We start from the raw sequence: 576,716 nt of genomic DNA on the forward strand, positions 1-576,716 counted from the left end.
ACCCCAATCCCAGTTGTGTTCTCAGAAACCACCCTGGCCTAATAAACACACCAAAATTTTCCTCTGAGTAGTGGTGTTCAGAGACTGTCACAGCAATAAGCGCTGATTATCTGGATGGCAGTGGCATCTGCATGCAGCCACCCGTGCCAGGGCAGGACACAATACCACAGTGTGTCCCAAGGGGGAAGTCAGAGCACAAGGTGCTGGGGGGAGGAGGAGTAACTGTGCTTTTCTCAGCCCTCTGCTAAGGGCTGGTGTCACCCACCACCACAAACAAGGGCAAATGGCAAAAATCAGCTGGATCAGCCAGTGAGGTAATGAAAAAAAAAAGAAAAAAACCCTGTGTGTCTCCTCATTCCCCTTTCTAGTGGGAGATGGATCTGTGTGTTGGGAAGAAGACTAACTTTTCCCACAAATATATGTTACATACCCCATGTATCTTGGTGCTTGTACTTGCTTACCCTTGGGTGCCTTTCTGGTAACACTGCCAGGGGAACAGGCTGCCTCACAGACTTAATGGACAGGAAAGAACAGGGGAAATGCAATAACTGTAATTTCATGGTACCTCTACCAGGTGACCCAAGACTCACTGAGTGAGGTGGTGTCTGAGCTGGAAGGAAGTTCTGGGAAACTGTATGAAGGTCTGGGTTTCACCTGAGGTGCATCTGGTGGTTGTGGTTAAGGCAGAAATCTGGTAGTTTGGCAGCTAAACCAAATCAGAGTTTAGGGTTGTGTGTGAAATGAGCTGCTGGTGTGGGCTAGACCTCTCATCTTCATATGGTTCCTCCTGTCTGCTGTGCTGGTCCCAGGGGGTTTGTGGCCCTACAGAAGCAGGGCAGCTCCAGGACTGGCTGCTGGTGAGGCTCTTGGCAGCTTTGCCATGGTGTGGGCACAAGCCTGAGGCTCCCATCTCAGGAATGGGAGCTGTGGGACTCAATGGTTTTGGCAGTATAGTGCATTTAAGTGCTCTAGGGCTTAGGTTCTGTCTGGTGATTTGGTGTTCTTGGTCTGTTAGACCCTGCATGGCTGCTGCCCTAAGGAAAGGGAATCAGTCTGGTGAGCAGAGCATGCACAGGAGCCAGGTCTAGATCTACCACCAGCTTGCTGTCATCTCTGGGATCCTCTTTTGTTGGTAAAGAGCAAAACTCAGTAACTATAAAGCTTATTTCTCAGAAATGTCAGGCCATGGTACAAATAAGTATCACTCTAGAAACTAAACAGGCTGCTGCAAATCGGAGCAGAGTAACACATGGGGCTGTGCTCCATCCCCTGCTTGAAGAACACAATCCCTTTCATTTTCCTTCCTTCACTTAGCTTTATTCTCTAAAACATGAGGTGCCAGGTCCATGGGACGCCTGTGAAGAGGCACAGTCACAGCTGGTGTGGTAGGGGAAGGGAGGGCAGGGCTGGAGCAAGTACCCGTGGTTCATTTGCTCAGAAGCCATCATGCACAGTCTTCTCTGTTTGTTGGGGTTTTTTTCCTAACTTAAAAAATCCAAACCACCGTCTTGGGTCCTTGGTGCCTGTGTTCCCAGAGCAGCTGGGTACCAAATCATGGTGCAAATAACACCACCAGTAAATGGCTGCTTTCCCAGGTGCCCCCATACTTTGTTCCCAGGAGAGCAGCATGAAGGCTGCAGGAGCGTTGGTGCTCTCTGCAAACCCCATCTGAGGCTGAGGAGCTGGGTCCAACAGGCAGCTCTGGCTGCCAGGTCCTGCCTTGACTTGCTGGTTGCATTTCCTTATCTGGGGATGGCTCCTGATGCCAAGTCCTGACTGCCCTCACGTACGCTCGCAGCTTCTGCCACAAACATGACCCGTGCACGTGCTCCTGCTTGGACCCGACCCTCGTCGTGGTGAGAAAGGACAGCAAGAGCCAGCCTTTCATCTTCAGAGGTGCTTGGTATTCACACCCTGGGTGCTATGTCATGCATGATAATTACCATGCCCTCCTCAATCTCACTCCTGTTGCCTTCCTCCTGTTACACTTGTCCCTATTGGATTTTCAAGCTGAAGACATAATTTCTGGTTTTTAAGTTACATGGGTTAACACAGAACAAAAACTATATCTCTTTTTACCTCTTTTCTGTTAGTCACCCAACAGGATCTCATCTCCAAATAACCCTCTAGCCCTCAAGGATCTAACCACTTGTCTCTTCTGCTTCCTATCCTGCCAGGCACAGGCTGCCCACAGTCCCTTTCTGACTCAGCTCTGCTGAGGGTGAACCAATAGCTGCCTTCCTTGGCCACTTCTGCCAAAGGTGGAACTTTCCGGATGGATTAGAGCTACAGCTTAAGAGTTACAGCACAAAGTGTCTGTTGTGCTTTGGTAGTCTCTGGAAAAAGAAGCCGGAGCAAATTAGTTTCATTTGTGGAAGGGCCGTTTCTCTACTGTATTTCTAAAAATCAATACAGAATAAATCCCATGTGTTAGTGGAGAGGTATATTAGACTGCAGCTATCACTATCCCAGCTTGAGGTCAAGAACTCCCAAAGGGTTTGGTGAGTTTCCTTAGTTACATTGGGCAGGATAAAAATACTTGGGGAATTCGTGCTCCAAGAGAGAAATCAGCTGCCCCCTTACCAGTGCCACCTAAGGCTACTCTGTGCACCAGGTGCTTCATGAACAGACAGTTTGCACCATCTTAAGAGGCAGCAGGTATTGACCATGCAGGTCCTGGGTGGCAATTTTCAGGAGAGAAAGGAATAAGCTGTCCACAGCAGCCAAATAATTCATGACACCCAGGACAGTGTGCTGGGTCAGTGAAAATTGTAGCATCTGGTCTGTGCCCCATCTCTTAAAATAATAGGCTCTGCCCTGGAAAACAGATTATAAGATGTAATTCTGCACCACCAGGAAGAGGACAAGGCAGGATTACTGGGTCTTTTTCACTTATCGTAACCTGTGACCTATTTCTCCAGAAAGAAGGTGACTAGGTCAGGCCAGAAGGGTGACAGCTCTTTCCATAAACCTTACCCAACTTGGAAGAAATTGTCTACACAGCAACAGGAAGGAGTTAAACCCTAAAATGCAAAAGAGATGCAAAAAAAAATCTTCACTGGACAAAAAAAAAGTGTCATGCTCTTTAATTTTTAGCTTTTCTTTATGGAATTTGCAGGACTTTGTTTACACTCAATGTAAAGCCCAACCAAGATCAGCATGTCCTTGATTTTGCTTTGCATGTTAAGTGCTGCATATTTACCCCTTGCCACCTAATTTGTGAATTTGCCAGGAATCAAAACATCCATTTAAACTAGCCTGGAAGATAGCAAAATATGAATGCAGCTAGATCATTATCTAAGGCATGGTTATGATGTACTGAGGCTGGCATTTCAAAGTCTTATGAACTATAAAAATTCATCTAGACATAGGAGAGGAAAACACAAAATAAAAAAAAAAATTAAAAATAACACCACCACTATTCCCTTTCCCTGTGTAAAAAAAAAAAAAAAAAAAAAAAAAAAACCAACCAAAAAAAACCCACAAAAAAACCCCACAGAAAAGTGTTATTTGGTCCAAAAACTGATTATTGGTAGAAATTAAACTGGTACATTTCAGGTTAAAAAAAATTCCTAGTGGAAAAGCAGTAGAGGCTTGGGAACTATCCAAGGTTGGATGTTGCATCCTGCTTGAAGCAGGCCCATGGGTGAATCCCAGCCTTTGCTGAAACTCTCTGGCGTATTCCCCAGGGGAGAAGGAGGCTGTAATTCACCCTTGGGCTAAAAACCTGGTAGGAAATAAAGTCCTTCTGGAGACCAGGGGAAGAGAGACCCCCTAATCTCCAAATTTTGTGTGAGTCTGGGGTTTTTAAGGGGCAGAGGAGTGAGTGGCCAGCATGGGGTGGATGTGCATAGAGACTTCAGGATTATCTCTTTTTGTGGGTGCAGTTGGTCTGATTTGCCCTGAGTTGTCTGTCTTGATGAAGGTACCATGACCACGTAGAGAAGAGTCTGTCTTGTTTAAATTGTTCTTTATATTTGGTTGGTTTCCCCCTAGGAACAATCTGATAGGGAACAGCAGGTTTTGAAGCTAAACCAAGTCTTTATGAGAAAATACTGCTAAAAATGGGGTTTTTATACGACTTTTGGTTTTAATGATCTTGGAGGATTTCTGGGTTTTCAGTTCTTGCACCTTAATATTGCTCAAAGCATAATGTTCAACAGGGGATAAAAAAGGTAGTCTTTGTTAAATCTGAGACTATCAACATTTTATTCTGTTTTTCCCAGCTATCAGATAATGCAGGTGTTGGTCCATTAAAATACTGAACTGGGAATAGCTGCTTGATCTGTGCAAGTGTTGGGATGTCTTATGATATCTGGTGCCTTAGTTTCCCCACTTGTAGAACAGAATTTTTTATGGTTTTCTTCTGTTTTTCAAACACATTTGAAAGCTGGACAGCGATGCCCATATGATATTTTAGTAAGAAATTCACAAAAAAAAGTGCAAATAAAATAAGGTAAACGCAAAGTAAAGGAGATTTTTACTTTCTTGCTGTTTTTGTGACCTGTCTTACAAAGGAAGGGGAAATCCTTCTGCAGCTCAGGTTGCAAATTGAGCTCAGCTGCATTATTAGACATCAGAAAATCCAGCCTGGCAGGAGCAGGAGGAAGCCAGCCTTCCTACGCATCACTGTCAGGCAGCAATTGCCTTCACTCCAGCGTGGTGGGAATGAATTATCTCTGGAACTCCGGGCTTTTATTTCTGCATGTAGGCTCTCAGGAAAGGAAAGTGCACAGGGTTGCTAAGAAAGCAGCAAGTGACATCAATCTGAATCTTATATTGTTGATGCACCATGGAAGTTAATAAGGTTAGCTGGAAGTGTTAATTGTTCTACACTGCTTGCTGTCTACACTTGCTCTGGAAAATTCATGCATAGCAGCAGCTGAAAACTCAGCAAAAAGTGCTTTAACAGAGGAAATGGGCAACATTTGGCCCAGTAAAATCATAATGCAGGTGGCTGAGAAATCACTCACTCAATTATATGCATGAGGGGGACTCCATTTAAGAGCAACATTTGGAGCTTTATGGGCAACATAAAAGGAGAGAGAATGAGGTTTTTATATCACTGCGCTCAGTTGTAGAAGAAGCAGGAGGTTGTTTCCCACCCTTTTGCATATGCTTGGACTGTGCAGGGAAAATGAAAATGTCTGCTCAGAGATTTGGATGACACCTGGGGAGGATGGGCTGGAGCTGTTCCAGAGACTCCCTGTACACACCCTGCTACACCCCCTGTTACACAGAGATTTTGTGTGATCATGACTGGGTAATGTCAAAACAAAAACCATACTCAAAAAGTAAAACCTTTGGCTCCTTTACTAACAGTCAACCCTCAAAGCAAAAAGAAGTGTAAAAAAAAATGGTCACAATTAATTGCTGCTTTTCTTGTCCCATGGCAGTTGTTACAGCAAGTGAAGTTAGATTATCTCCCAGCACACACAGCTCCTCCCATTTTTATCATCCTTCTGTCTTCTGTAGGGACCCTGCCCCTGGAATTCACAGCTAAATCTCTTTATTAAAGTTTCTTTTCTAATGCTTAAGTTGGCTGAGGGAAAAAGCACAAGTAAGAGCACACACCTTCTAAAGCAAAGTATTTGTATTTTCCTTTGCTTTAAATTCTTCTAGTGCCTGAATGCCTGATTTTTGTGAGGCTGGGCTGACAGTGTTGCAACTTTGACACAGCAGCATCTGTGTCCATCCTTTCCTCCAGGCATGCCAGTACCTGCACTCTCCCCATTGCTCCTTCCTACTGGGGATTAGAAGAACCAAAACATTTTATTTTCTGCTGCCATAGATAGTCCTTTTAATCTGTTTAGAGAAGGCTCATCCACTAGCTCAGTGCTGTCTTTGCATTTCTAACAGAGAAGTGCCTAATTTATTTTTCTATTAAACAAAATACAAAACTACCCCAAATACCTTTTTTTTTTTTTTTTTCTGTAAAGCTTGACATCTGGGCCTGTAACAGCTCATCAGTGGATTTGTGAGATGAAGCAAATGACATTTCTATATAGAGCACTGGCTGCTGTGGGAGTCAGATGGTGAAATGGAACTGCAAAGAATTTGGTATTGAGTGATGCTCTTCATGCAGGGATCCGGGAGTGCAGGAGTCCCCAATTTGCTGACACAGGTGATGGGTGGCTCACTCCAGCCTGCACGGCAAAATTGGCCTCACAGCTGAGTATCTCTGGAGACTGCACACAGAGCACTCTGGAGCAGGTCTCACATCTCTGTGTTTCATAAAGCTCTTTGTTGTAGCAAGCCTTTGACCCTGGTGTGGACAGAAGTGCATCTGCAAGCGGCTGTACATGAAACACCCATTCCATCCTTGGCATGCATGCAGCCCACTCGGGTGTCTGCTTGTTCCAGTGCCTTGGCACAAGAGAACTTGCACTTTGCTTCCCTACGCATGTGCTGTTTGAGCTCTATTCTGTATAAACATTGTTTCTGTGTGTAAAAACACAGCATGAGATCACGGCAGCGCTGCCCTGCCCTCGGCAGCCCCACTCCAGAAGAAAGGCTGGAAAGCAGTTCCCAGCAGAGCTGCTGGGAGCACAGAGCCAGACCAAAACCCGGTGACCTGAAGCAGCTTGAAGATGAACCTGGTAAAGTCCTGGGATGTGTTTACTTCCAGTCTCCACCAGGAGACTGGACTCAGGAGCCTGAGCCTCCCCTCCGTGCCCTGTCTGTCCTCCTGGGGGCTGGTGGCCAGGTCTGTGCCCTGTCTGTCCCCGGGGTCTGGTGACCAGGTCTGTGCCCTGTCTGTCCTCCTGGGGGCTGGTGACCAGGTCTGTGCCCCTGTCTGTCCCCCTGGGGGCTGGTGACCAGGTCTGTGCCCCTGTCTGTCCCCCTGGGGGCTGGTGGCCAGGTCTGTGCCCCTGTTTGTCCCCCGGGGTCTGGGGACCAGGTCTGTGCCCTGGCCACACCCGGTGGATCCTGGGGCTGAGTCCGGGCGTAGCTTTCCCCTTCCCGCTGGTGCTGAACGCCGGCCCCAGCCCCGCTTCCCGGGATAGCTCCGTGGCTGGAGCTCAGGGAACCGGCCCGGCGGTGCAAAGGGAGGGAGTGCTGCCCCTGACTGCGATGCCCTTCGCTGCAGGAGCCTCCCGGCAGGGGAGCACGGTTCATCTCCCTGTAAGCAAGCTCAGCGAGGAGGCACGCTGCTGCTGTAAGGATTTTGTGTTCCCCGGGATTGCTTTGTTCCTCCCCAAGTGCCCAGCAGGCTGTGGCTGTGATGATCCTGCTGTTGCCTCTCCCGTGGGATTCACTCTGGCAATGCCAGGCTCTTCACAGCATCAGTGGAGCTCAGGGATGCTCCTTACACAGGCATTTACCACTGCGTGGATGGCAGGAAAGGTTGGAAGGAATGGGGCACACAGTTAAGCTCCCCTCTTCCCAGTACCAGCAATCTTCATGTGATGAGACCCATGAAGATATTTTGATTATCACCAATTACAGCACCTCTGTGGTTGTGGTGCTCCTGAACAAATCCTCCATCTCTCCTTTTAACCTCTGGAGTGGCTGGGCACTGCCTGGCAAATTCTGCCTGTGATGATGTGCATAAACCTTGTGCAGAGGTAATTAATGTGCTTCAGTGAAGGCTGGAAATCTGGTTCTGTGCTCCAGCTTGTACATTCAATAGCAAAGATATTCAGATCCAGCTGCACCATCTCAAGCCACATCTGATCAAATATGAATCAGCAGTGAGAACTTGCTGACTCCCAGAAACTCCAAGCCTTGTAAAGAGATAGTAGTGATGGCTGTCTGTCAGCCAGTCAGTCAGCACTGTGCTCCAGACCCTGGCAGGACATGGGGGTGTTAAATTGGTGTCTTAAGAGGAGTCCAGGATATTCATGGTCATCAGGAGCTCTACAACACTCTGCTGGAGAAGGAACCTTTGCATGCTTCCTGCTGCCCTGCATTCTGGAGAGTTATACTGGCTTTTTGCACTTTTAGCTGAGCCTTCTGTTGCAAAGAATTGAAAAGCTGTAAGAGTCCTGTTGTTACTGAGATTTTGATTTTGCTATGATACAAGAAAAGGTTCTGATAACATTCATCTTCTATTTTTTTAATGAAACCTTTCAACATTGATTGCATATAAATATATGTGAAAACACAGGCATGTGTATATGTGATCTATTGGTAATTAAACATAATCTTAAAATACAGCTGGTTGGAATTTATTTTTTGGAAGATATTTCAGTGTGGTCCCTTTCTGCCTGGAGCCCATGCTGTGCTGTAACACTTCAAATTCTCCTGTGGAGCTGAATACATTTCTTTACCTAGCATGCAGCTCACCTGCCTGTTAAAGGCCTGGATGGGGCTGAAGCAGATTTATGGCTTCAAAAATTACTTCAGAAGCTGTTAGGAGCTAGGTGGGTATTAATAGAAGCCACCTCAATAGCTGTGAAGATGTTTGCTTGCTGTTGGACCCTGCTGTGTTCTGTTGAACTGAAAGGGCTTTCCTGTCTATACTTGGTGCAAACACAAAGTTCAGCTCAAGCACAGGCACTTGGAAGCAGGAAAACTCAGCTCTGTTCCTGCTCTTGTTGTGAGCTTTCAAGTGGCCATTGCTGTTTCATTAGAGAATCTGTAGGCGAAGGCATGCTCAGAGTTTGGTGCTAGAGGTTCTTTACAGTTGTAAAAGCAAATCAGCGAGGAGCCCAGGACAAACTGGGTTTGCTTTCTGGAAACATCCACAAGGACACTGCACCGAAGGGGCTCTGAAATAAGTAAGACCTCGAGCAGCATAGGAAGAGGCATGACAGCTTGAGCCTGTCTAGAGAGGTGCCAAGTGATCTGTCAGTGGAAATCCATAGAGCTGCTGTGAGGTGTCCCCTGCAACCCAGCACTCAGGCACTCTGTGCCTCACAAGGCCTCATCACTCCCCTAAGAACAAGGGAGATAAGGAAAAAAAAAGAATGCCAGAAAATGGCTTTATCAACTGGCAACTCTGTGTCAGGTTTTCATTAAAACAGTGGAGAGTAGGGCCAGCAGTCTGGAGCTTTGCTTGATGAAGAGATTTCTAAACATATCAAAAGAAAAAAACTGTAGCAAACGCATTACCTTTTGTCTCTGTTGTACAATAGCACCAAGTGGAGAGTATTAGTCACTTCTGGAAGTGGGAAAGGAATTTTACAACATAGAATCACGTCTTGCTTCTCTCTTCCTTTTTCCAAGATTTTGTCCATCTGTTCCCTTTTTCAAAAACAAACAAACTATTAATACATTGCTTTGATGAAGCCTTCTGTTCAAGGCTCTTAAAGGGCTGTACAGATATTCATTATTTTATTTGTCAGGAAAGGCTCCAAGAGATAAATATTAAATTCCTTGCTTCCCACAGGACAGATGCCAGAGAGGTTGTGTGTGTGTAGTACTGACATCATGACTGGCGCCCTGACTTTAGGCTCCGGAGAACTTGCTCAGTCCCTGGCTTTATCTCAGCATTCCTTTTTCTCAGCATGTACTCAGGATTGTACACTAGCTGCCTATTCCATCTGTGTCTCAGTTCCCCTATTTGTAAAACACAGGCATTTCTTTTCTTTTGCTCTTCCTTGCCATCTGCACACCGTGACCTGACTTCAGCTGCTGCACAGGCACACGGTGATCCTCTCCCTGTGGAACTGCCCTTGGTGGGGAGTTATTTCTGCAGGGTGGCATAACCAGAGATTTTTATTAACAAAATACCTGGTGCTGACCTGGCTGGGTTGGCTACCAGTATCAGTGTAGTCCTGGCAACAGCACTCACTGCTACCCTAATGCTTGCTTGGATTCCTAGACAGGTTTTCTGCCAAGGCCTTTGCTGCTGTGCTGGTCCTAAAGGTAGCTCAGAGGGGCCTGCCAGAGCCGCTGCTGCTCCTTCATCTGCATCCACACCTCTCTAAATCCCACGTGGTGCAAGGATATGGGACAGTGCAGCTTGTGGAACCAGGACCCCTGATCCCAAACCTTGCTACATTTTCTTTAATGAAGGCACTAGTGGCACCTGTAAAGCACCAGAGAAAATGTACATGTGTTGGGGACTGCAGATTGAGGATCTCCCCTGGAAATTACTTCCTGAAAAATCTCCTTGTTGCCTGAAACATCAGAGGTAGGGACTGCCAGCCTGGGACTGCAGCCCAGTCATGATGTTGTCTTAGTCATTTTTTGGTCCTTTTTGTTGGTGGAAGAGACAAAAGGATAAATTGCATAAGGTGCCCCAGATAGAAAGCTTTTGTTATCAGGGAAAAAGCAAAGGCATCCAAGAAAGGAAGGAACCAAATGTATCCAGCACTGAAATGCATTCAGGAACATCCCAATTGCTGCTTATCAGAAAACAATGGCATCTTAAATCCTTTAATGAGAGAGCAGCCAATGTGAAGTTTTGGGGTTTATAATGGAAGATACTCTCTCTTCTCATTCTGTTTTGAAATAGAGCTCATGATGGTTTCCAAAATGCACTCTGCAAGTCCAAAGAAGTTGGCTTGTGAGCCATTTATCCCAAACATAGACTCATAAATCTGACCTGACCCAAATGAAAATGGTTTTCAGCAGCACTGGCCAGTTTCTGCATTCCCCTTTATTGCAAAATTCTTACAGTTGGGCATAAGTGGCAGCTTCTTCTCAGGAGCCTGGGTTTAGGGGTGTGGTGGGGACTGTAGGATGTGGTCAGTGTAGCAGACAGCCCTTGGGACAAGGAGAGTAAATGGGCAGAACATGTACTAACATAGAGGGGAGGCTGCTTGGATGGTCAGAGTGGCCATGGAGGACAGCTGGATCATTTACAGGAGGGCAGGTACCAAAATGTCTCCAACCAGGATGAGTGCAAACAGTGGTGGAAGCACTCAGTGTCTGTCTAAAGCAGATGTTCACAGACAAAACCTACTGGATAAGAAGACACTTGTCTGGAAGGATCAAATGTTCTCTCTTTGCCTCAGTAAGAGTCAGTCTTGGGGGGAAGTGCCTTTTTATCACAAGGTAACTGGGGGAGGCAAGGCTTCTTTGCTCCAGCAGAAATCCCAGCCTGCAGGACTCAGGTGCCTGCATCCACATTTAAAGTGCAGGGATCTACCCTGGTTTTTGGTTTTTTGGCTTATGAATATGCCACATGTAGGCAGAGAGGACTGAAAGAGGGAATATGGGTCTGGTGCCGTTCCAGAGTAAACAGAGAGGCACTGCTGGAGAGCAGGGTGGAGAGACTCCTGGGCAGCGTGTCCATCCCTGCAGGGGTGGGAGGAAATGAGGCTTCAGAGGTCAGCTCTGCTCCTCCTCTGATCCCTCACCACCTGCCACCATAGAGCCATGAAAGCCACTGAACCTGTAAGCAAAGTCTCTCTTTTATGAGATCTCGTGACTGCTTGGTGGCAAATGACAAGATATTCTCTTGTTCCATGGCAAAACAAGGTATTTCAGGACAGGTGGAGAACAGTGAGGGTTCAGCACAGTGTGTACTGGAGAAATTAAACTAGACACTGTTGTGCAATTTCTTGTCATGACTTGGCATGACCTCCATTATACCCATGAGATCACCTCCAGTGAGTATCAATAGTCTCTTCCACTATGTCTTAATGTATTTTTAATACCTTGTAACTGCCAGAAAAATCATATTGTTTCTGGAAGCTTTCACTGCAACATTTAGTTATGCATTTATCCTATTGTCTGTGAATTCAGGATCCTTAGTTACCTGCAAATGGAAAAAGAAGGTTAGGAATATAGCTCCACTCTAGTTTTAAAATGACATTGAAAGTCTTCATTATCTGTCCTTGTTGAGTACAAAGTCTGATACAAATGATGAAAGGCAATTCCCAGCACCTTGACTGGGATATTTTGAATTATTGTAACTTAGTGATGAACTGGTCAGTTAAACCTTTCACATAGCTTTAGCTCCACCTTTTTAAGTTGCTTACTAAATACCACACCTTATCCTAGCACACAGATATTCTGTAGCATGTAAATTTTATGCTCTCCATGAGATGTAAGCTCTTATAGGTTTTTTTGCTAGGTCTTTGCTTAGCTAACACCTTAGGATGCAGTGTTGCCCATCTGAATCAAAATTAAGTGGGATTTATGAGGCTGTATAAGGGCCCGAAATGTTCCAAGCAGTAAATATGGATTGGTGAGAAGAGCACACATAAAATGAGTGATGATAAGGACTGTGCCATAAATATAACTAATCATACAGCTATTATCTCTAGTTCAGTTGACTATGACAATAACACTTAACACTCTGGATCAGGGGACCTCAGGTTGCTCTGTAAGGAATTCTTGCTCACATTACATTGGCAGTGAAAATTCGTATCTGGGATATATAGTGAACATCTGAGACTTGAACAAACCACTGCATTTTGAAGAATCATGGAATAATTTGGGTTGGAAGAGACCTTTTGAAGTCACCTAGTCCAACCCTCCTGCCAGGGGCAGGGACACCTTCCATTATACCAGGTTGCTCAAAACTCCATCCAATCTTGTCTTGAACACTTCCAGGGATGGGGCGTTCACAAATTCTCTGGGCAATTTGTTCCAATCTTATATTACTCTTATTATAAAAACCCTTCTGTCTAATCTAAACCTGCCCTCAGTCAGTTTGAAGTCACCCCCCTTGCCCCATTGCTACGTGCCCTTGGAGAAAGTCCCCCTGCAGCTGTTTCATAGGCCCCTTACGATATGGAGGAGTACAAATCTCATTTCCCTGTACTTCCAGAGTGATGTCCTACTCACTGGACCATGGTACATGACTGGGTGGTATTACAGACACACCTGTAAGCAGAGACAGCTTCAAAGCAGAGCAGAAACATCCCAGGCATCCCAGCCAGGGCCAGAACTGCCTAGCTGGATGGCATGGGAAAAATTGGGGAGATAAAAGAGGACCCTTTTGATGGTTTTCCTGAAAAGGTAATGATCTGGAAGGCAATTTTTTCATTTTCTCTGAGCTAAAATCTCACAAACTTTGGTGTTCTGGTCTTGCTGGAACAGGACACAGGAGGACAATGTCAGCAGTGGAGCCTTGACCTGAGATCTGTTTGGGCCTCCCATGTCTTTCCCTGGTCTTTCTCTGTCCTGTCTTTTTGGGAAAGTACTGCTTTCTGATGTCTCCATGCCACTGTGGTGTAACCTGCATCTTGTGACCAGCTCAGCAGATGCTGAAGGGATGAAAAATTCCCTGCACTGAGGCCTGGAGTGGCTGGCAGGAACAGGTTGATAGCCTGATTCAGCAGCGACAGCACTCCACCCTCCTTCTGTAAATGCCTCCCATCTCCTGCTGCCAGTCAGTACAGAAATAGAGACTTAGCTTTTCTCAGGAGGATCTAAATGTCCTGGTTGCTGCTTGGTAAGGGGCATATTTCTCCAATTAATTATTAAGTGGAGCTCTGGCTGGAGGAAGGGGTTGCAGAGATGTCAGAGTGAAAAGGGGAGAGTGTTTTAACCTTTCTGGAGCTCTCTGCAATCAGCAGCAGGTTTGCCTTGTGGGTGCTGGCCAGTTCTTGTTCTACCACACATCAGCAGGGCTGGCCAGCAGAGAATGGCCTCACGGGGACTCTGCCAACTTCCATGGCCCCTGGGCCATCTTTTTTCCCTCCTGGCCCAGAAAGATGCTGCAAGGAACCTGCTGCCTACAACTCATGTCTTCATCCTGCCCTTGTTCTCCTGAGCTGCATGGAAAGTCCTGGCGGTGTAAGCAGCAGGGGAAGCAGACTTGGAAGAGCAGTTGTAGGCACAGGGGGAAGATTCATCACCTGAGAAGGAGCAATGGGAAGGGTCCACTGGACATGGTGTTAGACTGGAAATCCAGAGACTTGAGCTTTTATCAACCTGGCTTACAAGGATAAAGAAGAGTGCAGTGATCAACTCACACCATGCACTGGCCCTCATTCCTTGGGAGTACCACGAGAATCATGTGTATGAACATTTCGGTATTTTTGTACATTCAAATATTCAGTCTTCCCTACCTGTGCCCAGGAGAGGTGCAGAAGAAGCCTTGACTTGTCCCTCAGCATGTTTTTCATAGTTACATCCTGGCATGATTGAGCTTCTTGCTCCTGCAGTTTCTCTTAAAACATTTCTGAAAAGGGAGCACAGAGGCACTGAGCGGGGTGAACAAGGTGTGCAGGATGGGTATGAGCAGGGCCAGGAGGATTAAAACCTTTAACCATTTTCTGGGCATTTTGGACAGAATGTCAACTTCTTTCAGAGGGTGGAATCAGCTGCAAGTGCCAACTCCCAGCCAAACCTCTACAGCTCTTAGGGCCAGTGCTTTGTTTTGTCATGTATGAGAATGAGCAGTCACAGGCTGGCTTCACCTGGGGTCAGCATCGTGTTCTCCTCAGAAATCCCTGTGGGGCCATCCTCCACTCACCCAGCTCAAGGGCTTCCCCTAGGCTCAGCTCCTGGCTGGCTGTCAGAGCACCCCTGTGCTGCTTCCTGGCTCCAGCTGCTGTACCACATCTGCACAGATAGGGCTCACCACTGCCTCATCTGTATTTTTGTAATGCCAGTTTTTCTAATCATGGGCCTGTGGCTATCAGCCAATCGACTCCATCTTTGAGACTCGTTATTGGACTTTGGATGTCAGGCTGAATTTTTCCTAACTGTCCATAATAACAGTAATAGCTTGACTTCCACCATGAGACAATTAACCTTCTTAAAGTTTAGTGCCTCAGGCTGTACCTCAGAAAGATTCTCTCTACAAAGCAGACAATTACCTTTACTTAATAACCTTTCTCTTTCTAATCTGATATTAGTGCCAAAGTAAATGTAAAGGGCAGTGCTCTATGTCCCCTCTTAAGTACTTTAAATGCCTGCCCATGAAAGCTAATGAGCTGCCATTTTGCTTAATCTAGATTTGCTGTGGATCTAACCGTACTCTGCAGCATCTTCCCTTTTTAAAAAACTTCATAAAAGGATATAGAACTGTTTTAGTTTGTATTGAATCTAAAAAAAAGGAAAAAGGAAAAAGGAAAACTGATGAAGCAGGAAGAAAAAAAATGATGTCCAAATAACAAAACAAGACAAAGTGTGTTTAACACTGGTCAACTGCTGGCTTAAGGCTGGTTTCAGTGGGAAGTGCTGTCAGTATCTGTAAAGCAGGAACTTGTGGCTGGAGCTTTACAGGGTTAGTGGCAGCCCCTCCTGTCGGCTCAGATGTGCAGATGTGGAGTGGAGAGACAAGACTGGGGAGTTTTTCTGTGCATCTCTCTGTCCCACCAGCCAGGAGCACTGACCTCTGCTTATGGCTGCTGCAGACCTACAGCAGAAGCACAACTGCTCTGTAGATGTAATTTCTTCATGGATTGCTGCTCACAGTAATTAATATGTATAATATTAGTAACTGTTGAGACACAAAATGCTCTCTCAGCAAAGAAGTTATTGCTCTGCTGACCCTGTGTTTTGCACTTTCAGTGTGGGTTCTCTACTAATATTGAAAATTGCTCAAAGATTTCTGAGATAAAGACAAAGCTGTAGGCATTTCTCTATCATGTGAGCAAACACCATTTTTCCAAGAATGCCAGCTAAAAACAGCAACCAAAACCAGGTTTAAAATCCAGGAAAAACAGGGCAATGGCTGCTCTTAGCAAAGATGCCTAATTCCTCAGTGTATTTTAAAGCTGTGTCTTGGGATGCTGAGTATTTCCCCACACAGCAGAACGTCACCTTCATTTGCTTCATCATTGTGCCCCTGCTAAGTCCATTCCCTGCTGCTGAGCCAACATTTACTCTCTTCTCGTAAGAGTGCTCTGGTTTCATCATCTCAATATAATGAGGTTTGTATTATTTTTTTATTATAATAAAAGCAGCCTCAGGTCTTAATCAAGATATTGGGCTAATTGCTATGGAAACCTAATTAGGCAGACCATGCCTCAAACTCTGTAAATATTTATACATGCACTTAACTGTCTGCGTGCAAACCAGCCCTGCCTGGCCATGGGAATGGGGCTCAGCACTTGCTGAAGTGTTGATAGGGGTGGGAGGCTGCTGTGAGACAAGGCTGAGCTGTGCTGCAACACGTAGCGAGGAGCGGGTAGCGGAAATCAGATTGGGATCGTGGCCCTGGGATCAGATAGGGCTGGGTTATGGGGCTGGGTTCAGAGCTCTACAGAACTGCTGCAGCTTTTAAATTATCCTATAGAATAATGACTAAAAATATGTCAGTCTCTGTACCAGACACAAACATGCATAGAGAAATACAGGGGTGTATGAAGTCTCCCTAGCCAGAATAAACTAACAGATGCCCTGTGCTGTTCCCCAGCACAGCATTTTAAATATTATTTGGAAATTGTTCCTGAACTCAGTCTTGGAAATAGTTTGCATGCATGAATCAGTTCACATTTACATGTTTATTGCAGCAGAGAGAAAATTCAGTGTTAGCTTTCGAACAAACACTTTAGACCACTAAGGTATTAACTTTAGAAGCTGAATATATGGAACTAATCAAATCCCTTTCATAAACAGATTAATGAGGAGACAAAAATGCACAAATACAAGCTGCTAGGCTTTGAACAGTCACATCTTCTGCGCGTCTTTATTTATTTAAGTTAACAAGTATTTTAATTGGTTTTGTTACATGTCAGGTTTGGGAACAATGAGGTGGGGTGAATTTGCTGAACAGATAGAAATATAATAATGTAGCCAGAGATTGCTGCATGAAACCCCATGTTGATCTTTTATTTATGGTTTTTCTCTCTGTCCTGCATATTTGCTGCACGCTCTTTCTGAGCCCTGCTCTCTCATGTGGATCTCTCCAATTTTGTGTGCAATATTTGGTCTCCAAGGTATGAACAGATGTAGAGAACAAGGGCATTTAATTCAGCATAACCACTATGACAACATCCACCCAAGAATAGTTGATGGTCTACCACAAAAGCTGAGGATCCCCTTCCCAAGATTTTCTGCCCAAGCACGTTGTCCATTTAATACCATTTATTTCTAGTAAATAACCTTGTACACAGAAAGCAATAAAACACTCCAAGAAAAAGAATGAAAAGAACCCCAAAAGCAAAATCAAAAGAAACTACCATGACTTGTTTATAAACCTTGTGCTTGGAGCAGAGGGGGAGAGGAGATGGGGCTGCTCAGAACAAACGTTTCCTGTGCTGGCTGAGTCACTGCAAGGTTCAGCAGCTCAGTCCTGCTGGGGACGTCTCGCAGATCTCACTCCCCATTCAAGACTGTAAATTTCCTTCCTGAGTTTGTTAGCAGCAAACAATGTGTGCAAAAAAAAAATAAAAACAAACCCTCAAACACCCAAGCCCACTATAATGCTGTTATTATGCAAAAGAACTAATGTATAAGCAATCTGCTGCCCTTGGAGGAGCGAGCAACATGACACCAGCCACCACAGAGAGCAGGGCAGAAGCTCTTCCAAACCTGGAGATGAAGAAGGGATCTCCGTGGGGCAGGCTGAAAATTTTCCATTCAACACTTTTCTTTTAAACTGGCTCTTGAGTAACTTTATTTTTTTTCCCTCCAAAGTTATGTCATTTCTGTACAAAACATCACCTTCTTACTAAACCAATCAAACAAGAATCTCCTCTCCCTCTGCTAATATGAATAATTTTGACCCTGGGAAAATGTCATGGGATATGCCTCAGCAAATTTTTAGTGCACACACACCAAGTCCTCATCAGGCTCCAAGGACAGGTTTCCAACCTGTTGTCCTGACTTCAGGAAAGGCACCCAGGAAAAGGGGATTACTGGGCAGGAGTGAGAGGTGCTGCATGGGAAACCAAGCCTGAGCAGAACAGCAGGCTCTGGGGGAGAATGGGGCCCTAGAGCTCCAGCTTCACCGACAGCAAGCCTTAATTTCCATTTTCTATCTTTCAGTTTTTCACTGAGATGCCAATTTTTTTTTCTTATAGGAAAATTACATTCCAATCACTGCTGATGTTAAGCCTTAACCTAAGAAAGTTCCAACTTTTCTTTCTAGCTGAGATGTCTCTTTTAAATTTTTCCTAAAGCTTCAAGAAGAAAGAATAAAAGCCATGGGATTCAGAGAAACTTGATATTTCTCATGTTTAAAGGGGAGTTAGTCATATTAAAGTGAGCTTCTCTTTATACGTCAGAAAAGAGAGTAGCAGAAGTGACAACAAAACACACAGCTATTTTTTGATTTCCAGTTCACTGTGAAGAGTTGTTTTCACCCTCTCCCCCTTCTTCCTTTAGGAAGAAGTGTTAAATTAGCAATAAAAACAGCACATTAGCTGACAGGTACTGCAAATAATCTGATCATGAGACAGCATTAAAAAAACCTATTCAGCATGTTGTGGATATTGGGGTTATTCTCTTCGGCAATTACATCTCAGGGAAGCTCTCCCTAGATATTTAATGGGCTGGAGCTAAAGAATGTTTAAAGCACATTTCAGATCTGCTGGTATTGAAAAGGATCAAGTATTTCATAGTCACAGCTAAGTTTTACAATTGTTTATGGCACATCCTAAGCTAATCTCCTTCAGAAGGAAGCTGACAGTACCTAACACGAATTTCTGCCAAAGAGAGTCTGTGCAGGCATAAAAGGAGAAGAGGCAGAACGCAATGCTGGGCATCATGAATAAAAAGCCTTATTCAGCCAGGGCCCAAAAGTGACTTTTTTAATGCTTATTTTTAACTAACTGTGAACTTCTGCAATAAGCAGAGTGCTACTTGGCTCCTTAAATAGCTGCAATGATGAGCTGGCGCTCACTTCTGTTACTATGTGAATTTATGGAGCTGTTGTCACACGCTTTGTTGGAGGAAATATATGGTGGTTCTGTCATAGGGACTGGACACCTATAATTCTCACTTTCTTTGCCTGCTCATAAATCCGTGCAGCTCAGGCACACCATTATTATCCTTGGGTTGTTGCTATAATCCCCTGGCTGGAGCAGAGCCCTCGCAGTGCCCTGCAGGGGATGTGCTGAGTCACCAGTATCGCTCCAGTGGAGATTGAAATGCTGCACGGGGTCCGTGACTGCCTGCCTGGCAAAGGAGAGTCAGGCACACAGATCTGCCCCAGGGGCATGCTGACAGATAGATCCCAGGCTGAAAGGCATTGGGGTGCCTTGGAAATGCCACTTTAGGTGGTTTTTACCATCTTGAATAAGGTTTCATGGGTTTTGGTGCCTGATGGGCATCAAAGCAAAGGTACAAGTTTTGCTCCTTGATTTTTTCTGTAACACTCTGCCCAAGAAAGGGCATTTTCTACTTCTTGTTGCTTGGAGAAGCACTTGTCTTAATGGAGTACAAGTCTAAGGAGGAGCAGCTGATGGAGCTGGGGTTGTTTAGTCTCAAGGAAAGGAAGATTGGGGAGATCTTACTGCTCCCTACATCTACTGGATGTTGTAGACAGGTGGGGATCAATCTTTTCTCCCAGGTGACAGATGATAGATCAAGAGGAAATGGCTTCAAGGTGTACCAGGAGAGGTTTAGATTGTATAGCAAGAAAGGTTTCTTCACTGAAAGAGTTGTCAAACATTGAAACAGGCTGCCCAGGGAAGTAGCGTAATCTCTGTTCTGCAAAATGATCAAACAATGCATAGATGTGGTGCTCAGGGACATGGTTTAGTGGCATTGTCAGGTTAATGGTTGAACTCAATGATCTTAGAGGTCCTTTCCAACCTCAGCTATTCTATTCTATTCTATTCTATTCTATTCTATTCTATTCTATTCTATTCTATTCTATTCTATTCTATTCTATTCTATTCTATTCTATTCTATTCTATTCTATTCTATTCTATTCCATTCCATTCCATTCCATTCCATTCCGTTCCATTCTCCCTCTCTGTGCTTTTAACCCAGGCCAGTGGAGCAGCTTCAGAGGACTTGGTTGTACTTCATTTGTATGCATGAAGCCCTGCCTCGCCCCGCAGGCCTCGAGCTGCCGGCACGGAGCGGTGTGAGATCCTTTATTGCTCAGACACTCTCAGTGTGGCTGGGCTGGGGCTGGGTTTGATCTCTGCGCTGCTCTCGGACCCTGTCTGTGCTTTGCTGCCGCTGCTTTGTGTCCAGCGCCGGGGCCGCTCCGTGCTCGGTGCCTCTGGCTCTGCCTTTTGAGTCACGGCCGCCTCTGCTCCCCCGGCCTCTGAACCCTTTCATCTTGGCCCGCTTCGCCCTCTTTCATCTCCTGCTCTGTGCCTGTGGGGATGCCCTTTCGGGAGCTGCCCTCTGCCTCGTGCCCGTGGCTGCTGGAGCCCCTGTGCGGTGGGACAGTCGCTGTCGCAGCCCGGGTGGCAGTGCCACCTTGCCGAGCCCCCCCGACCCACGCCACTCTCTTGCCTGGCCCTGGGAAATTCCTGCTCTCCCCTGTGCCTCTGTTTCTCTCTCTGGCTTTCCTCTGTCTCTTTTGCTCAGGCCAGAGGCTGCTGTGTGTGACAAGCCCGGCGGTGCCACGGCAGCCTGGTCCCAGCTGGGAACGCTGCTGTGGCACAGATAAGAACCACAGCGCTGTCCCCGCTGGGAGCCCCGCTCAGCCCCTCGTCTGCACAAAGCCCATCTGCCTGTCTCTGTGTCGGCTGCTTGGAGACAGGTGAGCCTTCCCAGGGAGATGGTTTGGGTTGTGTAACCCTTCCTGCGCCTTTGTGGGGACAGTAGAGTCAAAAATGTGTCTGTGTTTTACTGCCAGCACCAGGATGGCTCAGTCCTGTGATGGAGGCAAGGGTTAGGCTGTGTCTACACCCACCTGTGACATGGATGGCAGTCCAGGAGCCACCAGGAGCAGCGCCTGGAGGTTGGGACAGCCCTGGGGTGCTGCTAGGTGGGCTCCTATTGCTCCAGGTTCTTTCCAGGCTCCCAGGGTGCTACAGAGCATCTGTGACTTATCCCAACAGCTTGCAGGGAGCCAGACTCAAGGAGAGCCATACCCCATAGGAAGGGATAGTCCTGAGGGCAGAGGACCACCAACACAATTGTTGTCTCATGAAGCTTGTAGCCCACGGGAATGATGCTGCATTCTCATGAGTGGCTCCTGCAGGGACTTTATCCATGGCCCATTCATCATCACAAGGACCAGATTTTGGCAGCAGCCACGCACTGAGTGACCCCTCACCCTCTGGGAGGCTCAGGGGTGTCCCCCATCTATGCTGTAAGCAAGCATGGGGAGAGTGGATGGAGACAGGGAGTCTCTGTCCTCTTCCTCCAGCCCCGTGTGTCAGCCCATTGTGCAGGAAAGCCCTCTATTGATCAGGATCCATTGCCAGTTATTTCCCGGAGAAGCAAGCAGTGATTGAAGAAAGGTTGGTGCCTCTGAGACATACTTTTCCCCCTGGAACAGTGCGCTTATCTCCTGTTCCACCACCAGAACCAGAGGGAAGGGCATAAACCAGCCCAAGGCCATAATTCCTTACAAAAGGCCATGTTGGAGGTGGTCAATGATGGGCACCAACTGGAGGAGCTTAATCCCTGCTCATCCCATTTTGACAATAAAATCACATGTTTTGATAATAAAAGCTTCCACCTGGAGAGCTTGATGAAAAGCACAGGGAAGTGTTGGTTCTAGGCAGGAATTTGCTTTACTATTCTGCTCCTCAGGAGCTTTCATAAGCAGGTTTCTTTGCTACCACAACAGAAAGAACACCCCTTTCATAATGAATTGCCTTCAACTACTATGAGCCAAGCTTAGGGGGTTTTTTGTTTTTGTTTTTTTAAATGTGGGAGCATAGAAAATTAAATCTCTGTTGGATTTTTTTTAAAGCAATTATTTTAAGCACTGTGAATAAACAGGGAGTGTCTTACAAACACCTGTTATTTTTCCCATCGTGAGTTTGGCTGCTGCTGAACAGTCAGAAATGCTGCTCTTTATAGGATAAAGCATGTTTATCTGGCAGAGAAGAATGGGGTTTGTTTTCACCACAGAATAATGCACTGGCTGCCATATAAAATGCAGCACCAACTATTATTGAATAGGAGGCATTTGTTCCCCAGCTTCCTCCTGGTTGCTGACAGATTGGTGAGACTCAGTTGCTCCCATCCTGAAAGAGGCACCTCAGACCTGGGCAGAAGGAACTGGGGCCATGTCACTGCCAGCTTCTCAAAGCTTCTGGGTTTGCTGTGAATATGGAGCTGAGCTCCAGCATAAGAATTGATTCAAATCTAGCTCTCAGCCTTCTGAAGAAATCAGAAGGTGCAAAGTCTGGACTTCCGAATTTCAGTAGGAGTAAAGTCAGTCTCAAAGTCCATGCTTTCAAAACACACTGCAAAAGAAGGATCTGGAAACAGTTCTGGGAGATTCTCATGATCAGCTGCTTCCTCTTTACCCCTTTTCCCCATCTCCCTGTCTGGATGCTGCAGGCTGACAGTACCATGGGGACAAGGTTGCTGCTTGTACAGCAGCATTCAGAGCACGAACAGAACAGCACAGGGACCTGAGGCAGAGGGATTACAGCAGCAGTTGCTTGGCTGAGCTGACCTGATTGAGCTGACACTTCCTTCTTTTGCAGCCTTAACCTTTGCTGAAGGTTGTCACCTCCTCTCGCCTGTCCTCCCTCCGGGTGGGGGAAGCTGCAGAGCAGCTGAGCAGGAGCCTCGTGAGCAGGACATGGCCTGAAGGGAGGGAAAGCAGAGGTCAGAGGTGGCTGGGGCTCCGTAGATGAGACAAAGCACAAGGGCTGACAGCCATGGATTTGCAGCATGCACTTGGTATTGCAGGTCAGGCTGGAGGTGACCTGAGCAGTGACCATTCCACAGAGACAGCCGAGATCCTTTGTCCTTCTTCCCTCAGGTAGCACCAACCACCAGCATTGTTTTTCAAGTACGTGTCTAAAGACAGCAAGGCTCTCTAACAAGCTAAGACAAGCATCACATTAGCCCCCAGCAGGAATGATTTTAGTAGGGACACTTGCAAAGCTCTATTGTAGCCAGCCAGCAAGTGCTCTGCCTCCTGGGTTTTGCTGGCTGATAGTATGGGAGTAGGTTTTGTACTCTATTTTCTTGCTTCTCAAGAGTTTCCAATAAATCAGGGCTATTTCTGAGGCTCAGTTAAAGACCAGGAAAAGAGTGCAGAAGAGAGGTGAGGGGGCAGTGGGATTAACTTACTCCTGTTGGTGCTTGTGCTTTTGAGCAGTTCAGATATCCATCTGGCCAGTTTTCTCCCTTCTCTTACTGGTTCTGCACTGGATCTGTGCTCTGCCAGGCTGGCGTGTCCCGAGCAGGACATGGTGAAGGGACAGAGGGGAAAGATGATGCCATATGTGAGGCAGAACAGAGGTTCACACACCAGACGTGCTGTTTTAGCAAAGCACTGCGAGTCAAGCAAAGCTGCCTGGGCTCTGAAGAGCTGAGAAGGAAGCAAAGAAATCTCACCAGTTTTACTCCTGCTGCTGCTCTTTAAAAGTCTCTAGCTGAGAGCACGTAGGCAGCCAGCCTGCATTGCTAACTCTGAACCTCTGCATGGCGAATAGGGACACTCAGGAGCCTCCACCAACTCTTGGCTAGTGGCAGAAAGGATGTTTTCAGTGGTTAAGGTGTAAGACAGGTAGCAGAGACCAGGCTTCCATCCTGGGTGTTGTTACCAGTAAACTGTGTGTGAACAAACCCCTTAGGCCAAAATTTTCATTGCCCTGCCCTTCTGAAAATCAGGCCACGAGTTGCGTAAATATGGGTGTAGGTACCTAGCAGTAGGCAGCCAGCTTGGAACATTCTGGCTTTAATCCCTGTGCCTGAGTTACCTCATTTATAAAATGGGGATAATTCTTTGCTACCTCGAGGGATGCTCTGAAGCACAGCCCTATTGATGCTGGTGGAGCATGTCCCAGCTCGCTGGATAGCTATTATTCTACACTTGACAGAAATTGGATATGGCAGAGCTGAACCAGTGCTCTTGGTGTAGTTTTCTGTGTTTCCAGTGGACAGTCTTTGAGTCACAGTTCCTACCCCCCAGCAATCACCCAGAGCATACCAGGGACACTTTTGGCATTGCCACAGCTCCATGTTGCAGCTTTAAAAAAGCCAAGTACCCCAATAGTTCTGCCCCTGCCTGTCACTGCCCCAGGGTACTCAGAGTGAGGGAAGATGAGTTGCCAGGACACTGGGGTGTGTGGCTTGGTAACTCCTTCTGTTATGAACAAATTTTGTTTATATCTCCTCAAGTTTATGTGGTTGGTTTTCATGAAGAATGAGCTCAGCATTTCTGCTGCAGAGACAGACGTCTGCACAAGACAATTAAAAGAGCAAATTGATTCAAAATAGCTCTGGGTTTTGACACTCTTCTTCTGTGATAAAAGGATCTCTTCCTCTGTTTCACATGAGCTGTTGATACCAGGAAGCTTTCCCATCAATTTTCCACCACGGAAAAATATTTAATTCAGCCCATGACTTCTATGTCATTTTCATAATCACTATCAAGACATTCTTTCCAATAGAACTGTGCTCCTTCTTCCTTCTTCCCAGCAACTTATCCCAGATACTCCTAGGAGAAACATGGATGATACGTCACTTTATGCTAAGAAACATGTATTTATATTTCAAAAACTCTAATGCCACATGATTAATATTTGCACAATGCTGGCAAAATCTTGCACTTAGAGTCACTTCCAGATTTAAATCATAAAATGCAGGGAATAAGATTTTTTTAAATTGAAAAATGCCTTATTGGTTTTCATCTTCTGTACTGTTGGAAAGTAAAGCATAAAGGAAATCTTGGGAGAAGTGTGCTATCCTAGGATTGTCTCTCTGGACTCACCCTCGGGGTGAGGTGATTTAAGTTTGGGTGCCTATCTGTAATGACAGCTGCTGTATCTTCTGAGTTTCAACCCTCGACACAATGACAAATGAACGTCCATGCCCACCTTTGCACCCAACTGGTTTCATATCAGGCAGTTTCACTGCCCACACATGGGTTAGATGAAAGAGGAGTCTTCGACTCTTTTGCAATCCTCTTACCTCCTCAGAAACCTTCCGCAATCTGCATTGTCTTGAACAAAGGGTGAGCTAAAGGATGAGTGGGATACTTCATTATAACCTCTGGCTGTGCAATGAGTCACACCTGAGATTTTGAAATACAAAATAATAAATTAAGAGGGCAGTAGTGAGATTGAGCTGACAACCTGATAATAAAAATACTGGGCAACTTGTCAACTTCAGCTGAGTAACCAAAGAATGACACTTTCTGCCAAGCACAGGCAAATGAAAGGCTCTCTTTGCTGCACTGTTTTCATGATGTGGCCAACAGCAATGTCTAGTGGTTCAATAAAATGTAAACACTGACTACATTTTCTGGAGCCAGTTTCTCTTTTTGTCCTCACGGAGAAGGAAGGTTGGCATCCAGGAGTCTGAAGTAAAGATTGAAAGCTGGGACTCTGCCTTGTGTTTATGCCAAGAGAAAAATCTCTATGATTCTGTTTACCTAAATGTAGATGACTTTACAGATAGGATTTAGAAAAGTATAATTACTATTAGCCTGATTCTCAGAGGGAAGGCATTCATAAATATTCTCTATTTATTAATCATCATACACAGTCATTTTCCAACAGCTGTCAAACTAACTGTCAGACTCTTCACTGATTTCTCTTGCTCAGTGATGGTACAAGGGTGTGTGGTATGGGGCAGCTACCTGGGCCAGCTCACTGTCCACAACACTGCAAAGCCACACTGCAGACCATTTGGGAGACGGTTTCATGAGCCAGCTTTGCAGGAAAGGGAACAGCACAATGCCAAAAAACCAACCAACCAACCAACCAACCAACCAACCCCCAAAACACCAAACAAACAAAAATGCCCAAACAGAACTTGGGTAGAAAATATTTTTCCCTAGGAAAGAACAGGGGAAAAAAAAAAAGGGAAAAGACTTGTCACCAATATGTCTTCTCCTTTGGGTGACTACAGGAATAGGTATTTGCTCCCAGGAAAGCCTCTGTTATTCTGGGCAAAGAGCTCACCCTCTTTGTCTGAGAGGGGGAGGAATGCTCTTGGTGTTTCTGTGGGAAAGGTGGGGCTGCAGCTGTGTAACTGAGATGCTCACGTGTTGGTTTGGCATGACTCAAAATTGTCACCAGGACAAAAACATCCCCAAACAAAACAGAAAACTTCTCAATGGAGTAAAATCCCCTACTGAAGGCCTGTGCAGAAAGACAATCTCAGTAGCAAGGTGGCACAGCTCCTACCAGAACCAAAAGATTTCTGGACTTAAGAGTAAAATGTAAACTTAAAAAAAAAAATACGCAACAACAAAGAAAAGCAATTGTTTTTCCTTTCCTATTATTCCAATGAATCTGGTGTTAGGGAATAGACATTCTGGTATGAGGGAGAGCCACTGTGTCACTTGTAAATGGACAAATTACAGGGTACTTTTTAATGTTCTAAACAGGATAACATGACTTTTGAGCATTGCTCAAATAAAATAAAGCACTGCAGTTTTTGCCCATCATTACAACTGCACATTTAGTTTCATGATTGGCATCTGGCTGAGCCTGTGTATACTCTAATATCAGAAAAAACAACATTTCCAGCCAAAAAGATGGTAGAGGTTGAACTGCCAGGGACGTACACATTTGTACCAGCTGTGAGCTGGAGGATGTCTTGTGGAGTGGAGAGCTGATTTCTTTGCACCTCTGACCCAATCAGCTCTGTTCCATTGGTGATTTTGTGTCTTCAGTTTCAGAGACTGTGGAATGATTTGGCTTGCCAGGGACTGGACGATGAAATGACAGAGACAGATCTAGATTGAGTGAAGCACACCATTTTTAGCAGGAAATGTATATTTTTAAATATTGCAGTGAGATAATCAATGTGTTACAGTAGGTCAGCACTGTCTTGAGGGATGTGGGGCCATGGGCAGTCTGTACCCCAGTGTCAATCACAGCCCCATGCTCATAGTACCTCCTACAATAGGACATGCCTATATTGTGTCTATATTTTATAAAAAAAACAGCTCCAAGTCAGGATGCCAAATTGCTCTTGAAGCAAGTGAATCTGGCAGCAAAGAAAGAGCTCAGGCCATCTTCTTGGCCATAAAGCAGTGATGGAAAGGTGAGGAAGACAGATGGTGATTGCTATATCAGACACTTGGCACTACTGATCCTCAACTCTTCTGTCAAGTGAAAACCTTAAGAGAAACCCCCACTTTCCCAAGTATGTCCATGAATTCAATCCAATGGGGCCTGGAAAAGCCAATCAGCCATATGATTCCCACAGTGAACAACCCTTCAGGAGGTGCCATGGCTACACTTGCAACCTGTCACCTGTAACTCCTCCAACTCAATGGCCACATATTTATTTACATTCTGAGACTTGAATTCATACTCTTACCTGGGCAGTGAGACATGTCTCTTTCTCCACCACTGCTGCTTGCCAGGGAATGCATAGATAAAGCAAGGTGCTCCCTGCTGCCACCAAGGACAATGTGCTCTTATTAGCCCTGGAGGCTGGACATGCTTCTTGTTTCAGCATCCTGGAGTGAACATGGAAAGCACCTGGCTACAAGGGCTGTAAACAAATAGAAACTTGACTGGGAGTTGCCACATAGCACAGGAATTTAAATGAGATACAAAGCCAGGCACCTCCTATTACTAAGGAAAATTCAAGCTGCCATTTGTCCCTGCATGGTTCTGTTTTCCAGTGCCAACACACCCCAACCAGAGACAGTTTGGCATGGAGGATTCTCTGGGCCTGATGCAATGTTCCCAACCTGGAATCAGATTAGTCCTAACCCAGGATCTTATGCAAATCCAAGGCTGAAGGAAGCTTGGGAATGAAATAGGAGAAAATCCCCATGATGAAGGGTGCTGATAAAAGCAGCCGCCTCCAGCCGGTGAGCAGCACCGCCTGCAGCCCAGCTCCTGTGTGCCACCCTGGGCAGGGGCTCGGGGCTGGGGACGGTGCAGCACCGAGGAGGGGGCCAGGATGCTGTCCCATCTCACACAAACAGCTCTATCTGAGCCAAAACACAGAGTAGACCTGTATTCCACCGTCTGTGAGGAGTCCTTGTGAAGCTGCGCTGTGAGGGCTCTGGGGAGGGGCTGAGAGCAGGCACCATGCACTCTCCATTTTCCTGGGCTTGCTAGAGATCCTCTGTTCAGTGGACATATATATCTACTTTCTACCGTGGACAAGATTTGGGAATTAGGAGGGTCACCAGAGTGCCTGTGTTTCCTACCTGCTTACAGACTGGACTGAAAGTACTCACAGAGTGTTTGTTGTGGTGCCCCTTTAGTAAGAAGTGATCTACTCTAGTTATCCCAAATATTAGGAGTGGAGCTAGGTCCCAAAATTTGTTTCACACCGATAAATGACATCCAAACGGCAGCAACTTCTCTCTCCTGCTCTCTAAGCACAGGGTACACAGTAGAAAGCACCACAGTTGCAGAAACAACTTCCAGTAGCCACTGTGATCCCTGATAATTACTCTTCTTAGCCTCCCCTGATGCTTGATGGCTGCTCAGCAAAGCCAGCCTCGCGTCCTACCTGCACAAGACTCCTGGTATCTGCTACCAACGTGACTAAGACCGACCTGCAGGTTCTGTCACCTACCATTCCCAGGAAACTTTCTCCCGGAGGCAGTCAAGGCACAGGGCTGCCACAGCAGGTATTTTGCCCGGTTAAGCAAGTGAGCAGCGCTATGCGGCTGCTTGACATTTAGAGCAGAGCAGAGGAAGACAGACTGGAGGGAGATGTTGCAACCTTGTTTGTGTTGGCAGTGGATGGGGTTGCGAAAAAGCCCTAAGAGAAAGTAACAAACAAAGGGTGTGTCTTGAAAGGAGGTTGAGTTCAGAAACCTTTGCACAACACGTGCAAGAGCCAGGTGATTCAGAGCCGCCTTTCCTTCACTCTTGTGACCTAAATCCCCCAACAAAAGGGACTAGTATGTGCAAATACAACAAGAGCCTCCTGGCCTCTGGACCTGGTTTTCCAGGAAGAAAACCTGCCCCTGTTGTACAGAATGACACACTGAGGTGCAGCAAGGGATGTTTTTAGGGTTGTGTTTAGAAACTCAGGGACTGTTTAGGATCAGACTTGGGAGTTGTGGCCCAATATTTTAGTTTTCATGTGGCTGAGTTTCTTCTAACATAAAGCTCCTCTTTACATTGCCTCTTGTAAGTCAACCATTATTATGAGTATTTCAGATTCTTTCCATTTAATTGTTTTGTTCTGGGTTGTTTGTTGTTTTTTTTTCCAAAATAGGAAACAGCTTTTGTTTGTTTGGGGGAGAGGAGGGTTAGCACTCCATCTCTGTGATGCCTTCACAGAATCATAGAATACTTTGGGTTGGAAGGGACCTTAAAGCTCATCCAGTTCCAAACCCCTCTTTGTGTGCAAGGGCATCACCCACTAGGCCAGGCTGCACAGGGCCCCATCCAACCTGGTCTTGGACACTCCCAGGGATGCTTTAAGGAATATTCTTTCAGTCCAGGCCTCTAGAAGAGTACAGCAAGCATAATCAGTCTGTACCTGTTAGTTACAGAGGAAAACATACTTTGCAGCTTTTTTGGGGCTCCAGGAGTGAAGTGTGAGTGTTCCTTGCTCCTTTGTTTGAACACGCAGTATGAATTATTGTTCCATCTGCTGTGGGAGCTCTCCCATAGAACACTGCTGTGTTACTGTACAGTACATTTTTCTGAGCCCATGTTATTTCCTGGGAGGGGCGCTCATAAGATGACCATGAGTTTTTTAATCCCTTTGGCGACCTGTTTAGAGGTCCCTCCATGCTTTCACCATCATGGGCAGCCTTTCACCACATCTTGCACTGCCAAGAGGAGATCACACAGTGGTGCTGACTCAGTGCTATGGAGAGGGGTTGTGTCATGAGGCACTGATGAGGCAGATGAGCAGTGATGTCAGAAGGGTGGAATCTGCATATCCTGTTGGGATAAACAGATAAATGCCAAGTCAAGCTCCTCCATCATCTCTTGTGTTCTTAGATTTTTTCACTGTCTTGTTTGTGATTCAGCCTTTGAGGCACCTGGTGTTTGTCTGTATTTTTCCCACCACTGAATCATGTTCTCATTTGCACATTATCCCTTGCCTGAATTTCCCCAATAAGTGTCTAGACACAGATATCACTGCTTTGTGAGGAACACAGGTAGAAAAGCATACTTTTATTCCTGAGGATCTCAGAAGCTTTTCTGAGAGGCAGAAAGTTTGCTCTCTTCTTTGAACAATACACAGACTATCAAAAATCAGACCACGGCATGGGCAGAGATAGGAACACAATGTGTAGGAAACACAATATTCAGGTAGGGCGGCCAACACTGGGCTCGTCTGTGCCTTAGTCTCTATAAATCAACCAGATGGCTTGCAGGCAGAACAGCACAAATAAGGTCTCCAGAAAGCACTCAAATCCAGTGAAAGAAGAAACTTTATGAATCAGCATGGTGTGTATTGAGGTCAATGAGGAGGAAGGCAGAAGGACACTAACATGAGAATAGTCATTTATTAAAACTCTGCGGCCCTGAGAAAGAAGAGAAGGAATTGTTGCTTTCAGAGATTGTGTGCAACAACTGTCAGACAGGGTGCTTCCCTTCTTCTCTACTGGAGTATGACCTCCATTCATACTTAGCTGCTCTGGTTTATATCTATATGTTGTAGCTCTAAAACCCTCAGAGCCAAGTTCGTCTGCAATATTTTTTACGTAAAGCATTTATTTTAACAGCTTCTCTACATGGACTGTGTGCAGTTCTTTGGGGACAAGGCCATTTTTCAAAGTTAGTGCTGCAGAGACAATAAAAAAGAGCTAAAAGAGATTAGAGTTTTGACTCTTACTATATATCAGGGAAATCTTACTGGAAACCTCAGACAGAAGCACAGTAAAAAGGCTAAGCATGCTGCTTCTGTGATATATTTGCCTGAAATTGCTATAAGACTCATATAACTTTTCCCTGTTTGCACTTGAGAAACAGATTGCTTCACTTCCTGATCCAAAGTTTGAGCAGTTCATGGTTGAAAAACTGCAAACCAAGGGGCATTGGCTGATAATCATGTAATTGTGCTGCTTTTCTGTCCTTTTTTTTTTAGCATATGTTGACAGCACATAAATCATTGTAGCTTTCCAGATAGTTATATTGGTAGAGCTCTGCTCCCAGGATTTAAAGGCAAAGTCTTGCAATATGAGGACTGAACATCAGCTGAGCCATGGCCACTATCACTGTCAGCTTAGGTGACAATGAAAGGAGGTTAATCCAAACTGCATCGACTGTAGGCTGTGTACAGCAAAGTCACACCGGTTTTGTTTATTACAGGCTAAGAGGGAACACATGGAGGGTTACCACAGCTCAGCTAATGTAAGGTAAGTTGCTAAGCTTGCAAGCCTTGAGTCCCTATTTTCTGATTCACATCTGACACAGGAAATGGAAGACAATAATTAATGAGTGGAAGAGGAGATATGACTTTACAATAGAGAGAGATGGTGAGATAACCTTATTACATATTTCACTGGATCTTTTACCAAACAGATGATAGACTCATTATAAAGGGTGCACAGAACAAAGGGAACATTGACATTTAAAGAGATTCTGCTCCGGAAAGCAGGCACAGAATTGGCATGATGGGTTTCCGTGACTTTTATGTTTGGCTTTCGGGTGAAGGAACAGCTTTGTGTCTATTAGACCTGCAAAGTGTTGCAATGTGGGAGTTACACTCATTTTTAGTCTGACAAGAATTTGGTCTTGAAGTATGTGTCTGTTCCTTCCTCCACCTCTTTTTTCTTTCTTTTTTCTTTCTTTTTTTTTAAACTTCATTTTCCATGAAGACCAGCTAGCAGCAGCTTTTGTTTTTTCTCACTTGTTCACAGGGCAGGGCTGCTTTTCCCACTATGCTGTTGCAGCTTCAAAGCTGCCTTCACACAAGCTGATACCACCCTAGTTTAACCAGTGTGAACTTTTGCATTTGGTGATGTACATCGGCTGTAGGATGTCTTATCCTTGTTCATTTACAAAACTCTTCTAACCAACCAGAGATGAAAAACAAGCTCTATTGATACTAAAATAAGAGGGTCTGCATGGTCTTGTGCCCTGATTTAGTTAAAACGTCTTAAATAATTAAATTTTAAAATAGCGCCATTGAATATGCACTCGATATGTTGGAAGTATTATGCAGTACAAACTATTGAGTTATATCCTCAGAGATATATTATAAAAGCCTTTGTTTTCAAGGAGCCTGGAAAATAAGAATTAAACTACTTGTAAGCTTGAAGTCTGTGACTGCAGCGGTGGAATGGAAGCAGTGGCAATACTAGAATAATGCATGGGGTGAGAGAAAACCATTTCTGGCTGAGTGTCACCTCTCTCTTGCAAAGCACCCTTGTCAGACACCACAGCTCCCTGAGTGACTTTGGGAACAGTGGGCGCTGCCTGGTGGCATTTGGCATCCCTTGGAACATGATGTGTTTAAAGCCAGCTTAAGTCTCATCAAAACCTGTAGATAACAGCCAAACAAAAGGCTGTGCTGGGGCCATTTTGCTCTTTCTGAAATGTTTCTCAGAATTTGGGTTCACAGGAAATTGCAACTTTCCGATCTGATTCAGGAAAGCATGAAATGTCAGATTTTTCTGTGGAACAGAGATTGCAGCACTCATTCAGCTCAGCCAGCAGGTGAGGAGAAGCTTAACAGTAGCGCATGGAGTTAGTGTCCACCACAGTAATCCCTTGAGCAAAGAGCACATGAGGCTGGAAAACTCTGAAGGGGAAGTCAGAATGACCCTAACAGAAAACCTTTCCTAAAGGAAACCACATCTGTTCAAGCTGGCATGGAGGACTGTTCTCAGGAGGAGCGAGATGCAAAGTTCAAGGGAACTGCCTGTGAAGACACACAGTGATGGCGCTGGGTTATATAATGTGCCTTGGTGTGAGGAAGCTCTTTGTTCTATTTACAAATCCCTGTATTACTGACAAGGAAACTTTGATGGCTGCCTTCCAAAGACAACAATGAAGAAAGAAAGAAAGGTGGGTTTTTCTTTGTCTTGCAGCTCCCATAAATCCCCTCCTATTCTGAAATGTGATTTTTAAAATTATTTTTCTTTCCCCCATGTGTAATCCCATTGCAGGTTTTACAAGTATAATTATAAAGCAATTAAATGTGGGAGCAGTGAGGAAGACTGCACCAAGGAACACTGAGCCTATTTGTTGAAAACTCCACAGGTGCTGGTTACAGCTTTGAAACACCAAGGTTATTGTGTCTGAAGAGTATTGTTTCATCCACAAAGAGGTCAAATACCAGAGAACATTCTTGGATATTATGTGAGATTTAAGCAAGACTTGTTCCTCAAAGACTACCTTATAAACCAGTTTATCTGATGCAAAAGCTCCCAAACCTGGAGAAAACTCAGGGTGAAAATGGAATACCAAGGGAGAGGATAGAGCAGAGGCCACAAAATCATGAATAATGCAGAGTAGAGGGATGGAGAATGAATAATCACTATTTGCCATAGCACAAGAACGCTGATTTTCATTAAAAAACAATCGCAATCATTTTTCTCTGCAGAAACAGGCTTTTATTAAACTGATTTCTCTAAGCCAATCTCTGGGACTCCGCCTCTACCATTCACTTTTCTGCACTCCTCAGTAAATATTTAGACTGAATGGTGGAGAGCTGTAATGTCCTCTGGGAATAACCCTTGGTACCTGTCACTAAATCCATTCTATATATTTGCTGGTGAACAGTTTGGCTGTAGACTAGATGCTGTTCTTGCTATTCAATGAAAAATTTCCCTGGGTTCTTTAGGGAAAAAAGACATTTATTTGGTAAAACCATGTTATAAAGAATTATAGGGTAGGGATAGTCCTTCCAAGTTTTGTTCAAACTCCATTTCAGACATCAGGAGTTCTTTATCTCAGCTGTCTATCTAGGAAAATATTTACCCATTATAATGACCTAATCACAGGAAGGGGCCAGGGCCCAATTTTCTCGTTTGCCTGCCTGTCTCATTGTGGGGTGAGGCTTGATGCAGGGTGTGTACCAGTCCCAGATCCCTGTGCAGAGCCTGCAGTTGGTGCTCAACACCAACAGCATTAACCAATGCAATGCTCTGGGTGCTGGGGACAGAGTCTGGGTGCTCTCAAACGCTGCCTTGTGATATTCACCTCTCCATCAGGGCCTCCCTACCATTTGGGCAGCATGGCCATGTCATCTAGGAATCTGTGGAGCAGCACCAATGTGGCTAAAGCAAGGCTGAGTAGGTTGTTGCTCCCACCTGAATGTAAAGAATGAGTGAAAGCTCTTAACTAAAAGAGATGTGAACCATTCTGCTTAGGACAAAAGCAGAGCAGGAAAAAGCCCAGATGAAGTCATGGACATTCAAAGAGTTGAGCTCCTGTGTTTCCACAGGTGAAGATGCAAGCTGATCCCTCTGTAATAAGATAGGGTGGGAAAGGTTATATAATTATGTTGTTTGCCTTAAGCCCTCCTTCTCTGTAATGCTAAATAAAACAAATGCTTCAAGGATATAGGTCATTATCCCTGATCAGCTGCCCAAAGGGAGGAAACAGAGGGTGGTAAACAGCTGACACATGGGTGTAGACAGCTTTTGATTTAATAGTGGAGAAAGGTGGCATTTTTCAGTCTATGCTTGGGAGGGGTGAGATGTTGAACAGGTGAGATGGGCCTCCAGAAATTCTGCAAATGCTGGAACCTTGTGGCTGAAATGTAGACAGGATAATGCAAATACCAATTGAATTTTTTTCCTCATTTCCCTGCAGTAGGCGTGGGACTAAGAAACAAAGGTGGCACCAAAATATCAGCTTTCCTGAAGCTTTGGAGCCATTTTACTATCTCTAAAAGCTCTGTGCAGATCAGGTATTTGTAAGCATATTGGTTCAGGCTCACAACCTCAGCCAGCCCTTGCTGGGAACCTTACCACATTCCTGGAGCTGTGGTGGCTGTGGTGTGTCTGTAGCATCAAACAGATATTTAAAGTGTTCTGAGAGAGGGGACAGAATACTCATAGGCAGCTCTGACATCTAAAGGATTTGCCAAGGCACCAGTGAGATCCTAAGGTCTCTCCAGTGCAGCCACAAACTCAGTGTTCTCAGGTTATTACTTTGAAGGAAAGATGGTGCTTCCAGCACACATTTACTCTCAAATTGTCCACTAAATTAGAGACAATTTGCAAGAGATCTATGAGCAATCTGGTTTAGCTCTCTGCAGACATTCCTCTCCAGCCACAAGCAGCTCATGAGCAGTTTGAGCCCAGCTCTGGTGCCAGGGATCTGTCACCTCACTGGCAGCGGGGCTGGGCTGTCTCCTCGTTGATCCAAATTTTTGATGGTGTGAGGAAATGCGCATTCAGGGATGGCTGAGCTCAGGGATACTGAGGTGCCTTGCATTGCCTCTGTGTCCCAAAGTGGAATGGAGCAAATGGAGCAGCCTGTGGGCAGAGACGCTCTTGGTCAAGGTCAAACGCGGGCTGAAATGGGTCTGTAAAAATTCTTGAGTTAGTCCATACTAATGTGCTGTAAGATGTACAGAGTTCTGAGGGTAACTAATAGAGGTAAGGAGTCCATCACTTTCATAGCCCAGAGTGATCTCCCAGAGCCTAGGGAAGGGCTGTTGTCTTCTTTTATTGATGGTGCACTGAGGCACAAAGCTCCAGAGTACTGGAAAGAAACATGTTGGACAAATGTTTCTCATTAAGAAATGTTTATTTGTCAGACATGATTCCTTTCATGTAGTGTGTGTGGGAGTGTATCCATTTTAGCAAGATACTCTAGGAAATGTTTTCTTGGAGTCAGCATGGAATTTCTGGCTGAGATGGTCTGTTGTGGCATGGTTATTCCTGGGCTGGCTGGGAGTCACATCTCAGAGCTGAGGCTACCAAGGTGGGAAATTAAAACTGGCAAAACTGATTCTCAGTCACTTCTGGCACTGTAATTTGCTTTTGATTGCATGCTTTTTGTCCTTTGTTACAAGGGAGAAAGTCCTCCAAAATGTTGAGAAGTTCTGTTTTTGTCACAGTAGAGATGAGAAAGATTCCAGACTCTCCAAGATATTGGCAAATGGTGGAAGCTTTTCCAGTTCAAGCTGCAATTTTCCCCAAGTCCCACATCTGTTCTACTGCAGAGCTGCATACTTAACCCTGCTTTTCTGGATAGAAAATTATGTAAATAAACCAATTTCCTTTCTAAAACTATTATTCTAAAACTGCCTAATCACCTCATGGACAAAGGGCAAAGCTGGCAGACAGAAACTGGAGACCCAGCAGCCATGTCCTCTCCTTTTGACTTCATTGTCCTCTGTTTACAAGCTGGTATGTCAGATTGGTCACAGCTCTCAGTTCTCAAGGCAGTGGTTTTCCAAACGAAATACTTTTCTCTACATAATTTTCTTTGTATATATATTTAGTATAAACCACATTAACCTCTTGCTTCTTCAAGGCTTTCAATCATTTAGGACCTCTGTAGGTGTTTTGAAGCACTTCACACAAACACCTCCTGAGCCAGCAAATCCAGAGCTTTGCTGTTGCATAGGGCACTGTCTGATGGCATCATGGAATTTGGGCTACCTAACAGCCCAACAGCAACCTCAAGTTACTGGGAACATCCACCTCAAGTTACCTGTCTTTGCCATTACCAACTGCACAGCTTTTGATTTCTTTAACTCTTCTCATCAATCCTGTTCTTCGCTCAAGTCTGCCCAAAGGCACAGAAAGGGAAATGGAAATGTCCAGGGGTCAAGCACAGAAATCAAGTTTTGTTCAGATGAAAACAATCAAGAGAGAATGTACTGCCTCTGAGCAGGGTGGCCAGAGGGTCACTGGCTTATTTTTCAGTCTTGCCCAAAAACTCCTCTTGGATCTGTTCAATGCAGCTCAGACTGATTTTCATCCAGAAGAGCTCTTCATATTTTAATTTTGGTTTCTTTTTTCTTTTCCTTATTTCACTGTGAATTATTTATCCTGTGTTTCACCAAGGGAGTCTAATTTTCTAATCTTCTCCCTTCCTAATATTTAAGATCTCTCTAGGTGTCTCTGCAATACACCCATGTTCCCTAATCGAAGGAGTTACAGACAAAATCCACAGTTGGCATTTTTAGCTTGCAGAGATAATATTTTTGTGGCTGTATACATTTCCATGAGCTGTAACTCTATTTACTTTAGCAGAAGAGTCCTTAAGATTGACGAATGAAGAAACATATTTAAAATATGTATCTTGCAAATGTGTTAATGCCTATATAGGCTATAGGTCCCTGTGGAAATAAGAAGAGGCATTCTTTTAATAAACAATGGAGTGCATCCAGTTTTTCTTCCTACTTATTTCCAGCACATTCACTAAAATGCTACCAGATTCAATAATATTTGTCTTTTTCTTGGCTTCTTACACATAGAGCTTTCTTCCATGACAACAAGTCCAAGATTTTTTGGAGCTGAAGCAGGAATGATGATTTGTTTTTGTTGTTGTTGTTCTTCTAACCAGCTGTCTTTGCTCATCTTGCTGTCACTAGGAGAAGACATCTGCTTAGTACATTCAATATTTTCACTTTGATTCTCAACGGGGAGGTCAGAACCCGTGCAAAAATGTCCCCCAAAATATTTTGTTACCACAAATATTTCTTTTAAGACTGGGGTACTTTGTTTATTCAGTGTAGGCTCCATAAAGTATTTAACTGATTCTCTTCCTGTTTGGCAAAGTATTCATTATTTCTGTGTTCAAATCTGGACATGAGACATTTACCATTAGTGAGATTCTGTGCAAGATACCGGATGGCATAAAATACAAAGTCTGGCTTCTGCTTTAATTATTACACATCGTTCTGATGAGATACTAGAAGTTTGGTTTTTTCCCCTACTAAACTGAGACCCAGAGTGAGGATTGTTAATGAAATTATCAACTTACCAATTCTTTGTGTTAATTTCATCAAAATTCATTAGAAAAAAGGAGTTGTGCTAGTGATGGTTTGGATGTGGCAAAATGCTTCAGGCAGTTCTTTCTTCTAGGCACTAGCAAGTCCCTTCCTCATTAACCAAAGATACAGTCTAGCAAAACACTTCAGTCCTTAAATTCACCCTGTTCAATGGAACCCTTAAATCTAAGCTGAAATCTCTCTGGGCTCAAATTGGATTTAAGCATGTCCTTAAAATGAAGTATGCTACACTAGCACATTGCTCGACTGTACTTATCAGCACTGGAATATAGCAGTTTTACAAAACTTGACCATTCCTGAGGCACAGGCTACTGTGGCTTAGGCTGTAATGAAGTAGAGCAGGGAGGAGACCCTAAGATGTTTGCAGGAAGGTTTATACTTTCCTGAGCTACACCAGATTCACCATGGCCAACAGTGAAATGATATGGAATTAGACAGGACTGATGGCCTGGTAAAACTGAGCATCTTGAGAACCACTTGCAACTCCAAGATGTGCCCAGAGAGGGAGGGTTTAATGAGGGGTACTATCTCTGATACACTCACAGAAAATTGGGGAGTTTGTTGGCGACTGTATTTCTCACCAGTGAAGATTCCCTTGGGGTTTTGGCCCAGTGTCAATTGTGTCAGAGATCTGTGACTCACTAAAGCCTGTTCAGTACCGTGTCTTGCATTCCTGTCTGGGTGCAAACATACCTGCAAAAGTGGGGAATGACAAAGCTTGGCCCCACTGCTGTTTCTAGATTCATTCTACCAGGCAGCACACGTGTATCTCTCAATCAGAAACAAGCACCCTGCTGGGAAATTAATTCAGTCTTGCAGGATGAGTCTTTTCTCTCCGGTCTGCCTAATATCCATGCTGGTGCTTCCTCATTCCTTCCCAGTGCCACAGGAATGCTGTTGCTGTGAGCTCAGGTTTTGCATGTGCTTCCAAGAATGCCCTTTAGAGATGGAAGGCTCAAGTGTGACACTGCATGTCTTGGTGAAAACTGGCGTCCTCCTGGCGAGGCGGGTGAGGAGTGCTGTGGTTTGGGGCAGAGGAGTCTCCAGTTGATCTAACACTAATTGCATCTGATCTTTGTCTCTAAATTAGGTGGCAGCTCTCCCAAAAACACATGCTTAGTGTGTTTTCCAGCCTCTTTGGCTTTTACCCACAGAAGAATTAGTTCACCAGGTGGGTGATTTTCCTGTTGTTCTGGAATTGTTGCTAGTGAGGGAATATCTCAGTTCCCCACAACTTCATCTGATTAAGAGCTGACTTGCAGCAAAAGTGACTCGGGTTAGAGATAAAGCAAACATATCCAGCTGTGAAGTTCTGGAATGGATCCTCTACATATTCTTATGAGCAGGGTAGCTGAACCCCTGTCAGTTTAGGCAGTGCTGCTTCTGCTTTACTGCTTGAGAGGTGGAATTCCTGCAGCTTCCTAAGGGTTCTTCCCATCCTGAGTTTTTTGTTTCGTGATTTTTTGCATATGAAATCTCACTGAAAAGGAGAGACGCAAACTCTGAAAAGAAGGTTTCACTTGCTGACTTCTGGAAAATTTGCACAGAATGGGGTTTGATAGGAGATCATGGTGTGTCATTCCCTGTTCTAAACCTTGTGCTGTGGGTTTCCTCCAGACATGGAAAGGTGAACTGACTGGTTAAAATCACACAATACAGGGAAAGTAGGAGCAGAAGCCAAGTTTCCAATCTCCTAGTCAAGCACCTTAAACACTAAAAAACTTAATTTCCTTGAATTAATACTGGCCCAGGCTGACTCCTGTATTCCTGCCTCCTGACTGGCCTATGCAATGTCAGGCATTTCAGTCTTTTGCTGTTTAATTCATTTTGCTGCTATGGTGCAGGGTGCGGTAGATATTACCAAAGGAATGATTGTATGTTTGCCAGTATTTTTGATTCTTTCCAGGCAAAGAGCAGATTTTCACAGCCAGGCTCAACACCTTGAATTTTCTACTTTCATTTCCAAAGTGTATGATATCGGTCATGATAGGAAACTGAAAAAAACCCAGAAAATTCATGCTGTGTTTGACAAGGCAGTGACCATTCTGGGCAGCACGTTACAAGGGTAATGGGCTGCAAATCAAACTTCTGCTGCTGTGCTGCAGAGGATTAGTCACAGTTCATCTACCAGCAAAATGGAGGTAGTAGTAGTTACTATCTCAAACTCTGGAGGCTCAAAGCTTAAAACTTTTGGGATCATTTAAAGGACACCTATGGATGGGCACGGTATTCTATCTTCTGTTAACAGCACTGGAAAATTTCATAAGCTTGATGGATAAAGAAGCAATAATTGTTGGATATGGGACCAGGAAAATATTTGACCACTGGTTTTGTCTGAAATACTAAATGAAGAACCTTGTCTCTCATCTCGGGCCAAAGGGTTTTTTTCTAGTGTTCATATACTTCCCCTAGACACCAGTTGACACAACGCAAGGGCTGTGGCAGCTCTGCAAGAACACTTGAAAAAAGAAAACCAAAACAGGCAACAGTTCCTGTGTCTGTCTGCCATGGAGAGCTCCACCACACTGAGATTGACAGACATGGGTGCCAGGAAACCCCCGGTGATGACCACTTGCTCCTGGAGGAGGAAAATCCCATTGTGACTCATCCTCAGGGCACAATGCAGGAGCACAATCTCGCAGCCCAACACTCAGCTGGCAGGAGACAGGTGAAAGGTAGGTTCTGCAGGAGGGAACTGCACCTGGGTTTACAGGGCCCCAGGCAAAGGCTTTGGCTGCTCAGCTTGAGCTGGTGCTGCAGTCTCTTCCACCTGGGAATCAGCCATGCCCATCTTTCACAAGAGGCCAGGTTCACAGAGCACTGCTGGCTCTCCAGGTAACACCTACGGCACGGGGCCCGGGTGACTCACAGTCATTCGGCTTTGCTTTAGGATCTCAGCAGGGTTTAAACACCAGGTAGGCAGCTAGAACAAGGCTGGGGTGTTTCTAGTCACAGTCCCAATGCTTAGAAAACACCTGCAGCCATGACTGCTCATGCAGATTTAGCTGCAGTGCTTCTAAGGAGCCAATCTGGCCCTGGCAAGCCTCTGTTCCTGGGGGGAATTTAGCACCTCTGGTACACAGGGCCAGCACGAGACACCAAATCAACCCTAGAGAGGGGTTTGCACTGAGGATTAAATTTGGGAAATGCCATGCTTTCCTTTCTGAGGGGGTCTGCCAGGGTGGGGTGAAATCTCTTGGGGTCTCTGATTGGGAAGTACACTGGTTTTGGCAGCCACGGAAGGTGGAGAGAGGCTGAATCACAATTTTCTGCTACAGCTTAAGTATTTTAGGCACTTGCTGTCCTTTATTTTGTGTCCAAATGAGCAATCTTGCCCTCCTGGGGCTGTCAAGCACTGACTGCGGACATTAAAGCTGGTAATGGGATAAGATGTAAACATCTTCTTGAAAGCACACACCAGAGCCCTTTCTTTTAAAAATGAAATACATTTGAAGTGCCTGCAAACTCACCCAGAAATCTCTTTCCAAATGAGTAAGGTTTGGCAAGGCTCCCCTGCACAGCCTGAACACAATGTAACCCTCTGCCTTCCCGCTCTCTTCAGGGCAGATGCAGATACCGAACAGCTACTTAAAGGGTAACATTCCATTATAAAAACAATCACACTCAACATCCCAATTTATTTTAATTGCAGTCCTTAGAAATAGCCAAAAAACAATCAAACAGAAAGCAATCAGAAAACAGTTTCCCTTCTCCCTGCCCTTAGTATTTGCAACAAGTCTTGTTTTGAATCTGTGAACAGGCAGCTCCTTTGGAACTCCCTGCACCTTTTTCACCTCCCCTCGCCTTGTTCTTTGCCCCAGCTGGGGAACAACAGATTAAAAGCTGGTTGGAGAAGCACCCAAAGACTCAAAAGGAGCCCTGGACAAAACTTCCCTGCGAGAAGTTGGATCCCTAAGGCACAGGCTGCATTTCTGGGCCTGCGGCTCTCCTGGCTCCGGGATGCAGAGCACAAGGTGATGCTCACAGGCTCGGGGTCCCCGTTCCTCCCCGCCCCGGTACTGGTAGCCGCTACCGCCCGTCCCCCACCCAGCGCAGCCCCCTCCCGCCGTGCGGCCGCCCCGGCCCCGGCCCCGGCCCCGGCCCCAGCCCTTACATGGACAAATCTGCCTGCAGGGAAAGGCAGGAATTTGGGCCCTTGACGTCAGCCGCGGGCAGAGCGCGGCAGCCCGGCAGAGCGGGAGGCAACGGCCGCCGCTTTCGCTTTTTGTTCCGGGGCCGTCCCGCCGAGCTCGGGGCCGCGGCCGCCCCTCCCTGCGCCCCAGGGGAGGTAAGGGCCGGGGGGGGCGCGGACGGAGGGATGCGGGAGGCGGGAGCGGCGCGGCCGGGGGGATGCGGGAGGCTGACGGGCCGGAGGGAGGCAGGCAGGGAGGAAGGCAGGGAGGGATGTGCGGGGCGGAGCGCGGGAGGGGCCGCCCGGGGGACGCGGCGGGAGCGGCGCGGGGATTCCGGAGCCGGGAGCGCGGGAGGGGCCGGCGGGGCACGCCGCGGGGCAGGGGCGCGGAAGGGGCCGCCGGGCGGAAGGAAGGGGCCGGGGCCGGGCCGTGCGGGGCGGCCGCGGGGGGCGGTCCCGGTGCCGCCCCCGGCCCGCCCCTCGCCGCCTCCTCCCGCCGCCGCCGCCGCGCTCGCCTCCGCTGCCTCCTCCCCCGAGGTATTGTTGCAGATAATAACTTGCCCCCTTCCTCCCCCCACCCCCGTCCGCCCGCCGAGGCAGCTGTGCCACAGCTGGAGCCCCCGGCCGGGGCGGGGAGCGCTGCCGGCCGCCCGGGGGGGCTGCCCTGGCTCCTCCCTCCGCCCGGGGCGCCGCGGCCGCCGGAGGGGCCGGCCCGGTGCGGTGCGGGCTCGGCCGCGGGGCGGGGGCAGCGCCGGGCCCGGAGCAGGGGCAGCTTCCCCGGTGCTCGGGCGGCCCCGGTGCCCGGCTCCCGGCCGGGGTCGGCGGGCGGGTGAGCCGGGCCGGGCCCCCCGAGCGGGCGGACGGTGCCGCAGGTGCACCTGGCCCGGGCGGCGGCTGCCGCGGCCCCGCCCCGCCGCCCGCCGACCCCCGGCCGCGGCTCGTAGTAAATAATAAGTTGAGTAAAGCTCCGGCAGCTTTTTATATGCCGGGGGAGGCCCTGCCTTCCCCACCAGGTAAGGACGGAAAAGTTTCCCACACCCTGACGTCACCCACGGCTTTTTTTTTTCTTTTTTTTTTTTTAGCATAAGTTTTTTTTTCCGTCCCCCTTTCTTGCTCTCCTCTTTTGAACAGGCAAACCTTACTCCTGCCATTGCTCGGGAGCACTCCCCGCGCCCCGGGGCTGTGCTGGGGACCCGGCAGTGCTCCCGAGGAGGCGGTGATGAAGCAACTCCTGCCTAATTGCTCTGCCTCCTGTACCTCGAGGTGCAGCTTGGCCCTGCCGCTGAAACGAACGAGAGTTGGCTTCTCCTGCTTTGTTTTGGTTATTTTTTGTTCCTTTCTTTTTTCCTACACCTGTAGGAATTGACTTTTTAGCCCAGTTGTGTTGTTCTTGATTTAGTTTCCTGTCTATTTCTGTTTTGCTAGGCAATTGATACACAAAAATTTAAGGAGCTTGCGGGAGCCATAAGACCTGCTGATTGTCTCCCTACACATTTGCAACACCTTGGTCCCTCTGCACAAAGGGGTTTTGACCCATGCAAAAAAGGAAGGTCTCACATAGAGCCACAGGTGTTTTTGGAGACATTCTAGGATTTCTTTGTTTTCATGAACTTACTTACCTGTAGAGTTTATGCTTATACATTCCAGGAGTGATTTCTGGGGCAAGAGCTGAGGGAGTGGGGAGTGCCTGGGAGCTGGGTGATACAGCAGATGCTAGCTCACCAAGTAATGAGAGAAATGGGATATTAGAAAAGTATGGGAACATGCAAAGCTGGAGAGGAGGACACAGCATTTCATCTCTATGTTAATAATGTGGCTGTGTTCTTGCTGAAAAATGTTGGCAGCTGTCCTGTGTGTAATTCAGCCTGTTGTGCACCAGGACAGTTTACGGGATGTGGGGGACTTTCTAATTATTCCCCACTATTGCTGAAGCAGGACTGGCCCACACAAGGCTAGATAATACTCTGTGATTTCCCTTGGGAAATATGTGTCTATGGATAAAGATTTATTGTTGAAAATTACTCTCTGTCTCCTGGCTTGGTCTGTCTTACCCTGCCCACCCTATGACCTTACAGCCTATTGCTCCTAAATTTATTAGCTCTGTTATTCCCCTATTTCAATTGTTTGGCCTTTGTTGGAGGTTTTTCCCTGCGGGATGGGCTATCAGCAGCTCATGGTGTGGGTGGTGGCCACAGAGCCACCTGTCAGCCAGCTCCTACCCTCCCTGTCAAATCCTGCCTTTAACTTTGTTATGATGCAGGTGCTGCTAATGGGCCCTTCAGGCTTGTTGCCGTTGTTCCATAGATGGTTTTCCTTTAATTGTTTTATTCGGGTTTTCTTTTTCCACCTGGCTCAGCTTGTGTGGGCTGGGAAAAGCTGCCAGATCAGGGACACCTGAGTCCAGCAGAGCAGCAGCAGTAAGTTGCCATCAGTGATGGTCCTGTAGAGAGATGCTGTGTAGTGGTGGGAGACCACTACAAAAGTCACTCCCACCCTGTGTGTTGTGTGGCTGTGGGCACATTGGCTGTGTGTGTCCCATGTTGCCAGCAGTCCTGGTTGGTGGCATGCAGCCCTTGTATGCTGTCTGGGTGAGCTCCAGGTTGGAAATGAAAGACATGTCCAGGAAAATGAAGCTAGAACTGTCTCATTCAAGTTTCTTTAGGTGCAGCTCCAAGCTGCTCTGAATTGCTGATGTTCAGTCTCCATGGTGCCTGGGTCAGTGAGAATTGCTGCTTTTCTTGCTGTACAGCTGTCTCTGTCTTGCCAGCCCTGATTGCCTGGTGTGGTTGGTACTGGTGGGGCAGAGATGCTGGTATCGAGCTGGGAGAGAAACTCCAATTCCTGTTTCACAGAGGTAAGATTTTTACCTTTGGAACATATTTGTTCCAAAGAGATCAGCCTGGTTATCATGGCAGGGTGCTGGTGAGCTTGCCCATCTCAGTGTGGGTTCCAGCTCTGTGAATCCTTTCTCTTATTCGTGTCTGGTGGAGAGTCACCCAGCTTTAGGGGATAAAAGTATTGAATGGTGTTGTCTGTGGTGTGCTGTTTTGAAACAGGAAAAACAGGCAAAAGCCTGGCTCTGCACTGGCAGGTCAGAAGTGATATTTGGGTATTGGGAATTGTGTTTAGTTTACCTGTCTTGTCTCCTGGAAATTTGCAGAGCACATTGTATTTCCAAGTTGGATTCCCCTGAGAAACACCTTCAGCTGTGCTGCATTAGTGAGGTAATGGGCACAATGAGGGACTGGTGCAGTGTAAATCAAGCTTTCAAGCAGTCTAATGGCAAATTCAGGTGTGTATCCCTTGTAAAGCACTTGTTTCTCTAGGATGTTCAGGGATGAAGCTCCAGAGCTGGACTAGTGAGTTTTGCGAGGTACCTCATAGTGTTGGTTGCAGTCTCACGGGAGCTTGAGTGCTTTTACATATAACATCATCGGTATGTATTTTTAATTGTAACTTCTAGTAAGAATTATGGTGTGGGGGTTCATGTTTAGAGACACCATTCTGTTTTGAAGCCTGGCTGTTGCCTTGTTTGTTAAAATCACCTGCCTTACTATAAAACTTAAGCAATACTCTTGTGATCAGTCAAACTTCGTGTATGTAGTTTTGGAGAGGGATAGTAAGAATGGCTGGGAGCTGGAAAACTTGAGAGAGTTTTATGAGCAGTGTCGGATCACTCCTGTTAGAAGGACACAAGTTAGAAGGGTGTCAGAGAAACAGTGAGTGCTGTGGAAAAGGGATGTCTACTCCTCTGTAAAAATGAAAACCAAGGTGAAAGTGGTCGATTCAAAATGAAGAAAGTGCTTTTCAGTGTAACTGATGGTGGCATTTATCATGCAGAATGTTGTTGAGGACAAGTTTAGCCAGTCTGAAAAGAAGATGGGATGATTGTATGAGTGTCAGATACACTGAGAGTTGTACCCAGTTTGTGCTGGTGCCCGTTGTATCATAAACATCTAATTGGAAAGAAGAGACAGTTTCATGTAGGTTTCCATGAAGCATCTCTGTCTGACACTAGATAGACACAGATAGAGAAAAGCAGTAGCTTGGTGGATGACAAATTGTTCCAAGAACAGTTTCCGTGTGTCTGTGGAAACAAATACCCTCAGGGTGCCCGCAGTGGTTTCTCTATTGCTCTGCCCATCGTGGTTGTGTGAACAATACATTCTCAGTGGCTTTTTGTTGCTCCTCAAGCTTCTGAAGGCCTGACCCTATAGCTCAGCCTTTCTCCTACTGAGCTCTTCTCTCCCTGACATGGCTTTGAGAAACACTTGCCCACTCTGCTCTGGCTGGCCCCAGATGCTGGGTTCCACCTTTAACTGATTGTCCAGGCTCTGGTGTGCTCTGGGGGAGCCCTGCTAAGCTGGAGCTAAGTCCCTCTGAATGCATGGAGAGGTTTTAAAGATGGCATCAGGATGGTGGGGAAATATACACTGGCCAAGAGTAGGTCCCTTCCAAATCAGGATATTCTATGATTCTTTAGATATGTGTGTGCTTTTTAGGTACTTTGTTTTTGATGGGGAGAAACCTTCAGGAAAGTAAGATGAACACAGAGTCCATGTGACCCAGCAGAAGTCTGTGATTCAGTGACTGTGTTTGCTGTGTGCACATGTGAGTGTGACAGGGATGCTCCTGTCTGCAAGACAAGGTCCTCCACAGCCAGTCTTTCACCCCAGTAGCTTCCTCATCTCCCTTTGCTCTCGTTCTTGTACCAGTGTAGTTCTGTAAAAAGCCCGAGAGATTACTGCAATTGCAGCCAGAGCAGGGGAGGAATGAGCAAAGGAGATGGAAACCATAAATTATGAAAGGATGTGGGTTATCTGATGCACAGATTCACAAGGAACAATGCCTTTAAAGAGTGTGGGTTATACATAGGAAAATACTTGAAATAACTTTACAAACGAGGGTTCCAGAGGAGGGATTGGAGGGAAGGGCCTGTGTTGGGTGTCTGTGTGTGCATTGGAGGAGAGAATCAGTAAAGTTTGAAGAACTTAGTGTTTTCCTCTTTCTGATTTAGGAAGCTCTTTGTTTTGCAAAATAGAAACAAACAGAGAAAAGAAAACAACAAATCAAACCGAAAACCACAGACCAGAAAAAAACCCCACAAAACATTAAAGCTTTTGAGAGCTTATGCCTGCCTGAGAAGCAGAGTTTAACAGGGTTGGTTCTTTTCATTCATCCTGCTCCTGGGCATGGCAGGCCATGTAGGGCTGGCAGTGTTTTCCAGTCCAAACATGAAAATAACTAAAACCCATTACCCACACTTAATCATTGCAATTAAGGTTATCGGCAGAGACGACTCAGTGGAGGTTCTGTTTTGATCTCCAAGAGCTGGTTTCGATCGGGTTCTGAGCAACTGCAAGCGCTGGCATGAAAATGATCTTTTTTTAAGTCACTGTCAGCAAGTCTCTGTCATTTTAGACTGTCAGTATCTGTTGTTGGGATCTGTGGGTGACAGTGACACACACGTGTGAGTCAGAAGAACTCCCAAACTATCACAATATGCTCAGGGAAGGAAAACAAACATCGGTGGAGTTGTGGGCTGCTGATAACCTTTTTTTAGACAATGTTATAAACTTTGGAGTGTTGCAGGCTGTTAGGATGTTTTCTGTTGTCCTCGATGACATAAGGGAGCCTTGGAGTACTGTGATTCCTCAGCAAACCCATCAACCACTTAGGTTGGATTTGGGGCAGAGAGGGATGCATGAGGGTCTCTGGCTTATGGCAGTTTTGTTGCTGGGTCCATCAGCCCTCTTTGGGGTTTGCAGATCTGGCTGGGAGGGATCCTGTCTTGTGCCTTAGAGAGTTTATGCACATGAGCACCCTCTAAGTAGGTGCCATTCAGCTCCTGGCTGCCTTCCTCCCCTTGCTCCTGCTGCTCAGTGATGCTTCAAAGCAGGAAAACTTCCGCCAAATCTTGGATGATTGTGCTGCCAGTGGAATAGTTAGTTGAGATTTAATATGGCCATTATCTTTAGGTAATAAAGTATCAGCTAACTTGCCATAACTATCTTGTTTAATGTCTATTAAAAGCCCCACATACTTCACTCACTGGGTGAAATTTAGTAGAAGTTCATTTAAGCATTTACTGCTTATTTAATTTAAAAATAAGTTGATGTCCATGACTGGAGTAACAGGCACTAAGGATTTAATTAACATTTAGTAAACTGCTCTGTTAGCTCTGAATTGCAGGTCTTGTTTATGCATCAATTTGTAACTACCTTCTCCTTTTTTTATTTTTTTTTTTGGCCATTTGATCTCATTGCGGGGAGCTGGAGTCATCTTCTATTCTCCCTCTGCTCCTGATCTCTTCTCACATGGAGAGGCTGTGTCAGGGCTGTGGGCTGGAATACTGCTGAGGAGCCAGGACCCAGCTGCTCAGTTGTGAGACCAGCCCAGACAGCTGGGCAAGGGCAGGTGGGATGGAGGAGACTGAATTGGCAGGTTGTCCCACAGGCCTTGAAAAAGGGATCTATGGAGCCCCATGGGCTGGGTAGAGTTGCACTGTGTGGTGGGTTAGAAATGGTCCACCTTCAAACCTTCCCTTAAACTGGGCTCTGTTATGTTTAAGTATCTCCTGTAGGGCTTTTTCAGTGGTGTGGCTGCTGCATGGAATTCAGTGGAGGGATAGAATGTAAGAAAATAGTGCAGAAGGTAATCTCACACCTGAGGAGTTGCAGCTGTACTAATCACCAAAGATTAGGAACAGGCCTGCTCTTAACAGGCCACAGCTGTGTCCAATAAGGAGATGAGTGCCACAAAAGAGTGGGTTAGCTGGGTGAAGAGGGGAGCTGGAGTTTGTTGGTTGTGCTGTGAAGAAGTCAGTGCTGCAAGGAGCTGTCCATGAGAAATCACTGAGAAGGTATGGAACTTTTGCAATTGGATAGCAAGAGGTGAGGTTTGCTTTTTGGACAGAGAATGTTGGGGTGTTGCTACAGGTCACTTGTGGGTGGTCCTGCTGCAGAGGCTGTGGTGGTTGTAGCCCAGCTGGGGTGGTTTCTGTGTCAGTAATGTGCATGTGCATTTTCAACGTGCTGTGTGCACGTGCCCTAAGGAGATGTCTGTTTCAGCAGTTTATTACCTTACCTTAACAGATTTGTATTACTCCACTTAGTGAGGCATGAATGAAAGCAAGGAGTCTCCCAGATAGTGCAGGCAGCAGCGGCTGGGCTGGGAGAGTGATTGAATTAGCAGCTGATAAGTGGTTGCAGCTCCAGCTGCTGCATCATCACTGCCTCACGAGCCTGGGTGTCAGTGCAGTTCCTGTTCAAGCTCTTTGCTGAGGCACATCAGCTGGCTTGGATTTGACACGCCTTGTTGTTTGAGATAGGGACTTGATTTGCTTATCGTGGGTTTGGGCAAACCTTGAGGGATACTTCAAGGTATTAGTGTGGGCAAGACAAGCCTATAATCTGGATAGCCCCAGAAAAAAATGGATAGTGATTATGGCAGCCACGTGGGAAACCTGTAGTTGTTAAAAGAATGGTGTTAAAGTTGAAAAGTCCGAGTGCTCCAAAGCTATGAAATGCCAGAATGAAGGTCGTTGAAACCTTAATTTCAGCCTCCCCTGCAATCAGGTTTTATGATATACCACTTAATTGCCAGAGCACCTACTCTTTGTGCCCAGAGTGGAAGGTGATACTTAATGAGCATCTATTCAGTTGCTTTTCTCTTTGTGCAGTGTGTGGCCCCAAGCCTTGTTTACCATGCACTGTTCAAATTTGAGACAGAATGCAGAGTTATTAATTTTCTTTGGTGCTTTTCTGGAGCACTCTTTGCTCTTTCATTGGAGCACTTTGGAAGTTGGAGAAACTATTTTTGTAGTGCCTTCCCAATGTGAAGGAAAGTTATTCTTGCCATTTTACTGGTGGAACACTGAGGCTTGAAGAGGCATGTAACTAGCTGTCTCACATCACCCTTGACTCTGAAATCTTGGAGTAAAAAGGAATTAGACCAGGATTGTTCTCTTAAGTGTGCAGTCATAACTGATAATAATGCAAAGGAATGGTTGGGAAGAATTGTTTGTAATTACAGACTGAAGTTAACATCTTTTCTGCTCAACTCTGGAGATTACTCTGAACTGTTCCTTGCACTTATGCTTATCTTCTCCTATATTTCCTGCTGTACCTGCCTCTTATGCATGATCATCATTATCTTTGAGTGGGGGCAAAGCCTGTACTTACCTTACTAATAATGAGTATTAAAATACCTCGCTTAGTGTGGAAGCTGGTCTTTGCCTCTGGCATTTGGAGGCTAGAGCAGCTTAATGCTGTTGGAACTGAAATGTGGTGAGGAGGTCCAGAAATGAGCCACAGAGATGGTTAAGGTCCAGGGGGTATATATGTATAAAAACATCTTTCAAGGAGTAGAAGTAATGAGGGCTTCACATCATCTGCTCCATGCTTCCTCAGTGACTTGTTTTACCATATAAAGTGTGACTGACATTTGTCAGGGTTGGAGCTTCTTTTAAAGCTTATTTATCACTTCTGATCCTGCAGGCTATTTTTTTGGAGAACGAGAATTATGCCTTCCTTAGCACAGTTTCACTTTGGTGCTTTTTCAGAGATTCCGTTTCTTTTTCGAGTTCCTTGGGATGCAGAGCTGAGCTTGGAAAACACGACATTGCATCTTTGCCATTTAAGGAGGTCTTGGTGAACCTTCTGCATAGTAAGTTTGAAATTCAAGTGTATGAGTAATCCAGCTGAACTCTGCAGTTACTTGTGTGCCTGAAGATAAGCGAGTGTTTTATCACTGTCCTGTACCCAAATTCTAACCTGTTCCCAAGGCAGATGGATGGGAAACAACAAAGTGCGGTAGAGTTAAAGTTACTGGGGAGATGTTGGGCTACTGTAGCATGCAGAGTGACCAGAGCCTCACTGCAGTGAAGAGTCAGCCTTTTACAGAGCAGGAGATCCTACTGTGAGTGGTGCAGACATCTGCAGACTTTTAGCAGTGGCATTAAATGAAGGACTGTGGGGCAGAAGCATATTTTGGAAATTAGGAATGATGCCTTGGACCACTGCATTGCTGCAGGAATGAGTGTGAAGTTCTTGGCATGCATCTCCTCTTTGAGTGTCTCCCTCTGCATCTGAGGTTTGGGAATGTGGCCAGAGCAGCAGGTGGACTTAAAACAATATAAATGAGTATGTCTTTCTAAAGCACTGCACCCACCCAGGTCCTTGAAGTGTCTGGGTGAAAGGATGGCAGCTCACAGAGTGCCTGTGTGTCTCCTTCCGTGGCTTGGCACGGCGTGTTTTGCTCTGTTGTGTGGGAGAACTGTGAACTTGGGGTGTGTGGAGGCTGGGGAAGTCAGTTGAGAAATTTTTAAGGACTACATCATAGCCTGAGAGAAGGAGCTGTAAGAGCAGAGCTCGTTGCCTTACTACGCACGAGGATCCCTGCAGGGTGTGTTCATTTATAAGTCATTCTGGATGGAGTTAGTTACTCCATGCCCTCATTGCACACACAGCCTACAGGCAGTGTGTTATGGGCACTGTTCCTACAGCTGGGTATCAGATTTCTCTGAGGATGCAGGGCAGGTGGCTTGATATCACCTCACCTTTGCACTGTGGGGTGTATTGCTGTTCTGTGCTGTGCCCTGGGATAGGATAGGGGGGATTGCTCCAGTGTGTTACAGTGATCACCTGTGCTGCTTGTCCCCGCCCTGTCTGCGATCAGGCCACTCTCTGGGCTCTTGTACTGAGATCCACGTCACCCTGCTTCCCTGGATGCCATGGCCTCAGCCTCCAATCTGCATTCATTTGCACACCTGAGGTGCTGTGTCAGGTCTTGGGTTATGCCATGAAGTGCCAGAAGTCCAAGTGAAAGTGATCTGCTCCAGCTTTGTTGGCTTCAGGACTGCATGTGTTGGTGTTCCCCGTCCCTTGAAGTGCAGTGAGGCACAAGCAACCTGATGGGTTTTTGCAAGAACTCTTGATAAATTTCTCGTGTCTCAGGTGATTTGATTCATGCCTGATTAAGGGTGTGCCCACTTTCATGGGTGGAGCTGGATGTGCAAAGGTAGCTGTGTTATCAGAAAGTCACTGGCTCATCTCATTTAGTTTCAACTCCCTTGGCAGAGGCACCTGCTAAAGTGGGAATATATTTTGTGTGTTTTAGTTGTGCAAATTCTACCTGATGTAGAATGAAAGCGATTCCAGGTGCTTTTGATCCCCAGAAGGACAAGACCTATCCATCTTAGGAAAGACATGAGTAATTCTTGGTATGGTATTGCTATACTCCTGGGTTCCTTTTGTCCTTTGTTTCCATATCCCATAGCCAAGATTTTCTTGTGTTGTCCATATCTCCAAATTTGACCAATAGCATCTTGGGCTGGGCCTGGCACTTGTTTTGCTACCTGGAGGAGAGTTGTGAGTCTGGCAAACAGTGTGCATCAGATTCCTGTGAAGGCAAGCACAGAGCACAAGCTGCACCCATGAGTGATGTCTGGGTCTGAGGAGGTCCTGCCCTGGGAGGTGAAGAATGCTGAGAGAAGAGCAGAATGATTGACTTGTGAACATGGTGACTGATTATGAGCAAAGATCAAAAAGATGTAAAAAGTGCTTGTTAGCAGATTGTGACTAAGATAAATACCTGGTAAGTATTGAAATGTGTGGAGGAAAGGGAAGCAGTAGCTTCTGACAGAGAGCAGAGCTGTACATGTAGGATTTGCAACTTGGTGCAAAGCAATTCTGGGTCATGGGAATGTATGGCTGCTGTGGGTCTGCCACTTATGTCCCTGTAACAAATGTGCACAGTTCAATCTGGTACTCACTTGGGCTCTTCCTGTCCTTCCTGGGGAGTTCATCTCCCCCATGGCTGTTTATTGCTGCAGTTTCTGAGCTGTGCGTACTCGCTGTCTCATTCCTCAGCCCTTACTCACAGGAGGCCGCTGTGTGAGGGAGGGACACCCAAGAGAAACATGAAACTTGTAAAGTCCCTTGCCACGAGGAATTTGGGTGGCTGATCAGCTGCAGCTGGGTGTTGGGGAGCCTGCTGGAGGTCTGTGGGCTGAGGGTGTGATCTGCAGCACTCCAGAGCGTGGGATGAGCTTGGGGGAAGGTGGTTTTCCCCTGCAAAGGGCAACCCCCCTCTGGGGGCTCCTGGTAGAGCTGTGCTGGCCTAGCCTGTTAGCAAAAGTCAGCTACATTAGCAAAATGTTGTGCATTTGGATGGGGTAAAGTGGAGGAGGGGAGCAGTATGACTCACTGAAGTTACCAGCGACCAGAAGTAGGCTGTAAGCTATAGGGGACACCTCGTGCCTCCATGCTAAAGCAGTGAAATGTGTCACGGGAGATGCAGCCCTATGTGCAAATACAGTGTGTGGGTTTGGGTTTTGGTCCAGCATTCCCAGCCATAAATAGGCCAGCTCCTTCCTTACACTAGCGTTTGTGTGCGCTTCTCAAACATGAACCAGCTAATCCCAACAGATGTTTGGCAGGCTCCAGAGCCCATAAGGAAGTTAAATATCATTGCACTTTGCTAGAGAGATGCCCAGGATTCCAGTAACACCTGCTAGAGGATCCCATTGGAGCTGAGTGTGTTGGTGGCTGTGTGGGCTCAGCTCAGCAGGGCACCTGCTGCCGTTGCCTCAGGCTGCTCTGCCACTGTGTGAGGGCTGCCTGGGCTTCCATTGACATCAAAGATACAGCTTCCTTTGGTTGGTGAGGGAGAATGGGATTTAGCAATATGTTTATACACTCCCACTTTATTACAGTCTAGTTGAAAGGACAGAGCTGTGGGTTTTGTTTGCTGCCTGCCTTTGTCCATGTGTTGACGTGTCCACCTCCATAGGGGTTGTGTGTAAAGTCCTGGTTGGACTGTATCCTTTGCTTGAGTTCCTCTCTTTCCCCAGTTGTCAACATTTAGTTGCAAGCTTTAACACCTCTGAGAACAATAAAGTGGTGATTTATTCTGGAGTTGTCTCTGGACTCTCCATTTTGTGATTCAAGAAGTCTTCAAGAAGGACTGGGGCTCGTATTAATTTCTGCTGGCTTCTATTTCTGCTCTGGCTGGGTGGCTGTCCTGATTTTTAGACAGTGTTGTAATTGTAAAGCTCTAAGTGAAGTGCTTGGGACAGCAGTAGGATAGTTGTGGATTACTAATGGGTAAAGTACTTTCCTTAGGTGTTTCCCCACTCCATTCTTCATCAGTCTCCATGAAATAGAAATGATGGCTCTGAATACCTGCATGTAGTTAAAACTTCCTGGAGTCTCCTCAGGGCACAGACCTCACCAGATTTTGCCTTTCAGCACCTCAAGGACAAGTCTTGGGTGTCTTCTGTGATGACAGGGGCTGTGGACTGCTTGTCCTGTCCCTCCTTGCTCTGAACCTGCTGCAGTCCCTTCGCTGCACCAAGTGTGTACATCTGACTCCAGCCCGTGCTGCCAGTGGCTGCTGCCCAGCCATTTTCTCTGCATTAGTTTAATTGAGTGAGGAGCTTGCAGGAGCAGCTATTCATTCCCCTGGTAACTGTGCTTGACAATCAGGAGTTATTCTGGGGGTGAAGGACTGGTACAGATTTGTTTACCTTGGTTGGGGATCCGTAACCCCTAATAGTTTCTTGCTCATAGGAGCTGAGTGGACTTGGTTTGTTGCTAATTAAAAGCCAAAAGGGTATGTAGTCTTTTCCAAAATAATTACCATTTTTGGTGAACAGAGCAAAACTATGCTGACTTCCTATTTGTTTCCAAACCCCTTGCTTGTGTGCATGTTACTTTGCACTGGCCCTGATGCATGGGAGGGCCCCATCAGGGCCAGCAGCTCCATCCTGGTGCACAGGGAATTTGTGCTTGAATCCTTTGTCTGCTGTTGGACCAAAGGATAAATATAGAAGCAGCACAGGGTTGTTAAAAATGCTATGAAGTTAATAATTGCATTTGGGATCGAGGATGTGTTTTCTTGGTCAGAAGCCATTAAAGGCTATAGAAGTGAATGTGTGTACCCTGTGTGCCAGAGCGTGTTTTTATCTTGGCTTTTGAGGGCTAAAAACCAACAAGAAGGAAAAAAAAGGTTTTGAATGTGTGTGTGTGCTGACTACCATGAACCTCAGTTCTTAGATAGTTTAGTTTCTACCAGTAATTGGTTTCAGCTATACATCAACTTTGATTCATGTGTTGAATTGGGCCTGCTGTTACAGTGGAAGATGCCTCCTTTCCTTTCTGTTTGCCCAGTCTCTGCTTCTGTCAAGTTTTTGCCTTGACAGGACTGTATGTACAGCAGGAGGGGGTCAGAGGGTCTTTTGCTTTTTCGGCTAGTTCTGAGTGTCCATGCAGGTGTTTGTGCTCTTTCTGTGCAAATTGGAGGGTTGGCTGATGGCACTGCTGGGTTGAGGGCTGAAAGATGTCCAGTCCAAAGTGGCTGGGCTCACTGGGTGCCGGGTCCCGAGCTCTGCACCTGCTCTTTGCTCTGTGTGAGAAGAGCAGAAACACATCTCCAGCCTTCTGTTTATCCTCACCATTACCTCACGGTGGGGCTTGGGCCTCTGAGCTCCAGCTGGGGTGGGAGGAATGTCTGGGCAGCAGTCAGTGCTGAAAATCCATCCTCTCAAAGGAATGGTGCCAGGGTGGGCATGAATGTTTCAGGACTAGGTTCAGAGGCTGGGACACGATCAGCTCCATTCATAATGCTCTGGAAATGGATGTGTTTGACCTGTTGTAGAGGCTGGTGGTGGCAGCTGTGCCCACTCATCTGCAATGCCCCCGTTTGCTTTCGCACCCTGGGTACAAAAGTGAGTTGTGTTCACTTTGCACAGGGAGCATTCCCAAAATTGCTGTGCTCTACTGTGGCATGTGCAGGGAGCAGCAAAGGGACTGTTATTTTCTTAATCTGCCTGTTTGATGAGGCAGTATCTGACTGTGCCCTTAGCAACAGGTTTTTTAATGCAGATCAAGTCTCCTGTTTTAATTGACTAAGAAAAAAGAACTTGAAGAGGGTATGAACCCATGACCTTGAGATAAATAGTTTCTTATTGAGTTCCTGAGCCCCTAAGCTGCCTCCTCTTGTGAGAGTAGCATGGTTTAATCAAAGGTCAGAGGCTTTGTTGCCTCTGAACGCCTCAGAAAAAGAGGGTGACAGGAGAGAGTTCTCCCTGGTCCTCTGTGACTGCAGTAATTTTTGGCCTGTCAAGTTCCCTTTGAGCTTGCTGTGCTTGTCCTCTGTTCCTGGGTGATGGCTCTCTTGACCTTCTGTGGTCTCTGTGAATGCTGATAAAGACCTGGTGGTCAGGTCAGCTGTGTTTCTGGGGGTTGGAACTATATATATGGTTATATATATATATATAGGCAAATGACTTTTGCAAGGCTGCTGTGAGCTGCTGTGTGCAACATGCAGATTCACAGCCCTGATAGGACATGGCCTTTGCTTGCCAGCTCTTCCCACACTGCTCCCACGCGTGTCTCCTGTTTCTGGGCTGAAGGCCAAGTGTGGTATCTCACACACTGCTGTGTGGTCAGTCTTGGCATGTGCTGACTTGTGCTTGGCTCCTGATGCCTAAGATGTTGCAGCTGATCACAAAGGTCCCCCCTCATTTTATTCTGTTTCCTTCTTGGGTGGTGACTATATGTCTGTACCTCTTGTGAGAGGAGCAGTATTAGTCTGTCTTTCTGTCTCCTCTTCTGCCTTCTGTTTTCCCAACTGCAGTCACTAATGCTCCTTGAGTCTGGCTGATGGCTGTCATGGAGCTGGTCTTGCTTGCACATTGGATGCTGACTTCCTTTATTCTCTGCCAATTCTGTTTTTGAAAGTACAGTCTGGCAAGTCCTGGAGAGATCTTTGCCTCCAAAAGCTTCCGCGGTTCCCTTCTGTTTTTCCCCATCACCGAGTAAAAAAATAAAAACACTTGGCTGGGTAACAAATACTGGCTTCAAATGCTGGCGACAAAATTCCTGCTGACAAGCTTAGTATGGTGGGGTAGGAGTAGGTGAAGACAGGTGTGATGGTTGTGTTATGCTGTGAGGTGCTCCTGTGAGTCTCACAGTGAGACAGAAGGAGGTTGAAGAACCCTTTGCTGGTCTCGAGAGGTTTGTACCTTCGGTGTGATGTTGCGATCGCGTGCTGTAGCGAATGGTTCGAGTGAGTAGATCTCAACTCTTCCACAATACAGCACCCAGGTGTAGCAGGTTGGAGGATATCACATGGAAAACTCTTGGAAGAACAGAGAAAATTAGTAGCCAAGAAAACTTTGTGCTGAGAAGCCATCAGGTACATGGGAAGAAGTGTGATCTCTCCCTGCGAGCACCGGTGAGTTCCAGTAGGGCTGCTGGGAGATGTGTAATTGCTAAGTTTGCCACTTTGCAAACCATAAACTTCTTTCTTTTCACTGAGAAACAGGAATGCAGACAAAGGGAACCGAATCATAGAGGTTCAGGGATGCAATTTTGTAGTAATTGTTGGTGCTCTAGGCAAATAATAAAGGAAATACAGTGAAAGTTCAGTGTGTTTACTTCTCCAGGTCAAGGTACAATGCCATGGAAGGTCTCAATCCTTTTTATCATCTATTTTTAAGGAGAGTAAAGAAGTGACAATACTTGCCCTTACTGTGCTGAAAGTTTTGTGATAAATCACAGTCTCCTTTTACACGCAATTAATTAAGCCCCTTTGGTGGGAGAGTATTCCACAGAATTCTCATGGAAGTCTGTGAGTGCTGGTTTTCTTGCACAAGGTGGTGAAGGGGTATCCAAGCTCTGCCTCCTTCCCTTTTCTTGTGCCCAAGTCCCAGCTGGTAGGATGGGAACGTGTATAGGGCTGGGTGCTGGACAGCCATGTGCTGTCCCCACTCTGTCACTTTTTGGGGGAGCAAGTCCTTTCCTGTCAGGCAGGGGAAGTGCATGGAGCTGTGTGTCATCCTGCAGGCAGATCACCAGGTCACTGTGCTGGATAGATGGGTGTTGGGCAGCTGTGCTGTGGAAAAGCAGAGCTGGGGTGTTGGGATTGCCTTTCCTTCCCCTTGCTGTGCTGCTGTGAGTGCAGGAGACCCTCTCATGCTCCTTTTTTCTGGTTATTAGTGTCAGGCTGGAGTTTGCACACCCCAGGGCTGGTGGTGGTGTCGTTCAGATGTCCTTTGGGGAAGGAGAGGGGCAGCAGTTTTGTCTGCAGTGAAGGCCCAGGGCTCTGTGTGCTGGTCACAGCAGGCTGTCACCCACAGCAAAGCAAACGACAGCTCCTTTGCCATTGTCCCTCCCCATCCCTACCCTGGAGTGGGACTCTCTGGGAGCAGCCCAGTTTCTCCATCACATGGAGGAAAAGCAGAGCTTCAAGTACTGCCCCTACTATTTGTTTCTTTTTTTATTCCTTTGGTATAAGGGCCAAATTCAGTCAGGAGTCTGGCTTCCAGCAGAAGTGAGGGCAATTTAGGAACTAAACCAGCCTTTTAATGTATCTTCTGCGTGTCTCAGTCCCCATCTATGATGGAGGTACTCTCTTGATCAGAAGGCAGATGCATACACAGACATCTCTGGCCCTCATGCTTTTCAGATGCAATAAGAGCAGGTATTACAACTTCTCAGAATTGCTCCAGAAATTATCTATATTTGGAATAAATGAGTCCTTTCTCAAAATTGAGCTTTCTGAGGGAAATGTCAGCTTGCAACTCATTTCTTGTAAAGAAAAAAAAACACTTGGGTTTTTTCCTATTATTCTGTTTGTGATAGTAAAAATATTTGTTGAAAACAGAAATATTTTTATGAGGTGCAGTCAGTGGTGAGGCTGCTCCACATGCTGCTGGGTGATTGCCACATGACCACGTTTACCTGGGCCTCTCTGCCCCATCCAAGCTTTTCCCTTTTTTTCTTGAAGGAATAAGCTTCTTTGGCCTCTCCCAGCAGCTCTTTGGAAAGGGGAGCAACAACACTGAGAAAGTTTTGGTTTTTTGTAGTTTATTTTTAGTACATGCTTATCCTACCTGGAGGTATTTGTTTTAAGTCTGAGATGGGGGCCGGCCAGTCCTGGACTTAAATACTTCTGATATTAAGGTATGAAGGTGAAAAGAGATGGTTAGTGCTTGAAGGGACAAACATTTCTTAACCAGAGGGATTTACTGATCCTGGTTGATTCTGCTTTTTTAAGCATCTCTATGGATTATAATGTTTTCAAAAAAACCAAGTCTGACCACGTGGGCACAGGAGTGTGGAATCCAGTTGTCTGCCAGCTATTTGTTACTATTTTCAAATGATCTGGCCAAAAATGTAAGGCTTGAACAGGAAGACTGTCTGGTCATAAAGGCTCCAAGTTTTAAAAGTTTCTTTTACAAATGGCTTGAAGGACCACAATAAGAGAGCATGCCATGCTGCCAAGGGTTTCATTGTGGTGGCAGCATGGCAGGCCCTTTTCTCTGCCTTCAAATTTTGGCCATTTAAAACCAAAATGGTGAAGGGAACATTAAGCTTTACTATAAAACATTACAATAAACCCCTTAGACTGGGCACAGCAAACATGTGCCGCCTCTACCCTAGGGGATTTCAGCTTAAAAGCAGGCTGCAGAGACCCTGGGCTGGGCTCCTGCCTTGGGGCACAGCACTGCTCTGCTCCCTGTGCTCCTGAGCACTCTGTGTGTTTTTCTTGACCAAGCACCTTAAACACAAGAGGTGTATTAGGGCACTGTTCTGCTGGAGCTGCCTGGGGAGGATGGCCATTCCTGGGGAGTGAGGGAATGGCATCTTTCATGTTTTGGGCTGAAAAATGTTATCTGTTGTTTGAAACCCAGGATCTGTGGTACTCTGATAGTGCATGATCTATTTTCCTTCTTTGATCAAGAAGCCGGGGTGAGAGTGAGAAAGTGAAGTGCCCCTCTCTTGCTCAGGGTGTCTCTGACCAGGCTTAGTGAAATGCAGACAGCAGTGGGGGGAAAAAAGAAAAATGAAAATAAAACTCACTGAGGCTGTTTTGAAAATCTTCCAGTAAGCTGGGGGAGTGTGAGGTCAGTAGTCTGTGCTTGAAAGTACAGGATCCAATCCTGGTGTTGGTTACAGACATGTAAATCACAGGCAGTGCTGCTGGCAGTGGCAGGAGCTGCTGAAAGGCTGCTCCAGCATGGGATCTGCAGGCTTTCTGGAGCAGACATGCTGATTCCTCTCGTTCCTTAGCCACTCTCTTTTTCTAGTTGTCCTTGGGCATTTAAAATAACAGCAGTGCAGCATGGCTGGTCCTGCTTTTGGGTTGGTTCCTGGCCGTTGTGGCCCAATGACTCCAGCTCAGGGTGGCTCCTGGCTGCTGGGATGCCATAGGTAGGGCTGTCTCACAGCTGTTTAGATCTGTTCTGCTCCAAATGATCTTTTCATTTCCTATACTACACCAATCTCTGGGGCCGCTGGATGCCATCCCTTCAGTGGAAGTTGGATCCCATCCCTTCTGTGCTGAAGTCTTCTCTTTTCCCTCCTGTTCTCCTAACTCATTTTCCCCCTCGTTTTAGTCATGTTTAATGAATGCCAGGACAAACCTGAAAATCAAGTGGGACTGCAAAGACAAAAATATATATCCTGATCCCAAAGTCTGCTGCGCACTGCTGGAGGACCTTGGGGCTCCCTTGGGGCAATGCTTTTAGCACCAGGCTCTGCACCCTGCAGCACATAGGGGCTTCCAGGGAGTTTGCTCCCTTATGGGAGCTCATTGTCCCCACCCAAGCTGATGGTCTGTGCTGTGGTCAGGATCAGCTTTCCTCCAGGACGAGAGCTGGACCTGGAGCTCGGAAGTGATAAGCCCCATTACAGCTAATTTTGACACATGGGGTTATGGTGGGATTGGAAGCAGCTCTGTCCTGAGTGTTCTCTAGGAGGGGTGTGTGCTTCCTTGAAGACTGAAACCATTCACAGAGTCACTGCTTTTCACCAGCACAGGATCTGACACCCCAAAAGGCAGCAGCTGGGCTGTTTGTGTTGGTGACTCCCTGAGCAGGTGCTGTGCTGGCAGCAGAGCAGGGGAAACACTTCCCCAGCTTTTGTTGTCTTGTGTGATCCTTTCATTAGATAACTTCAGCAGTGTACTGTTGAATCGAGCAGTTTAATTTCAATCCATGAAACCTGAGAAGCACAGATGCTAACACAGAAAACTGTTAGGGCCAGATCCTGCACGTGTCACTGTCCCAGCGTAGAAAGACGGGTACCTGTGTATGGCTGTGTTCAGGTGTAAAACTATCAATGCTTATAAGCTGAATTTTAAGTCAAAGCTGGACTCCAAATTGAGGTTTGCGTGAAAGGGGTCTGATTTTTCCAATGTGTGAGAATGTGGAGATCTCAGACAGCTCCCTCAGTGCTTGCAGTGGCCAGAGTGCCTGAGGGTCAGGGCTCTGGCAGTGGAGGAGATAACGTGAGAATTCTGAGTTGGGGAACTTTGGCCAGCAAATAACACATATATTGGCACAGAGTGGGAAAGATGTAAAAAGACATATGTCAGAGCAGGGCAGGCTTTTAAGTGGTTTTCATTTAAAGTGAAAAGGTTAGATTGAATGAAGTTGGCATCTGGGGAACTGTTCATACACCTGCCAGTCAAAGGGGGGGGACCCATGTCAGTTCGTGCTGATGGGTGACTGGCTGAGAGCTTGTCTGTGTTTAAAAATTGGTGACTGGAACAGTTAAAATGACAATTTTCCTTGTGGCTGTCAGGTTGAGCCATCTGCTTCTTGAAGGAATGGAACAAAGGATCCCAGCACGAGGCCGCTTTATCCCACTTCAACTGGTGTTTGCACTTGGGCTTCAACAAGTACAGCTATGCTGATATAAATATAATAATAGTAAGAAATAGACTCTAAATATTGGTGACACTTTCAAGTGTAACGGAGATTAAAAGTGAATGCAGCTTTTGAGTAGTCAGAAAAACAGATGCCATTCAAACCAGGCTGTTCTGGGAGAAGTGTAATTAGCTGAAGTCATTTTTACTGGTAGATTTTCATTTATAGGGACTGTGGTGTCTGGTTACTTCTATTTCTACGTGGCCACTGTGGAGTCATGTAAGGGATGCCTGTTTTTCTGAAAGTGCTGACTTCTGCTCTTTAAAACTTGGAATTATTGCAGAGGTTTTTCCACTGTCCATACCTGAAAAATCTGAAAAATCTAAGAAAACTTAAGCAATAACACAGGACTGATTCTTAAATTCAGGCCTTGTAAACTACTGGTTTTAGATTTAAATCTGCAAACAGAAAAAGTTGCTTTCTGTACTTGTGTGTTAAGTTCATATTTTTTTTCTTGAGAAACATTGATTCTTGCTGTCAGTAATACAGCACTATTGTCAGCCAGTGAGTGAATGAACTTCTGATCATTTTGTCTTTAATGGAGTAGTCTGATAGACTGGCTTGGATGAGTATTGCTGTGGATGTGCTGCCAGGATGGAGTGCCTTATTTGCTGCTGAGAGGGTGGTTTCACAGCAAGTTTTCAGCTGGGTGCCTCAAGGAGGGTATGTGGTGTCCTGCTCACCTTGCTGCAGGAACCCAGTCACAGGTGACAGGGACAGCTGATGTGGGAAGCAAAGCCAGGAAGATGCAGTTCGACTGGCCAAATCCTATCACTGATCTTGTAAACGTTTTGTGAGTTAAACCTCATGAGAGACAATCCTGAACCAAGATTTTTTTAAACAAAGTTGGGTTCCAAGAAGTATTGTCTTACCTGGAGCTCCTGGAGGGGTTGTTGTGAGTTGAACTGAAATAATGTTGGAATCAGAGGGGAGTGTTGTTGTCTCCTGCCTTTGCAGATAAGACTGAAGGGCATTTTGCCAGGAGCCTGTGGGAAGGACCTAAATTGTAACTCTACATCATTTTAAAATGAAAAGTAAACATGCACAACCATAATATTTGCTTGTTCTTGTCTCCTCGTTGATGGATGGAGAGAAATTGCTCTTTGGCTGAGTTCATCAGCAGTAAACCTCTGCAGTTACTCATCTTCATGCCTGCAGTGAGAGGGAGAGGACCATTGGAATTTCCAGTTGGTTTTCTCCTTATAACATCTTAGGGGAGCTCTGATGGTCCTGGGGACTTTCAAACCTGCTCATCCCTGTGGTGAATCCAGGCTGGGTGCCAGCACAGGGACCATGGGACTGAGCAGGGCCAGATTGAAGCTCATTGTGCTTTTGTGGTGTTGGCACAATGGACTTGTGCCCTCTGCTTGGGAGAGGCAAAAGCCCTGCCCCTCTCCTGAATGTTGTAGCCTCAGACATTGCATGGGGAACAGGGGGTGTTGGAAGGGCAGGAAGCCATCTCACTGTGTCACAGGGAAGAGGGGCTTGGACCATGAGACACCCACACATTTTGCTCCTTGTGTGTTGTAGATTTGTGGGCTCACGTGCACCATCATGAACAGCACAGGTACAACCAACAAGTCTGAACTGAGTTTTTCCATGGTGACAGCAGCAAATAGCAGAAACTTTCTCTGCTGAGCTGCAATGACAAGCTTGTGCTTGTCATGGGCAGAGATAGGGCATTAGAGTGGCCAGGATGTGGCTGGGACGGGATGCTGGCCAGGGGCTGATGGGGACAGGAAGGAGTGTGTGCTTCAGATGCTGCTGGTCTCTGTAGGATGCACCCTGACATGTGTCCTGACGTGTCCTGTGCCACGTGGCCTGGTTGTCCCCTCTGCTCTAACTTCATCATCTGCAGAAGGGGAATGCACAACCTTGAGTAGGTTATGCTCTCTCACCAAGGGAAGGTGGTGTCTGCTTCTCAGCTTCAGGAAAGGGTGAGATAGTCCCCACTGGGAATTTTACAGAGCTCCAGAGAGAAAAGGCTGTGCTGAGGGAGAGGGCTGCTGGTGTAGCTCTGCTTGCAGTAATGGTAAACCCCATGAGCTTCAAAATGCCTTAAATGGTGCCTTCTAGCTCCCTCACTCTGCCCAAGGCCAGAGAAGAATTATGTGGTTCACCCTGTACTCTTATTTTATGCCTCATTTGGTATCTCTTTATCCCTTTCCCTTCTCAATGGCATTAAGAGCAGTAAAGGAGCAGTGACTTGAGGAGGTGTGAGTTGTTGGCCACACTCTGGCAGCTGACATTTCTGGTCATTGCTGGTCACTGGCCCAGTTCAGGGTAGTGGGTCTTGCTTTTGGGGATGCTGAAAGGAGTCAGGAGTATGGACATTTCTTCTTGAGAAAGCTAGGAAAGAAAATGCTGTATTTCCCAGGAATTGTGTGGGTTAAACTGCTGGCTTTGGAGACAGGCTGTTGGGAAGCCCATCCAGTGTGCATTACTCAAGTCTCTCTCTTTTCAGGGCTGGGAAAGAAACCCAAAGTCGTGAGTCTGGTGGAGTCCTGCGTGTTTCCAAACGCCCTGCTCTGAGTTCATCCCACCAGTAAGGCTGCGCAGCGTGAGAACTGGTATGTAAGCAAAATTCACAGGCACAGGGGACAAGAAGGCTTTTCTGACAGTGGCACCTTGTTCATGGCTTTCAAAGTTTGGAGGGAGAGTGGGATCACTGGAAAATACAAGACAAGCTGATGGTTCCCTGGCGGTGCTTGCACCCAGAGGCTTTGGTGGGGAAGGGCTCAGCAGTGAGAGGCTGTGAGTGTCCAGGAGTCATCCCAGGCTGTGGTGCTCAGGCTTTAGACACGCTCTGTGGGGAGATGTGTGGTGTCACAGCACGCACAGAGAGGCAACGTGGGGGTAATGACAAATGCACCCAGCAGAAATGCATACACACACACAGACACAGGCTGTGCAAGTGTAGGCACATGGAAACAAAGATGGCAATGCATATATAGTATATACTATACAGTGGCATATGAGAGCTCGGGGGTGTATATACCAAATGTCTGTATATACTATATATGGCGATTAAAGAATGCATATACATTCATGTTCTCTTTTTTTCTTTCTGTCTCTTCTGTCTTTCTGTGGAGCTGTTGCAAAACTACCAGATTCAACCTCCTGGGGAGCCTTTCTGGCCAAGGTTTTACAAGCCAGCACCTGCTTTGCCTGCCTGACTTCTTTCTATATTTATTCCTCTGCACCCGGTTTTTGCCTTTGCCTGTGGAACTGTCACAAACATTTGTGCTGGCTTTTGACTGCACAGGACTTCAGCTTGCAAGTCCTAAAACTGCCTTTGTGCATGGTAGAGGAGCAGGCATTTGTGTGCATGGTTGTGCATCTGTATGTCTGAGCATCCCTGGTCCTTGCTGTCTGCATTACATGGCCGGTGTCCCTGTGGTTCTGCAGCAGTCCCTCTGTTCTCTGCCCCTTCAAGATGTTTTTATGAATCAAATATTCTCAGTCATCCTGCTTATGTAATTTGTAATCTTTCATTTAAATTAGCCACCCGTGACCCAGTGGCTGCTTTATAATGATCTGTACTGCTGTGCAGGAGGCTTAAGTCAGGTTTTATCCCCAGACCCCCAAGGTTTCACTTCCCAAGCTTACTCCTGTGGCAAGGAGGAGGATTTGTGTTGCCATGTAGCAGGGAACTCCTGGTTAGGCTGTGGTTGGACATGGATGTGTCCATCCCTCTGCTTTCCCTGCTCTGTGTTGTTTGGGGTGGGAGGTGTTCTGAAGCAGAGTTGCTGAACATAGGTGCATAGGTGCCTCTGTTTAAAGTGAGCACAGTAGCAAGGGAGAAGGTGTAAAGCCATGTCAGCTGGGAAAAGGAGGGGAGATCCTTGTGCTGTCCTGGGGAAAGTCAAGCTGGGGGAGTAGCCATAGTGTGGGTCTCCCATCAGCAAGTGCAGCCTGAGGAGCCATGTGCTCGTTCCTGGTTTGATGGGTATAACTTGCCCACACTGGAGAGCAGTGCTGGGCTGCCTGCCAGGAGCTGGGGAATGGCTTGGCCTCATCTGCTCAGGTCCCTGTGCTCCCACCCGTTCTTAACAGCTCTCCTCACTGCTGGAATGGGAGTCTCTCTAAGGTCACAAAAGTGTTAGTCCCAGGTTTCAACCCCAAGAGCCATCAAACGTATCCTGCCTGACCCCTCTTCCAAGGCAGAGGCAGTGTGAGCAGCCCTCTCTCCCCTGGGTTTGGTGTCCCTGTCCCCACCGTGTGTGCCACTGCAGCCTGCATTCCTCTCCCATTCCGTAAGCCCTCTGCCTCTCACACTGACACAGCTAATATTTCTCTGCTGGCAGGGTAGGCAAGGTGGTGACATTTAACTCTTAGGGAGAACTTTGATCTGTTCAACTGTGGTGGGACGCCAGAGCTGTAAGGGCTGGTGTGTGCCTGTGATGGGGTTGTTGCTCTTCCAGGTGTTCCCTGTCCCTTTTCTGCTGCAAAACTTGAATCAGAGTTGGTAAAACCTGCACAAACCTGACACTTTTTACATTGGTTTTGTGAGTATCCTCCTGTTTCTGACCATGTAGAAATCTCCAGGTGACCCTGCTGCTGGCTGGGGCACACAGCTCCTGTGGGAGGTTTTAGTGGCCTTTTGGAAAAATAATTAATCAGCTACCCATGGAGAGCCAGTCCCAGCCTGCAATGCATTGGGGTTGTCCTGGTATATGACTTAGTGCCACTTGGACTATTGCCTCTTTAGAACTGCCTTTATGACCACCAGTGTAATGAACGTGTGCTGGTGCTGCCTGGCAAGGTTGGTTTTTTTGCAGTGGTAGTGATGGATCACTGAGTTAAATGTGGGTGTATTCTAAAAGGCAGATAACTTTGTTACCTTTTAAAGCAATGGTTTAAATGTTTTCTGTCACCTGTTGGTGCTAAACTCTTGTTGCCACAGGCCCAGACCACTGCTCAGTTCCTGGAGGTAATTGCAGAGCCTCTGTTGCTGCAGGATTTCAGCTCCTCCCAAAGCCTGTGCCTCAGTACCAGTGAAAGCCAGATGTACTGTAATGTTGCTTTTTTACAGTTTGTTTTGGCCATACATGGGCAGAGTCAGCTCTGGAATTCCTTCCCTATAAATTCAATAGCATCTTGTGGGTGGTGCTGGGGAATCACTCTGGTCTGGTTGGATCGCCTGGCCTCGGCAGCCTGTTTGCCTTGAAAATGTCCTGCTGTGCACATTCCTGAGAGGCTGCCTGCCCCAGGAGCCGTGGCTGCAGCTACCAAGAGGCTGCTGGCCCGTGCTGGCAGGCAGAGTCAGCTCCTGCTGCCTGCAGGTCAGCCTTTGCTGCTGAGGACTGATGCTTGGGGCAGTGCTGGCATGGAGATGTTGCTCTGGTGTGCATGCAGGCTCTGCAGGAGTAGTTATACCCTCTAAGAAAAATGCCTCTTAATCTTGGTTTGTGTGTTTGAGCATTGACACTCAAGTCCCTTTTCCAGGGGTGGGAAGGCTGGGTGTTCCCCAGTTCCCACCTGACATGGGATACAGAGCTGTGTGTCCCAGCAGGGGTTGATGGGTGCTGCCATCCTGGGGCTTCTGGTATCTGCAGGGATCTTGTCCTGTCCTTCAGTTTGTGCCTTTCTGCAGTGCTGTCTTTTATGTTTTTATTCCATAATGCAAGTTCAAATACATGCTCTTCATAAAGCACTAGCTTGATGAGCCAGCTCAGGGGAGATTTGCCTGTGCCAGGTGAGCAGCCAGTGTGGGATGTGGTGTGACTGATGGCTGAGCCTGGCTTTTCTGGGCCAAGCTGATGTTGCTATAACCACAGCCTGAATCTGCCTATTTGCCTTCAGAGAACACTAAAAAGTAGTTCTAGGAGGTTTTCTGCTGGTGAGTTGAGGTAGGAAAGGAGTTTGTTGCAGGGGTTGAGTAGCAACAACTCCTGGGGTTGCTCCCATTGAATCTTCCTGTGCATCCCTGGGAGGGGACAGAGATGCAGTGTCACCCATCGTGCCAGGAGCCTCTGAAGCACAACTGAAGGTGATTGTGTGGCCCCATGTCCAGGCTCTGTGTAGGTCAGCAAAGGCAATGTGCTCAGCTCATGCTTCAGAGGGGCAAGTCATCCCTGTGCCAAAGCCAGGGAGAGAAGGGTGATTTTTTTTTTGACATCCTTTGGAGTTTTGATCTCCATATTTGGAAATGTTTACCCATTGCTCTGATCTATTGCAAGGGAGGGGAGGTGACTCAGGGTCTGGTGGAAGCAGGATTTGAATTCCTGTAGTAAGGTTTTTTTTTCATCCCCCCCTTTCTTGTTTTGGAAGCTTGTTGTGGTCAGTTTTCAGTTCTCTCTTGCTCCTGGACCTTGTTCCAAATTTGATGTGCTCGAGAAGGAAGCATGTTAGCAAAGGAACTTGCCTGAATGCTGGTAAGTGCATCATTGCTGTTATAGCAAGCAACTTGGGATTTTTTTTTGTTGTTTTGTTTAGTCAGATGTATTGCATCAACGTGTGTGCATTGCTGGTGGAGGCAAGCATGTGGATCAACAGCAAGGGACCCAATGAAACCTTCTGTAGCAGGGAGAGTTGGCTTAGTGGATTGGTCTCAAAGGCAAAATGTTTCTTCAGGAATAGGTATAAAGATAATTTAAGCCAGCTCCCAGTCAGTCACGCTTTTCCTTTTAGTTTCACTTGGTAGTGCAGCAAGGCAGCAGAGCACTGTGGAGTAAAGAAGGATATATTCATGTGGTCAGCAAGGAAAACACAGCTTATGTATGATTTCTGTTTCTTAAGCAAGAGTGTGTGATAAAAGGCTATATAACACATGGATATATTTCTCTCAGTTGTTAATATTTAACTCTGTTCTCTTAGTTGAAGTTTAGCTACTGTAACTGGGTAAACTTGGAGTGTCTGTTTTTTTTCTGTTGTTCTGTATTTTTCCTTAGTGTTAAGTTTTTAATCTGTCTGATATTGTTGTATTGTAGCTGGCTGCTTCTTCTTTTTTTTTTTTTTTTCCCCTTTCCCCCCCCCCTCGTGCTCTTTCCTTTCTGTTTCCTGAAAGGAAGCTGCAGTTCATCCAGACAGTCAGGGGTGTGGGGGGAACCTGGAAGATGCTCTGCTTCCTGTTTTATTCATCGCAGCTAAAACTATGCTGGGGAATCTGGAGCAGAGATCCACCATCCTGCATTCCTCTTGTCATTTGGAGCATGTAACATGTACAGAGTGCTTTTAACACTGCTCTGGGGGTCATGGAGCAGCCAGCCCTGCGCCTCAAATGGGAGGCACTGCATTTCATCCTTTTACTTTGGAAGGGGCATTGGTGAAAACCCTTTTATAGTTCCCAATGCTGGTTAGTAATCCTTGTATCTTCTCAGCTAACTGGCATTTTTAGGCTTCTTCAGACCTGTTGCTTCATACTCTCCCTCTTAAATTTAAGACCTTTGTTGGATAGGTAAACCTCTTGTTGATTTTAATATGCCCTTTTAAACAGGGCTTTAATACCCTTGGTTTTTCTAGAGCTGTGGATTTGCAGCAAGTCCTTGAGGTACAAAGCTGTCTGGATTGTCATGAACAGGGAAAGATAGTTAGCACGAGGATGGATGTGTGATAGAAAACACTCAGGCACAGAAAGTGATGAAGGACTGCTGGAGCCTTTTCTGTGGCTGAGCCATGCTGGGGGTTTGTAGAGTTCAGCTGTATTTTAATCTTTGTGGTTTCAAAAGGCTGATTGGATTACTGCAGCTTTTGGGGTCAGGGCCTGGCTGGGTGAGTTTGGTGCAAAGGGAAGAACTGCTGTCCTAAAGAGTGCCCAGCCTGCACGAGCAGGGAGGTGATGGCTCAGGAAACGGGGCCCTGGGGACGTGTATGGAGCTGTCACAGCACCTGAAGCCTTGGCCCAAGGACTCCCCCAGCAGACACTCATCCTCTGTCGTGCATGGTGGTGCCATGTGGGATTGTGGCAGTGGGGCCGTGGTCTGTGTTGCTCCTTGCGTGCTGTGCTTTGCTCTGCTGTGCCCACGTGCCCCTGTGTGATGGCCTGTGCTTCTGGAGGCACATCCAGGCTTCACCAGCTGCCTGTGGCCGAGCTTCGAATTTTGGGAACAGCACGGTGGGACTGGAAATGATGCTCTTCTGTTCCCCTCGCAGTTTCTTCCCTTTCCTGCCCACCAGGACGTGCTGTTTGTTGGAAGACAAGGATTGGCAGTGCCTGGGTGCCAGGGCTAGTCTGGCACGTCTGGGAAATGTTCACGTGCTGATCCTTCTCTGTGCAACACCTCAGCCCTGCGAGGACGTGACTTGAGAGCTGGACAGACTGTGCAGGATGAAGTCCCCACGTGCTGCCTGTGCCCCCTTTCCTGGAGGGTGCTGGGGCAGCTCTGGAGGACGAGGCCATGCCCACAGCTGGGACTGCAGGCTGCCAGGGCTCTCCATCTGGTGTTTCTCCAGGACCTGAGCAGATTCAGTGACCACTGACGCTATCCAGGATCCACAAAGGATTTTCTCCTGCTCCAGGAACAGAGCCATTAAGGGCTGACCTGTAAATTCATACAGCTGTCTAAAGATTTTTTTTTCCCCTCCTCTAGCCTGGCACCTAGTAAACACTCCAGCCTGAGAAGCCTTCCATGGCACTGGCCCTCAAGAGCGTTCAGAGAGCTCCATGCCTGCCTTTCTTAAGCTTCTCTCAATCTCTTTTAATGATGTGTTAAACGCAAAGGACTTGCTTTAGCTCCCTTGTAGGGAGGTTTGGGTTTACAGCCCATCCTTCATCCTGGCTGTTGCCCTGGTTAATCCAGAGCTGGCACTGCATAGCTGGCAAAGGGGTTACACCAGCACTGTGACTGGAGTGCTCAGAGGGAGCTCAGTATGCACTGAGGGCTGGGTGTGTGTGCCCATGGCAGGTAAGAGAAGGTGCCCCAGATAGCATGGGACTGGCACATGGGGGCATGGAAGGGGTGAAGGTTACCAACCTCTGTCCATCTTATACTTTGTGTTTCTTTAGGCAAAGGTTTCAGATCCCTTAAGTACTAAATTGTGCATGAATGCTGAGGAAAGTAGTGTTATTGTTGTGTGCAGGCACAGAAATTAGGGCACTGTGTAGCAGATTAGGGAAAAGTGCAAATCTCTGTATTTCATGTGATGGTTTGTGCTCAGCTCCTGCAGACAGGTGGGTGCTTTGTGGCCTCAGGCAGAGTGATGCTGTGAAGCCCATCTCTCTTACTCTAATAAAGTCATACTTTTCTGAGCATGAAATATTTCTGCATCAGTTGCTTAAAGGTAAACCAAGAGGCATTGAGCATTTCATAAAGCTGCTCTGTGTTGCTGGTGTGTGGCATGATCTCAACACGTATCATTAACATTAGAAATTTCCAGATGGCACCTCACCTAATTGTATGGCTGCTCTTTCCTGGGATCTGAGTGGAGTGCAGGCTTTTCAGAAATGTCTGTTGCTATTAGATTTATCATACACATGCTCCTGTACCAGCTGGTCACACAGCAGGAAGTCTCAGTCACAGCTTAATTCTTCAGTCAGCTTTGGGGGGGACTTTGCTCCTGTGAGTTAGGTATTTGCATTTGGGATGAGATCTCCAAGTGAGAACAACTTGTTTGCCTCCAGTGGGTGTATGGGTTCAAGGACTAACGTGCCCAGAAGGAGGTAAAGGAGTTGCTCTTGTTGCTTTACTGATGTCCTGGAGTAGTTAACTGTGCTTACTGCTTGTCCTGGTGAGGGAGGACAATGTTTTAAAGAAATATCAGGTTTCAGAAGCCTGGCTGCCTGTGGTGGAGAGGAAAAGAATCCTTGTGCTCTGTTGTCTCACACCCCTACTGCAAAAATATCAGAGGGATGAGTTCTGGTGAAGCTGCCTGGTTTTGGCAGCCACTTCCCTCCTACATCCTTGTTCTTCAGGTAAATCCCTCTTCAACTCCATTTACCGTTTCCCTTTCTTCCCTGAAAAGTCATTATCATCCCTTGAAATTAAGAAAAGGACAGGAGGAGGGAATAAATGGATGTTAAGAAGTAGAAAACAATCAATTAAATAGTACATAGCATGTAATTTTGCTTGGAAACTTACCATGAAATTGAGGAGCACTTTAACAACTAGTAATTTAAATTGCATTTGAACACTGCTAATGAGTTGTTTGCATAGGAATTTTGGTCATTTCACAGCAGGTTGTTGTCTTCACTACACTTTCCTTCAGTTAAAAAAAAAAATTAAAAATTTCTTGATGAGGAAGATGCTGTAGTCAACTGGCCCAACTATTGCTAGTAAAAAGTGGTGCCATGGAAATTCTGCAGGGCCCTGTTAGATTTGGAGTCGTTTACACCCTTAGCATCAGCACTTCCAGTGTTAAATACATGGGAATTTGATGCTTCTTATTTCTAAAAGGTAGGAAAATATTATTATCCCGTTGCAGCATGATAGAGTTGAGGAGGCTGAAGAAGTTCCTCCAGACTCCTGGGGTTGGGGTTTGCAGCTGTGAGACTGACCCAGGAGTGAACCAAGAGTTCACTCCTTATCACCTCAGACAAATCAAAACAACTTTGGGATCTGATCCTGACTTGCTCCATCCTAAGAGGAACAGCAGAGAGGTGCTGATTGGCTTTGCCTGTGGGGTATTTGTATTTAAGTTATTTGTCTTGTTTTTCCAGTGTTTAATGCTCTCCTCCACCACTATTTTACTTGTAAAATGCCAGCAATTTTCAGAAAAAGGCAATATCAGCCTAATCATTTTGCTACTTCTCTGCTGGTTGTGCTGGGAGCAGGCTCTATAGGAAGGCAAACGCCAGTTACTGTGTGCCTGTTGCTGAATGAACATCCCATTTTCAGAGCAGGGTTTTTGCAAATCCGTGGGTATGCTTAGCATATGGAAGGGGGTTCCAGTACCAAAACAAATCTGGCCTCCTGTTTCTGAATGTGTAGGTTGTTTCTTAGAAGATGGAACCTTTAAAATCTGTCCCTGCAAACATGGCTGTTAAATCCTGCTATTTCTAGAGGTGTGAGGCAGCTGTCTGCACTGAGATAAGCTATAAAAAGGCAATATTTTCCAAACCCAGCTTTTTAAGCTATACCTGCCAGACAGCTTGGCCAGCAGGAGTTCACCAGGAGTGTCACCACTGCTGCCCTTTCAAGCACAGGGTGCTCAGTGGTGTAAAAACTTCTGGGCAAGTTTCCAGGGTCAGCATTAAGCACCAGCTCTTTCATCCCTATTGGGTGAAATGCTGCTATGAGCATTCTGTGTGAAGGAAGGGGTACTTGTTGGCTTGGTGGTTTTACATGGTCTCCTGTTATTTTCTAGGTGATTGTTTGATTTCTGTTCTTAATTTTCATTGTGTCTTGCTTGTTGCTGATTTGGTGACCATGTCTAATCACAGGGGATTTGAATGGCCTCGCTGTTATTTACTTGGCATTCCTGTGCTGTGTAGTCTTGAGGGTAGCCAGTGAGTTCAGATGGAACCAGTAACAAAAATTGTAATTTTTCGTGCAGATCTGGATGAGGTTTCTCATGGCACACTGGTGCTATCACATGGGCTTCCTGACACACGTGGTTCCTGCAGTGCTTTGTTAGTTACCAGCTAATCCTCCCCCAAGATGTGTGAGGGTCAGAAAGCTGCATCAGATAGCCTTGTAGAGGCTGCTAGAGCTGCAGGGACAGAGAAGGATGTGGCTTTTGAGCATGGTGCCAGTGAAGTGTTTCTGAAGCTGGGAGGGCACTGGGGGTGGGTGTGCTGCAGGGACTGGGGCAGTGTCCTCGTGTAGGTGAGGGGCTGGTGTGTGCAGGGAGATGGGGTGAGATCCGCGGGGTGGAGGAGTGCAGGGAGCCCGAAACCGCAGACAGCCTAGGTTCTCATGGTGCTAACAGCTGGTTCTTTATCTCAGCTCAGTGAGCTGTCTAGGAAGTACTTTTCCCTCCTATTTTAATGAAATGAGCACCTTGATTCCTGAGAAGTGACCCCTGAGGAATCACCTTGATTCCTGGGAAGTGCTCCACCTGTTATGCAAATCCCTCATCCTGCATGGCTGTGGCTGCCAGACAGCCAGCCCAGCTCCATGCATGGGCTCTGACATGGGTGGAGGTTTTGTTTTCCCTGTTTTGATGTTTTTATTCACTGAAGCCCAGGCTACCTCTGGATACCCTCTGTGTTGTGGGTAATCTTTTCTTTGTAGATTCTATTTCCTTACCCTGGTTTTCCATTTCAATGGTCTACTCGTCTCTTTTCCAGCTCCCTTCCAAAGGCAGACACACACTCAGCTGGTGGAATTGGATGTAGATTTGATAATTGCTCCCTGAGCAAATAGCCATGTGTGTCTGCTTGTCCAAAAATTACTGAAGACTGAATAGAAGTAAGACGTGAGGTTTGAAATAATTGAAATAATCCCAGTGAGTTACTTCTGGCTGTGGTCTCTCCCCGTGGTGCTCCCACAAGCTCCCCTACATCTCAGGGTTTGAGCTGAGGTTGAACTGGGCTGGTAAAGGCCCTTTGTTTCCCCACCTCCTTGTCTCAACTTTTTTTGAAAAATGCAGATAAATTTAAGTGATAACCTTGTAACAGAGATAAGGAAGAAAAAGTCTTACAGGTAGGTTAGTTTCAGTGGAGGGAAGGCAAACACCAAGGGAACCCACACTGAGCTACCCTGAAATGCTGAGGTGGCTTATTTATCACTTACTAGCCCGGTAAATGTATCCTGTGCTTTACAGGTGGGGAAGATGACAGTCCTTGTCCTAAAGATTCTGCAAAGCAAGGCAGACAAATGTGCACTTGAGGTCTGTGGAAAGGTTAGCACAGGTAATTGCTGGAGATCAAACACCAGATAAAGCAGATTCCTGGAAGAGAAGGGCTTTTGCTGTGGGAGTTGTGGGTGAAGGATTTTTCAAGTGCTGGAGGAGTGGATTGAGAGAGCAAGGTAAATGGGTATGGAGGGAGGTGAGAAGACCTGAAAGGAAAGAATGTTGAAGGGGAGGGAAGAAAGTGAGAAAAGGAGTAGGAGGAAAAAAAGAGCAGCAAGTCTGCTGTGGGAGGGGATGGTGTAGATGAGAGTCAAGATGACCTTAATGTCTCTTCGTTGTGTGTTAAAAGCTGTGCCATAACTCAGCTACTGCAATTAGTCATCTGCCAGGGTTTGAAGTACCAGTTTCTTCTCTGAATGGAGTGTGCTGGTCCTGGCTGGAGCCCAGTGCTGGAAGATTTCTTGGTCAGGCTTGAATGCCCCATGTGGTGGGGTGCTGGGTGGTCACATCCTGTCTGTGTCCCACTGCCAAATATTAATAGGCAAGTGCATAAGCAGCTTGTCATCTTCTGCTTTATACCTCAAAGTTAGTTAGTCCCCTGGAGACTCAGCAAATCAGAGATTGGGGTATGCGTATGTGCATATGTAGAAATCTACCTCCAGCTTGCTTATCTTTTTCTGGGGCTTGTGTCTGATCCCCATCTATTGTTTTTGTCTCCTTTTACCGTTGATCCTGTTCAGATCTTCATTCTGACTCGTCATTTCTTCCACAAAGTAGTCTCCCATCCTTCTAGTTCTTTCCTAATTGCCCATTAGTTAGACACAATTCTTTTGTAGCCAGTATAAGGTGTGGGAACATGTAGGACCTCTCTGGAGCTCAGTCCATCCGCTGTCATGGCATGCTGTTCCAGCAGGAGAGAAACCTGAGTTCAGAACATCTGAAATTGCCCATTATCTCTGCTCATTTCTTGCAGTCCATAATTTGGGAGTGGGGAAGTGAGGGGAAGAGGAGGCGAGTCACTCTAACCATGACTCATCCCACAATGGATCGATACAAAATGTTCCATTACATTTTCATTGTCAAAAATTACTTCCCTCTCCTACCCCCCGTCTGTGAGGTGCTGCAGAGGCTGCTTTGCTTGGCCTGTTGGTGATGGCATGGCCAGCCCAGCCAAAGGTGTATGAGTTTGGGTTCAGACTTTATTCTCTGGGTGGGCTGAGGTTGAGCGTGGTGGAGGTGACCTGATTTCAGAGGGGAGAGAGATTCCCTGGCTGCTCTCAGGAGATTTTGTGCTGTTCGAGGCATGAAGCAGACCTGTTTGACAAGAGGAGGCACTCCCAGCCTTCCCCTTGGGGAGGGAGGCCAACAGATGTGCGAGATGTAAGGCAATATTAAAGGACATAATAGAAAGTATCGTGGGCTATCTGTCAGGAGCTCCTCTGGGCTGGTGCCACGGATTGCTCCCTTGGGCTCCAGAGGCGTTTCACTGGTGTGTCCTTGCTGAAGTTTCCTGCTGTGTGCAGTGATGGGGAGGAGATGGAGCTGCTGGGTGTTCTCCTGCCTCCAGGTGTGGTTTTACAGTCTCTCTACTGACCAGGAAGGGTCAAAGCTTGCCCAAAGCTGCACAGATGTTGCCAGGTGTATATAAACATTTATGTGTAGGTACGCATATGGTAAGACAAAGAATTGATCCAAGTTTTGTGATTCCATTTGTCCTGTCCTTCTTCCTGGCTCTTCATGAACAGCTTTATGGGCAGCTCTGCTGTAGCAGTTGGCCATGATCCTATTTGTGCCCAGGAGGCTCTCTGCCACTCTTGCCAGGCATGGGATGGGAATTATCACTGGGCTGACCTCAGCGGCCTCTTCAAAAGGCTTCAGAGTGTTTGCAGTTATTTCACATCTTCCACCTGCCACAATCAAGGCCTTGATCTGTGGGTAAACTTGCAACAGCACTTTAATAAACAAACCCCGTGCTCACAAGGTAGGGTTTCGTTGGGAGAGTTTCAGCCTGTGAGGGAGCAGGCTGAGATGGTGAGCATTGCTCCTGATAGTGTTATCTGTTGGTACAAATGGCACCAACGACATCTTCATCCTGGGCTGGGAGAAGGTCCTGCCAGGAGCAGGGCTCTGTGGTGCATCATGGTGTGCTGTGATGGCAGGGGCAGCACCCAGGACATTCTGCACTGCCTGGTGAGATGTATGGGTTGCTGCTGCTCTGTTTTGGAGGTGCTGTCACTGCAGCGGAACGTTACAGGATCCAGGGTGCACACAAATGTGTTTACAGAGCAAATAAAGGTGGGAGAGAAAAAAAAGGAAGAGCCTCAAAGTGGCTTTGGGTGGTTTTTAAGTGGTAAAGCTGAGAAATTCCTGAGCATATGCAATTAATGTCTGTTTAAACAGAAACTTCTTTAGTAGCTGAAATATCAGCTCCTACGGAAGAGCTTTCCTGGTGGGTCTTTTTCATCTCCAGCCACCTGCCCTGCCAGGGTGTGCAGGGGATGTCTCCAAAGGTGCTGGGCTTTGTGTTTTCAGTTGGGCTCGTTGGGTGTTTGCAAAGGGCGATGCCTCCTTCTTTCCTGGCTTGCTTCCACTTCTCTGTGTGGAGGTAAAAGTGGTAAAATTCTTATGAAAACTCACCCATTTGGGTCACGAGGGTCCCATGCCTGATGCAATTTGTTTTTGTGAGATGTTATTTATTCGGATCCTGGAGGAATACAATGCAGAATAAGCTAAAGGGCTTCTTCTCTCCTGTTGGAGCTGTGTGTGCTTTGTCTGTGAGCAGGCTGCTCTCTGAGCAGCAATTCTGGGGAAAGCTTGTGAAGTTCTCAGAGTAAAACCACTGGGGAATGGGGTACGTTGTGGAGGCAGGAGAGGGTGGTAGCAAAGTCTTTGTAGGCTTGACCTGCTTATTAAAACTTCACAGGGTCTTGCTGGCTGTATGGATGTCAAAGCAGCAGCCTGCTGCAGACATGATGCTGTTTGTGTGTGTTTTGCTTGATTTAAAAAAAAAAGTCATGAGGATGTTTTGAACAGTCTTGCTGAGCACCACTGTCGCCCTTCTCATTAGCTACAGCAGTGACCTGGGGCTTTCTTCTTGTGCTGGAACTTGCAAAGGTATGCTTTTTCCCTTTTTCTTTTCATCTTTTCCTTTTAAAAACACCATTGAAGTGCCTCTCTTGTGCTTCAGCAGCAGTGGTTCAGCCTGTGCTGTCGTCCACGTGCTTGTTAGAGGCTCCCTCGTTACTTTGAGGAGTGGTCTGCAGGACCTGCTTCAGTGGGGCTGCACCACACCTGAGCTCAGTGATGCACAGGGCCAGATCCACAGCAGGTGTGAATGGCAAAGTGTGGCACCTCAGCCTGTTTTGTCAAGGCTGTTATTCTCTGAGTATAAAGAAACCATGTTGAACTCCTTGCATTTTATAAAGCTTTGAAAGCATTACATGGACATGATGTTCCTCTCTGAGCTATAGCTGCTGGATCTCTTGATGCAGTTCATTTGTTGCTTCTGAGTGCTGGAAAAAATGTTGTGCAGACTCTGAAATGTTTGAACAAGTTGTGCTCCCCTTGTTATATCTTTTTCCCTAGAAAAACAGGTGGAGATGTTTATCTCTCTCTCCCACTTTACCTCCTCCTCCCAACCTTGTCGCTGTTGTCCCACTGTTGTGGATCACTTGTGTCATGCACCAGTGTAGCATTTGTCCCTGGAGAACACACCAGTCACTGCTGATTTGCCTCAAATCATTGTCCTTGCAGTCCTGAATAATACCCACATTAAGCAGGTGGAGCTGATACAATCACTTCCAACGCAGCTGAGGCAGCTGGGTCAGAGTCTTTCTCACTGTTTCCTGCCAGAGGAGAAAATAAAGCACACGTGAAGGCAAAATACATGAGTTTTCCCCTTTGCCTCCCTCCGCAGCACCCAAGTCATGCTTTCCACAACAGTGAAGGAAGTCTCAGCTAATCTGTTTCACAGAAGAGGCTGAATTTCTTAGAGTCAACGTTTCCATGTCTGACAAAGTTAAAAAACTTAAAAAAAAAAAAAAAGCAGAAAGGGCAGAGAGTCTGCATGTGGTCTGGCAGGCAGCCAGGCAAGGAGTGCTCTTTGGGTTATTATTAGGCAGATAACTGTATCAAGAGCTTAAACATCACCCTGGGTCTGACGGCTGCTGCGGTGCTCTTTTTGAAGTGCTGATGTGCATTTCATACTCGTGAGAGAATGTATTGTAGGACCTGAAGCCACTTTTAAAAACAATTTTTTTTTTTTTTTCTCCTACAGTAGCTAGGGTGCCAGAAGAGTTCCTGGGAAGCAATTACAGGTGCTCCATGGGGAGCTATTGCTAGTTTGGAGCTTGCAAATTCTTTTCCCTCTAGCACCTCTGTGTTCCTGCCTCTGATAGGAGCCATGCCTAGAGTTTGTACGTGTCAGAGGTGTCCCTGAGTGAACTGGACTGCCTTGGAGATTTTTCTAAGCCCTTCTCAGCACCTGTCACAGCACAGAGGAAGTTTTGGGGCCCGTGTGTTCTGGTTTGGAGCGTGTGTGTACACAGGGGTGCTCTGGGGGGACCCTGTCACCTGCCCTGCCCTGTAGAGGAGGGGACACGTGGGAAGAGCAGGGACAGGCTTTTGATGATGGGCACTTTAACACACTTGAGGAACAGAAGCTGGTGGGGAGCTGCACAGGGTGGGATGACACGGGCGGAGCTGCCGGCTGGGAAGTTTCTTCTCAAGTCCCTGAGACCAGCAGAAGAGTGTCTGTTTGTAATGCTGCTAGATACCATGTATCTGTCTGTGTTCCCATCTATAGATGGTATGTGCAAGGCTATATATAAACGCTGTGATGGCTGGTATTTTGGCTGATACACTCACAGTTTTGTGCCACATTGAGGGATTTAAAAATATCTCCCTGTTCCAGGAACATCTATACCATGGCAGATGTCATCTGGCATGGGGAGTGGCTTCTGTAAAGGGAGCTCAGCATTATTACTATGAGCCTTAGTAGTCTATTAGAATATTTATTGCTTCACTGCCACCACAAGACATGTGAGGTGTGTTATTTCTGCCTGTCAGAGTTTTTTCACACATGCAGGCAGGCAGCATCTGTCACTGCTCACTGCGAGTCACTAGCTTTCATTCTCAATGAACTTTCTTTCCAGCTGGAAGGAAGGCAAAATAAAGGCATCAGAACTACACAGAGCTGATGAGAAAAGGAGTTCATCAACATTTATTTACTTTGGAGTTGTACCTTTGAGGACTGTCTCGAGTCTGGGTCCTTCTTGGCCAAGGCACAGTCACCCTGTGCTTGCTATTGTTTGATTTCAAGGAGAGTCTGTCGGCCTGTTGTGTCAGGCCTGCGGAAGCCTGCTATGAGTCAGAAGTGTCTCTGTTGCAGGAGACAAAGAGTAGGATGGGAAACAAGTAGAAATTACGTGCTCAGGACTTTCTTTTGGGAGCAGCTCCCAGGTTCCCCAGGCCTCAATTCATCAGCCAAGGGCCTTGCAGCACTGCCTCATCCTCGGTGCGTGTCAGAGTGTGAGCAAGTCCTGCTCTTGTGTGTCCTCACAGAATTGTGGTGTTTTTGTGGTTGTGAAGCACTGGCTGTGCCAGCCATGTTGTGATGGAAGTGCTCAGAGTGTGAATGCTGCATCACTCACCAGCAAGCTCTGCTTGTACACACAGGGATAATTCTCCCTTGCTCATACTTAGACAGGGTTTGGATGGAGTCTTTCAGACTAGAAAGGCTGGAGACCATGTTGAGGTTTGGCCCTCCATTGTAGAGAGTTTCTGGACCTGCAGAGAAAAATGAGGCAGTAAAAATGAAAAAGGAAACAGAGGTCACACGTGAGCCTTGACCTGGGTCTCTTGTTTTGGGTTGCCCTGTGAGGTGTCAGTGCTCTGTTCAAATCCTCCTCTGTGAGTTGGCATGAGATGCTTGTCTGTAACTGGAAGCAGGGGAGCCAAAACTTTCCCTTCTGTGCTGGGTGAGGATGGATGTGGGTTCATTCCCTGTGTTCTCTAGTGAGGGGGGAAAAATGATCAGTGGAGCAGGAAAGGTGTGGAAAGTGGGATTAGATGCCTCACGTGAAGATTGGCCAGGTAGGAAACTTCCCTGTTGGGCTCCTTATTTGTCTGAGCCCATAAGGTGTTCCATGTTGCCTCCCCAGTTCCCAGTTTGCCCCTTGTTTGTTAGGGTGTTGTCGACAATGGCCAGATGTCTGTGGAGTCGAGGTGTTGTTTGGAGGTTTGCTGCAGAGGCTGGAGGCAGCCTGGAGCTCCATGGAACTGGCCCAGTGAGTTACCACAGTCACAGCATTGGTGCCTTGGTGGGTGTTGGACAGCCAGAGGGCTTCTGCCTCCTGGTCAAGGGCAGTCCAGGAGAGGAGTATTGTGGGTTTACACCTGCTAGAGGCACAAGGGGCTCTTGGGTCTGGACCAAGGTAGATCTTCACATTTTTCTGTTACTTTAAGGATGGATAAAACAATGTCAGAAGCAGAGGGCTGTTTGAGGGTTTTTCTATAGATCTCCTGTTATTGCGTCTGTCCCTGACCCACTCCCTCATGCTGGGCCAACGAACACAAGTGATAATTAAAATAAGTCTGGTACATCCTTCTAACCTGGTGATGAACTTTCTGACTGAGGAGGAATGGGAGGAACATGTCTTGGGACTGTCCTACTCCCTGCTGCAGCTGGGGATGGGGCTTACGGCAGTGACCTTGGGTTGGTTCAGACCCTGTCCATCCAGCCCAGGGTCCACCTCTGGGAGGGCTGTTGGCTTCCCCAGCTGGCCAGCAGAGAGGCTCGGCCGACGCTGCTCACCACCCTTCGCACTGTGGCATTGCAAGAGCCCCGAGCGTGCCCAGCTGGCAGATGAAGCACAGAGCTCACAGAAAGGCTCGGTGGCGTGGGCGCGCGTTGGGAGAGCAGAGAGGAGGAGGCTGTGCAGGAACATCTCCGGTGTCGCCTCTCGGGGTGCCAGGAAGTGGCCGGGGCCGGGTGAAAGACGAGCAGGCTGGGGCAGGGGGTCGGCAGCCGCGGCGGGGCGGCACATTCTGTACATTCTGCAGCCTCCCTCGGCCCCGTGCTGCCAGCCCAGCTGGGGTTTCAGTGTCCTCACAGCCCCTGAGCCTCGCTCTCTGCCCTGCTGCTCCCCTTCCCCCTGCCCCACGGTGCCTCTCACTGAGGTGCACTTGTTTATCCATCGGGCTCTACAGCCTATAAACAGGATGTCTCTGTGTTTCCTTTCAGCCCGGTAACACTAAACCACTCCGGGTGCAGATAAGGCTTTAGGAACCCTCCTCCTGCCTGAATGAGCCTTGTGTTGGTCATGGCCTGCTTAGATGAGACAGCACATGCCTGTGTGTATATATATATATATATATATATGCATATGCATTTAGTAGGGATGTGGTATGAGCTGACCACGGTGAACAAATTGACATTGCTGTAAAGGAAGTGCATGTTTTAGGCAGGGTGGCTGAAACAAGACACTGATTTCAACCGGATCCTGAATATACAGTTTGTGAAAACAAGCTGTTGTATAAAACCCTAAGCCTGTGAAACCTTTCAGGGCAGAAAATTCTGCAGTTTATTTTGTTTAAATGATGCTTCCCAAAGATTTTCTCACTATGCTGGAGTCCTGAATACAGAGAGCCTGATAGTGAAACAGAGCATGTGGAAAGGCATTGCATTAACTAGTACTTGCAGTGCTGAGTGAAATTTTGAATGGGGAAAAAAAAATCAGAAAAGAAAAATACTAACACACTATTTCAGAAAAAGTTCTCATTCAGAAAAGCAGTGTTCAGGCTGTGTAAAAGCAGTGAGGATAAAGGTCATTCTTCTGAACCACTTTTTGATCTGAGACCTTGCAATCACAAATGATAATAAGCAAAATGGAGTTTTGAGTTATTCAGTGTCTTAGCTTTAATGTTCAATATGTTCAGTGATTTCTATTGATTGTGGTCTTGTTGTAAGCTGTGCTATAAATCAAGTCCTTGCCAGACCCTGCTTCCTTAAATCTGTAATTCCTTTAATATCTTGTCTTCCATTTGAAATAAACTTAAGGTTCTGGGCCTTGTGGTCATGTAAGGAAAAAGGAATTTCTTTTCCCAAACAGGGAAGGTAAACTTTCAGCACAGTAATTTTGAATGTATTGGTTTTTAAGCTAGTCTTACCAACACTGGGGCTGGACTGATAACTTTTGAACACTTGAAGATGCAAAGCAGGTCTCTAGAAAAGAAGTGAATGATGCCTGTTCTTTTTTTTTTCCCTTGGATTGATGCGCCCTTACTTCAAGGGAGTTGTCAGTGAGAGCTCATGCTTTTGTAAAAGTTTTAAGTTTCTCCCCACCACTTCAACCAGGTTGTCAGATCAACATGTCTCGTTTACAGAGATATACTCTGGATCTGTTACTGAGACATGGTTCAGAATAGCTATTGAGGAACAAGTTGTTCTGCCACAGCTCTTCTGTGAGCACTTTGTGTGCATGCAGCTTCATTCCAAAATGAACATGCCTTTCTTGACTAAGTTCAGGCTATTTTGGAAGGTGGAGTAAGCTAAAACATGGAGGGGGAAAAAGTTCTGTTCTTCCAGAAATAAATTGATTTGCATTGGGCGTATTTTCTGTGAGCCTTTTGCGTTCTGAAGCCGCTGCCTACCTGGGCGGGTGGATCCCAAGCCGTGTGGCTGGCCCCGAAAGTTCTGCAATTCATGTTATGGTGGCAGAGAGGCCTTAGGAGATCAGCTGTTTTCTATAAAAAGCTGGGTGATGGCGATTTTAATAGAGGGTCAGCATGCTTGGCACAGGATCCTTTTGTGTGAGCAGGCTGGGTGAGTGACAGGGCTCATTTGCACCGGTTGTGTAAGGGCTTGACACAAATGGATGGGGTGACGAGGCTGATGGCACCTGCCATACAGATGCCATTTAAATAAAGATGTCCCCCTGATCGCAGAAGCATTTACCCATCACAGGGACTGGCAGTGCTGGGTAATATTTGAGCTGTTTTGCTTAGCTCATGGAAACAGGAATGGATTTCAGTGTTGCCTTTCTGGGTGGGCAGTGTGACATTGGCAGTGGTCATGGGTCCCTTGGGCAGTGAACAGCCCTTGTGGAGCTTGTGGTCAGGGAGCAGGCAGTGCTGGAGGGGGGTGGCTGATGCTCTGATGCTCTTCTGCAGAGCCTGGGCTTGTGCTAAGGGCCTGGCCCTGCTGGGACAGTGGGGAGTGCTGAGATTGGGGTTTGCTTTGCCATGGTTCTGTGTCACCCCTCCTCCTTCAGTGTGGCCAACTGCCATTGCTCCTTTGGTAAGGTGTTTGCATCCACCCCATCTCATGTTTCCCAGGAGAAAGTGGAGCCAAATGGTGTGAGACCTGTACCTGTGCTTATTGCCCACTCATGTTGGCAGGCAGATCAGAGAAAATGCTGGATCAGTGGCAAAGCTTTGTCTTCTCTCTTCCACACCTGGGTGCTGCAGCAGGGCTTGTTGCTGCTCTCACACAAACAGTGTGTCACCTCTGGTGTGTACCCATTTTTTTTTTCTCCTTTTAGGAAAGGGGCAGAGCAGGTCTGAAGGGGAAGGGTAAAGCTGGACTTGGTGGTGAGTGCTTAAAATACTGACATGTGCTGTAGGAGAGAAAGCAGCATCTCTTAGAAACTTCTGTGGCTGTGAGGAGAGCTCCTAAAGAGGGGAAAAACCAAAGTGTTGCATCCTTGTGTAGGAGATGGATGTTAGAAGAACTCCCTCACTTCCCCCACCTAGAAGTCACTCTGGATATAAGGTGGATTCCTTTCCTGTTTTCCCTGTGTCCAAGCAGTTCCTTGTTGTCCTGGCCACCCTAAGTGGTCTCCATGGTTAAAGTTGCTCTGTGCTCCCTTCATTGAGGCCAGGAGCTGTGCATTTCCCTCTCATCTATAATGTAGGGAAGTTCACTTTCCCCACTGCTCACTTTGGCAAACCTGAGGTGCTCTTCTCTGACAATACCAACCACTGCGTGGTTTGTGCTTGAGCCGGAAGATAAACTGTGCTAAAAATGATAACTATTGTCATTGATGTGCCTGGGAGGGGACAAAAATGGCCTTTGTCATGTTCAAACATTTTCTGATGCTACAGAGCTTGAGGAGGTGATGTGGCACCATAATCTCTAAGTGCTCCTACCTTCATTGGGTTGGTGGCTGACTTTTGTTGACAACACAAGGAACTTCAAAAATTTTATTCCCAAACCTTGCACTCCTGATTTCTGTGTATCATCCTGGAGTGGCTTTAGAGGATTTGTCTGGTGTGTGTTCCAGGTGTCTGAGCTGCTCTGTCCCTTGGGGCATTTAATAGCAGCAGGGACATGGTATCTCATGTGAATAAGCTTGTCAAAATACAAAAGAGAGCAGCTATTTCTGATGCCTTCAGCAGTGGTAATTGACAGGTGATGGAAAATAGAGAATGTATAGGCTAGGGACCTTAGTAGGTAATTTCTCTGCAGCATTTAAACATTTTGGTGGAAATTATATTTGAGAAGTGCTGCTGCTGTGTAAGAGTAAGGGCAGTGTTGGATCGAACTAGAGGAGAAAGATGAACTGATTAGTTTCCTCACCACATCCCCCCCTTGCTTTGCTAACATTTAGAGTGGAAAAAGTCATCTGGTTTGAAAAATGTCACTTGGTTAAAAAGAAAAAACAACCAACCAAAAACTGAAAGCAAGCATTTACTACAGTACATGTGGGTGGGATCAAAAACAATGATTAGAAGCTGACCTGGCCCAGAAAGGAGTGGAGGGGAGCAGTGTGCTGGGGCTGGATGTGGCAGAGTCAGTGGTTCTGTTGTGCAAACAAGGTAGTGCAAATGGTTCTTCCTCCCAAAAACAAGATGACCTGATTCAGTCCACTGCTTAGTAATATGTAAGAGGAGTAATGATTAATTTGATGGAAAAAAAATGAAAGCTAATGTGAGCAAAAGATTAATTTGGAGTCTGGAAGAAGGGCATTGCTGATCCTTGACTCCTTCAATGGTTTGGGCGGAAAGGAATGTTAGGCATAACCCAGTTCCACCCTCCCTTCCATAGGCAGGGATGCCTTCCAGTAGGGCAGCCTGCTCAGAGCCCCATCCAGCCTGGCCTTGGACACTTCAAGGGGCGATGGAATTCTGTCAAAGCACTTCTGACAATCACTATCAGAGCAGAGCTTGTTGCTGTGCAGAGTTCAGAACTATTGTCTGGGTGGAAAATGGGAAATTCTTTTTTACATGGGGGAAAAATTTAGAAAGAACCCCTGCCTCCCATAAAATCCACAGGCCTTTCAGGATCTGAACTTTCAAGCTTTTGAGTAACTTTTTGGTGTAGGAAAAATAATACAACACAAAGCTTCCTCCCCTCCAAAACACTAAAATATTGACTGAAAATTATTGTGCACCAGTGCTGTTACGTGGTGGTGGGAGATAACTGGAATACTCCCTGAGAATAAATGGATGGAGACCTGCAGGTGCTGCCTGGAGTTCAGATGCTCTCTGCTGCTCCACAGCACTGTGTGGGTTTGCTGGGGAGAGGTACCTTAAGTTTCTTGAGGATATTTTTTTTAATCCTGGTGGATGCTGTGTAATCTGTATTTTAATGCAATTCTCATGGTCAGTTGTGCCAGTTATCTGCACCTTCTGTATTTTGGGAACCTTACAGTATTCATCCTTCCTTGGTGTTTTTATCCTCCTCCTCCTCTCAGTTGCATAACTGGGTCATTCTGTCTGGTTGGTAACCCCTGGCTTCAAGCTCTTTACACTTTCCTGCTGACTTAAGGTATCTCCTCCTCTTCCTTCCCCAGTTTCCTTTTTGCCTGCACCCTGCAGACGTGCTCCTAAGGTGCTGGGTGTGGGGAACAAGTTCCTGAGAAAATCTGTGGGTAAATGATTAATGTGTTGTAACACTAAGTCCCCCTCTCCCCTCCCTGGGGCAAACTGGGGACAGTGAATATTCACCTTCTGAGCTTGTCACGCCTGTCCTAAACAGCAGATATCCTTGATTGGGTTCTCGCTCTTTTTGTTTTTTAAAAAAAAAATTTTATTTCATTTTGGGTCCTCTTTGTGAGAGAAAATAATGCTCAAACTGCAGAGATGTGGAATTGCAGAGGAGGAGCTAACTTCTAAGTCTCTGAGCTGGTTACATCCCTGCTCAGCAAGAAAACAGCTTCTTGGAAGAAGGTAAAGTGAGTTATGACTGAAACTGGTGCAAGGATAGAGCCACTCTGTGCAAGCAGGTGCATTTGATTGGGGTCTGGTTTGAGCTTCAGAGCAAACTTGCTTTGGGAAGCAGCAACTCTCAGACCTCCATGGTGGGATGTGCCTTGTGTGCTCACCTTTCCTACCTGCTTCCTCCTGACCCGAGCAGGGTGAGCGCTAAGAAGAGAAACAGCACTCCACAAAGTCTTCCATAGCCAGCCTGGGCTGGAACAGAACATCACTCTGGGTGAACAGCTCTTCCTCTGGCAGGAGGCACACCTGAAACTCATTCTGGCTGCTGGAAAGCATGAGTCTCATGAGTTGGACCTGAGGAGAATGGGCAGGAAGGGACAACAAGCAGGGTTTAAAAGCTTGGTGGGAGTAACGGCCTGTGAAGAAGTGGCTCAGGAAGTTTTGAGGTGGGTGTCACAGTGCAAGCTCTTAGCATGAGGTGGTGACAAAACTTCCTCCTGGGTGTTGTACAGCGGTTGCTCAGCCAGTGAGTTGGGCGCTTACTCTGGCATTGATGGCTGCAGAAACATGTGCTGCTGGTGAGACTGAGAGGAAGAAAATGGGAAATACACAATGTGTCTGCAAAGAAAAAGAACCCAAAGAGTCCTTTGATCTCAAGCTTTTGTGGGTTTCTCTTTATTTGACTTCTTCATTCTCGTTGGAGGATTTCTGGAGGAGCTCCAGAATTCAGCCTTGATGAAAGCCACCTTCAGACTTGCAGGCAGCATCCCCAGTGGGGCTGAGTGTATGTGGGGAGAGGTCTGGCCGTGGGGCAGGCACTGCTGTTTCTCTCACTGCTTGGACCAGTTCCTAAAGTGAAGTACCAAAAACAAGGCCAGCCAGATTAAGTGTTTCCCCTACCCAGTGGTATTTGTTGTGATGTAAAGCTGGAATGGTTCCTAGAAAGCATTAAAACACAAATAATATTAACCAGGACTGAGAGAGAACAGGCAGTCACTCGGAAATGAGAAATACGTTACGGTGTGAGCAGGTCAGTAGCAATGAGGCCGTCTGGCTTTTACTACTAAATCTGCTACTCAATCCCTCGAGAGCCTCAGTGGAGCCTGGTCCAGCAGGAAAGGGCATGAGCAGGGTGCTTGTCTGTACCAGTTGGGACTGGGAGGGTTCAGTTGCAGATATTGCTGCTGAACTGGAGCGTACTGGGCAAGGCTGGCCCTGCCTGAAGATTGTGATATCCTGGCTGGGTAGTTGATCCCTCTGACTCAGCTTATTTGCCTCTCAGCTGGGACTGATCCAGCCCACCCACCCCAGTAAGGCTTAAAAAGAGCATTTCCTTGTTTGACATTCAGGGATCCTGGGAGGTTTCATGCTAATTACATGCAAAGTGCTGTCCATCAAATACTCAACTGTTTATTGGGATATTTACCTGGATGATAACATCTCTTCCCCTTCCCTCCAATAAAACGTGCTTGGTAACTCACATGAGCGCTTGTAAGGCCAAAGGGACAGTCAGCCCTTTTAATCTGTGCTGTCATGGAATAAATAACCCACTGAGCTAATTCCCTCCAGCTTGCCCTAATCTCACCTCACCCTCATCTTTGTTCACATGCGCAAATGCACTGTCAGCAGTGTGTAATGTGCTTCCCTTGCAGCTTTAACAATAAATCCTATAAGACCAAAGCTTTGGAGATGGAAATTGCATCGTGTTGGTGGTCTTGGGCATGTGATTCAGGTGACTGAAGGTCAGCTTGAAGGGACAGCACTGACTTCAAAGAAATGTTATCCCTTCTATTGAAATTTCACACTATAATTCGGGGAAAAACATTTTTTGAGTTTTGCTTCATGCTAAATAGATGTGTGCAATCACGTTTGTGTTTTAAAGTATTTAATTTCTACCATGGTTTCTGCAAGACTTTGTCGCAGCAACCACTGGAGAAAGAAACTACTGAAAACTACTGGGTTTTTAAAATATTTTTTGACATACTGAAAAGGTTGGCAAGGGACTCAGCATAAGTGTAGATGCTGAATGTACCTGAGTTTTTCTCAAGTCTTACCCTTTGTTGATACTCAAATAAACTTGATGGTAGAAGGAGTTTGTTGCTTTGAAGTGAGAAGTTGCAATGTCCTGCAATTCTTCTCCTCATATCTTTTTGTCACTTCTGTTTTTATTTTGTCTCTTGTCACCTCTTGAGGAAGATGATGTCTTTGCCTGCAGGGGCTGAGGGAGGAGGGCAGGCAGGCTCCTGGTGTGTTTCTGTAACAGAAATCCCTATTTAAATGACAGGCAGTAAACTTTTCTGTTTTCTTTTTGCTTTTGGATGGTGTTCTGTTTTATATGTTGGGATCCTGCACTTCCCTGGGGCAGGCTTGCAGCAGTGGCTCTCCTCCCTGCAGTCACTATGTGTTCTCTGTTTCTGTAATTTGGCTGATCAGCAGATATTTTGACATCCGTGTGTTTTGAGAGGGGAAGACAGGCATTTAGCCTTCAGTTGGAACAAGGCTTGGCACTACAGTACATTTCATATTCAGTGCAAGACTCCCACAGAGACCCTCCGGCTCAAACCTGTTCCCCTCTGTGTGGGAGTGCATATTGAGACTTCTCCTCAGCTCCATGAGCCGCCAGGCTGCTGGAGATGCAGAATCCCCTGTCACAGGGTGCTGGAGGTCCCAGAGTGGGGGGAAAAGCCCTGAAGTTGTGTTGCAGTAGGGAACAGTGTTGCTTGCCCTCCTCAGGGTAAGCAACACCTTTGATCTTGGATTTTTGCGCAAAGCAGGAGGATCAGGCATCCCCGCTGCTTCTGGAGCCTGTTCCACCACTTTGAGGAGAAGGAGTTTAAAGGCTGGTGTGGGTTTGAATCAGACCCCAATCTCAGGCATAGAGAAGCTGTAGATGTGCTGGGAGTTTGTGGTTTGCTGTCCTGATCCTCTCCTGATTCCTGGCAAAGGGTTTGGTCTTCAACTTTGATGTCTTGAATCTGCAGAATCTGTCATCCTAATATTTTCACTGGGTGGCATCAATAAGAAAATAGAGGATTTCAAGAGGTAAAATACATTAATCTTGCACTGCTGAACTGAGTTGTGTTTTGTTCAGTTGGGGCTTCCCCAAATGCAGGGTTGGGTTGAGCTATTGGGCTGGTGGAATTTGATGTTCTATTGTGAAGTGCTCCTTCTCCTGTGCCATCTTCAGCACGAAGAGCTTGATTCCTTGTTTGGGCTGGATAGTCATTGAAAGAGAAGAGAAGGTTCAGGGCTTGGAAAAGATAGTGTGCATTCCTCTTCTGGGTGAGAAACCCCAGAGGGTGGGTGAATGTGGGAGCAGCTGGACTGCAATGTGGGTCATTGAGGAACAGGGAGTGCTGAGGCCATCTAACCTAGAGGGGTTTGGGCTCTGCTCCAGGCTGCCACAGTAATTATCAGTATCAACATCTGGCACATCAGTTTTTCCATTAGAAACTCAGTTCTTTGTGGGATTTTAATATCTTGGCTATTTCAGATCACACTGAGAAACAGCATGCCCCTGTGCAGGCACACAGGATGCTTTAGTTGTTTGCAAAGCCTCCATATTTAATAATAATTTATTGCACTGCCTTGAGAATAGGCAAGATGGGAAAACCAAGCCCCTACATAGCAGGAGTTCTTTTCTATCAGCCAAGCTGTAGGAATGATGTGCTTGCAATTAACTCTAATAGCAAGAGAGTAGCTGGTGAGGGGAGGGTTTGGGCCGAGGGGCTTTTTTTTTGGCTGAGGTTCTGTTTTGAAACATGAGAGCTCTTTGGTAGTAGGTCAGGTTCAGGATAGTTTAGCAGTTGCCCATGCCCAGTGAGGTAGAAGGCTAGGGGGAAATTGTATTCCTCACAGGTAACATTGAGAGGGATTAAAACTGTGTGCCATTTGATACTGAGAGACTTCCTGCTTGTAACTCTGAATGTCTTCTGTGATGTGGACAAAACTTGGTGGTGTTTTGAGGCACAACCCCACCAAAAGAAGTGGTTCGGAAGGGACCAGTGAAAGATCCTTCTGGTCTCTGCTGTTCATTCACAGCCTGTGGCTGGTCCACAGTGAGATGTATAGCAGCTGGAACTGCATCTAGGGAGATTTTCTCCTCTTGGAAACTTCTGCGGCTCCGGTATATTGTAGGCTCTCTCCTGAGTCTTAGCATCACTTACCATGTCTAAAACTGAGAGCTGAACCTTCACAAAGTCTCTGAGATAAAGCACTTCCAGACTTGAGCTTTACTTAAAACTCTGGGTGAAACTCTTTGGTTCATAGTGAGACACAAAATTCAGGCAGTCTGGTTTACAGCCAGAGCTTTCTTGGGGGCATGAGCTGCACGTGTGTGTGTGTGTGTAGTGACCCTACAAAACAGGATCTGATTTAAGAGACTATTTCTGTACAGGAAAGAATCTAAGTATATGCTTAAGTCCTACGGAAGTCAAAGCAACTTAAGCACGTATTATAGTTAATCAGGAGCTTAAGCGATTTTCTGAGTTGGCCTAGATCTGGAATGACACATAAGGCTCTCCTGAGTTAGGATTCACAGCCCTATTCTCTAGTTCCTTACCAAGGAAAACTTATTTATTTATTTTTAATTTTTGCCTTAAAGAATGGTCTCTTTTGGCCTTACTCCTTTGCAAATTATTGGAAAGGAAGATATGAAAAGGTAAAGCACTCTGAGCAACACAGTCCTTTTGAAATGACAAACAGAATTTCTACCATTAATTTCAAAAGGACTCTGTGCATCAAGAATAATGCTGTGACAAGGATGTTTCACTGAAGGATACTGTTGGAGTGGAAATGCCATCTGGTGTGATCAGAATGACAGCCTGCCTGGAATTGGTGCTGTGTAATGTGCTGCTATACATTGCTTCCCTTTAATGTGATTTTTTTTTTCCTTTCTGAAGTCTCTTTGTTATGAGTGGGATACTTGCAGCATGGATTTGAATTGAATGCAGTGTTGTGTAATAAGAACAATAAGCAGGTGCATTGTATAAAATTTAAGTGGAAAGCTACTGCCTAGAAGGGAAAAGTAATGTGGTTACTGCTGCATCTTTTTCCGCATATGAGCATTGTTCCCAAGCACTTATGGGTTTCCCAGTGTGATAGGTTTATTTAAGGTAAACTCCTATTCAGGTGAATGGGACGCTGTGCTTCTCAATTGGTTTTTTTTGTACAACTTTTTATGGTTAGAACAATAGACAGTGCTAATGTATAGGTTCTTTGTAAGAAGACTAACGTTTTGCCTGGAAGTAACAGGATCATTTGATGAATGCTTGAATGTTGCTAATGAAAAGGGGTGGGAGAGGAAATTACCTTTAATAAGGAGTTTAAGTGACAGTTTTTTTTTAATAGAATGCCACTGCTCTTGATTTTCACAGAAGCAAGGAACCCAAGTTGTTTGTGAGGCAGGTGTGGAGCAGCTGGGTGCCTGAGGCCTTGCCTTGGCTGCCCTGTTTGTGCCTTGGTGCTTACCCCATCCTTGCTCATCTTCAGGTTGGTGCTTCCTGGGGCACACCAGTCCTGGCCAGCAGGGTCCCTGTCTGTCCGAGGACAGCCCAGCAGATGCAGTTCTCGTGGAGCTCCAGCCCATGTGTGCAGAGCACTGTCTGTTCTTGTGTTTCGTGTCCCCACTCAGCCTGGCCGGGAGTGAACCCTCGTCCTGACCTGCAGCATCCTCTGGCAGGAAGGCTGCCAAGCGGCTTCCAGCTGAAAACACAGTTTGTTAGGAAAGAGAATGAGTTACTTTTTGGCTTGCCTTTTGGACCCCTGGCCTTCAGACTAGGCAGATCTTCTTTCTAGCCCTTACTGTAGTTAATCCAGCCTTGCCAAGACCAGCGGTGACCTCAAGTGCTTTTCTGATCAAGTTCTCTCCTTCAGTGTTGGCTGGAGCAAAACCTTCCAACTTTAGGTCGCCCTAAAGAGGAAGTCTGCTCCTGTGAATGTGCCTGAATGACCCCTTTTACTGGGGAAAGTTTTCAGGTAATGTTTAAAATCCACACTAAGTCCAATTAATACAAATAGTACTTCAGAAATAGGAGGACAGGATCTCAGGGCTTTCAGCTCCATGTATGATGTGTTGCTGAAGGCTTGTTTGTGCTGTGCTGGCATCTCCTAGCTGGACTGCTCATGTTTCTTCGCAGCAAGGGTCCTTTATGTTTTTATTACAAAAATGAGCTTTCAATCTAGAAGGGTCATAGACTTCCTTTTGGAAATCAAGGAAATTCGCAGAAACTGGAAAGTGCCAGCTTTGAACTACTGAGAGCTGTTGTTCAGGTGTGTCTGGTGTCTCTGAGAAGCAGTAGCTCATAGGTCCCCTTGGTGCTTTATGGCTTGCGCATGCAAAAATGAGAACAGAAACCAAAGCTTGTGGTGTCACTCCAGAGGGGTGATTCATTCCTCATTTAAAGGGGAAAGGCTTGGGTTCTTGGCATCATGTATCTGTGATAGGCTGGAAAAAGGGACAAACCAGAGTTCTTTCCTTGACTTTAGTACTTTGTCTCTCTGATGATCCACTGTAGGCGCCCAGATTTCCGTCTCTGGAAAAGCTGTTATGGTTTATTGTTAATGACATTTGTAACGAACTTGCATTGTACAGGTTCCTGCATTGTACAGGTACAAAGTTTAAGCCCTTTGTGATTTTGAGATATTGGCATGCTTAATCTAATAAATTCCAGTAGCTCTACAACGTAAGCCTTAGAGAAGTTGTAGTTCATGAGAACTACTGGTTCTGATGCTGTTTCTGCCCTGAGCTGCAGTGGGTTATTTCACTGATAATTTGAAGCTCTGGAATCTGCTCAGGGTGTCACCAGCAGCTCAGCTATTAATGGAGAAATATGGGCATATGCCAGAGGAGGTGAGGGAGAACTGAGTTTGAACCAGATACATTTTAGGAGAAGACTGTGCAGATGGCCCATTGTAATTCTTTCAGATGTTAGTAAAGCTTTTAGGTAAAGGCGCTGCTCAGCACTTGTCTGATTTTGGCCATGTGAGCACATGGGGATGCTTCTACTGGAGCTGGAAGCAGTTTTGTAAGAGGAGGAGCAGTGCAGTTCGACATCAGCCATAGTGCTGGTTCCCATCTGCCTATGAAGGGACATTACTTGTGTTCAAAAAACTGTGACAGGGATGGTCACAAATTCTGAGGTGAGAAGAGGAATCTTTCTCAGTGCAGTCCTATGTAAGAGAAAAACGCTAGCATCTGTTTCTAAGGACAGGATCTGAATAATCTGATCTTTTTTTTTTTTCCTGCCATGCCTTGTGGCCACATCACCTTCCTTGCTGGCTGGCACATCCTCAGTCCTTCCTGCTTCTGTGCACTTCCCTTAAGCCACAGCTTAAGACTGTACCTGGTGCAGGTGTCATCCCACATCCTTCAAACATCCCCTTCTTTTCCATCCAGGAGTGAGTGTGTTGGGCAGTGCAGCTCCAAACTTCATGTCTTGTGTTGGATTTTTTTTCCCCCCATACCCTTTTCAGGGGGTTCCGTTGTTTTGTGTGTGGTTGGTTTTGGGTTTCTTTGGTGGCTGTTTGTTTTTTATCTTCCATTTCTCCAGTCTGCAAAGCAGGGGATAGGATATGATGCTTTCCATGGTGGGGCTGTGAGGCTGCCTGGGGTTGGTTCATTCTCTCAGCTGAACAGTGGCTGTGTTGTGTTGGCCACATGTGCTCCCAGCCTGCTGAAAAGGCAAGGCAAAGCCCAATAGCTGAAACCACCAAAAAGTCATATCACCCACATCTGTTAAGCCATGGTGACTTTAGGCTGCAGTCACCTTGGCATTTAGAAAGTGCTGTGGTGTCTGGGAAAGTGTGTTGTGGGGCTTGTTTTAATTTAAATGGTTTTGGAATACTGGAGACTTCAGGGTAAGAGTAAAGGAGATTTTGGTTTTCAAAGATACCAAACCTGCCCTGGAAGTGCTGCAGAAGCTGTGTGGCTGCTGGAGACTTGGACCTTAGCTTTGATATTTTGCAGACATGGCTTCAAGTGCAGTTCTGTTGAAGTCATTTGTACCCTTCAGTGAAGGGAATTGCAAAGGGTTGGCACAGGCTAGCTTGAATTTCTGAGCTTGTGAAAGCCAACAGTATAAAATGCTTTTGGCTGGCTTTTGAGGGCAGATGTCTGAGCACTGCCGTTGTCATACAATGATGGATCTTCTTTATTTGGGTTGGATGTCTCTGTCCTTCATTGCAGCAGCAAGAATTTTTCTGAGTCCATGGTTCGGTCTCCAAAAATGGCAAAGATTTTTTTCTGTTAACTAACAGCTTCCTTGACAGGGATGTGACTTTAATCCCTTATGGAAAATGATTCTGCATTCATCCCATAGCATGGGGATGAATGGAACGGGGCTCAGATCTGTTGGGTGTTCCCAGCATTGCTTTTACTGCTGGGTTGCAGCATCCGTGAGGACCAGATTTGTCCAGTGTGTCCTCATGGGAAGCACTGGAGGAATCTGGATCTGTTGTCTTGGTGAAGATGACCATCATTGTGTCAGGAGGTTGGCTCTGGAGCATTGTAGCTCTGTGGTAGATCCAGGAATTTGCCCGGAGCATATCTCTGGGAATGTCCCGTGGTCCTTGGGTTAATATCCACATAGTGCAAAGGGCTGCCTTGGCTTTGGTGGATGGGCCAAGTTTGGATTGAGTTTTGAAGGTTTAACCTTCTGCAGTGGAGAAAGAGCTATAGGTCTGGCTGTGCTTGTGACAAAACTGATGTGTTTGTGACAAAACTGCCTTCCTGCTGTGCTTGGCCCTGAAGGGAATTGTGGTCCTCAGTAGTTTAGCAGTAAATGTAGGTGATTGCCCTAAAGGTGATGTCTCCAGGGAATGCTTGTATCAGGAAGGCGGTGAAAGAGAAGGGAGATAGTTTTCCTCTTTCTTGTGAAGACATTACTTTTAATTCTTATAAAGCAGAATGAGTAGGTTCAACCTCAGCATTACTGGCCAGGCTCTCAAAGGCAGTGACTGTTGTGTTGAGACACAACAAACTGAGGTTTTCCAGTGGCAGCTTATCTCAGCTGGTGCCAGGGCAGGTGCCAGGGAATGTGGGGTCAATGCCTTCAGGAACCCTTAGGCAACCAGCTCACCTCCAAGAGACATGGGCATGCTGCTTCTCAGCTCTTCTGAGCTGCTCAGTGAGACTGGTGCCTCCTGAGAAGTTCAGGCATATTAGTCATTTGTTGCAAGACTATTTTCTTCCCATTTTTGTTCTTAATGCCGTGTTATTTAGACAGCAGGTGTGAGGAAGTGTCTAAGCTGTCTGCTTGGAGCAGGGTGACTGTAGACCACCTATTCCTGGGCAGGAGGTGCCATCCCTGGGGAGGTTAATGGTGGCTGGTGCTGAGCCACAGGGCTCTGGGTGGTTTCCCACAGGTGGGGGACAGATATACTTGTCAGGGACATGTGTGGGCCTGTGTGAGGAAGGAAGCATTCACTCATGCTCCTCACAGCACACAAGTGTTTTTTGCTAATCATTCCAGCCCGTAGGAATTTTTTTTATACTGATTTTTGGTGGTGGTGGTTCTTTCATTCAGTCATTATTTTTTTTTTCTTTTCCCTCCTTTAATTGTTGAAGCTGTTTTTAATCCCGGACCATAATAAAGCCACACTGTTAACACAAGCAGCGGGGTTGCTGAAATTGCAGCTGTACTACAAGCTCTGCTTTTAATTTCAGGCTGTTATTAATGAGGCTAGAAACTTTCCCTTCCCCCAGCTGAGTTTCAACTGTGTGTCTTCATCTAAGCCACTTCATTCTGTGCTTCAGAGCATCCCTGACTCCATCTGGATATAACAGGTGAAGGCTGAAGACTGTTTTCAGATGTCATGAAGGGGTTTCTGGCCACTGTCCTTCCCTTTTCCTCGTGCAGGCAGCTGCAGGGGCTGGGACAGACCCTCCAAAGAGAGGATGGCAATGGGGAGCTGCAGCCCAGGGTTGCTAGTGCTGGGAAGGAGATGGAACTTCACATGCTTGACAGAGATGGGAGAGCAAGACAGGATGGTTGGATGGGTTGGGGTTGCTTGTGAGTTGCTGCCCCTGCACTTTGGTCCTAGGGCCAAACGTGAGGGGCTCTGATGGTTGGTACTGCCATCCCATGGGGCAGCACCCATCACTCTTCATAAAGGGGAGGTTATGGGGTGAGTGTCTTTTCATCTCCTTTTTGCTCCTGCAGTGCCCTGGGTGCCCACAGAAATAGTCTGTTGTTTACAGAAGAAGCAGTAATGGCAAAAAGGTTTTATGTTTTTGGAAGGTAATATTGTAATTGCATTTGGGGTATGGAAATCCCAGTCTGCTGGTGAAATTGCTGCAATAGACTCAAACTTAGGGATTGTCAGGACTCTAGGAAGAATTCCCAGCAATTTGCATCTCTAAAGTGCAATCCCACACTCCAGTTTATAACCTGTGTGTGCTAGAGAGGACGTATTTCTGTGTGGCCAAAGGCAAGTAATCCTCCCAGCCCCAGGTGTGTTCACTCCAGGCCAGGCTGGCTTTTATTTCCTGTGCAGGTATTGCTTGAGTGCTGCAAACCTGTGAAACAACCCTTTAGGACTGTAGCTTCAATAGTCTCTAGTTTTTAAGTTAACACCCCCCATCCCTTCCCTGCAGTGTAATAAAGGTAATTACTGCCTGTGCAGTGCATGTGTTTGCAGCTCTGCAGGAGCACTTGCTGGGCTGGTCTCGTTCAGCTGGCTCCTGTTTGGATCCTGCATCTCCAGACCACGGGGTCTGAGCCTGACGCTCCACTAGCGTTTTTCCTAGATGGATTTATTGGATTTCCAGTAAAGACAAACAAAGTCTGAGGTCTGACGGTGCTGAGCAGGCAGCGCTGCACTCGCTGTCCAGCCTGCTGTGCTCAGCTCCTTATACGGCCAAAAAAAGGAAGGGGAAAAGAGGGCGCAGCGTGAATACCAGACATTCGATGCATTCTTCCCAGCTGCAAACTTGGAATTCGCTTTTCCCTGGAAAGTGGGCCCTCTGTATATCCATTAATTCAGGCTCTGTACTGTTGAGCAGGAAGAGGGAAGCCAGCATTGAGCTGGCTCCGAGCAACACGCAATTGTCTTGTGTAAAGGAATTTCTGTTCTGTGAGGTTTTTTTCTTGCTTTGATGGGAGACAGGGGTGGGATGAGGAATGGGAGAGGGGGCCAGGTTCTCCTGAAGCTCTCTCTGACTTGGCAAGCTGTAAGCAGGTAGGCTGCAATTACATCTATTTTCTTCATCTAAAAATCAATCTGATTCATCATTAGCCTCTGCCTTTAAATTATATTTTCCCTGAATAGCATCTTCCGGTTAGTGGGAGGCGGAGGGGAGGTAAGGCAATCGATTCTGTTACTTCATTCATCATCTGGCTTCAGCATGTGTTGTTTGAATCACTGTGGGTGTGAATGGCTGTGCTCGGGCTGGAAGTACAACACACAGGTTCTCTATCTGCTGGATATGGGCTCTGGTATCTCCAAGTGGGCTGGGGTTTCCAAGCACTGGTTTGTTCTCTTGGGTGCTGCACCCTTTTGAGAGCTTGAATGAGGAAGGTCAGGCCAATCCCTCCCCTCTCCTGGTTTGTCACTGGTTCACAGGGTGCCAGGGCACTGGGAACTGAACTGCCATGGCAAGTGTTGTGGTTTTTAGATTGTTTGGAAGCCCCATTTGGAGCTGGAAGCCACAGCAGGGTGAATCCTGGTGCTACCTGTGCACTGGCAGCTTGCCTGCCTGCAGCACCTGGGGCCATGTTAGCAGGGACACCTCCAGCCAGCCCTGATTGTGCCTGTCACCCAGGGGAGAGCTTTTCCAAGACCACAGATGTGGCTTGTGCTTCTGTGGACGCTTTCTGTGTTTCACGGGGGCCAAACAGGTGGGGGGATTGGGCAATTGTCACTCAGCCGAAAGGCATTTGAAAAAAGCAGCTTGACAACCTTGAGTCATGTTTTACTGCCTCAGGATCAGAGTGCCTGGAAAGCAGTTCTCTATTGTCTCTTCACAGGCCTTGTGGAGGTGATGATGCTACTTAATTTCACAAGCTCCTTTCATCTAGCTCCCGCACCGTGCTTTCCCATCTCGAGTTGGGCTGTGACAGCACTTGACTAAGGCAATCTGTGTAGCTTTGTGAGGATCCCATCTGTTCCTCTCCTTGACAGCTGGGTTGTTCCATGTTACTTGCCTTCTTTCTTTCCTGTAAAACCCAGCACGTTATTAGGACCCAAAATAGTAGCTCCTCTGGGCCATGTTGTAATAGAAGGTGTTTCATGATGACAAGTTCCAGCATTGCATGAAGGCAAAGCCCTTTTATACACACAGGGAAATAGTAACAATCTGCTTGCAGGTCATGCATGGCTCAGCACTTTGAACTTCTACATTGTCAAGTGTTTGCTGTCTCTGTTCTTAGAGACTGTACTTTGCAACAAGCACTGTAAATTACCCAGCAAGGATAATAAAGGAGTTTGATGGTAGAAAAAAGAGAGATGAATGGCAAATCTATGCTAATGGAAACATCTGTCGGGTATTCTTGTTATTCTTTCCCTATCCATCCCAACATGCATCCAGAGGTTGTTTAAAGCCAAGTGGAATAAAGACTTAATTTTTTTCCTCTGAGTGGACCTTACGCTCTTGTGTCTAGGTTTAGGTTAGAACTGTCAATTGTTTTTTTGGCACTATTTCGTAAAAGTGCACTCCTGAGCATTTGGCTATAAATGCAACTTAATGATGCTCCTTGTTCATTTGCTCCACAAAAAATTGGGTAGTGGGCTTGGTGAGTGTTGGATTTGGGTCCCTTAATGTTTTGGCTGTCTGAACTCTTTCTGGTGGTATTGATGTGGATGATAGCTGGCAGTTGAGAGCAGGAGACTGGCAGGCTGGCAGGACTCCATTCGTGTGCCCTCACATGGGTGTGTTGCTTGCAGAGGGCTCTCTGATGCTGCAGTTACCTGAAATGTGTACATGGTTTAGGAACATCGTGAGTTTTGTGGATGCTGAAAACTTGCAGCCTCTCTATCTTGCTTCCATTTCTGCTAGGTTTAAATGGGTGTAAATTTCCACTGGTTGCTTTTCTAATGCAGTGAAACACTGAACTGGTGGAGAAGGAGAGAAAGACAGGTGACTGGTAAATATTTCTTTAAGTGTTGGGGTGGTTTTGTTTCCTGGATGTTGTCTTCTTGTTGGGAAAAAAATGTAAGACAATAAGCACAATGCACATTCCAAGTGTAGGGGAATGCTGTGCTTCTGTTCTTTTTATGTTTTTTATTTTTGTGGTACTGCCTTGAGGTGTCTTACCAGAAGTATGGGCTGTCATTATTAGAGTATCCTGTAAAACAGTTGTAATAATTGCACAGTGTTCTTTATTCCTGTCAAGTTTATTCATAGACTTTTTTTTTTAAGACACACGAGGGACTGTCTCTGCACACATCATTGATTTTGCTAATAAAATCTTATATTTTGATGGTACATTTCATTGGAAAATCATTAACTGCTCTATAAGACTTACAGTATCGTGGGATGGGAATGTTTCCTGTTGCCTTCATGGAGAGATTGATCTAGATGGATTTCTTTGATTTCTGAACAGCTACTGGGAAACGCACAGAATCAGATGCCTCATCTCTGCTCCAGTCTCTCTCACCAAGGCTTTTCTTCCTGCAGGGAGTGGAGAAGGTGCTTAAAACCTGTTTGAAGTTATTCTGGTGCAAAGGGTAGGGAGAGAACGCCTGTTGGACCATGGCCATCATGTTGTCCCCAGTGGTCCCTCCATGTGAGGTTCTTGATGGCAGCTGTGACCACAGGTCAGCTGCTCAGGTGGAGGGCATTGTTCCTATTCAGGGACCAGGAGCAGCCTGTGCCTCTGTCCAGTATCAGCCAGGACATGCTTGAAAGCCTCAGGCTGTTCTTGCTGCCCCTTCTGGCTGAGTTCTTCAGGAGCCTGGATCAGCAGCCCATGGTTTTAGATCTGCAAGCCCAGAGCCCGTGGAAGTGCCCAGAGTGAGGTGAATCTGGGCACTGCTCTGGTTTATTTGGCTGTTAAAGAGCTTTTCCCCTGGAAGGGAGTGTTGGACTGGCAGTCAGAGAGCCACCACTGAGCCAAACTCCAGTCCTGTATTTAGTGGCAATTAGTAGATTTGAGTGCGTCCTTCGTGCAGCCAAAAAACCTGGGAGATGGCACAAGTCTGTATTTCATTGTATTCATTAATTTAGTGAGAGTGTGTGTGTTGTGTTTGAGGGAATGTTTCGTGTTCAGGTTTGTAGAGCTGAATCCGATTCCGTTTTACAGGAGACAGCCCAGTTGTCCGTAGCAACCTGAAATTGATTTTTCCCCCCCTGTCTGCTGAAAGCTGTTCCCTCTTGAATCATCCCTTTAATTTAATACAGTGAACAGGATGTCCCTGCATGCAGAGCCTTTTTTTTTTATAACAAGTAACCTAGGCAAAAAAAAAAAAAAAAAAAATCTTATTTGAACAACAGCCCTGCCTCTGTCTTTATTGCCACTTGGCATTAGTCCTTGCTGTGCTGTTTCCTTGTGCTTTGTTTCAGGCACTGGAGGCCATTATCAGTATTGGTTAATCACCACTGCTGCCACAGGGGCATGTCCCCCTGCACACCCTGACCAGCATGGCAGTGGGTCCCTCTTTGGCATGAAACCCTTCAGGCTGCCCTGCTTTGTGCTGAAAAATCTATTTTTTTGTAGTGTGTATCATCAGCTCTGTGCTTTCCTGTGATGTGTGGTGTTGCCCACATGTGGCACTGGCCATGTCCTGGCTCTGGCTCTGACCTGCCTTTCTTTGTGGGTCTTTCCAGTGCAAGCAGTGGATTTGCTTCACAGGAGACTGGTTGCAAGGTGTTGCCTTGCTGTTTCGTTCCTATTTGCAAAAGAAATCTTTGTCGTCTGTGTGGTGCTTGAGGACTCCAAGTGAGTGATTACCTTGTTAGAGGAGTGCCAGGGGTGAGGAATTTAGGACATTTGTGCTTTTACTACCTGGAAGACCACTTGACCACCTTTTGGAAGAATGACGGCTTGTGTGTGGTCAGTGCAGAATGCAAACTCTTTCCACATTTCCTTCCCCCTGGATTTTGCACAGCGTGGCAAGACAGCAGAGATTTTTTTCCTGTGTTCTTTGTTCTTGCCCTGCTTGTTGGAAAGCCACTGGAGGAGGAGGTGTTGCTGGGCTGGGGCAAGGTGTGCCGTGTAGCAGTTGTCCCACCAGACTTGTCCCTGTTGGTTGTTCCGCACAAAGAGAAGCAAGCTGCTGCTTGCATCCATGCTTGGGCCATTAATACAAATTGCACCAATCTGTGCTGTGAAATGTCTGCCTTTCCCTGGCTTGTTTTATGAAAAGTTAAAGGGGTAAAAAAAAAAGCACACTAAATCAATATGGCAGAGGCTTCAGTTGTGTGTTCACCTGCTGTCACTGTGGGATGAAGCCATGTCACTTGACATGCCTCGTGTATGGCACTTGTTGAGAAGATAGTTATTTCATCTCTCTGGCTTTTTTCATGTCAGTCAAAAAATGGTTTGTTTCATGTGCATCATCTGAACATTGCAGTGAATAAGCTACCCAAAAAAGGTTAATCTCCAATTCTGTACTGCTTTTACTGTCGCATCCAACTGCTTCAAAGACAGCGATGAGTGTATCTCTAATGATGACTCCCAGATACAGAGGTAGCATAGGCTTCTACTTCTTTCAGGTGCCAAAACTCAGGCTTACAAGGCCTGTTTTTTCAGAACACTTCATGTTTTGTAGTGCTGTACATGGTTATAGTACAAGTCGTGATTAAAGGTTGAACACAGAATCTCAATCCTTGCCTGCTAGTTCTTGTCTCTTCTGGACATAGTCCTTCTGTATCTTTATTCTGCCCCAAAAGGCACAGCAGTAGAAAATATGTGGGAAATGTTGATATATGTGACTTTGCTCTTATAGTTCAGAAGGTTTATGGCAGGGGCATAAACAGGATCTAATCTTTCCAAGTGACGCTCAGCTGCCAGACCACAGAGCTTCCTTTCTCATCTCCTTACCATTGCCTGCCCTGCATGCTCTCCCTCTTATGAAAACTCAATGAGGGGGAGGAAGCCACTGTCCCACATGGCTGCAGCCTCCTTTTTGACATGACTTGGCTTTCACACAGAACTGGCGTGTAGAGTGGACATTGCTCCAGGTGTCAGTGAACTTCCTTGTGTCTTGTTGTCATTCCTCCCTTCAGCGGGAATACTGTCTGCCTGAGAGCTGGGTATGATCCGGCTGAGTTAGGCAGAAGTTCCTCAACTGTTGTCTGTAACTTCTGTCAGTGGGATATTTGTAAATTTAAATGCTTCCTCCCAGAAGTATCAAAGGAACTGAGGCCACTTTTCAGCATGGACATGAAAGGCTTTCGCTCACTGGTGCAGCCAGGATTGCCATGGAGAACAAAGGCTTTTGCTAATCGCTTCTAATGCCTTTCAAGTTTATGCCTCATTTTTTCCCCTTTTTCAGATGGCCTCCCAGAGTACTGAGACTTCACTGACTGACTCACCAAATAATTAACAGGAGTAGGACTCAATCTCTGAAACTTTTGAACACCTCTTTTAATTTTCTTGAATAAGCCAGTACTCTGGCCAGGATCCAATGTGTGTAATTACATTTGACCTAACTTAATCCCTTGGCAGTTTCAATTGCATGTGGTAGTTGTCTTGGCTCCCTGTCCTGGGCTGCCATTCAATGCTACTCCATGGTTTTCAACAGCTGTCGTAATTCAGCTGTACAAATGGGTGTATTTTCCTGGTGGAAGCATTCCTCATATCTCTATCCCTTGCTAAACATCCTTATCTCACTAGTATTTTGGGAGGTAACGTGTCTGATGCTGCAGATGATCTTGCTGAAGTCCTTGGAGCTACTTTCAGCCTTAAAGATGGGCATGCATTTAGAGTCTTTTATCAGTTGTCCAACATACGTTTTGAGATTACTTTGAGTTTTTCACCTTCAGGCATTTATTGCTCAGTCTCCTCAGCTACTATGTGGTGCTTTAGGGACATTATTGGTGCAGGTATTCCTCTTTAGCCTTGGGAACAGCACTTCTGCTCTCCAGTCAGTGCTAATCAGGAGTGTGTCGCCTTCCTGTGCTGACAGCAGTTGGGCTGGCTGGCTGTAAGTGTTGGCATTGCTAAGAGTGCAAGTGATGAAGGAAAGCAAAAGCCCAGGACAGCTGGGTAGGATTACAAAGGGTGAAAAAAACCATCCCAAGCAGAAACTTGGAGATGGACAAAGTGCAGTAGCCAAAAGTACAGTCAGATGGATAATCCTTGCAAAAGACAAGACACTGACTTCTTGCATTGGCACATCCTTAGATGTGCAACAGGCATCTTGTTTTCACAGCAGGTGACAAATTGAGGGTTTCTTGGCTTCAGCCATCGGAAAAGGAGTATTTGTTACAAAGCCACTTGATCCTTTGGGGGCAGGAGCAGCTCCTTCTGAGGGGAGACAGGAATTTAGATGACATGGGGTGCAAAAGGCAATCTACTGGTGAAAGGTGCTGTTGTTGCAAATTGTCTGCTACCATCTAACTCTGTTTTTCTGAAAGCCTTCAGAAGTAGGCTAGCAAATGTATCATTGCTGCTCTCCCTTGTTGCCCGTTATCTTTCATGAAATTTGGGATGTTTTTGTCATTCAGAACTCTCCCCTGTGTTTCTGAGCACTGTTCATGTAGATCCTTTCTTTACCTTTCTAAAATGTCACCAAACACTTGGGTTCATGAGAGAATTCATTTTGCTAGGTAGAACATCCTGAAGATCAGGTAAGGAGTATGTTGTGAATACAAAAGCCATTCATCAGACCTGACTTTTACCCTCTGGATCTATCCCATAATTACACACATTTAAATGTCATAGTAGATTGGAAATGTTGCCTCTCTTGGTTTCAGCGACACTGTAAATAAAGTCACCAGTGGTTACATCAAAATTTGTCCTCCATCACAGAGCTTAAAAGTTTGGAGTCAGAGCCATCTGATTTGGACATGTGCTGGGTATTGCTTATGTCTTGGCAGAGCTCTCTGCAAAGTCCATGAACACTTTGTTTCCTAGAACACAAATTTATCAAACCCTTATGGTGGTTGTCAGAGAAAATGTGGCCAACTCCGAGCGGTGGTGCATGATGTATCTACAGTCAGTGATGATGCTTTTGAAGATCTGTTTGTGTGCTAAATAATGGGGTGCAGAAAATTGCACTTCAGAGTTGCTGGTTTTTCCTTTACTCCTGGACTGGACTCTGCCTGCCATCCTGAAGACAAATCTTTTATTTTTCTTGTTTCAGAGTACTTTGTAACTATGTGTGCCTGAATGCATCAGCCTTTGGAGGTGAGCGCCTTCCCTTGAAACAGCCTCGTGATAACCAAGTGCCTTCTCTCTTGGGGTAAGGAATGACACACACATGCAGGGATTGAGGTCAGGCAGTTTCAGTCATGGAAAGGTTTAAGGACAAGTTGGAAGAGCAATAGCAGACATGCTTTTAGGAGAACCGATCCTTCCATGTAGTAGAAAAATAGACTAGGTGACGTCTGGAGAGTTCTACTAACCCACTGATAATTAAAATGAGAATATGTGAAATTCTTATCTTAACAACCTTATTCAAAGCTGATAAGGTGAAAGGCAAAGCTGGGTGTATCTGTGCAGAATGAGCTGCATGGTCTGGTGAAGAATTGAGGCAGCAGCAATTAATGCTGGTGCTCAGTGTCTTTGTTACCTGAATGGTGATGTTATTATGGAGGGAAGTATAAGCTCGGGGAAAGAAGAAGTTTAATCCTCTGTTGCTGGCATGTAGTGTAAACTTGTGGTAAAAACAGGAAGTGGTATCAATTCTGGCTCCTTTGTAGTAAGTTTCTGGGAGTTTGGGTCACTTCCATGGTCCATGTAAGGGATTTACTCTTACTCTCAGGGGCGTAATCTGATCTGTTTTATTGTGACATCAGAACACAATGCTACCAATATAGGTATACTGGGCAAACCACAAATATCATGTGGAACACAGAGAGAGGAACCAAGTGATTATTTTTCCTCTCTTTTTCCAGGGCTGATGAAGTTGAGGAGAGTTTCATTTTTCTTCTCTTGCTCTTCTGTTCATGTTCTCCATTGTATTTCTTTGTCTTGCCTTGACAGCAAACACAGCAGGCTTTTCCTGAGTTAAAAATGCTGGCTCACTAGCTAGGTCTTGAAATTATGTCCTGAAGATGTCTGCTCCTTTAGTTCCCTTGCTTCTTCCTCCTTCATCCCTTCCCTGGGAGTTGCTGATGGCAAATGGAGCCTGGGCTCAGGCAGCCTCCAAACCATCCTATGACAAGAGGAGTGTTCAGGTGCTTTGTCTTCCTTGGTCCAGTGAAGAAGATCAGTGAGATATCTGTCTTATCTTGTAGGACATCTGAAATTCAATGGGAAGTTCTTCAACCTCTTGTTGGACTTTGCTTTCTCTAAAATTTACATTTCATCCATAATGTCAGCAAACACTGGTGTCTGCCCTGGAGTTAAACCAGTGTCTTATTGTTCCTTATCTTCTGCTTAGCAGAGATAAGCTGTTGTGTCTCAGGGGTACAGGGACATGGAAGGAACTTGCAAATAGCTCTAAGAAATGCAGATGGTGTCAAGAAGAAAATAAGGGATGCCTTTCTGAAGTCACCTTTGTACATGTTTTTTTATTTTTTCCTCCTCTTGAGCTTTTCAATTCCTGCAACTATCTGCTCAAATGTTGAAAGCAGAATGCGTTCGTGGAAAGATGCAATTTACTGTGTTCCCCCATGATCTTTTGATCTCAATCAATCAAATAAATCCAAGACCTTGCCATTCACCTTGTTGCAAGGACAGTTAATAAGTTGAGGGGTTGTGCCAATGGTAGTGATGGTTTTCCATCCAGCCTTGTGCTTTTTTTTTAATTGTTATTCTTTTTTATGGTTCTGACCTTTTGGACTGGTCAGGGTAAGATTATTTGCAAAGAATAGTCCATAAATATGCCTGTCAGGACTGGAGTTAACATTCAAGCATTGCTGCTTAGCAAAAGAAAGCAATATGCCAAAGTTCAATTTAGATTTCCCTGCAGGGTTGAAAATAATGACAAGACTCACTTAACATGGCAGGGATGAGTCCTGCCACCTCTGTGGGAGTGGCTGCTGTGTGGTCCTGCAGCACTTTGTAGCCGTGTGCCTGGTTCAGTTGTCTGCTTCTGAAATTCGGTGTCTGGCATCTCGTGCTGGGGCTTGCTTGGGGTGGAGGAGCCCTGGATGCATCTCCTGGCTCTTCTATTGCCAGCTCAGTCAGTTGGTAGCTTCCCTTGATTCAGCAACTGAATTTTTTTCCAAGTGCTGTGCTCCTTGCAATGAGCACTTGCAATGCAGATGAGGGTGTGTGGAGCTGCTCTAAGCAAGTCCTGCAAAGCCACCCTGTTCCCATCTTTGCACTCCATCCTGCCCTCAGTGCAAGCCAGCGTGGGTTCAGGCGTGGCTGAACACAGCCCATGAGTGTCCTGTGGTGTTTTGAGTTGTGTCCTGTTACCTGCTGTGAGCCCTTAGGGAGTCCCAGATATCAATGGAAAGCAATTTGGGTTTTCTCTGCTGTTACTATCCATGAAAATAGTTCCTAGATATCTCCCACCTAATGTTTGCCACCATGGAAGTGTGCATCATCCAGTGGTAAGAATCTTGCTTTACTGTCGGCAAATATCTGAGTAGTTATTGATGTTTCTGCTGTCCTGTCAGCAGAATTGACTCCTGAGGATGCGAGCAGCATGAGGAGTGAAGCTGGAAACCAGCAGCTGCTATTTAGGCGTTAACCTGCAGCACTTGAAAGCTGCACAGTCCATTGTGTATAAATGGTCTCTTTAGACCCTGACCATGAATGTAAGCATAGTTTGTCTCAAGCATGTGGCTCTTCTGAGTTCATTTTTTCTTCCCTCTGTAGATGAGAAAGTGAAGGTGCTGAAGACCACTCGAATTTTACTCACAAGAAGTTCATGGCAGTGGAGCCCTGAGGCTGGGTCTGAAACCCATGGGTTAGGCTAAAAAATTCCCCTAGAGAAAGCCTATATGTGATGAAAGAAACGATGCCATCAGTTGAGAAAGCAATTCCCAGTAGGCTGGGACTAGGTGGTGAAATCAAGGTGCAAAAAACAGTGCAGCTTGTGGAAAGCCACAGAGCACCTCCATGGCAGACCCCTGTGAGAGCTCAGCAGCTCTTGGTCCCAATCAGCAGTGCTGTAACTTGTGGTGAAGCAGATGGGTCTGGTTCCCTGTCAGCAATCACTGAAAAGTTTTAGAGCGAAAGAAATAAATTTGTCTTTAGGACCATCTTAAAATCCAGAAGTCATTTCTCCAGCACCTGTAAATAACTGAATATAAAAGGAGAGGATATGGCGAAAATAGGTTAGAGGGTGGCAGAGCAGAGCTTTTATTGTCGTGCCACACCCTCACAAGCCTGGTGGCCAGGCTGAGAGTTGGGGACAGCTGTCCCCATCCCCACAGCTGCCATCCTCCAGGTGGCAAAGGAAAAGCCCTCCAATGTGCAGGAGTATTGCATGTCCCAGAAGGCAACACTCTCATTTCTTATTCCAAAAGGGACTCGCAATTAGCAGCAGGGGTAATAACCACCTGGAATTAAATTCTGTGGAGGCATGAGAAATAGTAGGGTATATTTGGAAATATCTATTGCATATATATATTCCTCTTAAGAGAAACATGTTGGAGGTGCCATATCCATAAATACTAATAAGGCTGTTTGATTCCAATTTTCAGGTAAGATTAACATTTTATTGAGTATTATATCTGTCACATTCAATGCTTTAGTGTACCATCCTCTCAGGCTTATTAGCATAATTGCAGTGCTTAAGCAACAATAAAAAATTCAACAGTAAAATAGCGGTTAGCACAGGCAATTTGTTATCAAAAGCTTTTACTTAAGGACAGCTTTTGAGCGTATTTATTATCCAGTTAGGGCTATACATTATTTTTATTTATAAAAACAAGAGGGAAGCAATGTAGGAATGCTTTTTCTCTTTTGGTGTGTCAATCAGGAGCCCTGAGAATTGGTCACCGCCTCTTTCTCTTTCTTAAAATCACCCAGCAAATTCACTCGGAGTGGGGAGACAAGATAACAAAACAGACTCTGGTCTGGAGCAGGGCTGTGACGTTAATAACTCAGCAGAACAATTCCAGTAAATTCTGATGCCAACTGGAGTGCCCTTTTAAAATTCCCTCATTGCATCCTGGCTCTGCAGATACTGTCCTTTGTCTGTGGCAGATGGCACTGTCACTGGGGCAGTGCAGGGACAGGAGTGGCCCAGGCTCACACCCCAGAGGTGGCTGCAGCCCAAGATGCAGTGCAGCTGTTGGTGTGATGCTCCCACAGATGAGGGGAGGGACTGGACAGGACCTGCAGGAAAACAGACTTTGATATCAGTGCTGGTTGTCTCTGAGGCTGGAGCAGAGGAGCATGGCCTGTCTGTGACAGTGCTGTACATCCCACCTCCTTTCTTTTCTCACTTTGAGGACTCTTAGGGTGCTGAAAAGCTGCAGTATAGATGTGAATGCACCTGTTTGTGTGCCAGCACTTGCTCGTGCCTGTACAAAGTCTGTGTTGCCAGCATGGCAAGATTTTGTCTGAGTGTTTATATTTTCAGCACTTTTTCTGTGTGTACTTAAAATACAAAGTTGTACCTCATAAATGAAGAAATAAATAAGTTTTAAGCAAGTCAAGAAGTCCTTAGACTAGGAGGTTCATCAAGAAAAGCACATGGAATTGGCAAGAGGAAGACTGCTGCTGTGATTGGTTGTGATTCCTTTGCTGGTAGAGGCTTTTTACAGACCCTCCCTTTGCCTGTGTTGGCTCTTCCAACATCCCTCTGCCTTTGCTTGAGTTGTTGTCGTTGTTCCTGAGATCTGTGCTCACTTTCAGCATCCTCCCTGTCACTGCAACCTTGATGCCTCTGCTCTCATGTGTTTTCCTCATTTCCTCCCTTGCTCTGGGAGACCTCCTTTGCCCTTTGCTGCTTTTTCAGAGGTCACTCTTCCATCTTCTTGATGACTGACTCAACTGTGGGCCTGTTGCAGTGTCATTTTGGTGGTACCCAAAGCCCAGGGTGACGATCTGCCACAGCCCTGGTGGTGCCTTGATTGGGCTCACAGTCTGGATAAGCAAGATGGGTAAATCTGTTTTTGCTGATGTTTTTGCTCCTATTTTGACTGGTGTCTGGGCTCACTGTGAGGAGAAGTGAAGGCAGTGCTGTTGCCCCAGGGAAGAAGCTTGTGCTCATAGTGAAACAGGATGTGCAAGCAGGTTGTAGGAATTGGGAAGGGAGCACATGGAGACAGGTGAAACTAAATTTGGCACATATTAGAGAAGTGACGTGCTTGTGGGGTCCTCTTCACAAACACCCTCTTCTGTGAATGTGTGAAATTTGAAAGGAGCTGATTGTTTCAGATCCCTTTTTTATTTCTTTGAAAGGGGTAAAAACCCTGATGTTATTCAGAGATAAGTTTTATGTTTCAGATTCTGGGGTAGTTGTGAGTTTTTTGTTGGTACATAGCTCACTCTCATGAAACTGCCCAGCACTGCATGGTGTTCAGACTTTCTGTCAACAGAGAACTTTGTAATGCTCCTGAGACTGTGAATACACAGAAACTGACTGTGGAGAGTTAAACTTTGTGGGAACTTTGCTCTTGGTGGAAATTTGACTGTGATTTGAATTGCAGTTGAAATATGTGCTCTCTGCCTCCATGATTACCTCTAGGAATGGGGCCTTATTGCTGCTGTCTTAGGAACAAGCAGGTTCCTTCCCAGCCCTGCAGCTCCCCATTGTTGCTCCTTCTGGCTCAGCTCATGTGGCTTTAGCAGCCCCCAAGGCACCTGAGCATCTCCTGCTTGCACTTGGCCTTGTAGCAGGGCAGTGCTGAGTGTCTTCTGCTACAGCCAGGGAAGGGCCCTTCTAGCTCCTGTGCACAGCCAGGGGGTTCCACATCCATCCTGTGCACAGCCAGGGGGTTCCACATCCATCCTGTGCACAGCCAGGGGGTTCCACATCCATCCTGTGCACAGCCGGGGGTTCCACATCCATGGGAGGACTGAGGGACCAGGGAAGGTGTTTTCTTGGGGTGCTGCCATGGCTGAGGGCATTTCTGTGTGGCTTCTGCCTGAGATCTGTAATCATCCAACATTTTAGGCAGAAAGGGTCGTGCAGGTCTTTCTTTCATGCAGCTCCTGGCTCAAAGCAGGGTTGGCTTTAAGGTGGGATGAGGCTGCTCAGAGCTTGTCAGGGCAGTCATGGCCTGCTGTGGCCTTGAGGGATGATGATAGTGAATGCCTTGGTAACAAAAGGCACCTTATGGAGAGCTCTGTAAGCTGTACTCTGGTGTCAGGATAGTGGAGAGAGTGTGTGTGAAGGGTTGAGAGACAGTGTGAGCATTAAGACTGATTCCTACATTAAATTCCCTTTGTGAAGTGGGGAACCCACTGCCCAGCTCTGCTGGGATCTGGCCACCACCACAGCTGCTGGTGGCACTACACAGCTCTCCTACTGCAGATGAGGAGGGATGCTGGGAGGGGACAGGGTCTGTGCCTGGAGACCAGTCCACATGTGAACACACCCTCCCCGAGGAGGAAAGTGCCTGCATGCTTCTTGTGGGGAAAAATATGGCTGAAAGAATTTAGCAGTGATAAATGTCATAAAAAATACTTATGCTGGAATTTGTAAAGCCTGGAACATCTGTTCTCAACAGTGCTTTGATCACGTTGTGAGGCTTTTAAAATGATACTTCCATGAATTAAGTGAGATCCTTATGGCTGCAGGATTCCTTTCAGTGCCCTTTTTTTCATGGAGCAAAAAGGCAAATTTCACAGGGAACATTACATGACTTGAAACACATATTTTAATGGTTAGTATCAACCAAACAATGTTTTATTAGGTGCTAGAAAAATTTTCCAGTTCCATACCCCAGGAAGCAAAGCACTCCCATTTACTTTTTTAGCTTATGGGAGCTGTACTTTAAAAAAAAATAAATCAAGAATTCATTGCTTGTATGTTACTGTATTCAAAACCAAACCAAACATGGTGAAATGAGCTTAAACATTTCGAAGCTGTTGTCAGAAAAGGTCCTTTTTGGGTTTTGTTTCCAGGCAGAGCTGCAGATGAGGCAGAGGATCTGTGTTTTCTGAGGCACCCACAGCAAGGAATGGTGAGACACTGATGATTTACTTTCCTCAGTGCGCTGCTTTGGATTGAGCAGCTTTTGGTCATTCACTTTTCTCTGAGGACTTGTGCTTTCCCCATTCCTGGTTGTTTAGCAGGCTTCTGCCTCCTGCCCTCCCAGCAGCTGCGTGTTTGGGGCTGAAATGTTGTGGTGCCAAATGACTTTGGTGATCTGAGGAGTGCGGAGAGCCCTCATTGCAGTTCTTTGCAGTGTCACACCTGGCAGGAGGATTTCTGCTCCTCTGCCTTCCTGTTCTCTGTAGGGAAAAGAGTACTCCTGGAGGTTTGCAGAAAACAAGCCTGTGGGATGTGAGGGGCAGCAGGAAGGAGGGAGAACCTGTAGAGGAGATGTGGAACAAGGGTTGGTCTCCTCCTGTGCTACGTTTGTGTGCTCATAATTGAGAAAATTGAGAAATCCTTTCCTGCTGCTGCAGCCAGCAAGTCTGGCAGCTCCCAGTGGCATGCTGGGCAAGGCTTCTTGCTCCCATCTCCCTTTCCCTGCCTGGGATGAATGAATGGGCCTGTGTGTGACCCCACAGCTCTACCCAGCAATCAAGAGCCCGGGAAACTTAATTGTTTCTTCATTTAAAGACTGTCCAGACTGTGAAAGGAAGAAAAGTTATGGTCAGAAATAGCAGAGAAGGAATATGGATGGGCCTCTAGTAAGGTGCTGGGTATCAGGGGTTAATTTATGAAAACGAAATTGTTTAATTCCTCCAGCACCCAACAGGTGAACAGGCGGCTTATTGCTGTGACATATCCATTTATAGCAGTTTTCCTTTGCTAACACCTGTGACTCAGTTCTGTTACATACTTATGCTGTCTGTTAATTATTTACCAGTGATTTACAAGTACAGAGTGCAAATAAAATGCTTTTATGCAGGAGACTGCATTGTACACCCAGGATTCCTGGGAATTAGGGCACTGTACTACTGTGTACAATCCCATCAACATCCCTGGAGTTCTGATGGAGGAGTCCTTGTATGTACCTGATGAAGGGGCAGCCCCTTGCCCTCCAGAGCTGGCACTCAGAGGGGCTGTGGTGTTAGTGAAGGGCTTACTACACACAGGGCTGTGGTGTATGAGGAGATCTCTGTCCTTTGCTTCCTTTTGGATCGATTTTTGCCGTTTTAAATTACTTTCTTCCCCCTCAACAAAGGCTCATTCTTCTTCATAAATGATGGTAGCAGCAAACTGTTTTTAAAAAAAAAAAACCCCACAGCATGATGGGCTTTTTTTTTTTTTTAAGAGAACAAAATAGTATAAAAGTCAAGTAGCAGATAGAGTTCTGACTCAGCTCATAACTTATGATCCTATGCTATTTCTGTAACATTTTTAGCTTATGACCAAATTTTTTTTAGTATTAGGACATTGCCATAGAAAGTGTGTCAGTCCCTGGCTGCCAGAACCTGTCACTGTACAGAATATATGCACTTCTGAGCAAGTGTGCATGAGCAGGCCAGTGAGTTTATCTGTTGTGGTTTCAAATTGCTGAAAGTTTTTTTTTTTGTTGTTTTTTTTTTCTCCTTGTTTGTTTGTTTTTGGTTGTTTTTGTTGATTCGCTTAGCAAACAGAGCTGTGCAGAACAACATAGCTGCTTTTTATTTCTCACACAGTCAGGCACTGAGCTCCCATCCCCAGCTGTGCCTCGTGCAACTGCAGTTCCTTTGCTGGGAGATTTTTCAGCCAGTGCAAACTGCTCTAAGTCAATTCAAGCTGTATCAACTGTGTGGATCTGATGGAAGTTGAGGATCTGGTCATACAGCCCATGGTTTTAGTGAGGAAGAAGTTTGGGAGATGGTTGTCCCATTCTAGGCAGGCAAGAGAGTGTGTGCCAAATTTCTCTAACCTCAGGGAAGGCGTGTGTGAACAAATAAGCATCTGTGTTGCAGAGAATGCGATTGCTGAGGAAATCCCAAAGTTTATGAGTAGGAGTTTTTATAGGTTCAGATCTGCTGTGGTTTCAGACACTTAAGGACACTTAAAATAATGAAACTCCAGACAGGCCGGCCACACATGCATGACACACAGCAGCAAAGCCATCCTTGTGTTTAGCACTGCTGATCAGCTTGCTAATGCAACATCTGCTCTGGGATTTTGCATTTAAATTTTGTCTAGATAATGAAGAGGAATGCAGGGCTAATGATGTGTGTCCTGTTTCCCTTCAAAGTGCTTTATTTACTCTTTGTGGCTGCTCTTCATGGTTCTTTGCAGCAGCCCTAAAATGTCAACTGACCTGAAGAAATCGACAATGGATGCCTAAAAAAATCCAAAAGAAAGGCGAGGAAGGATGTTGCTTTCTAGCTTTTCATGTGAGCACCTTGTAATCAGACTCCCTTTGATTAAGTAACCAGTGAAGCCTATTCATGTGTACTCCAATTAAAATTTAATGAAGCAAGAGGATGTATTTGTATATGCTGACTAATGCAGGAGGAATAGATTCCTGTAACTCTGCTCTGCAAGCCCTTTCCTTTGCCATCAGGGCTGGATTTACTAGAAAGCTCCTCAGCAGCTGTGGACCTCCCCTGGCATGAGCAATCCTCACAAGTCTGGGCTGTTGTGCTCACAGCAAGAGGTGATGATGTCCTGAATGTGGAAGAACACAGCTCCATGGTAGGGCACAGCCTTCTCAATGAAGCCCAGCTTGGCTAATTGCAAGAGGTGAGGCAGGGCTTCTGCTCTAATGTACTCCTTTGGAAAAGATCAGGGAATTGCTGGATGTGTGTACTGTATCTGTCTTGCTATCAGCTGGATGAGTGGAGCAACACATATCAAGAAGGGAAGCCTTGTGCGCTGTGATTTTTAAGTAGGAAACTGCTGTTCAAGAAGAGGAGTCTGTATGACAGCTAAGCTGGTGTCAGAAAACAGCCAGGCTTTTAGTGCCCCTGCCTTTGCCATGGGTTCATTGGGCAGTTGCTTTGGTGCCTGTGTTCCCGAAGGGATGTGGGCCTGCTTTGCAGAGCATTTTGTTTCTGACCTCACAGGGAATGTACAAACTTCTGAGTGGACAATGAAACCTGCTAGGAGGGGTGCAGAGGCTTGCTTCATTTGGCACTGTCTCCATCTCTCCCCATGTGTTTCTACCTCTGGAGCAGCTGCAGAGCTCCTGCATCACCTTGCACCCAGGATGGGGATTGGAAGAAAGATATTAAAGGATCTCACCTCCTCATGACACAGTGCCCTGTGACTTCAGCTTTGTGCAGGGACTAACAGCCCTCCGCTGGAGTGGAATGTGGCAGTGGGGTGATGCTGCACAGCTATGTTAAATGCCATTTTTGGACAAGCAATGAAAGATCCTGCTGTATCTACTCCCAGCAATGGGCTGGGCGACAGAACGGAAATGCCATGGTGGAATTTGCCTTTGCTGCTGACCCTTGCATGACACGCGAGAGCTCCTCATCACCAGACCTTTGTTTTGCCTTACCCAGAATACAAAGCAGTGTTTCATTGCCATGGCTGGCTGTTTTCCTTCTGTCTTGACTCAGTGGCAGAACTGCAGCAGGCTTTCCAGAGACAGGCTGAGCTTTCCAGTTATCATCTGCTTCAGCCCCACATCCGTCCTGCCAAGGTTCTCGCTCGTGCTGTTGCAGTGAAGTGCTCAAGAAGCTTTCAAAGGGAGATGCAGCTTTGGAGCTAAGATCTTGGCCTTCATTTTTGGCCTGGAAAGCTGCTCTTGGAACAGTAAGCATGAGATTTCTCTTGAAACCTTCTTTGTGTGCCTTTCTGAAGAAATAGCTGGAAGGAGAAGACCTGTCAGTTGAGCTCTAAGAGAAAAACCTATTGGCTCTGAATACACTGGGGACATTATTTAAGGTCAGTTGATCTGTGAGAAGGCGCAACTTATCTAATGCAGCCTAAGGTTAGTTATGCAACAGACAGGCTGCTCTTTGTTGTGAAGAACAACTTCAGTGTGTGCCTGTGAAAATCAGAAGTCTTGCTGAAGGCGTGTTGTGTTCTGGCTGGAAGCTATTGGGTGTCCTCCTCTAGTGATTTTCCTTCTGTAGCAGATTAGCATCACGGAAAGGTTTCCAGTGGGAGAGGCACTCAGCCCTTGCAGGGTGGAGCTGCCAGCAGCTGTGTGCTCTGGTGGGTGCTGGTGCAGGACCACATGCATGTGGTGTTGTTTCAGACCAGCTTTAACTTCTGTCTGTTCCCCCTGTGCATCTGTGTGTCATAGACCAGGTCACTGCATTGTCTAGATGACTGCACAGGACAGTATTTTAAAGAAAATGCTGCATGAGGAGTGTTTTCTGACTTCTAAAGAGAGAGATGTAATAATTTGTTATTTATATTGCTTTTAAATACAACATTTGCAGTGTGCTGGCTACACGGCACTGACATCTCCTTTCTTGGAGAACCATTCTCTCCCCATCATCTCTTATTAAACATGCTGCCCTGCCAAAGTGCCATTATGTCTCCAGAGAGACTCAGCAAATAGAAGAAAGGGTATTTTTTTCTTTTAAAGTAGAATTGGTGTCCTGTGCCTTGTGGAGTAGCTAAGAGTGAGCAGTTCTGGGTGGGTATTTTTGGGTTTGAGTCTCTGTGTACAGTGAAAAATGCATTATTACTTATGCAAAGGTAAGCATAATTTCCAGCAAGATTGCCTGATATGCTTGTGGATTGTCTTCTTTCTTTGCTTTTGATTTGTGTGGTATGTACAGTGAGGTTTAGCATTTGCAAAATGAGGATATTTTAACCAGCTCTGCACAAATACTGGTCCTACGTGGTTTGTTAGCTGTGCATTCCTGGGTAGAGCTGTGGGGTGGGGGAAATAATCAAATACCTTGAGGTTTATTTTTTGGTGGTTTTTTTTTTTTTTTTTTGAGGACTTTATGTAATACACGGACACGGAAAGATTAAACCTTAAAAGGAAACAACCAAGGTGGAAAGGTGGATAGTCATAAAATGCTGTTTTTTCTCAAAGTTCAGCTTTATATATAGACACCTTGATGAAACCCATAATGTCTGTGATGGAAAGATGATTACTGTGGTGTGGTGTGGCAGTGGGGGAGCAAACTGGGGTGGCTGCAGCAATCCCTGCTTTGGGTGCCTCAGAGATGCAGATGCTCTGAACTCAGTGGGAGTGTTCCCATCTCCCTTGGAGCAGCTTGGGACCAAAAGGGTTTTCCTGAGTTGCCTCTTGCTCTGAAAGTTTTTCTGTTCTTGTAAGCTCCCTTTGAAGTACACTCAGGAGCTGCAGTTAATAAGAATTTTCCTCTGCCTTACAGAGATCAGGCTCTGCCTTCCCCCTTCTCAGCATCCAAAATGATTAGCAGTTCCTGTGAATCCAAGCCTATGGATTTTATGAAGACCCTGACAGCCAGGGGTGATTGTGTTCTCCCTGAGTGTTTCCTAAGCAGGAGGAAATCAATGCATGAAGGGCCACTGTGCCTGACATCTATTAATTACCCTGTCCCTTTACATCTAACACACTAGAAGAGGGTCTGAAAATCAGCCCCCTATGCTCTGGCTAATTGATAGAGAAACAAATTGATACAAATGAATTGAACTGGTTCCTAAAAAAAAAAAAAAAAAGAAAAAAGAAAAAGAAGAGAACATTTATTTGGAGGAGCAGTTGCAAGCTCAAGTACAATATACAGCAGTGGGAGATATTTGGTTGCAGCAGCCCCCCTGAATGGTCCTAGCAACCCCACAGAGCCCCACACTAAATGCTTGGGGATAAAACACTTGTGCTGTTGATGCTGCATCAAATGGAGGCATGTGGTGCATGCCTGGGGCAGTGGGCAGGGGGATAATCACTGTGTCCTTCCCTTAGAGGAGCTGATTTTGAAGCTTTACCATCCTGACTTTTGCAGCACACATTCAGCTGAATATGACATAAGAGTTAAAAGCTGTGGCACTTGTGGTTACGGCCTTGGGATTCCTGATATTTACTTTCTAGGGAACTAAAATTCAAAGCAGCTTTTATGGCTGTCATGACAATACTGTCAGTTTCAAAAGAGGTGGCTAAATGTGCATTGACCTTTAACTAATAGGCCATATCCTATTTTCTGTGTGTTTCCAATTAGGAGAAGTATGCTACAAATTTTTGAAAGAAATCGTTAAAAAAGAAAAGTTACTTAACTGTGAGACTTCTGCTTTTTTTCCCAAAATAAAAATAGTGAATTCTTGTCTTAGTGCAGAAGGTTTCATACTACTATTATAAGCTGGAAATCAAGATTTAATAATAGCACATACCATCTGCCACCAGTGGTGGAAGAACAAGAATGAACCCTTGACTGCTGCAAGAACTTTTAATTTGCAGCTTGGAGTGAGGTCGCAGGGCTTCACATCCATCCGTGGAGGAGAGGATGGGATTCTTGCTTACCACTGCTGATTCTCTTCCTGAGCTGTTGGGATTTTAACACTGCAAACTGCAAGTGCAACATGTTGTTCTTGCTTGGTGTGGCTTTGTGCCTTCAGAGTAAAATACAGGATGGTGGTGACTATGTCAGGCTTGACCCAGCTCTTTCTGAAGCCAGCCAGTTGTTACCAGTAAAAGCTGGAGCAGCTCTGTGGGAAGCCCAAAATGAGTTTTTTCACGTGTTTTGATGGTGGTGGGAGGTGATGGGCACACCTGGCTGAGATGTAGTTGGGTCTCTCCCTATGCTGCTTCTTAGAGGCCACATCCCTCCTCCTTGTTTTCCTGGATGCACATTGCAAAATAATTTAATATCTTTGTTCCTAAAACTTAGGCTCATTCTCATGAGCCATGGTGGATCTTTTGCTACCTTAGAAAAAGCAGAGCATATTTTTCCACTTTTTAAAATGTACTTTGCCAAATAGGTATTTTTGTCAAATTGCAGTTTCCTCCAAAACATAATTCTTTATATAGAAAATGGGATTCCACCTCTCCTAGACCTTTGCTAACAGCTGTTCTGCTAGCTAAATGTCACTGAATTAAAAAGAAACAAAAATAAGAATATGATGGCTTTGGATAGATTTTAGTTGACTGTTTCGGTCCTAGGTAGAAGTAATCCTGCTCTCTTCTGAATGTGGGGATATTCTGGGGATTACTGCCCTGCTATTTTACCCTGCAGAGCTCTGATAGTACAGCATTTTTGGAAGGCTGGGGTATGTGTATAATGTGGACATGTCTTTTGCCAGCCCAGAGGAGTGCTGGGACAGCCCCGTGGACACTCAAGAACTGAGTGTGCTGCTGGTTTTGGCAACTGAGCCCTTAGAGCTGACCTATAACAAAGTTGATGCAATGGGATAGTTTCAGGTTGGGGTGTGTAGGAAAAGGGGACCCGTGCCAGCCTTTTGAAGGTTGCTTTGATTTGTTGCTGGGCACAGTGAGGACTCCTGGGGTATTATCTGAGGATTAAGTGCAACATTAAACATTGGAGCTCACTTGTCAAAGAAAGGGCAGGTTATCAAAATATGATTTATAACCAACAGTTTACTACTAGCTACAGTAATTAATATGGAACATGATGGGGCCCATCATTAATGTGCTTTGTTGTCTCAGCTTGCATGACTGCTGCTGGCAAGGCCGGCTTCTGAGGCTAATGAGGGACAGGGAAGAAAGAAATCTGTGCTGCTGTTAGCTGATGGTAATATCTCTCCAGGTCACACGCTGTGCTGTGTGTTGCATCTGATCACAAATCTCAGCCACACATACCTGTCCAGTAAAGGCTGCTTTCCCAAATTCTCGCTTAGAGAGACACGAATTGCTGTTTGTGCCAAGGTCACTCAGAGCCAGTGACAAACTCTGTTAGTGTTCCAGAGGGAGTGCACGAACTGGTCTGGAGGATAAGGAGAAATCTTTGTCAGTGGTCCAAATGCTGCTCAGGTTGTTGATGAGGGAAGGCAGTTAATCTCCAGTGGTGGTGATTTGTGAACTTGTCCGAGGGAGGAGAAAAACAGAAGAGGCTTTTCCAACATTTTCTCATGGCCAGGTGCCCAGATGAGGGCAATGCCTGGTGCTGTTCTGCTGATGGGAATCTGTTGGCGAGGAGCTTGTGGTTGGTTTGAGATGGGTCCCACTTCCTGGTAGCCCATCTCGAGCTGCCTGAGAGCCATGTGACTTCAGCACAAGTTTTATTATCACACTAGTTTCCAGAGAGATGTTTGGAGCATTTCCCAGCATTGGGTTTAGCTGCAGCAGCAGCTTGAGCTCCTTTCTGGTGTTTTGGGGAAGGGTGGGGCAGTGATGGCTTTCCTAAGGTGTGTCAAGAGTTCATGTTAAAATAAACAAAACTGTTCCCATGGTCTGTTTGCTGTGTCAAGTCTGGGTTTACGTGCATTCCAAAATCAGATCCCACAGTGTCATCCAAATTTGAGAAGTACCTGAGGCTGGAAAGGTGCAGGATGCAGTCAGGTCTCCTGCATGAAAATTGAGCAGTGGGGAAACCAAGTGCCTTTGAAATTTGATGTGCTTGAGCTCCATGGTCACCATGATCAATTGTGACTGTGATTTAGAATGTTTTTCGCTTACTCACCCTTACTTTAAACGTTTTGGTTGAACAGCAGACCTGCAGCTGCCCACAGTGGCAACACCTAGCTTGGGGCACTTTTACAGTAGGGTGTATTGTACCATAGTTTAATTGAGCATTGCCCAAATAGTTAAGAATGACTCCTAAAGAGTCTTGTGATAGTCCAGTTTTAGCTGCTGGTATTTCCCAAGAGCATCAGGGCTGTCTGCAGGGAGACTTAAAGGTTTCAGCAGTTCTGCTTCAGCTAGAACCAGGTAAGCAGTAGTCTCATGGTCCTCTCTGTTCATCTCTTCCAAACATGTCCTTTTTGTCATGTTTGGTGATCTAATCAGATAAATTTATTTCATGTTAAGATAACATGATAAATAGTACATTTGCCAATTTTGTTTCCATGGCCTTGGTTAAAATGGTTTTTGCTGTGTGCATTTAGTCATCCCTGTTGCTGACTGTAAAGGATTGGAGGGATGTGTCTTGTAGGGTATTATATACACCCATCACGTCATTTTTTATAGATCTCAGCACTTGACCGCCTTACTTATCCCATAAAGGAGTCTCTTGAAAATTGACTGATCCCACTGGGATTTATACAGTCTGGCTGAAAGCCAAGTCCTCCCTGGGTGGGTGCAAGATGCATCAAGGAGTTTGAATATTTGTATCCCTTAATTCTTGCTTGAATTAATCTAAATCAAGGCAGCTGGGTGACTGGGTAGTGCAGTTGTAATGCCATCATTATTAAATTAATGCCAGATAGGGCATGATGATTTTATGACCATTAACAATATTTGTATGCAAACTACGAGGCTGGCCCAGAGAGATGTTGAATGGGGCATCACCGAGAAGTGGAGACTCCTCTTTAGTGTGTGATTTAGTAGGTTCACACTAGAGACCTGACCAGATGACTCAACAAAGGGTTTAAAACATTGCTGCTGCTGGTTTACTTTGCTTCTTCAGAAATATTTAGTATTCTAGTTGGTTTTAGATTTTTGTTGTTGAATTGATGTTTGTGGTGTAGCAGCAGGAGAATTTTCTCTTTAGGACCTTCAGTATATTTGACAAAGATGCATTTCTTTCAGAGCCACAGGGACAGCACAGTCAAAGATTGTGGAGTAGAGCACATGGCCAGAAACAACTATCTGGAAATTAACATTTCTGGCTAAAATATCAGTGCTCTTGTCTGTTGTGGAGAGGGCCAAAATGCTATAAATGGCTTAGTTTGGTTTGATGCTAGAGACAGTACATTACCCATCCCCAGTAATTGCAGTGTCCTTCCCATTTTTGGAGGGTTCTTCAGAAGTTTTTGCTAGAATTAGATTCGTGCTTTGCAGAGGTAGGGACAAATTTTAAATATTTTGAAATCTTTTGAAAATAGTAGCAATCTAATCACAACAAACAGCACAATAGTGATGTATAGACAGTGGTTCAAGTGTTGCTTAATAATTTTTACCCACTGCATTTGGTGGCTTGGGCCTGTCAGCATGAATTTCAATGGAATTCCAGTTGCTTTTCCAAACATAAAAATAGTCCTTTTCCCCCAAGTAAGGTTTGTGTTTGCTGCCTCATGTGTCTGTATAGACAGACACATGCACAGGTAGACTTGGTAGCAACAGTGATGTCTTGGGTGGTTTCATGCTGTATTAACGAGGAGTGTGTTGTCAGTAAGTTTTCCAGTATTTGTTAAAGGTTTGCATGGGTAATAAAATCTTGTTGGGAAAATTGATCTAATTTTGAGATTGAGAGGTGTGAGAATAAAAGGTCCTTTACTGTAAATTGTAGGTAGGTAACAACAGAAACTTGAATATTAGAAGAAACTGAGTATCGCACAAACCACACACTTTCACATCACTAAAACAAGAGCTGTGCTCACACAGAAACATGAACCTCTTTGCAAACCGCAGAAAGTAAAAGGGAGCTCTCCTGTTTCATTATTGATCTAATTGCTCTTTTCTTGATATGAGAAACGATATGAAATGCTCTTGAATATTCCAGTATGCACAGAAACAGACCATTACTTTTGGAAACTTTTAAAGGCATAGCACATAGTGGTAAATAGCAAGGTCATTTATTTCTGAGAGCCACAACTGCCTACCTAATGTCACCTAATTGTTCTACTGGAACTGTGTATGTTATAGCTTTAATGAGAACTTTCTACTCGGGAGTGATATTAAATGCAGGGGGCCCAGCCCATCTTTTCATGTGATTAAATCAGTTTTGGAAGATCTGTTGATACAATCCTTTTAAGTAACTCCTGTTTTAAGAAAAGGTCCTCTTTTTGGAGTACCTCAGTGTTGGAGTGCTTTAAAGCTCCCTTCTCACCCAAACTGCTCTGCAGTTCTTCGTGGTTGTTGCCTTTATCTATAATCTCTTTCCTTTGGTTTACAATCCCATTTAAGACCAAGTTTCCTGATTAACCTGAAAGTTTGGGCCTGCGGGACTTGTGCAAAATGTGTGTGGTTAAAACCTCGCCGTGTTTGCGTGTGAGAACAAACATGCATAGGAATGAGGTTGCTGGACTGATCCAGCGAGATCTGGACGTGTTTCAAAGCCGTGAGAGCCCGAGAGAGCTGTGCTTTTCTGGGGGGAGCTGTGAAGGTGAGCGTCAGCCTGTGCTCACCTCCGTGTTTTACAACACTCCTCCATTTATGATCTCCACCAGCTCCGCCTGCTCCTGCCAGCAGTCTCACCTCCCACTCTGCTGCCAGGCTGAGCAGACTCTGGAGCTTGCTGGCTGCAGGCAGTGCCAGCTCCCTGGCAGAGCCCTGCTCCAGCCTGTGGCAGAGCTGACACAAGGACATCCTTGGTTCTCCCGTGGTTTTGGAAGTGGCTTTCTCCAGTGGCACTGGACACCTCGTCTTTCCCTTGTTGAGTAACTTCTCTCTTGCTCAGTTTCTACGACTTAAAAGCACCTGTATCACCAAATTTGGGACTCTGATAGAATGGTTTGGGTTTGAAGGAACCCTAAAGGTCATCTTCCAGCCCTTCCCTGGGCAGGGCCACTTTCCTGTAGACCAGATTGTTCAAAGCCCCACCCAGCCTGGACCCTCAACTAGAGCTGCACAGTGGCCTTTTTCTTTTGTAGTGGGTAGTTCATCTGAAATACCCAGTGGTGAGAAAGAAGTACAATACAACCTTTGATAAAAGATTTTTGAAGCAGTTTAATTCCTTTTGAGAACTACTTTTCACTTCCTAAAATCTCCAGCACTTCAAAATGGTCTTGAGATTTGCAGAAAAGATCACTTCCAGCAGTAGCTAATAATAAAAGGTGGAGAGGAAGAGTGACTTCTCTTAATAGCTTGTTCTGAAGACATCTCAGTGACTCGTTTGATGAATCAGTGATGAATTTTTTTTAACTGAATCTCCTGGCAATTCCCTTTACCTGTATGGCATGTTAAGCTCATTGTAGTTTTCCTTTCTTGTTTATTGAGTTGTAGATTTTTTTTTTTTCCCTTCCCCAATAAAACTGAAATTAATTAGGTCTGCTTAAATCAAGATGAGGACAAGTCTCCCACCTGGCAAGAATATGATTGTATGGTTGGAGAGATGTCGTTGCTACAGAGAAAAGTGGCTTGGTAGTTTTTCAAATTGCTGTTCAAATCCATGTTCATTTTAAAGACATTTTCCCTTGAATTGTCGCACAGTCCCAAGGTATTGAAGACAAACTCAAATAAGCCTATCCAAAAGTCAGCCTCTCAGAAATCTTAGGAGCTATCTGGCTTTGGGTCTCTGCTCCTGAGCCAGTAGAAGAGGAAGCTGGCTTTTGGTTTAGGCAGATCTGGCCAAAACCAGATTTGTTTGCATTTGTGCACCAAGTTTTGTTTTGTTTTCTTTCTGGAATAGTGACTGTATATATAATGTAATGTGGGAAAAGATTAAGTAAATGCCTTTTAGAAAAGCTTTAACAGACATTTGGCAGAAAAGTAAGGAAAAGATGATTTTTTTCATTGTTTCCTCAGAGCTCAGCAAACCATTCTTTTGAGTCAAGGTGAATTGTTGATGTATTTGCAGGACTAAATAGCTGTTTCTAAGATGCAGATAAATAGTCTGCAAGCTTCCAGATGCTGCCAGGAGGAGAAGTAAACATTTAGCTTTGGAAATGTGCAGATCACTTGCTCAGATCCCCTGCCCTTGAAGGACTTGCGTTGTTGTTTGCTGCTGTTTCAGCAGCAGGAGGAAGGGCTCAGTTTGGGGCATTCTCTGCTGGGCAGCTCTGTGGCAGCAGCCCATGCCTGCCTGTGAGTGAGCCACAGTCCCCGCAGGTGGATGGCAAGAGCCAAGGGGCAAAGGAGAGAGGGTGGAAATGGAGTTTGTGTCATTGTTTCTGTACAGCTGAAGTGCAAGACTGATGTTCATTAGCAGTGGTGAATGGTAATGCTGTGCTTCCAGCCTGTTGCTAAGAGTGTTGAATATTCCTGTGCCTGCTGGAGGGCGGCTGGGGAGAGGAGAAGTATTTTGCCCTTAACTTCATCTGGGCTGAACCAGGGGGAGGAAATCCTGACCCTTCAGCTCTGTGGGATGATAAGAAATTAATTAGTAATCCCCAGGCAGGTTCAGAAATTTTAATCATCTACCTAGCTGCTGTTCTCTTGCTTTTGAGTTAGAAGTTGGAAAATACCAGCATACATGAGTTGGATTTCCATCTTTATACATCCAGTCACTTCAATTTTAAGTACAACATCTTGTGCATGTTCATGTGCTTGCCCCACATGGCACATTGAATTGTAAAAATTGAAATTAAACCCAACTTCCACTTTCCAGAAGAATGGTGCAGTTCCCACTGAAGATCATGCTGTCCTGAACTCTCTCGGTTCCTACTTGATGACATTTTCCCCTCCATCATGAATTAAAACATGGTTCTGAGTACCCATCCAGAGACAGCCGTGTTTCAGTGGCAGATGAAATTATTCCTGGATCTATGAGTTTGTAAAACACTTTGGGATCTTCTAGAATGGAAAGTGTTGTTGTTTGTTTCTCTGAGGCAGTATTTTCACTATGTTTTATTTCAATTGCTCCTGTTATATGTGTTGATTTTCATTATATCTTCAGATAAGGCTCATATGAAATGGGCTTCTGTTTTCTTTTCTCACCAGAGGAGTGATTCATATTCAAATTGAAATGTGGTATTGCTCTAAGCCAACCTTCTCCCCATGCGCTAATGGGAGGAGAGGGAGAAACAGGCATGGACCAAGCAGGATTATGTTTCTCCTACTGCATTTAGAAACTTTCCAAATGGCTTTTCAGGAGGACACGTGGACTTGCCTTGCATGGGAGAATCCTGGTCTTGTATGTTTTAAGAATATCAGATGAGCTTGTATCTGCTCAGTTCTCTTTAGGCTGCAGACGCACATGCTACTAGCATTGTTGTCCAAAAGAAATAAAAAAGGTAATTTATGATCCCTTTTAAGTTGAGGTGGTTTTGTTTTTGCTGGTCCTATATTTTCTCTTTATTCCTAACACTAGTTTTGAGAAAGTCACTGGCACTAGTCTTAGGGCAGTGACTCCACAGGCACCTTCTGCAGCATGGCCAAAGCCATCAGCCCTTGGTCTCTGCTCCTGCATGATGCTTTCTCCAAGGGAGCTGGTTGCCATCTACAGGAGAGGAAAACTGCACAGTGTATCTCATGTTTCTGTTCTGGTTAGAACTGGATAGCCCAGTGTAGTCTTCCTCAAGAAGTTTTACCACAGGTACTCAAAAACTGGAGAGAAGAGGTGCTGAGATTCCAGCTGGGGTCTTGTGTGTATTTAGGGCTGTGTTGCTCTGTCACCTGCAGCTCAAAGTGAATGTCATTGTAGGTCTTGTGGAGCCTGGTGCCTGTCCAATAAGCACCCAGACTGAGATAATATTGTATTTAATGGAAATCAATAAAATATAGGTGAATATTCTCATCTTAGTTAAAGTGACCTAGCTGAGCCTACTCAAGAGGATATTTACTGGGTTTTAAACTTAAAACACAGCTCAGTCTATCTTTTTTCTTGGTACTCCCAAGGTGGGCTTGGGCAGGTGAAATGATCCTTCCTCATTCAGCCTTTTCATTTTCACAGTTTGTGAAACAATTTGAACATTCCTAAGGTGCACTAAGGTTTTGAGATAAATGAGGAGACATTGACACTTCTAAAGTAGCACCTGAGGAGCTGCTGAGCCTTGGAGGATCTGCTGCCTTGAATACTGGTGACCATGTCCTCTGTGCTGTGTGACAGTTGAGTTACACAACAGGCTGAGGGCATTGCAAGGGTCGAAAATGTTCTGCACTTTTGTTGGCATAAAATAAGAATTTATGAGAAAGTTTTCCCAAGGAGGAAAATAAAGAAGTTGTGACAGATCTTCATAGCTGCTGGTAGGTTCATTCACCACAGGAGAGCTGGTGAGACAAATGTGAGACCTTGGTTACACGTCACCTAAATACTTTCTGACTTAAGAGCATTTGAGCTGGAATCACTTGCAATTAGCATGGGCTTGGCAGAAACTGGCACTGCTGCTGTTTGTGCAGAAACTGCTTGCACAGTCCAGTTGTGCCAGGGGGAAAACTGCTGTTAGCAATTAGCACAGGGGCAGTCTTGAGGTGGTGTCTGCTGTGGCTGCTCTTAGAGCAGCTGATGTCCTTGATGGCACAGCAGCAGCTCTACAACCAGCAGCACAGCTGTCTGTCACCTCTACCCAGTCTGTCATGTAAACTTTATGTTCTTTAACCTATTTGTCATCATAGCCACACATTTTTTAGGCAGCTGTTGGTGTCTGGAAGCTTTTAGCTGCATTGCTTGTGAGAACCTAGGGTTGCACTTGGTCCAGGGAGATGTGACCATGGCTCTGCTCTTCACAATCTGCTATGAGGCAGTTTCCTCAGCTGGCTGTGGTCAGGCTGAGGCAGACTGCAACCTGTTGCAGGCTCAAATGACCCAGCTGGGAACAACTGCCCAATTGACACAATAAATTATATCTAAATCTGTTAAATTGAGTAAATAATGAGGACCACAGGGCACCTGCTGATCCCCATAACCTGTTTTGCTGGAGGTTGGGCAAAGTGTCTCCTGCCTGCCTGCCTGCCTGCCTGATGGAGCCTTGGAGCTTGTGAGTGGGTGGCGTGGGAACTGGGGACAACTGAGGGTTCGTTCAGGGATGCAGAGTTGCTCCTTGGGGCAGAACAAGAAATGTATGATTCTTGGCCCTAGAATGAAGAAAGCAAGATGCTGTGGACTTGTTGCAACCTGTGCAGTCTGTGAATGTTTTCTTCTTGTCAGATGCTGCTGTCACATAAGTTATTTTCTTGCCAAAGGGCAGGGAATGAGCTAGTGAAGTGGGAGAGAGGGCTGCGTGTTGTAGAAATCAGTGCATCAAATGTGCAGTTCTTTACTTTCTGCTTTTGCATTGTTTATTTACCTATAGGAGTTGGGGGGGCAGAAGGGATGGTGGTGTAGGACGTTCATCTGTCTCATCCTGGAGAAGGCGTGCGTTCAGATGAGAAAGCATTATGCATACAATGCCTGAAATCAGCCCTTAAAATAGCACGCTCCACATCTTAGTAATGTATTGAATATATCTGGATAAGAAACAGTCTGATTGAAGTATTGAGCTTATTGTAGTGTGTCTGCTGTGACTCATCAGGAAATTGAAAGTCTTGGGACAAAACTCACCCCCCTTTTTGGGAGAGACGGGAATTAGTCTTAGATGGGAGGTAATTAATTATTCTGTGATTGCCGTAAATAGGTACTGAACAACAAGCTTGTACCGAAATATTTATATCCTGAGCCCTGTCTTGTGAGCCCAGCTATCCAGAGTCTCCATCACACAGAGACAGTGAAAAAGAAAGTTCTTTGGAATGAGCAGCACTTCCACCTACATGCGTTTAAGCGAGACTGGTTGGAGGTGAGCTGGTAGGCTGCATGCTGTAATAAGCCATTTACCAGGATAAAGGCTGTAGGCTACAAATGCTGTTTCTACTTAGTCTGTCTATTCAATGCAAACAGTAAAAAAGAAAAAGCTCTCTCCCTCAGTAAAGTCTATAATACTCTTAATCCCCAGTGTACTCCATGAATATTAACCCAGCCAATGTCATAACACTCCGTGGAGGCAGATGATGCATGTGCAGCGTTTTTCATCCACTGGAGAAACTGAGGCAGTGGGAAGGACTTTAGGCTTCTGGTTTTGGACCGGGGCAAAATCCTGGGCAGCAGCTTGGCCTGATGGTGAGTAGGTACCTGCTGGCTGGCCATTGGTGGGAGCATGGGGATTATGATTTTCAGGATCTAATCCCATAAATTTAGGGTTTCATTTGGAGAGATTTGCTGCTTGCTGTTGCAGGCAGTGCTGCCCTGCTTGTGGAGTCACAGAGAGTGCATTGGCACAGCTGGCAGAAGTGGATTGTGAGGGTAAGTGTGTGTGCAGGAATACCTCTGTAATTTACTGAGTAGCTATAGCCTTTATGTATCTGTCTGACTGCAGGGTATTGCTGAGAATCCAGATGTTGAGAAAAGAAGCAAGAGAATCAAGATGATCAAATACCTGTTTAAAAAAAACAGTGCCCAAGGAAAAGAAGCTTGATGGCTTTGTGTTTGTCTGCAGTGAAGTCATGGCAACAGAGAACTCATTTAGCAAAATTAACTGTTTCTCTATCTTACAAAAAAAAAAAAAAATCAAATTAAAATGATGCAAGGGAACATCCTTTTATCTAAACCCAATGAGTCCATTTGTGCCAAAGCAAAGGAGTCATCCTGGGGAGTTTGCTCCAGAGAGCACATATTTTATTGGTACAGAATGTAACAGTTGTCCCAAAGCCATAACTGTAAAAGCATGGTGCCTTAGGCGAGCACTTTCAGTAACAGGAAAACCAAACTTAGGTTCCCGCACCTGCATGCTGTTGAAATAGAAGCATAATTTCAAGCTTTTGGTTGTTTGGGATTTCAGCTCAGTTAAGATCTGGATGCAGCTTTCAGGACTATAATCTCTTTAAAACTCCTTATGGGTAATGCTTAGTTTTGAAATTATCTGGGGACAAAATGCTGATGTTGCATTGACTTGGGTGCACCCAAATACTTGTAAAGAGCCAGTTGCCTCTAGGTCCCTTTGACTTAGATTAGACCATAGGCTTCTTTGTGCCCAAGACTCGTTTTAATCTCCTAATTTAAGTAATATTTGAAATAATTCTCACACAAGCCCCAGAGATGACTCTTCTGTGCTGCTTCTGTTTTGACATTAACTGCCCATCTCCAGGCACAGACCACTCTGTGAAGCAGCACAAGAGGTGAACCACGCAGTGACTGTATTGGTAGGCACGAAAGTTCATTTTACATCACTGAGAATCTCATATTTGGAATTCAGAAATTGTTCATCTTGCTAATGAGCAGGGGCAAGCTCCAGGGAAAATATCACGAACTCAGATGTGTTGCTTGAGGCGCCTGGAAAGTGGCGCCTCTCTTAAGCAGTGTTTTCCAACCAGATTTTACTTTGTGGCTCTCTGGGAGATGGTTTTAGGCAACACCTTATGGTTTCCCTGAAAGTGTCTGACAGCAGAGAAGCAGAGTTTTTATCTGTATGAAGGAGTGCAACAGTTTGGGGGAGATTTTAAGGATGAGTCAACTTTGAGATGGCTTCTGTGAAAAATGTTGGGTAAGCTTCAGACTAATTAGAAACTTCCCCTTTCGTTGAAATCTCAGAATCACAGAATATTTTGATTTGGAAGGGACCCGTATGGCTCATTGAGTCCAAATCTTAAGTCAGTGCTCACCAGGTGAATGTAAATTGTTTTCCATTGGTTCTCATACCTGAATGACACTGATGCCTTTCTCCTTCTTTAACTTTGGTTTAAGGAAAGAAAAGTGAATACTGAATATATAGAAGGAGTTCTGATCAGTGAAGGAAAGCCACAGTTGTTGTATATCTAGGCAGATAACTCAGATGTTATTTAAAGGTGATCTATGTCAAAAGTCAATGTTTAAGGGTTCTCTTTGGAAAGCATTCCTTTCATTAGGGACCTCATGTGAATGGTGGAGCTCTTCACCCTGCTGGATCACACTTACCAGATGGGTTGCACAGCCTGGCTGGGAGTCATTGACTCTTCCCAACTCAGCCTCAGGCTGGTGTATTTGCAGTAGTGACCTGTTTCTTTCCACTTGTTCTCTCATCCCCAAGCCTGGACACGGCTAAAGCCTTGCTTGAGCAGAAGATGCCGGCTGAAGCAGCCTCCTGGCACAGCCATTGCTGTGGGCTTGGGTGTTGCCATCAGGAGAGAAGCCTGCAAGGGGGTGAGGGTGGGAGCGCAAAGCCCAGGTGATTGCTCACCAGATGTTGTCAGAGGCTTTTAAGGAGTAGCAACTCACATATCAGGCTTTCTTTGGTGAGGGATGAAATTCCCCAAGCCAGAACGTTCACAAGTGAGGCAGCCCCAGCCCTATGGGCTGCCCCAACACGCCTGGGGAGGATAAGCACAGTGGAAAAGCCCGAGGAGCTGCTGCCAAACGCCTGGGAAGATGCAGCCCACGGTGTCTGTTGTGTCTGAGATCTCTGTAAAGTCTCTCGCATCTTTCCTCAAGTTTAGTTTTCCAGTGGAGGCTGTTGCAGTAATGAGAATGTCTCCCATCTGCTCCTCACATGGCTTGGCACATTTAGCCAGAATATATATATATTTTTATTATGGGGTTAGCCAGTGGTAACCATGACAATTAGACTTATCACGCAGCAGTTTTTTTTCCCTCCTTGAGTCAGTTTGAAATGCTGACAATTAAATGGATACAGTACACTTTAGAGATCCATCAGTCTCTTTGTTGTCTTGACAACCAGAGTATATTTAGAAATGTAACAAGTACATGGAGTTCAATTGCACTTTTGCTAAAACATAGTTTTGTAGCTTGAGAATTTAATCTGTTGTTTGTGGATCCAGGTGCTTATTTGAGCTATGCCTGACGTTCTCTTTGGTCTCTCTGGGAAGCTCCAACGTTGGCTGGTGGAAAGAAGGTCCTTGTCAAGCAGGGAGCAAACCTGCCCAGGGTGTGTGGCAGGGGCTTGTGTGAGGGGCTGGCAGCCACTTCCTCCGTGGGTACTGGCTGTGCTGGGTGCCCCTGTGTACTTGTGGCTGTTGGTTTGTAGTGCAAGAGGAGCGTGTGTGCTTGTTGTCCCAGGTGTTTGTCCCTGCAGATCCAGCTCAGCAAACAGGGCTGGGCAGCCATGAGCAGCATGTCCAAACACCCTCTCCAAGACGAGCTGCTGTCAGGGTTCAGTGGCACTTTGGTACAGGAGCACAGTGCCATGCTGCATGACAGTGGCATACTGGGATGGCTCTCCTTCTGCCCCTGAGCTACCCAAGCAACTCTTGGCCATGGAAGCAATAGCAAGGACTGTTTCTCCATATAATTTCTTCTGTTTTGTCTTTGATTTGATGGGGGCGTGTTTCTTTGGTTTTAACAAAATACTACTACTATTTTTTTTTTATTCCTTCCAGTTTGACTGGCAAAATTGAGTTCATGCTCTCCCTGCTGAGCTGGAATAGCAGTGTGTGGGCTAGCTGTCTGGAGCTATGGATTTTTAAGGCTGTATCCAGGACTGGAAGAGAAGGAGGGAATTATGATGGAGTGCAATTGTGGAGCTCTAAATAAGCCTGTCTCCCAGCACCCCTGTGCACACGCTGATGGTGGGTGTGTGTGGAGTGTCTGTGTTACTCCCTGCCCTTTCCCTTTTGAGACGGGGAGAGCTGTGGTTGGTGCAGGCCCCTGTGTGGGTGTGACAGCCATACCTGCAGGTGTGGTGACGTGCCAGCCCAGAAAAGCACCTGGGATGTGTGGCCCCCATCTGCTGCCACCCTACAGCCCAAAGGCTGTGAGATAGGGGCTGGCACTACAGTGCCCTTGTTACACTCAGCACATTTCAGATCTAAGTCTGGACAGGTGTGGATCAGAGTACTTCCCTGGCTTGAGTGATAAATGAATAAAATTAAAGTCAGATGAGGAAATAGCTCAAATGTTCCCTGCTGCCCCTCTGCCTGGCTGACCCAGGGCTGTCCTGGTCAGGGCTGTCCCTTCAGAAGGCTCACAGGCTGAGGAGCTGCTAAAATGGACTTCTTTGTGGTGAGTGAGGTGTTGATGGCCTTTCATAATTGGCACATCCCATGGCAGGCACTGGGGTGTATGTGTATTTTCTGTAAAACATGAAGCAAAACTCTTCCATTTCTCCCTGTCTTAGGCTTCGCTGCTAATTGATTCTTGGCAACATTATTTGGTCAGGAGAAGGGAAAAAACCCAAGCAAAACAGAATTCTCCTTTATCAGCAAAGCTGTGGCAAAGCAGCAATCTGAACAGGAGGTTGGTTGCAGCAGATGGAGTGGCCTTTTCCTGGAGGGAACCGGTTCATTTGGTGAGAAGGTTTAAAGCAGACAGTGGTGTGTGTCCATGGCATGGGTGTAGTGGTGTTCGTGCCTGGGCAGAGATCTGTAAGCCTGGTCAGGAGTGCTGCTCTGCTCCTGGCGAGCACAGCCAGCACAGGTTTGCCACTGGGATGGTGTATTACCAGGAGGTGAGGAAGGCTCCAGGAGTGGAGTCCACCCTGAGGTCAGCTATTAGTTACAGTGACAGCCAGCAAAATATATCTGTATTTCCTTGGCTGCACAACATCTTTATGCACTATACCCAAAACATTAATAAGGCTCAAAAGGAGGACAGAATTGCATGATTTTGCTTCCTTCTTTCCTGTGTTTCTTTTTCATTCATTACCTGTCAAATAATATGGTTGATTTCTCAGTGTACATGCACAGCTCAGTTTAGGTTTTATATTTTCTTTCTTCTCTCCATTTCACCAATTTCCCAATGAAAATCCTAAACCAGTTATATTTTCATTCCAGCTCTGTTTGTGGACTGTTAACATGCTTTGTTTCAGTGTTTAATAGCTGCTGGGGTTTATTCTTAAAATATAACCACCAAAACCTAACAACCTAATGACTATTCAAGAGTGCTTTAAACAAGTTATCCCAATCCATCTGACAAGGATAATGGTCTTCTATTAGAAGATACTTAGCTGGAGGTTGGATGAGCTGTAATGTTTATGGGCCTGCAGATCTGTAACCAGACAAACTCAGAATGACTCCTTGGATTTCAGTGGAGCTGTATTTGTTTATTACAGCTGAGGCTTAGGCAGTACTTTAGATGCAAATTGCAACCTCTGTGAAGTTAAGTGGGGTTTTGATTTAATTTCTGGAAGCAGTAATGTCCACAGAGAAGCGAAGAGCTGAGACCCACACAGCCTGAAGTCTGTAACTTTGGGTTGCTCCCTTTCACTTACTGTCAAGATCAGATTCCCTTGGTTGGGGCTGCTAATTAAAATGCAGCTTCTCTTAAGCATCTAAAGGCAGGCAGGAGAGAGTGGAGGTGCAGCCTGTGCACGTTATGTATCTCCCTCCACATTTTGCAGGAAATGCCAGTGCTTGGGTGGTTCTCACTGACTTGTGGTTGGGCTGTTAACCTGGAGCTTGTACTCTCAGCTCCAAAAATGCAAAGGCTCTGTGCTGAGTTATCTGGCTCTGATGTACAGAGAGCTGGGATCTCCTTTGCCCCAGCTTACCCGTGTCCATGCAGCAGTCAGGAGACATGGACCACTGCTCATCACCCTCACTGTGTGTGGCATAAGTGATTCACCATGCATTCATTTCTGGTCACATAAGGGGCATCAGTTTAAAGCAGGCTTGAGACATAGGTTAGTGTTAGCTATTTGAAGTCTGAAGTCTGAAAGCAACATCAAACAGGGAGCAGAAAATGTATCATGCACAGAAAAATCTCTGGGATTTGCTTCTCCCTTTAAAAAATAATAGTAATAAATTCCTAACTGTTTGCATATGCTGTCTCCTCTGTGGTCAGGACACCTGTCTGCTTCTTTGCTGATACTTGATACAGGCTTACAATGCTTGCAAAAATGTTAACGTGAATTTTTTGTCATGGCAAATATGAAAAAAATATCCAGTGTCTGTGTGGGCAGGTTCTCAGCAGATTTTTCTTTGCTTTTTGTACTTCGATGTGGATCTGAAGCAACTGCAGAAATTCTGCTGCCCTTCCTTCACCACAGACCAGAAGGGCAAAGCTGCTGCCCTGGTTCTCCTGAGCAAGACAGCTGATGGTGGGGCTAATGTGTTTTAGCCTGGCTTCATTAAAGAAGCAATACATGCACCTGGCTAGAAATGTCTCTCCTTCTCTTTAAAGACTTTTGATCCTTGGCTGATCTCAGGAAGATAGGGGTGAGGATGCAGTTAGGAGGGGCTGGGGGTCACCTGGTGTCGCCAGGAGCATGGTGGGCTGGGAGACCAGGGGTATGTCGAGGTGGACCTTTTGCTAGTCATCACTAGTACCTTTTAAACTTGCTCATTTCTTCTTCAGGACTGAGATTAAAAGAAATAGAAAACATCAGAGTAAGCTCAGATATCAATAAACTGGAAGTATTAAAGACTGCTGGTTGAAAAAAGCTTGTGGTAACTGGACAAAACTGTGCTTTCTCTTTAATTGGGTGTCTTTGGAGGCACCCAGAAAGGAAACCAGGGCCAAAGGTGGAGGTAGGGTTTGGGCTGTCCCACCCTGACTATTTTTGCACAATGGCTGTGTGTTTAATGCGTCCCATCCCTGCTTTGGTGCTCCTTGATGCTCGCATGGCAGAGCCAGTGCTGTGGGAGTGACTCATGCCTGGCCTTGAGCAGAGGCAGAGGCTGGGGAAGAAGAGGCCCTTTAAGCATGAGAGGCAGAAGGGCGTCTGGTGAGGCTTAAAAAGGGACTTTGTTACCTGCAGCCCTTACGTCAGTGCCTTTCACCAGCTCTGCAGTGATTTAAAACAAGTAGCTTCTTTTCCAAATAAACCTCAGCTACCCCAACACTTGCTCAGATGTAATCTGTGCTGCCAACGAGTGAAAAACCCCTATATGGGTCAAAACAGGGACAGACTGACACATGACTTGTGTCAGAGGAGAGGAAAAAAGGCTGTGGTCTGCTCTGTACAGGAGGGCAGCTGGCCTTACGTGCCCTTTTGGGGCTGTTTTCTTGGCGAGGCATTACAGCCAGCTTGATTTACTTTCTGCTTTTACAGTGAGCAAAACATTGATTCTGACCTTTCTGTTTGCACCCACAGAAGTCCCTTGGAAGTGCCTGTCTGTACGTCTGACTGGGTGCCTGACAGGGCTGCCTTGCTTCCAGGTGAGGAATGGATCAACTCCCAGGGCTTTTGCCAGATGCTGAGTTTAGGGACAGTGGGAAGACCTCAGTACCATGTGGAGTCCTCAACAGCTGATGGGCATTTCTCCAAAGCCTGGGGGGGTGGGATACCAGCCTGCCCAGGAGGCTTGAGGTGGTTTTACTGTTTCTGGGTGCAAGCTTGGAATTAGCAAACATGCAGGCCCTTCTGCAGATTGGGAGTGTTGCCTGGGACCAATTGCTTGGTCCTGTTGGTGGTGTTGCTTTGACTTCTCTTTTGAACAAAGCTTTCCTGCTTGTGGACCTGAACTCATTCCCCATCCATGGCATGGCTCTCTGCAGGCTGTGAATTTTCCCAGTTGTGATGGAGGGATGGCAGTACTGTTAGCTGAGTCTAACTGTGCTTCAGTGGACAAGTAGAAATTATTGTGAGGAGCAAATTAGTTCATTCTTCAGAATTGCCAATTCTGTCAAATTCGCTGGAGATATTTAGCTGTGACTTAAGGATCACTATGATGAACCAGCCCAAAGTATTGTAGGAGTCCCTTGCTGGATTATGTGTAGGATGCACACTGTCCTTTTTGCCCATCCCATGATAGAATGGTGTGATTGCAGGGCAGTGTCAGGGCAGTGGGTCTGTCCTCAAGCCTCTCTCAGTTGTGCCACCCCAGCAGACAGAAAGCTGCTGGAGGTGCTGCAAAGTCACGGCAACGTGGGAAGAGAGCAGCTTGTGCAGCCCTGGTGGGAAGCAGAGAATGAGAGACCAGCTGCCCTGGTGATTGTGACCAGTGGAGCTTCTTTGTTTGCCGTGATGCTGCCTGACTTTAGGAGCATGAGATGGGCCAAAATCAGGAACAGTGAATCTTCACTCTGTTGTGTCACTGAATTTAATTGCACTCTCATTCTTTGCTTTTGATACACAATGTACGTCCCTGCTTTCTGCCTTTACTCTCTTCTTGAGTCTAATTTTTGTGGGGTTTGGGGTTTTTTTGTGGGTAAATTATGTCTAGGTGGAGATGAGATTTCAGTATCCTGTTTACTGCGAACAGTTGGGGCCATTAATAAATGCTGACAGACAAAGACAGACCAGGGATTAATAAGTAGAGGACAGGAGATTAATAGCAAGAGCACAAAATCTGGTTCAAGGCCTGATCTTCCCAATTGCTGGGCTATGGAAGATTAATGGTAGCTCTTGTGCTAGTCTCACTCTTTCTGTGGTGGCTTTCCTGGCTAGGTTTAATAAACCATCCCAGTGGGTTGCTATAAATATGAAATCTAGGAAGAAGCCCATTGTTAAATTAACTTAAGATGTCCTTACGTTAACTAAATGAGACAGTATTAGTTTTGTTTTCTAGTCAGCACTTGAGCAACAACATCAATGAATTTGTGAGTGGTGAAGTCAGATTTTCAAGTGCTTACAACTCCTCTCAAGACAAAAACATATCATAAAATGTATTTTGTGAAGCAAGCTGTGTCTGACAAATTGGTTTTTTACTCTGTGTCCTGTGCAAGAGATTGATTTCTCTTCTCTTGACTGGGTTTTCAGCTTTATTTCTGTGAAAAATTGGGCTCTTTACCTGTTGCATCTGGCCTCGCATTAGGTTTAGTGTGAGATTAGATCATTGCAAGAAAACACCAGCTTTGCAAAGAGCATTCCTGGTTAAATTTGTGGGAGAACTGAACATGGGACTGTATCACAGCAAGTTTTATTGTGATAGAAGGCTGTTCAGGGTATCCTATATAGACAGTCAGCTTCCAAGTCTTTCTTTTTAGGCTGGAACTGTTGATTTAAGCACTCCTGTAGGCTTTTGACCTCTGCCCTCAGGTATTTTGCACAGACTCTGCAAAGATGATCCCCAGCCCTTGGTGCATAGGGTCACAGTGATATATAGCAATGTGTATGGCTGTGTTGGGAAGGAAGCAGCTGTGTCCCTGTGACAATGAGTGTGATGCAGCTGGGACTGACATCAGGACTGCATGCAGCAATAGCTGGATTTCTTTTCTGGGGAAGAAAGCCTGTGCACTGCCTTGGTGGCCCTGTAACAAAGCTCTTCCCCTCTTGTCTGCTCTTGCATGCAGTGCCCTTGGCTTTTCAGAAGTTAATTGATTTGTCTATATTATGAGTCTCTCTTTAATTTTATTTGTGTAAAGAAGAACACACGCTAATCTTTCTCCAGAGAAATGTTTTGCGTTGCTCCTCTTTGAACGTTGGCCCTGGGTCTGCTGTTTCTTAATGAGCCTTTAACTGCACAGCTATGGTTCCCACACACTCCAGCCTTGACACACACACACACTTGTACACCCACGTGCCTGCTCCCAGCTGAACCCAGCCCGCTTTGGGGTTTGTGTGCAAGGCAGCACCTCCCTGGGAAGCCCTGTGTGTGAGAGAGGGCTTTATACTACACAGAGAGATAAACCAAGCCTCACACGAGCTGTCCTGTGAGCTGGAAGGGCTGTAACCTCTTTACCACCCTGTCCTCCCACCCTCTGGCTGGTTTGAAGTGCATCTCCAGGAGCGTGGATTCCTGTGGGCTGCGCTGCCTGCGGCGAGGACCCGGTGCTGAATTGCTGTCTGGAATGCCACTGGCTGCCAGATCCTTGATAGCTTGTTTTTAATGAAGATTCCTCCTGTAATTCCTAGAATATCTTGCAGTGCAAAAAAAATGAGCGGTGTGTGTATTTTGCTGTGGGCTGAATTTTTTCCTGCTCTTCACAGTTCCCTCCATGAACAGAGAGGAGGAGGAGGAGGGGGAAGCAGCTGACTGCTTTTTTTTTTGTTGTTGTTTTTGTTTTTCTCCTTGACTTCTGTGAAATATGTGGCGATCAATCGCTCGCGACTAACAAAATGTTTTTGTTTCTCTTTGCAAAAGCATATGGGAACTGCAGGAAAAGCATATGGGCGTTTTTAGGAAAACATATTGGTGAATGGACAAATTATAGCAGTGCCAATATGTTTTGGATGTCTGGCTAGACCACTGCCACACTTGCTGGCATGCAGATACATCCACAAGATTTCCAGCGTGTGAGGGGTGTGTAGCTGCTCCTGGGGAAAGGCAGGCTGGGCTGGATCAAGCTCCTGCTGAAATAGTGCTGTGATCCATCTCTGGGGGGTGTGACAGCCTCATCATGTCCTGGAGAAGGCTCTGGGCTCATGTTTATGGCAGCGTATCCATTCTGTCAGGAGACAGAGCCCAGAGATCCACTTGCAGCTGGCTGCAAGCAGTGATAATGGTAACTATTTTTCTTTCCAAAGCACTGGACCGCAGTCCTCACAACACCTGAGCTTCTTGCAAACAGCTAGGCAGCCTCTGGTTTTCCTCTGGTGCTCTAGCAAGATCTTTGTGGTGGCTTGGGCTGTTACTTTTGATTTCTCCATTAAGAGATTTGCTTTTCAGGAAATGCAGAACATTGGCAATATTGTTTCTGGTCCCAGTCCTGTTTGCCTTGGTACTGGTGATCCAGAGAAAGAGATCCATAAGCAGGGACCTGTAAGGGGATTAAGTTGTCTAGGCTGGTGGGCTCTGGTGGCTCACAGCATCCCTGCAGTGGGAGCTGTGGACCTCTGTCCGTGATGTCCTTGGTAGCTCCAAGGATGGGGCAGCCCTTCCTGGCCGCCCCAGCAGTGAGGGAGGGCTGCCTCTGTCTGGGATGGGCATGGCTGGGCTGCAGAAGGGGGCCAAACACATGGCTGAACACTGGGGGCATGAGCAAGATGCACATCTGGGCAGTCATTTGGATGTTGTGTGGTTCATCTGGGTTATGAACTGGCACTCAGATATTCTGAGTGGTAATTCAGCACCTTTTAGTGCTCTCCCTCTTGCCAGCTTCAGGATGATTTACTAGAGAGTAATTTTTCATTATTTAATGTAGCCACTTTCCTTATAGCTCTTTTGTTCTGTGAAACAATTCCTTATTTTATTATGCAAACAGTACATTAAGATCCTTGTGGGCCTAAGTTCCCAACAGTGCTTGAGATGATGGCTGAGAAGTAGGTTATCTCAGAAATCATGATTCTCTCCTCTAGAAGCTTTCTTGGAGTTCTGCTTTAACTGCTTTTGATATTCTACGTGCTTAAAAAAAAAAAGGCTAAAAAAAAATTCAGTACTTCCTAAATGTTATAGAGCTCAAAAAATACACTGTATGCCTTGTCACAATATTTAATACAGAGTGCTATTTACAGTAATGAATCAAAATGTCAGTTTTTAAAATATGAACTGTCAAAGTGTTCCTACTTCACAGCAAACTTTGATATGACAGTTTGTTAATCATATGACTATTACATCAAATGTGTCTAAGAGTACTTTTGCTCGACAAAATCTTTTTTTATTCTTTTCCCCTCCCTTTTCCCTGTTAATTCTGGCAGGGTTGTTTGACTGAATGCACTCTAATTAGAGGTCAGAAGAATCCAGAGCTGAATGCTTTTGTTTATGGACAGAAGGGATGTGTCAGTGCCTGTGTTCTTACTAGTCATGGTCACCTAATCTCAGGTACAGCCTGGTTTGGATCATGTCTCCCTTGAGAGCATGTTGGAGTGGTGCTGATGCTTCTGGGGTAACTGCATTTGGGCAGCTGGGCTAAAACTTCTCTTGAGTAATAAAAAGCTGGCTTGTACTGTAGCATTTCTAATCCCTGCAGCTTTAGCATGAGAGCACAAGTAAAATAAAGATCTCGAGGCTGCCTGTGCATCCTCAATGAGCTGGAGGGCTGGTGGTGCAGGGCAGGGCTGGTGCTGCTTCTTGAGCACGAGGCAGGGACCTGGGGAGGCCAAGGTCCTCTCCCCAGTGCCTTTGATTATTCTGGACCCAGGTCAAGGAGTGGGTTTGGGCTCTGATTTCCCTTCCATTAATTTGGACCAGAATGCTTTGCTTTTTTTTATTCTTTTGTTTGCTTATCTGCAAAATGGGAGTAATTAATTGATATTAGTTAACTCACAAGTCTCCTTAAAGCCGATTAGTCAAACAACTGCACTTCTGGTGAAGACAAGGGAGAGCTTATGTAGATAATCGTGCTTTAGAATGCAGCCTGTGGCAGGAGCAGAGGGCTCAGCATGCTAATGTGAGGAGTGGAGGCCAGAGAGGAGTCCCAGGTGTAGCAGAGTCATGTACCTCTGCCCAGAATGTCTTTGTGCCACATTGCCTGAGGCTTCAGATGGATTCTTACTGCTTGTTAAAACTCTCAGTTACCATTTGCGTAGGTCTTACAAGTGCAATATTCCTGAGTTGGAGTTGGCCCAGCACAGCTATGGGAATAGGAGGAGTCTAAAAAGGCAAAAGCTGTGTGTCAGCAGTCCAGAAAAGAGGCGTGTGGGCAGTGCAAGACAGTAAATCTTAGAATCAAAAAATCATGGAAAGGTTTGGGTTGGAAGGGAGCTTTGAAGAAGATTCTTTAGTTTGAATTCCCCTGGGATGGGCAGGGATACCTTCCACTAGATCAGGTTGTTTCAAGCCCTGTCCAACCTGGTTTGAACATTTCCAGGAGTGGTGCATCCATAGTTTCTCTGGGCAATTCCTTCTGTTGCCTTGCTGTAAAAAAATTATTTCTCGGGCCAAATCAGATGGTCTTGATTGTGGGTGTTTCTGGGGGCCTGATTAACTTGGAATTTCAGCTGGGCATGTCTCTTAAATAACAACCTCAGCACTTGCACTAATGTTACTGAAGGGATGATAAGGAGCTGTTTTCAAGGGTGTGATCACCTATTTAAGTGCACTTTTGAGCAGCACATCAGTGAGCTCTGGTGTGTGGAAGGCCCAGGTAAAGGTACTGCACACATCTGAAGTCTGATGTGCTGAGGCCTGCTGGGTCTCACCCCTGGAAGGAGATTGGGAAGGTAAGGGCAGAGCTGTAGCATTTGTCACATTCATATCCTGCTGATAGAGGAGGTGAGGAAAAAACAGAGGGGAAGAAAGTGGGGGAAGGAGGTGCTGGTGAGTGAGGTGACGACAGCAGGAGAGGCTTTGCTGGTGTGGTACCTGCCTGGTGTGGGCCTTGGGTGAACCAGTCCCAGAAGGGCTCTTACACAAACACAGGGGCACAGAGGGGCTGCCAGCAGCAAGGGCCACTGGTGTGTGAAGGCATCCCTTTTCAAACCATGTCTTTGTCACCTCCGTCGGGCCAGTGCTGCTGCGTTTCCTCATCCCACAGAGGAATGTTGATTATTACTCAATTTTCATTTCAGACAAACCGCATTTTTAGTGCGACGATTTTTCTTTTATTATCGTTAGTGGAATGGGTGGAAAAGGAGCTCTAACAGATGTATGATTAGCAGGGCATGAAATTAAAAATGTTTGTGTACAAGGAAAAGGTTGTTTACTACCAAATTCCTCATTTGAAAATGAAGTGATACTAAGACTGTAAGACTGGCAGTGTGATTGTGCAGCAGCCCCCCTGCCCTTTTCTGTCCCTCCCTCAGCAGCATTGGCTGAAAAGTACCAATATTTTTAATGTTACTTTTATTAAAAAAATAATAGCACAATTGAAAAGTCAGTACCTGCCTTTGGAGGCAGATTGTTTAAAGAGGTTTTTCTTGTGCTCTGGCACTGATGGAGTCAATTCAAGAAAATATTTTGACTGATGTTTAAGCCCCACTGATTAGGCCGAATTGAATATTTTATATCAAAATTCATTTGGGTGGAAAATAAGGTTCTGATTGAATAATTTTGAGTGTGAGCATGTACCTGGGTGAATAGTACATATTGCCAAAATGTTGAAAAATTCATATTTTGAGTTGCTGCTGCTGCAGCATGTGCAGAGGAGTGCAGATTAGTATGTAGTACTCAGTTCTTCCCCTATTTTATGGGTCAGACTTGTAGTGGTTTTGCACAGGAATGATGGAAAGCTATCAGTCCTTAGATTTTTGTCTTTAGAAGTGTGGGGATTTATACCTGTAGAAAATCTGTCCTTCCCCCCCACCCCCCATGATAATGAAGTTTTAAAATTTTCAGTTTGAGAAAATGATCTTTTTTGTTAGGAGCTTTGCCTGTGATGTGCAATTCTCAAGTACAGCTGATCTTCCTTGATTTTTAAAATTATCATAGAATATGCTGAGTTGGAAGGGTGGATCAGGATCATCAGGTCCAAGTCCTGGTCCTGCACAGGACACCCCAGGAATCACACCATGTGCCTGAGAGTGAATATAAAAGAACGGGGTTAGGAAGTGTGCATCAGAAACATTTCATTTGAGTTATTCTGCTGAGATAAGCCCAGTCCTACCTCGGAGTGAACATTTCCCAGGTACTTTGAATTCTCATCTGACTCATTCTTTGTCCCCTAAAACCTTTGTGGCCAAGGTCAAGGCTGACACTGTTTGCAGCCTGTTGGGCTGCTCATGTGTGAGGTTTCACCTGGGTGAGTGTTTGCAGGACCCAGACCTACGGCATCATCCTGATGGATTCTGCCTGCTGAGCATGGATGGCACGGAGCAGAAAATAGGAAGAGGGCTAGGAGATTGTTCCTGCACTCTGGGAACAATTGAGACAGAAAATTGCTTCCAGGATTTCTTCACTTTTCCACAGAGAATAATCAGCCTGTGTAATTCTCTGCCACAGGAAATACTGCCCGAATCTGTTACTTGAAGACAGCAAGCAAAGTTCAGATAGCAGCCTGAATACCAAAGGTGCTGCAGAGCAGGGACTGTCCCTTACTCAGGGCTGTTTTTGGTGTAGTGGTATTTTTTTGCTGTTTATGTCATGGGACACCACAATGGTGCAACCAGTAGGACTGATAATTGAATAATGGCTTAGATAGCCAGGATGTTCTGGGTGCACATTTAGACTTTGGTGCCCTAAACAAGAGGACAAATTTGTATACTGAGCTGGTAAATGGAGTTTTGCTTAGCCTGGTGCTTGGATTCTACACCTGAGATTGTGAGGGAGCTTAGAGCAATTCCAGTGAGCTGATGGGTGTCTGGTAATTTCAGTCCTTCTCTTGGCTCGTTTTAATCTTTGCTTCATAGGTGTTAGCAAATCACTACTTCTGCACCTTTATTTGTTAATCTGGAGGATGGGGAGGACTTGGGCTACTTGCTGGGGTTTGTGTTATGTTTCTGATAAGGTGTTTCAACCATGTGCTTTAGTCCAACTTTTAGGGGAAATTATTTACATTTTTTGAGTGAGAGTAGTTATGGCCAAATCACTACATGAGCATTATACCTGCTGGGCTCCAAAATTTGATTCCTAAATTTCCATTATTGGGTCATACTGGGCCAAAGGATATTGAACTGCTAGAATAGAAAGGAATAAAACAGAATGGAGTTGGTGTTTGGATATGGGCTCTGGATGTCATTGTTCCTGACTGTTCATCTGGCTGATGTTTGCTTTTGTGCAGTATTTGTCTGTGTCTGTGCTTCTGTGCACATGGGGAAAAGGAGGACAAATATCACTGGGGTGGATTAGCATTAAAAAATAGTTAACTGATCAAAGCCATAAAGCTTGTCCAAGTGAATTCTTCAGGGAAATAGTTTTGAATTTCCCAAGCAGCCACAGGCCATGGAAGCAAAGCACTATCATTCAGAGATGCAAAAAATCCCCTTCTGTTGGAGTGTTGGACCTATTTGTTCCCTTTTAGGAGGGAATTCAGAATGTTTTCTTAATTTTCTTCTGAACAGCTCACTGCTATCCATCACGAGCCTTTGCCAGCTCTGCTCCCCCTCAGTTTTAACCCTCCACTGAGATCTCTATATCCATACTTAAAAGTTTGGATGCCTTTTGGCTCTGTGAACTTTGCTCTTATAGACCGCACCTTGTCTCTGAGCTCAAAATGGTGTAAAGGAGGGGCTAAGTGTTGTCCTCAGTGCCTTGGTGGAGGTGACAGGGAAGGTGGGATGCAGATGGAGAGTGATGCCGGAAAGATCTTCCCCACTTCTGAAGGATTGTCTGGGGGCCCTGTCCCTGGTGCCGTGTTCTGTCTTGTTACTGGTGCTGCCCCAGCAGGAGCACCAGCCCCACCAGGTCTGCAGAGCAGGTGGGACAAAGGAGGAGGGAATTTCCTTTGTCTCACATGGAGGAAAGTTGTTTGAATGCTCAAAGTTATTGAAGTCTCATACTGAAGGTTAAGCAACCAGCCTCTGGGAGTTGGGCACATAAATTTGCTTTATGCTTATGAAAGTCTCTTTCACAGTGTTTTGCTTTTTTGCTTCTGCTTAAGATGTAGAAAAGAATGAAGTGCTGGTGTATGGTCCATACACAGGGTATTTGGATGGTACGGTCATTAATAGGAATGAAAATTATACTGTGGTGTTTCAGAGCTTGCCAAGAAAAAAAAGAAAGGAAAAACTCTCAGAAGACACAAAATGCTTTGTAGCTGGAAGTGCCTGCTGCCCTGCAAGGTCTCAGCTGTCCTTTTCAGTCCCAGTCTTCTATTATTGAAAATATTTTTCTGCCTAATACCTACTAGCTTTTTAATACTGCTTAATTGTATGCATGCCCCCCCAAAAGAAAGCCACACATTTTTCTGCCTTTGGAAATGTTCAGCTCTAGGGCCCCCAGGGAGGGTGCTAATGGCTGTGTCCCGGCTGCCTTTCAGGCAGAGAATTCCACTTTTACTTTCCTTCTGAAATTGGGAGTTTCATTCTCCAGAAAACCAAATTCTCATAATTTTCATATAACCACATTTAAAGTGTGTGTGTGTGTGTGTATATATATATATATATATATATATATATATATATACATACACACATACACACACACATATATATATATATATATATATATACACACATACACACATATACATATATGTATATATATAATTATCTTTAATCCTGTATCCTAAGTATATTCTGGTAGAAACTGAGGTCATCTTTGTAACAGGTGGGCAGTGCATGGAAAGCGAAGATGTGTCTGAGGGACAGGACTGTTGCTTTGGAGAGGGATTAGATGTTTGCACAAGTGTGGGCATGGTGTTCATGTGTGCCATGTACACACAGCCTCGGTTTCTGTGGTACAGCAGAGATGATTTACCCACATAGCAGGGCCATTTGCTAGGGTGAAGTCATCAGTGTTGTGTTCCTGCAGCCATAGAGAGGTGCATCCATATACAGGATAGTGCAAAGTAAAAGGGAAACTCATCCTTCTCCAAGGTTGTGATTTGGCCTCTGGTATCCTCTCCCATCCTATGCTCAGATGGGAGCAGTGCTATTGATAACATGAGCAGGAACTGAATCTGAAGCCCAGGGCCCTTCTGCACAGGGAAACCATTGCAAAACAAAGCCGGGGTGTGAATTTAAAGTGCAATAGCTGTTCCAGGCGTGCTTCTCATGTGGGCAGTCCTATTCTGCTCTGAGAGGGCCTTTGTGCAGTTCTGCTTCATCCAGTGCCAAAGGCTCTCTGAGTGCAGAAAGAAGAATGCCCACACAGGGAGTGGATAGCTTTTCCAGGCTATTTCACCAAGCTGAAGAGTCCCAGGAGATGCCATGTTTTCATGTCCCCATGAATGTTGCAGGAGCCTGCCCTTCATTCAGCTCCCTCTCCACTCAAGCTTTCACAGGAGAGCTCTGTGGTGGGTGTCTTCTGGACCCTGCCAGCTCAGCATGCATCACTCATTTGCTTGAATTCTTGGGGCTGATCCCTGAGGACCTTGGTCTTGTCTGGGTGTTCCTGGTGTTGCAGTTTGGCGTTCTCCATCAGGGCCATCACCTCTTGTGGTGTGTCCAGGCTGCTGAAAACAACTCCTGTGAGAACGTGCCTGTGTTCATGTGTTGTTCCTTTTCCTTTGAAATTGCCTAGCGGACCTGTGCACTGGATATGATCGTTGTCTGAACACTGTTGAACAGGGAAAAAAAAAAAGCCCATCTGTTCTACAAAGAGGCAGTGTAAAGAGCAGGCTCTGTGACTAAATAAATTCACATCTGTTTAGCAGAACCATCAAATGGTGAGCAGAGGGGGCCTAATGTGGATCACATGTTGAAACCACAAGTATGAGTGAGATGAGCTGCAAAAGAGAGAGCCTGGAAGTGTTGATCCATGTGAGCAACTGTTGGTTTCTCTCCTTATTCTTTGCCTCTACCAGTTTCCTGAGCTAATGATGCAGAATAAAAAAGTCAGGGGTGTGCACATGTCTATGCATACTTATATGTGTAAGTTTGTATTCATTGAATGATTAATTAACCTTCCTACATTATTTTGAGCCATTTGATCATAACTTCAATTATGGGGTGATGGGGGAGATGCAGAGAAGGGACAGTGGGGCTGACATGAAGAGAGCAGGTGAAGCTGTTCCCTACTGGAGGTGCTTCACAAAAAAATTGTCCTGGGGTATCTTGTTTTAAAAAGAAGATTGACTTGGAAGTGATTCCTTGTGATGATGTCTCCATCAGTGTCATCTCAAGGAACCTGATGGAGCAATCTGGAAGCTTCAAAGGGTAGGTTATGCCTTCACATGCTCAGGGTAATTTCAAAATAGGTATCTGTGTACCAGTCCTAACAGACTGCATCTTTCCGTGGATCAATGGACTTTGTTGCTTAGATTTTCCCCTTAGTGTTTTAAGCCCTGCAGAAACAAAGGGCAGCTCAAGTTTCTGTATTGGTTGCATTTGCAGTTTATTTTTCTTTTGTGCCAAGAACATATCAATACAATTTCAAAACACTATATTTTGTGACTTGAGGCAGCAGTTTCTAACTTAAAAACAAGAAGGCTTTGGGGAGGTACACATAGCTCAGGTGCTTTAGTGAAGGTTATTTGACTGGTCTCCATAGCCCCTTAGTGTCCATGCAGAGGAGCAAGCATCTTCTCTCCCACAGGATCTCATGAAAAGAAACAGTGATTTTAGGCTCAAATGTGGTTTCTTGAGGCTGCCTTGCCTTTTGTCCTAGATATTTTGCAGCAAACGAGGCCAAACTTGTGGAAACAAAGAGTGGTGGAAGATAGGCTGTTAGATGTGATTTGCACAGACCCTGCTCTCCTGCAGCTCAGGCTGCTCTCTGTAGCTGACAGGGAGCTGTGTACAGCTCACCTGGGATGTGAGCTCTGCAGGAGCTGCTGGAGGTAATGAAGCACTTAAGGGCTGATGTGTTGAAGGTCCCCAAGGAATGATTAAGGTGTTGGCAGCTGTGTTACTTGGAAAGAGAAATACGTGCATTACACAGCAGAGGCATGCTGAAATGCCTTTCAGATGCTTCGTTGTGTGTGGGAACATGCTTTGCCTCAGACCTGAGAGATAGTGGTAGCAACTATTGAAGGGCATTTGATAAATGGAGCTGTGTGTGCACTTACCAGCTGCAGGACCCAGCTGCCTGCCCCAGCACAGCTCAAAAATGAGTGGTTGCCAGCAGTGGCTAAAATGCAGCAGCATATAAAAATCTTTGGAGATATTAGAAGTTTTGTTCTTCCCTCTAAAAGTACCCTCTGCTCATGGTTAATTTCTTCTCTTCCATCACCCCATCAATTTTTTGGGAGAAAGTACACTGAAGGTAAAAGAGAATCAGAATATTTTCCTGGAGACTGTCAGATTTGAGCTGTTCCGCATCTAGGGAACTGGTGTGGCCAGTTAGTATGAAAACTCTTTAGTCACAACAGAACTTCCTACTGATTTTTTTGGAAAGGGGAACAAATGATTAATTTGGATGGTCAAAACCAGAAGGCAGCAAAGTGATAGTGGTGGAGCAACTGGGGTGGGTTTTATAGCAGGATGAGCTTGTTTAGCAAACTCACAAGGCTGGTGTGGATGCCTGGCTGGGTTGAACTTCATTGCTGGTAGTATGGTTTGAAACAGCTGGGGAATTATCTCCCAGAGCTTTGCATATCAGTGTTCTTGAATGAATGGACACTGAGTTAAAAGGGAAGAGCCACAGTTTCTTGGGCTGGTGCTTGGTGCTTTTATGAGTTTCAAAGTAGAATTGAAAATCAAATTTCAAGCACTTGTCTTCTGTCATGAGTTTCTATTCAGAGCAGAACTAATGGTCCATGGATACTAAACCAGAGCTTTATCTTCAGGCACTCCACAGTGTCACAATCAGCTTTGCCTTTGCTTTTACTATTCCCCTTCACCCATTTTCCTGTGCTTTAAGAACATCCCCTCACCCCTCCCTTTGAACAGGTGTCCTCTTAAAGAGCTATATGTCATTATGTTATATGTCATGTTTATTGCAAATAGCGTAGGGATAGCTAACACCACCTTGTGACCTACCCTTCTATCCATGCAGCCCATGGCATGGTGGAGCTCCTCCAGCTTAGGCACCATCTCAAAATATGCCCTTTATTCTTTTTTATTTCTTGACAAAAGGATGTGGAGCAGGCAGTGAACGCCCAGTCGAATATGAGTCCAATGTGTGCTGTGATTGTCAATAAAGTAAACTTCATATAGGGCTGCTTCAGGAGCAGCCTGGATGTAGACTGAGACGAGTTCTTGCTCACCTTTCCTCACTACTGCTGAGGCTGTTACCCAGTCCTGAGTGCCCCAGTTGAAATGAGATGGTGAAGAGGTGGAAAGAGGCCAGAGGAAGGTCAGTCAGGGGTTGAGAGCACTACAAGATTAGGCTGGGCGAGCATTGGCTTCTGTTTCTGGTGGAAAGGAGGCAAAGGGATGATCCAATGGCAGCCTGTGACTACTGCCAGGGGCCTTCTGAACATGTCACAGCCAAATGCTTCTGTCCAGATGGCCAAATAAAGTGCTGTGAACATGCATAATGGATTGGGAGACTCAGCTGGAGAGCTGGAAAATAATTTTCTTTGGGAAAATAGTGTAACACTAGTACAAGTCACCAGGTAGAAAGGGATTCTTCATTTAGGAGGTTTTCCAGGACAAAGCCACAGCAAGCCTTACCTAGACTTGGTGATAATTTAGTCTCCTGCTAAAAGCAGAACTTGGTAGCCTGCAGAGATCCTCTGTCTTTCCTGACAGTACTGCAGGCTTTCAGCTTCTTTAAGGAGGAAGCAATTTGAACCTTTATTTTTGCTTTGTGTTGCAGAAGGGAGACAAGAAAGTGCTCGTGTGTTGCTGATGTCAAGTCACCTGTTGTCATGAAACTCAAGAGAAATGTAGTCTTTTTTCTGCCTGTTTATACAAAGAATTTTGTCCACTTTCTTTCTTAGAGTTTTCATACACTCAAATATCTTGCTTCCTTTAGCAATCTCTCTGCAACATCAATTTCCAGTCATCTGGCATCTATCACTCTTCTGTGTTTTAAGATACAAGATTTGCCATAGGAAAAAGGATTATTTGCAAAGTGCTATAACCTGAGCTACCAAAACCAAGACACAGCTTGGTGCAAGGCTCAGGAAAATGTCATCCAGGGATTTGTGGTGCCTGAAGCTGTGACTTCCAGGATGGCTTGGGAACTGAGGGAGGAAAAGTTAAGTAGATCAGCTGGGAGGAAGAGAATCTGGGATTAAAGATTTTGATCTTGGACACTGTTCCTGCCCATGAATTGATTTAATTGCTTGATTTTTAGGCAGTACAGTGTCAAAGTCTGGATTGTACTGCCAGCTCCATGAGCTGTCAGAAGGTTATGGTGGTGACAGACCCACACATGCTTCCTTCCTCAGTGGAGCCTGTTCTGTGCCTGTGTTCTGAGCTGCAACTCCTTTTCCATTCACGGAAATCCTCTTGATGGCTTGGGTTTCAGACTGCCAGTAGCAGATGTGTGTTCTTCCAGGTGAGGCAGCATCTGACTCTTCCTGCAATCACAGTGTTTTACAAGAGGAGTGAAGTGCAGGGAGCCCCATCATAAATACAAACCCCAGCTACACCCAGCCTTGCTGGGTACGACCTCAAACTCAGCACTTTTTCCCTGTTCACTCTATCAGTTTCCCACTGAGCTCATATCCCTGCTGTTTCTCCCCAGGCTGAGCCACACACACTGCTCTGCAGAGCTAATACAATTATCTGTGTGTCCCATTTGGTCCCACTGGGGTCGTGTTGATATCTCACAGCTGAGCTGTGTGTTAGTTCTGCACAATTCCTTCTTGTTTACAGCCTACAGTATCAGCATCCAAAGTACCTGAGTTTGTTCCAACAGCCTTAACCTTGCCAGTTCTTGTTGTCCTGTTTTCTTTTCACTTAAGTGGGACTCTTGATATTCCTGATTTCAGTACATCTCCATCACCTGGGAAGTCCAGTCCCTTAATAATTTTATTTGATGGATAAGCTCTGTGTTGCTTGGCAGTCCCTTGCTGAAGTAGGAAGCCAAGCACTGAGCTGTGCTATAGGCAAGACATTGAATACACAGAAGGAATAAAGGCAGCTTTTTTTGGCAGAGAAGAAGTCTTGAAAATAAATTGTATGCAGGAAAATAGTATTTGTGTAAGGGAGCTCATGATCTGAAACTCCCAGAATAACCTTTCTGCATCATTCCTGGTTTTGCTGTCTCTTTTAATATATTCCTCTCTTATTTTATATACAGATTTCTGAAACATGCATCTCAAACTTCTTTGTGGTACAGCAACATCCTCAGAAATGTGTAGGTCAAGTTATCAGGGGAAGAGACTATAACAGTTGGAAGAAATCTGGCTAGCTCAGAGCTAACTCCTGGCTTAGGTTCTTAGGTTCACGAATAAAATGTATTTGAGTAAGCCAGCAGGTCTGCCTTCTCTGTTACAATTGCCTTGGGGCTTGTTGTGACCACAAGTAGCTGTGGCCTTGGATTGGTGTTTTATCCAATATGGTTATGTTTGGAGTAGCTGAGGATTGTCTCATGCCACAGAAGCCAAGAATCAGCTTGCTCTCTGGTGAAATTGCAATGCAGTCATTAGAGTTGTATTAGATTAGATAGATCTATCTATCTCCAGGGAGCCAGTATGATCTCTTTGTTTCAGTTCACACAGACAAGTCAAGTTCAATTTATTGGGATTTTAAAGCCTAGTTTGTCATCTGACACTAGGATGTGACATGGCTGTAAAAGGAAGATCTCATTCATCAGCTTTTATGCATGTGTTTTGCAGCAGCAGCCAAATTCAAATAGCCAGCATCTAATCCCAAAACTCCTAATGCAATTATATTGGGAAAGAAAAGAAGTTTTATGTTTAGTTTGCCCTTCTACCTTTTCCACTACCGAAGCTGATACAAGAAAAATGAACAAAGAGGGAAATCTAAGGATGGATTCTTGTTTGATATCATAATTCTCCCAGAGGCAAGGTTTTGAAGTAGGAATGATTGCAGCATTGGGTTGATATCTGATGAACTATTTTCATGATGACATTAACGTTTGTCAAGCATCTTTGTACCAGAGGGACTGTTCTTTACCATCACACCTTTGCAGTTTCCGCTGCACACTTGCTGTCTTTCTTTTATGTCTCAGTAATACTGTAGAACTTGTAGTGATTAAGAGTGTAAAACGAAAGTCACATCTCAAACTGGCATGGATCTGATGAAAAATAGATGAACTGTGGATGCAGCTAGGGGAAAAATGTTACTTTTAAGGTATTGGTTATTAAAAGAATGGGCACAAGCTCTGTTCATTTGCAAATTATTGCAACTAGAAAATAAGGAATATAATGTTGCATTGCCAGTAGGTGATATTGCTGGCATCTCTGAAGTGGAATACAATAAATTGCTGCAAACTGGAAGGAGCTGGTGAGTCTCTCAAAGGCAGGGAGGCAGAGCAGAGAGGCCTCGATAAATTAGAGGATAGAGCAGTCACCAGCTATAGGAAGTTCAGCAAAAAGAAGTGCCAGATTCTGCATCTGGAATGGGGCAACGATGGATGGATGGATGGATGGATGGATGGATGGATGGATGGATGGATGGATGGATGGATGGACGGGGAATGAGAGGTTAGAGAGCAGTGCCATGGAAAGGGACCTGGGGGTCCTGGTTGGTGGCAAGTTGAACATGAGCCAGCATTCCCTGGCAGCCAGGAGGGCCAAGTGTGTCCTGGGGGTTCACCAGCCAGGCAGGGGAGGGGATTGTCCTGCTGTGCTCTGCACTGGGCTGGCCCCATACTGAATATTGTGGACAGTTTTGGGCACCACAATGTAAGAAAGACATGAGACTATTGGAGAGTGTCCAAAGGAGGGTGATGAAGATGGGGAAGGGCCTTGAGGGAAGGCTGTGTGAGGAGCAGCTGAGGGCACTGGGTCTGTTCAGCCTGGAGGAGACTGAGGGGAGACCTCACTGCAGCCACAGCTTCCTCCTGAGGGGAAGAGGAGGGGCAGGCTCTGATCTGTGCTCTGTGGTGACTGTGACAGGAGCCAAGGGAATGGCCTGAGAGTTAGTAGAGGTTTAATTGGATATTAGGAAAAGGTTCTGTCCCCAGAGGGTGCTTGGGCTGGAACAGGCTGCCCAAGGAAGGGGTCACAGCACCAGCCTGGCAGAACTCAGAAGAGTTTGGACGAAGCTCTCAGGCACATGGTGTGACTCTTGGGGATGGTGCTGAGCAGGGCCAGGAGCTGGACTTGATGGTCCTTGTGGTCCCTTCCAACTCAGCAGGTTTGTGATTCTTGAAACCCTTCTGACTGCAGAGAAAGTCACAGCTGTCAGTCTGGGGTTTTTGAGTCACAAAATAATTGATTTTGACCCCTCAAGGGATCTCTGGATGTCATCTGGGCCATCCACTTCCTCATACCTGGGTGCACTTGGAATTTAAGTGGTCTTCAGGAGGATCCCATGGAAGTTTGATTGAAGCTGTTAAAACCAGAATGAAATATTACCAGATTATATTCTTTGAGGAATAATTCATCAGAGCTCTAACTAGGTTTCTTTTTCCTTTAATTCCTCTGATTACATTAATGATGTCCCATAGCAGGAAATAGGTAAATGCTCTCAGTCCTGTTTAACTGAGGTGTCTTTGATTTCATTTACTCATTTATTTATTTTACTTTGAGGGAATTGGGATGAAGATACAAAACCTTGCCTTATCCAGGCAATTGAAATAAACTGTGAATCTGAGAGGCAGATTTGAACTTGCTCTAGCTGATACCTGCTGTGAAAGACTACAGTAAAGCATTAGGAACTGTGCATAAACCATGTAAAATGGATGCAAGCAAAGAAGCCTGATCTTGAGGAGGTATTTGCCACAAGAACTTGGAGTCCACCTGTGTTGAGTTTGCCTAGGGTCAGGAGGGCAGTCACTGGAGGGTGATGCTGTTTTCCATTCCTCTTCATCACCTCTCAGAGTCTCATGGTGGCTCTGTTGACTCTTAGAGCTTCACTGCTCACTGGTGGTAGAGGTCACACCAGCACCATGCACAGGAGGATTCCCAGTGATCAAGGTTGTTCCTGAAACTTCATGATGAAGGTCAGGACTCAATTTGCTGCTGGGGGGGTTTGAGGGATGAGCATTATTGGGCTGGTTAATATTGCAGGAGTTAAATTTGGTTAGAGATGTTGTGCAGATCAGCAATGATTAAGGGAGGGCTTAATTCCCAAGGACTCCCAATTCCCCAAATCACATAAATTGCCATATGATGTAAAATTGATGAAAATAAGTAGTACCATATGGGAAAAGCATCCCAGGAGAGCTTGTGCTGAATTTAAGTACCTATGGCACTTCCTATGTTTGGTTAAAGACCTCTAATAAGACCTGAATTTTGACATTATACCCTCTTTTGAAGGCCACAAGAAGTACAAGAGCATGGCTAGAGATCATGTGCCATAAATGAAGAAATAAATTTATTTAACCTTCAGAGGGGACCAGTGCCAAGAAAAACAAGCAGCTTTGGGAGTTTGTAAAGAGCAAATCTCTCTGGTCAGCCTCAGCCACTGCATTTGACTAATTAGAAGATTGGAGGTGAAAAGGACAAAGCAAAGGACTCTATTTTAGCAGGGCATTTGAGGTTTGTGATTTGGGGAATTTCAGGCAGAAAAATGAAGACAAATCAGCTTAGAGGAGAGACAGCCAGATATGCAGGTTGCAGCTCCAGCAGAAAGGGACAACGGGTGGCATGATTTTTTGCATTGTGAAGGATGTCCCCTTTGTTTAGTTCCAGAGCCGTTCTTTAAAATTCATTTAGAAGGTGATGTAAAGTCAAAACTTTTCTCTTGACGTCCTTTTACTTGGATGGAAGAGAAGAAAGAGTGGGGAGGATGCAGTTTGCCTTTCTGCACTTAGAGACAAACTTGAGTTATCACGGGAAGGTGATGCTTGTATTGTGTATCAGAGAAAAGCCCCAACACAACTTTCAGTTGCATGTACTGGCAACACACAAGGTCCTAATTCCCTGTATCTGATCAATCTCTTGGCCTTAGGAGTAATGGTTCACTGTGCATGGGTGATACTAAGACAGAACATCATAGACCTACATGAAGGCAGTGAATTTAGGAAGGCGTGGGATGGAAGGCAGAGCAGACAGTCTGTAAGCACAGACGGTTGTTGCTCATTTTTTGTTAAATACTGTTGCTACCCGCTACGAAGCATTAGCTTAATTAACTCAGGGACAAAATCTTCTGTCTTGGCGAAGTCCATCAACATCCAAGGAGTGTTTGGTCCATGTTACAAATACGAAAATGAAATGGAGATTTATTTGGGTACAGTCTAATCACAGAAAAGCCAGCCTGTCTCAGAGATGAAAGTTTGTCAAAAGTAGACAAATTGGTACTCTACCCTTCCATTGCTTATCACATGTAAGGAGAAATTGACTTGAAACCCTCAGTTTTTTACCTTCGCTTCTCAAAGGTGAATGACATCCTGTAATTAAAAGCAAAAACAAGCTCTTATGCCCACACATTTGAAAAAAGAAAAAGGCAGTGAAAAAACCTTGTCAGGCTGTTATTACTGCATGGTATTATCTGCTATTGATATTCCTGGTCTGACATTTTTAGATAATGCGGTCTCAGCTTGGGATTCATGGATTCCAGTTCCTCTGCTGTGGTGTATTCTTTCATGGTTAGAATTTTCTGAACTTAGAGCATTAAGATCCTCCTAATGATAGAACCAGAGCCCACTGTTTGCCTTATTTATGCAGTGTGATTTCACTCTTTGCTCTTAATGCTATTTATCATGGTTAGTCTGGTCTTATCCTCTGCCTCCAAAAGTACGTGATGACTAATGCTTCCAAGGAAGGAAGGATAACAGAACCTCAGGCGTCCACAGCTGATTTCAGTCAGGTTTTTGTTTTTGATATTATTCATCATTTTACCTCTTCTATTTTAAGTTACTATTCTTAAAAATGGTCTTATGCCATCAGCCACCATTTTAGAAAAGGTAGTTGGAAAATTGAAGAGTGTTCTGAGTAAATATACATGAAAGAATCAAGAGAAATCTGCCCTTTACAGGGAGTTTAATTGATACTTAATTTAAATGCTTTGGTTTGATTTCAGCAATGATCTGGCTGCATTCTGAAAGGATCTACATAAGGAAGAGAGGCAAGTCTGTAATGCAAATGACTGGCGCATTACAAAATGCAATGGTTGAAAGTGGATCTAGCTAAATTTTAAGCCTGACATAAAGAAGAAGCTGTGATTATGGTGCTTCATTTTTTGTCCAAACAATGTACCTAATGCTGTGTTGGGTTCTCCAGCACTTGCATTGTTTCAATTGAGGCTACATATGCTTTATAACAAATAATCTTTAGCTCAGCTGAAGCTTTGCAGAGTGGTGATCTGGGATGGTTCAGGGTTAGTCAAGATGATCAATGAGAGGCTTTCAAACAGTGACACAGAGAAGATTTAAGGGATTTTCTGGCAGGGATGAGGCAGTGAATTTGGGAAGGGGGTGTTGCCAGAGTGGTCACTGAGGAAGGAGTCACAGAAAAAGCCTGTAGCAGTCAGATTGGGAACGGAGCTGTGAGCTGTGCATGACCAAGGATGGCTGAGGGAGGGTGGCAGGCAGATGTGCAGAAGGCTTCGGCCAAGGCAGAGGTGTGGCACTGACAGAGGAGCAAGAGGTGTCTGTCCCTCTGGGAGCATTCCCAGGGACATGGGCTCTGCTGACAAAGGCTTTTCCAGCCTTGCTGCGTTAACTGTTTCGTGCCTGGATCTACCGAGGTTTGCCAGGAAGGGGCTCAATGAATACAAACAGTGCCTGACAAATTTCTTGCTTGCAGCAGAAATGTGGGGGCAGCTGTAGATTTAATCAGTAGGTTAGCATTGCAGTGAAAAATAACTTTTAATGGAAGAAGATAGCTCAAAAGTGAAAGGTGTGTTTGCTGGCTGTGTTGCTGGCTAGCCAGAAAAGCTCTGCTGTTACCTATTGGGTGTTCCTGTCCAAGTGCAGGCACCACAGTGACACTCAGGCAGTGACGTGGGTAAGAGTAAGTTTAGAGTAAGGGAATTAGGCCCTAGTTTTCCTATACTATTTTGGTTCATTTTGCACGTCACAAATGTTCTGCTCCAAAGAGGCTCCTGATGGAAAACCAGGCAGTATTTCAAGGAGTGGAGAGAGAGCACTGGTGACTCTGGATTAGCCATGGTGCTCCAGCGTGGAGAAGTCTGCTGAAAGGTGGGCTGTGCTTGTCTGCAAGCCACTGTCCCTTACAGTTTTCCTTGCTTTTGGCCTTTTACCAGCCAAAATGGAGGGAAAATAATAGCAAGCTCAGAAGTTTAGCTTCAGCTTTTCAAAAGAAATTAATTCATTTTCTTTTTCTATGATCTTGCAGAGTAGTTAGGCTAAATTTAATTGAGTCTGGGTAGCTGAGGCTCAAACAGATGAGGAAAAGGGAACTTGCTGAAAACACTGTCAGGGCACAGATAGCAAAAGCGAGTGGCAGTAAATGCATAACAGAAAATGAGATGGGGAGAAAGAGGAAGAGAAAAGGCTAATAGGGAAACAATTAGAAAATACCACCATGGCCAAAACAAAGGCGTTAGAGGTTAGCTGAGAGGGAGCTGTGTGCCAGCTTGCAGTCAGCAGCTGAGTTACAGCACTGTGGTCTCTCTGCTCCCAAGCTGTCCATAGGAGCAGTCTGCTTTATAAGCTCATTTGTTGAAATTCTCCCATTGTCTTCAGCCGTGCTCAGTGCTGTGCAACCTTGCTTCTGGAGCAGATATTCTTGGTTTGTGCATCACACAACCCATCCCTGTCATCAGCCCAGCAGACCATGAGGGTTCAGTGGGACCAAGGCATGCTGCCTGGGGGTTGTTAAGGAACATTCCAGAACAGGAATGGTGATAATCTAGTCAGTAATGGGATTTTTTTTCTTTAGCTTTGAATCAGCATGGAGTTAATGTCCAGGGTCTGAGGGTGCTTCATTGTAGCAGGAGGCTCTTTGATATTGGATGTCAAGCCAGAGGCTGAAAACCTGTCAGAATTAAACTCCAGGATGCTTTTAGCAATGGGTAAGGTACAGTCATCTTTGAATGTAATAACTCTGCAGAGTGCAGGCTCGTCCTGTTTAGCTCTTAAGGCTGACTGCCTCATTGCTTTCTGCTCTTAGGACCTAGATAGTTGTCTGAGTTTTATTGCTGCTTTTACGGTTTTGAAGGATGTAGGAGGAGGAGGCAGCAGTGCAGGTGAATCTTACTGCAGGAGTGGCAGTCATTTTCCAGGTCCATAGGGGCTGCTGCTGGTGCTGGGAAGGGCCTGGCAGTGGGACCGTGGTCTGTGTGCCCAACCAGATCCTTTGGGACTGGTCTCCTCTCCTGCCCTGTGGGGACGACCTGCCTTTCACTTCTTGCTTTCAGAATGATGCTCTGCACTCTTACTGTGGGTTGGACAGCAGGCCTGTGAGGGAGAAAAGTCGTGTCCTTGCAGCTCAGCCTTGGATCCATCTCCGGACTGCTCCTGCCATGCTCCTGTCTGCCTCATTTCTAGGCAGCTCCAGTGCCTTCCTTTCACTGGTATTGGATGCCTAGTGCAGCAGGTTCACTTACTGGTGGTAGGAATTGTGAAACCACTGTCTGCACATCGAGCAGTGAGGCTGCATGGCCAGGAAGAGACAGAAGTGTTGGGACTGGTGCTTGGCACCTGCCAGTTCCTCTCTCACGCAAGGAGTGATGCAGGTGGAAGATGATCAGAAATTGTCACCTCCTAGTGTTGGGTCAGACATTGGGGCTTAAAGTAGAAATTACTCCTCAAGCAGGAAGCTGTTTTTTGAAGTAAATTTCCTGGTAGGAATAAGCACACTTGTGTATCCATCAGTTTTAACAGTCATTGCTCTTAGCTGGAGGTGCTCACCTTGCACTACCATGTGGAGATCTTGCTCCTATCTCTGGCACTGATCCTTTTCCATGATGAAATCAAATCTTTGCTGATGGGGTCACAGGTTTTGGTAGCCTTAAGGGGTTCTGACACCAAAGCAGTGCATGGGCAGGAGCAACAGGGTGCTCAAGAGCTGCAAAATTAGCATTGACTTTTGTCTGTGTGGGATCTTCATTTCTCCATCAAATCTCAAATCCAGCTCCATTGGACCATCTGATGGTACAGCAGAACTATCATGGCTACCCAGCGAGTGTGGTTTGTGTGTGGTGAAAAACACTTGTTCATTGGAATTAACAGGATTTTTATGGGCAGCATTTTCAGCAGCATCCGAACCCAGTTCTCAAAAGTGATGTAGGCTTTTAAGAGGCCAAAGCCAAGATTTTCATAAATAAGTAATGATTTGGGCTGCCTCTGTTTTTTGTTACACAAGTCTAAAAGGAGCCTGGTTGTCAGGGGTTGTGAGATTCTGGCATTTATTCAAAATTGACATGCTTTTAAAATGTCTTAAGCTGGGCATTCAGAAATGGAGGCATCAAGAATGATTAGCTACTTCTGAAATCTGTTTTCTTAAAAGTCTGAATGAAAATCACTGGGGCATGGGGTCCTAAATGACATGTGAAAAAGTGCTAAAAGTGTATTTTGGAAGTGTGTGTGCCTGTCTGTGACTAGACTTGTCCCCGGAGCACCTGCACTGTTGTACATTAATGTACTCAAAAAGGCCTAACAGGGAAAGGCAAATACATCACTACTGTACTGAATGCAGGGTGGGATTGATGGGCTGCTTCAGGGTATCAGCCTGTTTGTGCTCTGGTTTGAAGAGGAAAATAGCAATGATTATTGCAGGTACCAACAATAGCCTGATCAGTAATTCTGACCTGCTGGGGAGAGAAAGACAAATTTGCATCTCAAGTCCTATGTATTAGGAACAACATATTTAAAGTTAAGCATGAACCAGTTAAACATATTTTGAAGGGTTTTGTAGGATTGATTTAATAAACGAGAAAAATAGTAGGATTGCAGCTGTTACTTCCCCAGCCTAAACTCCTAATGTATGTGTGACTCTCTTTGTGTCTCCTCAGACCTGAAGCATGTCCCACCCATCCTGGCTGCCCCCCAAGAGTACCAACGAGCCTGTTGGCCACGTTGCTGCAAGGATGGAGACCACACACACCTTTGGCACTCCCAGCATCTCCGTGTCCACCCAGCAGACCCCAAAGAAGTTTGCACCTGTGGTCGCCCCCAAACCAAAGTACAACCCATACAAGCAACCAGGAGGTGATGGTGAGTATTTATTTTCTAGGAAGGAACCACAATGGCCTCATTCAGAGGAACTGACTGCAAGGCTGTTCTAGATTTGCTCTTTGTTGGTGAGTTTGTGAGAGCCTCCCTTTCTCAGGTCATTCAAATCAAGAAGGAGGTGAAGGTATCTCCTCCCCTTGCTCTGGCTAGCTGCCTTCCTGGAAGTGCAGGGCTGTGGGGGGACATGGGGACAGATCTTTCTCAGTTCTAGCTGAAAGCAGATGTCCCATGGCCAGGACTGGTACTTTTCAAGGCATTTTGCTTGCTTGGTCCCTGCTGACACATAATGATTCAAGGAGCTTGGGCTCAAGCAACCCTTTTCATTATTGGCTCTTTCACCCTTGCACAGGCGAGTGCTTTACAAACAAGGGGTTGATCTGTGGAATATGAGTATAATTGGGAGTGGTAGGGCATAAATTTGGCCAGTAAGTCTGGAAGTGTTTTCTCTCCAGTCTGCTGGATGGGTTGTCTTAGTTCAGTTTAGTTTTAGTTCTTTCCCTCTACTATGGAACACTCTTGAATATGAAATAATTGGGAAAGTATTTTATGGCCATTGCAATGGTCTCTGGAAGTGTTATGTCAGCAAAACAAATGCCTGCCAGTCACTGTGTGTCAGCCTCCCTCTACTTCTTGCTGTGAAAGTCCTCTCCAGATGAAGTTGAGCAGCAAGGGTGGGATTTGAGTTCCTGGCTTGTGGACACACAGAGGGGAGTGAGTTTCCAGGAGCAGGAGTGCATGGCTGGGAGCATCCCTGGAACTTGCAACTGGAAACCTGCAAATTGGAGCACCTGGGATGCCCCTGGCTGACAATGGAGAGTTTGTGATGGAACTGCAGCAGAAACAAGTGAAGGCCAAGGATTTTAGGAGAGAGTGGTAGCTATTCTGGCCAAGCAGGACATTTCTATTTCTTGTGATTTACTGTAGATAGAAATGGGGGGAAGTTCTTCCCCTCCTCCTCTCCAGCCTTTCTCCAAAGAAAAGCTCAGCTGTATTCAAGAAAATGGCCAAACCAGCTTTTGTATTTGGTTTGGGATGCTCGACATTGTTCCTTCACCGCTTTTTCCTCTTTTATGTTGAGTACAATAAGATAAATATCACCTGTATATTTTTTCCTCTTTCTGCTCTATCTTTTGGAAGCGTATACGTTTTCAGGAACACTACAGAGTAATGGAAAAGAGAAAGAAAAACAAAGCAGCATATTAAATCTTACACTTGAGTGATTTTCTAAAGTTAAGGACATTTTATAGGAAAGTTGGAAAAGCCTGATGAGTGTTTTGGGTATTTTTTGTCTGTCACTCTAACTTCGGAGAATTCAGAACAAAAAAAGAAAATGTGTTGGAGGGGGAGAAGCGAAGTCATATGCACCTGTTCTGCTGCCTTCCATAACAAAACTTAGTGAGAAATAGGAAGGGAAAGACATTTGGAATTTAAAAAGTAAAAGATAATCCATTTCTAAAATGCAAAGAAAATGTCACCATCAAGTCAAGTGGAAATTCTTATTTTTCTAATTCTCTTGCAATTAAAAATAATAATGGAATATGGCCCTTTTTTTTCCTAGGAAATCTGTTCTTGATCAGTCAGGATTTTTTGTGTGAAAAAGGTCAGTATGTCTTAATTGTCAGTGTTTTAGTGATTGTAGGTCTAATTGTATGTGGCTCAGGAACATTATCACCTTCTAAAAAAGTCCCGTGTTTCTTGCCATTTGTGGAAGGAAGTTTTCCCAAGGAGCAGAGCAGGCACTGCAGGCTGAGAAGGGGAGACAAGGCACTCAAACATTTCTCATTGTTCCTGGTCCTGCAAGCAGTCAGGCATTGCTGGGTCTGCTGGGAACCAGGAGACATTCGGGAGCTCCCAGGGGACTCTGTCAGTGCCAGTCCCTTGCCTTGTCTGACACTGGGCTTTTAGAGATCCCATCATTATCTGACAGGCCTGGAAGAGCTGAGGCTTGGCCAAGACCTGGTCAGAGGTAGGCTTAGTGATGTGACAACATGCCTGCAGCTTCAGCTAATCCTCTTGCAGAAGGTGACACGCTGCTGGTTGCTGTCAGCAGCCCGTGCAAAGCCATAACCATCCATATATAACCCTGAGAACATGAGGCTTCTGGGATCTGCCAGGCAAGGGCTGGGGTGAGAAATAGTTAGCCCAATGTACTTCCTTCACTTGCTACAGCTCCCTTCTCTCTTCCAGGCTCCCTAATTGTTTTTTCAATGACGTCCCTGATTTCTGCAGCAATAATTCAGCCTGGGAGATGGCCCCAGGCCCCACTGGTTCTCTGCTTACAGGGGCACTGCCATTTTGCCTCAGTTTGTCCTCTGCTGGACACAGGTTTTCCCGCCTGATTAGCTGTGAGTCTGTAGGTAGGGGAGTGGCAGCTTCCCCTCAAACCCCAGTGTGTTTTCATCCCTCCTACCCTGCCAAAGCTGCTTAACTGGAGGCACATGGGCTTCCCATGCATCCTTCTGCTGGAGATGATAGGAGCAGCAGCACTGCTCTGGGGAAGGGTTGTCCTGCTGCTATTATTGGTCAAGAAGTGGCTGTGCTCCTCACAGCCTTGGCTGCCCCAGCAGGGTCACTGGAATTGGCTCCCTGCAGCCTTTGTAGTTCTGGAATCTCTCTGGGAGACTGGCAAATTCTGTTCCTGGTAATTTCTTCAGCTCATTGCTGTTAATGTTTAGGATGTGCATCCTCTGGCCTTGTGGTTCTTATTATTATTTTGTAGGTGTGTTGCTTGTATGTAGAGGGTCTGTTCAGCTGATCACATTAGTGGTTTTATTTCTTGATCATATTGAAGGCAGAGGGGAAAGACACTGGAGTGAAAGACTGTGGAGCAGGTGCTGTGTGTACCCCCTTCTCCCTCCCATCTCCTACCAAAGCATTTCCTTAGTGTCACCTTGACTTCAGTTTTACTTTTTATTTCCTGATACCTGCACAAAACTCAGCCAGAAGGTGCTGATTAAAAGCTGCTTAATGGAACTTTAACAGAAGGTTAGAAATGGTTACATGACTGAAACAAAATGAAATGGCAGCAGCCAACAGTTTATAAACAGGAACATTTTACTGTGATTTGAAGCACTCAAGGCATGTGTTCAGACCACTGAAGTAGCAATTTTCGTGGTGCTGCCAGCCCCCCTCCATGCTGTTTGCCATGCTGAGTTGCTGCAGCTTGTTTCACACCAGATTTATCCACTCATCAAAGCAGAGACCATGTCTTGCTCTTGCAGGGATCTGCCTGGGGGCCCCTGGGTGTGACTGCAGCAGTGGTAGAAGTAATGATCATAATGGTAATCATCATCAATAAGGCCTGAGCCCTGCTTAGCATTCTGCACAGGTCCCAGCCATGCAGGCAGGCACAGCCTGTTTGTACAGGTCCTTCCAACACCTGCTGTGGTCTGGGCTGTGTTTCTGGAGGATTCAGTGCTGCCACTCCCCAGTGTGATGCTTTGCAGGGGATTAACCTTGTCTGATCCTGGGAGTTGTGAGCAGCACAGTTCCTGGAAAGTGCTGGTGCTCATCATCTTACAGAGCTCCGTATTTACCCCCCAAAGAGAGGAGAGGAGAGGAGAGCTGTTCAAGCTTGGGGAAGATGTTTATCTACAAGGTGGACAATTGTGAATTGGCAGGAAGTGTAGCTGCTGAGGAATTAGGCTGGAAATCAAAATTAAGTGTCCAGATGTCTGAGCAGTAGCTCTAAGAGTTTAACTGGGGTCTGGGGTGGTCTTTGGAGGGAGCTAGATGTGTCTGAAGTTTGACAGCATCTTCTCTTCATGCTGGAGGAAGATGAGTCCTGAGATGGATGAGGCATCAACCAGCCATGGGTCCTGACAGTCTGCTTCTTATATATTTGGCTTCTTTCTCCATGCTCATGTCTTTGGTATTGCCTGCCCTCTCCCTCTTTTCCTCAGCAGACCCTGTCCAGCAGTGTGCACAATGGGTTTTGTCCTACACCAAAAATCTCTTAAAGAAACTAAGGTTTTTCTTTGGAGGAGTTGGTATTAATTTTGTTTCATTTAAGAGCAGTGGATGCCCCATCATTTAAAGTGCTCAGGATCAGGTTGGACAGGGCTTTGAGCAGCCTGATTTAGTGAAAGATATTCCAGCTGATGGCAGGGGCTTTGGATTGTATTATTTTTCAAGGTCTTTCCAATCCAAACCTTTCTGTGGTTGCCTTTCCTCCTTTTGCTGCCACTTACTTCTCTCTTGCTCTCTGGCTTTTAGACTTATATTGGTATTTCAGCATCTTCAACAGAGCTGGAGCCTTAGGGAAACACTGCCACACAGCTGTTCCCATCTATGCTGGGCTCAGGAAGATAGAAAGGATTTATAGCTTGCAGATGAAGCAAATTCCATCTTTGCCTTAGTTCCAGAAAATGGGACCTCACCCTGCAGGGCAGAGTAAGGTGTCTGGTGTGGGGTGGGGTTGGTGATAGCTGATCTGCTGCCTTAGTGCCTGCTACTGTGGGGCTGGTGTTGCTGGGGTGGCACTGGGGTTGTGTGCCAGAACTGGGGGCTTCAGAAACGTGTAAAGTCTGTTGTCAGTCATAGGTGCTCAGAAGAGCCTGAGTCAGGGCCACTGGATGGCTTGGGAGCAGTGAGTGACAAACTCTGCAGTGTGAGTCGCCTTTTGGTTTGGATCCTTTTGGTTTGGATCTTGTTTTGGTAACCACAAAAGTTCTTTCCCGCCTTGGTTCCAAATGAAGCTCTGCAAGTTCAGCAGAAACACGGCTGTGCTGGAACAGGTGGAGCACAGTGCTGAGCTGGGGAGGCTCAGCTGGACTGCAGGGCTGGGTTTCCAGTCCAGCATTCATGAGCACTGGTGCAGCTCCCTGGGGATTGAATGTACCTCCTCTGCCACTGTGTGCTGTCACTTGAAGGATGATTTCTTGGTGGTAGGGAAGAAATTGAGTCCATCCTTGCCTACCAGGAAGTGACAGAACATTGAAGGGCTCCCAGGAGGTCTCCTGCTCCTGCAAAGATGATTCTTTCCACTCCCTAAAAACCAAATCTGTCCTATTCTTGCAATGCCTGTTGTTTGTATGAACAGGACCATGTGTTTTTCTCAAGCTGCCAGAGACAGGCTGAGATGCTGCAGTGCCAGCCCTGGTTAGAAAGGGATGTGCAGCAGCATCCCTCACAGGGCACTCACTCAGTTTGTGGGGCTGCCCAGGGCTTGGAGGTGCTTCTCTGTCACACTCTGGGGCTCTCAGGACATGCTGTACAAAATTAGCCACGTTAGTTTATGCTGTTGGGTACTTCTAAATTCAGTATTTATTAGTGCTGATGTCTCTCCTTCTAACTGCCATCCTTGGTGAATATACTATCTTCAGAAACATTTAACATGGATTTAATAATGGGAACTAAATGAAGGGATCAGCCTCAAAGCCATCTCGTCCTTTCTCCTTCCTTTCCTTGGGCACCTTTCAGATATGGTGAACAACAGGTCTCATGTGAAGGCCTTTGAGGTTTTAATTGCCTTTTTTAAAAACAAGTCTCCTTCAATTTACCTTGGTTGGAGGAGGGGACAAATGACTGATGAGCAGGACCAGCTCCAGGGCAAGGCTATGCCAGGGACACCAGTGTGTGTTCTTGAACCCAGCTGCTCCAGGTTTCCCAGAGCTTGACTCTCTGTGCCCTCCTCTTTTTCATGGGTGTGGAGGCTTTTGAGCACTGGTGAGTTATGTTCTGCTATGTCTGTAGGGGACTGGGGGCATGAACTATCAGGCTGTTTGTTGTTTTGCTGTTGTGTTTAGGGTTTTTTTTCCCAGGCAGATATACCTAGTGGGTTTTGTTTACAGCAGCTGCTATCAGTAGCTCTGTCTTAATTTTTGAGGCTTGGGTATGGATTTATTGGACTAGACACTGTGTGTTATAGCTGTGCTGTTCCCTGCTCTGCAGTCTTTGACAGTTCATAGAAGCCAACAAGGTCCAGAGTCTATTCATGATTTGTATTGAGAGCCCTGAAAGAATAAATTCAGGCTGACCTGAAAGATTATGTGGTTTTTTCATTTTTTTCCCCTGGTTGCCTGTGCTGGTTCTGTTCCATAGCAGGAGGAGTTCTCACCTGTGGAAGGGCTGTGTTGGCTGAGAGGCAGAGGGGTGTTGTACCTGCTCCTTGAAGTATCTCAGGAGCTTCTGCAGTGCTGTGCTGGTTGTTGGAGGAAGGCTGGGGTGCAGGCACAGGGAGCTGTCTCATCCATGCTCCTGTGGTGGTTTTGTGTGTGCACTGTTCAACACTAACATCAGATAATGCAATTATCCAGAATTGGACAGCTAGCAGGAGCTGGCTGTCTTGCATATGTTAGGAGTTATGCCTGTGGACCATTGCTACTGCCCAAATGAGGCATAGGAACACGTTGTTACTCTGAATTGAGTCCTGGGAGTACCAGAGTATTTGCAGTGGGATCTGCTGGTCCCTCTCTTGCTCCTCATCTCTGCCACTAGCTGAAAAAAAATCATTGATGCTTCATGGGGGAGGCAGTGTCTCAGTGGTAGGACAAGAAGATAGGCTGAGAAGTGCTCTAACACTTTTGTGGTCCCATCAGTTGCAATGGATGATGTCCCATCCCTCACAGCACCGAGCTCATGGAGTTGAAAAATGTGGTGTGAATAGAGAGGTGACCTTGCTTTTGCAAGTCATCCTGACCACAGCCCCCATGTCAGTGCTTGTTTCTTAGAAAAAGCTGTTTTAAAGTGCATATTATAAACTTTTAAAGTCTTTCCTAATCCTTCCCTCATTTTTCTATGTGTTTCTTGTGCTGAATGAGATGCAGCAGATGAAGCAATACTTTATTCATTAGTGTTAGAACTGCATCATCCACAGGCTCTTACAAAACACAGCTGGTGGAAATGATCTTGAAACTCCAGGCCTCTTTGTGGTGGGCTTGCTACCTTCACACAAGAGCATTTAAAGCACAAGCAGAGCCCCTGAACGCTGCAGAATGAGTGGGAAGGTGGGGGTCCCTAGCTGTGAACCAGTTTGGGGCACCCTTTTGGAAGTGTTAATTGATTTCTCTCGAAGGAGATTCCTCTCTCCTCTTGGTTAAGAACCGAGTGAAACCAGTTGGAAATGAGTGGTGGTTCTCATTTGTGTAAAACTGGGTTTAGACTGCCCCAAGCAGGCTGGGCCATGTTGAAGAGGGATGAGACCAAGCTGGTGCCTTTGTGCCTGGGCAGCGTTGCTCCACTCAGTAATTCTGAGTTACAGGCACAGGGAGTTTTGCCCAGCTGTCCCCAGCAGAGTGACCAGTGTCAGGACCTGGGAGTCTCACCAGTGGGAATAAACTGGCTCTGTGTGGGGCCTTCTGTCTTGTTAGCATTCATCCAAAAAGTTGTTTTGTTTGATAAGAGTGTCTGCATCTGCTTTTTTTTTTTTTTTTTTGACAGAGACAAATCCATAGAACTGTGTCTTGGCTTGGCTCTCAGGATGAGCATTTTCTTTTTGAAATTCCACCTCAGGGAAAGGCCTGGGAAGAATGCAGCATAAAACAAGTGCATAAAAACTGTTATTGAAGTAGTATACTTATCTGTAGTTCACAAAATGTCAAGTCAAGCCACCAGGTTTTATTAAGTATTCTGACCATGTTTTGTTAGAATTACAAATATTAAATTTTCACAGGCTCTGGAACACATTGCCTCTTATTTGGGAACTACTTGAAGTAGTGCCTAGCCTTGGGTTTCATTCTGGTGAGTGAGCTTATATTTTCTCAGTTATTTGGTATCATAAAGCAAACATTGCACTTCTCAGCAGGTAGATTCTTAATTTTTTTTCTGCCCGGACTATTTTTTCTCATTTTCTTTTCTCCTGTCTGTCTGTTCTTCCAAGAGACTATATTTAATTTTTCCACTTCATTATTTCAAACATCAAATAGTGATTCATCTTAGCAGTGGCCTGTTCTGTGAACCACAATAGTTTGGGTAGAAGAAAGAAAATGGGCAAAAAAGGGAAGGGAAAAAGAGAAAGAGAAGACATTTCTGACACACTGAAATGGAAGGGAAGTATCCTTTAATAACTTGAATTGCAAACGTCTGTCATCAACCATATCAAACCTTTTTTTAACAGGTAATATTTGTCCTGTATGTAGTTTTACAGGGCTGTGATGCCCAGTCCAAGCAAGAGAGCAATGTTAATGCAGAAATAGCTTGAATTCAAGCAGGCAGCACTTGTCCCTTTTATTTTGATCTGAAATGTTAACATCCTCCAGATGCTAGTCTGTTAAATAATAACAATTGTTATATGATAGTTAACAGTCTAGTAATTTTTTTTTTTTTGCCATTCTTCACACAATGCTGCTCTTCTACTCACTGGAAACTAACTATTGCAGTAAAGGATTATATGTATGCTTTTCCTTTTCTCTGCCTAAAGCTTTTTTATTTTGCCAGGCTGAGTCCTGCTAAATCAGAGCAGCCAGTAAATGTCTCTTGGATTATATTACAGGTTGGTGTAATAAAAAGGTTGGAAGAATGAATGAGCAACTCTTGAAGCCACAGAAGCCGTACCTGTGGCCAAAGAGCAGGCATTTCTAGCAGTGAATCCTACACAATTACAATTTGGACTAAATATACCAGGCCTGAAGTGTTTGTTGCTAAGCAAGCATGTTTAGATGGACTTGGCACAGGAGTTGAGGGTCTATGAGCAGGAGTGAGAATCCTGTGGCTTTGCTTTGCCTGGGGAGGGAGATTTTGCAGGAGATGAGCAGGGATCTGCTCTAGATCCTAATAAGCAGAAAGTTTCCTACTATCTGAAAATTCCCCTTCTGACTTCTTCTTTAACCAGCACACACACTGCAAAGTCACAGCTGTGGAGGAAAGTGCAGGAATGCTCCAGGGGGCTCAACTGGGGATTTACCCAAACTATTTGAGGAGATGAAGTGCAAAAGACTCACATGTCTCTTCCAAGTCTTAATTCCTGTGATGACAGTGACTAAGGAAAGGTTTTGGTTTCATCTAGATATGACCCCAATCACAAAGCCAAGCCTGCTGTTGAGGGCTGGCGGGTAGAAATTGCACTGTCACAACAGCTGGCATTTGTTGTGCCAAGCATTGAATTTATGGGAAATGACATGGAGATGAGGAAGGAACCTGTGCTCTGGGTCATCTCTGTTACAAAGCCCACTTGAGAAGTTTTATCAACTGGTGTTTCTTAATACCCTGCACTGTCTGTGGTGTGAGGGTGTGCCCAGGAGTCCTGCCGCAGGAATTGTCCTGAGTGAGCTGGTGGGAGGAGAGGAGGCCCTCAAGAGTATGAAAATGGTACCAGAACAGTGTGGGTAAGCACAGTCTTTTGAAAGTAGGTTTAATAGAAGAAAGTATAGAAGTTTGAAATTTATGTTATAAAAAGTGAGCATGATGAGGGTTGAATTCTTACCAAGTGGGGACTAATAGTCTCTGAGGTTGGTGGCCCCATTCTTAGAAAACCAGTTCTTTGGTTCTGAGCAAAATCAACTTTCCTCAGCTTTTTGCCCCATGTACCCCTCAGTACAAGCTCTCAATTTGTGCTCCAAATTTCCTATCTCCTCCACTGGCTCCATCCCCTATTCTTTTTTGCAGAGGACACAGTGCCAGGCTGTTGCTGCTTCTGCATGAGCTGGGAGCCTCTTGGGCATCCCAGTAGCTTCCCTGGGACTGCTGGACACATACAGCTGGATCTGTTTCCAGCTGCTTTCCTTATACACAGGAATCCATCTCAGCTCTTTGCGGAGAGACACCAAGAAAGGTGTCAGCTCACCTCTTAGCCCCTCAAGTGTTACAATGGCTTTACAACGTGCTGTCAGACCCTTCAAGGGAACGTTCTGACCCAAACTATGCTGTGTATTTGCAAAGTTTATTTTTCAAGAAGGTAAAAAGGAGTAATCATCGTTCCTAGGCCACTTCTTAGGAAGGATAAGAAAAGGAAAGTTTCTCAGTGAGGATGCAGTAACACCATTCTGGCTGTCAGAGAGTGAAGCACAGGAGGTAAAAGTCAATTCTTCTCCCTTCCCAGTCCTGTGATTTAAAATGTTTGAACGTGCACTTCAGAAGCTGGGGAAGTAAAAGCCCCCAGTTGTGCCTGGAGACTCTCCAAAGGGCACGGCGAGCGAAGGGGCTGCGCAGTGTTAATACAGTCCATCATTCTGTAACAAGGCCAATGTTCTTGTATGAGCCGTGTCAGGCTGTTGTCTGCACGCTGTCTTTGCTGATCACAGTAATCGGGTCATAAGAGAGGGAGAAGTAATAGCACGTCTCTTAGCAACCAGCCCCAGGAGAAAGAGAAAATTACTCAAACAGACTATCCAGCCAGGGAAGTAGAAAGATGAAATTTTCTGAAAGTCTGTCGGAAAGTGCTCAGGGACATAATTCTTTTATGTGTGAGATCCTTACAGGCTGGATCCAATGGTATCAGATGCTTTTTTTTACCTTGTTGTCTTTCTGGTAAACTTTTAGTTTTAATTGGCCTCCGAAAAAAAAAAAGGGGGAGAACTCTGTGAAACAGACACATTTTGAAAACATAAGGGACAGATTTTTTGTATTTTTGACAATGCCAAGGAGGAGGGAGGGAGGGGAGGTCAGTGTGTCTCAGGCAGGAGATGGGGGGAGCCTTTTATCTCTGCGCGAGTGCTTTGAATGCTTCCCGTGTCACTGCGAGCCAAAGCACGTTGCTGTATCTGCCAACGCTGCAGTGGCATGTGCAAAACAAACTTGTTGGGTCTCCATTGCATTGCACAGGGTGTCATGTCTCATGATTGTCACAGACCGTGAGCTGTGGTGATGGACAGCTTGGCAGAGAGCTGGACCTGACCTGCCCTCCCCGTGGCTGAGAGGCCAGGCAGGGCAGGTACTGCTTGAGTTCCTGCCAGCAGCTTTTCTCTCATTATCCTGTTTTTTTGTCCTCATCTAAGCTACTGGTTTGTGTAAGACACGTAGGGGAACATCTCTGAGGCCTCCTCAAGGACCATTTGGCCAATGTTGACCCCCGGTCTCAGAGGGAGGGCAGTGGTAGGAGCAGTCCGGAAGTCAGAGTAATAAATTGAAGCATTTGCAGCTTGTGTGTGGGACAGGGACAAGTATGTGTGCTTGTATCTTATATTTTCAAAAATTTATTTTTCATTCCAGAACTTGTACTTCTGTGGCCAGCTGGTCTGCAGTCCTCCTCACTGGGGCATGCTGGCTGCTTAGGGAAGGGGACCTAGCCAGGCATGGTCTGCCCACCCTTGCTAAGAAAGGCCATAAATCTGTGTATGTTTAATGGAAAGAAAGTGAAATAGTCTAAAATGGTTGTGAGTGTCCAGATTTGTGGTTGCACCCTTAAAACTATTGCAGGGACAAAATCTTTCTGAAAGCTTGGCTCAGTCCCTGGCTTTGAGGAGACATAAGGGCACTGTTGCATGTGTGGAGGGGAACAGGCACTGATCCAGCTACTAGTCTGTGCCCTTCCTCTGCTTTTGTGTGCTCTGTGATACCAGGGCATGTCTAGTATATACAGGGGGACCAGCTCACTCCTGCAGGTGTTAGTTTGACTATCAGTAACAGATCTACTTGCAGATTCATGTGGTTTACTGAAGGGTACAGCCATTTCCCCAAATGGGGATCCTGGACACTTGGGTAAAAGGTTTGGGCTGATCTGGACTGTTGTGGTTGAGTTGTTGTTGGTACCTGGTTTCATTCAAGTCTTGCTAAGGAGCCTTGGAGACAGGGCTGACTTCAGTGTCTTATCCTGGAAATAATCTGTAGAAGAGAGGAGACGAACCCCAACCTTGCAGCTGCACGGAATATCTTAGGAGCAACATCTACTACTGTCAAAGAAAAGTGAGATAAGGAACACTATTAATTGTGACTTCTTCCAAGAAAATCATAGAGACTGCTGCTTTGCTGTCTTGTCAAAAAGAAGAAAGACTTTTTTTCCTTAAAAGTTTAGTAATTTAATAATTCCCTGGCTATTTTTGTGAGTACCAGTAAGTGACGTTCCCTGGAAATTTTCCCCCAACTCTATAAATACCACCCCAGGGCTTACAGTAGTGACTCACTTTGGGAAGTCAACACCAAGCACTTCCTCACACAGCCTGGCAGCCCCCCAGCCAGAGCACACAACTTCTTCAAAACTGCTAATTGGTTGTTAATCTGCAGTACAGTTGGGCATCTTCTTGAAAACTGAATTCCTGTTGCTCATTCTGACCTTCCTGTCATGTTAGAGATGATGGCACAGGGGGCAGAAGAGGCTGAGGCACAGTTTGAGTCTGGAAAGTTGTAATTGGTATTTTGAGGTGCCACCTTTTCTCTGGATAACAAGCTCATTGAATGACCCCAACTGACAGATAGATGAAATGCTTCTAATTGCCATATCTCACTGTCCTGGGACCAAGATTATCTCACAGACCTTGCTTTTGTAATTGGGTCTTTTCTTCCTTCCCGTTACACTTTTGACATCACTTTTGTACCAGCTGGGCACAAATAGAGCCATTTGTAATTCTTTGTGTGGTGCCCAAGGAGAAATAGAACCTGGCTTACTGAATAAATTCTGCAGGCATGGGGGGAAAATTACACTGGGAGCTCAGGTCTAACCCAGCTGTCTTACCTAAAAAGCACTTTATAAAGACAAGAGGCAGTGCACGAGGGAAGTGTGAGTTGGGTAAAATCACAGCTGGTCTGTATCTCCTCTGGTATCAGCATGGACAGGATACCATGCAGTTGTACCAGATAACGCATGAAGCATTGCAGTATCTTCCTCATCTTCTGCTTAGTCCATTCTGTGCCTTAGATTTGAATTAAATTCACAATGGATCTCTTCTTGTTAACCTGTCCCTGCCCACAGTGATCCTGCAGAGTCTGACACTGTAACCCTTTCCTACAACCAAAAAATCAGTTGTGTTTGTAACAGGAGAATGCTTGACTGACTTCTCTGGGTGCATCAGGCTCCCAGCCTGAGTGTGTGTGTGTGTGTGTGTGTGTGTAAAAATGGGACACAGGCCCTCAAGAGGGAGAGATGACCTTGTGGCAGCAAGGGCTGGGGGATCTCTGGCTGCCAGATCTCTGAGTTTTGTTCAATTGTTTACAGCCCTTATTAGGGTCAAGAGTCTTTCAGACTCAGCTGCAGGAACAATTGGTTTGGCTGAACCTGAAAACTTATGATAATTAAAACATTTCTTCATGCCAGTAACTCATACTTACTGGATAGACAGAAAATACCTTAAATTTAGCGGCTAATCTGACACGAGGGATGTGATGCGTGACCACAGCTGAGATATTTCCTGCAAACAGAGTTGGACTTTTTAAACAAGAAACCTCCAATCACCACAATTCCATTCTGAGTATATGGTGTTTTCCTGACATATCATGGAGACAAGCTAATGGAGGGTCCTTTTGCCTTTTTATGCTTTCTCATGTGGGGAGACCATATAATATTCCTGTTTCTGGTGCACATTTAGCACTGTCTCTTTGCATCCAAAAGTGCTCTGGCTAATGATCCCTTTTGCCTCAGTGAGAATGTGTTTTGTAACTGCAGCAGGCAAACAAATAAAAGAGAAATAAAGTAGCAGGGTGACTATTTTGGGAGATGAGCTTTCGCTTGGTATGTTGATTTTCCAAAGAGATATGGCACATCCAGTACCTCGTGAAAGTTGACCATCCAGCATGGCATGGGTCTGTGCAGTGGGAATATTCCATTTTAAGACTGTTGGGCAAGACATGGGCTCATGTTTGATGAATGTTGCCAACTATTTGAAGTGCTGTGAATTCGACCTGTGAAACTGGAGGCGGAGGTGACACAAGTAGGAGAATCTGGACCTAAATGTCAGGGCCTAAAGGTCACTTTTCATCAGAGCAAAGTGCAGTTGTCACCACGAATGTGGGGCTGCAGGAAGGGCATTGTGAGGCTCCTTGTCTATTTGATCTACTGCTACTTGACCAAATATGCTTAGTTTACACTAAGGCCAGAGGGTTTTTTTTTTTCTGAAAAACCTGTCTAACTAATGTGGTTCTGATCTTAGGACTGAAACTCCCCTTTTTTTTGGCTCCTTTTGGGCTTTTTTTTCTCCTGTGTTCCAAGAGCCGTGAAGAAGTTTCTGGGCATTTGGACAGTGACTGAGATAAAACTGAAATCAGAGCTTTCTCATGCAGCAATTCTGGCTCCATCATGCCCAGAGTAATGAAAGCTCTTTATGAGAGGATCTGGAAAACTCATGAGGCATGAGAAGGAGCAGGAAGATGCATCTTGCTTCTCTAAGCATTTAATTGTGAAATCTTTTCACTGCTTATTAAAATGATTAGTCAAGACTATTGGAAGGCAGTGAATGTCTATTTGTGGGAACTAGGGAAGGATTGATTGTGTTAGATTTCTTACCTCCTTGTTTTCCTTCTCTATTGCAAATGGTAAATGATTAAAATGAGGGTGTATTTTGAAAAGAAGGTTTCTAAAGAGAGCTTGGAGGATTCTGTACTTGTTTGTTAATTATTTCATACGGAATGATCAACATTTTCAAGTGGCCAAGAAACAACAAAGCATTTGTTTGCTGCTCCCAAAGCTTTAGCATGCTGTTTGGGAATGGAATCTTGGTTTTGTCTGGTTGTCCCTCACTCAGTGGTACTGCAGGGCACATTTCCCTCTGACACTTGCACAGCCTGGTTGCTGCTTGGTTAGACTTCTCTGAGAGGATTTGTATAGAAGAAGACCTGAAGCCAGATAATTCTTGTCAGGGGTGGCCCACTGGAGCTGAGAAAAGGCACAGCCTGCAAGGAAATAAAACACTTTTAGCTGTAGCCAGTAGCTCCAGTTTTCGTCGGGAATAATCTGCACCGAGACGCAAATGTGTTTACTGTGAAAATGTCAGTTTTATATCGCCATATCGATGTACTTTTTAAATATTTGTTGGAAAACAGGAGAATGGAGTTTTCATTTTTTGATTAAATATTTTCCTGTTAAGGTTTGGAAGCTGTGTCCCAGGGGGCTCATTCACATCCTGTACTTGAGCTGTGGGCTGATCTTCTTGGGCACGGGATTTGTTTCACGCTTGGCTGGCGTGTGGAGATCAGGGACTGCTGGAGTCTCCGTGGGAGCTGTGGCTCTCACGTGAGTGAGCAAGTGGAGTAATGCTGGCAGCACTGTATTATCTTCAGGTCACCCTATTGACTCCAGTGAATGTCACTGATCACAATTTTGTCACTTCCTAGTCACTCTGTGTGTGCTGGTAATGTTAAGAAGGCATCTTAAGCCCAAAGGGGGTTCTTACTGAGCTGCTCAGATCTTAGGAACAGGGGCATAGTGCTTTCAGTGCAGGTGGGCTGGTGGATTTGTATGGGGCAGCTGCACAAAGCCCTTCCTGGGGGCTTGGGATGTTGCTTTTAACATAGTGGAGAAACCTGATCCATTTCTCATCATCCTGACATGTTCTTCATCGACATTGGTACCTGATGAACGAAGCATTGCCTCTCAGACTCCATTGACACGTCGTCTGTTGCCTGTCATCTCATAAATCTCCCCATGAAGCTCTAAGTAAACACCCCTGGGTGGAATCAGCAGGTCATTTTTGTGGCATTTCTTGTCAACTAAACAATAATTCATTAAAAATTTAATGACTCTTACTCTGGAGAGGAAAAAAAGAGAGCTGGTGCCTGCCTTGCAAGTTTTTGTCTTGTTTGGTGATTTCTGTTATATTTTGGAGATTTTTTTGTATTTTATTTTGAAGGAAATCAGGTTGATAAACTAAAAGAAAGCAATCTTATTACAAAAAGCTTGAGTGCTTCTGAGAACATTTAAAACAAGGATGACTAGAAATGACCTTTCCATCCTGAAGCGAACTTTGAGCGTATTCTCCCTTTGGCATTTCTAATGATAGACTTTCCATCTGGTCTTTGCTTAAAAGCTAAGATGCAGCTTGGGTTTTTTCACATAAAAACTGTACATACTCTAAAATTAATCCTCTTGATCATTTTACTTCAGGGAGAGGAGTGCAGAAACACTGGGAATATTTGCTTATTTTTGGCAGCTCCAGTCTTCTTGAGAGCAGATTCCTTTTGTCCCAAATAAAGTGGATTCTGATTTTAGGGAACCCTGGATTTCCCTCTGCTTAAATTTGGGGAGATTATACCCTCTAGAGGATATTTTTAATGAAAATTGAAGAGCTGTCAGTGACTCTGGTGGGATCTGAATCAGTGGGGAGGGATTTGTGGTTACTTCAGCTACCCTGGGCAATACTGTAATTTCTAATGCTGGGAATTCCCTGCTCCCAGTTTCCCATAGTGATTCCCCAAAGCTGAATGTACAAGAGGGAAATCCTAGCAAAATGAATGCTTCAGGGAAGAATTGGGGATCTCCTGAGAGCTACCAGTGCAAACATTTAGCCTCATTTCAGCAGAATCTTTGGGGAAAGTTCATAAACCAATCCTTTTGCTTAGCAAGGCATTCCAGCAAATGCAAATGCCTAATTTGATACATGCTTTGTGAAGGCCCATGGGACATAACATTTAAGAATGCACTTGAACTTAAGAGTGTAACTGAGCCCCTGCTGCATGCAAGCACGTGCGTGCAGGAGGGGAATGTTTCTCTAGATCACATGTAGGAACATCAGACAGCAGACTTTTAATTTTTTTTTCTTCCCCGTAGTGCTGATTGCCACTGAATGTGTTTCCTCTCTCTCTGTTTTTTTGTTTTTTTTTTTTTTTTTTTTTTTTTTGTTTTTTTTTTTTTTTTTTTTTTTTTTTTTTTTTTGTTGATTGGGTTTTTTTCCCTTTTCATCCTTCTATTCAATGAAATGCTACAAAAATACATGTAGGTGGGAGATTACTGGTGAGCCATCCATTCCTCAAAATGTTTTTCTGGTGGGAACAGCCAAAAGTAAATTTGTTAGCAAAGTCACATTTCTATCAGCGCTGCATATGTGGCATGCATAGAAAACAGATTTTCTGAGCATCAAGAAGGCTGCAGAACGGCAGATGTGCTTCGGGGCTTTTGGCAGGTAGATACTTTCTGAGGGTATTGGCATTTCTGCTGCAGGTTCTTCTGGTGACCAACTTTATTAAAACAATGGGAGGGAGAAAGGATGTTACGGATAATGGAAGAGAACAATTCTGGCACACGTAGCTTTCTCTTCATAAAGCTGTTTTTCCCTTGAGGCAATATATCTTGCATCTTATGGGAAGGAAATCTTACAATATAAAAGGAAGTCTGAACTGCTTACCAGTGAATTTAGAAGCATAGCAGTTGGATTTCTTTCATGAAGAGATAATATGGGGCCTGTTCCAGTATATTAGGGAAGCTTTTTTAAGATGCTTCTCCAAAAATAGGAGGACTCTGGGAATCACTTCTTTAAAATAATATTTGTGGGTGGCTTATGTTAATATTCCCAGAACCTTGGGGGATGTGTGCTCAGCATAAGGAAGGTGTTCAGAGAGCAAGAGCAGCAGCAGTGTGGTATCTTTAGGCTGCAGGGCAGGGGAGGATGGCTTTGTGTTCCTGGGGATGCCTCTGACGTGGGCTGGCGTGGTCCGAGGGCTGTCCTCGCTTCGCGCTCCTGCAGCAGCTCCTGAGGGGCTGTTCTGCCTCCAAGAATAGCTGGCACATGGCAGTGCTCTAATTAGGCTCGTTCTCCTGCACTGGCAGTGACGTGCCTGCTGCCCGCTCTGCTGCCCAGAGGATGCCCCTCTCCACGGGCAGCTCCCCACGGCGCAGCGCGGCACGGAGCTGCCTCCATCCCAAGGTCTGCAGCTCTTCAGCCTCACCCCAGTGAGAGGCTCACCCTTCACTATCCCAGATTGCTCCTCTGTCTTCCCATTCTCCACAGTTAAGGGAAAGCCATGGAGATAGAGAGCATGGAGAGATTTTCTGTGAGCAGCACAAAAGCTGAAGCGCAGATAACTTCAGTAGGCATAGCCAAGTGAGGGTGTTTTATACAGACCGTAGCAAACTGAAAACAGTAAACAAAAAAGGGAAAAAGTGTCTAGAATCCTTCCAAAGAATTTCTGCAGAGTACATAATTGAAGGGGATCTTTTTGATAAAGGCTGAATTGTGTATGGGCATGAAAAATTCATCAGGGAATTTAAACCATTTCCAAACCATATAAAACATTAAACATTTCAAGCTCAGGAGTAGCTTGAATATGGCGTGCATTATCCCAAGCTTTAAGCAGTCATCTGATTTTTCTCTTGCAAATGTTAAATATATAGTAAATGAGAGCCAAAGTAGTTTTTATTTGCTTTCTCATGATGACTGTGGAGCCTTGAAAGGTTTTGCTGGCTGACCTGACACACACCTTTGTGTATCTCTCTTGGCTAGATGATTTTAACTGCAGTATTTTGAAGAATGAGTGGAGCAGGTATCCGTGCTGCAGTCACAGTGTCCCATTCTGTGCTTGTGATGAGCTCCAGCCTTGGTCTTTTGTATGAGTGTGTCTCAAACTAGCCTTCTAAATCCAATGGAATTAAAGATTTTAATCAATCAAGATGCTGATTATCATGACATGATGTGATATGTATTGCCTGATAAGGATATGGAGTAAATCTCATAGTCTTGTGAAAGTAGAGAGTCCTATTCTTTAAAAGGTCATCAACATCCACATTTAGATTTTGGCCAGACGGGTTACTGGATTTTAAAGCTAGGTCATGCCTGTATTTTTAAATACCTAATTTGTCCTATGTGTAGAAATATAAATAGTAGCCAATTTCAGAATATTCTCAAATGCATTCTCAATTGCTTCTTATTTTCTTGACAGCCCAGGTGCCTGAAAATACTGTGTTTTCTCTTTAAATGAAATTGTTACTCACTTGAGTGTCTTTCATCAGGGAAATCTGACTGTCATTGTTTAAATCCTCTAGGAACAAGCTTTGCTTTTGCATAAAGCAGTCACCTTGGATGACTGCGTGCAGCAAGTCATGCATTACAAAATTGCAGTGTGAGTTTTCAAAACCTGCTTCTCTAGGGTTTCATGTAAACACCAAAGGAGGGTGTTTCTGCTCTTCTCTAGGAGAACACTCAGGCCGTGACTCAGGTTTGTCTCTCTATGCCAAAGATGGCCATGGAATCATATCACAGAATCATCAAACGGTTTGGATTGCAAGGGACCTTAAAGAACATCTGATTCCACCTCCTCTGCCACAGGCAGGGACACCTTCCACTATCCCAGGTTGCTCAAAGCCCCATCCAACCTGGTCTGGAACACTTCCAGGCATGGGGAGTCTACAACCTCTCTGGGATATTTGTGCCAGTGCCTCACCACCCTCACAGGAAAGGATTTCTTCCATATATCCTCTATTTCAGTTTAAAGCCATTCCCCCTTGTGCTGCCACTACATGGCCTTGTGAGAATCCCTCCCCAGCCTTCCTGTAGGCTCCCTTTGGGGACTGTAAGGTGTTCTTGGCCTCCTTGGAGCCTCCTCTTCTCCAGGATGAACAGCTAAGCCTGTCTTCGTAGGCAGATATGCCAGCCCTCTGACCATCCTCTAAGAAAACTCTGCACCCTTAAATATCTCTGTGTGCATCCTTGCCGGGGCTGAGAATGTGCTTTCCCCTTGTTACACTGTGAAAACACCACATTGGCAAGATGCACCACAACCTTCCCGTTGCTTCACTTGGGGCTGGAAAAAGGAGTAATTGTAGCCCACAGAGTCAGGGCTCTGTCTTTGCTGTGATTCATGAAGAAGATAGAGACGTTGGCTAGAAAATTCTCAGAGCTGATAAGCAACTCTGAATGACGTAGGTTTTATGATTCATCATAAAGCCTCAGCACACCGGGCATTTCTGTGCATTAAAATAATTTCCAAGCAGTGAACCTTCCTGGTGTCTCTCTGGCTGTTTGCACTTGCTGATAATGTCAACTTGGAAATCATTCTTCCTGCATCATCTTCTGTCTGATGGAGGGAAAGGCCTACTCTTTCCAGCTCACTGATAAAGCAGTTCCTGTCAGGTGGTGAGATGGACCATCCCCTCTTCTCCTGTGCTGCTCAGCACTCTCTCCTTCCCTTCACTGCTTCCTGTGGAAGCACGAGGAGATGCGTATGTGACAGTGGATAATCACCGTCCATCACCACTGCCATCAGCAGCCCTCCAAGGGTGACAGAGGCTTTTGTCATCAGAGAAGATCTATCCTCTTCTCGCCCTCCTTGAGCACACACTCAAACAATATATCCATCTTAATTGTTTTCTGAGAGGTTATTAATATTGGAGTGAGGATTTAGAATGAAGATCAGTCATTAATCTGAGAAGGATAGATTTGCACTCTCCTGTAGCAAAGCTGAAAAAGAAATTAGAACAAAAGAAAATCTAGAGAGCTTCTCCACCTAGCCTAATTTAATTTTTTGTTTAGCAAAAATTGTCCCAGTAGCAGTTCTGAGGGAAAACCAAACCTGAGACTGAAGATTTCCAAAGACCAGCCTAGAAACTGTAGCAATATGTTACTACAATTTGTTATCCTTTTTTCCCACAACATTTTATTTAAAGAATAAAGTCTCTGGCTTTTCAAACAAAACCACAATCTTAGCAGAGGATTTTAATTTTCTTCCGCATTATTCCTTTTAACAATATCCACAAATATTTCAGTAATTTGTTTTCTGTCGGTTAAATAGAAAACTTTTAATTCAGTCTGGGAGCAATCTCACCCAGGTTTCTCTACAGCAAGTAGTGCTTTTGGTGTGGTGTGTTTCATGGCAAGGGCACCCTCTCAGTTGTTCTGGGCTGATGCCAGACCCTAATACTTTTTCTCTGGAAGGGAGGCACCATATGCTGAGCAGAGTTACTGTAAGACTGCTGGTTTTATTGACTGCTCACTCAGAATGGTCAGAAGGTTAAAATGTGTGCTTGGGTAGCTACAGTGTGGTGGCCATTCCTGCTGGGAATGCAGGATGGGAGCCACGTTCCCCCAAAACCAGCACAAGCTCCATGCTGCCTCTGTTTATCCCTGTTTGTATTCTGAGCATAGGCAGTCTGCCTGGGTCACTCTAGGGAGTGAATTCTATTATCATCAGTGTCCTGAATGGGAATAGGATTCTCATCCTTGGGAAGACCTTTGTGTACCTCTGTTATTCACCTCCTCCTTGCTCATTTTACGAGCTCCTGATGGGAGATGCTCTGCCACCTCTTGTTTTCCCCACCACAGTGCTCTGGGCTTTGACTGGACAGAAGAATGGGGTGGTTCTTGGTGGGAGATTTTGTGGAATATGGAAAAATGCATGTAGTTGCTTGTCTAAAAGGTCAGTTTAGTGTGTTTTTTTCCCCTAACCAGTTACTTTATTGAATTATGCAAAAGTGTAAATTTTAAAGCATTTCTTGTCACATTGCGGCAATAACTGCAAGTATAAATGGGAATAGTAACTAGGGTACTGGAAAATGGTCTTTGGTGCAGAAAGCTTTGGAATCAGTGTTTCAGTGCACAATTCATGTCAAAGAAGAGAAAGTCTGCATCATTTGTCTTCTTCTCTACTTTCTTTGTTACCAAGAAATACAGTAGAAAGGATATAGAGCATGCAAGCATATAAGATACAGCCCTCCTTCTTTTTTATTTTCTTTTGATTTTAATCCTGATTTTGTTCCATGTTCTAGCCCAGTTCACATGGGACATTTCTAGTAGGTACCAGCAAAAGGAACCCAACCACCACTATTCCATATAAATATATATTTCTATACATTTATTTGTGGAGTTAGAATCATAGACCTGTTTAGGTTGGAAAATATCTTCAAAATCATCAAGTCCAGCCATTAACCTAACACTGCCAAGTCCATCACTAAAATTTGGATATGCAACATTGCTATTTATTTTGAAAAAAATATGATAGAGGTGAATTCTAGGTATCTAACATTTAATTTTATCTTAAATTATCTTCAGGGATTAAGGATGTAATTTACTATTCAGTGTTACAGCAGTGAATTAGAAGGCAATTAATTTTATAGCAGAAAGAAAATCTAGATGTTTTTCTGCTCCTGAGTAGCACTGACTAACTGCAGTGGAAGGAAGAAAGCCAGTGCTGTTTGTATTGGTGTAAACAGTGAACTGAGATACATTTGATGAAGACACATTTTGCTTTCATCTTCCAAGTCTGGATGTTTGTAAGTGTGACATTGGGAGGGGGGGCAAAGAGAATGGGAAGACCCAGCGGATGAGTGACCCAGTTTGAAAACTAGTCCATGGGGATTTGTTTGATCAGCTCATCTGAGTGCTGCACTTGCCTTTCCCGCTTGGTGGTTGTGCTCCTGTCTTTCAAACCAGGAGCAGAAGACTCAGTGAAGAGAACATCCTGAAGGGAGGTTGACCCCCTCCTCCAGGAATGGTCTGCTTATGGCAGTGGGTTTTGTTGTCCCTCTCCTTTGCATGCTGGGCTAAGAGAATGGATCCAGTCCTTCCAGATGTTCTGCAGCACAGGCCACTGCTGACTCTGAGGCTCAAGCCAAGGCTGCAGCACATGGGTTTCCTCTGTCTGCTCAGATTGCAACTCGCCCACAGAATGGGAAAACAATACAAAAACAGGCATAAGCAAAGATAAATCCAGCATTGCTTAAAACTGTTGGCTGCAGCTTCCAAAACTTGAGGAAGTCCCTTGGTGGTGAAGAGCTCTGTGAGATGTTTTTTTGTGATCTGTGCAGTGTTTTGTATTTCATCACTAGGGACAGAGAGGGTTTGGTTGAAGATAAGATAGGTTGTGTCTTAGGGACATGGTCCCCATCTTCCCTGTCTGCTACCTCAGGGGAGAAGGCTGACCAAATAAACAGACTCATTTTCACTGTGCTTTGCAGCAGTAGCCAGGGGAAATGAGATCCTAATCCAGTAGCGTAGTTAATTTTTTTCAACTCCTTCAAAACAGCCCTCTAATAAATTAATGCATATGTCAACTCTTGTCAGAAGCTCTTAGCAATGAAAAAATGAGTTCAACACCATAATCTAATAAACAAATAGATAGCCTGTTCCAGTTTGTTCTGAGTGAGGTGGTGTTTCCCTTGTTGAGATGTTTCATGGACCCTTCACTCTCAGAGGAGAAGGATGGTATGTAGGGATGCAGCCCATTTCCTCTCCAAGACGGGGTTTTCTCTTCTGACTTAAATGCTCTGATTTTCACTTGTTTACATGGAAATCTCTCTATTTTCTGTCATTTTTTAAAAAAAATTCATTCAGAATGACTTTGTCCCCATTATTGGATCTGAGCAGCTGCAGCTGCAAGTGAGATCTCATTGTACTAGTTGCTGCACAAGTAAGATGAAATCATGCTCACTTCTACAAATAAACATAGCAGACAAGGCAAGGGAAAGCTTTTCATGCTGGTGGGCAGAGACACAGTGGGGTTGTGGCATCCCCAATACCCTAAAAGTAGTGTATGACAGGGAAGAGTGCTTAGAGCTGTTTTGTTAAATCTTACGGTTCTTCTTCTGCCTTCTATTTTAGCACAGATTTTTACTGAAGTTTTAAGGTTCCATGGACTGTTTCTTGCAACAGTTCAGCTTCAGTCCTTCGCTAAGCTTTAGTGAAGGACCATTGCGTTTTCTGTGGGTCACATCTATGGCAGAGAGGTTGGTGTAGGACATTAGATGGAGTGCTGTGCCTCACAGTTGTATGGAAAAATAATACTAAGATTAAAATGCAGCCTTCTGTTGACGGCTTTGTAAGCCTGATGTGTAGGAAGCTCTGCTGATGTGCATGTGGGAGGACAATCCAGCATGGGGCTGTACCTGCCTGCTCCCTCTGTGCCACCACTGGGGCTGCAGGAGCATTGGCTGGGATTTGCTAGGAAGGATAGACCTTGGTGCCTACAGCCACCATCTGAATGGAAACGATCTCATAAAAAAAACCCCATTGTTTTCACAATGAGGGCTGTCCACTGTGGTGAAGCAGCTGAGATTTTGCATAATTTGGGGAACTGAATCCTTATCTCCTTACCCTCGTGCTAATTACTGCCTTTGGGTGTTTTGAGAGGGAGGTCAGTGAGTTGTGAGTGAAGGGGTGGAGGGGATTTCCCACATTGGTGACCAGAGCTGGAGTGAAAGCTCTGTGTACAGGGCACTAAAGACAGCATCTGTTTGTACCAAATTAAGCTGCTCATTAAAAGCTGCACCACTTGCAGTGAGCATGACAGAGCGTGCCTGTGCTGCTCCTTTTAACAGTCATAAACTTGTGGGCACAGACTTGCAAGGGGTCCAGTCCCACTGGCTATGCCTGAGTGGTGGTAAAACCCAGTTACCTCTTGAGAGGGAGTAAAAAATGGCTTTTGAGCTGCTGCCTGAGCTCAGCCCCGATGTCAGAGCAGCCAGCGCTGGATCTCCTCGCTGGCACTCTCCCATGTGGCTCCTCTGTCCCCACCAGAGTCTCATCTGCTTCTCCTGAAAGCTTTAGTACCTTATTCTGGCTCTAGTAGCACTGGAAGAGGTCCAGAGCGATTCCAGCAGAGCTATTTTGGATTTGCATTTGCAGGAGGAATTGTACCTAGAGGTTTTAAGCTAATCACACGGTCATTTTTCCTCTGTATATTTAACCACTGAGGTTAATTAACATTTCAAAGTTTCACAGGCTGCTTCTTCCATTATCTGAGCCAGCTGTGGTGAAAGGCAGTGTGGCAAGAGGGTGGTAGTCTGACTGGGGTTGTACAGATTGGAAAATTGCTGGGAATTGTTTCCAGTGAATCCCAGGGGTTTAAATAGTTGGATGGCAGGGTGAAGGTGGAGGTGAAGATGAGTAAGCCTGACATGGTACACATTTCCTATTGACTTTCCATGTAGTAAACAAAATTACCAGATGATTGTTGGCATGTGGTGGGTTTGGATTTTTTTTTTTTTTTTTTTTAATTTAAGGAGAATATTTTAAGCAGGACTGCGATGCATAGTCCTGAACTGTAGGGGACTAATGTTCCTGTTCTCCAGCTGGGAGAAACTAATTCAACATCTTGTGTTGTAAACACTCACTCATTTTAACTGATTACACCTCCAATGTTCCTCAAATCACTAAAATTACTAATTGCTATTCCTTACACATCAGAGAGTGAATCCTGAATAATTAACCCCAAATAAAATTAGATGAATTGGCCCTTTTAATTAGAATCCCTGCTGCTGTTTGTTCTGAGCTTCCTTTTCTTACTGTTAAGAGACTTTTAGAATGATTAAAACTGTTTAAGACTTAAACAGCCAGTGACCTTTTAATACAATGTAAATCCATAAAAGCAATATTTCAGCTAGCAGGTGGTGAAGTAAATTTTCAGGGCAACTACCTGACAGACTCAGTATTCCTTTTTTAAATGCTGAGGATGAAATTAGCCAGTGTGGGTTTTTTTTCTTCCTCATGCTTATTAATACAGTAGCTGATTAGCACAAGTAGTTCAAATGGTAGGATTAGTGATTGGTAAGAGTGGTAATTTAAACAGTGCGTTGGGTTGTTGGAGCTGCTTTATTTTAGGAATCACAGGCCAATGTGGTATATTTAGGTGGATTGTGGAGCTGGTATGCCATCATGCAACAGTTTCCCCTGCACTGACGTGGTGTCAGTGACTCCCCACAACATGTTTGGGGCCAAAACATTATTTTAATTATGTGTTTTTCTTACCTAGTGATGTGTTAAGTACAGATGCTACAGGAAAACGTTTACTTTGGGAAACTTAGTAAAGTGTATGTTCACACCTAGGAGATACCAGGTCACATCTAGCTGAAGTTTTCTATAAAAATCCTGTGGTGTCACTTTGCAGTAGGAAGTTTCCCAGACCGTGTAGTAGTACTGGGATATTCTGCAGGCTCCTGCAGTGGTCACTGTGGATTGCAGGTTCATGGTATCCTCCATCAATAGGATTTTAGCCTAGTGCTCAATGAATTAGGGTTTAGGTGCAAATCTCAATTGTTTCAATGTCAAAAGCTTTGGCTTTCTGCAGTAGAAGGTAAATACTTCACCAAGCAGTGCCTCTGTCTGCTCAGTACTTTGCCAAATGGAGTCTGGATCAGAATGGAAACACATCAGTGGGGTTCACTCCATCACTATCCTTAGTCTGGTCTCTGAGTCAGGGCTGAGCTGTGTTTCTCAGGTGATTCAAACTGATTCTGAACCAGCTTCAGAATCAGAAATTATCAAGATTATAGTCAGAAAGGATTATTTTTGCTCGAAAGGAGAAAATTGAAATCAGCATCTGACATATATCGTCATCAGATGTCAGAAGTCTGGGAAGACCAGTGTAAACCCATTTTTTTTGTTTAATAGGTTTCATTAACTTACTGTTTCCCTGAAAATTACGGTGCTTTGCTTTTTCATGTTTCTCTGTTTTTTCCCCCCAAAGTATCTCTCTTACTGAACATGTGAGCCCTTCTTCTAGTCTAGAAGTTTCAAAGCCGCAAATCTTCATGTATAAACTACTGTGTCTGTCAAGGGGGGGAGGCAGTTACTGTGCTACAGTTCATTTGTTGGCTGGCAGATATATCTCCTGAAAACAAAGACTTGAGACATGAGCTTGATCCAGCAAAAAATGAAGTGCACTTAAAATTTTAAAGGTTAGCCTGTAAGTGAGAATGGTGTTTGCTGTATGAGGCAGGATGTTTTTCTTAGCTCGTACTTGTACCCAGAAGGCGTCAGGCAGCCAGTGGCAAAGATTTTGTGAGTTTATATTCACCCTGACAGGTTTGTGCTGATGTACGTGTCTGTTAGGGCTTTGAACAATTTTATATTTGTGTACTTAAAAGTGTAACGGTGAAGCTCCTTAGAATGTGTAAGAGGGGAAATTTTGGGGTGGAGAGGGGTAAAACCTTGCAAGTGCAACTACAGTGGCACAGATTTGATTGAAGCCAGAAGCCAGACTGGGGCTGGGAGGCATCACTTCTGCCAGTGGCTCTGCTATTGCTTCCCACCATAACCACGATGGACTCAACTAATTTCTGCCTAATTACTTGTATTTACACCATACAATTTTCTCTTGCTCAGGGTGGGCCCGAGGGTGGGGTTTTTATTACCAGGCTGGCAGTCCCATCTCTGCTGGCTGCATTGGGTGATGCTGCAGTGCAGGAGCTGCACGGGTGCTGAGGGAAGAGCTCAGGGCTGTGGTTTCACAGCACGTTGCGCCGCTGCATCTGAAATAACCGAGCTGGGCATGTGTCTCACTGCACAGCTCCTTCGTAGGTTGACTCATGGTCTGCACAGCTGTATGAAGGGGGAATGAGTAGCTGGTGCAACAAGGACTGTTTATTTTCTCTTTTTAAACATATGGTAACAGGTGGAGATTTCTCATTGTAAGAGCTGGAGGCAGTTTGTGTCTTGGTGTGATTTCCTACCTCCATGGAGAGATTTGCCATTGGAAGGCAAGTCTCTTTGCCTGCCTTGAAGTACAGATTGCTTTCTGGAGGTGCCTTGATACCTCTCTGTTGACAGAACTCAGTGCAGTCACTCTCACAACCTGGAATACATCCAAGTGTTCAGGATGATGTCAGGTGAAAGTCAATCAAAATGCTGGTCTTGGTGCTGAACAATAATCAATATTAATGAGCCTTTTGCCCATCTTATTCCTTATTCACAGAGGGCCAATATGGTTAAATCAGTCAGGAGGGGGTGAGTGCTCAGGGTGGGATGTGTCCTCCACCTGCCCATGGGTAACTGGTAACCCCAGTGCCCCATTCTGATGTGGCTGCTGGTGTGCAGACCAGGGACAGTCCCTTGCCCAGGTGGCTCCCACCTCGCTCTGTGACACTGAAGGTGGTCAGCAGTGGCTGGCAGTGATGTGCTCTGCCAGGACATGGACTTCCCTGCCTCCTCCCACGGCTTGTCTGGCTCTGAGTAAGCGAAATCTGACTTGCAAAGCTCTGGGGGTGAGAGAAGACAAAGGTGCACTGTAGGGACAGTGTGCCTGAAGGGAGTGTCAGCTGGCTTTCAGGCACTTTTCCTCTTTGGCTTCCTCAAACCTAGACATGTTTCTTCCCCACATCATCTAAAATCATTATGCTGCTGAGGACACAGATTTTGGTCATTGCATACTTCCCTCTCTGTCGGAGGGAGACTTCCAGCAGTGCCAATAATAATAATAATAGTGCAGGGACAACTTTCCCTTCTGCATCCAAGGGAATATTCTCCTGTGAGTGCAGTGGGAACAGCACTGGGTCCTGTGGCTGTGTGGGAAAGAGGAAGGCGCAGTGGCAGAATAAATAACTAAAGCTGTGAAGGAGAAAGGTCCATCTGTTCACAGAGGACCAGGAAAAGGCCAAACATCTGCAAGGTCCCCCCAGTTCATCAGGCATCTGCTCTCTGCTTCCCAGTCTAAAAACCTTCCCACTAGTGGGGAGAGTGGAGCCAGCAGCTTATCTAACACAGGATGGAGACAGCAGAGCTGGGCTGGGATGTGGTGGAGCCAGCTGTCTCCTACTGCAAAGAAGTGTTTTCTTCCAAACTCTAGGAGAGAGCTCTTGTCCTTTGCTCCTTTTCTGAAAAATCCTGCCAATGTGTTTTTTTTTTCTTTCAACAGGAGTGGGTCTTCCAAAGGGGCAAAAATGGTATTTTGTTTATGTTTATTCTAATGGTTATTGTTAGATACAGGCTCCTGATTATGCAGAAAACCTGGCCCTTTCCCTGTCTCATCTCCTCCAGCACATTCTCTACCTTGATTTTCCTTAGGTGTTTTGAAGGATTGTAATAAAGCAAGAGCGTCTGACTAATGTGCTGTGCAGGGAGATCAGTCTTAGGCATCGGAGCCAGGACTGACTGAAAAACATCATCTAAAGCATAATCTTGAGAAGTCTTTGTTCACTGGAGTTGGATTTGTTTGCAAAATCATGTTGGCTGGTTGGAGGGTCATTTACAGAGCAAAGGAGAAAAGTTTAAGAAGCACTCAAATATCCCAGTGTTTTTTAGAACTAACCCCTAAGATATTAATTTCAAAATCTCTTTTCTTTTTATTTGGTATTGTATTTCACATTATTTGAAATAAAAGATTGGATTAATTATCAGGCAATGAGGAAGATACTGCAGATATTATTGGACATAATTTTTTTAAAAATCAATTCTGAACTCTATAATAGCATGAACCAGTGGGTTTCATGGGATTTTATGTATTGGAGCAACATGATTGTCTTAAATTAGTTTTCAGTCTGTTGTTTCTGAGCTGTCTTTGAGCATCTGTATTTAGGACAATACTTTCTTAGGGATTCAGAAGGGGTTTTTGAGTCCCATCCATGCTCATTTTGGGTAAAATGGGAAGAAATTACTTTCCTGTTAAATAACATCTCTGAAAGTCCTAGGGGAAGTTTGTGTCTTTCAAGAGTAATTCAAAACAGAAGAGTAAAACTTTCGAGGGCTTCAGACCCATCTGCTTCCCATGGCAGAGAGCTTGAAAGTGTTTTGCTGGCCGTGCTGCCCAGCTGGTGCCCGTGCCTGCTCTGGGCTGAGCCTAGGGCTTCAAACCTGGCACAGGTGGCCCAGAAGGCTGCAGGTCACAGGGGGTTGGCTCAGCCCTTCCTGAGTGGTTTGGAGCTGCTCCTTGGCATTTAGGGGTGCTGCTGAGGCCTCTGGCCTGGACACAGTGGGATGCTGCATGGAGATCTGGAGGGTCAAGCAGGGAGCTCGTATTTCCTTCCAAAAGCAACAGTTCCTATATATGTGAGATATCACACTTTTATTAATCTGAAACCTTCCATCCCAGATGCTGCACACACAAGAGCCAACAGCAAACAGCTCTACTTGCAGCATCAATCTTCATAGGAAGAAATAAAAACATACAAAAGTGGTCCGAATTGCAGGCAGCTGCCTTCCCTGGAGACAAATCCAGTGCTAATGGCAAATGCTCCTTTTCCACCATTAGGAGGTGCTTTCAGAGCTTGCTGTCCTGCTCCTGCAGCCTGTGCTGCTCTGTCCTTGATTTTTTTTCCTTTCTGGTTCCACATCCCATGAAATTCTCAAGGAGACCTTCTCTCTGCTCCCACCTCCCATCTCTATGCCAAGCTGGATGGCTTCACAGCCAGTATTTGCTGCTTTGTCTTCCCATCGGCACTTCTGGAAGATAAACATGAGCAAGTTGTATTCTAGAAATTTTGTACATCAGCCCCCTTGTAAAAATCCAGAGTTAGGGAGGTGGATTCATGTGTGCTTGCACCTGGCCCATCACGTGGCTGAGAAGAGCCTGTGATCTTCTCAGCAGTTCTTTACATGAAGCTATGAAGTCCCTATAAGAAGAGGAAAATGCAAAGAGTGTATCTGCCTGCCAGCAGCAGGGCTGCAGGAGATGGGCTGGCCTGGATTCTGGGCTCCAGCTCTCTGTGTGCTTTCTGCAGCAGGGAATCCCTGCTTTTGGACAGCTCTTGATGCTGTCTTTGTAGGGATCAAGAGGATCTGGCATAGTTTAGCACATGAGGGAGGTGAATTGGATGGGGTCCATTGCAAGGTTAGACACAGGCTGTTCATTAGTGCAAGTTCTGTGGTTGCCTGGGCTAGGTTTGAGATGTGACTCGGATCTGTGGAGCTGCTTGTTGGTGCCTTGAGGCTTTGTGGCACATCACCTTTTGCTGTGGAATCTGAGCACCCCTAAGCCATCTGCCAGTGTTACTGAGCTGTGTAGCCATTTCCTGAAGCAGTGAGGGGTGAAGCTGAGCATTTAATGGTCAAATAATGTGTTCTGTCCTGTGCCACAAAACCGATGGGCAGAGCTAAGAGTATTGTGGAGTTCCTCCTGATCATCCACGTCATGATGTGGAGACATGCTGCTGAGTTTAAATTCTCCCATTCTCTCTCCTAGGGGACTTCCTTCCTCCCCCTCCCCCTCCTGTGGATGACCTTGGGAGCATCACATCATCACAAGGTGCCTTTCCCCCCCCACCCCCTCTGGATGATGTTTCTTACAATGTACAGGTAAGAAGACAAGAATTTTGTCATTTGTGCAGAACTGATCCAGAAATTGTGGAAATGAATGAATGATATTACAATGAGGTGGCGAAGCTCTGGTTAAAAATCATGGGTCAGGAATAAAGAAGTCAGCTTTAGCAAGCTGTGTTTCCCAAGCAGGGAGTATTTCCATTCAAAACTTGCTGGGCTATTAAAGGATTTTTCCCATCCGGCTTGAATTAGGAGACTGATTGCCTTATGTTGTTGTGATGGCGGATGGGAGTGGAACCTTCCCAGAATGAATTGTTTTCTGGAATGGCCCTCTCCTTCCATGGACTGTGGAGAGACTTTAGGGCAGTAATCTGATCCTGAAAGTGCTTTGTTTAGATGCCTAAAATTAAGTGAAGCAAATAAGCCCTGGCCCAGGCTACAGTGATGTAATCGAGACCCTTTTCACCCTCTTTTTGCTGGCTTGGATCTTCTAGATTGGCCACCTGGATGAAAATGCAACTTCTAAGATGCATCAGGTGATGATGGCATGTCCAAAGTGAATATGGACGGGCCTTGAACACCTTTACAAGATATGAACACTTTTGTGCAGGTATTGTAGGTTTGCCTGGAGTGCCAGGTTTGTGTTTGCTCAGGCACATTCTGGAGAAATGCATTCAGACTTCTGGAACAAGGCAGTCAAAGTGGTCAAGGATTGAGGAGCTGATCTTCCCAGTGTCTTGTTAGCTGAGCAAAAGGAAGGCTGAGGATGGGTCTGCTTGCAAATTTGAAATACACTTGGGGAATAAACCTGTATTTCAGCTCTGTGTGGGTGTTTGTGCAGGAACAGGAGAGCCTGAGCTTGCCAGAAGTACCTCTGTGTTGGTGTTTAGAAATTTTCTAAGCTCTGGGGCTCCAAAGATCTGGAAGAGCCTTCTATAAGAAGAAGTGAGAACAAAGAGAGCATGGTCTAGGTTTGAGGCTGTTGGGACTTGTGTAACCACATATCCACACACATGGGGCTGCCCTTGATGGCCCTGGAAGAATTGTGGCAGCCCTGTATCCCTTGGTGGGTTTGAACATGAGAGTAGGCCAGCAGGCAAGCATTAAACAGAATTCAAAGGACCTGGCTTAGTTTCTGACCCTCTCACCAACTCTAGACTCACTTTGCCTGCTTTGTGCCTTGGGAAAAACAAAACATTCCCCTCCCTCATGGGCTTACTGGGATGGCAAAGCCTCAGCCTTTCCTTCAATGGGCACAGTGTTGGAAGCAGCCTTTGAGCAGGAAGGGGTTAATGGGGATTGTGTTCTCCCTTGCCAGGAAAGGCTGCAGCAGTCAGGGACATTGCCAAGTGCAGAGCATGGCTTTTCCCAGCCTTGGGGGAATGAAGTAATTCCCCAGCAAGTGTTGTTCTGTCTTTTATCTCTCTGAGAAGAGTGGCCCCTGTGGGAGCAGGGAGCTTCCAGAGCCCTGGGAAGCTGTGGAGCAGCAGCTCCTGGCAGAGGCAGGCACTGCCTGCATGGAGCAGCCTGGGCAGCAGGAAGGGGCCGTGGTGCCCCACAGGATTCCCCAGGGTCAGGCTTCCCCCTTTGCCCAAGGAGAGGGCCTGGTGTGTTTATTGAAAGGACCTCGCTCCTGCCATGGCTCCAGAAGTGTCCCTGAGCCACTCGAGGCTGTCACGGGGCTGTGCCCCTTGGTAGAGCCACTCAGCAGGACAGCTCTTCCCTCTGAACTCATGGGATTGCTGTTTGTCACACCCTTTCTCTCTGGCTTTATAGAACTGGGACTGGAGCTGAGTTCAGTGTTGGTTTTTAGCAAGAGCTTGCTTAGAGCAGGATTCCTTTGCATGGAATCCTGCTCAGTGGAAGGGGAGCCTAGCAGCTGTACCTGAGCAGTCCTGCCTGTCGCCATCCCAAATGCACTCTCATGCAGCACACAGAGCTCCCTGCCTTTCCCTGTCTTTCATCTGAGATCAGAGAGGTCACCTATTCCTCTCCCTTTTCCCTTCCATTTTCTGTAGGAGATCAGGAGCAGGCTAAAGTCAGGAGCCAGCAGGGTTTTGTGTTGCAAGATCAGCTCCTTATCTTTCAGGAGCAGCCAAAGTCATGCTGAAGCAAGATGTAAAGCCCAAGAGAGGAGGGAAAGGGCAGGTGGTGCTGGAGAAAGCTGCCCAATGCCTTTGTGCATCAAACACAGTAATTTTCTCAACTCTGGACAGGCGTTCTTGTGCTAAAGAAACGGAACAAATGGTGACTGTGTTCCTTCTGCTGTGAGGACATGGTTGTCATGAATCAGGGAGCTTGTGAACATGTGTTGTATTGGGCTGCAAGAGGCTGATTTTGCTCTCCAATGCCAGAACATTTAATTTCCATGCCTCAGTTTCCCCATTGCTAAATGTAAGCACCGGAGCAGCAGACTCAGTTCCTGAGCATTGCCCAGACCTGAGGCTGCTCTCTGGGTGGTTTGGCCCCTGTGGACCTGGTGAGAGCCCTCCAGATCTACTCCAGAGTTTGAAATTCCTCTGTTCCATCAAATCAGCCATTTTACACCAGAAATTTCTCTCTGGATAGTGCAGAGCTGATGACATCTTATGAAGTATGTGTGCTGTGGGGCTCCAGGTAAAGCTTTTTATACTAGGTGTTAAGTTGATGAGGACAGCAGGATAAATGTTTAGTTTATTATCAGTTTGTGTGTTACTGTTACCAGAGGGCTGAAAGCTGCACTGCTTATTGCAGTTTAAGCTGTAGCTTAAGAGCAGCAGTTAAAATAATACCCAGTTTTCATAGACCTGTTTATCTCTGGATCTCTATTTGGACAGTGGAACTGGCCACTTAGGATCAGATCCAAAAAGGTACTTTAGTATCTGACTTATGCTCTGATGGAAATTAGAGGAGGGCTGGATCATAAAATACCTTAGTGATAGATCTGGCATTTTCTTGTAATTTCTGTTTTCCCATCTAGATCTGTCATATTTGGATTCACAGCAGGGCTGTGGGGAGGAAAGGGGAAGGAAATTGAAACTTTTCTTATTAACTGGAATGCCTTTTTTTTTTAGAAAATTAAAAAAATAGGAAAGAAAAGGCAATATTTATTTTTAAAAGAGTGTGTTTGGGCTGGGGGAGAGTTGTGTTGGGAAGTTCCCCTTTGGCTGCAGCGGGGGAAGGCAAGGACTTGTTCCCAGAATGGTGCTGAGGGCGTGGTGGTGGCGTGTTTGACAAATAAGGACATGAGCAAAGAGCCTTTTGCCACGTTGGCCTGGGCTCAGTTTGAAAGAGAAAGAAAAAAAAAAATTTTTGGACGGGAAGAAAAATGAAATCACTGTTTGTCAAAGGGAAATAGATAGATCTGGGAGGGAGGGAGGCAGACTTTTATTATGTTTTTGCATCAAAACAGGCATCTGCCCAGGCCAGGGAAAGCCAAAGTGAGAAATTCTCATCAGCTGCCTCTCAAGCACCCTATTTGCTCACAAAGAGGGACCCTCACTCATGGCTCTGGTAATTCCTTCCTTCCTAGCCAGGCAGGGCTGCACAGCTGTGTGAAAAGCCAGTCCCTGTCCCATGTCCCATCCTTGTGAAGGCTGTCTCAGGAGTCATGGGTGCTATGGCTTTGAAATGACTGGTTCTATCTAAAGGGGAGGGTCAGAGCCCAGCATTTCATTTTGGGGCAGGATCTGGGTGGCTCAAGGCAGATGTGACCCTCAGCTGCCAACTTGCCAAAGGCCACCTTGAGCAAACATCCATTTAGAGATCTCTGCTAATTACCTGCATGTGCTGCATCTGCAGATGGGTCTGATTTTTTTTTGGCATCTGAGATGCTGCCACAGCATGGGAAGGAGAGGATTGTGTTGAGCCGGGATGGCACCTCTCTCCCAGCAACCCCCAGCTGTTATCAGCGTGGCTTTTATTGACAGGCCACAAAACTCTTGACAAAAGAAATACCACTCTCTTCCTGATAAGGAAGCTGTAGCAGGGAAAGTGCTTTGCCTAGGTCATCAGGCTGACCAGCAGCAGGCTAAAAATAAGACTGAGATCTCCTGTGTCCCAGAGCAATTCTGCCTGCTACATCCCAGAGCCTCATTACTGTAGTAACTGCAAATTAATGACTAAACACCATCAGTGCCTGAGCATAGGAACAATTTGGGATATATCATAGCAGATGTGAAGAAGTGGCTTTAGGTTGGGGGTTAAAGTGAAGGAAAAAATTGGACTTTGAATAGTTGCATGAAGTGCAACATAAGAATTTTAATATACCAGTTCTTGTTAAAACCATCTATGTTTGGAGGGGCTGCAGGGCTGCAGCTACATGGGCAGGGAACTATGCCCACATTCAGAGCTACTGAACTCTCCAGTGGTGTTGTCCTGTTGTGATGTGCAGAAAATCAGCCAAAGGGCTTGAGTTCCTCTTGCCAAGGAGTTTTGGAAGGGGAGAAGCTGCAGCGTGTTCTGGAGGCGTGCGTGCCTTCCTCTGTGAGGCTGTTCCTGACCTGTCTCACTGCTCCTGGGAGCTGGGAGAAGGTGGGAATGTGTTGATAGGAGTGATAGGAGTGAAAGCCTCATCCTTGCTGGGGAGAGGCTGCCAGGTGTTTTGTGTCTGACTCCGCTCCCCGCGAGTGGCGGCGGTGCCTCTGTGGGCTCTGACTCACTGGCTGAAGGAACAGCCAGGACACAGGAATTGGTTTTGGTTTTTGGGTGGTTTTTTTTTTTTTTTTTGTTTTTTTTTTTGTTTTGTTTTGTTTTGTTTTTTTAAAAGCTCACTTCTGAATTTTGGGTGCACATCTTGGCAAATAGCTGGGGAGGAGAGAGCATGAATTTTGCCATTGGGGATTGCTGCCTTAAATAACTCATCTCCTGTTCAGTGGCTGGGCTCTGCCTGCTGGTGCTGGGCTTGCTTTAAATCACCTGCCTTTTAATGTGTGGAGAAGCTGAAAAGGCCAAAGAGAGCAGAACATGTGTTCAGCCTCCCTCTAGTGCTAGATTTTGTTAATCATCAGGATTAGTGGCCTGGTTGTAGGTGCTTGCTGGCAAGGAATGTTGGTACCACAGGGCAGCTCTCGCTGCTGGCAGGGCTGCCTGACTCCAGGAGGGATCAGTAACTCCCAGAAACTCTGTAAATAATGCCACAGTCTGTGTGCATTGCTTGCCATATGAGATCCAGCTTTTACAGATTTCTGACTGTGACTTCTAACCTGATTTATTAAAATCCATGTGATAAGCATCTGCCTTTTATCTAAATTGAAGCTGTGTCCAACAGTATAAATAAATTACCTGGTAATGTTAACCCTTTTACTCAAATCTTGGCTTTGAAGGAATGCTTTTTATCTGTTTCCTTTCTGCCTTCCTCATATGTTTGAGAAACAGGAATGTGCTGTGCTCTAAGTAAAAACTTAAACAGATAACATGTATGTTCTCTGAATGTTTAAATGCTCACTGGGTCTCTACAAGTCAGTAAGTGTTTGCTCTATAATAAGGGGATTTTGGTTCTAGGGTGAAAAAACTCAGTAATATAACATCTGTATATGTTGATGAATATTGGGATGCATGAGAGATAAAATGCATGCATTACTTATATGTGTATATATATATTTACACCCTATAGATATATGTATGAGAAATGAATCATGAGTGGGGATATAGAGCAGACTTTCACATTATTGGAAGCAAGCATGCACGTTTTATCCCTGCTGCTTTTCCCTCCCTTTTTGTGGGTAGCATGATCAGTAGATCCAGGATCACAAGAGAAAAGGAACACCGAGCACTTCTTTCAGGCAGCTCTTGATGCATCCCATCTTAAACACATGTTTATTTTACAATGCCAAACCACCTTCTATTTTAAATCTTTAATGAACCTCTGTTCCCATCCATGTAACTTTCCAATTCTTACTCTCTTCAGAAGAGACAAAGATGCTTATTATAAACCACAAATTTTACTAAAAGGGTAAACTGGAAAAGTTTTAATTGTGCAGTGTGAGCCTGCCATTCATCTCCCTGCCTGGCTATTAATATCTTGGCAATGTTATAATGCAGCACAGCCTTTAACAGCTGAACCTCTCAGCAAGGACTACAAAGTAAGCAAGGACCCAAACAGTTAACTGTGCTTATTATTGTCATCATGCTTATTACTGTGTTATTTAATGTATTTGTTATGTTACTGTTTAGTACAGTCACCCAGCACACAGGATGTGCCAGGACCTGCACACTTGTGCCTTCTTTGGCTGGGGAGCTCTGTGCTGAGGCTGGGAGATGCTTTCAGAGATGAAACAGGGCAGCTTTTGGTAATCTGCAATGCAGCAGGTGATGAGGTGAAGGAACAGAAGAAAGCAAAAGCCTGGTACAGGTCATGTGTAAATATGGGTATGGGACCTACTAAAAAGTCATGAGAGGAAACAGAAAGGTCAGAAATGTTGGTGCTTATGATGGTCAGAGCTGATCAAGGTAAATCCATCCCAGGTTAAGACACATGTGCCAGTTTGGATCCAGACAGAAGCCTGGGCTCCCCCAGTGCTGTGCCCAAGACTACAAACCCTGGTGGGCATCTCTTTGGTCCTGTGAACACATCTCTGAGGGACACACTGCAAATGATGGAGTCAGCCACAGCTGGCACCTGCAGAGAGCTTAATCTGTAACCTGGATTATACCCATGAGTAATAGAGACATGAATGTGGAAAGTAATAGTGGAGGCATGGAGAGCATGCAGAAAAAGCAGGCAGTTTTATTCTGTCACAACATGGCTGGTGACAGACCAAAAGCAAGCAAATACATCATTGTATCTAAGGTAGAATTATTTAAGCAGAGGGAAAATAAAAAGATAATGAAGATGTGGGAATTCTATCAAAGCATGAGCTGTGTGATGTGACAGAGTGAGATAACATGACCTATGCAGGAGAAGTTTCCATTCTTCCCATATCTGAGTGCTATTCAAGTCTGCTGTTGGGTTAACAGGTCCTAGGAAAATCTCTTGCAAGACAGGTTGCTCTTGTCTCAGATCCTGGTTAGCCTGTGTTGCATTAGGAAACTATAATGCAGCAGCAAGACTAAAACAGACTGTCAGTAACAAGAAAGAATGCTAAAAACTGCAGCAGACAAATTATTATGCCTCTTTTTGAAGCTGGCTGGGATTGGAAAAGGTGGTTTAGAAAGTCAGTCTTTCCGTGCATCTTGGGCATAGTGGTAGTCTGGAATGTGACAGAGCAGAGTCAGGTTCCCACCGTGGGTCTGGTGCTTTAAGTACTCTGGTGCTGTGCAGTGTAAAAGGAGCTTTGGTCAAACAAGATAAAAGGAAATAGAACTCTAGTGCTTGGGGAATCCAGTTGTGGCCTAAATTTGGTTTTAGAGCCCTGGAGTTTTTCAAAGAGTAGGGCAAACTTCATCCTATTTTTGATGAAAATTTTATCTGGCAGCAATGAGATGTGGATGTGGAGAAGTTGTGAGAGCATCTAATTTCCAAGAATGGAAGTGGCTGAAATGCAGGTTCCTGTCTCTGTTTTTCAGTTTCCATCACTGGTGAAAAACAGATTCAGCTGCCATGAAGGGTGGTTTTGTTGTTAGAAAATGTTGCCTCTGTGGGGAGTGTGTGGCACAGTGAGCAAGCTGGAAGATGGTAGAAATACCAGTGAGAAATGTTGCAGCCAGAGGTGAAGGAATTTGTTCCAGACATGATTTTAAGTGTCTGCTGCCATAAAACTCCCATCTTTGAAGGACTGTTCTCCACAATTGTATTTTCCAGTTTGATTTGCTGATTAAAATGCAGGATGTTGATTAGCTTGAACACACAACAGGTAAGGAAAAGCATCTGGAAAACATCATGTGACTGCTTTAGTATTGGTTTTAATGGTGAGAGAAGTAAAATGTAAACATTTGGGAAAGCTGTAGCAACTCCCAAGTGTTGCTGAAGCCAATAAGCAACAAAGGTGCTTTACAAACTCCTGTCATGCAGCAGTCCTGAGGCACAGCTCCTTCCCTCTCCATCTCCACATTTCTCTTTTGCCATGGAAACTGCCTCATGTCATGTTAAAGGTCTGGCCTTCCTCCCCAGCTCCTGGGTTGCCTGCCCCTTCCTCCCCTGTCTCTGTCCCTGCAAACTCCTCCAGTTCAGCCCTGCAGTCCCCTCTGTGTGTTCCTGAAGATGCCCCTGCTGAGGGCTGCAGATACCCATGGATTGTGGTGGGGCTGCCTTCAGGGAGCAGCTGTGGTCAGTTCTGAGCTCAGGGGAGACACCTAGGTAAGGAACACACTTTCAGTGCAGGAGTTTGGCTTCTGTGGTGTGTTGACCCCAGCAGAATTACAGTTAAATGCTGTTTTCCTGAGGTCTGATGTGTGCTTTTCTGAAGCGTGAATTCTAATTGAAAGACATCACTTCACGTTCATTTATCTGTATGCGGACAATATCAAACTTCAGAGCTCACCTAGGAGGGATCTGCACAGTGGATTCCATTTTAGGCCAGCACAAATTATTGTTCAGCTTTCTGTGTGATTTGGGTGTCCCTTTTCTTCACTCCTAAGTGTTCCCACTTAGGAGATGTGTAGAATGTAGGGTGTCCGAACAAGACAATTGTTGGTAAAAAAGAAATGACCCATGGTCAGCCAGCCAAATCCAATACCTGACACACAGCCTTGAAGGGAATGTAGAAGTGAGTCTAATGGTTTGGAAAATGAGATTGCAAATTTTGTGAAGGCAAGAACCTTCTTCAGTGAGTCAGACTGTGGGGTTTGCCCAGCTGAGCCCTGCCTGCCCCATGAACTGCAGCCACTGACCACCCCAAAAACGTGCAGACTGAGGCAGAGTCCAGATTTTCCCCTTCTCAGCTTTGAGACATACAGTAGAATTTTACAATGATTCATTTCCTCAGAAGCCAAACCCAAGCCATTGACTTTCATGTAGTTTTACACATCCATTTTGCTGACATTTTGCCAGGTTCTCTGGGAATCCTTGCAAACATTTTGGCACTCACCCCTTCTATTACAGCAAAACAAGCAAACAAACTGAGAAATATGTTATATGTTTAATTTCTGGACTTAGTGCTTACTCAGGCTCTGAAAATTGACCAGCCAGTTTTAATTTTACTTTTTTCTCATTAGTGATTTCCTAATAGCTTCACAGCCCATGCTCAGAAATGCTTTCTCAAATTCAGAGAAGCTTGGCTGTATGCTTAAACTTCATTAAAGTTGATAGAACTTAAGCACACGTGTAAAATTAAGCATATGCTTATGTTTTATACAGTCTTTTTGCAGGTGACACAAACAGCTGCATATGGGTTTCCAATATGTGATTAAATTCCAAAAGGAGTTTTTAAAAACAGTTTTAGTCAACCTTAATTTTCTGAAATTGGTAGCTTTAACAAAACCTATCTTTTTTGATTTAAATTGCCTGAGACGTGTGCCTTTTAAAAAGCTCTTTATTTAACTGTCACAATATGCAGTCTTGTGTGGGATAGAGTTTGTTCATGTAAATTTAATTTCCAGTTAAACTGGTGCAAACACAGAGTGATGTCAGTAGATCTTTATGGACTGGCAGAGCTGTTTCTTTCTCACCTCTGCCGAGGTGGGGGCCAGGCAGAGCCATTAAATTGTCAGCTGTGCCCTTCTGCCTCATGCAGATCATAAAGCTTTGCCTGGTCACCCAGGGAGACCAAAGGCATCCAGCCTTGAGCCACAGACATCAAGGGGGGGAGAAATCTTGGAAGTTTGTTTTAACATTTAATTGCCAGCAGTATTACACAGAAATTAATATCTCTGTTATTTCTAAATGGAATTTCCCTAGCTTTGGCTTCCCGACTGCTGTGTGTTTTTTTTCTGTTTTGCTAGATTGGACAGTCTTGTGGTATCTGGCGTTTTCATTCTGTGAAACTGTTTAGTTATTGCTATCGAGCTACTCAATCTCCTTCATAGATGAAACCAAGTGAGTTCTCTTCGTGTCTCCTTTTCATCTGTTTTCTGCTTTTTTGGGGCATCTCAGATTCCTAAGCTACTGCCTCCCATGCTGGACACGGTATGTCACTGCCAGACTCACCACAAGTGTTGAAAGAAGTAAAATCACCTTCAGCTCTGCGCTTTCTTGTGCCTGGTGGGAGATGGTGTTTGGTGTGGTTTTCCCCTCTGGATATGAATGCAGCGTCGTGGGGCTGGGTGTGACAGATTGCCTTGTGTGCAGGTGTGTGCAATTTGTGGCTTGTCAGACACATGCCATGCTGTCCGAGGCATCCTCCTCTTACCTCTTTTCTCATGCCAGAAAAGGAAAGATGAAGATCAGGACTTGGCCAGGATGTGAAGATGAAGGGAGTCTTTGCTCTTTCATATCACCAATGGATCTTTTGAAAATGTAACATTCGTGTCATATGAATCAGTGGGAACATCTTCCGTTATTGCAAGGGACAGCTAATGAGATATTTGGTTTCTACATTGATTAAACTTTGCAGCTGTATTGGGGTAATTGGCTGCTCTTTGGTTATGGTTCCCCTTGGAGGCAGATGATGAAATATCCGCTACATTCTCCTATTTCTCAGTTTTTCTGTAAGCAGCAATGCTCTGTGGGGAAGATCAGCTCTGCTTGATGGCTAATTAGACATTAATTTGTGACTATATTGGAGCAGATTTTAAGTTGGTGGGGGAGTGGACAAAGAAAGGGGAAACTTTTAACAGTCACCATAATTGTCAATAATGAGTCCTAATGTAATTGCATTAACTAAAAGAAAAGGGATATATTCCCTGCTGCTGTAAAGTTAGTTAAAGTCAGTGAAAGTCATTCTGGGCCAAAAAAACTTGATGACCAGCTGTTCTTGCCCTGTGGACAGACAGGTAGTACTGTCTTGTCCAAAGTGTAAAGAAAAAATTATATATCCTAGTTCTCTTATTGTATATTCGGCTGATGAACAGGAATGTTTCACAAATTCAATTTAATTCCCAAGGACGAGCAATTGTAACTCCACCCGGAGAGTATTAAATTGCCTTAATGGAAAAATAAGCTGATTTTATTCTCCCCCTTCTCTCCCCACCTTCCCCATTCAGTTTTCAAATAACTTTATGTGCCTCCTTAGTTTATTAATACACTTCTCATCTTGCTGCTGATTTTGCATCTGGTAGCACTTAACACAGACAAGACTCCCAAAGCTTTTGATCAGACATGTTAAGTAAACTCTCAGGACTGTCGGGTCTGCTGCTCTGGCAGATGTTGGCTCGTGGGACTCCTCCTCTCTCTTCATCCCCTGGCTGTTCCTTATCAAATCCATCCTGTTGCTTTCATGTGCTGAGGATTGTGGTGCCTTTCCCCACGTATTCCCTGGCCCACAGCATGGACATCCTCTGGTCAGCTGAAGGGCATTTGTTGTTTTGCTGTTTTTTGGTGTGGAGCCTAGGGAAGCATTGCACTTTTAAAAGCCCCATTTAGCCAGCCTTAACATTTCCAGGACTTCCTTCAGTGAGCAAAACAAAACAGTGAGGAGCCCACAGAAGCTGGTTGCAGGTTTATGTGCCCAAGGTGGAGGTGCCAGCCTGTGCTGCAGCAGGGAGCTGGGTAACACCATCCTGAGGCTGAGGGGACTGGACAGCACAGGACCTCTGTGTTGGCATCTCCAGTTCCAAGGCTCCTACAAACACACTCCTGGGCTGCAAGGAGAATTGTTGAGTGCTTTTTGCTGCATCTTTTTTATTCCTGTTGCATAATTGCCTTCTGTTGTCCTCAGGGGTGGCAGAGGGACAGGGAATATTGCAGATCTTCTCGTGGTCCATTGTTCATGTCCCATCAAATCAATCAGTCATCCACTGCTGGCGTTTGATCCAGGGTTTCAGCAGAGTGTGCCCCAAGGCCGTGGATCCTGTTGGCTAAACTTCTGTGATGCCCTTCCATCCTTTTTTATCTCTGCTCATTCATCTAATATCTGTGGCCAATTCTTGAGAACTCTGGCCTTACCACAGGTGTTTGAGGCAAAATCTTCCCCCTGGTGTTAGGGGCAGGAGCTGCTGGAAGGGAACATAGTCCTGGATTGCTCTACTGCTCATCCACACTGGTGGCATCCTGCCCCCACCGATGAGCTGGTGTTGGGGCTGGGGCCCTGCTCAGGATGAACAGGGAGCAAGAGCTTATTAAACAGTGGTGGAAGATGACCACAGGCCCCACTGACCCACGATCCAGTTGCTAGCCACGGCAGTGGCTCAGACCCAGCCATGTCATTGGAAATCAGGGCCATCCTGCAACACAATTGCAGCTGGAGCTTGAAGGGCTTGGACAGGGGTTTGCTGTCTCCTGGCATGTTTTGTCAGGTCTTGGATGGCAAATGCAGAGAATGAAAAGTCCTTTAAGGAGCTAGCTTGGCCCAAGGGATTAGTGTCTTCATCTGGTGGCCTGGAAACTTGGTTGTAGATCTGAGTTTCAGCACCTTGCTCCCACCCCTCTGCCTGCATTCTGGTATCTAATTGATAATAAACTCCTTGGGACGGGGATGTTTCCTAGGTATTGTGTGAACAGTGTCTGTCACACTGATCTCTAGGGAAATATAAATCTCTATTATCATACAGATTCATAACTACTACAACAAAGTCTTTGGCTTTTTTTTTTTTTTTTTATCTGTGCATCCCAGGAGGCTGAGTGCAGATGGCTGTAATTTCTGTTTTCTCTGCTAGAAGAAAGGAAGGAATGGGTTTCCAGGTGTTGGGCCAAACCCTGGCACCTAGGGCTGTGGTCAGTTATTTACCTGCAGAGACTGGAATGTACCCTCCAGCAGATGTGACTCCCAGCAGGTGTCAGAAGGTAGATAGAAAACACAGAGAGAGACTTCATATGAATGTCTCTAGAGCCAAATCAATCACTAGTGACCAGAGAAAAATGTAAAAGGGAAGCACAGAACATTTTATATTTATTGTGTGTCTTGGAGTTTTCTTCCATGAGTTTCTCCTGCTGCTTTTGAAGTCTGTGTAAGCTCATAGCAACCACAGTGTCTTGCAGCAGAAATAGCTCTGCAGCCTAGCAGTGTGTTGTGTGACAAAACACCTACCCCTTTTCCTTTGTTTTGAGACTGATGCCTCCTAGTTTCATGCTTTCTTGTTATCTGCCTTATCTGTATTTTTTCTTTTTAAAAATGTTTTATTATTTGTCCTTTTCATAAGCTTTTTACACCATGGTGAGTTTTTAAATCAGCTGTTAAGGTTTTGCTAGGTGTCTCCTAGCAATGCTTAACAAATAACTTCCCTTCATCTGCTTGTTTGTTTGCCCCAGCTGAAAGCCCATGCAGTTCTTTACCACACCTTGTTGCTTCAGAAATGAGTTCAGTCTGGATACCCAGTACTATCTGTGTTTTCCATGACTGGAGAAATTAATTGTGGGACTGTGGCTACCCCAGACTAATTGCTGTAGGTGTGGCTGAGCACAGCTTCCTTTACCCCACTGTGCCTTCTGCAGTTTGCTGTGGCGCAGCTGCTGGTGTGAACTTTGCCAAGGGAAGGTATTTGGCACATTCCCTGGCCCTTTTTGGGACCATATAGGCTGGTGTGTAGTAGATGATCACCCCCACCCTGTTCAAGTCCTATTCCAGGTAGGCCTGACCTGCCTCTTTACAGTGAAATCTTCAAAAGTGGCTGGAGTCAAAGAAACACTGCTCAGTTAAATGACAGTGGCATCTGAGAGGCACCAAATGGTGCCTTCTTTAAACTTTTGAAGTGTTTTCCTTTGGTCCTGCTAATATCCAGCAACACAAACCAGGTAAAACTATTCTGTGCCTGAAAGAATGAAAGAGCAAGGGGAAAAAATAAATCAAAACCTAACTTCCTTTTGGCTTTTATCCTTGATGCCATCAAAAGACTCAAAAGGATATTTCAGGCCTGGCTTCAGCCTGATGGAACAGCAGGGAAGTTCTTTTCTATTAGATCCTTGATACAATCACATCTGGTGAAATCACTGTGGTCACATCTGCTGAAATCTTCCATCATTTCAGATTTGTTTCAAAAGACTTAATCTTTCTGTTTTTAAAGGGCACAACTTCTTTTCCAGCCCTCCTTGGTGCCTGGGACAGAGATTAGGCATCCATCAGGGATCTCAGCCCCCCGGATGCTGCAGTCAGCCCTTTTCTCCATGTGCCTGTGTGGGGGGACAGTCTCTTGGGGCTGTTTAAATTTACATTAGAAAGAAAGAAAAAAAATGTTTACACTTGTCTGTAGGCTTAGGGAAGAATAGACACAGCAGCTCTTAAGGGTGCTTCATATTCCTGATAGATGCCCTTCAGTGTGCATCTTTTTTGCCACTGCAATGTCTTTTGGGGCTTTAGATGGCTTTTGTGACCTTGGAAAGAAGAATGAATAAGAGACGAGGTAGCAAGGGTGTGTGTCTGAAAAGAACCTTGCCTCTGGCAGTGATATTGTTAGAGAAAGTGCAAAGAAAGGAAAAAAAAAGGAAAAATTAAGCACAAGTCCCAGCCTGAAGTGTATCAAGACTGAATCACTTCCTTTCTTCTTCCTGGTTAACATTTCTCACAGTCTCTTCTTGTCAGTACAGTGGATACTATTGACATCAAACACTTCTCTGTCCCTCACCTGTCCCCAGCTAAAATAGAAAGTAAGAACTGCATCCTTCTTGCTCTGCCTGCATCTCTGTCTCAGCCCGGTGCCCAAGGCCATGGAGCATAAGGAGAGGCTCACTCCTGTTTTGTGTGCCCTTCCCACCACCTCAGTGCCTATCCCAGCGTGCAGAGTTTGGTGGGTGGCTGCAATTGGTACAGCCTGGTAAAAGCAGGCAGTGGGCACTGAATTCATCATCTCTACCACCTCATCTGTGGCTCACTGGCTTTTACTGGGGAAAAGACAGTAAAGTCTTTAAGGGCTGAAGTCCTTATGTACCATCTACTCACTCGCAACTACTGATTTGCCTAAATTCCGCTTGCTCCTCTTGCGACCTTTGTCCTTCCCTTGCCCCAGAAGGCTTTTCTGCTTTTCCCTGTTCTTGGATGTGTAAATGCAAGAAGTGTTGATGTGTTACAGCTCAAAGAGAGCTCCCAAGCACCTCAGGCTAAAACCAATGTACCAGGAGCAGAAGGCACTGTGGGCCCCCAGCTTTGTTTTGAGTCATTAGCTGTGACCTTTCCTAACATCCATGGTGCTCATCTCCAGTTTTCACTTGTGAGTTGGGAGGTTATCAGTGACCTGTGATAGCACAGCGTGTGGAATGAGCTGATGTACAAGAAAGGTTGTGTGTTTAGCTGCAGCTCTGCTGTCTTGGAGGTGTCTGCACAGATAAACCAGCACTACATTTCCCACAAATGACAGCTCACCTTCCAGGAACACAGTTCAGAGGATGAGCTGGCCGCAGCACTCAGGAAACATGTGCTGAGCTTGACCTCTGTTAGACAAGACTTTTGAGGTGTATGAGAGATGGTGGATATTGATGCTGGAAATTTGCATACAATGAGCAAAGTCAAATAACCAAAGTATTCAGGAGTTTGGCCATTGCCTTGTGCTGGTAGAAGATACACACTGGGGCTCTGGAGTTGCTTGTAGCCCACCACCCATATCAGCAAGACACTGCTGCAAAGCCACACTCTGTGTTTCCCTGACACAGCAGCACCACCTGGCACCAGCAATTGGCTGAGAGGCCAACCTGGCAGCCCACATGGCATCTCTCATCTCAGGGCTAATGCCTGGCCTGAGCTACAGCCCTGCAGGGCAGAAAACACGGCATGGAGAGAGGGGAAAACAGAGTAAAAGAAATGGCTGGGCCTGGGTAGGGAAAGGAATTTGGAGCAGGAGGTGGGAAGGACATCTGGGAGCCAGATTCTTCTCTGTGAGCCCACTGCAAGGAGCTGGCTTGGTTAAACGAGAGACATTCTTGTTCCTCTGCTGAAAGCGGCAAAATATGTTAAGAGAAGGTGATCTAGGGTTGTGGGAAGAGGTGACATCTAGGGAAATCATTGTGCTTTTCATGTCTTTTAGCTCAGGGAGTAGTCTTACAACTCTTTTAGCGCAGTGAGGCAAAATTTGAGACCCTGTGTTGACCTCTGCATTGCATGTTCTATGATGAATGTTTGTTGGAGTGGTGTGGGGGACCTGTGGCACTGACTGCTGTTGGCTTGTAGGATTAGCAAAAGTAAAGCAAATTTTCATCTGAGCAGAATGGGTTGATGGGGCTCAGGAGTGGATTACCATCAGAGCTGCTCTGAGCTGCACACCAGGAATTCAGGGCAGACAAACAAGCCAAGCAGTGAAGCTCTCTGCTGTTTTTCTCTCTTTTGACTCAGAGCAGGGGCTGAGCCAGGGGATAGGAGTGTAGGCGTTGCAGAAGTTCACGTGAGTGGATAGTCTCTGGCATGAGTAATCTGTTGGACTGGGTTGGCTTACGTTTGCTTTTTGTCGAACTCACGTTGGCTGAGCCAAAGATAGCATTCTTTTTCTTTTTAAACCCATTTTTCCATATTCTACTGGCTGGAAGAGGGGGCGCAGAAGCGACATGTTTGCAACAATGCCATAAATCCAGACAGAAATAGAATTAGCAGTTCCCTCTGGTTCCGGTGTTTGTATCTGTGGGGCTCTGAGCTAAACCAGCCCGGGCTCCTCGCAGCAGAGCTGTGTCTGTGTGAACCTGTTGTGCCTTGGGACCTGGAGCTCGGGTTTTGTTCCAGAACAATACCATAAAACTTTTACAGGAACGTCATGACAAAGAGCATGGGAAGAGGAATTGCTTAACCCTCTCTTGCTGAAGTTGGTGTTGCAAATGCTCCGGTTTGCCCACGCAGCAAATCCTTGGGTTGGATATTGAGCACTCTAGGGAGAGAGAAAATTCAAGATTTGTGGGGATGGGGAAGAAAAAGCAACCACAAACCTGTCTTTGTGAGGATTACCATTTCCTAAATGTCTTTAAAGTCCATTTCTGCCCCAGTAGGCCCTGGCATACATCTGTAGTGTCAGTTGTTGGCACTGTTGCACTGCATTATGTTCCTGCATTTTAGAGTTGGGCTCTTAATCTATGTTGATTATGTTTTAATTGAATAAATAAGTCAGAGCCCAGAATCAATAGAGATGCTTCTGTGCTGTTTTATTTTATTTTTCTAGGTTTCCTAAGGACATTTAACTTTTACAACCTTATAACTTGTTCTGCAGCATTTGCTAGTCAGCTATTGCATAATTGTTCTGGGGAATGAGAACCTGGGAATAATATGGCCCAGAAATGCTAGGAAGCAGAAATGAAATTGGCTGATCTCATCTGCCACCATCCCATCTCTCCAGGGTCAGGGTACCAAGCAGGTCCTGTGTGGACTCTAGTGTTATCCCTGGGTCTACCAATGGCTTGATTTATCACCTCACGTGTTGGGGCCTTGGATGCCCTTTGCATCTCCCCTCTCCTTTCCAGGCTGAGTTTTGGCTGCTTAGCTTCAAAATTCTCTGGAGTGCAGCAATCACAGATTTTCTGTTTGAGAAGCCTGTGGCAGTTACAGGCCAACAACTGGAAGATGAAGAAAAACCAAACAAGAGCCATGAAGTGGAAAAGAAGTTGCACTTCTGAAGATTTAAAAATCTAGGTGCCTGTAGTTAGCCAGGAGTAATGATCTGGGCTAATTCCTGTGAAAAATATTTCTTTTTTTGAACAATGGTTTGGATGGAAAGACTTTGGCTCTATGATAAAAATAGGCAAGAAGAGTCGAGTTTGTAAGTATTTTCTAACCTGACTCTCAGCCTTTAAATGGTGTGTTTGTGCATAAGCCACACTGGAACTTCCATTTTCTTATTAGTCAAGCCAAATATATTGTAATCCAATAAGATTTAATAATCATTAGGTACTAATGGATGCCCCGGCATGTATAGGTTTGGCAGATCAGAGGCTGCCTACTTTGCATAGCTTGTCTCTCTTTGACCAACTTGCCATGTATGTGTCAGATTGACTGGGGAGTTCTTTAAAACAGGTAATGATCGACTGCTACTAAAATGAAATTTAAATGAAAACTGTCTGGAACAGCTACTGAGCCAAAGGAAAAGGCAAGCTTTTGGCTTGGAAAATTGAAGTGACTTGGTGAGAGTGAAGGCAAACAGAGCTAGATTGTCTGTGGGAAGGTGCTAGTACATTCTGAACAGTTTTTGCAGTTGAAATTAGGTGAGCTGTTAGGTAATTCTTTAGTATTTTTATTATTGACATTGTCCAGCTCTGAATGAGCTCTTCTGCACTGAACTCTGTATTTGCATGTCTGCAGACTCTGTCCTGTCCAGGGGATTTGCAGATAAGTAAGACATGGAAGACAACAGAAGACAACTCAGGTTGAGGAAAGACTTTCAGTGTAATAGTTCACTTGACTCAAGAACTTTGGTTTCTGTGGTGGCCTGGCTCAGTGGGGCTAGCCCCTAGCACTGAATTTGTCCATGGCACAGATCCTCAGCTGGTTTTCTTAAATTTCCCATTCCTAGTGAGGCTGCCTATTTCCCAAAGCACTGCAAACATTGAGGAGGATGTTTCCTAGCCTTTACCTACTTTGTGTCCTGCTGAGAGGTCCCACTGTTGGGTTGGGCTGTACTGCACAGAGATCCTTCCTAGAGGTTTTGGACTAGGTTGTTTTATCAAAAACAAAGCATGTGAATGAGTCCTCTTTAAAATTGCTTATTCTAACAGGGATTGCAGTGCTGCCCTTAAACAGTGGGTTGAGGGTCACATGCTCTGCTCTGGTACTGAGTTCTGGGTTTTACTTTTTGAGGTGGGTGATGGTGGTGAAAATTCACATCTCTTCCCTTCCAAGTGAGTGTCCCTACCAGCCTGGGTACAAATGGGCATGGGCTGTTTTGAAAGCAGAAAGAAAGAAAAAATTGTTAAATTAGAGTCCTTGGCTGCATGTTGACATTTGCTCTGGGCATGGGCTTTCCTGCAAAAAAGCCTTTTCACAAGGACCTTACTTATGTTATTTTGTGGCTGCTTGTTGCAAATCACCACCCTTCACCTTCAATCTGCTAGAAATGGATTGAACTTTTTCACTCCTCCTTGAAGGAGCTCATTTTTCAGATGAAATTTGTGAAGAGGCGTTGAATCAGACAGGTACACATACCAAGAATTTATTTAAAATAAGAATAGGTGCACGTGGCCAGTCACTGGTTGCTGTGGTTTGTAGCTCTGTTCTGTTTGTGTTTTGCTCTTGGGATCCAGGTGCTCCAAGCCTGTTCCCAGCTTGGTCCTTCCAGACAGGTATCCTTCTATAACGCATCTTCTCCATCTTTTGGTGTGGGCATTGTCCTGCCTCTTCAGCTCAGCAGCAGATTGCTGAATTTCTAATCCTCCAAGTCAGTCTTACACAATGGGACCCTTGTGGCAAATACGTGAAGAAAAGCCCCAAAGCAGCATAAATTCCTGTGAGATGGAAGCTTGCTGTTAGTTCTGGAGGGAGCTATAGGATTTCAGCATGTTTGTCCCTGCAACCCAAGAGTTATTGCTGGGCATGGGTGCAGCTCCATGAGGACAGTAAGAAACCATGTGCCAGGCCAAGTGTTTTGAATAACTGTAACTTTTCTTTCTTCTTTAAGGTGAATCCTGGTGGCAAGACCCTTGAGGAGAGGCGGTGCAGTTTGGATGCAGAAATTGACTCTCTGACCAGCATCCTGGCCGACCTGGAGAGCAGCTCTCCGTACAAACCTCGGACTCAACAGGTTAGCTGCACATTGCGTAAACACAGAGTGGGAAAGGGGCCAGCATCGACTTCTGGAGTCAATTTGCTAAGTGCTTGGTATTTGTTGTGAGAAGGCCAGCCAGTTCCTCCTGATAGCATCCAGATGTGGCTGTCAATGGGGAGAAGGGCGCAGCTGCTCTGAGGGGGCACCGGCTCAAAAGCTGCCGCACCTCTGAGCAAAGGGCCTCTGATCCGATTGTCAGATTGCCTCAGAGATTGTTAGAAAAATACTTGCAAAAAAAGGCATTTCATTTGCCTCAACTCTCAACCAACAATGACTTGTGAATTAAAACCTTCTCGGTTCACAAGGACTTTTGTGCTTTTATTTTCTTGTTTTTCTGTTCTGTTAATTTTTGTCTGTCGCACTGCCAGAAGGATCCAGATATCCCCATCTCATGAAGTGGCTTGGATCAGAGCTCAGCTGTCAGGGTGGCTGTAGCCCAGCAAGGCAGACTGGAATTCGCACTTCTCTGCTGTGTCTAGACGAGGACTGCAGGGGTGACAGTGACTTGGCTAATTTTTGTCACTCATCTAGGTAGTGCTTGAGTGGAGCTATTTAAGTTCTGGTGAGATGTCGTCTGTTTATCAGAGGAAGTGGTGACACCCCAGTGGCAGTTTTAAAAGGACAATTCTTGTGATCTCATAAAATCATCATCCTAGATATGTTTGTGCCTTGTCTTTCCTTCCTAGTCTCATGACTGGTCTCATTTCTTACATGTGTGTGGGTCTGTAGGCTGTATACAGCTAGATGTATGCTGTATTTCTTTTAGTGAAGCCCCAAAAGTCCAAAGTATTGAAGGGATAAGTCAGTGATGGGTGCACACTCACTACCCATACAAGCCTTCTCTTTGGTTTGTCTTTTTTTGGTGGTTTTCATTGCTCCCTTTCTTTTAAGTAACTGAGAAGTGATACCTTTGGAGCAGAACTAAAGTAGCGATTGGATTCTCTTTAGATTTGCTCTTCTTCAACTCTGCAAATGGAGCAAAAGCAGAGCAAAATCAGATTTGTGCTCTTTTGAAAGTGTCCCCCTGCACCCAGAGGCTTTGAGTTTCCATCCTTTCTGCAGGGACCTCCCTATAAATTTGGCTTTAATTCTAGTGGCTTGTGCACAGTTAATTGCATAAACTTACAGACTTGTCCTTGAAAAAAAGTCTAATTTGGGTTAGTCAGTCAAAAAGATCAACAATGTAAACCAGATACAATTCAGCCCTTTTTCCAGTGGGTTTCTGTTGTTGTGATAAATGAGATGAGTTCTGCTGAGACACTGTGGTGAACAACCAATGTTCCGTTTGTTTGCACGGGCCAAACACACACCAGTGCACACTGTTACTGGGGAATGCTTTACTCAAAATGCTGCTAGAGTTGGGTGAAAGAGATCTGTGCTCCCCATTTTCCTCAGCAATGCCCACAGTCAGCTCTGACATATTTGTGGGCACATGTAGCTTCTGTACCCATTTCATGGAGCATCTACAGTTTGCTGACAATGTTGCTGACTGTTTCCTGATGCTTCTTCCTTTGGGATCTGGGGTTCTGTGAATAGGTTGTTTTTTTCACTTTTATTTTATGCCTTTACCATTAAAAGAAAAAAATTTAAAAATCAGTGTCCAGTAACAATGTCCAAATGCAAACTTCTGCAGCTGTATTTGACTTTGGAGGATTTGAAGTAATAGCCTAAGTTTGGGATTTGATCTGACTTCCTAAGTTCATCGCCTTCCAAGATGATGCGCTCATTCCCCTTCATGCAGATGCTTGTTCCCATGGCTTTCTGCCACAACTTGGGTGAGGGCTCTGCAGACTTGTCACCTGCTCCCAGGTGTGCTACACACTGTGTGGCCTGGTGGGTAGAAGAAGCTGAGCTCCATCCCTGGGATCAAATCCCAACTTGATTTGTTCAGTCTATCTGACTTCCCACCATCTCCTGGTTAACGTAATGATGTCCTGTGAAAAGTACTGCTACAGCAGCTTCTAACTAGAGCTGTTAGAGAAAGAAAATGCCAGAGTTGGATGTATCATCTACTGTAATTAAAGAGTACTCAGACAAGTCCTTGAAAGGTGGAACTAGAACGTAAAGCTTTGATATTTTCCTTTGTTTGATCTGTACTAAGTATTAAAACTGGTGAGTCATTTGATGGTCTTATAGTATGATAATAGATTAGGCTGCAAATTGTAAGGTACTTACTCAGAACATCAGCACATTTATTGGATTACACCTTAGCTGACCTTCCCAAATTTATCAGGATAATGGCTGCAGATAGGAAAAAAGAGCTACGACTTGTTTTCAGAGAAAACGTTTTCAGTTGTGCTTACGTGGTTAAAGCATTATAATAATTTTATAGGAATACCTTGCCCTTGGGGATACTCCTGTTCTTGAATAAGAGAAATTTTATTGTTACATTTCTTTTTCATATTATCTTCAGGACAGCTTTAAAGCAACATAAGATAAATCATAACAGAGTCCTCTCTCACTGGAGCAGGAGTGATAGCAGGGTAATGACAAGCAGTTTATTTAACATACACTTCCCATTGGCATGAATTCACACAAAGGGAAGCTCTTTTGATCCTTGGTAAGGGTTCAAGATTGCAAAGGCACACACTGCACCAGAGGTGCCCCTGACACTGAGGGATGTAATGTTTTTCAGAAAGGATGGGTCAACATCAACCCCAGACACTGTCCCTCAGCCCTTGCTGTTGAGGACATGGGTGAGTGTGAATCTCTGCACCATCCCTGCATTGCTTACCTGGGTGTTGCTCTGGTGGCATTTTTTGTGTGCTGGGCGGGTGACAAGGACACTGCCATGAGCTGAAAGTGACCACCATTAACAGAAGGAGGGAGAGAGTTTGGCCACCTGTGGTCAGCAGTGCCCTCATGGTCCTGCCTAACTCTAGGCAGCGGGGTAGGAAAAAAAGGTGATCTGGGCTGAGTCCATGTCTTGCAAAGCAAAAGTCTCTCTGAATCATAGAAGCAGTCAGAAATGATTAAATGCAAGTTTTTTCCTTTCAAAATTGCAGATACCTAAAAGCACAGGAAATTACAAGACTAAATCATCATCTTTAGCCTTAACAGAGCAGCATCTAAGGATGTTTTCTGTCATGTGAGGTGTTGTAGGAGAGATTGTATTTAAAGAATTCACCTAGAACTGAAATTTTAGAAAGGATCTGTATGACCTTCACCAGAATGACCAGTTCTAGCCCTCTGGTACAGTAAATTGAAATGGACAAGATGACCAAGATTATCTCAAAATTGCCATGACTGAAGTGGAATATGAGATTTAACTTGCCTCGGGTGTTGCTGGAAGAACTGCAGATGCACTATGAAAAAAATCTAATTTTTTCCTCTAGTCTGGTGCAGTTTGGAAGTACTAGTGTGATGAGTAAAGTACAGAGCTCCTCTTATGTAGGTGCAGTGTGCTTCTGTGTACATATCACACCTTCTAAATTGCAGTAACTCATTGGAAAGTTCAGAGGCAGAGAACCCACTGTACCTTTCATTAGTAAAAGGAGGCATTAGTAAAAGACAAGATATTAGGTGCATAATTTTCATGGATGGGAGTAGGGGCAAGTCATAAATTGTGTGAACCCCCTAAGTAGAGGCCTAGTGAATGCTATGTTTATCTGACTCCTCTATTAAAGGGTATTTCCCCCAGTTTTTACCTGTTCTGCTTAAATCCTTGCATAAGAGATCAGTGCAGAAAGACCTTAACAAAAAAAACCAAAAACACCCCAAACCAAACATGCCAAATTTCAGCCCATAAAACAAATGTTTGCATTTTCTAAAAAACAAGAAAACTTTGTGACTCTGGAAAAAGGGCTTCCAGCAGAGACTGTGGAAATGAAATACTGGAAATAGCACACGTAAGCTCAGGATTCTTTGTCCCTGCTGTGAATTATGTATTGAATGATGATTGCTTTGTCTGGAATTGGACACCTACCTTACAAAACTCTTGAGTTTTGTCCTGAATTTCCAACAGAATGTCTGTTTGGCAAAATAACACTTTGTGGGAGGTGTACTAGGTAATAAGATGTACCTGGTCTGATGCTATTTCTAAAAGCAGATGCTCTGTGGCCAATATTTATGAAGTACTTAAATAGCAAAAAATTTGTTTGACTGTGCACCATGGCCAAGATGAAATCTGCTGGTGTACAAACTCTTGGAGGCAGCTTGATCCAGAGGGAACTGGGCTGGCACTCAGGAGACCTATTTCATTCCCAGCAACCACTGCTGTGCTAAATGACATTGAGTGTAGTGTTTCCCCTCTCCTTCCTCTCAAAATCTCTTCTGTCCTTGTAGCTTGGCAGCCTCTTCAGTGTGATTTGCCTCTTACTCCCCATGTGCATGGCATGTAGCAATGTGGAACCTTGGTCTGGGTTGAAGGCCTTTGGGTGATGTGGCTGTGCAAACAGGTGGGGAACATGAAGGTAGAGTTAGGCAAGATTTCTAAGGATTCATGGCTGTGTCCCTGCCTCTGTGTCATTGCCCCCAGTACTAGACACCTGACACTATCCAACACTTTAGGCCAAAGTGAGCACTGTTTTGGAGGAAAAGAGGCTCATTCTCAATGTGAGCTACAGAACAATAAGACTGTAAAGAAAATTAAGTTTAAAAAATCAGCGATACATTTTCATTAAGTTTCAAGCATACTGGGAAATAATGTCTTGTAATGACTGGAATTTAGAAGGGATTTAAATGTTTGACAGTGCTGGTGGTTATCCTGTCACTTCTTTTGATAACCATTTGGTACTAGTAAAAGTAGAGAAAAGGCAATGGATATATTTTCTTGCAGAGTGGCAGGACAGGATTGAACAGTTTCAGCTCTACAAGGCAAACCAAAGCAAAATGTTGAAGTGCTGCTGAAGACTCCTATGACATCTCTTCCCTGTGAATTTCTAATTGTAGTGCCCCACTTATAGCTGTGTCAGGAATGCATGGCTGAGAGTTCAGGTGTTTTATCTTGGTCTATGCAGAGCTGTGTCTCCAGCCATGATTAAAATCTCCAATCCAGCAAGGGGAAGCACATTCCCCAAGCTTTGAGAAAGATCTTTATGATTGCTCTTGGTTTGGGCTGTGAGGCTCTGTGAAAAACAAATCACTGAATCTGAGCTCAAAACAGTCTGTGCAAATGTGCTAGTCCAGGCTCCGAGTTGGTTTTGTTGTTCCTGGTACTTGCCTGAGCCTGGCTGCTTGGGTTGGTTTGCACCAAAAGGATTTTAGAAGGGCAGTCCACAGGGTATGTTACAGAACTCCAGTTACTGTCGGGAATGTATTTATTTCTTTTAAGAAAGAAAATTTAGGTGTACAAGCAGATTGAGATTGATTTGGTGGGTTCAGAATGAATTCCTCCCTCCTGTAGCATTTATGTGACAAAGAGTTTTATGGTTCCTCAGTTATGGGACTCAGGGGGATATGGCTTTTTCAGATGTTCAGTTTGGGCTGAAATGGATGGCTTAACTTCTGCCATCTTCACATATGAAATTTGAGGTAAATAAGAGTTTCCTGGCCTCATTCTGCTGGTCTGAGCACATCTAACTGCTGGGCATTTGCACAGCTTTGCCAAAGAGTCCTCAGTGTCCAGCAGCACAGCATGGTAGCCAGGCAGTGCTTTCCCAATGGCAAAGGGTTCTTTGTATTGGTTTTTGTGAAGTCTGTGCATTTTGGGCTTTGTAGGTGTTTGAATCTCTTTGTTGTAGGGCAAAGGGGCTCATTGGAGGTAGGCTCATCTGCTGAAACTGAGAAGCATCTGCTGTCCATCCTGAAGGGTTGATGACCTTTTAAGTAGGACCATCCTAGCTACTCCAGGGCTTTTGTGCCACACACTGCTTTTTCCTGAAGGCTGTGAGTGCTGCTGTTTTGCTGACTTGGATGACAGTGGGTCACAGCAGTGTCCCCAAGCTGGTGTTGGGCTGGTGAGCTCCAGCCCTTGTAGCAGCATCACATGGGCTGTGCAGACTCACTGCAGGGTGCTGACTGTGGCTGTTCTCAGTGGGCTGTGACACTTTTGCCATAGTCATGGACATCAGGAATTGCATGGGCTGTTCTGTAGATGGGGTCACCTCTGAGAGCTGTGCTCCTGCTTCTGGCTGCAGCACGCCGGCTTTGTGCTGTCTGCAAAATCCGGGTGGATTAGTGAAAGTAGGAAAGGAAGTGTCCCATCTGGAGCAATTTCTGTAGGTTCCTCCCTGCACTCAAAGTGCAAAGCCCCTACATCCAGAAATGCTTCCTGCTGTGGTTCCCCTCTGCAAGGGCAGGGTGGCATTCCCACCCCACACGGGTGGTGTTTGAGGTGGTCCCTGGGTTGGAGCTTTCTGGGAGGACCACTGTGGGTGCACTGGCTGTGAGCAGCACATCTGTCCTGCCATCCCTGACATGTCTGCAGGCAGGAGCGTGCACAGGACGGGGATGCTCAGCCATGAACGTGTGAGTTGGGAGGCATAGCCAAGAGATGATTTAATGTGTGTTTGGATTTGGTCTTTCTCTGTAAGAAGGGAAACTTTCCTGCAGTCATCAGCTCCAGCCAGAGCGTGCAGTAACTGATGCTGCTCTGATTAGCAGATGCCTGAATCGGTTGCATCTGCTGGTATGTATTAAACCTTAATCCTTTTGATAAGAGCATGTCCGTGAAGATTTTTAAAGAAAGTTTTCTGAGATCCTGGATTATCAGCCTGTCACAGATGAACAGGATAAGAGTGACCTTTGCAGGGTATTATTTCTTCCTCTTGTACTATCATCAGAGTGAAAATAAATCAGCACTACTCCTGCTGTTTCTTTTTCTGATAAATTACCAAGTTCACAGAAATATCAGCGAGATTTTCTTTTTCATTTTTCCCCTTCTCTTTTTCTGCATCCATTTTGGTTTTCTGCCTACGTGTTTGGCTAAAGATTTAGATGACGACTAGTGTTGGATGTATTGGACTTTAAAATCTGTGCAGGCATCTCAAATTTGTATATGGATAAAGATAAACATTTACTTTGGGAACAGTGATAAAAGGCAAATAGTACTGCATAATTTGGTCTTTTTCTCATTCTGCATTTGTGATTGTTGTGGTATGAGTGGTTGAGATCAGTTTTTATTCTCTACAGCTTTTCAAGGCCTTGTACCTATTGTTGTGTTTTGTTTTCTATCTTTTTCCCCACAATGGGACCGAGCTGCTGTAAGCCATCGTCTCAGGAAGCCTGTCATCATTTCCCCATCCTTGCATTTTGGCACTCGCTGTAGTTTGGCACTCTCCTCAAAGGGCTGCGGCGCGCTTCATGAGCTGTCCGTGTGTCCAGCCAGCAAAGAGCAGCTGCCTCTGGGGCAGGAACCTGTGTTTTGTTGGGATGCAGCCTCTGCTCGTGTTCTTGCATGGGTCGATGCATCCGAGTGCTTCAGCCGCATCGGATTCACCACCATGGCAGCAGCCCTGTGAGATGGGGAAGGACACTGGCTGTCTCATGGGCAGGGAGGAACCCAGGCCCTGGGAGATCCGATGATTTGGTTTGTGCCTGAGCCACCAGAGGAGGTTGGGCCGCACCATGGGCACCCTGTCATGCATTTATCTTCATCTCATACCCCATTGGAATGGATGGGCAGAGTGTGTGGGAGAACACCCCTTGTCAGAAAGATTTAAAGAGATCTTGGCTGTGGGGTTGATCTCCCCACGTGTGGCAGCCACTCTTCTGCCCAGTGCCTGCCAAGGAAATAACTGGAGCATTTTGAAATGAAAGCACAGTTGATTAATTCTTCCTACTCAGCACCTATTGGTGTCCAGCAATTGGCTGCTCCCCACATATGATTTGATTTCTATGGCCACTTTTAAGTGGGTCTGTGGGAGGGGTATCTGTGTGCAGAACTCTGTGGCTGGGGGTCCCTGAGCTCCCTGTCCTGGGGAGCTGCAGGGTGTGCAGTGGGGCCACCCTGGCTGTCCTTGCTTGGCCCATGGGGTGGCCCCACTGCACACGTGCGCAGTGAGCGCCAAGCCTGCTGCGTGTCCTGCAGGCAACTTGAACTTTTGCTCTTCCAGACTGTGCTGTAACCAGGATCTCTGACCTGCAACATGGATTGTTTGGCTGACACACACAGACAAATGCCAAGGCTAATACTAGGGGGAGAAGGGAAGTGGAGGGGAAGTCAGGAGAGGTAACAGATGAGAACAGGAAGGGTCAGAGTCCGCTCAAGATGCAAGACACAAGTCCATAGGAAATCAGGCTTCCTTTGCTCTGCTCTCTATGGTTTCTGGTTCTTTTGTGTTGTGTTTTTCTCTTCTGTGCACAGGAGGAACCAGCTGCGTTTCCCTCCCTGCTAGGGAAAGGAAATAGTTCAGCGCCAAGGGAACAGCACAGCAACTTGCAGAAACACCTGCATGGCAATACATCACTTGGGACTCTGCTCCCACTGTGGGCTCTGCTGGGCGTATTCCCCAGGCCGTTTCCACCAAAAGGGGAGTGACAATGTGGTTCATGCATCACACTCACAGCAAGGAGGGCATTGCCTTGGTGTTCCTTCAGATTGCTTGGAATCTATCCAGACACCATTGCAGGGCAGGTATAGATCCTGTTTATGGGAGTTGCTGTGGAATTGTTCTCTTTAGAAGAGGAGGAGAGCTGCCTTCTGCAGTGGTAGTTTCTAAATACAGTTTGAAAGGTGAAGGCCTAAACACACTGGGAAGCCCTGGCATTTAGAGCATGGCCTTTGTGAGTTTGTCCTTGTTACTTATTGCTGCATGTTTGTGCGAGTGCTTGCAACTTTCCATGTGTTCATTCTTCTTGTGCCCTGGGGTGGGAGAAGTTTGGTTCTTTTGTTCTGCAGATGGAGAGCTGAGGCACAGAGAGACCTTGCAGCTCATTGTAAAACAGGGCTTTGGACAGATATCAGTGACATTCTGGGATAGTGCTGTCACTCACTGTTGTCCATCCTGTTTCCCATGGTCTGTTTTTCGAGACTCTGCCGTGTCAGAAGGGAGGACCTCTCCCTGGAGCCCTTGCTGGCCATTCCAAAAGCAGATTGGGTGTATTCACAGCCTCATTTCAGGTAGGGTCACCTGTAAGGACCTAGAGCTCCACAGAAAAATAAGACTTGGCCCTGCAGTTTCTACATCAGAGTCTCCTACCAGTGTGTAAATAAACCTGACGTATTTGTAGCCTGAATATATCTCAGGATTATTCCAAGATGTTCTAGTTCAAAACCTAGTTCATTAAAATAAAAGGCAGAGGCATCTGTGAATGGTTTGAGAAGCAGTGTCTATATTTTCTCTTATTGATTGCCTTTGGCCTTCCTGTCTGGAACCTTTTGAGAGATGACTGTGATGCTGAAATGCATTGTCTCTTTCTGTATATTAAAGCTGCTAAAAAAAAACCCCAGCCCACATCTAGCCTGTATCTGAAAGCCATGAATTGATAGATCCTTGCTCTAGCTCTTCAAGTAACTGTGAATTACTCCAGGCTGTTACAGTTTCATTGTAGGGAAGTTCTTTCCTTGACTCAGACTTCTTTGCATCACAGTGAAATGCAATTAGGTGACGTACTTATTGTGGCTTGGAAGCACTTAGAATTCTCTCAGCCTTATGTTGTCAACTTTTGCTCAATAGCAGACTTGTGGACTGTGTCACTGTGCCTGTGTTAGCATATATTATCACCATATGGTGTTTCAGTAGTGAATAGGAAACTTCTATGAGTATGTAAAAGAGGATGAAATGAAAAAAAATATTACAGTAAGATAAAACTAACATACTGCTTCACTGCTGAAAGTGAGCACTCTATCTAGCTGCTGTTTCTATGGGAAATCAATCATGTGTTGGTCCAATGGGTATTACTGTCTTCCCCCACAGATTTAAAAAAGAAAGCTAAACAAAAAAAAGGACCTGGCCAGAAAAAGGAGATTTTGAAGCAGTTATAAATACTTCTGCCAATGTTTGCAGTCTGATACTGATTCCTCCCTGCCCAAACAAAATATTTTGAGACTTACAATGAATTCTTCACTTGGAAGGAAGTAGTTTTGTGTGCATGAGTACAGTAAGAGCAAGGGCAGGTTGTGCAGTTCTCATGGCATTGTGTGCCTCACAGGCAGGACTGTTGCAATCATCTCACCTGATTGCCAGCATAAGGCAGGTCAGAGACTTTGCTGTCTTGCCATAAGTAGCACGGTATTTCTCTCTGGTTTGACAAGAGGCTGAGTGCCTTACCCGCTCTGGAGTGATTTGTTAGGTGTCAATGAGAACCCATTCCTGTCCCAGGCAGCTCAGAACCATGAAGAATTGCCATCTTGTGTATCAGCAATCACTCCAGTCATCCTGGAGTCTCAGGCAATTAGATGCTGTATTCCCAAACCATTAACTTGTGATCCAAGAAGAATTCAAGAAAGATTAGAGGCACAGTTCTCTTTCCATCCAGCAGAAAGCCAGGATGCACTTGCAGCTTCATGCTGTGATTGTCAAGAGGGGAGGAGAAGATGTTGGGGTTGATTACTGTGCTGGTTTGCAGAATGATCAGCTGTGCATTACATGGAATATCTGTGTGGCTAAGGTCCTTTTACAGTCCTAAAAAGTGGTAGAAAAACAGTTGTTCAGCTGGATTTTTTTGAGCACTGTATAGTTCAGCAGAGAGATAATGCAGATATGGTTTTGAATTATATTTAATCTTTTTCTAGAAAGATTTTGACTGGAATCCACATCAGCAGCTCATGTCCAAAGTGCAAGACAAGGGATCTGGCTGTGGAAAAGGGTTACCACAAAGATCACAATGTTTTATGAGGCCCCAGTGACAGCTGCTACCGTGCTCCAGACAGAACTCTGTGCTTCCTGAGAAAAGCTGTGGAGATACCACACAGAGGATGAATTGTTCAGTGGTTCTTTTGGGTAAATGTAGATCACCGTTAGGTTTTGGAGATATCTGGAAGAGTCAGAGCCAACACCCCAAAGCAGGACTGTTTAATACTGGAAATCATCAGACTTTTTGGCAAGACTTGCCTTTGACAAGACTTGGCTTTGACTTTGTTGAGTAATGTGGTCATTTCTAACTAATGGTAATAAAACTTTAGGGAACACCTGCTGTTTGGATATTGAGCATATGTGTGCGTGCTCATGTAAAATCACAAATGCAGGCAGGTCTAGAAAATACAATTTGTATTTGGCATCTTTCCTACAAATCGTTTTTCAGAACACCTTAAAGCCTTCCTGTAAATAAAATCGTTTCAGAATTGAGCTCATTAATGGAGAGAAGGAGATGTGGTAAGGCACAAAGACAAAGAAGGAAAAAGGTGGCTTTTGTTTTGTTTTGTGGGCTTTTTAAAGGCAAAGCATCCATTTGATGAACTCAATCATTTGTTGAATGTACTCAGTGGTTTCTCAGCAGGACATACGGACAATCTCAGGAGACTGTCTGCATGATTGGAGCTGCATGGAGCCAAAAACAAAATGATGGGCTGATTGCTTAAAAAGTATAAGTGGAGGGAACATCTGAGGATCTCTGGCAGTTTTCCTTATGAGGCAGTGCTGGATTATCCCCTATAATCAGTGCTTTCGCCAGCCCAGTTTCCAATAAATTAAATGTAAATATCTCATTGCTTTCTTTGGGTGATTATTCCAGACTGAAATGTATACAGCTGCTAAGAGCTATTTGACTTCAACATTTCCTTTTTTAATTTAATCTCCTTGTTCTGAGTGACACTTCATATATGTGTCCATGCATATGTCCTCGTACCATATGGACGCATTCCACGTCTACACATACGGAGTGTGAGGAGGTTGAAATTCCCCAGTACAGACAGAGCTGTAATAAAAGGACTGACAGACTGGGTCTGTAATATGCCTGACCTGACAATTAAGCAAACTTATTACCATGTCGGCTTGCCAGATGGATAATCTACTCGTGATGTAACGTGTGTTGCTTCTTGAATATATTGGAGTGCAGTTTCCTATTTTATGTTTGTTGAGCTGAGAAAGGGAGAGGGAAGAGACAGTTTTATTTGAACTAAACCCACTCATTTCAAGTGTGTTTAATGATAGCAATATGTGACAGATAAAATAAAATCCTAGGCCCTGGTCCATGTTTATTTTAATTTCAAGCAATGGGGAGAGATGGAAGAGATAAAATTACAGGCTAAAAATGTCTCTTGATGTAAAATAGCAGCTTGAGTCCTGAAGGGGCTTTCCTTGCTGCACCCTGCAGGGTTCTCAGATACATTTGTCAGAGTTTTGCTAGGTAGGAGTTTGGGGCTTTGGCATCAGCTTTATAATTATTTCCTTTTAACTCACTTAAGACAGTAAGGCTACACGGAAAGAGTGGAGAGGAAAGCAATGCTTAGTCTGAAGCATCTATCACTAACCTGGACTTTCTTTTAACCAAGTCCCACCCTGAACTGAGGAGGAGGAGGTAAGTTGTTCTCAGTCCTGTCTTGTGTCCCTGAGACTGCCAGACCTCTGCCTGCTGTTGTGTAACCTTGGCTGAGCCATCTTCTGCCTCTGACCTGCTCTTCTGTTAAATGGGGAAAACCCCCATTTCTCTGCCCACCTGCCCAGTCTGCAGTGTTTGGGTGCAGTGAGGATGTGTAGGTGATGTTCTATTTGTGACCTTTAGTATTTGTATCTGAACCACTGGGGTTTTATTCTCTCCACTCTCCTGTCACAGCAGCATGGGTGAATTGGGATAAAGTGTCCCTTTCCGAGTCTTAGGTGGAGCACAGCCTTGCACCTTTGTGCAGCTCTTTCACCTTTCTGTGTGGCTGAGTTGGCAGAGTCAACAACACCAAGGTGCTGTTCTCCATTTTTAAGCCTGAAGAGCTTAAGAACTCCCTATGCATCCAAACCAGGTCCCTCATTCTGCTCGTACACCTCTGAGGAGCTGCAAGCCAACGACTCAAGGAAACATGAGGGTGATCCTCTTGGTCTGCAAAGATGATTGAACTGGCTTTGCAAGTGGAATGTTGTGCCCAACAGCTGGGAATTTTTCCTGCACACAAGTGCAGAATAGTAGAAGGGAGACAGTAGACATTAGTGCTCAGAGCTGTCACCTCTTTGGAGATGTATTGTGTGGGGATGTAGCAGTGCATCCAGCACTGGTTCCATCATGCTTTTGGCTCCATTAATTGTATGCAGAAGACACTGCAATTTCACTGTTGGAAGCCTGTCCTCCAGGGAATTTTTAGTATCTTATTTACCTGTCAAGTTTTCTTGAGGGTCTCAAATGCTGTCTGTTGAGAAGACTCAGCTTCGTCTCTGGCTTGGCTCGTTTGATGAAAGCATTTTGGTGTCCTGGACTCAGATAAATGCTCTTTCTGTAGGATTTGTTGTCTGAGCTTGGAGGGAAGTTGAATCTGGAGTGTATTCACTCAAATATATTTAGTCCCGACTCATATCATTATAGTGTTGGTCAGCTGCTGGTGTTTTTTTAAAAGTCTGGTTTGTAGAAAAATAACCTATCTGCATGAGAAACTGGAATTTAAACCTTTGCTTATCTTTTTCTCATATGTCAAGGTATATAGGCCTGAAATTAAGAACCTGACCTTGCCCACCCTGTGTCAGATGAGTGGTCACTCCAGCTCAGTGTTCTTCCCCATAAACACCAGAGAAAGTGGTGCAAATTCATATCTACACTGCCCCAGAATATTTCCATTTATCTAAGAATTTGCTGGTCACAGAGAACTGGCTTGATTTAAATTATGTCTTCCTTAGTATTCAGCCAGGGATTTTTCCTCCATCAGCTCATCCAATTGCTTTATGAGCTCATGTAAATCTCTGGAATTTAAAACATCCCATAGCAAAGAAGTTCAGTGGAGGTAGGGCAGACCCACCTTATTTTTGATATTTTCACTTTGCCTCCTACAAGGGTGGTTTCCTGTTGCTTCTTTCTAGCACTGGAAGTGACAGAACAATCATTCCTCCTGTTTGTACCAGTCTGAGTCTTAGTTCTCTCTTTTCAAGGCTCAAGAAATACTTTGTTATTTCAGAGGAATGTGAAAAATGTAGGTGCAGTGTTCATTTGTTTCTGATCAGGTATTGTTATCTAACTGCAAACTGTAAGCTTATATGCAAAAAAAAAAAAAAAAAAGTGGAAGTGGCTATTGGACCTGTGTTATGTTATTTTTACTTATTAGAGGTAAAGTCTGTGATTTGGCTGTGGGGCTTTCAAAATAACTTCCATAGTGCCCTGCTATTTTCTGGTTTGTTTTGGTGGTTTTATTTTTGTTTTGCTTTGTTTTGTTTTTTTTCTCCGTCATTGCAGGCTAAAACAATTTGACTGAATTTTGACCTCTTTGCCAAACTTTTTGTGTGGTAGTTTCCAAAGACAGTATCCATGGGGACTTTGCTTGCAAATACAAAGTGAGAAGAGAGATACAGGATGACTGATCTGGGAGAGGTCTGATGCAACCACAGTACTTTGGAACAAGATGGGGTCTGTTGTTCTCCCTTTCCTCACAGATCTCTGACACATCCCTTTATTTTCAGTAAGATTTTTAATTTTTCTAGCATTAAGTTTTCCATCTGTAAAACAGAGGTGGTAATAATAACATATCCCACCTGGCTGTCTGGCTTCAGAAAGGATTTTCGAATCTCCAGCTGAAAATTCTTCTGCAAGCACAAAAATATTACAGTTTTTGCCAGCTGGTGTAAAAAATTGTTTCTTGCTGTGAAAAATCAGTATGTCAAACACTTTTATTTTCTGTAAGGGAATTCAGCATCAAACTCTTCCAAATGTGTTAGGTAATGTTTTGCATTATAGATTATATGCTGTTAATTTAATTTCAGGTTCTATACAGAGAAGAAATTGTTGAGTGTACTTTAGTGATTTATACTATGATTTGATCAGTGTGTTAGTAGTCTGGCAGATCTTAACTTCCAGAAACATCTAAGAGTTCAATACATTAGAGATGAATAAGCTATGTACATGAACATGTGTGCTTTTATTGCTAAAGCTAAATTAAAGCTTGAGCCCTTTTGGGTTGAATTAGCCAGCACTTCTCCAGCTCTTTTTCTGTGTTTCAAAACTCTTCTGTGCAACCAGTATGATTCTAATGTGCTCTGCATTATTTTTGTGCTTTCACATGAAGACCTGGAGAGACAGTGAAAGCTCTGTATAGAGTGTATTGTACAGTGAGGGAGGGAGCCCAACAAAGCTAATTATACAGACACTCCCACTCTATTACCCTTTAGAGAAATTGAGCCTAACATTCTGCTCTGAAGCTTGTTAAACTATTCTTTTTGGGTGCAAGGAGCTTATTGAGGGAATGAAATAGCTACACTGTGTAATCAGAATGGGAATTGGAGCAGATCATTATATTTACTCATTTGATTAGCCATAAAATAGCTACTGAAGTCCCCATTTTAAATCTGCTTAGCAATTGTGCAGCAGGGCAAACTGGGTCTTTTAATTAGAAAAGAGATTGCAGTATTTTTTTATAAGTAATAAATATATAAACACACGCACATTGTGATCCTGTTTATGTAAATAACCTCTTCCCTGTGGGTGTTCTTGCCTCCTAATTGTTCAGGGTCTGCCTGCTTCCAGCTGCAGAGAAAAAGGGAATGACACATCTACACCAGAAAGCACAATATCTGGGACTTAAAACCCAGCTAGAGATTTAGATCACCCATTAGGGTAAAACTGGTATAGGAGAGATGGGTAACCCCAGAAGAAGGTGGCATGGAAAAACAGAAGGTCATTGATTAGTGCAGGGACTTTAGGTCAGGTTCTGCAAAAGTCTGTCTGGAGCAGTTTAGGTAGGGTCAGTCCTGCTGTAAGGGAGAGGACTGGGCTGAACAGACTCCTGAGACCCCATTCAAGCTGTAAGATTTATTTAAGAGAGGTCATTCTGGATCATCAGGGGGTTGCTTGAGCAGATCCCATTCCCAGGGAAGCTGGGGGGGCTCAGGCAGGGGCAGTGCAGAGCCCCCCCAGACATCTGAGGCCAGCAGGTCTGAGCTGCCTCGCAGGCACTGCCTGCCTTTGTGCACAGCCACAGCCAGGGATGCCCTGCTGCCTCTCTAAGAAAATTCAGTGCCAGCCATGGCCATAAAGGCTTGGAACGGAGCCATTACTGAAGGTTTCATTTGCTGGCTTCCTTTGCTATCTGAGGAACTTGCAAATCAGAGAAAATGTTCCAAAGGCAGTGATCTCTGTAACCACTGGTTTCTCTGTTCAGGATGGTCACTGGCTTAATATTTCTTAAGTATCAAATATTCTTGTAGGTTATTTTTGAGCTGAAAGTATTTCAGCTTTTTAAAAATTTATTTAATTTGGTTTTAAGATAACCAAAGCTTGGTTACAGAGAGCAGATTTGTTTTTGAAATGCATTAGACTGTGTGGTGAGCTGACCACTGGTAAGCATGTGTTATGGTGCTGTACTTCTGTGGGTCACTGAAAAGTCATGTTCTTAATGACAGTAACAAAATCATTCTTTTGATGTTGCCTGTGGGTGACAAGATCTTTGGGCAGCAGGAAGGGGTACAGTAGAGCATTACTATTACGATTTTAAGGGATGAAATAAGTATTTGGCCTAGTGACTAATTTTTTTGTGGACATATTCTCCAGTATTTCCTTTTTTATAATTTATTTAAATAAATAGTCCGTGGGTTCAAACCCACTTGCAAATGCCCAGAAATCCTACTGTGTTGAGAAATCATGTCCAGAGTGGCTCGGTGCAATCCCTCCCAGATGTGCTGTGGGCACCTGAAAGGCCACACCTCAGGGGAAGAAATGCCAGCACTGGCTGTTTTGCATGTGCCAAGAGAGTTGCTCTGGCATTGTTCCACAGCACTAAATTGTATAAGCAGAACATTGGGCAGGCCAAAAAAAAAAAAAAAAAAAAAACACCATTATTAGGCCGAAAATACCATTAGCTGGAAATTGCTGGCCAAAAGAACAAGCACCTAACCATAAAGAGGTTAGAAGTGTACTGTAAATTTTAGTGAAATGCCTGATTCTCGTTTTAATGTGGCTGGAACACCTGCAGTGAGCTGGGTCTGTTCTGCATTGCCCTGCATCACTGCAACCACCTCAGAGCCCACCTGACTGTCAGGAGGATCATAGGTAAAGGGAAATTGCATGGCTGAATTTTCACTTGATTGTGGTAGAAGGGCTTTCTCTGAAGTTCTTCACACCTGCGGCTGCCATTGAAATTAATGGAATATTTGACGTTGGTGCTAGTTCTTCTCCTTTTCTTTCCATCCAGCAGTCTGCTCATATCCTTTCTGTGCCACAGGGGTGGAGAAAGCCGTAGTCTAAGTCTCACCAGCACAGTGTATGCAGAAAAACTGTCCAAGGGAGGATCCTGGAGGAACATTTTTAATGTTACCTCTCCTTTTGGATACACGCCTTTCCCAAGCGGGCGGCTGCTCTGTGCCCGGGGAAGTGGGGTTTGTGTTTAGAGCACGTCTGTGAATTGCCGTTGTTGACTGGATCAAGCTGTCACTGTGTCACTTAAATGTTACAATCTCTCAAGCTGTCATGATGACTTTTAAATCGAAGCAAAGGTGATGGCTTCCTTCTCACATCAACAGCCGCGCCATTTCCAGAGCTGTGCGTTCTGGCGTTCCGCCGCCTGCCTTCTGCTTGGAGGGTTTTTATCCCCCCAGCCTCTTTCCTGGGGTTGTTTGTGTCTCACCTGCCTGCCTGGTGAGTAGGGGCACAGTTAGATCAGGACACCCAGCTCCATGCTTTCAGTAAGCCGGGTGTTTCCAGCCAAGAACGTAACTTTCCATAGTAATTTGGTGCTATTTGCATAGGATCCTCTCTCTTCCAGGGAAAAGTGTACTCCTGTAATCTGATCTAAAAGGGCTCCTAAAGGAATTATTAGCTGTTTCTCTGGAAGTATGTAATAAACTTCCCGGGAGGACTGGTGTTCTTCTGCATAGTGGAGGAGTGAGAAAGTATTTAGTGAGATTTCCCAAGAGATGAGCCTGAATGTATCTTTTTGTAGACATATCTGCTGTTATTGCTCATTGAAGGGACATGCTGCAGTTTACAGAAGCAGCTTTGACTTTGCTGGGGTTCTGCCAATTCAGAAAGGGCTTTCTCTTCTGAAAAGCTGATCTCACTTATGCTTGAGTCCAAACACTTGGGTACATCCACTCAATGAAGAAGTGTGTGGTTGGGCTGCTGAGCTGGTCTCATATAGGTGGAAAGAGCTGCCCTCAGGAATGAACACACACAGAATGCTTTTAATCTGTGAAATGAAGGCAAGGGCACAACTATTTCTATACATGTCCAGTAGTATATATTGGGAAGTCTCTCTGGATTTTTTCCAAAGATTGTGTGAACTGCATTTTGGCATTTACAAAGCAACAAGTCTGATGCATGTGTTCATGTGATAGGCAATGGGAATTCATTACGCTTCTGATAAATCCAACAAAAGTTGTTGGTTTCATGCTAATCCCTTAAGATGCTGCCTTGACTGAAGCAATACATCAGCAGGAGCCTGATGGACCTGAGGTTATGGTGTGCACTCCTGATCCAGTTGGAGCAATTGGTGCTTTCAGGTGAAGCATTTTAGCTGAGGACATGGTGACTTGCAGTAAGGGCAGGTGAAATGCCTGAGCTGCTGTGGAAGCTGAGCACTTAGATACTGGTGGTTTTGCTCATAGTTGCTGAGACTTTGGGTAGGAAGAAAAGAAAATCATATCTTGAATGCTATGGGAAATTTGGTCTTTGGCATCTGAGTAGGAAAATGTTTGGCATTCAGCATCCACAGGGAACTTGGTGCTCAATCGGGCAAAGAGCTAGAGGAGCTGAAGAACATGACCTTCTGTCCATTTTAAGGCATGGTCACTGCCTTTTAGCCCACTGAGGCTAGCATTTTCCAAGGAATGTTCTTTCCCAGGCTAAGCTGGGAGGTGAGTAGGCTGCTGGTTTTGCAGAGCTGGGTGAATGCAGGAAGCCCCAGAGCCCCATTTTAACCGTCCTGCAAAGGACTGGGTCACCTCTGCTTCTGGACTGACAGCATTGCAGTTGAATTTCTCCCTAGCCTTTGGAATGCCCACTCTCAGGTCACCTCCAGTTTTGGCAGAGCAGGAGATGGTGTGGAAACGCTCCCCCCTGGCAGGGACAGGCAGTGACTGGATTCACCATTGCAGTCAGCTCTTGGTCCAAGCACTCCATTGATATAATTAATGCTGCATAGGGGGAAGCAGCCACTTCTCTGAAGCCCTCTGCAGGAGCTTTGGAATTTGCCCATGTACTGTTTCTGTCTGTGTGTCCCTCTGCCATTCAGGGCTGGAGGAATGACTAAGTAGTGCTGACGACATCAGTTGTTGGCCTGTATTAATTATTTCCGCGGGTTCTATTTACTTGCGTGTTCCCTATGGGAATGTTGTGCATATAGATCACAGCAGCACTTAATTTTATTGCAGTGAGCGGCTGAGGCTGGGGAAGGGGAGGGGTGAGAGGAGAGAAGGGGTCGTGTATGCGTCAGCCCTGTCAGGCTTTTCCTTCTGTTTCATTCGTGCTGAGGTTTTTATTATCATTAAGCCGATTGTATCTGTGGCACAAAGGGCTGAGTTACCTCGGTAACCACACTAGCTGGGATGGTAATCCATTTATAGCATCACTGCTCAGGTCTGATTAAATTAGCATGCTGATGACGTAAATGCTTGGCTGGGTGATGCTGATGAGGCTGCTCCTAATAGGAACTCTCGCCCTTACATTTATTCTCATTTATTTCATGAGACCCCTGCAGGAAATGTACAGAAATAAGGCTACAGATGATTGACTCTTGTTTTCAGAACAACTTGTGCTGCTAGCAACAGACAGCGCTTGATCTGAATGCAGACGGCAGCCTGCACATTTCGCCTTGTTTCTTCCCGCTGCAGAATTCCCCACACAGCCCTGCCGAGGCAGAGCCCTGCTCTCCAGCCCTGCTTGCCATCTGCCACAGCAGCAGCGGGAGCAGCTCCTCTGGCTCATGGGTTATTTCCAGACACTGCTACAAAAGAAATAAAAAAGGTAATAATAAAAGAAAAGCAGCACCCTGGTTCTTTACTCCCTCTTGTGAGATTCCTGCCAGCACAGGCATCCTTTTACTCACTCCAAACAAGCCAGTTATTTATGTCTGAATTCTCAGTGTCGAACAATACCGTTCAGTGCTCACATGTGGATCAAATGCTTTCAGCATCTTCTGTCCAGCCCCTTGAGGGAAAACACTGACAACTGCATGATCGCATCGCTGTCCCTGTTGTTTGATGAAGTGGCGAGAACAAGAGGACTGAGAGTTGCTGAAACTCCTGGCTTCCCTTCCCAGCCCTGCCTCTGATTCAGTGGATAAGGAGTCTTTGGACAAGCAGCTTCCTAGCAGGCTGTTTGGGGCTCACAGGACTTGAGTTTTTCATCTGTAAAAAGAGAATTTAAAAGGATGCTTTTTTTTTTTTTCTTTTCTGCAAGAAGCATGGGAATGATTACATATGTTAAAGTTCTGAAAGTACTTGGAGATCCTCAGGTGGAAACTCTGAGGTTCTGAACAATTTGCCATTTTAATTGTCAGATTTGATTTATCCAGTTGGCATAGAAGGATTTAAAAGGAATTTTTTGAACAAAAGCAGTTTTGGGATGGAGGACTAAAAATGCAATAAATTTTAAGTAGCAATAAATAGTTTGGCATTTGCCCTGGAGTATGAGCAGATGTGGTTGCACAGAAACCACTGGACTACACCTGCTTTCAGTGGGATTTGGACATGGAAGTCTGTTTTTGGTGAAATAACAAGCATGGTTTTGAGACACAAATGTGAATGTGCCCATGCTGTCATTTCTGGGCCTGCAAATTCCTACCTAGCGCTCACAGGGCTTTTCCTTGGTAACATCGAGATAAAGGTGGTTGGGTACATAGGAGCCCTCTGCCATGCCTTTCCCAGCTGTGCTTGCTCCCTTTGAGAAGTATTTGATGCTTGAAGGACCTTGCCCAGAATCTGAAGCTCTACAAAGATAAGGGGCACTGAATTTGTCAGTGGCAGTGCTTCACCCTCCTGGCAGCCAGCTGAGCTGGAGCATCCTGACACTGCTGCATTTGCTCCGTGCTGCCATGCAGTGATAGGGAGCAGCTGAGCTGGGGATGCTCCTGCTCATTCCTTGGACTCTGTGGGACGTGTGCTCTGCCAGCACCACGCTGAGAGCTCGGCTCTGCTCCCCAGCCTCCTGCCAGAGCAGTGCACTCTATTAGTGAAGGTATTTCAAAGAGTTTGATTCTACCTCTGGCTCAGTTCAAAGCATCCTGCTGTCAAAAAGTCTTGCACCCATGGCCTGGGATGCCTTACCCTGGGGCTTCCCTTTACATTTAAACTGCTGTGGTTAATTCCATTAGCTTACTATTTTCAGTGTAAAAGATGTGAAAGTCAGCAGTAGCAGCATGTTCAGGAGGGGCTGTGGGTGCTCCATAGCTGGACTCTGCTTCCTCCAGAAGTTACAGGCATGGACAGCATTTTCCTGATTTATTTCTGGATAACCTCCACTCCTGGTAGAATGAGCAGCTCTGAGGGGTTCAGACTAATGGACACCCACCCAGCACATGAGGTGGTGGAAGCTCTCAGAGGAAATGTCCAGCACTCAGTAAGAGGAACTCCAGACTGTACTGAGGCTTGTGAAGTCACCCAGCAGCATCTCTGCTCAATAAGTAAATAATCAGCCCTCTTTTGATTGCCACCCTTTGGTTAATTAACCTGTGTGCTGGGGCTGACAAGAGTGCATGGAGAGGAGATTGCTGTCTCTGTTCCAGCAGCATTCACAAGCTCACTGGCAATATTTTGGCATCAAAACCATTCTTCTTCATTTCAGGGACATCACAAGAACCTAGTTCTAGAGGGCTGAGCCCCTCTTTTTCAGCTTTTTCTTTTCCCAAAGATTTATCCAAAATAAGAATATTTTAGGCTGAAGGGTCTGCCCCTGATTTGGTTGGCTGAAGGAGAAGTTACTTGGGCTCTAACAAGCTCAAGTCAGACAAGGACCGCAGGGCAGGAGGGGAAGTCCCACTGAAATTCCCCTCCCTTCCCCACGGGTTTCTTTGATTTTTGGCATGAGTGCATTGCCTTAAGAGTGCCTGGAAATTTTCATTATAGGTGAGCAAAATTTCATCTCATTTGTCTACCAAATTAGAGCAAAGCAGGAGATGAACAGTAATAAAATTCCTGTTTGTTGAAACAAACCCATTCTTGCTCATTTGGAGAAAAAGAAAAGCCTCTCATGTTTGCATGTGTTTGGATTTTGATGTAGCTTGAGCCTGGTCCCTCTATTTTCTGAAGTCCTTGGGATATTTGTATCTTATTCCAGTGGGAGAGGAATCTGTTGGCAGAATTTGCTTTAACACCATAAGGATTTATTTTTTTAAGGGAGGTAGCAAGAATTTCAAGTTTTTTTAACTATTTTTATTTTTCCAAAAGAAGGTTTGCTGCTTATTATCTTACAAGCTTTTATCTGGTGCTGAGTCATGGAAGTGAGAGAACGTGTAGGCGTCTTAGCATAAGAGAGAGTAATACTGTCATTTACATTTACAGACAGTTATGCTTTCCAGAAAACTTTTTTTTTGTGGGTTACAAAAGTGATTAATCTGCTGTTGAAGCTGTCAAAGGAGGTTTTCTGTTTAAGAATTTTTGAAAGAGAGAAAAATCTGTTTCTACTTATAGGAAATAATAAGGTAGAAATTGAAGTAAAAAAAAAAAAACATACTGAAAGAACAGACAAGAAAATGTTCCCTTTCCTAATTATATTTTTCCCTTTTCTTTTTATGTATCTATCCATCTGTCTATCAGCCTATATATCTATTCTTCTGTTTCAGGAAAAGTCATGTGGACTTTGATACAAAGCTAAATACAGTAGAATTATGGCCAAGTTCAGTATTATCAATTCCAGCTGTTAAAAATATTATAGGATCAGTCTAAAATAGTTTTTGTTTTCTCTTTAAAGAAAACCTATTTCAGTTTCTTTTTAGTTTTCCATCAGGCTCTTTAGTTTTTATGTTTTAAGCTTTTTCTGCACTCTTGAAAGCTGCATTTTTTTAAAATGAAGTCCAGTGCCCTCAGTTAAATATTTCTCTGCAGTAGTAGTAGTAGTAGTAGGATAAACTATTTTCTTTTCCTCTATCCATTTTTTTAGATTTTCTTTTGCCATATTTTTTTTTCTAATTTCTATTTGGTTTCTCTATTATTATGTAAAAAATGAATTTTTACTGCTGAGACAAATCCTTTCCTCCTTAGGACATGTTCTCAGTGGTGAGATCTGTAGTGCTGTTGGAAGACTAAAGAGAGTTCACCAGTTGCAACCAAATTTGTGTAGACCATCAACATCATGATGGTATGAGTAGGTGTGATTCCTGTTTGTTGTACCCATTCTTTAAGACACACTGGTCATGAACTGTTTTAGCCTGGAAGTTGACTGGTTTGTCCCTAACAAAGTAGGCAATGATGTTTTCAAGTGATCTTCTGGCACAGTAGGGGTGGGAGTATAAAAACTTGCTCTATTTTCAGTATAGTTTATCCCATTATGAAGACTGTGATATCCCCAGCAAAGTCTCTCTTTTGGGGGTTCCAGAGGAGCTGATGCTGTGGTGGAAGCAAGGCAGTAAAGCAGGGTGCTGTGCTGGAAGCTGGAGCTGTCACAAGTAGCCTTGGGCAGAGGGAGGAGCGCTCATCATCGTGCCCAAGGACAGCCTGTGGGGCAGAAGGATGTCCCTTCTTGTCCCACCTAGCTGAAACCTTCAGCCCAACCCCAAATGGACTTTTGACAAGGGCATGTAGGGACAGGACAGGGGGAAATGGCTTTAAACCAAAAGAGAGCAGGTTTAGATGAAATATAAGGAAGAAATTCTTCCCCGAGTGTAGTGAGGCACTAGCACAGGTTGCCCAGAGAAGCTGTGGCTGCCTCCTCCCTCAAATGTACAGGCCCAGGCTGAATGGGGTTTGAGCAAGCTGGTATAGTAGAAAGTACCCTGCCCATGGCAGGAGTTTGGAACTGGGTGGATGCTCAGGTCCTGTCCAACCCACTTCTATGCCTTTATGATCAATGCCACATCTGCTCACTTGCCTTGGTTAGAAGTGTTGTTTTCAGCATTTCCCTTATCCCCGCTCCAGTTAAAGTCCCTGCTCTCCTCATCCCCCATTCCTCACAGCTGCCCTCCCTCCCTCCCCAACCATAGTAGCTTCAACCATGATCCTTTAACCTTCAGCAGAAAATTATTTGTGCCATGTAAGAGGAATATTGATTTTTACATCACGTGGCCCATGAGGCATCAGAAATTACATTTTTTCCCGTAAGTGTGGCTTATCTCTAGCTTTTAGGAAAAAAATTAGCTTTGGGCCCTGTGAGATTTCCTGTTCAGGGTGAATGGGTTCTGCATTTAGACCTTTTCACTGGAAAGCCACGCGCTGCAGCTGGACTTCTAAATTAAAGGGGGAAGGGAATTAACCTGGCTTAACCTAAGTTTTGACAATTCCATTGAGAGGCCAGTGACTCATTTAGAGAATTCATCGAGTCCACAAGGGTTAGAATGATACTTCTGAAAGCTTATAGAATGTCACTGCTTTGTGTTTCAACAATTGGGTCCTGCAGTGAATTTTTGTGGGTTGTTATGGAAAAAAGATTTATTGATGACTTGTGATGCCAGGATGTTTTTCTGTGCATAATTTTTTTCTTAAAATACAAATACATCATAAACCGCAAAAGAGAGAAAAAAAGAGAAAAGGGTTTCATTACAAACTAGAAATTAAATATGATTTAATCCCATGGTAAATTCAGATCTAGACCTGAATTCTCCTCGCTCCCCTCAAGTTCAAGTCTGAAACCTAATTTGACCTGTGACAAAAGAGAATTAAAGCCACAAAACTCCATTTTGGATCCAAAATTTGTTGCAATTTTTGGGCATCCACTGCTGACTTTTGGAGAGCTTTGAGCCCTTGTTAAAAACATTGTTGAAGCCAAGATCTCAGATTTAAAACTAATACTTCCCAGTCCCAAAGGTTTTTAGCATTTAGTACTCCTGCTCCAGAGCTAGAAAGTCACTGTTTCAAATTCTGGAGTTAAAAATGTCAAAATCAGTTAGACTGCAAGTCACAGTAGCCATCAGCATGCATTTATACATCCACCACAAGGAAAGAAGTGAGGAGAGAGGGAGGATATGTCTGTTTGTTTGGAATTAGCACGCTTGGGTTCAGTTCCTCATGCAGAAGGGTTCGTGGCTGGGTGCACGGGTCAGGGTGCACAGCTGGAAGGGCTGCTGCTGCTGCTGGGACAGGCTGAGCTGAGTCCTTGGAGGTGCTGAGGCTGAGTCAGTGCAGGTTGTGTTTAATCTTGGTTAGCAGTTTCATTTGCTTTCATTCAGACTGCAGCAGGATGAATTGCCAAGATCTCCAGCATGTTGAGTTTTGGCAAAGCTTGGCCATTAGTACCTGGAGAAGGTCAGATTGGTGGGATTCATTACAGTTTGCATAGAAACCTCCACTGTGTTACCCGTGGGGAGGCAAACATGGTGAATACAAAGGCAGTTGAAGGCCAAATTCAGATCTGCAGCAGCCAGCATGTTTGGAATAAATCTGGTGGAATCAATAGACGCACTTGAGCTGGCACCACTGTCCCCAGGATCAGAATCTGGCTTGATATAAAGCACTTTTAAAAAATGTAATTCAGTCACTCAGGGGTATGGAAGAGTATTTTACTTGTAAGCTGTGACTGTGACAACCTAGTCAGCAAGCCATGGAGCAAATGTTTTGGGATGCTGTTTGGGTCCAAGAGCAGTGTAAGTGGGAAAAATTACAAATCATAACTTAATTGGGCTCATTAGGTCATTAGTGATGAAGTTTAGGAACTTTTTTTTTTTCCTTCCTAAAGCTCGCTGAGCAAAATGGAGCATGGCAAAGGAGAAAACCTGGTATTAAACTAGAATATAGTACTTAGCTCTATATTACCTAGTCAGCAGTATCAGTCATGGAAAACACAGTTCTTGCATTCTGGTTAAGAATGAAGAGAAGGGTTTTGTTTGTTCTTTCATATTTTTTGTGGGTTTTTTATATTAAAGCTTACAATGGCTATTTGTGGTTTTGTTTCCTCAAGGCATATTTAGGAAAACTGGATTAATTTATAATGCCATTTGCAACAGAACGAAGCCTGGTGAGGCAATGGATTTGACATTCCTTTACACAGGCTTTTTACAGTGAAACTGTTCTGATTCTAAATTTTTATCAGTGTGTTATTTGAGTAAACATTTTATTTACCATACATTTAATGTAATTATATGTTCTATGAGAAGAGGAAAATAGTGCAGAAATAGTGATTACTCTGAGTTAACACTTGAATTTAAAAATAATCTTAACTTTCTGTATTGTTTCATACCCAAATATTTCTGTGGTACAGATGGCTTTTTTGCTTGTGCTATAAATTAATGCTCTCTCTTTCACTCTTTCTGACTGGTTATAGTACTGCCCTGGTGTTTTGACTAGAAGTGCTGCAGGGGGTTTCTGTGTATCTTGGTGTATGTATTTATATACCTGGAGACTAATTTTAAAAGCTACAGCAGGTGGAAGAAAACCTTTCCAATCAGATTTCTCAACATCGTGCTTGGAGTCTGTGATAGTGTGGAAAGATTAAGGTATTTCGGGCAGTGGTGATAACCCAGGCAGACGGATAAATGAGGGAATGTTCCACTCCACTTCCCAGAAGGAGCCATCTGGGAAAACTGTTAAATTTGACCTGTTGTTGGAGCTCATCAGCCTTTTGGAAAGGTGTACACTGAATCTAATAGGAAAATAACCTCTCTGTCACATATGACTATCTTTTATGGGTTTTTTTTTGGTTTTGTTTTTTTGGTTTGTTTTTTTGTGGGTTTTTTTTTTTGTTAGACTTATTTTTTTGGTGTGGCTATACAGTTTTTTTTTCCTCATGCTATAACCTCTCAACTTATTAACTTGAACCATTTTGTAGCTCACTAAAAATACTGGCAGATGACAGTGGGTTCTGGACCTCAAGTGAACCATAAGAAAGCAGATGTTGTATGAACACAGAATTGTTCACTGATGCTTCTGCTCTTCTGCACTGCTATTTGCACAGGCTTTAAAATGTGGGGAAAAGAAGAATGAAAACACATGGTTTTCACAGGAAATAGAGACAATACTAACATTCGAAAATGTTTATGCCCTCTGGTAGGAAAATGTTTTAAATCTGGTTTAATAGAGTTTTGGAATTTGAAAATATAAATGAGTTATAAATGCAATGCACCAAATAAATGGAATCGTAAACAAGTAAGTAACACAAAGTAAACCAAGTAGTATCTGGGTGCATATGTATTTCCTATTATTTTATGTGTGCATATGCACACTTTTTTAGTGTTCTCTAGAATTAATAAAGGAAGAAAGCTTGTACACTCTATAAACACTCTAAAACTCCTTTGCAATTTAGTAGGAAATTAAAGTTTTTATAGCGGTTTTGCACTCTTCTTTGTGTCTGTTATTCAACATACAATAGAAAATTATAACTTTTCCATATAAATTTTAGAAGACTTCTCCAGATGACTTCATGTATGTGGAATTTTGTCCTGTCACTCACAGGTGGACACCTCTTCCCTCACTCCTGCATCTTCCATTATACGTTCTTAATCCACTGTTTGAAATCATGATGCACATCCATGGATAGTGGCATAACCCTCAAACCTGGCCATATTTGTCATGCACAGGAACTTCTTTTCCATTACGAATAGCAAGTTATAAAAGGAAGGAAAAAAAGTCTTTGGGTGCTGTAATTATGATACTTTAAGTTTTACTAGCTTAGTAATAGCAAAAGTCATAAAAATACTTTGCTTACCCAAAGTTCTTATTTATAGGGGGGTGGGGGCTTCCCCATTGTCAGGCTTAGCAATATTTGCCTGAATTAAGCAAGGGAATTTGTTCAGCCCATTAGAAGGGCCCAATTTGGTGAATGGAAATGTTTTGGACATTCCTGCATTGCTAAGACTTAGAGGAGGTGTTCCTCAAGGAGCTGTTTCAACGCTTGATGCACATGGTGACTTATCTTCACATGGTGCAGTGCTGGTTTTTTTGTGGTCTTTCCTTCTGGGATTGTCCTCAGTAGTTCTGCCTTTTAGTGTGACCAGAGATGTGGTGCCTTTTTACAGCTCTTTATGTAATTTACTGCTGAGTCCATGTGCCACTGATTAAATCTGTGCAGGGGGCTGCCATTGCATGGTCCTCAGGTCCAGATGGGTGCAAACAATGTCATTTTAGTGATAAGAGTGGGAAATTACAGAAATATTCCAAGATGAATTCAGAAAATGTTTAACTTCCCTTGACTGGCATTTTCTGTAACTTTTTGACAGTTATGTCTCATGCTGATATCTGATATTCTTATAGATAAAGTTACTTAAGTAGAAGAGTTTAAATAATAACTAACCCTTTCAATGAATTAAGCTAGAATTATGGACCTTGACTGTCCACCAGCATTAAAAGTATTTAGGTCAATTGTTTGCACATCTTTTAAAACTAGTGTCTCAGAGAGTCCTTCTCATAAATACCAGATGATCAGTCATCAGAAAAGGAAAAGCGAATAAAAAGCTCAGGGTAGTCATCGTAGCGATAGTATTAGGTAAACAAAGAAGTAAATATGAAACTGAGAAGGTAATTCTTCCCTGGCATAACACTGTTGTGTTTTGGAGACCAAATTTTTCAGATGTGTTCAGGCTCTTTGGAATTAATGGAGTGTTGCAAAGTGGAAACCCAGATTGCCTAAAACACTTGACACCCGCACTGAAAGCCGAACCAAGGTGTGTGTCTGTAACTGCACGTGTCAGTTAGGAAGGCTGTTTTCCATGATAAAATATCGGAGGTCAGCTCTTAGCACCTTTTCTTCTGTGCACCATCTCCCATGGTTTCAGGCTGGGCCATCACAAGGAGTACAAAAGAGGTTATGGACAGAAACATTAACAAGTACGTTGACTCCTTTTCCACCTGTGGTAGCAGCTGAAAAACAGATCAGCAGTTGTGTTCTTGTAACAATTTATGGCATTCACAAGGTATTCTCTTCATTTGAGAACCAGAGATGAACACTTTATTAGATTTCTCCTCTTCTTCCTTTGCTGTAATGCCTGGGAGCAGTCTGTTTGAATACCTTGATAGCTTCTGGTGATCAAGCCAGCAAATTGAATCTCACATCTGCAAAGTCTGAGTGTAGCTGCTGATCCATGCACAGTCCATACATCCGTGACACTCACTTGTCAGCTGTAAACTAGAAATGAGAGAATGATGAAAGTGTAAAGAAAAACTTCATCTGATTATAAACGTGTTTTGGCTGAGGGGTTTAAGGTTTGGACCAGACTTCAAAACTTTGGATTGGGTTCTAAGGACATTTTGACACTTAAAAGAAATCTGTGCTAGCAACTGAGCTGTGTGCACGGCATAGCAGCAGTGCAGAGTTGTAAAGATGTGTCCTCAGTGTGCTTGGACTGTCTGGACTTTATAAAGAAGGCCAGGGAATGCTATATATTGAAAATGCATCAGGTATGCTAAATGGGAGCAGTTCATCCACTCAGGATCTCGGACATGAAGCAACCCAGCTGGAGTTCTACCAGGACTCCAGGCATCTGCAAGTCCCAAATGGGAGGCCAGATTTCTCATTTTCACCCAGATGTTATTTCAGACAGAAAAAGGTTCAGACAGGTTCAGGGGAACTTGGCCATACATTATCACTGGTTAAGCAGCTTGTTCAAATACAGAATTTGAAGTCAGCAGGAGGTAGAGGTGTCTGCATATCAGGAAACCCCCTAAAATCCCTGTTCACATTTTCAGGTACCTAAAGACCAAGGTTTCAAAGCAGAGTATTTTATTTTTCTCTGGGGTTATCTTTCCCATACTGAAGGGGAGCTGAGGTTTGCTACCTCAGGCAGAAGGGAGGCACAGCCCAGATGCTACTCCTGGAAAAGCGGCAGCTCCAGTTCCAGCAGGAGCCACTGTTCAGCACAGATATGGAAGAGGAGGTGGGGAAGGGTGTCCCATTCATGTCAGCCCCCTTCCTACACTAGAAATAAACTTGCAACACAATCTCTTGGTCATGCTTTGGCTACAGAGTGCAGCAGGATCCTGGCAGATTGTCTGAGCTGCTGGCACTCAGAAATCCCTTTGGTGTGCTGCTGTAGCTGAGCTTGAGTGGCAGGGCACTTAATGCAGGGAAAAGAGATCTCTGCTTCTTACAGTCACATCAAAATTACCTGCTTATTGTGGAATTTGTCTCCACTAACTTGTGCTGTCTAAATATTCAGTGACTTGTCTTGCCTGTTTTTACGCTTCTTGTACAGTCAGCGGAGAGAAGTAGATTCCCCCAGTGGCTGATTCATCTCCCCTGTTTTAGGCTTCAGTATTAGAATGGAATAAATGACCCTGTGGAGGTACATTTCAGAGAGAGAGAGAAAGCTTTAAGCACCTACAGCTAGCCAAGGTGAATGCCCATCATTGCTGATAGGAAAAGCCAAGTTGATTTTTTTACTGTTTGCTGCCCTTCCCACCAAGGCCTCCAACTTCCACCACCTCTGAGTGCTACTTAAAGGATTTCAGGTGGCCTGAGCTGGCCCTGCGTTTCAGCCCAGCTTGTGTCAGTGGACCATGCAGGAAGAGGGGCTGAGATAGGAGGAGAGATGCTGCAGTGGCCTGTTGAACTGGCAGCCCCCTGAGAACGCCACATCTTGGGTTCAGCCCACCGGTAGCTGCCAGGTTTCTGCCTTTCGAGGAAGAAGAGTTGTTTCATTCCGATCCTGGAGTAATTAGTGACTGAAATGCCCAAAAAAGGCAGCCCCAGCTAGAGCCATGGTTCTCAACCTCTGCTCTGCAAACCCTGGGGGTCCATGGATCACTCCTAAGGTAACTAAGAAGAATTCAATGAAAGGTAACTGAAAAAGCCATGTTTATTGTCAATAGATTAACTTTCTCCATAAAGGAGCTTGTCTCTTCTGAAAAACATTTGGGGGCTGCCAAGCATAAAGGTTGAAAACCACTGAGCTGGAGTAATGTATCTTTGTATGTAATAATTTGACAGCTAAAGGGCTAAAGCTATTCAACTATACCTTTATGAAAAAATGTCTGGAGAATTGAATAGAATGTGATAAACTTTGTATTGGCATTTTTGATCCAGTCTCTGAAACTTGAGTAACTGAGGGAGTTCTATAAAAATAATTCTACAAATGTGCAAAGTAAAAGAATTACGTCCTTTTCAAATGGATTCCAGCTGATCATAGAGAATCATGCTCATGCTGTAGACTGTGATTATTCTGTATTCTTTTTAAGATTTAACCCTGACAAATGGTAAAGAATTGTAGGTTCATTTCTGTAGAGCAACAGTTTTCATCCCTAGTACCTATGCAATGACTTTTTAGTTGTAGATGTACATTGAATTTAATTTAAGATCTACGTCAATAATTTCTACAGGATGAAGAATCAAAGCTACTCAGGATTTTGGGTTTCCCCACCAGGGTAGCTTTGATTCCAGACACCCAGTTCTTACAGTCAGTTCCCTTGGACAGTGTGGCTTTATCACATTGCCATAGACTTTCCCTATGATGGTTGGTACAAGAAACTCCTAAAAACATTTATAAACCTCCTCTGCATTTAAAAAGACAAGACAGGATTTGCCAAGCAAAACTATTCCCTTCATGGTTATACATGGTAAACTTTTTTAGAAGTGTTTTGGGGCTTTTTTCCTCCCACATTTGGTTGAGTTTTACTTGATTTTGTCAGTGTTGGTTCACCTTTACTTGAACTGCTGGATAATTCATTTGTAGAAGAGGCAGTACATTTAGGTACTTCCATCTGTGTTTAAACAAGGCTCTTGTGCTTTCCCATTAAAAAAAAAAAGATTTTGTATTATAATGCTTGTGGTAGATGAGGTTCTGAATTTAACTCCTTCCTACTCTAATTTCTCTCAACGGCTCTGTTATCAACACCTGGGGTTTCTAGTTTACTCTCTTTGCAAATATGAATTTGCAAGAAGGGGTTGATGGTAAGTAGCGTGGTTTTAATTTGCACTTGCGAAGTGTGTCAGACAGTTTCATCAGGGCATGGCGAGCAGAGGAAAGCCTGTCTTCCTCTGAAAACAGCCCTCAGAGGATGTCAGAGAGTGTGTTTGGCTGCGATAATCACTTGCAAATGCAGTATGGTTTTGAAATGAGCTGTCCAGGGGCTGCTGGAGAAAGGGATGCCTGTGCTCCTATGAATTCACTCTTTGTCTTTCTCTTTTTTTTTTTTTCTCCCGTTTCTACTTGTTTTCATGTTTCTGAGCAGTCACTCTGATGTGCTTTTGGATGAATCTACCTGGTTGTGTTGGTGGAAGTTCTATGGATTCACTTGGGTGAAACATCTGTGACAGTCATCTGTTTTGTTAGGCTGTACCCAGTGATATAGATACCCTCTTCCAGCCTTCTGTTTAATACTACATCTACCTGGCACCTTTACAGCCTCATCCATCCTTCCTATCCTCCTAGTGCCTTCCAGACAGCTGTTGAAATCTCTCTTCTAGTGGTATCTGAGTACCCTTTTCTTGTCCTTCCACACATTCCTGTCCTCAGAGCAGGAATCTTGTCCGTAGTTACTGTTCATTTATAAAGTTTTTTCTTCATCCATTAGTAATCTTAGGGTTTAAGCCTGGGGTGATATCTGAGTGCATGGCTGGACCGTGGCCACCCTTCTCTCTCTCAGGCAAAAGGGCAGAGGATTTATGATGATACCTCACCTGTGCCCTTGCACAAGGGCTACAACCAACTTGCGTCCTCATAAATCATCAATGCTCCAGTAGTGTTAAATTCCCTGCAGCCTGTCCCATTTCTTTGCTACACCACATCAGCTAGGCTTACACCTCCCCCCATAAACCCCAGCTTTCATCACACACTTGCCCAGTGCCCTCAGAGGAATTCAGAATGAGTCACGCAGGGCGCCTCTGGGGACTCCTACTGATGCAAACTTCCTCCTCCTCAAGGCAGCCTGTGGTTTGATGCCACAATGCAGCCGGTACTTGTTAGCTCGGGCCTTTGCTGTGGAGTTGATAGCAAACTTTGGGCTCTGCTCCCCCAAATTGCCACCTTCCTTCACTGGATTCTGGTGCAGGAGGGATACTTGCAGCTCATCCTCTTTGTAGTGTCAAACACAGGAGCTGCTCAGTACCGATCCACAGATTGTGAGGGTCTGGGGGTTGTTTGGAAGAAGGGTTTGTCATTTATTCTTGAAGTGTATTCCAGTCCAGGCAGGAGACTGGCATCAGTGAAGTGTTATGTGGATGTTTATATGTGTTATGTGGATGTTTATATGTAAGATTGAAGTCACCCAGTTCTTGAGATAGGATCAGAAGAGCTTTAGTAGCATCTGTCATGACCTGCTTCCAGAGTCTCCATTCAGAAATACAGAATGTGATGAACAGGGCTCACTTAGGCTGTTTTGGGTTGGTATTTTCCCCTCCCCTAGACAGGCCATTTCTTTTATAACATTATCTACTTTCTACCTCTTCCCATGGAAAAGAAAAATGCTTTTCTGGTGGTAATTACACAGTGCTGCATTGTGGACCTTTCATCCCATTACAGTAAGTGGACAAACTACTATAATTTACAAGAATGAAATAGGTGAGGAAATGGGAAAGTTTCTGGCACTCCTAGGCATAAATGCCAACCTGACATGGGAGAACAATTCTGACAGAAAGCAAGTTTTCTTGCTAGCAATGAATGCTGGTGCAGTTGTTTTCTCATGCAGGGATGGAGGAGTGCCAGCTTCCCTTCAGGTGTTTCAGAAGTAGAAGAATCAGGCAGTATTAATGGATGGCTGCAGACCCTTAACCTGTCTCTGCCCTTGCAGTTCAACTGAGACATGCTTCAGCTCTTCCTTGCTCTCAGTTTGAAAATCTCCTGTCTGTCTATGTGCTGCCTTGTCATGGATCTGTTAGCAAGGTCAGGGTGTGAATACATTGAGGTGTTTTTCCTCCAGCAGAAGTTTGCTGCCTTATTATTCCTCACTTCTGAATACACACCTTTCACACCTCTCAGAACAGACTGATGCTCTTATTTGCCTGGGGTTTTTTGCTGATTTATAGTGTTTCCTTGTGGGAGGTTTGCCCTGAAGGTGTGATTGCAGGAGTAAGGTCTTTACCAGTGCATCAGCAAAAAAGTATTTGCACATCATCAGGGAAGAGCTGCCAGTTGGGTTGTGGAACTTCCTTATCCCTTGGGTAGACTTGCTTGTTGGCTGTGCACTAGAAACTGAGTGGCTTGCACTTAGCTTTTTATTTTCTTTGTGTGAGGTGGTTACCAAATGTTGGGGAACACAGCCAACTGTTCAGAGGATGAGTCTGGAACCCTTGGAGGCTCAAGGTGGCTGAAGTTCCCCCAGCCCCCCCGGGTGGTTTGGCAGCAATTAATTGCCGCCACCTGCTGACCAGGCACAGGATTTCTCTGGCCCCAGTGCAGCTTGTGCATGTCCTGAACAATCCTCACCATGCCCTCCCCAGCAAGAGGGTGGTGGAGCAGTAGGTGGAGATCAGGGTGCCTGCATAAACAGGAACACCTGGGGACAAATACAAGGTTGGTCATTTAAAGGTGTCACATGCCTTAGAGTGCCCACAAGCATGGGTAAAGGCTGAGCTGGTCTGTCTTTGGGCTTCTGTGAACTTGTAGATTATCCAGCACATCATGGATGAGATCAAGTCTGGTACAGAAAGTTTGAATGAGATATAACCTCATGTAACTATGGTGTTAAGTGCTGTCGAGCTGAATGTCTTCACTTTAATGCATTTCCCAGTAGAAGGCATAAAATTCAGGTACTCTTTTAGAATAAAGGAAAATAGAGAATCAAGAAATTTTACCTAATCCTAAACTCTAGAAATTCAAGTTTACTCTTCTCTGATATAGTGAAAAGACATAAAGCGTTGGTCAGCATTCTTCAGAAGTTTTCACAGTGTTAGCTCTTTAACCAAGATGATTTTTCACACTGGTGTTTTTGAACATTTAAATGTGAGGTAAGCCAGACAAACAAGTACACTAGACTGAAGTATGTATGATGCCTATTAGACAGCGTCACTGCAACAAAGCTTCATTCTGTGGCCAAATTGCAGGAAGCAGCAGCATTTGCTGTGATCCTCTTCCCTGACTGCCCCAGCACTGCTGTGCCTGGGGCATTGGTGCAGGGTTACATGGCTGCCATGGTAGGAGCTGACTTCTGAAGCTCTTGGAAATCCTGACCCACTTTCTGCCCTTTAATGAAGCATTTAACTTTTCTGGGGTCACTCCAGGTGTTCAACCAGTACAGCCAGGGTAGAGTAGTGACTTGCTTTGATCAGAGTTCATTCTTACAGCCTGGGACCTGCTTGCAGGCTATCCCAATCTGCTGCCTCCTGCACAAGGAGCTCCTGTATTGGGGCAGAACCCTACAAGTGCTCTAGGGACCCAAGGAATTTCATGTCTCCATAGAGAGTATAATCTCATTTTCTCTCTTTTTCAAAACAGACTCATTTTCACAGGAATGCATGGGGTTTTCCCTAATTATCCTCTGGCGAGTGTCCCTTTTTTTTTTTTTTTGCATGTATAATTTTTTAATTTGTTTGTTTGCTTGGAGGCGGAGGAGAAGCCTCCAAGGAGAGATGAAATGCCATGCATGGCACTTCTGCTCTGCTGCTGCGGTGCCGTCCCTGTTCTGTCAAGCAGGGGAAGGTTGATATAACCATTCCAAAACATGTGGCCCTAGGTTATTCTTGCTTTCCTAAGCAGTTTGAGTTGAGATGTTTCTGTAAACCCCCATTTCCACCCTCGTTGCTCAACCCAGTGCCCAGCTGGCCTCTCCTGCTGACCCTGTGTCTCTTTCCTTGCTCTCCAGGGCTCTGGGACCTCAAGCAGCTCCGCTGCCACCACCCCGTCCGTGTCCACTCCTGTCACTGGCCACAAGCGGATGATCATCCCCAACCAGCCTCCCCTCACCGCCACCAAGAAGTCCACTGCCAAGGGCCCGGGGCAGCCAGCGGCCATCCCGGTCACTCCCGTTGGCACCCTGAAGCCGCAGCCGGTGCCAGCCTCCTACACCACGGCCTCCACACCGAGCCGCCCGGCCTTCAACGTGCAGGTGAGGACGGCGCAGCCCAGCCCGCACTACCAGCCGCCCTGCCCGCAGCCCGGCCACTACGGCAGCCTGGGGCCCGGCCAGGCCTACACCACCGCGCCGTCCCGCCAGCCCGCTGCCCCTCAGTACGGAGCGCCGCAGCCCCAGGGGCCCGGCTACGGCTACGGCCCTCCGCCCGGCCGGCCCGCCGAGCCCGCCTATGGGTATGCGCCCCCACAGGGCCGCTACCAGGAGCCCTACTACGGGGGCTATGGCGGCAGGAACGGCTCCGAGGCGCCCTACGTGCCGCAGAGCTCCTGGAAGGCCGAGCCGGCGTATCCTGCAAGTAATGCCATGGGCCAGGCTCCCCCTGCGCTCTACCAGCCACCGGGCACGAAGAAGACCTACATCACTGACCCAGTGCTGGCCCCGCAGCCGCCTGCCCTGCAGCAGAAGGTGAGAGATGCCAGTGGTCACTGACATTCTTGGGAGAGCCCCATGGCTGAACGTGGCCTGGGACACTCCCTGAAAGGTGGTGGGGGTTAAGGTGGTGCTATCAGAGGTGTGAGGGTGGTCTCCCTACATATGGCTTCTTTAAAGCTGGAAATATGGAGCTTTTATCTGTTTTGAAAAGAGCCTCTGCAGGGGCTTAGAAAAACTGTCAGCCTCAAGTAGTGAGATGGTGTCACATGTGTGCCAACCCATGGGAGGGAGGGAGGCTTTGGCCCTGTGACATGCTGTTGCCCAAGGAGCTCCCTGGCCATGCCTCTGTAAGGCATCGCTCAGCTGGAAGCTTTTCTTCTGGGCACTCCCAAGACAAAGTGAGAGGATGGGTGTGAGCTGTTTCATGTACTTGTGGACATCCCTGGTTCAGCAATTAATCCTCCCTGTCCTGAGGCAGATGGGAGGTACACGAGAGGCTGGTTTTGATTGTGGTTCACAGTGATTGCGGAGGTTGTCCTCTGGTGTGTCGCTGTTCAAAGATCACTTATCACTGAAACCACATGGAAATGAGTCCCCACAGAGCTCGGCTCTGGTTTTCCTCTCCGATGTTGGTACACCGGGTGGCTGCCATCCACTTCGTCAAGTACCTGGTCCTCATAAAGTGAAGTCAGTTTGAAATTAGAAAGTTAAAGTGGGTCTACATGGTTTCTCTGCCCAGGCTGATCCTGCCTGGCTTTTGTCCCTTCTGCTGGTGGCCATCTGTAATGTGGCTCTAGGAGGTGTTTTAGCTTTGTGGGGCCCTCATTGTGTATGATGAGCTGAGGTTTCACAAATGGTGAGGTAGGGAGGCAGTGATGCAGTTGCTGCCCAGGCCCACCTTGGCACGTCTGAGCACATCCATGCTCTTGAGTTTGGGGGTGCTCACAGAGAAAGGGGAAAAAGCTTCTGATGCATAACAGAAAGCATGTCCCTTTGTCATGTCCCTTCTTCTCTAACAGCACGCAGATGGTCGTTCCTGAATTCCAGGTTTCCTGACAGTGGGAACTTTAAAAGGCAAAGATGTTTCTCAAGGCAGTTTAGAGAGGGCAAGAAATTATGGATGTCGTTGGCATATTATCTACAAGCAGCTAAGAAACTGCTTTTTCTCTTTTCTTCCCCTTCCTTGACAAGAACCTTTGAGGCAGGGTGAGAAGCAATAAACTCTCAGCTCTGCAGGTACTTGGTATAGAGCTTAGATTGAAAAGTAGTGAAAGACACAAAATTTGCACATAGCTTTAACTGGTGTAAATGGTTGTGGTTCCAGTGGAGTCACTGAGGAAATGCTGAGGTATTGCAGATCCATATTTAGACTTTTATAGATACAAGTAGGCTTATATATATAAAAAATTTAAAAACTGTAGTTCAGTCAGCATCTCTATGGAAACGCAAATCATCTCAAACCACAAACAGCACAAGCCTGTTAGTCTCATTTGCATTACAAAGCTGGAGGGACAATTTAATTTAGCTCAAGTTGGGGGTTTCATGTATGCCTATATATATTTGTATATACATGTTGGTGTGTGTGCACGTGGCATTTGCAAATACACAGGCAGAAATACTTCATAAGTATCTCTATAAAAAATAATTTTAGTTCTTCTGCAGAACAGACTATCATCTGCTCAATGATAAACCCCTGCAGAAACTTTCTTTCTCTTCCAACCTGCTAAATAACTGTTTTCTTACCTATTTCACTTTTGAGCTTACAAATTCTCTGTAACATATTGTGGCAAGCTTTGCCTTTAAAGCATTGTTGTCCAGCCTTACCATGTGCTGTTCTCTTCCTTTGCAGAATAATTCATTCATAAAATCGACTTTGGGAATTATTTTATTTAAAAAGGGAAAAAAAAAGGCTGTGTTAGAGTCAGGTGTCTGTTAGGAAGAATTGTCACTGTAATTGGATTTGGCTATCATGTAAATTTTAACATCTTTTCCAGCACGCACACATGATTCTGCATTTGTTTGTGTTTTGCCTTTTCAAGGTTGATTTAAGACCTTTCAGTTAAAGAAACTGTTAAAGAAAGGGTAAGAAGCATTAATACATATCACATAAAATGTAAGATGACCTTTAGGAATTTTTCTTCTTGCAAGGGAATGGTTGTAAAATATCAAACAATTTCTAAATGTATTCAGAAAACTGCATGCCTAATCTTGAATATAGTTTGTGTGCAAATTATTAAGGATGTTGTAGCAAATCCATCTCAGATTAAAAGTTCATGGTCCTTAATTCCAACATATACCATGATCCATCACTGTGAGGGCAAAATTTTTCATTAAATTTGTTTCATGTTTTTAAAGGGTAAAAAAATAAGGTTTATATTTGGCATTCTGGCTAGGAAGAGGTTCATGACACTGTGGCTCTGTGTTTTTTGCTGCACACTAATCATGTTGAAGTTGCTGCTGATCCAAAATAAATCTGGATTGGTATGGGAACAGCAAGTAATCTGTACTGGTTCTTAAAGCCTGCTAAAAACAATGAGTTTTACTCACACACAATTCCACATTGCATTCTGTCCTTGGGCCACTTATGGGGTGAGAGCCATGCATGTGAAGCCTCTGGGCATTTTAGTCTTTAATGCAGCACCCTGTCCAGCATTAGTGCCCAAGTCCTAGTTAGGAAATGATCTGGTGGAGTGCATGTCCTCATTTAAACCTTCATGTGCTTCAACAGCCAGAAAACCTCAGGAGCTTTCTCTTCTGGATCGTGGGTGGTGGGGACTTCTGTAGGAACAGCAGCAGAGTTCTCATGAGACCATTTGGCTCCTCTCATGCTCTTTCTGTGCCTGCTCAGACCAAGCCAAAATGTCTTAACTTCTCCTCTCCCAAAGGGCAGAGGGCACAAGGCCCTCTGGGTGGCCCACAAGGGTGGCTCACTAGGTACACTCATTTCTGGCACCAACATGTCCACAGTAGACATATGACAAAACCAGTTTCTGATGTGGAGTATTCCTGGGACTTTGCCCTGTGGCCAAAGCAGGACTGGTAAACTCCCACCACCGACCAGCTCATCTATCACCAAATGTTTCCGTGCTGGACTGGTTAGGACACTGAAAACCCTTGTTAGTTCTCATATCTCCAAATATTTTTAGGTCATTTCACTGGTTTTGGTAATGTCTGAGCATTTTTGAGACACTATCATATGTCTCAACTAGATCTGTGGATCTTTTAGGGTCCTCATGTATCTCCTGGTGTATTTGAGGGGTGGCTCTGGGAGATCTGTTCTTTCTAGATCCCAACTATTCTCCTAAATAAGCTTTGGGAAGCACATTCCTTCCTAAAGGGACCTTTCATGTTTTCAACATCTAGACTAGGTACCACTGAAGCCATTTGAGACAGCTTTGTGGCTCTGGTCCAAAATGGTGGAAATATTAACAAAACCATATATTTCTTGAGAGCAATTTAACAATTTGGTGAGGACAGAAGTGTCTTGTAGCTCCGATTTAGTACAGCATGCAAATCCATGTTTCTTTGCTGCAGATTTGCTGGGAGGAGAAAAGGAGCAGTGTCCCTTTGGTAGCTGTGTCTGTTCTCCCTGACATGGCACAATTGCCTAAGTTCCTTAACCTGCTCAGCCACGGGTTGCAGTATCCCCATTCACACCTGTACAGACATCAGTGCACATGGAGCATGGCCTCCTCTTCAGACAGCCCTTCAGTTTTGCTCACCTTTCCAGGTGAGCACCATGAAAGGTGGGGAGACAACTGTAAACCAGGAGGATTTAATGAGGCAGCTCATGCTTGTGGCTTAGGTGGTGGTGGCTGCTCATGACTAGCAGACCTCAGCCACCGCGTGGTTTCCGCACTGCTGGAGGTGATTTCTTTGCTGCCTGCTGTAGCCAGCCCTGACATGGTCTCTTGCAGCTTGCAGTGCCCAAAAGGGACTGTGATGGCTTGCTGTTTTCTCGTTTTATACAACTTTTGTCAGTTTTTCCACTGATTTAATACCTGTGATGGACACATTCACTTGGAAGTTTCATCTTTGCCTCAGAAACAGCTGCTCACCAGTGCCCTTTGCTATGACTGATGCACTTCTCTCGCACTGGTTTAATAATTTTTACAGTCTGCCATCTCTCACTTAAAGGAGATACCTCCGGCACTTGCGTTTGAGCTGAGACTAATTCTCTTGCTGTTTGCTGTTAATTTAGCGACTAGAAACTTTTCCTTCTCTGCAGATGAATTAAAGCAGTCTGCCAGATTCCCTTCTGCTGTCACAGGGATATATTCCTTCCTAGTGTTGCTTTTGACTTGTGGAGAAAGGCAGGCAGCTTGCTTTGCATTGCTTGCCTCCCCCAAAGTGTCTTCTCACCCAAAATTTTATGCTTTCACCTAAGTGTCTTCACAAAAGTCACGTATCAAAAGTTTTCAATGGGTGGAGTTTGGAGACAGTTAAAAATGATGATTGAAGTTTGTTTTCTGTCAGTGCAGGACAGTGGCTTCCCATAGTTTTAATATGCTCAAATAAAGCAAACCAAAGTAAAATTAAAAAGGGTGATTTGAAATATTCTACTTTGGCATTTAATGAATTAAAAAAGACTGAAAGCCAATGTAAAATGAAATAGAATGTGAAATTCTGAAATTCAGAGTTGAATCTGCGAGTTCAGTGTGACATTTCAAAATTTCCAGACGAATATGCAGTTCCTTTCTACCCTGAGAATAGCAACAAATGTCAAAATGTTGACATTCTTCACAAAACAGTAATTCAGAGTTCTAACCAGCACTAGCTGTATATCAGCTGCTGACTCTGTCATTGCTTCTGGGTGGATTAAATTACATACTGTTGGTTCTGTTAAAATGAGGAGGAGGGGAAAGAAGGCAGTTGTGTCTAACAATAAGATGAGAAGCTCAGGACTTGTGGTACTGTGGCATTGAGAATGATGTTTTCCTCTCCAACTTATTATAAATCTCTGCATGAAAATTGTTGTGGGTTTTCTCAGGTGAATAGGTGCTGGCAAGAGATGCAAAGACATTTTTTCAGAATGGTGTCCTTATCCTGACTGCAGGAATATGACAGTCTGGTTTATATCTTAGATTTTTGAAAGCGCCCAGTTCTTGGCTCAAAATGTGTTTAACATGTTCATTTGAGAACTTTACTCTTTGTTCTTTGTATTATATTTTTATTATTTAAACACTCTATATACTAGCAGGAACCTGCTGATGACAGAGCAATTAATCAGTTTTTTCTCTTAGGTATCATATATTTGAATTGTTTTCCTGAAATAGTGAAACAAAGAGTTGCCAAACAATTACCTTGAAGTTAAAGATAACAGGGAGCCTGCAGTTACCGGAGTAAGTCAGGTCAGCATATACTGAAAAACCAACTTAAATTTACAGCTTCAGGATGCAGCTTTTGTAGCTTTAGCCTTTAGTCAGCCACAATGGGTTAGTAATATAAGAGGAATAATTGAGAAAGAGGCTTTTGGCATAATACCTGGATGTTCTTTCTTGCTCCTTCTTAAAATAAGCTGAGGACAATGCCTCCACACATGATAAGGCATGGGGCAACCTTGAAGTTAATCAAGGGCTCTGCTTCTGTGCTGGTTAACTCTTGATAACCAAGTGTCTACCTTGAGAGATCCTGCCAGTCTGTGTTACAGACTAACATAAGAATTTTGGGTCTGAGGTCATAAGATGCAGCAAGTATATACTTACATAGCATCAGACAGGGAGGCTGGCTGGTTGCCAGCAGGGGGTTTGCCTGAGCCCAGGGGCTGCCTGAGCTCAGCTCTCTAAGGGGCAGCCTGCTCTGTAGCATCATGTGATAAGGATGGTTGGCCTTGCTACTGCTTTACAGCTTTCAGTACAGAAAGCAGCACCCATAAAAGTGAGTGCCACTTAATTTGCAGGCAGACTCTGGCTGAGTGTGATGGTGCTGCTGGTTACTGGAGGAGCTGATTCCTTCCATTTAAAAATACACTCGAGTCCAACCACATTGTAATTCTTTCAAAGCCAAAGCACCAGAGCGTGTGAGGAAGCTGTTGTTCTATCAGATAACCTCTGTGTCATTGTCAAGTTTATTGCAATGAAGCCAGAACCTGACTGGGTAGAGAAATTTGTTCAAGGTTAAGCACCAATTGATTAGAAGAGTAGGGCAGAACAAGGAGACATGGAACATCTTGGTGTCATTTGGTGGCTCTTCTGTTTGAGGTGAAAGGATCTCTGGCTGCCCTGTTGGTGTGAAACTCTTTGGGCATTGCTGATGGCAATGCCAGTGTTAAGAGAAATCACTCTGCTCATAACACAGTGACAGCATAGATGATGCTTTGGGTGATATCCTATTTTGGCCATGCCATTTGGGGTGGATCTTCCTATATTTGGGTGGTTTTCCCACTGATGTCTGTGAAGCATATTTGCAGTCTTAATCCAGTTTTTAATGGCACACATAGAGATAAAATAGTAATGGTTTGTTACTGAAGCACCACTTTTTGCAGGGGGCTGTGTACAGTTTAAAAGATGAATAATTTTTCCCTGGGTAGGGATGGTTGTGCATAGGTAGGCTCTTGAGCCTAGTACTTGAATGAGCAGGCAAGTTAGACAACTGTCATGGTGCACAGTGAGCAGTGCCAGCCGTGAAGATACCACCAAAAATAGATATTTAGTTGTAAAGATTACAAAGTAGTCTGTAATGTCTGCTGGTATAATATTTGTTTCATCCAAGAATAATGGTATGAAGCAGTTCTAATATATGGTTATATTTAGTGATCATAAATGTTCTGGTGTTAAACTAACTTTGGCCTCCACATAATGGGCTTCCTGTTAAGATTTACCTCTGAATAACTATAAAGAAACATGATATAGTAAATTTAATAGCAGCCTTTGGGGGAAAAAAAAGTTTAAAAAAAAAGAGGTTTCCTATCACAGGCTGAAAGAACTCCTGCAAGGCAAACAGAATCTGCAATTACACTGACAGTTTTGTTCTTAAATGAAAATAATAGTGAATTATAAAGCTGTAAAATTGTTTTCACAACAATATTTTGTTTTTATAACTTATACTATTTCACTTAGTAGCTGCCTGGCTCCACAGCAAGTTACATAACATGGTATTATGAGTATGATGCCTCAACTTTTTGTCTAGGGAATTAATTTAAGGGCTCTAAACTTTCCAGTCACATTTTCTTCTTTGTTCCAGACGCAATGTATTCTCTCTGCTGGAAGAAATATCAGATGAACTACGTCTTGCTTGTAGCAGAGTAATATTCATGTGTCTCTTTATCCACACTAATAGGGCAGTGACTTAGTTTCACATGGCTCCTCAAAATAGTCCAGATTGAAATGGGCCATCTAAAGTCAGCCACACAAAACAAATTAGAAGGGCGAAGCTGCTGTGTGTTAGCTGATCAATGTAGCATTAGCAAGGATTTTCCACAGTGTGGTTTAGCACAGACAAATGAATTACTCTTACTGTCAGTATCACTCGTCCTCCCAATTAAATATTTTTCTAAACAAACAAACAAACAAACAAAATTTCCCCAAATGAGTCGGCTGTAACTTAACCTGACTTATTAGGATTAGTTTAGTCATCAATAAAATGGAGCCACACTTGAGCTATAATATACAGCAGATTAGCTATCATAATTTTCATCCTATTATTACCTAGTTAGACTCTAATTTACCAACACCTGAAGAATCTTTTTTTCAGGATTTTCGTCCAGGTTTGTGAGAACTGGTTGTTCATTAAATGAATCACTTTCTTTCTGTTGTTGCTGCAGTAGAGCTTAAAGTGAAAACTCATGCCTTTTCCATGGAGAAAAATGGCCTAAGTGTACAGGGAAGCTCCTGCTGTGTATATGTCACTGGTGGATTCCTTCTAGACTGTCACCAGGAAGCCTGAAGGGTTTTATTTTGCTGTCCAACTCAGCCAGCAGAAGAAATCTCTGTGAGGAAATATCCTGCAAGATTTGTATTCTTGTAAACCTCTGTTTCGTGTTTGTCTCAGGGACGCAAAGATTCAGGTGGCAATTGTGTTTTCCTGATCTGATGATCAGCATCAGAAAGGTGCCCTGCACCTCCTTGGCCAGCTGTGTTAGAAGACTGTTTTTCTGTTCCTTACTGCATCAAAATCCTTCCTCCCTCCTGTTATGCAATACTTACTTGTAACCTCTCTTTCCACAGGCTGCATCCCAAAAACATGCTTTAGAAACACATCAATTCTTGCACGACCTCATTTGAATACTTCAGTTAAAACTCTCTCCTGAACCCACTTTCCCAACTGCATTTCCCATCATCTAGATTTTTCACAACTTTTACGTGTTTCTACATCACTTTCCCTCAGGGTTCTTGTCCTCTAAGGCTTAGGCTTAAAATTAGGCCTTTTGCTGCTGTAGAATTTCCAGATCACTGAGCAAGTGGTGGATGAGTCTCTCTAGTAGATTTTTCAGTACAGAGAAGTAATGCAGTCGTACTGCAGGCAAGCATGGCCTTGTAGGTACCAGAGGGTGTTGGGATTGTGCTTGTGTTTGTTTCTTCATGATGTTGCTCACCAATAAATATGGCCAAATAGAGTTTTGAAATCTGAATTCAGCTTCCCACCCACCTTTCTGTACCATTTCACCATCAGGTCACCTTCTACTGAATAAATACAGAACAGCAATTAAAACCATGTGTGTAATTAAAAGAAATTCAGCAGAAATTTGAACAGCATGAAGATAAGAAAGGTAGAGGGATAAAGACAACTGGAAGCTCAGTTCTGTGTGACCTGCTTTTGAATAAACAACATTATATTCCACAGTCAATTATCCAAAAAGTACAATGTGTTCTGTTGCCAAAAAAAGGTTGTCAGATAGAAGTGGTTAGTGAAAAGGACACATGCACTGGAGTGAACATTAGTCTATTGTACTCGGTATAATATTATACAAACAGAGCTGGCTTGTTACTGGCTTTTTTCTTTTTTTTTTTAATTTTTGGCTACAGATGTGATTATGCAGCTTTTTAATATTACTTCATGAACATTTAATTGCAGGCTTCAGCAAGAGGTGCAGACCTTGCTATGGAAATCAAATAAGGTATGCTCTGTGCAGCCCAATAATAAGGCTTCCAATACAAAAGTGGAAAAACAAGTCATTAGTTACAACCATCGAACGGAGGTCTAATGGGAGCCACAGGATAAACATTCCATTTTATTATGTCTTCGTTATATGTTTTGCAAGAATCCATGGTTATAAATTAAAATTGCTTTTTGCAGCAGCGGCTGTAAAAAAGTTCAAAATCTGTGAATGTACCTATTATTTTTATTTATATCACAGCAGGCTGCTAGCAAAATTAACTTTTTTTTTCCCTCCTATTTGTTAGTTAAAAGATGGAAAAAGCATACAAATGCATATCTGTAGGCAGCACTCGAAAATGCCCCTGAGCCTTTTTTTTTTTAAATCAAGATGGCATCAATTTAAAGTGAGAGACAAGAGAGGATAGGAAACCCAAACATCTCAGATAAAATTAACTTCTTCACCATTACACAAGTTGGTAGGGTCTGGTGTTTGTTTAGAAATCTAAATTAATGCTAGTGAAAGCATCCAGATTGTACTGTGACAGATGAGACAAGGATTTGCTTGAGACCATGTTGCTGACAAAGCAGAAGAATTTCCAGGGCTCTTCTCCAATTGAACTGGCAATTGTGGAGACCCTGATTACCAGCAAAAAAAAGCAGTATTAGGACAGGATTTTCCAATGCTGTCCTCTGCCTTCTGAGCTGATGTTTGAGAGAATGTGTTCAACCTCTGACTCTGCCCCAGACTCTCTCTTGAACCTTCCAGCAAAACAATTAATTTTTTGTTTCTTAATACAGCATTTGGAAGTCACTGCCCTAAGGTAACAGCCAGAGCAAGAGATGTGTGGAATGGAAATTTGTGGTGGTTGAAAACATCTGTTTCTCCTTTTAGAAAGGATACAGACATGCAGTCGTAAACCTTCATCACCCTCATCAACCCTTCTGCTTCCATTTAGGAGTTAATTATTAACTGAGGCACCATAGGCAGCTTCTCCTCTCGAGGAAAGAGGCTATACTGGACAGGAGATCTGTGGCTTTCAGTGTGCAAATCCCAAGCATTGGCAAATTGCTTCTGAGCTGTACTTCCTCTGATCTAGGAAAGCCTTTTGTCAGAAGCTTAAATTCATTATGTGAAGGCTGTATGTCCAAGGGGGAAAAATAATTGTATGCAAATGAAAAAAAGGCAAAAAACCCACTGCTACAGAGACTTTTTTACTCTTTCACATTAGCATTCCTGTGGGCCATTGAGGAAGCAAGCTAAGGTGGTCTCACTTGGGCTGGGAATTCCTGCTGTAGGCAGGTTTGAGGTTCATAGTCATCTTTCTCCAAGGACTGGTCAAGAAGAGCCTCCAGTCAGGGACCACACCTCTTCTCTAGGATGGATCAGATTAAAATATGATACATGTTCCTAAGTCTCCATGGTGCTGCTCTTGCTACTCCCTGGTTAACACCTTTATAATTCTGCTAGTGATGCTTAGAATTGTTCTAAATACTAGATAATGCCAAGAATTCAATACCATGGAACCTAATTGTTTTTCTGTCATTGGGAAATTAAAGAACCCTGTGTTTAGTGACGAGGAGCCTGTTTTAAAGTAAAAACCTGGATTTTTCATTGCAGGATGAGTTCCTGCAAGCTTTGACTCCCACTGTGCTGCCAGTTGCTGAGAAATTATTTTATTTCCCAATTTAGATGTTGGACAGTGACTCAATATGCCCTGGAAATACTATCATTCTAACAATTTTCTCATGTGGTAGCTCAGCTTAATGTTGGAGAAATGGGTAGTTAGGAGTCCAGACACTATAACGTTGGACTTGGGTTCTAAAAATAAATGTTTTGTTAACTTTTAGTTGTCAACAATTTTCTGCTGCCACACATGTTAGGAAATGGAATAAATGGCCTCATTCAATTCCAGACACACTCTGTGGTCAACAGAAGTATCTGCAGAAGATTTAATATGGTGGCAATACAGATAAATGCGGTGGCCACTCTCCCCATATGGCATGTGCACCCTGATGTTTAGAACCTTGACAGCAGAGGAGTTAACTGTTCAGTAAGAAGAACAGGTGAGCGATTGTGCATCTAGATAGACCTTACCAGCATGCCTGATTTCTCAAATGTCTCATTTCTGGCTTTAGTCTTGGAGGTTTAACCTTTTTCCTTCTTAGTTTCCTCTCTGAAACAGGTATAATGTTTACCTCCTGTATCACAGTGGGGGTTTCAAGACTTGATTGTCTGCAAATTAGTTTTAAAGTCTATAAATGCAAAGTAGCATTCCTATTGAAAGGCAGTGAAAATCATTTGCCGAGCCTCTCACAGCAGGCACAGTGGTTATTTGAAATGAAGTATATTTCTGTACCTTTGTATGTAAATGAAAGAAAGATCTCTCTTAAATCTGTGGCTATTAACAACAGTTAACTTTTAGCATTTATGTAGTGTTTTATATTGTGAGAGCTCTCTTAGGAATCTCAACTAAATTCTTCACAAAGCCTCTGAAAAGCATATGGCAATATTCTGCTGTTATGGTCATTTTCCCAGACTCACAGAGGGAGAAAGTACCTCAGCCAGGCTCAAATGGGTAGCAGCCCCATGGCTTTCTCCTCCCTCAGTGACAGACAGAAAGCAAGGACCTGTTCCAGGCAGATGAAAAAGGTTCCCTCAGAGGTGGAGAGTGAGCTATTTAATCAAGTCATACAGTTTTATGAATAAGTCAACATTTGGAGGCTGAGGTATATACATTCCCTGAGGAGCAGTGCGGAGCTGTGACCTTGTCTGGATCTAGGGGCTTTGGTGGGATTTAGGATAAATGTGGCCACTCTCCCATGTGCTGAGTGTGTGCTTAGAGCAGAAATAGGCAGTGCCTCACCATGGCTTAAGTCCCTGTTTTATTTTGTTGCCAAGCATGAGGAAAGGCCAGTGAGATCAGGCATGACTACTGACATCCTCAGCTTTCCTTTTATTGAAGCATCTGCATGTTTTATGGGGAACCAGATACAAAGAATGTGGGAAATGAGGAAGAGGATAAGTGTTGTTGCCCAGTGTTCAGGACTGTTCAACCAGTTTCCTTTGGTCTTCAGTCTGGGATGGTTCATCAGACATTTGGCGGCCATGTTATGCCCCATTTGGTTTTAGAAAGCTTTAAAACAAACTAATTTATGGAAGGAGCTGTGTTGCAGCTGGAGTCAGGCTATCTCTGTACAGTAATTCCAGCTGTTGCTGGAATGAGATGAGAAACCAGGAATGGAAACAAGCAGACATCCAGAAAAGCCGCATCAGATACGTACACCTCATATATGAAGCACATACACGGAATTTGTATAGAATAACATTTTAGCAGTGAGTTTGGTCTATCCTATGAAGGCTCTTGAGTTGTAATGTACAGGTTTTCATTTTGCAGTGTGTATATTGGATCAGAGTGATGTCACTATGACAGTATTGACTTTGGAGCAACTCTGTTGATTTAGCAACAGCTGGGAGTATAGATCAGAAGCTAACATAGTATTGTCATCTGTGGTTCTCAAGCAACAACTAGGAGACCGAGTAAATCATAGAGTAGCCTTTTCTGTTCTCGTATTTCCTGCCTCCCTAAAACAATTACACATTGAACCTGTTCCTGGTACAACAGTGACTTAATGGTTAGCTCTAGGGGAATCAACACCTTATCCCTGCTGGTTACCAGCCATAACATTTTTCAGTACTTTCTTTTCTGAGACATTGTTTCTAGGCAAACTTTAAAAAATTACTTGGAGATTTTACTCCACATGTATAAAGATATCCCTGTGTGAGTTCTTGTAAAGAAGAAGGAAGAGGAGTGCTTTAACAGTAAATAACATTCTGCAGTGTAAACCTATCCATTTCTGGGGAAGTTTTCTGTAGCATTCCGAGTGGGCTGTGAGTGATTGGGGCTGTTTCTGAACAGATACCACCAGTGATGTGAACCTCATCAGAAAGGACTGTTGGCAATATAGGTGGAGAGCAAAGGCAGGTATCAGGAGGGATTGGTTGTGAACATGCATCCTCACAGATATGAAGCAGAAATAATGTTTAAAACTTGGGCCCTTTTTACACATATACATTTCTTCCTAAGCTTTCTTTCCAAGCCCCCTACTCCTGATTTTTCCCAGAAGGATTTCTCTGAATCTCACATCCTATTTTTCTTGGTCAGAGTTTTTTTCCTGCTTCTCTTACGCTCTGCACAAGAGGCAGCTGTTCACTCCTCCTCAGTGATGAATATATACGAGGGTCAGTATACAGGGTCCAGAGCATTGTGATGACAGTGAGCAAGGCAGCTACACTGAGCTTTTGCTGATGAGAGTTTATTACTCATGGTTTCATGTCAGCTCATATCTGCTTCAGCTGTTCTGCAGATGCCTTTCTTCCCATACACTGATTTTTCACTTGAATTGCAGGAGATTGCAATTCCTCAGCCAAGGTGTGTGGCTTTCCTCAGACCTGTGTGATTGCCACTGTGTAGTTCTAGATTGGCCGAAGCTCAAGTGATTTGAGTGCTGGGAGAACCGTGAGGACTCAAATTGTGGAACTGCAGGAATGAGTACAAAAATCTACCTGACAAAAAGAAGCAACTTGGAATTGCTGACATACGTTTAGTTGGAGGTTTGTTGTGGGATATTAACACCCAGATGCATGCACATGTGTGTAGACAAATATCAGCTGGATAATAACACTTCTAGGATTCTACCCATGTCCTCAGTGTTGGCTCATCGTCCATGATTTCTGCTCTTTTGTGCCTCCTATTCGTGAAGTTTAAAGTACTAACACTGAGGGCTGACTCCTATGGCCTTCAGCTGAATATGTGCAATTAGTTGTTTTTAATCAAAACATGATATTTGAGTGGCCTAATGTCAGCCTTTAGCACAAAGAATTCACCAGTTTGGTTTGGCAGCTTGGACCCTGTATTACCTTCCTTTTCCCTGGGTGTTACTGTGGATGAGCTGTTTCACACTGGTTTCTTCCATCAACCTGCTTGCCCCAGGCATGAGCAATTCAGGTGGTTCATTCTCCTTTCATAGGAACTCTGGTGGGATCACAAAATCTTCCCCCCAGGGAAGAAGCTTGGACATTACTGTGTGCAAGCAGTGAAGGACCATAAGAATGCCTCTGAATAGGCAGCTGCTCATCATGCACATGTGAAAAACAAACCTTGTTTGGGTTAATTAACATGCCCAAGTCCAAAGAGAAAGTGGTGTTGAAGTGGGGGAAGTGAACCCAGAGGTTTTTGACACGCAGTGGTCTGTGCTTCCCCTGAAAAGGGGAAGTTGTAATGGCACCTGTAAGGTTTGTGGGGTTTTGTGTGAGGCCATCCAAACCGCCAAATCCAAATTTCAGCGAGTCTTTGTTTTCCTTTGTTCCTGCTTCACTGGGCTCTCAGAGAATCTCTCAGGGAAAGGGCCACGTCTGTGTGTCCTCCTGGGAGCTGCTGGGCACCCCTGGTGAGCCTAGGAGCTGAAGTTCTGATGCCTTTCAAGTGATGCTTCAGAATGACATTGCCTCTCTGGCTGGGATGCCCAGGCACGGGGCAGTGAGCAGAGCAAACAGGGTGGGTTGGAGTGTGTGTGTTTGCTCAGCAGAGTGCAGCTGCCTTGTCTGCTTGTTTCAGAGCACAAGGGAAAGGGGACAGCCAGCGGTCACCAGCCGCCTTTAGTAAAACATTATCTCAATTAATCCTTTGGTTGTGTTGTTTATTAAGGGACAGCACTGCCCACACAGCATGTAAGTTTATCCCCTACCTTGTCTTAGTCAAAAGGCTAGGGCAGCCTGACAGTGCAGCAAGCCCAAAATTCCTCCTGTGGATGACACTGAAAGAGCAAACCTCAAGAAAAGCTTTCAGCGTAGCTCAAGGCACAGCCAGTCCTGCTTGTTTGATCTCTCCCTGCTTTCCCTCTCTTGCCACCACAACTCACAGTAGTACTTGCTGATTCACAAATGCATGTATTCCCTCTCACTCTACATCTCTCTCTTGCATCGTCTGATAAACAAGGAGCTTGTACAACTATCTGACTTCTGGTGAAAGCACTGAACACCTTGCAGAGCTGACCTTCAGTGTTTTCCTTGCTGCAGCATGAGCAGGTTTTAACTTAAAAGTGACAGGTCAAGACCAGGGCCAGACTAACATTGTGTTTGATGTTCTGCTGGTCCAGCAGTATTTGTCTTGGTTATATTGTTGTAGTAGTAGTGAATTCCAGAAGTTCATTGCTGTTTCTTTTCCTGTGTCTTCAGCATCCTGACCAGTAATGCCAGTAGTCCTTCCTTTTTTATTTTATCCCCAAACCAAGAGACTGTTAGACATACCACTTTCTGCAATCTTGTATTCTGGAAGGCCACTGCATATATCCATTACTCTCTTCATCTGGGTCATTTGCAGATGTGCTGGTGCCTTGTATATAGTTCAGCATCTTGAGAGACCTGCTATTTTCCCCATCACTGTTTTGGTCCCAGTCTCTGCTTTGGAGAGTTTTCTGTTGTCATTCAGTGTCTAGGGAGCTGCTGGCTTTCTTAAGCACCTTAGTTGGCTTGTGCTGGGACACTGGCACTTGTTCAGCTGGGGCTGGTGATCTGTGTATATTTGACATATCATTTGCTCTTGTCACGCCATGTGTCCTCTAATTACACTGTCCTGGATGGGTGCCACTAGGAAAAGGACAAGACATACAGCACAATATGAGATGGCAGAGAGGTTTTACTGGTGTGTGAGGAAAGATTTTTATCCTGCCCTCTTAGTAAGTGTTTGATATTCACAGGAATGTCCAAAGTGCTCTCCTTGTTCTCCGGAGCTGGGGCGCATCTCCAAGCAGTTACAAACAGCCCTCTCAGCCTTGCACAAGGCTCTGTGATGTGAACACATGGCTGTTTTCACACAGGTCCTCCCTGCACAGGAGTGGTGTCCTTAGTGCCAAATCACCTTTGAGCCACAAAGCACTTATTAATCCCACCAAAAACTCTGTGACTGACTGAGACAAATTCACCTTTGAAAACTGAGCTAATGCAATGTGATGACTCAGAAACATCAAGGGATTTTTTATTTGTTTGTTTTGAACCACAAATGGTGCTGCCTGAAGTTTACCTAGGGTCAAGCTACAAACTATAGAGCCAAATTTTGACTGTGCTGATCTTTGGAGCTTAGCTCATTATAGGAAAGCCAGTCTTTAACTGGGATACATAATCAGATTTGAATTTCACCTCAGAGCCAAGAACTGATCTCTAACTTCTACAGTTCTGCATTTTCTATAAGGTACGTATTTATAGTCAATGTGACACTGCCACATGACTGGTAAACAAGCAAGTCCAAAAGTAAACACTGTAAAATAGGAAACTATGGACAGTATTTACATCATCAAAGTTTCCCAAAATATCTTCAGCTATTATCATTTGTCTAATGTTGTCATCATCTTGTTTGTTTTTTGTTTTCCTTAATTGACTTTATACAGATTCCTTTTGATGTGAACTACACACCATTTTTTGCTGGTATTTTGTTAGGGAGAAATATTCATCTGATTTGAAGGGAAATCCTGTTCAGGCATGAAGATAAAACAAAGATTTGTGTAGTAGGTGCAAATTACATCTGTTTTCATCCTTTGTTTTAGTATGAATATATCATTTAGGTGGGGAGAGCTGATGCTCATTTGTAGTGCTAAACCAGTTGTTGATCCTCCTAAACTGAGTGAAAGTAGTGAAAAATCCCCAGGAAAAGTAAAGAAGAATTTTGCTTTTCGTATCTTCACATGTGATCTTGCCAAAATTTCTAGCATGCTCACAGTGCTCTGACTTCATTGCTGCTTTGCTTTTTTTGACTTGTGATCATTTCAGCTTCATTACTAACAACTAACCCCTTTCATCACTCTCTCTCTCTCTCCCTCCCTCCCTCCCTCTATTTATTTAGAGATTGACCTTTTGAGTGTTTGCACTAACAGTTCCTCTTTGTGAATTGTTCAACCGCTGAAAATAAGTTCCAAGAAAGGGAATGTTATTTTTCTCTTGCATACTTGCTGCATTCAGAAGTTGTGCCTGTGCACCTGCTTTTCAAATGAAGTGCACCCAGCTGCTCTTGCCTGTTTTGGGATGCCCAGAGCTTAGGAGACAGTGCCCTGTAGTGAAAATTAACAATTGTGATTTGGCCTAGAGGATGGCATTAGGATATATTGGCACCAGTGATAACAAGGGAGTCAAGCACTTTGTTTTGCATCCCCTTTGAAAAGTTTCAGGAATGCACAGTTTCTCCAGAGCTGCACACATGAACAACATATTCTACCACTTGCATGACTGGCTATGAGAAAGACTGCAGAATCTGCAGCATTAGGAGAACAAAAGAAATATTCTCTCTTTTTTTTCTTACAGCACCTGAGATGCAAATGAAAGGCAGAGGAGTCTTGCATATGGAAGAGACTGTATATTTTCAGTTTTTTGTAATCCTTACTAGAGACAGAAGTGTACATTTGTTAACAGGACAGTGAGATCTTGGTCTGGCAGTCATTCTAGAGATTAATGTTTTGTCCTCTGAACCATTGATAAAATTTCCTGTATGAAGAAGAGGAGGCAGAAAGTTTAAGCAGGAAAAAGCAGAAACTCAGATCAAACTAGAGGAGCAAGCACTGAAAAAGCCCACAAGCCCTGTTTGCTCCAGAGCAAAGCAAAGCTGAGGAATGGGAGACACAGAGAAAGCAGGACACTAAGGATTGATGTCTACCACAAACAAAAGCAGCTTTGGAATGGTTATTGCATAGGACGGCGCTTAGGAACCCCAGTGCTCAGAATTAGGCCAGAGTGACTGTGAGGGCTTTTGACAGAGCTCTAGGATGCATCTCCTCTGTTAAGTGTGAGAGAAACAAGAAACCACAGGGAAATGACTGCAAACCCCCTTGTCAAAAGCTTTGAGAAATCTTCCTGACTTTTACTTTTCCAAATTTGACACTGTTATTCCTAAATCTGTTACATTACAAAACACAGCACATGTGCAAGCTGCTGAGTTGCTGTTTAATGAAGCATAGTTTCCTATTGCCTGTGAGACAGTTTTTACAGACATGAGGTTTGCACTTTGGTTTGGCTACTAGAGCCAAGCCCTGAGCTCGAGGGACTGCAGTGGTCTCAAGCAAGGGACAATCATTCTGTTATTTCTGCACCTCATTTAGCAACCCTGTTAATTATCTAAGACTGACCAGATGAAAGCCAAGGTCAGACTCCACGTCTTCAGCCCCAAGAAGAGCTATGAGAAGTTAATCTTCGTGGTATGTGGTGTCACCATTCAGCTGCACTGTCACCTGCAGTGTTCTAACCACATGGTGCAGGAAACAGCAATACATTGAAAGTAGAAAATATTCTGCTCCTGTCACAGTCATTTCAGGCCCAAAGCTGGGTCTGGCCACGTCCTCTGGTGCATAAAAACTTTCACTGGCTGTGGGCTCTGGCATCTGCCCTTGCACACAGGTTTCTCAATCTATTGGCGAAGAGCCACCTTTTGTTTAAATCTACGGGATTGCAGCTGGCCAGGTTGGTCATGCTGCAATATGTAAGTGCTGTGCCTTGCAGCCTCTGTGATCCATCTGCAAGAGAGAGATTAACCTCCTAGGTGTCCCTTGCCTAATCCCTGAGCTTTGACATGGCCAGGCTGTTCTTCAGCCAGTAACTCATGCTGGTGCTGGTACCAATTTCCCAGTATCCTTGAGTTAGCCTGTAAGGTTGTTGCTTTCTCCTTAAGTTATTTACTCTGAAACTGCCCAAATGTCATGGATTAAGCCAAACACAGCACTCCAAAGCATACTGTCTTTGATCTTGATTACAGTAGGTTTGGCTTTGCTTATTGCATTTATACTTTTCCTTCCTGATTATCTGACTGTAGCTTGCACACCCAGGATCCATTATTTATTCAGGATTGAGTATATTTCAGAGATGACCTTCCAGACACTTCTCCTGGCAAAGGCCATTTCTAGATGGGAACCCCAGTGTTGCTACCAAATACCTGCTGGGCTCCTCAACTGAATTCCTGCGGGTGTGGTACTAAGAGGGTGCCCAGGCTTAGCCAGTCCTGTCAAGGTGTTTCGTCCATAACAAGCTTGATCGGAACAAGCGTGGGCCTGGCCCACATTGAGGGTGGTGAGCTGCTTTGGGGAGTGGATTTGGGAGGGTTTGAGACCTGAGCTGCCTTGTATTCTTCATTCCCCAAAACAAGGAAATATTCATTTTTATTGCCAAAACAGGATTTTTATTCCTTCAATATAAATCAAGGCCTCAGGCCTGAGTGTTGCAAACACAAGTTAGCACCTGCTCTTTCTCACTAGAAATAACTTCAGTGAGAGTATGATACTGCAGCTGTAACATATTGCAATCCCTCTTCTTTTTCTTTAAGGACAATTTTTTCTCTCTGGCACCCAGCATTACAAATACACATCTGTATTTGGCTGCTAAAGAAGCGGCCTGAGGTATGATTTTCCATATTACAATGCATTTGACTTCGGTAGGGGCTGAGGGGATGCAGCAGTTCAGAAAAGGTGAGCTCTCATTTAGTGTTTACAGATGCATTTCAAAGCTTGACTTCAGGCACGTGAGTTTGAAAATGTTTGATCTCAAGTCCTTTTCCCCTTTTGGTTTACTGCCAGCTCTTATCTGGCCATTACTGCAGCAGGTCACCACATTATCCCTTACTAGCAGCTATCAGTAAGTGTCAATTCCCAGCAAATGAATTCAGCAACTTGACAATATTTTTTTATGACATCTATTTAAAGATGACAAAAATCATAAATCTTGTAGGCTTGTCACTGAGAGTTTTTATTGAGTTTGTTGATGAAACAACTTCACAGCTCAGCTGAAGAGGAACTGCAGGGTATGAAGAAGCAAAAGACTTTTGATAGTGTGCAGTAGTCCAAGAAATTGAAGATAGAAACCAACTTGCTGGCATTCTGTCCATATTCCTTCTTCCTGGTCAGAGCAGGAGTTTCTCTTCACACCCCTGAGAGAGGCAGAGCACTTCCCAGTGCATCTGGAAAAGAGGCCAATCACCGCGTGAAGCAGGGGCTGTTTTTGACCACGGGAGTTAGAGAAGGGGAATTGGGACCTGGAGGGCGGCACTCGGGGCGAGCGTCACCTCCCTGAGTGCAGCAGTGTTTCCTTCTCTCCTTCACATCCTGCAGTGGAAAGTTCCATTGCAGTGCTGTTGTTTTACAACTACAAATTTTGTTTGCTGAGGAAAGTTTGAATCTTGTGGACATTTTGATAACAGCCCATAAACTCTCCTCCATAAATCTGTTTGGTGAATTCCCTGGTTGCCATTTGCATTCCCATCCTCTGGGCAGGCCAGTGGCTCTCAGTGACACTTACTTTATTTTGCAGTCAACAAATTGACTGGCAGAGTTTACAGGGTATTTGCAGCATTATGCAACAAGTGGGAAGGTTTATGGTTTTCTGTAGAAGGAAGATATAATTGTAAGAACTAATATAACTGCTTTAGCAACCACCCTGACACCAGGTTGGTCCATAAAATTCCAAAGTCTGATTGAAAATAGTCTCTAAAAAGCATGTCTCAGGAATAAACTTCTATTTAACAGAGAGGAATGGATTTTACCTGGTTTTAAGTGTTGAAGTTATTTTAGGTAACATTCCGTATTCTTGAAAAGCAGGGATTGGCTCATCTTCCAAACTTCAGCAGACTGATGTTACTTAAAACAGTGTCATAGTGCATCTGCAGTTGTATGTTTATCAAAGTTAATGTATTAAATGTAGTATTAATGTCTTCTGCTATAACAATAGTATTCTGGTGTATCTTGTTCCACTGTTCATTCAGTGGAACAGGCAGTCTTGCATTACCCATCAAAAAAGCCCCATTCTGCAGAGATAAAATCAGACTGTGAGGTAAATCCAAACTAGGTTGTGCTGGTCTCTGAAGAGAAATTACATTTTTAAAACCTGGCCTTGGCTAGACTCCCACTGACTTTGAGCCAAAATTTAACCTATGGTATAGTAAGCACCATTATTTTTCCTTAAGTGATATTAAGTCGCATCAGAGGTCCTTTAAGTGTGCTTCTATGTTTCAGTCTCCCTGCAGATGATACTTGACCAGCACTCCCATAAAACATGCATGCACTTAGTCAAAAAACCAGCAGCACTGACTTGTCTGTGTCCAGAGTGCACAGCTTTCCTTTCCTCTTTGCCATGCTGTCTCAGAGGATCCCAGCTCCACTGCATGAATGCTCTTGTTCTCTGAGATGAGTTTGGAAATGCAAGCCCCAAGGTGAAATTTCCTGCACTGGTATTAGGCTCAAAGACAAGTGACTCCATCTTCTAAACACTGTTGTTGTAGCACTTCCAACTTGCTTAATGAAGTTGCCCAGATTCATGACCTATGTGCTTTACAGGTAGGTGTGGTTTTTTATAGCTATACTATATTTGTGTATGTTGTATATATTATACATATGTGTACTGTATACCTGGGATTATAGTTTTGAAAAATCTTGGTCTTGTTCTCTCACTAACTCTTTTCTCTGGAGTATCCAAAGCCGAGCATGGGGAGAATATGTTTAAAAAGTTTTAGACTGAAGGAGTGGAATTGGGATGTTGCAAACTTGCCCAGGGGAAAGAAGTAATGTCAGTTTAGTGCAAAGCATTTCACAATGTTAACCTCTGGTACATCAGACCTAAAGCCTTTACTACATATGCACGAGGTTTTGGTATTGCCAGTTCCTCAATTGGATTATTTTAAACTAGTGAGCAAAACTACAAAGCCTTTTCTGTGTCATTGCTAAAGGGTCTCAGGAAACTAATTGCCACAGCAGAGAGTCCTGAACTCTGACCCTTGGCCTGAGAGCTGCAGTAGGTTCTGTCCTGTGTGTGGCACAGCACAGAGCAGCACAGTGTAGACTGCTGTCCTGTGTTGGTTATCAGGCACGCTAACAATGTGTTCAGCAGATTTCTCTCTACTCATGCCTATTTAAAAATGCCATTTTAATAACTGAAGGCTTAATGCTAAACTTCCAAACTTCTGATGTTGTTTACACAACAAACAAATCAGATCTATTTCGACAAGCCGTAAATCTTTGTCAGGTGCCATCACCAGTGCTGTTTTTTAACAGCACTGGACTTTCAGGAATTGCAGTAAATAAATGAATGAAATTAAAGCCCTATGGTGAACTTCAGCCAGGGCAGTGGATCCACTGGAGGCTGTCTGCCTGCTGCAGAACACCACTTCCATCTTCTCTGATGAATCACCACGTTGTGTGCAGCATTAATAAACAAGTGCCAGAGAGAAAACAAGGTGTTATCTAGATGTAATGAACTCCTGAACTGACTGGAGAAGGTGACATGCTGACATGAAGTCATCCACTATGAAGCAAGACAGGCTCCCTCACCTCTGGAGCCCAGTGATAGGTATCACAAAGCCACTGTTATCTGAACAATTATCTGTGGAGCCAGCCCTGCATGGTTGCCCCATTAACATTTCATGTGCAAAGAGATGAAGCTGTGAATGCTTAAAAGTCTCCCAGTGGCTGAACTGCAAAGCTTTTATATTTTCTTTATTTGAAGACTTAGCACACAGGCATGTGCGTGCACATAATCTTCAGCCTGGAGATTTCAAGCTGTTAGGTAAATGAAATGTTTCAATGACAACTTTTTTTGGGTCTTGTCACTAGATACTGTTAGCCTTTAGTAAATTAGGAATAAATACTTGCAGAGAGAGTTTCATTTTTCTTTAGCACTATTTTCTGGTGGCAGCTGGACAGATAATGCAGCCACAAAGTGAAACTTCTTTATAAAGAAGTGCAAGTACAAGCTCTTCTGAGGCTTGCAGGCAAACCCCCGCAGCTTCATAGCAGTAGTCAGCAATATTTTAAACAGTGAGAAGATAATGGTCACTTTGAAATGTAAGAAATGGATTTGGATGGTAAATTTCAAAACCAAGCGCCGATCCAACGATTATGACCACATCTGATTGCAGCAGTCATGCTGAGGGGGGCCTGAGTCATAGTCACACTTGAAGCCTTTATGCCTCACTCTGGTTGTAAAAAATGGGTTTGAAGTGGGGGTTAATTGATCTGCACCTGCCCAATGCAGGAACTGTTAAAAAAAGATGTAGGGCAAATGTGAACCAGGCATCTTGTGGATGGAAGAATTATTTTTTTTCAGTTTATGGGCACTTACAGAATTTTCCTCTCTTGCAAGTAGGTGAATGTGGTTGTCTCCACTGTTATTCTGTCCACCTTGAAAAGAGTGGGCTGCTCAGATTGTCTGAGAGTGTTGAGTAGTTTTTTAAAAGCCGAGTTATTTTGAGATGTCCAACATGAGGTGTGTCTGTGTCTTCAGAAAATGTTGAGTTAGGTTTTTGAATGTGATTTAAGGTACTGTGAGCTGCTAATTAACTTATTGTTTTCAGTCTGTCCTGCCCTCTTGTCAACCCAGATGTTCTGCTTAAACCCAGAGAAGGGGAAAGTGCATCTGCCCAATGTGCTTGTACGTGAGAGATTTGCAAAAAAAGTAATGCAGGATGCAAAATGAAAAGTCAGATTGTGTCTTTGGTGTTTCTCATGCATTCCCACAGCATGTACAGGTCTCTAAAAGCATGTCTTTTCTGAAATGCCCCATTTCCCTTTCACCCTCTGTAATGCTGCTGCTTCTGTCCAGCCAGCATGAGTTGAGCTGTGGAGTTCAACTGCTTTGTGAATTAATTACAGGGGTGAAATCTGCTGAGGAAGAGATGAGGGGATGCAGTCACAGCAGCCCTGTGGCTCGCATGTCACTGCTGCTGCCGCAGCTCTTTCAGCATTGGACAGAGCTCTGCGGGGCTGCCGGGGCGCAGCAAACGCCGCAGCCGCCCTCGGCAGCAGCAGGGCTCCCAGAGGGGCTTCCAGAGCTGGGCAGCCTGGAGCCACAAGGTTTTGTGGCTCTGAAGGTTTTGCCACAGTTCCTAGCAGCATCATCAGAAAGCCATAAGAAGCTCAGTTCCTTCTTGGGGAAAAAGAGTTAATGGAATTTGGTTTTGGCTGGATGGGTATTGTGTGTGTTTCTTTGATGGTGTTTTAGATAACCTAGTGGAAACTTAAAGATTCACTTTTAAACCAGTATAAAAATAATACTGCCCATCTGTTTAACTAGTCTTGGTCTGTCTTGTAACAGTTCACTGACCATCTGTTACTGTGGTGTAGAGATAGACATTGTGAATCCACTTGACTGTGTGAATTTCGGACTTCAGTTTATTTTTGGTTGCTGGTACATATGGACCCTGTTCTGTTACTCTTGATGTGTTTGTTCACAAGGACTTCTTAGCGCTAATTTCCCTGGGAGGGGTGTTTCAGAATGGGGGAAGAAGGGGAGGAAAAGCAATTAATTTTCTACTTCAATAATCACAAATAATTTTTTCTAGTTTGGATCCCATCTCACTGTCTTTTCCCCAGCAAGCTGTGTGAATGGATTGAGCAGCCAGGGGAGAGTGGCAATCCAGATGTGAGCTATCTGATTAATGAAGTCACTGTCAGACATGCATAGTAAAACTCAGACAAAATGAATCATTTCAGGGTTCTCTTATCAGTGTTTCTGCTGTCTCCCTTCTTTCACATGGTGTTAAAGGCTGGGCAGGGTGTCTGGGCCCTGCCACAGTGCTCCTTAGTCTCCACATCCAGCAGGTGTCTGATAAATTAGAATGGTACTTAGCTGGCTGGATGCATTTGCAGGGCCTGTTTGTGGGACATGCTCTTGGTTTTGGCAGTGATGCTCTTGGTTTTATTAGTGGTGCTTTTAGTAGCCCCAGTTGAGGTAGTCTCTGCAGCAGGCAAAGATCAGGAGGAAGTGTTTCCTTTCCAGGGGCAGCCAATATCACGAAAAAGAGCTGATGTTAGGTTGGGCTTGTTCATGCTTGCAGATCACCATTTGTTGCCTCATCTGTGGTATGTGGCTGTTTTATTGACCCTTACTGAGTTCAGTCTTGGTGAAAAGCATTAGAAGAAAATTTTGCCTAAGATCATAATGTTGTTCCCTGTGGGCAGCTTCCCAGCAGAGGCTTCATGGTTCAGCAGAGCTGGAAGGGGTGCTGGCTTTTCCCCTGCTTCTCTTTTACAACAGAATGAAAATTCATGTCCGTAGTACTCCTGCCTCTGGGTGACATGAGGTGGAAGTGAAACTTCCTCAGCCTAGCCAGGTATGAGCCAGGCAGCTGCTAAGCAATTAAGCTAAATGTTGACACAGTCTCCATTCCTTTGATGGAAGAGTTTGAGAACGGCTGTGCAGGTGACGCAGGAACATTCCAGGAGTTGGTCTGTACTTGTTCCTATTGCTCATGAAATCCTTTGTGCTCTCTTTCTAAGTTAGCCTATTTAGACAAGCAGCAGCATTCATTCAGGCATCACCTAGCACTCCAAAAGAATCAAGTTCAGCTCTAGATCAGCTATAAGCCTTCACAACTCCTCTTGTCAGGAAATCCTTCTAGCACACACGAATGCTGTGGGGAAAAATACAGCCACAATAAAGGAGGCACAACATGAACATGGAGATGGAGCAGTGTCCCAACAAACTGCAGTTTCCAGGCTGGGGAAAGCATTTCAAAATCTCACCAAGACCCACAGTATCCCTGTGCAAAGAAGTAAGTTCCCATGCAGTGAGGAGAAGCAATCAAATCCCCTCCCATTGGGAACCAACAGCACTTCTCTGTGTGTAACTATAGCAGAACATGTAGGCAAAACAGGATTATGGTTCTGCATTAGTTATCAGCTAATTAGCCTCTTGTTTTTAGACAAGGCCCACTTTATAAAAATCAGGTGAAAGGATTTCCTGAATCTATTACTTTACCAAAGCTTTGTTAACACCTCACCACCTTTAATCTCTCACCATTCTTATTTATATTTAGTAATGTATCTGAATTAGAAGTGGTGTGACCCATTCTCTGCTGAGGCCAGACTGCCAGCTTATAGAAATTACTGAAATGAGGCGCCAAAGTAATGTAAGGACAAATGTCTCCCTGTACAGATTGGCATGAACACTGGAGGCAGCATTTGAGCGTAATATTGACTAATTATTTAACCATGAGTGGCAGCTTTGAACATTGTGTTCTTTTTGCTTCACTTCCCACATTTACTGTGAATCCTAATTACGAAGGGAACAAGTATTCCTTCTCAGGTCGCTGGAAACACAGCAGCCAGCTTTGGGAGAGTGCATGGGATGCAAAGGGGAGGCAGCCGTGAACTGTGCATCAGCTAGTTCTCGTACTAGAGCTAGTACTATGTGCTAGCACTAGTACTCACTGAGCAGGGAGAGCAGGTGTTGGCAGGGATCTGGTCTGAAAATTCAAAAGCTGCTGATAAGAGAAAAAATAGATCATGGACTAAAAATGCATAATTGGAAATGAGCCGTTTAGATTATTAGCAACATGTTGGGGTTTTTTCCTACTCCCATTTTAGAAAGCTTGGCTTTTGAATGATTGTTTCTGTGATGTTAACAAGAAGTGTCCCCAGTTGGATGCTTTTCAGTAGAGGTCATGTATATCAAGAGATCTGACCCCTAAAAGAGGAATGTAAGCTTCTGGCATTAACTTTGTGCGAACATCTCTGCCACAGATGGAAACTTATCTGTATTTAAAGGAATATGCACGTACAGCAAACAGCTGGATTCCCTGAATGAGAAGAGACAACTGACAGTTGCTTGAGAAGGCAGATGGTTATCTTATTCTTTCCCTTGCTACTGTCTTTTGGTCTCCTAACCCATGAGGTGAAAAATAAGACTTCACCTCTCAAAGAACTGAGGCAATAAACATAGCAGTAAGGTGGGAATGAATGTTTAGTGCTGCACTAAAATTTGTGACACCCTGAGCAATTAGACAAATATTTGATAAGAAAATTGATCCTATTTATTCTGAAGTCCCTGTCTCTTCAGGTGTGTTTGTGTACAGTCAGGTCAAGCTCATGACATGGACCTCAGTGGAGATTGTCCCCCATAGGCCCTCTGGAAAAACCTCTCTAAGTGCTGAGTTAGGCTTGATGTCTCGGCTTTTAATTGAAAGCTATGCCAATGATATGGCCTTATGCCTTTCCTCTGTCCCTTGGAGAAAGCCTGTCTTCATTGTAGAATTTCTTGGGTTCAGAGAACATGGTTTTAGCTCAGCTCAGAGATCAGCTGTCACTCTTGAGTGTGTGTGTCCTCTCTGGCTGTGTGCACATTGCTGGGCTCTCCAAGGACACCCGTCTGCCGCAGCTCGTTGTTCACCTGCCAGCTCAGCCTCTCTATGGCTTGATGGGTTTCTCTTCCATAAGCAAAAAGTCACCTGGAAGACTTTGCTTGGCTCTCAGGCTTATTTAGAGTTGTGGGAGACAGCTAGAAGACAGCAAGGGCTTCAGTGGTGGAATGAAGCGTGCTGGATTGCTGTCCATGGTCCAGCTCCCCTCAGCAAGCACACGCCTCTGCTTTTGTGGCAGATTGGCACAGGAGTTGTGGCAAGCTGAGGACACCACTGGCTAAAAGATTACACTGCCTTGAGGTGCATTCTTGGAGGGGGAAGTCATGTGCAGTGTAAATATATCCTCTTACTCTTTCATCTGGGGTCAGATGATGCCAGGCTATTATATTAAATGCTCTCTTGCAGTATGTACTCTATGGATGACTTTGTGAATGCTACTTTTTTCCACAATAAATTAGTTGGAAATCCCCTACCACTAGACCAGAGTGTTAATACCAGTCACAACCCTTTGTTTCCATTAAGCTTGATTAAGTTAGCTATGGTTGCTATTTGCTGATTTTCCTCTGTGAGAAATCTAGTGCCTGTCTTTCCTGGAAGTGCCCAATAGATGATTTTAGCTACAGAGGTATGCCAAGACCAAGATGTCAAGGTTGGCCTTGAGCATTTGTCTCTGTATTACTGGAAAATTTATTTGTGATGTAAAATGATTGCCAAAAGCCCATTAGATAACTTGATGTCCTCTGTTCCTCCCTATTTCCAAAGTCTGCTGCAGGGCTCTGATTCCAAATGCACTTTTAATAAACTTGCAATTGCATTGCTTGTTTTAATTTAAGGTACCATTTCTGCAAACACAGAGTTGTTCTTTCTTTTTGCACTTGATACTGAGTTGATTGTGAATATTAAGGGTCATTAGCAGAGCAAGTGCAGAGCAGTGCAAAATGTGACTGAGCACATGTGCTGTGCTGCAGTCTGCAGTGTTCTGTGTTGTACCATTTTTTTATGAGATTTGAAAAATTACAAGTGAAAACACTCTTCCTTTGTTAGCCACTGTTATTAGAACCATATGGCTTGAACTGAAGAGTAAAGTGTGTCTGACATGTATCAACCTAGCATGTGTCTGCAGGTGAATATAGTTTTTGAAATGCAGATTAAAGGGGAAATGAAGGTGAGATAGTAGCATTCACGCAATTTCTCTAGGAGATGCTGGAACTATTTCTCATTTTTAAGGTATTTCTCCAGGGTCTCTGGAGGATGACACAGAGGTGCAAGGCAATTTCTTGATAGGAATGCTGACATACAGACATGCATTTGCATTCAGCTTTTTGTAGTCCCTCATAAAATGAGACTCATCCTTGTTTGTGGAGAGGTTGACACGTGATACATAGCATGACTCCATGGAAGATATTTGCATATTGGTGTGCTGCTGATGTGCTGCTGAGCAAAGTTCATGATGAGACCTTGACCATCCTTGCCTGGCTTGTCATGAGATAAGAGATCATGCTGTTACACTGAGTAAGAGGCTCTGTTCTTAGGAAGAAACATAAATCCTCCTATCTCAAAGCAGTCTAATTACAAATTACCTGGAGTGAAGAAGAAATTAGTCTTTTGACATAATATTTAGCATTTTATTGGTTTACATTTCTTGGATTTTTTTACTCCTTCATTATCAGGTGATGGTTCTTCTCAAATATGCAGCCCTGCAATGGGTAGAAATTTCAGGTCTCGCCTGCCCTGGGGATCATGTGAGTTTCCTTTTGTCCAAAGAGCATTATGAGTACAAGCATTGTGATACCTCAGATTTGTGGTGTGCTGTTACTAGGAGAATGAAATGCTTCTTCCTCTGTCTCCAGAATCACATGTCTAATATGTCAAACACATACTTTATTTTATTTCTTCTTGGGATAAAGGAGCTTGTTAAGCAATCTCTCAAAATCACTTCCAAATCTTTTCTCTCTTGTTATTTCATAGTTACACAAGCTTGCTAGGTGTCTCATCTCTGCTGCTTTTAGGTTTTAATTAAGTCCCTGTTGGTATTGAAGAACATTTGTCCAGGCCTGCAGCCTTGGTGTGTGAGTACAAGTCTGGGGAACCAGCCACTGCTCTGCTGTCCCACTATCTCCTCATGCAGGCAGGGATTCCAGGCAGCATCCTGGATGAATTATATCCCACTTCCGACTGGCATATTTCACCCAGCTGCCATCACAGAAGAGCCTCATCGATTCAACAGCAGCCACCACTAGCCTAGCATCAATGAGTAGCTAAAAATAATGCAGTGTGGAAAAAAACACCTAACATCTAAATATAAATCTCTAATGCCTCAGTAGGGAGCATTGCATTTCCTAATCATTCAGTCAAATTGTTTAAAGATTGATTAATACTGGAAAGCCTTATGTTTCCACCTTGGTCACTGATCTCTCCTTCTCCCAGCTCTTTTTTAAGAAGGCAGAAATGTCTTTTCCCTTCCCTCCCTTTTCTCTGGTAGCTCTTCCTTTGCTTGTGTGCCCTTTTCCATAAGCCCTGCTGGCCACTGGAGCAGTGGGAGCACCATGCAGTGCCCAGGCACATTTACAGAACTGTGCTGGCTCCTGCAGCCACTCCCAAGGAGGAGCATGCTAGGGGAAGTGAAGGGGTCCAGGGGACACAGTGTGACGCTCAGGGCACCAGTCTTGCCATCTGCAAGCTGACACAGCTCCCACAAACTCAGCTTGTTGAGTTGTGCCACCTGGGCTTGCCACCCACCCTTAACCGTCACACAGGTGGAATGAAGTAACACACAGACATGGAGAAAATGGAGAATGGATTTTTTTCCCGACCCGTCAGCTGTCTGCCTTTGAAAATCAAAGGCTAGAGCGATTTCTTTCCTCGGGAACACATGCCAAGCAATCGTGCTCCATTGTTGCTGGCAGATTTGTTTTTGCACACTTCAGACAGGAAGAGCGGCACTCTCGGGGCGAAGATGCTGGCACAGTGTGAGCGAGATGGGAAGAGGGGAAAGAGCCAGCGAGGAAATCTGCAGGGCTTTGCCACGTTCCCTAGCAACCCACGCCCCCAGCACCGCTTCCAGTGGCTCCTCTTCATCAGCGCAGCTGCATTGCTGTGCGAGCCGCGCCGTGGTCTGGCTGCCGCTATTTTGGGTGTAAAACACCAAGCGTGTGATTGCAGCGCTGTCATGGGCATAAGGGCTTTGGATTGCTCTCTTGCCCAGATGGGAGCAATTCACAAGGAGCGCTGGGAAAGTGACTTTCTGTTCTTGCTTGAATGTTGTCTGGTACCAGCTAGTAAATACCGTCTTGTGGCATAAAGACTTTGCGATGAGTAGGTTAGATAGCTCCCCTACCATTTGTTTTCCCCAGAAGGTGGTATTGCAGGGAGAGCTGGCATCAGTGTTTCTGGAGTAACTTCTTTCCTTCAATCTACTGCGGACACACGTGGGTTTTTGCACAACAGACATGTGGAGTATTTTGCAGTCTGGGGCACCTACGATGATTTTCTGAATGCTTTTTGCCTGCCATTTCCATGCTCCTGGCCAGACTCACTGCATCCTGTCTAGCTTCTGGGACGTTTTAATAGAGATTCAGCACCGAGTGCCAGATGGGCATTCCTGAGGACTAGGACAAAAGAATCCGGTTGTTTGTCTAACACAAATATTTACTGCCCATACAGTGGGTGCTCTGAATGTGCTGCCTCATGCACCTGGACTCAAAGCTGGAGATACAGCATTTTGGAGATGGTAAAAGCACGGCAGGGCCTGCTTAGGACCCAGCTTCTTTGTCTTACCATTGCTGAACAACCTTTCCTTGATTTAGTGTTTGGAGCAAAACCACCAAATAACTTAACACTGCATATGAGCTTCCTTTCCTGTAAGCAGCTTCAGCCCTGAAGATGATCCATAGGGCTTTCAGCTGGCTTTGCTCAACTCCGTTGCAGAATATGTCACAACTGCTATCACAATCACAGAAGCATAAACAGTAAAGCTGGAACAGACTTTAAGATCTGTCTGCTGCTCAGAGACAGGATCAACTCTGCCTAAGCTATTCTTCACAAATATTTGTTTGTTCCTACTCTGAAAAGCCTCAGTGATGGAAATCACAGACTCTCCCCAGGCAATCCCTTCCAGCACTTTGCTGGCCTCACTTTCTCATCCTCTGTGTTGCAAACCCTCTAAAGTGTGTGAGTGATTTTCAGATGAGGGTCACAGGGAGGGGGCCTGAATCTCTTATTTAATAGTGTAAAACTAATGCAGAAGGGCAGAAAGAGAGCATGGAGGGAATACATTGTATAGTGGGAAAGAAGAGGAAGGATTCTGTAGTGTTTGATGTTCTCAACTGTTTTTCTAGACATGCTGTTGAAATTTGCATGGCTCTTAGAAAAAGTGTAGATGAGGAAGGAGGTAGAGGAGGTATGCTTCCTCTGAAAATCCTCTAAAAGAGGGAGCCAGCTCCTCAAAAGGAGCCAGGAGAGAGGAGGCCCTGAAAAACATGTTAGCTTGAACTGGGAGTTGGTAACAGGAGCCCATAAAAGCCAGTCTGACACGTCCCCCACAGATGGGAACAGAGACTTTTAACTTAATTGTAAGTGAACCCTGGAATGTCACCTGCAAGGAAGCTGGCTTCAATCACCCATTTCCCCAGAGAGTGGGGTCTTTGTCTGTGGTGTTCACTCTTGGTCTGGCAGTCTGGAAGCAAGTTTTCTCCCTGTGTCATTTGTTCTGTGAGAGACAAATGCAGCTGAGGGCTCAGGGGGCTGCAGTTAGTCTGGTCTAGGTTTGGACAGCCTTGTTGACTCAAGTAGTGCCTCCCAACCAGCCAATGTACACCTGATTACATTGCTCACCTTGGCATGTTGAGCTAGATTCTCCACTGCTGTGTAAATCAGCGAGTTCCCTGGAGCAACTCTGATTTGCACCATCTGAATGTCTAGCCCATCCTTTTCAAGTAAATTCAGCAAAATTTATATATATGTATATACACCTTTGTTTTTCCCCTTTTGTCAGTCAGCCTGCAAGCTTCTAAGTCGTTAAAATACAGGAGGCTGCTGCTGTTGTGTCTGAACAGCACATGAAAATGGTTCATGGACAAAGTGAATGTATACATCAGAATGGTACAGGCACAGTGTTGTGTCCAGCCACAGCTCTCAGCCTCCTCAGCTCTAATTGCACATGCCACCACCTCTGCCAGTTCACTCCATTCTCCATGAAGTACTGCTCAACCAATTAGTGAGATAAGCCTGTCTCCAGCCCAGGATGGATGTGGACAGCCTTCTTAGCTGCATCTCTGTACATGGAGGAATGTTTTGACAACTAAACATGGATCTTGTTGAGCTGTCAGTTTGACTCACTCTCCCAAGTGTCTCATTTATTGAGCCATCAGGCTCTTCCTGACCTCCTCAGAGTCAGTCCCAGCCTCACACAAAAGATGGCACAGAAATACAGCTTGAACGTGGCCTTCTGAACAGGATGAGTTTCTTAAAGCATTTGATGTCTTGAACAGTGTAGATCATTAGGTCTGTATGTCAGTACAGTGACTGTGCCCTCAGGATGACAGCAGCCTTAGAGGCTGCAGCTGGGGAAGTTATGTTGCCTTCCTTAGTGCACAGCCTGGTTTGGCTGCCAAGATCCTGGGGCTTTTTGAGAGGCTGATGGGAAAGCAGAGGATGAGGAAAAGTAGTAGAAAAGCTCTGAATCTGGGGAATCCCATACTCCCTTCTGTCTCCAGTGCCAAGCAGAATTCCTTCTCCTTGCCATTTATTCCATAGGTAGCACAATCCCCACAGCACAAGCCCCTGTGCATTTACCATCTTAAGCATCATGGCCATAGAAGTAATTTTCTGTTTGGCTGGAAAGCATGCCTGTGACAAATGTGGGATCACACACTACATGTGGCAGGGGAAGTAGAAAGAAGGATCATGTGACACTGAAACTCCATATACAACTTCCAGGAAGGAATCAAAAGTGACACTGAGGGTGTAGTGCTCTGCCCTGGGTGTCTATTGTCCCATCAAAAACACACACACATTCACACATACATGCGCGTGTCTGGAAGCATCTGACCAATCCTATAGACTGAAACTGCAGGGTTTTGTTGGCATTGGATAGTTCCTGTAGAAAGGAAATTATTCAGTAAAATTAGCTGACACTGATACCTCTCCTTTGGATCTTGCTTTCCTGCTTGTTCCCTGCTCTGAGGGTACTATTACCCTTCCATTTCATATTGCTCCTTTGTACACTGGTCTTCCCTAAGCCAGTCTTCCTCTGGTGGGTGCATATCTCCATGTGCCCTCTCTGCATGGACTCTTGCCAGCTGTGGAAGCTGGCAGGCTGTACTTTGTTCTCCATCCTCTCTGCCTCATTCCATCCTCCCCTTTGATGCTGGACTCTGGCTCAAATCACTTACTGCATGCTGCCTTCTGAGTGGTTTTCCCCTCTTTCTACCAGCACTTCTCTCTTGCCTTTTTTATTGCTGAACTAAGGTAGTTCTGCCTTTTTAAATTGCTGTATTTGTGTTGCTAAATGCTAATTTGCTCTTTCCCCTGCCTCCCTCCCCATGTTGCCAGAGCCCTCATTCCAGATCTGACCTTTACCTCTCTGCTCCTGGGGCTCTTCCCCTCCAAGGGCTATCACCTGCCCTCTGCACAAGCAGGATTCATAGGATCCGCAACAGGAGTAGAACAGCCAAATCACTCCTGTTCCAGCAGGTTGAAAGGAAAAGGTTGAAACCCTTTGAATATTGAATAGCCATGGTGAAACTTCCTGCGGCATTTTTTGATAGCACATAATCCCTGCTTCTTTGGCTCCCTGCCACGATTTGGCCACCAGTTGTGATGTGCTGGGTCTTCATCCTGCAGTGCTCTCTGAGGAAAAATCATTCCTCTCCTCTTGCTGCCCTTTTCTCAGCTCCCCTCCCATGTGATTATGGGAAATTCCTGAGCAGGTACAGTTTTTCAAGGGAGACTTGGAGCTTTTATTTGAGTAATACTTTACTGCCCTGGACTGTATTACAGGAGAATTATGACTTTGTTGAGAAATTTCTACTGCTGTGAGCCAAATGAGAGATCATTTTTGTAAGTACATTGGATGAAATAAATTATAATCTAGATGGCGGGCATTTACCCTGGCCTTTTTCCTCCAAGTGCAGTATAGAATTTGGCACTGCTTTGTTCTGAAAATATTATTTCTGATTATCTGAGGTAATTGATAGTGAAACATGTGCAAGTCTCTTCTAAAGCAGCAGTGCTTAGGCTATCAAGATGACAGTCACTTGAGGCTGCAGCCCTTCACTCTTTCCTCTTTCTTTTCTTGTGTATTACTCCCTCTGTTCCCGATGGCACTGTTTAATTTCACCACGTCTGTCCTTACTGCCAGTGTGTCCTGTCTTCTGCCTGATGTTGCTCAGCATCACAGTAGCACCTCAAGTGCAGCTAATGCCTTGTGGGTACAGCTGCACTGGGAGCTGGCTGCCAAACCCTTCCCCAGACTCTCCTGTGAGCAAGCAGCGCCAGGTCTGTGCTCAACTGCCTGCTTCTGGTGGGGACTTCCATATAACAGAAGGTAAAGGGTTTTCTAAGTGTTTAATCACCAGTGATGACCAACTCCAGCCTGGTAATTTTGTGAAGAGGCTCTTGTTCTTGTTCGGGCTGGAGATAGATAGGCCAGGGCTTGGTGGTGGCAGTGTGGTCTGCTCAACACTGATGGGCCAGGCGATTGCTCCTCATGAATTAAATAACATGTGTTTGCAAATGGTACTTGACGTGATGTTAGATGACTGAGCCGAGATCCTGACCTACAGATACCTGCAGAGGGCTCTTCATGAGGAGAATTAGTTGTTTTAAGTGCAGTAAAGCTTCAGGCTCTTAAAGGTCAATAAAGCAATTCAGCAACAAAACCATCCATAAAGATGGTATAAAATATAGAGGTGCTTTAATTGAAGTAGAGATGAGGTGAACTCTGATCTTTACTACTTACATATTGTCTTGAGTTGTGTCAGTATCCTTTAAATAATCTTCTCTACAGTCGTTCACCACAAGACCTGGAGGTGCAAGCAAATGAAGTCTCCCTCTGACTTTGATAAGTAGCAATCTTCTCATTATTATTTGCAAGTTCTCTTTTCTCTTGCATCACTGGAAAAGATGTCACTTTGAAAATTTTTTGTCACCCTTGAAGCACACCTTGACTGAGAGGTGAGCACAATAAGATGGCCTGAACAGAATCCAGATGTCTCTTAAATTTCTGACTCCTTTTCCCTGACAGACTGAAAGTGAATTGAAGGGTCGTACTCAATGCTTACGCTCTCTGACATGTTTGGAGCTCCCTATCTTCTTTCCAAAGGAACTTGTGCCCATTTTGTTAAAAGGGGTTGGCGCCCTCCAGTAACCTCTTCAAGAACCATGGCCTGTGCAAAGTTAAAGGAAAAACAGGAAAGCTCTTAGAATGAAAGCAGCTACACATTAGGAAAAGAGAACAGGTGATTCTGGGATTGGTACACGAGTAAAATGGAGAAGTCTCCCAGTTGTGAAATAGGGAAGAAGCTTGTGAGTCCAGCAGGAATGTAATTTGCTTTTGCTACATTATTGTTTCCTCAGCTATTATTCTTATCACTTTTATTTATACAAGACCACTGAGGGCATGTTGGGAGACCAGTGTATGTTTTGAAGATGTTATAATCTTAAAAGACAAAATCTAGACAGATGTGAGTGAAAGGAGGCACAGTCTTGGCTAGTAAAGGTAATTATTAATAGTCATGATTTGTACTCATTGAGCATCTTTCATTCAAGGATCTCAAAGCATTTTGTAATGAAGAGTTCATTGAGCCTCTCAAACTCTCTTGAGACAGCCAAGCATTATGAACACCATTTATAACAGCAGGGTGCAGGATCAGACTGGTTAAAAATATTTCTGAGGATAAAGCTCAGGAATCCTACCCTCCAATGCTATGGATGTTGAACCAAGCACCTGCTCCAGTTTGAGAAGCCTTTTTTTTTTACTGTAATTTATATATATAATCTTTTAATGTTAAGCAAAATATGTAGTCTTCATTTAAGTCATTGGTGTCCTGGGAAGTGTAATGGCCCATGTCACAGTTGACTAAAAGTGAGACTACAGATAGTGGGTTAAACACACTTGGTTAACCATTTGTTTGCTGTTACAGTTTTCACATGAAAAAACCTTATATTAAAACCTGTCTTGGTGATGGAAAGTGATATGATTTTAGGTTTCTTTGTGTATTAAAACAGAAACACAATTTGCATATTTTAAGTATCTTTTCTAGCCTATTCAGGCTTCTGGCAAGAAAGCTATATTTAAACTGTTAATACAGTATGAATGCAAGTTTCACATGCAAAATTAGTACCATTAAAATGGTGAGATTTATTTTTCTTTTGAAACAAGTGATGCCATGGCACTTCTGTTTTTGTTACCTGCTAAGGCCCCGCAGCTGGGGCCACCTGTTTTTTCACTGGGTGCCAAAGCTGAACCGCAGGGCAGGTGGTGCTGGTACTGAGCACCGGGTCCAGCCCCAGCTCTGGGGGTCAGTGGTGGTCAGGCAGTGCTGGGGAGCTCCTCGGGCACTGTGGGTGCCATGCCAGCCGTGTGTATGAGCCCATCACACTGTGTCACCCCTCAGTGTCTGTGGAAATCGTTCAGCTCTGCCTTTCTGAAAGGTTGTGCAAGTGAAAAACTTAAAAAAAGGTCAAAACTCAGTTATTTCCTTAGATTTTAAGGATGCTTCTGGAAGGGTAGGCTTTGGAGAGTAGGTGGTGCTGGAAGGGTAGGCTTTGGAGGGAAGGTGCTTCTGGAAGGGTAGGCTTTGGAGGGAAGGTAGTGCTAGAAGGATATGCTTTGGAGAGAAGGTGCTTCTGGAAGGGTAGGCTTTGGAGAGAAGGTGGTGCTGGAAGGGTAGGCTTTGGAGAGAAGGTGGTACTAGAAGGATACGCTTTGGAGGGAAGGTGCTTCTTTCAGTCATTTTATTGTGGCAGTGAATCATCTGAGTGAGTTGAGTACTTTGTCAGCTCACACATCTCTTTTCATCAGTATGAATATTGAAGCATTTCCATTTTTATTAGGTTTGCCTCTGTGCTTGTCCTATTAGATGGGAATATGTCTTGGTTGATGGTGAGCCCTTGGAGTGCCAATCACTGCCACTGGAGCCCCCCACAGCTTGATATCTTTCAGTAGTGCCACCTTGGACTGGCACAAGGGAGCCCTGTACAGATCTTGGGGCTCATCGCCTGCCCAAGCAAGGAGTCCTGTATGCTCTGTGCACCCCAGGACCTATAGCCAAAATGTCAAAAAGTGAATTCAAACTCTTGTACAGCAGTGTGCTGTGCAGCTTGGGATCAAAGCAGTGGGACTGTTGTCTCATATGGAAGTTTATGGCTCCTACTCTGAAGTACAGATTTTAACCTGTTGATAGTAGTAAATATAATGCTTAATTAATTAGTGCTTTGAAGGCCATCCTGGAAGCCCCCAGTATTATGATGTGAAGAGGAGGGGAGTTGAGAGGCAGCCTGTAGGGTCTTTACTGCTGGTGATGATCCATGGGAGTAAGGGAATGCTTGACTCTGAGCCCAGAGAGATGTGGCAAGGCAAGCAGCTTGGAGCAGAATAAAGCCTTTGATCTTGAAACAAAGAGATGAGTAAGCACAGGACCTCTTGATACAATTTTATGGAGCAGACTGAGCTCTTCCAGCCAAAACCATAGAGCTAAAATGGTGCGTTCTCTTTATTTGCATATGGGTATAAAAATGGTGCCTCATTCTCACTCTCAGTAGTACCATCCAGCTGTTCCTTGAGTTCTTGGCTTGTTTTTTAAATGCCTAAAATGTCTATTACCAAAATAAGTGGGGTTAATGGAAAAACACAAAACAAAACAGCCTGCTCCCCTTTTCATATGAGATAAGCCTTGACAAGTAAAGCATATTTGTGTAATGATAGGGCCAAGAGGCCCCAGGCAAGATCAGGCACTGCTGCATTTGTTTCTGTATATACATTTAAGCACCAATGGGACATTAAAATGTAGTATTTTATATGTGAAATATAGCTTAAATCTGCTGTTTCCTGAGATAACATGTAAAATATTTATTACTTGGAGAACCAGCCACTACTTTGTATTTCATAATGAGAAATGGTCAATGTTGCTCCATAAAAATCTTGCACATCTGCTGTTAACTCTGAATATATAAACAGTCCATAGTGTCCAGCAGAAGCAAGGACTCGCCAGAATAGCAGTGGAAGGTGTCATTTAACACAGTCATGCTCAGTGCAGAAGCCAGAAGCAGATGGTGGTGTTTACAGAGTATCCCATTTTTATAATATCTAGAAAAAATAACCAGCCCTTCCAGATTCAAAACATTAGTGAGAATATGAAGAGTAGCAAGAAAAGCTACTTAGTGTGTTTACATATAATAGCATAAAACAATCCAAGGACAAAACAGTGATGTTCTTTTGTTACCATGCTTGATGGTTAATAAAAGGCTCTGTCTCTGTGTTGTCACTTATGTCGTAGAGGCTTGAACAGCTCCACAGCACTGATTAATTAAGACAGAAGTATTGCTGAACCCATTTTACAGCGTAATTAGGGTGCATGTATGGTGAGCCTGTTGAATTCAGTATCAGTACACAAAGACCAAGATTTTGGGTTCGTGACTGTAAGCTAAAAGCTCTGCTCTGGTGAGTCAAAATAGACATCTGTATGAGCAGCCTGATTTTCAAAAGTCCAGGAAACGTCTCAATTCTGTCATGATTTTGCATTCTGGCTCTACTGTCTTTTAAAATTATCAACAAGATACCTCCCCTTCTACCTGTCTGCATCCCAGTTTCACAGTGTTAAAAAAAAAAAAAAGAGACAATTGTGCAAAATTGCTGGCTGTGGAGCTAAAACAGAGGAAAATACTTTTATTGTTATTATTACTCAAATTCTGTGTAGCTTAATGCCACATGAGATCACTGAAACTAAGAGCTTAGCAGGATTAGGACAGGCAATGTGCATGGATAGTTAAGTGAGGATACAGTTGCAATAATGAAGTTTAAAAATAAAGAAAAATATCCTCTAGAGCTTTAAAGCAGTTACAAAACTGTCCTATTTCAAAGCCAGGCAGTGTTAAACAAATGAGGGCTCTGCTGGCAGAACTGCACGTTCTGGATTGCTGGTTTGCTGTGAGGGGCAGGGCAGGTAGGCAGCCAGGGAACCAGCGGCTTGTTCCACTCTGGCATGGCCCGGAAGAGCCCTCTCTCCTGGCAGCCCAACACTTGAAATTTTGGTCTTCTGGTGTGGGTTGGAGGGCACTGACTGTCAGTGGATATCTCCTCATGCAGGGCAGTTTCTTTAGAGGATCTTGATGAGTTATCCTCTGACCAGGAATAAGCCCAGGAATGTGCATGATGCAAGGATTCCAGGCAGAATCCTCTTTTCAGGAATCTTTATGTACTCTGGCAGCTGTAACCTTTCACTGGGAAAATAAATCAAGAATTAAAATATTTTTTCTAATGCATCTCCTCAGTAAGAGTTGGCCTTAATTATAAACTGAATTACAGCTGTAGGCAGTCTTGATACTTCCTTGGGAGCACAACTCATGAGAGATGTGGCACTATGCTGGATTTCTTGCTCTGAAAGTTTGTGATGGCTTTGGATAGTCAATAAATTCTTTAAAAATGTGGTCTTTGTCAAACCATTGAACAAAAAATTATGCTGCAATACTATTTAACTAACTATTAGTTTTGGTGAGTGAAATGAAAGGACTAACTTCATGCAGTTGAAACAGGAGGAAAAAAGTGAAGAGAAAGTAGCTATCAGTGAAAGATGTTTCTGGCTGCTTTTCAATTCCAAATTCAGCTAATTCTACCTTCTGAAAAGAAGATAATTTCCACATTTCTGTAACTGGGAACACATAATTGAAGTTATTTTCTCCCAGAGAGAAGAAGCTTCTTCTACAATGTTTGCAAATGGACAAGAAAAATGACCACATACAGTGTATTCTGAATGATGGTGCATTCATCACAGCATCATCTTCAGATGGCTTTGCAGATTCTGCACTGCAGTTTTTACCCATATGGGTAAATATTTATGTGGGGATGGGGAAAGTTCTTGTTGGCAAATGCACCACACTGACTGCAGAGCTCCCTTTTCTGGGCAGCCCTTACATCTGAGACAGGTCTGGAGTAGAAAACATGTGCCAGGGAAGCACTGAAGCAAGTATCAGTGTTGTGTACCAAAATAATTATGCAGTGATTCCACACGACTGCTTCTTTTGACCTGGCTTTTCAGGAACTGAACTTTAATAAGGAAGATGAGCCAGATGTTGTTGCAGCATTTTGATAGTGGCACAAGCAATTAGCTCACTTCCTTTGTAGCATGAAGATACTTTCTTCTACAGGGCTTAACCCTGGAAGTGCTGGTGTTTTCCTTTACATCCCAACTAAGTATGCAGGACAGTGTTTATTTAGGAATGCTTTTGCATCTGCACATGCTATGCAATCCTCTTTTCTTCCTGAGCTTGCTCCTGCAATCTTCTCTGAGGTTGCTTGGTGTTTGATCTCAGTAGCAAAGGAGGCACTCAGGTGCCTGTGCTTCCAAAGCATAGTTCCTCGTGCCAGCTTTTTTACTGGGCTCTTTTCCATTTTTGTGGATCAGTTTATCATCCCTGATGCTTCTGTGGTTAGCCCGACAGAGTGGTGCTTTGGGTCTGCAAGTCAATGCAGTCCTTTTCTTTGAGCTGTGTCTAGCTAAGGATGTGGATATTTGTGTGCACTGAGGTATGTGCATGGGGAAAAGTGAATGCATGAAGTTAGTTAACTGGTAGATCAGACAGCAAATTGAATTTCTAGACAGCCTTGATTATTGTACAGAACAGGAGAAAATAGAGGAAGTTTAATATAAACAACAGCACCACAACTCTGTTTTGTAAGGCAAGCCAGAGTTATATTTTTACCCTGACATAACAAAGGAGAAGGAAGGAAACTGTTTTGCTGAAACAAGTATTTTATATTGGACTAAGGATACACTTTACTCTCTATGTTTGTGTGTGTGCATGTCCCAGCAAACAGCATGTTCATATTCATGAAATGCATTTTCCTGGAGGCACGTAGTCAGCATGTGCCATGGGAGGAGGAAAAAGATGTGCCTAGTATTCCTTAAAGGCTGGTCAAAAAGGCATGGCATTTTAGTCAAAATAAGTCCAAGTGTCTCATAACATTGTGGTTGGTATTTGTTATTTCTGCTGACATTGGGTACTGGATAGCAAATCTGCCTGGTTTGGAAAAGTGCAATGTAGATAAAATAGGAGAGCAGCCTATTTATTGTATGTATGAGGCAGTGTGGCCTCCAAAACCAGAGAGAGTCAGACAAAACTGAAAATCTGCAGATTTTGGTCTTTAATTTTAAAGGGCCTAATCCAAGCCCGTATGAATTAGTTATGGAGGGCTCCCCAGTTGGGAGTTATGGGAAGCCAGCATGGAAATGAGGGAGAGGCTTCACCGACTTCCTGCCAAAGCCTGCAGGTGCAGTGGCTTTGGGTTGCAGAATGTTCAGTGTAGGTCTGCAACGGCAGGTGGAGCCCCAGTGAGTGAGGCTGGAAAATGTAGGGCTCCCAACAGCCAGGATGCAGGATTTGTCTTTGCCCTAGAGCCCATGTGTGATGCTGAGCAAACCGCTTCGGCTCCATGTATCTCACTGCCCTTTTCTGTGAACAGACTGTGGCTTGTGCCTTCTGTTTTTGTCCATGTCTATTACAGGGCCCAAGGGTAAAGGCGGTGTTTCAAATGATGTGTGGACAAAGCCCAGCAGAAGAGGCTGGTGATGACTAATGGGAAATACAGGGATGGGGACCATTATCAGCTTCAGACCATGCTGTCTTCTCCATGCAAAGTCTAGGAAAGGAGTCTCTGTTGATGGAATGGCAGAGGTCATTCTTTTCTGCATGGAAACTGAATGAAATAGGTACAATACCTGGAATAGAACCTTTAGAAGCTTGGATTGATTTCTCAAGCTAATAAATCCTTGGCTGCACTTGCTGTGTTAAAATATATGTTCAGGAAAGATTCGTGATTGGTTCTCAAGAACAAGAGAGCAAAGGGAAAAAAACAGGTTGTTCCAAGGTTAAATGTCTTACATTTGACAACTTTAATTGACTTACTAATAAACTTTTTTTAGGATTATGCTATATATTATTTCTAATAAAGTCGTTGTAGACTAGCCCTTCTAAAAAAGCCACAAAGCTCTGGCCAAGGGAGTCTGGGTGGAAGAAAAATGTATGGAAGTATATAGTTAATTCTCTTGAAGTGCAGTGCTTTAAAGCTGCTGTTTTCTGTTGAACATCACTGGCTCAATAAAGATTCATCATGTCAGACGTAGTGCCTAGAAGTGGTCAATGTATTGTTTCTGCAGTGATTTTACATTTTCTTGCCATCTAAGTAGTTATGGAGCATGGAAAAATGTTTCCTTGTTTCATATCAAAGGTCCAGTCCTTGATGTAGGCAGCAATTAATCAATAAAATCACTTGCTTTACTGAAATTATGTGTTTTATAAATAAATTAGTTTTCATATCCAAGTCTTTCAAGAAAGCAGTGCACACAAGGAGAGCTGGTGTCAGCATTTTTTAATCCTGAGATGACTGAGTTCCTCCTTATGGACACCAAACTTGGCTTCTTCTAAGAAACTTCGAGGCACAAGACTATTTCTGTGCTTCTCAAAATATGCCATACTTTTGGTGTTTTCCAGGGAGAAGACTCTCTTAGACAGGCTGCAAATACTGTGTGCGGCTGTTAGCTTATGAAGGCCAAGAGATCTTGGGTTCTACACACATATTAAAACCTTTGTACCTCTAGTACTAAAAATCTGTGGACCAGCTCCTGATCTCACTGAAGTTTACAGCAGGATTTGTGTCAAAACAAACAAGAAGAGAACGTAACTAGCACCTTGGGATCATCTGTCTTTGTCCGTGTACTCTACCACGGGAGAATTATCATTTATGTTGTGTTGTTAAGTGATGGGAACTTTTACCAAGTCTGAACTTAAATGCTTCCAAGCCTTTTTCAGTTTTGGAGAACATTTGTATCAAGTTATTCTTGGAATAATCTGCTTTTTTATTATTATGTGCTACCCAGTAGACATCTAATTATGAGGCACAGGATATTTCCCATTCTAGGAGGATATATAGTACTTCACTGGATGCTCTTCAGAGTCCATTTTCATAACATTAAGTAAGGTGTTTACTTGCTTGAATCCCTTTTGTCTTAAAAAAAATTCAACACTAAATGAAGAATGAAGTTCAACACTGAGCAGCCAATATAGCCCCTTACTGTGTGAATGCTTTTATACCACATCACAGGCTGTTCTTTTTTTTCTTTTCAGAGTGGGTATCCAAGCTCTGGACCTACATCAAGCACTCCTGCCTTCAGGCCTGAGGATGAGCTGGAACATCTGACCAAGAAAATGCTGTATGACATGGAGAATCCTCCGTCTGATGAGTACTTTGGTGAGCCATGTCACAAGTGTTCGTGGTCCTCTTCTGTATTTACTGGGTTCAGTAATGGGAGGCCTGACAACTGCACTGGTAATGTAGTGACACTCGTTTTGATGGATGTGCTTTCCATGCTTGGGCTGGAAGTGTAATCATCCATAGGAATTCCACTGTAATTTCAGCATAAATCTCATGCTCACTCACTGTATGTTTATAGTCTTACTGGATATAAAGTTGAATTTTTCAGTGTCTGGTTCATTTTCACACCATCTGTCCCCAGCTTCCAGGCTACCAGTCTGAATTCAGGTGCGGTCGCTGTCATGCCTGCCTGCCCCATCCCTTCTCATTGCAGCTGCAAAAAAATCTGGCAGTGTAAATGTGTTCTGCTTCCAAGGCATGGATTTTCATTTTCTGTGTGCTGGCACAGATTAAAAGGAAATCCATTTTGAGTCAATCAGGTTGGTTATACATGGAGACCCAGAATTGGGTCCAACAAATACAAGACAAATCTGGACTGATTGGTTCATAACGGTGTCATCTTCCTTACCTGGAAAAAGATATGCATCTAATTTCCTTCTTAAGTGGTGTAGAGTATAATTATCTTAGGCACCTATAGGTGTAGAATTATATCTTGCCTTTACATGAAACGTAGGTGGTAAGACCTCTGAACTCTGCCTTGAAATCAAAGAGTCTTGGGCACTTGATTATGGTGAGATCAATGGATCTGCCTGTGTGCTTTGTTTCTTACAGGCTTGGGCAATAATGTTATTATGAAACAAACTGCTGTAGTTTGTAGAGTTAAAGACTGGGGCAGGCCATTCATTTTGTGTTCTTTATATTCCTTTATTTCAACATTTCTTAAAAATTAATTTAGATTGCCCCCAGATCTATTTGCTATAGAGTTTGGTTGGACCGACACATTTCTGGCTTAAAGAAACTTTCATGATCTGGTTTAATCAGAGAGTGGGTGGGACCACAGTTTCACTAACAAGCAAGGATCTTGCAGTGGCAAAAGATCTGATAATATGAGAAGATTAAGATGTTCTCATCAAACAAATATTGCCCTTATAGGTGGGGTTAGTATCAGTCCCAATTCTCTATCAATACCTTTCTGCGTTCTGTGGCTGCACCCTAATAACCAAAATGTCTTCTCTGTAAACACTGATAGTCATCAGAATTGATGATTATCACAGATCTGAGGTGTGAGCATGAATGGCTAACTGAATAGAAAATAGCCAGGGAGCATTTTCTGTGTTTCTGCCTTTGACTTTGTCCATAGCCATTTGGGTTCACTCTCTGATGTTTTAAACATGAAACTATGACCAAATAAACATAACATGTATTTAGTCATTAGCTGGGCAGGAAAGAGAGTGAAACTTTTTTCCTACCCTCTTCAGGCAAATGGCTGAAGCCCTGAAGCATGAGATCTGATTGCAGCAATTTTCTTAAAGCAGAACTGTGGCAGGAGTTGGTTGATGGACCAAAGCCCATTCCGTTTTCCTTTTTGCCCAAGAAAGTAGGCAGATAAACAAAGAAGATTCGCTGGCTCAAGGTCAGAAAGAACCTTGCCATTATACTGCCTAATGTCCTCCTCTCAGTTTCTCCCAGGAACATGATTGAATCATGACTTAAAAAAAAAAAAAGATCTAATCTTATCTTAAAAACTTCAAGCAATGGTGAGTCAACCACCTACCCTGATAAGCTGTTCTAGTGATTAATTTTCCTCACAGCTCGAAAATTGCTTCCTGAAGTGAAGTTTTAGTTTTGTTTACCACTTGTATTTATGAAGCTGCAAAGCTCAGATTTTGCAGACTAATATTGTATGACTAAGATTGCTCTGCTCTGTTCAAGAGGGTGGTACATCAAAGTTTCTTCATCCAAAAGGGATGCATAGCTGAAAGAGTGGGAACATAAAGTCTCTCAGGTCATCAATTTGGCTATCAGATCAGACCAATGTCAGACCAATGCCATGCCATTAGCTCTTAATTCAGCAGGAGATGAGAAAATGGAAAGGAGGCTTCAGAGCACTGAGAAGTTTTGCCAGTGTTATTCATATAAACAGTAGCATAATCAAAGGTGGAATAATCATGCATGATGCATGGTGGAGAAAACAAACAACCTTAGTCCTACTCTGGGCAAGTCATGTGTAATTACCAACCACACCTGATTGATCTTCTGTGTGCCACTGAAGTTCATCTCTGAGGTGATGTCCAGCCTTGGCATTCCTGATGTGCCAAAGAACTATGTCTTGGGCTGGACATCTCCTCAGCTCCCTAGCATGCTGTGCCCCATACAGTCTTCTAGGAGCATTTCTATCTAACAAAACACAGAATGCTAGGGCACTGCTTCATATGCTTAGGTACAGTTGATGCCTGAAGAGGCTGACCTGGAACAGAGGCTAGACAGAGTTAAAGGAATAAAGTAGGTGTTTATTAAAAAGCCTTCAAAGGATACACCTTGGGCAGTACCGCCCAAGATGGACCCAAGATGGATGCAAGATGGATGACCAGTCACAAGTTTTCACACTTTTATAAGTTTTGGTTCATTTACATATTGAGGTCAATTGTCCAATTAAAGCTTCAGGTTATGAAGTCCCATCCTCCCAGATTGCTCTCCTCAATTCACTGTTCTTTATACTTCTTGACAGCAGTGTCCTTGGTTCTCAGGCTGGGAAAGAATTTTTTTGTCTGTAAACTGTGAAGGGAACTTGCTAACACTTAATATAAAGTTCAGAGTCACACACTAGGGCAGCACAGAATCGAAAAAATATGCAAGCTGAAACTTAAGGCATTAGTGAAAGAGGTAGGCTGCCCTCATCTTCCTAGCTTTGCTCCAACCCAGGCTCCTCCCTGGGTCTCTGGAGTCACAGTGGATGAAGCTCTCTGATATGGCAGTGCAGGCCGGGAGTTTTGTACTAATTCTGGCTATGTCAGAACTAAATACTCATCTCTACTTGAGCTGTCAGCCAGTGCCTTCAGTAACTTCATGCTCATGTGGAAAGAGCAAATTAAGTGTGGGAGGGAAAAAGAATCTTTCAACTTTGGTTAACTGTCTCAACCAATATCTCTGCCCTTGTTCTTTAGTTGTTTTGCATGGTAGTGTGGACTGTACAGGATTCATATGGCACATTGATCAAGTAATCCGAAAAAGGACAAATGGGCAGAGACATTGACTCTGATTTGCATTAAATATCTTATGCCTGAGGTCTAAATGCCATGGTAATTGTAGCATACCAGATAGCTGTCAGCTAATCACTTTTATTAGTTTGAATTTAGAAAACTGGATTTCAGCATATTAAAAGTTGGTTAAGAGCAGATAGGTTTTGAATTGAAGAATCTAATTAACCTTGCTAGAAAGCTGCAAGGCGTTATATTAAGTCATGAAAATAATTTGTTGGAATAATTACATTTGAACTGTCAGGCTAGAGAAAGGTCATTTTACTTGGTCTGCCCACACTCTGGGATCTTCTGTGTAACCAACTTCCTTCTGCAAGTTCATTCACTGTATCTCTGGTTTTCAATCAAGCCATCTTGGTTCTGTAGTCAGCAGAATCTGCCCAGAAGTGGGCAGGGTGAAGGTTCCTTGGGAAGGAAGAAGAGTAGTAGTCACTCAAGTTGTCTCTTTGCTGTGGAAATTCTGTCTGGCAGACCCAGTGAGCTGAGCTGAGGAGATGGGCAGCCAGCACTTCCATCCAGCCTGTGCTTACTGCACCTCTCTGCAGCTTCCCAGGTGAAAACCACTGAAAGTGATTTCAGAGTTGGGGGAACGGTTCTAGGCAGGGGTTGCTCACCCAAGCACTCACAGCTGGCAGCAGGGCATGGATCACACTGTCCGCCTGAGAGTGTGGTGGGAGCCAGGAGCAGCATGCTGGAGATGCTTGGAAGCAGCCAGATCACAGCTGGCAGCTTTGTCTTTCCAGGGCTTACTACAGCAGTACAACCAGTTGCTGGGAAATCCTCTAGCTGCCATTGGCAAGGCAATGCTTAAGTATGGAAATATCACTAGGCATAAGAATTTTTTTAAATTCTTATGAATTTTTAGAAGTTAAACGTGTATGTTGGGTATTCTGCCTAACTTTTGTTAAGACCAAACTACTATAATAGGTCTAAGCACCCTAATCCTTGGTGTATGTCCCCTCCAACCCCCTTGCAGATTCTGGAGTAACTTGTGGAGTGACTACTCCTGGGAAGTCCTTGGCATATCAGCAAATTAAAGTCTTTTGAATCTAAGCTGCTCTTCCTTCTTTACTGATGATTAAGTTGCTGATCTGTGGTAGTTGGCTGTCTTTAATCAAATCCCTTTTTATTAGAAAGGACTCCCAAATGTCTTATGCTCTGTGCAGTAGGGATAGTTTCTCCCTATCACAGCCCTCCCTGTTGATAAATGTGCTATTATAGACAAGCATGTCTGATTTGTTTGGAAAAAATAATACCTGGTGGAGTGGAAATTGGGTAAGGTTGAAGGAGGAGAAATGGATACTTATAGGAGATTAAAATGAGACTATCAAAATTGTTTGTTGGCCACCATGGGAAATTACAGCCCTTGATTCTGCATTTTAAAAACCCAACCAAATACATGCACACACAGATCACAACTGTTCTGGACCACTGTTTCAAGTTTTATAGCAAGAAATTGCTTCTGGCAGCTTATCAGTCTCTATCACCATGCAGACAGTGCTGATTAAGACTGGAAAAGTGCCATTGGGGCCCCTCATCTCCTGTTGCCTTCGGGACTATGTCCCAGCTGAGTCACTCCCCACAGCAGTTTGCCTGACTGGTGGGAAGAAACTCTCACTGGTATTTTACCATAAATGCTCAGAGCTACCAAAGGAACCACCAGTTTCACGTATTGGATAATGTAGCAGTCTCCTTTTGTAGTTCCAGCATGCTGTAGGGATGCATGGGGAGAAGAGAGATGCCAAAATCACCCTGTGGGAAATATTCAGTTTGTGCAGTAAAGGAATCATGATTTAAGTTTGAGCTGATAATTCAGGAGATATAGGTTTTTATGTGCATTTTCTGTGTACCCTGGCTTTGACAATGGGAGAGATGGTACAGAATTGGGTTGAAGAACAAGGCCAAGAAACAGGAGGCTTGACTGTCTTTTCTGCTTCTCATCTTGACATCTTGACCTGTGGCAGATTGTTTTACTTTTCAAACTTAATTTTTTCCTTTTTCACTGAATTTTCTGGAGATGATTAGCAGCAGCAGTCATATGTGCATCCCCCAATGAGAAGCCTTCATCTCCAATGGTTCTTTGAGATGTCATTTTACAGTTAAAATTAAAGAATGATAAGTGACGCCAGTATTGAATCTGCCAAGGCTCTGCCAACCTTTCCCATCACTGGCCTTGCATCTCTATTTGGTTTCCATTCATAAGCTAAAATTCCTTCAATAGGACAAGAGACCTGGTATCCAAACAGTGTTGAATGTGTTCCCTAATTTTACTTCTTGAGGACCAGGACATGGGTTAGGAGGTAGCAGTCCAAGTCAGGTATGGGAGCGAGTGTGGTGGAGTTGTAGGAGGTTCAGCTGAGGAGACACACTGGATGGTCCAGGTATGACTTCCTTTGGTTCATGCTGTCTTTGTTTCCTTTGGCATGGCTCTGAGCACTGTACAGTTCTAGAGGCTCTAAATTGAACATGGTCCAATTGTCTAAACTGAACTGCATTTCAGTCTTGTTCAGGCATATCAGCAGCCTCTAAAAGGCAGAAGTAGCCACTTGGTTTCATCTGAAGTTTTACCAGAAAAAGAAACTGAAAGTTGTCATATCTTGCCCGTACTCTTAGATCTGTTCTGAAAAGGTTATCATTAAAAGAAGCATATTATTATTACAAGAGCATAATTACACTGTAATTTTGCCATGTAATGTGATGTGTCTTTTGTCTAAAGGCAGGGGTTCTGCTGCAAGATGGTGTCTGTCCTCATTTGAACAACATCTGGGTCAGAAAATAGTAGGTTAGACTTTCAACAACTGATGAGCTGACAGTCATTTTCTGTTACGTAACCGCTCACAAAAGCAGGAAGAACAGACATATAACGGGGACCCTTTTCTCCATTGTCATTCAAGTAATTTTTTTTATGTTCAAGCCATATTCCAGCGTTTGCACACAGGCTACAAAGCCTGGGAGCAACCTCTGCTCAGGGAGGTCACAGTGCAGCACCATCAACATCCAGCGGCCCTGCTGTGGCCTGCCGCAAAGGGAGCCACCCTCCCTCTGCTCCCCAGGGGCTTTAATTATCTTGGTGAATGGCTTTCAGAGCCTGTTTCTTCAGTCTCACTTCTGTCAATACTTGCCACCCTCGTCTAGCTTCTTCTCAGGGAGTCCTCTGCCTGCCGGCATCCTTGCACAGCGAGGTAGAGCAAATTTATAAAGGTAATCTCAATGCAACCTAGATGGTGAATTTTAGCCCACAACTGCAAAGTAAGAAGAGAAAAAGAGTAAGCCAGTGAGTGGTTGGAGAGCAAAATATACCACATCTACATACACTTACCTCCAGCCATGAGCAAGGCAAGAGGCTGTGAGCTGGTCAAAGTTGCTTCTCAAGCATTTGAAAGACTGGAAATGGATGCAAAAGTTTGAGTCTTCCTGATGTTGATCCTATCCACATCTTACTCTGTATTAGTTCTGGGAAACATGCTTTATGAAGCTAAGCACCTAGATATTTTTATGCCAGGTATATTAGCCTTATAAAGGCTTGAATGCACATCTTTTAAATGAAGATCCAGCAGATGTAGCAGTCAGGAATCAGAGAAGGTTGCACTTCTGTAAGTCCTGAGCACCTGGTACCCACATGAGCCAGGAGACAAGAGACTTACCTTCTGTTTTCCTCTTTTTATCCACACAAGACTTTGCATCATGAGTGTTTCTGAAGCACAGTCTCTTTAGACACCACCACTTCTTCACAGATGGGATCTAAATCTTGCATTAAAACCACAGTTACCCTTTATTACTGTAGGTCATAAAATCCCAGCTGGAACAGGTAGCAAGCAGCATGACTTTTTCTGTTTTTAATTCCCTAGTTTAGCTTGAATTGCTGACAGTCAACATAGACATATTCTTACTTTGAAACAGAACTGATTTTTGATGCAGAGGTTATTTCATGGAGAATAAGTTCAGAATTCTGGAGTAGCACTGAATCAAAGGGATTCCCTTGATCACCTGTATGCTGTGAAAGAGAGTTGGGTTTCAGGCCATGAATGAAATTAGGTTTGTCCTGAAAGTTAGTAAATAAAAACTGATAATTTCCTGCTGTCTTCTGAGAAGAATGAAATGTGATAATGAAATTCAGAGATGTGTCTTTCTAAAGTACAGCTGTATTCTACATGATTCTTCAGCATGTTTAAAAATTAACATAGCCATGAAAAAAAAAATTCACGAGGTTGGTGGATACTTCTTTCATTGTGAGAGGGCCCTTAGTATGCTAGGACTTGTACAGATGGATAGGAAAGCTCATCTTTCAGAAAAACCTTTGAACAGTGATGAGGCTATTAGCCAACCTCCCTATTTAACAGTCCTGCATGGAAATAAACCAAATATTTCTACCTTAATTTGACAATTCAAAGACAATCCAGCTTATTCATTATAAACTTACAAAGTCAAGTAAAGTCTCTGTGGACTGAAAGGGCTGAAAATTTGATAGTGAGCCATCAAGTCTTCAGCTGCAGTTCATTAGTCTGTAGCTGGCTCAGATCATTAAGCAAAAGCAGGACCTACCTGTTGGCTGTTTCCTCCTCCACATGAAATGAACTGGCTGGTCTCTGGGGGTTCTCTCTGGGGATGTCATCACCTGATTAAACTTGTGGCACCTGGAGGCCCCCTTGTTGGGGATCTCCTTGGTGAGGCCGGGAGCAGGAGATGGACTGTTAGTCTAGGACATACAGGATGGAGAAGGTTGGTTCTCCTGTTTTATGGAGATGAGTGATACCAGGAGTTTCCTCCATCTGGGATATCATAAACTCTAAATTCTCACAGTTATTTTGAGAGGGGATGTGTGTATGTGTGTGTTTATGAATGAGTGAGAATGTTTTTCTGGACTGTAATATGATAGGAATAATTTTCACTTCAGATAGGGCTTTGGAGTGTTTAAAGCCTCAAGACATTCTTTTGTCATGACTTGTAGCTAAGTTGTCAAATGAGGCATAGGCATTCAGTTTTGGACCTGGAGTTAGAAACCCTTCCAGCAATGCACTCTTGGATAAATCTTTGTCCCAGTAACATGAAAATAGTTTAATTTCTTTGTTTCAAGTTAGTTGTCTACATGACCTGACAGAAAGGAGCCCTTTCTTTGCTTTTTAAAACTGAACAGCTCACCTGTTCTTTGAAGCTCTGTGGACTAAATTTGCAGTTTGCTCCCATGTTCCACTATGGCTCATTGTGCTGCAGTGGCATCCAAGGCTGTGGTCACACTGTAATATGTGCAAATTAGACATGGAGTAGGAACAGGGTGCATCCCTCAGAGTTCTGAATCTGAAAATATGTCAAGGGCCAGGAAATTACTGTCCCTAATTTACAAGCGAGGGGCTCACTGGAAGAGTTAAGATGACTCACCCAGAGTCATGCTGAGATCCAGTAGTGAAGTGAGAATTGAGCCTAGAATTCCTTCAAGTTCCATGCCTTACCCAAAACTGTGCCGCACTCTTTATTTTATGTGAAAATCAACCAAAATGGACTTGTGAGCCTTGTCTGATAAGAAATCACAGCCAGTCTGAAGGTTCTTCCCAGCATGCTGAGCAGAAACCCTATTTTCCAGGGTTAGTAACAAGGCTATGAAAACAAGAAAGGAGGGAAAATGTGCTCCAGGATCACACTTGATCATTTTAACTGCTGTTAATGTAATGTACCCACTAATGTTAGCACACTTCAGCATTTAGGTAGTTCAAGGCTATTAGGAAAATTGATAATTCACCATAGTAATCTGTTACTTTCCACTCTAGCAATCACTGTTCCACGGAAGTGGGGCACAGTGTGGCATTTGTTATTTCTTCTCATGGCATTTGTCTCATGCTGTCTTTTTTTTGATAGGGTGGTTTGTCTTTTGCTGGTAGCTTTTGGGGGTATTTTAGTGTCATTAACTCAAAATGAGTTATTTCTAGTGGGGCAAAAGGACAGATTTTATCTGAGAGTGAAATATGTTAAAAAGAAGAATTAAACAGGACTGTCTCATTTGCTGAGTGTTCTCCAGCCTCTTCTCTTCTGATGGAAATGCATCAAAACTGTTTGGTTTTTTATAAGAAATTGCTTTGACTCAGATTCAGTGAGATGAATCATAACCCACTTTCTCATCTGACATGTGAAAAAAAAAATTCCAACTCTGCTGTCAATGTCAGCATAATCAATACAGAATGATTCTCAGTGGTGCAAAGAGGTAGGGGAGGATTAAAAGAATCAAAAGTAGCCAAACTTTCCTGCTGGTTTTAGTAAGCTGCACTGTTTTCATGCTTCCAAATGCACCTTGCTGTTCACCATGTCATGTCATGAACACATGTTTTCATGTCTCTGGCTACAAGCCAAGGTCACAACTGCTGCTCTAGGGTCAGGAGACTGTCATCTCAAACTGGCAGGGAGATCACAAGAAGCCAGCCCTGGCAGACATTTGGGATGCTACAAGCAGCCAAGAGTAAACCTGTTTTGATTTGTGAAACCTGCAGTTGAGATGTCTCCTGCCTGAACTGTGACAGCACAGATTGTGTCAGCTGAGCAGGAGAGAGTGGCAAAGCACCGTGCCTGTCCCATGGCCCTGTGTCAGCCAGCCCCATTGAAGGGAACAGGCAATGTCAATAGCAATGGGATCACTGTGGGTGCAGAGTGGAGCTGGGAGACTGCACCTGATACCTTGTCACCAGCTTTCATTTAGCAACTTGCTCATTTGCCTTTTTTTTTCTTTTTTTTCCTTGTGTGTCTGCCAAGACATGCACAGAGATGTTGAAATAATTACTTCTCTAAGTGTGAGCTAAGAGCCAAACCTCTGAAAAACTGTGTTCACAGCACCAGGGTCAAAAGGGGACAGCGCAGGTAGTGACATGAGTTCTGACAGTTGACAAATGCATCTCCCCATTGAACACAAGTGGTTAAGTAAAACACTTTGACAATAGCAGACCCCTTTGTTGAGAGTTTAGAGATATGGGTACAACCATCTTCCACAGCCTAAGGTACTGTCCACTGCTAAGGACAGACAGCTGGATGTGGGATGTGAATTATTTTGTTTTGTAGATTCTTTCAAATCACTATCCCAGCCATGCTAAGTTGTCTGTTTAAAGCTGTGAATCGGGCTGTGTTCAGTTAGCAGCAGTGTTGGACTTTAATATACAATTTCCTCAACAAATTCTGGTTCCAGACAATATCTTGAGAGGTTAATAACTTACTATCTGCTCAGTACATGTTCTGATTCTGTCTGTACTGTCAGGGGCAGGCTGGGCAGGTAATGTGCTGCATTCTTTGTGAGTGCAGGTTGAAAGAAGGGGGGTTTTTGTGGGGGTTTTAGTTGCTTTTGTTGTCATTTAAAATTACACTTGGAAAAAACCCCAGCTTTTCAAATGTCTCTATTTCCTCACTATGTGCTTGCTGTGAAAGACAAGTGAATTCAGCATGTGACTGTCAAAAAAACTGCAGAAAGCCTGAAGCCTTTTACCTTGAGTTTTCACTTGTGTTGATGAATGGCTGGGACATGACAATATTGACTTTCTACTCTTTTTAGTGCAGAGTTTGTGATCACATGAGCTAAGGAATTGTGTCTGGCTGAGCTGGAGGGAGACATTTAGAAAGGACTCTAATGTGGGTCCTTTATGCTGTGCAGAAGACTGTCATATGAAGCCAGCTCTTCTGGACAGGAAAGTCCTAGCGAACGTCACTGCCAACGTGGAGCTAATTCTGGGCATGTGTTCTTGTTGTCATCTCCACGAGCTGTGCAGCTGCTTCTCATTTCTGTCCCGTGGCTGGAATGAGTGAGAATCTTAAAATGTATAAATAAATATGTGTGTGTGTACACACATATATATAGGGCAGGATACTACCTGGAGTCTGATTCTAATGGCCTTCCTTTCTTTCCCATTCTCCATCTTGACATCTCACATCAAACTGATCCAGTTTTTGATGCCTACATGGGTCATGTGAAGTGTGATTCTCTCCACACTGGCAAATCTGATGTGTGTTGTTTAGAGGAGGGAGGAAGGTAAGGTGGAAGAACAGGACTGGGGAAGGTATGGCTACAATAAGAGTGGATGTTTGAGTGGGACATTTTAAAATACTCCATCTTTTATCTGTACATGCCTAAAACCATTGCCTTCTTCTAAAGATAAAATGGCAAAGCACAGGGTTCAGTGTGCTGTGCTTGTGTAGTTCCATTAGGCCACTACTAATGGATGCTAAGACCACTATAACTTAATATTCTGTGTATACTCAATTTCCATGCATGGCAACAAAAAGAGGAGGGGAGTGAAAAACGGAGCTTGCCCATGGTCAGATTTATTTCTGCTGTTTCTTCACAGGCAGAATTCAGAAAGTGAAGGAAGTGGAGAATGTGCACTGCAGATGTGCACAGCTGCTGCATTGCCATCTCCATGGCATCCCTCTGTCAGAAAGGTGGCTGAGGAGAGCCACAAGGTCTGTGTCAGTTACATGGCCAGCTCCTAGTGAAAGCTTGTTATTTGAACCCTTTCAGTCTCTTTCTGCCCTGCTGTCTCTAAACTGAGTGAGGAATAGAAGCTGTTCTGTTCACTCACACAGGGAAGAGTCACATACTTTCTTGAGGGCTTAGGCAGAAAACCACACCGATAATGCACATTTTAGGAGCTTCAGCAGGAGGGTCAAAGACAGGCTTTGGAAAAGAGGCCACCCCAGACTTAGGCCAGAGGGACATTGCTGCTCTGGGGTTGGAGATCTGTGCCCTGTAAAGGTGAGTAAAGGATTTTTGTTTATAAGGCCCATTGATTCAAGTGTGTCTTGGTCTTTTAAACAAAAACAATGCTTCACAGAAAGCCAATTAGTCTTAGGATCTCAGTGGGTTTTCTGTTATTTCTTTGCTCTGATTACAGCAGGACAATGGGTGAGGAGCAATAACTAAGCTGTTTCAAGTCTACAGACTCTGCTTCCTTCTATTTTGTACAAGGTGTGCACACACAGTCTTCCTGTCTGTCTACTGCCTTTGTGGCACAACTTTCAGGGAAGAACAGGTGGGTGACCTGTGGCCTTGAGTCCCATGTAAGTGACAGAAGTCATGGTACTATGAGTAACACCTGTTAGGTAGCAAGTAGGAATGGTGTGCATCCAGCAAATGTCTGATTACAAGAGCCGTTCTGGCCTAGGGAAATTGCAGAACAATTTGTTCAGAAGAACAAACATTTCACAGGATGGTGTTTCTAGAGCATGGTCTAATTGTGGCATATTGTGGCTCACATCTCAGTAGGTTGAGAAGATGATGCTGCAACTGACATCAGCTTGGCTAGAGTAAAATCAGTCTGGCTGAATAAATCCTGTGTAAACTCTTAGGACATCAGTGTGTGCAGTAGCTTCATTCTTGTGCTCTTGGGACAGGGGAGAACAGAACAATATACAGCACAAATAAGACTGAACAATGAGATATTAATATTGTTTCCCCATGGCAATTTACTAATTTCGTGTCGCTCTTAGTTGGGAATATTGCATGACCCTTAATACCTCAGACAGGGCTCATTTGCATGAATAGGAGCTCATAAAACTTTAGTCTGTGATTTCCAAAATGCCAGTCTCTCTCTTTTTTGCTATGGTGGGGCTCCTTTGACTTTCTCATGAAGCAACACTGAACTCAGACTGTGTTGTAGGTGTTCTGATGTTTGGATGTGGATCTGAAGCTTATCACAAACTCTTCTGGAGTCATCTGGTCTAGAACATGGTTGTAGACTTCCTACAAGCTACATAATGCATTTTCTTTTGTAGGTCCTCATCTGTGCAGGGATGCTTAGAACAATGGAAAACAATGAAAACAATTTCTGAAATGTTTGAAGTCCCAAAAGGCTCTTTTTTGAAGGCTTTTGTAAGTTGTAGCTTTCCACTGGGACAAAAGTCTCCCACACTTTTTCCTATGCTGGGGTGGAAATAATAGCTTCTCTGACTTACCCATTACATCTGACTTAGTCAACGTAATAAAGCTGCATTGTATTATGTGAAAGTGGAAACCAACTGACTTAGACCAGTGTTGGCTTTCTGGGCTTGGTCATACAAATTCAAAAGACATCGACTAAGACATCAGCTAAAATCAGGCTTGGTATAAACTGTCCCTACATTTATGTCAGATCTAAATTTGGAGGTCTAGTGGATTTCAAATTATTCCATTATCACATGTAAACAAGTCCATCAGTTTTCCCTACTGTCACACCAAAGAGTTTAATGAGGATTAGATACCCTTACTGGTTTCACAGTGAACTCCCATGAATGTAGGAATACCAGCACCCTGAAAGTTCAGAGCACGGTGATTTGCCAACTTTGCTCATACAGAGTTGCCGTCACCGGTACGGCATGTTCAGGACGTTTTCCAGCACCAAGTTTTTGGCAAACACTTACAGTCCCTGATGATGATGATGGCCTTTTCTGCTCAAGGGCATTGGGCTGGCAGAACTCATCATGAGCTCTGGATATCAAATCAGTCCTTTCCGATTGGTTCAGCCATGGGAGGGATGAGGAAAAAGTTTTACGGTTTCAGTTTCCTTTGGCACAAAATTTTCAGGTCATGAATTGTGTGAATAATTCAGGAGACAGGGATTGGTGCCCTTAGCATGGAAGCCAATTCAGGAAGACTCTTCCATCTTAGTAGTACTAAGATGAGTGATGATTGATGAATAGTACTTTGAGCACGCCTTTGTAGATGCCGGTCAACATCAGAGCCTCCTCACAGAGATCTTAAGGTGAAATGTCAGGACAGTCTTTAATCATGATAAATGGATCAGTACCCACAATTCCCTTGTCTCCTACTGTTAGTCAACAGGCCCTAGGGTCAAAGCCACCACTGCAAACAGGTCAGACTTAATGCCACTAAAGAGCTTGGTTTTATGGTGTGAGGTTTTTTTTTAGCTTATTATTTTTTAAGCCTTGCTAATTTTGAGTCAAAAGCTGTAGGATGTGTGAGAGTGACACATGCAATTGTGCAGATGGATTTCCACATATTTTCTTTAAATAAAATAATAATTGTTATAAATATGTATCTCATATTTTGCACTAATTCACTTGTAGTGGAGGCCAAGCAGGAAAACTTTGATATCCTTATGTATCAAGCTTTGAGAATGTGGCAATCAGGTGAGCATAATGATCTGTGGATACTTGATATGACTGCTCCATCATGGACTCCAGATGAAGCATGTGCCACTGGGAGGTTATTCTCAAATTAGAGAGTTATCAGTATTTCCATCTACCCTGATCTACCCTGGCCAGTAAAAGCAGGTCCCATGACCCAAAGGAGGAGCAGAATTATAGTTATTGCTTAATCATATCAGTCTAGTAAATACGGTGTCAAGTGTCAGCAACATCAAATAACATTGTAAAAGGACTTTTGCTTTCAATACTAATGTCACATTTTAATATTATGTGTGGGCATTCTAAGTAGGAACAAATATTGAATATCTCCTGCAGAATCAGAGTGCTTCTCCTTCCCAGGTTGTAAAGTTCCTGTTTCTTGTCCAAGAGAGTAAACAAATATTGGACCTTGTACCTGGTTGGAAAGGTCTCCAATTTTGGGATGAAGAAGGAAACCTCTGTCTAGTAGGTTGCTTTAATAAAAAAAATTAAAAAAAACCAAAAAACAACCAACATTACTTGATTCCAGCTACTGAGAAATTTGGAGCAATGGAATTCATTGCAAGGAACTGTGGATGCTCAGCATATAGGTGAGGTGGTTTCCAGTGCCTGAGGGATGTGATTTATGGCAGGGTTGCTGTCAACACACAGACAGCACATGTTTCAATACAGCAAGGAAGCTTTGGGCTGGTGCCGGATTGTGAAAGGCAGGGTTTTTGAAAAACCTGAAATAAATGAGGTGCTGGTTGAAATTTGGTGTGACATCTTCTAATGCAGCCAGGCACCTTTGAAAACCTCAGACCTTAATATTGCTGGGCCTATGAGAGCTGCCATTTGTTCAGGACACTACTCTTTGTCTGATCCAGCCTTTCTTCACTTCTTTTTTTCTTTTTTTTTTCTTTCACTTTTGGCAGTGGGGAGATAGGTTCTCTCCCGTGTTTTGGATTTTGTCAGATGTTTTTCCTCAGGCAAGCATGCAGGAGGCATGCCAGGATGGTAGGCCAGAGCCAATGGCATAGGAAGCATCTCTGACTCAAAACCTTGCCATTACTCAGGCAATTTCATCTTCACCACTGAACAGAGCCTTTGGTAAAAATCAATGCATTCCACCACCTTCCCAGTGATGCCATGAAGCAGAGACAAGCTGTGGAATACCAGTTGGAGCACAGTCAATTCACAGAAGAGTGAATTGAGTCATTCATGCCCAGCCATGGATGTGAGTTTTGGCTGGGCTTGAGTCTGTTTAACACACTGATGGTGCCTATCCTAGGCTTATGAAATAGACTGGCTGGGCAAGGGGACAGAAGTGGTTTGAAGTGCCTTTGTACAACATGGATGCAGTTGGAGATGAAAGTCTTTGGGACAGGGGACATTATTTGCTCTGTGTTTGTCCTGCACGTAACATTACAGAACTGCACCCCATTGCTTGGGCTCCCTGAGCCTGCTTTCCTGCTGGAAATGGCAAACCCAACCACAGTCCTTTGGGAACGTGGTAAAAGACAACTCATATTTTGACCTAGATGTAAAGGCTGCTGTCTGTATCAGTGTGAGTCTTAGCTGGTCCCTTCTGACTGCACTCTCGGTTCAGCTGTGACAGAAAGCTGAGAGCTCAGGAGAATTTGATCTATGTTTAAGGTGTATTTGCACTGAGCAGCAGCATGAGCCTGTGGACAGCCTGCCACTGATCCTCCCCAGCTGGAGGAAGGGCTGGGAGAGGCTGCATGAAGCATTGCACAGTGAGCACCAAGCCTGTGAGGAGAGCAGCTCCTCTGGCCTCCAGCTCTGCTCTGTGTTACAGCCATCACTTACGGACAGGATCCGGTGCAGCAGCCCCTGCACTCACCCTCCCCTGCTCTAGCAGCAAGGCTGCTCTCCTGAGCCAGGGAGGGAGCAGGCTGGGACAGCATGCTGGGAGAGACACCTTCCAAAGGACCCAGATGGGCCAGGCAGAGCTGCCCCACGTAGCTGCTGTCCGAGGCTGCTGCCACTGGCACCCCTGTAATGACCAGGTATTTTTTTGTGGCCTTCCAAAACAGGATCCTGAAATTTGGTGCAGCATGACAGAACAAGCTCAGTGGGTCACGGGATAGCTCAGGAAATGCCCCCCTGCCAGTGGCCCCTGATGAGGGTGGGAGGAAGAGTGATTCCAGCCTGGTATCCTGCCTTCCTTTTCCTACAGGAGATTTATACAAGCATGGTTGGCTCACTCTGTGTGCCATCATGTAATTGGTGATTTCACTGTCCAGGGTTTATCATGCAATATGGCTTTGCAAGTGCAAAGGGAGTGGCTCAGTGTTGGGATCACCAAAATTTGTCCGATCTACAGCTCAGCCAGCAACTGTTCCCCTTTGCTGTGTTTTCCCATTCCTAGGAGGGGTAAACACCCACAAAATCAGCTTTGGGATGAATTGCCCACAGAGAGGTTTCCTGACAGCCCTGTTAGGACTTGGCTGGTGGCCTCACCTTCACCAGAGCTTTAGCAGAGAGCTGCTGAGGTTGTTCCCTGGATGCCATATAGTGGTAACATCTCACTAAAAAATAAGATTTCGGCATTAGTGATGTGTTCCAAGGAAAAGAGTAATTTTTGGTTTAGAAAGTCTTAATTTTCCTGTGAAAGTAGAATAAAATAAGAGGTTTCTCAGCTTTTGAAAAAATGGAAAAGGCCCACTTTCTTACAGCCTTTATAATTTTTGCCTTTTTTTTTAAAAGATGTTTTTATGTGTGTTACTTTTTGAACTTACTACATGCAATCAGAGAGGAGTAATGGCACAGGAATGTGGGGGACTTCTTTGAAAGCATGCGTTTTAAATTTTATTTTTTTTTACCAAATGAAATTTTTGCACTCCTGAGTTAAGCATTTGTTGACTGGGTTGGTTTTTTGTGGTTTTTTTTTTTGGTTTTTTTTTTTTTTTTTTTTTTTTTTGGTACAAATTGTTTTTTTGAAAGTCTTGCCTCCAAACACGAATAATTATGAAATGTTACTTCTTTCAATCCAACTCTACACCTGCAGCATAAAGTGGCTTCTTCCCCATAGCCATGCCCGGCTCAGGCCGTGCTGGGAGCGGTGGGGAGGGAAGCAGGGAGTGCCCGGCACACAGCGGGGCCGTGTTTGCTGCCGGAGAGCCCGGGAGAGGCAGGGCTGGAGCAGGGATTGCTGCGGCTGCCAGGGACACCCCCGTGCCTGCGCTGACAGCTCCTGCTCTGCTTCCCGAGCCCGTGCACAGCCGCGGCCTCTGTCATCTGGCCGCTTTCATCGGCATTAAAGGAAACATTTCTAAAGGAAATAGAGTACATTTTACTCTCTCCCTTGCATTTCCTTGATCGATTAGCAAAGGGAGGAATGTTTCCTCTCTCCCACTCTTTTTCTCACCCTTTTTTTTTTCTTTTTTCTTTTTTTTTTTTTGTCTCCAGATGTAAGCGGGGTTCTATTTCAAGCCGTTCGCACATGGTAAAACACGTGCCAAAAAGTTGACACAATGTAACAACAACAACAGGAGGAAAAAAAGAAAAAAGGCAAAGCGTGCTGCAAAAAAGGTGTCTAGGACCTTAAATATTGTAGAGCATCACTGACCCCCACTGGGCTGGCACACTCACTGCACATCATCCAGCCTGGGACTCACCGGTGTGTGGGGCTCAGGGACACACCAGCCTGCCGGGGGGCATCGTGCAGTCCGTCCTTACAGCTGGTGTCAGCCTGTCTGCTTTCCTTATGGCCATCATGAACGGAGTAAAAAGGCATTGGCTTGGCTTGCTGCGAGGGGCATTGTGGTTGGATGGCAGAAAGGCTCACTGGTGGTATGGTTAGGTACCCACTGAGATTTTTTGACCAAGTGCTTTGTGAAATCTCTGTTGCTGAAGGTTTTTAGGAGCAGGTTAAACAAATATCTATCAAGAATGCTGTAGAGAGAGTTGGTGCTGCCTTCAAAGCACTAAGATCATTTCCAGGTCTTCTCAAGATCCTGTTCAACCTGAATTTTTATATTTTTTGGGGAAAATCAGGAGTGGTCCTCTCCATTTTGTGGCAGTAGTACATTGTGGCTGCTATAATTTCAAGAGGTACCTGTCATTGTAATCTGGTTTATATCAGAAACAAACTAAACTGTCTCTTGTGTCCCAGGATGTTGAGGAGAGGAGGATATAGATGGCTAAAGGATCACCACCACAGATGTTTAAGGAAGCAGAGTCTTTCCTTCTCTGTAAATAAACAGAGGACAGTAGCAGATGCACAGAACTCTGTGTGCTCAGTTGGTATGTGGCTCAGCCAGACTGCCAGAAAGTGATGCCATGGTCCACACAAGGAGCGAATTCCTCCTCCTGGGGAAGGGATTTTAGCAAGACTGGTACTGGGAGCTCCCTCTGAAAGGGAGTTTTTATGCCACAGGCCTTCTTAGCATCAGTTTTTTTCAGAGATGGCCTTATGGTTAAAGAAACCAGACTGTGATTGAGAAAATATGGTTTCAGTTCCTGGCTCCATCATAAACTTCTTGTGTGACCCTTGGAGGGATATTTAACCGGTGTGGGTCTCAAGTTCCCTGCCTGCATGTTGGGTGTCCTAACAGTCCCCTGCCTTTCCTGGGGTGTTGGAAAGTCCTGGAGATCAGCTGGGACAGTAATGTTGTGATGAGCAGCATGAAGAAATGTTTGAGAAGGTAAAGTGTTGGCAGAGTGAGCCTGCACAGTTGCAGTGCATTTGCTCTGTGGTGTGGAATGGGACCTCTGGGGCACACTGAGAATGTGTCAGGTTTTTACAGCCAAGCAAAGTGAGAATATGAAGTTGTATTGTGGTCGGAAGAAAGGGATGCAAACAACACGAGAGTGCAGCTACTGCACAGTGCTGTACAGTACAAATGACAAGTAGGTCACTGCAGGGACCTGTACATCTGGAGTACAAGTGGAACACAGTTAAAGCAGAATAACCAGGACACAGTAATTAAATCATGGCCTTGGATTTAATTTATGAAGTGTTTCAGGCACACATTGTAGCATGAATCTGTGTTTACTGTGAAAGATTGTGTTTTCTGACGTCTACTGAAGAAAAGGGAATTAAGATTGATATGTCTCATGTCCAAAGGCTGTGTAAGACAATTGATGCATACAGCCTGCTACTGTCAAATGGTGACACTTCAAGCTTGGATCCTGGCACAATAAACCATTGCCAAGGGCTTCCCACTCAGTGAAAAGTCTTGAGTTCAAAATCAAGAAAAGTGTAGGTAAGGAAGGCAAGGGTAAGATGAGCTAAATAATATAGTTTTCTACAAAATGTACAAACACCTTTATGTTTCCCTCTGTACCATTATTGCAATGCCCTGAGTGCCAAAATGTCAGAATCACTCTGGGACAAATATGATCAACACATCTGTGTCTAGCATAATCAGTTAGACACATACCTCCCATGCACTGTAGAAGGACATAAACCCTCCCTTGTGGATCAGAGATCCCTCTTCTGTTCCCTTTGGATGCATCAAAGAACCCGGGACCTGTTGGGTACTTCTGAGTTGCAGAAGCTCTGACTAGGATTTGACTTGATTAGGGTATACTAAGTTAAGGTCTGCTATTACACTGTTATCCTAATAATCAATTTCTGCTCCTGCATCCTCTTAAAATGGAGTAATTCTGCCTGTCTGACATAGGTGTCCTGAGGAATCCCATGTGCTCTGGAAATGCTTGAAAACCCTTGGATAAAAGTCACTAGGAAAGAGGAGGGAGAGAGGGGAAAGTCTTTTTACATTGTTGACTTATGGTCAACGTTGTCCTCGAAATGCTGTTTTGTCATCAATATTTCTTCATTAGGAATAATGATTTTTCCACATTTACTGCCAGCTGATTCAAAGCCATCCAAAAGCAGAATGTGTCATGAATCTCTAAAATGCATTCGTTGGCGAACTCTAAACAGAAATGATTAGAAAAATAACACAGCGGAAATACTGGCTGTCTTGAGGATGCTAGGGGAACTTTCAGTGAGATATTCTGTTCAATGTATTTATCTGTTTTCAAAGTGTTCTTGGTACCGTTTTGAAAAGGCAATGTGCTGTATTTTTTTAGGTCTTTCTTGCGTTGTGTATCAGGGCTGCAGTGAGAGCCGGGGAATACACTTAGCTGATCAAGGGAAATTGTGTAATTGATAGGCACTGAGGATATGACCTTGTGGTGTATTCCCACTGTATGGTTAGGTGGGAAACAGTTTTTTCCATCATGCCGAGTTTTTTGAGATATCAATGTCTTTTCCCCATGTTTCAGCAAATGCAGAACCTCCCTACTTTGATACTTTTATCAGAAAATTGTCCCCTATCTCTTCTCTACATAGAATGCATGCTTTGAATTCATGAATTTAAGCCTTTTGTGGAGAGGTTTGCACATTTTCTCTCTGCTTTCTCTGCTCTTGGCATCTGTAGTTGCCTGAATTGTCTGTGTTAGGCACTGTACATCACAATGGTGCTGCCAATGGCTTAATGTCTAAGTAGGTATGACAGAAAAATAATGCTGTAGCCTAGAAAAGGTACTGAAGTCCTTGGATGTGCAAACAGGAGCATCTCAAGCCCCCTGTGTGGAATTACACTGCCTTTATCCTCGGCTCCAATGTGATTGCTATCAGAATATTACTGCCATAAGGATTAGTATGACATGTACCTATTCCATCATCCATCTTCAGTGGTGGATGTTTGTCCCATTTGCTCACATTCTTAATCTGACATTTAAAAGTGATGCATGTCCCAGATAAGGTTGGACACACTGTGCCTAATTCCTCATCTCCAGATTGTGCCCAGTTTCTGGCCAAATCTTAAGAGCTTTGCTGAGTAACAGCTCAGATTATGGCCTTTCCTGTTCATCTTCACAGTTAAAACCTGCATCCAAGCTCCAGTGACCTTGAATCTCTGCAATATCCTTTTCAAAAAATGCAGTTTCTCTCTATTCATGCTCAACTAGCTGTAGAAATAACTCTCTGGCTTTTAACTTAGGCCAGATAATTTTTACCTCTTAGTCATAGAGTCATAGAACATCCTGAGTCAGAAGGGGCCCACAAGGATCATCGAATCCAACTCCTAAACATCTCTCCTCTGGTTCCATTTCTGCCTCATATCAAACAGAAGCTTCATGTCTTTACCTGCATGACCTGTAATGACCTATTCCCACCCTTCTTTGTCTAGTATTCTCTAGTGACATACCAACTCATCCTTCCCATCTGAAGCTGTCTATGTTCAACCTTCAAGCACTTACATTCTCTTTTGTGTTGTCTTTGTCCTTTCTTCAGAAGCATTCCATTAAACTTCCTTTAAACTCCCTCCGGGTCCTCTTTCAAATCCTTCCTTAACCTTTTCCTTTGCTGTGCTGTCTACAGACTCCTTGTCAACAGTAAAACATTGAGTGCTGAGACCACAGCTTCCCTTGCTGACTGGTTTCATCTGATTGTTTCCTTCTATTTCCTGTCACTACCTAGTTGTTATTGCTTGTATTAGGTTGTGAACTCCTGCAGTTGAGCTATTCTTTGAATTCTGTGTTTTCCCAATATCAAGCAGAATGGATCTATTCTATAATCTGAGCAGACAGGATCTGTGGTGGTATAGGCAAAAACCATATAATACGAGTAATGAGATAACAAGAAGTTAGAACATGGCATCATGTGCCATATGAGCTCCTCTTCTTCTTCCCCCCCTTCCTTCAGATTCACAATATTTCAAATTTTTTTGCACAGCAGAAGACATTAAGTGAGGAGGTTTCAGAATAGAGTATAGCAGCTGATGTATCCTTTCAGCTGCTGAAGTGTTTCTGTGTAATGCACTCACTAACTGTGGCATTTTCAGCAGGGAAGCCTCTGCAGGCACTTCTGTACACACCCCCAAGGTAAGACCACCATGTGGCAGCCAGGCTGGGCTGAGGGAAGGTCACAGCACGGCCAAGGTTATGAACCTCTTTCATGCAAAAATAGAGAACTCTGGTCTCCCAGGCTTGCTGCCAGCATATCGCCTTCTAGTTTTGCTGAAATGATCTTGAATAGGATCTAAAAAGGGCTGAAGGGGCAAAAGAAGAATGTTTAAATGACATAGTTTCTCATCTTCATGCAGTTTAGTGCTAATTTTGTCCTTTGTCTTTAAGCTGCCTTTTAAATGCTGCTTGTGGAAAGCAAATGGGTCACGTTGTTCCGTGTTTCTACTGTAATACTCTGCCTGCTATTTTTCTCTTAGATTATTTGTGTAATCTTTTTTGTGCAATCTGTTTGTTCTTGAGTCTTGCAAACTTTGCCTTTTGCTACTTCTTTCCCAATAAGCAGTGCAACTTGTTCTGTGTTCACTCATGGGTATTCTGCACACAACGGACTGGGTTATTTGAGACAGTGTGAAAATATTAAAATGGGGAACATGTGTGGGCACTTAATTGTGGTGAGCCCAACCACAAATACCTTCGCTGTTGGTAACTGGCACAGAGGAAAAGCAGACCTTTGTTTTGTTTTTATCAGACATAATGATAGATACATTGTTTTTAGTGGGGTTTTTCTGGTTTTCTAAGGAAACGAGGCTTGTGCAATCACACTGCCTGTGTGCATGTGCCTGTCTGCTTGTCAGTTCCTCCTTCACCAACACTTGACACTAATAGCCATTTTCAACTACATTTGAGTGAGTTGCAGGAGTTGGGAGAAGAGACAGGTTTTTGCAGAAGCCTTGTGAGTTCCCAGATTGCACCAAGGTCTGCAGAAGGTGCAGTCTCCAGTGATTGCATTGCTGCAAACCAGATCGGTTGTATATTTGCCCATGTGCCTTTAAGTGGATCCAGCCACCCAACTGTTGGCTCCCAATTTTGAATATTTTGGCTTATTTGTTTTTACCTTTTGGGTGAGTGAGTCAGTTGGGAGGGTTGCTAGGCACAGAGCTTGTGTTTTGATTCTCACTGGAGTGGCCATGTCTCATGAAAAACAGGGTTTGCCCAAGGCCACAGTGTTATAATTTGCATATAAACTTATAAAAAAGGAAGCTTTCTTTAAGCTTTCCTGTGTGAGAGTTTATAGGAGTATTTCTGTCTGTGTACTTAATAGCAGAAACTGGACTTCTCATAAATGTAGACAGATTAAGTCTGTTGCTGCCTCAGTGGGAATCTTCTGTGGAAAAACCCAGAAAGAGGAAGGAAAGCCTCAGGAAACAAATTTAAAGGGGAGAAATTGGCCAAGACTCATGTTGTGCTACTCTTTGGTTTGTATCTGACCACCAGCAGTGTAGTTGGGGAATACCTCAGAGCCATGGGGAGTGTGGCCTCAGGACACCTTTGGGAGGCAGAGAAGATGTCTTTATGCCCTTTGCTCAAAGAGAGGACAGAGGTACAAAGGCACTGAGTGACTTGTCAGAGATTACAGGAGTATGTATTTGAGTTAGGAAACAGACACAGATTTCCTGGCATAGGTACAGCCATAAGTATGGTCTTCATGTAGACAGCTTCTTCTGCAAATGGAGAGATGCCTTGGTCAAAGAGGAAGATAAATGCTGAAGCACACAAGAGCTGGCTAAATTATGAATGTGAGAAGAGAAGGAGGGGTAAAGATTCCCACATGTTCTGCTCAGATGTTAACAAAGAAAGCTGAGAAGTGTTTGCATAGACACTACATTATTTCATGTCCAAATGCCTCATAAAAATAATACCAGATGATCACAGAATGGCACACTAGGGAAAATAAATTCTTCAGCGGAATATTCCCTCTGGAAAAACACTGTGTAAAGTAATACACTAATGGCTTTCAATTTCATGTTTTATATATAGAGATATTAACTGCTCCCCAGACGTCTCTTCGTATTACAGCCCAGCTACACGAGATGTTTGGAGAAGGCCCTGGAGCAGCTCTGTGCTGTCCACACCAGGGCTCAGCAGGGCTCTCCTGTGCTACACAGGAGGTGTCTTCTGCCTCCTTCTCAGTGCAGTGCTGAGTTCTGTACTGTGGTTCTCTCCAGTGGGTTTGGGTTTTTTTCTTCCTAGCCCTCATGGTTTTTTCCTTTCTTCCCCTGAGCTCTGTAGCCTCACTACCATGCTGGGAAACCTGAGTTCCTTTTCTGCTTATAAAAAAGGAGTCCTCTCTAGAAGTGTATCAGTGGAGTGATTAAAGCACAACAGTGACAATCAAAACCCTAATAACAAATGCTAAGGAAAGTTAAGTTGAAATACATCATTATTAATTCCATTTGGGGGATTTCCAGACTTGTCTGCATTCATCTGGTGAGTTCTCCTTCCACATTGCTCAGGCTGGGAGCTGTTTGAGTCAGGAACTGTCTGTCCTGTATAAAGCCAGCTACAGTTATACCATTGTAGCAAATGGTAATGATCTGGGTTCTTTTCCAAGCTTTCCTAATATATCTCAAATGTGTATATATATCATCCTGCCACATCCTGAGGGATCCAAAAGTAGCTTACATGCTTTGTTCCCTGAATGTAGCTTGCTGGAGTGTGGGGCAGGCAGAAAAGAAGTCATGAGTGTGGGGACATTGTCAGTTCACAGTGAAGGGCAGCAGTCCTACTCTTGAGATGACAAGACAGGTCTAACTTGTAGAAGATGTGCAGTATTTGCATGAAAAGGCCAATAAACAGGTGTGAGGGAGCATTATATCACTACTGGATTATGGAATTATTATCAGGTACATATTATTTCTATATGCCTTTATGAATAATTCTGTATTGAACTCAGTCTGCTTTCCTGCTTGTACCTCAGCTCTTGCTTTCCTTCCCATGCTCACTGACCACACCACTCCACCCATGAATCCTTCAAGAAGTGCAGGGTCCCAAGGCTGAGGTCACCACAGTTATTCTTAAACTGGAGGGTATCATTTTGAGTGGGCCAATGCCCCAGATCATAGTTCCTCTGTTACCTTTGATGGGGTTCTCCTGTTTATTGTGGCTGACCTTGTCCTTAATGCCTTCCACTTTCAACATCAATTGTTATGTAGGGACATCAGAACTTCAGGGGCTATCTCCATTATCTGGAACCCAAATGGCAGAAAAAATAGCAAAGGTGTGCATTCTACCCACCTCTTCCATCACCTCTGCACCACAGTGTTCCCTAGGGAAATGTTTTTCCCAGGAGCTAAGGAAATCTTGTCTTCACTTTAAAACTATCTGCCACATAGCATCTTTAGCAACAATCTGAACAAGGCAGCAAGCCTTTGTACGTGCATGTCTACAGACTTTTTGTTATGCATTTGTGTCTGACATTAAGGACCTTTTTCAGAAGCAGACAGAGCTCTTAAGGCTTGTCTGTACTTAGAGTCTTTACCAGCAGTTTCTGATACACCTTTTTTGAAGGATGGTAAGAATAAAATATCCACACATCAGTTTCTTTAGAAGTAGTTTCTATGCTTTAAATAGACAAAATATCTTAATCTGTATTAATCCTTGAACAGAAAAAAAAAGAGTAATTGGCTCCATTGAGAGAACTGGTCTAAGCTATACAAGTGAAAAGTTTTTAAACTGTGCTGCCATCAGGCAGCTTTATGAGGCCTCCTATGACAAAATCCTTTCATGTGGAAGCAAGGCTTAAGGCACAGGTTTATCCCATCTAACTGAGGAGCTGAGGATGACTATGTAGCTGGGTTAGATGATAGCTGAGTGGTTTGTATCTGGAGCTCAATATCCCTAAAATGATTGCTGGCTTGCAGCAGCACAACCGACATGAGTGCTGTCTTGGGAGGCAGTGTCAATCCTTTCTAGATCTTTTATATGGACCAGCACCAGAGTGCCTTCCAGGGGCATTGAATCTTTGCCAGCAGTAGCACAAATTTTTTTTCTGTGGACTGAGCTGTCACATCCCCCTCACCAGCCACAGGTGAGTGGAGGGACCTCCTGTGCAGCTGGGACGAGGGCCTTGCTTTGACTGCTGTCCTTTCCCTCTGGTGACAGGACGCTGTGCCCGCTGCGGGGAGAATGTTGTCGGAGAGGGCACCGGTTGCACAGCCATGGACCAAGTCTTCCACGTGGATTGTTTCACCTGCATAAAGTGCAGCAGCAAGCTGAGGGGACAGCCTTTCTATGCTGTGGAGAAGAAAGCCTACTGTGAACCCTGCTACATTGTGAGTACCTGTTCCTCTTTGTGCCCTGATTTTAATGCACAGACATGGGAAACATTTATTTCTTTCATTGCTATGGAGTTGCCTTACACTTAAAATGTGACAACCCTGTGGTAGTACCATGAGCAACAGGTTTTTTTATGGTCTTCAGAAGAACTCTGGTCTTTTCAGCTTACTGAGTGAATTACATTTCCTGGTCTGACTTCCCTCTGAAATGAAGTGGACACAGCAGGAGAAAGAGCTGGGTTTTGTGATTGTTTCATCTCTGTAAGGAGCAGACTATGTAGTCATTTTGTAGCAGTAGTGTGGTTCTCAGCTTTCTGTGTTGAGAAATCTGATTCCAAAATGGTTACAGACTGTGTGCCCAATAAGATTAAGGAGGTGGGATGCAAGAAAGCAGTAAAATTTCTAAAATCAAGACTTTTGCCTTGCTTGATGGAAGACTTTCTACTGAACTAAGGGTCTTTGGATTAGATGTCTTTTGAGGCTTACATTACCCTAAAATTTCATTTCATGCCTCCAACAAGGTCTTAAAGCAAACAATAAACAGTTGCTCTGAGGAGCTGCACGTTTTAAGAGACTCCCATAACAAGAAGCTGGAACCAGTTGCACAGGTCAAATTAAAGAAACATCCCATAATGTGTCTGAGGCTTTACCTTGGTCTGACCTTAGCATCCAGTATATAAGGATTATCCTTGCAACTTAGCGTAAGAAAAGCACTGGAACATTCTTAAAACACTGACAAATCTTTCTTTAAACTTCCAGTTTTGAGTTCTTACAAACACTGGATAATTGGATTTACACTTCTAAAAGTAAAAATTGATGTTTTTCATGACATTTCTGTCATTCCAGTGATAATTGGAGCAATAATACTAAAATATTTCTGAAAATGCCACCAATATTTCATTGTTCTCTCTATTTCTACAGAGCCATCACATTGAGATTGTTACAGAAATACTGAATATAAAAAGGGAGGATTATGTCTTACTTACAATGGCAGTGATAGATGGGCCTTGTTAAATTGATTTTAAAAGCTAAATGGTCTTTTGGTGGAATATGTACCTTTTAAATAATTTCTATTTTTGTTTGCACTAAAATGATTGCACTATAAAAAATTTAAGTTTCATTTTGTGGCAAGTTTAACCACGTGCAAAGCACTGAAGACTTTAGGAAGGTGCATTCATAATATCTAGAATTAAACATTTCATTGACTTCAGGCTGGAATTGACTTCATCTGCTTGCAGATTGATACTTTCTTTTCTTCTTTTTTAAATCAAGCACGCATTCTGCACCACTCATCTGCTTTAGTTTGGGAAAACATCTGCATTAGCCACTGTAGTAATGGTTTAAGATTATTTAATCCCATTACTTATACACTTCATTAGCCTGAGTGAATTGTTGGCAAGGGTTCAGTAAACTTCCTACATTGGGAGATAAAAGGATAAAAAAGGAAAGGGAGAAGGATTCTGTTCCTCATTTTCTTTCAAATTTATCTTCTATCTATTTAAGGGATAAAGGAACGATAATTGCCTGGTTGCATCTGCGTTTGTATGTTCTGTGATAGGGCTTTGCAGCTCTGAGTACAGAGGAAAGAGTAAACGTTTAATAGCTTCCTTTTATATAACCAGAAGGGGCCTTTAATGTTTATCCATGCAGTCCACAAAAACATGGTTATGGAGTTAAACCAAAACACGTCTGGATCCATCTGCTGCTGCACATGCAGGGGAAAGGATGGCAATGCTGATGGGACTACATATATGTAGCTGGGCAGCTGGTACTGTGAGTGAAAATGGGAAGCAGGAAGCTGGCAGTCTGATGCAGTAAGGAAAAAAAAAACCAAAACAAAAACAAAAGCCCAAGCACATATTAAACTCATAAATGTGGAAGAAACAAGTGTTGGGAGCCTATGTCTCAGTGTCTTTCAGAAATCTCAGGACTCTGCTGTGTTGAAAGCCAGATCTACAAGGGATCTAGGCTTCTGCCATCCTCTGGCTTTAGGCCTGAGGAATTTGTGTCCTAGAGCATATGTCTCATTGATTTTTCAGTGGAATGAAGCCTGCATTGGCTTCAGTAGGATCATGAATGCTTAAGTACACTGAGGCTTTGAGCTAGGCTTGCAAGTTATTCTTGCAGATGAATGAGACCCTTAAATTGATGAGGCACAGCCTGACTGCTTTTGTCTTCAGATGCCTTTAGATGTGTGATGCAGTTATCTTGAACTCTGAGACTTAGTGACCTGCTTAAAATCCAGCCTGTCTAGCCACATTCTACTGAATTGTGGCCTCTGATTATTTTTGTTTTGGTTTGGGGTTTTTCCCCCTTTCTTTTTGGTTGGTTGGTTGATTGATTTTGGGGGGCTTTTTGGTGCTTGGTTTTTGAAGGTGGGTAGGGTATTTTTTGTTCCCCAAAGTCCCGCTATCAGAAAATAGCTTGGATACTAGGAATCCTTGATCTGTAGAAACTCAGTGGGACTGAAGTACCTTGACTCAAATTCCTCTGGAGCTGAATTCCCATGGAAGGTGCAGATGTGACTGGCCCAAAACTGCACAGCTAATTCATGGCAGTGGCCAGCTGAGAAAACAGGGTTCTCAGCTGGTTTAAGTGTGAGTAATTCAGTGAAACTTGTTTCTGGTCTACCTAATTCACGCTGATTTCTAGCACACATCCCTATTTTCCCAAGTCAAAAACTCTTGACCTCTTATGCAATTCATAGAGGCTTAATTTATATAAAGAAAATAAACAAATACTTGCCTAGTAACACTGGCCTAGTTGTGATATATAAATTCTTGATACTTTATATTATTTTTTAATAATTCACTGGTGTGACTTGTGGCCTTATGCACACAAAAACTATGCACAAAAATAAAAATAAATGTTTTTAAACAATTAGAATTGGCTAATCTTCTCAATTTGTTGTGTGACTCTTCTTAACTGTGGTGTAGTGAAGCCATAATTAAGATTTCTGTGAAGAGCTGTATTTAATTACTGGTTAGTCAGTACCAAGCCTAAATAGCCTGCAGAAGGGGTTTTCTTTGTTGTTTTTGTTTCTGGTTTTATTTATCAGTGATCCAATTAAGATGAAATTCACCAAAAGTCTGAATAAACATCTAAGGAAATCAATCACCTGTTTGAAAAGAAATATTTTTCTTAATGGGAATTTGAATACCAGAGTTAATTTCCATCACACAAAAATCCTCCCACCCAAAAGCCCATCACTATCATTTCCTGTTACATCTTCTGAGTGCAGCGAGTTCTGTTGCCAATGTGTTTGCTGGTTTTGCTCTGCATCCAAGGATTCTTTCATTATTGATGTTATTTCTAAAAGAGTACCAGTCTTCTCCATTAAGACTCTTCTGCTGAACTAAAAGCAACTGTAAAAACTAAAGTGTTAATAGGAAACAGATGTTTCCCAGTCATGATGACAGTCAAGTTAACATTTGAAATACCATGATAGAGTTTCCAGTGTAACCAGTGCACTGCTGTGCACGTGATGAATGCCGTGTCTGCAGATGTTATCAGTGTATTTCCCCCCTCCCTTACAGGGCAAATTACTGACAAAAGAACATTCGGTTTGCTTCCTCTAAGTAGTTGAAGAGATTTTAACACTGGACTGAGAGCAGGGAAAAGGCTAAGCGTAATATCAGTGGAACTGTTGTTATAAAAGACTGAAGAGCAAGATGTTGAGCAGTGCCAGCTGTCTGCTGTCCAAATACTGTGTTATCATAAGGACTGAGCACAAGGTTAACCAGACACACCAGTCTGGCAAGAGTGATGCTGCTTTTTTGTGAATGGGGTGTTCTTTGATGTCCAGATAACTTTCTCCAGGATGTGGAAATTTTCTTCCATTCTTACTCCCCTCTCCTGACAGTCTGGTGGTTGGCAGCTGGAGATGTGCACTCTGAGGTGAGGGCTGGGAGGGGCTGAGCTCCTGCAGTTAATGCAGAAAGCAGCAAGATCTTGCTGATGTTCCTGGCCTCTCAGGGTTTCTTCTGTTGTGTCCCAGTCAATGTGACCCACCTGAGGAGAGGACCATGGTGGGACTGGGAAGGGGAAATAGCAGAAATAGCCAGGCTCAAATGAAAGACTTCAGAGAAGTGGTGGGCTAGAAATGGTGAAGGATTGATTGAAGGAGGAGAAGAAAGAAACTCTCATTTCTGTCAAGCTAGATCAGGGCAGATGGTGGGTATGCTCTGCAGAGCCCTGTGGAGACCCAGGGATTGAGGTTTCCTATTTCTGCTGAGAACTGTGAGATATTGAGGACAATATCTTAAACCCATCCCCAAAGATCACTTACATGGATTTTTTGCAGGTGAAATACTATCTTTCCATAGTATTGAAGCTGTGAAAGTGCTTGAAGAAAGAAGAATTATGCATGGGAGTCTTGCCCTGGTTATTTCTGTTCCCTAGGTTTGAACTTGGGATCGTAGTGCTCCACCTTTTTTTTTTTCTTTCCCCACCCACTCACTCCCCAATTACTTGTTTTGTGAGCAAAAAAAGGTATATCTTAGAGGGTTTTTTCCCTCTTAAAATCTTCTAACTTCCTGGCCTATCAGTGGCTGTAGTTCAGTAGGAGAAGATAGTTCCGAACAGAACACAAGAGAAATGCTTTTAAGAAATGGTACAATGAGGGCCACTGGTGCCATGGAGCATCCTGGGAAAGCTTAAATTTGCTAATCATTCTAAAATGTCAGTGTTAACTCAATTTGTGCTCATTGAAATCTCTGGTGAGACTGCTGTTGGCTTCAGTGTGACTGGTATTGTAAACCTCGCCCTGTGTGCACGTGAGTGTGGCTGGTTGAAAGCTGTGCAAGGGCAGCTTCCTGCAGCACATAGGGTTTAAAGTGTAAGGTTGTTCCCTGCAGTAAAGCTACATCTATTTTTAAAAATAATTCTGCAATTTGTAAGCAGGGATTACAGCACTAATTTAGCAACTATGTAACAATTTAAATTGGACCAGAAAAGAGAAACTATAATTTAAAGATTTTTTTTTATGATACAAGTTTTCTTCTTTTTAAAGTAAAAAGCCCTTTATTCTTGTTTTTGTCAAGCAACGTATTGAATTTGAGAGTAATTTATGGAAAGTGCTGCCAGCATGGTATTGCAAGTGCTCCACAATTTGAATTTAAACTGCTCAATGGGATCATTAAGACTATTATGCCTGCTTTCCAAAGAGTTTGAATTCAAAATGACAACTGGAACAAAAATATAAAATAAACTAAAGAGAAGTCACGCACTCTTTGCGTGGTGGAATTTTTCTGCCCTCGAAATATTTCATTGAGATCAATGCTGCTCTTCAATTCTCTCCTAGAAAAAAGCTGGTGTTGCTAGTTTTAGTTCGGAGCTCCTGTGTGAGTCATCGGCAGCAGGGAGCTGAACCTGTGACCCGCGGATCGAAAAGCATTAAAGCTCAGCTCCTGTGGCACAGATAGAGCTGGGCTGTGCCAGGCAGCAGCAGGCTCAGCCCTGGCCATTTCTCACCCTCAACAGAAGTGGTCCATGGACATGGCAGCCCCAAAGCAGGTCCAGACTTTTGGCTTGCTCACAGACTACTGATTATTAGCATTGATAATTTTGCTAGTCTGTGCCCAGTTGGTAATTCCATGGAAAAAAACATAATGCCAAGGGAAATCTGTTACATCTAATAAACTGATCATTCATAAAAGTGAAAAATCAGTAAATCCCTTAAGAGTGTAACAGCCCTTTCTATTGATACCACCACAGCTGATATAAAAAATAGAGACACAGGGTGGAGGAGGAGTAGTGGCCATAAGCTCAACTCTACTACTTTGAGTGGTAAATGTTCTTGTGCAATCAGGGCACAGATAGAGGAGGACGGGATGCTATTACATAAGCTGCACCTGGAGCTTCCAGGAGTCCAGGTCTAGGAGGTACAAAAACGTGTGAGAGAATATGTCGATGAAGCAGCTTCTGTCAGAACTGGGGCAGCTGAACTTAGCTGACCCTCTGGAAGACTGCATCTGTTTTTTCAGTGGCCTACCAGCTGTTACAGGGGATGGGTCATGCCTCTTATTTTGTCACAAGGCAAGAGAAAAGGTTCCTTTGCAGGGGTGGATGGGTGGAGGAGTCAGCAGAGGTCAATAACCTCCTTTCTAAACTGGAATTATAAAGAAAGGGGAGAAAGTGTACCGTGAGATGATGAGGTAATGCTTTACAGAGACTCCTCTGTAGAGACCCAGAGGCTCATATTAAAGAAGACAGGGCCAGTACATCTTGCTGTCCAACAAGGACAGGACAAGAAGCCTGCAAATCAAGCCTGTAAGAAGGAAAATTCAGTATTCTTGGAGGACATGGGAGTGAGCCCTGCCAAGAATTGCACGGGGCTCACCTTGGTGATGGATTCTGAGACCAATATACCTTGGTGTAATTGACTTTCCAGAAAGCTGACTAGAGTATTGCTTTAGAGGAAGACTAGCTATGGATTGTGGTAAAGGTAAAGCAACTTGATGCTACCAATGAGAACAGTGTCACAAGGGGGATATTTTTGGTACAGTACCATAGTGCTGGACAGCGTTTTAATAGATACATTTGTGTTGGAAGATTGGGCATGAAGTGCTGATTAACTATTCACTGATGTCTTGGTGGCGCAAAGTTTTATTAGGTATGGATCACTTTTCATTCCTTTTCATGGCCCCTATTTAAAAATGTGTCCATATTAAGTGATGAGTCCTCCTCCACACCTGGGCTTACTTGGGATTTTTGTGATGACTTGCTAGAATCCAGATCTTTTCTACTGTGTGTGTTGGCAGCCATAACAACTTGAATTGTAGTCTTTTCTCTGCCTTGTGCTTTTATAATTAGAGGCATTTTTCATATTTTGATTATATGAACTAAGCACTGATTTGACATGTATAATCTAGAAAAACTATACCATGGGAAATGAAGAGTTCTTAGTGACTGAAAAGATGATACTGTGAAGGACCAGCTGCTGCCATTCAGTGAATTTCTTGCCTCACAGGGTGAATTCCACTGACCAACTGTATATTCTTTGGAAGAAAATAGTCTCCCTCTCTGCAGGACTAATGGGATTTTATGGTTCCTGGCTATAGATCCACTTAGGGATCATGCTACAGTAGAGGGGATGGCAAAGTCATTTAGCAATGGATTTTAGCTGTGTTGAGCTTTCTCTATGGAATGTATCCCAAAGCTTGCTGCCTTTGCAAGTTAGAAGAAATGGCTTATTAGGAAAAAATAACATCTTTGTAGTATCTTCCTCATTTGCAGTCAAGTGTAGATGGATATTGGCAAGTTATATCCAGTGTTTACAGTGTTCATCTCTTTTCTTTCATCTGTTCTTCACCACCTCCTTAGTGAACTACTTGCTGCTTTCACCCTCTGCTGCTCGAGCAACATCTGGAGATACCACTGTAATAAACTCTCACTGTGGTGTGTTAGTGAATGAAAGTCTTTGTCTCTGAAAAACTTCTTAGTAAACAGCAAGTCCATGGGAAAGGCAACAGTGTTGTCTCCATATTGCAGATGAAGATCTGACCCTGAGAAGTTTAAATGCAGTTTGTTTAGATCATGGACCTCCACTGCTGAAAGCCTTTAAGGACAGGCAGGACAAACATCTCTTAGGAATGGTTAAGGTCTAGGCATGGGCAGCCCTAGGGATGTTTTTCTAGCCTTACTTGTTCTGGTTCTGAGCTTGAATTACGTGTCCAGGACCCCAAACACATCCTGCACTGTACAGCTCAGGTTTTCCCAATTTGCAGTTCAGTCTGCCAGGATTTTGAGGTGAAGGAGCTACCTTTCTTTTCTTCCCCTCTTCCAATCACTGGTGTTTAGAGACTGGACAGGAATAAGAACGAGCATCTGAAAGCTGAGTGAGGGCTCTTGGAAAACCCAGGAGGGTGGAAGGTACCATGACAGTTTTCCTTTCCAAGTAGTCCTACTGCTTGCTTGTAACCCTGCATAGTTATTTGTCAATTCAAACTGCTGAAGACAATTATTCTGAAAAGGCTGTAATGTATTTAAACGGGGCCTGTAAATTAGGTGTGTGTTTCCATCAGATCTGTGTATTATGGAGCTTTGTCCTTTTTAATGCAATGATGTTAAAGCACTGCAGTGTCCAGACATAAAAATATTGGAACTCACTGAAGTAAACAAGCCATTAAGTATTGCTTATTTTTACCAGTGCCCCTGTGCAGAGCTACTAGCAAAGCATGCTGCAGTACCTGTGAGTAACAGAGTTGAATCTGTCCTGGAATGGGTGTGTTTGGATTTGGCAAGGATGATTCCCTGAGCAGCCTTGAAGAGAGCAAAATCTTGTCTTGCTCACTCTCAATTCCAGATGCCCTCTTCCTTCAGTCCAGACAGTGATTTGCAAGCCTGAGTGCTAGGCAGCCCAGCAGGCTCTTGCAGCATGCCACTTGAGCCGTCTCCTTGGTGAAGCCACACTCCAAGGAATTTGCTCTGGCAAAAGCTCAGTCTGTGAGTCGATCCTCCCTCTAGTGTCTGCCTCTGCTCTTCACTCCAGGACATGATTTGTGTGCATGTGATGTTTGTTTGCAGTGGGGAAGCTGTTTAACTTGCCATCACGCACACAGAAACCCCAATGGGCTTGGGAGATTTCTGGTTGGAAAAAAACAAAATAATGACAGTGTAGGGAAAGTACAACAAATGGGAATCGTGAAAGGAGAAAAAGTTTCTTGATTTTAAGAGTATGGAGAGTGTTTGGTACTCATGTAGGGAGAAAGCAAATTGTAAGACTATTGTTTCATCTCATCTGCATTGATTACAAAGCTATGGTCCAAGTACAATATTGAGAGAAGAGATAAATAATCCACTGGGGTATTTTGGGCAGAAGGAAAACCAGATTATAGTTTAACTCTGGTGCTGTGGCATTTGCTGGGGACAAGATATAATTGTGCACTGGTAGGTAGCAGCCTTCACAGGAGCAGAGAGGTTGCTGTGGTCAGTGAGTCCCGCGGTGTGCACCCATCTCTGAGAGGCCTCTGTGGGGGTCAGGCAGGGATGGCACTGTGCACGTCAGTGAGCATGGAACTTGTGGGGCATCTAGATTGCTGAAAATGAGTGATGAAATCTGCTCAGCATTGTCCCTGCTTTTCCCTGGCTGCTGTTTCCTGACAAATATTTGACGCAGAAACACCATGGAGGTTTTCCACACCAACCTGATGCTGTAAGTTTCAAAGCAGACTTGCCACGCACACCACACAGATCTCTGAGGCAGTGCAGGAAGTACAGGCAGTTAGAAACTGGTGGCCATTCTTATGTTACGTGCCCATGTTTCAAAGGTTTTTGTTCTTGTTAAAAATAGAGCTTTATGGAAAGAAATAAACCAAGAATCTTTGTGACCTCTTTGGTGTGAGGTTATAAAGCACAAGTTCAATCATCTTTATTTGCCATGGGAATGCGCTCCTGCAGATGCTGGCCATTGAAAAAAATCTTTGTATTGTTTTGATTTTTATTTTCTTGCTAAAATCTATCTACTAATGTGTTTAATGCTGCAGCTCATTGTATTTGCATCCTTGCTGTTTGACTCTTTAACACTGAATGGCCTTCCAGATTCTCCTGTCACTTAACCTTTTTCATGTAGGAGTTTTTTCAACTGCTTCAAAGATGTAAAAAGTAATGGTCATTGTGCCCATAACCTAAAAGTTGCTGCTGACCAAACCCAGATACTTTCCCTTGTTTGTGAAGGGAAATACAGCAAGAGAGGGGGAAAAATAACAGTGTTGAAATGTAAATTAATTCTCAGATGTTATCAGGCATTGAGATTTTAAGTATGAATATTCCATTAGCTCCTGACTAGGTAGTTTTTTGTTTAAGGTCATGTTTGAACCAATATACCATCTTGGCATCCCACCAACAAAGATATCTGTGTAAATGCAATCTGTGTTCAAGCCAGACAACACTTTAAAAATTTATTTAATATTTCCTACAGCAAGCCATCTGTGACTGGTCACATTTTGGGAAGCAAACGAACATCATAGCAACGTTCTCCAATCTCTTTGAGTAACTTCTAGACTTTTTAAATTAAATGTGCTGCCAAATATTTATATTCTGTTGTGAAAAGAAAAATATTTGTTTGACATCCTAGATTCCCTGGCAATTTGCAGTCCATTGCTCCTCTGAGGAGCTGTGCTTTTCTCGTGGGTGCTGCAGGGCCAAAGGAGGATGTGGGAATCCCTAAAGGTGCCTTTTGGGCTCCTCATCAAGGAATGGGGACAGCTGTAGCATGATGGGGCTCTCTGGGGGCTGAGAGAGTTTCAGCCCTGGGTCCTCCTGTGGAGGAAGTGACAGGGCAGGCTGGGGGCCAGGTTGTGTCCGGTGCTGGCACTGGAGGGTCAGAGGGTGCTGGAACTGGCACAGGTGGCCATCACAGCATTCCTGCCAACCTGAAAAAGGCTCAAGACTTCCCAGAAAAGCCAAACCACTTAGCAGGATGTCTGCCAGTGCATCTGCCACAGGCGCTGCAGCCATCACCAAGGTAACCAAGTTTCCAGAATTTAGTAGCAGCAAAACACAAGGAAAAATTAGTGATGGCCGAAATCATGGCTGCTAAAGGCCCTGATGGAGCTGAGCTGTGCTCTAAATCATATCTAGTATTTAGCAATAATTTTCAGAAAAAGTCTTGGTTTGTTATCCAGTTCCACAGATTTATGGCTGGCTTAAATTTGATCATTCTTAAGCAGTGAAATGCCTTTGTTCAAGGTCTTGGAAATTGTTATCCTCTTACTATATACAGGTACTAATAAACAAGTAAAATGTCTAAAACTGTCCTGAAATAGTGAATTCTGTTTTGGAAAGGCTGAAATGTTCTCTAGAGTCCCTGGTGGCACAGCACCAGTTTTTGCTAAGTACTGATTTGAAATGGTCCATATAATTTGCCTGTACTTACCACCATGGGAGTGTTGCAACCAGCAGAAGCCCAGGTAAATCATCAGCCCATAACCTGTCCACATGTGTCTGTCACCTGTAGGAACAGTGCCATACATAGAACATGCATATTCTTATATTCTGGAAAGAGGCCCTTGCAACAGAGCAGGGAGAGAAAGCAATCTTGATTTGCTGTATTACCTCTGACAGTTTTACTTTCACTGTGGCATGGCAATAAGATTAAAGTTTTATAGTAATATCACCTCCATCCAGACAAAAAAAAAGATAAAACCTCTCCTCTCTGGTACTTGGATTTCAAACTCTTTTTATAGAGTCTCTGCATCTGTTAATAAAGTCCTTAATTCATTTTGAACATTTTATTGTCACTTTGGATAAAAGTTTAATCAGATAGATTTATTGCCCTTCTTCCCTTAACCTTTGCATTTCAGACTTAGACCATATCATTTAAATTTTAAAATCACTCTTTTATAGACTTGAATGCCCCCATCTCTTTTTTAGAGGGTACTTTTGCACAGGAATGCTGTAGTCTGTCTTGAGGTCATGTGAAAACTTTAAAGGCTCTAATGTGAGCACTGCTCACTTTCCTCTGAAATGTCTTGCATGCCCTATTAATTACTTTAATGGTGACATGCTGGTTTAAGGGAGTTCTTTATTAATGCCACTAAATCTTTTTTTTACTGTTGTTTAAACACTTTTTCTTTCCTTTATGTAGATGTATTTAATCCCTTCTGTCTTTAAAATAAACGAGTGCATAACTGCACAAGGTGTTTGACATTTCCATCTTTCTGTCTCAGGAGGTGGTAGGGAGGACTTGGCTCCCTTGTCCACATCCCACCAGAGACATCTGTGCACATCTGTACTGTCTGTCTTCATGTGTTGGATTGTTGTGGTGGAAGTAATATTGGAAATCTGATCTCTCTCTTTCCAGAAAAAATACACAGTGAATTTGCTTTTAATCTTCCTAGATGTTGAGATTGTAGAGGTTAGTTTGGATTTTTTGCTGGAAGTGCAGCACTTCCAGTTCAAGAGAGGATTTGCCTATGTTTGAGCCTTTTCCTAGTAAGGAGGACACATTGATTTTCTCTCCTCAACCTGAACTAAGTTAGAGTATTCTAGTAGTCCGTTTTTACTTCAAAGATGTATAGCATTCACTATACTGGATTATTTATAGAGCGATCCTTTTGCTGAACTAGCTAGCTTGTAAAACACTGACATCCATGCCTGCAGCTGGATTTTAGTCTATCAGGTTTCTATTTTTTTTAAGGTAAAATCTTATACAAAATACCTATTCTTGATTCGTCTTAGTTGCAGATTTTCTTGGCCTGGGAAGGGGAATCAAGGTGTGAGAGAGAAAATATCATCAGGACCTGGAGAAACTGTTTCAAAAGCACATAAATGACTGATGAATTGGCTCCTTTTGGTTTGCTAACCCACTCTTGACAATGAGACTTAAACTCTTAGTAGTAAGTCATATAATTCTTTAGTCACTTTAGAAAATGTTACGTCTCCAATAATCACTCATAGTTTCACCATGGGACTCTTCACATTTAAGATCTATAAATAAACACTGGTTTTAAAGAAAATCAGAATGGATTGTTGAAAAACTTGTGAAGAGGTTTCACCAACAGCAAGTAGCTTTTTCTTTGGTGGGGGAGCCGTGGTTTAGGGCTTGGGGTTGGGGTTTTTTTTGTTTTCTTTGGGCAGAGTATGAAAGCTTGTGTTACACTACAAGGTTTCTCTTGACCTCCCCTCTCCCAGATATTTCCAGCTCCTAAAAAGTCTCTGCCCAGCAGGGTAATAGAGTTTCTGTGCAGCTCTCCATGGCTAATGTGTACCTGTACATACACACAGACTTGCACAGGAAGAATCTGGAAGCCTGAATTCTATCTGAAATGATTTGGCATTTGCCCAGAAAAGGTATTCCTTCCTCTTGTGGACCTTCCCTCAGGTTTGCCCATATCAGTCTTCAATTATCAGAAATACACTTAGCTGTTGAGTGGGCAGATCCTTTTGCTCACAGCTGCTGCTTTAATTTTGGAAGCAGGCAGTTCACTTATGCACTTATACAGTACTAAAGGGTACCTTTTGCATTTTCAAACTTTGCTAAATGGTACCCTTTGCATTTTAGAATAAGTAGCTAATTAAATGGCAAGGCTGAGTGCTGTTTGAGCCATGGGTTAGAGTCACTCTAACTTAGATAAGGGACTGGATCCCATAAAACAAATTAGTCTAAGTTGTGGGCCTGCTCCCACTGATCCCAATTTAAATATTTTCTTTAAAATTAATAGGAGCTGAATCCGATGTGTGGTGCCCAAGACAAGGGGGCTAATGAAAGACGTGAGACATAGACCCCATCTCACAAAGTGATCCTCTTGAGTGTGTGAAGAATCTAGACTGGATTGATCAAAAGAATTTTCACTTTCTGTTTTTTAAAGTAGAAGTAAGGAAGATTCAAGTTAATTTTAGTGGAAATTCCCCAAAATTAACTGAAAAGCACAAACCATACTTTTCCCCTCTCTAAACTTGTTTCCTTCCCTTTTCCCATGTGGTTACCTTGTTTATTTTTTAAATAAATAATCATATTTTAAAGCAGTATAAATAAATTGCAAAGTGTGCTCCAATGGGGTAGATAAATATATTCCATCTGCTGGGGAGTGATTATTAAATAATTCACCAGTGGCAAACCCAGGAGTGGTTATCCATTTTCCTCTCATTCATGGATAATTTTTTCTACATCCCGTAGGAGCTCATTATGTTTTCTTTGTACATAATGTTTAATAATTTTAAGATCTGGCACTTACCCCTCCATCTACAGATTCTTCAATTTTTCCTAAGGATTTGTGCATGTGTACGCATGTATGTATTGACAGAGGAAGATATTTGTTTTCCTTCTTTTTTTTTTTTTTCTTGTGGAGAGAATATGGGAATTTATGTATGAAGTGAGGTGGGAAGTTGAAGGCAAATTTCCCCCAGCTGTGCAAGGGAGTTTCCTCCTGCACAGGTGGTGGATGGGTCACATTCCTGGTCTCACCCTTGGGTGGCATTCAACAGAACTTCAGGGCTATGGCATTAATATGAACCTCATACTTCAGCACTTATAAACAAAGGAATAGGAAGCAAGGTGAGGGAGTGGGGCATTTGAAGAGCCCTGTCTCCTTTATCTCAATGTTAGGGAGAATTTGGTTTTTCCTAACATTTGATTCTTCCATCTTTTAAGGGACCCAGAGTGAGCCCAACGAGCCTGGTCTGTGGGTAAGCAGCAAGCTATTACCTGGTTGAAAACTGGAGCTCTCTCCCATCAGTGGGAAAATTGCCACAGATATGTGGAGTGGTGGGCTTTGAATCTGACCTTAAGGGAAGAGTTCAACTCCTGGTAACAGACCCAAAGGCCTCTGTGGGCTTTGATCAGGCGGGGTGGGCAGCTGGTCAGAGGACTGGATGGGGTTGGCACAGAGCAGGAGGCTGGACAGAGTCAGGAGCTGGCACCTCCAGTGCTGGATCCCATTTCAGAAATGGTCATGTTCCCATGGCTCTGTGTGTGCTCCACAGGGCAGGAGGTGAGGAACCACCATCCTGTCCTGTCTGCCCAGTGCCAGTGCCCAAGGAACTGTGGTCAGAGCTGGGCTCTCCCCCCCAGGCTGGAGGCAGATGTTTGCAGTTAGAGGACAATCACTATCTTAGTGCTAAAATGTGTAATTAGCCACAGGAAATTCTTTCCTTAGCTGATGAAGACAGGAAGGTAAAAAAGTATCTCTTAATGCTTGTACTGTTTTTCCTAGGGAGTTGAGTGAATCTGGCTGCCCTCACAGAGGGGAATAGCAATCCTGTTCCCCAGCAGGTAATGATCTCTGTTGTTCTCTTGCACATGTCTAGATGTCCGTACTGTTGGCCAGAGAGGAGCAAAACCCTCTTACTGTGAGGTAGGGAGCTGTTTTATTTTTCTCTCTCCTTCTTTTTCACATTCCCTGTAGGCATGTGCAGACTCTGGGTTTTAGAGGCTGGGCTCTGTACTAAGCAGGAGCAAACAGCTTTTCCCTGGGACAAAGACCAGATCCAAACAATTTGGTTTTGACTATAATTTCCATATGATTCTTGACCTGAAAATTCCTCCTTTTGTTATTCTGTTAATCCCTTTTGAGGGAGGGAGAGGGGAAGTAGTCCAGATATGAATTAGCAGATCCTTGAATATTTTACTTGTTTGTGAAGAAAGGCTCTTCTTTCCTTTGCACTTCCCAAGCTGATATTCTGCGTATTTCCATCCCATATCTCCATCATAGTCAAAGCCTGAATAACGCTTTCTATGCCTGGTTTCTCTGCAAAACATGAGTTTTGCTGTGCTCAGTATAGGAATAGATTGCTGCAACTACTGAGGCTGGTTCTGGCTCTGAGCTCCTTTCTCCATCTCATTTCCTGCTGCAAATGATTGGTAATTTTCACTCCTAGAAATGATGCTCCAGGATGGAAAAGCACAGGGAAGCTACTATTCAGGTGAAAGAACAGTGTTAAATGATGAGATTGAATACAAAGTTCCAGAGCAAATGAGCAGTGTCTTGTTCAGCACTATGGGCATGTGAAAGAAGTTGCACCTTGCAGAGCAAGGGCTGGAGCATAATCTGGGGTGTGCTGGCCAGTGTGCCAGCTGCAGGAAAAGTTGTGTGAACTGGAGGTATGTGGAGCTGCTCTAATTTAAACCTCAAGAAACTGGTGTGAGAAACCAGCTGTGGACTGGAATGGTGTTTGATGGATCTGACAGGAGCTGGGGAGTACAGAATTACTGCCATGCTGGCTCCTCTGTGCCCAAAGCTCATCCTTACATTAGCAGTTCTCCAGCTGTACAGCACAGGAGACACCTGTGTTCTTGCAAACCCAGACTGCTGGCACTTCCATCAGGGATGCCAAGGGATTCTCTGCTGATTGATGTCCTTGATATTAACCAGAGCTGAGCACTGCTGCTTGAATGGAGCAAGAACAGCAAGCTCAGTTCTCTAGAAACCTGAGCTTAGGCTGTAGATAGAGACATTTCCATTATGTTCTTTTTTCTTCTTACATGCACAAGCTGCCTCTCCCCATGGACCTTGCTGTCTTCAGTCTCTGGGTCCTGAAGAGAGCAATTTCTGTGGGAATTTCCCATCCATGATGGTGATCCAGTTGCTCTTTTGCCCTCTTCAAGCACATTCAGAGAGGAGAAGTGGTTGGCTCAAATAGGCAGAGTAAGTCCAAGAGCAGAGCTGGGAGGCTGCCTGGGGCTTCCCCACGCCCTGTCCATGGTGTCCATATACAACCCAAGCACCTTTTCCTGCTGCTGTTTCTGAACCGGCCCTGCTGGCAGCCTAAATACCCAGAACTCTCCCTGTGCTGACACAGAGCTGGGCCCTGATGTGCTCTATAGCCTGTACTGCAGTGTGCCATTAGGAAAACTGTAGTTGCCAAATGTTTCTGTTTTTACATGAAGCTATTCCACCGAGGTCATCTGATTTTTCTTTGGTGCTGAGAAAAGCAGTTGAATCAGACAAGAGACGTTGTGGGTGGAATACATTATATCCAAAAATCAATCATAAGGTAAGGAAGGAATAGAATGGAGTTTATTTACAGTCTGTTGACTTTTATAGTTAGCACCATTTGTTAGAGAAGATGAAGAAAAAGAAGAAAATTAAGCAGAGGGCAGGAAAATGTTTCTTTGTGATATTTTTGTGCCTGGCAATGGAAAGAGATGTGTGTATGAGCTGACAATTTATCTTCTGCCCTGAAGAGAAATGACTTGTTCTCAAATGGGCATGAAATGAAATAGTGCAGAACACGATAGGAACTTTTCTGAGTAAATGGGTCAATTTCCTGTCATTCTCTCGATAATTGTATGTAGAGCACACTACGCTCCAAACACTGGCAAATGTGATTTTTTTTTTTTTCCCCTCCTGTTATTTTACTCCTCTTGTAAATGGGTGGAAAACATATTCCAGTGCTGGCACTATTATAATCAGCTTTTGCCAGTGGCTAATAGCAGTCCATTTTCGGTGAATGCTTATTACCTCTAAGCAGTCCAAGACACTACATAATAACCCAGGGCTGTGTAGACTGGTACTGCTAGGAATGAGATGCAGTTATAGGGACTGCATTGCAAATGCTCATCACAGCAGGAAATTTGCTTGTCCCTTTATCTTCTCTTGCCTAATTGCAAAATAAGCCCTGGTGCTCTAGCTGGAGAAGGAGATTTGTTTGCCTTCCAGAACTTCCTGGTATGGTCAGGGACTTTCTGCCTCACCATCCCTTAGCAGGTTGATGCATTTTCCTTCACTTAGAGCAGACCTCGCTGTCACTGAGGGGACATGGTTTCAGGTCAGACTCACTGAGGACTAAGCTGGTAATTTTATTTTGGATTTGGTTAATGAAAAGTATCAGAAGTGTTGTATCAGGTGTCCAGTGGGTGACAATTGGGATCTCTGTGGCAGATTGGGTAAATCTCACTGGAATGGGCTAATGCAGTGATGAGCTTCACGAGTGCCTTTGAACCTCAATCTTAGGAAAAGGGAGACAATGTTATAGGGTTGGCCCCAAGGTGCTGGATTCTGGCTGTGGAAATATCTGGATAAATCCCAAATACTTGATTTCAATAAATTTTCTTCCTCTTAACTCTAAGCTAAGCAAGATACAGACTTGTCCAGCCTATCTAATCATGCACAGTATTATGCTCCTAGTTGGAGGTTATAGGAAGGATAAAAAACCAATCCTAGCCTGATTAGGACTGCAGATACTTGAGCTGTGATAAATCACCTGATGGGGTAACACAGCCCTGTGAGAGCTAAAACCCATCCCTGCCTCTCCAGTGACTTAGAGAGAAAGTTGCCCAAGAAATGGATTTCAGCTGAAGATCATTGAGAACTTCTGTTTTCACCCCAGTTATCCCCCAGAATGAAAGTCTTAAATCACATGTTTTGAAGACTAGAATCTAAAAGCTTTGAAAGGAAACCCCAAGAACAGATTTTCTTTTTTTTTTCCCTTCCCGCTAGTGAAAAACTGATTCTCAAAAGTGTGGCAGGATTAGGCATTTCCTATGCAAAATTTTCTTTTAGGAGGGGAAGTCTGGGGCCTTTCTGGAGCTTTAAACAATATTGTTTTTTCTCACTGGCTGTAACTAGAACTCTTCTGTGAATACAGCCCAGGGTCAGTGTCACCTTCTTTCTGTATATGGAGGGCAGGTTTCAGTCCAATACAAGTTGGATTGGGTCACAACTTTAAAAAGGCTATGGAAAAATTTTCAACTCTGATTTTCTTTTTTTATAACTGTTGCTTGTTGTTTTATTTCATTTTTCCACTAGGATAGGAAAATGTTAGCTTTTCATAGCTGTCTGTAAGAACAGACAGGTCCATTTGTCTTGTATGTATACTGTTGATGCAAATGGACTGAAAGTAAGGATACACAGAACAGGTCTTCATCTTCTGCATCTGCTGTCAGGAGAGGAATTCATGTAGCAGTCCCACTCTGTGAATCAGCAGTTGCTGAAGTTATGCACACAACTGCTGGATGAAGCTGGCCTCACTTGGCTCATGGATAAGGCTCCAGACTCCTCACAAGTCATGAGGAACGGGAAGTGAATGATCTCTGACCTCCATCAGCAGGGAGCATGGAGAAATGTGCATTGTTTATTCCACCTGTCTTTGGAAAAGTGCAGCCCTGGAGGGCTGATTCAGAAGACAGTTATGCTCAGTAATTCTGGAACAGCTCAGCTGCCTGGGATAGGATCAGCCCACTGTAAAAGCCACCAGGGGAATTGGGTCAGAATTCGGCCGTGCTGCTGCTTCGACCAGAGAATGAGTTCTAATGACTCTTACTTGGAGCAAAATAGGAAAAGATCAAGGGCAGAATTAGTCATTTTCCCCGTGTTACATAACAATATTTTAGCACACATTTTTCTCCCTGAACATTTAAATGCATTGCTTGAATAATCACTGAAGACAATGTGGTAATAATATGTTCCTGATGTGTTGGAGGCAAAACAGTTACTCTGGTTTTACTTTTGCAAAATATATTAAACTACTTAGTTTTTGCTGATGTTTACACACAGGGAGTGCAGGGGGTTGTTTTGGTTTTTACTGCTATTTCTTTAAGGGAGCACAAGGGGATTGCTGTTAAATGGGTCTGATGCTTGTGGTGGAATTCATCCCAGATAACTTCATCTCACTGCAAGCCACGTGCTTGGGCTGACATACATGTGCCTTGGGAGTGATGGTGGAGAGTTATTGGTGCCTCCCTCCTAGGGAAAGATATTTTAACCAGCCCTACCAACAGCTCTTGCAATTACCCCAGTGCTGGTGTCACCTTTTCTCAGTGTATTTAAGGCAAGCAGCATCTGAGTACCTAGAAAGTAGGTTTTCTTCCACCTATAGCTCCCACATGGCCTGGTTGTTTAGTCATGCTCTAATTCACTCTTGTTCAGGACTGACTCCACCAGAAAAGGCAATTCTGACCATTTTCTCTGATTCAGCCAGCAAAAGAAAGTGAAGTTGCAATATATCCAGGTAGTTTTAAGTACTAGGAAATGGGCCCTGGAGATGAGTGGACCCAAGCTCTGAAACTGCCTCAGCTGGAAGGCAAAACCAAAACGGCCCTTTCCTAGGTATAAGGGAGATGTGACAGAAAAGACTGCTCCAGACGAGCTCTTGTTGCAGCTCCAGCTGAAGCCAGCATGCAGAAAATACCCTGAGATGTGGCAGAGAGGGTCAAGGCAGGGATGGAAGTGTTCATTGCGATGATGTAGGTCAGGACTGCACTTGTCTTCCCACCACAATCTCCCAACCTGCTCCATCTTCCCACTTGGAAAAACACAAGGCTAATACAGATGACTGCAAAAAGGAGGTGGAAAAGGACCCTAATCCAGGGGAGGTGTGCAGTGGGCACCACGATGGGCATGGCAGTGCTGGAGGGGTGAGCTGGATGGGCTACAATGCTACCTGTGAGCAAAAGGTGGGTTAGGAAGGCACGGTGGGATTTCTTCAGCTGGCTGGGCTCTTATTGTCAGAAATGGATTTCACTGGGCTTGAAACTTGGATTAAAAATCATGTCTCTATTAGCTCCAGACAGAGATGCGTCCTGGAATCTTGGAAACAGCATCACTGCTGTCTTTGGGAGGAAATTTTGGCTTTCCGAGTTACAACATGACTGATATGTTCTATTTGGTTTCTTGAGAATTTTTTTATACTCCCATGACTCAAATCCTTTTGAATTTTTCCTTCAAACCATGTGTTTGTACACTCTGACTAGCATAGCATTGCATTGGATTTTCTGGCATTGGGCAGTGAAGGATGGAGGAGTGTTTTTCCACTGCTACCAGAGCGGTCTTCAGCTCAGTGTTGCAAAGCACAACTTTTAGCACGATCCACCACACTCAGTTAGATTGACACTTCCCAGGGGAAGCAGGCACAGGGGTTTTGATCCACCAAGACCAGCACTGCTGAATAGATGCACTACAAAGAGAGGCACAAGCCTTGCCTCATACTGTGACAACTCCTTCTGGCCTAAAATGTGCCACTTATTCCTCTGCCTGAGCTTTGCAGCTTTTATGTGCTTAAATAGGGTTTGTCCTTTATTGACATAATTGTGGAGAGGTCCTCTTCACCCACCCTTGGGTCCTCTGCACTGTTCACAGACTGCAGCTGTAGGATATTCACCCAGTCTTGTGTCCCTGCACTGCAGGGTGCAGGGGGTTGGTTTAGGGCATCTCTTATTTGCACAGGTTAATATTTGCTGGGCCAGAACAAGACAGGCAGAGGAACTGATGCCATTACTGTAAGGTCAAGCTGTTTGCTAGAGAGAGAGAGAGAGAGGACATCAGCCCTCCAGGCATGTGCGAAGAACACACTGCAGATCCAGCTCTGCAAACAAGATGTACAAGGACATGTCCCATTTGTGAATTGCCACCAGCCCTGAGTCTCCAGCCAGCATTGAACAATCACCACATAAATGATTGTGTGAGTGCCTGGTGATGATAAATGGAGGCATCTCAGGGACTTTATTGAAAACCTACGTGTTTTCCCTTCCTGCCATCTGCACCAGCTCCCCAGGGGCTCTGAGAGCTGAGTCTGCAAGCTCATTTGCCCCCTTATGTGCTGCTTGGGCAATTGGGAAGGCCTGGCAGAGCTCTCCAGGACACCCTCCCCATGTAAGGAACATTGCTACCACTGCCGGGGTGCCACCATGGGAGCACAAGCACATCTCCTGATGCCTGAGAAAGCACAGGAGTCCACCTTGCTTTCTGGGAGCTGCATTGCTTGAAGGGCTAAAAGGGGTAAAAACTTTTTTTTTTTAGGTTACTGCTGTCAGCTGACCTGGCTCTGATGCACTTCTGTAAGCAGGCAGCATTTTCACATCTATGCTGTTTGCTTTAACATGTCAAATAGCTGATGTTTTTGCAAAGTTTCCCTAGCTCCTTCCTCCCTCCTCTTTTCTACTGTCTCTATAAAATAATACTGCTATAATCCAGTTTGACTCAGCAGGATCCCTTTCATGCTGGCTAATCCCCATATATAGGCATCAGTTCAGGGAGGTGCACCAGAACGCTGCAATATTTTCCCTAACATTTTGTTTAACCAGGATGACATTATTCAGACAAATTAATTCCTCCAAGACGTAAACTTGTTCTGACTGAGTGCTGCAGCAGCCTCCCTGAGAGCAACAAACCATGATCTGACATCTTAACAGCTCTCCACACAGTCAGGGGGAGTCTTACATAAAAGATCTTCAGCTGTGCATATCTGCAAGGTGCAGCTGCCCCTTTCTGCAGTAGATTTATCTTTCAGCAGGTTTTGGTGGAAAAAAATATTTTTTTTAGGAAGTGAATGGGATCTAAAGCACAAGTAATTTTGGAAAATATCCTGCCATATAAAAACATACAGTAGAGACTACCCTACCCTCTGAAATCCTTGCCAAAGGTTTTAAAAATGGGGTTTACTGTTGTCACTCTCCTTCCATTCTGAATTGAGTTCATCTTGCATGTCTGAGCTAACATGTTGCTAGATGGGATTTACAAAGCTCAGGGGTATGTGTGGGTGATGTGTCAGCTGTGTGTGCCAAATGGCAGCACCTGTTGGAAAGGAAGAGGAAAATGTAAAGAGTCCTTCGCAAGTCTGCCAAGAAAAGGAATTCTTGGTCTGCCTCATAGAGAGGAGGTCCTGGTGTGAGAAATGACCCTTATAATGCTGCTTTTACCCCATCTAGGATATGGAAGGGCAGGTGAACTACCCTGTGCCCCTCTGTGACACCAGGTATTGGGGTGGCATGGCCAGGCTTCTGGAGCTGTGTTCAGCACTGGGTTTTCTGTCCACACTCCCCCAAGATGTTTTCCTGGCACTTCAGTTACCTCTTGTACTCTAATGTCCGGGTTCTGGGAGCCAAGTGGGAAATGCCTTTTTCCTCCTCTTGCCTGGCATTCTTTCCCCTTGGTGCTTCCTTAGTTCCTAGATCGAGAATCCAGAATTGAGGCTGTCTTGCTGGCCTCAAATATGCCAAAACAGTTGAGGGTACCCTAAAGGAGTAGGAAGGAAAGAAGAAATCTGATTAACTTAAAGTAGCAGAGCATGAGCTATTTGAACACAGTTCTGGGTCCAAATCTCACAGCTCTGGCTTCTCTTCTGAATTCTTCATTGCCTTATATCTATTTTTTGCTCTGCTTGAGTTGCTTCACTGTGCCTTAGTGATACATTCCTGAGAAAGGGGTTGATGTTAATTGTTTGTTCATTGAGACTTGCATGGAGTGACTTGAGAGGGCTTAGCTGACTGGATGGCCATGGTCTTGGGGTGCTGGGAGCTTCTAGCTGGATTTCTCTTCTGCACCTTCCCATCTCCTAGGCTAGCAAGGACAGCTACGGGAGAACATGCTCTTTTCTCTGCAGCAGTGTATTATTGACAGAGGGCATCATTAGGGACTCCGGGTACTCCACGTCAGGTACTTAATGTAATATCATCAACGTTAATTCAAACGGTGTTAAAATTACAGCAAGTAACTGTAACATCCAATAGACACTGAATAATTTAAAAGCTTTATAAAGTTTAGGCTTAAGAAATGGATTTACAGATGCACAAAACTGCCTCAGATTAGTTTCAGAGGTTCCCCTTGCTCAGTATCAGCTGTTGCAGATGCTTCCCACTTGCTTCCCAAAGGAACTTTCACATCTTTTTCTCCTGGTTCTATTTGTGAAAGCTCTAACATTAAGACTGCACTTTTCTTTTACACAGCAGTTTTGTCTTTTGGGGAATAGTCAGTCTTCAAGCTCTCTCTATGCTTTTAGCCCTAGGGTCATCTCTGCATGGTGATTCTGAGCCCTTTACTTACTGCAGACATAGACTTGACCAGTAGCTTTGAAAATTTCATTTAGATATTTCATATAATCTATAGAATAACAGCCAGAGTGAGCTTGTTGCTTTCCAGGGGCTTGGTGTAGTAATTAGGAATTTATGCTGTAGTAAGATAAAGCAGTTTTTTCTCCTGTTAAAGCAATTCTTAAGTCTTTCTGGAAAACATTTTGTACACTGAAGTTCTTATTTCATAATAAATGTGTGGAGTAACTTCCACACTTTATACAAACCCTGAAATGTAATTAAATCACACAGCTTATTAATGGCTTCTGCTTAAGACTCCCTGTGATGTTACCCTGAGATAAACCATTCCCCAGCCACATCTTTGGGACCAGTGCAACTGTCCCTGCAAGAGAAACCATGTGATTGAGCATGGCTGAAACAGATTTCTAGTGTGTTACTGCAGAGCTGTTATGTCTGATAGTACTTGATGCTTACCTGTAGTCTACTATTAATAACAAAGGGGAAAAACTGCTGATAAAACCAGTGGATTAGTAACATGCCAGAGCAGTGGAATGGAGAGGCATGGACTGAGGAACATCCCAAACTCATGTGAACTAGAATAGTGTACACACCCAGCTGTGAGGCTGTCTGTTTGTGCAGGAACAAAACCATCTTCTGGCAAACCAGCTTTATCTGCAGGTAGAGGTTCATCCAGCTAAGCACCTTCCTTAGGAAGAATCAGAGCTTTCTGTAGCCAGCTAAGGGAGCCTTAGCGAGTGGTGAGTCTGTGTCTCTTGATGTGTTCGGGCTAAGCCTGGGCACTGCGATGGAAGTCTTGATTTAGTCAAACCTGTACATCACTAAAAATCCTAAGTGGATCAGTTGCCAGGGATTCTGCACAGAAACAATGCTGGTATAGCACCAGGAACCTCACAAGCTGTGGATTTGGGGTAGAAGGAGTGGTGCCTTGTTTGGTTTTCTTTTTGTCACGCTCCCAGAAGAGAGCAGAGAGCCCAAGCACAGTGGGAAGCATGCACGGAGCGTACTGACAAGATCCTTGTGTTCTGTATGTGGCACCAGCTAACACATTCCTCCTGTCAGACCACTGCCACAGCAGGTCCAGATGTCAGTAACTCCAGCTGATACCACTGAAGAACGATGATTTATGGCCACTGGAGATTTGTCTGCCTTTGTTCAGGGAGCACAAGAAAAGGACTTGGAGGTTCTGCTTGGGGTGGTCAGCTATCTAGGTCAGAAGAGGTAAAAGTTGCTGTTTTCAAAAACTGGCCTTCTTTCCAGCTATCTTGTGGTTTGTCTTTTCTGTCAGAGAATATGGGCTGCTTTGTTTTTTTCCAGGATGCTGAACAAACCCCAACTCAAGCTGCTGGCTTGAAGCGTCTTTAAGAAAAGGTGGTTTGAATTAACCACCCTAAAATATAGAACACCGTATCCCTGAGGACACTTCACAGTGTGTGACTGTTAGTTTTAATGACTGTTTAGTCATTGAAAGGAGGGCTATACCCAAAGTGAATTAATTCTTACTTTAGGCCCTGAAAATATCATCTCTACACCTGTCTGTAGTCGCAGGAATGCCAGGCATACAGTGGAGTTTAAGGTGCATGAAAGCAGGAGGACTAAATGGCAATAACAAGCCTTCGGTATCCAGGTAGTATTTTCTTATCAGCAGATCTCAAAATGCTTTCCAAAGCCTGGTAAGAACAAGGATATGTGGGTTTAGATGAACCCTGAAGTGAATGTCTTATTTTCAGTCACACATTCCAGGTCTCAGTTCAAATATTTTTGTGTTGGGTTTCTTTCAGAAAAGTGAAGAAAGACGCTGGAGCCAGAAATACTGTACAAAACATGCAGGTTAATTAGGAACCTCCTGGAAACATGTGAAACTTTATTAAAACTTAAACTCCAGTTCCTTCCCACAGGTGGAGTCCAGCAGTAATGTAGGCAATATGCACAATTAAGCTATTTTTATGCCTCTTCATCTAAAAATGTAAGTGTTAAAACATATGTAAGTAAAGCAAATGGAAAGCTTAGGCTTGCCTGTGTGCCATGCTCATTTGAACTCGCTGCATTAGCCTGGATTGCTGCTGAGCAGTGTGTGCTCCAGCAAAGGTTTTGCAAAGGGAAATGTCTTCACCTACAAACCTGGCTTCTTAAAAAGCCTTATGACTTTGCAGCTCCAGAAGATACTGACTTTCCCTGCCAACCACAAAGGGGAATAAATGACTGGAAGGGCTCAAGTAATTATACAAAGTGCCTTTATCAACTTTTCCATGGGGATCCTGTAGCTACTGGTCTGACGGCTTAATAATGTGCTTCTGAAATGGCTGCTTTCCTCTGCTGTTTCTCTCTGGGGCCAGATTTCCAGCAAGGCTCCTTAGCTGCCCTTGCAGAGCTGGCAGGACAATGCTCACTGGGCTCATGCTGCCTGTGAAGAAGCCAATAGTAACTTTTCCATAGGAAAATCTGCAGGTAGGGCAGAGCTGGACTATGCTGCTCCAGCAGCAAACTTTGAGAAAGAGAATGACTCAGAAAGCCCTAGATAAATTCTTTGTTCCCCACTCTTCTCTGCCACTCCAGTCCCTCCGTCCTTGTCCCTCATATCTTTGGAAGCTGGTGTGGCCGCGTCAATGGGGAGTGACCACTTTGCACCACCAGAGCAGCAATAAAATGTCATCCTTCCTTTAGGAGACCACCAGCACTTGTCCTTGTGGCCTGCATTAGCTGGATCACTCAGATGCATGAGCCACCTGCAAATACCAGGCTGTCTTGTCCATTTTTTACCTGGATCTGGTGTATAGTTAGAGCCCGATGAAGAGTGGCCTTTCCTTCTTTTTTCCTCATAGGTCCATTAAGTCAGAAGCTGTGTATAGGAAGATGTGGTCAGTTTTACTTTGCATGAGCTGCTTGGCAAAACATGAGGGTCAGACTACTTTGGGTGTTCAGATGTTCTTCCTGGGGAAATGGCAATTTCTGGTCCTCGTAAAGGCAAGCTGGAAGTTGTACTAGGATGGAAATGAGCAATTCAGCAGTTGCATTGGGAAACAACCATTGATGCAGGTGATCTCAGACCTTTTAAAGTACTGTGAGAAGCACTGGAGCATGGTCTTTTCCACTGTTATGGAAAGAAAATCCCCATAATGGAATGGAATGGAACAGTTACAGATCAGAATGATGCTGCAATAATGTCTATATTCCATAACCACTGTGATTTCAGCCTAAGAGTCCATACACTGGGAGGATGCTATCGACTTGAGAATGGACATATTATATAACATCTATTATACATTCAGTGTGTTTATAGAAATGCATATCTCTTATGTAACTGTGTCACTAGGAAAACAGTGAGGTTGGACAAGTTGGTTTCTCCTGCCATTGCTGCTCTGCTTCGCTTGTTAATTGTTAAGCGCTGTCCCAAGACACTGCAGGTTGTACTGCTGATGTGTGCCCAAGTGAATCTCTTCTTTTCAGCCGCTCCATTCACTTTGGGTTTTGCTGGGTCTTTTCTCAACTAATGTTTCTTTTTTTAAATGCAATATTTGGCAGAAAGCCTTTGGTGTTGCTTTCACAAACACAGGAGTACTCTGGTTAGTAAATACTGTGGACTGACAGTTGACTAGCACAGTGTTCACTTGCTGTGCTTTTCAACTTCAAATAACATCCAGGGCAGCCTCCTCAAGTGATGTAAAAGACCTGGTAAAGAAATGCCAACTGTCAGCTTGATTTTTGGTCTGCTCTGCTCTGACATAAACCTTTCTGACAGCTCAGACCAGTGTCCTTCATATTCTAAATTAATCCAAAATTTCTCATGGTAATGAAAGGGAAAGAAATTACTTTGGAGTGCATGTTTCTTGCTCTGAACATCCTTGACTAACCCTGCAGACACCAGAGAATTACCACCTACTCAGACATGCCTGTCTGCTCTTGATGAAACTCTGAGCTTATTTGCATGACGATGGTTTTGCCATACAAGATCTCTGTATCCAAGTCTCTGTGTTGTCTGTACAAAACAGGAAAAAAAAATTTATATTTCAGGGAGCTCTAATTTTTCTAGATTGAGAGCAAAGGAACAGTGCCAAGAGGTTGAATCAGCTCAGCAGACAATTGTGTTGCAAGGACTTTTCTGCCCAACTTTCCACAGCAGTATCTTGAACAGTAGAGTAGCACAAAGCTTCTGGTTTTCTTTTCACTTATTCAAGGAAGGATCTGATCTTTTGAGTGGGTTTCTCTTTGTAAGGTTAGAAGGAATAATGTGCCATCCTTTCTTTCCCAACTGTACAGCAAGCTGAGGTCCAGCAGAAGCACCCTCAGAGGTGGGCTGGAGGGGCAGAGGGACTGATGTAAATCATCTTCTCTATCTCTGTCTTTGTAGATGAGATTATCTCACAGTGGAGGAAGGAAGGTGATGGATGAGTTCCCAGGGTGGAACATCAGTCTCCAGCTTTTGCTTTTCTCACATCTCACTTGACCTCTTTGGGAAGTTCTCTTTTCTGTGCCATGCCTTGTCTGGGCTGTTCTTACATAGCCATCTCAATTATCTGGCTTTGTGTCCCTTCCTTCTTTGTCACTTTTATCTCAGCAGGTGGCTCAAACTTTCTTTCCCAGACAAGAAACCGAGTCAAACATCCAGGTCAACTGAATTAAAAGAATAGGGATGTCATTGTATCTAAAAATAATTTCAGTACCTGGTAGGTGACATATTTGACCCTGGACTTAGTCAGCAGCCTGGATTTATTTCCAATTAGAGTCTGACTCTAGATAGAAGAAGAGGTGTTGCTCCAGGAAAGAATTCAGTTCAAACCTGAAGAAATCCTGTCCCCCCAAAGATGAAATTTCTAGTCTTGGGGTAGAGGAGAGAGAGTATAGTACAGTTCTCACCTTACATTGACTCACTAAACTTTGGGTTCTGTTATTCTTGACAGTGGCCAATGTTGATTGTCTGTGAGTTTCCAGTGTTCTTTCAGTCTTTAAAAATAGACATTTCACTCAGGAGGCTTTCTTCAAGAAATAAGAAACTCCCTCTTCTCCCTTTGGAAAGACCTCAGAGTACCCACAAAGCTTTCAGCCCTCATATTTCAATCACAGATAAGTCTCCCACTGCCCCAAAGGCTCCAAGACATTCTCCTCACATTAAGGACATAAATGAATTTGGCAACTCTTTAGGAAACATATCATGGATTTGGGCAAATCATATTCTCACTGTCAGTTTGGGTAGCAGCAGCATCCAAGTGGTGTGAGAGTTTTGGGGGAGTTTTTTTCCAAGCTTTATACTGGATTACGTTATCTATTAAAAGCAGCTATTTTTATAGTGAACTGCTGCAATGACCTGTATTTCACAGCTTGCATGTATACATTGAAAAAACCCATTATCTTGCACTCAAAAGGTGTTTCAGTGAAAGCTCCATGAAATTCTGTGCAAAATCTCATTACCTTCTTGCTTGAGTTTTCATTTTGTTTCAGTCTGGGGAGGTGTTTATTTCTTGGTAGCTCCAGGTGCCAACTTTGGTGTTTGCAATAGAGATGTGACTTCTGTCAGAGCATCACACACCTACTAATAGCTGACTAAAGCCACTCCATAGATAATGTGAAGAACGGAGGAGGAAAAGAATGGAATTATTCTCTGAGTCACTGGTGAACCAAGGACAGAAGACAAACACCCTTAGTTTCCAGTGCTCTGCCTCTGCCACTAGAAAAAATTAATTTCTCTTGTGACCTGTATGAGATCTTCAGGAGAAGCTTTGCATTCTCTTTGTTTGAGCAATTAAAGTAGAACAGGAGCTGTTAAACTGATATCCAGCTGGAATATTTAATTTATTTAGTAGTCATTAGAAGTGACTTAGAGATGCCCTTATCTGTGACTTGAAATAAGCAGAGGAAAATAGATTGTGTACCTTTCCTTGTGACTTAGAGAGATGAGGGGATGAGGGGTTTTTATTCTCAAGGAGTGAAGGTGAAGGATTCTGTCTTTTTTTTTTTTTTTCCTTACAAACTCTAGAAGAACCCAGACTCTCAAGCAGTAGCCTTGTCTTTCTCTTTTTTTTTTTTTTTTTCTTCAGGAAATCTCTCTTGGAGAGCACAGGAAGCAGAAAAAGCCAGCTTTAAACTGGTTTTAGTTAGAAGGCTTGTAGTGTTCAATCTGTAACCAAAGCAAGCCCAGCTTTGCTGGATGCTAATTTACTGATGAGAGTTTCCAACTAAAATTTGTTTTCCATTTTAATCAATGAAGTTCCATTTTCTTGATGGTTTTTATGTCACAAATTCTTGCGTTGCTCAAACAGTCCTTCAGGAAACTCATAGCAGGCAAGAACTCATTTCAAATGTAAAAATACCGAGAAAGAGGAGAGTGAGGGGAACTATAAATAACCACTGAGATGTCAGAGTCTCAGTCATTTTTTCCTCTGCAAGTCAGCTTTAGCAGTTAAGGTCAAGATAACATTTCCATGTCAATGGTCAGTTACATCAAAATTCTAAAACAGGAAAATTGAATGGAATTTTCATTTTTTTTTCTTGTATTGTGCCCAGATTTGACCAATTTATAGCCTCTTTGGTCCGTCAGCTCTGAGTTCCAATGTTATTTTGGTTAAGCTTCTTGCCAGAGTGGCAAGCTTGGATTGGAACATTGGGTTTATTAAAGGCTATGAAATTAAATTCCTCACCAAAAGAAAAGAAAAAAAGCCCACTTCTTGCTGATAGTCCCTTCTCTGTTTCCTTTGATGCGGTTCAGTTTGACTTGAATTTTAGCCTAACAATTTGCTACACAATTTTGTTTTGTTTTCACGAAATTCTAATCAGCTTAAACTGCAAGCGGTTTGAAATGCCTCTCTAACAGCTTCCTTGGTATCGCTAATTAAGCTTGAAATCTCTGTGTTGTCCACAATTGTATCTAAACAAGGAGGAGAGTGTATCTGCTCAGTGTTTGCCACATCTCCCAGCTGCATGTAATTCTACTGCCTGGGCAGAAAGTAATCACAACAGGACAAAACCTTTATTTAGGCAAAACTCCCAGGGCGGCATGCAAGGTCAGGCACATCATGTTTTGAGGAACTTGCTGGTGAGAACACGTAAGGCAAGCAGAGCTACATCAACAGCACAAAGGCTGGGAGTGCTTGGGAATAAGGAACAGCTTTGCTTTATCCCCCACAGCACTTTGTTCCACAGAGCCCTGAGTTATGTGTGGTCTGTAGGTGCTCTCACCTCATCTGTGGGTGTTAATAATAGATAAAAGCACAGGCTATCAAAACCTGCCATGTATTCCCCCCATCCCTCAGGAGCAAAGCTAATAGAATATCATAGTTTTTAGATCTACCAAGGTTCACTTCAGTGAAAAAAGAGTCCTAACAAATCCTCAAACAAATCTTTCTGTGTTGGGCAAAGCCATGGGCTGGTTTCTCCCTAGGTAAGGACCCCAATGTGTGAAGCAGTGCTGATCTGCTGAGGCATGGCTGCTGTTGTGTGACACAGCCCAGGGATTTCCGCGGTAGCTCTGTGCCAGTTTGCCTCAGCTGCAGGAGCCTTGAACAAACTGTTTACCTCTGACATTCTGAGAGGGATTTTGAGGGATTTCCTTCAAGTTAGAAATCTTCGAAAATCAGCATCTTGCGCCAGGCATTGTATTATGCAATGTCTTGGAGTGAAGGTCTGGTTGTGCACTTAGGATCTCCTTGGAATGAAGGAATCATAGATGGAAACTGTCTTATCAGATCATTCCTCCCTGCCAAGGCAGGCTCATCTCCTGTGCTCTGCTGGTGCTGCTGTGCTTTACAGATGTTTTTCTCTCCAGTGCTCCAAAAACCTGTCCCAGCCTCCTGGTTGGATATTTTCTGGACCAGTTGCAGTCCTGGTGTGGAGTGACTGATTTCACGTGGTTCATACCTGGTGTGGGGTGTGGTGGCAGTGCTAACAGCAAGAGTGAACTCTGCTCACCAAAATGCACATTGTGCTGCTTCAATTCTTTCCTGGTGGCAATAGACAAGATGTGAGGAGGTTAGGAAATGCAGCTTCACTAGAAAATTACTGAAGGGACTGGAGCTGATTACTAAGATATTTAACAATGTTCTTTTACATAGCAATTGCTAAGGATGCTTTCAATTGTTTGGCTTACTGTAGTATTCCATGCAGCTATAATTATTGTTGCTGAAAAAATTTCATATGCATAGACTTTTTTATTCTCTGTGCTATTTTAAAGTCAACAGTAAGTTAGAAGCATTTCCCCAGTATTAAACTACTTCACTCTTGCAAATGGCTGTAGCCACATTGGAGTATTTTGAATAACAGCTCAGGTGCTGTTCTCTGGTGGTGCAGCACCCAAAGTTGATTTTTGAGACATGTGCAAGTCATTACAGATAAAAGGAATTTAATGTTTTCTGTTAATAATATCTTGTTTCCATTAAGTAACCATTTAGGCACACAGAGTACTTCGCAAGTATTTATCAAATCTTACATTATCCAGTTTCTCACTGGGATATGTAACTTCTACAGCCATTTTATTTGCAAGCTGGGGATGCCTGTAAATGTGCCTGCCACGCACAGAGCGTGGGAATGCTTTGCCTATGGCAGCTACTTGGTTTAAAAGCCAGAAGTCCAAGCATTTTATCTTCCAGCCTTTTTCAACCAGTTTAGAGGACAATTCCCTCATTTCTTACTTTCATAGGCTCTGCTGTTTTAAAGGGACAAAGATCTCTGTTGTCAGAGCAAAGAACGTACAGAAGATGAGTAGTTTTGAGTGCCAGAAATTAGTTAAGTAATTTCCAGCATGGGGCTTCTTGTGGATTTTTAGCTGGAAGGAGTCAATGTGGCTGTGGTCAGACATGGAGCATAATGCAGAGCAGATTTTTAACTCTGACATTCCTTCATCCATTCCTTCATCACTCTCAGCTTGATGGTGCTAGAAAGGGATACAGGCCTTAGCTAAACTGGCACTGAGCATCAGAGTAGTCACCCAGTCCCTGCCTCTGCTGCTCCAGACATTAATTGCATTCAGCATTAAGCATATAATTATTCTGCAGGTAGTATGGCCAGCTTGTGTGCCTGCCAGGTCCAGCAGCCTTCTCTAAGTTTCCTCTGCAGCCTCTGGTGTGCTCAGACACCAGAAAAGCCATCCCTCAGCCTTCACTTGATAAGAAAAATGGAGCTCCTTCCTCCTCCCACTGTAGAGCATATTTTGACATCTGCTTATCATTTGAGAAGCATTTCTCAAGCACTGTTCCATTTTCATCATGGCCTTTCTGCTGTTGCAGATTTGTGGGCTCAGTTGCATGCCATTGTTATCTTTGCTACTAGCAGAAGCCATGAAATACATCTAGCCTTTCTCTAATAGTTATAGGGCAAGTGGAAGGGACTCCTCCATCCTGTATGCTGAGAGGACTTTCTGCCAGATTCACCTCCAGCTGCTCTGAGTCCAAAACTACAAAGCTGAATTCAGTTTTCCTGACAAGAAAAGCAAATTCCAGCAGAGGAGAAGCATGCCAGCCGCGGTATTGCTACTGTGCTGGAAAAGCCACTAACAACTGAGATAAATGGAAGAATGATTTGAAAGGCACTGAATACAGTAACCTCAGAGCCTGAGTCTGCTCTGTGCAAGGGGCAGCTGTAAGCATAGCTCAGCCCCATTACCAGCATGCTGGTAATGTTGCAGGGTTGCCCATGTAGTTTAGTCCCATATCTTCCTTCCCATCTCCCAGCAAATCAAGCTGTACCATCTAAAGAACAGCCTCACTGCTCACCACTGTGTCTAAATTAGGCTGTCAGGGTCAGTCAGATCTTTTGCCCCAGCACATTGATGCAGCTGTGGCAGCATGGTCTGAAGGTCACCAGCCAAGGTGCTTCTGCAGTACTCTCCCCTGCTGAAAGTACCCCCAGAGAAACTAGAAGGGAAGTGTCACTCTCTGCTAATAATGTGTCCAGCTGGTCAGGTGGAGTGAGAAGGATTAACTCATGCCCAAGTTGTCTCCTCAGACATGCAGGAAGGAATTTCATGCAGGCTATTAGTGACTTAAATGTTATGTTTGCCAAGATTTAACCCATCTGTGGAGATAGCAGCTGGGGAGCCTTGGTTTTCCTTTTCTAGAAATAATGCCAAAAAAATGTTTGAAAGTGTTGAAATTACATCTTGACACTTAACCCCTCCACCACTGTCTGCTTTATATTTAATTTATAATACAACTATATATTTTCAGACCCAAACCCTAAATGAAACCGTTTGCAATTATTTTGAAGTGCAGTTTTCAATGGACCTGATCTAATTTGAGGTTTATAAATTCACCAGGCTTCTTGAGATTAAAGTGTTCTGTCTTCACTTAAGTATGGAAACATTTTCAAGCCTCAGAAAATATCCCACAGAGGGGAAAATGTCTGCTGCTCTGCTCTCCTCGCTGTCTGAGGAAATGAAGGACGGAGTCACAAGATTTAAAGCAAGTCACTTACCACACTTTACTAAGTTACAGTTCAACTATAGCATTTGACCATGTGCCTGTTTTTAGCACAACAGTCACATTTCATTCGTGCAGCTCAAAACCATCTCCTCTGCTCAGTCACTTCAAAAAATGTGTTTCTTCTGCAGTGCTTACAGAAAGTGAGTTTGTGTCCCTGTGCATGAGTTGCCAATGTAATTTATTCCAGCAACTTCCCTCCCCTCTCCCAGCAAAATAAGCAATACCATGCTCATGTCCCTGAGCATGAGCTCTCCTCGGTCTGCTGTTCAGAGTGCAGGAGACATTATTTATGTTCATTAGAGCTTGGGATGAATTGCCAATGCAGAAGAAGCAATGACTAATCTGTGTGCCTTTTCTTCTGCACTCATTGCTGGGTCATTGTGGGAGAGTCCTTGTGCTGGCATGATGTTGTGAGTTACTGCTGTCCGCCAGGTTTGGTTAGGAGGGGTTGTACTCTGCAGCATTCGGGCAGTGGGATGAGCTGCAGCCCATGGGCTGTCACTGCACCTCTGGTGCCCAAAGTCTCTGCCACCTTGCCATCTGGGATGTGAAGTTTTCAGGAGGAGACTCAAACACTCCCCAGCTCCAGCCTTCCTTGGCTCTTGCAACGCAGAAGTCTTTCCCTGCAGTCAGAATTTTTACTTTGTGTCCCATGTTTAAACCTAAAATCTGCAGAGCAACCCCCTTTGGTTTTCTGTGGTTTCTGAAGAGGTAAGTATTGCTCTAGGGAGGTCAACTGCAACCACCACTTGCTAGATGCTTGCTCCCAAGCAGCTTGTTCCCACTTTGCCACTGATTGTGTTATACATGTTTAAGTCTCTTAATTTTAACTTGCAAGATGATTATGATGTCCTGGTCATTATAGTTCTTTCTTTGTGTTTTAGTGTATCTTTGCTTGGAGTTATTTTTCTTTTTGGTATTTAGGGTGCATTGTTCTTCCCATGTGAGATTGTTTTTCTTTGCCACGGATGTTCTGCTCTCAAGAGACATGGACCCAGACTCAGCCTTAAACATTGTGCCAGCCTTCCATTTGGAAATGGATGGCTTCTTCCCTATGCTTTTCAAACCCCAAAAAAATTGGTTGGATTTGGAGACACAGGGGCATTCCCCACCTCTTGGCCAAAAATATGGGAAAAGAATGGTAAACTTTACCCTCAGCCCACACTAGATTTGTGGTCTATATTCTTATGACATGAATGTGACCACAACCCCTAGGACTGATGTTTCCTAGCTGTTTCTCTTCTTTCTTCTTCATGCCTTGCCTTAGCTCTCAGTGTAGCTCATCAGATGCATTCAGCTCTACCTGTTGATTACAGAGCAGGCTTGCAACAACAGCTGGAGAGAAAAGAAGGAAAATAGACTTGTTAGGCATTTTTCTTCATCTTGTTTCACTTTTTGGAAGTCTGAAAGCTCCAGGAGGAGCTAGGAGAGTTTGACTGTGAAAGAGAGCATAATCAAGAAGCCAAACTTATAATCCTACAGGGATGCTGTTCCCATAATGTGCAGAAATACCTTTGTGCAGGTTGTTAGTTGCTGGGGCAGCACTTAGGCATGTGGGATAACCTGATTAGAGAATCAAAGAAAACCTGGTGGCTTCACAGGCCAAATCCTGCCTTACAGCAACCTGATGTCAAATGGGTGTGAATCAAGCAAGCTTTCCCTTTGGCATCATCTGGTAACACCTTGAAGGGAAGGGTCTGAGCCAGCCAGGGTTCTAGCAAGGAGAGAGGCTTAAGCAAATACACTCCCAGACAGGGAGTGAGCTGGAGTCTGAAACTAATGACTTTGTTTTTCCTTACTGGTACAGACTTGGAAGGATGAAAAGAATAAATTTCTCAGGTCTGATTTTCAGGCTGTATAGAAGGCTTAATCAGGAGTTGGTTAATTTATAATGCTTGTATTATTTAGCTGTGAGTATGTCAAACTGTGGCCAAGCTGAGATTTGGGAGCAGAAGATGTGTGTTTTCAGAAGGTGTGATCCAGCAGGGTGATTGCCTGCTGTCCTGGTCACTGCAAAGTTTCCACCAAAATCAGTGTTAACACGGGGTGTCAGACAGGATGGTTGTACTGATCCCTTGTACCTGCTCTGGTCACTGTCCTGGGTGGGCTGCAGTAGCAGACATGGGGAACTGCTGAACAGATCAGTCCCCAGCGTGGAAGTAAGCCACAGAATTCCTGGTCATGTTGTGGGGGATCAGTATTTATCAGAATTCAAAAATCAGTCAGGAAGGTTTATGGGAGAAGCATCCAGTTGAGGTGAACTATGGGGAAGCCAAGCTCTGACTCAGGAAGTGCCTAAACCAGTAATCAATGGAGACTGGAAGCAAATTCCAAGGAATTTCTGCTTTGCTTACCCTGTTCTTATACTTTGGCCTCTGTTGTTGGCAGCTGTTGGAAATGAGGCAAGCAGTGACTTGGTGAGGCAAATGCTCCATACCTGCTTGTGTTCAGAAAATTTCATGGCAAATGCTTCACAAATGGCACAATCTTCCATCAGTATCTGCAGGTACCCTGCCTTTCCTCCTTGGCAGAAAAACGCAGAGAACCGCATGGATGCGGACTGAGATGATGTGATCTGCTTATGCAAAGCAAAATGGTAAATCTGCCAGGTTATTTCTCCATGGAGAAAATTATTGACCTTGCTTTTTCTGGCATACCAGCCACCGTTATAATGATGATGATGGTGACAGCAACCAGACAGAAAGGCCAGCAGTCATTCTTTCCTGCCCATTATTACAAGGTATAAAGCAAAATCCAGCCTGTATTCAATGCTTGTCTGGCTGTGCTCTCCTTACAAATGCATGAGGCAGTTCTCATACGGGTTGAAATTCAGGACTTTTCATACCGACCTTTCCAAAAACAATTCTTCTGATCCTCTCATAGGAAGCCGTGTATTTCTATGTTTGTACCTTACCCATGACGTGCAGCCCAGAGATAATGTTTGAGAGCAAATATGAGAGTGTAGAACCTTCTGAGTTCCTGGGTGATTCATCTCCTTACAATACATTTTGGTTGCATATGTAAGGAGTGGATGTTGCCCCTGAGAATACTGGCTCAAAGAAGCAATAACAATGCAGTCAGTCAAAGCACTGCTTTTTCTGGGAATTTTGTTGCATGAGGAAGCAGAACTTTAGCCTTCCTGTGTTTATCAACAAGATCTGCCTTTCAGCAGCTTTCTATATTTCTGTCCTGTTGGATTTTTTCCTTTATTTTCCTACCCTCTTATTTCTGTCTATCTAAATAATAATCAATAGTGTAATGATAGATTTTTCTACCTCACTCAAGATGCAAACAGTGATTGATAACATTATTTGATAACTTCAGGTCCATCAAGCAAGAATAGTAGGTGAAGTTTGCTTTTCTAAAGTCCAGTGAAATTACCTGAATCAGATTTATTGTTTGCATCTGTGTAGTTTGCACCATCCATTCATGGCATGTGTCTTTTAAAGTGCTTGTTTTGAAATGGTAAGTTACCCTGTTGGTGTCAGAAGGGCTGGTGTGGCTCACAGACAACCATCTGAAACAAAATTATCTTGGTGTTTCTATAATTAACTGCAAGGGTAAGTGAGGGTTGAAATGAGATGAATCATTCAATAGACCCCACTTGAAAAGTGGGAATTTTTTTGGCTCCAGCACTTTAGAAGCAGGCTAGTATGTAAAACCTGTGCAGCAAGGATCATGGCCTCAGAGCTGGCATTTCACAGTCATTATCTCAAACATTGTGGGTCAGAGATAAATGAAGCATTTAAGTCATCCTGAGCTCCTGTCCTTGCAGATGCTTTCCTTGCAGCCACTGCTTTGTTCTCTGCCCAGACTTAGCAGTATTCTCTGTGGTCAGAGAGGAAGACCAAGATCTTTGTACAAGACAGATAAGGATATTTTTATGGCATCTGCATTGGCAAAGTAATTAGGGGGTGTCTATGTAGCCCCAGGAGTTTGCACTTCAGTTTAGCACTGCCCTCTGTGGAACTTGTCTCTAATGAACTCTGCTGCATAAGCTCTCTCTGACTGGGCAGTGCAGAGGCAAAAGCCCAGGAGTGTTGGCTGCACAACTCCTTCATGTGCTCCTGGCTACAGAAGCTGCTGTGTCTCAGATAACCCACCTGATGAGCCATCTCTGATCACTTTTCAGAGCTGCTGAGAGAAGCTCTGGTTTGTGTTCTCACACTGTTCTAAAGGCTTGACCCAGGCCCTGTGCTCCCTGTGCATGTTATCATGCTCTTTGATAACTGTTGACTGTACTGCACTTTATCTAGAAGAAATGAAAAGAAGGTACCTAAAGCTTCCAAGCAGACCAGCAGCAGCCTCCAGCCCAGCTGACCTTTGTAAGTGTCCTGCTGAGATGGTGCTCACATGTGTTGTGTATGTTTTGTTTGCAGAATACACTGGAGCAGTGCAGTGTCTGTGCAAAGCCCATCATGGAAAGGATCCTCCGAGCCACTGGGAAGGCCTACCACCCCCACTGCTTCACCTGTGTGATGTGCCACCGCAGCCTGGATGGCATCCCCTTCACTGTGGATGCTGGTGGCAACATCCACTGCATTGAGGATTTCCATAAGTAAGGCCTAAGCTGCTGTCACTGCTTTGCCTGTTGTATTGGTCTTTTGCCCCTAAAATCTCTCCTTTTTCACACTGAGCTTTCAGGAAGTTCTGAACCCTATGCCGCTTCCTCCCAAGGCTCTTAAATAGTAGGGAGAGCATTGCTCCAAGCAGCCATGGCATACAAGGTTAATTGCTTAGGGTACAATTCTGCTGAGTTGAGGGATAACCTCTGTGTCCCTCTGTTTTAAGTGCTCTGCCTTCCTCTTGCCTTTTCACCATGCATGGGCCTGTTTCTCTTCACTGCCTCTACCTGCGCTTTCACAGCACCACCTCCCTGCCTCTTCCACTGAGCAAGTGAGAGAGGTCCTGTCCTCCTGCACTCTGCAGGTGTTTGCTTACCTGCTAGAGGGATCTCAGTGGCCACAGGCTGCTCACAGCTCCTTTTGTTTCTAGTTGCTAATTAGCTTTTTAAAGCTACTAAAAATACAGCCCTGGTAATAATTTATAGTGAAACTGCTATTTAAAGTAAGTTGAAAGGTATAGCTGCAAGTAATTTCTGTCACTGACATACTACCACCCCCATCATCACAACTAATCTAGGGAAAGACAGGTAGATATAATCAGAGCACAAATGTTTGCCCTGTATGGAAAAGACAGATACATTACACCCCTCAATTAAAAGATGAAATCAATACTGACAAATGTGAGTTTATATCTCAACCATTTACCTCTTAATTTCTAAGCGGGTAGACTTAATTAGAGCCTCATGACATCAGTGTGTGGGTCTGAAAGCTCAAAGAAGCTGACTGACTTGACAGAAAGGGAAGCAGCCACAATTAACTGGCATGTTAGAATCCAACAGGAGGATGTTCCCTGTAGCTCAGCTAGGCTGGGTTAATTGGCAGCTGCTGTGTTGCTTTGCCTTTCTGTGCTGCCAGTTGTGTGTAAGGTAAAATGTGGTCCTGAGCACAGGCCCAACAGGAGTTTCATGCACCACCTGAAAGACTTCCCTCACACCCCCTCAGCAATTTGGAGAGTGCCCCTTCCCAAAGCCCCACAGGCCAAGGGCTCACATGGTGTCAGGAGAAGGAGAGCTGATGTCCCACATTGAAGCCTTTGAACCCCCTTCGGGGCTCTGAGAGTAGAAAGTGGGAGGCTGTCAATCCAAGGAAGGACATAAAAATTGTTGAGTGAAGGATTGAGGGGAAGGTGATGGGAATAGCACAAGACCCAGTGTGACACTCAGAATGTCTTTGGCCAGCCACACATTTTGCAGTACTTTGACCAACCCAGTTTTAGTTGATTAGGGATGACATGTCCTCCTGATCTGGAGGTTGAGTGTTCTACACGTACATCCTCTTGATAACAAAACTGTAGCTAATGCTCACACTGTTACTCAGCTACTCCCTGAGCTCAGGCCCCATGGTAACAGATCTACATCCCCTGAAATCTGCAGGAATGATCTCAGGATCCTGGGAGATAATATTTGTCTCATAATGAATTACTCACAGTAGCCTGGGCAAAGAAGTGTTGAAGTATTTTTTAAGTACCACGTTTGAGCTAAATGGCACAAGGAAGGGCCTGCATGAAGCAGCACATAATTAATTGCCACCACAGCTCCGGTCATATCATGATCCATTTAAGTTATTTTTCAGAGCACTCGTTATAGCCACTGTTTAATTCATTCTTTCATTAGATCACAGCTACACAGGCATCTTTCATCTGCTGCCAGTGAAATTAATATTTTTCTTTATTCCTAGTACAGATAGATTTTATTTTTTTTCTTTTCTAAGATAGTTAATTCTGAGGTGGTTCATGTGACAGGCTGGGTGGCAGAGTCAATCCTTACTAGGCATTTTAGAAGAGAAGGGCCTTTGATCTCCTTGTGTTCTGATGTTTGCCATAAGCTTTGCCCTCTGTCACTCCCAGCCCCTGACCCTGGCTCTCATTACATGGCAGCAGATTCTGTGGGTGTAAATTTCCTTTTTTGCAGGCAGAATTTGCAGCCAGGAAACTGGTACCAGTAGGTTTTGAACTAAAATAGAGAACGATTCACCACAGGCTAAATGTTCCCAAGCCTAGGAGCAGAGGTGGCCACATCTCATGGGACCTGAGGGGAGCAAAACCAGAGGGAATACAGAACATGGGTGAATTATCCAGAAGGGCATATAGTGAGCAATAGAAGGGAAAAAGAAAGGGCTGTGCTTCTCTTGATCCCTGAGCTGACCCTGATTCAAGTCAGTCTCTTCATGCAGTGAGTTATTGTCACTATACAGTTGGAAGTCAGACTGACTGGAAGAGAGAACACTGGGGTCTCTGCACCCAGACCTGTTCCCTTTTAAGCCTGGACAACACCCTGTTGGATAACTGAGTAGGTTTTAGCTAGAAGATGCAGCAAGTTAGAATTGCCCTGATGCTTCTTGTCTGAGAGTGAGCACAGCCAGAAATGTGCTTCTGTGTGCATAAGTGGGTAAGATGGCTTGAAAGTTTAAAGTGGGTGACATAAACCTCAACAAATTAGTGTTAGTGCAAGGCAGTTCTTTTTACCATTTCTTTTCAGACTTTTAAACTATTAGTTCCAATCTCCAAATTTTAATAGTTTGATTTTTATTTTCAAGAGATGCTCTTGAAGCAGATTCTGGTCATCTTTCTAACCATAGGATTTGCATGGATTTTCTTAGAGGCTGAGGGTTCTGGCAGTGCATAGATGCCACAATTGAGGGTCATTCAACAGGCACTTCAGTTGTTAATTAGGGCAGGCAAAATGCTCTGCTGTCTGTCAGAAGTTCTATAAGTCCTCTCCTTATAAATGTGCTTTAATATCCTACATGCCTGAAATTGCTTTGTAAGACTAAAGTGCTCCTGCCTGGTTTTTCCCAAGGAAGGAGCTGTGCAGAGCTCCAGCCCGTCTTGTGTGTGCACATACGTGTGTGTGTGTGTGTGTGTGTGTGTGCGCACGCGTTGGTGCAAATTCACACATTTCTAGCTGGCTGGTCCAGTTAACAAAAACTTTTGCTCCCAGTTTGAAGATGACTGTGCCTGTCTGTTGCTCCTCAGGAAATTTGCCCCGAGGTGTTCTGTGTGTAAGGAGCCCATCATGCCAGCCCCGGGACAGGAGGAGACCGTGCGCATTGTCGCCCTGGATCGTGACTTCCATGTGCAGTGCTACCGGTGCGAGGTTGGTATTCCAGGCACAGCAGGGACAGAAAGCAGGTTAAGCATGGCTTAACTTCATCACCACCTGACATTGCCCACACACCAGGCGTACCCTGTTGTAACACTGGCTCTACAATCAAATTACTTCATTGACTTCAGCAAGCAAGGAATTTTTCCTCATTTATATTTGCGCAAATGAGAGGAAAATCAGGTCCCTTGTTTATAACAGGTTCATTAGAAGAGCAAAAGAATGTGACTCAGGCAATTAGGTCTTAATACTGGAGAACTTAATAAATTATAGCCTGGACACAAATGTAGCTCATCTTTATGTTCTTAAAATGAAAGCTAATGCATGTTAGGATTTGAGCAAGATTGTACAGGAAACTAAGCATATGGCTCTGGGTTGAAGAATTTTAATGGACACATAAACATGATCATTCTTGTTTTGTGCAGTGCTTTTTATGCTACTTTTCCTGTTCAGTTTCATTACACACTTCATGTAATTTTGATGGTAAGAGTCTGAAGACAGAGAATAAAAATCACCTTAAAGCAATTAGCATGTGGGAACAGCTGTGTTAGGGAACCTTCAAGAATTCTTCAGTGCTAGTGTTACTTGTTGGATAATATATCAGCCAGATGGCAGGGTAAGAAAATGAGACCAAATATATTTCTTATTGCAGTTGCAGGTTTTAATAACCTTAATTGGAAAGAAGGATGGACTAAGGTTTAAAGGTCTAGGCTGAAACTTGAGGCATCTGGTCCAATTCTCAATCTGACCTTGGCTTTCAGGGTACATACCAGCCCATTGCTTAGGCCTATTATTTTTTAAGATGCTGGGGCATTCTTACACTCAATTTTGTAGAGCCTAATTCATCATACAGCATGTCCCCATGCTGGTTGCTGAGATACCCAGGCTTTCACACACATGGATCCATCCGCAGTCTTGGGCCGAGCACTTGCTTGATCACAAAGTGTGGGGTAATTCCCAACTTTCCTAGCAGCTTCCTTAATGAGGTCTCTGGAGCAGGTTTGGGGGCTTTGGAGTGGGGTTTCCATGTTCCTGTCTGACATCCTCCTTTTTGCCATAACCTTTTTGGCCAGTTGTAATGCAAACACTTGTGACAGTTCTGGTAGGGGAGACAGGAAGGGACTTTGCTTAGCTGCCACTCCTGGAATGGAGGCTGTAACTTCATGGCATTAACTGTTCCAAAGGAGATTACCTATAGTTAGATATTGGTACTAAACTTTTTCTCAGTGATGCTTCTTTTTTATCCTTTTTTTGAATTAATAAATATGTGCTTTAGTTTGATGTTTCTCCAATGCTAAAAACCTTTGCTTCCTCAGAAATGTGAAGGGAATAATCTCCTTTTATTTTCAATTGGATTAAATTCAGCAGGGAGCTTGGGAACCCATCTTCTCTGCAGCATTGTCTCTTATCAGAAAATGGCTTAATCGTAAAAGACATCACGTACCTCATCTTCATGCTTTGCACTGACTCAGGCTGGATCCTGTTACAAGGTGGAGAGTGAGGAGAGTTTCTTTGACTAATAGATTCTTTGCTTAATCTTGTTCTTTCTTATTTACTTTGCTTTTCCTGTTCACTTGTTTCTTAGGACTGTGGTGGCCTCCTGTCTGAAGGGGACAATCAGGGCTGTTACCCTCTGGATGGGCACATCCTCTGCAAGACCTGCAACTCTGCTCGGATCCAGGCTCTGACTGCCAAGGCCAGCACTGATCTCTGAGTATCAACTGTGACCCTCCCCAGGATGCCCATTGGGAGATATTGCACAAGCTTTGCATGATTTCTTTCCAGCCTAGGGTCTGAATCTCTGTTATTGAAAAAAAGAAAAAAAAAAAAAAAAAGAAAAAAAAAAGTAAAACTGGAAGGCCTTGGAACAAGAGGGCAGTTTGAGTGGCCATGTTCAGACTACCCATGACAGGCACCTAATTTAGACACAACTGTCCAGGAGGGCAGTGAGTGAGTCAGAGCATCTGCTCTGTGTGCAGCTGATGGAGTTAAGGGTCACAGCACCTAAGTTATCTTCCTGTATAAGGAGGTCTGAACATAGTCCTTACTATGCTTTGATTCCTGTTTCTTAAGAAGTACATGAAGGTAGAGGGTGAAAGATGGCTGAGGTAGTTATTTCTCCCAAGTTATTTTGAGAACCTGAGCAGCTCTCATTGAAGTCATGGGACTTCAATGTCTGCTGATGACTTTAATAGGATCTGTGTCACCAGCAGAAGTAGCTCCACTGTCCTAGAAGATGTGAGAGCAGAGCCAGCATTAACACAAACAGTGCAACTGTTCTGCAGCTGAGTGTAGGTGTGATCTTGTATCCTTGGGACACAGATTGGTCATTTCTTAGGCCCTTACTTGTCTCCATTCCCTTCCAGTTCAATAGTGTTTTTCTTTTACTCATGAAAGTCTACTTAGCTATTGCATAAATTTATTCAGTAGTGATGCTTCCAATTCACAATGTATGAGCAATCACAAAAGATGTGAGCTTGCACACACTACACACACCACACACTACACACAACATGCTTTTGATTTACCAGAGGCATAAGCCAGTCATGTCCCTTGAGAAGATATTTAAGGGATGTGGGGCTGGAAACACATTTCTGAAATCCCAGTGGTTAAAAAAAGATTAAAATGACTACATAGAACTGCAGTGCAAAGCGATGCTCAAAAAAATCTTACACCACTCTCTCATAGAGCCCATTCTAGTAGGGCCACTGGCAGTGTTGGTCTCTGGGTAGACATTCAAGCAATAAAGTCTTTTTCCATCTCCTGTTATTGCAGTGGGAGGATTTTCCTTCCACAGTAACAGGGATTGAATCAGGCTTTGGGATGATACACATTTCTCTGATGTTAACACATGTGATTTGTATTTTTCAATTTAAAAAATCAGGTCTTGTTTCAACAACAGCAAAAAAATCATCATAAATACATGTTCAGTTTTCATCCTAAGAAAGCTAAAGAGGGTATTAAATCCTTCATTATGCCATTCCAGAAAGCAGGCAATTTTTTTCTTCTTCCATTTTCATCCCAGCCACTTTTAACTTGCCTCTGTGAAATCCATGGCAGTAGAGTGCTGGGCCAGTAGCAGCGTTTTCATCTTCAGTCCAGAATCAATATATATCCCAAGGTAAATAAAACCTGGGCACAGATAATCCTTTTCTTTCACATGATCATGGGTTTAGGATTTCTTTGGGTTTTTTAGTTTGGTTAATTAAAAACAAATCAAAAAATTAGAAATCCATGGCATTCTGAGCAGCTATAATAGTCTTGTTCATGAAACCCATAATAACTAAGGTGCAAATTACATAGTGAGGGAGTAATTTTCATATCACTGAATTGACATTAATATCTTATTTGCAGATGTAATCAAGGAAAATACCTTTCTTTGCACTTAAATTAAGAAGTAGAACTGAAACAGTCGCAGGCTGATTGACCATAAAAATGACAAAATGTAAGTTTTCAACAGTAACTTTTCAGATCTTTTTTTTCAAGCATCCCACTGAAAAACAGTAAGAATGTGGTGCTTTCCTCTTTGTATCAGGCTTCTGTTATAGAGAATAATTATATCCACTAATGCTGAAAAGTTAGATGAACTGAACTGATAGGAAACAAAGGAAAAATTGTGATGTGATACTGCAGCTCCTGCATATGGTGTGTTTCTTTTCACTTTAGCACTAACCTTTCTGGAAGAGCAGTGTGATATTCAGTAGCTTCAGCTGTCTGTGGTAAATTCAAATACAGAAATACCAGTCTGAAACCTCCATTCCTTACATGGTTTATATGTTGGCAAACTTCACCAGTGTCAGGGAAGTTTCCCAAAATTCTCAGCTTGAAATGAATCCTTCTTTGTAGAAGGGTGGCATCATTGAGCAGAAGTCTTCCTTCACCACCATAGGGGCTGTGCTGAAGCAGTTTGACTTTTTATACTGGATTTCTACCCTGGCCTGCTAAAATGTTACTGCCTCAGACATAAACAGATTTTTTGGCACCCTGGCTCCCACCAGGTTCCACCTGGGCTCCTGCTCCCTGAACCGTGGCATGTAAGGTCTTTCTGAGCTCGCTTCTTGACACACAGTCCGCACCACCACCAGTCCAAAAAACCTTGCAAATACTGAGCAAATCTAGTTTGAACTAAACCCTACAAAAACAGGGGAGGTCAGTGCTGGGATGCAAGCACAGGTGGTAAATGTGATGCATTTGGGTGCAGAATGAGCCATTCATTAGGCAGAAAACGTAGCTCTGATCTTCCTTACTCTTGTGAGTGTTAAATCAAGTGGTTGATGAGACTCTCAAGCTCCTGTGCCTTCCAGCAGAATGTGGCCTAGACTAAGGACTGGAGCTCAGAGCCTTTGGGCTTTTTATGGCCCTGCCATAGGCTGGACTGGAGCAAGTCATATGGCTCCTTGTCTTCTGCCCTCTGGATGAGAGAGCTTCTTTGCAGTTTCCCAGAGACATTATGGGGAATAAACTAGTCACAGACTAGCACAAACTAGTGATTTCTGGAGCTCTATTTTCTCTTTCCAGAAAAGTTTGCTGGTATGTAGGCCTGGGATTCCAGCCCATTGCAATGCACGCGGCCAGCCAGGAGATCCAGCTCTGAATCCTCTCTGTTATGAGAGTGCTGTGGTGAGTTGGGCTGGCATGCAGGGAGGTGAGAGCCAAACTTTTCAAGCATTAAACACTTCATGGATGAAATATGATTGACAAAGATTGAACAGTGTTGATGTTTGAGGTGCTGTGGCTGGTTTCTAGACCTGACACATCTGTGCAAAGGTACTATGATGGGGGTTTTTTCATCCCTAGACACCAAAACCGTCTGCCCATTGGAAGGAGGGAGTGTCTAAAACCCTCTTCTTTATTCTGTGTGGTTTTGTTTTCCAAAATTGCTATAAATATATTTGAAAGATACTGTATCACAGAGGCTCTCATCACCCACATGTATATGGAAATCTCCCTGCCGATGCTTCAGGATTTAATAAGAAATGCTGGTGGGATTTATCTCAATTGCACTGCAATTAAGAACCACTGGGATATGGCTTCATCACAATATTTATCACATACTTATAATATATCATGTTTATCTGTTCCAAAGAAGGAGTCTTTTTGCCAAAGAGACATTGCTTTTTTCATTGGACCTTCCTAGCCATGACAAAAATTCACACCATCTGTGGCTGTGGTAATGTCCAAACTGTTCCTTTCAGAAAGAATTGGAAGATCACCCCAACATTACTGTTCAAGTCTGCAGTTTCTGCTTATGCTGCTTTGTCTTTGTCTAGCATTTGTTGGCAAGTCGGGCCTGATCCCATGATTTCTGTGGCCAGACAGGGCCCAGGATCAGGTTCTAATTTAGCAAAATATTTATGTCCCTGGGATTTGTTTAAGTGCAGACTTAAAGCCATGGTGTGGTGTGATGTAAGCCATTAATACCAGACTGGTTCTTTATCCCCTGATCATACAGGTTTGATCTGGGTAGGATGTGGGCACAGTTAAATTTCTGTCAAATTATCGAGAAGACAGGAAATGGCTCCTGTGTCATCCTTATGCCAACTGCAGGAGAACACCACAGCTGATCAAATGTATCATTTGGATGACAGGAGGTTGAGTTGTCAAAAGATGAGTGCTTTGTGTTGGGTGGTTGTGGCATCTTCCATATGTCACAAGTAGCCCTACAGCCAGATTTACTGTGTCTTTGAGCAATGGCTTTAAAACTCTCTACTTAAACTTTCTCCAGGAGATTGGGTTGCCTTGGTTACAGTCCAATCCTTAAGCACATCCCCAAGGCTAACACTAGTATTTTGTGAATGTGATGGTTTTATTGTCACATATTTTATCCATTGAACATTGCTTTTAAAAACAGAAATCCACACCAATTCTTTAGCCTATCAGATAACACACTTTTAATTTTGGTTTTGGGAGAGGTGTTAATATTTTAATTCTTAGATTTTTATCATGCAAAACACTTGAGTAATGACTTAATCATAGAGGTGTGGGAGTATCAAAGTGTTTGTCACTCTACATAATAGTGTTCATCCTGATAGCAGGAGTGAGGTTTTAACAAAACACAGGCCTTAAGTTGACTTTCTGCCTATCAGCAAAATGTGCCTGAGAAGAATGAAGAAAAAGTGTCTTTAAAGAAATGGTGGTTGTTAAAGAGAATATGCAACAAGTCTGAAATCTCTTTGGACCTGTTATGGCTGCTGCCTGGCTTAGGTTTGATAAATGCTGGTTCCTTTTGATTTTGGGAAAGTCTGGAAGGCAGGGGATAACAGGACCCTAGAGAAGGTTCTTGGGAGAAATCCCATGTCAAGGACAAATGTTGGATACCTGGTGCTTGAGCTGAGTGGCTCAGAAAGGGTTTGAGTTGCTGGCTGGTGTCTGATGGTGTCTGGTTCCTGCCGTGGGGTCACAGTGGTGATTTGCTGTTTGTTCAGCAGCCTGGGCGGACAACACCTCACACAGGTTCAGTGCTGCAAGCTGGGGCTCCTGGAGAGGGGTGCTGAACCATCCCACTGTGGTGAAATTCCCATGAGAAAACACCAGCAATGGTAACTGAGGGTTTGTTGTGGAAGGAGGGTAGGAACTGCTCCATAACCTAGAGGTTAGTAAAATACAGACCAAGAGAGCTGTGAGAACACTATTTCCAGTTAGAGCTGGTTGCAATTTTTACACTAAATTATGTGATAGTGGAAGGGCAATTTTTTTAATGAGAAGTTCTCTCTTTTTGCAATGTTACCCACAACATTTTTGGGGGTTGTTTTTGCTGTTATGATTAAAATTATACTGAATTTTTATCTAAATAAATTTCAGAATTGTTAGCAAATATTTTTATTTTTCAAAGACCCATGCCTTCTTTTGCAGTTGTTTGTAGTTCTTGGGTTTCTTCTGCTGGTAAATTAAACTTTCTGTTACAATTTTGAAAACTTTTTTTGGATAAAAATACTTCTTAAAACCAAACAAATGTTCTTGGGAAATGGTTCAGTATTGGACCTGGTGAAATTAAAAAAAAAAGCTTTGAAACTTTTTACGAGATTTTTTTTTCCTATTTTTAACTAGTTTTGCTAATTTTGAAGTCACTGTTTCCCTTGTTAGAACAATCCAAGTAATGTGACTCTTAAAATAACAGTGTTACTTTTGTTGGATTCATTTTTCTTATCCATCTTAAAGCCATGGAGTGGCTGGCTATAGGGACTGCCAGTGTCTTTTTCAGTGGCAGCTGCAATTTTCTTATTTGTACTTGGGGTCTTTTTGTCTTTGGTTTTTCCCCTGAAAGTACTGAAGAATATAGGCACATTATGGCAACTGCCCAAAAAAATCAAGAGATACTGATTGAATTTAATCTCCTTTCTGGGCTTGGGAATGGCATTTTTCCTTCAACATTTCTAGAAATATTACCTGTCTCCCTCAGCATTTCAGATTTGAAGTTGCAACAGTTGGTTGCCCAGCTGGCATTTGGAGCCTGAGAGAGAACAGACTTTAGACATGTGAAATTATAACATTCATCCAGCATCTGAAAATCTAAGAGAAAAAGCACAGCCTCAGTAAGTTTCCTGGTGGACACTGAGGAGCAGCTCTCACTTCAGCCTGGAAATTTTCTGCTGTTGTCTCAAAAAAGCTAAGTTGCACCCTTGCAGAGCAGTCTGGCATACACACACATGTCAGGTGTTTGTGGGGCTGTAACTGAGCAGAAATCCAGGCTGCAGTATTGACTGTTGCTACTTACAGTGCACTGGGCTTCACTCCTGACTACGTGTCCCTGGTCCCTTTGGCTTCATGTAACGTGTGGAAGCACTGGCTTTATCACGGGTAGCAAGAGCATCCAGTTAAAACCTTTTTCTTTTTTTTTTTTTTTTAATTTTGCTATTTGTTCAGTATTGTTATCCTACTTAGATGTTTTAGAAAATGAGGAAGGAGACAGAAGCCCCAGTGGTGGCATTACCTTTACATTTCCAGGGGTTAGAGTCCCTCCCCAGGAACATCACACTTGGGGTGCCTCTGCTTTCCTGCCTCTGCCTCCCCTTGTCCACAAGCCTCTCTTACCCACTTTTTCCATGTCCTCAATGTGCACTCGTCTTTGCAGTAAAGATGGTTTCTTACTTACTTCACCGAGGTATTGTGAGTCTTAGCTAGTAGTTGGAAAAACTTGTTCAGATCTTTAATCAAGTAGTTTCGTGCATCCTTAGTATCAGTGGCCTGCCATATGGATATCAAAGAAAATTGTTATAATTATTGCTTTTGAAATTATTATGAAATTGTGCCTTACTTTTTCAGTCATATTTAACCATGTAATTTAGAACCACATGATTGCAGGGATTTACCATGAAGAAATATGTTTGAAGGATAGTTTGTTTTTTAAATACTTTTTTCCTCAAAAATGATTTTATTAGCTTTTCCTCTTTTATTTTTTTTCCTCCAGTTATATTCCTTTAATATGTTTGTGTAAAAGGGCAGCCAGAATTTGCATTCGTGAGAGACAGAAGATTTTATTTGGTCTTGTATGTAGAGCTTTCATTTTCTTTTATGTTCCTTCAGGAAAATTCCTCTCTCCCCAATTATTCATACTGAGATGTCTTTAAATGCAGGCTGACCAGTAAGGGTTTTTTGTTGCTGTTTAATTTAGTGTGTGGTTTGCTTTGTGGTTGTGGTTTTTATTTTAATTAACCAGATATCGGGTGCTGGGGAAGCATTGCACATTAATGCAGAACCTTAATGCTAATTTTCACAGAAAAGACAAAATTAGAGTTTTTCCCTGTCTCCAGTGCAGTTTTGTTACTGCTCTGTGTACAACACTAATATTAAGCCAGACTGTAAAAGCTAAATACTCAGAGTGACCTACTTCCATTCACCAGCAAGAATCCTTTGTCAGCTGACTCCTGTTTGTTTGTTCATTTTTAAATGTCGGATTACAGAACGAGCATCTACTAAAGATGAAAGAAAACAGTGTTTTCATGTGCAGGAAATTTGGGGTTGCAGCAACAGAACATTTTCTTTGTGAATTTGGATGTCATGGTGTTTTAAGCTCCTGCCTGGAGCCTAAATCAATTTGGCCTCTCATCCAGTTCTTCTAACTGGTGCTCCTAAAAGGCTGCAGCCCTGCAAAAGCTCATGCAGCATTTTTGGCTGCCTTCCCTTGCTCCCATTTGGTACATATTTGCACAATTTAACTGAGCTTTTCTTTCTGCTGAAGGTCAGATGCAAGCGATACGAAACACTAAACTTTATAAACAAGCAAAACCATTTCAACCACAGCATTTTGGACTAGAATGGATTTTTAGGTGGCGCACTGTCTGCTGGCCTTTGGAGAGGGGATCCTGAGACTGCATTGGACTGGAACAAGAGGCAAAGCCACAAGCCTTGTTTTTTTTAATAAACTACTTACTGTAATCCAGCTACACAGTTTCAGCCTCACACTTCAGAAGAAGCTTCCAGTAGCTATGCACGTACAGGCACTTTCACTCTTGCAGAAAGTGAAACTTTCCCAACCAGAGTAAATTTAACCTATTGCATAAGATGCTGGAAGTTGGTTGTTTTTTTATTTTCCTTGGGAGTCTCACTGTAACCTCTGTGTGCAGAGGATGAATAGCTTTTCTTTTTCCCCCCTCTTTATTTTTTTTTTCTGACAAGATTAGATGCTGCATATTGATGAGCTAGCATTTCAAAGGTCCGTGGGGCTTTGGAACATATTAAGAATCTCTGAAGTTTAATATTCACCATGTTTTAAATATTCAGAAGGAAAAATCTGCATAAAATGGCTTTTGATAAATACATTCTAGGGATTCTTTCTTTCTCTCTTACACAAGCATTGTGGGGATTGTGGCTGTGCCAGTTTTGTTCCAAAGTCTTTTTCTTCAGCGTTTCAGGATCATTTTGATCCCATTTGTATGCCCAGTACCAGTCCTGAAGTCTGTTACTGTTTCTACTGGGACTGTAAGGCAGGCAGGTGGATGTGACCAAGAAAAAGACTCAGCCGAGCATTGCATCTCCTGAATACCTGCATCGGGGCTCCTCCTGATGACAGCTGGGCACATCCAGCCCTTTTCTGTGCCTGCTTCTTGATAGGGTTGGGATCAGCCCAGTGGTCATGCCCAGATGAGACCTTTCTGCAAAGGTGCTCTATACCAGGGGGGTTTTGAGACTGGGAAGGGCAAAATCCTGGGTGCAGGAGCAAAGCAAAGTGTCATTTGATGGGTCTCAGATCTCACAGGGCACTCTCCCCTTCCTTGGAAGTCTCTTTGGTGAGAATCTCAGCAATAAAAAAGTGCCTTTAGGAGAAGTCCTCCCCTGGGCATGCTCTGTTTCTCATGCTCTTGAAAATCTGATTCAAGCTTTAGATGAGGAGGATGAGTTGCTGGCTGCAAAGGAGCAGCTGTTTTGCTGTATTATCAACCCATGTGCCATGGTACACACCAGGGTGTTGCAGGACAGTGCTTTGGTCCCTCTCACACCCAGCCTTGACTTTGTCACACCAGTCCCTGTCGAATCAGTGCCTGGTGTTTGTTCTCAGGACCGCTCTGGCTCAGGCCAAGGGCACCTTGTGCCTCTATGCAAAAGGTGGTGCTTTCAGGTTTTACCTTACAAATAATGCAGCCCTTTCAAACTCACCTTTCTTATGTATTCTTGACAGAAGTAGGATTTTAAATATTTCATAGCATTCTTCTTTCTTCTTCCTTTTTGCCAGATGCCTTAAAAACATTGTCAGATTACGATCTGGGGGGGATCAGGATCAGTTTCCTTTCCTTCTTGAGTGCATGGTGTAGGTTTGCAATGAGGGTTTTGTCCTTTTTTCTTTTTTTCTTTTTTTTTTTTTTTTTTTTTTTGGTTAGTCTTACAGAACAGATGCCTTCATTTTATGCAGAGAAAGATTGTGTATGATCAGAGCTAATCCAGGATGGCAGGATTGGACCCCCACAGTGAAAGCTAGAAAAGTGATTGCAAAAGTATTCTGTTTCTCCTTATTAATTGCACAGGAAGTTTCCACCAAAGGCTCATGTAGCCCAACTGGCCTATGTAATAAGTAGCAGGGCCTGTAATTACAGTCTGTCTTCTGATCCTATCTGTGCTCTGACTTTCTAGGCACTGCAGTTCTATTTACATCTGCCCCTCTGTCACCATTCTAAATTTTTGATTGGTCACTAAGGGAAGGAGAGCACGAGCCATGAGCCCTGAGAGGTGCAGTGAGTATAAACGAGGGAGTCTCTTCCCTCTCAGGTATCCACCTGATTTGGGACGCAGAGCACGAGGAACAGGAGGATTTCACCAGCCATGCAGCAGAGGAAGTGGGCTGCCTGCCAACTGGGTATCTTTCAAGACCTCAGAGTTCTTTATAGGACTGGAAATTTGCACCTTTTACAGGTCTTAACTAGTGTTCTCTCCTGTGAGATAGTTCATCAGCATTTCTTTGCTCAGAGCTGTTCCTAAAGGATTTGACCTTTTTTCTCTGTAAGATTCAAGGTTTTATGGTTGCAAAGAAATCCTTCCCCATATGGCATGAGGAGGGAGATGGCTGTTGGCATCGAGCAGAAAGCTGTGTTACAAATTCTGGTATCAATGTGCAAAGCAAGAGTAACTTGAGTGGGAGGGGGAAGGCAGTGATTTACACGTGGTTCAGCACCAGGCTCACCAGCTCTGAGCACCAGCCAGCACAGCCTCAAGCTCCCTGGGGTGTCAGTTCTGAGACCTGCAGGAGAATAATGGGCTCCTCATGGGAATGTTTGGTGCTAGTCACTTTGCAGCAATCTCTTGTCTCTTTGGAAACATGCACTAAACTTTGGGTGAAGCTACAGAATGGTGCCCCCCAGACTTTTTCCTCAAGGCAGACTCCCAGTGTTATGTTTGATCAAGAGGAATGAAAGCCATTAGGCAAATACAACACTCTGCAATAAAACCCATTAACAATCTACTGTGGATACTTTTAATGTCCATTAAACTGTTAAACAAATTGTCCCTTTTCGACAGCCTGCACTGTTATTTCATTATTTTTACCTGACTTCTGTTTAAAAAATACCCCTCAATTATTTCTTATTTTTTTGTAACTGCTTCTAAGAAAGTTGATGCTTTAAAGGAAAAAAAAAAACTTAGTTTCAAACATGGGTTTTTCAGGCTTCTAAATTAATAATTTCTACACCTGACCCAGTTCCTGCAGCTGCCAAAAAAGAAAAGAGAAAGCTATTTAAATTTCTCATAGAACCATTTATCTCTTAAAATATGCCAAGGCAATTTGAGGTGGGGGTGGAGACTCAGCTATTTATCTCAGCAGCTTGATTTTTCTCTTTATGTTTCTAACTGTCAGGGGGAAAAAACCGGTAGGAAGCTATTCTTGGGCTATTATTGATGTATTGTGTTGCCATTATGCAGGATGTCTGCTTTGCTATATACGGAAGGACATTAATAATAGCCATCTCCCCTGCCCCCACCCTCGGTTCCTCTTTGGGAAGATATGGTTTAACTGGAGCATCTGCTGTGTTCAAATTGCTGCTCCTTCCTCCCCTTCCCCCAGTTCATTCCCAAACTAGTTTTAGGAACCAGGGCTAAAGGAATAAGGATACATTATTTTTGCCATTTTTCTGCCTACTTCTGTAGTTGCTCCAGGCAAATAATTTCCATGCCCTGTACCTGTCTACCCTTTTCCTTCCCATGTATTGCCCCTGCTTTCATTTTAAGTTCATCAATGCAAAGAAAAAAAACCTTTCTTGCTCTCTTTTTCTCACAAAGGCTGGCTGGCAGAACAGGCTCAGCCACAGACCTCTGACTTGTTATTACCCAGCATTTCATATCCACAAACATCAGTTTCATTATTTCCAATTAGCAGGAAAATGTATTCCCGTTCCCATCCCTCCTAGCCCAGGTTTAAAACATTGTTATGAGACTTTAAAGGGTCCGTCTACTTGTTTAAAGGCTTGGATGGTTGTTTTATTTTTGGAAGCAGAGTGTACAGTGAACAGGAATAGTTTGATGTTTAAAAAATAGCCCCAGTTCAGCATTCCCCCGAAGTGCGGGAAGTCCTGTCTCCACAGGGCTGTGCCAGCAGCGTGACAGCCCAGAGAGCAAAGCCAGCTTGAAAAGGAAAAAGAACTGGCCTGCCCCACTTCATCTGTGAGAAGAGAGAGGTGAAAATAATAACGTGGCAAGAAAATAAAGGGCAGAATTGCTCTGATTTTTTATTTTAATGGCTGTTCCTATGTCTCCTGCTGATTTTGTTCCATAGTAGCTTTGCTTATTCAGCATTTTTTATAATCAAGACCATGTGCTTTTTCAAGGTATCATTATTTTTACTTTTCATTTGTTGAGTTGTAGTCTTGCCCTGGTCCCCATAGGATGTGGAGCCACTTTGGCTTGGGCACTGAATGAAAACAGTAGCTCCGTCTAGGAGTGCTTACCTAGAATTTGGAACCAGCAAATGCAATAAGAATATTTTCCAGTCTGATGTAGAGAAGTTTTCAGAATAGGAATTCTACACAGCAGGAATGCCTTCACTGGGGGAAATGCTTACATTTCAAAATGAAAGGGAGATGGCCATTCAGTGTAGTTTCTTGTTGCTTTTATAATCTTCTTTGGTGGCATACAAGGAGAAAAATGACACCCTCTGTTCCCTATACTAAGCCAGAACCCAGCATCTCCTCTGCAAACATTTGCTCCAGCTCCAGCTTTCCACACCGCTGCAGCATGGGAGTGAGGAAGGCCTGCTAAGGGAGCAAGGCCAGCCTCATCCTCTCCACAGCCAGTGCTGCTCCCCATGGTGAGTCTGCGTCCAGCCTAGGGCTTGATCCTGCCTTCCCAGTGAGAGTGTTTGCAGAATCAGCTGTTTTCTCTTTGCCATTAGCTATGGGATTGTGTGCAATGATGAGGATTTGCAGGGAGGGAGGAGAAGATCCTGTTCCAATTAGGCTGCCTTTGTGCTAATGTTTCATTCAGGGCTGCATGAGATAAGAGCAGTTTGCACTGAAATGCACAGCCGGAGGTTGTAGTTTGAGTTTCAACTGTGTTGAGATGGTACCCATTGAAAATCCAAACTGGAGCTCTTTTTTGCATCTGCCAGTGCTTTACTGACAGCTCTGTGTGGGCTGGAAACCCATTTCAGTTTTGCAAATGGACATTTTGTGCCTTGTCCCTCAAGTCTGATCTAGTTCTTTGCTTTATCCACCTAAAAAGGAATATTTCTAATGTGCCTGAGTAGTTAAGCTCCTGACAAGCATCTCAGCAGAACAACCAGCAAGGTGACAAGTAGGCTATTGACAGAGCTGCCTTTACAAAAAGTAAGTAAAGTATTCCACTTGCTTCACTGTGTGGCTTTTCAGAGACCTGCTGTGCTCCTTTATGGATGGTAGAGAGATGGGAAGTAGGAGGGTGATGGAGAAGTGAGAGGCTAATGATGAGCATCTGTTCTCCATGGGGATAAGCAAAGCAATGGCTTATCCCATTAGTGCAGTTTGTCTTCCTTTGTACACCCTGTTGTCTGGTGGGCAACTGTTCTGTAGCAGAGGTACTTGGGTATATCTCCTCAAACATCTCTTCCTGATCAAAACTCCAGGGTTATTCATATTTGAAGAATTTATTCCCTTAATAATGTCTCTTATAAAATCTACATCATTCATTTTTTATATAATGCTAGAAGAGAGAAAATCTGAAGGTGAACCAAAGTTTGACTGGTGCTACGGTATTAAAAAGGCTGGTATGCTCTCATTTTCAATCCCCAAAATAATGTTTTAGCAAAATTTTCCCTGTTGTGATCAGACAGGAAATGCCAGGTGTATTGGAAATGCAGTGAAGGGAAAGATTTGATGTTTTGATGCTCTGAACTGCACCACTGTGACCTGCTCTACTGTCTCTTTGGAAAGGGAGAACTGAGTATTGGTCGAGGTATGGGCAGAGTCAAGTAATGGCTGGACTTTTGTAGTCTTGCTAGAAAGGATCTGCCTTGGTGAGACATCAGCTTCCTTGGTGGGCCTATACTTTTCCATGCTTGTGTTTTAGACAGTCAGAAAGCCTGGAAAGTAGCCTCCAGTGCCTTCCCTCTAGTTAGTCAGATGAGAGACCCTGAGTACTAATTCTGCATTTATTGAAGTCACTTTCCAGAAGGGAACAAACAGCAGAGGTTTGTCGTGTTTCAGAGCCCAGTCTCTCATACTGGCTTCACCTGTGAGCAGATACAAGGGGGTCTGAACCACACATAGGTCATTCCAGAAGGATTCCTCTTGGCTACATGGAGAACCCCCTAAAGGCTGGGAGAATGATTCAGGCCTTTCAGACTGCAAGGAGGAAGTGCCCCCAGGAATGTATTTGCCTATGTAGCTGCTATGCCTTGGCCTGTCCCTGCCAGTTGCAGACCTGTGGGCTCCGAGGGCTCACCGGGGATGATCTGTACTGGATGTGCTGTAGCTCACAGTGGTTTCAGGTGGTGCTTCAACTTCAGGGTGGTTGTTGGTTTAGCCCATGAGATGGAGAAGGTTCTGTGTTGTTGCTTTGTTGCAGTGGGGAGGCAGTGTGACTGGCCACTCTCCTCCCTGTCCAGTGTCAGCAGACAGGCTCTCAGTGGTGTGGGCAGCATCTTCCTTTTAAATGTGAATCACTAGCCTAGGGATCTGGGCAGGGGGAGGCACAAGGAAGCACTTTCTGTATGAGGAATGCTTCTGCTGCACACCCTGTGCCCTCGGATCCTAATGAAGTAACATTACTTGAGCTTTTAGGAGTGGTCTCCTGTCTGTCAGAGCTTGGGGGTATCAGAGTTTTACACCTTGCTGAGCAAAAGCACTACCCAAGTCTGTGAGGGGCCTAATCCTGCTGCCATTGGAATTTTCCCGATTCCTGTGACTTGCTGAGTGCACCTCCTGTGAGCTGCTGAGTAGCCTCCCTTGTCACTGAACCCATCAGGCCACTTGTCTCCCTCACTGACTCCTTCCACAGGGCTTTGAGGGCACTCAGGAAATGCAATCAGCACCTTACAGGATCAATCTGCTAAGCAATAAATGAAGTTTTTTCTCTGGTAACTTGTGTGCATGAATTGAAAAATCATTTATTCCAATTTTGTTCTGAGGACAGATGCAGCATATACACATTTTCTATATTTATAAATATATATAGATATATATATTTTGTTCTCAGCTAGTTACCTCTTCTAAACTGCAATTTTCAGAGCAACCGGCATATATTTTTTATTCAACACGTAAAATGACTTTTTACAGTAAGAGAATGAAAGCTGTTTTAAGCATGTGTTTTCTGTATTTTTATTATGCATTATCCAGTTATATTGAGATGTGTTTTCCTCTTTGCTCTGCTCTTTCAGTTGTTATCCTTTTATCAGTTATGCTTTTCAAATGTTTTGTAAGGGAAAATAAATATGCAAAATCGCCAGATGCCTTTTTTCTTTGCAGAAAAAGTATCACAAATGCTTTTTTATTACATTTTACCAATCCAATAAACTTCTTATAAATTTCATTTTTGTTTGCTAGCGTGTGAAATTATTTTTTCAAGTTGAATGGTATTTACTTTCTTCAAGCCTCCACCTGCAATTATGCTTCATATCCTTCACCTTTTTCTCTTTTAGGTTCAAAATTTCATTGTGTGGCTCCTGAGAATAGTTCAAGAGTCTGTTTTACTGTTGAGTGAAGTAAGGATACAAAAGTGTCCTGGGAGGCTCACCCCTGTCATACTGACCATGTCTTGATGAATTTTGCACTGTTCCTAAAATTGTGTGCTTTTGCAGTAGAGAGCACTCCATCCCTAACCCATGCAGTAATCTGCAGAGTTGGGTTGTATGGGAAGGTGTCCACAAATGTTCTCAAATTTGTGTTATGATGGTGTGACAGCAGAGCCAGAGACCTTGCTCTGCAGCTGAATGGAGGAACATTATTCAAACTGTTACGGGCAGAATAGAAAGAAGTGTGGTTAGCAAAGCCTATCTCTTCTAGAAACTTGTTTCTAGGCTATCATTGCAGTAAATAATCAGGATTGCTCCCATCTGCCTGGGAAATATCACTGGTCCCCACACAGGCTGAGCTCCACCTCTCCATCCAGAGAACCTGGTGCAGCACTGAATGCTCTCCCTGACAGAAATGCTTCATGTGGTGGGGAGTCCAGCGTATGCCGGTAAGCTTTTCCACAGATACATGCTAAATATCTGCACCCTGCTTATAGCCTTTGTTTTTCTCCCCTTTCTGTCTATGAACCTTTTTATGAAAGCCCTTTTCTCTTAGAAATCTCCTGCACAGTGCTGCACAGATCATCTTCAAGATGGGATTAATTTCCATGAACTTTAGCAGCCTGCAAGACAGCTATGTTGTCTAAGGTGGCCCTCCTGTCAGTAGAGAAGCTGCATCTTTTCTTTAGGTAAGCATCTGAGACAGGTTTGTTTCGTGCCTTTAAGGCTTAAATGAGATGAATATTGTCCTCCCTATTAGCAGAAGTGGTTATCATAAAAAGAATTTTTGAGAGTTATAGAAGGATCTCAATCCACACAATACAGCTAAACCCATTCCTTCCATGTAATTCCCAAGAAATCTTTATCTAGTGTGACCTTGAAAACACGGCACATGGAGATCCCACAACCTCCCCTGGCAGTCCTCTCTATGGCAGTGTTGTCTTCACCCTTAAACCGTCTCTCCTGCTGTCCAGACCAAATATTCTTGGCTGTAAATTAAATCCCATCCTTACTTTCCCACCACCAGGGAAAATGAAGGACTTCTTTAGTAGGTTATGTATTGTCAAGGGATGCTTTGTCAGCCATGGAAGGAGGCTCAGGCAGCAGCCTTCCTCCCAGCTCCTCCTCTCCTTCTCCAGGGGACCTTAGGAAGGGCCTCTGTTCTCCCTCAGGAAAGGACAAACTGCAGCTTGTTCCTCCAGGACACGGGAGGCTGACAGGCTTTGTCTTGGCAGTAAAGGGAGTGTGATGGTGTGGGCTTTCAAGTCTATTCAAACTGCTGTACAGTTTTCCAAACTCGATATTATTACTTCCTTTATAGCAGAAGGTACTTTTTCCTAAACTTGTTACAATGGAAAAGTTCCAGGGATACGTTGTCCACACACAAATCAAAATGCATTAGCAGGCCAGGGGCCAGAGGCGAGGGCCAAGGGTGGGGGAGCTATTAATTCCATAGTTTGGCACTGCTTTTTTTGCAATCAAAGGCTACCAGAATCCTTTGAAGACAATGGAAGCTTTGGGAGTGAAGCCTATCTAAAATCCAGGTGCCAATGGGAGCTGTCCCAGGACTAAGGGAGGATGAAGGCAGAGGAGACTGTTTGGCTCTGTTGGTGACATTCCTGGTCAAATGAAAAGCAGTTGTACCCCTGTGTTCTCCTGGTGCAATTGCTGTCTCCAGCTGTGGCTACTGGAGATTTAGCCACCTGGCTTTGAAGAAAGGTGGGTCTGGAATGTTTATCCTGATGTTTATCTAGGCTAACCTCCTGTATTACTTCTGTGTCAAAAAGGGAGTTTTATTTTGCTTTCTAGTCAATTTTGACAAGATTTCAGAGGCTTCCTGAGCTTCTTCGGGAGTTTTCAAAGCAGAAAATAAAATTGGATGGCTGATAAATTTGTCCCCAGTGCTGGTCTTAGCAGACAGTATTGGTGTTCTGGGAAGGGTTTGGAATGGAAAAGCCCAATGCAAGAGAGCAGCAGGGCTCCCTCTGTGAGAGATGGACACTTCCAAAGGGCCATTCCTCCAACAAAGCTTTGGCAGGTTCTTCATGGCAGGGTGAACTGCTTTCTGGAGAGGCCTCTCTCATGCCATTAACTATCAAGAGACTCTGAAAGATCAGACCAGACCTCTTCCTTTCAGACAACTGAAATGGAGAAGATGAATGGACAAGTGAGTGAGCCCTCTCACTGCTCCATTCCCCCCAAAATACAAGTGGCTGCACCACACAGCACCACCACGGCAGGGAAAAGAGGGAAGGTTTGGGTAGGGTTGTCAGGAGAATTGCTGCTACTGTCAGTGCCACATGTCACAACTTGCCAGGTTCTGCAAAACAAAGTGCCCCCAATCCAATGATGCCAAGGAGTTCATTTCCAGGGAGCTCCGGTGAGGAAGACTGGGAACTCTTTGCCTCTGGTCTGCCCAACAAGGCAGTCCTGGTAATGGTGAGTCAAAGGGGGTGAAGCTTACTCTTCTAAACTGCTGAGAGTTTTTGGGAACAATGTTTTATGGATACTGAACCCACTGAAAATACACAAGGTCAGCCCTGGAGCAGAGCAGAGACACAGGAACTGCTTTCCAAGTGTTAACCACCTCCAGTGCGGTGTTACCAGGAGGTAACCACCAGGAGTTACATAGGACACTGTTTTCCATGAGGTAAGGAAAAATAAATAAACCCAAATCATTGCCTAGCAGAATGGTCTGCTTTCTTATCTTGCCATATTGTTGGTGTTGGACTGAATCTGCTGTCTTAAAGTATAAAGAAGCTGCTAAATCATCACTATTTCGGCAACTAATTAAGGGGTAATGCTGGTGGTGCAGCCGTATATGAGGCAATAAACGGCTTTGGCGGCTGATTAAACGCTGGCACTGAGGCATTTAATTACAGCAAAAGCCAATTACCATGTGCACATTCCGACACCACGGACATTACTCCTGTTCTGTGACGGAACAAGGAGAGGCAATAAACCATGCTATAGAGACATATAGCACAGGACCCTCCAGCTTTGCCAAGACTGCCACCCTTCCTCTCCAGTAGCTCTGGGATGAGGACTTTTGTCTCCATATGGAAGGCTCAACACAAAGTCCCAGAGTAAAAATTATTTTTAATTTACAGGACTCATTTGGATCTAGAAACAGAGCCAAATATTGCACATCCTCTCTGCACTAAGGCACATTTGACCATTTGTAGAGCCTTATATTCCCACACTCAGGTAACAGGTGCATTTAAAGCCCCACCTGAGTGTATTTACCATGGGCAAGTCAGTGACACTGAAGGAAAAGGTCATGTGTAATCTTTTTTTCCTTCAGTTATGGCATTGCAGAAAGCATAATCAGTTGCAAAACTCCACATGCCATTCTTCAGTTAATTGATTTAAAAGCTGGAGTCTGATTTTCACAGGCTTTCAGCTCTTGCACCATCCATTTGACTTAACCAGCTCAGCACCTCTTCAAATTAAGCCCTCACTCTCTTTAACCAGTAGTGAATTATTCCTTTTAAAGGAGTTTCCTAGAGAAATTCTCTCTTAGAAAATCCTTGGCAAGAAACCTTAGCCAGCCTTGGCATGCAAACCTGCCTCACGCTGGCATTAACAAGCCTCTTATTTAAATGTTGATGAGCTCTTTGCTGCCAGTTAGCAATGGGAAATGCAGTCTGTGTGTTAAATGAGAGCTGGGAATGACTTCCAAATACCAAAATGTTTGTTAAACTCCGCAGCCCACCTCTTCCCTCCTTGGGAGTGGGAAGCTTCCCAGCAAATTGGCCCCATTTTGCACAGAAACTGCCAGGGAGGATCAGACCACGCATCCCTCTGGTTCTGTGGCCCACGTGGGATCAGTGCCAGGAGCACAGCTTCCCAGGGCACCCTGTGAACCCCTGGTGCGGCCATCTGCCCCAGGGGACCCTTCCCTGACCCCGTTAATTAGATATATTCTCAGGCATTCAAGACAGGCTCCCCCTGCCATGGTGTTCATTTGGGGTTAAGTGATTGCTTTTAACCTCTCTCAATACACAGGGGGCTGGTGGCTGTTCCTGTACTGACAGTTGAAGAATTGCCCCCATCAAAACCTTTCTGGACCCCTTTGGTTCTCTGCTGTGCTTTATAGAAATGCATTCCATAAGCTGATTGTGATATTGTGTTTATTTGATGCATCATTTCAGCTAGATAGGCGCCCCCTAAAATTCAGCCAGAGACTCCGAGAGCAAGTTCTGTTTTCTTGCCATCCCATGGAAACCAAACACTTTGCTGTCTCTAAATGAGGAATATCATTTGTGATGGGGGCTCTTCTGTCCTTCTTGGACTCTTCCCTTTCATGGTGAGTCAAAGGATGAGATTCAAATACTAAATGCCAGGCAAGGGAGTCTCCCTGTATCCTTGTGTTACCTTTGCTGCCTTCTGAAATCAACATGTTCGCCAGCCAGGGAACGTGTAAATTCTTTTGGCTACCACTCACTTTTGGATGGATCCCAGCTGTGCATATATACAATGGTCGGTTTCCTCGGTGTTTGAATGAACCAGAAAGGCTTTGTCTGCTATGGATGGGTGCTTTCAATCCCATTTATGGTACATTATATCAGCCTGAAATAGCATCTGTGAGGTCCTTCAGCTGAACCACCATCAGATTTACAGCCACCGCAGAGGAGTTAGCAGGCTGGCTCCAGAGAGCTATGAGCACTAACCATACTCTCCTGAAATATTTGCTTTCTCTGCAAAGCTGACCTGAGGAAGAATCTGTTGTTCATTTGAAGATATCAGTTTGTTCATTTATTCAGAGAACATCTTCCCTTTAGAATGGAGAGATGAGCTTCAGAGCTGAGAGCCAAAGCCATGAATCTTGTTATTGCAGAGCTGGTGACAGCTGTACAGACAGGGAGCTTCCCATGGTATATCCACACATCTGCAAGGTAAAACATGGGGAATTGGAGTTTTTTGCTCATCGTGGGATGAGCAAGGGAGCTCAATCTTCCTCTCAAACCTCTGCCCAGCGTATGCCCAGGACCTCATTTGAAACTTGGCAAAGAGAGCAGCAAATGCATGCACAGACAAGTTCTCAGAGCTCAGTCTTTCTGCTGCTTTGAAGAGCATTAAAGCAACCTTGGCAAGGCTGCAACAGCAGGGCCAAGATAGGATGCACCAAAAATCTACCTCAGGAGCCTATTCCTTGGTCATTTCCAATCTGCTGCTTACCTGTGCTCTCATCCAGGCCAAACTCAGGAGTTATCCCAACTGCTGCCCTCACTGGAAACATCTGGGGAAAGGCTGGTTTTTCTCAGTTGGCCGGGGGAAGTTCAGGAAGCCAGCTGAAACTGGGGAGGTTTTGCTTGATGCTCTACAGACATGGCCAGTGACAGCCCATGCCTCAGATGCTCCATGTCTAAGCAGGCAGGACACATGAAGAGCAGGCAGTGCTGCCAACTCAAGCTGCCAGTGCCCTGTGTTTATGTGAAATTCTTGGCTTTCATTTAAAATAATAATAATCATAATAAAAAATCTGACCTGCTCGGTTGGAAATATGATCCGTAAAGAGTCAGAAACCACAAGGCCACTCAAAAAGTATAGCTCTCGACTTTTAAGCCAAAATCATGGTGTTTGGAGGCTCAAATCAAGACTTATGAATTCCTAGAGGCTGACAGTACCAAGTGAGGAAAGGGCAAAATTAGCCCATGGTAAATAAAAAGAATTGCCAAAGGTATGATGGCAGGTCAGTGGGAGAGCCAAGCCTCCTGCCACCTCCTCCTCGCCCCGTGGAAATTAAGACTCCTTAAACCAATCCTCACTATTTTAGTCTTGTGTTTCCATTTTCCTTTTGATGCTCTTATTTTCAGCAACACATAGATCTTGCAGCCTCCTGCTGCTCCCCATAGGATGTTACTCCGTCTCTGGGGCTCACAGCCACGGTACTGTGTGCTGATGGCAGCTGTGGGAATTTGCAATAGCATAACATTTGCATGCCATGAATATGCAGTTCTGAGCATGGCCCAGTTCTCCATGCAGCCAAACTGTGCATGTTTGCCAGGGACAGCAACATCCTGCATGTGTCTAGGTCCCAGGAGACACCTGTTCCTGGAGTCTTGGGTGGCACTTCTGTGTACATTTAGCTGTTTATAATCACAAACACCCGGATAACCAGCTTCATGTTCAGTACCCTGGGAAATCTGGGTTTGCTTTTAATCCCAGCAGAAATCAGGGTCCTCCTGGCTGAGCAGCAATCATCCCTACCTGAGCTTTTTCCAGGATCTGATTTCTGCCTGCGAGCAAAGCACAGAAACCTCCTGGCACACAGCACAGCCCTGGCCAAGGGCACAGCCTGCCAGTGGCTCCTCTCCCTGTCACACTGACTTCTAATTTCTGTTTACACCAGCACAATGTCAAACATCACAGCAGCAGCTCTGGCGGAAGGTGAATCTGTTAGAACAGAGGTGTCGCTTCCTCTGCTGAGGCCTCTCTAATAACGCCAAGATGCTTTTCTAACTAATTAATTACAGGGCTTTGGCTGAGTTGCTTTAATGACTCCCATCTTCCTGCTGCTGCTCTGCAATCAGCAGTACTTGCAGTGCTGTGCAGAGCAACACTGATGCCATCAGAGCAGACGGATGAGCGATATGAGGCAGGGGGGCTGGTCTTTTAAGCCAGATGTACTCTGAGATGCTTGACTTTCTGCTCTTTCTTGGACAAGAGGATAAAGATGTGGTAAGCAGGTAGCTCTAGCAGCCCTTTAACCCTGAACAGGATTGCTGTCTCTAGGGAAGAGCTTATGCAAAGTGTAAATAGTTCTCACCTTCTCATTAAAAAGCCATAAAATCTCAAGATCCAGCTTGCATATGCATCCAAGTGACTTGGTGGATCAGAAAACATTGAAGCTGCAGTCTGGAAACTCTGCTCCTGAACCTGGAATATGGAGATTGGCTGTAGATGGAATGGCCTGCTCAGAGCCAATGCTCCAGCCCACCTATGATTTATGCTCTGGTAGCACAGAGTTGTTTGTAGTGCATGGCCTCCCCTGCTTGTACAAATCACAAACTTGGGTCCAAATACTTTTAGAGTCAGGAGACAAAGATTGTGGCATAAGTTGACCAGGCTAAACCAGAGATGTTGCATTATAGCATGACTGTGTGCAGGTGCTGCTGCCACTCACTGCTCACTTCATTCATCACCTCTCCATGCTGCAGGAGCAGCCCCCTGCCGCAGGCTTGCCCAGCACCTCCCTGCAATGGTGATGGCAATTCCTCACCTCAAAAAATATGGTAAGCAGAGTAGGAAATGAAAGGCAGCAAGGGAAGGCAGCTGGGAGAGCAGCAAGTCTGCACAAAGGCAGCAACCTCAGGACTCAGCTCCTGGCTGTCTGTGGGTCACTGCAGAGCAAGGTGTCAGCAGGAGTTTGAAGGCACATTTCTGTCCTGCCAAGCCCATTCCAGGAGTATGCACAAAGAAATATTAAGGTATTTTTCTGAGATGTGTGGGATGGACTAGGTACATTAAAAGAAATTTGGGGTTGTTTTTATCCCTAGATTTCTTTTTTATTATTTTTCAGTTCTTCTAAATGTCTGTATAGGTATTCCCATTTCAGTCTTTGGGTCATGAGCCAAACAGAGGTGATGAGATGAAGTTCTGTGAGCTCTCTAATTAACAGATGGTCCCTTGAGCAGCAGAAGCGATCAAGCCTGCTTTCCTATGGATCTATGCCATATGTGGATTCTTTTCTAAGAAGGAGGGAATTCTTTCTCCAGTCTTTTGCTTACAAAAGGCCTTATTGAGGTAATTTACTTTGACAAAACACTTGCTGGAATCTAGTATCTCTAAGATTTTTCCACTCCCTTTCTTCCCCTACAGTCTGAGGGAGTGAAATTGATGAGGGAGTCTTGGAATTATCAGAGGATGAGAAAGACGGATGGTAAGCATAAGCTGGCAAACAGATGAAAGCAGATGCCATAATGTATAATAAAAAACCTCTTAGAAGGGAGTGTGTGTATATCTGAAAGAAAATAAGGTTAGAGACCCATTCTCCATGATTTCTTCCTGGGGCACCTAAAACCTCAAATAAGTGACACACTGGTCTCCAGCATACCAGCTCACCAGCTGAACCTGCTGCACATGGTGCAGCTCTTCCAAATCCATTCCTTTAGCCAAATCTCCAAAGAGTCCCCCCTTTGCCACAGCTTCTATGCCAAGTATAAATTCAAACACAAAGTGCTGTGACCTTCCTCTCAATGTAATTGAAAAATATTAGCAGTGCCTTTGTACTGGCTTGAAGCTTTTGTGCTGAATTTGCATCTAATAAGAAGGGACCTTTTAAGGAGCAAATAAATAAATAAATGGAGGAAACCTTCTCTTTGAGCTAATTTTAGGCACATCCATGCTGACAGCTGCTCTTCCCTGATATATCTCAGCCACATCCTGGAGCGGCCAGGGGGACTAAGCTCTGTTCATGTCACTGCAGCTGAGAAAAGGCTTTTGTTTGTTTTGTTTTTAAGGGACTGATGGTAGCTGGCTTTCCAGAGTGCCCCTTCATCCTGGTTTCCATTATGACCCAGGAGGGAACAAGGGATCATGGCACTTGTATGGATGTCCAAGCCCTACACAAGGCAACAAGGGGTGTCAATTGCTGGGCACGGGGCATGAGGCCAAGGTCTGCCCTTGGTGGCCTTTTCTCCTGTTGCTGACTGGGGAAGAAGTCCCAGAGCACCAGGACAGGAGGCCTGGAGATATCCCAAACATCCAGTGAACCAGTCTGGGGGTCAGCCTGGGGGACAGAACCCCTAGGAGGCTGCAGGTGTGCAAGAGACAGGTCTAGGGAGGGGAGTGAGGCTGGACTTGCTCCTGTGAAGCTCATGTTCAGCTGTCAGTGATCTTACAGATCTGTTCATACTTCTGGTGAGGTGGAGAGGGGTAGGAAAGGCTTCTTCCTCCTCTGGGTGGGAACTAAGCCAAAGTCTGCACTTTGCACTGCTTTCCCCAGGCTAACCCTTGCATCTCTCCTCAGTCCATCTCCCAAGATATATGGATGGATGGATGGATGAAATTGAGATGACCATGGTGGGAAAAGTCCCACTCCATGTCTGCTTCGAGAGTAAAAGGCAACAGGGCATAGATACTGCTCTTTCCTCTTCACCTGTAGCTTTCTTTTTTTTTTTTTTTCCTGCTCAAATTAGAAACTCAGGACTTGTCTAGCTTGGATGATTGTTTCATTTCCTCGTTGAAAAGGTGATTACCCCTTTAGTTCTCATAATTACCTAATCAGCAAAAATCAAATCAATCAATGTTAATTTCAACCCTAATAAATATTCTCTGCTATTCTATACATTTATGTATATCTCAAAACTCATCCTAATTTCAAGGAAAATATGATTTCACAAGTCAGCCCAAGGTGCTCAGCACCAGGCTCAGCAGTGTGCCACACATCCTGTGAACACACAGGGAGGGGTCAGCATGTGACGGAGAGGAGCTGAACAAACACATCTGGAAATTGGGGTGGGAAAGGCCAATGCAGAAGAGTTCACCTGGTCCATACCCTGCCACAATATCGGATCAGCTGGATCCAAGTTAGCTCAGACAGATGTTTGCCTCTGTCCTGTTCCTGAAAGCATTTGAGCATACAGACCTCACAGACCCCCTAGGCAATGATTTTGGTGCTTAACTGTGTTTGTTATTTAAAACATTTAGAGATGGGCCAAAGTTAAATCCTCCTTGCTGCACTTTCAGCTTACTGTTTTCTGCCCTGCCCACACTGGACTAATGAGCTGTGCTCAACTTGGGTTACTTCTCCCTGAGGCAGGTGGATCTGGGGATGATGTTAAAAGGTGAGGAATTGAGCCTGGACTGGCTGTAGTTATTGCACAAAAGCTGTCTGATGGTTTCTGTGAGTTGGTAAATTCAAGAGCCATTTGAGACAGAAATGAGGTCTTTGCTGGTGTCCTGAAACAGCAAAAAGTCTCAGCTTTTGGGATGATCTTCCCTACTTCCCTACTACAAATGACATGGAGGGCCCAGCTAGTGCGTGTCTGACTCACCTTGCCCCACAAATAGGACTAGAACATTTTATATGTGTTGGCCTTGATGCTTGTTTACTGCCATGATTTCTACTTCAGCACAGATCTGTGGGGAAAGGGAAGGGTGGAAAAAAAGCAATGTGAACTTAGCAGTCACCTACCTGCTATTATTTATCCTGATAAGAGCTCAAACACTTCTTCTGCCATGGGTAATAGAAATACTTAAACCATAATTGTCCCAACCCAAGTCCTCTTAGCATTGTACAAGATGCTGAGATGCCTCTGGCAGGTTTTTCCCCATTTGTACACCTGTGCCCTCCCTGCTGGCTGGGAGTTGTTGACCTGTAGCAGCTCTGCTGGGCAGTTGAATATCAGGGGTGTGGGGCCAGGACCATCACTGCAGGCTGGGTTTGTGCAGCATCAAGCACAAGTGTGTGAGGTGGGCTCATCTCCACACTGGGCATTTGCTGGGGAAGGACAGGAGCCACATAAAGAGGATTGGGATGACTTTACTGGAAAATTGGGACTCAGTGTATGCCTCTACCCAGCTCCTCTTGGGGAGGAGGGGCTCCTTCCTTCCTCAACCTGTGCCCTCCCCCCAGCTGTCCTACATCACGGGACTGTGTCTGAACCTTCTCATCCTTTGGAGGAGGCTGACATGTGGCTTAGAAGTCGGGAGGGTTGCATGTTTGTGGTTAGCCAAGGCTTGTGTTTCAAAGGATGCTTTGGCCCCTGATGACTTTCTGCCTGTGGGGCTGGCCTTGAGGACAGATGCTCAGCAATGAAGTGATGCAGTGCCAGATTTTTAGATGCTGGCATTCACTGTGGGTTTTGAGGAAGCTCTTCTCCATAAAAATATTCTACCTTTTTTTCCAGGATTTTCCTGAGCAACTCCTGGTACAGGTAAACCCAACTCATCTCTTCCTTAGGCTGCACATAGTGAAAAATCCTCCTAAAGCCATGTCTGTCTGGCAAATGCAGCGAGCAACCGTGGCCTCCCAGCACCCAGCCCCCACATGGCAGATGGAGCTGAGCAAGAGGCAGTTTTGTGCTGGTTTGTGTCTTTCAAGGAAATAATTCCTCAAGAGGAGGGAGGGCTCTTCTCCAGGGAGATAAGCAATCCCATTGAGGCAGACCTCTGGTGTTTCTTCTCTCCCCATGTCACAAGGCAGCATCCTGAGGGATGGCACAAAGGGGGCTCTCAGCCTGTGGAGCAGGGTGGGAGCCCTGAGGTGCTGCCTGGAAGCCTGGCTCCATCCAGCCATCTCTGAAGGGGGGAGCAGATCCTCTGCCTGGTGCACAGCCTGGTGCAGTGCTGGGGAACAGCCCCTTCTCTCCGCTCTGGGAGCAGACCCTGCCTGACTGTGCTTGCAGGCTGGCATGGGCCAGGCTGTGGGGTATCTCAGGTCCTGTGAGCAGGCTCTGACACCCTGTGTGTGTCAGCCCCCTCCCTGAGCTCTCCCCAGACCTCCTGCTTTGCTCGGTCAGTTCCACCTTCACACACTGCTCCTGAGCCTGCCCACAGCCCTTGGTCAGAGGTGACTCTCAAGGCTCACATCCCAGCACGTCTCCTTGCACAAGGGCTGTGCCAGGAGGCAGGCAATGGCCAGCAGCAGGAGAGGGGACCCCACACGCCCTGTGCCCCAGAGGCCAGGCTGGACCAAGAAAGACAAGGTGGGAGCAGGCAGATATGGCAGAAGAGCAGAGGGAATGGGCTGGAACTGGGACCATGGCTGTGTCCCGGCAGGAATGGGACTGGATGAGCTCCTACATCAGTGTAGGGCTCAGGCGGAGGTGCCCAGGGCTGGGGTGTGTATGAGCAATGTGCTCGGACCATGTGGAGCTGACAGAAGTGTAGGAGGTGGGAGGGAAAGAAACCCCAGACCTGGCAAAGGTTTGGGCTGAGAACTGGCATGACCATGTGCCAGAAACTGTGCCCTGAGTGGAGAAAGGTTTGTGGCACATCATCAGAGTGGTGCAGCAGCCCAGGGCAGGATGGGTCTGCAGGTCTGGCTGGAGGGGTTTTAAAGCAGCTCTAAACAGAAGGTTTCCAAATGTCCAGAGCTGAATTAGTAGGAGATACTGCACCTAGGTAGCATGGGAAAACTGTAACAGAGATGCCAGCCTGGGAGAAGAGAGATTGCAAGAGTTCCTCTCAGGTTCATTTTCAACGCTGTCAACATGTGAGGGTCTCTGGTTCAAAGAAACAACTAGAACACAATGTGGTTTTAATCAGAAATGTGGCACATGAAGCCTGTGAAGAAAGGTTTACAAGGGCCAAGGGCATTGTAGTGCATATTATGGCCACGGGATCTCCTCAGAGCTACAGGGGAAGATCCCAGCATGGCTCAGGAGAGGACACCAGACTGGTCACTGGGGAAAGGCTCGAGGGCATGTGTGAGTGTGGGATCGGGTTGGTCTCTAACAATGGCAGGCACCAGCTACCAACCAGTTTGGCAGCTCAGCCCCTCTGCAAGCCACAAGTACAACCACAGCCAGGAGAGCCTTCCCCATGGACTGACCTTCTTTCCTTTACTGTGAAAGTGTCGGGATCTGGAGTAGCCAGGCTGGCCAAGCACAGTGTGCCTGAGCAGCATCATGTGCTCTGGGTGCAAAAAGATACATAAAACACCATGCAGGAACTTCATCCTCTTCAATCCCCCCATTCCCCATTTTCCTGTCTAAGCCCCTGTCCCTCTTGGGATACTGGACTGTCATTCAGGAAAGCAGCCCCAGTTCCCCAGCAGTATTTGTCCTGGGCACAAGGGCATCAGAAGCAGAGCCTGACTGTCAGCAGATCCAGGAAGCACAGGCCTGCACAGTCCCTAGGGGGGAATTATTTGCTGATTGCATCTGTTTCCCAGAAGCATCACTCCAATTCATCCCGGGATTCACGTTTTATCCAGCAAATAAGCACCTTGGGAGCTTCATTTCCATCTTAGCTGTTAAATTTAGAAGTGGTGTTTCCCCTTCTCCCACCCTCTCCTGCCCCCTCCCCAACGGCTCTCGTATCTCCCCTCCAGCCCCCACCCTCACCTCCAGCTCTCCCTCTTTGTCGCATTACATAGTAATCTGAGATGCATTGGCCGAGCTCCAGGGAACAGAATGTACTTGGCAGGGAGACGGGTCTTGATGTCTGCAAAATGTCGGGAAATGCAGCCAAGAGCTGCTAACTGGGTCATTAACCTCTAGAAGAAGAGCAAGTTGTGGAGCTGTGCTCTGTCTCCCTTCATCTCGCCAATAAAAATGTCCCAGCAATGAGAGAGGGAAGAAGAGGTTTACAGCTTTAAGTCCTAAGCAGTCAATGCAACCACCCCTCCCTGACCCCCCTTCTCCTTTCCCTCTCCCCCAGCGCAGTGCTAAAGCTCGTAAGTGGCCTTTTAAAAACCCAGAGGTCCCCAAACAGCTGTCCCTTGGTGCTTGTAAAAGAGACTACTGGAGCAAACCAGTCTCTTCCAGCGATGTGCTCCTGCCATTCGTGGGTCGAGGGGCTCCAAGGAAGGGCTTTTTCCTGAATTGCAGCCCCATTGCAAACCCTTGTGCAAGCTGGGACCAGGTGCTGCCATTGCCCCACGCACCTGTGTGCCCCTCTTTGCCAGCCCCAGCTGCACATGGTATTTCTGGCCACCCCGTCAGCGTGAGCTGCCTGCCTGCGTTGGAGCTGCAGGTTGCAGGCAGAACTGGCTGGTTCCCCTCCTTGGGAAGAGGTGCAGCCCTGGGAAACAGCAGCCAACAGGCCAAGGAGGGTCCTGGGCTCAAATAACGCAGCCCGTGTCACTTTGTGAAGCTTGAAATAAAACAAACATGCTTGTCAATGGGAGTGAGGGCTCTGCAGGATGTAAGAGGGTGGGTCTCCAGAAATGGGGGTCCTGGCCAGAGTCAGCCAAGGGACAGGGGGTGGAGTTCCATCTCCAAAAATCCCCATGTCCCCCAGCTGTTCAGAGGCTGTTCAGGGTGCAGGTCATGGGACAGAGGCTGGGTGGATGGAAGAGGGGAAGAGAGGTGCCACATTGCCAGACTGCTTCCTCAGGGGCCCTTTATTTCCATCCCTGTCCTCTGGAAGAGATCCATCCTTAGGAGAGATTTGGGCTGCCCAGGGACCCCAGTGCTCACTCCTGCAGCCGGTGCCCTCACGGTGAGAGCCCTGAGGGACCTGCCCAAGCCGCGGGCGCTCCGGCCTGACCCGAGCAGGTGCCGCTGGGCCCGGCGGCTCCAGGTGGGCCGAGCCAGTCCCGCTCCGCCAGTGCCCTCTGCCGGCCGGCCCGCGCAGCGCGGCCCGGCACCGCGGCTCCCGGAGCCGGCACTGAGGGGCCCGAGGAGCCCGCCCGGGACAGAGCGGGCCCGAGGAGCCCGCCCGGGACTGAGCGGGCCCGGGGAGCCCGCCCGGGACTGAGCGGGCCCGGGGGAATGTCCCGCTCGAGGTTCAGCTCGGTCTGGTTCAGCTTAAAGGTTCCTCTAAAGACAGGGAATTCCTTCCTTAGCAAACGCGCACATTGACACCTTGTCCCTCCGACAAGGATGAGGTCACCTGCCAAAAAAGCTATTAAAGGAATATAGCCTCCCTTTCTCCAACACGGAACTTTCCCCTAGTCCCTCGTTGTCGGGGGCAGTGGCAGTAAAGCCATGCTATAAAATAAGCCTCTTAATGTCCTACTCCTCTTTCCAGCCCCATGCTGTAATTGACAAAGCAAAAGCTACCCCAGTTCCTCCCAACTTCCCCAGTATATCCTTGGGTTTTCTGGGTGCCTTCAAAACTGCAAAGCAAATGATAAAAATTAAGAAGCCCCTGCTAGGCTCTGTCTTGCTTGCACTTGCTCCAGGATGTCCAGCACCTCTTCTGGGGTCAGCTGTAGGAACATGAGCCAGGCAAGGCCAGCTGTTTCTAAGGTAGAGTGATCCCAGGTCTCTACTTGGGTAAACCTATTTAAGAAGACATACTATCTGTATGGAAGGAGCTAAGTTAAGGCCCCTTTGAAATCCCTGACCCAAATGAAGCAGCAGCTAGTGTCATCCAAGCCCCATGCCTATGGCAGCAGCCACAGCCACAGTGTCCTCCTTTCAGCAGCACTTCACTCGGAGGAAATGAAAGCATCAGGAAAGGAAATGGGGCTGAAAAAGCTTAGATCCCCAGCGAGCGGGCCTTTGTTTTCCCATTGTGCTTGCCCAGCTGAGCCTGTGTTGGAGCAGAGCCCTCCTGCAGCTGGGCCCAAAAGCAGCAGCCAAGGAGAAACCCCGGCAACCATCTGTGCAAGAGGAGGAGGGATGTGCAGGGGCTGCAGCGCTCATCTGTGCTGGGGAGGAGAGCTGAAGGGCTGGTGGACCCACAGGCCACATCTGCAGCCCCAGCAGGGCACAGCAGCTGAGGAAATGGGACAGTCTTGCCCATTATGAGCAGAAATCACAGAGAATGAGCCTACAGGGCAACAGTCTTGGAGAGCAGGACATCAACTTTCAGTTGGCTCTGGACCACAGTAGCACTGACCAAGGATCCTGAGGGCCAGGATTTGCCCTCCCAGGTCAGAGCAGGGATGCATGCCATGGCCAACAGCTCCATCACCAGCCCATCCAAAAACACCATAGGCTGTGCCTATTTCCAAACATCCCAGGGGGTGCTGGGACCAAAAGAGGATTTTAAGAGTTGCACAGCATGTTGCTGATGCATGTGCTGAGTTCCACATGCAGAGCTGGTGGTAAATCTGACACCTCTGGCAAAATAGTTTCTCTACTGAAAAGCCAGAAAACGGCATGAGCAAGTATCCTGCAGAGCACAGCCCTGCCAATGACCTCACTGGCTTGGTGTCAGTGCAGGGAAAGTGGTGCCTTCTCTTTCAGAGAGCAAGGGGTTAAACTCAGCTCTGCTTCCCCTCTCTGCCCTGAGGGAATGGTCGGTGAATTTGCCAAGATCCCACCTGCGGCACAAAATGAAGGGCTGTGAATTCCTTCCAACCTCAGCTACTGCTCCCTCTCTTGGAGGAGACTTAGTGTAGATGTTTGTTCTAATGGTGATCTGCCCTAAAATGACCCAGTACCTCTTGAAGGGAGGTCACTGCTCAGCAGATGACAATTCAGTGCTGATTCTGGGGGTGCTGGGCAAAAAGCCAAGACATGATCCTTTCCCTCTCTCTGTATCACTGATAAACTCGTAGGAACCAGTGCTTTGGAGGTGGCAAGGATTCCTTTGGCTTTTCTTGCCCTCCTTGGGCAGAACGGGCCTGCAGGACCACTTAAGCAGCTCTGCTCAAGCTGAAGACTGGGGTGTCCTCAGGAGCCATCAGAGGCTCCTCAGGTGTCCAAGCTGCCCTCAACCAGAGGTGAGAGAAACTTTTATTTTTCTTACTTGGGTGAAGCTGGAGAATGGTGCCGTGGGAGCTGTGCCTTAAAACAGCCCTGCTCAGTCTTTTTTGGCCTAGCTGTGCACAACATGACATGACTTTAATAAAGCCGCTAGAGACACAGATTTCACAAGGACTTCTTAGTTCCCAGACTGAGGGCTGTCTCCACTCAATTTGTACCTTCAGGAGGCTGTGATGAAGGACTCTGCCCATTAACCCTGCTACTTAACACTACCACAGCTGCTAAGGGCTTTTGGAGCAGAATGATGTTGCTGGTGTCATTGCACTGCCATGCAAATGTGTGGCTGAGGAAGGGTCCCTAGGGCTTCTGCTCAAGTTTTCCAGTAGCAAAAACATTTGGTGGCTTTTTTAAGCCCTTCTTCCTGGATTTGTGCTATTGCATGAATGTTTTTATTTATTTTTGGAGAAAGATCTTTTAGGCTGCAGAATTACTGTGGAAAAAAGGCTTCATTCTCAAAGGCTCCCCAAAGTAAATAAATTAAAAGAACCAGCACTTGAAAATTTCTCTTGAAGCTAATGATAGGAGAGACTGATGACTCTGGGCCTCTGAACTTCTAGAGCCAAACAACACTGCTTCTACTTCCTGAAATGTCTTTTTCTTAAAGAAGAGTGTTTTCTCCAGTCGATTAAGGATCTACAATGTTTTATTCATGCACAGCCGGGATTATCAGCAGTGTTTTACATTTCAAACCAGCTAGTGCCACCACTTCCCCAGCTCAAGGAAGCTGTATTTCCCCAGTGTAGCTTGAGGCTACTCCTAGAGAAGGTGTCACAGCTATTACTACTTGTTACCCTTATTTGTTAACCTCTGGTATGAGCTGTTAGTGCTTGTCTCTGGTGCTGCCTTGGCTGGCTCCGTTCCCTTAATTTTTTTTTATGCACCCAAAACACTATGGCAAGTGATCATCCTGGTATGAGTCAGTGCTGATCCCGTTGTTGCAGTGAACTGTCGGATTTTATCCAAATAAGGACCTGCACTTCTGCACTGGGTAGAGCATTTCTTGGATATTCATGAATATGTAGACAGCAAAACTCAGACATCTGTGGCTAGCCAGGGTATCTAGCTGATATCTCTGCCTGTCCAGGGACCACTTGGAGCCCCAAGGCAGCTGCTTCCATTTCCAAACTGCTACTCCTGCTAGGAGTGAGAAATTCCCTATTTGTTGTTAATCCTGGAGGCACTAAAACACACAATGATTTCTGATCATTAAAGAGAGGGAACAGTCCATTGTATTTGGAAATAATAAAGGCCCAACTGCTGAATCTTACTGAAGGCAAAAGTGGTTACAGCAGCCACTAATTCAGCTATCAGAAGGAAATACATGGAGAAAACCCCATGTCCCCTGCTGTATAGTTACTGCACAGCAAAGAGGGTCATATATTAAAATTGTGAGACTGCCTAAGCACTCTGTAATTAACTGCTGTCTATTTAACCAGACAGCTAAAGCAAGTTAATTCAGTGTCAGTTAGGAGACTTATTAAGTGTCTGTGTTTTTTTAACAATTTCCTGGTCCATCATTAACTACCCCTAGATTATCTTGTCAAATTGATAATTAAATGCCTCAAAAATTCATTACAGACTCAATATATTAATAGGAATATAATTAAGTAATGTTTGCTTATGTGATCTGCAGTTTATTACCTGCATGCTGATTTATCTCCAAGGCATTTACTAAACCTTAGCTGTAGCCTATTCAGAATCAATACAGGCCCAAGAGTCAATAAACATTGTATTAGATCCAAACGAGCTATTTAATTGGGAGAATGCATTGAAGTTGTCTTCTGGATCTCCAGTGAGTTTGAAGAGGGGAGTGTGACTGCACAAACAACAGCAGAAGAACCTGCAGTTGATGATTTATGGCTGGGTCAGAATGTCCCCCCCACCAAAGCACAGGTTTTTGGTCTAATTTTGTTGACTGTTTGGTTTGTGTTCTGTAGTCTGTTAGAAACTGCCTAAATTGGTCTTACTGTGCTAGTCAGTTGGTGCAGTGATGAATCAGAGGCTCTATTTTGTCTAAAAAGCCAGAGTTAACTCCTCTTGTCCTACATAAGGAAGATAGTCTAATGAATTCCCTAAATTTGTAAGCCTTGGACTTTGCATGCCAAGTGAATTTTTCTGACAACTTGCAAGTTGCTTAATTTACTGGTTTGATTATTAAGACACATATTTTTTTTTTATGGGTGGAAATAAATGCTATTTTCACTCTGAATAACTATAAAGATGGAAGAAAACAACATCTGAGATTTGCTGCACTGCTTTAGCACACATGAAGTTTGTTATTAAGGTCCATTATCAGTGGTTACAGTCTGTTGGCATTAGCCAGCCTGCAGATAGGCTACTGACCAAGATAAATGTGTGGAGGAGCAATAACCACCCTTGCCTGTGGCTGTGTGTGCCAAGGGATGTTCTGGGGCTGGGAGGAGGGCTGGGCCCATGTCTGGACCCTGGGCTCAGCTGTGGCCATGGGTGCTGTAGCTGTGGCCAGCTGCACAGCCCGAGCTCCTGATGGGTTTGTAGGCTGGAGCTCCATGTATGGCTGCGTAGCTCTCCTGGTAGTTTTGAAGACTGGGGAAATCTCATTATGACAGATTTGAGCTTGTGTGTGTACGTGTATAGGAGATTCATGTTTAAAAATAAAGAGTAGGCATGCTAAATTGTTCCGAGTCACAGTGTCATAAGCCCCATGAGGTAGACAGTTACATTTAAAAGAAATTTTAAAAGGTTAAAGTTAATATAATTGTAGCATTACTCTCAGGGACTTGAACTTCCCTTTCCTGTTCAGTGATGTTAGGAATTAACTATGTTGTCACAAAGAAGATATTTCAGTGTTCTTTGGCCTAGATTAGGTTAAATTAATTTTTTTTCGTGGAAAGTCAATGTTTTTGTTGTACTATTTTGCCTTTGTGGCATTATCACAAACTTGGGGTGATGGTGGTGACTGTTACTGCTTTGGTGTCCTACTTTGAGCTATGGTCATTTTTCTGGAGGGATGCAGAAGGGAAGAAGCTGATTAAGTATTCAATGGTTCCTTTTCCCCAGTGCCAAACTAATGTTAATCACAAACAACCCACAAAAGAGTGTGTAAATACAGATCCAAGATAGGCTTTGGCATGGAAGGGTTTTCTGGAGCATATCTGGGGTTTCATTTTTTTTTCCTCCAATTTTAGGCAAATATAGCTTTGGTTTTCACACTTAAATATATTTGGACTACTTTGTTTTCAAAAACTGGTATTCTACTGTTTGAATTAGATGAAAAGCTGGCAAGATCCAAGCTGAGCATTCCTGGGGGAGAGTTCCCAGCAAGCATGCTTGTGTGCATGCAGCCTTTGGTGTCTGCCAGGCTCTTCCATAAAGTGATTATACAGCTTCAAAAACAACAGGGGAAAAAAAAAAGAAGGAAAAAAAAAAAAAAACCTCCCAGGAAATTGGTTGACTGTGGGAGTAGAGCTGAAGGCAGAACTTCAGCTGGTATCTTTAGGGCATTTTTCCATGAGTTCTGTATGTGCCTATTCCAACCGTGGAACCGTGTGAGTCCTGACCAGGAATGCAAAACTGTTGTAAAATTTACACGTGTTGTGTACTAAGAGCCTTTGCATGAGGAATTTTGTTAGGAAATATTTTTCTGCTTCATCCTTCTCTGAGCTTTACTGGAATTAAAGCTGAACCAAACTTTTCTAAAAACTCTGAAATGCTTCAGTAACTTGTGTTTGTTTTCCTCATGCCTCTGTACTTGGCTTCTGGCAAGGACTGAAAGCAGCACTGAGTCACTTAGTAAAGAAGTCTGTTTTGACAGCATCCTCTTGGCCTAAGCAGGAAGTTCTCAAAGTCTGAAGGCATTGAGAGTTCTGGATCTTGCATGGTTAAAGCCCAGATGCACAAACCCTAAGGGCATCATCAGGAGGTGTTCCAGCTTCTGGAGCTGCTTAGACCATGCAAAGCTGGCAGCCTGGAGAGCCTCGCCCATCACTGGAGTTAGCTGAAAAGGTGGCTCCACCAAAAATCCTTAATCATACAGTAATTTTGAGAAAGAGTCAAATTCTTTGAAGTCTTTCTAATTTTCTAATGAGATTATTTTTTTAAAAAAGGAGTGGGGTGTGGGGAGAAAAAGCTCCATCTTACTCACCAGATCTGCAGGCTCTGTGTTTCTGAGTCATAGCTTCTGGCTGCACTGACAATGGCAGGGTTTTTTAATTTGCTTTCCAACCTCATTAATGCAATAAGAAGGGGCAGTGCAAACACTGGAACGGGGATAGGATTGTGTAAGCATCAACAAGACAATAAATTGGACCACTGGTTTTCCTTCTTGGGATTAGTACTCAGCAAGGACGAGCTCAGCTTTAGCCTGGCTCCAGTAGGAGTTTTGCAAGGTAGAAATTGAGAATGGGAAGTAAGGAGGTGAGAGAGGGAGAGAGGAGCACAGTAGCTCCTCAGTAACAGATACCTATTTATGTGCAGACAAAAAGAAAGTTGTGTTTCTGTGTACAGCATCCTTGTTAGCATTGCTTTATATAAAAGAGGCACTGAATTGGATTTTTTTCTAAAGCCAAACTTCAGATTTGGCAAATGAGTGCTTCCCACTGGTGCTGGTGTTGGTGACATTGTGAGGCAAGTCACAGAGGACGCCACCCCATGTGGATCCAGATACCTTCTATCTTCCAAGATGGTGAAAAAGGAAAAAAATATGCAATATATGTGAAAGGGGAAGAGTTGGGTCTCTTTTCATATTTGCTACCAGACGCCTGCCATGAAAAAGCAAGTGCTTGTTAACACTTCCTACATGGTGGGATGTGGCACACCACACTCCTCACCCTGCACAGAGGAGGAAATCACTGATAACTGATAGTTTGCTGTTGGGGCTGCCTCCTTCTAGTTATCTAAACTGTTATAAAATCCATGAAGGTGAAGACAGGCAGCCCCCTTTCGTTTCTGTGGCATGCTAAACACTGCTCTTCTCTCCTGAGCTGCCTCCACATTCTCACCCTGGAGCAGTTGTATTTAGTACCCAGCACAGCACTTTGTAACATGCGAATGGCCACTTGCCCTGTTCTACCATAGTCAGAATCTGCCAGAAGAGTTTATTTTAAAGCAGTTCCTATCATTGTGTTCATAGATGACTTTGGGTACCATCTGGGAAAAATTAGTCTTTTTTAATTCCTCTTTATTACCCTTGGGATATGTATTTAAGGCATGAGATGCTGAAAGATGTACTGAGGACTGTAAAAGCAGCTTGAAGTAAAGATGTAGGAGGAAAAGTACTCAAGCTGTTTTTCTGCTTTTGCAATTGAAAGGAAACTCATGATATAGCAAATTTTAAACGGCACAAGAAATTCTGCTGTCTCCTTCAACATGGCACTATTAGACCAGCAACAGGGGGAGCAGCTGCTCAGCCATTGCATAATTGACATCACTGATAACGACCTTGGACTCATAATTAGGGTTTGCAAGGACCAGGACAAAAAAAAAAATAAATAAAAAGGAAAAACACGACCCTTAAAAAGATCACAAACCTGGGTGAGTGAGCACATCGGAATGCAACGAAGGCTGAAGAAATCCTGCCTGTCCCAGGGCCTTGTGGGAGATGAGATCTTGGCTCTTGAGCAGAGAGATGTTCCAGCTCTCTCTTGATGATATTGAGCAGTTGACCAGAATTGCTGACATTTTAGAGGAAGGCCAGAGAAATTTATATTAGAACACATTGCTCTAAAAGAACATTTTTTTTTTTCCTGGGAATGAATAAGCAGGCTCATGCCAGCAACACCAATCTAGTGAGGCACACAGAGACCATTGCCTCCAGGTACAATCAGTGCTTGCAAACCTCATGCTGGCACATGTTGCTTGTGGATACCTTCTTTATCACATGTATTTGAGAACTCAGACTTTGTTTGCCACCTGAAACTGGATACTGTGGTTTTCTTTCCCCACTCAGTGGATCATTTGGTTGAAATCCTGTATCCTTTCATGAGGCTCTTCAGAGTCCCATGTAACCTTCATCCACTTCTCTTTCTAGCAAAAATGTATTTCAGGAAATTCCATAATTGCACATCTCTATATGGTGAAGTCTGGCACGAAAAACCTGATGTGAGGTTGACTTCTTTTTCTTCCCTTTAACTTACAATGTTTAAGTTGGGTTCCCTCACATACAGCAAACACATTCAGCTGGGTCATGATGGTCAAGAAGGGCAAAAAAACCACACTAAGCTTTCTGATGCAAGCTGCCTTTACAGAAAATGCCATGGTATTGCTGTGCATAGAGGCTTCAGTTTCCATTGAACTTGTCTTGAGCTTCAAGGAGCCACTGATCCATGGATGGATGAGGTAGTGCTCGGAGTCTGCAGTGCTTCCATGCTCTGGATTTCTCTGAGGTTGTGCCCTAGACTGAGGACCCTCTGGCTGTTTAGGGAGGGAATTTTAATTTCCTTTAATAAATAATGTTTGTCTATGTTCAAGAAATGCCAGTCATTTTAGCAGCTACTGAAAAATAAAGCATAAGGAAAGTAAAGATGCATGAGCACAATTTTCTTACAGAACAGTTTATGTTGCATTCCCAGAGGGGGTTATGCACCTTTTTTATTGTGGGGTCAGAGGTCTGAACCTATTCCTTTCAGAGCTGCCTTGAAATTTCATTAAATAACTGCTTTCATGAGGCTGGATCTTAATCAGGCAGCCTCTGGTACCTTGTGGAAGTTGGATGCTGTCAAGCTAAATTTAGGATTATTTGTGATTAAATTAAAAATAAGGTCAAAAAAGATACTTGTGGTTTGAGACTCATAAAAAGTATTTGTGTTGGTACTCATAACACTTAAACCAGAATGATTCAAAATCAATGTGACAGAGTGAAAGGATTAAACACTGGCTTGGAAGCACATCCCAAGATGTCATTGTAAACAGGAAATCAGAACTGAGGGGGAGTATTTCTTGTGGGGTCTCCAAGACGCTTTGTGGGCCCAAGCAGCCGAGTGGCCAAGCAGCAAATGGGAGTCGGTGGTCAGCCTGGCTGAGGCCTGGCTGGGGACACACAGGCACCTGGGCCACCTGAGAGCCAGCAGGGAGGGGAGCCAGCTCCCCGAGTCACGCCGTGCTCCGAGGGGACAGCTCTGGGACAGCCACTCCTCTGCTGCAGCCAGAGCTCTCCTCTCGGAACACGCGGTGACTTGGGTGACTTGGTGACAGGAGCTGGGGCAGCCCACGAGCACTCACTCCTCCAGGACAGAGAGAAGGAAGAGCAATGAAATGTTTGAGCTGCAGCTGTCCCCTATCAGAAGCATGTTAATTAAGCAGGAGATGCTCCCAGGGTGCCAGAGCTCCTCTTTGGCCTTCCAGTCTGTACTAGAACAGCTGCTGGTACAAGGTGGGCCTTTACCTGTTTTGGGAGTCATGGCAGCAGAGAAGAACTTGAAATGCAGAAGAGAAGTTGCTCATGGCACGTAAAGAATGAGCCTGTGGGCAGAGTGCCTTGAGGTCCCTGACCTCCTAGTCAATGGAGAAAGGACCCTTCTTTGCTGTATGCCTGCAGTCAGACAAAATGTGGTTCCACTCCAACCAAGCATCCAGACATTTTCCCTGCAGCCTTTTCCCTGTGCCTTTTGAACTCAGGAAAAAGATTTCTGCTCCTAGAGCACTGCTTTCCCCTGCTGCTGAGTTTTCCTTTTAGCCTCTCAGCACAGGGTGGATTGGTAGAGCTGAGACTTGGGCAGAGGAGCAGAGGTTAAATGTGGCATCTGAGAGAATAAAAAACCACAGGCTGTGGGGCTCATTAATGCTGCTCCTTGTAAAACAGAAATTACAGTGGTATGCATTTCCAGACCTGGATGTACGTGTAGCTGGAAGGAAAGAGCTATAGGGCAGCAGGACATCCAGCTCTAGATAAAATATAACAGTATTTCCATTACCCCCTGAGATACTCTTCCATCAAAATAATTAAACTTAGGCTCTGCAATCGTCCTTGCTCTCTGGTAATGCAGAGGACAAGTTTAGTACTGTCCCCATTTAAAGCCTGCCTCAGCTCTGCCACACAGGGAAGTCACAGCAAGGGGACAGCTTGGGTTTGGTCAGTTTGGGAACTGGAGCAAGATCTAAGGGGGTTACTTTTGTCTGGAAATAAGAGGAATCCTGGGTATGTTCACATATTACTCCTAGCACTATAACTGTGATGCCTTGTTCATGTTCTCTGCCTGATGATGGGGTCTTCTCCTGCCTCACCCCTGGTTCTGGCTGGAGGCAGAGGAGCTGGTGGTAAACAGCTTAGTTCTGTTTAGTTTTGCTTTTAAAGGGTGAAGAGAGGGAAAAAACAGCTTCCAGAAAAAAACAACATCTCAAGCTCCAGGAGCCAGATCTTAGCATGAGAACCCGACCGAGCGTGGGGGAGGGCTGTGTCAGATCGCTGCATGCCCGAGGAGCAAGTATTCACTGCCTGCCGAAAAGCCACAGAGCTCAGACCCTATTTGAAAAAGTAACATCTTTGATATTAAAAAAAACAACCAACCAACAACCCAAAACCACCCATCCAATAAAAAGCCTCAGACATACAGGATCCCATTCATGGTGGGAGGGATTTAGTGGAAGTATTTTCCTTCTTTAAGGTTTGGCACAGCCTTAAAGGAGTCTCTCTAAAAGCTTCCAGAGCCGATTATATTTTGGATTGTGTTTCAAATCACCCTTCCCCCCCAGGTTTGGTGGGTCCTCAGACAAGTTCCCAGAATAAATTAGACATAACGGTAGCAGGATTTATTATTATTATCTTTTTTTTACTTAAGAAGGAGGAAGGAATAAATGACACCAATTTCTGTAATGGAAAGAAAAAAAGAAAAAAAGTGTATATCGGAAACTGCTGCTGAGTGACTCATGCTGCCAGACAAACGGAACCTCACTCATCACTCCATCTTCATCCTCCTCTGGTGAGAGAAAAAGTCCTGGAAAAATATCAGCTCACCCCCCCCCCCCCCGCCCTGCTGCTTCTCCCATGGCATCCATACACAGGGAAACAATCCAAGCCACAGTGATGGCTTCATGTGCTTCTTGGGGCAGGCGGAGTTTTTTTTGTTTTAATGGCCAACTAGGAAAAGCCTCTGAGGTGACCTTGGAAAAATGTATGCACCAAAGGAAAAAGTTGTGGAGAGGGGTAGGGGGGGCAGTGTTGGAGTCCTTGTGTGCTTTATGTTTGAAGAATATTTTTTCTCTTCAAAATGTTTTTCCAAGTTTCCACTGACATAGATTTGCAAGTTATTATTATTTTTGTTATGAATGGGAAGAGAGGTGAGGATGTGCCATGCGAAAGGCAGAATAAGCTGGGCACAATTCCGACTTAAATAAATGCTGCGTCATAAAAGTAAAAAGGGTAAGGCAGGAGGAAGGGTGGGATGCAAAAAAAAAAAAAAAAGTTTCTGTTTTCTCCTCTGTTTGGGAGAGTAATTAGCACTTTCATGAAGCATATGAACTGTATACAAATCAAATATGTTTTTATTAACATAAAAATGGGGGGAGTATTTCTTTTTTTTTTTTTCCCTTCTCAAAACATCCTCACAAATACTTGGCACTGCCTGACAGAAAGCCACTTAAAATGTTGCCTTTTAGACTGCCCAGTCCAGCCAGCCCTGCTGTGGGCACAAGGACTCAGCCAATGGCAGCCCCTTCCCAGCAAATGCCTTCTCAGGGTGGTGGGGTTGAGTGGGTGCACACAATAGCTCAGCTCCACCTATAAAAAATCTTGCCTAAGGAGATGCCATGTTTTTACAGGCTGTTGGTTCTTGTTTTTCCTCAACAGGTTACTTCTCCTTCCACCCGGAGATGCCTTGAGTTGGACTGTGCATGGGTGTGAAAATAGCCATGAAGAGGTGTGATACTTTGTTCTTCTCTGCTTTTTGTGGTTGTGATCAATCCCATGTCCTTTTTCACTGCTCCCAGTTGTCCCCCTTATCTTCCCATTATAGCTTTTCCCTTTTTCTAGTGCCATTCACTGTCTGCAGCTCAGGCTTGCACATCACACCATCTGCAGAGCTGGAGGAGCTCTTGGGACACTGGGTAGGAGTGGTGGAAAGAGCAGAGGGTGGCCTGGGACAGCAGTTTGGAGCGGCCAAATGCCATCCAAGCATGCAGGAAAACAGCACTGGGCCACTCTGCCTCTGCAATGCCTTGGGGTACACACAGAGATGATAAGAGATGTTGCTGGTGGCAGCAGCTGCATGTCCCTGACCTGAGTGGACCCTGTGGAGCTCATCTTGTGCTCCTTCCCTTATTTCCCATATCTTTCCCTGGGCTTCGCAGCCCATCGCTCCAGAGCCAGCTGCTGTTCCTGTCCCTGAGCTGCTCTGTGCATGGATGAGAGAGTGGCCAACCCTGTTCCTGGAACCAAATGCCCAAGGGCAGAGCAGAGAGAAGGGCTGCATTTCCCAGCTGAGGCCTGGGAGCAATTTTTGGCTGAGGAATGACTTTCAGCTGGAGCACATTAGCCATGGGTGGTGCTGCTGAGGAGCAGCAGCTCTACTTAAGGCAGCCTCTGCCAACTGCCTCTGGGCTATCAGTGATGGAGGGGCTGTGCCAGGATGGGATGTTGCGTGCTCTCCTGTGGGCTGAGGTTCCCCGGGAAATCTGTTCCTGTGCTGGGAAAGCTTTCCTGATTGTAAGTGCAAGGTTTGACCCACCTTCCCTCCCCTACCTCTTCCCTTTGCTTCATTCCACAGGAAAGCAATCATAGTATCAAGTGTTTCTTTATAACTTTTTAGGTTGATGACTAATTTTTCAGCTAGCTGAATGATGGGTAATAGTAAGATATTAAGCCCTGCTGTGAAATAGGTGTCGAAGTGAGAAAAGCATATGGGAAGCTGTGCAGGAGAGGGAGGTTTCTGAAATATCCCAGTTTCAGGAAAGCTTCTGTCCAGAGATTCTGTGCATGGGAAGCTGAAGCCAATCCATTGCCAGGTAGAAACCCAAAAGAAAATGAGTTTTGGTGGAGCTCATGTTTGTGGCCTTGCCTTGCTGGCTAGGGGAGGGAGATCTAAAAGGTTTTTTCTCTTAAAACCCTCATCCTACCCTGGGGGAGGATATTGAATTTCAATCCAGGCTTTTGAGATGGGCCTCAAACAAATGGGAGGGCTTGTGAAAAGCACGAGGAAGTAAAATGTGGGTTTGGATCCCAAAACTCCTGTTCCTAACAAGGAGCCATGTGAGTGCTGTTTTGGAGGCTTTCAGCTCTGAATTGCTGGATGCTCCCTGTGGTGCCTTGCAGGCTCCCAGACACTTTGGGCTGGACAAATTCACTGCTTTGGGCTCATGCTCCCCATTTGGGGACTGTGAGCTCCAGGCAGGCCTGTGCTGTGCCTTCCCCACTCTCCAGCTCCAGCCTTCCATGAGGATTTAGCTGAGGGGAGTGGGGAAGTGAGCAGGAGCAGGATGAAATCACCTTTTTGTGTAAGTCAGCTGATGTGCTGTATGAAATGCAGGTTTAGGTTTTGAACCTAGAATTTTCTTTAATAACAAACCCCGGTCAATGAATGTAAAAGCCCCATGCTGAGCCTTTTACTGTGTTAGTCATAGCTTGAAGCATTTATGTTCCCTCTTCTAATGGCAAGTATTATCCAGCATGCCTTGTTACTGTGCAGTCTTTGGAGGGTGTGGAAGTAATGATGGTGGCTGAATGCTGTTCCAGAGATGGCTGCTACAATTCACAGCAGATAATAGGAGCCACAGCCAGACGGATAATAGAACTGACTGAGATCCATTCATTGCTAAGAGACTGGCTGAATATTTGTACGTAGCCCCAGCCACTCCACCCTCCTTCATCATATCTCCCAGGAAAGAGTGGGGGGGAAAAAAGCCCCAAAAAGCACAAGCCTAGAGCAGAATGAGGAGGAAGGGAGAGATTTGCAGACTCTGATGCATTCATAACTTCTATTTTTTTTAATGGCCCTTGTCATAACTGAGCAAGAATGGTGTAGGTTGCTAATATATTTACAGCCTGCCTGTGCAAGTGGAGGTGTGGGATGACAACAGGAAACAAGTAGTGAATTTGGAGTGGGAGCCTGTGTGAAGTCTAAACTAACACCTGAATCTAAAGCCATCTTTCTTTGCAGGTAAACAAGCAGCCTGGTGGAAGGTTTCAGTGATGGGTTACAGGCAAAGCCAAAGTCTGGGATTACAGCAGTATCCACACTAGAAAAGGCTGACCTGATTCATAGCATCATAGTTCACAGCCACTTTAAAATTTCTTGGTTTTCATAAGCTTGCTAAGCTGCTTAAGCCTTGCAGAAGCTGTCTGGAGAGGTAATTTGTCTGCCAAAAGGTATACGTGTTGTTATAGTTACTCAGGGTTTTTGGTGTTTGACTGACCCTCCATTCACCTTTGCCTGTCTTGAAGTCTTTGCAGTTTTTAAATAGCATTAAAAGTTGGGGTGGGTTATTTTTTTTTGTTGTTGTTGTTTTGGTTTTTGGGGTGGTTTTTTTGTTTGTTTGTTTTTGGGTTTTTTGTTGTATTATTTGCTTTCAGAGTGTTTTCTAATGTGATCTTTTTGCATGTGGAAGTTAAAATACTTGTAGCTTTTCCTCCTGTCTTTATCTTTCAAGGCTGTGTTCTTATCCTGGTCCGTTCAGTATTTGCTGTTTCTAGGATAATGGTGATGAGCAAGATACAGGCAATAGCAAAGTCCAATGCAGCAACAAAGGAAAAACTGATGATAACATGTTTTCCTACTTATTTTTCAGGATGGTAGTGAGTAGGGAAGTTAAGCTGCAATGTCCCTGGCTCTGGGGAAGGGTTGTGGTATATGGTGTAGGTTGAGGAGAGAGCTTTGTGGTAGTTTACTGATGGTCACTTGTGGCTCCTGGCAGCAAACCTGGCTGTGCTGAGGCCCTGCTGGAGGTGGATGATGAACTCCCTACCTGCCTGCTGAGCCATGACTGGTGGCCTTTTCCACTGCTTTGGTTTCCTGGCCCCCTCTCAGCACGTGTCTGGGTGGTGCCAATAAGTAAATGCAGCCTTGCCCCCACCTTACCCTTTGCTTTGAAACACGCTGTGGTGTGGAGAGCATGGCTGAGAGCCTCTGATCTGAGGCACTCATGGCTCCCAGATGTTAGGGCTGCTCTGCTGGCATGGAGTGCTTGCCAAGCCTCTCTTCTGTAACCATTCATTTTTACATTCCACATTTTTTTCCAACCATCCCAGAGGTACTAAGTCCTTTTCTTTACTGATCAAGCAGTTTGTTAGCAGCACTTATTTTTCCTGTGGTCCTTGGAGATTGCTGAGTTTGTTCAGTAGTGGTTTAGGTTAGACTTGTGCTAAGGAGGAAAAGCCAACTTTGTTGTGATAGGCAAACATGTTCAGGTGCAAATCTGTTCTCAGCTCTGGATCTGATCACATGCTGTCAGCTGTTAATAGCAAGCATGTTGGGGAGATAAGGGCTTTGATCACCATCCAGGGCTCCTGGGCTCTGTTCTTGGCTGCTAACAGGTGTGTGAGCACTGAGCACCTTGTGTTGTGTCATCAGGACTGGAAGCTGATTTGGGCAGTGACAACTTCTGTGTGCTGGAGGCTGACAAATGCTGCCTGTGGTGGACAGTGAGGGAGTAACAAGAGCACCTCTCTTGTTACTTGTGAAAGGGGGACTTGTGTATGAAAATGAATCAGCTGAGTGCTCACTTAGCCCTGGATACAGCAAGTGTACAATGCAGGGGAGCCCTGACCTCCCCTGAGCTGCCCTAATAAAGGGTGCAAGATGCAAGACTAGAAATCAGAATTCTCCATTGGAGGCTTCTTCTGTATTTTCCTTAGAACCCAGAGGTCTGCACTATGGGGCGTTGCACAAATCTGTAGCACAGCTCTGCAGAAGTCCCAGTATCTTGAGTAAATTAATGAAGGCATATTGTTTTCCAGCTGGTTGGAAGAGATCTTTGTCTTGGAGAGCCTTTCCTCTTGTGAGACTTCCCTTGGGAGGTTATGTGCAATGAGCCTTTTGCTAGCAGCAAATGCTGGTCTTGAAGCATTTTCCTGAAGCTTTTGTTGAAGGTGGAGGGGTGGGATTTCTCTTCTACACTGAAATTAAATATCAAAATTTTACAACCCATCAGTTGTAAAAGTTGTAAAAAAAGGCCCTTTCAGCTGAAAGATCCCACTAATGCTCTGGGAAGACAGTGCTTACTTTTTTTCTTCCTGTTTTATTTTTTTAAGATATAGGAAGGGCTACTTCAGGGCAGATGTTAAGAGAACTTGACTACTCAGAAGTAAGTTCATCACAAAAGATACAGGTACATTTCAGGCTAAATTTGGATTTTTCTAAGATGTTTTGTTACCCAAACTGAAATGTGAAGTTAAGGTAGTGGAGGTAGTGGACCTTCCCTGACTCCAAGAGTAATTAATTATATTTCTTCACATACAGCATGGCTCACTTACCAAAAGTCCTTCAGAGTTCTCACAACTCCTAAGTTTAGGTCAAACAGGCATATATGCTAAGGGAAAAGGAATGTCTTGAACTGTGCTCAAAAACAATGACTGTATAGTTTAAATATCATTTTGAGGAAAAGAATTTGTCCCAGAGGAATGAGCTCTAGCAGCTCCAGCACTGGTGCTGTGTATGACAAAGTATTACTAAAATGTTTTTCAAAGGCTGCACTGTCTCTGTGGAGATGAGCCCTTTCCTTGCCATCCTTCAGAATGATGGTGGCCGAAATTTTTCCATAGTAGGAGTTGGTCAGTGGTCAGTCTTCACCACAGTGTCTGCATGAAATTACTGTGACTTGTGGTCCCAAATCACTGAGGTATTTTTAAAATGTTACTGTTAGGCTCTTAAATCTAAGCTTGGGAGGAGCCTTAATGGAAGGAAGAAAAGAACAGCCCTATTTTCATTAAAGTTTAGGAGTTGGCGGAGATGGAGGCTGCCTAACCTTCAAACAGATGACTGAAGCTCAGACTGTGCTTTTCTAGTGGCCCGCAAGACCTGAGCTCTAACTGCAGTTGGGGCTATAAATAAGTTGTGGATCACAGGCAAATTCTTGGGCTTGCTTCCTCCCTTCCAGAGTGGCCGAATTTGTTCTTAGAAACACAGCTGGTCCATCCTGCATGGTAGAGGCTGTCAGCATCTATGTGACCTGCCCATGCCTATGGCAATCCTGTTTTATCAGATTTGGAGTCCCTCAAAGAGAGGAAAGATATGGATGAAATGGTGGGCGTTTAACTGTATTTTTTTTTCAAGTCAAGCCTGAAGTAGCACAAAAGAACCACAAATTTTGATGTACAAAATGAGTGACCTTTTTTTAAAAACATTGATGGACAGGCTTAAATCCTCCTTTAAGCATGAGATCCTTTCTTGAATCATACCTTGGCTCTGCTCACCCTGAATAGTCAGTGTATGCTGCTGGAAGACAAAAATAAGAGAGCAGCAGCATCACCATCACAGATAGAAAAGTAGGACAAAATCCTGGCTTAAATCCAAGACCTGAGCATGAACTTGCTTGCAGAGATGATCCAAAATGCTGTCTAAAATATGGCAGCCTGGAGAATTGGATGTGGCCACCCAGGAACTCCCTTGGGTTTTATGCCCAAGCTGCTGACTACAAAGCTTTTTACTTGCATTGTCTACCAAATGCATGTGTTGCTTCAAACAGAAGTATCTAAAAATTATCTCCATTTGTTTTGTTGCCTGGAAGTAGTGATCTGTGTTCCCTTTGTTCTAGATCTGACAAACGTCTCAAACTTGAAGAATAAACGAAGTTATAACAAGGCATGTATGGGGAATTCCAAGCATTCTTATGCTTTGCCTTCTGCCATCAACATAATGGCTATAAACTGGTATTTTGACTATGACAAATTAATTTGAACCTGTAGTTTGATGCACCTGCAGTGATACATAAGAGTGAGTGCATGAAGAATTGAGGCCTGTTACTACTCTGCTGGTGTTTCAGGTTTAATGGACCACTGAGCAAATTGTTAGAAGATCTTTTATCTTTCTTCTGCGTCTGTTTAGATCAACCTTAAGTGAGCAGACTGAAAGCTGCCACTGTCGTGTGACGTGTGTAAGGGAAGCTGAAGAATGTGACTTATGAGGAAACAGCAAGAAAAATAGTCTGTGATGAAAGCTTGCCTGAGTGGTTCAGTGGGGAACCCTCTTGTTACACCAGTGCTCTGAGGTTATGCAGCTTTTCTGTACAGCAGAGTCTAGTATCACCCTCTTTGCATGTCCCCAGCTCAGGTCTGGTTCAGGTTTGTTCCTCATTGTGGTCTCCAGTGTTCAGCTCTGACTGGTCTCGGCACTGATGCACTTCGTGACCTGAATCCTGCTGAACATCTCTTGATACCGGAAGAGGCAGCTGTAATTCCCCTGCAGCTGCAGCACACTCAGAACCAGATGCTACCTCTAATGGACACGTAACTTTTACTGTATCCTGACTTCAGCCTCTGCTTCAAATCTGGGCCAGGTAGTTTGGTATTTCTCACAGAGGTTTTAGAATTAATCTGACTGATTACTGTGTGCAGCTGTAAGCAATGAGAGGTATTGCCTATAACCATAAAGATTAAAAGGAAAGGTCTTTTGCCTACAAATACAATATACTGCCTAGTTAGCCAGGTCAGAAAAAGATTTCATGAGCCTGGGCAGGAGGTCTAGAGCCTTATTTGTCTCTCTTCTGCTGCTCTTAGGGAGGAACAGGCTTTACCATTAAAGCTGTTTGGTATTTCTGACTTTGTGTGTCTCCCTAGGGAGTGATCTTGGTCCTCATCTGAAAAACTATGGTGAGGATCTCTTATTACAAGCACTGAGATTGATCAGCTGGTAGCTGTAAAGAAAGCCTAGGTCCAGGAAAATCAGAAGGCTGATAGCCAGGAAATATCCCTGGATGGGAAGGAAATTTCCAGAGTGTAATTTCAGTTCCTCAGTTTGTATTTCTGGACCTGATTCCCTATTTTGTAGAACTGTACACTTGAAAATAAACTGAAATGTAAAAGAGAGAGAAAATTTAGTCATGGTAGCTTAAGTTCTTTTCTTTTGAACCATGTGAAATGTCAGGAGGACAGGAAGCTCTCCCAGGGGTAATACCATCCAAAACTCTAGCTGCCTCTGAATTAACAAAGTCCCCAAGTGGACTGATACCACAGGATGCAGATGTTTCAGTTCTGGCAAGTAACACGAAACTGCAGGCCAAGTTTATGCTAAAATTTTCCTTTTTTCCCCATAGACATTGCTTTAAAAAAACCCCAAACCAAAAACCTAAATTCTCACCCAGACTCTAAGCCTTGTTTAGAAATGTGAATGGTGTATGTTCTCCTGCTGGCTTGGTAATTTGGTAGATGTTAACACAATGTAAATACAGCACAATACAGTTTGGCATGGTGTTTGTAAGGACATATGGGAGCTATCATTTTTATGCAACCTAGTACTGGGTTTAGTGCTTCTGAAGGGCTTCTGCTTTGACTGTGTGTGAGATTGGCTGTAGTGGGAATGAATTATGAAGAGCAGTGAAATGTGCATGTCTTGTAAACTTGGTAATGTTGAAAGACCCAGAGAGATGGGTAAATGCTTTTCAAAGCCAGTACAAAAAAAGAGCAAATCTGAGGTCAGCTGGCAAAATCTTTGAAATGTAGGACTGTGTTTCTCTTCCTGTTTGGGAGCATTTCCCTCTCATGCCATATGGAGAACAATCATTGATACTGCTTGTCAGTCTAGGTCTGCTCTGGCCCAGAAAAGAGGTGGGCTGCCAGCTACAGATCCTACAATGAGCCCATGTCTTCACTGCTCAGTGATTCCCTTGTGCAGCAGAAATGTTGGACATCTGTTGCCAGCCAAGGAAAAAACCCAAAACCCTAGGAATGTGAGTATGAAATGCACTGTCTGAATCAATGAATCAAAGTTGCCACAATCCTAATTTACTGCATATGAGATGTTTAGACCGGCAGGGCCTCCCTGGCCCTTGCTAATATAACATCTTGCAGAGCATCTCTCTGTATCGCATGACAAGAGATGAGTGAATGTATGCAAGGCAAAGTGCCAGCAGAGGCTTTCCAGTGCTGCTGGGAGGGTGTTTGCCAGGGCAGAATGGCTAGAGGATGCTGAGGATCTATCAACGCCCAAACTGCAGGGGGAGGAAGTAAAAAGACAAGAGTTATTTACATAGTGGCCATTGCAATTGGACTTGGAGGAGTTTCCTTCCTGACCCCAAATCTGGCATTTGGTCTGATTTTGCATGCGTGAGGAAAAACAAACTGACTATGTGGAAGGCTTCTCAGTGCTGGGAGGAATTCCCTGCTTCCTCATCCCCCTTCCCAGCTCATCTGTACCAAAGATTGATCTCTGTCTTTCTATCCAAGGTGAAATACTTTGGGTGCCCAAGCTCATTAGTGAGAAGGAAAACATCTCTTGTGGCCCATATAATAGCTGGAGCAGGTAAGAGAAAAGTCCATTATTGTGCCTTCTGCCTCTAAGGGACAAGAGAGCATCATTAGGAAGGGTGACAGCGCAGGGTTTTCATTAGGAAAAAGGAAGGTTTCATGCAAAGCCAAGTTACTTTCATTGCTATGGAGGCTTCATGGCACTGTAGTTCTTGGGTGTGGGCTCAGTCCCCCCATTGAGACTTGTTTATTCCAAAGCTCAGTAGGTTTCTGGGAAGTGCTGTAATAGCTGGGAGGAGATCCCATGGAGAGGGTGGATTCTCTGGGACACATGCTGTTTAACAATGCCACTGTCTGCAGAGAAACAGAAAATAAACAATGCAGAATCCCTGCCGTAAACCATGCACAAACACCAGAATATGAATAGCCTCTTGGAAGGTGGCTAGTGCTAAGCAGCTTTGCTGCTATTGTTTATTGTGGTAAAGGAACTAGAACCAGCTTTTCAAAATAGGTCAATATTGCCCATTCATAATGGGTTAATGGTTTCTGCAACTGAAACTGAAGTATAATGGTTCCTGGTGAAATGGGGGAAGCATCTGTAGAAAGCAAATTTGGAAGTAGTAAAAACTGCCATGAATTAATTTTGTTTTATTCAGACATCTTGGGCAGGGAGAGCAAAGGCCCTGTTTGGATAGCTGTTGCAATTGCAAGCAGTAAAGGCTGAGGGATTGTGTCTGAGGACTAATCAGTGAAGCACCAGGTAAAGATGCAGGTGAAAGCAATCAGATGGGTGGGAGCACAGCATAGCTGGAGTGGTTCTGAGGGTGGGTTTCTTCCAGCTCAGAGTGTTCTGGGATTCTGTGTCACTGAGCCCTGTGAGTGGCTCTGCAGAGTAAATCAGATGGTGCTGAGGTCAGTGCTGTTGGTGTTTCTGAGGTTGTTTCCCTCTGGATTAGATCTACTCTCCAGTTCTTAGGATTGGATGTGGGTGTCTGGAGGGTTTTTGGTATGCTCTGGCATGTCTCTCTGTCTGGCTTCATCTGACAGGAGTCTCCCTTGCACCCTCCAAGATCACCTTGTGAAGTGATCCAAAGTGCAGTGAGTGGGGACAAGCCGGAGATCTGCTTCAAAAGCCCCTGTTTGAATGCAGATGCTTGCGTTGGTGTGTTCTAGGCATGCTGACACATATCTGAGGAGGGAAGTAGTTCCTGGGGCATGCCAGCTGCACATCTGTAAAGCCCCAAAGCATGTGTTTGAGCCAAGAGAGAGTGCAGGGTGCCTTGATGCTGCCAGTTGTCTCTTGTGTATATTCTTTGCATGTGAGTCAGCTGAGAGGGGATTGTTATATTCTTCTGTCTGCAAGTTTTGGGCAAACCAGGGAATCTGTGGCTTTTGGGAAGCAGCTCCCTGGACCTTTGACAAGGCCACTGAAAATTATTTGTGCCTCTGGGGAAGAATTGCAGGTGTTTAGCAGTGAGCCTGTGCACACTCAGTGCCTAGGTGGTAGTGACTCTCATTTGCCCTCTATTCATCCCTCCCAGCCATTTGCAAGGACACCTCCTGCTGAAAGCAGAGAAGCAGCTGCTGTGTCTTTGAGTGAACTGGAGACAAGGGCTTTCCCCAGAGGAGCCAGGTCACTCTAAAATAAGATAAACACCACCTATGCTAATTGCAGTGGAAAACTGAGAGCAGCTTGTGTTGGGCTGCTGTGTGTTGTCCCTAAGCAGGGATTATGCAGAGCAGCTGGGTTCCAGAAGGGCTCTGGAAAAAAAAGATGCTCAGAAGGGAACAGTGTCTCCTGCACTGAGGGGCAGTTTTCAGGTGTGGGGAGTTTTTTTGAAGATATATTTTTAGGAGCTGCTGGTATCTGCATTTAGGTTGTGAGCCCTGGAGCCTGTTTGCTATTCACAAATGTGTTCTGTAGTGAAGATCAGTTTGTCAGCACTCTTTTTGATTTTTATTTTTTTCCTACTAACATATGACCCACTGTGGGTCATGTGAAGGAGATATGGATGGTATGTGACAGGAGAGAGGCTGCAGTGTGCAGCTGACTCTCCAGCAGGGCTTGGTGCTTGGAACATTCCCAAGTGCAGCATCTCCCTGTGGGCCAGTGCAGCTGGACACAGCACAGAGTAAGTGGTGTATCTGGGACACCACTGGCGTGGATGGGGTCTGTATTTTGGTGAAGTAGGATGTGTCGGACATTCAGCAACTCCTGTCCCAGCTACTGACGTGCCCAACAAGAATAAACCCCAAGGGGTTATTCAGAGATGAGGGAAACAAAATCCTTTTCCTTGAACAGAAGCAACATAGCCTTATGCATCAGTGGTGAGTACAGTGGCAGTAGCTTCCAGCAGATGTCCAGTTGGATCAGGTCCTAAACTTGATAGTAAGAAGCTCTCAAAGCTTAGTGCTGCACCTTAAAGCTCTTTAGCTCCTCCCTAGCAGCAGGCAGTGTAATGATTAAAGCTCTCTGATTGAATATATAAATGCCTGCAGCTGCTGGAGCTATTCCTTAGGTCAGATTTTCACTGCCTCTGGTTCAAGGTTACAGTTCTGCCAGCGATTCCCACTGAGTGTTATCCCAAGGCACATGAGTTCTGCCAGGGTTCCTGCTGTTCTTGCCAAACCATGTCTGCATTGGCCCCATTGCAAACCAGGTCCTGAAATGAACAGAGCAAAAGTCATGGGGACCCTTTGGGCCTGACCTGCAAGCATGGCAATACATTCTGTTTGTCCTGCAAGCTCTCCAACAATGAAGAGAGCAAATACCAGTCTGGAAATAGCTTGTCTTGACTCTCCAGTCTTGTTAGAGTGCAGACTAATACTGCTTACCCTGCTGTAGTTGTGCTCTGAGCTTGCCTGCCAAGGACAACCATCCTTGTGTTTCAAGAAAGCCATGGTAAACCAAAGCAATGTACCCTTAAAATTGTGCTAGACAAGCTTTTGAAAGCTCAAGAATTAAGGAAGTCTGGATGGATGAGAGAATCAAAAATTCTTGAAGGATCATCTGGCCTCACGGAGCAGACTGAATTCTAGCTATTTTAGGAGTAGATATTTTCAGATTATTCTTTTAGGTACCCCTTCACTGAATTATTAGGCATGCCTGACAGTCTGCTGCATAGAATACCTTGAAGAATTAGGGAAATTTTATCTCTTCTCAAACACCAGGGAAGGGAGACATATGGAGACTAAAATCCACATCCTCAAAGGAATGTAGATTTGTAATTTGCACTGGAAAGTGGTGGAGATAGCAGGATTTCCTCAGGGTTATGGTTAAGCTGATTGACTTTGCTGGTATATAGGCATGTAATTGATTATCTTGGAGGCTCTGAGTCTAAGCATTTTCCTTAGATGGTGTCTGTAGGGGAGGACAGCAATGAGACCGTTTCCTGAGCCAGTCTTTCCTCAGTTCTTCCCTGAATCACTGCTGCTGCCCGTAATGCTGTTTCTTACCCTTGCCTCTGAACCAGCTGAATCAGAGCTCTGTGGGCTCTGATTTTTTGGTAAAATTATTAGAGGCGTTTTCTTTCAGACTCAAAGCACAAGACCCTTCTCTTATTCTTCTGTTATCGTCCTGTTTTCAGCTGTGCAGTCTGGAGTGCCTGGACTGGCCTCGCCTCTCCTTGCCTAACCTCTCACAAACAGCCACGAATTTTTGAAAAGGGCCTTGGTTTGCCCTGCCAGCACTCCTTAATTTTGCTTTTCCTCCTTGCAAGCCACACTGAAGCAGCGCTTTGCTATTCTCCGGGAGGAAAATAAAAAAAAAAAAAAATAAAGTAGGTCATGGTGTCGTGTAAGGCAGCCGAGCCCTAACATGGAGCCAGGCGAGCGGAGCGAAAAAAAGCCCCTGTGGGATGGGGGATGATGAATGAGCAGCTGTGCGGGATAAACAGGGATGAAGGGATGGATGGGAGCGCAGGAGCCGAGCGCGGCAGGTGGAGGCGCCGGCGGCCGCTCCGCTCCGGGGCTGGGGGGCTCCGGCTCCGCTGGACCATGCGCCCTCTCCCGGCACAGGTGCTCCCTCTGGAACAGCTTTCCCTGCTCCTACAAGCAATGGCAACGTTTGGTTTTGTTTGTTTTTTTGTTTTTTTAAATCGTGGTTTTCTTCCCCTCGCCCCACAGTTCGATCCAAATAGCGCTTGCAGAAAGCATGGGACAGGCATGGAAAATCACTCTTAGCAGACCAAAACAATCTTTGATGGCAAATATATTTTTTAATTTTTTTTTCATCCCCTTTATAGATTAGAGTCCCCTTGTTTATGTCAGTTGTGTTTTGTTTTTTTCAGAATTAACTTTTGAAAGAAGGCGGGGGTTTTATGCCTGCTGGCTCTCTTGATTCTCACCCAGCATTACTCACTGGGCCTGCAATAGATCTCTTTGGAATATAGACTCAAGCCTGACCTTATCACTGAGGCAGGATTCCACCCTAGTGTTTAAAGAGAGAAATTCAGGTCTGGAGATGTGGCTCATCCCAGTAAGTATCGCTTAACTTGAAATACTGATTACAATTTGGTGTGTATTATGATCTTTTCTACGTGCCTAATTTAGAATTTCAACCTATTAAAAAACCCCAAAGTTAAAACCACCAAAACCAAGGGTGAGAATCAAACTCAAAAGACAAGAATATTTCAGAGCAGTGCCAACTTGAGAGCTTGGGATGTTAATCTTCTTGCTGTAGTCCTGTAGATACAGGGTTTGATTTTAACTCTCACCAGCCTGTTAAGACATCACTATTGCCACTTGAGACAAATTCACTTTGGGTTTGTCCTGGCTCAACATGTCTTGCAGGGCTCCCAGTCCTCCAAAGCACATGCAGCAAGGACAACTTACTTCTTCCACAGGTCTCAACCCCCAGCCTCAGAACTGGGGGGAACCCACTGGGAGGAAGTGATCGTGGGTTAAGAGGCTCAAACTGTCAAAGGTTAAAAGTGGGGATTCTTTTAGAATTTGGAGGACTTGATTTATTTTTTTTTTCTGTAGCCCTGTTCAGAGAAACCAAAAGTTTTCTATGTAGGGCTGGCATTTAAATCCTGCTCATAGCTCCCATCCTCTGGCTATAAATTCCTCTTCAGCCACTTGAGGCAAAACTTCCCTTGTACCCAACATTTGGGGGATGAAGCTGTCATGTTTAACAAGCTGAAATATTCTTGTGGCTTTCCCCTACTCTTTCCCTGTATCAAGCAGGGCTGGTGGAACAGAGCTGGGCAGTCTCCTAATGTCAACATTTGCTGCCTGAGCTGCACGGAATTCAGTGCTCAAGTCCTGTGTCAGAATGCTTCTTGAAACCATCTTTTCTGGTTCTTCAGCCAATTTACTTCTGCAAATGCTTGGAAATGCTGGTGAGTGGTGGAAGCAAGCAGCCTCCAGTCTAACCAAGGATTTCTACTGCTGCTGGCTCTGTAGAAGAGATTTTAAGGTCAGTTTTAAAATAGTTCTGCCTAGAAAGAGCTGGTTCAGGAGGATGGCACTAGCTAATATGCACAGAGCAGAGATCTGCAGCCAGTTGTTCCTGTAGAGAGCCTGTATCTGGTGTTTGAGCTGAACTCTGGTATGCAGAAAGCTCTTCTGTCCAGAGTGAGAGTCTCAGCAGTGCCAAGGACCAATTACCCCTTCCCTGTCAAAAGTGAGTGTCCTGTTTACTGTTTGAACTGGCTGACTCAAAATTCCAGCTTCAGTCTGTGCTTCTAAAAGATTTTGGTGGCCAGGACCTTTGAATGCTCTGCAGACATCAACCAGCGTCCTTGGTGCCCCTGGAAGGCTGCTTGGTGAGGAGGACACCCCTTGCTCAAGACAAGGGGCCACCAGCAGTGGAGGGGGGTGGCTGCCCATCCCTGTCCCCATGCTGGTGTCCTGGCTCCTGCTGCCATGATTGAGGCACCTGACACCTCTGTGCCTCCCCTCACAAAGGCTCTGCTTGTCCTGCAGCTCCCAGCCTGTTTTATGAGCGGAAACTGAGTCAGCACACGGTGCTCACTGACGCCGGCCACTGCTGCTTCTCCTACCCACTAGCTGCGAGCTTGGAAAACAGTTTGAAACAGAAGCATAAAATGGGCTTTGTTGAAATGTGTTAGCTCACCTGGAGTCTTCAGAACCTGTGTGTGTATTTTAGGAAGCAGAAAAACCCAACTTTACAACTTGCAGTATTTGGAAGCACAGCACAATCATGTGGCTGTTCCAGCCCCTGGGAGACTGGGAGATGAAAATAATGGTTTTTGAGGTAGTGAGTGGGGTGGAGAGAGCCTTTGGGAAGCAGCAGTAGATTAAATGGCATCAAAGCATTGCTAGTGTTCATTTATTTGCCCGAAGGCCTTTACGTCTTCTATTAGGCTCTCCCTAATTTTTTGTAAAGCAATAAATCCAGTCAGATTACTGAAAGAGGTTCACCCAGACCAAATGTGCTTTAATGTTCCTCCTAGTGCATTCTATTATTAATCATGTTTAGAAGGTTGGCTGGTACTGCTTTTTTTCCCCCTCATTTTGTGTTTGTGATGAGCAACAGGTATCCTGATAACCAAAGCTTCAGCATTTCAGAGCCAAATTTGTGCCAATAGTGTCTCTTTTCTCATTTCTTTCTTCTCTTACTCCTTAAATACTAGGAGTTGTAACAAAGCCTGCTGTCAACCTTTGGCTTGGGTTCTAAACACTGACCCACATCCAGATTTTGCAATTGGTTCCATTTGTTACAGTGGATGGAACTAATTCTCTAGATCCAAGTACAATTAGATGAATCTAGATCATAATTCTGGGCACTGAATTCAAAAAATAAGTTCATTTCCTTTTATCTTCTCCTTCCATTGACTAATAATAGTCCAGTACAAGCCTTTCCTCTTCAAATATCTATTATGAACCTCCTCAAAGGCCAGTGAAGCCTATAAAGAGAGAGCATGACAACCTGGGAGGGAACAGCTTGTCTTCACATACTTGCAGGACCAAAGCAGTGGAAACACATACTTTGGGGGACTTCCAAATAATCATCTTTCTTTTTGTTTTGCCTTGTATCCTGGTCTCTGCATCTTAACCCCCTCTGGATTGTTTGATTGCCTGTTTTGACTTTCCCTGTTGTGAACTGCGCAGCAATGGTTTTGTGCACTTTTGCACTGGCCAACAGCTGAACCATTGCTTTGTGATTCAGGTCCTGTGAGGTACCCTGCCAGTGCTGGGGATGCTCTGGGGCTAAAACTTCTAGCCTGGAATGGAAAGATCACAAAGCTGCCTGTTCTCTGTGATCACTCTGGGTTAGGTGCTCTCCCTCCTGAGAGATTGCTCCTCTGTCAACATCCCCAGCACAAACTAGACACCCACGGTGCTGACCCTGGAGCTTGGAAGACTGCTTAATCCTGTTTCAGTAGTGCCATTTCATTTCAGGATCAAGCCCAGTAGCAGCCCAGAGCTTTTAGGTTAGTTACTGTCCTGTTGAAATAAAAAGCTGAGTTCACAGTGACCTTATGGTGAGATTGATTCTTTATTTTGTTTTCTGGGGACTGATTCATAAAATAGGCCCAGAGGAAACAGGCCAGGAACACATGCTATTCATAATAATGCCTCCAGAGAATAGCTCATTTCTTTTTCTCTTCCAAGGGTATTGTCAGGCTTGTGTACTTCAAAACAGATCTGGCACTGACAGTACAGATAAGTTAATGAAAGTCTGCAGAGAGTTTGGGGTTTTTAGTTTTTTTTTTCCCTTTAAACTAAGGATAATAAGTTCTAATGAAACCCTATTTTAAATTTGTATTCTTTTTAACATCCCTTACTTGTAGTTCTGAAGAGCTTTGCCAGCTTGTTCCACATCTTGAAGAACAGAGGATATCTTGAGTTGCTGTGTAGCAGCAGGAGAATGCACAAATTTCTTAAATTTCTGAAGAACCATGAGCAAGTTACTCATGCAGTGTCAGGAGATTCATCTGTAATTCTTTTAGTCTACAGAGTCCTGGGGAAACAGCTGGAGCATTGTGTACAATTTGCTGAGCACATTTCAGGGAAGATGTGGACAATGGGGAGATGCCAAAGGAGAACAGGGAGAACAATTGTGGATCTTAAAAACATAACCTCAGAACGAGGAGGGGGGAAAAGCTGACTTAACTGTAATTAAAATAAAATACAAAAAGAGTTTTCAAAAAATGTAGAAAAACCCATGCAGAGAGAGGGAGAAGGACACTGTTTTCCATAGTAATGGGGATAGGTTGGGAAATAATGCACTTAAATTGTAACAAGAAAGAATCCGGTTGAGCCCTTCAGAAACCTTCCCAGTGGTAGACACAAATGCAGTAGTTTGAAATATTTGGGAATGTCATGGGGTTCTTGTCACTAGAGATTTTTAAGGTGAGGTTAGCCAAACATGTTAAAAATAACATACCTCATGCTCAGTTACCAGAAGTGACCAATATTTGTTTAGGGTGCTTTCTAATAACTGTCTAATGCATAATTCAAGCTTTTTGAATCATGGGAAACTTAGCCACCCTTACCATTGCAGACCTTAGGATTTACAATAGAGAAAAATACTTTTTAAGATAAGCTACCTTGTCTATTGACTTCAGTAGATCTTGGATTGTGTTTGCAGATATCACAGAGAATAAACCAGGTTAAGATACCCAAGGCATTGAGGCCTGAGACCTCAGCTGAAATGAGTGCTTTGAAATTATCTAAGAGGAAGCAGAATTACTTAGCCAAAATGTAATTCTCATTATGTTTAGCCCACATTAACCCCAGAGGGAAATGTCAGCTGGTTTTCCCAATACTGATGCTTATTAGACCATGAAATATTTTTCCCTCTGGGAGATGCTTAGAAGTGAATTGGACAAAGTGCTGGAAAATGTAGGGTCCTGTATGGTTTGGAGACAAGAAGTTCCATTCAGTTGGGGCATCTGAACTAGGGTCGGTTTCTTATTTTGTCACTGTTTTATTGTGTCCTATTCCTGCTTTCAGATATGCTGTGTGTTCAATTTAGCAGCAGTGATGCTAAAGCAAAATAGGGGCACATACATTCCTGTGTTTGAAAGTTAGTAGTTTAAAATTTATTGCAAAACTGTGGACCATCAATCAGTCTCAGGCACTCTGACAAAGTGCTGATATCTCAGCTAATTCCCTGCTGTTCTGCTTTTAGAAAGCAGCATGACATCTGTAACAGCTGTATGGGGGTCATTTCTACCACTCACCTGCACAAGAGGCAGCAGTGAAATGAGAATTGTGTCTCTACTTGCATGTTGGTCAAATGCAGGTCTCAAACTCTCCTTTGGTCCAGGAGGTAGCAATGCCTGTTCTTTTGCATTACCTGTGGAGATATCTCTTCAGGAACTTACCCAGAGCCCTCCTCTAAGAGTTTTTTCCAAGTGACATGCAGTCTGGTATGATCTGGCTTTGTTTTTAATGCTTTTCAGAGAAGAGCTTAATTTTTTGTTCATTTGTTTTGCTTTGTTCCTTATTATTCTGATGTAGAATATTCCACTCTGAAGCCCACAGGATTGATTATTGTCATGGCTAATCAAGCAGTGCTACTTACCATGCCCTTGTCTTTTCTTTCCAGAGAGCAGCTGAGAAGCAGGCCTGTAGGCTTCCTGTGACTTCTGAGTGTGTACATAAACATAGTCGAACTCTGAAGATGTTTAAGCAAAAGGCTTGATACACATGTTAGAAAAGATTGTTGTAATGTTCCAAATACTCCTGGATCAGTCATGTACAATTAGAGGTCAGAATTCAGGCTGATGTTGGGGTTTCTTTTGTATATGGCTGGGAATAAAATGTAAATGGATCTGAAGAAACTCTTAAATGCAGAAAAGTTATCTAAGCAAGTTTATTCTCGTGTTCCCATTAGGGAAAGACAAAGCCATAGAACCCGCCAGAGCACCTTTTCTGTTGTTCTCTAGGTTTGTAGATACTGTACTCCTGAGTATCTGATTTCTTTGCCTGGTTTGGCTATCTTGTTTTTATCCTTGCTTCTCCCAGCTTCATTAGAGTATTGCTTGTGTCTAATCAGTCTGTACTGTCCTTCAACTTTTGGCTGTCTTTCTTACACTGCATTACGTGTAATGCAGAGATAGAAGATGCTCCAGGAGGTTTTCTAGCTCACTATGATGCCATACCAATATTAACATCTGAATGTGTGACCTTGTTAGTTCAGTATATGTAAGATAGGTATTTTTCATCTGTCCAATGCACTGCTTATTATTAACGAGGTGTGCTGTGTAAAACAGTACCATTAAATTTCTCCCAGCTGGAAGCCATACTTTAGTGTTAACTTACCCATTATAGGATTTGAGGAGAACATGAGCCATGGCTTAGAATACAATTCTGATAACAAATTATTCTGTAGCTAGGCACTAATGCAGTATGACACCCTTTAGCCATTATATTAACATGAACTCATGAGCAAAATCCTAAATTTATGTAGTGGCTACAAGGATCCTTCTTCATGTCATGGTTTGTTTCTTATGGGACTTGCTGGAAGCCAAATGAAGTCTGCTATTTCCAAAACCATCAGGGAGAAATTAATGAATCAACATAGTAAATAACTCACTGCTTATTTCCTGAAACAAAGATCACCTGTAACATCCAAGGGGTAGCTGCCTGGCAGGAGGCTGGTGGCACTTTAAGGCGTATAGGAATGTTGGGACTGGGTAGAGAGCTAGGGACAAGTGGATACACAGAACCAAGTGTGTGGTTTGGGCTATGAGACCTTTTTGTCAGGTGTTGGTGCCTCTTCAATGGCTCTTTCTGTTCCTTGATAATAAAGCCCATGTTTGTGTGGGATCTGACCTCAGGGGAGGTTAACGCTTCTACTGAGGAAAGCCAAGTCACACTTCTTTCAATCTTATTTGCTGTTGCTTGCGAGGCTGTTTCTATTTGTGTTGTCCTTTGGGTGTGATGCGTGCTAGGTGGGAATTGCCTTAAGCTTGGTTTGTTTGGTGAGAGAAGGAAGGCCTGTTTTTTGGGTATGTTCTCTTCTGAACTTCAACTTTTGCCAATTTAGTCCCAGACCTCAGGCTAAAGATACAGATGTGAAGTGAGGTGAGCTATAAAAAGAAAAATACCCAAAACCCCCAAAATACATGGAGTAGGCTTGTGAATGGGGGAGAGGAGGAGGTTTGCTGCTGATTCTGGGTTGTGTGGAAGGCAAGGAGGGTCTGGACCTGTGTTTCAGCAACCCAGGGTATCCTGGGGCCCTGTGTGCACCTACTGACAGTGCTGCAGCAGGTAGCTGTAGAGCAGGGCCTCTCATGTAGGAGCCCTCTGGCTATGCCTAGGGTGGGAGAGGCTGCTTTTCTCCTTGTCTTTAAGGATTTAGTCTACCCAGAGCAGAACAAATAACGTGAGAGCTGCCCCACACCAGCCCCTCCTCTCAGAGCAGGCTCAGAGACTGCAGCTTTCATGTTAAACTGGTCTAAGGTCACCCTTGAAATCAATCTCATGCTTGAACTGTGCAAGATATTGTTTCTCTGCAGTACCTGAACAAGCATCCACAGACAGAGACATCTTTAGTGTTGATATTGCACACACTGGTGTAAAAGAAGTGTTTTTCCTTCTTGGAGACTTTAGAGATAAACAGGGATGAGTCTGTGTCAACTTCGTGTTTGAGTAGATTTGAGAGAAGGGGTGTCTAAATGCTGGTTTTTCTTCTGGAGAGTTGGAAGTTAACTTAGGCAGCTGATGACTCAGCTCCTCTGGCTGTAGGATGCAGATGAGAAATGTTGACTTTCCAGATAATGAATGAGATTTTCCCATTTGGGACACAATTTGCAAAATTTAGGGCGTTAAAAATGGTGGTATGAAGGTCAGTGAGTAAACTCCTATTCAGCCTTTGACCCTTCATAAGATGACATAGCCACATAGTAGTCTTCAGTGTGATGGCCCAGAAGATAGTGAGGTGATGAAGTTTCTGCTCATGTGTTGTTGAATAGCAAAAAGGATGAGCACAGAACTGCTTCTTCCGCAGAAGTTTTTAATATACAATTATATATACAAGAGAAGCTCTGGGAGAGAAGGAAATACAAATAAGGTGCTCACAAATCTTGGAGTGATGCCTTGGGAGTCACTAGTATGACACAGACTTAAAAATGTTTGAGTGGTGGGAGCTGAATTACAGACTGGCGAAGTGGCTTTTACTTTCTACTGGGACATGGATTCCCTGCAGCAAGGTCTTTGCTCTACTCTTGTGTAATAATGACTTTCCCTTTGAAGACTTGCATTTAATGGCAATCTTCAACAAATGCTGAAGCAGAAACAGCTTCTGAATAGAAATTTTGGGTGAGATGCCAGAGGAATGAGCAGAGTTAATTCCAGTGAGTCCCTTCCCAACACTGTGGCATGTAGTTGGGCTCAGTGGTGAATTCTCACCACAAATCAATAAATACTTTGCAAGATGCCCTACAGAGCTGTTCCCTGAGTGACCTTGCTGTGCTAGGGCACTGCTACTCACTGATGCCAAACCATGAGTGGGGTTTGGTGGATGGGAGAGGGAGGTAATGTGGAAAAGGGATGTTTGCCCATTGGACCACTCTTGGTCATGGAACGCTGCTGTCGGGCGATTGCCAAGGTGACATGGGAAAGTATTTTGTTGATCATTTAAGCAGATGAATTATTGCTGTGTCTTCCCAAAATGGTGTTTCATTTTTGCACATTTCCTGAATAAAACTGTCCTTGTTTCCTACCAGGCTCTGCACTGGCATGTGGAGGACCAGTGCCTGGCTAGTGTTGCCAAAGATGAAGCTATTCAGAAGAGCAAGCAGGTATATGGGGGTGGTGATGATGGTGTTCTGTGTTTGTAAAAGGGAAACTATGTGAATCCATAGGCTATGGATGCTGACATCTCCTGACTAAGGTCTTATAAATCCTAGCAGTCACCTTGAAGGCAAGAATTCATTCTGCTTGGTCTGCCAGCCATACTGGCTGTCTTCAAAGTTATGCATGTTTTTCCTTGTAAATATTTTCAGTGGGCTCTTATCCCAGGACCATTTTGCTCACCATCTTCTCCATCCTCCTTGTCTGCAGAGTGATATTTTAGACCAAGGGAAGGGGAGAGGATGTTGTTTGGAGGAATCAGTGTTATAAACATGCCCTGTATGGTTATTTTGGAAGATTAACAGTTCTTGCTGTCACTCTGTAGAGTGACTTAGCTCCCCAGAAGTGTTCCTGATTTTGTTCCCAGGAATAGGACAGTCTTGTCTTTCACCCAGCTTCCCTGCTCAGTTGAGGAGAGAGGAAATAGAAGCTGGAGTAAGAATTCACTGTGATCATGATTCCTTGTTTCTTTATCTTCGCTGGACATAAAGCTGCCTGGAGGCTGCTCTGCTTTAACACTGCTGGCAAAATTACACTCCTGCCACTCTCCTTCCTTGCCCTGGCTTGCCCTCCCTGGTAGGGTAATGCTGGGAATCCCCTGCTACGTGTGCAGCTGTGGGGGTGACACAAGCACAGCTTTGTGCTCCATGTGCCATTTAGAAGCTGTTTTCTCATTGCTGATGATCAGAGCAGCATCTGTCTGCTTGTTTGCAAGGATGCAATTGTAAGATGATCAGAAAAGCTGGGTTCTGAGACTGCTACTTATTCTAAATACGGAAATGGATTCCTGCAACAACAGAAAAAAAATCTCACAATATAAAAATAGAGCTTCTAATCTGTTCTGCATTAGAAAATAATGGAGGCAGTCCAACCAACAATAATGAAAGTTTGTCTGATGAAAAACTGTCAGGATCCTTTTAGCTGCATCTTGGTGATTTAAGCTGGGCTGAGTGCTGTCCTGCTGAGCTCTTAGGCACAGAGGTTTGACCTGGGTGGGGATGCAGATCCCTGTGTGCACCATTACCAGCCCTGCTTGGGATAGCTGACAGGTGTGCTGGGCTATTCCAGTGCTGCCTCCTTCAGTGTGGTGAAGACCATAAAAAGTGGTATCTTCATCACTAGTCCCAAATGTTGTCTCTAGTGCTGAGGGAAGAGCCACTAGCTTTGGTCATTTAGCAGATACTCAGAATTGCTGAAGTAAGTGCCTGCAGTACAGCTGTGCCTGAGAACTTTTTGGTTCATGTTTGGGCACCTGGGTTTGGAGTCTCTGACTGAGGCTGCTTTCCTGTCACCTGCCTGTGTCTGGGCACAATCCATGACTTCTGTAGATCTTTCTCAAAGTGGCACCTACTGTTTCCCATTTCTCATGGGAATCCTCATCCTGCCACTGATTGCTTGGTTTCTATCCTGCATTTTTCATCTCCATAGCTCTGTGGTCTTTCCCTTGTACAGGGTGATAAGGGTTACAGTGGTAAGCTTCCTTGAGGAACAGAGGCTGGTTGAAGGAGCAAAATTTTAAGGCCTCTGGTCTCTTAATGTGCCTGGACAGAATTCAATTGTGTGGCATCTGTGGGATATCTGGGCCCACATGGCTCTTCTTGTTGGATTAGAGTTCTTTATGTGACTTCCCCTATTTTCAGCAGTATTTCCTGCACCCTTCCTATTGCTTTTGTTTCATCTGTTGCTTTCTAGCGTGTGAGAGCAGTGCCCAGCTCCTCAAGAGCTCTACCCTACATCCAGCAGAGAAAAAGGAGGTGTTTGTGGCTGGTGGTCTCCCCAGGACTGCAGCTGTCAATGCATAGCTGTCCAGTCTCCACCTGAGGAAGCAGGTCAGCAGGGTAACCTTGTGATAACTGCAGAACAAACAGTCTGTAAACCAAAAAAGAGCTGGAGCCTTTTCCTGCAGAAGGAAAATTTGTCATTATAATGGGGGGGGGGGGGGGGCAGCAAGCATAAGTGGTTTGTCCAAATGTTTTACTGTCTTTCCAAGTAAGTGTATATGTGCTTAGGATGTTGATTGCAAAAAAAAAAAACCCTTTTTTTGTCAGTGGAGTAACTTATATGTCTGTGTCAGCTCTTCAGGACATATTGTGTTAGTGGGAGTGTGGAATCTCCTGATCTCTTTTAAATCTTTGACCTTACTTAAATTCCCTGAGTTCTCAGCAAGCAAAGATTAATTGAACACCTTTACACATTCAGTGGCAGCTCATGCTGCAGTGACCTTACTGATTGCCACTGACAAGTGCAAGAAGAATTGCATTTCTGAGCATTTACAGACACAGCTTTTCATCACTGTGGGAAACAGATCTTGTCCCATGGGGAAGAAGCATGTTGGTGTGCAGAAGGAGGTGTTATTGTCTTCAGCTCTTTTGGAGGTTTGACTAGCAAATAGATACTTGGAAAAAACTAGCAAATTAGCTGTCAGTTGATAGTAGATGAAGCAACATAGTTGCTGGTGTTCTTAAACGTGTTTGTTTTCAGAGCAAAGGCTGTACTCTAGTTTGAAGTGTCTTCTCTGTGGCTTGATTTATTCAAGAGAAGGCAATATTGGCCAAAGAGGAGGTGAGGTGCTTGGATTAGATGTTAGACTGGAGCTCAGGAGATTTTAGCTGTGTTTTTGGGTAGGCAAGAATGGCACATGACCACAGGCAAGCCATGAAAGATGTCTATGACCTTGTCCTTATTTTATTTACTTGAATCTTAAGCTCTTTTGAAAAGTCTGGCATTGCTGACTATTTGCAGAATGTAGTGCAGTGACTTTGCTTTCAGGGCCAAACTTCTGGACACTGCTGTTCTGCAAGCAGTAGCTCAAGCTTATCTGTTTCAACTGTGTCATCAGCCTGCAGAAATCCATAACCTCTGCTGGAGCTTCCGTTACACCCAGCTGCATGTTTGAAGGACTGTGCACCTAGACATTAGCAGAGGAGCTGAGAGGCTGCATCGAGAGGCTGCATCCCATTATGAAGTATTTGTGCACTTTGTTTTAATGTGTGTTGCCAGTGCTGGCTGCCCTTTGCCGGTGTCTTAAGCAAAGCAGCCGTTGCTCATCTAGGTAATGTGTTGTGTCCTTACAAAGTCATTGGCACAGGTTTCCCTGGCACTTACAGGGTTTTAGCTCATTGCCAGATTCCCTCTGTCACCTCGATGGATTGCAGTAAGACCCAACAGTAATGCTGTCCACAGTGCTGAGCCTCTCCTGAGGCTGAGTCTTCTGGGACATGTCCTATAGGTCTTTATCTCTTGTCCCCAGTCTTGTGGCACTGCCATCACTTACACCACATTGCTTTAAAACTTTCCTCCTGCCTTGCCTTGTTCTGTCCATCTGTCTCTGTCTGCCTTGCCTGCCCAGGCTGAAAGCCTCTGGAGGAAAGGCTTAGCTGTGTCCCTCCTGCTGCACTCAGTCATAGCTTGTCACTTGGTGGGGAGTAGCCCTGAACTTTCACTGGCAGAACAGCTTTGATTATATTAGGCAGGTATTATTATAGGGCAGCTAAGGTCTCCAGTGCAGCCTCCAAGCACAATAGTAATATACATAGTAATTTGAGTAGCTGTGTATGTTCTGAGACCTCATAATAACCAGATATGGGGCAGGTCATATTTTATCTTTTCCCTGAGTGTAATTTTGATGGGTGCAATGGGTATGCCTGCAGTGTGCTTGTCCTATTAAAATAATTTCTATTATGCAGTTTCCTATTTGGAGAAGTGATTACAGATTCAATCTCATATAACACTAGGTTACACTCTCTTGATCCTACTGTACTTATTCTGTTATGGGCCCAAGAGTGCTAAAACTTGTTTCCATATATTTTTGCTCTCCTTGGTAAAAAGCAGCATGAATACCTGGTAATCTGATGTTTGACTCTGTACAGTACAAACTCAGCATTAGCCCACTGGTTATTGCACTTAACAATACTGTTTCTGGAGTAACACATGGTCTGGCAGAATCCAAACTTGCAGCAGCCCAGCACTGAGTGTGCAGCCACTGCTGGATCCTTGAAGTAGCCTCAAAGACATGATAACACTGGGAAAAATACCAGCCAGGGCACAGAATGAGAGCTGGTCTCACAGGAATTACTTCTGTGTAAGTCTGTGGGTGGTCATAAGTGATCAAGAAGTTATGCTGACAGAGAAAATAAAATCTATTTTGTGTATGCTAAGGAAGTTGCTGCAGTCTAGGACATCAAAGTTCTGTTTTGTCATTCCAGGTGGAGTTAAAGAGGAGACCCGCAAACTGGCTCTGTTCTCTGGGTAAGGCCATGACAGCTGTGTTGTGCTCATGCCTACCAGACACTTGCTAAAGCTACCTCCTCTTGACCTTCTGATCTGTATTTTAACTTCTTCCATTCTAGATGTGCCTGAAGCACATTCAAAGTGCTGGATGTCCAGGCATATGTCCAGTCACATTCACTTCTGGCTGGAATTGTGATCCAGAACAGTGTTTACTCGTGAAAATGAAGCAGGACAGCCTCTCTGATTACTGCTGAGAGTTGAATTTAGATGTGCAGGCTCTGATAACCCAAGCTGGAAGCTGGCCAAGGATGCTAAGGTGAGCTGCTTTTGGGTGAAGTGGTGTAATATCTCTAATGACCAGAGGGACCAGGCTTTGTTTCCCTTAAACATTCCCTTAAATCATCCTGGGGAATTTTACACTGTTCTTAGCTTTGCAAGGAGAGGCAGAGGGAGAGCACCATTTTATTTAGCAAAGGCTGCAGGGGAGCAGAAAGGAGCCATGCTTCTCAAAACCTTGACATGTAGCACACTTGTTCTCCTCCAGATATTTCATGTCAGCAATACAGATGCTCCCTGCTGGCATTCCCCCTTCCATCAGTGTCAGCTGGCCTTGCAAAGGCTCGTTCCAGCCCTCTAACTGCGTTTTTCCCGCAACCTCGCTCCAAGTTAACACTCGGCCGTGCTCTGCTCCCGCCCGGAGCCTTCAGCACCGGGAGAGCTCCGGCGGTGCCGGGGAGGAGCAGCCCATGGCACCCGGCAGGTGGGGGACGGTTGCTAATTAGTTTGCATTAACACATTTTAAATAATTCAGTTCAGATTAGGGTTTGTGCTCTGCCTAGTTCCATGCTGACTCTCCAGCTCAGGCCGGAGCCCTGGGCTTTGGGAGCAGTGATGGTCTTCCTTGACCTCCCGAGCTGCACTCTGGGCAAGCAGGGCTGATGCCCAGTCTAAGTATGGACAAGTTTCCTGCTGCTTTGCTCAAAGACTTTCTGAATTGAAGTTGGGTTTTGCCTTAGATTTGCACTTCACTGCATTGCATGCAGCACATATCTGTCCTTGGAAGGGGAGGATCTGCTTCCACCCAGAAGAACCCTTTAACAAAGTGATTTAAGAAAAATGAGAATAGGGCAGAATTTGCAGGACAAAGAAACCCTTATCCCAGAAGCTAACGGCAGGATCACAGAAAACATGAAGTCATGAATAAGAACAGGCAACAAAAACTTCAGATACTGCTCATAGGTAAAGCAAAATTATTTTTGGCTCTTGTCATGCTTTTGGAGCAGAACTCCCTTTCTGTCTATGTGAAACAGAATGCCATGAGGTTTTAAATTCTCCATGTGACCAGATGGGGTTTGCCGCAACAATAGGGTTTCTGCTTGGTTTTGGGAAGGGCAGCAGTTTTGCTGGCATTACAAAAGGCTATATGTGATAAAATAAGGAACCTTCTTTGTCCAGCACATCTGATTTATGAAACTGCTGGAAATCAAAACTTCTTTGCCATTTGGATAATTTTTTTATTCCTCCAAACTGTACTGGATGTTCTTCACATATTAATTTGTGGATTACAGAATGTTCTAAGCAAAATATCAGTGGGACAGTAAAATGTTAATACAAGAGTTCAGCTAACATAAAATAAAACCACAGTGTTCTTCTATCCTGCTTAATAATGACTCAAGTGAAATGAGGACAGTTGTGTGGTCTAGTGGCTAGTGAGGGGTGTGGTCCTCTGGATTCCTGGAGCTGCTTCCCAGATCTTCTTTCCCATGCTGGGTGACCTTAAACAAGTTTACCCCTTTTAAATTGGAGCCTGATGTCTGGCTAGGAAAGCTTATTAGGAAACTTAATTTTTGAGAGAGCATTTTGAGAACTTGAGATGACAGGTGCTAAATAAAGACACTTCTTTCTATTAAGTAGCTCTAAGAAAACACACTCAGATTCCAATTTTTTGATATTGGTGTTTTGGGAACTCATCTTTTGGCTTTTTATGAATTGGACACTCTTTATCTGGATGACAAACGTGGATACTCCTGATCATTTTGCTGGAATGATTGTTTCAATTGTCAGCACTTTGGTTTAATGGCATCAAAAAAACAATGGTTTAATTTCCACGTCAGCAAATTATTCTGGATTTAAACAGAATTGTGTGGCAGTGGTCACAAGACCAACAAAAGGTGCCCCAGAGCCAGGAAGTTAAATTGATTGTAACTGGCAGTAAAGCAGACTGTCTGAGCTTTGCTTTCTGGGCTGAGTGTAAGGTATCAGTGGGGAAAAGCAAAGCAAACAGTAGGGGAAAAAGGTGTTGCAGAAAATGGAGACTGGACATGCAAGAGAAAAGGATTGTTCTACAGAAAACCACTGTTGGAGCACTTAGGCTAATTCTGCAGAGATGTATCTCTTGAAAGGGGGCTGCAAACATCCTCATGCCTCAAAGGCTGGGTATAAGGTAAGGTTCCAATATGCTGTGATGGTAGAGACCATACAGGTAGAAAGAAAGAACAGCCTGTGGAGTGGATTCCTGGCTGAAGGATCTTGGTGCAAGTTTCACCCCAATTAATCCATTTATCTAATCTAAATCTTTAAACAAAGAGCTTTTCACCATCTGCCTATTTTTCCTCTTCTAATCCCTACCACTGAGGGAACCCAGGTCTGAATGGCTGCTCAGAACTTCCCCAGCAATGTGACAGGGACGGTCTGACTGCTTCCAGGCAGTGAAGTCTTTGGGAAGAAAGTCTGGCATGCTCAGTGTTTGCACCAGAGTTTTGCCATTGGATTTTGCTGGAAGTGGATCAAGCTGTTACTTTGAATGTACCCACAATCAATTAATTTCAAGCTGTGTCCTCATCTATAGCCAGAACAAATCAAGGTTTTTCTGTTCCTCCCCCAAACGCGCAAGTGGCATCATATTGTTGGGTGAATGTTCCTTTCTTGTCTAGCCAGCAGCTTGTCCTGGCTTGGAGTTTGGTAGCAGTTCTCTGCACAGTGTGCTCTGTACTGCACAGGACACCTGGAGAGTATGCTTTGCATTTGCAAGTAGCTGCTGCATATTTAGGTAGCAGAGAGCAAGGATTTCTGGTCTGTGTGTGCTAGGAGTCAAAGGCAGGCTTGTGGCTAATTTAGGTCTTGGACCCTCATTGCATTGAAAACTATTCTTTTGCAGGCACTTGTTCCCAGCATTAAGATTTAGGCACTACTTAGCTGCGAGGAACCATTTACAAAGTAAGGTTTCCTTTGAGTTCTTGCATAGCAGGACAATCAGCCTGTATAAACATCTTGGCTGTGAGAAGCTGGTGTGGATCAGAAAGCCAAAGTCCTACTGGAATATTGGGCAAAAGAGTGTTGTAATCCAGAGTGCCCACTAATGAGGTCCTTGTGCCTAATATGACAATACATCTCTTCCAGAGGTGGGGGTTTATTCACACTCATTTCTCTTTAAATTCTATGTCATAACCAGGACCCCACTTTCTTGCTACTCCAATGAAAATAGAAATTACCTTTTTAAAAGACTTTTGGAATTCTAGTCCCTTGAAGAAAAACATCAAGATGTCAGGACTACTAGAAGGGACACAAATGAAATGATTCACCTAAATTCTTATGATTAGGAGCAGCCATTACTTCCTACATTTCAATCCAGTTTATTTCATGGAGAAACTGCTACAGGTCCAGCTGTGTCCTGATCTTTTCTCTATGCAAGCTGGAGAATCAGTAAGGAGCAAGGCTAGGTTTAGCACGATCACAGTAAGAAAAGGTGATAAGATGTGGTTCTGTGACTGATTGTCATAGTCTAATGTGGAACCAGCAAAAAAAGCAGAGTGCAGAGGAGGCATTGGGTAGGTGTGTGACCCTGGTTGGTTCTGGGGCAGCTCCTCTTTGCTGGAGGAATCCAGCAAGTTCAGCCTGAGGAACTGGGCAAGTAATCCCCTTGAGAGTAAGACTTTGGTGCATCTTTGGTACTAGCCATGACCCAGTGGGTGGAAATACTCCTGGGAAAGAAATGTCTGCTGATGTCTCAAGCTGGTCCTTCTTCCTCCTGTCCCATCCCTCACTACTGAGCTCACAGATGAGCTCTGCTTCTGGGTTGTCTGAGGGCAGGAGAGGTGCATCTAAGAAACACAACTCTTTGTGATTTCTTCCTGTTCTTAGTGCCTGTCATTCTATAGCGACACAATGGCTGGGGCCATGAACAGTTTCACCAGGATCAAAAAATGGAGAGAATTGTTGTCCCCTTCCAAATCTGATCAAAGCCCACAGGAGCTCCCCTATGCAAACACAGTCTGAGTAGTTCATGTTAACGTACCACTTTATAATATCTAACAGGAATCCCCAGTAGCCTGGGACTCTGCTACAGACAGATGTATTGCCATTTTGCTGATGTGGAATTAATGATAGAATTATTTAGAGAGCTGGTGATAGGGTTTTGACTCTACAGTGTCTGACTCTCAAATCTATGCTTTCCTATAGCTATCCTCCATAGACGTTATTTGGAACAATTTCTCCTTCCAAACAAAAAATATTTTTGGGAAACACATTCTCAACTCAGCTATGAAATGTCATCTTTGTGGTGATGATGATTATGGGATGCAGCAAATGCATGCATAATTATTCTCACTGCTCACAGAGCAGCAGATAGGCCCATTTCCTGCCTCCTGAAATATATAACCAAACACTTTTCCTCATGCTGTCTGCTCTGTGAATTTTCATGAGCTTGTTCCCTAGGGCTCCTTGTGAAATTATTCTAATTTTTCGAAGTAGGGAGAAAAAAATGAAATAGTTCTGTTGGAAATGGCATTGATTTGTCTATTAAGTCATTACAGCTGTTTCTCTCTTGAAGGCACCAGAAGAGGAATTCCTGATTTATTTTTTTATAAATAAAGGGAGATGGGAAGCAGTTTGTCAGTAAGAATGCAGTGAATTTTGGAAGCAGTTCTTGAAGTGCTTTCCTATTATGTATGTGAGAATGCAGAACCAGGATAATAAAGAGTACTTTCTGACTTTCAGAGGTATAGCTTGGTCTGTGTCAATAGTTATAACTATCTTGGTGTAGGGTAATTTATTAGATGCAAAGGGTTGTGTTTGACAGCCTGAACTTGTCATCAGCCTTGAGTCACATAAGGGAAGGCCCAGCAGAATATATAATGCAAATGTTCATGTAATATAATGAAAAATACCCTTCTGAACTGTTTTCCATTAAAAATAAAAATTAAAATTACTTAACAAAACATGCTTTTTCTCCCCGTCTTTTAGCAACAAACAAAAGCTCCAATGTGCAGTCTAAAATTGCTCATCAAGGGGAGAGACCAGGCTAGGATTTAGTAAATGGCTTTTTTTTTTTTCTTTGAATAAAGCAATTAGTTCTAAAGGGAACATGTCATCTTCAGTGCACTGCTAAGGTAGAGCAGTCATTGTGCTTTCTGGCACTCCATCAAAATGCTCCTTGTGCATAGTTATTGGAGAAAGTGCATTTACACGTTCTGTCGACGTCCAATGCCGGGAAGAGGTTTCTTAAATAACAAGACACAGGCTATTATGTGCATTAGCTTTATTATTTTTTCAAAAGTGTCTTAGCCTTTGGGGACTGAAGGTACTTAATAATATGTTGCAATTACAGTGTGCCAATGTGTTGTCGTCATATCTCAGGTGCTTGACAATCAAACAAGTGCAGATTAACCCTTAGACGTCCATTGAATTTCCAGCTAGCTGCTTTTATGTCTAGAGCTTGTGATGTGTCCACACTGCAGCAAAACCAAACATCCATCTGTTGTCTTGGAGCATTGCCAGAGGCTGTCCCAGGAGGAACGTCCTCTGCCACCCCCAGGTATGCTTAGCCCACTTAGGAGAGATGAGCTCCATGCTTTTGGCTTGGATGGCCTGTGACTTTCTGAGCAGAAAGGGACATTATGCTCTGGGGATGGAGCATAATCAGACAGCTTGTCTGAGGAAAGCCTGTGTTTGTGAGGGTGTTGTGATTTAACCCCACTTGGCAGTCATGTACCACACAGCCCCTCACTCCCCTGGCCCTGGTGGAGAGGAGAATAGAAGAAAAAACAACGTAAACCTGATGAGTTGAGGCAAAAGCAGTTTAACAGAGGAGGTAGAATCTGGTAGCCTGCTCAGACAGCAGAAAGCTAAGAGTGAAGTCTCAAGCCAGAGAACTCACCAAGGGGAGTTGAACTAGTGGTGTAGATGAAACCCGAAGTAAAATGTCTCATGGACAGAGCTGTTCAGTCCCTAAATCAGAACAATATGAAATGAGTTCTGCATTGTGGGTTTTCTGTTTGTTTTCATCCTACAGGATCCTTGGTCTTGAAAAAGCTCCCAGAATGGATGTCAAGGAGTTGTTCTCTTGAAGCATGGCAGGTATATCACCCTTAAGCCACAGAAAAGATGGATTTTGAGTTGCTCTCTGCTGGATATCCAGGTACAGCCTGTTTTTATTTGCACTGTATATTTTGTAGCTGTCTGGGTGTGGACTGAAGGAGGTAAAGGGAAAAACAGCTGCTGTCTGTCGGTACCAAACAGCAAGAGCCCAAAGCAGACAGCCTTTGTTTGCTGGGCAATATAAGAGCTTTTGTAAGTGGTGTGTAGTGTTTGTTATTTTTCAATTTTTGGTTTTATTTTCCTTTGGAGTATGAGTACAACTCAGAAGGAAAGTCTGGATATGCAAGAAATTCAAGGAAGTTCTAAAGACTAGGTGTAGAGGCCAAGTAAAAGCTCTGAAGTACTAATTGAGTTATGGCTCCTTAACATGATGCCTGGTGAGTAAATGAGCTAAAAGGACATCAATTCTAGAGTGACAGACACACTTTTTTGGTGACTTTTTTTTTGCTTGATTGGTGGGTTTGGGTTTTTTGTTTGTTTATTTGTTTAATTCTGAAAAAAGCTGTCTCCTGCTGAGGAAGCTTGGCTGGCACCCAGATTAGTGCTACTTTAATCTTTAGAGTGACTTTTTCTGTGCAGTGTGAAGTGAGGTGATGGTGCAGTAGACGAGCTGCAATACCTTGTCCAGGGCAGAATTGCTCTCATTTGAGTCAAGCCTTGCATCTGCAGTTAAGTCAACAGCTGAACTCAGGGCTGGGATGTTTCCTTTATGCAGCAGGAGAATGTAATTCTTCTCTGTGGTGCAGGCCATTCAGCAGATTGTCAGTCTTTACAGCATAGCATTACAGGTAGGGATGTCAGGATCACCAACAAGGTTAAGGCTTTTCCATGAGAAGCCAGTGTTTGCAAGAGCTCCCAATAACTGCTTCAGCTTATGCCTACCGTGCAAAAGGTCATTCTTCTCTCTCATTTTGGTCTTGGTTTTGTTTTTCCTTTGTGTTTTGGAAAGTTCCAGTTAGAGTGGTCCAGCTGTTTTGGAGAAGGAGATTGGAAATTGTTTGTTAATGACAAAAATAAGCTTAATTGTCCTCCTCAAGTTCCATATTTTAGAGCAGGATTTTGGGCATTAGAGGACAAAGTTCATGGGGTCCCAATGGTGTTAAGGAGATGCCTTGCATGACATATCTATGGGAGGCTGTGTGTTGCCAAATTATACATGTCTTCTTAAAAAGAAAAAATAAAAGAAGGAAAAGCAGTTTCATTGTGTTGATTGTCTGCCAGCTAATCCTCCTGATATTTCCTCTGTTGGGATGGGAATATGAGTGAGGCTGAACAGGTTTGTCCTTGGTGCTGTTGCTCTCAGATGAAGGTGGTTATTGTGGATCTATGAAATGCAAATATCAATCAGATGGACATGACCAGGGCCTGGCACAATTCTTAACCACAATACTGGATTTCAGGGCCTTTTTCCAAAGTGTGGAAAATACATATCTTAACATCTTGCTTCAAAAAAAATTAATATGGGCTACATGGTTCTCTCTTTTCTAGTATATATGTTACCAAAACCCCACCCCTTTAGATCATGTTAGATGCATCTTCCATAAGTCTAAGGAAAGCCCTTCTGTAGGCTTGTGTTCTGGCCGAAAAAAAGAGTTATGGTTGGTATGAACAGGGAAGTCTCCAGGGTCATTGGTTCCCCTCCCTGGTTCAGCTGCTCAGACCAAATCTGTAAAACCTACAGGAACAATGGAAGGTCTCAGGGAAAGTCCTGTGCAGGATCCTGAGGGAGACTGATAAAAACACAGCTGAGACTGGTGAATGGGAGAAAGGAGAGCAAGCATTGCTCAGGGCAGGAATTAAGGATGAATCCCACAACTAGGAGAATCTCAACAGTGGAGGCTAGGACTAGACTTCTTAGTGTGTTTATTTACTGATAGTGCCTAAACTAAAGTAGGTCTCCATACTACAAACAGCACTAATGTGCAGACTGATCTCTGCTGCTCAGTCATAAGAAAACAATTGGTCTTGCATGCTCTGAGAGTTCATTGCAGCTTCACAACTTTGCTTGGAGCCATAATTCTTTGGTGAGCTTTAGGAATCCACTTGATTTCCTCTTATGCCTCTGGAATTCTGGATAGGGGCTGCTCCTGGAAATGCTGTTATTCCTTAGGGTGAAAATCCCTGGAGAGCATGGACTCCAGGGCATGTAGTAATAGAACAAGGGGGAATGGCTGTAAGATGAAGGAGGTAGATTTGGATTAGGTTTAGATATTAGGAAGAAATTCTTTGCTATATAGGTGGTGAGGCACTGGCCCATGAAGGCTGTGGACTTGTCATCCCTAGAGGTGTTCAAGACCAGTCTGGATGGGGCTGTGAGCAGCCTGATCTGCTGGGAGGTTGCCTGCTCACAGCAGAGGCCCTGGAATGAGATGGTCATTAACCATGCTTTAACCTAGCCATTCTATGACTGATATTTCTGGGTGCCTTGTTAGAGCTCTGATAGCTGTGATTAGGACTGAGTAATGAGGTATGACTCAGTGAAAGGGCTGACTATGAGAGTTGGCCACTAAGCTCAGTATTGCTCACCCTCAGCATTTGGATCACTGTAGGCCTTGGCTTGCTCAGCACACAACATGACCGTCCATGCTGGAGGGCAAAAAGGAGTCAGCGGCCTCACAAAGTAGTCCAAGCAGTGGAAAGAAACACTAAACCACCCATTCATATAACAAAAGAAGTGAAAAATTAAAGCCAAGAACTGCATAAAAGGATGGGGATTTTCTACCTTCATGTTTTGAAGGATGGTAGCCTGGAACCAAGGAACAAGTTTCATGGGAGAAATCCACTCCAGCTGATACCAACTGGTCCCTGCTTTCATGTCTACTTTACAGGTCTTAAATAGATTTGTTATGCTTCATGGGACACCCAAGAAGCAGCCAGCTCCATGGCTTACTCCCAGCCAGCTCAGCAGCTGGCCTGCTTGAGTAGGATTGCTTCTCATACAAAGCTTCTTGCTGATGCTTCCAAGAACTTGGGGCACTTGGCAATCTCCCATCAATTCCTGTTGCTCTGGGATTGAAAGATTTATCCTGATCTCTTAAGCCTACCTAGGCAAGTGACTAATGCACTTTAAGTTCTTCGGGGGTAGGAAGAAGTCTTCTTTGTGGAAGATTGATATTTGGTATATTTGGATCATCCTAAGTTCTCATTAAAACCTCCTGGCTCCCTAGGCATGTAGAAGGTTTGTACTCCCCATCCTGTGGTGTGAGTAGACCTGGAGAGAACTTCTGTTTTTCTTGCTGTCTCAAATCCTGAGCCCCTCTATGACATTTTTTTGTTGTTGTTTTGGGTTTCTTAGGAGATCTCCTGGAGAAATGGCTCTCAATTTGGGTGCTTGATTCCTGGGAGTGCATTTAGAGGGAGAGTCTGAGCAATGCCTTTGCCTGGCAGAGGCGTTGTTGCCCGGAAATGTAAAGCCAATTCCGCTGAGCTGTAGCACTCGATTCCTGGAACTGCATGAGGCAGCTCACAGAGCATGATACAGAGCTTTGGGTAATCATGCAATTGCTTTCATGCCTGAGCAACCTGGAACCCTGCGTCTTCTGGCTGGTGGTCACTCCTTTGTGAAACCACAGAAGTGTGGGTATACAGCACTCGCCTGTCTGCTCCTGGGGCTTCTGGTAACACATGGTGAGAGAATCAGGGAAGAAATTAACCCCACCATGAACCTGATAGGCAGTGCAATCCCTTATGTGATGCATGTGTGGGAGCAATTCCTTCCTGAGCATGGTGTACATTTGGCACATGTCCTAAATAGCAGGATTTAGATCACTTTTATCTTTATTCTCATTGCTACGGGAATTTTTAATGTCTATGAAATGACCCAGCTGCAGTATTTGACTTGGTGACCTTCACTAACAATAAATTTTATGGACTGGCTATACAGTAGGGGTGGGGAAAGCTTTTCCTTTTTCTTGAAAAATGTGGGAATGCTTTGTAGACATGCTAGACTGGAAAAGAGACCTTGAGAGACTGTCTACTTCATTTACCAACACTGATCTAAGCAGCTGAAATGTGTGATGCTTTCTGGTGAAAGAGGAGAGAGTAGAAGACCTCCCCTGATTCATGTGAAGCAAAGCATTTATCCCATGGTACATGGGCTGTGCACCAGTTGTGCACTGGTGTACGTGGTTCTAAGTCATATTTAAAAGTACTCAAGTTATCTGTGCATTAGGAGCTTTGCATAGTGAAACCACCCCTCTGTACCATCCCTACAAACATTGCCAGGCATCTTTGCCTTGTCCTGAGTCTGTGCCCCTGCTGCTCAGGCCAGGCAATGAGAAGTCTTTGGCCTCTCTCCTTGGTCTCCTTGTTAGATGGCCCATTAGGATGAGCTGAGCTGGTGTTTTTGTGTCAAAGGCCTTGGACAGTGGCTATCAAGTTGATTTGTTTAGTCATACACAAGTGGAGGAGAGCTCTTCTCCTGTACCCATTCTGAGATGATCCAATGGGGCAAGTCTTTCCTCTCAGTTCATTTATTTAGTCTTGTTGTACCTTCAGTTATGTGAAGTCTGCTGTAAGAGCTGGGGTACCCTTTGCAGCCAGCCCAGGGAGACCCTGCACACTCCAACTGGAAATCCATTTCCTCTCATGCTGGCCTATTTTGAAAGAGTAAATTCCTCTTCTCTGACTTCATTTACGTGCTGTCTGTCAAGTTATAAAAGCAGCATTTGACAGTTCTGAAGCTGCTGTTTGTATCAGCAGACAATCACCAGCTTTGAAAGAGTATAATTTGACTAACAGCTCATGACATTATTCTTCTTATTCGTTTATGGCAGAAGAAATGCAGCAGCAACTCTCTTCTGTGGCATCAGCTCCAAATGTCTGTGGCATCAGATCAGCCAAGGCTCTCTTTGAAAAATTTAGCCATACTCCCCCACATCTTGCTAACTTTACAGTCCCCCATGGCATCTGTGTGCAGTGAACTGAGCTGTTGAGACTAAATGCAATTTGCAATCAGGCTTCTGTTAACACGGAGATGTACCGGCTGCTCTCCTGCAGTATGGATTCTCATGCTGTCTAGCATATGGTAGCATTAAACCCAGTCTGGAGTGCCTCTTGTCACCACACTGTTGAGTGGAGAACCCTGAAAAACAAGTGTGAGAGAAATATATTTCTGGAACCAGCTCTCCTCTAGTACAGCTTGTCAGGAGCTGTCAAAAGGAGACCGCAGCTCAAAAACTGGCCCTGACAGCCGTCCAAGCAAGTACAGAAAACTGACTTGAACACTGATGCAAAAGCCATGTACTTACCAAGGTAGGTATTGCACAGGGAGAAGGGAACAAGGAGAATCAGACAAGAGCAAGTTCATTATTAACAAGTTAAAAAGCTAGAAGCAGTCTGTTCTTCTGCTACCAGTATGGGAGAGATTTTGATTCAGGAAGATAGCCTCAGGTATGGAGCCAGCAGTTATGAAAAGACTTGATAAAAATGTAGGCAAAACAAGAAATATATCTATCCACAGAAGGAACAAACAGGTGAGCCTTTTAACCATTGAGTGTTTCATTCCAGCTTTAGTTCACTGTGCAGCACATAAAAGTAGCTGTGGAATTTCTTCAGTGTTAGCATATCCTCCATTGTCATGAAGGGTAGTTTAATTTTAATTTTGCTATTTGAGTGATATGAATAATTCAGAGTGTTTTCTCACTGTCGGCTCTGCATGTCCTCGTCTCTTCTTCCCTGAGGTGCTCAGGGTACTGCCCTTAGTGAAAAATATACAAGCTGCATCTGAAGAGAACTGGATTTAAGGCAAGTAATCTGTTGCTGTGGGCCAGCAGGGACATGGCATTTGAGTCATGAGCTCACAGTGCTGCTTATTCATCGCTCTCTTTGGTCAGTCCCACCCTGAAGACCACAAGCATCTGTTCTACTATGTACACCCATGTTATTTGTTACTTGCAAAACCGCCAATTTGTTTGGTGCCCTGAAACTCTGATGTGTGAAGAATCTCAGCTGTGGGCTGTGGCCAGAAGTAAAAGTTATTGAGTGAGTGCATTTGATCTTAACACCTGTTTTTCTTAGACATTTCTGTGAAAATTTCTTAGGAGTGGAAGTTCTTTCAGTGTAGACCTGTATTTGGCTGTTGAGAACTGGAGACAGAAACAGTAGCTCCAGAAGTAGGATTGCAAAAACCTTGCATCCTGCGATGTAGGAGGGAAAAATGACAGTAGATCAAGGACTATTCTTCCATCCTGGAATCTTTAGCCCTGGATGCTTGATTCTATGAATGACTGCAGCATCCCAAAGTGCTTCCTGACAGTATTATGTTTAGATGAGATTAACGTGCATGTTGGATATTACTGCTTCTTTCTTTATTGCACTTTTCTATACTTCTTGGTAGAGCTAAGGCATAGAACACTGTGTGTACCTGGCTTGGACTCTTGTGTTACATTGGTTCTTATATCTGCAATATGGCTTTGTGAATGCTTCAGTGTCCTGACCCATGCTGCTGTGACAATCTGAGATAGGGACAGATATGGGCAAATTTGTGAGAAAAATAGAAACAGGCTGTTGGCTAATTAAGATTTTTTTTTTCTTAGAGAATGCTTTTAGACAGGAGAAGGACCTGGACCAGAGAGCAGATGAGGTAGACTTTGACCTTTCTCAGTTCACATGAGACTATTTCATGTGTTCTCACACAGAGAAACCTTGTAGTTTACATGGAGATAAATAGGTGTCCTCATCCCAGCCTTGGCCCAGCCTCATCTTTCTGCTATCTTTACTTCAATTAAAAATGTAAGGATTCACCTGGCAGGGTCTCATTTTTGAGCTTTAGGCTACTGCAATTTTTGCTTTGTGTGGCTAGTGAAAATGAGGGTAATGTCCATCGTGGGAGCTGAATAGACCAAGAGACATCTCATCTCCCCCAGGAGGTGACTAATCCAAACTTAATCCAGGAAGATAAAAACACATTTTAAGGAAGTATCTTAGCATAAGTTTAAAATCTGAAAAACATGATGGAATTCAAAATTAAACTTATGTGTTTATATGCTTATATGAATATGGGTAGAAAAGGGAGTATTTCCAAGTAACTTCCTATTTCAGATTCTTAAACCTCTTTCTGAGAAAAAAACCTGGATGTCAATTTTTTCCTGACTGTGAGTGGTTAGTTTGTCCTCAGTAGCAGGAGGACAAGCAGCTCTTGCTTGTCATGTTTATCCTAAATGTGACAACAGACAATCCCTAAGTGTGTAACTGTCTCCTCTCCTCCTCCACATGGCACACTCGCTTTGTTGCCTTAATGATAGCCAACTGGGCTCCATCCCAATTATTTGTTTTTCTGGTAATCATCCATATTTCCATGTTAAAAAAAAAAAATTAGCATTGGAATAACTTTGGTTTTGCAAAGTAAATAATTGAGCAGACACTCTATGCATCTGGAAAGGAAAAGAATGTAGGATTCTTTTCTGGGGAGATTCTTTTCTTTGGGTTTAACCTGTATCCTCTGGTTCCCTCACCACAGACCTTAAGCTGTGCTATACTCCTCTCTGCTCCTGTGCTTTGGTGCCCCATGACAAGGACAGACAAGATCTATGAGGTTCTGCACAAGGCTCTGTTGGCACTGATGCCACTGTCTGCTGGGGAAGTACCTGCAGCACTCAGACCTCAAATGCTTGTGGATTCAGCCTGGCAGGACTCATTTTAGATGACTTAGGTCTGCCCAGATATTATCCCTGTATTGAAAAGCAAGAGGTCTGGTTTGTATGTGTAATGTCCTCATGGAGTCTGACAGAGATCTCCTCTGTCCTGACCCTACTTGGTCATCCGAGAACTTCTGATGACCAGGAGTGCCTGGGCTTTGTGTTCCTATGCCATGAGTGTCCTCAGGTTATATGGGAGCACTGTTTGTGGCTGTCTCTCCAAAGGAAGTTCTCCTTTTGTCCACATGTGCAAGAGGAATGATGTGTACATGGCCATACGTGACTTGTGACTCAGGTTTGATTGATTCACATAAGTCTTCCACCAGCGCCACCTTCACAGTGGTTTTCTGCTTCTACCTTGTTGATCTTTTGCTATCTTTTCTCATTTGGTTTCAATCCACACCCATTGCTGCAGCTTTGCCTGTCCTATTTCTAGTTCTGATTTCTGGGTAAGCTTTACAGAAAGAAGAAAACTGCAGTTTCAGCAATAGAAATAGATAAAAATTCTTTACAGTTTCTGCAAACTGTAGTGAAAAGTCAAGAAGTAGGTACAGAGGAAGCTGTATAAAGGGCCAAGATGGACAGGTGCTGCATCTTGGGCTTTTTGAGAGTGCTGGTGAAATAAAAAGAGTGAAGTTGAAGATGTATTTTGGAGATCCATGGATCATAGGTAACAGTGTTGCTATGGTGTTGATTAAGGAACACCTTAGTTTACCTGTTTAGTTTAACTGTTAGTTTACCTGTAATGATTTAAAAGAAAATACAATACTTGTCATCTGAGGTCCATTGGGAATTGAGAGCCAAGTTTTGATATCCTCCATTCTCATACCCTGATGCTGTGCACAGTAATTCACAATAATTTCTTAGAAACATGCTTGAGGAAAAAGGGTTGTGATTATTTATGCTTGATGAGATTTGCCTTTGTTATTCTGGGGACAAATATCAAAGGTTTTGGGAACTAAGTAGCAAGTTAAGCCATCAATACTCTGATGGGACTTCAAACGTAGAATTGTAATACTGTAAATATTTATCTTTGACATTCATCACTTGGTCAGTTCAGTTTCCCTTGGCCAAACTTGGGATTAAGAAAATGAATTACCCAGAGATATTTACTCGTTCCTAGCACGTGAAGTGCTCTAATCACAGGCAATTTTTGAATGGCCAAAAATAAGAACTTCTCACTTCTGTGCAGCATGGTCTGTTTACAGAGTAATGAAGGGAAAAATGTCTCCATAGTAACCTGTAAAACAGGCAAGTCTACTTCTTCTACTTCAATCCAGTCTTCAGTAAACAGATTTTACATCTGTTTTTTTTTAAAAAAGCAAACGGAATAAGCCACACTCTTGGATTATGTGACTTCCATTAGTATTGAATAGCTTCTGAGTTCAAGATCTGTCCCTCTGCTTCCCCCTCTTTGTTACATTTAAACTGATCCATGAAAGCCAATATATTTTAAGAGATGTGAGTTTCTGTTTGATCAAGGGGTCTCTACCTGAAGAGTTCTTCTGCGGGTGGAGAGACAGGGCATTGTGAATAGCCTATAAATGTGTAAACATACTGCAAAGAGAAAACATTTCTACTGACTGTGGATTGGGCTAAAAGTCTTAAGTTTACCTTGAGACAGAAAATGTGATCAAGCCTAGCTATGTGTGGTATTTTCTCAGGGTAAGAGGAGTTAATGGATTTTTGGCAAGGCTATATAATTTTCCTTGCTTGAGATCTGAAAAAGAATAAACGAAACAAATACACATACTTCACCCGCTAAAAAACCCAAAACCCAACCCCCCAGAAACCACACCAGAAATGCTGTAAGTGGAGATAAACATGCCTTGAGACACTGGGCATATGGTATCAGTGATCTTTTGAGTTCCCATTCAGTACTGCACTCTACAATCCATTACATTTCCTAGGGGCCTCTCCTAGGAAGCAGGTATGGTTTTTTCTGGGCAGAGGAAATGAAAGCTGCCTGCTGGCTTTTGTCTGTTGCTGCTTCTGGCAGGCACCTGTGTGTGAACTTCTCCTGTTGGAAGGGCAGATACCAGGTGACAGAAGTGAGGTCTGGCACATGAAAATAAAAAAGAATGGTTGAAGGAATGACTTCAAACATCACTGCTTTCAAGTTCAACTTTCACTTGGGGTAGAGGAGCCAGTTAAATCAGTGGTGCACTGCCTGGAGGTTGGCTGTGTGGCACTGGCATCTGATTGTGGATAGAGACTGGAGAGACACAGGCACCAGGCTCTGGAAAAGGGATAAAAGGTAGGGCAGGGTGTCCCAATCCGTTCCTTGTACTGTTATCTGTGCTCTTTCGTGTCTTTGTTTCAGTGCACTGTGACCAAATCCTCAAATTTCCTGTGTGGATCTGGAGACATGACGTGTAGGAGCTCTAAAATCCAGCAGGTTTTCGGGTTTTATTGGTCTGAGGAAGGTATACCTATATATAGGTATGTATGTATATATCTATATATGTATATGTGTGCATATATATATCTAGGGAAACAGAGGGGACAAGTTTCTGCTGGGCTAGTCTGATTTCCCATTTGTATTTCTCAAAATGGCAGATGAAAATGGAAATTACAGATTGCCAGAAAATATTTTCAGTTACTATTTGTTTTAAACTTCAGAAGGAGTTTCATTCTGGTGAAAGCTGATGAGTGATGCAGGGGCCAAACATTTGTGGATCCTTGTGTTATCTGAGCATGATTCTTGACTGTTGAGAGCCTGTTGAGACTTGGATAGCATGTCTTCCTGTTTCCCTGGAACTGTTCTTAAGCAAACTGTAGATGTGGTGCTTAGGGCCATGGTTTAGTGGTGGACTTGGCAGTGTTAGTTCCAAGGTTGGACTTGGTGATCTCAGAGGTCCTTTCCAACCTGAATGATTCTATGATTCCTTTTACTCCATGATTTTTTCCCCTTCCACTGGTTGATATCCACATTCATTTCTGCTGCTTCCAGTATCTCCTATTGCCAACTGCAATCCTGCATTAATCAATAATAATCAGAGCTTCCTAGTTGCTGCCATCTGTTTTCTCGATGAAGGCTGTTTTTAAAACAATTCAACTTGTGGCAGAGCACTTCCAGGGTGTGGCGCGTGTGGGCTCGGACGGGGGCTCGGAGCCAGCGGCAGGCTGGGAGGTGGCGCATCCCGGGAGGAGGGATGCTCTGGGGAGCCGGCCGTGCCCAGGCCCGGGCAGCGGGGCGGGCTCGTCCCGCGGGTTCCGCGCTGCGTTCCACGAGGTGCTGGCGGTGCCGGCCGGGGCTGTCCGTGGCCATCTGCTGCCACCTCCCGTCCGAAGGGCGATGCCGAGCGGGAGGGACGGCGGGCGCTGCTGCGCCGTGCCTGGGGAGCAGATGGGAAACCAGCTCCAGCCTTCAGGCATGGGATTGCCATCTCCCCCAGGTTCTGCTAGTGCTGCCATGCCTGCGAGGGCAGCCAGGATCTCAGCCGTCCTGGATGCTACTGCTGGCTGCTGCCCTGTCTCACTGCATTTTTTCCTGTTTCCACTGTGCAATGGCCTAATTTCTTTCCACAGTTTGGTCTTTCTGGGTATCTTGGCCACTCAGATCCCCAACCAAAGAATGACCAATACCAACAGCTTGGAGGCACCTGGCAAGCGGCAATATCAGGAGGGGAGCTGACTGCTTCCCTCTGGCAGAGCAGCAGTGAGGAGCACTCCTCTCCCTTTTCCCCCCTTTGCATTTCACAGCAGCTCCCAGCTCCCTGGCCTTCCCAGTCAGCTCTGGACTGCTTGTCTGTGCTGGACACCAGAGCAGGGTGTGCCACACTCCTGTGCCAGAGCTGCTTGTGGCAGCCAGGCCCTGGCCAGGCAGCTGTCCTGCTGCTGGCCAGCCCGCAGTGACTCGCTAGCACTGGCCACTAGTAGTTGCTTTTTAATTTAGATCCCTGTGCCTACTCTCTGTTTTGAGAGGAGGGCAAGGACTACTTGCTTTTACTTCTTTGTCTTATTCTCTAATAGCTATTGCAGCTTCCCCACTGCCTGCAGTGACTACAAATTTGAGCTGAATTAATCCCAGACAGAGGCAAAATTTCCTTCCAAAATGTTCAGTCTGAAAAGACATGAAAGCAGGATGGGCTGGCCACCTACCTTCCCTGTGTCGGTCTCATCCTGGGCAGAGGTTTGTTCTCTCCCTTCTCAGGACTGAGAGGCTCTTGGTGCTGTGCTGGGCACTGACCAGGCACACATGGAAGGGAGAGTCTGTCTGCCAGACCTCAGTGAGCAGACAAACAGAAAGCAGCGGTGTGGCTGGCACTCACACGTTTTGCTTGCCGCCCTGAAGCAGCCCTTGCTTGCAGCAGAGGTGTTGCTTCTCCTTCCCCAGCTGGCCGAGCCTGCTGGCACTGCTCAGACACTCAGCCTGTCCTTGTGCAACCCTGTGCTGGCCAGGTCTCATCCTGTTCAGTTATCCCTCTCCATGGCTCCTAGAAGCATCAAGATTTCAGCTTTGGTTTCTCCCTGTTTCCTTTCTCAAGGAGTCTTATTTTGTGGCATCCTGCCCTTTTGTGCTGAGGTTTGTTTTCCTGCTGCCTGGCTGAGGTCAGCATCTGTTCCCACAGTCCCTGCCCAAGGGGGCTCTCTGATACCTGATAACACAGTTGCAGGCCACAGACCCTCTCTGATAACAGCAGGGTGTTAGATCCAAGCAGCCACTACTAAATCAAACATATGGAAACAAATTGCTGCCTTCATCTCCGGGACTATGTATGCAGGTATTCCCCATAAAGAAAGAGTTACAGGTACCTTGTGGTGGGTACCATCACAGAATCCCCTTTCCCACAAGGAGCTTCATGGTTGGTGTTCCTGGCAAGGGCTTTTCCTCTGAATTCAGATGCTGCTTCTTCCTTGACCGGAGTCTGGCTAAGAGTTCCTTCCAATGCCATGTCTGTGACAGGTAAAAATCCTCTGAACTGTTTTCCTGTGGGGTCTTTGGAGTCTTGGGGGTACCTTCTTTGGTTTTTTGGGTTCTTTACCTTGGAGCTCTCAGTGATGTCATATTTCAAAAGAGGCTGAAATGCCAGAGCAAAAGCCCAGAAAACCCCTGCATCCCCCTGCCGCAGTGCTGTGTGGAGCACGTTGCTGTGCCATGCAACAAGCCTTTTCTTTGGAATTCATAGATAATTGCTAGTCCTGTCAAGGGCCATTCATTTTAGTAGTGTAAAAATCACTATGGTTTTATTTCAAGCTTGAGAAACCACTTTGTCAGACCGGGCAAGTTTTACCAAACCAGTATGTGGGCTGTGGGCACAGCTGGAGTTAAACAGAAAGAGCCCAGTTCCACAAATACCAAAGGTTCTCTGACTTGGTTTGAAACAGGGAAACAAAGTAAACAAGGGAAGGAAGGGCTGGGGAAGTGGGGAGAAAGGAAGGGGAGAAAACTTCCTCGTTTCTGATGAAATTGTTTTCACCTCTTTATTCCAAAGAGAGGTTTTCTGACATATGGGATTTTAAATGTTTGTTTGCTCTGCCTGCTTGGTTGTTTACTGCTCTGAGAGTCTGTGCTGCCTTTGCTGGCATGCTCACTCTTTCAGGGAATACGACAGAGAGCAAGCCTGTTTACTTATTTCTACTAGCACTTATTCAGCAGTGAAGTTTTTTTTCTGGTTCAGGTTTTGCCAGGAACTAGAAACTGTTGCAGGAACATGGTGGTTGTGGGGATCTTAAGGGAGAACTACTGCCTCTTCTAGGCAGTATAACTTCCATGATATGCTTTGCTATCACTGGTGTATTCAGCTCATAGTAGAGGGGAAAGTTCTTTTATTCCTGAGTTTTTTCCACATGGAGAAACAAAGGACTTTGCAGAGAAGAGGAGGGAGAAGGAAGGTGAGGGAAATGTTTGCTAAAAGGCCCTGCAGAACATCCATGGGAGAGCCAAAGTTAGACAGGAATTTTCTGGATCCCTTACCACTGCTCTGTGAGCATCTACCATATTTAAATGTACCCTCCACCTGCCTCTCTTTTCTGACCTGGCCCAGGTGAAGGTGGGCTCTGTGCTGTCCCAGAGCTGGTTCCAGGGGTGCAGCACAGCTGTGTGCCACTCAGCCTGTGGAGTTAATGGATGAGCCTGGCCTTCACCATCAGCTTTGGGCTAGCTCCACTGGAAACTTGCACTTGTAGACGAGCGGATTACTGTTCTCAGAGAATTTCATGACCCTTACTAAGTTTCATATTCCTTTTGCCACATCTCGATAGGGATGCAATCATTTCTCAAGGGCTGTGAGGTGAATGTAGCTTTTCCTTCATCCTCTAAACTGCAGTGTTGGGGAAGGAGCACCTTTGCTGCTGAAGCCTATTGTAGTTCAGCTTCAGGCTGGTCCATTGACCCAACACAAAGAAGTCTGCTTTTCCTTGAGAATGACCTGCTGTTTTCTCTGGTTTTCCACACAGGAAGAATGAATGTCACTTCATTTTATTAAAACCAGAAAGGAGGCTGTTGGCCACTTTGCTCAACATCCTCATCCATACTTTCCATGAGGTTCTCTGCTTGCTCTCTGGATTGGGTAAGCAATATGCCTCTGACCCAGGATTTTTCCAGGTAGTAATCTGAGAGCTACTGATGCTGTCTGAGCAATGCTATCCTGCAATTAGTCTGAAAAAAATCTTCTTTTCATGTATTTCTGGTTTGTCATTTAAGGGTCCCAAACCTCAGAGCTTCCACAACTGTCTTTCAAGGAGGCAAAGACTACTTGCTGTGTACTGGAATGTGTCCTTTATATTTAATATTAACTAATGGGGACGAAATTACTCTTGGCTCTTGATGTTACTGAGTGTTCCCTTTGGGGGCTGGATTACTTCCCAGCAAGTGGTAGCAGCCACCAGCAAAGGTGAGTTTGACATTGCTGCAAACTGTCCCTAAAGCAGCCCATGCAACTGTGCCAGCACTTACTCCCTTTGTTCAGTTTATTTATTGAAGGTGAACTCCTTGAGCATACAGAGCACAGAATGTTTTTGCGAGTACAGAAAAAGACCCCAGAGATGTGGTTGAGGAAACATTCTCAGGCTTAAAACCATGTCAGGCCCTGCATAGGCTGCAGCTGCTGTCTCTGACTGCTTTTGGCTCCTTGGTTCCAGGCAAGGGGCAGCTTCCCTGGTGCTGAAAGAGCCTGTCATTTCCAGTAACTGAGGGAAGAATTACTGTTGTTTATGGTTTAGAAAGCAGGGAGGGAGAACTGGGATACTTGGCCCTCTGTGCATTGCTATTCCTATCCATAAAGTGTGGGTGACAATATTTTACCTTCGTCAGAGGGACATTTGCAACCTAATGGACAGAAAGTGCTCAGGAATTCCCCACCTGGGCAGTTGGGACACGTTGCCTAACAACTTTTAGATGTGCCTTACCTAAGCAACAATGAGTGACAAAGGGCATCAATACTCTGTCTCTAAAGTGCTGGCTGCTCCCTGCATGCTGTGTGTCTGTGGGCAGTGCTGCTCTTGTGTTGGGAGCCTTCTCCTCCCTCTGTTCCAGGTAGCACAGAAGCTGCCTGCAAATCTGCTGGCAGAACTGCTTTTTTAGCCAAATGAGAGAGTTCCTGTGTTCCAGCATCACCATTAACTCAGAGGAAGTTTGGCTAATGAGCCATGGTGCCTGCAGGCCCCAGAGGGCCAACATGCTTCTGCAAGCCCCAGAATGGGACTGTGCCTGCTACCTCCAGCCTCTTTCCTGAATGCTGACTTTTTTTTTTTTTATGGCATTGCCATTATGCTCTCTGCTGGCTCTGGGCACTCAGAACTCACTCTCTCTCATATCTGTTTCTCTGGATATTTATGCTGTAAGACTGGGAGCAGAGTGCAACTCTGAAGGCTTTCAGCAGTATTAACTTGCCCTCATTGCTAGTGTATGAGAGACCTGCCACACTGTCTCTTCTTTGATATCTTCCCTGGGTTTGTGCTGCTGAGAGGCTTCTCTGATCTCTTCCACTAAATGACACAACCTAGAGCGAACTTAGCAGAAAAGGGTCTCTGAGTTTCAAAACCAGAGTAATCTTTGGGAAAGGAGTAACTTAGATCTTTGATGGTCCAAAAGGCCTGACAACTGGGGCATGCAGGAGAAACCCAGTTGTTCAAATAGTGGAAACATGAAAAGTGTTAGTGTCAATCTTAGGTTAATTGGAAAATATTCAAAGGACTTTGTTTTGCTTAATTTTGAGGTTAGAACTTCCCTGGGGTTCTATGAAAAGAATGCAATGCTGGCAGCTCCTTTGAAATATGTAGGAGTGAGCTGCAGAGCAAAGAAGTTGTTAGAAGGGATGTGACCTCCTCCTGGCTGGGTGGACAGCAGAAAAATGAAGATGAGAATGTTATGCAATTGCTCTTTGCTTCAAGAGCAGTCTGTGGTGTGACATAAATGGATAGATATGAAAGCATCCTTTCCAAAGCAGATCCTCTGTTCATCCTGATACCCAACATCAAAGATGAGGTTTCCTAGCTCCAAGCTCTCTCCAAATGCACACGTGGCCTATGGGAAGCACCAGGCACATCAGGTGTGTCACAAACACCACTGGCAGCATTGGTGGTAAGATGTGCATTGCTCTGCAGTAAAAGACTAGGTTTTTGGATTAACTGTATGCCCTTGTTAAGGCCACCCCTTTTTTGTTATCTTTTGTTTTCCTGTTTTGCTTAAACATGAGGTGTTTCAGGGCAGGGAGTGTCTTAGCTTACGTTTTTGGAGTATTCTGCAGAATGGGAACCTGCCCATGGTACTGGGGACTCTTGGCACTGCTGGTTGTAACCTGTGGGTATGGGAGGGTGGGGGGACTCACCCAGCAAGTCTGGAGCCTGCAGAGCCAGTTCAGCTCAGAGAGTTACACAAGGGGAGCCTCTGGGGCTCCATGCAGTGACAGGGAGGCAATAGAGCAATCACCTTATCTGTCCTTCTCCCTGTGCCTTGTGCCAGCATAATTCCAGCTGGGCACTCTGCTATGCCATCTGCAGTAGGACAGCACAAGTAGGTGGAGACTTGCTGTCATACTGGCTAAGAAGAAGTTTGAGAGCAGCTCTTCAGCCAGGGAAAAGTTGGAGGAGCTTATTCAGACAGGAGGCAGATTTACTTTCCTAACCTACTTTTGAAGAAGAGGAAATTCTCCAGGATTGTGAGGCTCTTCCCCACTGTATTGCCTCAGAAGCATTTCATGCCTTGGAGAGCCTGAAGACTGGTGACCATGTTCAGGGTGCAGCGTTTAACCACATACCCAGATTCAAGACATTGGAGGTGCAGTGATGGAAGGAGGGCCCCAAATAGAAAACAGTGCCTGGGAAGTGAGCACACCACCAGCCTGATCAGGACCTTCAGCAGACCTCTTGGAAGAGAGAATGCTATGGGAGTCTTACTAAGAGCAGAAGTGTTTCTCAACCCTTTTGGCCTGTGTGCCAGTTCTGCTAATTGAAAAATCACTTCTATTGATTGAAGAACTCTAGCAGTTCAATCACAGAATAAGGATAGTTCCTTCTAGCAATTTAATCACAGAATAAGAAAGTGGGTGTCGGGCCTCTCTTGTATTTTTTTTTTTCTTCCCTGTTTTGAAGGCTGAAATGGGCTGTTCTAGTTGGATTAACTCTGTATGTCATGCCACCAAAACCTGCATGTATCCTCTCCTGCCAGAAGTGGGGCCCTCTGTTCTACCTGCAGAAAGGTACCCAGTCCTGGGCTGCAAACATTCAGGGAAACAATCTGTCACTTCACTTGTGTTGAGCCTTCCCATTCAGCCCCAAGGTAATGATGCAGGTTTTGTTTTCCTCCTGAGTTTGTCTGGCTGGTTCAGGCTCCTAGCTCTCACTTTTTGCTCTGCGTTTTACCCATAGCTTTAGGAGCACTGTAGTAAAAATACTTTACCTTACTGAGGGAACCAGGCAGTACTTTTAGGCTATCATGAAGCTGTTCATCAACCTTCCCTTTTTGCTCTTGGAGTGCTTAGAAGGCTCTGGGAACAGTCATTATTAGTGCTGTGTAATGGTCACAGTGCACTCCAAGAGTCAACAATATGCTGTAAAAAGGCCAAAAGCCAACACCCATGTGGATTGGCCCCTTCTGACCAACAAAAAAGCAACCCCTGGGGAATTTTAACCTCATACTGACTGCTATTACCATTGCTTTCTCCTGTGTCATCATCAATCAGCTTTCAACTTAGGTTGAAATGCAGTTGTAGACAGTATAAAATACAGAAGAAAAAATTCTGGAGGAAAAACTCCAACTTTACACGTTGTCTATAATTATAGGCTGGGCACTGTATTAGACTGAGTACAATTCTCTTATAATGGAGAGTAATAACCCTTCTTTAGAAAGGTAACTGATTCAATGGAATCTAATGGAATAAATTGTCATGTATAGCAAATAAAAGTATAATTTTTTTTTTTATGTATTTCAACTTCAAAGTGTGCAGAGTCTGAACTTCTAGCTTTGTTGTTACCTCTTTCTTTTGTTAAGTAGAACAAAAGAAAGCAGTGAAGTAGATGAGCTGCTTGGCAAGTCTGGATGATCCAAAACAACACAGTGGCAAGGTGTTCCTACCCTCTGATGGAAGCATTGTCCAGAGGGAATCAAAATCAATGTAAGCTGCAGTTTTAGCCAGAGCTTGGAGTGATGCCTTTTAACAAGATGTGTTGAAAACATCCATTACATAAATGTCCATAACCAGTTTTTCAAAAGATGCAAAAGAGAGACATGAGTCAAAGCCAAGCACGTTTTCTGTGCCTTGGAAATGAATTGCCTCCAGGGAGCCCTCCTAGGAAGTTCAGGCTGTGTACCATATGGAAGTTACTATGGCCTTATCTTTGTGTTCCTACATCTGTGGTCAGGAACCCATCCAGCTGTACCAGTGGAGCTGTGCTGAGTTCCTGAAACCTGGGTGAGTTCTGGTTGCGTTCATCCCCTGGTGCTGAATTGGGCAGTGTGTGCTCCTCCTGGCCACCAGGCCTTGTTTGGTCCCTTGCTAAATGCAAGCTGCGGCCTCCTATGCCTTGGTTTATCTGGCTAAGCACAAAACCATAAATGAGTATGAGACCTGAAAAGGTAGTGGGAAGATGAATAGTTAAACTAGTTTTCTGGTTTGCCTAGTTGCTTTCTCTTGTTTCAATGAAATCTGGATCGGTCTAGATTTGGGTCTGAAGTTTAGTATTAGAGTTGCCAAAAGCAGCATACAGGTTTGGATGATGCTCTGGACAAACTTCCAGAGGTCCAGGGATACTTAGAAGACTTATAAATTTGTATTTCTGTTGCCTAAGTCTTTTACAAACTCTTGAATAACCTTTGCCAGAGTATTCAACCCTTCTGACCTTGGAGAGCAGCACTGGTCTCCTACAAGCTGAGTGGTGCAGGTTGAGATTCAGCTAATATTTGTTGAAGAGTAGGAGTTCTTTAGAGGCATGAGAGGCTTAGCTAATATTTGCAGAACACTTTGAGGTCTGGGGATAGATACTGTTACCAAAGGGTGAAGTGGTATTCACATGTTCTGTCATGTCTGTGTTGTTTACAAATAGAATAGAATGATGTTTTGAAGGTCAGGGACCTTGAGAACAATAGTGGGTTTGAAGCACTCATTTATTTTTACCAAGTTCAGATGCCTGGCATACACTAGCATTTCATTTATATAAAGGATCTGATCAAACATTTTGGTTGTTTAGAGGAGTTGTTTTGCTTGTTTTCAGGCTGTTGAAATGTCAGATGGCGAAAACAAGAAAGAGCTCCAGATGGAGCGACTGCAAGAGAAACACGACAGAGATGGTAATGGGAAAGCTTCAGATTCACACTTGACTGGGAGTCCCATGATTTGGAGTCCCCACCTGTGGCTTCCAAACCCACTCTCTGTGCAAGCCCTTGTGCAAAGCAGCATCCCATGAGGAAGTACTTCATTAATATGGTAAGCAAAGCCAGAAACAGTTTGGGTTTTGTTTTTTTTTTCACTGTTCTTTAGTCCATCCACGCTGGAAATTGTTTGGGAGCTGCAGTCTCATCTGGAATACTCAGCTTTCCTATGGCCAAGAAAATCATAAGCACTCTGCTTTAATGATCCCAAATTTGAATTGGAGTTTCATGACTTACATTAATAGGGTGAATAAATGCCCAGTAGTTTGATCTCATTCACTGGCATTCACACTGTCATTTGTACCAGATCAATCTCTGTCTTCCTAACTTCTAGTGAGGATACAGACTAAATCTGTGTTTGAGTAATGTTGGAAGATGGGTGATATAATAAATGCTGTAAAACCCCTGGTTATAGATGGAGAAGTAAAAGCTGGTTAAAAAAAATCTATCTAATCAGACAGCTCATTTAACACAAAAAATTTGTCTAACTTCCTCTAGTCCATGGCCAGCTTTCTTGAAGACAAAGGGAGGCATAATTTGTACTGGCAAAGCTAACCCTGATTTAAAATCAGAGTAAACATTTGGCACAAATTGCAGCTTTTGTTTGTTTACACTTGAAGCTGTGCTAGTCACTGAGGGCTGGAGTTACAGCAAATTCCTAACGTATGCTGCCATCTAATTTGTAATATTGGTGGTGGCTTATTCCCTAATGTTTTGGAAGCAGAGTACAGTACAGGAGACTGACATTACCTTGCAATTACCAACTGAAACAGCTTCTTTGGTGGTGGTGATTGTAATGTGGGAATGTACAAGGATGGCATTAGGATGTGCTTGGTCAATCACTATGTTTATTGTGTCAAACAATTATTTTAAGGACTCAATTCTAAGTGCTCTAAGAACGTGCTAAGTGCTCTTTCTACCTTCACTGAGACAGAAGCTGCTGGGCACCTTGTGTGGCTGTGTCCTTAGTTTCTGTGCCAGGCTAAGGGATGGGCAGAGAGGCTTTCAGAAGGGAAAGTGTTATATTGAAAGCCACTGATCTGTGACACAGTGTGAATGTGATCTTTAATTCTGTCTTGGAGACTGCTCTTCCAAAACACTACCTCAGGAGAGCCATACTCATCAGCAGAGATATTCATACATTGTTATTGAGTAAGAAATTATATAGACTTATTAGAAGGTTGATTGGTTTAATAATGCACCCTATATTTGGAACTGTTTTTTTTGATAAACTGTTCTAATCTGGATAGATTTAATTAGTCATTTAATACTTTTCACCTAATTAATTAATTAACAAGACACCCTTCTTTATAAACAATTTTTGAAAAAAGCAAAAAAAACAAAACGTGAGAAAACACTGCCTACAGGTTGTTTATGATAATAAACTGTTATTGTTTATCTTCAACTCCCTAAAGTCTCTCAAGCCAATTTTAGGAAAACTTATTTAGTTTTCTCACTCTCTAAGCTATCACATCCATATTCATAAGCTGCCATTAGTGGCTATACATGAACTATTGTACCCATAAGACAAAGGGGAGCAGACATAATTATCCCTGAATTTAACAGTTCAGAACATGGGATGTGTAGAGGAACGGAGCTAAACCCATAGGATTAATGCTGCCTAATTACTGTCTCTTTGTTGCTGTGCCATAGCCTGTACACACTCTAACAGACAAGTTTCCTGTGCCTAGGTTTGGATATTACCAATTCAGGATTGCCACATACTCCCAAAAACTAGTCTGGAGCTTTCAGCCACACAATTCTCTGTCTGTGTGAGTCAAACAACAGGAATGTATGAAATCAGACATATACGCACACTCATAAGTGAGCTTTCATTTTAGAGGTTAGTATTTAGTTGGTTAAAACCCCAAGTGTAATGATTATGTGGGAAAGTCATTATTTACTGGCTTTGAATCCAATGGTGGGAGGCAGATCAGAGGTGCTTTGGTGAAAAGGTATAGACAGTAACTTGCAGAACTGAGTCCTACTTGCTGAGTAGAAAAAATATCTGACGTTGTTAATTATAGTCCTTTCTGTCTTGTTCCTTTGCTTTGCATTTCTCTGTGGAAGGCAACTTTATCTCCTCTGAGGAGGACATCAATACAGTCAAATTAGAGCTGTGCAGGAGGACTGTTAGGGAGGGTGGAATAATCTAAAATGCCCCTCATTCTTGTGTTTTGCTACTGACATGAAGAGACACTAATCTTGAAGCTTGTTGGATTTCTAGGTAGAGGAACATGTGAGGTTTGAGGGCTTCACACACCTTTTATATCTCAGGAGAGACAAGCAGTACCTCCATACTTTTTTCCCCTCCAGCTCTGCCATCTCTGTCAGCTGTCAATAGTAATGCTTAATGCAGAACCAGCCAGAATTTTTTTTTCTTTGTTTGTTTTTCTCTCATTTAACATTGCTCTAAATTAAATGTAGTTGGAGGAAACCTACTGAAATAACACACATGCAACAAGGAATCCAAGGTAAGTAGAAACATCCAACAGATGACTGTAATAACCTGTGAGGCTTTCTGTGCTTCCACCTCAGGTTCTCTTTTACTCAAGATCTTTGAGATTGCTTTGGTGATTTTTAATGCTTTCTTTTTGGTGACTGAAATATTGCTTTAGCTCAGAGCTAATTGATCTTTCCCTGTCATGAATTCTATGACAGAATGTCAGTGAGGATGTCATGGCTGCCTTGTTGCCATCTACATAAGACATGTAGAGATACAGAAAATTTAAAAAAAATTGGTTTTATTTATTTTAGCCAGATAGAAGATAGGTGAAGGGTAGCTGAGTAATTTTTTTGGCTGCTATGGAGTACAGGATGTGAAGGAAACCACTGTTAATGACTTTCTTTGAAGGCACCACCTACACGTTTATCATTGAACTGATGACCTGGAAATCAAGCTGAAGGTGTTGTAATTTAGCTATGTTCTTTTATTGCCAGGTTTACTTTACTATTCTTCTGAAAAATTCCCTGACTTTAGCCAGTAGTGTTTGACCAAGCCATGGAAGGTCCGTGTTGTCAAGAGTATGGAGAAAACTACTCCAGCTCCTGGGATTTGACTGAGAGATCATGAAGATTCTTGTGGGATCAGGCTGTGGTGATGGTGTGGGTGATGTGTTGCTGGCAAGAAGCCTTGTCCAGGCTGGGAGAGGTGCAGCAGAGTGGTGCACATGAGCTTTGTGCACACAGGACAGGAGCCCAAACACCTGGACTGTGCTGGCCTCAGTGCCAGCTTTGCTTCACGTGTAGCTGGTATTTGGCCTAGCTCATCTAGAGGCACGTGTATATTTAGAATGCAGACCTATTTCCAATAATAATCTTTCTGAAGAGATTGCTAGATAAGTCAATTATCTCACTCCTCTTAGAATGGTAACTATTAATTACTGGAGTTATAGGCACAGAGCAAAGATGATCAAAGCAGATGATGCAATGGGATACCAAGATCCACAGGGCAGCTTAACGTTGATGATGTCTGTTCACTGTTTCTGAAATTCTTTGAAGATGGGTGATATGTAATGTTTCTAATTGATTATATTAGCAAGAGTGTTATCTGGAGGGCACTTGATGGGGATCCAGGATATCTCACCCTGTTTCTTTGTATTTCATTGGCCAACTGAGCAAGTAAATTCCTCTTCGTGTGCCTTAGTTATCCCACTATTAAAATGCAGTTAATCACTCCTAAAACTGAGATAATTAGACTGACCTTTCTGAAAGATGCTCAGACATTTGTTGATTACAAATTCTGGATGCATTTTTGAAGCTGTTACCATTTTCTTCATTTAGGTGATAACAGCCAGCATCAGTTAATCTGATTTGTTCAGAGCAGGCAAGGGGAGATGGGAACTTGAATAGTTATTGCTTTCATTTTAAAGTTCTCTGCTATTTCTTTAAAGGAAACAATAAAAGTTGATGCCAGAGCTCTTCTTTTTGCTGCAACTTGGTGCTTCTCTGCAGTGCCTATTTCTAGTTAAGAGAATCCTAGCATTTGGCAAATGACAACTCTTCAGTCTAATAGGTGGCACAGCACTCTTGTCTGGGAGTGTAAATGTTCTGAACTTAAGAATCTTTGCAGGTGGCACCCTCAATTTAGCAGAGACAAGAATAACATCTATTGCCATTCCTGACAATTCTTACATCCCACAAAGCCATTTGAAAATGTAGAAGTAGATAGTGAAGATCACATTTGGGTGCTTTGGAAACCCATTGTGTACAAAATAGCTGAATATCAGCCTGAGATGTCATCTGCCAAATGTCACCAATTGAGGAAAGGCCTTTTTAAAACCTGTCATGTTCCTATTTATCATTCTAAAGAGGAGATGAAAAGAAGTCCCCTGCCTAATCTTGAGTTAGTGAAGGTTGATGTGGCTGGAAGGAAGGTGACCATTTATACCAGTAAGAGAATGGAGAGTTGCTGGTTGAGCCAATACCACTGATAGAGAACTGGCATTGAAATACTCACAGGTTATTCAAGGTGCTTGGAGACTGTTAAAAGGAGGAGATACCTTGCAGTAATTCTGACTTAAGGTATCCATTTCCATCACAATGTTAGGGCAGTGAATTCTTCCCACTGTTCTCTCAGATTGGATCTGGCCTCAGGACCAATCCATTTGCTGCTCAGGCCAAGTCCATAACCAAAACTCATTTTCTGCTTTTGTAGGAAGGGATGCTTCCTACAAAAAGAAGCATCACCTGATCTTGTTGAAGCAGGTAAAGGCAGAAAAGAGTAGAGGAGATTGAGTAAATGGCTTTCCCACTTGAAGAGGTTGGTCTTGCTAAAACAGTATTAGAATCTTTCAACCCAGCCTTACTACATGATTAGAGAGCTTCTTTTTCCAGATGTCACTGAAAAACCTTGTTGCAAAATCTCAGGTTGAAGGTGCTAAGACTTTTATGTAGTGTTGGCTGCAAGAGGCCAAAACTGATGCTGCATTTCCAAGTGCTGGGTGATGTTCACACAAGCCCTGAGCCTTAGTCAGTCCCTTCTCTAAAGAATTTGTGACTGGAACGATCAGACAAAGTGGGGATGAAGAAGGTCTTTTCACAAAGGCAGTTTTTAGGTGGTATGGGAACAGAGGAAGCTGCTTTCAAAAATATTACTATTATCCAGTTGATGTGGACAGCATAGGGAATATATCCAAGTTTCTGCAACAACTGATTTGACCATTTGGCAAGAGAGAGATACACTGTCAATAGGCTTCTTCCACTTATTTTGGGAACACAGTATCCTCTGTTCAGTCATCTCTTCAAATATCAGCTCCCCAGGATCTATAAAGTTGAACCAGATATGCTCTGAGATGCAAGGAGTTTCTGGCAGAAAATAGGAGTCCACATCTGTAGAGTCCTCCAAGACAAGGACTAGTTTTCGGCTCTTGTACTTGGAATTTGTTCCTCGCCATTCAGTTTTGCTTCCTGCTTTCATTTCTTGCCCTTCTTTGCTGTCAACTCCTCTTCATTCTTCCTGGACTGGAGGTAATAGCTCCTTTTAGCAGCAATACTCATGTCAGCACTTGTCTGTCCTTGCAGCCATGTGTTTTATGTATATTTGCTTTAATTTTCTAATAGCCCATCTAGCAAAGGAGGATGGCACAGTGTAGGTGCAATGAGACCTGCACTTCCTTATGTGAAGTTGCTAAGGATGGCAATCTCTCTTCTCTGACCATTTTTCCATTGGGACAGGCTGCTGCCACCTTCCAGGCTGTCCTGCACTTTGGCACATCTTTGAAACATCTGACAGAGTGGCTTTCAAGCCGGTTCTGCTGAAGTTGTGATTTGTGTAAGGTTTGGGAAATGTACTCTTATAGAGGGTAGATATTGTTCATTAGATGTTGATGCCTTAATTTCTGCCCATAGACAGAAATTTTTGTGCCTATGAAATACAGGTAGTATCCATGCAACACTTTCACTGAGACACTTTGGGACCCAGGAGTTTTTAGGATTTTCTGTGTTGGCAAATAGTGGGCAATCAGGATACATAAAAATACGTGCTTATAGCCCACAAGTTCTCTGACAAATTAATTTATTTTGAGGCCTCAAAATATTCCCTCCTTCCCCAAAAATTGAAACTTGAAATATTAATTTCTTCTCTAGAGCATGAACCCTGTGACCAGAGCTCAGCGTCCAAGAGTATCTTCACTAAAAGACAATACCCAAATAATCATTTAGCAATAAAATCAAACTAGTTTGACATTGCAACTTTTAAATATCTTCAGAAAATAACTTTCAGAACTACAGTTGTGTAACTATGATTCTCTGAGAATGTTCATCTGAGAAGCACCAAAATGCTTCCCAGGTTTTGCATAGAGCATGCAGCTTTGAAAAGTGCTGCTATCTGGGGGCAAAATTTCACTAAAGCCCTTGAAATAATTAAAAAACTGAATATACTTTACATTTGAAAATGTTAAGGCTATTAGTTAAGGCTTCTAAGTAACATTGACACTATCACAGCTGTTAATATTGAGTCCATTTAGTTGTTGCCTTGGAACTCTTTACAATACAAGCCAGCTTAGTTAATGAGTGCAGTTCTGTGTTATTAGTTACCCAAAATCAGCTGGAAAAGCTGCTGGCTTTTATATCTGAAATGGAACTGAATATGCTCGGTCTCCAGTGATGGGAATGAAGAATCATTCTGTCAATTCCCTTTCTGCCAGCTGATGCCAGGGTCAGAGAAGTAGGTCATACCTTTCTGGTTTTGAGATGGAGCAATACTTATTTTAGACCAATTTGCTCTGAGCACGGAGCTCATCTGCTGGGTTGAACCAGGGCATTGTTGCTTTCTCTAGTGCATTGTTCTGTTCTCCCACTAATTATCTCCAAATGTTTCTTATGCCTGGAACACAGTAGTAGTGATGAATAATGGGCTCTCTTCTCTTAACCCTTTGACCTGTAATTTGGCTTTCCACTCCCACCTAGATGCTTTCACTTTCCTGCCTCCACCAGCACTGTGTTAGTCTGACACCTGCCTGTATCAGATTTGCTGCCCCATAACCTCCTCTCTTCTGCAAATTGGGTAGGAGAGTGCAGGAGCCTGGTCTTGGTTCCAGCATTTACTGTCAGGATTACGGTGTTTGCTTTATGTGTGTCAGTCTGGATAAAGGGGCATCTCACATGCCTGTGGCCTGGGAAGGGGAACAGGCACAGTCACTCCAGACCTTCTCCTTTGGAGATGACCTGCCTGGAAAAGCTGTTCAAACTGTTAATTGGTAGTACTTGTTGCAAGCACATTCTAAGAGATGGGGTTTAATTGCTGATCACTTTGGGTAAACAGTAGTGTCCCTCACATGGGGTTTCCTCATGAAGGGTAGGCTGCAGATATTAGATCACATGTGAGCAGATGTGTGAGAATTGAAGGCTGGAGAAAGCAGGGGGGGTGACATCTATGGGTTCCTACAGGTGACTAAGGTTGGTGGGAAGAAGGAGAGGGGAGACTTGCTGCAGATGAGTCATGGAGGCAGCGCTTAGAGGAATTTAGACTAGGGCATATCCCATCCTACAAAATAGTACAATTTCTAAACATGTTCTCATTATACTCCTTTGCACCTCAAATCCTTTTGCTTCAATTTGGTGGTGTTTTTTTTTTTTTCCAGTTTAGAAAACTGAGCTGTCAGCCCAGCATGTGGAGCTATTGAAGGTAGGTGCAGTTCCTCTTGGCAGGGGACATGTGGGGGCCTGGCAGGTGTCGTCCCCTGGGCCAGCACTCTCATTTCAGTGCAGAGGGCAACTGTGCCCTGGCTGGTGCAGTGTGCCATTTCTGTGCTGTCTCCCAGAGTGCTCCCTGGGATTACTGGCAATGCCTTTCAGCCTTGACAAAACACTCAGAAGCATCTGCAAGCCTTTCCTCCACAGAAGAGCATGAACACTGAGTGCTGTGAGCTTCTGTTTTCTGCCTGCCTCAGTCCTGCACCTTCCCATGCTGTTTCCACAGAGAAATGCCTCAGAGTAACTGCAAAGGCCAGTGCACTGTCATCACATTTGGCTTGTTTCATAACTGTCCAGTCTTATAAAGCACTGACATTTGGTTAGGCTGGAAGCAGATCACAGTTGGAATGGCAGTGCTCCATGTCTCTGGTGAGAAAGGCTGATCTTTTGTTTGTGTTGGTGTTGTCTGCCCTGCAGCTCACAAGGGCTGGGCTGAGGCTGGTGATGCTTCAGTGCTATGATGCTTTTGGAGGCCTCTCTGAAGGCTTCAAAATGTTGAAATTGGCCCATACCTCTTCTCTATCACTCTCACGTATCAGTTCTTGTCCAAGTCTCTTCTCAGCTGGTACCACAGCCCAGGAGCCAGTACTCAGCTCGGGCACAGAATGGCCTGTCTGTTAATCCTGGACAGCTTGGTGCAGAGAAGAGTTTCTTTAGGCTCAAGGTTTTTTCTTTGCAGAGACAGGTAATGACTGGGCAAGAGAACCTGGCCTGCTAGCTGAAGGCCATGTGACAGTCCTTGGAACTGCTGTCACTGTTGTGTCCACACAGCCTATGAGGTGAGTTTGCCAAGGTGAGAGTCAGTCCCTACAGCTGAAAGACAATTCTTTGTGACAAGAACCTTGATAATTGTAGACTGTAATTACACAAAGAGACCGTGCTGCTAATCTAATCTCACCTTCTGCCTCATTCAGACGAGACCTGTACCTGTAATGTCTGCATCAAGGATAATAATTCACTGTTAAGCTACAGCACATGTTGTAGGATGACAGCTAAATCTTGTTTTAAGAGCTTTAAGGGCAGAGAATAAAACTCTCCCCTACATCATTTGTTCAAGCGATTAACTACTGGCATTATTGCAAGTTTTAATTGTTAAATACTCATGTTATTTCCAGTTTGATTTTTTCCAGCTTTTACTTTGAGCTCCTGGATCTGGTTATAGTTTTGTTTATTAGATTTTTGAAATCCTTTAACATCTCTCACAGTCCCCTGCTGAGAAATGTTAATAGAGTTAGATCAAATCACCTCCAAACCTTCCCTTCAGTAAACCAAAGAGGGAGATGGAAAGGCTTCAGCAGCCTGATCTTTCTGTCTCACTGTAACATCTGGAATTGAATGATATGTGAGGTTGAATCAATCATCTGTTCACAGCGGCATCTGACCACCTATTTGAAGATGCTTAAATGCGTCCCTCAGAAAGTACTTCTTTTACTTGTGGCTGTTTTCTAGACCAAAACCATGTGTGAGTATTTTCCACTGCCTAGCCCGAGGAACCAAAGCCCAGAGCCGAGGGCAGGCGGTACCTGCCGGGACCTGGGGCTGCGGGGGAGCTGCGGCTCCTGCCCGGGAAACACAACTTGACCATTTCTTACCAGTTTATCGCAATCGACTCATGGCTTCCAGTTTTCTGTCGCTTATTTGCTATTGCCCTCTAGTGGAAATAGGATGGCCGGTGGCTTGCCTTCCCAAGCTCTGTTCTCTCCCTCGTCTTATTGCTCTGGGGCTATCGTCTTGGTTATATGATGTTGCAATATTGTTTACGTGGATTTTAACATATAGCTTTGCTATTCAGTTTTATTCTACGCAGGGAAAAAATATTTGGTCTCTGCAATTGAAAACTAATGTGGTGCTGTGTCTGGGATTAGAACAGACTTCCCTGATCATCAATGTGCTTTACAAGGGAAACTGCAGAAGATGTTCTCATTTCAGGCTTAGAATAATTCAGTCGTGCAGAGTCAGAATTCTGAAGTGAACTTTGTGTATGCTGCCAGCATCCACCAGCCTGGTACAAGGAGTGATCTTCTCTGGAAGCAGAAATACTGCCTTTTTACTATTTGTATTTCTATCTGAAGTCTTTGCTTTTATTAAAAAGAGTGAACTATTTAAAGCACACTCTTTCCAATCAATCATTCACTTTGTCAGACAAGCCAAATCATTTATTGAACGATTTTCGCTAATCAAAGTCTGTCTTCTTATAGAGATCCTAGAAGATGGTTTATTAATGAGACCTAGATTTTTTTCCCTGGTTGTAATGCAGGGAGATCTTAATAAGCAATGAATTGCTGTGTCTGCAATCACTTTTGAGAGGCTTAAAAGGAAAACAATAATACTATGACTAATATGATTGCTCTCCCTACACTGCCATCCGGCGGATGCAAAATTCATTTCCTTTTGCAAATGTGAAGGGAAATTCTCCTACTGATATCAGAGCTTGCAAACTTGGACCAAGCTGATTCTCACTTGTAACACAATTTCCAGACCAGTGAGGAAAATTTTGGTTATTCTTTAATTTTAGTTGTTTCATATTAGAAAAAGATTTCCAGTCTCTCATCTACAAAAAAAAAATCTCTATGTTGTAATGGAAATCTGTCTGAATTTTGAAAAAGGGCTCTGAAAGCTTCCCAGATTCTCTACTTTCAGTATCTGGCATGGAGAGCCCATGTTTTGGTTTCCTGGTTTTGGAAAAAAGATTGAGCTCTGATGTTGATTTTCAGATAATCAGTGTGTGGGCTATTAACAACAATGCCTAGGATCAGATGCAGCACTGCATTTTTGGTTTGGGGTGAAGAGGTTTGGGGACAAGGATTAACTCTTTACTTTTTCCCTCCAGGATTGAAGACTGAAATAAATAAAAGCAATTTGTGGTACCTACAACCTCATACCTGCTGGTCTGCAAGTGGAACCTCACAATGAGATGCCTCCCAGTGCAGCAAAACTCACTGACCATCACTGTGTTGGACACTTCTCTGGATTCCTCTGGAACAGTGAAGTGAGTACTGGGAATGGATGGAGGCAATGTGAAAGACTGAGTCCCTCAGCTGAGCATGCAGCTGTTAGGGCTCTGTCATTGCCTGCATCTCTCTCTGTTTCTGGATCCTACATAAATCAATGCAGCAGCTGCAACAGTAAGATTTCGTGTGCTTCTCTGCAGGAGGGCTGTGGAAGTGGAGCAGAACAGGACTAGCACTGGCATTTTGGCTGCTACAGGTGAGCCAGCAAATCATCAGGAAGTGGCATCCATCCCCTGGACACACCACTGCCCATGCTAATCATGGTACCAGTTCTTACATGGGAACCTGGGGCTTTTCTTCAGAGCCCATCAGCTCTCCAAAGGGATTCTGCAGTGTAGGGTATGTGGGGCCAGGAAGGTCCCAGTCTGGGGGTGGGAAGTCCTGCTGCCTCACAGTGCCTCCAGTGTGTTCCAGTCCTGAGTCATTCCCTTGCCTGTTTGCTTTTGGTATTTATTTATTTACCACCGAGGTGTCGGCCCAGAGCAAACTGACTGTGCCGAGCTCCTTTGGTGGCCTGGTGGCTGCTGCCAGCTCTGTCAAACACCCCTGGGGGTGTTTCACCCAGAGGCAAGGGGAGACAATCCTGTTCCTGTGAGAGCAATGCCACCAGCAGCTGCCATCAGAAGCGTGCTTGGCTCTAGGTAACGAGTGCAGCAGCGCAGGGTAAGCTACTTTCACCCTGGCCACAGAGCCCCTGGCTCACAGATCTGCTCCCTGAACAGGCTGGGGGGATAGAAGGAGGTTAAGAGGCATATCCTTTGCTGTAATTATATCCTGTTGCTAGAGATATTGTGCTCTGCTTAAAGAAATCATCATAATGCAGCCTCCCGGAGAAGGTAATTACTGTGCATCTTATGAATGGCTGCATGTGAATGTCTGCTCAAGCTGCTGTCAGCAGCAAGTTTCAACACATCTTACATACCAGGCATTTTACAGCCTTAGTTTTATTTGTTTTCATCACCCCTTGCCTTGTGCTTTAGTTTTCATTAATGGATCTGGGGGTTTTTTTGTTTGTATTGGTTTTCTTTTTCTCTTTTATTTTTCCTCCTTTTTTTTTTTTTTTTTTAAAGAGGCTAGAGTTCATGTCTTTGATGGAGTATTTGGGTGGTGGCCACAGTTCTTATTTGCTGCATTTTCATTGCTCTGTGGTGGCTTGAGGGGGACCATCTGGAAGACATTGTTTCTGAGCCATTCCCATACAGTAGGATCTGAGTGGGCCCTGGTTTCCTACTCTGATCCCAAATAAAATGGACTATACCACTGTTGATAAAACTTAGTGTCACTCTACCTCTAGCATAACTGCACAGATTTAAGCCCACAAGACAACCTATTTTTCCTGTTGTACTTTCTTAGCTTCTCTCTCTTATGTTGAAAAAGGGTTGGTGAGGGATGCCAGACACTTTAGCTTTCCAAAACCAAGAAACTGCCTGCCTTGGTTGGCAACCAGAGCATGTGTCACTGTGGTGGCTAAAGTTTTGGAGGCTCACAGCCTGATCGTTCTGTGCATGGGGATTGCCATGTGTTCAGACCCTCATCCTTTGGCTTTGCAGGGATCTTTGAGCCAAAGAGATGGGGCAATACCAAAGAGCCCTGGTTTATCACAGTAGGAGTGACCCAGCTACTTTTTCTTTCTCAAAGGTGAGAAACTCATGCTTGCCTTTCCCTAGCACTCCGTAATTTGCCTTCATGTTGTGTGTGTAGGGCCACAGTGTGTGACCATGACATTCTGTCCATCCCATGGACAGCTCAAGGGAGGATTTGAAATTCCTTAAATTTCCTTAAATTTCCTCTTTGTGAAAATGGCTGAGGCTTACTCTTGCAACGCTGAAGCTGAATTATCTTTGTGCCCTTGCTGATTTATTGTATTTGTGGCCAGTCTTCTGTGCCTGCTGAGCATCTGCCATGTTGCATCCTGAGGTGGTTCCATCCTGGTGCTGTATCCATCCCCCTGTGTGATCCTTGGTGAAGCCTGAAAGGCAGCCTGGCTGCTGCAGGATGGAAGGTGCTATAATAAATGTGAGCTCATAATGTTGTTGTTAAAAATAACTGGAGCTAAATTATAAAGAAAAAATCAATCTTATTCAGTCCTAGCCCAAGGGGAAAATGGACATGAGGGATTGGGCAATCCTTCTGTAAATTCTTTCTTTAGACTATATTTAAACCACCTCGAGAGCCAGATTCTCAGCTGGTGTCAATTGTTATTGACTTCAGTGGAGTGAAGCTGGTTTACACAAGTTGAGGCTGCTAAATGCCAGTATTTGGATGAAGCTGAGGCAGCTGGAATTGCTTTTGCAGAAAACTCTAGTCTGATGCTGGTTCAAAAGCTCTGATCCCTCCTGAGTGCTTGAGCCATCAGTGCTCTGATTTAGCAGTTCTTTTGGGATGTGAATGGCTATGAAAAGGTCTTACCTTGGGTCAAAATTTGCTCTAATCTTAGCTATGTTCTGCAACTCTGATATCTGTCATTATTCTGTAGTCACTGCATTAGATGGGCTCCTCTGAAAAACTCTGTAAAACCTTTTTTACTTGCTACTTTGCTGGCATCATCTCCTGTCTAGACACTGTAATTATGAGAACCAGGGAGCATACAGAGTGATGTGTAGATAAACCTGGGTAACTCCAAGGCAACCGAGTGCTGCTTCCATCCCTCCCCTCCAAACCAGTTTTGCCCATTTGTTGTCTGTTTCAGTATGAACATTAGCAAAGGGGGGACTGTACAGTGCCACCTGGGAAATATTCATTTGAATTTTGCATTCAGAAGCAAATGTTCCAAGCCATAGAAATGGAGAGGCAAACCTCAAATTGCAGTGGGATCTAGCAACAGTGGGTTAGCCTTCCCTGCTTCTGTTTTTCAGTATGCCTAAAAACTCTCTGGATTAAGTAAACAACCTCCCCCACCATCACTGTCAGCAGAATGCATTAAATCTGTAAGCTGATTTGAGTAATTTTTGTGTACTCATATCCACTCTAATTCCCTTCTTATCCATGGACTTGTTTTTTATTTATGCCAGCACAGGCTGTATCCAAACTCATCCTCTATCTATTTCAGCAATTTTTTTAAAATAAGAGTGTTTAAAGCTATTGATTTAAAAGGAGACCATCAAATGATCAATACAATATAGAATATTGGAATGCATTTTATTGTTTCAGTTGCTGTCCACAGTATGTCACCTCTGGAAGTGTGTCATAAGAAAAAAACCCCATTTTTTTTGTTTTGCCCTTTTTTAATATGTCCTCTTTCCTGATTCCTTGCTGTAACTGGTAAGAATTGTCTGTAATACTTAGCAAGACCCCTGGGATTCAGACTCTTTCTCAAATCTCTGTGCTTGGAGTGCCACACGGGTTTCCATGGGTCTCTGCAGGAGCTGGGGCATGTGAGAATGATCTGTCTGCTACATTTTGACTCCAAATCAATGTGCTTTCAAGTGATTATAGGGAGGGATTTTTCATTTGCTTTTTGTTTTCTTGGTAGCAGCTTTTGAAAATCACCATGCTGGTCCATGGGAGAAGTGTCACCATGCAGCTCCTTTGCCAGGAGTGCAAAAAGTGCCTCCTTGGAGCAGTGACATGGGTGAGCAAATACTCTGGGACATGTATTTAGTTCCCAGCTCTTTAAGGTCTGGGTCAAAAAATCATGTTTTTATGAGTCCTAGTAATGGAAGCATGCCATGGGCATGGATGACTTGAAAAAAATTGATCATAGAGGAGGTTACTTGGATGAATCTCCTAGCTTTGGGTTCTGACAAAAGCTGTTGAGTTTGAGCTGCACAGTGCTGCTTCCTTGGGAAAATTGCACAGGTATAATTAGAATCTGTTTCCCAAACAATGGAAAAGTCTATCTGGATGCTCTTCTTTCAGTGTAAGCTTGAGGTTTCATCTGAATTCACCTAGGACACATCAGAGTTTATCTTTATGAAGAATTGAATTTAGTGGTGGATGTATTGAAGGAGTGAATCTCCAATCCTGAGGTCCTAAAATCAAACTCCAGGTAGGATTTCTTGACCAGTCTATGTGGGGGTGTCCTCAGCCTGCATTTAGCCAAATCTGAGACTCCAGATGGAGCTGTGACTCTAGGACTTTTCCCAAGGGAGACTTGGGAAAAATCAGAGTCAAGGCCAAGCCAGCTCCAGTCCTGTATGGAAGTGGGAGCTCATTTTTTCTCTTCTCAGCCTTTTCTACTCTCAGCAAGGTGATTTGTTTTGTGCTGGGTTGTTGGACACTTGTAAATATCCCAGAATTTGGTGCATGCACATGAACCCAAGGGAAAAGAAATCTCCATGTGAGGAAAACATACTTCTTTCCTTTCTTTTTTTTCCCCCATCACTGTATCACCATGTTGGTGTGAATGAGTGCATGGCCATTGTACTGCAAGGGCCTCCTGCACCAGATGCAACTCTCAACCAGCCATAACCGGTTCTCTCGTGCACCAGGGTGACACAGCCACATCATCCCTTCTCCCTCTGTTGATTTTTGGCATGGATCCTCTTTGTTACCTTTTCCATTGCACTGCTACCAAACCTGCAGCAACAGCAGGAAGATGGTTGGCATTATTCTGTATGGGACCTGTAGGAAGAGTAGGTTTGTACTTCCTACACTGGTTTAAAGGTAAGGATGCCAGGCTGGGTATGCACTAAATTTCACACTGGGATTATTTAACTCCTTTCCTTGCTGGGGGACGTTTCCACAGAATGTACTATGGCAGGCTTTGAACCAATTTGTAGTTCCTCTGCTTATGATGAAATTAGTTCACTTGTTTTATGTAAACTCTCCATGAGATTGTTTACTTTGGCACAGGGATCCATGTGCTTTCAGAGATGCAAGGAATTTAGCTACTGGGAGCTTGTTTAGTTTAGTTTGTTGCATTTGCAGAACAGATGGTGTAGGGGAAAATGTATGTGTGGGGAGGCTTTAGGACAAGATTTGGTTAATGTTTGCTGCCCTTCTAGGTTTTTTGGTTGCTTTCTGGCTGAAGCAGGATGAGTTTCCATGACAGGGAGAAGAAAGATGACACGTAAGAACTGATATGCATTTTGCACTCAGGGAGAAATAAATATAATTTGCACTTGAGCTGTCATTTTTTAGGCATCTTTGCCAAGGTACTCCTAATTTCTAGGGCTGGTGGAGGTACAGATGCACCATGAGGGCCTTGTACATTGACTTGTCTCTGCTCTCTGGAGCCCTGTGGGCCTCAGCAGACCTTTGAGGCATTGCTGTGCTGCTACAGAGCAAAAGGAGGGAAATCTTCATGAGAAGTGTGCCCAGAGCTGGCTGGGGTGAGGTGAGGCCATCCCCATGACACTGGAGTGTCCTTTCAGTTAATGCATTTAGGTGCAGCTCTCTGCTCAATTGAGAAAGGACAGTTGTCCTCAGTGGCCGGAAGGAGAATGAGGGTGGATCCCAGCTCTGCTTAGCCAACTATTTGAGCCTTATGTCAGGCAGATCATTTTGGAACAGGCCAGAGTTTCCCTGTTCCAAGGGCCAAATCAGTGCCAAGTTGCAAGGGATGCTTGTAAGGCTCTGCCATGCCCATCTGTGGTGGGTTATGCATGCTGGGTTGTAGGGCATTGGGAGAGGTGTCACTTTCCACTGTATTTCCTAGCTGAAAGGCTGTCTGTTCTTGTGAGCTCTGCCACTCTGCTTTGCATATCTGGGAGCAAAAATCCTCTCAAGCCTTCATATCTTGTCTTTGGCTTTGTTATGGGGAGCAAGCAACTCCTTCTTTGCAGGATCCTCACAGGAATGATCTTGGAGTGATTAGCCCTAATCAAACTTGGCGCTTGCTCAGGGCAGGATCATGTTCCCCTGCATTCCTCCGTGGATATGGCAGGCAAAGAATCTGTCATCGTGTCTGATGACCTTGCCTGCAGTGTGGAGTGCCAAGAATGCCCCATGTTTTCTCAGGGTGGGGTGCTGTCCACCACCAATGGCCAGCAAAGCGTGATGATGGGGTGAGCGCGCGCTGGGATTGCTGGGGCGTTTGCTGGTGGGCTTGGTGGGGGAGGAGCCCACATGCCACCACCTGGTTATTTTGGGCAATGGACTGAGCTGCTGAGCTGGATCTTTCACAGCTTCATCCAATCTTCTGCCCCTACAGAAACATTTCTCAGACATTAACACTTTGCCCATCTAGGTGTCGTGTTTCTGAGAGACCTCTGTGCTTCCCAGTATGAGCCCAGTGCATATACTTTTGCCCTTCTTCAAATCTCAGAGCTGAAGGGCGGTGGTTAAAGGTGCTTGAGCATTTTGCAAGCCTCCACTGACAGAAGGATGGCTGTCTTGCCAGTTAAAGAGTTTTCTGTCTGCTTACTGACCTCTTTTTTACCAGGGCTAGATGGATTTCGGTTACATTTGGACAGATGCAAGTGGGGACTTTATTAGCAACCACTTAACCCTTGTCCCTTTTAGATTTTTATGAGCTTGAGAAATCTTATATCTCTTCCATTTCCATATGAAGAAGTTGAGGCATAATAAGTTGCAGCGGTTTATCCCAAACAAGTCTAACCAGAAAAGTGCTTGAAATTCAAATTTCTTCTTAATCAGTCAGATTCTTGATAAGAATGTCCTTCTGTTTCTGGTAGTAGTGCCTGCTGGCATCTGTGTGAAGAAAGAGGGCATCTTTCCTAAATGGGACTTACCAGGAGCATGCAGTCTTGCTTCTCCTACTGTGCCCAAAATGAACTAAGAGCTGGTTGGAGCAGGAGCAAACCATTGTCATGGATGAGCTGGCTATGGAGAATAATAAAAGTCAATGTCTTCCTTGAGCAAGATGACTCCTGCCATATGTGCTGTAACATCTCAGTGCCCTGCTGCAGGTTGTGCCTGCAAGGTGAAGTGTGGCCTCCAGGCATTACCTCAGAGCAGTGCTCTCCAGGATAGGCTGGATTTTGCCTGGCTTTGTGTGTAAGTGTGGTTGCCAACACCTGCACAAAGCAAAGGCAGAGCAGACCTGAAGAGGAGCATTTGGTACCTGTTTGACTATGGCAGGGTGGGTGGCCAGGTGAAGGTGTGAGCAGCAGCAGCACTGAAGGTGAAAATTATGCTGGCAAGGTTTTCTACTGGGTTTCAGCCCTGTGTATCTTTATTTTCCCCCCATCCTCTGTTAGAGCTCAATCTTTCTCATACTTGTCACCTGGATCAATTACAGTTTAAGCTCTGCAGCCAGCTATGGGAAGCACAGATGTATGGCACCATGCACCGTGTCCAGGGATGGCCTGGCCTGCTCAGTGGTCCTGCCTGGAGTCCCGTGCTCTTCCCAAACTCTATTTGCAATGCAGGTAAACTGTAAAGGAGGGGAGTATGTGTGAGACAAGGAAGGTGGAACAATGTGTCTGCAATTTCCTGCCTCTTTGTGGGCTTTCAATGAAAGCCAAAATAGTTATGGGTGTTAAACCCTTGGTATTATGGGTTTGCAGTTTCCCTCTTGAAACTTTAGGATGTGGATCACAGGCCTATGTTGGTAGACACTACACAGACAGCTAAAAAAGAGACCATCCCTATCTGTAGGACTAGAAACCCTATAAAAGGCCAAAGCAGGATAGCTTGTGGGTGGAGTAGAGCTGGAGGGAGAAAGTGACAGTGCAGTTGGAAAGGTGTAGTGGAAAATCTGGAATTGCACCTTGCAACTAGTCTAACCAAGACCCTAGGGAAGAAAGTTTCCAGGTGTTGTGGAAGTAGCTTTGCACACCTTTATGGAGAGGTGTTTGGCAAAGAGCTAATTCTCAAACTCTGGTGCATGACCTCTCACTTAACCACTGATTAGTGAGTGCTGCAGGACACCACCACTGCAGTTCATGACAAGAGACAGTTAGAAAGGGCTGAAAGGTAGTCTATAGGAAAAGAGATAATTTCAGGAATACCTGAGATATCCTTGCCTTGGCTGGCCTTTTCAGACTTTGTGCACTCTCTGGCCTGCCCTTTTGGCTACAGTGTCTGTTGTGGTACTACTGCACAACCACTGGTGTGTACACTTTGGGGACTCCTGTGGTAGGACAGCACAGGGCAGGATGTTTATTGGGAAGGGTAGGGGTGAGGAGGACAAATGCACCAGGGATGGTAGGTTGGTAAGAGAAGGGCTGTGGGTCCTGCATAGATTGAAGTTGAAAACTTTGTCATCTGGTTGTGCAAGAGTGTCTGAGGCAGAGGGGATGTGTGTGATGGACAGGAAGGAGGGGTGCCTGCATGAGGAAGTACCTGCAGCAGCTGTTGCAATTGTTTTAATAAAGGAAAATTTCCCTGAATTTCTCTTTTGGCACCTGAGGGCCCTTCCCAGGATGCCCTTGTTGCAGTTGCTGTTTGATTTCCAGGGCAAATGCAGTACACACACACACAGAGCCCTGTCTTGTTCATGCAAACCCACGATCCCATCAACGCATGGCTCCTCTTCCTTTTGCTGACAGGGAAGGGGGGAGGGGGATGTGGGGGTTGGAATAAGGACAGAGCTGATTATAATTAGTATTTTTTTATGTCTGAAGAGTGAAAGTCCTCCCCAAGTCCCCCAGCTGAGCACAAGCCAAAGTGCTAAATCCCTGTAGGGGTGTGTTTTATTACTGACGCTCTGCGTGTCGAGGCTGGTCGCAGGGTCTGATGCTGTGTGTGTGGAATTTTTGTGGCTATTTTCTATTGTGCCAATGAAAAGAAGGATCCCATCTGTATAATAAAAAGGAAACTTGAAGGCTTCCACGCCTACATGGAGGTGAATGCTTGTAGCATTAGTGTTTTCAGTAAGGATTTTACCTTCACATGACATTGCAAACGATGGAGCAGATGTTACTGGGGTTGGAATATGATGGGATTCTCAGTGGCCCTTCCACAAAAGGTTTTGGCTACTCCTTGGTTAGGCTGGGCTGTAGCTGGCTTTTTTATAGGCTCGTAATTCCTCACTGGGCAGTGTGTGCTGGGTTTGACTCATCCCTGACTGTTCCTCTTTCAGGAACAGGGTTCTGCCAGAATGATGGGGACAGGGAGGCACTGATGGCTTCCTGATCCTCTCTTGACCAGCTCAGTGATCTCAAAGAGGTTCTTTTCTCCTCAGGACTGTTTTTTCTGTGTGCCTGAGATCACACACAGATTAAAGGCTGAGCTGGATATGGAAGTTGCCCTTAGCCAGGCTGTCTACACAGTGTAGTAGTAGTGAGGGAGCTGCCCTCCCCAATCAGTCCAAAGCCACATCCTGCAAGTACTGATCGCTTCAGGGGGCTGAAAGGCACCCTCAGCACACACCAAATGGACAGGAGGAAGTGGTACCCATGTGACACCTTAAAAGTACCTTTAACCTGGGAATGGTAGCAATGAGCTGCAATCCTGCAAGCTTTCAAAGATCATGCAAGCCTTTTGGATGAGCGAATGTTGAGAGCTCCAGGAGTCTTGGCAACCTGGGTTGTCTTTGTACCTGTGCAGCCTTGATTGCTTAAAGCAAATTTCCACCATCAGAGTGCATGTGTCATTCCCCTGAGAGAGAGAATGCCTGCACACAGTGCCCAGGAGCTCCCAGACATCCCTTCTCTCTGTCCCCCTCACTAAGGAGGGTGTGTTGTCCCTGCTGTAGCTACAGTAGCAGGTGAGAGCATGCTGGGACACAGGCCCACAGGTGGCAGCTCACAACTTCTGCACCCAGCTTCAACCTTGTCTCAGGTAAAGAGGAGTTTCCCTATGAGGTGGCTCACTGTCTTTCCCTTTCTATCAGCAGAAATTCCACCAGGAATAGGCTGAACCACACCAGCCTTGGTAGCTGTGCCCACCATTCCAGGATGGGTGTCTCTTCATCTCCCACATAGCTGGCTCATTGGCTCATGTACTGCTGTTGCTCAACCTCCTCCTTTCTGCCTTTTTGGCAATGATGTGGACAAAAACAGCCTATAAATCTGTTCAGATTGTGAGCTTCAGTGCCTGACCCTGAATCTCCAGTCTGTACTTGTAATACCTGCAACTCCAATGTGATCTGCCATCCAGGGGTGAGATGCTTTGGGCTTTGAACTTTGCACTCCAAAAATACATTCAGCTGTTTGACAGAGGTCTGAGGTTTTCTCTGAAGCTTTATTATTATTTTCACTGGATTTTTTTTTGACGTTCCAAATCCTATTTTTTTTTTCTCTTCTCCCCCAGAAGAGTATGCTCAGTAGCTAAAGGAAAAAGCTGGCTGGAGCATGCAGACTGTGAGCAGTATAGGAGCTGCTGGGAGAGAGGAAGGGCAGCAGGAGAGCTGTGACAGCACGTGGCTCCTGCCCTCAATTAGCCTGTGTGGTCATCACTGTTGAAATAAAAGCACAGCAGGTCTCCAAGGAGTTCTCTCCTGGATCTTGCTGAATTTACAAGCTGGGACCACAGTATAACTTAATTTCCTAAAATGTCAAGTGGCTTAAACTGGCTGCCTGCTCTATTGGTGTTGGGTTTTTTTTTTTTTTAAATGAACACATTGTACTTCCATTTCCTGCAAAAAATTTCCTATCAGTGTTTGATGATTGCTTAATAAGAGAAATCAGTAAGCACATGGAAAGTTCACATCCTGCAGATGAATATAATGACTATAACCTTTCTTCTGTGGTGCCAGGAGTTGGTGGGGTTTTTTTTCATTGTGGTTTGATTTATTTGTATTTTTATCCTTCCAGCTGAGAACATTGATTTGAAACTGTATCCTGAAATGCTGAGACCATTGGTGAGCTGTAGGAAGCCTTCAGCAATGACCAGCTTTACTCCAGAAGGAAAAGGTAGAATTTCCTGGATGAGCAAGCTGGAAGAATGTATGTCAAATTGGGAAAAGTGACAATGTTGAGGACAAGCCTGTCATGCAGTCTTGTGATACACTGTGGGTTTTGTTTGTTTTTGCTAGAGAAGAGGGCTTATCTAATGGAATTGTGGGTGTGAGCCCTTAGGAAGGCTTGCAGGCAAGCCTGAAGGGTCCCAAATGGATTTGTTGTTGTTTTTTATATCTCTGTTTCTAGACAAGCCTTTATATTATTTCGTAAGTGTGATTTCTGAGTCCTGTTAGCTCTTTATTCAAGATCAGTCTTTTATAATTCCTGTGGGAGCTTACACTCTTTTAGACCTGGAGATACTGCGTTTATAGGGAACCTGATGGAAAATTTTAAAAGCCTTTTCTTCATGTTAATTTTCATTACTAGCTCTAATACTCCTCTGTCTAGAGCTTTCTCACTTCAAAGTGCTGTGCAGTCTATCAGCTAACTGCACAGGGAGGTAAATAAACTCCCTGCCTTTAGTATGGCTTTTGAATTTTTCCTGAGTCTGAGTGTGGTGTTGAGCAGGGAGCTATGGAGAGACACCCATTGGGAAATATTTGGCAGAGGGACTGACAGACAATTTAGACTGTCTGAACACAGGCCTGAAAGGAAAATCTTGTGTTGTGACTGTTTGTTTTCCAAACATCTCTTGCAATTTCTGTCCTCTCCCAGCTCTGTTTCATGGTTCTCATCTCCTTTCCTTGCACAAGACCATGGTTTCCTGGGCTCTGGGGGAGAAAAGAGCTAGCCAGGAATTGTAATGAAAACCCTTGCCTGATTAGGTGTCAGGAACTTATTGAAAATAATGCAATTTTTATGCCACTTCCTATATTTTAGAACCCAAGGGCCAGTAAGAGAGAAATTGGTCAAGCAAAAATAAAAAAAAAAACAAAACACAATGAGCATTTTAATCCTTAAATGATAATTAGCCTTGGTCTGGACCTGAGCAGTGCACCAGCTTTTGTGCAGGAACAAAGTCCATTTTCTCATCACACCACAGGCACAGGCATATTCTTTGGTTCAGCTCCTCTCCATCTCAGTGCCTTAGATATCCCATATGCAGGAGTATCCCCTGATTACACAGTAATGCCTTGATTCCCTTGACACCTCAGTGTCTTAATATTCCCTGGAGAATATTAAGACACTGAGGTAAATGAACCTTGGGGTAGGATACTGCCTGTTGCAGAGGGAAGATTTGTTAATTTTTTGTTGTTGCGTCCTGGTGTCATCCCTTTGTGTGTTTGTGTGTGCACACTCCTGGATGTAGAAAATGCTGATGTTTAATCACATCCCACAGAAGGCAATTGGAGATTATTTTTTAAAGTGTTGTATTTATTAATTTTTAAGTAGTGTAATTACAAGCAGGCACTTATAGCATGGCAAAGCTTAGACAAGGTGTTATGAAAGAAAAAATATCAAACCCCAGAATTTTGGGCATAGTCATGTGACTGTTTTGCCATTGTCCTCTGACTGTTCAGAGACTTTTTGACTCAAGGGGAGACTCTTTTTACTGTCGTAGAGGGTGAAGGATGCAGTGACTGATGGTTTCTTGCCTGGCCAGTGCGAAGGCAATGGGTTGTGAATCCATGGACTTCCTTACCAATATGGCCATCACTTTGCATTAATCCGGCCACTCTCACTACCCAAATTTCTCTTACAACGTTATTACAGGCTACCCAAACCAAGGGAAGAGAGCAGTTTTGCCCTTCACAGATAAACCATTTCCTTGGGGGCCGAGCCCCACTGGCATCCTCTGCCCCAGGTGAATTGGAAGCAGCTCTCTCTCAGTGGGAGAAGCCAGCTGAGGTCACCCACGAGCATTGCTCCCCTGTCTCCTCACCCCAAGGGGCTGAGATATTTAGACAGCTGCCTTACTGTGAATGGGACTCTGGCAAAAGAATTAAGCAGAGATTAAAATCAGTTTTAGCTGTTAAATGTGTGCTTTGCACAGCATTAAGCAACTAAAAGGCTAATTATCTTTGAACTTATGCACGTGGTTTTAGATGTGATCCACACAAGTAGCTATTTTTTTTTTCTTTTGTCTACAAGGAGCTGAAAATCAGGATAAAAATGAGATGCTGGTGTCAGCGAGGGCACAGCTTTGTGAGTAGGCTGGAGGCAGTGCCTGGTCTGCAGGGAAATAGGGCACCTACAGAATGAGAAGAGGTTATAAAAATTACTTTAACACTTGTCATTTAAACTCTCCTGTTTAATGGAAGTTCATGCTCTTGATTAAGGAAATGCAAGTGTGCATGAAGGTGGGAAAATGAGACTGCTCAGAGAGAAAGCCAAGCTCCTAGCTGGCGGGAAAATTTACTCTGGATGCTGATGCTTGGGGCACAGAGAGTGCAATCTGGGAGGTGAAGAGCACTCCCTGCAAGACCTACATAGGTCACTGCAGAGCAAATCAGATTGAGTTTTAAAGAGTGCTGCAGGGAGACAAGGAGGAATTTGATGCTGAGTTGCAATAAAATAGGGAGAGGGGCCCCATGCCCCTGTGCAGCCTGGGTGCTTTGGAAAGCTGCTCAAGGCTCAAAAAAGCCATGTCAATGAAAATACAGACAATGGGAGGAGGTAACATGGTTGATAAAATGTTGGTGCCATTTACAAACCCTTTAGGGAAGCAAGTAAGCATTGCCAAATTGTGATCAAAGATTCTGGATCTTCCCATCCAGTACGAGCCAAATCATGACACAAGACCAACTTTTTCCAATTTGATTGGTTTTTTTGAATCTTTAGATTACACTTAAATTATATTTCAAGCTTCTTTCTTACCCATAAAGCATGAAATTATTACTGAAATCAGTCCAGGGATCAAAAGTGAATTTTTCATACAGCCACTGAAGGAGGGCTGGTTGGAGCTTTTGTTTGCATGGCCTTTCACACAGTTGAAGAATTCCCTCTTGCTCCCTGTAACCAGCTCTCTCCTTGCCTAAACACCCAGCTCATGTGTTTGCTGGAAATGGTGTTTCTCAAGTTTCTTTTCCCTGGACTCTGTAATCTGTCCACATCTTTTTTGAAGGGTGAGTGAGGCTACAGGCAATCCACCAGTTGAGAGCTTCCCTGTGCTGAGCAGGCAGGAAGGATGCCTTTACAAGGCATCTTTCACTGAGTTTTATTAAATTAAACCTCCCCACCCCCAATTTTCACAAATTATCAAGATGATTTTGACTTTTGATCTGCTCTTCTGTATAATGTTAACTCGTCTCAGCTTTTTTCTTTTTGCCTGCAGAAGTGGCATACATATTGTCAATTAATTAATGTGATTTTCTTTATAATAATGGAAATAATTTCTGGGTTTAAGGCTGTTGAGCAGAACACCCAAGATGATGTGAATTATGAAATGTTTATCAGGTGTACCAGCTACAACACTTTTGCTCTTATTAATTAGGGGATTAATAGTTATTTTTCTCCTATTTTTTGTGGTTCACAAAAGCATCTCATGGGGAAAGAAAAAAAGTTGGTAGCAAGTAGCTAAAGAGCTGTCTTGGGTCCAGAGTTCAGACCATCTGACATCAGCTCAGACCTTCTGATATCATGTACAGCTAGAGTCCCAGCCTGACCTGTCACAACCCTCTGGAGCTTGTCACACCTCTGTTTTGTCCCATGTAAGATGTGGATCAATAAAGTTAGTTCTGTTAGCAGTGGGGAAGGCTCCTGCACTGATGGCAAAGAACCAATGCTATGAGAAGGCCAGATTCAAGAAAATGTCAGCAAGAACTTTTTGCTTCAGTGATGGGCCAGGCATGAATTTGATTTATGAAGTGAAAGGTATGGATTATGCATTTGAGAAACCCATTAAGGGTTAATAACATGCCTTAACAGAAGAAAGATCTCCAGCTCCAGCAGCTTTGATTTGGAGGTATCACAGGAAAACCAATTTCTCCTAGCAATTTAACAATGCAAATAGGTTCTGAGGTGATGATGAGGAGATGAATATGTTAGCCAGAGTAGAACTGAGCAGCAGCAAAGCGTTGGTGTGGCAAGGTTCACAAAAGGCAGCTTTGAATGGCAAACACCAGTTTGGGCAAGAGGTTTCCAATTTAAGCCAGCCAGGTTAGAGAGGTTAGAGAACAGGACACGTTCCTGATGACTGCACTGCTCTGTCCTTAATTCCAGGGCTCTGCTGTTGCCTACCACCTCGGAGAGGTGCTGCAGGCACTTTCTAGTGGGCTTATGTCATTGGTCAGAGATCTCTGTGTATGTAAAATCAGGGAGAGACCCATACCATCCCTGCACAACTGATGTTTGTAGATGATGGGTGAGGCAGTGATGTCTCAGGGAGCTACGCTGCCTCGGGCTATGATCTCATAAGTTAAGCAGGGTTGGGCCTGTTTGTTTTTGGATGGGGACTTAGAAGGAGAAGTTGATTGCTACAGTCAATTTGACTTGGTAATTCAGAAGGTGGTGCTCTTCCCCCTAGGTAGCTCAGGCTGACATGCCAGAATGATTAGGCTCACCACAACTCCTAACCTTTTGGAGAAAATGTAAACCCAACATCCTCACCTGTCCAGAATGAACATCACGGGACTCCTGCTCTAACCCCAAAGTCCCAACCAAATTCCATCTCAAAGCAACCACACCCTGCAGATGGAGATCCACCCTGCCCTTCCAGGAGGATGCAGTAAACTTTGCTTTCCCTGCTGGGTTCCATGGTACCTCCAGCAGAACTGCTGCAGAGCTGGGGAGAGATGGCAGAGGCACTTCTGGGGCAGGCAGCAAATGCCCCCTCAATTAACCTGTGTAAGTGTCCTCACTGTAAAGAGACTGTTTAAATGGGAAGTGTCTTCCCAGTAGGGATTTGGGCAGCCTTGGTGATACCTGGTTTGAGCAATGGCCTCCTTGCGCTGAATGTAGCAGCTGGTGCCTCTCTCTGTTTTGCCTTTGTCTCTTCCTACTGCAGCACAGTGCTAGGCATTCACAGCACAGGTAACTCCGCTACCCACTGCCCTCTTAGAGGGACAAAAAATTCTTAGCTGTTTTGCACACCTCTTAATATTCCAGTGTGGCTACTTGGGCCAAATTCTAGAGTGAGGTAAGTTATTTAGCAGCATGTAGGTGTAGAGTGCTGCAATTTTCTGTTCTGAGTGGGTGGTAAGGTAGGGGTGCAGCAGGAAAAGCAGCAAAGAGGATGGCATTAGTTAACATGCTCTGTGTGCTGAGGGCTGCTGGGAAGGGAGCTCTGGTTGCTTTGGCCATGTCTAAAGGCAGATTTGCTCAGTATTTGTTTGTTTTCTATGCTGTGAATGTGCTTGTGTGCATTCTTCTCTTTTGGTTTAGCTTAAACCTTTCCTAATCCTGTTAGCAGAGATAAATCTCCCTGAACCACAAGTAAGTGTCTGCACGGGAGTTTGCACGAGCTGAATTAATTCTGCATGAAATCATGCAGGGGTGCCCTTGTGTGGGTAAACACAACCTCATGTTCCTTCCAGCATCCTTGGCTTTCCCTGCCTGCTCTCCCCTCTTGGCAGGGGAGGTCACATTGAAGCATCTCATGCTCAATTTCCACAGGAAAATAAGCAAATCCCCCTTCACCACCAGGAAGAGGGCAGAGTGAACCCAAACTAGGCTCTCTGTGTGAGGTCTGTCAAGAAAGACTCCCTCGGAGGGCTGTGTGCCAGCAGGACCATGTCCCTGACCTAGTGACATGCAGAAGGAGGGGTGCTCCCAGTATTAGCCCCACTGCTCTGTCCTGGCACAGCACAGTGGGAGAGGCAGCTGGGCTTAGCTCAGGATTTTGCATGTTCTTTACCATGCATGTCCTGTCTTGACAGTATTTATGCAAATTTTTAAATAGAGGAAAAAGCTGTCACATAAAACAAAAAAATTCATCCGAAGGCCAAATATGTAGGTTGGTTGGCTTCTGTATTTTCTTTTTATTTTTTTTTTTTTCAATTAAAAATCAGGTAACCTATAAAATGACGATCTAGTTTAATATCCTCATTACATGTTCCAGGCAGTACCTGAGTCACGTCATTTGCACTGTGCTTTGTACCCCTGCGGGGGATGTAAAAGCTTCATTTTTGGAATATTCTGAGGTGCACCCCAGTCAGATGTGCAAGGTGAGAGTTCCAAGGTGCAGGATTGTGGGTAGTGAAAGTGAATTCTCTCAGGATGCAGTTGCTGTCAGGACAGGACCCACAGGTCAGTATTGAGGTAATTAGTTTAGGTGCTCCTGTCCTTGCAATCCATGTCACCTTTTTGAGTGGGAACACTCCTGAAGTCAAAAGAAATTCCCAATGCATTGCCTCGTCCTTATTTTTGTTTCTGATTGGCAAAACTCCATTGAGTTTAATTCCCACCTAATGCTAAGATCCATCACCTTTAATTGTCATCAAAAAACACTTACAAGGAGCAACAAAAGGAGCTGCTGGAGGATGTCTCTTCTTCAGCACTGGAAGAATTGCTGCATGTTCTCATGTCATGAGCAGCCAGTTCTCATCAGCATTGACTTCCTATGCAGGTAGGGGGTCTTCTGGCTTGTTTGGACTATTTCACCTGGGTATTTTTGCAGACATAACTAGTAAGATGCTTACTGGTTAATACCAACTGTGATAATGTGTTTTGTGACACAGATTCTCGTTTGCTAAGATCCAGAGTAAACCAGACCTGCCTCCTGGGACCTGCATACCACAACAGTCCAGCGATCACCATTGTGGATACTTCTTTTGATGAAGGCTCAAGGTCAGAGTTGAGATATACAACAGTCCAATAATGTATTGCTGATCAGCTCACAGCTCCTGTTATGAGCCATAACAGTGCCAAACCTGAATTTTACATAACTAAGAGTATCTACACTGAGAGTTGCCACTACCCAGCCCATGTACAAGAGCCTTCACCTCTGAGGCGGCACTTGTGAGCCTTTTCCACCATTACAGCATCATGGAACACAAGGCTGAATGTTATCTTCACTTTTAGAGCACTTTGTACCCAATAGGAAGGGGCTGGAAAAGGGATTCTCCCCTGGGCTATAGATCCCCCACCTGCTGTGTCTCCATACCCCTCCCAGTGTGGTGAGCTCCAGGCACTTGGCAGATCTCAGCCCTTTTTCCACTAGAATTGCAGTTTCCTCCTTGGGCTGTGTCTAAATTTCCTTGGCATGGAGGTGAGAGCTGACGCTACCATCACTCCAGGGAATGCAGGAGCATGCAATTATTACCTTTCAGATTTGCTATACAGATATGCCTGGAAACCTTCATTCTTTCCTTCCTTAAAAATACATGTCTCTAGCTGCTGCATTTGGAAGCTGTGGGTCTCTGACTCTCATGGTTTGCCTGTTCAGGGTGACAGACAGAGATATAACCTTTACCTAGCAACTAGTGAAATTGCTTTTCCCAGCACAGGGGTATACCTGCATGCTATTAGCATTTGAGATTTCAGGTTCCAGACCTGCTGCTGACTTCAACGAGTCTATTGTAACATTATTTGAAATATTGTCTGTTGGATTTTTTCCTTGAAAGTTGTCAGCTGAAACTTCTTTTTTGTTTAATGCCTAAAAGTTTTCCTTTACCTGATTTTCCCTCTTTCTTTCCTGAAATATATGCATGCATGAAAAAATTTGACTTCTGGAAGTCTGGATACTTTCCTAATGCATTTAATAGTACTGAGGACATGGAATACTGTGCTGAGTCCTCTGGGAAACCTACAATTAGTGGGATGAAAATACCTTTTGTAAATGATTTGAGCTCATGAAACACTGTGAGTAATTAAAATGCTGTGCAGGACAGAGCTGAAAATCCTTGCAGGATTATCAGTGAGGCATTGTTTAAAAGATGTCCTTGGGTTGGACGGTGGCAGCAACACTGAGTGCAGGCATTATTCAGAGCTTCTGCTGAGAATGCAAGGTGGCAGGTACCATGTGCCTGGTTAGTCTTCTGTTTTCCTCCATTTTTATCCTTGCTGTTCCAGCTGAGAGGAGCTCTTCATAGCTTATTTATTTCATCCCAGGAGGTCTGCAGGTTGATTCGTTGGATGCTGGGGGATTTTTGTTCATTTGTTTGATTGTTGTGGTTTGTTTTTAAATGTAATGTAATGATGGTTGGGAATGTAGAGCCAGGGAAGGGACAGCTCTGAAAAGTTCTCTGTACATCTCCTTGTGTGGTGGTCTTGGTGCATGTGTGTGTATGATCTTACCCCAGGAGAAGTACCAAAGGGCTGCCCACAGACCTGGTTAAACATTTAACACCCAGCTGCAGTTTCAATGCCTTCCATGCAGTTTCCAAAGGCATTTTAGTGCCTGAGGATGCCTAGAGAGGTTTCCAAGGGCCTTAGCTCATTGGATACTCAAATTGCTGTGACTTTGATGGGATTGATATGTCTAACTTTATTAGGATCCTTCGAAAATTCCTCTAGGAGTCCATTTGCCATGCACCCAAAATCCTTGCGAAATATGATCAGGGTTCATTTTGTGTTTGGCAGGTTTTGTGCCTGGACCTGCACTTCCCACCATTGCAAGTCCTGCCCAGCTTGCACAGAACAGCTTCAGAAATGACAAAGGCTGCAAGGTGCTCACACACTGTGATGACCAGCTGAACAGGATTGAAAAGGACAGTGACAAGTTATGCAAGCAAGCAGTGGGTAATTTACTTTGTGAAGATGTTTAAAACTCACCATTGTTTTGGGCTCATGAGTGGAAGTTTATTATGATAAATTTGTTGGAGGGTAAGGTCACATTTTTGTTTCTTGGGTGAAAAGTGAGGCCAGACAAATACAGAAATAGAGTTACAAGCACAGTTTGCAGTTGTCTGGATCCTTTCAGGCGTGGGGTGGAGTGAGTGACCTGGTGGATGTGGGTTGGAGGAGGGCTATGAAAGGGGAAATTAATTACACCCAGTAGGCCTGGAGTGAATTTAAGCTGAAGAACTTTGCAGGGAGGACAGGAATGAGAGAAAGGGAAGAAGAAAGAGAAAAAGAAATTTCCTTGTTTGGATGAAGGTGATGAGACTGGAGGTACTGGTGTGAAGATGTGTGTGAGTGGGTCAGACCATAGCCATGCATGAGGGCAAGGGGGAGCTGCCTTGGGTACAGAACAGGTTAAACAAGGACATAAGGCAAGGAGGTAGGAAAAGGAGAGGGAGATGAAGGCTGGGAATGTAGAAGGTGAGCCCAGCATGACAATGGGTGAGATGGCAGGCAGGCCTTTCCTTTTCCAGAGGCAGTTGCTTATGAATACCCATTATGTCTGTTTTTATCTCTCTGCAAGGAAGCTTTCCAAAAGCATGAATAATACCTTATTAGGTAGAGGGTAAAGCCCCTCCTTTTTATCCTGCTTTAATTCATGTTTCCTCTGCTTTGGTGGCTGCCTTGCAGAAGGTGCTGTTAGAAGTGCAATTATCATTCTTCCTGGTTGGGCGGTATGAAGGGCGTCGCCTCTCTCAGCATCTCCTGGAGGCTTATTACTCAAGAGAGAGGAGCTGTGCAGGAGAAGCCAAATTAAACTGGGCAAAGAGGAGGCTGTTCCCACTGCAGGGGTGGAACAGATTGTTTTGCTGAAGACCAGGTCAGGAGCTGGTCTAGGGGACAATGTAGCTGGAAGCCTGCAATGTGGGGAGTTTGTGCCACGGAGTTGAAAGGCAGAACACTGTGGGACTTTGTGGCTTAGCCTCCCTCTCTCCCTTTTGTCCACTGCTTTACAGATGTGGGTTGCTGACTGTCCTCTGCTTGACAGCAGAACATTGTCCTGCACATACTTCAAGGCAAGAAGTTGTAAAATTCTGATCCCCCCCACTCTGATCCTCCTCAGGATCTTGACTGTTGCTTCTTAGAGAGCTACCCAGACCTAGTTTAAAGATCCCAAGTCATGGAAAATGCAATGCATTCTTGAAAGAACCACCTTCTTCCTTCCTTTTTTAAAAAGCATCACTTTTCTCAGATTAATTCGTCTGTTTTTCAGCTGTCTTTTAGCATTGCATCCCCACTGTTTTCCCTCTGCTTTTTGGCAAGAGTGCCTTACACACCACTCAGTGGTCAGCTTTGAGGGGCAAACATTGTCTCCATCTCAGTTGGCCAGAATTCCAGAGGTCTCTGAAGCTTTCTGAGCACCAGGCAACAAACAGTTAAGGCAGCTAAGCCACAGGTCTCAGAACATTTTGCTAGGGAGCCAGGTGAGCAAAGAACAGATAAAGGCAGCACCTGCCTATGGGTTTGGAACAGCCTGGGGCCATGGATAGAATGTAAATACACTCTGAAAATCTTATTGTCTGACACTCTGCCAGCGTCTTCTGGGCTCTTGTCATGGAAAATATTTCAGCTGAGGTCATTCAGTCAGCAAAAAACCAGGATTTAATACCCTCTGAGGTGCCAACTTGCTTCTTTCTTTGTGTCGATAAATAAACAAAGTAGGGTAGCATTTCATGTTGCCAGGATCATCTTTGTTTTATTAGGAAGGGCTTAAAGGTTGTTGATTTTTTTTTTTCATTTTTCTTTTTTTTTTTCTTCTCCTTCCTCCTCTTTAAATGCAAAGGCTGTATGTTACTGCTCCCTTTCTGTTTGCTCCTCCTGCCTCGTGCACACACCCAGCCTTTAGAGTTAGAACTAATGTCTGCTTCTTGTAAATCTCTGCTGGCTGCCCCAGGCTGTGTTTTTAATTCCTTTATTCAGCTTTGAGATGAGTAGGAGAAAGGTGCAGCTTTTTGAGATGATGGAAGTTGCCATTTCCCTTCTTCAGTCAATTAGGCACTTTGGTTGTTTTCAGCTAATTCTCTAAAACTTTCCATTGATGATAGCACTAAGGGGTGTGGGGGGAGCTGAGGGATCTGGGAGGGAGAAGAGGGAGGGCTGCTAACTGGATTATCTACTGGCAGGATGACTGATTTGCTGCCTGTGCCTCTGGGAGAGAGAAACAACCTGGCTTCAGAGCTGTGCTCAGAGCAACTGAGCTTCTGGTCAGTGAGATTTATGGCTGTTAATTGTATTTCTGCAGTGCCTGTCCTTTCTCAAGAGTGACATGAGATGTGGTGATCCTGTCAGTGAGCTCAGGGAAACCCTTGCTTTTTCTTTCAAATCTTTGCAATGGGAAATTCCTTCCAAGTTTGCATGGAACTTCCCTTAACTATGTGTCTTGGTGACCCTTCCCCATATCTTTCAGCTCCAGACCCTTCCACCAGTGCCCATTTTGGGTAAGTCATGGTTGTGCAGGCACTGCTGGCTGAGGAGGAACCTTTTGTGTAGAGGTGATCCCTACCTATTGAAAGCCTTCCCCTCATCTATGTTTTGGCCAGCTGTCCATCCCTGGCTCCTCTGAGCCTTCCTTCCTGGCCTGCAATTCCCAAGCCCCTTGTGGCTGGTGGGTGCCTCATACAGATGTTACAGAAGGCACTACAGCATCCTGGCAAGTCCAGCAATGGTGTTCCTTTTCTTCCTCTGTGTTTCAGCAATGATGTGAGAGCAAAAAATGGCTTTGCCTTCTGAAACATCTGCTCTTTCTGCTTTCAGGCAGAAAGGAATGAGATCAGTCCTTCCACATCAGCACTTTTCTTTATCTTGTTGTTTTCTGCCCTAAGTCTGTCAGGGTCTGTGGCTCACCTGGTAATGAGTCTGCAAACCTTGGGGCAGGGAATCGTCTCACCTGATTTTAGTTATCTAAAACTTAGACATAAAGTTTAAGATTGTCATCTAGACTCCCTCTTTGCTCAGTGAGGAGTGATAAACAGCCCATGCCATTCACCTTACCTGCTCTAGACATCTGCCTTAGGTTGGGATGATTCACACTTTGGAAGCTCCCATGTGCTCCACAAACTCTCTGGGAAGCTTAGGGGAACATTCAGATCTGGACCCCTAACTCTCACAGGGCTCTTCATCAGAGAAATGCAGCACCTGCTTCTTTTCACCATTTACCATGGATTTTAAGACTACCAGTTTCAGAGCTGATGAAAAAATATGGAGTTTCCACTAAAACTAAAGATCTTAATTGCTTTATATTTACCCTTGTGCTAACCTGTGATGTTCTTGCTTATCCCTGTGTATATCTTTGAAGGGGAAAGACTGCAGGCATTCCCCACCCCACATGAGACACAGACCTTAAAATACAGAGGGGAAAATAGAGTTTGGAGCCAAGCTAATCTTCTCAGGTTGCTGCTGGGAGCACAATGGTGGCAAATTGTTGTGGCAGGGGGACCCTGCTCTTCAACCAAAGACAGGAACTAGGCTGACAGGACAATAATAGTGTGTTGGCTCAACTGGCAAACACACATCCCCTTTGGACAGACTCAAAATGTTACATTGAGAAGCAGTTAATACACCGTTGTGTAAAGTTCCTAATGGACTGGAGCCAGAATGCTCCATTAACCACACACACATAAAATATTCATTGAGCTTGGGTTTTGTTGCCAAGCTGGAGGAAGGGGGAGAAGCTTTGTATATGGAGATAACACTGTCAGTATTGAGGGCTGAAGGGAGGAGTTGATGATGTGCTCTGAAATCTTTTATTCTTTTTAAGAAGAGAAGTACTTTTCATCCTTGGCAGGAGGCTAAGGGGTGCAAAGAGGATTAAATGCAATACTTGCCAGGTTTTACATTTCTTGTTTAATTGACCAAGAGTTGAAAGTACCTCCTGCCTCTGTGCCAAACTCCCTGATCTGTTCTGTACCATGTGCTTTCTGCAAATTAAACACAGGGTCAGTCTTTAGAAAATAAAAATATTGCAAAAACCACAATTGTGTTCTCCAGAAGGTTGGCTTCTAAATAGAAGAAAAATTCCCTGAGCACAGGAAAGTGAGGACTGTGGTGATAGGAAGTATAAGCACCAAGGTTTTTCTCTGGAAAACTCATGCTCACCTGTTTTTGTGCTAGTTTTAGGGGTGTGGTAAAAGAAGCTTTGTTTGCTGGGTGCTGAATGTACAATGAACATTTAGAAGAGATTTGGTTGGGAGAATTGGCTTGACTTGCTTTGTGCTTGAATTAGGAGACAATGAGGCAAATAGTAAAATCGTGTTTCAGGCTGATTGAGTAAACATGTGTGCAAAAGATACTGTCCATGTGACCCATCTCTTGCCAGAAGGCAGCTTTGTGGATCCACTTAAGCCAGACACACGCTGGAAGAACCACAGCCCTGCTGAGGAGCAGGCAGTGCTGTGTGGGATGGATAACTGGGAATACAAGGCCAGGAGGGAACACACAGTGGTTTGCCTGTGCTCTGGGGCCTTTGTATCTTGTGGTGTCTGAGCAGCCTTTGAGAGGGTACTGGAGAGGAGCTGGTGACCCTCCTTGTGCATCATGTCTGGTCCTGGTTGTGTGAGCACCAAGCAATACAAGGGAGAGGTCCAGAAAGCAAAACAAAACATTTTGATAGAAGAGGATGGTAAAGAACAGGAGCTCTGTTACAGCATTCAGAAATGCCCCAAGCAATGAGAAACCCATTGCATGTCTAAGAAGCGTTGTGGGAAGAAAGAGGAGAGACATCTTAGAAACAGGAGAGATGCTCAAGAATGGGTGATGTCTTCTGAAATGGGGCCAGCCAGGTTGGTGGCACTGTGGATGAAAACAAACACTGGGAGAGTCTTCCAATTTCAGATGAGGTTCTGGTGAAGAGCACATTAATCCTGATGGCAAATTTCCTTCTGTGCCTTCATGGCAGGACAGAATAGCCACCAATAATGTTCAAATAATGCAACAATCTCAGCAAATGCCCGGTTAAACCAGGCATGTGCAGACCAAGACCAAAAGTGTCTGTGCTTTCCTAGAAATACTAAATCCATCTAAGGTGAGAATGGGTGAATTTCACTGTACTTGCCTCAAAGAAATCATTCTGAATGAAGCTGATCAGTACCAACACTGCATTACCAGGATACTCATGATGTGGAAATAACAAGAATAGATTTTGCCGTTGGAGAAGTGACTCACAGTTGGTTGGAAACCAGAATCCAATAATATAAATCAATTATCTGTATCATCATTTGCCACCTACTCTCTATGAATTGGATGTTGCCACACCAAATCAAGAAAAACATTATAAAAAATTTATCCTTTTAAACAGCTGACCATGGCAGTGAAAATATCTATGAAATACTTAAAAAATATCAGAGTCAATGGAGAGTATGCAAGAAAATAGACTGGAGAATATTTATCCTACTTATGATATAAAGGGCAAATTTTAATTTACATTTCTAAACAGACCAATAAAAGAGAAAAGTCATTTTTGACTAAGACCTTGTATAAATTATAGCTGTTGCACTGAAAGAATGGCTTGGCAATAGTGACCATTTATAGTCAATTTCATCACCTTAGTAGGAATAATAACATTAGGAAAAACCCAAAGACCAAGATTGTTTTTATCTTAAAAGCATTTTAATATTAAGAAATTTAATTTTAATAGCATTAATGAGTACGTAATTAAAAATGTAAGTACCATGGCTGTATAGTGGAGAAAATATACCAGTTTCCAAAATTTCCAAAAAAAAGTAGCAAATCACCAGGACAAATGATATTCACTCAAATGTTGTGATTGCTCTAGTGTGAAACTCTTGGGTTCAGTCAGCCTCAGTTACCTTATCCAGCAGAGGTAACTAACACGATCTTTGGAAATTAAAAGTATGCATTGAGAACCCTGGAGAACTTCAAAGGAATCAATAAGCATCTGGAAAAGCATGTGACACTTAATATAGTGTGCTTGGAGTTTTGAATGGATTTTGAAAAAGTCTCAGCAAGGTATGAAGAAAAAGATAGCTGTAACTAGCCAATTTTCACACTAGGAAATGTTCATGTTCTTTTTAGTGATCCTTTGGGAGTGAGGAGGGGAGGGCAGTCCTTATAGACTTTCTGGGGCAGGGGAAACCATGTCTTTCAACAGCCTTACCTGAAAAAAGAATTAGCAGGGAGAAGATTCCGGCCAAAAAAGTAATTATCACAGCGACAACTAAACTTTTTCGGTCCTTTTCTCAAGAACCTTGAGAGATTGGGAAATATTGTTGCAGACAAAAGTCAATGTTAGTATACATAAATAATACAGGAGAAAATAATCCTGACCATTCTTGCCTCTAGGTTGCTATGTTTTCTGCAGTTTTTGTACTCAGGAAAATGATTAATAAAGTCATAGCTGCTCATTTTCCTGAAATGTCAGAAAAGTACTGGAAGTCCTATAAATATTTTGGGTTTTTTTTGAATAATTGACAGCAAAATAAAAGACTTATGCCACTGCAGTACATAGAGGAGAGAGACAGAGATGTGGATCTTCCCATAGTTTTCCTGCATCTTGGGTGCTGCATGAAGAACTGTTTGCTCAATTTCAAAAAAGCTGTATTAGAAGTAGAAAGCATAGAAAAGAGTAGTAAGAATAGCTAGAAGTATGAAACATCTCTTTTTTTAAATGGAGAAGTCTAAATAAAGTAATGCTTCTCAGCCTTAAAAACTGGAGAAGCATTTGACAGAGGCTCATAAAATCATGAGTGATATGGAGGAGGTGAATGGGAACTGACCTTTCCGTTCTCCCTGCAACATAAGAATTAAGGCTGCTAAAGAAACTAGATGGACAGTGGCACTGAATAAAAGGAGCACTATTTTATTATGGAAGTGATGACAGATACTGGAAATTGCAAAATGAAATCAATTTAAGAGAGGATAAGTCAAAATTCTGTAGGATCCATTCACCAGGGACTACTAAACAGAAGGGCCTGTGTAGGCTTGGAGATTGCTTCAAGTCCCTAAATTGCCAGTGGCAGAAGCTGGAGGACTGTGAGCATTCTGTGCATAGCCTGTGTCCTGCGTCTGTTAAAGATCTGGTTTTGGACACAGCTGCAGGTAAACTGCAGGGGCAGGTAAGGCTTGGCTTTACCTGCACCTCCATGCTTGCATCCCTATTCTACTAAGGTTGAACATGCTCAAATCCAAAATTTGTTTCCTGCTTTGTGTTGTCTCGCAGTTCACTTGGAAATATTCCTTTTCCTTTCTGCAGGTTTGTGTGAGCTTTTGGCTCAGCTGCCAATACTCAGCTTTTCCTGCTTGATGTACAAGTTTCTGCATCCTGACCCTATGGATCCCTTTTTATATTCAGAGATCAGGACTGTGTATTTTCCTTTAAAAATCACAATATTTCAGCCAGATTCACAGCGTCAGTTGATTTATAAGCCCTGAGTTAAAATTACATGTAAACAGAGGACTAACTTTAAGCATATGCTTAAGTTCTGTGCATCTCAGCCACATGCTTAAGTGCTTTGCCAGGTAAAAATAGAAGCATGATTTAACAGTAAGCCTGACTTTCCATTGTGCTATTTTAGTTTTATGCTGATTTATCTCCAGCTAACTCAGCCAGGATACAGGACTTGGTTTGGAGAAGACAGCCTTGGTCTGAAAACAAGTTATTCCAAACCCTAGAGCTGGAAGAAGTTCTCTAGGACCAAAGATTTACAAGAAGGGGTGTGAGGGCAGAGTGTTAGGCTGCTGCTTCTGGATTCATGGTATGAGTTTTTCATTCTGGAATTGCACAACACCCAGATACAAGTGGGTGTCTGGCTGAGCTGACTAAGTTAAAAGCATCCAGATGTGAATGTTTTGGCTATGGAAACTTTTGTGCTTTAAATATGCTAGCCCAATTTTCTTGGGAGAATATTTGGACTTCTCCCTCTGCTAGGATTTCTTTTTCAGCATCATTTTAAAATGTTGAGCAATGTAGGAGTTTGTCCATAGCATAACATAAGAATCTGGCCCTTGAAAGGTAATCACAAGCCACTTCAACTGGATTTGCTTAAAATGTGAGCAGATATTAGGAGAGAAAAAGTACTGCTCCTATTTTGAACTGAATTAAAAAATCAAGAAACCTCAAAAGTGCTTGAGAGAGGAATAGCAGAACATTGTAAATATTATGCTAGGAGGATGAGATGCTGCACCCACCCAGGTTTGATAGCAGTCCAAATGCATGGAAATGAGTCAGGAGACTGGACTCTTTAATTTCTAATGTTGCAAGCTCCTAAATCAGAGAATCAGCAGCCTGATTTTGTTTGTATTACAGTTACCCTGCAGTTTGAAATGGAGACATCAGACTCTTCATAAAATAATCTAGATTTATACCAGTTGCTTTCAGCTCTGTGTGAATAGCTGTCCTAGAATTTAGAATGCTACTAACTTGAAATTGTTGAGAGCTCTTAGTTTTGAGTTATGTTATTGAATGTATTTCTTTGTTCTGAATTGGTTATTTAATAGAGGAAAGGAAAAGGCATGAGAAATCCCTAGAATCTTCTGAAGGAAATATTGGTCCCACTCCGCTGAAACCCTTGGTCTATAGATGTCCCCTAGGAGACCTTTAGTGAACATCAGATGAACAATGGCAGTAGAATTTTCTTTGTACTCTGTCAGGTAAAGGAAATGAGGGATCAGGACAACAGGTGGAAACCCCTAAGTACCTAAAGGATGATGTAGGGAACATATAGAGTAATATTTGTAATTCTTCGTGAGTGGCTGGGGGTTTTAAAAATTTTTTGTCTCAAACTCTAATATAGCCCACAAAGGTTACAGATTACTAAATTTTATGTCTTCTTCTAGACTAAAAATCTAAATGTGTTCTTATAGAAAAACTAAAAGAATTTCTACATCTCTGAGTTTTTTGAGCAGCTTATCTCCTCACATTTATACTGAAGTCTTTCAGGACTGGTAAGATTAGCCTCCTTTTTTGGCTGGGCAAATGCAAACTAATACTTGATTTTGTAGGCAGCTGTGGATTGATATGAATGAATCACCAAAACTCATCAATATCTGCAGATATTTTCTTGACAGCAGTAGAAAACTGCAGGGCTGGAGCTGCAGGGTGCTAAATAATAAATAAATGGGGTATAAATAATTTTTGCTAGCACATATAGGAAGTACAATTCCCTTGAATCTAGAGGTAGAAAAAGTCACCTGCACAGAGATGTGTGGCAGCTTTTTCTTTCCATCCCAGCAAGGAATGCTGAAATAGTGTCTTTCAATGTGATGATAAAGCCAGACTGCCTTTGAAATGAGTGTCTGCTGTCTTCTGCAAATAAGATTACAGCAGATGGTTTCTTTGTTCCCCAGTCCCAATCAGAAATATGAATTCTGCTTAAAACACTGAGGAAAATACTATGAAAAATCTGTGCAGGCTTTGTATGCTGATGTGAAATGGGTGTAGAGATACCATGGCTAACAGGAGAGGTGTAAGACTTGACTTTAATGGGTACTTTATCTGGAGAAATTACATAAACTTCTGGGCTTATCTTGCAGCTCTGTGCACAAATAGGTGTGTGTGCTCTGTCTGAACATAGCAGAGACCAGCCTAGGTCACAAAAATAGAGCAAGTCTTGTTCTCTGGGACCCCACATTGGGATTTTAGGAATATGGAGGTCCATTTCTCATTTTGTTATAAAGTTTTTCCATGTCTTCCTTCCAGTTCTGCCAGTTTATGGGCAGATACTTATGCATAGTACTGTAGGATAAAATATTTGTGCATCTAAAAATATATAGGGAGATGTGCTCTCCCACTCTTGCAGAGAAGCAGTGAAAGGATTCCTGAGGGCAGTTATGTCACCATTCTGGTTCTGGGACTGGAATCTCAGCTGTAGGAAAGGGTTCTCCTGGAAACAGCAAACAAAGAGTGTGTTGTCCTCTCCTGCTGCAGTACATCCCCAAGCCCTGGTGCAAGGAACTGCTTTTTGTGTGGGCAGTTACATCTCCCTAAACATCTACATGTCTATGTACGTGCTCTCTCTGTGTTTTTTGCACTTGAGGGTAAAACACAAATCCTCTTCAGGTGTGAAATCTCCACATGCCCACCTCTGGTTTGCTGTGTAGCTCACCTGGAGCAATATGGGTGCACAGATAGTGGCTTCTTTCACAATGTATTTGTCCAGCTCCAATTCACTGTTCTTTTTCCCTTGCACTGAATTCCTTGCTAATGCCAATATAACCTCTGCTTCCCTCCCTCTCCATCCTCAATGTAAATTGACTTGCTGCAACCTGCTACTCTCCAGAAATTACAAAGCCTAGGAAGATAATTTGTTGCTGGTGCTGATAGCATCTGTTTATTCTAATGCACCAGTTGGGCTGTGCTCGCCTGCAAGGGGAGAAAATGACCTTCAGTGGAATCACAAACTGAACTCTGGATCAGCATCTCCCTCAGCAGCTGACTGCTGGGAATCTGCAGTCCCTGTTTTCAGGGAGGCAGCAGCCAAACCAGTGCAGAGCAGGGCTGCCACCAGGGAGGCAGAATGCAGCCTAGAGCTTTTTCAAGAGTAAGTATCTATCACAGTGGATTTGTGGCCTGAAAAAATGCTGTGCATCAGATCTTTTTAGGACGCTTGGATTCCTTGTTTTCTTAAGTGTGAAAACTGCTTCTGCTACTTTGCACACCAATGCCCAATTAGACTTCAATGCTGGTGCCTCAAGGAATGTCTGATTAGGACAGTCTTACCTGGAGAATCAGATAAATAAAGAAGATAGTAGAGTTTAAACTAAATAATCCATAGGAGTTCAATTGGCTGACTGGATGTGATAAAAGTGATAATAGTGGCACAAAAAGAACCTTCTTTTTATCTTATGAATAAACAGAAGATGAATGTTTTCTCTGGATAATGGAATAATTTTCACTTCATTGGTACTTGGGAGTATATTAATCAGGTTTTAAAGTTACATATGCAAATCTCACTGGGTTTTTCTAACTCCAAATTCTAGAGGTACAAAGCTAGAGAGCTCCCTAGGTCTTTATTTTGATTTCTGATAAGAAACACTGGGGAAGTTCTGGAGGCTAAAGAAATCTAAATTTAGATCAATATTTTAAATAGCTATGATCATTAATAATTAACATTAATATTAATTCAAGGATATGCAAGGAATACATAAGGAATAACATACTGAAGCAATGTATCACATGAAGAGACATCTAGTACTGTTTTTTGGAAATTAATTATGGTCAGCTTCAGTTGGATTTAAAAAACAGAAATCTATCTGGTTGATTATTACACTGATGTTGATGGAAGAGCTTCCTATATGCCTTAAACTTGCTCCCATACATATTCTTTCATAACTCAAATGGTACAGTACCAAATAAGAAACAGCAGATGGATTCCAACTGTTTCAGTTATACATTTAAAGGTGGGATTTATAAAGAGGTTTAAAGTATAAATGCATCAAATAGTTGTGTTCCTAATGGGACCCATTTGTTGCACTGAGTTGCTTAATAGTGTGGCAGTGACTGCAAGAAAGGGTGGACTCCACTCTGCTGGTGTTAGCAGATGACAGAAGGAGAAGTTTAGCATGGTTTGGATCCTTTGGAAGAATGGAAATGGCAAATTCATGATCCTACAGGTAAAGGAAATGAAAAATCTGAGATCTATGTACCAGATGGAATAGACTGGGCTGAGAAACAGCAATCTGGAAAATGACTGAGGAATTGAGTGCATAATTGGCTGAGTGTCATCTCTCACTTCAGTGCCGTGGCCAAAGGGTCTAAAGCAATCCTTGGAGCCTTTCTAATGCCTGCTTGATATTCCCTGTCTCTCTACTCAGGGATTGCTTTACTGCTGTGTTTGGCATTGGTGCAGCTGCTCTGGGAGCACTCCATCCAGCTGTGGCACCCACAATTAAAGAAGGATGTTGAAAACCTGGCGATTTCTCAGAGAGGAGCCACAAGAATGACTGGAGGATTGGCAAACACTTCTCAGTGCAGTCCATCCCCTTTGCTTACCAAATGAGAAGTCAAGAGAAGTCTGGTTCTCAAGTATGCTATATAAGGAAGAGAAATTCAGAAACAGAAGCTCCTTTGGGCAATAGTGTAATAAGAATTAGTAGTTAGAAGTTGGACAAGTTCATACCACATACAAGTCTTCAACATTTAACAGAGGAAACTGTTCTTGGAACAGAAGTCAGGGCTATGATTTATTCCATCATTTACAGTAGAGATTGGATGCTTTTCCCATCAGCTTCACCCAGGTTTATGCAGGATGTTCATTCAGAGCAGTCTTGTTGCTGGCATCCTTTAAGGAGTCAGACCTACATCACCATGGCTGCCCTCTGGCTCTGTTAATTTACAGATCAGAGTTCTCACTCCAAACTGTGATCTAGAGACACAAAATCCTCCAACATACTAATTCTGCTGTCTGATGCTAAACCCCGTTCTTCAGTTTCACTGTAGGATTGGATAGAAACAGCAAGAATTTGTGGAAGAATTTCTATGTGAGATTTTGTTTGACCATGTGAAAAGCTTTGGGACTAATGTTAATTTTAAAACCATTTTTCCATGTTTACAATTCCCATATCAGCACACAGCCTTTGGCAGGAGGCAGGGTAGGAGGTTTTGAATGAACAGTCAGAGTCAGGCTCCTTTCCTCAAAGGCTTGAAGTCATGGTCTGGCAAAAGAATCCACCAACATTTGTGAAATGGACACAGGAGAGCAGGGAAGAAAAGAACCATCCCAGGTCCTACCCCTGATGTTCCCTGTAGCAGTTTTGACTAGCAGTCAGTCTGTCTGGTGCCCTGTGGCCCTGGTTGTAGCCCTGCCTTCCTCTCTGAGGAGAGAATTCCTCTTGGGCAGCAAAAAAAAAGCACATTGGCTATGGCACAGTGAGAAATTCTGCCTTTCTGCTGCCCACCTGTGAAGAATTCTGTCTGAAATCTTCCTCAGCCCTTAAAAACAGAAAGAGGCATGGCACATCTCAGTGTTTGTTGAATTGGGATTGAATTCTAATAGTCTTTGATCAAACCTCAAGTTTGGAGGATGTCTGAGCCTTGAATTTGGGTTATTGACATTATAGAAATACTACTTTCTGGTCTGCTTCTCTAGGATCTCTCAAAACTCTTCAAATAAACCCAGATCTGTGGTTTTCTCCACTTCCCTACCGGGCTGCTTTGATTTCTGAGCTCTGAGTTTAACAAATAGAGGCCACTTTGCTTCCTCCTACAGAAAAGTATTGTCACCGGGATGATGTGAAGCAAGGAGATTTTGCTGAAGCCTTGATCTGAAATGTTTTATTTCAAGGGAGGTTTTTTTCCTTACTTTCATGTCTATATATATCTTCCTCCAGGAGGGTTTTTGCAAGACCCAGACTCTGCTATGATTGAAGTTGATTCTTCAATCAAGAAGTACTTCTAGTTTTTCCCATTTTTATTGGATAAACTTTCCTTTTTCTGTCCCTACCCAGACTGTGGAAGAGGGCCCAGCACAAGGACCCAGAGGTGGTTTTGATCCTGTACCAGGCTCTCCATGCTCACACCTACCCAGAGCCCTTGGCTTCCTTTGGACATCAGAACAGGTGTGGTTGTTCAATTGCTTGTGTAAAGTAAGCAATTGAATTGAAATCCCATCCCCCAGGAACTCTAAGGGATTTCTTGTTCACTTTTTCTCTTTAAAGCTCTTTATCAATGTGGTAGATAGAGATGTAGTTCTCTGTTTCATCTGAAGGTATTTGGTATGATGACTGTAAAATTATATAAATATTTTAGTTATCAGCAGTAGATAGGCATTCAAGATAGGTTGTGGGATGATTACATTTGATACCTTTGCGGAGCAATGGTAGAGATATAATGAAAAATATCTTTTAAAATATGTTCTGTTTTATAAAAAGTGAGTTTGGTTTGGATTAGTTGGAAGCCTCTGGAACAACCTAATAATAAAACTGGAAAGAAATTTTCCTGTTTTCAATATACCATCAATATTGGGTCTCCTTAGTCAAGATTGCTGTTGAAATTAACTTTGTGGAGATCCAGTCAAAGCGAAAATAACACTGAAATAGATTGTGCTGATTCTTACAAGACAAACGTTCTTTCTGGAGCTGTTCTGGAAGGACATTTCACCTGGAACAAGAAAAATCAGGTGAGGAAGAATTTTAAAGAATAGTTTTCTGGATGATGTGAGTTTTCAGTTTTTGTAAAATAAATATATTGTATTGTTAGATTGATGAAAGCCCGGTTTGTATAAGGGTCAGAATAAAGCGATAAATTAACTTGTGATTTCCAGTTTTTCAAAAATCAATACCTTTCATGTTTATATTTCTCTAAGTTTCCAGAAAAACAGACGAATGACTGTGTGTGTTCTCTGGGGTGTTGTGTCTATCAGGAACTCTGTATTCTCCCTTAAAAGATGCCCTGCATGGTAAATATTACCTCTTCACCCAAAAAACTCTAATTGCACATTAGCCTTCCAGCTCCAAGCTGCTCCATTTGTGTGCAGAGAGAAAGAGTGAATCACTGTCTTAATTAAGGTCAGTATGTGATACCTCTGCTATTCTTCCAGCTATTCTCAGCTGGTGAATAAAGAGTTAAAAATAGGACGTAGACCGTCCTCTTTTGTGGTCTTTACTGCTAGCCCAGCTTGTTTATAGAACCTATCTCGGTGATAGTGTGTTTTGATTAACATTCACATTTCCATCCAGGTTTTTCTTTAAAAGCTTGAGTTGAATGCAGACCACAAGATCAATTAAATTGTGTTTGTCAGTACATCACTGGCAAGTCAGGCCATCGGTCACACAGGAACTTTTTCAGCCTAACTCTGAGTTGATTGATCTTAATATTTTTAGTGCCCCTTGATAGGTTTATTTTTGTTTAAAGCACATCAGTAGAAATATCTGAAATCAAATCCATTTCTGGGACTCCAGCTAGAACAGTAGTTGAAAGTCAAGGTCAGGAACTTAAAAGGGAGGGAAGAGAGGAAAGAGGGACATGGGCTCTACATCAGTGCAGAATTTTCTCCCAAAAACTTGTAGGAGCTTCATTGCAGGCCCCAAGGGAAAGAATTTTCTGCTTGGCCTACAGAAGGGAGTGGTGCTTTGTTGGGAGAGGCAGAGTGAGAAAGCAGCTATGTTGTTCTTAGAAAAGTTTCATTGGCAAACAAGCACAATAATTTTGCAAAAGAAAAAAGTCTTCCCCAAGAAAAGGATAATTTTGCTGACAAGGTGTTAAGAGATGAAATATCTGCTTTTATTTCATTCTGTTCTCTAAAGGGATTTAGAATTTTGCTGTGTAGCTCTTTCATACCAAACTAACTTTCAAAGTAAATCCAGTTCCTCTGCCAACACACTTTTTAAAGGGGTAATACAGCTTTATTTTTAGAACTTCATCTTGTTGAAATTTGTTGAATTTGTTGAGTTTTTTCTGGCCTAAAGTGAGAGTGATTGCTTCAGGTTCTTTTTGGGTTTGGGTAAAAATAGTGGTAACATGATTGAATCCTGCAGAAGTCAACCGTGGAGAGACATTTCTAACATCATGTTGTGTGTGATTTCCTTCAGGATCAGAACAGAGATCCCACAAGGGCTCCTTAATGCTGCTGGTAGGCTGATCCCTGCCCTCAACCCTCTTTTCCAGAGCCACAGGCAGTGGGCAGTGCTGGGGATAACCTACTCTCCCTTCTGGAGCTCCAACTGGATCACTGGAACCAAGTTTTAAAGGTATGTTATGGCAAAGCTAAACAACAGTTCTAAGATTGCTGGAGTGCTTGGATTGTTGGTCTGGCCTTTCAGTAGGTCTGGAATGGGAACAGAAAATGTCTTTTACCCTATTCCTCCTGGATTGTCTGTCACCATTCAGAGTCTGTCCTGCAGGTATGAGTATCTCCTTCACAGATTGGGTGAAAAGAGTGAAGGAAAAGGATGTTTTGTGTGTTCAACTCATATCAGCATTGACGTACTTGTGGCTGCTCTCCCATCAAGGCATGCTAAGTAGGGACACCTCACAAGGCAATGTAAGGGCTGGCTATATTTTATGACCGGAATGCAAAACCTGTATTAGTTTCAACCTGCTCCTAGTAACATGTGTCTAATGCTAAATTATCTCTTTCATGTGGTTTTTGTATTACACATTAACCTCAGATTGCTTTCATGTGTTCAACTTTCACGAGTTCAAGAGTTTTGCAGGAAGAGCAGCGAAATGTGTTTTTGTCAATCTCTTCAGTTTTGGGGCCAAGCTGGGTTTCCAGTGGGCAATTGGAACGGCACTGACTGCCTGGAGGAGCAGGAGTCAGCAACCTGTGTGGTGCAGGCATGTGTGAGTGCCTGTGCCTGGAAGTGACTACAGAGGATCCCATTTGGGAAGAACTGTAACGGTGCAGGGCAAAGGCTGGAACAAGCAGACTGGGATGAGTTGGGAAGTAACCCTACAGAGTCTTTATTTTCCTAAGCATACGTGTTTCTAGAGATGTAGACATGAGTGTATAAATTATAGACCTCTCAATGGTTCATTCTGAGCAATGCAGTTCCACAGCAGGGGGCTGGACTGACAGCTTTAGGGCTGCTGGGCTCACTTCTTGCTGGCCTGTCTCAGCCTGAATCTGTTTTTTAAACTAGAACTACTTTTAGATGCCTTGGGAATTATTTAGGATGGGTGGCTTCCACATTTGGTTATTGAGATAGGGCTGGTACCAGCACAACAATAGTCATGGGGACTTTGTTCTTGTCATGGTGTCATGTGGATTTCCTGCCTTTAAAGCCAAGTGTCCCCACAGCCCCTGACTCTACCCGAGCAGGGAGGCTGCCCTGTGGCAGGGCAGTGCAGGGGTTACAGCCAGGCTCAGGAAGGGAGCAGAGGCGTGCCAGCGTGCCAGGGATCCTTCTCCCGGACTGCCCCTGGCCAAGGGCTGTCACTGTGATGGATGCCATGGTGTGGGCTGGCAGACAACATCTTCCTTAGGGGCTGTCGCTTTTCTTCTGCATAAAAAAGCCCCAAACCTCCCCACTCAGAGCACCTGCTTTGCTCCTCCATGCCACAAATCCTCCATGGAGGAAGGGGGACAGCTCCTTCTGTGTCTTCCTGAGTGGGATGATCTCAGCATGAGTCACTTGCAGCAGGATGTGGACCCTGTTTCTTTGGAAGCAGCTGCACAACTCAGCACGTCCCTGACACAGCTTCTGGAACAGGGCAGGGCACCTTCCAAACCAAAGCATTCGCGGGCAAGGCTTGAGCACGCTCTAATTTTGTGAATGGCTCTCACCCCAGAGCAGGATGTAACGACCAGAAAAGGGTGGGGATATTGCAGATCCTTTTCCCTCATTCTTGGTGTCCAGTTAGTACCCTAAAACAGTTAACTTGTGAGCCTACAGGGAAAACCATGGGAGCAGTGAGCTCTCTATTACAGATATTGGCTGTAACACAAAGGGAGATATTGGTTCATTGATCACCTTGTGGTCTTGGGTCACACCTCATTAAAGAGTCTTAGTTGCTGAGGATTATTCCTGAAATGTCCACTTGAGTCCCAGCCTTCTTGAGTATTTTTCTTTTTTCCTCATTTTGAATGTATCTCAGGAGATTATCAAATACCTCCTAGACCAACACCTTCCTTTCCTCACAGAAAGGTCTACCCTCCCCTTGAATCACTGGAAAACACTACCCCAAAGCCATTTGCTTGGGCTGAGTGACATGCTGGGCAGTTAATGAACCAGCACAGCTGTGTCCAAGCATCCCAGCAATGAACACGGGCTAAAATAGAAGCCACAAGCGGGAAACATGAAAACCCTTCCTGTGCCAGAGACGAAATCCAGGGAATGCTGGGCTGGATTGCTGGATTTTCACGCCTCTCACTAAATAAATCCCAGTCTGCAGTCCACCCGTCTGCTCTGTCCGAGTTGGGGCTCCTTAAAAGCTTTATGGAGGCATTTCCAGTGGGGCATCTTCCAGCAACAGCAGAAACCCTCAGGCAACACCTTTAGGGTAGACACACCTAATTAGGCTGGTTTTTGGAAAGGTTGGTTTGCTACTGGCAAATGACCCATTACATAGTTTAAATGACCAGCTTGCCCAGTTTTCAACCTCACAAAGATTTTGTTACAGTTAATTCTTTCCTGATTGTCCCTGAACCCGGTTCCAAGTAACTTCAATGATACATCTAAAGTCTATTTAAAAGAAAGGGTGGAGTACTTATCCTTCTTCTTCCAGCAAAGAAACAAATCCAGGCCAGTCAAAAGGTTTCAACTAATATTGGATGATACTTGATATATGAAGCTATTTGTGTTTAATGATCCAAATGTGGTGAGTGGAAGAAAGTTGTCTAGCTTTTAATCAACATTTTTGCAATGCTGGATGCAGAAGTGGGAGTAGTAGTTACTATGTAGCCAGTTCCCATTATTTTATTCTGAATTTTACAGTCATACTATTAAAAAAAAAAATTTAAAAAAAGAAAATTTGTTAATATCTAAGAAGTTCAGTTGTCATAAAAAACAACCAAACAACCACCCCAACCAATCCATAATGTGTTTCTAGTCCTTACACTTATGGAGAATATGACCCATGTACACCCCAAAGTAAAATAAAAATACCTCACCAAATCTTACAGTTTCTGAGTCAAGCCCTGTACACTCATATTCCATTTTGTATTTCACTTTTTGTGGTGTTGGCATTTCTGCAGTTATAAGTCAAGGGCTGCCCTGAAGCAGTGATTTGATCTCCCTTGCCTGAGCTTGCCCCACAAAAGCCTATTGGTAATAAATATTATCCCAAGTGACTGTGGTGTAAGTAATGGCATTCCTTGCCCAAAGATCAGCCCCCAAAAATCACTCTCTGTTCATGTTTGGAAAGAACTGTTGGGGAGAAAGGTGCAAATGACTCTTGCCTCTGCTCATGATGTCACATACAAATAACCTGGACACCAAGAGCAAGACAGACCCAGCAGGACCCAAGCAATCTCCAGTTCCTGATGTCTGACCCTGTTTTTCTTGTGGAGCTCATGTCTGAGGCTCTGCTCAAACCACCCTCTCCTCCCTTTTCTATAAGGATGGACATGGTGCCTTCCTGTCTTTGGGCATGGCAGCCCAGGCCAGCTGTGCACAGATGTGCACCTTCCCAGCAGCAGCAAGGCCAAGCTTACTCTAGGCAAGGACTGATGCCTTGGGCCTGAGCTTGGCCAGCAGCAACCAATAGGGAGAGATGTGAAGGACACCAGACCATGCATTTAAGGCTCCATGGATGAATCCCTGCTTTCACCAGTGCCATCACTCCAGCATTGTCCTGGAGAGGCTTCCACGCAGCACTGTGGGACAAGCCCAGGTGCTCCCTCCTTCACTGCCCACGGGAGGTGAGTGTCACTGGTGATCCTATGAGGAAAGAATGAGTCTCCTTTTTTCAGTGCTCCTCCTTTCTTCTTTCTTGTGTTCGCAAATACAAGTGGTAGAGGGGTGGGAGGATTTGGAAATACATTGCTTCATCTGTATTTTTAATTAAGCGCTTTGCATTTTAAGCTTTGCTATAAAATATGATAGATTTCTTCAATAATAATTACACTGGGGAAAACCAGCTTTGTCTGAGTTGCATAAGACTTGCTTTATCCAGGCATGTGGTTTTATTAGAGCTTAAATGTGATTATCTAGGGAAGACCACAAGCTTTTGTTTAGTGATAAGAAGGGTCAAAAAATTAAAGGAAACACAAGCCATAAACCCCTCTCTGAAGGCTGTTTGGTTCCACCACAGTACACTAGTAATTCTCCCTGGAATCAGCATGTGGTTCCCTTATCTTGTGGTGGGGAGATAGGCAGTCCCTGGGGAAAGCAGTAAACTGCCTGAGTCTTTGAGTCAAGGAATGGAAAACACAGAGTGTGATTATCAGAGTCCCTGTTCCTAATCCATCCTTTAATGTTCCCATAGTTCTGTGCAGTTTGAATTCCCTTAATTACGTGATGGATTTACAGTTTAACATTTCAGATATAATTACCTCTTATTATCGAAAACAAAGAAGACACGTGCCAGTCTCAAAGAGTAAAGACATAGCCCCGAGGAAAGGGATTAGTTCATCTTGTCTTTTCCCCTCACACATGCACATGCAGATATTTCTGCACAAGTCCCTCTATACCTACTTGTCAGTGCATTCCTTGTTCCTTGGCTGCCAGGGCTGCTCTTTCTTCATGCATCTGGGAAGTGGTTGAAAAGTCCTTTGGTTGATTAAGCTCATGGTCATCACCATAGGTTTGGGTATCAAGAGAGGTCCAGCTATTTGAACTTTGATATACATGGCAAGACTAAAATAAGCTGTTTAACAGTGCTTTCCAAGGTTTGAACAAGTGGAAACCTACTGGGCATCAGGTAAGAACACCAGGGTGCTCACTGAAATCACTGTAACTGGTTCATAGAGTGTGAAGTTCTTCACATGAATGCTGGCTGTGTGAGGCACTGATTCTCATCTGTTAAATCCTCTCTTTGGAGTCCTTTTTGCATTTAGGACAGGCAATGTGTCTGCAGGATCTTTCATACCTTTCTTATTCTCTCACTGGAAATATCATTAGTTACTTTTGGAACCTGTCTGTTAAAGGAATTGGTTGCAAATTGAAGCAGGGCTGAACTCCAAATTTTGTTTGCATTTAGACATTTTTATGAAAACTATTCACTTACTACTTTCCAGTCAAACCATTTGAGTCCACTCCTAAACATAAACATGATGACTGATGCCCTTACCTACAAGTGGACATCACTAATATTGGACCACAAGTAGTGAAAATTAATTTTGAAAAAAAAAAAGGTACTTTTTATGGTAAGTAGTGCAACTGAGAGGTACTGAGACAAGGGGCAGTGAGGTGTGTTTGTGTGTATGTAGACACATAGTCAGCTTTGGAGAATGACACTGAAGAATTATCTCTATTACAGCAGGGTGGTGCCATTTCTCGTATCAGCCTCATCCATCTCTCTGCAAACTGTGCCAGGAATAAAAGGTGTGATGATCAGTGACACAGAAACAGCTACCTGATGGTCCTGTTGTGTACACACCAAGGATGTTGCCCTGGAGACCATGTGGCAGCTAGGGCAGTGTTCCTGTTTTCATCCAGATGCTGGGAGCTGCTTGGAGAAGTTCATCCATCAGGGAGGTTAATTGGGGGCTTCATTAGCACTGGCCCTCCTTGCCATGTGGCTTCCTGCTGCCCCTGCAGAGCTCCTAGAGGGGAACAACTCAGTTACCAAAATACCCCAGGGGCAGAGGAGAGATGGCCTTTGGGCACTGTTTCTTGCTTGCAGCCACACGTGGCTGTGCAAGTCATCCAGGAGTGAGGCCACTAAATCCTCATGGGTGTCTGGGCCTCTTGTGCCTGTTTGCAGCCCTCTGCCCTGCTTACCAGGGTGGTGTCAGAGGGTGCCTTGGCACAGCATGTGGTCCTCCAATGGGGATTAATCCCACTCAATGTGGACAGGGCAACGCCTACACCTGAGCTGTCTAGACGCCCCTTCTAACAAGCAAAGAGCAAGAGGTGTGGCTAGGGGCTGAGTCATTTTAACGTGACAGCCCAAACAGGCCTGCCTAATCTGCCCTAAAAAGATGCCTGTTTTTTTCCAGCAGCTGCAACATGAGCCCAGAGTGCTCAGGTTGGATGGAGATCCTGCATTGTAAGGCAAGCTGAATCCCTCTCCCTGGTTTTGTGTTGGCTGTGGCCGTGTAAAGCATCAACAGATGAGAAAGCTGATTTTGTTCTGTGCTGGTCTCTGTGTCTTCCAGGTCTTCCGCTGTTTCTGGGGTTGCAAAAGGAACATCCAGCTATCAAGTCAGTGCCCCATCTTGAATTTTTATATATCCCTCTTCATCTTATAAGGAACTGTACACCTGGAGGTGCCTCAGTGTGGTCAGTGCAACCAGCTGGGCACAGTGCTGAGCAAAGACTGTATCTCCTTTCTGTAGGAAGTCAGACCCTACTGAGAGCTACCATCAGTTACACACAAAGTCCCCAAATCCTTGGTGTCTCCTTTGCCCAAGCATGAGATCATTACCTATTATGTGGGGGTGAATTGAGTCCCTTAGTGAAGAAAAGTCCACAGCGCCAGGCTTCAAAAAAGAGCGGAGATTCTAAGTGACTTTCAGGTGTGTGGCTGGGGTTCTGCTAGCTGTTCTCCAGTTCTGGGCTGCTTCCAGATCCTGGTGATAGGCACAGCATTCAGCAGGAGCTCTAGCAGCCAATCCATCAGAGCAGCAGTGTATAAATCAGGAGATGGATGCAAGGAGTCATCAAGGGAGAGGAGCTGGCTTTAGGAGTATGTTTGCACCCATTGAAACCTGTCCACTGTCTGAGATGTTAAGCCATTTTCTGAGCTTCACATCATTGTGTTGTGTTCTTTCTTTCCATTGAGTTTGCATAAAGAACAAGCCTTTGGGGTAGAACTTTTCTGCCTTTGACACTCCCAGCTCATTCTTGCAAGTTTATATTTGTTGTTGTTGTTGAGTAACCAGTAATAAATAACCTTTTGGTCAAGACTCTTAAAGTGGGTCAGTGAACCTCAAAGCATCTCTGAGTTGTCTGTACCATGAGAGCCATTCCTCCTGATTTAGAAATAGGTGAAGCACTGACATCCTAGGGCATTTTAGAGTGAGACCAAACAACCAAAAAATTGTGCTCTTGTATTTAGGGGGATGTAGCATTCCCTAACAGAAATCCTGCACACCTGGATGTAGACAAATGAACAAAGTCCTGAACAGTCTAAAAGGAAATACCTCCTGCATCCAAAAAATGTGGGTTAGAAAGGAGACTTTTGCCTCGTGCCTCCTGCTTCAGTTTAGAGTTGATCAAGCAACTTCCTTCTACAGAGAAAGTGTATCTGTAAGTGGCAGAAGAAAAATATTGTGGAGAAAAACAAAACCCTAGCTCTTGAATTCCAAAAATACTGTCTCCTTTCAAAGTAAGATTTATATGCAAGAAGACAATCTCTCTTACAGAGTTTTTCCTGTCACTTGGAGTCCACTCTCTGGAAACACGCATACAGTTTAAAAATATACTGGAAGAGCAGCTTGGACACAGAGAAAGGAATGACCTGTAGTCCTAAAAAACAGAGAAGCTTTTCAGTAGCTTGAGGCTTGGAACAAGAATCTAAAAGTTATGTAACACCAGTAAAATTTGGGGCATTCTTGTTACCTAAAAAATAACCATTCTTGGCTCCTCACATTAATATCTCTGCTTAGGGATTACGTTAACTGTTTTGTGGGGAAGCTGGATGGAAATCTGCAGCTGTGGTGGTGAGTTTTCTTCAGTGTGTACAGGGTCGGGATGAGTGAGTGGTTGGGTTATTTGAGGGCTGGTGTTCCTGAGCCCTCTTTGTCTGGGATCCAGACAAGCCTTCCTGTTGAGAAACACTGTCCTACTTCAGTGAAGACAAACAACAGAACAGCTCCTGCTCTAGCAGGACAGTGCAAGCAGTAAACTGTTTCCACTTAATGCTATGGGCATGGAGTGGCTCCTGGAGTTATCAAAGTAGAGGTAACACACCTCCTTTCTTGCTCTCCTTGGTTTTATCAAGATAGTTTTGGTTCTTGCAAAATTCTAAGAGATATTGTGTGGGCCTTTTGCAAGGAAAAGGTTGGATGTCCATGTGCACCTCTGAGGTGGAAACAATGGGTACCAGTAGCTCTATTCAAGGACACAACTTCATTTTCAGCATGAGTGGAAAGTATATGGGAATGCTTAATAGCTTTTCCTGGAACAAAACAATAACCTGAACAAATTGCTCCCTTCCAAAAAAAAAACTCAAAAAACCCTAGCAACAACCCAGCAAAAAAAAAAAACACCCAACCAAACAATAAAACAAATAGAGGGATATGTGTTTCATTAAAAAAAAAAAATTTAAAAAAAAATCTGTATTTGTGTATATATATATATATATATATATATGTGTGTGTAATTTTTGGACCAGAATAGAGCAAGGACTTGTTTGTAATGTGATATGGCAGCCCAGCAGTGCCTGGCAATGACTTTGCTGCTTTGGTGAGCTGGTCAGTTCTCTGCCATGCTCTGAGGAGCACTCTGCTGAGCCCCTTAGCAAGCACTGTTTAGGAAATGGGGAAAGAGGTGCAGAAGATGTTTTGTTACGCCTTTGAAACTGATAACTTGAGTCTGTAAGTTGAGCTGCTTTTTGGAACTGTGTCCAGGTTGTCATGGGGCTGCTTAAGAAACCCCAAAATCCCACAGTACCCGCAGTGGTCCTTCCTTTGTTCCACCACAGATGTCCTACACAGGAGCAAAACCAGATGGATCTGCCTACAGTGGCTTTTGGTTTTATTCTTCCTTTTGTTTTTATTCTTTATGGTATTCAAACAGCACAGTCTTTTTGTCTCTTGTCCCTTATACAGCCTTGTGACCATTTAAAGGGGTCCACAGACTGTCCATATAAAAGCATGTGTGTACATAGAGCCCGTCTGCTGTACTGATGACTAGTTGGGCTATTACATGTACATTTAATAATTGTATCACATGCCTAGTTTTCTCTGTGTGAAAAGCATAGAGGTACCTATCAGCAGATATAAATGTCTACAAAAAGGCTGTGATGTGGTAGAAGGGCTCTTACAGGAGATGTGTGGGAAGTAATCTTTGTTATGGCTGTACCAACCTTAACTAGCCCAACTGTGATGATCCCAAGCTGAAGAAACCTTTGTACCACACAGTATTTTCCAGTTAATTATATATATTTGTGCATCTGGGTGTGTGTGTGTGGACAAGTGAGATCATCCATTCCTGGGAGAGTTTTTTTTAACCTATCCAGAATATTTTTCCTCTCACTAGGTCCTTTCCAGGAGCTCAACAACAACAATAGGGCCAAGGGCCTTCCCTCTCCTCTGGTGTCTGCACTGGGGTGTGGGCTCTGGAGTCAACTCCAAGGACTGCTCCAGCTTGAATCTGCTGCATTTCCAAGCTCAGATAACATGGGATGTTTCCAGGCCAGCCTGGCTGCTGGCCAGGTTCTTGTCAGAAGTGGGAACCAGGAAAACGAATACTTTTTTTTTAGTTTGTATGTGTCTGGATATGAGAGAAAAATGACAGAGAAAAACTCTAGATTTTGAGCCATCTGGCATCCCTTAGTGATGTGCAGTCAAGGGTCTAGCTCACTTTTAATTCAAACAAATTGTTCTAAAGTTGTATTTGAAAAATTATAATTTAGTGCTTGCTTAGAAGTCCAGGAGTTAGTTTGGGTTGATTTTTATAAGGTGGGCTGGTCTGTGTAGGGTTTTTGCTTTTTGAAAATGGCACTATTATTTTCTCCTTCCCGTATTTTCTTGGATCAGAAGGTTCACTGAGATGCCAAACTATAGCTGGCTACAGCTCCAGCACATCTTGTAACCAGGCAGGCCATGACATGCCAGAGTGGTGGAGCGTGGTGTGTACAGTCCAGGAAAGATGTGACAGATGAACACTGCTGATAATGTTCACCACTCCGGATCTTCTACTAAAATCCCCTTCTTCCAGGCAGCTTAACTCTTGAGACACTGATATAACGAGCACCTGAAGAAAACAGATGCCTGCAGACACCCACCATCAGAACAATATTTCTTTAGTGTAGAGCTGAGCAAGAGTAGAAATGTGAGTTACCCTTTTCTAGCAGGGGAACCATAATTTCTGCCCAGTTTCTGTGTAATTTCAGGCACTGTCCTGGCTGGGATCTTCATTCTGTCCCTGCTTCCACAAGGAGTATGAGGAACACTGAGCAGCACCATCACAGCTTGTTTCTCTTCAGCATAAGGTAAGACAGCCCCAAAGTACACCCCTGTGCCCTGGTCAGAAAGGGCATTCACAGTCCTCCCACTCTTCCCATTCATCATATCCCCCTTTTCACACCCAGAAAACACAGTGTTGTGCAATGCCTGCAAAGCTTACATAGTATAGGCCAGGCCTTGAAAAGGTACTTCAGTTCTGTCTTGGTTTTGGGGATATAAACAGGGATTTTGGGATATAATCTTATGTTCATAACTTTGCTTTGAGTAAGGTGTCATGTACCAGTGAAATCCTACAGTGCTGACCAACAGGCCAGCCCACAAGGGAAGGAGGCAAGCTGGAATATGGGATCGTGAATTCTTAACCTGCAAGAGAAGAGCTGTGCAGGGTGTTATTGCTGAGTATAACACACCCTTCCAAAGGAAGCTGCACTCTTGTCTAATGAAGTCTTTACCTTGTGAGAGGCAATGAAAGCTGATTGCTGTACTCATCAGGCTCGTGGCTTCCTTTGAGTCTCTTTCACTCCCTAAATGTTGATAGCATCAATCTGGATGGAAGGAGAGACTGTAGGGATGGTCTGAATATCAGGATTACTCACCTGCCTTGGAGGACTGATCTTCCTCCCGCTCACCTGAGCAGTAGCAGGGCTCTCTTGGTGAAGCCCCATTTCTGTCTTTACAAGAAGAGGTATAAGCAGTTTCCAAAATCTGGATTGAAAATATACTTACAGCTCTCCCTTCCTTAAAATAACTAATAGAAGGAAAGGGAAGGAAAGGAAAGGAACAATGATCATTATTGTGTTGAAAATAAAAATCTCCAGGATATCCTGAACTTGGGTTAGAAAGACAGTGTTTCTTTACCTAGCATTGGACAGGCTCAGGCCAGGCTCCAGGATGAACTCTTCATTTGGGATAGAAGCCCTGTTTTATTGGGAACAAACTCCACAACTAAGTTTCACAAATCATAAATGAAACTCAAACTTTGTCTGGCACAATCCAAAGGTGGAAAAGAAAGGACAGATTACCAGAAGCAGTCTGAAATCAGATAATCGTGTTTTTCTGGAAAAGAAAGGAGAGAAGGAAACACTTGTTAGTTTGTCATTGTGAAGTGAAGCATTGCCTTGTCAATAGAGCCTCTGGTACAGGGAAACTAGACCCCTGTTTGTTATATGCAAGCATTTATTTTTATATATATGTATATATATATATAATTTTTTTTTATGAAACAGAATCTTCACATTAAGATCCAGCCCTTTCTATTCACCCTCTTAATTCCCTGATTGTGTCCATTTCTATGGCATTGGCTATTGCACATAGTCCATCCATCCTGTGCATCTGTGCTGGAGAGCAAAGTTACTAACAGGTAAGATCAGTTATTGCACAGATTTTCTGCACCTTATCTGTTCTGCTGTACCCAGCCACATGCATGCCCTCAGCCAGCAGCCTTCAAAGGCAGCCCGTGCCATGTTCAGCAAGGATTTAACCTCCTTCCCTGGTCTCAGGACAAGAGCTGGAAAAAGGGAAGTTACCTTATTCTAAGCGTGCTCTAAAATTCCACCCTCGCTCACCTTGCGGTAACTTGCTCGTGTAGTCATGGCCTTAAGGCTTTGCTTTAGTATCCATAGCCACAACATCTAAGCATTTTTATGGTACAGCACACACTAAACATTAATTTCAAATTATTGAGAGTATTTTCATGACTCAACAACTTTCTAATGACTGTGTACCTTGTTAAAGTCTTGCAGGTCTTTAATAACAAAGTTTTCCCTGATCCCTTGGCATTCACGCATTCTCTATAACTGAAAAGAAATGCATAGCTGAAGTGGGTTTTTAGGACACTTGATTTAAAGTGAGCCCAAGGCAGGAAAGGACTCTTTGAACATCTCCAGAGTGGACACTCCCAGAGCTGTCTGTGTACAGTTTGAATTAATTATTCTCTTCATGGAATTCATACAAAATGTCCCTCAGGCTCTTTTTGACTGCCTTGCTGCCCTTTTGTGATAATCCCTTGCTATCCACTGGGCTTTCTGTGGTCCTAAACTTAACATACAAAGCCATTTTTATCTAGGGGCTAGGCTGTGAATAAATGCAGGGAATGTCTCTCAACATGGCTTCGTGAACCTTTCTCCAACTTGATTAGAAATGCTCAAACTTTCTTGCAAGCTGCCTTTAAGCATCCTCCTGTGACATAGCTGCAGTCAGAAGGATTTCTTCTGCCATGGGTCACGCAAGACAGCAAGCAGCCAGGAGCAAAAGGGAAGCTTGGAGGTGGACTGGAGGCTTAGGAGATGGATCCCCTGGTCTCTATTCTTCAGTGCAGCATATAAAATGACCTTGGACATGTCTCCTTGCCACCCTTGGGTAATGCAGGTGTGACAGAGCCATGCTGTCTGCCTTTGCTGACAGCTAAACCCCTTTATCTGGGGTTTGATGAGCACCTAAGGGAGATGGGTTCCCAGCCCTCCACTAATTTCAAATGGGGACACATGTTCCTCTAGGGTTCTTGAAAAACCCAGCCCTTAATGTTTTATGAAAAGGGTATAAAAGGCCAGAAGGAGGATTTTGCTCACATCATTAGTTGTGATGAGTCCTTTGGATGGAGGAAATTCAGTGAAGCATTGCAAAGATCCTCTGCAACAAGGCCCACGACCTCCAGTCTTTAATGACCATCAGCAGAGAGCACACAGAACAACACTGTGTACACAACTGTTTGTACCCAAACACCACTTTGGTCAGGCAGCAGACAGCAGCAGCTCACCTGCTTTGCAAGAGCCTCAGTGAGCTCCTCCTGGCAGCTGGGCTGCTTCTGAGAATCCAAAAGGTGTACAACTCTAGTTGTTTCATCATTTAAACATCAGTTGAGAAACAACTTCTAGACTTCCAAAAAGCAACCAACCAAAACAAAACCACAAACAAAACAACCAAAACAAAAACCAAGCACCAAAGCCAATAAACCAACTTAACCAGCTTAGAGCTGCTGTTTGGGGTGAGTCAGTGTCCTTGGCCACTGCCAGCTCTGCTCCAGCTGTGTTGGAGACCACACTGGCAGGTTTTCTGGCTCAGGTCTCAATATTGCCGTGTAGCTGCCTGGGTCAAGGCTTGCACAGGGATCCAACACAGACCTACCACAAGCTAGACTGGGATAAAGGCTGGCTTAGGGGCAGCATCAGCTTGCTTGTGAGAGGGACAAAACATTTCCAAGCAGCAGCAGCAGACCTACCACTGCATAGGAATTCATGAATTCAGTGGCTCCTGCTGTGACAAAGAAATGGTGGTCTCAGATGTTCTGGGCCCATGAGAGCTGTGGCTGGTCAGTTTGGGTCACAGGTAATATGACCAGCATTCTGTCAGGCCATCATCCTTCTTATTTCAATGTAAACACTTCCCACCTGTCCCAAATATGCGTGCCATTCCCCAAGACTCTCCAGCATTGCTTGCATTGGCAGAACTTTATTCCCTGCTCCCGCTCCCTGTGCCGCATCTGTTCCCATCACAGCTGTGGCCACCCTGTTCTGGCTGCTGACACCCTGGCCCCCCCTTCCCCTCCAAACCACCTCCCCTTCCAAGATCAAAATACTCTGTTTTTATTTATTTACCCTGCAGCTGTCAGTGTTGTGTCTGGATCTCTGCACTGCAACGTGGAGGGACACAGGACACACGATATGTGGAAAATCCTTAAAACTGCCATCCTGGTAGTAACCAACATACATACAGTCAACAAATGTGTCCCTTGGCCCCCTGCACATTTGAAAACAACAGGTCCAGGTGATGGAACAAATGACGTTGGAGGCTGGTACAAGGTCCTGGCCCAAACCAGAGCTGCATTTGCCCGTGGTCAGGGAGAAGAGCCAGGGCTGGAGATAGCAGCTATCCCAGGGCTGCCCACCCCAATGGTTTTTGGCACTGTACAGAAATACACAAGGCAGAGATGTGGCTCTGAGATATCAGTGCTTTGTTTTCTCTCTCCCCCTCTCATGCTGCTTTTGAGATGAAAGGAAACACTCTCAAATATCTCAAGGGGGAAGATGCTATTGTGGACCAGGAAGTATCTGGGATGGTGCATGGTAGCGAGGAAAGGCAGAGCCTCAAATTAGTTTGATTTTCTTCTGTTTTCTGGTTTCAAGCTCATTATCCAAATGCTGGCTTTGGAGGTGAAGCCTCAGCCCTGTTCAGCCACAGCACCTTATAAAGACAGGCTGGTACGTGGGCTCACCAGTGGCCTATCACTCCTACGTCAGTGCTTGCGAAAGTAAGTTTACATTCCAGCAAATTCCAGCTAGCAGGGTACCCAACACCCTGCAGCCCTGCATGCAGAATATTCACTTGATTGCTTTGGGAGGCTGTTGTGTCCTCATGGCCACTGAGAACCAGGGATGGATCAACCTGTTCAGGGTTATTGTGTGTCAGCAGCAATTGATTTTTTCAGTATGTTAGATACCATTTTATTGCCAGCCACTCTGTAACCTCCACCCCACCAAAATGAAAATGCCTTCTAAGGAATAGCTGTAGTCTGCCCACTGCTTAAAGATGCTCACCTGAGCTTCAGCTACACCATACCCAGGGTTTCCTGAGCATGAGGAGCTGGGTGCAGCCAAAGGCAGCATTCCCTGCAGACCCAGGTGTTCTCTCCCGCTGGCAGCTGTGATTCAGGCTGAGGTAGGACACACACCACAGCACTTGGGTGTGTGGCTGCAAACCAGGTCTTCTTCAGCTGCCAGCCAGTGCCTCAGGCAGTGCTCAGGGCCACAGGTGCTGCACTTTCCTCTGTGCCTTCTCAGTGTGCAGGAAGAGAGGCATCATTCTCCTCATGTAGCATCAGGATGATGTTAAAAAAGGCCAGCATGGAAAAAGGAATTATCTTCCTGTCTTTCTCCTTCCCTAAGAATAGCTGGTTTTTAGGCCTGTTTAACATCAAAACAAGTAAACTAATGCCCCGTTGAGGAAGAAACTGTGCCAGGTCACAGGTGCCCTTGGTCAGCTTCCAACCTGCTAAGCATCACCTGCCTTTTCACTGGTAGTTTCCCAAGTTCTGGAAGGCAATGAGCTGGTGCCTCAACAAGAACCATGCTGGAACCTCTCTCTGACCACCAGGACATGCTATTGGTGTCCAGGTTTTTGGGAAAGGTGACAGAGATGGGCAGATGGGCTATGGCAAATGACTCCAAGTTGGTGTCACAGAAATTGCAGGATGTTTGGAATCTGGGAATATGGAGTAGGATTGGGAGCCTGAATCAAGGGGTGTGTTCAGTGGGGATGTGCCAGCTCCAGGCAACAAACTCTCACTGTAATAGTCAATTGTGTTGTCACACTGCTCTCTCTTCAGCCAGGGAGGGATGTGCAGGACCCTGAGGGCTGCAGAAGGCACTGGGAGAACAGAACCTGTGTCACAACTTTAGTGCCATACACTCTTCAATCTCTGCAGCTAATGCAGCTCATTGAGAACCACAGCCCAAGCCATGGCCTTCCCTCCTTCCCCACCTCTGCCCTCCCAACCACCAGGATGTGCCTCCTTCTTGCATTGTGGGACAGTGACAAGAGAGACATGCAGATCATGAGAGGTGGGAGAGAGAAGATGACTCTTTTCTGGCAGCTTCACTCGTTTTCCACTCATTGGTTCCTTTCTCAAAATCATCAAGGGAAGACATAACCCTTCCAAAAGGTGAAGGAGGCTGAGATCTACATTGATATTTATCTATTATTGTTCTGTAGTGCACATAAGTGATGAAATCAGCTACTGACAGCCTAGCAGGTTAGGCAGAAATAGATTGCCTGGAACTACAGGTTCACATCCCAGCAGTAAAATTTCCAGTCCTTGACATGCAAGCTAAACTCATAGCCAGGAGCCTGCTGGCTGTTCAGAGATTGATGTTAATGACCTGCTATGCCAAAGCATCTCTTCCAGGACAGAATCTTGTTCCCCCCAGTGCAGCACACGCAGTTCCTGCTGCCTTCCACCCCAGAAGTGGCTGCATGTCTGATTCTGGCCATGTACACAGCAGTTTGTCAAGCATGCCAACTCTCCAGCATGCAAGGCATTACAGAAATGCAAGACAGGATCTGAGCTATGACAAGCAGAGTGCACGGCATCATATTCCACTGTGCAGAAGGGGAAATAGGGATGCAGAATATCTTCTTGAGCTGAATAAGCCATTTCAATAAAATAAGGACTGAGGTGTGCCTTTGCCTCCAAATTGAAACCAAAATAAGACCATAATGCCTCTCACATTGTTCTGTCACAGTTAACTCAAGAAATTACCCCACCTCCATTGCCACCAGCTATCTTCTAGTGTAGGAGTTTAATTTCAATTTACATTCCAATCACTGTAAAACACCCAATAATTAGGGCAAAGCAAACAGGAAATCTTGTAGCTGGACTGCAGCAGGGTGAGTAATTTCAATACTCAGTGCAGTGTACAACCTCTGACCTCAATGATTACTTTTAATTTCTCTTTTGACCTTTTGTTAATTGGACTTGCTCTGTGAGAAAGCATTTCAGATGTGAACATTTTTTTAGGTCTTCTTGCTGCTTCATGATTTGTGGTTAGTTTCTAGCTGGAGAAACCCAAAGAAAAATCTCTCTGGTTAGCCTAGTGTAATCTAATCTAGTCCAGCTGCAACCCCTGAGCAACAAATTGCAACATATAAAGATTTTTCAAGCCAAGTAGCACCTAATCACATCCAGTCACTGCTTCCATCTGGAGCAAAGGGAAGATGGGAGCCCCAGCAAGAGGATGGGATGATGTGTTTGGGCTTAGAGTGCATCCATGGGAGAGAGAGCCCCAATGCACATCAGGGCCAGCCACTATCTCTGCTCTTCAGCAGGATTTGCAATAGTGTCAGCCAGGGAGTGTGAGCTCTCCATCCTTTGCTGGTTACAGTGGTGAGTCTGTGCAGCCTCATGCCTGCAGGGACTGTTCAGCAGCATCTGTAATCTCTGTTTCCTTCTGCTGTGGGATGTGCTGGCGGCTGCAGTGCTGGCATGTGGAAGGGCTTGAGGAGGCGATGGCTTTCCTGTGCTCTGTAGGATGTAAAACCAAGCAGTCAGCAGCACCAGTGTGCACCAGAATCTCAGCTTGCACAGACTGAGGCTCCCATCAGCCTCAGCAGCATAGGTGGCACTGGGTGTGCAGAGAGGACAGCTGGCTCTGAGTGCAGCAGTAACCCAAGAGTTCACACCACCTCTCAGGAAGGATTTGCTGAGCTCTCTGTTATGTGTCTGTGTAGCTCTGGACAGCTCAAAGCTGCTTTGGCCACCCGTGCATCAGCTGTGCTCAATGCCTAGAGTTGTTTGGGGATGTTTGATTGTCAAAACATTTTGGTGTCAAGGGCCTCTCCACACCCTCTGGTGCGATGTGATCCCTGGCTCACAGACTGAGCAGGACTGTTTGGGAGCCCATCCCAGTTCTATTTAGACCCACACTGAGGGTGAGAGACCACAGTGTCAAAACTATACCTGATGTGACACTATCTGCTGGGATGGGTGAGCTGCTGGGTATGCAGGCTCTGAAGCAAAGCACAAGTGTCTGAGCTCATTCATCTGCGGTGGGACTGAACTGAGGACAGCAGAGCCCAGACCTTCCTGTCTCACCAGGGCCTGGTATTCTTGAAAACAACCAGAGAGGCTGTTTCTTGTTTTGGAGAATTTATTCCCTTCTGCTTTAGTTCTTTAAGATCTTTGTTCTGGGCTTACCACAGGTTTTAGTGCCTGATGCTCAACCACGGCTCAGTGAGCCAGCTTCAGCTGTTGCCAGGTTGAGGTTGGGAGCTGTTCAGCTCCTCATGTGCACTCCAGAAGAGGAGCTTGCAGTGGAGCAAAATCTGCTTCCACACCCAATTCCTGGATAGGATTGGCTGCACTGTGCTCAGGGTGCAGTCCACCCAAGGAACAAGTGGCAAAAGCTGGCATGTCTCAGGCCCTGGGCTCTGTCCTCTGCAGTGTGTGGTGCTGCAAAGGGGCACAGGCAGCAGCTGCTGGCATTCCAGAGTGCCCAGCTCCATAACTGTCCTGGCAATCTCCCTGCTGGTCCCCACTGGGTTATCACAGCCATCAGCAGCCCCAACGCCTGGCGGCAGCAGCAGGCTGACTCACCTGGCCTGGGCCTCCTTGCACTAAATCTTGCTATCAGGATGATAATCTGCCGGTAATTTTTGCTCCAGCTGAGAGCTGTAGACCTGCTCTCACGCATCCTGCTCTCCCTGTAGGCAGAAAGCTTCCCCCCAAATTACCCCACCCTCGCTCAGTGTACCCACAGCCCCTGGCCACTCTCCAGCACATTGTCTGGTTTGGAAACCAAAAACCTCTGCCCTAGTACCTAATTTCAGGAATTAGGCTCTGGAGGCCGGTGAGGTGCTGTGGAGGATTCAGGCAAGTGCGTTTTTGTGGAGGTTGCAGTGCTGAGGCCATCCATCCTTCAGCCAGGGAGGGGGTGCCCGTGCTGCCCTGCTGAGCACTGTTAATGCTGAGCAGCTTTTCCCTAAGAGTTTCCTCCTGGGCCTGTAGTGCCCAGACAAGGACATGGCACATCATGGCACAGCAGTGGAAGAAGCCATTAGACCTTCAGCAGCTCCAGAGCACAGACCACAAGCTGTGAAGTGCAGATGTGCATTGCTGCACTAGTAACAAGCACAGGTCATGAGTGTGTGTCCTGCTCTCTTCTCTGTTCCTCCTGTCACCTGTTTACCCCCCTTTTCTTTCTCCCCCTGTCTCTCGTGTGTGATGATATATGTGATACAGGGGCTTTGTTCTAAGAGGTTGCTGCACTACAGGGCTGGGCTGAGAACTGGCAGCTGATTTCATGCAGGACTGAACAACTCACTCCAGTCTGCCTGGGCACAGTAGAGGTGCTGAGAGGAACTGTCTGAAATCTGTAACTGATTTCCCTGGTCTGACTTTGGGATTTGGGGTCTTTGTGAAAAAAGAGCCACGCATGCACATCTAGACCCTATCACACAATCACTGGCATTTAAGAAAAAATAATAAGAAATTAAATGGGTTTTTTTGCTTCTGATTCCTGGGAGGAGCTCCATGTTGAGCACTTGAAGGATTTACCAGTTTGGCGGGGGGACCCTTTAAGTCCTTGGAAAGGGAGTCTGAGTCATCTCCTCTGCTGGAAAATGAGCAGTGCTGAAGCTGTGCCACCAGCCCCCTGCCCTGTAGTGACACTTCCAGGGATGGTGAGAGGCCCATGGGAAAGCTTTCTACTGGAGGTAGGCAGAGATTTCTCTGTGCCCAGAGGAGAAGCATCCCTTATCCATAGGGATACCAGAGCTTACAGCAAAGCTGAAAGGTCTGACTGATGTTGAGAGAGCATCTTGGGGCTGGGTTAGCAACCTCTGGGGTTTATCTGAGCTGGGACTGTGAGGAACCTCAATGATGTGTTTCTGTTTCACAGCTACCAGCGATACAGGAAAGCAAGGATCCCCTTCATATGTAATCCACAGACCAGGAGTAAAGATAAGGATGATGTGAATGATCTCTTCCTCCATATCCCCTTCCTGTGGACCCCTTTGATCTAATTTACATTATTATTTATTTCAGGGTGACCAGTGTCCCACCTTGCCTTGGAGGTCAATGGAAGTTCACTTGTCATCTTCACGCACAGGATTTCAACCCGTGTCTGTGATCAGTGATGAAATGAAATTCACAGCTTGGAATAATTTATCCAGCATACCCAATCAAACACAAACATCCTTTGTGCTTGAAAATGAATCAGGGCTGCAGGCAGCTAGCCTGCTGCAGGGGTTTGTGATAGATTAATGAGCTGAGAACAAGCTGCCACCTCCACCCCCATCATCAGTGACTTTCCAGTCTGAGGAGAGGGACGCTGAGCTGGAGGTGAAGGATATACTCTCTGATAAGTGTTGCAGTGGGAGGTGAGAAATAAGAGCTTCAAGTGGAGGAGGAGGGGAGGAAAAAGGACAAGCACTGTCCTCTGTTAAGCAGGGTACAGTTTAGACAGAGCAGCTGCCTGACAGTCTTGTGGCAGGAGGGTCAGGGCAGGAGCAGCCCTGTGCTTGCAGCACCTGTTACTGAATACTACCTGCAGGTACCAGGGCAGCACAGACCGCGATTCCCTGACTTCTGCCAGTCACGTGGGAAGGTCAGGGACCTGCGAGAGGAAAGGAGATGATGAAACACCGACAAGGTCTGCCCTCAGTGAGATACACTAACAGCAATGCAGAAGGGACCATATCCCAGAGACTTCTTGGGCTTAAAGATGAAAATAAAATATGAATCTGAGTGTCACAACTTGGTGATTTTTAATTGGGAAATTCATGTTACTTAGGCTTTCCTTTCTTTCCCCTTTAACATGCCAGCTCTGGAAGTGTGACAGAGGGTCCAGGCTGTGACAGTAACACACTGGTGCAGCATCAGCTGAGTGAGCTGTGGGTCAGGGTGGGAGGGTGATGAGCCTGTGGTTCAGCTGGGGAACGTTGTGCATTAAGCCAGGGCCAGTCAGCCACTTGCACTTCTCTGCCCTCATCTCAATACTCGCTAACATCAAAGTGAAATTTCAGTTCCCAGATTAGCAAAGAAAAGTTTGAAAGGGTGAAATGTGCATTGCCTGAAAGTGAAGAAGCGAGAAAGCAAAGCCAACCTTTAAGTGATCATTTTGAGTACACATTATTTGTGATTGTGGGGGTTTTTTGTGACTGGGGCAAACCACACTTCAGAGAGGCTTTTATAAGTGATGAGCTGACACTGTAGTTTTGACAACCAAAGAAGGTGAAAGAGACATTTCACAGCTGAGACTGTGGGTTGAGCTGGTGCCTAGTGAGGGAGGGATTTTTGAATTTGGTGCCACTCATGTGCCATGTGCTCAAACACAAGAACACTGCACTGGTGGGCAGCTGGCAGGAGAAGCACTACCAAAGGCAGAGCTGGGGAGCCTGCTAGGTCTCCACCCAGCGTTTTTGGGCTGTCTTCTAAAACCTCCTTTATCAGCATGTGCTGGGGGTCCACAACTGCATAAGGCAGGGGAAAAAGCTGTGCTGATCCCACTGACTGGCTGGGCCCAGCATCTCCTGCCTGCAGGCTCAGATGAAAAAAGCTGGTGTGAAGTTTTCCTTCCAAAGGCAGCAGGCAAATTAAGCTGATTTCATAATTTAAAGCAGCTTCTGGGGTGCTCCAATTATGCATCTTCCTGGTGCTACATCTGAAACTCCAAACCCACACAGTTTGAGTGAGCTTGCCTCTTGCTACCTGCCTGATGTCGTGTCCTTTCACACCAGCCCCGGAGTGGTGGCTTTGCCCTGACTCCTGTAACATCTCTTTATATCCAAAGAGGCAGAAGGAAGCTCCCAAGTGACAGAACTTGGGGCAATCCTGTGCAGGGCCAAAAACTGGACTTTCATGATCCTCCTGAGCCCTGTCCACATCAGGATACTCAATTATTCTGTGAAGTTGCAGTACCAGCCACTGAATGGACTTGGGTAGCTGTGGGAAGCAGGCACCTCTCCTGCTCCCTTGAACCAGCTTCTGGAAGCACATCCCTGTGAGATGAAAAGAGCCTCATCACTGGAGCCCAGCTCTCGCACATAGGCATGGAAGCAATGCTGGATCTCTTAAAGCACTGTCCTCTCTGTTCTTTTGCATGGAAATGTGAGAGATTTATTTTTAAGACACATCTAATTTAAAAAAAAAAAAAAAAAGGAAGTGGTTAGGGGCATATTTTACTGTGCACTGATGAACTGTAAAGGATATAGTCTAAAATTTTCAGATGTTTCGAAAGCAGCCCTGCAAAAAGCAAATACACTTCACAGAAATCTCTTTGACTTCTAGGTTGTTTCCTACGTGTTGGTGCTAAACCAGAAACTCCTTCAGCTGAGGATCTTTTCACCATCCTCCCACCCCCCACTGCTTTCTAACCGCTGACAGTAGGTGAAAATATTCATGTTTCAGTCCAATACCTTTATATGCATTTCACACTGGGTTTTTTCCATTCCCCTGGGGTTGGGCAGGCCATGATTATCACTCTAATAGAGTTAATTAAGGGCCTTGAGGCCCTGACGTTTTGTTTTCTTTGGGACCAGACCTATGGCTTGGGCCTCTGAGCTACCTGCTCTGCCCCATCCCTTTCCTTAGAAAAACAGCCAGGCAAAATCTGGCAACCTGCTCTTCAGAGCCGTGTGCACCCTCTGGCCCGAGCTGGTGCTCAGCATCAGATGCAGATGTCTCCTATCCTGTGGCTAAGGTAAGCTCCCTAGAAAGGAACAACGTGTGCTGATCCTTAACTGTGAATTGGACAATAGCTCAAAGAAATAAATTTACCCTAGGAAGTGAATCAGCAAGACAAGACCTGTCCCCAAGAAGTCCATCTCCGGGATGGGTCTGATGCTGGCAGAGCAGCAGTCTGCTCAGAGAGCAGGTGAAGGCCATCAGGTGGGGGCTGTACTCACTTATCCTTAACACCTGGGAGAACCATCCCCCAAAGGGAGCTTTTCCACTTGCCCCAGCCTTGCTCAGCTCAATGGGAATCGCTGAGATCAGGTAAGGACTTTTTTTTTTTTTAAGAAATCCAGGAGCATAGGGTCACTCCCAAATGTGGAATAAAATAATAAAACACTTTCATGTGGGAATCTTGCTGTCCTCTGGAGAGTTATAGAGATCAAAGGCTTAAAACAGTGTCTAATTGCAGGTGAGGTTATTCCTGTGAAATAATTAGCCTGTGTGCTTGTGTGTGAAAATGGAGTTGCTAGCAAACTGAACTGGGTGCTATGAAACTGCCTCAGTTTTAGGGAGTGTTAACTATTCCCTTGCTGGGTTATGATTCTTTTAAGTGACCAGTTTGAGTCCACAAGGACTTAGTACCCCCCTGGCTCCTGTCCCCTTCTCAGCTTGTAACTGGAATACGAGTGCAAAGAGCATGCACAGGACATAAACGATGGGGAGAAATGAGGACAAACTGGTGTGGTGCTCTGGAGAGGAGACCATGTCCTTTAGCTTGTGAAAGCTCTTCATGTAGCAAAGGAAAATGGAGATTTGAAAGATAAAATTTGGGGCCCTGAAGCCTTTGTCTCAAATCTTCACAGGACTGTTCACTGACTTAAAGAATGAGAGTAAACTGTAACTATAAGTCAAACAGACAAACATACAAAACCAGGGTGAGAACAGACAGTTTTACATCAAACTGCAGGCTCCCAAGGAGGGGCTCTGAGCAGGACAGTCAACCCTAGCTTGTTTACTGCTTCTGTGGAAACTATGATGAATGGTAGAAAAAAACTATCCTTAAGAGTAGCAAGGAGGGGCTTCAAAGGGAGGGAGTTGAGCTGGTAACTGACCAGCAAAATGGCCTTGGGAATTCCTGTCTGAGAAATGTGAGTCTGGAAAGGATGAGCAGACCTGAACAGGAACTGCCCTTGGATGCAGGGTAGCCAATGTTCACGACACCAGGCCTGGGGCTGGCTCTGTGGTGAATCCTGTCTGGTCACAGGAACAAACCAAACATGACCAGTGAGGAGTAGAAACCAGGACCTGATGTTTTCAAGGGTCATGGCCTGATCTGGGCTCTTGTGTTTCCACCTCAAGGAAAGGAGGAGAGGCTGAAAAAGCCAGAGAGAAGAAACAGGAACTTGAGGGACAAAGAGTAGTTCTGTGCCAAAGCAAAGTGAAAGGCTCTGCTTAAGAGAGTTCTTGAGATATTAAAGAATTGTGAAGAAGTGATGAAATGGCAAATAATGAGGAAAGTGCACCTATTTTCCCATTGCTTCTCTTTCATGAGAGAGATGCTCACTGAAGAGGTTAACAACAAGCAGGTTTTCAACAGCTTGAAAGTAATCAAAGCAAAGTCTTCTGTTAGCTTTTAGGCAATTGATTTTTTTTTGTTAGTATGTATGAACTCTGCAGACTGATACACTGTGAAAAGGCTACTGACAGTCATCTGAGCCTCAGGGGCCTATAGCCTTCTAAGATGGTCACTAGTCACATTGTGTAGTCATTTGAGGTCTTTGTTCAGAGACAGGAAGAAAAAGCCTGTATCCTTGTTCCCTCCTGGACTTTTGAGGTTCTGCTTCACATCCTTATAAAGTCTGAGGCAAGACACTTGTCCTCTGAACTTTGGCACATGGCTGTGGCTGCCACTTAACCCCTCTCTTCACGACAGGTATCTCCTCTCCTCCCTGCACCAATGGCCTAATTGCATGCATGAGCGTTGACACAGGGTGGAAAGAAGAAAGTCTTCAGTTAAGCAATTAGTTGCTGCCATTGCAGGCCCTGCCACAAGATAATTGAGCGCCATTAAGTAATGTTTGGTTCTGAAATGTAGCAATTATCTTGGTAATTGCAAGGATGTTCCTTGAATTCTAACCCATTTTATTGACGTGTTGAGTGTTTCTGCTGCCATCCAAGCTGCTGGAGCACCTGGTGTGAGACAGCAGAGAAGGAAAGAAGCATGTGCTCTGGGAGAGCCTGCCAAGAGTGATAATTTGGTGATGCTTTTTGTGTTGCAAGCACTTGATATTGAGCTGGCTGCACCCTGCTGTAGCCAAGGCCTCTAGCCTGGGCAAGGAGATCCTGCCCTTCCTGAGACCAAAGCAGAGCTGGGGTGGTGGAGCCTGGGATGGCATTTGACCTTGCCAGGGCTCTGTCTCCTTTCACATGTGCAAGGCATTTCTGTACAGCTCCAAGCTCCCTTCTGGTCTTGAGGGCTTGCAGTCCAAGGCCTGTCGTCTGCCAGGAGCGGAGATCCGAGCTCCAAGGGGATGGCATTGGCCACTAGAGGGTAGCACAATTAAAAGCATAAGGAAGTCTCATTTCTCGGAGTGGATCCGGCTGTGCCGAGGGTGCGCAGCAGGGATGGTGAGACCTCTGTATGCTCTGTGGGCACTCCGTGCCTCCAGGCTGCCCGTGGATGGGGCAGTGGAGCACCAGAAGCGAACTCATGGCGAGGAGAGGACTTTCCCCAATGGATCAGGAGCACGTGGCAGCAGAAGCAGAGCAGGGCTCCCAGTGCTGCTGCTCCTCTTCCTGGCCACCATCCTCACTGCTCCCTCTTCACCAGAGCCCAGGCTCCCAAAGGAGGGTTTTGGTTTGGCTCTACTGTTGGTTTAATGTAATTTCTTGGTCTGTGGCGCTCCAAGATTAGAGCTGGGATACCACGGTGCCAGATGGCCAATACCAAGGTCTTTCTCCCTTTTGTGAGTTAACACATCTCTAAAAGACTTCTTGGATTAAAGAGTATGTATTGTCCTTCTCTTGACCTTTTCTGGCATGTACAAAGTGCCATGCACACTAGCAGATAAGAACACAAACACTTTTTTAGAATTCCACTGCTGTATGAATGGAGATAAATTGGTGGTGGGTCACAGAAGAAGAAAGGTTTTAATTTTAAAGTGTGCCTCTGGATCCAAAGGTCAGAGTGGAGCCATCCTCCCTTGAACAAAATCCCCACCACAACACTGTATTAACATGATACTTGAAAATGCAGCTGCGCTCTCGGGTTAAAGTCCTGGCTCTGCAGAGAGCACACTCTGGCAGGATCAGTTTCAAGGATGGAGAAATGTGGTGTCTGACGCACACTAAAATGTCTGTGCCCTGATCTGCTGTGCAGCAATGCATCAAGCACGTCTTGAACCCGTGGGCTCTGCCAGCACGCCAGGCACAGGGGGGAGTTGTGATGGTAATTTAGTTAATTGGGGGGATGGAGAAGGCAAATGCTTTCCTTATAGTCGTGTGCCTCATTAGAGCAGTTGCGTAGCACTGGCAGTGTGAAAGAGCTTTTTCTCTTCAAGGGTATTCGTAGCATGCCAAGAAGCCTTGTTGCTTCATGGGGGTCATGATGATGTTTCCTTGTGGTGTTTGGGGCAGCACTGGGCCACGAGCAGGTGCATTGCAGTAGCACAGGGCAGTGTTATGACACTGCTGTGAAGGAATCCCAGTGACTCAAGGTAGAAGTTTCTCATTGCGTAGAAAAGGGCCAATTTGAAACTGATCCTCACTAGCTGCAGGACATCACCACTGTGGCAGCAAGACATAAGAGCACAGAGTGCTTGTTTAACTGTGAATACACTCTTGTAACTCATGGGGCAAAACTGTGGTCTTTGTGCTGTGTTTGCCCATTTTAAACCAAAATATTTATTCACCAGATTGAGACCCATCAGGTTAATGCATCTTCAGAGGCCATTGCTGGTCAGCTGACACCAAGGAAAATTTAATCTGGTTTTCCCAGAGTACCTTTAATGTGAAGTGAATCCTTGCCCACTCACACACCCACACACACACACCAGTTAAACTCCAGAAATCCTTGCAGTATTTCCCCTTTTGGATGGGTTTATACCATTCTGGTCTCAGATACATAATCCCCTTAGAGCAGTGGGGGAAGTCATGTTCAACCCCCACCTTGTTGTTTTACAGGCTGCAGGGTGACCTGGGACTCTTGAGTTTGTGCTTTGGAGAGCACTCTGTGTGTGTGTGTGTTACAGTCATGTCTACAGGGAGGGTCATTGCCTTCTGGAAGAAAAGGTGTCTTTCCCAGAGACATGGGCAAGGAGGCAATGGACCTTGGATGTACCAACTCCTCCTGAGCAGCACATTTCATTTCCCCTGTGCCTCCCCTGGCAGCCCCCAGCCCCCTGTGCCTCTTGCTGCATTGTTCTGGGCTGGTATGTGGGCAGGGCTGCCCAGGGGTGGCCACCAAAGACTGGGAAGCTCTAGAGTGCCTTGCAGAAGGAAATAAACATTCACCAGCTGGAAGCACAGGTGTGAACCTTTCCCCTGGGACATTGGAAGGACGAGCAAGTACAGAAGTGTGTTGAGCTCTGTGTGTGTTGGCTTTTTCCTCGTTACCTTAGGCAACAAACAAACCTCTCCTTAGCCCTTGGGTGGCCTGGTGTGGGCTCTGTGTTCAGCGTGGCACACACCGCTTCCCTGGCCTGACCCTGACCTGTAGAGCAACGGGAGGAAGATGACTGGGAGGGGGCGAGCACTGGGGCTATTTTTGCTCCCATATCACTATCTAGTTAGACTCCAAGATGCTGTCCTTCACTGCTGTCTGCTGCCTCACTTGCTCTGTGGCTCTCAAGTGTTTATCACTGACAGGCTGTGAGCAGATGGACTGGCAAGAAGAGATAAATTTGACCCAAGAAGATGTCACTTGAGGAACAGCTGAGGCTAGTGTTTCACCAGATGTCCCAGCTTTAACCCATTAGCAACTTCAAGGAACTCAGCATTGTCAGTGGCTTAAACACGCTCCATTACCATACAGCCAGGGCACAAAGGCTATTGTTACAATTTGCACAGTAAGCAGATATTCCAAGTTTTTCTAAGGGGGTTGCCATGAACTTGAGCCCAATAGGGGCATGCAGTAGTGCTGTGTACCGTGGTTAATGGTGTCCTCTGCAACCTTGGCTCAAGCAGCTAGAGTTAGTCAAAATGTTACCCATTTAGTGCTAAATGAGTCCAGCAGATACCACGTTATGGCAATACTGACAGATGCTCCCAAAGGCATCTGTGTGATTTGGGTACTGGTTTTCCCCTCCATGGTCTGAATTGGGTGTCCCAAGAGGCACTGCTGCTTCTGCTGCCAGATTAAATGTGCAAGTGTGTGCCTGGTGGCAGTGTACCTCAGGCTGTGTCAGTGTGGGCTGCTCATCACTAGATTGTGCCTAGAAAATACCGCAGAGCAGTGAATGAGCCTGTGTGGGTGGGTGGATATGCACAGCCACTGGGCTAGAAGTTAGAGAGCACTTTCCAGCCCCCTGGATGGAGCGAACACACAGCACAGAGCAGTGATGGCTCTGCATCTCACCCCCTGTTTCTTAACTCTGTGGTCCTCTGGGAAGGGCTCTCATCTGCTTCTCAGATAAATTTAACACTCCACATTTAAACTGGTAAAGGAAGTTGTGGCTGTAAGGTCATTCCTGGGTGTAGAGATGTGAGATTTCTAGATATTTGAGCCAGTGAGACAATCTGGTTGTGGCCTGATCATGGAACTATCTCCCACAAGGACAGTATCTTCCAGTTTACACCAGTGGCTTTATCCTGGTTTGTTGGAGATTAATTTAACACTGGTTTTGTTGGTGTGGCAGCTCCTGCACTGGGACAGTGTTCAGGGTGGCAGGAACACAGCCAGGTGTCTGTCACTTCCCCATGTAACCCTTCTTGCTGAGAGTCTTGTCAAAATCTGAGCATCTTGGGGTTTTTTCCTGTGTGAAGTTTGAAAAATACAAAATACCATGTTTACAGCATCTTGTGGTAAACCCCAGCTTGCCACCTTTAGCTCTGATGAATCCATTACCATGTACACTCCCAACTGACACAGCCAGAAAGCCCAGGGGAAACTGAGCACCTTTTCACTTGCTGGTGTTATTTAATGGATGTTTTTTTTTACTCCAGGCAAAATTGAGTCTAATCAAATTGCCCTTTTCAAATTAATTGCCTTGTTCAAGGCTTGATCTGGGAGGTGGAAGAGCAACTCCTCTCACTTTATCTGGGAGAGTGTGAGGGAGTGTTTGGCATTGTATGAGCCTATTTCAAATGCAGCACTTCTCTTGCTGGGTCTCCACTGTGTGATTCTGGGGAAGTCACAGGTTCAAATCTGCCTCTATCTTTCCTCTAAAGCCCCAAAATGAGCATCCCTCTTGGCAGCAGTCTGTGCAGTTTTCTACCAAATTTTGTAAAACATTTAGGGCCAGATTCTCAGCCAGTATAAAACAACGTCCTCAGACCTCCACAAATCCTTTTCCTGCTGAGGTGATGCCATACACTTCTGGACCTAATTCTGCTCAGCTGGGAGAATGCTGACACTGAAGTCAGGGGTTGATGTGTACCAGCAGAATAATGTTTTGGCAAGTAGTTTAACCTGGGATTCTTCAGGGGAACCACTCCTGGGCTCAGTCACAGAGCTGAGAGCTCCATACTGCAAGGATTGTACTGCAGACAATTTTTGTGCCTGAGCAGGGCTCCAAGGGCTTGGCTGTGAATGCCAGCACTTACTCAAGCTGCCCAGCTGCTTTTGGATGTGTGTGCTGTTTACATGCAGACTCCAGCTGGTTGCTACAGTAGGATTTAGCCAGGCAGGGTCTGTTGGGAAAAAGCTTCCCTCTGCTACAGAGATGAGGCAGTGTCTGTGTTGCTAGCAGGACAAGCTGGCTGCTTTCATCACCCTGGGACTTGCCTTCTGGACAAGAAAAGTCACCAAATCTGCCTCAGAAAGGCAGAGGAGGTAGTGGTGTTAATCTGTACAGAAGATGCTGGCACTCCCAGTGCAGGGGCTTTTGATATCTCTGCTGCACTTGTAGGGACAGCTTTGCTGTCACTTGGGAGGGCAAATAAAAACTGAAGTACAGAAAGCAAGAACTCCCTCTTTCTGTCCTAGCAGTTTTGGTTTTGGCCACAAAATGGCCTCCTTTCCTAGGAGATCACCTCTTCCCAATTCTCCCTGTCTCTTTGCATGTCACAGACCATCTTCAAATGGGAAGATACAATAACAAGGACTGAGTTTCTCAAAAACAGTGCTCAGATAAGGAAAATCTGAAGCTGTTCTATTCATCCAGCACCCCTGTGTGCTGACCTCCCCAGACTGTACATAGATGAGTGGGAGTTTTAAATATCAACATTTCATTGGCATTTAATTCAATGTTTCACTCAAAAGAGATTTTTTATTCCTCCACCTTCTCTCCCTCCTCCCCAGAGTGCTGGGAAGTTCATCCCAGAAAAAGAAAGAGGCTGGAAGATGTGTGTCCTTTGGGGATTTTGAGAATAGATAAGAATTGTGGAAAGTCCCATAGGTGTGCATTTTCCTTTATTACTCAATCAGACTTGGCGTTGATATTTCTTAGGAACCTGCTGCTCTCTATTTCACACAGTTTGATTGTTATGACATGTACAGTAGCTGAAATTGAAAATCCATTGAACTGGAGCCAACATCTTCTCAATGGCCACTGATTGGGAATTCTGTGATATTTTTTTTTAGATACCTGTGGTTTAGATACCTTTAGATACCATGGTTCACCCCTGCCTTTCCAAGGAGCTGAGCATTTGTGAGTGCTCTGAAATAGAGCATGACATGCTCCTAGGTTGGCAGTTTTAATGAGATCTGTGGAGCAGCTCCTGCAATCTCATTATTCTACTGCCTGGTAATTGTTAATGAGAATTCTCTTTGCCCAAAAAATGAATATATTGTAAGGATAAAAACTGCTGGAGCTTATCAACTACTTTCTTATTAGGTTCCTCAGTCAATGTTTTCTGATTAGAAAAAGATAAATGCATTGGAAATGCTACTTTTAGAGAAATTACTCTTGAGAAGTAGAATTTTGAGAGCTTGCTGATGTATTTCTGATGCATGATGCAGATATTTTGTTTTAAAAGGTTGCATGAGAAAATGTGGATTTGTTTTATTGGAGATTTTTTACTGTTTGCTTTTAAATCAAGAGCAAAGCAAGAGACTAAGATGCCTTACATCATTTTACTGGGAAAAAGTGTTACTCTTTCACTATTTTAAATGTATTGTGCATGCTATGCCATAGAGCAATCTTTCCTTCTTGATGGAAGTGAGAAGCCACAGATGTTATAATCAGGGACAGATACTGCAGAGGCAGAGCAGTATGAACTGTCTGGTAATATCTGGGCTGCCTTCTGGGCAAGGTGCCTCTCTTGCCATTCAGTCCATGCTCTCCTGCAGGGGCTGGGTGCACACCCACAGGTGGGCTGCGGCTCAGGTGACCTGGGAGCAGTGTGGGGAGAACTCAGTGCCTTGTGCTATCCCTCACCGTGCACCATCCTGCAGTGCCAATGGCACAGTCACGTTTGGCCTGACCTGGCTTGCCCTGCACCTCCTCCCTCCTTGCAGCAATGCCAGGTGAAGAGAGAGCCATTCTTGGAAAGGCCCCCAAGACCCAGAGCCGCTGAGGTCAGTGCTCCTCCGAGATCCAGCCAGCACGGAGCTGAGCAGACATTTTCTGGTGAGCTCCTGTGGCCAGAGAGCCCTTGCCTTGCTGGGCCCACGGGGTGCTTGTCCTGGCCCCGGGGCTCCCCTGCACTGAGAGCAGCAGGTGATTTCCAGAGCAGCCCTTCTGGGAGATGCAGCCCAGGGATGGCCGGGTTCACCTCCGGGACGGATCCCGGGGGTTCACTGCAGGCCAGGCGGGAGGAAGTCACTGCTGCTGCCTGGCTTAGATCTTCCAAAAGTGCTGAAGGCAGAAAGGAGAACAAGCAGCAGACAGCAAAGGGAAGATTAATTGGCCAGCTGCCCGAAGGGCTGGTTGGGGTTGTATTTCTTGTTCTTACCCTTGCAAATTTCTCCAGGATTGTAAATCTTGAGCTGTTTCCCGAACGGAGAGACTTCAGGTGTGTTTTTTTAAATAAGTAAACCTGAGCATACTTAACTTTGACTCAACACCCAGGAATTCCCATTGGCTTTATTACACACTGACAAGCGTGCTGGGGAAAGCAGAGCAGATCAATGGCTGTGTTTGAAGAGGGCCATAAATCACTGGTGACACCAGGCAGCAGATTGAGTGACTCTCCTTGTTCCTCCTCCCCTCCCAGCAGCCCAGCGCTGACCCCGGCTTGCCACCGAGCCCCAAGGAGAGCTGCCCGTGATTAATGCTGCAAATGAGATTCTGCCCCAGTCAGCAGCAGGCAAACTTGAGCCAAAGGTCTCTGCAGGGAAAAGTCAGAGAACAACAGAACGAGTCCGACAAAGAGTACATTTGAATGGGTTAAATCCTGCCCAGCTCCCAGCACCTTTGCTCTGTGCTGTACCCACCCTTTTCTCTGTGCCCCTGTGAAATCCTGGCTTTCCATGAGTGCCTGTCCCTGCCCCAAACACGCTGTGAGAGCCTTTAACGTCATGGGTTGGGCAATGATGATGTTAGAGCTGCAAATGGGAGAGGAGCCTTTCTGATGCCAGACGTGGGAATCTGGCCTCTGATGGGTTTTGACTTTTCGGAAGGAGCCGAGATGGGCAGATGGTTTTGAATTTAATACTTTCTTCACTGGAAATTGTAGCCTTGGGGTGATACAAAATCAGACATAGCCCTGGTCTAGACAGGAGAGGGGTGTGAGAACCTCCAGAGTGCCAAGCACTCTCCTCCCCTGCCCCTGTGCGCCAGGGCTGGCGTGGGAAGGCAGGGACAATAAGGAAAACTGCTGGAAAAATCACACCATTCTCTTTTGAAGCTTCCAGACCGCTCTTTTGTATTTAGCGATAGATTGAGATCAAAATTAGGGAAATTATAATTTAAAAAATGAGACCAATAGAAAGCACAGCCACTCATCCAGTCTGGTCAAAACCCTTCTTTTTGGTGGGAGGAGAGAATGAGATATTTTCTTCATGGAGGAAACAGTTAAGCAACTAAAAGAAACCCATCCCTGCATGAACAGAGCTTGCTCCTTCCATAGGAGTACAGGATACTGGGAGTGCCTTGTGCTGTAGATAAGAGATGCCAGGGCTGTGGGTCTGCCCACAGGCAAGATCTTAATTAAAAATTATCTGTATTATATCAAATATTTTCCTGAAATTTTTCGAAGTTGTTTCCATGTCTTCTGCTAAAAAGTAATCAAAGGAATACTTTGCAGGATCCTGACATTCATGCTTATATCACTGACATCCTTTTTTTGTTCTAAAATAATCCAAGCCCTGTACTGATACAGAGTTTGGTAAATAAGAGGTCTTGGTAACATTGACAGAAAATTCTTCTATTTTCTATGTCAATAAGAATTGTAGGAGAAGCAGGAAATGCCATTCATGATAGCATCTTCAAGCTTTTCCTCTTGAAAAAGCAGACCTGTAATGGACACCCAAGGGCCCTGCCCTGTCTGTGCAAATAACCTCAAAACTCAGGAAAATGCAGTAGAAATCTGCCTCTCTGGGGATGGGACCCTTCCAACCTCGCAGGCAGGGCAATGTGCAGTGTTAGCACATACCAGAGGACTTCTGCCAGTTGTGAAAAGGGAGTTTGATGTTTGTTGGCACTTTGGTTCCTGTGCTCTGGGAGCGGGCAGGCCTGGCCAAGTTGCTTTCCTTTGTGGGCTTTTTTTTGGGTTTGGTTTTTTTTTTTGGTTTTTTTTTTGGGCAAAGCAAAGCATTCAGAAATGGAAACTCTGGTGAGGAGATGGATTTTCTTTCCCTGCCATCGTGCTCCTCTCAAGCACCACTCAGTTTTACTTTACAGGGTTTCCCTTTCATCTGAAACCTTCCAATTTCAGGCAGGTTAGCTTGCCAAGGTGCACCTTCCCTTTCATAAATATTGCAGTAGCTACAGGCTATGGAGAGTTAGCCAAGCCAGTTCTCTTCATCTATCATAATCTCACCCCTCCCTTAACCCCCTCCTCTCCCACTCTCTCATTAAATAAGAACAAAAGGTAAACCGTAACCCTCTCACATGCCACATTAATATATGGTATAATTTTCCAGTTCTGCCCAGTTCTGGTATGGCAGCTGTATGCTTGTGTAGAAAATGGGGCATCTCTCATGTTGGGAACCCTTGCAATCTTGTGTCAAAACTTGCTCCTCACTGCAACACCCTGGGTTGCCCAAATGCTACTCAAATAAGGAGTTATTGGGCACTTTTTGCCCTCTGGGCATTAGAGGGTGAAGGACCCACCCGTGCTCCCCAGAACCTTGGAGGCAGCTTCCCAAACTCCTGTTTCCCTGGTGTTCAGCCCACGGAGGATCAGCGGAGCTGCTGTCTCTGATGTTTGAGGGTCAGGTCTCTGGGGCAGTGGCACTTGCTCTGCCCTTGCCTGCTGTGGAGGTTTTTCCTTTTGGGTCTGGGGCTCTGGGAGCTCTGCAGCTGAAGCTCCTGCCAGGAGCCAGGGCTGCTCTGCCTCCCACCTGGGCTGCAGAGGAGCTCAGTTCAGTTCTGCAAACAGAAATTACTTGAAATACAGGTTCCCAGTACTCAGCTAAGGAGGGGATGCTTTTCATTCCCTGTGGCTTTCTGGCACTGCTAACACACAGGAGAGTGGGTTTTGTGTGCACCCTCAGTGCTGGTCTGTTTGAGGCTCTGTACATTCTTTAAGGCACTCGTGTGACTGCAAAAAGGCACACTCTAAATCAATGCGCTTGTACCATGCTTCCAGGATACAATTACTTCTGGTTAAAGCAGCCAAAGCCAAAGATAAGCAACTAATATCTCTTGGAATTAACTCATGGAACCACACCTTTGCTCTCGTGTCATAACAGCAGATGCTGAACTGTGCCTAGTCCTGTTAGTGGCTGCATTACAGCAGTGTCCAGAACCCTGGATGCTCTGACCACGCTCACCCCTGTGCACAGTGAAGTTTACACTTGCATGTCAGCCTGAGAACATAAGATGATGAAACGGGTGAAGGATGAGACCAGAATCTGTGAAATTATGTGAAAAGGTTCTCCTCAATAATTTCATGTAAAGAAGTATAGCAAGGAAACAAATTCTTCTGTCTGTTTTCAAATTTTCAGGGGAAATGTGACATCCAAGCTGTTGGCATTTTGTGGGTTTTTTGGGGATTTTTTTGTTTCTGGGAAACAATTATAAACAAAATACAAAACTGCCATAAAATCTTAAAATTTTACCAGAAGATAGCTCATACCTTGCCACTTACATGCAAGATACATGGAATTGATCTCACATTCACAGGGGTGACTATGTGATTAATGTTGTCCAAAAACCATGTTTCCCTTATGCTTTCTTAGAAACTTTCTAACAAACTCTGATTATCACTAGACAGAGCAGGTTTTGTGGAGATGGGCTTTAGGGCAAACATGCTTTGCCCTTAGCACCACCTTCCATTGCTCCCAGTGCAGAGATGCACTGTTCTGCATTTTCTCCAGTCTCTCATTCCCCTTCACTCTGAGTGCCTTTCGTTTCTGTTCAGGCTGAACTGTCCATCAGGGGCTCTGCTGGACCCTTGGTTGCTGCTGAGAGTGGTTTTCCCTCCTTCCCTCTTTCTAAAATGTCTCCCCTTGCATGCCCACACTTACATCTGTCAAGGACACCAACAGGTGACACCTTCCTCCTCCCCATCCTGTCAAGGCTAGAAAAGGCTGTGGCAAAGGGAGCACTTACAAATAAGGCCAGATTTGGGGACCAAGGTGCATGATGCATTTTTTTATTTATACCCATGCACGCGCGCTCGCGTGTATGTTACAATGACTTCAGGGGACTGAGGGGACTTTCCACAAGGATTAACTGAGTGTGCCTCCAAGGTAACACAGCGAGCTCGCCTCGCCTGCTGCGTGCTCACTTAGGGCTTTTTGTCACATGGAAACTGGTCTTTTAAAGAGCTTAATGTGCTTAATGAAAGATACACTGGATCTGCAGTCCTAACCTAGTGAAAACCTCACAGATTTGTAATGGGTCTTCTTTTAAAATCATTGCTAGATTTTGTCACTGATAGAGCAGTACTACAGAGATGGTGTCTGCTAGTTGCCTTCTGTATGTGAGCAATGAGTCCCTGCTCCAAAGAGTGCACAGATCCAGATGCTGGGTGCCATCTGATGAAGAGTAGAGAAGGTCTGAAGACTGAAAAATGCGCCAAATTTGTGCCAAGTACAATGCTCTCCCTAAAGTCCGAAGTAATATGCATTATGGTTGAACTGGATCCTGAAAAAAATGAGGAGGGAAGAGTATGGACTTTCCTGTTGCACCACCTTTACCTCTGTAAACGCTCAATTCACTAAGTGCATCTTTGCAAGAAGTGATCAAGCAGTGGTCACAGAAAATGCTGCTGGTGTGGTGACAAGGTGAAACATCCAAGGGTCTCTCTCTCAGACATTTTGAAGAATTGCCTGCCATCTTTTTAATGTCCACAACATGCTCTTGCTCTATCTAAACCTTAGTACAGCAACTTCTAAGGAAAAAACCCAGCGTCATCTCTGGAGGTTATGCTACAGTGCTGGAGAATGAAAAGAGTTGATGCATGTAGGAATCAAGAGATTTGGAGAGTGTGAATTTAGACTTTTCCAAAGGACAGATTCATGTGCTGCAGGGAGCTGGGAGAAGGGATCAAAACAATTTGATTTTATTCCATCTCAATCCACCCACTGATCGTTGACCTTGTGTCTTTGAGTGGCTGTAAGGCAGAAGTGAAACTCCTGATGTGTTTTCTCCTGCACTCTGAGCATCAGTGAGGGAGCTGCTCCTCAACAAAGGTCTTGCTGTGGTGCCTCCCAGACTTACCACACTGCAGTCATGGGGAGAAGGAGCTTCATCCTCTCCTTCACCTGCTCTCACCACAGCTCCTTTCATGAGTTATGTGCACACTGCATTCACGAGCACAGGCAGCCACTGAAGAATCGTTTAATAGGGTTAATTTGCACAGCTTGACCCCAGCATGTTTCTGCTCATCCCAGGAGTCAGCTGTATCAGTAAATTATGATTTTGACTAACCACATGCAGTTTAGTGTCTGTAGAAGCACTTGAGGCTCTTCAACACTCATACTTGTAAGAAACACCTACATGAAGTGACCAGGAAAGATGAGTGGAAAGAGCCTTAGCCTGCCCAAAAAGAGTGCTGGAAGGAGCAGGAATGGCTCAGCAGAGTGGCAGCTGAGAGCACACACTCTGCAACACTTGGTGGGTCTTTGCTTTCCTTCCTCCTCTTTTCCTGGCTGACATTTAGGCTGTAGGACAGGCAAGGTAGTATTTTCAAAGTCACGTTGTCCCAATGGGGATGTAAGGGGGTTTTGGCCAAAGGTCATTGCTCATGAAGCAGTGCACAGTTTTGAGGAGGCTGAACTCCTTACCTTGTTAATGGGCTCTGGTTGCAGCACTGCCAGAGCCTGGCCAGGCCAATTCCTACTGGTTATTTCATGAATGCCAAGATCTCTGTGCTGAGTTTTATTACATAGCATCAAAGCTCTTTGCTTGTCAGTGGGACATTAATGGAAGCTGGGCTCCTAAGGCCCCAAGGGTTCAGGGATCAGCTTACTACTTGCTCTCCTGTCCAAAACCAGCCTGATCTTGAAAGCTTGGGATGGCTGAAAGTGGTTATTCCTGGTGACTGGGAACTTAACTTTGCTCCTACTGGCTGAGTATTGATGGATGAACTCAAAAAGGCCTGGTTATCCTACATCAAGGAAGTATCAAGCATTTGAAAAATTACCCTGCTTAGCTGTTTAATCTTTTGATACTTCTATGAATGTTAAGTAAATGGAAAGGTTTTTCTTGTCAGGTTTTTATTTTCTTCCTCTGGTAACCCCTGGAGAAAATAAGAGAATTTAGCCATGTGCTTTACAAGGGTCTATTCAGTGTTGGTGGGGCTGAGTCACGTGCCTGCTCTGACTGATGCCATCACACCCATGAAACACATAACATGTTATTGCTCAGTGGCTTAGCAACATGCACTGTACCCTGCCTGCTGCAAGCCTCTCACCTTTGCCTTCCCTTCAGGGCCAGTATTTTGCAAACAGAATTTGCAGTGCCATGGTTACCAGCAAATAGGGCTTGGGACCTTTGAGCCATTTGCCAGTGTCTTGGGTGATTTCATTAGCTTATAATATTGTAGCACGTTTTGCTAATTCAGCATTTCATAGGATTGTAGCTGTTGAAAGGGGAGTTAGATTTTGGGGAGTCTCAAGATGATGGTGTCATTTTGTCTCTCACTGCAATGGCACTGGAGATTTCACATGCTGAACGCCAAGAGAGAATTAGGGAACTTGTGTTTAAGCTTTCCATACCATCTGCCAGCACTGGCCAGTGAACTATAATGTATGTACTGTAATATAATGGACATCTAAGCATTTTTTTGGAAGTAAATTTGTTCCAAGAGGAGAACTGCAGGAGCCCAGAGGTCTGCTGAAGGCTAAGGACTGGAGTAACCCAAGTGCTGCCTCTGGCTGTACCCATTTATGGCTCGGAATAAGCCTGAAAACAGGACACGGCCTGGTGCTTGCAACCAGGTGCTTTCCCAGACCATCCTGATACTTTCATGATACTTAATAGCTGTAAATTCCGTGAGTGTGCTTGGTCACCTCTTCCACTCATTTAAGCTTTTAGTGAGTTGCCCTTTCTGATGACCCTGGGCCGCAGTGCCCAATGCTGCTCATCTCGCTGCCATTGAGTGGCAGAATCTTGCTTGTTTTTTTCTTAATGTTCTGCCTCCTGGATGTGATCCTGGAATATGGCTCTTACTTGGCAGACCATGGCCTTTCCCATCCCAACAGCTGTCAGAGCATTGCTGAGGTTGAGGTATGTTAGGTCAGGACCTGGCAGAGGAAAAGGTGGCCCTCAAACAGAAAACTGACTCTTACAAAATGTCTCCTTTTGTCTCCAAAATCCAGTGCAACCATCACTTCTCACCTTAAGAGTCAAAATTTAATTTTATTACCTAACTTTCTCCTGAAGTCTGAGCTCACGTTGTGCAAACAGGCAGATTTACGAATTTGTTTGTGCGGAATTATTCACCCCAAGTGTGCTGGCTGTGTATCCACCCTGCTGGTTATTCAGATGTTCTTCAGTGCAGGGATTGTTCTGACTGTGCACCAGTCAGCAGCTGCTCCCTGGGGTGTCTCATCAGTCACCCACTTCACGAGCACAGCTCTCACTCCCCAGTGAGCTGAAGCCCACAATATTTTCATGGTGCCCACACAAGCACTTTCAGGGTGAATGTGCCTCAGTGAAGAGTGTTTGTGAAGCTTCCTCGTCTTTTTCCAAGGACCTTGCCAAAGGAAGGGACCCTCCTTTTTCTTTTTTAAGGAAAAATGCTCTCCATTGTGTATGAAGTGAATGCACTTGGAGCAAAATTGTTCCATGAAATCTAGTATTTATTCAAGATCATAGATGAAGGTATTTAAGCACTTGAGGCTTCGTAGAAGCACCCAGAGGCGCCAACTTTCAAACATCCCTTGTTCTGCAATGCCAGATTTTTTTCAGACACTCTCAGGAGAGGTGAGAGAGAGTCTGGAAGACAGCCCAGTTCTGAGACACTGCTTAGTCCATATTTTTCTCTGTAGGTAAAGTTTCTTAAAAGAAAGCTAAGAATTTGGGAGTTTAATGCCTCTGGGGAATTGCAGCTCAACCTCTATCTTGCTTTATGCATCTGTTTTTCTTACCAATGCTTTGCAGGATTGCATTTTTTTGATCAAAATCATGAAGGATTGGCTCAGCTGGGATTAAGAAAGGGCCCATGAGCCTGGCTCCCATTGCTGAGTTTGAGGCACACAACTCCCTGATGGAGCTGCAGAGAGACAGAGGTGCCTTACTCAAGAGGAGTGTCATTATAGAAGCAGCTGAGAGGAGATCTCTCTCTGATTGGTGTTCAGATTTTCAGGACTTTACCTTTCCTAAATTTTCTTGCCCAAATTCATCCTGTTTTACAAGATATGCCATTTTACAGAGTTTTCATTTAAGAGGTTGAGTTCCTGCCTATTGTGTCAGATATAGCTCCCTAGGAAAGGACACTGTTCCCTTTACAGCAGCCCAACAATATCCATTGTCATATGATAACAGTGCACACACAGACACCTACTTTGCAGTGAGTTGCATTTTACACGAGGAAAGAGAGCCCTTCATTTGCTGCAGGCAAAGCTCAGGACATAATCTCTTGCACCATGTCAGGAGATGTGCAATAGCTCATTAGGCAACAGCAGCTTCATCACACCTCAGATCCTCACATCCTGACCAGTGTGGGAGGAGGATGGGAAGTAGACCATCCAATTTCCTGACATCCTTGTGTGGTTGTGTCATCACAGGAGCTGCAAATCTATCTTGAAGGTATTTTTACTCAAAATTTCACTCTAGCCCAAAGTCAGTGTACACACCCCTGGCTGAAAAGAAGCATGTCTCCAAGCAGGCAGCTGAACTCAGATCTCCCAGAGTGGCAATAAACATTCTCCAAGGAGCAAGAAAAATTCAGAAAAACTGTTGAAGGGTCCTTGGCATCGTCAACTTTCACTTTGGTTTCCACTTAGCATCTTCCTGAGGCGAGGCTGATCTCCCTCCACCTGTGCTCTCGTGTGCCCTTTGTGCTGAGATCACAGCATGGGATATTTTTGTAAATTATCTAATGACCAAACTGAAAAGATAGTCTTTCTAAGGTTACCACTGGAGGCAGGGCACAGCTGCAGAGCACAGTATCCAAGCATCTTTGCTTTCCCTGGGAGGGTGCTTGGCTGCAGTGGCTGCCCCCTGCACCCAATGAGAAGGGCTGCAGGGCTTGGGTTAGCAGTACCTCCGTGATATGAGCCCCCATAGGGTTTATGTCATACCTATATTTCAGAAGTTACAGAATGTGGAAGATATTATTACCAAAGAAGCATGTTGCAGAGCCAGCTCCTCTGGCCTAACGACACCTTCTTTTTAAAGGTGTCTGTGTAATGCAAATTTAAAATCAGGGCTCTGGAGTGGTTCTTTATTAGAAGTAACATGAATTCCTCTTGTCCCTTTACACTGAGAATGGAATGGCTGTGCAGCAGTAAATGGGCATCAGGAGGAGTCCAATGTGTAAAGCTGAGATCTGGTTTGGGAGAGCACAATATTAGCAAGGGCAGGTCCTGTGTTCACAATGACACTCACAGTCTCCCTTCTGTACCTGATGTGAAGCTGAAATTATTCCAGGACATGAATATTGTCATATTGATCCTGCTGATGCATCTGTTAGTTAAACACACTGTTCAAATATTGTAGTGTTGGAATTCAGATTTTTTTTTAATGGTTGTGAAACGCAAAATATTTGTCCTTGTTTTTTAACAGAAAATTATAGGTCCTTTGGTTTGTGATTTTCGATCCTACTGAATTATTTTGTTTACTTGTAATCCTGTAATGTAAATAAGCTTAGAGTAAATCTAAAAAAGGGAATCTAAAGTTGGTGGTTCTGGATAAAAGAACTTTTCATCTAACAGCTTTCTTCTCACTTTAGTTTACACTGTGGTGTTTGAACTTTTATACTCTTTTAAGGAATCTCCTGGTTAGACATAACATTTCCTTCAGAAGCAGTCTTTACTTTCCATACGTGCTGTGCAATGAAATCACCATGCTTCTGTCTGCATCCCAGGTCAGCAGAGTTCTCTCATTCTGATTATCAACACTGCCTGTGATAGGAAAACAGTGAGTTTTGTAGTTCTGGGCCTTGGGCTGAACGAGGCTCCTGCTTTCTCCGGGCAGGAATGCCAGATCTCTGGTCATGCCCAAGAGCCTCCATTCCTAAATCTGGGACCAAGCCCTTGACTGTGGCTGGAGCACTTTTTGGCACATAGCCACAAAGGTGGTCCCAGAAGTGACTTCAATGAGCAAATTGCAAGCAAATGTGGTTCTGTGCACCAAAAACTAACATAAGAAAATTCTGTGGCTAGCTCTAATGGAACAGGAACTTTATTCCTACTTTTTGTCTATTACTAAATGTGCCCAAGTGGCAGTATCTTCTGTTTTGGGGAGTGGGGAACTCTGGAGGTGTATCTCATCCCCCAAATGCAATGCCAGGAAATTGTTGTAGAATGATTCAGAAAGAGTATTATTGCCTTTGCATGGCCTAGTCCCCATCGTCCCTCCAGAGCTGGGAAGACTTGGAATGTTTCACTGTACCACCTCTTTATACAAATTGGGCTGCTGTGAAGGAGGAACCCCCAAAAAAAGTACAGCAGAGAATGAAATGAGGGCAAAGTTCTTGGTCATGGCTCTGAATTAACAGAAATGTTACTGTGTAAAGGAAACAAGGCACACAAGCCCAAAGGTTCATAGGCATATGTGAATACTTGCCCCTCAAGCAACAAGGAATTGTTTAAAGGTAGGATACTGGGGAGATCGGGTTATAAGTTAAGAGGCAAAGTTGGGGCATTATGAAGGGTTCTCCTGAAGTTTATCTGGAAAACTCTTCTGCTTTTTGAGAGAGAGGATCATACACAGGTGGCTGTCCTTTGTAGGGATATGGTCTCCTGCAGGAGATACAAAACCTCTTTGGATGCTTGAGGTCCTTATCTGGCTTTGGAAAAGAAAAGATGCAAAACCTTTTTTAAAGGACAGAAAATGGGGCAACATTTAACTCAGTCCATTTGCAGTCCTAATTCTCTCTGCAAATATTTGCTTTTTGACATTTTTCCTAGCCCTTTTCCTTTCCCCACACCATCTGTAAAATTGGTTGGACAATATCCCATCTCTGTGCCTGACTTTGTGTGCCTGACAGGCAATTCTACTTTTCCCTCCTCCCAGGAGTCATCAGGCCTAAGGGGATGATGGGCAGGAGTGGCTGTTTGCAGGATGGTGTGAGCTGGAAAGCCCTGAAAGGGTCACCAGGTGTGATCTAAGGCTTGTGGAGTTTTGTAGGGTTTGAGGAACAAAACAGTAGAAGCCCAAAGTGTGTTTTTGCTTTCTCTCTCCCGACATCATTTACTTGCTCATTAAACTCAGAAGCATGTAGCTACACCCAGAGAAAATTACTGCATTTCGTAACCTTTAATTGATTTGCCTATTTATGGGGAAACTGGTTTCGGGACTATCCAACTGTGCCATGGTTATCACCTTTCCATGGGTCTCTGTCTGCAGAGCAGCCCTGCTGTGTGTTTGCCTGGCACAGAGCTGGCAGAGCCATGGGCTGAATTCCTCACTGCAGGTTACTGAAATTGGGAGAGCCCTTATTTGTAGATGGGGCAGATATTAGTTGCAGCATGCTCAGCTCTGTTTGTTTGCCTGGGTGTTGGTATTCCAGCAAAGATTTTGAAACACACCAGCGTGCTGTTTGCTGCTGGTTTATGTTCCTTTTCTGTACTGTTAGGAAAGGTAGGGACATGGCTGGCATGGAAAGCACTTCAGTCCACAGTTACTGACAGGGTAATTGCTCCCCATGTTACCTCTCTGAGTCTCCTGGGATTTTCAGCCATTGTAAATTCAGGGATGTGGTAGGATGTCCATGAGCTGGGAAGGAGGTAAGGGTCCTCCCAACTCCTCTGTCTCAAGGGCACAGTTGCTGAAAATCCAGTTCAGTGGCCCCAGCCTTTGCTTTGATGGTCAAATCTGTAAGGAGACACTGCAGGACAAGAAAATGTTGCTTAAACCACTTTGTTGACCTCAGTTTTTACTTCTGCTTCTACCTTCTGAGGCTGGACAGCCTCACAGATAATGCACTGGCCATGAAGACTGATCACTTGGTGTCCTTCCTGTAGCTGTTGCTGGATCTGGAGCTGGTTATACTGCTAACCCTGCTGGTGTGAAAGGTATTGCTTCAGGCTTGGATGTTACAAGAGTCTTTCCATGCATAAATAATGATTTAGCTGCCCAAAATAGCCCAGGACACGACCACCCAACCCACAGCTGATGTATAAATCAGAACTGAGGGTCAGCTCCAGCTTCAGCTGAGGGGTTGCAGCTGCGCAAAGGTGGTGCTGGGTACCTGGACCAGTAAATCCCTCCTCAACAAGCCTGGTTTCCTCAGGGAGAGCACAGTCCCAGTGTTCTCTGCCTCCAGCAGGTATTTGGAACACATGAGCAGAGTGGGGCAGTGCTGTGGGGATGTCCAGACCTTCCTGGTGAAGCTGCAGCCAGCTTGGGCAAGGCCAGGGTGTGCTGGGGGGCAGCAGGGCAGTGGTGGCAGGGAGACCATGGCCAGCTTTAGGAACTGATGCCCAGCCAAGCTGCAGCTTTGGCAGGAGGACGAGCAGGGCAGGCAGGAGGCTCTGCAGGAAGCTGAGACCCTATGACACAGCAGTGAGGAGAGGAACCTGCAGCCCAGAGGAACCTGAGGTCACTCTGTGGCAGCTGGGGTTCACTGAGGCTCTCAGGCCAGGCTGGCTCACAGCAAGCTGAGGGCACTGTGTGACCCTAACGTGACCTGCCTTTCTTTCTAACCCAAGAGCATGAACACTTATTACATTTTCTATGTCTGGTGGGAAACACCATTCCTCAGCAGCTAGAGCTGATGCAAGAATGCTTTGTGGAAAGCAAAAAGAACATTCATCTGTAAAACATCCTGCCTATGCAGTGGGACCTTGCAAAAGTGTTAGCCCAGGGTTGCTTTGCAGCAGAAAGTGGAGCTGTCAGACAGGGCTGTATTCACAAATGCAAACCCAGCAAAAAAGAGAAAGCGACTGTGTTTTCTTTAAAGCATTTCCAACACTTTAGTCTTTATGGGTTTTCTGTTCCCTCCCTCCCCCCCCCACCCCCCATTGTTCCTCTCTTCCATTTCTCCATCTCTTTCTTTCTCTTCCTTTTGGATGCCAAGTTATGCCTGTTTGTCCAAGCATCCCTGCAAACCCCAGTCTGAAACCAGTCACATCGTCTAGGAGCCTCATTTCACTCCATCCAAACCGTGGTCCTCAGAGGGGTCAAACTGGCTGGGGCCAGGAGCTGGATGTTCCTTTGCTACACTTGGCCCAGTGCCTGGAGCTTGTTGCTACACCAGAAGTCATCACACACCCTCTCCCTTGAGAGAAATGACCTCGAGCCATGCCACCATCCCCAGGTTATCCCCTGCTAATTGCAGGACATCCTGGGGAAGATGGTGGCGTTTACACCTTTGATCCCAGTGCTGCAAGGCTGGGTTCTCTCTCCTGCAGGCTCGGGAGAGTGTAGGTGTTTGCTTTAGGCTACGATGACATGAGAAATACCTGAGTGAGGCGAGGCGTGGGTGTATTGGGGCGTGACTCAGAGGAAGTCAATGTACAGGGATTTGTTTTGTGTGCAAGAGATCTATTCACTTTAGTTACCAGCATGGGTGTAATTACCTCTTTTTTTTTTTTTTCTACATTTTATTATTTTGATTATTAATCATGGCTTAAGAATGGCTGAGCCAATGAAGATTATGTATGCAATTTCAAAATGTCCAAGATACATATTACCAAGGGCTGACTTGAGAGAGCCAGGGAATTTGATGACAGTTCTCTAGATTCTGATGAAGGACCAGTGCAAATCAAAGGGGCTGGTAGCCTGGGGCAGGATATCTTTCTTTAGAAAGAGAATAGTGAAGGATATATTTAAAATTTGGCTTGGAGTAGTCTTGTCAAGACAACTTGGAGAACATCTGTATGGAAAGAGCAAGATTCAAAGAAAAGGAAGCTGCATGTTTAATTAATCCAGATGTCCTTGGATTTGGAGTTGGACCTCTTTTTCTCTTATTTGTTTTAATTGACAATAGACAAGATTAACTGCAGTTCTTATACAGGACAAGAATCACTCTGAGGTTATTCAAGTTTGCAGAACCCTTAGTCTTGTCTTAATACACGCAGAGTCAATCTCTCTGCAGGAAAAATCTTGCCACAGTTTGGGGCCCTATTCTGGTTCTGGACCCCTCAGTTCAGGAGGGACATTGAGGTGCTGAAAAGGGCAATGAAGCTGGTGAAGGGTCTGGAACACAAGTCCTCTGAGAAATGGCTGAGGGATCTGAGGGTGTTCAGCCTGGAAAAGAGGAATCTTAGGAGGGACCTTATCCCTCTCTACAGCTCCCTGAAAGGAGGGTGTAGCCAGGTGGGGGTCAGGCTCTCCTAACAGGCAATCAGCACCAGGATCAGGGGACAGATTCAAGCTGAGCCAAGGCAGGTTTGGGTTGGACATTAGTAAGGAATTCCTCACAGAAAGGGTGGTTGACATTGGAATGGGCTGCCCAGGGAGGTAGTGGAGTCACTGTTGCTGGAGGTGTTTAAGCAAAGACTGGATGTGGCACTCAGTGCCATGGTCTAGTTGACATGATGGTGTTTGGTCAGAGGTTGGACTCGGTGGTCTCAGAGGTCACTTCCAACCTAATTGTGACCTGATTCTGTGATTTTGTGATCCTGTGCTGTGCCAGTAGACCTGCTATGGTGTGTCTAGAACAAATCTGAGGAATGCACAAGGACCACACGGCCCTGCTGCAGGAAAGCTCCTCTGGTCACCACCCTGCTGCATTCAGCAGTGAGATCACCACAGTAATACAACAATTGATGCCAAACCAAGTCAGCAAGCAGGTTGCAAATCCTATAAAAGTTAACTTGAGAGAAATATTACTTCAAAGCAAAGGGTAATTCATTTTCCGAGAAGAAGAGGGTAGATTGAAGTGAGAGGCACATGAATCATGCTGCCTGTAATTTGACTTCTGCCCCAGTTTGAGACTAAAATCACCATGTTAGGAGGTGAGTCAAGAGAAGCAGCTGGGCTGTCTTGTGCTGATCAAAACCAAAAAAAGTTCCTACAAACTGTGCAAGCCTGGAATGTTCTAATAGGCAGGTTCAGAGGATCTGATAATGTATTTCTGTTCCTTTGGAAACTCTAAGATGTGTTTGCATTCATCCTAAGAGGGAGAAACAGTGTCAAGATATTCAGGAAATAATGAGGGGATTCTTTTACAACTAAGTACAGTATGTTGGTCTGGATATAGTCTATAAAACTTCTGTAATGTATTTGATTAAAATGAAACTTTTATTGGGTCTGCAAGTATTAAGAATTCTGAAGCAATTCTCAAAAGTTGGTTTAAAATGAAAGGTTTTGGTTTGCTTAGAAATTCCAACTCAAATGATGCTTGAGCCAAGACAGGCAAGAGGAAGAGTGAGGTCTGGAGGTTTTTGTCATGGGAAGAACTGTGTGGTTTTTCCATGGTAGAACATAAAATGGTCAGCTGGACATGTGAGACAGTATGTGCAGGCTGGTAAAGTGCCATTTCAGTGTGCTAACCCTGCTCAGAAAGAGAGTGGGTTTGCACAGCTATGCCTGGAGCTGTGGCCAGGCCACCTCTAGAGTAAAGCTGGTTGTGTGCATCAGCAGAGGAGGATGTGCTTGCACTGCCCTCACGGGCCATGCCAACCCAAGGCTGCCCCGTGCTGAGCTGCTTGTGCATCTCTGCACCCACTGCACTGACACATCTGTGGCTGCTGTGATTTGGGAGGAGTGACACTCCCACTGCAGCCTGGCTGCTTGTAGGTCTCCTGGAGAATCAACCAATCTTCTTCCCTTTTCATTTCCAGTGCTGTCACAATGAGGTGCCAGCATCTTCCTCTTTTTATTGCTGGAAGAATGCATGTCACTGCTGATGCTGAGGAGTTCTCAGCCTGTAGTACAGAATAGATGAAATTACAAAAGTCTCTTATCAAGGACAGAAAAGGGAAAGAGACAGGAAAAGGCCAGTGCTGGTGAGTGTCAGGCACAGTGTGGACTAGGAAAACTTCCAAGCTCTTTCTTGCAGTTTGTCAAATCCCTGGTTGACTTTTCCACAACTCATTCCTTGTACCTTATAAATAATACTTAAGTCAACGCAGACAATTGTGGCTACTGGTGAAAACCACAGAGAGCAGCTAAACACAATGGAAATTACTTATTCCACCATTTGGTTTTACTTTGGAGCAAGCAAAAAACTTATGAAAAGAAATGAGTCATTTCTTTTTTTCATCTGTCTTGGCTTTTGTCTGCTCAACAACATGTCCTTTTTGTATGTCGTTGTGGTCTTGATGTTTTTTTGCTGTTTTTAATTTATTTACTTTTTTCCTACTTTGCTTTCTTGGTTTATGATTGTCTCCCAATGACAACTGCTAGCACCACAGGGCTAGAACCTGGTAAAAGACAAAGCAAAACCACCATGCCTTTGGGGAAATTACTCTGCTACCTTGCCAAGAAACATGTTTGGCTGGTTTATAAGCCAAGGTGGAGTTGGAGTTCTCTGAGCCCTTCTGCCCTCCTTGAGAGATGTCAGGTGGGAACCTCAGCAAAGCTAATATCTTGAGTAGCATCTCCAGGGTTGGGCAAACTGGTTCAGGTAGAAGAAACTGCAGCTCAGAGTGAACCTTTTCCTGATGGGCTGAGCCTAAATTTTGTCTTCTTCCATCTCAGAAATCTAAACCGGGAATATGTCTGTCCTCAGAGCTTAACCTTTACAGACTTTGAGAAATGTATAGCTGGTATCTTAAAATCTTCCTCCTGCACGTCTGCCCCTCTCCCCTGCCTTGAGGTTGATTGTTTGAACATCAGCCAGAATTTGCTCCATGCACACCCATCCCAGAGTGGTGTGGGCTTCAGGCCTCCAGCAGAGATTTCCTCCCCGCAGGACCACAAACTGCTGTGTCCCTCTGGCTCTGCCAGGAGGGTGTTAGAAAGCAGGGGCTGTGGGGATGCATGTGGTTAGCCCAAGCAGCCTCTTGTCATTGCTGGAGAGTCTGTGTGGTTTTTGTGAGGAAAGGGATTGAATAGTCTTCCTCTGAGTTGACTTAGAAAAAATAGAGTGAGGGGCTACATGGAGAGGTTTATTTTTGCCCTTAGGGCAATTCTGGTGATTACACCTCCATAAAGAATTGGTCTTTGCACAACAAAGTTGTTTTTCAGCTGTACCAGCCCTAGGTCATTGCTGAAAGGGTTACAAGCAGCTCACCCAGCCTTTGTTCCAGCTGCTCTAGGAGGAAGAACAATTAGCCAGATTTTTGTAAAATGACACTTGGTGTAGGGAAAGATGATCTGCCTGTTACCTCCATAGAGGTAACCTGTTAAAGCATTGGTCCCTCCCAGGTCATGGAGAATGGGAAGCACAAGATGGCCCAGTGATAAAGAGATGCCCAAGGGAAGGAGCCTGCAGGGATGTGGCTGCAAGAGGACATGCAGTGTACAGATGGAAAGAAGGGCTACAGGACACAGACCAATGGGAGAAGGGGAACAGAAAAGGGAGCAGCTTCTGACAGGGTAATCAGAAGCATTTGCTGGCTCAGCATCTTCTGACATTTACCAGCCATGGGAGAAAATGATGAGTGATGAAGAGCAGGGCTATGTACTGTATCCCTGAAATCTGGGATGGGCTCTGGACTGAGGATGTCTGTGTACATTTTGTCAGCAAGCCATAATGAGCAAGACAACACCAGGATTTGTTTTAAATTAAATTAAGAATTTTGGTTTAAAATTGCTCAAAATCCAGACTGCTCCAGTCTCCTGTCTTATTTTGCAACTGCAGCTGAATCTGTAAATTCCTGATGCCTCTGCCAAAGGGAAGGAGGCACCCTTAACAGCTGCTCAAGCCTATAACATCAGCAGCTCTTCTAAGCAGAAATCAAAGTCCTTAAGTTAGCAAAATAATGCTTCTCTGGCCTGCAACTCAGCTCAGAAAATGCTTCTTGGGCTCCTTATGCAGCTGCTGCCCTACTGCAAATCTTCATAGAGCAGAGAGCCTTCTGTTTATATTTTTGCCTGCAGTTGGCAGGGGTTGGCAGGTTATCTGAATACTCTATCTCTGTCTATATTTGCCTACTTCTGATCTGTTGACAGTATAAGAGTGTCAATATTTTTTTCCTTGTAAGGTGATATAAGCAACTGCTTAACTGTTGACTCAACTGAGGATTACTAATTCCAATAGCTAGTTAACAAATCAGCCCACACTCCAGGGAGAAGGTAAGTGCCTGCCACTTCTGAAAGAGCCCTGGGAAGGCAACAGTGATCAGTTGCTTGGAGCCCAGGGCTAAGCCAGGGTGGAGCACAACGATGCTCCCTTTGGGAGGTGGCTCACCTGGCCAAGAGATAACCTGGGTGGGGCAGGAGCAGGAATGGTGCTCCATGGGATGCATTATTTCTTCTTCCAGTTGTTTGGATGGTAGTTTCCAGTTACTCTGCATTTAAATTGTGGCAAGTAACTGTTGGATTGCCTTTCGTTCTCTTAGCATGGTTTTATAAAACTTATCCATCTTGCTTGAATCTCTTCAGAGAGAGAATGGGAGAGCAGGCTGTAGTTAAGGTTTGTAAAAATGTTTGTAGGGAGATTGCCAGCCCCAATCCCACCTGGCTGGGTCATAGTGAGGGCTTTTTGCCATGCAGCCGCTGTGGAGTGCTTTTAAGAAATAGGGTGGTTCCATGCTGTGCTGAGCTGTCTTCCTCCAAGCATAGAGGCATTGGCTCTGAACGTGCACAGTGTGTGCAGCACCTGTGCCTGCTCAGCAGTGCTTCCACTCTAATTTTTATTTTTGGTAATCTTTGAGATACCAGAAAATATCTCACTATAACTCTCCTGTTCCATTTCTCTTTGTCTTAAAATGCTATTGAGATGGCCATGAGAACGTGGCACAGGCTGTGACTGAATTTATCTGGCTCTGCTTTCTATTTGTTCTGCAATTATCTTGTAAAACACTGTGTGTGCTTTTAGGCGTGTTTTGTTTTGTTTTTTTCCCAGCTCTGCTCATCCCTTTCTTTTTCACATATGCACTTACAGTTAATGTTTTCTAATGGAAATAATGTCCTGCAAAGGTCTCGGGTTGAGGGAAAGGGAGGAGCTGTGTGTGAGCTCTTTTCATTACACTGGAAATGAGTGTTGATCAAGTTCCACTGGGGTATTTTCATGTAACAATAGCCTGGAGAAAAGGTTTTTTTTGTCTTTTTTTACAATTCTGCCATGTGTGTGAGCAAAATGAGCTTAAAATCTAAGTAAAAGGTGCGGTGGTGGTGGGAGATGCCCATCTTGGCAGTTTGGGCACATGTCCACATTGCTCTGTTAATAGTTGGTCTGGTGTCCCTAGCTTTCATGAATGTTTTTACCAGCTTCTGTGGAAAATACCCCAAAATTATCAAACCTATTCTTATTTTCTGTCAATGCTGAAGGACATCCATTGTGCCTACAAAGTTTGCATTTCAGCATTCAGTTACCCACCCAAATGCCCAGTGACACGTGAGAAGCAGCTGGCAGCTCTGCAGGACCAAAGCCACAGTTAAGTTACAGGTACTGCTCATCGCCAAAAATTCTGGCTGCCTTGCTGTTTCACACCACCTTTCACATGTGAAAGGACTCCTCACAGAGATTGACAAGACAAAGAGTGGGAGATAGGAAATACTGTCCCTGTTTCTCTGGGGGGGAACTATTGCCCAGACAATTTCATCAGTGCATCTGAGGTTGTGTGAGGAGCCTGTAGGGAGCTCTGAACTGCAGTGGAGTGTGAGAACATCACCTCTCTTCTTTCTGCACAGCTGGGACAGTCACGGTGTGGATGCGACAGAGGGAGCTGAGCACCAGCTCTGTGGTCAGCCCAGGAACAGAGAAGCTCCTCAAGACCCTCTGTGTCTGTGCAGAGACACAAACCTGCACCTCCTGGTGACTCATTCTGGGGCTGTTTTGAGCACTGGAGACCCTTAATTTACAGACTCAGCTGCAGTTTCAAAATAATCCAATAGAGCTGGATTTTGGGCCACTTAAAGTCAAATCCCTAATTTGGATTAATATAAATCTTGATAGTTTGAATCCATTATTTCTCTTTCAGTGATTAAAAAGTTCCTATCCAGGTTGGTTGGGAAAACTGTTTGCTCCTTACCTTCTTTACAAGAACAAGTATTTCCCTGCTTATCTCACTCAAAATCATCTATTTCACATCCATCATCTGAATTCAATTAAAAATAACCTGCAGCTGTAATTGTTAAGGGCTTTTTTTAACTGAACTCCCTTCATCCCAGAGCATGTGGGATTTCCCCCTACAGTTTCAAGAGCAGGTGGTCAGTGGGAAATTCCTATAAGCTCCTCAGTGTAGGATTGCTCTTGGGAGCTGTTCTCAGAGTATCAGATGTGATTTAGCATTCATCCCTCCAAAGCAAAAAACTGATTAATTCCCTGCTGCCCTTTCTGTCAATACTTGACACAAGCTATGTGAAAAGGGGGGTTATGGGGTGCAGACCCCTCCCTGAGTTCTCTAGAGCATGTGTGGGCTATTTGCAATAGCCAGCCAGAGCATCCTCCTGCAAATACAGTGCAGGGGCAAGATGTGCCACAGAACCATTTTGGTTCATTTTGAACACACAGAATAGAAGTTCCCTGAAAAACTTGTGTGACTGGCATAGTTTATATCATACAGCCATTAGAAGTGAATGGTTTTGGAGAGTATGTAAGCATTCATTTGTCATCCATCTCTTATTGTTAATGGGAAGCTTCCTGTTAAGAACTGGGTGAGGCACTGCCTTGCAGAAATGTGTCCAAGCAGCGTGAGAGATTCTTGCTTTTGTTTCTGCTTTGTGGGAGCTGTGCAGTGTCTGCAGCTCAAACTGAACTTCTGCAAAATCCACACCTCAGTCATGGAGACAGAACTTACTGCAGATGAGAAGAATGTGATTTGGCTTGAGTTCTCTTAGCTTTTCTATCCCCTGTTCTTTTTTCAGGAATCTTGGTAAAATGTACCATCCTTTTTTTTTCCTGTTTAATTAGAGTGATTTTTTTTTTGTGGAAACTCAAGGCTCAGTGGTTTAACTCTCCTCTCTGACTAATAGCAGAGAAAAATGTTAAAACTTGTTACTCTTTCTTTTTATTCAACTTGGCATGTGAGGAGAAATAGTTTACTCAGAGAAAATTTGGCAAGGGAGTTATCTTGATTTCATTCAAGGTCTTTGAGTGAAAATGGGTTTGATTAGACAAAGTTAAAAGCCCTTGAAATTCTAATATGTACAATGTAAGAAGTGGAATCCTTCTCTTGCAACTGTCATCACCGTGTAAATTTGAGCTCTCGGTACCTCTTTCACTGGCTTTGAAAAGGCTTTGAATCCAAGAGCTGCTCTTAGAGAAAAAGGCTTCTGCTGTCTGCTTGTTTACTTGACAACGTGGTCTTTCACTTGTGGTCCAAGGCAGAGACACTGTGCATGTCCCACCCCACTCAAGTAGTGTGGAGCAATGCTCCCCACAGCCTGCTCTGAATTAGGGATCTGCTTGCACATTCTGTCACTTTTCAGCTGGAGAAGCTCCATTTCTGCTCCAGCTAGGGAACTTGGCCTCCCCCTCCCCTGCTTCCTCATCCCTTAACGCAACACTAAAAGTGATGCTAACTTAGAAAGGTACTTGGCATCCAAAATAGCACACCCACAATGGAACCTGTCCAAATTTACATCTCCAAAGTAGCTAATGCTATGCCCACTGATGACTTTTTTCAGTGACAGGGTGGGTGTCCCTGAGGTCCAGGGATACATCTTCACAGCCATTCCCTGGAGAAATGTTTGGCTCCTGTTCCCACGTGTGTCCCTCCCAAAGCCCAGGTAATGTAGGCAGTTTCACAGCAGTGATGCTCAAGTGGTTGCAATCAGAGCTGCAATCACAAAACCCACCTTGTGTCCCTTGTGTCTTGCATGTGCACATCTGCTTCCTGTGTCCCCAGGCCAGCCCTGTCCCTGCAGCAGGGACAGGAACCCAGAGCTTCCTTCTGCAGCAAATCCACCCCCAGCTCTCTCTCATGCCAGTGGGAAAGCAAGGCTTGTAAAATGAGTGCTTTTCCAGGCTCTCTCTCCATGCTGAGACAGACCATGACACTTTTCAATTTTAACAATGGTCAATGAAGTTAGATTTCCTAGGGCTTTGTCTGGTGGATAATGAAGGGCTGGCTTTGTTTGGGTTTTTTCCCAAAACTTTCTTTCCCCTACTGCATTATATTGAGGCTGTAATGTAATAATGAGCATTATATATGCAGAGCAGAGAGATCCCCCGATGGACAAAGGGATCCTCTGCTGTTCAATAAAATAGTCTCCCCTGTGGCTACTTCTCCTACATCCTAGTTTTGTACATGTTCTCATTAAGATTAATTTAAATCTGATGAAGGCTGAACCACTTCTTGCATTCTTCCCTTTAAAGAACATAGGGCACTCATGTTTTCTACCTACCTTATCACCAGGCAGCATAAAATTTGTAAAAATTGGGAATTTTCCTGAACATCTGTCAGCAGCAGTGGGAACTAACCAGTTCCAAAAGGAAAGTAGGGAAGTTATAAAGGCAGAGGGAGGAAAAGCACGTTATTACAATCTTCTTTAAAGCTTTCTTGCAAAAACAGTACCACCTTCTGCTGAAACCTTTGTAAAGAGAAATGGGAACAAAGCATTCAGACACTGTCACAGCGCACCAGACCCTGAAGAAAGACACCTTAACTGTTCTCTGGAGGTTTCTGTATGTGTGTTGTAGGGATGCAAACTGGAACACATGCCACTTTTTCTTATGCTTGAGAAAATGGCTCAGTTCTTGCAGGTCTGTCTCTATCTAGTGGCTCACATTTCCTGTCCTGTTCCCCAGCACCACCACACATCTCCCCTTCACGGAATGGTTTTCATTCACTGATTCCTAGAAGGCCTTACCAGGTTAAGAAGAGCTTACCAGGTTAAGAAGAGCATGTGGATGTGGTTGGCATACAGATCTTATCTGAGCCAAGGCCCCACTGCAGCTCTTTGCCCCTTTCCATCTCTGCCTGATACCTCTTAAGGGATGTGTGTGCATCTCCTAGTGCTGCTTGAATCCCAAGCTACAAGACTTTACAGAACCATCCAAAGCAGTCCAGTAATGTCCCTTTACTCTGTGCTGATCACATGGCAATTTCAAATGACTGGAGCATTTCACATTTTTGTGTAATCTCCTTAATGTGGGGGCACTTGGGGAGCTCTCGGATTGCAGGGAGTTCAGGGTAACTTGAACTTGTTGGAACAGTACAAGTTTCCACAGATCTGAGCGTGGATGTTTGGTGGGGTTGGGAGCTGCAATGCTTGCCTGGGAAATGAGGAGGGGAATCAGCAGGTCCATTTGGCTTTCTGCTGGAGCAGGCATTCACTGAATGAGTAAGGACACTGGCTGTCACCTAGCAGCCACCTTGCAGTGATGAGGGCACAGGGAGAGCTGCATGTGGTGTTTTGCAGAGGTGATATTTCAGATAGAAGTGGATAATGATGCTGCCTGGAAAAGTTAATGTAGGTATTTGCTGAAGAGTTGGACTTCGTTTTACAAGGTTACCATTCAGTCAGGTTTTATTGACAGCAGATTATTATTGACACACAGATTATTATGTAAATTCTCAGAAATGCTTATCTGTGGTTTGTCGCTGTTGATCTATTCACAGTTATAATCTCCTTGCCTCCGTAAATTTTTCTGCTCTTGGGAGATGTAAAATGTTATAGGAGTAAAAGTTATTTAGGTGGAGCAGTTACCCTGAGTTTCTTGCTCATTATATTTCCCAGTGAATTTTTGAGAAAAATTTAGGTTTCTGGTAATTTAGTCAAGATTCAAAAGAGTGAGTTGATGAGTAAAGCGATGAAGCAGTTCTGATAAAAGAGGCAGCTAAGGAGGTGATAATTCCAGCCTCAAAAAAGTGAAGGAAAGGGGAGGAGGAGTCCACTAACTATTGAGTGACATGGAGGTTATCCAGATGCTTCCTGCTCTCTTTCTCTCAGAAGCTGGAGCATAAAAGTAAATTGGTGGCTGTGAAGTGCAGAACAATCCAAAGGAGAGTGCCTCCAACTTGAAGCTGTGCATTTCTTTCCTCTTATCAGAGCTGCTCTTGTCACACTTAGCCATTACATGGTGTAACTTGTTACTAGAGAAAGCTGTGAGTACAAAAAGCTCCTTCCAGTTTAAAATTAGGGACCTAATGAAAGATATATGGCTGGGTTATTAAATGCAATATTAACATCTCTGACTTGACTCTGACTATTCCAGCTTCCCAAATCTGGAAAACATTAAATTAAAGAAGGATGAAGTGCTGCAGGTAGGATCCTGGTGAGGCTGGTGTGCTGTAACCCACCCCTTTAACCCAAGGATGAGCTTGGTCCCTCTCCCTTAAGCTTCTCTTTGAGGTCTGACAGAACAGGAGAAAATGTGGGAGGTGAATTGTCCTGTACCAGCTGCAGGATAATGAGACTTGCAAGGCACCAGCACAGCAGGAAAGATATTGCTGTGGTTGAGATCCCACCACTCCCAAGTGGTGCAGAAGGAAGCCTGCATTGAAAGCTGGGTTCAGCCCTCAGAGGGCAGAACCCTGTGTCAGCATCAGTGGGGATAGGGTGATGTAATAAACTTCAGCCTTCCTCTTGTTTTTTGGAGAAACTGTGTCTTCTCCCTGACCTTCATCCTCTAGCTGAAGCCCAGAATATGATTCTTTGCCTTGTGTTTGTCCTTGAGAAATCATGAAGAGAACAAATGCTGAGGCCAGGCTGAGTCTGCTCCAGCAGTCAGAGATAGAGAGTTTGCAGGGTTATGTGGAACACCTGGGGCTGAACACAGCAGTGACAAAAACCAGAACATGCTGAAATACAATGCTGAATGTGTGTTGTCTGGCTGCAGAGAAGCTGGTTCTCCCTGAGACATTAGTTCTTGAAGCAGAAGACCTGAAGTCAGAGAGGTTTCCTGTGTGCCAGCTACCCCCAAGCCTGAGGGCATCCTGGTCCTGCTCCATCTTGGTGGCAGGGCCAGGGCTGCAGATGCTGCCAGCATCCCTGACTCTGTGACACCTGGGAGAGATGTGAGGAAAAGGAGCTTGCTGCCTGCAATAGCTAGACTGCAGCTGATTGTCAAACACAGCCTAATTTAATTAGAGTCAAACTGGATCTTTATTTAATGAGATCTGAGACTAATTAATTTTTGGAGTCACAGTATGAAAGACGCTTTGTTCCTTTTGAATAGGTAATTAAGTGAGGCATATGCAGACAGTCAATGCCCTGCTGCATTTGCAAAGAGTTGGTTCTCCTTCTTATCTTCATCTTCTTTGTATAAGCACTTTAGAATTAGGAATTAATTGTTTTGTTGCTAATGATGTTGGGTATAATTATCTTGCTTTAGAACGACAGACTTTGTCCAGGTCATGGGTCGTGGGTAGAGAGCAGAAGACAAGCTGCCCAGGATGATGAGTTGTCTTTGAACTTCCCAGAGCTAAAGCTACTTTTGCTCAGGAACAGAGTGGCCAACTGGGATCCACTGCAGAGTGGCAGGTGACAGCATTTCTCAACACCAGCTCCAGCTGGCTTTCCAGTTGTCTTTCATGTGGTTTCTCCTCACCTGGTTCTACCAGAGTTGCATGGTCACACCACAATATTTAGCTGTCTAGTTCTTGGAGAAGGAGATTTTTTTGTCCTTTTTCTTTCATTTGTAGTGGTGCTGTGTGCACCACTGCACTGGATCAGAACAGCTTGGCTGTTTTGATCCTCACACCCATAAAAGCCTCAGGGGCTCCAACGTTTGCAAGCACAAGGCAGCATCTCCTTAATTGAAGTGACATTCATTTGCAAGCCAAGAATTAATATTTTGAGTTCTGATGTTTATGAATTAATCTTGTGTGACTTGTTCCCCATTGGCACCAGCAAATAACCCACAATGTTCAATATCTAGCAGGTCATTTCCATTAGAAAGGAAACTTGGTGTTTGAGCCCAGCATTTCTTAGCATGTCTTTGATGAATCTTTTTTCATTTGTGATGTTCAAGACAGAGGTTCATGGTTGCTGGGCAGCTGAGTTAGCACACAGATGAGAACAACTTCGATTTTTCTGAGGACCATCCTTGTCCTGACTATTTTGTGGGCCCTCTTTTCCAGCTCACTGCACATTTATGTACATCATCTATACCTGGTCTATACATTTCTATGAGTCTGCAAGGAAACCAGGTGGCATTCACAGGAGTTTTCTTCCATGTGCACATGTTCTTTGTTGCAAAAGCTCAGTCTTTGAAGGTTTGTGGGTTGGTACCAGATTATGGCTGTATGATCAGTTCAAGCCATTGACATAGTGTACGTACTAAAACCTCTGACCTCAACTCAACCCATTATTCCAAAAAAAAAAAAAATTGTAACTTCTTGGTGACCCAACTTTATCAGAAAGAAAAAGAACAGTTCATACTGACAATACATAGAAGCTAGGGCAATGAGAGTGTTTCCCTGTCAGGTATCAGGATACCACCCTGCCTCATACCTAGGCTGATTTCTCATTTTTCCTTCTGTCCATATCCTTGGAGATCCATTGTCATGTTCCAATGTCTTTCCAAGATTGTAGCAAAACCTCTTCCAGCAGGCTGCTCCAGAATGGCACATATTTTGGACTTGTAGCACAAACAGGTTAAACCATTTCTGCCAACCCTAGTTTCTACAGCTACATATTCAACTTTGGAGGAGACCTGTACTCAAACACATCATCAGAGGATCTCTACAGCCTTAACTTTGGGACTCCAGACTATCCCCTCTGCTGGGGTCTCTCTGTGCTGAATACAGTGTGCTATAATCATGCTTTTTTATCTTTCATTGCTTAAGGGCTGCTTCCCTATTCCATGACAGAGTCAATAATTTTTTCCGGCACTTATGAACCTCTTTCTATGCTTTTAGATGGTCCAAACCTCTTGGATTTTCTTCAGCAATTCCTCACGAGAGGCATCTGGTGCTCTTGCCTGTAGGGCACTCTCTAACCACAGGCAGTTGCCTGTGTTAGCTGGCTGCCAAAACGCAAGGCAGCCCTGGCAAAGTTGCCTTCCATTTCATTGAGATTGGAGCCCAAGAAAGCCATGCTGGTGGCCACACCAGCTGTGTGCCTGCTGCAGGAAACCTTGGCCCATATGGCTCTTGCAGGGCAGGGGATGTTTGCAGAAAGGGGCTGCTGTTCCTTTGATCCTTTCCACGTGGCAAACAAGCAGTGACCACAGGGCTCTTTGCCCTTCTCTTACCCTTTCCAGCTCCCTATCCCAGCTCTGCCCCTCTCTGCTCCTGTTCCTGCTCTGCTGGGAATTCCTGAGCTGCCTCAGGCACGGAGAGGTGCATTGGGCTTGCATTGATGTGGATAGTGAGGTGAGGATGCCGAGGGCTGGAGCAGGAGAGCCTGGGAGCAGGTGCACTGTGGTTAGGGCATATGACTCTCTCCACTTAATCACCTCCGAGCAGGTCTCCACCTATTCCTCCCTCTCCTTTTCTGGAAAGTTACTGTAACTTGCATATTTGTGATGCTTTCTGCTGCTGCAAGCAGGACGACTTGCAAATAACTTGCTTTTGGTCAGCTACATTGTCTAAGGACAGCCTGAATCTGCTGAGTGGCTTCCCCAGCCTGGCTTGCACAGTTCTTGACCTGTGAAGTGCAGGAGTTTCTCCTACAGCCTCTGGTTGTTCTAATCTGAGATGATTGGGCACAGAGCCCAGCAGGATCAGACCTGGCTGGATGGAGATGGCAGTGCAGTGTTTGCAGACAGATGTGAGCCCCTGTCTGGTCTGGACCAAAGCCAGCACTGGACTGAGGCACGGCCATGTTGGTGCTGAGTATATTGGTCTGGGGTCTCAGCCAGACTCAAATAACAGCACAGCTTTGGGTCCTGAGCTGAATCTTACCTGGCTGGGGTGAGCTTGCCATGGGTCTGCTCAGAGACCAGCAGGACAGCTCAACATACGTGTCTCACAGACATGGCAAACTTGTCTACAGAATCTAGTAGTTGATCCATCCAGATTCCTCACCATTAATCTTCATCTGGCATCACACATCGTGAGGTCAGCAGTGTTGAGCTCAGCCAAAATCAATATAATTCTGCATTTTGAGTGTGTGCTCAGTGCAGCACAGCTGTCCTTGCTATGCAGGGAGCATAACTTCATATCCCAGACCGACATGCTGAATTTATTGCCTGGGATGTTCAGTGAACGTCGGGTGGTGGGTGGGGAAAATCCAGGGGTTCGATTCAGAATTTGTGCTATATCTGTGAGTAAGAACACACATCTGACTCAAAGCATGCAGCTCTTGTTTGGGCTCCTGTGTTCCACTGTGCTGCCTCCTCCTCTCTTGGGCTTTGCAGTACAGAACTGCTGGCTCAGGGGTGCAGTAAAGGGAGATCAGGAACAGAAATAATATTGAGTAAAATTGATCATGTGTGGGAAGAAAAACAGTTTTTTATCCTTTTATGCAAGGGGGAGGGGGAATAATTCAAATGAAGAGATTGATTCCCTTTTAACTTAGCTCTTGAAAAATGCCACAGTGAATTATTTGATCTCCTTAAGCAGATCCCCTCATCTTGCTTCCTCACAGGTATTTCCTCACAGTGTCCATGTCAGCCTCAGCACAGGGAAACTTGCTCACAGCTCTGACTCCTGTGCTAAGAGGGATTTCTGCATACCTGCTCCCCAGGCTGCTTGCTTGCTGAGAACTCCCCAGGGCATGAAAAGTGGGAAAATACAAAAAAGGGAAAGATACAGCTGGAGCCTGTTAATTAAACTGAAAACAATATCCCAGTGGCAAAAACCTTACTGAAGTCAGTGAGAATTCTTTTGTGACTAGAATAAGGACAGTTTCAGCCCAGACCTGGATCCATGTGTCCTGTTTATATTGGTTTTGATGCTTATATTTAGGTTTTTAACTTCATGTTGCACTCTCATCCATGGGCTTCTCTTGTCTCTGGTCATTTCTCAAATGGTTCCTGAATGCAACACCAAAGTCCAAACCAAACAGACCTCTGTGGCAGAAAGGGAAGACACCAGCTTTCAGGATCTTTGCAGAGATAAATAAGACTTTGCTTTGCCCACGGGCATAACTCCACATATGGTTCTGGAAAGTTTTAGGAGGTCTTTGGAGAATGCTAGACCTTGTTCTCCTTCTTCCTTGAGGCTGAAGCAACTGATATTATTCTGCTGTTACTTTCCTTATGGCCTAAAGTTGAACTAGAATGACAGAGCAGGATTTTCTGGCTCTAGGACCAACTTCAAGGAAGTTATCATGGAGAGTGGCTTCTTTTCATGCATGGTGTCTCCTGCAGGGTTATTCTCAGTGTGCATGTTATCACCTTGTGTGATACATAATCACCCAGAGGCTAGGACATGCAAGCACATGGTTATGAATACAGAAACACTGTGATCCCTTGCCCTGATGTCAGAGATAAATACTTTGACTCTGGACTCCATTATATTCTCAGAACCAAACCACTCAGCAAACCTGCCTCGTGATTCCACTCAGCCCTGTCATAATGATTTTAGAAGAAAACCACAAGAAACGTGGTGGTTTTGGGTCCTTGTCAAAGCACAGCAGAGGAGTGTTGGTTGATTACTTTTTAAAAATTCAATTTAACATTACATTCAGAGTGAAAGTCTGGGCGTACACCTAAATGTTAGAAATGTAAAGAGGGTCTTACATATAATTGTGGTGAGAAACCACTAGATATCATTTGAAACTTACTGTGGATGCAGGAGATGAGATAATTTAAATATAACTATGTGAAATCCCACCATGGAAACTGTATGAGCTTCTGGGTTACTATACCCTTTCTTAACTTTCTCTTTTGTCTAAAAAGCTATATTTTCTCTGGTACACTAACAAATATAAGCATGCACACTTCAGCTCTGAATTCAACCTTTTCTTCTCTTTTCCTCTTTGTCTGTGCTTTCCCCAGACACACACACAAACAAAAAGTAGCCCGTGGCATGTACCTGGGCAGGACGTGCCCTCCTCTCCACAACTGGGCACGGACACAGTTGCAGGCAGCTGCTGTGAAACCAAATCTTTTTGTGATGAATAACAGCTCTGGAGCTCAGCAGGCATCTGACTATGACTGGTGAAGGTATTGCTGAGGTCAGTGGCGGCGTGTGCAATTACAAAACACTGGGCAGTTGTCCAGGTGGTTGGTGGAGGCACAAGCACAGCCCTACAGCTACGAGTGTGCTTGGGGCTGTGGACAGGGCAGGGTTCAGCACAGGGCACTGTGGTGGTGGCAGCTCAGGCAGCTGCAGCAGTGTCTCGTGACAGTGAGCAGAGCTCTAGGGAAGGTGACTGAGAGGCTCCAGAGCCTGCAGCAAGCTTCTCCTCCTGGGCCATCCAACAGCCAGCCCCAGATGTGCAGGGAGAGTGGGTAACCATGCTCCCAGATAGGCCAGGTGTGCTGCTCTGGGTGCTTGGGGTGTCTTCATCCAGCCGTCTTCTCTGCTGAGATAATTATTGTTGCAGCAGGCATGGAACACAATGGGGGCTTTGCCTTCAGATGCTGCTGAGCACAGGATGATGTCAAGTCCCACCTTTCTTCATGTGGATGAGAAAATGGCCCATGAAGTGATAAAGCTGAAACACTTTCTAGGGATTTACGCTAGTAATTCTAGGGATTTACTAGTAGGAATTTACCCAAAACTACTAGAGATTTGCCCTAGTAGGATGTGTGTGGTGTGAGAACAGCCACAGCAAGAGGAGCCAGGTGGGCAGCTGGGGTTGAAGCACCTTTAGCATCCACATCAAAAAATCCCCCAGAATTTATGTCAGAGTCCTTTCCCAATGCTGTAACTGCTGATGCATCAGCTGCTCTGAATCATCTGCTCATCTTTCTTTCAAGTCCTTGTGGGACAGGAACTTCTGGGTTAGAGGCCACCAGCACGCAGCACTGCTGTGGCCCTCTGTGCCTTGGCACAGGGAAGTTTACAGTCCTTCCAAGAGGTGTGACATAGAAAAGCTCAATTAATAACAGGATCTGCTTCATGTGCGGAGGATCCTCTCCTCTTCCCCAGTGCTTAAAAAGGAATGCAAAGGGCTCCAGTGAAGCCAACCTTGCACACCATAGATGGAGCTTTCTTAGATCGCTTTAACGGTTGGCATTGTGAAATATTTGTTGCATCTGTAATTAGGGAGTAGAACAGATGGCTAAAGCTTAGTTATAATTAAAGTCTAATGCACAGGAAAATAACCCAATGCAGCCAGTGATTCAGCAGCAACCAAAGAATTTTAATTCTTTTTTTGCTGGGCTTAAGCTTCAATTGTAGGAACTGGGACTTGAGGGAAATTCTGTTGCATCACTTATTACATAGGGACATGGCTTTGTATTAAAGGATGGTGTGGAAAGTTTTGATTGCTATGTATTAAGTTATATTGTGTGGTCTTGCCTACCTTAGTGACTTGAAATCATGTGTGAAAAAGACATGTGAATCGTTTTAACAACACAGAATCTGTATGTTGCAATTTGTTTTAGAAGAGACTTTCTTAAAACCTGTCTGCCTAGTCATTGATTGCCAATGCTTCAGTTTAAGGTATTTGGAAAGAGGCATTAATTAGGTGCTCTTAGACAGGAACATATTTTATTTATAAATCTGTTTGAAAAGAAGCTTTCAGAAATATCATTTAAATCACATTTAACACCACTTTCAAGTAGAGACCTCATGACATGAGAACTGGAAGACATTGAATAAGCTTCTCATTTCCTGAGAGGCAGGAGACCAGAGTAAGAGTTAGTATCAGGCAAAGAAACACAGAGTGGTGTTACTGTGAGCTTTGCAGACTCTGGAAATGGTTTATATGTTTGGAGTTGTTTTTTTGCACCCTACTCTTATTAGAGCAGAGGGAGGTCTATAATACATCCTGCCAGAGGTATGTGAAGCCAGCTCTCCCAGAAGGAGAACATGAACAGTTCTGGACCATTCCTGAGACTGGAGAAGACATCAAAGCCCTTATGAGCATTCCCCTTCCTCATCTTCTGAGAAGACTTACTGGACAGATTCACCTGTATCTTCCTGGGATATGGGGACATCCATTGGTCCATTAATGATGCACTTGCTGGGCTACAGCTGCCTGAGAGATTTGGCAGGTGTCCCCTCCTCCCTTTGCAGCAGGCTGGAAAGAGCAGTGTTAAGTGACAGGTTTTTCTCAAAGCTGTCATCAGCCTTGAGTGGCCACTGCTCTTTCAGAACCTGTCCCTGGAGGACCTGGATGGTATCTCTTTGATGGTGAGCATGAAGGGAACAAGGAATGCCAGTTATTTGATATTTATTGTGGATTTTAGGCATGCAGACAGCCCATGACTGCTCAGTGGCTAATCAGCATCCCTTGCATTTTGGTTGTTCCTTAGTGCTGTCTTGAGCCTTGGCAGATTTTGGTGCAGGAGGGGTGTGTATTCTGTCTGGGCTCCACAGGACTTGGAAGAGATGCTAGGTTTAGTGGAGTTATTGCTGGGAATGCTTGAGCAGGAGGCAGGTGGTGTTAAGGTTTCTGAACTGATGCTGTTTGACCAACCTGTGCCATGCTTTGGAGCTCTACTCTTAGGAAGGGTGACTTGGGAAAAAAAAATCAAACAAAACCACCACAGAAAGAAGCAGGAATGTTTCCCATCTCTGCACTTGTCTCAAATGTGGACCTAGGGGCTAAAATACCCTTGCTCTTCAGGGTAGTGCACTCCTGCAAGACACAGCTGACCTCTGCTTTCACACCCACACAGACCATGGTCTCTCAGCGAATCTGGAGCAGCCTCCTGGAAAAAAGTATGGAAAGTTAATGGCCACCACAAAAGGAGGATTTGGCTCATGCAGACTTTTGATGCATGGCAATAGGATGGGGAACAGAGGGACCTAGCTCAGTTTCTCTAAAACTCATGCCTGCAGGACTTCCCAGGAAAGCCAATACACAGAGAGAACACAAAGCACCCTCCTTCACCCTTATCCCTGCTCTGGAGTGCTTCTGACCCGTTACCCCATAAGACAACAGCAGTGAGACGTGGCAGCAAAGGCTCTGTGGAGCACGTTGGAGCCAGTCCCACTGGTACCAGGAGTTTTGGGGGCCACTGCCCAGCTGTCAATAATGCCATGGGCAGGGGTCCCCGGTGACAGGGATCTCCTGTGACAGGAATCACCAGCGACGAGGATCCACAGTGGCAGGGATCACCAGATGCAGGGATCACCAATGATAGGGATCACCAGTGGCAGAGATGACCGTGACAGGGATCCCCGGTGGCAGGGATCACCAAAGGACACGAATCCCTGGTGGCAGGGATCACCAGATGGCAGGCATCAGCAGATGGCAGCGATGCCCAGTGGCAGGGATCCCAGTGGCAGGGATCCCCAGTGACAGGGATCACAGGATGGCAGGGATCACCAGTGACAGGGATGCCTGGTGACAGGGATCCCCGGTGGCAGGGGTCCCCAGTGACAGGGATCACCAGTGACAAGGATCCCTGGTGACAGGGATCACCAGTGACAGGGATCACCAGATGGCACTGTTACGCACACTCCCTTTCCTGCACAGCGCTGCCTCGGACCAGGCAGCGTTGCCGAGGTTTTTGAGAAGCTGATTGTTCTGATTGTTGAAAACCAACTATTGGTTCTTATTCTGCCCACAGCGTTGCTCCTGGGGGAGATTTGATCCCCTCAGAAGGAGGGACTGGGCTTCTCAAATGTGGCATTACCTGTGTGTGGGTACCTCTGGTGTTAGCTGGGTTACCGATGGTGTCACTTCTGGCAGCCTCACCTCCCAGGGATGAGCAATTCTGGCTTCTGCCATCCCGTGGCCGTGGGAAAATTACCCCGGTCTGAAAAGCTGAAGCTGAGCTGGGAGTTTGGGACAGGGAGTTATCTTTTGCCTACTACAAGGGTGCAGTGTATGACGTGCTTGGGCTGAGTCACAGCAGAAATTTTTTCACTTTGGAAAAAGTGAGGTGCGAAGGTTTGATCATATCACATGTGAGGCTTTGTTTTTTTTCAGGGATGCATGTATGGTTATTAACATCAAAGCACAAGGATGGGGGTAATGCAAGAGACTCTCTTTTAGTTGTTATCTTCTCCATAAAGACGTGAAACACTGGCTCTTCAGCTTTCCTCAGCTTTGCTCTGAGACAGGAAAGAAGGTTTTATTAACTTCAGTGACGCCAAACTCTTATTTTATGTCCTCTACTGTCAGTGATTAAGTGGATTTTGTGCTCCATCCTGAGGAGGATGCACCAACGAGCAGAATTAAGTACATCCCACCCCTAGTGTATTTCAAACTGCAAGCCTGGAAAAGGACCTGTGCCCCTAACTGCAGGCATTCTTGGGCTCTATCTGCAGCACAGACAGGAGAGAAATCACTGCCTATGTGAACACACCCACTTTAATGGTGAGCTGGGTTCTGCTGGCTGGGGAGGTGTGGAAGTGCAGGCTTTAGCAGAGGATGTGCAGGTTTGCAACCAGGGCTTCCATTGCTAGTGGTTAATGCTTTAGGGATTTTTGTTTTAATTGCTACTGTTCTTGAACTGGCTTTAATCCCATTAGTTCAGGTATGCCTGCAGGAGCTGTGCTTGCACCTTGGATTGCAGGAGAGACCTAGCCTTCATGCTGGGAACTAGAGCTCTGCCAGCCAAGCAGTGAGATTTTGTTGTATCCTGTTTGGAAACGAGAAATTCTTTTGAGACCAGTGCTTTTGCATTGAGGATTTATTTTCTGCATCTGCCAAAAGGGCAGAGAGGTTTCTACTTTTGCAGAGCAGGCAGGAGATGGGAAGGTGCAGGAGCAGCAGGGCTGATAGCAGCAGCATGACATTGCTACAATTCAGCTCAGCTCTGACTCACGAGGAAGAGTCAGAGGCTGTGAAAGATGAGTGATGCAGCAATAAACTCGGTTTACTGCATTTCTCTGTGTTCCATTGAAGCTGACAGTAAATGCTGTTCTTGTTAGGAACTTTCTCTCTTAGTCAATCTCTCCTCACAGAAAACTTGATTCAGCAAATCTTTTGCTTTGCTTTACGTAGAGGAAGACTCTTCTTTCATTTGCTGCTGGGCTGGTGCTGCTGGCTGTCAGCAGCACTTCAGAAGCTGATACCCTGGAATTTCATGAACCAGCCTCTGAAGCTTCTGATGTGAACACCTGGAAGATGTGAGCAGAGCGTGAGAAAACTCTGGGATGGGTCTGTGGTGAGAGGATGAGCGTGAGCCTGGGCTAGAGAACTGATGGGAAACTGCAGGGAGCTCCCAGTCCTGCCCTCCTTCCCCACCCCTCACTGCACAGCAGGGCTGGGGCAGACCTTCACCCACAGGGATGTGCTCACTGAGGTTCCTGTCCCCAACCTGGGCCTGACCCTGCAGGGTGTGATGACGCTGTGCGTATTTGTGGCACAGCTCTTGCCAGAATGCCAGACATGTCGTGTGGCAGCTGAGTGGGGAGACCAAGCCTTCCACCTACACAGCCCAGCCACCCCTTTGATATGCAGCCCTGACCCCACGGCAGGGTGCTGGCACCTGTCCTGGGCCGCTCCAGCCTGCAGGCCCGCTCGGGGCTGGGCTGTGGCCCCGCGGTGTCTCGGAACAGCCCTGGAGATGCGGCACAGCTGCGCTGACGTCGGGCAGGGAAATTCCCTCCTCTGCTTCCCGTGGGAGCTGCACAGTGGCCTGCCAGCTCTCGAGGACAGGGCAGGCTCTCCTGGGGCCAGAGAGAGAGAGAGAGCATCCTTTTGGCCTTGCTCCTGATTTATCACTGTAGTCGCTGCTCTGTGGTTTGCCTTCTTCACGTGTGCCTGAATAACCATAAGGCTTGGCAAGGGACATGGAGCAATACTCCAGATTTGGTCTCTTATATCTACTTCCCTCTGCTCCCTCTTCATAGGGAGAAGTGCCCTGGTTTTTAGTAACAGTGAAAGAAACCTCTCCAGTGCTCACATCTGCTCTCCACTGATGCTATTACCCTTATAGTTACTTTTGTTTGATGACTCCTCAAAGGGGAGAAAATGGAGACTGCAGCGTCCAAAACACATGTTCAGCTTCAAGTCTTCTCCTCTGCCATCTCCTTCCAGCTCGAGAACAAGGGTCAAAACTTTCTGCTGCCCCAACTTTTGGAGAAAACAGACATAGTGTGGCCCTCAGTGGTGGGAATGTCTCCAGGAGAGGGGACATCCATGGCTGTACTGAGGCTTACCCAACAGACTGTGACATAGGAAACTACACCTCTAAGGACCTTGATGGGGGGGTCAGTGAGATAAAGAGGCTGATGGGTTACAAGTGAGGCCAGCCTCAGGCAAGCTTTTTGGCTTAGCCCAATCCCATGGAAACACACGGAGCTGGCGCTTGCAGGAAGCCCAGAGCACAACTGAATTAACCTGCTGAGATGGGTTCTCTGGGCTTTCTCCTAGAACCAGTCTCTGCCCTGGGACTTGGAAGATGGGAAAGCCCAGAGGAAACAAAGGATGCCCTCAGTGTCCCTGGGAGCTGGAAGTCTCCATAAGCATGTGGGAGAACAGGAAAAGTGTAAAAAGTGCTTTGCTAGAAGCTGTGGGGTTGGAGTAGAAAGGGAAGCAGTGGGAAACTCCTGTTGTAGCTGTTCTGGGTAACTTAAAAGTATTAATAGTTTCAGGATTGCTCAAGCAGAGAACTAGGGCATGCCCTGAAAAAACTACAAAGTTTTTGTAGTTGGTGTAGCTGTAGATGGTGTAGTTGTAGATGGTGAGGGATGAGAGCATGGAAGACTTCAGCTTTACCCCTCTGAGGATGTCAGTCTTCCAGTCCCTGTCATCTGAGCTCCTGCTGAGACAAGATCCTGGGGACAAACACTCAAGAAGTGGTTTGTGCCTCACAAAAATATCTGTTACCCCTGCAAACTATACTGACCTTTGCCGTTGAGGGGATGATGCTGTGGCACTACAGATGTGACACAGGAGACACCAAAGGCAACCAGACAGCTCTGAAAGCAGTTCCCATTGTCCTGTTGAGCAGAGCTGGAACACTGCCCTGCCCTTTGCTGCCTCCTAACTCTGCCTAAGCAGTTGATGGCCAGCATGAGGACTGTGCAGAGCTCCAGGTGTGTGGCATTCACATGGAGATGGCAGCTTGAAGCTGGTGTGTGTTTTAAAGCCCACAGTTGTTGGCACTGAGATGTCCAGGTTGAACAGGAGAAGGATGTGGGGAGTGGTACATTGGGACACCTGATGTGCCTGTGGGGTTGTGCTGCACTGCTGGCTCACTGGATTGCCATCAGTCCTGGGCCTCTCTTGGCCATTGGTGACCAAGCATGACCTGCCCAGATGTTGCACAGATGTGGGGGGGAGCTGCTGCTGGGCTCAGCCCCACCAGCAGGTCTGTGCTCCCCAGGCAGGGCAGTGCCAGCGTGGGGACCTGGGGTGTGAGTGCCCCTCTTTACTGCTTTGTGTCTGCACCAGGGACAAAGGTGCTGGGGGGAACGGGCAGGATCGTGTGTGGAATTGTGGTGGGTTTATTTATTAATTTATTATTTAAAGTTTGCTCTCCTCCCATCCTTTGTCTCTCAATATGGAAGGTGCAGGGGGGAAAGCTTGGAAAAAAGCCAGAAATTTGACACTTCTGAAGCAGTGGGATCAGAAATTAGCCAGAGGCAAAATCTGAATTCTTAAGGAAGCTTTTCCCCTACCATCACAGCATTCAGGGAGATCCTCCAGATCCTGTGAGGGTCATACTCCTGTTTCCTCTTTCCCTTCACTGGAGCTACTGAATAGTTGTCTTTGCTTACTTCTGTTCATGAAACTCCTAAAGTCTTAATTCCTTTGAAACCTTTAAACATCCCTAATATTTAGTTAAAATTGAAAAATGTGCTCAAAAGACATGCCGATGTGGCTTTCTCTTTCCTTGAATAGCCAAGGTAAAAACATTTTACTGATGGTAGGAGGGAATTATTTCCTTCTCTTCACCTTTTCTAACAAAAAAAAAAATTCCCCAAATATCCCAGAGACTTCTTGCTCTTAAAAGAAATTAATTTTAACTTAACAAAAAAAAAAAAAAAAAATCCAAACAAACCAACAAAGTACCACAACCACTCCCCTGGAAACCCCAAGCTGTGAATGAATCGTTTCATCCCCTGGCATAAAGGGTGGGTCTGATTTCAGGCAAATCCTGAAGCCAGCAGTTGCCAAGGTGGCTCAGAGCAAAGCATCCTCCTGTCTTCTTCGGCTCCAAGTGGTTCGGAGGTTCCCGGAGCCGCGAACAGGGCTGGAGGCACAGAGATGTCAGGAAAGCGCCTCTTCCTTGTGCCCCTTTCAGGAGCGGGGCTCTCACAGCCATCCTGACCGCGGCGGCGGTGCGGGGACCATCGCAAATCCCCCGCAGCAGTCTCCTCGCGGGGATAGAAATGTTTGCCTCTCCAAGGGATAATCTCCCGGTCATTTCAGCGCCAGCCTGGGGCGGGCGCGGGGCACGGAGGGTAACGGGAGAGTGTCCCGCAGCTGTTTCCTGGCTGTTTGTCCGCCGCAGACGTGGAAGCGGCGGAGCGGAGCGGGGCACCGCATTCCTGCCCACCTACGCACATGCCTGGTGCGCTGCCTGCTCCGGGGCTGGCTGTAAATCCGCTGTCCAGACAGATCCCCGGCAGCCCCGCTTCCTGCGGGACGCGTGCCTGCAGCCCGCACATCCACCGGCCGCACCGAGCGTGTCGCCAGCCCCTCTGCCACTGAAAGGAGCTCCCCTTGCCTCTGCCCCCAGGGTCACAGAGCCGGGCATTGGTTTGGGTTGGAAGGGACCTCAAAGACCCTTCCATCCAAGATCACCCAAGCCCCTTGTGCGGGGAAGGGACACCTCCCACTACAACAGGCTGCTCAGAGCTCTGTCCTGCCTGGCCTTCAGCGCTTGCACGGATGGGCATCCACAACTTCTCTGGGCAACCTGTTCCACTGCCTCACCACCCACACAGCAGAGACTTTCTTCTTAAAGTAAAGAATTTCTCCCCAGATATCTTCTTCTTCAATTAAATTTACTAGTCCTCATATACCACCACCCCCCCACCCTGAAATCCCAACTCTCAAATGTCTCAGGCTCCATTTCCCAGTGGGTTTCCTTTATGGCAGTGCAAATGAACTTGGCCAAATACCAGGAGCCCCGAGAGCCTCCCAGCTATGCACAGGGCACTGGCAATGCACACAGGCACACACCCTGTGCTTGTGTTTCCACTGCTGGCTGTGCTATGCAGCGTGCCTTGCAGCTGAGAGGAGCTGCATGCAACCTCACTGCACTGGTGAACATCCCTGCCCAAATTCCTGGTCAGTCAACCCATAGCTATGTGTTGGCTGTGGCAGGAAGGCTGTTTGGGTTTCTGGAGAGAAATCAGGACACTTGGTGGCTTTGCAGGGGGCTTTTGTACACTACTGCCTCTGAGTTTCCATGGCTCCCTTTTCCAGCAGGATAAAGCAAACGATAGATATTCTGAGCTACCTCAGAACATGTCCAGAATTCTGGGCTGGCTGAAAATGTCTGGGAAAAGCTGGTGTGTGCACTGCTAAGGAAAATCAAACCATGAGCAATTTGCATTTACCCAACTCCAGGCATGAGGGGTGGTACAGGTCTTAGGCAGCCCCTTTTGAAGTTTTTGTGGAAATGTCCTTGCTAGAAATGTCTCTCATCAATGACTTGTGAGTGAGAAGAGAGCCCTGCTACAAGCTGCTATATCTCATCAGAATTATGTGGTGCTGCTTTTTTAAATTAATTTTTTTTTTTCAGAATAAGTTGTTCTTTTGGTGTGAATTGCTAGCTGGAGACTATCACTTAACTGCAGCACTGCAAGATGTGTTCAGCACTGCAAACAGGAACCACAGGATTTTGGGTTTGGGCTGTAACAGACTTTTATTTACTGTGCCTGGGGTGCCAAGGCTGTGCAGAGCTAAGGCAGTGTAAAACCAGAGGGCAGCTGCACCCTCAGACAGGGGCCCGCCCAGCAGCAGCAAGGTCAGGAGCTGCCAGTTTTACTTCACAAAGCCCTTGGGATGTGTGAACTGGGCACCTGCTGGGTGAGAAGAATGGCCAGTATCAGAAGAGGGTCTGTCTCCAGCTGGGAGTTATTTCCTGCTCCCCAAGCATTGGCCATTGCACCCAGGCCATTCTGGGAGAGACCCTTCTGCAGCTCCCATGAAGAAGGTAGAGCAGGGCTTCTCAAGAACAGCACTTTTCTCATGACATTTCTTTTGCCTTTTAGGTTGAAACCTATGAGGAGAGGCAAACTTTTCCAGGCTGTTTGGAGAGCACACAATGCATGACCACTCTTCCATGAAGTCAGGCTGGAGGAGGTAACAGCTAATCCCACCATGGGCATGGTAGACAAAGTCCAAGCAGCTTCTGGTGTTTCTCCAGGAGCAAGCACGAGGTCTCAGCAGTGGGTCCAGAGCCCAGCCTGCTGCCTGTGTGCATGGTTGGTTATCCATGCCCACATCCATGGGTACAGATTGAAAGCATGTCCTGGGGTGTGGTCTGGGCAGGGAGAGCACTTCCTTGCTGTGTCTGTGGTTAAGGGTGGGTGCTCAAGGCCTAGACCAGAGCCAGGCTGGCAGTGTGGACCATGAGTTGGTGTGGCCCTCCTTGCCCATTCCCTGGAGGTATTTGCCCACTGCCCTGATTTCAGCAGCAGAAAAGGATGCAGCCCCTCGGAAGCTCTCCCCGGGCTGCTTTGTGTGTGTGCAAACCCTGCTGTGAATCTTTCTCTCTTCTCCCCAGCAGATTTGGAGGTTCCCATACCTCTTCCCCAATAAGACAAACTAAAAAGTTTGATGTTTATTCCAGGGTTCAGCCTAAGAGACAAAAGATGTTTGATATTACTGTTCCTCCACGGGCCAGGCAGGGGAAGCAGTGTCCAGCAGCAGGGAGCCCTTAACTCCAGTTAATAAACATATCCTTCACTTCCAGCCTCTCTTCCTTGGTGAGAGCCACTTAGTGAAAGCTGCTTGGGCTTGGTTGGGGATCAGCCCTGCGAGTTTACAGGATTCACAATTCACAGATGTTAGAAGCTATCAGGCTGAGTGTGGGTGGGGAATGTCAAGTCTGAAATAGCTCTCCTGCCACCCTGGCACAGGCAGCAAAGAAAATGTTTCCACGTGACATTCTTCAAACCAACATTTCCTACAAGGAAAACACAGAGGGGAAAAATAAGAGGCAATTGCTGCCATCTCAGAGGGTTCCTGAATTTTGCCCCAGGGGTGGCTGGAATTATTGCTGACACTGGCACAAAATATTCACTATAGGTGAGCTATAGATCAGTCCCTTACACTTCCCCTTGTCCACACAAATGTATAAGTCTGCTTGAAGATGCAATCCCTCTGGTGCACAGATATGTGGGTGCTATTTTTTTCCTGCTGGAATCCATTTTAATTTAGCTCCTGATTCATATTTCATTCATTCTCCAAACCCACAAAACCAGGATAGGTTTACAGCCTGTACTATTTGGATAAATCATGGAGGGGGGAAAAAAACAGGGGGACAAAACAGGTTGCTTTCCTGAATGACTTTTTGTGTGACTCAAAAGAGAATAGTAAAAAAAGAAAAAGAGGTGGTGGAGAGAGAATTAAAGCCATCCTTTCTTGCTTTTGTGCTGTTTCAGGAAAATCAGATCAGCTTTTCATCTTTGGTAGTTTGTTTTGGTGGATTTCACTCTTTTTTCTCTAAGCTTTAAGGTCTGACAAAGATGTGATTTCTATTTTCTTACTTTTACTATCTCCTCAAAGTCATTGAAAATATTGGGGGTTTTTAAATGTGGAAAATGTATATGTTATTTAGAGGACACCAGAACAATACAAGATTTTTATATGATCTCTTTTTTTTTTTTTGAAAAAATGAAAAGCTAAAAAAGGGAAAAGATTAACAAATATATCTGATAGCTCTCTTGCAGGGAGGAGGGCAGGAAGGGGAGGCAGAGAGGCAAAAGTTTAAAAAAAAGTTATTTTTAATTGAGGAATTTCCCCATATTTTGTCATTCCGTTTTGAAACTGTGACCACAACAGACTGTGTGAACTGTGTACGGTGGGAGGGACACTGAAAATTTCCCCAGGCAGCTATAAGCAGGTACCAACCCCAGAGCTGACAAGGGAAGCTTTTAAAGGAGGATGAAATTCAGCACAGGCGCTGCACCCAGCAGAGGAAACTCCGGCCATCTGGAGACGAGGATGACCAGCGGCCACAGCAGTTTGTAAAATTGCAAGAGCTGCCAAAATTAAACTGTGAAGTCAGGCGGGCAGGCAACCAATGACCGGCGAGATCAGAAGTTCAGAGAAGCCCCAGATGAGCTCCCAACAACAAGTGTGGCCAGCGCACACCAAAGTTTATTAAGGATGTTGAGAGGAGGGGAAAATATCTGTGCAGAAGATGCCCAGCTGGCGAGGAGGGAGTGGTGGTGATGCTCGGGTAACGGGACCAATCGCATTGGCCAAGCCCCTGGCAGATCCCACCCATCCGCAAGTGTAAAATAAATCTCTAAAGTTGTACCTCGTGTACCACTTGACCTTATTGCTTTTAGCCTGCTGGCTTTATATCTATTTATTTATTTTATTTCATTTCAGTTTGTCCCCAGGGAGGGGCTGGAAGGAAATGAATTTTGAAGCGGCACCTTTCAGCACCTTGCCGTACTACCCCGATGCCTGCATCCCGCGGTGAGTGACGTAACCCCGCTTATCGCAGCGCTTATCGCAGCCTCCTGATAATCGTTAACTTTCCTGCTATCGGCTGCCGGCAGCTGGGCTGCACGCGGAAAAAATGTGCCGCTCTCTTCATGCTCACTGGAGCTTATTATTATTTTTGGCTTTCTAACAGGTTACTGTTTAATTATAGGCATCCGTTTAAGATATCCCCTTTTCCTCTTTGGCATTAGAGGGGAAAAAAAAAATATATGATAAATAACACGAAGGCTGATAGTATCTTTCCCTGGTGTTTTGGAGCAGAAGGTTGCACTGTGCTTTGGGTAGTACAGGAATGGCTTTAGGTTTCTGTTGTGTGTTTGTTTGTTTCTTTAAGTGAAAAAAACTTCTGGGAATAACTCAAGCTGACCTATTGAGCCCTGAGATTTTGGAATTTAAAGGATAAATAATTAATTTAAAAGATTCAGAGAAGGAAAAAACTGCCTTCTAAGAGAGAGCAATTTTCCAGGAATATTTTTTCCTTCTGTCTAACAGCCTGCATCAGAGCTTGACAACCACTCTTATTTTAGCTTTGTTGTTACGCCGAGTTTTATAACTTTCCAGCAGATAAAAGAGCATGTCCACACGAGGTGTCACAGTATCACATTGTCGGTTTGTTTGTTTCTCCCAATAGAAGATACTATATTTAAGCATGCAAATGACATGTAGATGGTATTTTTCCAGTCGTAAAGTTTGGAGAGGTGAAATCCTCTGGGCACAGTCACTTGTTGAGCTCCTTTATAAGACTGGTTTCTGTCTGTGTTTTGTAAAAGCCTGGCTGGTGTCTCACGGGGGCATTAATCCCTGGAAGAGTTAACTATTAACTCTGCATCCTCCACAGCGTGCTGGGGAAGGCTGCCCTGCTGCAGAGCTCTGTGGTGGAGAAAGGGCTTGGCCACCATCACCCAGCCCGTGGCATTGCAGGCAGCTTGGTGATGATCCCTGGGTTGTTTCCTCACTGTTGTGCTTTGTTGCAAGGTTTGTGGGGGCTTTTATCCCCCCCCCAACCGGGTGTTTGGTGGCACTGCTGTGTGAAGGTCCTGGGGAGGAGAGTGGAGACCTGGCAGCGAGGAGGGGCCGCGTTTGGGGCCAGCAGAGGGAAAGGAGAGAGGCTGGGAAATAGCGCACGGTCCTTGGCCGCGCTGCCGGGCACAGGAAGGTGGAATGAAGCCGAGGGTATTGGATTCCCCAGGGAGACCTTCCACAACAGCAGCCCAGGGCTGGCCAGGCACATGCAGCCACGCTCTGGCCTCCTGCAAATCCACCCAGCCCTGCTGAGCCCGGCGGGGATGTGCCTGTGGCCAGCAGAAAGTGTGGGAGTCACAAGAAAGCAGCACCAGAGCAGTGCCCACCCTGCAAGGTGGGTTTGGGCGGGCAGCTATGGAGTCCTTAGCACATTAATGTTTCCATGGCTGGAAGCCCCAGCCAGGCAAATTCCAAAAGTGAAAATGAAGAAAAAGGAAAAAAGCAAGAAGATGCACTGGGAAGTGTACCTGAGCTCTGGGACAGCTTCCCAGCCCATCAGCTCCTGCCAGTTTGTATCCCACCTCATGCCAAATAACAGGTTCTGAAAATTGGTGCTGTGGCTCAGGCAAAAAATTCAGCTGGAGCATGAATTAAAGAGAAAAGAATCCACTGGCTGTATTTGGTGGAACTTTTTTAATAAGCCTTTCAATCCCTACAAATCTACCTCACCCATCAAGTCAGGCCTTACAGTAGAAATGCTGCTCCTCACCACATGCCTGAGCAGCATGATGAGTTTTTAAGTGACCACTGCAGTGTGGGAAGCCTCAGGACAAACAGAATTTGTGACACCCCTCAGTCATAAAACCTGTCTGAGATACAGCTTAGAGTAACAACATCTCCCAGCTGTTAGGCATGTCTGTTTACATGAGCCAAGAGTGGCATTTGTTCAATTGTTAGTGACTGTGCTCTGCCACAGGTCAAAATCAGCTCAAAGCTGATCCCAAAGATATTTTTCTCAGTCTGAGACATAGAGGGTCTTAATCTTTAAGCTCCATTGGTTGCACATTCATAATGTGTTATGTGACATTTCTCTGACTGCTTTAACATTCAATAGTTTCAGAATTGCATTTATTTTACACAGTTTCAAACACTTCTGCTTTGATGTGGCCAAAATACTTCATTTAGCTAATACCAGCGTGCTTCTTTGCAACTTTAAAATTACATCTAGTAATTATCTAACCAGCAAACTGATAACATTGAGGTATGCTGGCAAAAAACCAATAGTGAAAAGTGTTTTAAACTCTGTTAAACTGCTGAGAGGGATGCATGCCACACAGATATCCCTATAGCTCAGCATGGAGGTGGAATAAGTTATAAATCCCAGTTAACTCTTAAGATTTGTGGCTTTGATTTACCCTCTGCTGTTGCTTCATCTACTTACCTCTTCAGTTTGGGGGTGTGCAGCAGGAGGACACGTGGGAGCCAGCTAAAACATTTCCTCTGTCAAGAGGTGAACGCAGAGCACAGTGAGGAGCATTAGTTAATGTGCCTCTATAATGCTCATGTGCCTTATGCCTGCCATTTCACATGCCACTGTGAAATTATATATCCATAGAACACAGTAATTCAGTGCCCCAGATGAGGAAAAACAGCTGAGTGCCCAGACTCTGTGCTGTGTGTGATTGTTTAAGCCACTTCAGCCTCTGCCTCAACAGCCCAGCTCCCTCACTGAGGCTATTAAAAATGTGGGTATCAAAGCAAAGCATCACAAAGAATCATAGGGAATCAGCTGGGTCACAGCCTCCTCCTTCACAGCCCCACTCATTGCTGAGTGCTGGAGATCAGTGCTGGAGCTGCAGCCCAGCTGGCAGAGGGGCAAAGGAGCAGTGGGTGCTGAGAAGGGGATGTACATCCTTTTGCAGAAGTGAAGGATGCAAATGTAGGTTGTGACTGCAGTGAGGTTGTTTGGACAGGTGTATCCTGAGTCTGCCCATCTTTCTTCTTCTTAAACGGAAAGAGCTGAGGGATGCTAAAATTCAGCAGACCTCGAACTCTTTCTCCTTCTACTTTCCTTGTAAAGGGAAATCCTTGAAATCAGGAATATGCACACTCAGCGCCCTGGCTCTGGGACTTGGGAGGTGCTGCTGTAATGACAGAAGCACCTGCACTGAAGGGCCAGGCCACTGACCCCATGAATTGCTGCCTTGGATGGCACCGTGGGAGCTCATCCTGTGCTGCACAAAACCCAGGTCAGCTCTGAGTCATAAAAAGAGCAGGCTATCTGAAACAGGCGGGATTTCCACCTTCCAAGAAGTGCCCACCTAGCTGCAGCTGAAAGCCACTAATGTAAGATGAAAAAGGCACTGTAATTATGATCAAAGTCCAGCTGTTGAGAGCTGTGTAATTAGTATCTCTCCCCAAAGCTGCTTTTTTTCCAGCTAATGCCTGGTTGGGGGAATGATGTTTACAGATAAGTTACTTGTGTTCTTGGAAATAATGGTCATTAGGCTGTGCTTTACCCAGGAGCCCTCTGCTGTGGGGGCTGTTGGGAATACACCTGCTGGTGCACTGCACTGAAGTCCTGCCTGCTCTGCCCCTCCCTCTCCCCATGCCCAGGCTAATTGGTGGCCTCAGGATTTCACATCATTGCTGTGTTGAAGGTGTTCACCATGCCTCACTCTTCCCTTCTGAATGAAAGGGCTCTCACACAAGCTGCTCTATCTCCTTTCATTTCTCACTTTGTATTCTCAGCACAATGTGATACAGTCCAACCTCCCAATTCTCACTAATGACAGAGGAACAGCCCTGAAAACCACTGCTCTCTGCAGCATCTGTGCTGGAAACCTGATTTCTCAGACATGGTCCTGGGTTTTGAGGAAGTTGCTGAAACCAAAAAATCAAACAAACCCCCCCAGCAGGTATGTAGGGAAAAAAAACTCTATTTTTAGAAACCAATGAGGAAAACTGTAAGAAATTACTTCAGGGGGGGTATTAGAAATTAGTTGGAATGGAGAGGAGTGTTTGGGCCATGGAAACATCATCTATTGGGTGCTATATCTGGATGGATTTTGGTGAGCAGGGCACAGTTCCAGGCAGCCAGAGCTCCAGGGTTCAAAGAGATCTTTCATCAGGAGCACTGCATGTGACACTTGACCTTCCCTCAGTGGTTCCCACACATATCAAACAGGGCTGGTGAGCAGACTGCAATGATCAGACAGGAGTCTGGCCAAGGTCAATGCTGTAACACAGCACAGAGGTGGAAACTCACTGCACCCCGTGCTCATCACTGCCCACAGGCACCAGTGACACTGCAGGCTTCTGTCCCTTGGGCTGGGAGGGGACAGACCCAGGCAAAACCTGCAGTGCTGGCAGCAGAGTGCTGTGCCCCTCATGGCTGTGAATCAATGCTGGAGTCATCCTTTCACTCAGGTATCAGCTGGGTGACGTTGTGACAGAGATTTGCTCAAGTTGTCACAGGGTCGTGTCCCACAGGAGCATCTCATCCCACGTGCAGGCTCTGCAGAATCCCTGCATTTGGGCAGCTGCACATTTTTCCCTTTCCTCATGCTATGCTTTGCTGAGGAATAGCTGAACTCCTGCTATGACAGAGTGGACAAATTTCAGTTGCCTTCACCTATGCAACGGGAGCCCAAATTTGCTGTGTTGGCAGAAAGACCTGAAGTCAAGTAAAGAAAGATGCATGACTGGGTATAGATCTGTTTGCAGAAACAGCCAGTGATAGTGCAGGTACTTTCCAGAGACTCAGAGAGGGCCCAGAAATTGTTGTGAGCAGCTTGTGGTGTGCTCAGGGCAGCTGGTGACCCCTGAAGGAGCAGAACTGGCTGGATGCAGGAAGGAGAGGTGAGAAGGTGCTTTTGTTTCTGGCCTTTGTGAGCTCTCCTGTGGTAACACTCACAGCTATGGCTGCCACCACTGGTCGAAATTCCATGGGGGAAGGACCACAGCTGGAGGCAGATGCACATGAGAGGACAGCATCCCATGTGCCATATAACTTTTGCAGAGTGGCCTCCTTGGCAGGAGGGCTTTCCTGAGCAGCTCTGCAGTGGATGCCAGCATGGGACATCTCAGGTGCCTCCAGCACCCCATCAGGCGTGTGTGCTGCTCATGGTGAGGAGGTGAGAGTATTTATCTCATATGTGAGGTTTGTTCTTTGGTCACTGTCCTGTTCTTGCACTGCAATCTTATCAGAAGAATGGGTTTAAAATATAGAATCTTTGCAAAACAGCACTCAAGATTTGCACATTAAACCCTCTTCAGTTCTCTCTTCCTGGCAGGCCCAAAGTCTGCTTATCCCTGCTGCCCCTCTTCCATTCTGTCTCTGCTGCACCCTCCTTACTCCACAGTCACTGACAAGGACAGCACTTTTTCTTCTTCAAAACTGTGGAGGCTTCTCAAGAAAATACCTGTCTGCTTGGAGGTCCTTTTAGTGCTGCTTAAAGGATTAAAGTGGAACCAAACCAAGCATTTTTTTTTTTTCTCACATCCCAAAGGACTGCAAGGAGAATATGTGAAATCTTTCACAGGGTCCTTTGTACTGTGAGGAGATAATGCCTGATTTATAGTGCCTTGCCCAAATTTAAAAAATCCTGAAGAAATTAAAGAAGCAAGTTCTTAATAGTTCATCTGTTCAGAGGTGTTTGGAATGTTCATGGTGAATGTTATAATTCCATGATGATTGACATTGTACCTTCTGCTACAAGCTAATTTGCAAAAGTTCCGCTCAACAAACACCAGGATTTCTGCTCTGTTACAAAGCAAAAAGGCTCAGATACAATTTGGGGAAAAATAAAACCCTCTGCAGTTCAACACGTGTCCAAAAGAGTATTGAAGCCTTGTGCATAAAACATTTCAATAGCAGTAATAATGTCTGGGGGAGGAAGGAGGGGCT

General features: G+C 44.6%; 1 protein-coding gene across 2 annotated transcripts; it reads left to right on the top strand.

Moving 5' to 3' along the window:
• The first annotated feature begins 41,988 nt into the window (after positions 1-41,988).
• Positions 41,989-359,323, top strand: LPP (LIM domain containing preferred translocation partner in lipoma). 2 transcript variants are annotated; one of them, XM_059479296.1, is made up of 13 exons: positions 41,989-42,004; positions 64,033-64,138; positions 104,652-104,750; positions 135,075-135,139; positions 159,225-159,426; positions 190,060-190,172; positions 209,601-209,723; positions 245,498-246,172; positions 289,672-289,795; positions 315,910-316,079; positions 354,071-354,249; positions 357,291-357,411; positions 359,003-359,323. In XM_059479296.1, exons 5-13 carry the CDS (start codon positions 159,234-159,236, stop codon positions 359,129-359,131), a joined length of 1,827 nt encoding a protein of 608 aa, XP_059335279.1. In that variant the 5' UTR covers positions 41,989-42,004; positions 64,033-64,138; positions 104,652-104,750; positions 135,075-135,139; positions 159,225-159,233; the 3' UTR covers positions 359,132-359,323. The 2 variants fall into 2 exon arrangements, with proteins under 2 accessions (XP_059335279.1, XP_059335278.1); XM_059479295.1 differs by lacking the exon at positions 41,989-42,004 and adding an exon at positions 48,682-48,710.
• The last annotated feature ends 217,393 nt before the right edge of the window (positions 359,324-576,716 follow it).

Source organism: Ammospiza nelsoni, chromosome 10, assembly GCF_027579445.1.
Source record: "Ammospiza nelsoni isolate bAmmNel1 chromosome 10, bAmmNel1.pri, whole genome shotgun sequence".
NCBI classification, from domain to species: Eukaryota; Metazoa; Chordata; class Aves; order Passeriformes; family Passerellidae; genus Ammospiza; species Ammospiza nelsoni.

What these genes read in the sequence shown, in the direction of transcription:
- LPP (XM_059479296.1), top strand. Translation starts at nt 159,234, where the DNA reads ATGTCCCACCCATCCTGGCTGCCCCCCAAGAGTACCAACGAGCCTGTT. An exon ending in TGCATTGAGGATTTCCATAA is followed by an intron (nt 354,250 to 357,290) that starts GTAAGGCCTAAG and finishes GTTGCTCCTCAG; the next exon opens with GAAATTTGCCCCGAGGTGTT. An exon ending in TGCAGTGCTACCGGTGCGAG is followed by an intron (nt 357,412 to 359,002) that starts GTTGGTATTCCA and finishes CTTGTTTCTTAG; the next exon opens with GACTGTGGTGGCCTCCTGTC.